The 467,701-nt window shown below is 45.9% G+C and overlaps 20 protein-coding genes and 8 long non-coding RNA genes across 49 annotated transcripts; 15 read left to right on the top strand and 13 right to left on the bottom strand.

The window, feature by feature from the left end:
- Positions 1-8,328: 8,328 nt before the first annotated feature.
- STX4 (syntaxin 4) lies at positions 8,329-23,137 on the top strand. Of its 2 annotated transcripts, none has more exons than XM_081165942.1 (11): positions 8,329-8,495; positions 13,015-13,125; positions 14,300-14,399; positions 15,907-15,981; positions 16,169-16,239; positions 16,330-16,438; positions 19,600-19,676; positions 19,765-19,902; positions 20,581-20,691; positions 21,062-21,197; positions 21,667-23,137. In XM_081165942.1, the coding sequence occupies exons 1-10, from the start codon at positions 8,466-8,468 to the stop codon at positions 21,143-21,145; spliced, it is 906 nt and encodes a 301-aa protein (XP_081022068.1). In that variant the 5' UTR covers positions 8,329-8,465; the 3' UTR covers positions 21,146-21,197; positions 21,667-23,137. The 2 variants fall into 2 exon arrangements, with proteins under 2 accessions (XP_081022068.1, XP_081022069.1); XM_081165943.1 differs by lacking the exon at positions 8,329-8,495 and adding an exon at positions 8,607-9,833.
- A 4,109-nt stretch (positions 23,138-27,246) lies between these two features.
- On the bottom strand, positions 27,247-33,479 carry PRF1 (perforin 1). Its single transcript, XM_081165899.1, has 3 exons — positions 32,506-33,479; positions 29,605-30,168; positions 27,247-28,536 (listed from the first exon to the last, which is right to left on the bottom strand). Exons 2-3 carry the CDS (start codon positions 30,144-30,146, stop codon positions 27,417-27,419), a joined length of 1,662 nt encoding a protein of 553 aa, XP_081022025.1. The 5' UTR covers positions 30,147-30,168; positions 32,506-33,479; the 3' UTR covers positions 27,247-27,416.
- Positions 33,480-36,064: 2,585 nt separating this feature from the next.
- On the bottom strand, positions 36,065-43,333 carry ZNF668 (zinc finger protein 668). Its single transcript, XM_081165888.1, has 2 exons — positions 43,026-43,333; positions 36,065-38,663 (listed from the first exon to the last, which is right to left on the bottom strand). Exons 1-2 carry the CDS (start codon positions 43,071-43,073, stop codon positions 36,876-36,878), a joined length of 1,836 nt encoding a protein of 611 aa, XP_081022014.1. The 5' UTR covers positions 43,074-43,333; the 3' UTR covers positions 36,065-36,875.
- Positions 43,334-44,289: 956 nt separating this feature from the next.
- ZNF646 (zinc finger protein 646) lies at positions 44,290-60,001 on the top strand. The gene is made up of 2 exons (XM_081165807.1): positions 44,290-45,416; positions 49,619-60,001. The coding sequence occupies exon 2, from the start codon at positions 49,751-49,753 to the stop codon at positions 54,704-54,706; it is 4,956 nt and encodes a 1,651-aa protein (XP_081021933.1). The 5' UTR covers positions 44,290-45,416; positions 49,619-49,750; the 3' UTR covers positions 54,707-60,001.
- A 2,111-nt stretch (positions 60,002-62,112) lies between these two features.
- PRSS53 (serine protease 53) lies at positions 62,113-79,522 on the bottom strand. Its single transcript, XM_081165885.1, has 10 exons — positions 79,281-79,522; positions 73,312-73,338; positions 72,384-72,552; positions 70,612-70,892; positions 69,400-69,566; positions 67,925-68,141; positions 67,553-67,703; positions 66,537-66,796; positions 64,823-64,980; positions 62,113-62,537 (listed from the first exon to the last, which is right to left on the bottom strand). The coding sequence occupies exons 1-10, from the start codon at positions 79,501-79,503 to the stop codon at positions 62,286-62,288; spliced, it is 1,905 nt and encodes a 634-aa protein (XP_081022011.1). The 5' UTR covers positions 79,504-79,522; the 3' UTR covers positions 62,113-62,285.
- On the top strand, positions 73,356-75,369 carry LOC308570934. Its single transcript, XR_014001243.1, has 2 exons — positions 73,356-74,007; positions 74,045-75,369. It is a non-coding gene; the product is annotated as an uncharacterized lncRNA (long non-coding RNA).
- Positions 79,523-82,066: 2,544 nt separating the features above from the next.
- Positions 82,067-103,738, top strand: LOC308570923. 5 transcript variants are annotated; one of them, XR_014001226.1, is made up of 5 exons: positions 82,067-82,304; positions 85,631-85,712; positions 88,318-88,603; positions 93,377-94,499; positions 102,608-103,738. It is a non-coding gene; the product is annotated as an uncharacterized lncRNA (long non-coding RNA). The 5 variants fall into 5 exon arrangements; XR_014001227.1 differs by lacking the exon at positions 102,608-103,738 and adding an exon at positions 100,470-100,929; XR_014001228.1 differs by lacking the exon at positions 102,608-103,738 and adding an exon at positions 96,737-97,191.
- Positions 103,739-106,752: 3,014 nt separating this feature from the next.
- VKORC1 (vitamin K epoxide reductase complex subunit 1) lies at positions 106,753-110,618 on the top strand. Its single transcript, XM_081165969.1, has 3 exons — positions 106,753-106,977; positions 107,766-107,875; positions 108,718-110,618. Exons 1-3 carry the CDS (start codon positions 106,808-106,810, stop codon positions 108,945-108,947), a joined length of 510 nt encoding a protein of 169 aa, XP_081022095.1. The 5' UTR covers positions 106,753-106,807; the 3' UTR covers positions 108,948-110,618.
- Positions 110,619-113,871: 3,253 nt separating this feature from the next.
- BCKDK (branched chain keto acid dehydrogenase kinase) lies at positions 113,872-182,520 on the top strand. 4 transcript variants are annotated; one of them, XR_014001217.1, is made up of 14 exons: positions 117,692-117,874; positions 120,832-120,898; positions 124,345-124,560; positions 126,611-126,679; positions 127,693-127,803; positions 129,136-129,183; positions 130,079-130,198; positions 131,764-131,862; positions 132,297-132,370; positions 134,014-134,142; positions 135,901-135,990; positions 136,270-136,431; positions 137,481-137,781; positions 182,187-182,520. XR_014001217.1 is itself a non-coding variant. In XM_081165919.1 (13 exons), exons 3-13 carry the CDS (start codon positions 124,363-124,365, stop codon positions 137,623-137,625), a joined length of 1,245 nt encoding a protein of 414 aa, XP_081022045.1. In that variant the 5' UTR covers positions 113,872-114,001; positions 120,832-120,898; positions 124,345-124,362; the 3' UTR covers positions 137,626-138,563. The 4 variants fall into 4 exon arrangements, 3 of the variants coding, with proteins under 3 accessions (XP_081022045.1, XP_081022046.1, XP_081022044.1); XM_081165919.1 differs by lacking the exons at positions 117,692-117,874; positions 182,187-182,520 and adding an exon at positions 113,872-114,001 and having other exon boundaries at positions 137,481-138,563; XM_081165920.1 differs by lacking the exons at positions 117,692-117,874; positions 182,187-182,520 and adding an exon at positions 114,219-114,302 and having other exon boundaries at positions 137,481-138,563.
- On the top strand, positions 142,484-252,987 carry LOC308570830 (interferon-induced very large GTPase 1-like). 2 transcript variants are annotated; one of them, XM_081165799.1, is made up of 15 exons: positions 142,484-142,834; positions 145,346-145,764; positions 147,214-147,828; positions 148,461-148,605; positions 156,033-156,328; positions 157,932-157,997; positions 158,830-158,901; positions 205,610-205,681; positions 206,598-206,669; positions 229,198-229,269; positions 233,360-233,431; positions 233,669-233,740; positions 235,616-235,687; positions 241,295-241,366; positions 247,592-252,987. In XM_081165799.1, the coding sequence occupies exons 2-15, from the start codon at positions 145,464-145,466 to the stop codon at positions 252,310-252,312; spliced, it is 6,720 nt and encodes a 2,239-aa protein (XP_081021925.1). In that variant the 5' UTR covers positions 142,484-142,834; positions 145,346-145,463; the 3' UTR covers positions 252,313-252,987. The 2 variants fall into 2 exon arrangements, with proteins under 2 accessions (XP_081021925.1, XP_081021926.1); XM_081165800.1 differs by lacking the exons at positions 205,610-205,681; positions 206,598-206,669; positions 229,198-229,269; ... (3 more) ...; positions 241,295-241,366; positions 247,592-252,987 and adding exons at positions 159,296-159,367; positions 160,383-165,575 and having other exon boundaries at positions 142,500-142,834.
- On the top strand, positions 169,323-171,873 carry LOC308570872 (interferon-induced very large GTPase 1-like). The gene is made up of 2 exons (XM_081165915.1): positions 169,323-170,494; positions 170,936-171,873. Exons 1-2 carry the CDS (start codon positions 169,394-169,396, stop codon positions 171,170-171,172), a joined length of 1,338 nt encoding a protein of 445 aa, XP_081022041.1. The 5' UTR covers positions 169,323-169,393; the 3' UTR covers positions 171,173-171,873.
- On the bottom strand, positions 215,569-219,238 carry LOC308570700 (uncharacterized protein; the record flags this gene model as incomplete). The annotated part of the gene is made up of 6 exons (XM_081165612.1): positions 215,569-216,999; positions 218,150-218,219; positions 218,549-218,599; positions 218,703-218,844; positions 219,017-219,145; positions 219,209-219,238. The coding sequence occupies 6 exons, from the start codon at positions 219,236-219,238 to the stop codon at positions 216,714-216,716; spliced, it is 708 nt and encodes a 235-aa protein (XP_081021738.1). The 3' UTR covers positions 215,569-216,713.
- LOC308570924 lies at positions 221,899-226,528 on the bottom strand. Its single transcript, XR_014001231.1, has 6 exons — positions 226,472-226,528; positions 225,268-225,531; positions 224,136-224,203; positions 223,241-223,520; positions 223,004-223,149; positions 221,899-222,135 (listed from the first exon to the last, which is right to left on the bottom strand). It is a non-coding gene; the product is annotated as an uncharacterized lncRNA (long non-coding RNA).
- A 19-nt stretch (positions 252,988-253,006) lies between the features above and the next one.
- On the top strand, positions 253,007-255,928 carry LOC308570699 (interferon-induced very large GTPase 1-like). Its single transcript, XM_081165611.1, is given in 3 exon segments — positions 253,007-253,489; positions 253,491-253,586; positions 254,628-255,928. Coding segments are annotated over 3 exon segments (1,401 nt in total). The 5' UTR covers positions 253,007-253,015; the 3' UTR covers positions 255,459-255,928.
- Positions 255,929-260,135: 4,207 nt separating this feature from the next.
- Positions 260,136-276,342, top strand: LOC308570841 (uncharacterized protein). Of its 3 annotated transcripts, none has more exons than XM_081165840.1 (14): positions 260,143-261,001; positions 261,521-261,817; positions 262,571-262,724; positions 263,484-263,773; positions 264,138-264,455; positions 266,011-266,158; positions 267,007-267,210; positions 269,044-269,368; positions 271,056-271,207; positions 271,693-271,742; positions 272,562-272,732; positions 273,212-273,301; positions 274,480-274,633; positions 275,550-276,342. In XM_081165840.1, the coding sequence occupies exons 1-14, from the start codon at positions 260,710-260,712 to the stop codon at positions 275,827-275,829; spliced, it is 2,925 nt and encodes a 974-aa protein (XP_081021966.1). In that variant the 5' UTR covers positions 260,143-260,709; the 3' UTR covers positions 275,830-276,342. The 3 variants fall into 3 exon arrangements, with proteins under 3 accessions (XP_081021967.1, XP_081021966.1, XP_081021965.1); XM_081165839.1 differs by having other exon boundaries at positions 260,148-261,001; positions 266,008-266,158; XM_081165841.1 differs by lacking the exon at positions 273,212-273,301 and having other exon boundaries at positions 260,136-261,001; positions 266,008-266,158.
- A 960-nt stretch (positions 276,343-277,302) lies between these two features.
- On the top strand, positions 277,303-290,051 carry LOC308570886 (sulfotransferase 1C2-like). 2 transcript variants are annotated; one of them, XM_081165944.1, is made up of 10 exons: positions 277,303-277,520; positions 278,526-278,660; positions 282,418-282,489; positions 284,461-284,632; positions 285,496-285,621; positions 286,402-286,499; positions 287,551-287,677; positions 287,908-288,002; positions 288,807-288,987; positions 289,809-290,051. In XM_081165944.1, exons 4-10 carry the CDS (start codon positions 284,470-284,472, stop codon positions 289,919-289,921), a joined length of 903 nt encoding a protein of 300 aa, XP_081022070.1. In that variant the 5' UTR covers positions 277,303-277,520; positions 278,526-278,660; positions 282,418-282,489; positions 284,461-284,469; the 3' UTR covers positions 289,922-290,051. The 2 variants fall into 2 exon arrangements, with proteins under 2 accessions (XP_081022070.1, XP_081022071.1); XM_081165945.1 differs by lacking the exons at positions 277,303-277,520; positions 278,526-278,660 and having other exon boundaries at positions 284,464-284,632.
- Positions 290,052-292,724: 2,673 nt separating this feature from the next.
- LOC308572573 lies at positions 292,725-296,437 on the bottom strand. Its single transcript, XR_014001813.1, has 2 exons — positions 296,284-296,437; positions 292,725-293,415 (listed from the first exon to the last, which is right to left on the bottom strand). It is a non-coding gene; the product is annotated as an uncharacterized lncRNA (long non-coding RNA).
- A 5,207-nt stretch (positions 296,438-301,644) lies between these two features.
- Positions 301,645-315,060, top strand: FUS (FUS RNA binding protein). Of its 3 annotated transcripts, none has more exons than XM_081165902.1 (15): positions 301,645-301,764; positions 303,810-303,834; positions 305,370-305,524; positions 305,920-306,061; positions 306,353-306,549; positions 306,766-306,973; positions 308,623-308,660; positions 310,081-310,113; positions 310,551-310,660; positions 311,774-311,903; positions 312,149-312,265; positions 313,258-313,393; positions 313,492-313,580; positions 313,767-313,914; positions 314,128-315,060. In XM_081165902.1, exons 1-15 carry the CDS (start codon positions 301,752-301,754, stop codon positions 314,165-314,167), a joined length of 1,581 nt encoding a protein of 526 aa, XP_081022028.1. In that variant the 5' UTR covers positions 301,645-301,751; the 3' UTR covers positions 314,168-315,060. The 3 variants fall into 3 exon arrangements, with proteins under 3 accessions (XP_081022028.1, XP_081022027.1, XP_081022026.1); XM_081165901.1 differs by lacking the exon at positions 301,645-301,764 and adding an exon at positions 302,646-302,688 and having other exon boundaries at positions 306,356-306,549; XM_081165900.1 differs by lacking the exon at positions 301,645-301,764 and adding an exon at positions 302,646-302,688.
- A 12,370-nt stretch (positions 315,061-327,430) lies between these two features.
- Positions 327,431-339,873, top strand: PRSS8 (serine protease 8). Its single transcript, XM_081168359.1, has 6 exons — positions 327,431-327,774; positions 334,079-334,132; positions 334,966-335,134; positions 336,480-336,754; positions 337,505-337,671; positions 338,891-339,873. The coding sequence occupies exons 1-6, from the start codon at positions 327,729-327,731 to the stop codon at positions 339,278-339,280; spliced, it is 1,101 nt and encodes a 366-aa protein (XP_081024485.1). The 5' UTR covers positions 327,431-327,728; the 3' UTR covers positions 339,281-339,873.
- Positions 339,874-342,778: 2,905 nt separating this feature from the next.
- KAT8 (lysine acetyltransferase 8) lies at positions 342,779-352,998 on the bottom strand. The gene is made up of 11 exons (XM_081167306.1): positions 352,575-352,998; positions 351,313-351,387; positions 350,331-350,506; positions 350,070-350,123; positions 349,804-349,968; positions 349,079-349,168; positions 348,061-348,201; positions 347,363-347,456; positions 346,621-346,771; positions 346,259-346,413; positions 342,779-344,236 (listed from the first exon to the last, which is right to left on the bottom strand). Exons 1-11 carry the CDS (start codon positions 352,852-352,854, stop codon positions 344,172-344,174), a joined length of 1,446 nt encoding a protein of 481 aa, XP_081023432.1. The 5' UTR covers positions 352,855-352,998; the 3' UTR covers positions 342,779-344,171.
- A 1,870-nt stretch (positions 352,999-354,868) lies between these two features.
- LOC308571619 (uncharacterized protein) lies at positions 354,869-363,099 on the bottom strand. Of its 2 annotated transcripts, none has more exons than XM_081167253.1 (2): positions 362,882-363,099; positions 354,869-360,994 (listed from the first exon to the last, which is right to left on the bottom strand). In XM_081167253.1, exons 1-2 carry the CDS (start codon positions 362,934-362,936, stop codon positions 359,805-359,807), a joined length of 1,245 nt encoding a protein of 414 aa, XP_081023379.1. In that variant the 5' UTR covers positions 362,937-363,099; the 3' UTR covers positions 354,869-359,804. The 2 variants fall into 2 exon arrangements, with proteins under 2 accessions (XP_081023379.1, XP_081023380.1); XM_081167254.1 differs by having other exon boundaries at positions 354,869-360,991; positions 362,882-363,098.
- A 1,972-nt stretch (positions 363,100-365,071) lies between these two features.
- On the bottom strand, positions 365,072-372,127 carry LOC308571515 (uncharacterized protein). 4 transcript variants are annotated; one of them, XM_081167064.1, is made up of 3 exons: positions 371,672-372,127; positions 369,796-369,916; positions 365,072-368,066 (listed from the first exon to the last, which is right to left on the bottom strand). In XM_081167064.1, exons 2-3 carry the CDS (start codon positions 369,875-369,877, stop codon positions 367,030-367,032), a joined length of 1,119 nt encoding a protein of 372 aa, XP_081023190.1. In that variant the 5' UTR covers positions 369,878-369,916; positions 371,672-372,127; the 3' UTR covers positions 365,072-367,029. The 4 variants fall into 4 exon arrangements, with proteins under 4 accessions (XP_081023190.1, XP_081023189.1, XP_081023191.1 ...); XM_081167063.1 differs by having other exon boundaries at positions 369,796-369,913; positions 371,672-372,124; XM_081167065.1 differs by lacking the exon at positions 371,672-372,127 and adding an exon at positions 371,128-371,604.
- A 10,236-nt stretch (positions 372,128-382,363) lies between these two features.
- On the bottom strand, positions 382,364-390,423 carry LOC308570899 (apoptosis-associated speck-like protein containing a CARD). 4 transcript variants are annotated; one of them, XR_014001218.1, is made up of 3 exons: positions 389,287-389,678; positions 385,493-386,592; positions 382,364-385,432 (listed from the first exon to the last, which is right to left on the bottom strand). XR_014001218.1 is itself a non-coding variant. In XM_081165968.1 (3 exons), the coding sequence occupies exons 2-3, from the start codon at positions 389,561-389,563 to the stop codon at positions 386,312-386,314; spliced, it is 558 nt and encodes a 185-aa protein (XP_081022094.1). In that variant the 5' UTR covers positions 389,564-389,609; positions 390,406-390,423; the 3' UTR covers positions 382,364-386,311. The 4 variants fall into 4 exon arrangements, 3 of the variants coding, with proteins under 3 accessions (XP_081022094.1, XP_081022093.1, XP_081022092.1); XM_081165968.1 differs by adding an exon at positions 390,406-390,423 and having other exon boundaries at positions 382,364-386,592; positions 389,287-389,609; XM_081165967.1 differs by adding an exon at positions 390,333-390,353 and having other exon boundaries at positions 382,364-386,592; positions 389,287-389,609.
- On the bottom strand, positions 382,364-392,309 carry LOC308570920. Its single transcript, XR_014001223.1, has 2 exons — positions 392,212-392,309; positions 382,364-385,660 (listed from the first exon to the last, which is right to left on the bottom strand). It is a non-coding gene; the product is annotated as an uncharacterized lncRNA (long non-coding RNA).
- A 6,122-nt stretch (positions 392,310-398,431) lies between these two features.
- LOC308570927 lies at positions 398,432-401,827 on the top strand. Its single transcript, XR_014001234.1, has 2 exons — positions 398,432-399,605; positions 400,286-401,827. It is a non-coding gene; the product is annotated as an uncharacterized lncRNA (long non-coding RNA).
- LOC308570931 lies at positions 400,619-408,259 on the bottom strand. The gene is made up of 2 exons (XR_014001240.1): positions 408,160-408,259; positions 400,619-400,993 (listed from the first exon to the last, which is right to left on the bottom strand). It is a non-coding gene; the product is annotated as an uncharacterized lncRNA (long non-coding RNA).
- A 10,430-nt stretch (positions 408,260-418,689) lies between these two features.
- LOC308570916 (apoptosis-associated speck-like protein containing a CARD) lies at positions 418,690-421,577 on the bottom strand. The gene is made up of 4 exons (XM_081165995.1): positions 421,494-421,577; positions 420,382-420,704; positions 420,055-420,117; positions 418,690-418,753 (listed from the first exon to the last, which is right to left on the bottom strand). The coding sequence occupies exons 2-3, from the start codon at positions 420,656-420,658 to the stop codon at positions 420,110-420,112; spliced, it is 285 nt and encodes a 94-aa protein (XP_081022121.1). The 5' UTR covers positions 420,659-420,704; positions 421,494-421,577; the 3' UTR covers positions 418,690-418,753; positions 420,055-420,109.
- A 7,624-nt stretch (positions 421,578-429,201) lies between these two features.
- LOC308570930 lies at positions 429,202-438,980 on the top strand. Its single transcript, XR_014001239.1, has 2 exons — positions 429,202-429,986; positions 438,170-438,980. It is a non-coding gene; the product is annotated as an uncharacterized lncRNA (long non-coding RNA).
- The last annotated feature ends 28,721 nt before the right edge of the window (positions 438,981-467,701 follow it).

The following is a 467,701-nucleotide window of genomic DNA, read 5'->3' as shown; positions in this document are numbered from 1 at the left end:
TACAAGCTTCCAGATCCTACCTGATGTGTGGAATCACCAGCTCTACCATTTTTACAGGGGAGCTGGATTTATTTTTTGCATGTTCTGTAAAGAAGTGGCAAGGATAATGTCCAAGGCGAATGCAAAAGAACCCCAGAATTTATATGTAGAGGAATAACAACTTCTATGTTCTAAGTTGTACTTGGGTCTTATATACTGTACAATAGATAGGTTGACAAAGACAGGTGTTTTTTTTTAAAAAAAAGATCTTCAAAAGATAATTAATGTCATCAGTTTCAATGGCCCAGTTCAGACATAATCGTAAATCATGGTTTCCCATTACCTGAACAAGCCCTGGGTTCACACATTCGCATCTCCTCTCACCTCCTTCTCCATGCCTGAAATTAAGAGATTAATTTCTGCTTACAGTTTTCAACAGATCACAGTTCCTGTTCAGAGCAGAAGTGTGGTTTGCTTAAACTTTAATTACTAAGAACACACCAGGGTCAGACAGGGGGGATTGGTCCTTTAGGAATCCACCAGGAGACAGGCAGAGCCTAGAAGAGACAGAGGCTTGAAAAGGCTCAGTCTGCTCTCAAACTTCGGCTGTGGATACACCATACATTTCCAGCACATTTACACATGCACGCACCAAATCCTGGGAACTGTAGTTTGATAAGGGTCCTTGGAATTTCAGCAGGGTAAGAGGTAAACTACAGTTCCCATGATTCTTTGGGGCGGGGAAATGTGCTTTAAATGTATGGCTTGCATGCAGCCATTGTCAAAGCCCATCGCTTTCTTGGAGCTATCCGTGGTCCTGCAGAACTCCTGACCTGCCTTGGCCCATGGGAGCTGGCATAAGACCACCATGTAATACGAAGGGATGATGGGAGTTGTAGTCCAAAAAAAACAGCTGGAGACCCAAGTTTGGAAAACCCTGGACTAGATGATCCTCAGGGTCCCTTCCAACTCTACAATTCTATGATTTCTATTATTTCTGTCCCTCTGGGCTCCACCCAATTGCTTGAAATTAGGCAAATGGCTGCAGGAGGTCCTTCAGTCATAGGCTGCCGATAGCAACGTACTTGTGATCAGGAACTGTTCTCCATTGGGCTAGGCCTCTTCCCTGCCCTGCTGCACCCCTACCCACCCCAGCAGCCAACTCATAGCTGTGTGGAGGGAGCAGCGAACAGGAATCAAGGACTATACCAATAGCCCACTTAGGTCTTGCCCATTTCAGTAAAATGACCCACAATCCTTTAATTCCAGTCCTATAGCCTGCCTTCCACCTCCCCTTTCCCATGTCTTTTACAGACCAGCCCCTCCCTGTGTTGCACTTGTCTCTTTCCTGAACCTGATTTGCTTGGATCCGACCCACACAAACACTTCTTCAGATATCAAGCCCCGAATCCTTTTTTCTTGGGGTATGACATTCTTTGTAATACACAGGGCTGTAATTTAAAACAAAGGAAATCTATAAATAAAGTGTTGGAGAAAACAACAACAAGCATCTTTGCCTAGAGCTGGGTGGGAGGTGCATGTCACACAGGCTAGGAGAACCCAGCAGGGTGCAGTCACTGCAGAGCAGCCTTGCTAGGAAGTCCACCAAGGTCACCGGTCTACCAGAATTTTTTGTAGCCTGCTATCCCCACACACTTGTGTTATAGATTCGCGGCACATCAGTGGCTTGGAAGAAGATGGGGAGGGGAAGCTCTCAGCTATCTTCCAGTTTGCAAAATCTCCATAGCCAGACAAGTGCCTGTTTGCAGTGCTAGAGAGCTCTTGGGTTGAAATCTATCCACATAAGCTACCTAACTAGGTTGTTAGGAGGATAAAATGGAGTCTACACTCGCCCCCACTTCCATCAAGCTCCACCCCTTAAGCACAGGCAGGCTCTTCCCCCAAACTGTCACTCTTGGCACTAACTAAAAGCCACTAGGGGGTTCCGTGCATACCACACCAAGCTCTACCCACTGACAGACACTGCCCCTTAGCTCCCCTCAGCTGAGTTCCCAGTTCTAAGCCATAGAAGAGTGACCCAGCACCCCTCACCCTGCGTTCCTTAAGGAGAGCTGGGATCCGTGTGTGCTTCATGGCAAATGCATCCCACAAACTACCTAAAAAAGAACATTTGACATCTCAGCTCCTGTTACTTTTGAAAAAATGTTTTCGGCTTCTGCAAGCAGGACACCGAGTTTGGAAACTTATGGTGGCAGCATGTCCCTGTACTGTTTTCAGTCCACAAAGCTGGTCCAAAGAAACATGCACAAATCTCTTGCAGAGTTCAAATCTGGTGATTTCGAAGCATGTCTTACATTTTTCCACTTTGTGTGTGTGTGTGTGTTGGGAAGACTGGATCACGATTCCAAGTCTGCTGGGAGTCAAGCGCATTCAGGCCTACCCTAGTTGGCAGGAAGATTCCACTGCCGAGCAAAAAACGTGTCACAGCTCCCAACTTGCCAGGAATAGTTTCCTGAAAATGAAACAGCACGCAGGGCTTGGCGCCAGAAATGCATAACTTATGCAGAGGGACTGCAGTCGGACACCGGAAGGAGGTCGTTCCCCCCCCCCCCCCCGTTGGACAATAAGATCAGTCGGCCTCAGGCATCAGATTTGGGGGTGGGTGGGAGTGGGGGTGGGAATAAAGGTGTTTCACAGGTAACAATAAGGGCAATACTGAACCGTCAAATATTTTTTTAAAAATAAATAGAATAGAATATTAAACACATGGCAGGATCTGATTTCCTCATATTATTTTGATCTACGCCAGTAGGGTGCCTCCTGGTTTTGGTGAGGATAACTAATAAAAAGGGAACGGAGAAATGGTTTGCAGTTGAGTGTAAGGAAGTCTGATTTTTCACTTCAGTGTTTTCTTTGAAATGTCGAATGTTGAATTCTTCTTTTTTAAAGCACATGCTGAATCTGCCTATTAGGTAATCCAGCACCGCTTATAGGGCGCGACCTTCAACCAGGTACAAAGGTTCTCCTATGCAAGCACTACTAAAGTGAACCAGAACATAAGAACACAAGAGCCCTGCAGGAACAGGTCCATGCGCCAACTACTCCAGCATCCTGCTCTCACAGCAACCAACCAGAGGCTTATGGGAAACCTGAAGGCAGGACCTGAGTGCAACAGCAACTCTCCTCACCCCTTCCTTGTGCTCTCTAGCAACTTGAACCTGTTCAAGAGCATCACAGCTTGTTCCACTAATGCTCACATAACGAAACTTCCCAGTGGGGTGTCGCCCCCCAACAATTTTGTGAGAGCAGGGGTACAACCTGGTACTTTTCACCCCATGGATGGAAATATATTGGCTGTCTCTTAGTGCAGACCCAGGTCATCGAGCCTGAGCTTCCGCAGCTGCAGCCTGCCATGATTGGCAAGTTTGGCAGCAACAGCAGCTGACAGGTTCCTATGCTTAAGTTGTATTTTATTCCCTTGTTAATTGTGCTGTTTTAAATGTGCACTTTATATTTGACTTCCTTTAGCAATCTTTTCTTTCGACGTGTTTGATATAACTGTTGTTGTTAACTGCGATAAATGTTGCACGTTCTGTAGTTGACCTCGTCTGTGATGTTTTATTCTGAAATCTTTAAGATAATTTTTAGTTCCCTGTTAATTGTGTTGCTTTGAATGTATAGTTTGACTTTCTACAGTATTTTTTTTTATTCCGGGTTGTTTAATTTGAGGTTTTCATGTGCTCTAAACCGCTTTGAGATTGTTTTCAGAAAAATATAAAGCGGTATCGAAATGAAATGAATAATAATAATAATCTCACCAACACACACTAACAAAAGTTAGAGCCAGACATAAGCCGCCATGCAGCCGTGTCACACCATTTCCCCCATTTTAACAGTACATGTACATGTGCATTTGCTCAGAAAGTATTCCCATTGTGTTCAATGGGACTTTCTCATTTATGTGTTTAGGACTGCAACCTTAGTAGACATTGGGTCCCTTACTGCAGGAGACAGTTCCTCCTATGCTGCCTCTCTGAACCACTCTAATTCCCCCCCCCACACACACACACCTCCTCCGCCTTGGCTGCAGGGATCAGTTCATCCCTGTTCCCGTCACGGAGCTTTGCAACCTCCTGAGTCACCGGCTGCGCTATTGACACAGACAGCCAGGGCAAGCTGCCAAGGCAGCCAGCAAGGGGACTGGCCTGACGCACGGTGGCTCCAGCTCCGTCGGTCCTCCAAGCAACAACAAGCCAAAGCCCCTCCACCTGCAAAGCAGCAAAAATAACAACACCCCACCCACAATCTACACACAGAGAGACCCCAGTAAACCTAGACATTACCACAAAAATGAAAGCATCTCGGCTCACTCCCCTGAGAGAAAGGATGGGAGGTTTGCCTCTCTACGGAGTCTGTTTCCTTGCGATATGAAAGGGAGGGAGCTCTGGAGAATCTGCTTATTTACAAATCTATAAGCAGACCCCCACTCCCCAACAGCAGGCAGAACAACTGCTCATCTTGCAGCAGATTTTCAAAGAGGAATAGTTGCAGTGCAAACACACGCAGACACTCCAAGGCTATGGCACACACCCCAGGTGTTTGCTAGAACTCATAAAGCTCCTGGTTTCTCCATCTGCCCAAAGTCAAACTGCTTATTTTTTTGGCCCATGTCCCAGCACCAAGAGAACGCTCTTCTTAGATCCCACACTGCAGGTAGACTGCTAATTAAGGAAACATCGTCTAGTCATTAGTTCTCATTGAAGAAATAGCAGCTGATCCTCCTGGATCATCAGCTCAAAAGAGGCAAACCTATCTCTGGTTTATTTAAAACGGAAAGGAGGACAGTGCCACTTTCAAGAGCAGCATAGATGAAGAAATTTCAGCTGATACAGATTTTATAAGCCTAGCTTGATAAACCTGCACCTGTCAGTATGTATGCCACACAGCTAGCCAAAGGACAATGAACCTTTGTGTTTCTTTACACCTGCTCACCCTCTTTACTGATGAGCACGGGGAAGGGCCATGGGTCAGCGCTACGGCATTCTCTTTGCAGGAAGAAGGTCCCAGCTCCAATCTCCAACTTCTTTAGGTAAGGCTAGGTATGTACCCTGTTTGAAACCCTGGAGAGCCACTGCCAGCCAGTGTAGACAACGGTGAACTAGATGGACCAATGGCCTTACTCAATATAAGGGATCAGCCTTTTTACAAGAAGCTGGCATAAAACAAACTGATGTAAATTAAGCTGGTGCAAAGTACAGCAGATCCATTCCGGAGCAGGGCTATTTCTGGCTGAGCTGGCGCAAGCCTGACAGAGGGAAAATGAGGCTTTAAAAGAGTGTTTGGGTGACACCACCCCTTTTTTGCTGGCTTAACTTACGCTGGGTTGCCAAGCCAACACGTTTAGGACCCAGCCTATGTCACCACTCTGGTTCCGCCACCCAACACCCCTTTTCCAGGGCTTATGCCAGTTTAAGATATGCCAGACTTTGGCTGAGCCAGGTATCTCCAGCTGAGCCAAGGATGGCGAGCTATGCTGGTGTAGCCCAGTTGTGCTGGGAACCTCCCAGTTCAGCCAGAGATCCACTGGATCCTAACCCTACTCAACCCAGTGGATATCGCTATAGGATTGCTCTTAAGGCAGTCATCCCCAAACTCGGCCCTCCAGCTGTTTTGGGACTACAACTCCCATCATCCCTAGGTAACAGGACCAGTGGTCAGGGATGATGGGAATTGTAGTCCCAAAACAGATGGCGCGCCGAGTTTGGGGATGCCTGTCTTAAGGCAACACCACTGATTCTACAACAGAAAACAATTAATTCAAAATGAAACATACAAATCTGCCATGGCAAACAAATCTGAGTCAGGGTTACAAGTCCTGCAGATATTAAATCCCAAAATTAAATAGGGTTTATTTTATGGAATACCTGTACATTTTACTGAAGTGCAGAAGCCAATATAAATTGACATTGGACTACAGAAGCACGCTATGCCCAGGGCTGTTCTGAAGACTCCCACAAATTATTTCATTAATCTGAAGGTTGTGCAAGCTGCTCTGAAAAATATCTGAAGGGTAGATGTAACTCTGTTACTAATGAAGCACACTCTGTAAGAAGGGATCTGGTGAATCAAACCCAAGGTCCATTTACATCTACTCCATCTTTTATCCCAAAGTGGCCAACCAGATGCAGCTGGTAGTCAATGTAGCACTATCTCAGAGCATAAAGGTTGCACATATTCAATAGGGAATATTCCCTCATATTTTTAATACTAATCTATTCCAATCTTTCAGAGCATAATTAACAAGTGCTTCTGCTATTTACTACCATTGCCACAGGAAACCCTGGTGTTCATTTTACAGCTTACGTTCTAAAAGTAGAATTTCGGGACACATCTTGACACTGTCCATTCTTCCCTCTCCTGAATCTACTGCAAGGCCAACCAGTTTCATTCATTGGATGATCCCAAGTTCTAACATTACAGCAGCAGGAGAAAAGCTTCTTTCTAGCTGCATCCTCTACAGTATGCACCACTTAATAAGTGTTTTTAAAAAATATTTCTTACTTTTAATCATCTTTTTTTCTTAAACTAAAAGCCTCAATGTGTTTAGGCTTTCCTCAAAAGCAAAGTGCCCTGATCATTTTGGGTGCCCTTTTCAGGTCTACAATGTCCTTTTGGAGATGGGATGATCAGAACATACATTATTAGTAATTTATAGTACATTGACAGGAAAATGAACAAAGCAACTTTCTTCCAAATTACCAATGGAGACAAAGAGTTGCCAACTTTTTTTCTGGCAAAGGTTCATGTAGTAGCTTTGACAGCCAGAAATTCAGTGGGCAAAGATTTATTTCCCATTACAGCCCCTGCATTTTGGGCTTCACCAGCTGAATTTTTGTGAACTAAAGATGGTGGACGCGGGTGACACTGTGGATTAAACCACAGAGCCTAGGACTTGTCAATCAGAAGGTCAGCGGTTCGAATCCCCACGACGGGGTGAGCTCCCGTTGCTCCGTCCCTGCTCCTGCCAACCTAGCATTTCAGAAGCACGTCAAAGTCCAAGTAATAATAATAATAATTTTTATTTATACCCTGCCCTCCCCAGCCAAGGCCGGGCTCAGGGCAGCTTACAAGCAATAATAAAAACAAGTTGAATGATTACAACTTAAAAACAAAATTAAAATACAACATTAAAATAATGAAACATTAAAATGTAGCCTCATCGCAGCAGGAGAAGGAAAAGAAAAAAGAAAGAGAGGGAGGGAATCAAATTTGCTCCAAGCCAAAGGCCAGGCGGAACAACTCAGTCTTACAGGCCCTGCGGGGATAAATAGGTACCGTTCCGGCGGGAAGGTAAACAGCGTTTCCATGCGCTGCTCTGGTTCACCAGAAGCGGCTTAGTCATGCTGGCCACATGACCCGGAAGCTGTACGCCGGCTCCCTTGGCCAATAAAGCGAGATGAGCGCCACAACCTCAGAGTCGGCCACGACTGGGCCTAATGCTCAGGGGTTCCTTTACCTTTAAAGGTGGTGGTGTGTGAGGAAAGTCTAGCATTTTCCATAGGTGAGAAGGGGAACCTGTTGCCTATTGGCCCGTTTTAATTCATTTAAAATTTGTGCGAAATTTAAATAGTCTGTATCCCAAAACTGGCGGTTACATTAAAAACAAATTCGGAGCTGCACATTCCAAATCATTTCCACACGACACTACTTTTTTAGCAAAGGACTACTGTATTAATTGAGCATTGGCCAGAATTAGTGGGACACTCTACGCATGCATGTAGCTCTATGGTTCTCAATGACAGCCGATGTCCAGCCGATGAAAAACGACGTCCGGTAGGGGCAGAAGAACTTCCGGCAGCGGCCATATTGAAGTCATTATGGACATTCATTATGGGCGTCCCAAGTCGCCGCCTCCTCCTGTCAGTGGCGTAGCGTGGGGGGTGCAGGGGGGGGCCGGCCGCACCGGGCGCAACATGTTAGGGTTAGGGGGCGCAAATCCACGGGTTAGGGGGCGCAAATTACTTGCCTTGCCCCGGGTGCTGACAACCCACGCTACGCCTGTTGCTTTTTTAAAAAAAATAAAAATCCTCCGTTGTAATGATTCCGAATGACAGAAAAAAGCGGGTCCCGGGTAGACTCTGTAATAGCAATACAGTAAACATACTAAATCAATCCCTGGTGTCTGCCTTCCTCTTCCGTTGCTTCTCCGCTAGCTGAGGAGTTGAGGTTGAAAACCGCCGTGTCGAGCGGCGGGGCCAAAAGGCGCATGCGCAGTACGAGCTAGGTGGCGACAGAGCGTGTTTCCCCCTTCCCCCCCTCTTCTTTTTGCCTCTCAAGCAACCTACCCGCGAGGAAGAAAGAGGCGGGGGAGGGGGAGGCGGTGGCGAAGGAAGAGGAGGAGGAGGGACCTCTAGCGCGCGTGCGCAGTCTCCTCCTGCCCCTCCATTCTGATTCCCCCCCTCCTCCCCCGCGCCACTTCGTCCCCGGGAGTGCGAAAAAGAAAAAAAAAGGAGGGGGAAGCAGCTATGAGGGACCGAACGGACGAGATCAGAGGGGTGAGATTCCTCGCGCGGCTGGCCACGCCCACAACGGTCGCCTTTGCTCCTCCCCTTTCCGTGCCTCCTTTGCGCCGTCGGCCGCGCTCTCCCCCCGCGCGCCGCTCTCCCCTCGCCTTTTATAGGCTGTTCGCTCTCTCTGCCTCCTCGTCCTCCCCTCCCCCCCCGCAGTCCCTTTTGCTCTTCTCATCCCTCCTAAACCTCACCCCAATTTTTAGGTCTCCTAAACCTCACCCCAAATTCGGCCCCTCGACCACTGAAGGCCGATTTCCACCTCCCCTCACTGACCCCGACGGCATCGAGGGGCCCCATTGCTCCACCCCCCGCAGGGTGTCAGGTGCGCACCTCCCCCACCCCAAAAACACAGCCAGGAGTTGCCATTTTCGTTTCTGTTACTCGCTGCCTGGATTTCATAAATTTCAAACTTCCCCTCCCCTTGACAGTCAAAAGCTTTCCTTTCCAAATGCGCGTTTTCCTCTCAGGCTCCTGTGGGGGGCGCTGTTTTCCGTCCGTTCCTCCCTCCCGTGATCATGGTCTCCCACTTTCCTACTCGCCACTCCCAACCCCCACCCCAGTTCTGGGTTTGTTTATCTGCTCTCTTCATCCCTGTATCCTCCTCCTGCTGTCTCCAGTTATTTCCCCTTCTCTGTCACCCTCATTATTCCACCCACTCTTTGGGTTGCCCTCCTGAGAGTATCCTCATCTCTGCCCTCCCTTTTCCATAGTCTGCCTCCCAGCATTTTTATATTTCTTCCCCGCACCCCATTTGTCCTCACACTGTGCTCCTTTTGTCCCCCATATTCACGTAACACTCCCTTGTCCCTTCTTGCATTGGTTCCCTCTTCACTCGTCTTCTCATTTGCTCTCTTCATAGGCTTTCTCTTAGCTACTACTCCACCCCAATGTTTTAGTGGAAACACCATGGAAAGGAGCTGGGGTAGAGCACATTAGGGCCCCAGGAATTTCCAGAGATCAAAAGAAGTTGGAGATGTTAACTCATTTGGGCAAGGCAATATTGCACACCAAAGCAATACCAAGCCCCAAATAACGCCACTGGATGTTGCATTGGTCTATCGTCTTGGGAGGCAGCAACTGGTAGTGGATAGTGTCAGACTTTTGGTTGGGAAAATGTGTACAATCCAACTCAGCCATGCATCTTACCAGGTGACCTTAGGTCATCAACTCTCAGCCTTTCGGACCTCATAGGATCATTGTGGCTGTTGCCCTGATATCTTTGGAGGAAGGGTAGGATAGAAATATTATAAAAGAACCAGAATATAACTGATGATACATTAGGAAGTTACATTTGGGACTCACTTGTTACAAGATTCCAAAATGGTAAGTGGTTTGAGAGGGAGAGATAGAGGGACCAAGTTTGATTCTGTCTCAGGGTTTGAACAATGTTTGCAGATGGCTTAATGCAAAAGTCACCTTCCACTTAGTTATGCATTACATTTAAGATGCTTTTTGGTGTCAGCAAACAACACCATGGCTGTATTCCCGTTGCCTTTCTTGTCCTCCAGAATGCTTCAGCTCCTGTGTATAAACATGAAATTTCTAGGCTTTGCTTTGTTAAGATTTCAGTATCTCTGCCCTGACCGTTCGTCCCTTTGTCTCTCCATCTTTATCAGTAGCGAGAAAATACAGATTTAGGAAACATATTATTGACTTCTCATGTCAGTTTCAGATGTTTGTCGTTCTTACTAGAAAGGAAACCAGGGTGGTTTCACACTAATATACAAAATAGCTGCTAGTTTTGTTTTTTCCTTTCAAGTCCGTTACCAAATTTGACACAGGAAGGGAGTGAGCTGGCACATCTGCACCATGCACAATGGTATATTCCAATTAAGCAGGGGCTGAATCATAATCTGTGGTTAAAGTTTAATTGGCTAAAGCGTGCAGCCCTAATTAAAGAGTAGTAATGTTCCTACTACCTATATAGATTACTTTGATAAAGAAGATTGTTGGCCTTTGAAAGCTTATGCCACAATTAAATGAATTAGTTTTAAAGATGCCACCATAGTTCTTCTGGAGTCATCTACTTTTTGGAATATATAGTTGGCTCTTTTCATAACAGTTCTGTTTGAGAAAGTGTCTCACAAGCAGGATTATCTTTATTCTTTTTTTAAAAAAGCAAACTAAATGGAATTCTGCACAAAGGTAATTCAAATGACAATGCTGTCACTGCCTTGTAACTACAGTGCAGCATTAGAAAGAGCTTCAGCCAGCATGGATCTCTAGGACAGGAGAGTGCACATTTGCATAAATATTTTGCATGAAATAGAGGGCATGGAATTATGGAGGGTGCTGAAGCCCTGTCCCCAGCTGCTAGAAACTTTGATCAACCATTGTTTGGCTATTGACATTTCACCTGGTGTTGAACATGTACATTCAAGCATTTCTTATCAACCATGAGAGCTAGAAACTAGCTAGTGGTGTTGTGCTTTTAAAGTTTATTCAAATGAAAGGTTTTTTGGAACTGGATTCTATACCGTAGGTCACATTCTTGAGGTTTGATTTGCTCCCACAGAACCCTGGCCCATATGCATATTACTAATAAGACCTGTGATGTGCATCTTCTCAACTGGGGGCAAAAGTTGCCATTGCTACTGACACAAAGAAATTTGAGGTCCAAGTGAGCTGGAGCAGAATTCAGCCAAAGTACACAGAGCCACATCCCAGCCCCACTGGTTGAGGTTTTCATCCCAAATCCTTCATGAGTAGTACAGTAGTACCTCGGGTTACATACGCTTCAGGTTACATATGCTTCAGGTTATAGACTCCGCTAACCCAGAAATAGTACCTCGGGTTAAGAACTTTGATTCAGGATGAGAACAGAAATCGTCTCCGGTGGCAGCAGGAGGCCCCATTAGCTAAAGTGGTGCTTCAGGTTAAGAACAGTTTCAGGTTAAGAACAGACCTCCCGAACAAATTAAGTACTTAACCCGAGGTACCACTGTATGTGTCATAGCCAATTTCCAATCTAGGAGCAAAACACATTTTTTTTTGTTATGTTGAATTAAAGACTGAGGCAAGAGTGTTCTCCAACAGAGGAAGCCCTCAGTGTACAACTTGTCTTCCATGTTTCCCAGTTACAGATTCTTCTCACTTTTGTACAAGATTACATGTTTAAAAATTGGTCAGATTTATTGTGCAGCAAAATGTAGTGACCAGGTTGGCATCCACACAGTGAAATGTGTGTTACATTATATGCAGTGTTTGAAACTCTCATTGTTCTAGGCCAGGGGTCTGCAACCCATGGCTCCGGAGCCGCATGTGGCTCTTTTACACCTTTGCCGTGGCTCCGGGGCAGATACTAGCGAGGGGAGGCGCATTGTGCGCCCCGACACTCCCCACTGTGGCAGGCGCTGTACTGGCTGTGACGTCGCATGGGGGCGGTGCGTGCATTAGTCACGCACCGTCCCGACGTCACCTTCCCGCCCGCTGTCAGATCGGAGGGCAGTGGCGCGCATGCAGGTCTACGACTGCGAGGAGGAAGATGACGTCCCTGTTTTGGACCCCCGGTAGGCCAATGGTTTTGCGGCTCCCAGTTTTTTTTTCTTCGGAAACGGGTCCAAGTGGCTCTTTTTGTCTTAAAGGTTGCAGACCCCTGTTCTAGGCGCATCTTGCAACAAGGAATTTCATTAGTGCAAGCAGTTTCTGAGCTCTGGGCGTAGTACTGCGCCTAAGATTTCAGATTAAAACTGCAGAGTGGAAGGAAAGGAGGACCTTTTTCTGCCTCCGCACTTCTAGCTACTCACTGGAGAAGAGACTCTCTTAAGAATATTAAGGGGGTGGGCAGGAGAAGGACTAAGCCATGTGAAAAATGAACATAAAATTTTAGCTGCAGTTCACTCATATTCAGCTTTGTATCCTTGTTATAAAAAGTGCGCCTAGACATTCCGTTGTTGCACCCATAATCTAGGTTTAAGGTACCATTTAACTCCTAGCTTTCATATCTCAGTTTCTAACACTGGTTATATGTCTACAACGTTGTTATGCATCTCATCCAGCAATAGATGCAGGTACCTGATCTACATGCCAGTTTTCCACATGCAGTTATGGCCAGATGAACATCCAGTGCCAATTGCACATCTTCTCACAGATGCCCATAACTCTCAAAAGTTCTGTATTAGTCTTAAGAGTACAACAGTGTGTGTTGATAGAGAATAGGGAGAAAAACAGAATACACAAGACTGTTCTTCTTCACAGCTGACTGGTGCCAAGTCAGCCTTTTAAGCAACCATGGAATGTTAGATTCTATTCACTTTTAGAACATGTGTCTTCTGTACTATGCAAAATGGAATGAAAAGATTGTTTGAAAATATTGGTTTTAAATTGTTAGCTGATTTGGAAGTTGATTTGGATAGAAATGTTTGTAAATGAATGAAAATGAATCTTGTCTAAGAGCAGTGTGGGATTTTTTGTCTGTGTCCCCCCCCCCCCCGTCATCTGCAACACGTGTGCAGTGAGTGCTTTGGTGCATCTGATCTCTTCCCTCTACATCTCTCTTTAACAGAAGGATGTCGACTCGGACTGTGAAGAGACTGAACTCGATACTCTGGTCCCACAGCCAGGATCAGCAAGACCCAATGGCTCTCCAGATCCAACTGACGAATTCTTCCGAACGGTACCACAATCTTTCTTTCTAAGCATGTGCGGAGTTGACTTGAAAACTATCTTCCTTTGTGTGTGTGTGCATTCCAAGGCGCTGTGTGCATTGGTGGGACATGCATAAGCCTGTCCCATCCCGCATCTACCAACGTCCCATCTACCAATGGCATCTATCAGCATGATCATCTTTGTTTTCACTATCCCATGGAAACTCTTCCAGATCACTTGACTTTTTTCTTGCTACAGTTGCTATTGCATGCTATTGGTTTGTTGCTATAATGTGTCAGAGGAGTTGGCGATCTTCTGGCTGCACATCTGAAGAACAATAAGACCGTGCTTACCTCCCTGCCCTCCTTTCCTTATGTTAAGCTCTGGAGACCATCCTCCAGCTGCCACCACCCAATGAGGTGAGGCAGGTGGCAACAGGAGAAAGAGAGAGCACCTTCGCTTTGGTGGTGCCCTGGCCGTGGAAGATTTGCCCATTGCCTGCCTTGTTCTCTTTCCAGTGCCAGACAAAAAACTTCTATTTTCCCATTCATTTAATAGTTTCATTCCCTCTGAAATTGGTTTTATGCTGAATTTCTGTGTTCTTTTTATATATCATGCAGTTTTAATGTTCCTGTTTTTATGAATAGTATTTTATTTTTAATGTGCTGTGAGCTGTATGGGAGGAAATGTTTTAAATAAAATAAGAGGAGAAAATTTGAATTCTGGCATCTGTGAACAGTTTTTGGTAAGCTGAAGCTGCATCAGTATTGCCCGCACACAGAGTGTTTTGGTGTGATTTCTTGAGGGTTCAAATCACTTGAGCATTTTCTAGAACCCTATGGAGCAGACACATTATGCTTTCTGTTTTTGTAAATAGATCTAGTCAGCCAGTTCCCTGTGCTGGTGGCTTGTAGTTATACACAGTGAGATATGAGTGGGTTTCATACTATGGAGATACCTCTTCATTGGCAACCCGCTTAATTGATGGAGATTTGGGGGTCATTGACAATGAAAAGGAAATGTGTTTCTTCTTCTTCTTCTTCTGGTGTGTTATCATTAACCACCCCCAAAGAAAAGTGGAAAAGGGGAAGATAGGAGACTGACAGCACTTCTATAACTGAATGTTGCTCCAAGATGAGGTCAGGGTTCAGCTGGTTAGAATTGGCTCCTTCTCATTGTATCAATTTTTATTGCCTTCTCAGACACGTGGGGTCCGTGAAGCCTTGAAGACTCTGGGAAGCAAAGTAAAAGAGCTAGAGAAACATCAAACTACCATTTTGGCCACACCCCTCCCTGAGGATAGTAAGTTTGCAGTGGGGGAATGCGGGTGGTGAGGTAGAAGATATGGGCTGGGGAAAAACTGGAGAAAGAAGCTCTTGGAGGTAGTTGGCCAAGAAAAGTTGGAGAAAATGGTAAAATTTAGGGGCAGAGTTTAGTGGTATTTAAATTTCATGATTTAAAGTGGTGCAAAATTAGAATTACCTTGTTGCAAAGTGCAACCTAGCAGCCTCATATCTTGCTTTTCTTATGAATTATAGTTTGAAAAGATTCCGTGTACCGTATTGATTCAAAATGAAATGCAGTTGTATCTAAACAAAAACCTGCTTCTTGGTTTCAATTGCCATCATGCAAAAATTGGTTATGATATTTTAAGAGGTGTCCAAATGCATAGAAATTAAGCAATTCCCAAAATATAATTGATGTATACCCCCACCTGTCTTCTGTGGAACTCACGTTAATGTACATAGTATTCCTAGGCAGCCTCCAATCAAAGCACTGACCAGACTAGACCTGATTAGGTTTAGCAAGGATACTGCATAATGTGCCTTCAGGCCACATTATGGATTGCGACAGTTTATACTGTTCCATCAGTGTGTGCATGAGTACAGTAGACAGATTCATGCTTCAAAGTTGCTTACAGCCTAAAATAGACAGCAAGGGAACAACAGTAGGATGGAAAGGCAGACAAGGGTAGGAAGGAGTGAATAGGGGCAAATGCTATGCTGCATTGTTAAAAACTTGGTTAAATTAGGAATTAGGATTCAGATAGGTTGTTCAACTGTCAGTTCCCAGTCAAGAGATTTAGCTGCACAGTGCCAATTGTTAGAACATTAGAAAACCAGAGGGGGGTGGGATTGAAATACATTGTAAGCAGCCTTGAGAACTTTGATTGGTTGGCAGAATAGAAATACTCTAAAGTAAATAAGAGGAAAAGACAAAGTCCATGCACAAAGGAGAAGGGGTGAGGAGAGAGTTGAATGAGCAGATGTTGTGCCAAGTTCACGTTCAGAGAAGAAGGGCCTGCTTGAAGAGGGCAGCTGGGGAAATGGGTGGAGTTGTTAGCAGAGCAAGACCATGGATAGCTTTAAAAGTAAAGGCAAAGGTTTTGTTCTATATATACAGGTAGAATGGACTGGAAAGCCAGTGAAAGGATCAGAAGATAGGCATCAATGTGGTCAGAGAAACAGGATAAATGAGTAATATCGACAAAGGAGTTTTGCACTGAGGTGAGGAGACTTGAGGTTGTAGTTCAGGTGGAAGCATGGAGCTTTAGCCAAAGCAATATGGAGAAACAGCCATTTTTGCAGTGTTCTTCAAGAAGAAATGATTTGGCCTAGCAGTGGATTGAATGCGGGCAGAGCAACTGTAGTCCGTGTTCCCTTCAGTTGACCAAATGGCCTGCGGGAAAGGGATGTGGCAAAGAAACACCTACATACATAACACCTTAGCAAAAGCCACATGCAGATGTCATCTAATTCTTCTCTGGCACAATCCCAGCTGTTGACTTTTTAACCTTGGTGTTTTCTAGGCATGAAGCAAGACCTACAAAAGCTACGTGAGGAAATCAAGGAGCTGGCAAAAGACATTCGGACCCGCCTGAAAAGTGAGTGTGGGAGGAGGATTGGGCCTTAATACATAAAAGGGAAGAGTGCTGGATGTCAGACCTCCTAGCTTCTGCTCTCCAGCTTTGTCTGTGTGCTTATTGTACTGAAACCAGGAGGAGGCCTTCTCTCGGTCTCCAGTAGAAAGTGGCGTGGCTTGATTGCAGCCCTGTTTATTTTTTAATATAGAAATTGAGCCCAAGAAGGATGGGGAAGATGAGAACAAAAACTCCATCAACGTTCGTATGAAGAGAACCCAGGTCAGATGCAGCCCAGCTAGCTCGCTTGGGTGCTGGTGAGGAGAAGGCCACAGAAGTGTCCTTAACCCTTTCTTTCCATTTCTGCCTCAGCATGGGATCCTGTCCCAACAGTTCTTGGACCTGATCAACCAGTGCAATGCAACGCAGTCTGACTACCGAGACAAGAATCTGGAGCGCATCAGGAGACAGCTGCAGATCAGTGAGTGTCTGCTCTTTCTTCCCACTGGCTCCAGAGATGACTGCATTTCAGTGCCAAATCAGCAATCTCGGTTGCTGCAAGGTTCCTACTTACTAGAGTCACCCAGAAGTCATGGGAACAAGTCATGGTGCCAGCCCTAAGGTAGCTGGGAAGATTGTGATTTGCCCAAAGTCATCTGGGTTGCCTGGTGGCTAAGATGAGTATCCTAAGCTTGGACATGGTGCCCTATTCTTATCACAATGCTGCTGTTAGAGATGTCCCAGAAACGCATGAGCTGTTTGTGTTTGTGATGCTGGTCAGGGACACGTGGCTTTTATTTCTTTGCAATCTCTCTGTATAAGTGGATTCTGGCAGTTTTGTTGATTTTGTTTATAAAGCAAGTTCTTAGATCTTAGGAAGTAGGCATTGAAAACATGTAAACTGTGCATAGTACAGGGCCCAGCAACGTTTCCACTGGTCAGATGATGTGTCTTTAAGGCCTGTTTTTTACACTTCTATCTTTCCATCGGCTAGCAGAAGTGGAAAACATGCAAAATAAACAAGCATTGCAAACTTGATTTGCATTGCACATTTTAGATACAGAGTCATTTTACAGAGCAGGGGATACGTTACATTGGCTTTAAAAAGCGAAAGCCTGTGACCATGGCACAGGCAACTTCCAAGCTCATAACTGCTGTTTTTTGCACACTTTCTTTCCCATCCACGCAAGTGTGTGTTCAGGCCCGTGCTCCTGAGAAAGACAAGCGGAACTGAGCAGTTCAAGGATACAGCTGCAGTGATTCCTAGCATGGTGAAGTCTGCCCAAGTTGTCTTATCAGAGTGACTTCAGGCTGTAGCCAGATGAGGCTTTCATTCCCCCCCCCCCTGTGTGTTTGCGGGCATGTCTCTGGCCCAAAGGCAAGCTCTTTATGCTTTGGAGAAAATGACTATGCATATTGGTCTTGGGAGCACTTTTTTGTGGAGCCTAGGCTCATCTACCACGCTGCACGGGGACTATTAAAATTTCCAAAACTTGGAACACAAGGCAGGGGAGCACTGGCAACATTTCTAGTTTGGGGGAAGTTGAGAACACTGGTGGTCTTTGTGAGGAGGAGATTTGCCCCATTTCCTCCCTTCTGCGACTAATTTCAGGTACAGGGTTAGCAAAGCAGCGGACAAGCAGCTGCCGGTAATGAGAGGCATTGTAGGTTGTGAACTGGGAAGGCATGGGGCCCAGAAGAGGAGGGTAGATAAGATGCGCATTTTAAAAAAAATCAGTACTAGAAGACCTGGTTTTGCTAAAGTCTGGCTGTCTTCCAACAGGCAAGTTTTTCTTCCTGAAGCAGTTTCAAAGGTATCCTGTTGTGTGGGGTGGTGGTGGGGAAGGGTTAGTACAACCCTGGCTCCTAACTGAACCCTCCACCTCGCAGGTATTGTAAAATCTTGAAAGCCCTTTTGCTTTCAAACTGTTTTATATATATAAAAAAGCTTCAGTGACGTGCTGCTACTTGTACGTGGGCCAAGTCATCTTCCTGTGGAGACGGATAGCGTCTGTCTGCTGTCCTCTAAAGGAAGATGACCTTGAAAGGCAGAAGAGTTGGAAGGGTAAGCTGCACAAAGCAGGCTTGGCCTGGGGTTTCACAGCCAAATGAGGGGAGGGAATGGGAGGAAGGTTTTCCAGCATTCCTTTCATTTCAGATAGGCCAGATCACACAGACCAGAACGTTGTCTGAAATTCCTGATGCAAAGGCTCTCCTAGTCTCCAACAGCAAATAAAGATGGTTTGTCAAGAAATATCCTTTAATCCAGCTGCCCCATCCTTCAGATGAATTTGAAAGCTAAAAGAGGTACCAATTGTTCAGAGTGCTGAATAGAAGTAGGGGCAGCTGGAAGATCCCCATTCTGAAATCCCTCACAGGAGTGTGTGTGATGCTAAGATTTAATAACTATCTTCAGGAAAGCGTGAGCTGTATCAGGGATCCCCCTTAACAATTTTCTAGCGAATGTGCACCAAAGGCACCACTAATATTTAAGCAGGGCTTGAAACAAACTCTGAAGAGCTGGGTCCTCGCTACCAGCCCTGTGGAAGGAGGTGTGAAGGCGGTGTGGGAAGAAGTGTGAACTCTTACCCTGGAAGCCCCCAAGCCTGCCCTACTCCAGTATTCTGCCTGCAGAGAGTAGGCTGTTTCATATTTCACCATAAAACTGTCTGCATCTCACTGTAGAGGAGGAAAGCTTGCAAATATGTGAACAGTTTTTTGCAAAAAAGCTTAGGAGCTAGAGAGGCACTTTTAGGATAGTTTTTAATAACTGGTCAGTGACAGCCCATCACTCAGCATCAGCCCAATCCCTCCTTGTAAAGTCTAGATTTTGGTTTGGTCCTCACCACCAGTGTCTACGGTGTCTCATTTCATCTATACTCAACTTTAACATAAAGCTGAGGCAAAAATCTAAATATAGAGGGGGAAAGGGAAGAGAAGATACCAAACTGTCTAACAAGATTAGTGTTTTTCCACAGCTCCACAAAACCTTGGAAGCTTTATTTTTATTTATAAATGTATATTCTCTTTCTACTGAATCATATCCACAGTGGGTTTTGTTAAAGTTGCGTTAATCTTTTAGTTCAGGATTGCGCTAAGGCTGCAATCCTGTATACATTTACCTGGGAATAAGCCCCACCGAGCTCACTGGGAATTATTTCTGAGCCAGCATGCATAGGATTGCACTGTAAAAAATGAAGGAAGATTTAATGCTTTTTAGGCCTGTTGATGTGGAATCGGTTCCCTGAAGGTAAAAAGTTTTGAAAACCTCCTCAGTAACCTAGAATAAAGCAAAGCAAATATTTAAACCACCATTGAAGAATGCAGCATGTTGGAGTTTAGAGCACAAAATATCAAGCCCGTGACAGTAGACTTCAGGCAGAGAGCTTCACCTCCCTTCAGCTAGGCAGTACATCATGACAGAAGGCTTTGTGGCACCACAGCCGAGTAACAGGCACAGTGGTGCTGTATGGCCCTTGAGTTCCGATTTTGGAGGTGTATGGGATTTAGTGCCTTTAGGCAGGAGGGGTAGTGAAAGGGTTCAAGGTAGGCTGCTGAGAGTGAGGGAGTCTGGCTTTACTTCTTATTTTGGGCAGGAAACCTTGCTTTGGTGCTGAGCCTGCTTTCTTCATTCCCCTTCAGCTAACAGCGGGGCAGTTTCCGATGAAGAGCTGGACCAGATGCTGGAGAGTGGTCAGACGGAGGTGTTTGTTTCCAATGTGAGTACCAGAAGGCGAGGCCTTGGGAGAGCATCAGGTAGAAAAGGGGCCCTCGGCTAACTTATCCGGCCGCACTTGCTCCCCGCAGATCATGAAGGACACGCAAGTGACGAAGCAGGCTCTGAACGAAATTGAGACACGGCACAGTGAAATCCTCAAGCTGGAGCGCAGCATCCAGGAACTCCACGAAATGTTCCTGTACCTGGCCACTGAAGTGGAGCTGCAGGTATGGCAGTGGGGGAGGAGAAAGAAGGTACTCGGGATCCAGGTGCTCTTGGGAATACAGGAAGCTGCCTTGAGCCAAGTTACACCATTGGTCCAACTAGCTCGGCGTTCTCTGCACTGACTGGCAACAGACACATGTTGTTCCCAGCCCTACCGGAAGATACAGGTGCTGTCTGCAGGCACCGAGTCCTTCCTCACTCTTCCTTCCCTGGTGGGAAGGGGTCAACTCACAATTCCATCTTGTTTCTGCTTTGGCTTCTTACCAGCCTTCAAGCTCCTTTCCGTCACTCTTCTTGCCAAGTACACTTCCCATCCGTGCCTCCTAGGAGTTTTTACACAGATTTAATATGGGCTTAGTTATTATGATGAGGTTGCTAGAATTTGAGGAGGTGTGCTCACCTTTGTTTTTTCCCTGGCCTGTACTGGATGATTTCTTATGTACTCTCACTGTTTTGTTTGACCTTGTTCTCTCTCTCTATCCCTAGTGGCCCCATGCAGACCCAGACCCACCTCTTACCTACCCAGGGGAAGCTTCTTTGCCCCCCTCACATATTTTCCCTGGCCACCCGCCCTTGCCCCAGCGCTAGTTGTCTGTTGTCTCTTCTCCCCACCCCACCTCTCTCCCATTCAACTCAGAGGTTTCTTCATACCTCACCCCCACCCCTTTGACTGCGTTTAGGGAGAGATGATTGACAGGATAGAGAAGAACATCCTGGATTCAGAGGACTACGTCAAGAAAGGGCAGCTCCACCTCCATATGGCTCAAGAGAACCAAAAGAAAGCTCGCAAGGTAAATTGACTGTGTTCACTGGAGAAATTTGGGTTGTATCTCCTTTAAAATGAATAGACCTCGTTTGTATCATGCTTACATGCAACTGTTCTGTGCAAATGGCAAAAGTTGGCAACCCGGGAACATCCGCTTTGACTTAAGGAGGGAAAGCACTTGCCAAGCCTTTATTGTTCCAAATAGATGTTTCAGGTGATGGGCAATGCCTGATGAAATCGGATGACCGAAGTGTTTTGGTGCTTTGTCAGAGTGCCTTGTTCTTCCTCCCTGTGGCTAGCAGATGAACGAAAAATATAGCAGGAGCTGAGACCTCTCTCCCTGGCCACCTGCCTTAACACCTTTTTTGCCTGTTCTCTGCTTTGGGGCTCTGCAGAAGAAGTTCATGATTGCCATCTGCCTGACAGTCACGGTGCTCATCATCATCGTCATCATTGGTGTATCCATTGCAGTTGGCTAGGAGGGCTCCCAGTTCTGCCTCTCCCTTCGTGCTGCGTTGCTGGAGCCCGATGGTGCGTATAGGGGACAAAGATGCGAGGAACGGTTGCACATTTGAGGGGAGAGGCATGGTCAATATCTGGGCTTCTAGAGGCTCATGCTCAGAGGTGCCTTATCTCATGCCAAGGCAGGTTCTTCCCTCTGGGTTACAACAGGCTTGATGCAGCTCCAGTGCACTTTTGCAACAGTCTCTTGCTGCTGTTATACATGGGTGGGCCGTAGTCATTTCCAGCTCTTTCTGACCAGGTCTGCGCCTCATGACAGAGCTAGAGGTGCTGCCTGCAACTAGTGATGGCTGAGGAATAAGTCACTGCATTTCAAATGCCTAGTGCCTCTTGCAATGGCACCTAGACAGGCTAGGTAGGAGGAGGGAGTGGTGGGAGAGCTATTTTGCTAGGTGAAGGGCTTCAGTTGGGAACTGCAGTGAAGAGTTCTGATTCTGCCCTTTCCTTTCTTGTGAATTTTGGAATTTTCCCTCCTCAGGGCTCCATCTCTGGCTTCATCATGGTTCTGGAACGTCTGCCCTCTCCTGGGAGGCCTTTGCACTGATAGATGGCTGGAGGAGATGCAGCCTGCCTTTTGCCCAGTCCTGAAAGCACATGCTGCCTATGGCTGCCTCCTTTCCTGTTGCCCAGAAACAAGAAGCCCCTGATTTCCCTGCATCCAAAATGGTTTCCAGATGCGTATAACTCTCAAGATCTATTCTAGAGCAAAGTCTCTGCTGCATTTATTTTGGACTTCCTAGTTTGTTTTGTTTCGTGGCTTGCATTTGGGTCCTGTGTTTCTCCCCCAATGCATTCTGTGGCCTTGACCCACAAGCAAATGGTCAGTTCCTGTCTTGGCCTCCTCCTTAACAGTATCCTTCCTTGCAATGAATTCTACATGGCTCCTCTTCTTGAGGAACTCCAATTCTCCCATTCTGATCATGACAGCTGTGAGTTTTCCTTACCCTTTTTGTAGTTCCTGCCTTCTAAAATCTCCTCTGCCTGTCGTAGTTCTTTATCATGCATCTTGCTACAAGCCATGTCGGTTTTTTAAAGCTTCCCCCTTATCACACAGTATATTGTACATCTTTACAAGGGGACAAATGGATATTGTACAGAACTTGGTGGTGATATGTCTGGTCTTTCATACCCACAAACTCAACACTGTTAGATGTGCCTATGAGGGAAGCAGCATGCAGCTCTGTTAATTTTTTCTAACCTACTGCCTTCATCCTGACCTTGTTTGTTGGATTTTTAGAGGCCTTTAGTAAGTACATGGGACCTGTTTCAGCTGAAGCAAAGGGCAGCAAGCCAAGACCTCCGGGTTCACATGGCTAAAATGCCTTCTATTGGTTTCTACCAAGCTGTTTGCCTCCTGCTTTCAGTTTTACAGTTGACATTTTTTCCATGCCTCCTTCATCTGTGTGGCCCTCCTCCCAGCCGCCATGTCCCTGGTGCCTTAGGGGTTGTGTGCTCACAGCCCTTCTGAGCCTGTGTATTAATCTTTTCTTTGGGTCTCTCTTCTCTCTTTGTACAATGAGAGATAATCCCAGTGCCAACCTAAAAAAGTATTGGGACAAAACCACACAAACAATATTTTTTGCTCCCTCAGGAAACCCAATCACAGGCCTTGAATTAGCCACCTGGAAAACTTGCCCAAGGGGCTGGGGGGAATCAAGATCTTGAAAGGAGGGTTATAGGAAAGAGTAGGAGTCAGGGCCCCTTGGGTTTGTCTGTCTGCAAATCTAGCTGAAATGGGTTGGGAAATCATGGAGAAAATGGAAGCCAGGACCTGTTGGCCTTGTTCCTGAAAATTTGATATTTTTCTACTTTGGAAAAAGAGGACTTGTCCAGATCAAAGCATTTAGCAAACTGTTCCAGTTGCCTTGGAGATTGAATGTAAAGAAAAGAAAAGCAGCCTGCCTCAAATTATTTTGTAATATAAAAATAAAAGCACTTTCTAGAATGTCTGCAAAGGTGTGGTTTCATTGTTGTCCCCAATGCGAGAAGCTCCTTCCCACCATTCTGTCAGTCTTGGATGCCTTTGACTGAACCTGGAAGGAAGAGGCTGTGGGAATAACGTGGCAAGAGTAAGAGTTACGCTTGCATGTACGCTTGAAATCTTTAGTTTTATTAATGCATCACATATTCGAGGCCTTAGCTGTGAAGTTGTGGAACTTCTGAGACCCTGGAACAAGTTAATTCCAGTTTGACACCTCGCTGCTTGTTTTCATTTTAGCTGTTGTCTCACCCCACAGAAGAAGCCGTAGTTTCAGTAGTGATTCATTGCCACCCCCCTGCTTCTCTTGTAAATGGTAGCCGGCTATGAGTGTGCTTCGCTCCTGGGGCACAGGCAGGAGAGGATACTTCGAGGGATCTTTCTTGAAGAGGGGTCTCAAACTGCATTTTAAAGTATCACCCCAAGGTACAAGTTTAAATGCCTCTTCCCAATGTAATTCAAGAGCCATTGTAGAGAGCAGCTGTTTTTACACTGCTGTGTTCCCCAGAAAGCACCTTGAGTGTGAAGGGAAGTGTGTAAACAAAGCTAGATACAATCTGCGAAGGAGCCTTGGTTGTGACTAGCAATCTGCGTTTCCCCTTCTCATTTTTACATGCTCACAATGGGAAACACCAGGTTCTACACAGAGGACCCCTCGGACCCAGCAAAGCAATATCACCTTAGTTGCTAACAAACACTTCCTGGCTGAGAAAGATTGAATCCAAAGATACATTCAGAGATAGGGTAGGGAGGAACTTGATGAAAGCATATTCCCCAAACCAGTAATGAAAAGGAACAAAGCAATTTTCCCCCCTCCTGTGCTACTGAGAAGTGTGTTACTTGGCTTCTAACCATAGCTTTTTTTCTGGAGGGATGGAGGGATACACATACCCCTAAACATTTTGTGAATCTAAGTTTGGCCTCATTGAGGGGCAGTATTTCAATATGAGTAGGAAAATGAGAGTACCCCTAAACATTTTTTTAGAAAAAAAAAAGCACTGCTTCTTAACTATTGGAAACTGGCGCTTCCCAATATCAGCTACTTACCGTATTTTTTGCACCATAACACTCACTTTTTTCCTCCTAGAAAGTAAGGGGAAATGTCTGTGCGTGTTATGGAGCGAATGCATGTGGGTGGCGGGGGGGATCTTCTGCAGTCGTGAGCAGAGGATCCATGGTTCCCCTTCCTTCCCTCCTCCATGGTTACAAAGCATGGATCCACATGGATCCTCAGGATTTTTGCATTGGGCTGCTCCAAACTCACTGTCAGATCACATGTCTGTGGCCACAGCATGAACCACAAAAATCATATATCCACTATTTCGTTTAGAATATTTTTTTCTTGTTTTCCTCCTCTAAAAACTACGTGCGTGTTATGGTCTGGTGCGTGTTATAGAGCGAAAAATACGGTAATTTTGAGAACTGACTGCTCCTTATGTGGATGGGTTGAGGGGAGAGCTCTTAATAGAAATAGCTAGGACTTTATGTTGGCCAGTAGGGGGCACCATGTCCTTTTTCTTAACTAAATCAAGGAAGAATAAAAAAAATTACTTGCAGTAGCACCTTAAAGACCAACTAAGTTAGTTCTTGGTATGAGCTTTCGTGTGCATGCACACTTCTTCAGATACACTGAAACAGAAGTTGCCAGATCCTTCTATATAGTGAGAAGGTGGGGAGGGGTGTTACTCAGAAGGGTGGTGGGAATGGGAGTAACACCCCTTCTGAGTAACACCCCTCCCCACCTTCTCACTATATAGAAGGATCTGGCAACTTCTGTTTCAGTGTATCTGAAGAAGTGTGCATGCACACGAAAGCTCACACCAAGAACTAACTTAGTTGGTCTTTAAGGTGCTACTGCAAGGAATTTTTTTTATTTTGACTATGGCAGACCAACACGGCTACCTATCTACTAAATCAAGGAAGGTGTGTGTGTGTGTGTGTGTGTGTGTGTGTGTGTGTGTGTGTGTGTGTGTGTGTATAGGCTTACAAAGAAATTGTCTTTTATTTGGTGCACTAAAAGAACTTTGAGTTCAGTCATTCTCTGTAAAGTGTAGCATTGGACATAAGCATCCTGAGAACTTCAGCATTTACACACACAGAGACCTGAAAGTTCTAAATGATCACATATTTTAAAAAGGCAATAAGCAGAACAAATTGTCTGTGTAGCGTCCCCTGCGTCCAAGGTCTTGTAGCAAAAGCATAGAGAGAAAATCTGGTCTGAGAAGGAGAGAAGCTTTAGTCTCCCATCAGCTTCTTCCTCCCCCCACCCCCTACCCCACTGCCCTCCCAATTACTTTAAGGTTTCTTTCTACTTGTTTCTTCCGTGGTAACCTCTGACGTATATTGCTTTCTGCCTCTCTTGCCACTTCCTGCCTCAGCCTCTTACTGAAAAACTGTGGTGTGGGGGGGCTAAATTCTGATGTGGTCTTTCTGACATTTGTGGCTGAATATTTGGTACAGCGATTTCAAAGAAGATGCAACATGCTTTTCCAGTTGAGATGTAATGTGCTTTCTTGTCAGTCTAATCACTTTTATAACATAAAATATTGTGTGTGAGAGAGATAGAGAGAGAGGTTTGCTGTTCTGCCAAGCATATACAGTGGTACCTCAGGTTAAGTACTTAATTCGTTCCGGAGGTCTGTTCTTAACCTGAAACTGTTCTTAACCTGAAGCACCACTTTAGCTAATGGGGCCTCCTGCTGCCGCCGCGCCGCCAGAGCACGATTTCTGTTCTTATCCTGAAGCAAAGTTCTTAACCTGAAACACTATTTCTCGGTTAGCAGAGTCTGTAACCTGAAGTGTATGTAACCCAAGGTACCACTGTAAACTAGCCCAGAGACTTATCCCTGCCCCGAAGCAGTTCAAATCGCCTTCATTTTGCAGAACATATTCTGCGCTTGCCAATCATTGCTGGTTCTAACTCCAGATAGGACTGACTGGTGATAACTCTCTAGTTTTTAACTGATCGTTAGGGTTGTGTGAAATGTGTTAATTGAAGATCTGGCCTCTTTCCAAAGGGCTTTAATGCAGTGCCATTCACTAACGACTCACTTGCCAAAAGAAAAGTGTCTTGCTAGAGAAGTGGCACTAAGATGATGCCACTTAATCTGCCACCCATCCAAACACGTATTTCGTAAGGCAGCGTTTGAGTACATTAAGGCCTAATGACACTTTATAGGCTGTATTCCCCTCACCTTTAGTCCTGTTCCATTAATTCATACACATGCAATAGTGAGAAGGTGCAAGCCTCCCTCCCACCCCAAAGAAACCCATACCAACCTTTTCAATCTTTGCATTTCCTATTCTATACAGTATCTATATGTCTCATCTGTTTGCGGGGGGTGCTGGGGACTGGCAAATGGCCAGAAGCATCCATCATTAGGAATATCTCAACATTTCACATGGAATTGGCAGAAATGACTGGCAGAATCCGAGACCAGGGAGAAGAGTTGGTGAAAGAAGACTGGAAGAAATTTAAAGACTATTTACAGAAATATTGTAAAATTGATGAATGTTAGAAGAATGTTGGAAAGAAACTAAGGGGTTTCCAGCTGTAATGCAGATACGAAAGAAAAAAAGTTTACAAATGGGTTAAAGATTAATGGTAAGGATTTGCTGAACTAACAAATTGAAGTGGAATACAAAGAAGGGAGGTATGAGGAGGTCTGGGGAAATAAGCGTAAGGAAGATATGTTATGGAAAATTGTTTTTTAATTGTTTTTATGTTGTATTTTGTTTTTTATTATTTTTCATTTTTATTGTTATATTTTAAAAACTTTAATAAATATCTTTTTTTAAAAAAAGGAATATCTCACATTTCAGGGGTATACGTGACACCCTCTCCGAAAATTGGCTCTGAATTGGCTGACCTTGTGAGGTATTCTTGTAATTATCTTAACTCATGAGTAGGCCCATTTAAGTTAACATGACACTCTTGGGCTTGTTCATTTCAGTGGGTCTTCTCTGAGCAGAACTAGCTATGGATACAACTCTAAACCTGGAATTTGGTGATGTGAATGTTAGCAAGTGAGAAGAAAGACAGATTGTGTTTTAGAGATAAGTAGCACATGCAGAAACAACTAATAATAATAAATTTATTATTTGTACCCTGTCCATCTGACTGGGTTGCTTCCAGCATATACAAAAACATAATAAAACATTGAACATTAAAAAACCGGGGTCCTCTAAGCTTGAGGGAGAAATCCATTGGGCCCCCCGTCTCAAGGAGCCCTTTGCTTGACGGGGTCCACTTAGCTATTCCATTGCAACAAGTCACCTACATAGTTCGGCTTCTGAGGGACGTAATCCAAGCAGTAGGGACCTCCTAGAAAGGGACCGCACTCCAAGAGGTATTGGAATTCCAGGCTCCCATGATTAAGGTAACATATTTTATTTTGCGGCTTCCCGGCTTGCAGGGGTTCGTCGCACGACCCCAGCAGGTCGTCATCCCATCTGTTGTCTTCGTCCCAGACCTGTACCCGCAACTTGCTGGTCTCCCCCAAGACTTGGATGTTCCCCACATCCAAGTGGACCTTCCATTCTGGGTTGTCGTTGTTCCATATGGTGGGAGTGCGCATCTCCCTGCCGTTGTAGAAGACCTTGACGAAGGCGTCAGTCCGTGACCAGTTGTCTCCCCACAAGTTCCTGGCGCGCACAATTGTCACCTTCAGCTTGCCCAGGCCTCGCGCCCGCGAGCAGCACATAGCATTGGTGGTGCCGTCACTGGTGCAGACACACGAGCAGGCGTCCCGGGCGCTCCGCCGTGTCCCTGGTGGGCAGGGCTGGGAGCAGTTCCTCCACAGCGCCCGTTCTCTCACGTACTCGCTCACCGCCTGCCGCAAACCCTCTCTCTTGGGGTCTCCCTTGGTCACCAAGGTGTGGATGGGCATCAGGGAGTAGGAGATCAAGCCGGGGATGGATTTGAGGCTTTCCAACCAGTCCTTGAAGGGCTCTGTGCTCTGCCCGTCACAGAAGAGCACGTCCGCCTGGCTGTTCCCGCCCACAATCTCCGTCTGCCGCTCGCTGTACGTCTGGTGGAAAGAGCCCTTGAAATTCCTCTTCTTCTTCAGCTCCTCACACTTCTGGAAGGCGGTTTCCATCTTGACTTTGCCGAGGCTGGCGGCGGCCTCCAGGCTGAGGCAATCCTTGACCTCGTCCGTGGTCGCCCCGTCCAGCGTTGCCTCGCACACCCGCACAGCCGTCACGTCCCTCACGCGGCCCCCCAAGTGAATCTGTTGTATGAAATGGGTCCCGTAGGTTTGGATCAGCTGGCGGTATTCCAGCTGGGAGTCAGGCCGGTACTTTTTGGGAAGGGTCTTCACGGCGTATTTGAAATGGCTGCTCTGCGGCAAGTGATGCCCAAGGCGGAAGCTGCAGGGGAAAGGAGAAGGTTATTCAGGGAGCTCCCAGGCAGTCACTGTTTTCCGGTGGGCACTGATGGATTGCAGGCTGGCAAAATTGGGGTGGGGCAAGTTAGGTTGATCTGGAATTCTTGTGGAACAAAACCATTCCCCCCTCTCCCCGCTCACAAATTGGACAAATAGGAGTGTGGGGTAGCAGTTGCTGAAATGTGGCTTCTTAATTTGATTGGCCTGCTTCCAGGCTCTGCAGTTGACCCCTCCCACACATAAGGCAAGGTGAGGAGACCGCCTTAGGCAGCAGGATCCACAGGGCCAGCAGATCCAGCTTCCAAGGAATGCATCACTTATGGTTGCGGCGGCAATGGTTGCGAAGCACTCCTTGGAGGCTGGATCTGCTGCCTCCTCCAGATGCTACTTCTACAGGGGTCTCTTGGTGAACAGGAGGCGCTGCTGGTCTCTTCCCACCCCAGGGAGGAAATGGTGGGCGCTGCCCTTTGAGATCTCCTGGGCTCTGCACATGGGCATAGCCAAGGGGGGGCAGGGAGGGGCAGCTGCCCCCCCATCAATAAAAATACATAGCAAACTGAGGTTCACCCCCTAACAAATATCCTGGCTACGCCCCTGGCTCTGCACCCATCCGGCTTGATTCAGAGCAGGCCCCTTTCCCCAAAGACCTTTGATTCCCACTTCTAGGACTTATTTTCAGCCTGAGCTCACTGGAGCTCATCTCTGGCACCTTTTAGGTGGGTGCCGTTTCCATTCTAAGAGAGCGAGGGTGAGCTCCGACACCTCTTTTTCTAGAAAGGCAGCACTGTCCACTTCCGCCATTGGGTAAATGATTTGATTCCCTCCCTTGTTCCCAATGTAGATCTTCACTCACCCCAAATGGAGGGGTGCCGTTTTGTGGTTTGCCTCGGGTGCTGAAACGTCTCGGGCTGGCGCTGCCTCCCAGATCTACATTTCCCGGCGCCCTTAACAAATCACCACGAAAAGCCAGCTACGGCCCTTCGGCCTTTCTCCCTGTCTGTCCCCAAGCCATTCCTCTACCCTGCCTTCCCCCATTCCCTGCCTTCGTCACCTGTAGTGGGAGCAGGAGACCTCATGGCTCGCAAAACTGTACTTGTCCTGAGAGCTCTTCTCCCGGCTGAATTCGGCCATCTTGGAGTGGGATCCTGCCAGAGCCACCTGCGCCACGGCCTGGGGCTTCACCTCCACCTCCAGCCCTGCCTTCCAGTCGTTCTTCACGTCGGATCCTTCTGCCAGGACCAGAGAGATGCCAGACTCCTGCACGGAGGAATGCACGCTCCTTTGGCACAAGGTTTTGGCTTCCCAGTCGATGGCAGCCACCGGGAGCCTCTGGAGCGGCTTCCCCTCCAGCAGGGGGTTCTGGCACAAGGTGCAGCTCCCGTCCGGCCTCTGCCACTGGTTCATATCCAGGACCTTTGCCCCTTTCTTCTCCAGAGTGGTGATGTCGATGCCCTCGCCGGCCAAGCTGTGCCCAGGGACGAAGTCCTTGTGTTCCAGGCATTCATCCTCCGTGGCCTTGTGGCATTGCGGGGAGACGCTGAGGAAGAGGAGGAAGAGGAGGGGCACAGAGGATGCAGGGCTCGCTTTCAGCATGGCCGCCCTCTGGGAAGACACCCTGCAACGAGAAAGGAACTGATAACTCGGATCATCCTGGGATGCGGTGCATGCTTGAAGTTAGTCCATTGCAATGTGGGAAGGAGTGATTCTGAGGAAGGGCTTTGAAGCACTGGCTGCAAACTCACTACCAGGCTAAGTTCAGGGATTTAGTGTACAAAACCCTATACAATGGGGGACCGGTATACCTGATTTCACCCATAATATACCCAACCAGTCACTGCACTCTGCAGATACCGTCTCATCAGGAGATCTGCTCTGTGTGCTCTCAGAATCAGACACTTCGTGTGGCAGCGTTGCCCTTTGGAACTCCTCGCTACTGCCTATCAGGCAAAATCTATGGTCTTGTCAGTGCCTATTAAACAGCTTCATTTTCCAACTTTCAAGTGCAGAAACTTTCACCCTGTTTCTGCATTCCATCTACATCTGTATTAAACTTCCTCGCACGTGTCCTTATTGTGCTTCACGAGGGTGTATATGAGAAGTGGTTTGTGTGAAGTTGGAGCCAGTGTGGTGTTGTGGTTTGAGCGCTGGACAAGGAGCAAAAAACCCGAGTTTGAATCCCCACTCAGCCACGAAGCTCGCCCTTGGGGAGGTCTTAATCTCTCTGCCTACCCTACCTCACAGGGTTGTTGAGAGGATGACCTGGGGAGAGGGAGAACCATACAAATGTAATAAAATAACTAAACAATAGGTGATCAACCTGTGGCCCTTGAGGTGTTGTTGGACTCCACATCCCATCAGTCCTGGCTATTTTTCTGGAAAAAGAGGTGCCACAACTCACCATAAACTCCTTCCTTGTTCTCTTAGAATGGCAATGGCGCCCACCTGAGAGATGCCGGAACTGAGTTCCAATGGGTTCCCACTGAAAAAAAAGCCCTGTATATATATATACCACTGTAGAGTAATTGGGGCAATACCCCTTTTGTGCAGCTCAGCAACTTCACAACCCTCTTTTCCTTAGGATGCAAAACCTCTCGGCTAAAGTGTTTTTGGGGGGTGGGGGTGGGCAGAGTCCTCAAAGTTCTTAGTTGCAATAAATGCTTGGAACCACACTTTGCTGGATTTGGCAAAAAGTGCCGCAATCCAGACCAGGCCAGTTTTTCTGTGATAGGAGACCCCTGTCAGAGGAGCCGTCCCAGTCGTTAACTTGACAAAAGGCAGGAAGAGCAGCCATTGAGAGGAACGAAAGGTGTGGGTGTGATGTCACAAGAACGTTTTTGGGCCTTTGGCAGGAGGCTTGGAATAGCTGGGAACAAAGGCCAGAGCAAATTTGACCGGAGATGCATTGGACTCCTGCACTACACTGCTGTGGGGAACAAGCCCCTCTTGAGATGACCATGCTGTAAGATCTGGACTCTCTCCACGAGGACTGAAGGTGTAAATAGGTGAATAAATTATATTTCTTAAAACTGCGACAGCCTCCGCTATATCTTGATTCTCAATGGAACACAGACCAGAATATTGCCACAGCTCAGCAAGGACTGGAAGTGGCTTCCAACTTTGGCAAGAAAAGTTTCTTGAATTTGATTGCTGAAATGTGTACGTTTGCCAGACTCTGGGACTGAGAATCTTCTTGTGTCTAGATGCTACAAGCTACTTGGAGTTTAGGATTGGAGCTGTAAGTGGGCAGCACACTCATATGAGGTTTAGGAGAGGCTCGGAGAGAATGCAGGCTGCCTTTACACTCTGAGTAAACCACAAAGGGGCACGTTGAAGAAGCCATTGCTTGAGGGCATCCCAGGTTCCCTCCAATTTGGGATTGCAGGAGTAAAGGGGGGGGGGCGGCAGCAACTACCGGAAACTAGGGCTGTTGTGTTGCAGTGGGGCAATGAAGGGGACGTGAGAGGCTTTTCTTGGGCGCACCCCACACCCTCCAACATTTCTCCAATGAAAATAGGGACGTCCCATTCCATAATGACAATTCTACTAGTTATACCCCACACATCTTACTGGGTTTCCCCAGCCACTCTGGGCAGCTTCCAACATAGGTAAAAACATAATAAAACATTTTTAAAAACTTCCCTATACAGGATTGCCTTCATGATTGCTTGGGGGTCGGGTAACTCCAAACCCTTCAAAAAAAATTCCAGTGAGAATAGGGACATCCCACCATACCATCCAACAGATCTCCAATGAAAATAGGGACATCCTAAGGAAAAGCGGGACATTCTAGGATCAAATCAGAAACCAGGACGGTTTCTCTAAATCAGGGGTGTCCCTGGAAAATAGGGACACCTGGGGGGTCTGCACTCCCAGGTCAAGCAAAGAAAGTCAACAAATAATGGAGGCTACTGATCCAACTTCCTTTCTTCTAATATCCACCCCAAATACCTACCTTCAGAAGGAGAAGGAAAGTCAGCGTGTCGGCTGGTGGGTCTGTGTGTTGCTCGACTGGGGCTGGTGTCTGCGTGCGCATGTATCTGTCTTCCAGAGACAGGATGTCACAGTTCAGAAAGGGGGAAAAGAAACCTAACCTCAGATGTGACAAGAGTCATTGATCACGAGGCGGCTGAGAAAAGGAGAGCAGGTGGGATTCTGAGGTCAACACTCATCACAAGCCGTTGTGTGTGGGTTAGGAGGTGGGTTGGTTGCTAAAGGAACATTGCAAGTTGGGGGAGAAGGACATCAACATTTACACCTCTGCTAATTTATTTATTCTTATTTGTTGCATTGCTTTTGTCTCATCCTCATTTTAAGCAGCTCTGGGTGTCTGCACCACCTCGCCCTCCCCAACAGCAGCCCTGTGAAATAGGCTAGGCTGAGAGAGAACGTGAATGGCTCAAACTCACCTCATGCCCAAGTGGGGATTTTAAACTTTGGTCTCTCGAGACCTGTTCTGATAAACACTAGCCACAGAAAATGTGTGAGGGAACAAAATGCCTTGCAAAAATGACTGTCCCTGCTCACCTTGAGGCTCTTTCTAGTCACCACAGGCAAACAGCTATTTTCAAGGCTGAATTGAACATTTCTGGGTGTATTTCCCTGACCATAGGACAGAAGGAGGGAAGGAGAGAAGTGATGTAGCCCACAGTCAACAGTTTCTGCTTTGCATGCAAAAGTTCCCAGGATCAGGTTTTTAATGTTTGATGTTATGTATTTATATGTATTGGGAGCAGCCCAGAGGGGCTGAGACAACCCAGCTAGATATGTGGGGAATAATAATAATAATAATAATAATAATAATAATAATAATAATAATAGTTGTTGTTGTTTTGCTCAAGAGGCATACTGAAGGGGGCAACCTAAATCTCAATTGGGGCCACCCAAGCCTCTTGTTCTGGCCTCTAGATCTCTTTTTAGGCTACCACCCCTCTCTCCAGGCCGCAGCCGCCACCACCCCAGCCCTGTGTGGCTGTATACATAAACTAACTATGACAGAAAGTGAGAGGGGTATGTTTGTTGCTCACTTTTATCCCAGACCCCACCCAGTACTGGGACATGGCCCTCAGGAGGTTGCCCAGAAGGGAATGTGGCTCTTGGGATGCAAATGTTTCCTAGCCAATGGAGAACATTATACTTGATCAGACTGCAGCAGAAAACACCAGATTTTTATATTATCCTCTTAGCTGGAGTTGCTGGGGATTAAGCTCAACAGGGAAGCTGCCTCTTACTGGTCCACTTTGCTTAGTATTGTCAACAGGGAAGCTCTTTGGGGATGCCCAAGGTTGAATCTTGGAGCTTCTGTCTGCAAGGACTGAGCTCTGCTGAGGTTAAAGACAACCTTGCCAGGTCATTCTGCAGGAGAGAGAAATGTCCTGGTGTTGTTGGACTACAACTCCCATCATCCTTCACCCTGGGCTACGCGGGTGGGGACTGAAGGTATCCAATGGCAGCTGGAGGGCTGCACCCTGTCGCATCCTCCTGGGTGCAGAGCAGGGGCAGCCAGCGTCCCCCAATGTCCCACTGGCCCCAATGAGCATGGCCAATGATCTGGGGTGATGGGAGTTGTAGTCCATAGCATCTGGAGGGGGCTACATTGGCCACCTCTGGCCCAAAGAGTTGAGGGTTTGGAACGGAGGTCAGGGCCCTGGAACCTTTCTAATCTGCCTTTCTACAGGCAAAGGCTGCACACCTTTAATATCTGCTAAGACTAAGTGAAGGGATGCGGGTGGCACTGTGTGTTAAACCAGAGAGCCTAGGACTTGCCGATCAGAAGGTCGATGGTTCGAATCCCCGTGACGGGGCGAGCTCCCGTTGCTCGGTCCCTGCTCCTGCCCACCTAGCAGTTCGAAAGCCCATCAAAGTGCAAGTAGATAAATAGGTACCGCTCAGGCGGGAAGGTAAATGGCGTTTCCGTGCACTGCTCTGGTTCACCAGAAGCGGCTTAGTCCTGCTGGCCACATGACCCGGAAGCTGTACGCCGGCTCCCTTGGCCAGTAAAGCGAGATGAGCGCCGCAACCCCAGAGTCGGTCACGACCGGACCTAATGGTCAGGGATCCCTTTACCTTTACCTTTAAGACTAAGTGAACATTCAATAGATGGAGCTGCTCCTACCGCAGAGAAGTATTGCTGGGGGAAGCAGAGAGTTTTAAGGCACATATTTTGCATGGAGTTCTGTCCCACATTCAGTGGGGAGCTGCTGCCTGTTGAAGCAGAGACTGGTCAGACTGGCAGAGCATGTGCTTGGCATGCAGAAGGCTCCGGGTTCAATCCCTGGCAGCTCCAGGATGCGCTAGGAGAAACATATTTGTCCAAAATCCCCAAAATCTGCTGCCAGTTAGTGTAGACAGTACTGAGATAGATGCACCAATGGTCTGCCTCGGCCTAAGGCAGGATCCTGTGGTCTGACTCAAAGACCCGGCAGCTTTGCCTGCTAAATTTCTGTCTGCTGTGCAGCTGAAAAGGCACAGGGCCTCTAGTGAAAACGAAACACCCTAATCTCACCTTGGTCTGGGCTGGCCAAACATCACGAGTGAGAGGCCCCAACCACCGGCCCTGCCATGGGAAGACCATCGCTTTTGACACCTCCCGCCACAGAAAAGATGTTAGCAAGCCATTTCACGACTTGACTGCAGGAACCCTGGACCACCAGCCATGCACAGCTGTTCAAGGATGACACACACCAGGGAGGTGAAGCCCAGGAGACACACGGTCTTTGACTACAGGGTCAGGCCTTAATATGTTTGAGGGATTTTTTGTGTGTTTTAATATTCTGTTGGAAGCTGCCTGGAGTGGCTGGGGGAAGCCAGTCAGATGGGAGGCATATAAATAATAAAATTATTATTCTTATTAACGCCACGATCGCCTGTGAGCAAGAGGCTGCATGACGTGTTCCACCAGCCAGAGCCACTAACTTCAGACAAGTTAACATGCCCCCGACATACATGAAAAAGTTGCCCCCCCACGCTGCTCTAGCCAGGGCCTAGCACCCACCTCTCACACACTGCCTGCCCACTTCCTTCCCACCAATGCATTGTGTGTGTACATTTTGTACAAGCTGTGTGTGTAATTGTTGCTGTCTCCAGCTTCCTTGCCTAAGGCCCCCCTGCCCTTAAGGCCCCCCTGCCCTCGCGTGCTCTCTTCCTCGCCGCTCTCCATGCGATGTTTAAACCCCAACCAAACTGACAAATTCCCCTTCCCCCAGACAAGCGGCCTAGCAAACTGCTTTGTTCCACGAGCAGCTGAGCATTCTGAGCTGTCACGGCAGCCCAGCCAATCAGCAGCAGAGGCTTCGCAGTAACAAGGGCTACGCAATATGGATGGCCGAAGACTGCTGTGCTCCCTGGGAAGGGAGCCGGCAGGAAAGGAGCAGGACATCTGAATTCCACCCTCAGCTCTGGAAGAGGAGCCAGATTCAGTAGGTCAGGCCAGGGGAGTAAAAAGTCTTTGGGGTCCTGTTACCCCATAACCACAACTCGCAAGTCTTATAGGATTGAGCACTTTCTCCACCCACTTTTTTTTATAAAAAAAACCACAAGGCTTTTATTTGATCTGTTCAGACAGCATGATCCGGATTGAGTAGTTAATTGTCCTGGGAGTTGATAGGGCGGGGGGAGGTTCCTTGCATTCTCCCCCCACCCACTTCCCTAATTTAACTCCACCCCCCAAAAAAAAACCCACACAGTGTCAGTAAACCAATGGATTGCCACAGATGCGAACACAACCTGACAGCAGGATGGGTCTGCAGGGGGCAGAAGCACACGCACAGACGCAAAAAATATGGACTCCTATTGGTGTGTGTGAGGGGGTGTCCGTGTTTTAAAAGCTCATCCACACACCCCAACCTGCCCAGACACGTCGTTGATGTTCCACCAGGTAGGCAAATGTCTGATGCTGGGGGAAGGGGCGGGGCTAGTGAGGGAGCTTAAAGCCACACCGACTTAAGAGGCAAGACTTACGAAGCGCCCAAAGCCAAGCCGGCTTCTACAAGGAGAAGAGCTGGAGGAGCAAGAGCTGTGCTCCAAAGGGGAGGCGTCAAAGGAGTGCCAACCACACAGCCTTATGGGGAAGGAGGGAAAGAAGGGGAAGGGGAGGGAAGGAGGGAGGGAGGGAGGGAGGGAGGGAGGGAAGAAAGGAAGGAAGGAAGGAAGGAAGGAAGGAAGGAAGGAAGGAAGGAAGGAAGGAAGGAAGGAAGGAAGGAAGGAAGGGAAGGGAAGGGAGGACAGACTATGGGGTTCATAAAGGCATGCCACCATGGTATGGGGAGGCCATGATTCTGGCAAGCCAAGCTGCCCAGTTACACGTCAGGAAAGAAAAGACTGCACTTAGGAAGGTTCAGTGAGAGCCTCCGGAAGACAGTCTGAGGGAGAATCCTTGCCCGTCTCCATCCCGTCGTCATCGTGATGAGGGTGGATGTGGGCGGGGAGCAGCTGCTCGTAGGTCGTGATGGTGGCGGTCACCACGGTCTCGTCGGGGCTCCTGTTTTCGGTGGCCGTGTGCGTCTTGAGGTGCTTGCGCAGGTCGGAGGCGCCCAGGAAGGCCTTGGGGCACTGGGGGCAGGCGTGAGGGCGGACCCCAGAGTGGATGCGCTCGTGCTTGCGCAGCCCAGCCCGGTCCGAGAACCCCTTGCCGCACTCGGGGCAGGGGAACGGGCGCAGGGAAGGGTGGAGCAGCCGCTCGTGGCGCCGCAGCTCCTGAGCGGAGCCAAAGGCCTCGCCGCACTCCCCGCAAGCAGGCATCACCGTGGCGACCACGATGGCCGCCTGGTCTGTGGCGAGGAGGTCCTGGCTGGCGAGGGGGGCGGGCTTGTCACCGGCCTCGTTGCCGTGGGTGCGCTCGTGCTTCCTGAGGCTGGACGAGACCACGAAGGCCTTCCCACAGCGGCCGCACTTGAAGGGCCTCTCCCCGGAGTGGACGCGGTAGTGCTTGGTGAGGCTGGCGCGCTCGGCGAACCTCTTGCCGCACTCGCCGCACTGGTGGGGCCGCTGCCCCGAGTGCACCAGCAGGTGGCGCTTGAGGTCCCACGAGGCCACGAAGCTCTTGTCGCACTGGGGGCACTTGTGGGGCCTCTCGCCCGTGTGGATGCGCTGGTGCATGGCCAGGTCGGCCGGCTGACGGAAGGCCTTGCCGCACTTGTCGCAGGCATAGGGCTTGAGGCCCTGGTGCGCCCGCTGGTGCCGCCGGAAGCTGGAGGGGTCGCTGAACATGCGCCCGCACTGCGGGCACAGGAAGGGCTTCTCCCCGGAGTGTGTGCGCTGGTGGCTCTGGAAGGAGGAGAGCTGCGTGAAGCCCTTGCTGCACAGGTTGCAGCGGTAGGGCTTGTGGGCTGCGTGGATGCGCTGGTGGCAGGCCAGCGACGACGAGCGCGAGAAGGCCTTGCCGCAGTCCTGGCACAGGAAGGGCCGCTCACCCGTGTGCGAGCGCTCGTGGTTCTTCAGGTCCTTGAGCTCAGCGTAGGTCTTGTGGCACGCCTGGCACTGGTAGGGGCGCAGCCCGGCGTGGGTGCGGCGGTGCTTGCGGAAAACCGAGGGATCTGCAAAGCACTTGCCGCACTCGCCGCACAAGTAGGGCTTCTCGCCCGTGTGGGAGCGCTGGTGGATCTTCAGCTTGGAGAGCGTGCCATAGCCCTTGTGGCACTGCTGGCAGCGGAAGGGGAGGTCCCCCGTGTGGCGGGCCATGTGCACCCGCAGGCAGACCGGCTGCATGAAGGCCTTGCCGCACTCATGGCATACAAAGGGCTTCTCGCCGCTGTGGCTGCGCCCGTGGTTGCGCAGCTCGGGCGCCGTCTTGTAGGCCTTGGCACACAGCTGGCACTGGAAGGGGCGCTCCGTCTGGTGGCTGAGCTGGTGCTTGCGGAGCTGCCCGCGGTCGGGGAACTCCTTCCTGCAGCTGGGGCACGACAGCTTGCCGGCCAGGCCGGCACCGGCCGCGTGGGACTTCAGGTGGCGCTGCACCCGGGGCGCATTAGGAAAGGTCTTGCTGCACGTCAGGCACTTGTAGCGCCGGCCGGATTGGATGTAGCCGGGCTCTTCCTCCTCATCGTCCTCCAGCTTCACCTCCACCCCTGGCTCCTCCTCCTCCACAGCCTCTGCCATTTTGGGAGAGGCCTCTGCCTGAAACAAAACAAGCAGAAGGAAGCTAAAAGTTGGGGGCAGCAATGCTTCCGAATATTTGTTTGTTGGTTTGATTTGTACACTGCCCTTCCTTCATAGCTCTCAGGGTGGTTGGCAACATAAGAATACAAGATAAAAACACAAGAAACATTGTAAAAACCAAGAACAAAAAAAACCCACAAGCCAATAAACCGCCCTGCGCCAAGCCCATCTAAAAGAGTAAAGGATGTCAATGTGCCAAAGGCCTGCTTGAAGAGGAATGTTTTCACCTGGCACCTAAATGAAGGTGCCAGGCGAGCTTCCCTGGGGAGAGCATTCCACAGACGGGAGGCCACTGCAGAAAAGGCCCATTCTTGTATTGCCACTCTACAGACCTCTCGAGGAGGAGGCACATGAAGAAGGGCCTGAGACAATGACCACAGGAACCAGGTTGGTTCATATGGAGAGAGGCGGTCTCATCTCCTGAAGTATGACCGCTGAATTCTGCACCAGCTGAAGTTTCCAAGCCGTCTTCAGAGTATGTATACAGTATGTACGTCTTCAGAGTATGTACAACACATTGCAGAACCTCAAGGTTACCAGAGCATAGACAAGAGTAGTTTGGTTGTCCCTGTCTGGGTAGAATCATAGAATCATAGAGTTGGAAGAGACCACAAGGGCCATCGAGTCCAACCCCCTGCCAAGCAGGAAACACCATCAGAGCACTCCTGACATATGGTTGTCAAGCCTCTGCTTAAAGACCTCCAAAGAAGGAGACTCCACCACACTCCTTGGGTTGGGGCACAGCTGCGCCACCAGCCTAAGCTGATGGAAGGCACTCCAGGCCATTGAGGCCGCCTGAGCCTCAAAGGACAGCAAAGGATCCAGGATTGCCCCCAAGCTGAATACCAGTTGCTGGAAACCACAGGAGGGGGGAGTGTTATTGTGCTCACATTCTGGTCCCAGGTTTCCTCCAGGTATCTGGTTGGCTGGATTAGATGGGCCATCGGCCTGATCCTGCAGGACTCTTCTTCAACACTGTGCTCCCACAACCATGAAGAAGAGCCCAGCTGAATCATGCCTACCTAGTCCAGTCCTTCCTAGTTCTCACGGTGGCCAACCAGACAGTGGCGTAGCGCGGGGGGTGCAGGGGGGGCCCGGCCGCACCGGGCACAACATCTGGGGGTTAGGGGGCGCAAATCCACAGGTTAGGGGGCGCAAATTACTTGCCTTGCCCCGGGTGCTGACAACCCACGCTATGCCACTGCAACCAGATGCCTGCAAAGGGGACTTGAGAGCAACAGGAACTCTCCCCACTTGCAATTCCCAAGAAGCAACCGACAGCTGCCCGCATAAAGGGTTCTGCCAATCTCTTCATGAGGTCTAGTGGCCTGTTGGAGCTAGCTCCTTCACTAACACCGCAGCATCACCCACAGGCCCTAAGTGATGGGGAGGTGGGCCTAGAGCAGGCATAGCCAACCTTCGGCCCTCCTGATGTTTTGGACTACAATTCCCATCATCCCTGACCACTGGTCCTGCTAGCTAGGGATCATGGGAGTTGTAGGCCAAAACATCTGGAGGGCTAAAGGTTGCCTATGCCTGGCCTAGAGTCATTCTTCCCTCTTCTAGTCACAAGGCAGCAACCGCTTGAGAGATAGATGCGGGAAAAGCAGAGCCACAGCCACAAGTTCTGGGTTGTAGAGAAGAAATATAGTGCAAGCAAACTGAGTCAGGGCTCATCAGCACTCAGCCCTTAAATAATCATTGATTGCCCAACCTCATGGGGTGAGATTTGCCATAGAAGAGGGACTGCATGGAGGCAGGGGGAAATCCCGAGTGCTGCTGTAAATGAATTAAAGATTTGTGGTCTAAGGCTGGAAGGGTAAAACTCATCAACCAAACAAAAATAAATTGAATGCATCCAGTAAAAACCAGACAATAATAAGCATGTAGGTGGAAGATATTTATTCCATGGAGCTAAATGGCACAGCAATTTTTTTTTTGGGGGGGGGGGATAACATATATTCTGTTTAATATATATGCAAGTTGTTTGTGATGTGAGTGGGACCTATAGCTGCTGGTGTCACTGGGGCCTGGGCTCCAAGAAGCCACGGTTATCTATGAACCTAGGAAGGGACGGGGTTTTGGAATGCAGAAATTCCCTTAGCGCAGGAGAGACTCTGCTCTGCAGGCAGTTTGCAAGGCGCATGCAACTAAACACAACCACCACCACCAAAATTCTCCCTGCCTCATGCAGAATAGTTGCAAAATGGCTATCTGGGGTACAGGGACCCATATTAGTCCCCCAGGAGGGAAGGAAAAGGACAGCTGGTAGGAACAGAGTTCAAAATCCAGACAGGAGAGTATGTTTGGGGTGGGGAAGGGGTGGAAATGATACGTTTCTCTGCTCAACAAAGACAGATCGTGGAGGAATTTTGCTTGCCTCCCCCAGAGCCAGGATGGTGCTCTTTGCAAAATGGCTGGATTAAGATCTGGGGATGGGGGCAGGGAGAGGAGAAAGGGAGGAGAAAACAGCTAAAATGCATCTTAATGGAAGATGGAATAACAATTCCAGAGGAAAATAAAAAAATAATCATAAGCACCATCCACAATTCTCTTTCCGGTGGAGTTCCTGGGATTTGCAAAGGCAATCAGAGATGTATACACAGGAAGAATTCTATTCCCTTTGTATGGGCTGAAGTCCTGGGATGTAAAATGGCTGTCTCTAAGACCCCAGCGAGGGAAAGGCAACAAAGGTTTGCAAACCATGGAGAGGAGTTTGCAGAGGAGAGAGACTGGCTGGACAATAGAATCTGCAAGAGAAAGTCTTTCCCCTCTCCCCAGGGCATAATCTGAGCTAAGGAACCCACTTCAAAGGTTGGTACAAAGAGTGCCTCTGAGCAGATCTGGAATGCCCATTTCACACTACAGGACCACAGCCAGCCTTCCTACATCTGGGAGCAGAAGTGAAGCTTTCCTAGGCAGAAGGTACAGGCTTCTCATCCAAAGAGTCAGGGCACCTGTCCTTTCGTACAAAAAATAGCCGCCGCTCAATGCCTAAACCCTCAAAATAAAGGTTTGACGTGGAAGCAAAAGAAATCCATTATGTAAATTGACCTGAATCTAGGGAAGAAAGCTAGATGCTTCCTAGATTACAGATTTGAGGGAGGCTGGAGAGACAAACACTTCGAAGTTGCAGTGATCTATTTGGAACCCAATTTGAAGCGGAGACGATCTGATTCAGCATAAATCCAGAATGTCTCTATTTACCAAAATAATTCCTATTTCTGAGTCCCTATTCCCTGGTTAAAAACTGTTTGCGGGAAGGGAAGGGGGAGAAGAGGAGAGTGGGGTCTCTGGAAGATAAAGCTTCAAATTGGGTAGGTGGGGGGGGGCCTATGGCTATATTTGCATGTACACAACTTTGCTTGCATCCCCATCACCACCTACGGAGGTCGTCATTACAGTGGAATGTACTTGGGGATTGCCGCTATTCCATATACTAATGTAAGCACTGTGAGATTAAACGATATTTCGAAACACCCACAAGGGTTTGTCCCTCCTTTTAACGTGAACTACTCTCTTATGCTCATATGGAAATCGTCGGGCAAAAGACTCTCTCCGTGTTCATCTGTAAAATGCGGGATGGAGGGGTTCTAGTTAAGAAAACAAAACCTTCGGAGAGCTAGAGCTGCCCATCCATCTACTTTTTTTATAGCAAAATGCTCTCGCAGATGGACAGATCTGTTGCAGAAACTGCTCTCCTAAAAGACAGCCTTTGCAAAGGAATTCCCACCTCCCTGGCGTAATATAGATTCCAGCAACAAAGGGGACGTCTGGGCGTTTGCGCGTCTGCCGGGAGAGCAATTGCTAGCAGATGTTTGCCGCTGGATGCTCGGGGGGCCAGGAGAGCAACCCAGAGACGCACAAAAGGTTTGCTCCGGCCGAAGAGCCTCCCTTGCAAAATGGCTGTCTCTAGGACCGAGGGACCAACAAACAAAAAGAGGAGGAGGAGGGAGGAGAAGCCCGCATCTCCCTTGCTTCCCCGCTCCCCACACAAATCAAAAGGCTCTCAGCCCCCCACCCAGGCCCCCTCTCAGGCTCCGCGATGCCCGGGCAGGTCCCGGCAGCGCCTGGCACCCGAGCCAGAAACGCATCTCCGGAGACTCCCCGGCAAAATGGCTGTCTTTAGGACCAGGGGAGGTGGCCGCCTGGGCGCAAGGAGGGGGAGCAGGGTCCAACGCCAGGCGATGCACCAGGACCGATCTGCTTTTTATTTATTATTTTTTATCGTTTTTAAAAATGCATTATTAAATAGAAAGAAGACATTAAGTCAAGGCCAAGGAAGGATGCCCCAGCCTGCATTTCTTGCTCTCTCCTTACCTGCTCTCTCCTTTGTCTATTCGCTTTCTCCTTCGTCTGCGGCTCCATCGGGAGGAGGAGAAAAAGGAGGAGCGCTAGGACCCCGGAGGAAACGGAGGCAGAAAGGGGAGGACCGCGGGGGGGGGCAGGAATTGCTACTTAGCCCAAGTCCCGTTGACTACGCCGGGCAGGGATTCGGCTCCCATCTTTGCTTCAGCCTAAATCAAATAATTGCATTTTATATCCAGGGCGGAGGCCTTTTAAGCAGCTTCGTTGGATTGCAAGGGACGGGGCGGGGTGGGAGAGCGGACAGGAAGTGTGGCATGGCCAAGGATGCAGCGGGGAAGGGATTCGGAGTTGCACAGGGTCGGAAGTGTGGCATCGGAAAGCGGGGCGAAGTTTCGTAACGGGCAGGAAGTGTGGCGGGGAAGGGTTTGGCCGTTACACCGAGCGTAGTGTGGTGTTTCCCGGTAACTTTTGACCCCGCTCCTTTTATTTAAAAAAAAAAATCTGGTTCCAAATTTGGGGTCGTTCTGCTTTTCAGTTGCGTTGGCCGGAGACGCATCCTGGAATGGCAAGGGATGTAATGGGGATGAGATTTGCTGCGGTTGTAATGCGGTCTTCTCTATGGCTTCGGAAGCACGGAACTAAATATACGTTCCGAGTGGAACTGTTGTTGTTGGGACCTGTATCTCTGTAACACACCACATGAGGCGACCACAGGGAAACCTGAAAGGCACGAGCGGGAAACTTTATGTAAAATCGAAACCACCCTTTGTGTCCGCGTTCTCTTCTCCAGCAGCGACGGCGACGCTCTTATATCGGAATCTCTATGGCGAACGAAACCGCTCTATACTTTGCACTGCAAGAGCGGAAACCGCCGTTGAAACTTGGACAGGAAGTTCCGGTTACGTCTCATAGAGATGCCAAAAGTGTAGAGCCGTACGCTGTATTCGTTCTAATGTAACGACGAGCTAATTTCCAGTGCAGAGTTTGAAAATAGTTTTCATCCCGGAGATGCCGAGATCTACAGCGACGCCACTCAGCGCCTACAGAAGACCAATAGCTTGCCGTAGCTCCTTTTTTTTTTTTTTTTTTTTGCTTACCCGATTATCACTCCGTCATTTTTTTCCCATTTTTTTTTGCGCGCGTGCCAAGTTCTGAAGGGGGAAGACTTTGGGCGTTACACCGCTCCTCTTCACCGCAGGCGGCAGAAACTCGCCGGAAGTGGAGCCCCATCTTGATTGGCGGGGGGAGAGCTTTGGCGGGTGCACATTTCCTGTTTCCTAGCAACAAAAGGAAGTATTTGTTGTTGCCCCAGTCTCTGTGACTTCTTCAAATCCAAATCCTCGGCTCTCAAGGAAGGTGGTTTTCTGGAGTGCCGGCCCCTTCGAGTGAGGCGCCTCGGGGAGAAGTAGGGGGCGCCTGAAGGGCCAGCTTTTGCTCTTGGGGACTCCAGAGGGGCTGGGCAGCAGCAGGAGTTCCCCTCCCACGTTCCGCTTCTCCTCGCTTGCCTCGAGCAAACTCGCCCATCGCCCCTTGGGAGGACGAGGAAGAGAACTTGTGTGCGTCTGTCTTCCAGGAAACTGAGGCAACTACGTGGGGCGTCTCTTCTACCTCATGGCTGGATCCTGAGTGGGCTCTGGAGTTCTTCTGCTTGTCCCCTACAGCTGGAAGAAGAGGAGCTGGCACCCCAGATGCTCAGCCTGCACCCAGAATCCCGGGGGTTTGCTGTCTTCTCCCTTTCCTGAAGTATAATTGCTGAGCACTGCCTCTCCCCGCAACCTCGCAGGTCCAGCCTCCCTGGGAGCTTTCATCCGTCATGCCTTAGAGGTCCTGGAGTACAGACAGATGCTAGCTGCTCTCCACTGACTCCTGGGTGGTCTAGGTGTCAAATCTCCCCACAAAATGCTGCCTCTCTGCTGGAGCGTGTGGTTTGAACTCTTATGAAACAATGTTTTGATATCTCCACCTGGGGACCTGCAGTACTTGAAACTACCTGATGTGAAGAGCCTGAGATTTCCATCTGTACTTTTAAGTTTGGTATTCAGACCAATTGTGAATCTGGAATCTCTACTTGAACATAACATTTTGAGGTCTGAATACTAGTCCCTGTACACTCAAGGTACTTGTTCCGTTAATCTGTCCTGAACTGAAAATCAGACTCTCCTGCATCCTGAAGATCTGTACATTTCCCTTTCCTTATGGAAAATCCAAGCAATATATTTAGTGGCTTAAACCATGTGAAACTACCTGTCCCAATTTAGAAAAGTTACTTCCCACTCTTGTATTATTTTTATTTTAAGCACAGTTCAACATGCCAGTCTCCTGGACTTTATACCCTGCCTTCTGTTTACTTCTCATGTTAGAGAAGTGCGGTGCTCAGCTGGGATGCTCAGTGTGATCTGAGAGGTAAGAAAGCAACCTTCTTTGTAAATGTGTCTGGAGTCCTACACTTTAACCTTTGTGTGACCTATCCTTGTTTTTGCAAAAACAGCTTATCTGTTTGTGCAGTCTGCAGAAAGGTATGTTTAAAAGGCAGTTTTTGGCTGGACGTGCTTTACTGCACCCCTGGGTAAAATCTCCCATCTTCACCATTCTGCTTTCATAGGTATGGAAAACACCTAGCACATTGCTCAGCCTCACTACTTTCCTAAGAGAGATGGGGATAGAGTCCTGGATTCCCAGGGCCTGTTTGTTTGGATCCATTATAGTTCTGTTATGTGAAGACAGGAAGGCCAGATCCTAACCTCCTCTGCCCCACATGAGCCCCTAACAGGTCACTCATTAGGTGACAAATTCAAAGGAAATAGTTGGAGTAGCCTGGCTTGTAAACCATGCAAAGGAAGATTTGCTGTCCAGTTTCAATCAGGACATGGCTGCAAAGGGAAAATGTTCCTTTGATTTCTTGGCTTGAATTTCCCTTGCCTGACGTCATGTCAGACCTTGGAATGTGGTTTGCCCAAAGCAATCTGGAAGGCCAGCCTCTGTGGCCAGGAGCCTAATTAAGAGATTTCTCCCTATTGTGGAATTCCAAGGTAGTCTGTCTCTGTACCTGAAGGCTCCACATAGCTCTTTCACAGCTAAAAGCTATTGCTACCCTTTTCTCTGTGAATACATCCAGGCTTCCTCTTCTTTCTTCTTCCAAAAATGTCTAGGTAAGTTTCTCTCTCTACATAGAATCATAGAAGTAGAATTGGAAGGGAAGTCCCAACTCGCTGCAATGCAGGAATATGCAGCTTGGCCCATATGGGGATCAAACCCACAACCTTGGCATTATCAGCACCACAATTTAAGCAACTGAGCTGACTGCAGCAGTGGGTTTCATCAGGTGGCAATGGCTGCCTTTGGATAGCATGGTAGAAATCCTCTCGGTCAGCTCCTGCCTGCAACTGTCCCGACCCTTTATTAACTGGATGGGAGGCGAGCTAAAGAATTTCCATCATGTGAAACAAATGCTCCTTTCAGCCACCTCCCTGTCACAATAACCAATGGTTGTACACCTCTACCCACCCCGGTTTGGTTGTGCGGATGAGATTGAGACATGAAATGAGTGAGTGAGTGAGTACACCTATGCCTTGCCTTTCCATGAAAGATGCCCATAGCACCTTTCACTTCTGTTTTTCAGAAAACTATAGTTTAGTGTTTTGTCTGAATTCTAAACTGTGGTTACCCATGGCCTGAAGCTGTTTTTTCTTCTTCAAACAAATCATAGTTAAATTAACCCACATTTGGGGGGGGGGGGGGCTTTGACAGTGCAACAAGCTTCGATTAATGAAAATTAAAAGTGAGAGTTTGCAAACTCCTCCTTGTGACCGTGTTAGACAAATGAGGGGAAAGGGAGTGCAAGAGACCTATGTTCTGTCACAGTAAACCATGCTTTACAATGACATCCAAGTGCAGCCAACGTGTAAAGAATAGGAGTTTCAGAAACTAGAGTTTCAGGAATCCTGAACTGGAACACTTTTCTCAAGCAACTGGTAATCAATGGTGTACTGCCTTCAAATATAAAGGCTTCGTTCATTTTAATAATAAATAAAAGTCCAAAGCTTTTTGTATAACTTTCCGTAACTGGAATGTGAAGTTACAGTAGCCTGATAAAGAAGGCCACAAAATTTGCCATTTTAAAAAATTAGCCTGCATTTCTGTATACTGTACTATATACTGTGGTACCTTGGTTCTCAAATGGCTTAGTTGCCAAACAAATGGGCTCTTGGACGCCGCAAACCCGGAAGTGAGTGTTCCGGTTTGCAAACGTTTTTCGGAAGCCGAACGTCTGATGCGGCTTCCACTTGAGTGCAGGAAGCTCCTGCAGCCAATTGGAAACTGTGCCTTGGTTTTAGAACAGTTTCGGGAGTCAAACAGACTCATGGGACAGATTAGGTTCGAGAACTAAGGTACTACTGTATTATAAACTGCCCTGTGATCCTCGGATGAAGAGCGGTATAGAAATTTAATTAACTAACTAAATTTCCACACTGGCCACAGAAGACCCCCTTCTTTATGACTATCATGGAAAGTAGCCTGTTACCAGGTTTGGTTAAAAAGAGAAGCCTTTTAAGTAAACAGGCTAATAAAGGAGGAAGGGGGTGGTCGGTTCCCCATCCCCACCCTTTGCCACCCTGTGATGTTTCTGTGCTGCTTATGGAGGCAAAGACTTTCTGTCCCCTATGGTGTCCTCTGTTTCCTCTAGCAGCGTCCTTCCTCCCCTGTAAGAAAATAAATGTTAAATAAAAGATATATTTGCAGACCTAGACCCATATGAAGAGCCTTGCTGGACCACCTATTCCAACATCTATTCTTCTTCTTGTTATTACCGGCTCTTCACCAGCAGGTCCCATTGGCAGGTTACAACAATTTAAAATTCAGTTATTAATAACAGCTAAAACAAATTCCAGCCACAGGAATAGGGTGGGTCCTGAAAAACACGCATCTCAGGTGTCAAAGGCCAGGGCAAAGAGGTGTGTCTTTAGCTTTTGCCTGCAGCTATATAGCACACGTGCATCTCTGTCGGGGAGGGAGTTCCACATCTAGTCCAGAATCCTGTTCTCTCACAGTGCCGACCAGATGGCTAAGGGAATTTGTATATTTATAGCACCAGAAGGCGAAGTTCTTCGGAAATTTTGAGCCACACCAATGCTGGGTTTGAGGGGACCCTGAGAAAAGTACCCATTAGTGGGCTGCCCTGGAAGCCATTTAAGTTTCCCAATGGTTGCTAGGAGTGCTGTTATGGGTGGACATACTGGGAACTCAAAGTGGGGGCTCAAAGATTAATATTAATTTTTTTAATGGGAGACCCAGAGCAGTCTTATCAGTTGCCTGAGGACATTGGGTGCTGATATCAGCCCTGGCCAAAGTGAGTCTTACACTGAGGCATGAATCACTTGTGTTTCTTAAGCTGTCTCATTGAGTCTGACCATTGGCCTGCCTGCCTAGGCACATAGTCTACCCCAGTGGTGTCTGCTCTGATTGGCAGCTACTCTCTGGGATCTTGGGATATCTTTCCCTATACTGGGAAATCCACAAAACTGGAGCCACTGGGGAAATCTTCTGCTTTGAAAGAGTGGTTCTGCAGGTACCACAGAGCTATAGCCCCTCGCCGTCTGTGTAGACCAGACATGGGCAGCTTGAACCCACCCAGATGTTTTGAAGTCAATTTCCCCTCATCCCCATCCAATGGGCAGGGAGAATGGGAGTTGTCCAATGACATCTAGAGGACCACAGGCTCCCAGTCCCTGGTGTAGACTATTCCAACCTTCCCCAACCTGGTGCCCCTCCAGATTTTTGGGGGGTGACAGCTGCCATCAGCACCAGAGAGCAAATCGGAGGGCCAAGACATGTTTCCCAGGCAAATCCCAGAAGCATGTACTATAAGGCATCGACTTGTGCTACTAACTCCCGGGGCAAGGGGATGGGAGGAATCATCTAGGCCAGAGGTTTTCAACCTTTTTGAGTCCATGGCTCCCTTGACGAACTACATCCTTTCTGCAGCACCCCTGTTGGGCTCAGGAGCCCAGTTATATCACCCCTTGCCTGTAAAGCTGAGAGCCTCTCACCCTTTTTCGAAGACCTTCCCTTGTGGCTTGTTCCCTCAGCCTCCTCTCCTCCCCTCTCCTTGGGAGTCCTCTGGGCAGCTGCAGCTGCTGCCCCTGGTCTCTGAGCTGCCTCCCCTGCCTGTCAACCGCCCACTTGTCCGTCCATTCCCAACAGCAAGAGCTGGTGGACTGGCTGGCTGGGCTTTCTCACCCGTTTGCTTGCTTACTCTGAGGCTACCTCAGCTCCCAGCAACCAGCACCCCCTGGCCAGCACCAGAGGCACCATTCACCTGGGGAGCTTGTATCCAGGGCTGCCGCAAAATACAGCTTTGCAAGCCTTTCAGAGGCAGAGATACGAGAGGGCATCAGAGGAGGGTAGGACAGAGGCCAATGTTGCTTGTGGCACCCCTGACCATCCTTCAAGGCACCCCAGGGTGCCACGGCACACAGGTTGAAAACCACCGATCTAGTTTGATGTAGGCATATATGATCTGCAGGATATGTTCTATTTCCCCACTTTTCCGGTTGCAATGAACCTCAGCCAGGTTTTCTCATTCTGTCCTTGCCTTGTATCCGTAGGTTTTGGCTTCTGAGCGCTTGGGGGAGAAAAACGGGACCTCGAGACCACACTATGGGACCGTGCTGCGCCCCAGAGCACCCAGGGCTTCCGCTTTAAAGAAGTGGGCAGGGCACCGCCTTCTTATGTGAGCAATGGCTGAGGGGGACGCCGCCCTGACCTGTGAGCCGCCCGCCAGCGGGCAGGAGGAGCGTCCATACAAGTGCAAGCAGTGTCCGCGGAGCTACCGCCACGCCGGCAGCCTGGTGAACCACCGGCGCACCCATGAGGTGGGCCTCTTCTGCTGCCTGCTGTGCCACAAGGACTTCTCCAACCCCATGGCTCTCAAGAGCCACCTGCGCACCCACACCGAGGAGAAGCGCTACAAGTGCCGGGACTGTGGGCGCAGCTTCCGGGCCTTCGCCCAGCTTACTGGCCACCACTGCCTGGCTCGTGCTGCCCGGGACCAGGAGGGGGAAGAGGGCTGCAACGGCGGGAGCTACGCCTTCCAGAGGGGCCAGGACACATCTTCGTCGGACGCCGATACTTTTTCCGGGATGGAAGGCAGCAGCGGGAGCTTGCTGAGCAACCTAGAGAAGTACATCGCCGAGTCGGTGGTGCCGGCTGACTTTTCTCAGCTGGAGTTCCCTGTGCGGGGGGAACAGGAGGCAGAGGAGCCACTCCCGATGGAGGAGGAGGAGGAAGAGGCAGGGCTCCAGGCCGCTGCTGCAGACGAGCGCCGCTTCAAGTGCAACCAGTGCGACAAAGCCTACAAGCACGCTGGCAGCCTGACCAACCACAAGCAGAGCCACACGCTGGGCGTGTACCAGTGCGGCATGTGCCACAAGGAGTTCTCCAACCTCATGGCTCTCAAGAGCCACACTCGCCTCCACTCGGAGTACCGGCCCTACAAGTGCCGCTTCTGCCACAAGGCCTTCCGGCTCCCCTCCGAACTGCTGAGCCACCAGAAAGCCCACGACGAGGACCCGAGCCAGGCGGTGGGCCTGCCGGCCTGGGAAGGCTCGGAGCAGGGCGTGTGGGAGGAGGACTCCATAGAGACCTCAGCAAAGCTGGACATCTACCAGCCTCCGCCGGCAGGAACACCCTTTGGAGACAGTGTCCCCTGCAGCCTGAAAGACGCTTCCAAAGCAGGGGGCGGCGAGCGCTGCAACCCGGACGGGGAGCTTTGCGTCCGCTGTGGTGGGGCTTTTGCCAACGATGAGGAGCTGAAGGGGCACAGCTGCCTCTATCCGGAGGAAGCTGACGAAGAAGAGGAGGAGGAAGGCAGCAGTCCATTGCTACCGGCACCCGGCTCCAATGGAGCCTGGGAAGCGAGCTTGAAAGGGGAGGATGGCTATGCCGCGTTCGAGGAGCGGCCCTTCCGCTGCGGGGATTGTGGCAGGACTTACCGGCACGCGGGAAGCCTCATCAATCACAAGAAGAGCCACCAAACCGGGGTGTACAGCTGCAGCGTCTGCTCGAAGCAGCTGTACAACTTGGCCGCCTTGAAAAACCACTTGCGGGTCCACCTCAAGTCCAAGCTTGGTTCGTCGGCTCCGGAAGAGGCCTCCCAGCACGCAGCTGGCCTCTCAGGCCCACCGAGACTGGAAAACAGCCCTGGGGACTCCGGGGACTGCCATCCACAGCCGCCAGAAGCCTGGAGAGGAGCCTCCTGTCCAAAGGAAGAGGAGGAAAGAGGCGCCGGAGATGAAGAGCGGCCGTACCGGTGCACAGACTGCGGGAGGAGTTACCGGCACCGCGGCAGCCTTGTGAACCACCGCCACACCCACCAGACCGGGATCTTCCAGTGCTCCATCTGCCCCAAGCAGTACTCCAACCTCATGGCGCTCCGGAACCACGTCCGCGTGCATCTGCGGGCAGCCCGCCTGCGCGGCCGGGAGCAAGGGGGTGGCTTGACATGCAGCAGCTGTGGGGAGAGCTTCGAGGAGGAGGCTGAGTTCCAGCTCCATCAGCTGCGCCACCTGCCGTGTACGGAAGACATAGAGGTGGCGGCGATCCCCAGACTGGGGATCTTTCTCCCGCAGGAAGCTGATCTCCTCCAGGCTATCAGGCAGGATGTGGAAGCTCTGGAGAACGGGACAGCTGTTGTCGAGGACGTCCTGCCTTCCTCTGAGATGGCGCATGCCTGCCCCCAGTGTGGGATGACCTTTGCCAGCGTGGACGGACTGCAGAACCACACCCTCCAGCACAGGAGCGAAGGGGAGTGGTCCGAAGGGACGGCCGAGAGGCCCGAGTCGCCCATCCAGCGGCTCTACGGGTGCGATCAGTGCGGCAAGTCATACCGGCACTCAGGGAGCCTCATCAACCACAAGCAGACTCACCAGACAGGCGACTTCAGCTGCTCGCTTTGCGGGAAGCACTTCCAGAATGTCGCCTCCCTGAAGAGCCACTTGCGTGGGCATCAGAGGCCTCGGAGGGGACCATCGGGGGTTACCATGGCTACGAACGAGGAGGAGGATGCCGAAGATGCAGCCACTGTGCCTGGGGCGTTGTTCTCAGGTGACGAGTTCCAGAACACCTACAGCATTCTAGAAGAAGGCGCTGCCGTGAACGGCTGGCCATCCCAATCAGAAGCCACCTCGCCATTGCCTGGCGACGTTGAGGTGCTCCCCTACCTCTGCGAGCAGTGTGGGCTCAGCTTCAACCAGGTGAGCAGCTTGATGAGTCATAAGGAAACCCACCAGCTTGGCATCTACCAGTGCTCCCTCTGCCCCAAGGAGTATCCCAGTCTTCTGGCTTTGAAAAACCACTTCCACGGTCACACCAAAGCCACAGCGTCTGGCTGGGGCAGCCCGGGTGGGGATGGCAGCACTGAAGAGCAGCCCTTTCTCTGCAGCCTCTGTGGCATGATCTTCCCCAGCGAGGAGGACCTCGAGTGCCATCACAGCCTCCTGCACGAAGAGGACGAACACCAGGGGGAAGAGCAGGAGGCGGTGCTCGAAAGGGAGGCGGGCGAACGGCTAGACAAGGCAGGCGACCAGGAAGAGGAGCAGCTCCTCTCTCACATCTGTGGCTATTGCGGCCAGACGTTTGACGATATGGCCAGCTTGGAAGAACACAGCGAGGGGCACCAGGAGGAGAAGGCCGCCGCCTTGGCTGACACTTCGATCCAGCTCCGACGAGCCCCGCGCCTGGAGGAGGAACAGGAGCCTCCGCCCCCAACAGAAGCACCGGCTACTGCCGTCGAACCCCTGGACAGCCGGCCTTACGCCTGCGGTCAGTGCGGCAAAACTTACCGGCACGGCGGCAGCTTGGTCAATCACAAGAAGATCCACCAGATTGGAGATTACCAGTGTGGCTTCTGCTGCCGGCAGTACCCCAATCTGTCTGCCTACCGGAACCACCTCCGGAACCACCCAAGATGTAAGCTGAACGGCAGCGTGCCGGAACTCCGGCAACCAGACCCTGCTGGAGCAGGGGGCCCGCCTGTTGATTGCGAGGCACCGAAGGAGGAGTCCCTTGACGGGAGAGCTGCGGTGCAGCAAAAGGGGGAAGATCTGCCAAACACTTCCTCCTCCCCTCTCCCATCTCCCATTGTGGAGGAAAAATCAGGACAGGAAGCGTTGGCTGCTGGCCAGTCTGAGGAGAGAGATGTCTGCTGGGAGGCCTGTGAGGGACTAGCTGGCCTGGAGGCCCACCGGGCTCTGCATTTTGACCAAGAGATTGGAAAAGTAGAGGGAGAAGAAAACGGCGGTCCGTCTGCTGAAGAGGAGGGCTCCCCTTTGGAGCGCCCCTTCCAGTGTGACGTTTGCGAGCGGAGCTACAAGCACGCAGGCAGCCTGATCAACCACAAACAGACACACAAGACCGGTCTGTTCCATTGCGGCGTCTGCCAGAAGCAGTTCTTCAACCTCATGGCCCTCAAGAACCACAACCGCACCCACTTCGAAACCAAACGCTACCGCTGCCCCGAGTGCCCCAAGGCCTTCCGGCTCCAGAAGCAGCTGGCCAGCCACCAGCGCGTCCACCGCGATCGGAAGCGGGACCTCTCCTCCTCCCACTCTCCCCGGAGGTCCGCTCATGCCAAGCGGATGGGCAAGGGGGCCAATCCAGCCCACTCTCTCAGCAGCGCTGCCAAGCACCGCCCGGACCCTGAAGAGCGCCCCTACCGGTGTGAGGAGTGTGGGCGCACGTACCGCCACGCAGGGAGCCTGCTCAACCACCAGAAGAGCCACAAGACGGGGCACTTTGCTTGCTCGCTGTGCAGCAAGGCCTACCCCAACCTCATGTCCCTCAAGAACCACCAGCGCATCCACTACGAAGTGAAACGCCACCGGTGCCCGGATTGCGGCAAGGCCTTCAAGTGGCAGCGGCAGCTTCTGCGGCATCAGCGCAGGCCTCATCCGTGCGGCCAGAGCGCTCCAGGGCAAGAGCGAGAGGGGAGCCTGGCCGCTCCCCAAAGGGAGCAGGGGGGCAGCGGCCCAGGGGAGACCCCTCCGGGCTCTTTCCAGTGCCAGACGTGCCCCAAGCACTTCCCCAACCGCGCCGCTCTGAGGAACCACAGCCGCGTCCACGCAAAGAAACGCTTCCAGTGTTCCGAGTGCGGCAAGCCTTACCGAGCATCTCGGAGCCTCAAGCGCCACCTGAGGAGACACCAGTCCGAGGCGGTGGCGGATGTCGCTGAAGAGAAAGCGGCCGATCCCTCGTCTTCTTCCTCCTCCTGTTGTGTAGAAGCAGCAGCCGGCCAGCCGCCGGACGAGCGGCCCTACAAGTGCAACAGTTGCGAGCGGACGTACCGCCACGCCGGCAGCCTCCTCAACCACAAGAAGGCGCACGCCACCGGCCTCTACCGCTGCCCCACCTGCCAGAAGGAGTTCCACAACCTCCTGGCCCTCAAGAATCACCTCCACGTCCACACGGACAAGAGGCGCCACCGCTGCCCGCGCTGCGGCAAAGCCTTCCGGACCGCCCGCCGCTTAGCCGCCCACGCCAAGGCTCACGGCGGCCTCAAGGAGGAAGGGCCTTTCTCCTGCACCGTCTGCTCCAAGGGGTTCTCCCATCAGCTCAGCTTCCGGCAACACCTGCTGTCGCATGCCAAGGATGGCGGGTACCCTGCTGCTAGGGGCAGTGCTCCGGGGGACGTGAGCTGAGGGCGGGCAGCCCGTGTGGGGACCACGTGTGCCAAGGATGGTAGGGCGGGGACCTCCAGCTGCAGGGAAATTTGAAAGGCTGGGTGGGGAGCCATACCCCTGGGATCAGTTTTCCATGCATTGGGGAGGGGGGAAGGAAGAGGGTCACGGATACCCAGTGGGTGAAAATATGGAGGAAATTGGGTGCACGACCCCCCATTCTTTGCAGAACACCAGGATCCAAAGACACTGAGGGGTGGGGCAAAATTTCAATGGAATGTTGTATTGAGCACTCCAACGATGCCTCTTTTGTGTCACTTGGAAATGCTCCCCTCCAGCAACCTGTACCTTCGTAAGCTTGGATCCCGTTTTGAGAACTGAATTTTAGCTCCCCTCGGAACCTTTCAGGCATGTGCTTAAACCCCATACTGATTTGAGTTTTCAAACTGTTTTTTATACTTCTAAAATCCATTTTGAAAGTCAGATGAGTTAGCAAGTTTGTGTTTAAGCCGCGTATGGTATTTAAAGTCCTGGGTTTTTAAATAAAAACAAAAGTAGAATCAAAAACGTACTGTCCTAAACAAACAAACAAATGGGGGGGTGAGCTCAGTTTTAGTTGCTGAATGAGTACAAACAAGCATCCTTGGTGTGGAGTAACTTTGGATTACTACTACCTCCTTAACTGGAAAATTGTATACGTTTTCTTGGTGCGAAAGAGAGTTTTTACAACTTGTCCAAATTTGTAGGCTTTGACGTCTTTTCGAAACAGGTTCTGGAGAAAAGTCACTAAAAGATTATTGTGTTGATTACTAGAATGGATTCCTAGAGGTGATTGACTTAAAGCTTTGAGTTTAGGTGAGGAAACTAAGGTCACATGCACAGGATATACATGTAAAGCACATTTAATTCACACGGCTTCCCCTGAAGAATCCCAGGAGCGGTAGTTTGCCCTCCCAGAGCTGCAACTCCCAGCATCTTTAGCAAACTACATTTCCCAGGGCTCTCTGAGGAAACGATGTGCACTAAAAGTGTACTCAACGTACAGTCTGGATGTTGACCTTAATCTTTGCAAAATTGGACCTGGGACCTGGAACGGTCTCCCCACACAGGCCCTAGTGGAACCAGCGGGAGCACGGTAAACAAATGTCCGTAATCAATTGGACAGGTTACTTCTGGTCCTAACCCTCAGGAAAAAGAAAGGTTTTGCAGGTACCACCACCTCTCTGTGTGTATTTCCTCTAAAACCACCTCCTCCCCAGTGGTACAGGGATCATCCGATCTGTAGAGGTCTCTACAGATGTGTAGTTATAAGGCACCTCTGCACCAGAGGAAGGAAGAGAAGGCCCCAAATGCAGGAACGAAAGCGGGAGCCAGAGGAGGAGACCTCACAGAGGTACCAAGATGACAGCTCATTGCCCAACGCTCCTTTGAGCATCACAGCTCTCCTTTAGGGGCGATTCTGAGGGCCAAACTAAATGTGGCATTTATTAGGTGGTTTGGCATGGCACTGGTTATTTGTCTTTCACCTGCTGATGCGCTGGCGGGTGGCGGGGTCAAGCCAGATCAGACTGGGGGGGAGAGTGGCTTTAACCTTCTGTTCTACCTGTGAACTCCAGCAGGATCTCCCTTGCCCTTTGGCCATGTTTATTGCAGTGGGAAGGAACACGCCCCCTGTGCAGTTAAAAGAAAAGGAGTCGTGCAGTGCCGCCACTAAACGTCACGTTGGGTTTGGTTCTGACTCAGTCCTTGTTCCGAGATGCATGGAGGAAGTGAATCGGGATCAAACCGCACATCGCACTGGGCGCATCTTTGCATTCAGCGTGCAGCTATGTGGGGCAGGGAGCTGATAGCAATTAGGATGGTGGCAGGTGCAGAGGGGCGATTTAGCCCTCTCCCTCCCCAGAAGATGGGAAACTCCCTTTTCCAGGGGCAGCTGGTGTCTTTGGAGAGGAAGGGAGGCCCAACAGCAGGTGACAATGACAGGCAGAGCCAGCATATTCATCTCCTTGCAGAGTTTTATAATGGCAAAACAAGCCGAAAGAAGAAGGCAGGCAGAAAGCGGGCAGGTGGGGGTTGGCCGAGGGCCCATTGAGCTTGATGGGGCAGCGCCCTGCTTGCATGAGTGGACCAGCCTCCACTGATTGACGTCAGTGGAGTGAGAAGTCTCCTTCCATGCCTGCTAGGCTCTTAGTAATTATCAGCCCCTTTTCCCACCTGAAGGTATTCTTTAAATAACCCTAGATGATAATAATTGCATCTGGTTTGGATGCTTGAGGAGACTCAGGATGCCTCAGGCAGTCAATTGTCTCCTGCACCCCTCCTGAGGTCTCCTCTCCTTTCCTTCTTCCTGCCCTGGCATGACGTTTATGGCGCTTTGGCAAGTGATACATGCAGTCAGCTCTATGCTGGCTGAAGCAAGCCCTTTGACGAAGCTCGGGTGTGTGCCTTGAGGGAAGCAGGGGCTTCTCTCTCTCAAAAACTTCCAGTATGTTTTCCCGGCTTGATCTCTTCAACCTATCTTTTAAATTTTATTAATGAGATATTTTGGTTCTCCACAAGGCTCTAAGCGGATACCGGGCAAGACACCCGGTAGATCCCTGTTGGGGCTGCAAATAAAGAATTGGAGGTTTGAAACCTTCCGCATTTGAACTCTTCCTGGCTACTCAAAAACTAGCACATCGCGCTAAACCTTTCTCCGCAATGTGCTAGTTCCTCAAATACAGCAAGGGTTTTAATAAAACAAACAAAGCATGCTTCCACCCCTTCCTCAGTCCAAAGTGGTACCTTCCTAACTGGGCACTAGCTGGCTGTAATGCTTGGATGGATTCCTACTCGCACGATCTAAAACTTGTAAAAGGGGTGGCCATGTTTGTAGTGATAGGCTAGGGGCAGGGGATGGGGAATCCTTTCCGAAGAACCTTTTAAGCTATTTTTGAAACAAGCGGACTAGAAACTTGACTGCTGCGTCTTTCCTCTTCTGTTGTGGGGGGTTGGCTGGCATGGGCGAAGGGTTCACTGCTGTTCTGTGGCCAGTCTCCACGCTTTCCGCATCCAGGCAGAATTTCTCAGCCTGCCACAGATGAACCTGTGTGCGGTGCAAGGGGTCCGAGCGAAAGCCACCCAGGTTCTTCAGCGGTTCGGTTCAGAGAAAGAGTAGTCATTTTTAAGTAGCTGAGAATTCTCTATTGTGATGAACGTTTTATAGAATTTCTAACATAGTTGGGTAATATTTTTTATTGGGGAGGGAGGGACATATATATGTGTTTGTTTATTTTGTTATATCCCCCCCTCTCAGTTTTTTATTTTTATGACACACTCAGATGTACTAAACAGTCCTGTTTTATGCTGCTGTTTTCAACAACTGACATTCTGGCTTTTGGTCAGCCAAAACCTTTATGGAATTAAAATAATTTTGTTCTGATTTCTTATGTTTTGAAATGTTTCCCCCACCCACTTCTCTTTCTCCTTAATCCAGTTCTCTAAAGAATCACCATTCAGTATATTACTTAACATGCACTTCACTGTGAACGTTGCTGGGATTTCATTTTTTTTTTTAAGGGCGGGCGGGGACAAAACATTTAAAACATAAGAAGCCATTTCCCTTTCCTCACCTGCTCTAATGTACTAGTTCTCACTGCCCTTCCAGAGACGGAGCAACATCCCAGGACTCTAGATCCCTCGTAGGACCTCTCCCTGCCCCCAAACACCTTGCCCAGTACTGTAATAGGAAGGAATCAATTTTCGTAGGGTACTTGGCGCCACCTGGTGGCCATACATGATCTGTGAAACACTTAAAACTGCAAATAAATTGTTCTTGGTTTCTAAAAAGAAGCGTTTCCTCTCACTCTCACTCTGATTTGCTGTCTTCCTCAAACCAACTAGATGCTTTTAAAAGAACAAGGAGAAAGCCTGCAGGTTTGACCATGAAAGACCTGCATTCACAAGGTCTCCACATAGCAGTGGGTGGGCATAAAATAGCTCAGATAAAAGGGCTGGCGGGGGGGGGCTGCACAGGGTGGATCCAAGCAAATCTGCTGGTGGGTACTCACTGCTTCACACAGGATTTGTCCTTAGGCCCAGGTGGAAGCCAAATCCTGCACACTGCCGTGCAACACGTGCTGATTGGGGCTGATGGGAGTTCCAGTCATAGAATCATAGAATTGCAGAGCTGGAAGGTGTCGTGGTCTGGTCTATGGGCGATTGAAATCCCGGCTGAGGACATCGGGACCGGGGGCAAGATGGCGGGGTGGGAGCAGGAACGAGAGTCCAGAAGCCAGGGGTCCGAGGGTCGAAAAGCAAGGAGTCACAAAGTCAAGGGTCCGAGGACCAGGAAGCAAGAAGCCAAACGCAGCAAGGCAGGAAATGAGTTGCTGTGGCAAAGAGCCAAAGGGAAATGCTGACCTTATATCCCTTCCCGGCTCTTGACACCAGGTGCAGTGAGTTACCAATCGGCCTCACCTGTGCGGCCGCACCTTGCCTCTCCAGAACAAACTTAGAAAGGCCCCAGTCCTGCGAAGCCCTACTGGTCACAGGGCCTGGCTCCTGCACACACTCCTGACAGAAGGGAATCTGAGGGTCATCTAGTCCAGCCCCCTGCTGTGCAGAAATAGGCAGCTGTCCCTAACGGGGTTTGAACATGCAACCTTGGCATTATCAGCACCGCTCTCTAACCAACTGAGCTATCCAGTCGAAAACATATGGAGGGCACCAGGATGGCAATGGTTGCCAGAGTTAGCACACACAAGCCGCTTGCCTCAGGCAACATATTTTAATCTGCGGGGGTTTTTCACAACCCATCAGTGCACAGCCCAGGCCTATTAAGAAACCACTTCTGGCAAGTTTAGTGGAATTTATTGGAAGGGGTGACACAACAGAGGTGTACAAAATGTTCTTAGCTCCTGCAACATACTGTATAGCGATGGTGAGCTTTTTGGATGACTTTGAAAGAGGATTATTCAAATTAATGGGGATAAGACTGACTATCAATAGCTACAAGCTCTTAAATTTAATAGTAATGCATTAATGATAACAGCCATGAAAGCTATGTTATGGATTCTTGAGGTGGAGGAGGGCTCTGATTTTTGCTTTTCTGGCACAGACAACTACAGCGCTTGGATTTTCAAAAATATTTATTTCCCCCTTTCCCACACAATTGTTCAATGCGTTGCCGAAAAACACCAAAATATAACAATGTACAACATCTGGTTGATCAAGTATAAATATATATAAAAACACAGCAGCATTAAAACCATATTAAAAAGTTCAAAAACGATTGTAAGATGAAATAGCATGCCTTCCAGAATAGAAAAAAAATTAGCAGTAGTGTAAAAACAGTGTTGGATCTTCCCCAAGAGAGAATTTGACAACTGCAGTGTCGCCAGTGAAACGTTGCTGTGCCTGGTACCTCCCAGTTGAAAGGTTCAAATCTGTTCTGAGCAGAAATGCCTGTGTTCTCTGCTTAGGCATAGAAATGGAAGAGTGGATCTCTCGAAAATGTTCCACACCTTCAAATAATTTATTTTGTACAATGAAGTATTAAGATAAATACACACACACACAGCCACACACATTCATCTCTGTCAATTGTACGATTACCAAATTCAGTCTCTTAGCCAGTCTACACTGAAGGGTTTCTGAGATACTAAAACACCGTCTCTTGGGCCCTCAAAGGAAGTATGTACATTTGATTATGCTATAGGTGAATGACCACTGAGAGTACTATTTCCACCTGAGCTAGAAATCTGAAATTGGTTTAGTAGTGTCACACCATATGTATGGATGATTTAAATAAATAGAATAAAACACCCTGATTATTAGGAAAAACCGATAAGAGGTGCTGTATATCCCCTGCCCTGCCACTCTGCTAGAATTCCCTTTGCAAAGGTGGGCAGCAGTTCAGCAGAGAACAAGGAAAACCACCTGTGCAAAGGAAGGTTGGCCTGTTGCCTCCTCCTACTACTCATACTCTGCCTTCTGAAAAAGGCAGCTACGCTTGTAGATTAGAAGCTGGATTTCATCACATAAATAAAGTTTCAGACCCAACCTGTTACGATGCTAATTCAGATTCACTCCAGCCCAGGACATGGTCTTGAGTTTGGCCCTGTGAGTCTGTCTCCCCCCCCCCCCTGAAGTTATGGAAGTGGCAGTTTCTGGCCTTGCTCTGAGGGTCCTCATATACCTGCCTCATTTTATCCTTCGCAACACACCTGTGAGGTAGGTTGAAAGGTAGCAGGAGGGGGGCTTGTCCAAGGCCAGTCTTAATGTCTGAGCACCGGACTGGCCTCTTGGTTCCAATTATGCAGTCTAGGAAAGGAGAGGGGAAATATCCTGAGAAGCAATGGCATCTTGCTATATTCTGCCCCCCTCCATTTTGCCCAGCAGGGCAGGGCTCTTAGTGTTATTTTGCAGGGCTGGCATCAGGTGTGATGGGTGTCGTTCCCCCCCCCCGACAAACCAAAATGCAGCCCCCTGGATTGTTCTGAGATAGGAACAAAGAACTGTCCGTCTGGTAGCTGGAATGAGCCCGTCTCCCCAGACTCTGCTGTGTGGTGGGAGCCAGCAATGCTCTCAGATCATTTCTTGAGTGGGAGGCAGAACCAGAGGCGGACGAGAAGGGATGCCACCAAGTTTTTCATTCAGCCAAGCTTGGCCTGTTCCGTGTCCAGTTTTGTCCTTTCTTCTTTGTCTTATTAAACACGGCTGGATCCTGAAAAAAAGAGAAGCAGCCTAAGTTTATTTACTCCTATGGCTTCAGGAGATGGGTTTATAAAGAGGAAGGCAATGGATTGTATCCTAGGCCAGCCCTACTCACTGAAGTCCATGGATGTGGGTTCATTGCTTTCAGTGGGTCTACTCTGACTAGGACTTGGCTGGAAACAATCCAGTGCCTTTCATACTCTAGGTGTGGGGAATCTGGAAAGAATGCCAGGGTGGCTTAGACTGTGAGCTCTTTAGGGGACAGAAAGAAATATTGAAGGCATGCTTTGAGTGCAGGGGATAGGATGGGGTGCAAATGTAGGGCTGCCATCCTTATAAAAGGGCTGCCATCCTTATAGAAGTGGCCAGGCAGGCAGAAATTTGGCTGGGGAAGCTTTCCTCTGTTGCTAAACCTCCAGCTTTAGCTCTTGCAGGTTGGAGAGAGAGAGAGAGAGAGAGAGAGAGAGAGAGAGAGAGAGAGAGAGAGAAGGGAAGCAGAGCTCTGCTGAGAGATGAGCAGCCTTTGGCTTTCCTTCTCATCTGCCAACCAGCGCTAGCCATTGTATTGGGCTATCTGTTTAATAACCAATTTCTCTTCCTGGGGCACTCTGAGAATGGTGGCTCTTTGAGAGGAATAGGGGGTCTCCTAAAAATCTCTAAGCAGCACCCTTAACAACCGACAGTTCCCAGTCCATGATTGTTAAAGTGGTGTAACAGCACTTTAAATGTCTTGTGCCGATGTCCTCTTGATGATAAGGTGAATCAGTGCATTCATGGGTGGCAGGTTACATTCAGAGATTAGTACTGCTTCTGAGACAGGGATGCATGCCCATGGATTCTGAACTGTACTGAAAGGTCCCTGTTGATTCTGTGAACTGCCACCCCCCCCCCACCACAAGGATATTCAAGATTGCTGCTCCTTACTTGAAAGAAACACATGCATGCAGGTTTCTGTGTCATTGACCACTGGAATAGGAGGCTTCTGCACATCATAGTAAGCAGACCAGGACAGTTGCATGACCCACTCCTGAAAGCTACTGACTGATGTGTAAACACCTGGACGGACCACAGTCCCACAGCCCTTTCCAAAGCTGGAGATGCCCGCCAAGAACCACGTCCCATTCTCATTGCAAACCAGAGGGTCACCGATACTATCCTAGAGGTCAAAGAATGAAAATATTAACATAGCAGTCCAAAAGGAGCCAAAATACAGAGCAGGATGCCATCCAAATCAGATGTGTGTGTGTTTTTTTAGATTTTTACTGGATATTCTTGGTTTTAATGTAAGTCACTTTGGGTCACTCTGGGGGAAAAGTTAATAACAAACAGAATGAGTGAGTGAGTGAGCGAGTGAGTGAGTGAACTGGGGTAGTCAACATGGTGTGCTCCCAAAGTTGTTGGACACCACCTTGGTCCAGTATACCTCAAGGAGCGTCTCCACCCCCATCGTTCTGCCCGGACACTGAGGTCCAGTCCCGAGGGCCTTCTGGCGGTTCCCTCACTGCGAGAAGCCAAGTTACAGGGAACCAGGCAGAGGGCCTTCTCGGTAGTGGCACCCACGCTGTTGAATGCCTTCCCACCAGATGTCAAAGAGAAAAACAACTATCTGACTTTTAGAAGACATCTGAAGGCAGCCCTGTTTAGGGAAGCTTTTAATGTTTAATAGACTATTGTATTTTAATATTCTGTTGGAAGCCACCCAGAGTGGCTGGGGAAACCCAGCCAGATGGGCGGGGTATAAATAATAAATAATAATTATCATCATCATCTCCCCAGCCAGCATGGCTAATATAAATGATGGGAGTTGGAGTTCAACAACATCTGGATGGCATCATGTTGCCTATCCCTCAGTAAAAGGAGGGACTCAGAAGCAGAAACATGGGGTCACATTTCCTAGTCTCCAAAGGGAACACTGCCATGGATGAAAGATGGGTAACAACCAGGAGTCCCTGCTTTTAATCTGGGCTCCTAATTCCTGCTCACTGAATAGGAGTCTACCAGATGGTATTTAAATATGTTGTGTGAAAGGAGGGGAAAAGGGGGGAAATGACAGAAAGCACCAGTTAGTTTCTCAGCAGGACTTCTCAAATATCTAAAAAAAAACCCACATTTGGCACTTCCAAATTTGCAGCTGTGCGCAACTAGAGAATAAGCATTTCAGCACCACACCAAGTATGGACAGCTCCATAGGCTGAAAGATCCTTCACTGGCCAGCTAAATGCTTTCTCATTTTTGTGTGCGAGTTTCCACAGGGAAATTCTGCTACGTGAGCCCTACTGGAACGATATTTGGGCAAGGGATGTAAGAGCAAAGCAATGGATTGCCTCCTCTGCTAGTCCTACTTGTTGAAGAAATGCCTTAGCGTTATATAGAAACACGGGGTTTACTTGGCTGTGTGTTTAAGGTACAGCCATGCATCTGTAGTTCAGGAGCAATTTCCAAGTATTTCGTAAGCTGAGCAACAGAAACACCTCTTAAGATTGATAGATGGTGAAAGTTTTATCTTCTTGTTATCCTGAAATTAGAGGCTCTTCTACTCTGATGGCATTTGGCTTCTACGCTGAGGATTATTTTGATAGACACTGTTCCATTAAGTTATACAGTACAATTTTTTAAAAAAATCATCGATCTGAAATTCTACATTATTTCTTGTTCTGGTATAAAATGGCTTTAAATTATAAGCATTCACATTTCTTTTTATGAACTGTACACACAACTGGGGACACCAGAAATGTGTAGCAAAGACCTGTTTTGTTGTTGTGTTGTTGGGAGTGATGGAAGTTAGAACCCTGCAATTAAAAAAAGGGCAAACCACCTGCCTTGGAGAGCCTAGTTTAATTCACCTCCTTAGAGTAAGGTTACCAGATGTCCCCATTTCCCGGGGGCAGTCCCTGGATTTACAAATCAGTCCCCATACAAAATCCATTGAAGTTGAAAAGTGTCCCTGGATTCATTGAAAAAAACCTTACCTTAGAGGAGTGGTTCTCAACCTGTGGGTCCCCAGATGTTGTTGGACTACAACTCCCATCATCCCTGAGCTCTGGCCTTGCTAGCTAGGGGTGATGGGAGTTGTAGTTCAACAACATCTGGGGACCCACAGGTTGAGAAAGGCTGCCATAGAAGGAGGATGTTGCAACTCATGTGATTACTACATGGAAACAGGGTATACATAGGGCTGAATCAGAGTGCTGTAAAACTGCTGCAAAACTGCCATCCGAGCAGTTCTGCCACAAAGCACTCTGCCATAAAGCACTGCTGCTGATGACGCATGCAGGAAGACACAACAGGGACCATCCTGGCAGTCTGTGCCATAAGCTCAGTGGAAGGGGGAGGTGATATTTAGTACCCAAAATGTGGGATAATTTGGCTATAACCGACCATATTCCCCACCCATCTGTTTCGAACATCCTTTCAGCACAAGAGGTGTTGACCTCCCCTTACCTGGCAGCGCATGTTGCTTTTACTGGGTGTGGCACACATCATCTGAGAGGTGATGGAGATCTCTTTCCCCACGTCGCTGGTCTTGTTATAGATGCAGTTGCATTCCTTGGGGCCAAGGAGTTTGACCTCCACGCTGCCCGGAACACTCAAATTGCCATCTAGATAAAGATGGAAAGATCATGAGTTGGTAAGCCGTGCCAGGGATGATGATGATGATGATAATTTATTTATTTATTTATTTATACATACATACATACATACATACATACATACATACATACATACATACCCTGCCCATCTGGCTGAGCTTCCCCAGCCACTCCAGGTGGCTTCCAACAAAATATTAAAATACCGTAATACATCAAGCATTAAAAGCTTCCCTAAACAGGGCTCCCTTCAGACGTCTTCTAAAAGTCTGGTAGTTGTTGTTCTCTTTGACATCTGGTGGGAGGGTGTTCCACAGGGCGGGCGCCACTACCGAGAAGGCCCTCTGCCTGGTTCCCTATAACTTGGCTTCTCGCAGTGAGGGAACCGCCAGAAGGCCCTCGGGACTGGACCTCAGTGTCCGGGCAGAACAATGGGGGTGGAGACGCTCCTTCAGGTATACTGGACTGATGCCATTTAGGGCGTTAAAGGTCACCACCAACACTTTGAATTGTGCTCGGAAACGTGCTGGGAGCCAATGTAGGTCTTTCAAGACCGGTGTTATGTGGTCTCGGTAGCCGCTCCCAGTCACCAGTCCCACCTCCCTAAGACTGTGGCGCTTTCCCCCATCCCTTTAACCCTGGAAGAATCTAAGGAATCTAAGAGGGACTCTAAGGCCCAGGGCTCAGAATGCAGCCCTCCAGTCCTCTCCCGTCAGGCCTGCAAGGGACTCTCCTCCAAGCCACACCTCCTCACTAGCCCAGCTTTGCATATTCATGCCTGCCTAGAATGCACACTGGAACTCAGACGGTGCTTCTTGCCTGCGTGGGTGAAGAGTCCAGTGGGATGCGTGAGCGTGTGCAGAAGCAACCCTTAATGCACAGGGGCAAAATAAACATTTGTTCCTCTGCTCATTTTAGCTTCTGGCCCTGCCCAACAACCACACGTGGCTTCTGGAAGAGAGAGAAGGTGGTCCTTTCTGGTAGGAAAGGATTCCCCATCCATGCAGAGGGCCTTCTCAGTAGCAGTGCCCGCCCTGTGGAACGGCCTCCCATCAGATGCCAAGGGGAAAAACAACTATCTGACTCAGGGGTCAGCAACCTTTTTCAGCCGTGGGCCAGTCCACCATCCCTCAGACCATGTGGTGGGCTGGACTATTTTTTTTGGGGGGGATGAACGAATTCCTATGGCCCACAATAACACAGAGATGCATTTTAAATAAAAGGACACATTCTACTCCTGTAAAAACACGCTGATTCCCGGACCGTCCGTGGGCCAGATTGAGAAGGCGATTGGGCCCATGGGCCTTAGGTTGCCTACCCCTGATCTGACTTTTAGAAGACATCTGAAGGCAGCCCTGTTTAGGGAAACTTTTAATGTTTGATGTTTTATTGCTTTTTTGTTACTTTTATTAATATTCTGTTGGGAGCCGACCAGAGTGGCTGGGGAAAACCAGCTAGATGGGCGGGGTATAAATAATAAATTATTATTATTATTATTATTATTATTATTATTATTATTATTATTATTGTAATCTTGCACAGTCGCAGCATGCTCCTCCCCAACATACCGATTCTCCATCCGCGGGTCCAGCAGGTAGAGCCAAAGGGGAACTGGTGGTTGGCGTACGGGGCGCAGATGGCCCGGATTCTGTCATTGAACACCACAGGCTGGGACAGCTTGGCCATTGCAATGTCGTGACCTTCCTTCGCCTCCACATAGGCACCGTGGAGTTCGATCTGCTGGATGGCCCTCTTCTCCTGCCACGTCTGCTTGCCCTCTTCCCGCTGCTCACCCAGCAGCACCTCCCAGCCCTCGGGTTCCTGGAGCCTGACAAACAAGAGACAGGAGGAATTGAAGCGTGCATTTGGGTTGCAGAATTTGCGTGGACTTGGTTGGCCTTGATATGTTTGCACACGCCAAGACAGGTCCAGGAGGCCGCAGTCAGGAATTAGGGGAGCCAGGACTCCTGAGTGTAATAATACTACTTAAGAAATGCAGAGCAATTTAGAATGCATGAAGCACTTCACAAATTTTATCTTGTGAATGCTTACAACAGTCCTGTGAGGTAACCCCCCCTCACCCGCATGCCACACATGAGATGCAGGAGCTTGCCTAAGGCCACCTACCCAATGCACCCAGCAGAGGAGAGATTTCACCTGGGGATGCCCTGATTCATAATTCTTAGCTGCTACACTGCATCTACACGCCCTCAGTCACTGAGCTCTCAAGACAGACCAAGTACTGTCTATATGACTAAGTGGGATGAACTTCCTGCACTCTGCAGCCAGAATATGCATGCCTTTTTCCCACTGGGAGGCCTGCTGTGTACCTTTAACAGTTGGGCATTGGGCAGAAATTCAACAACTGAAATTGACTGGAGAAAGCTTCACCTGTGGAGATTTTTCTGGCTGTTACCAAAAGATACAGCAGCCAAAAATGAAGGCATCTTCTCCTGAAGGTTATAGAAGCTGCTGCAGGAGAAGGTGTCAACAAGAATCCAAAGTAGGCTGGCATGACACAGGATGTCACATTCTCCTGCACAGAGACCACCAGGAAAACTTTGCCCATGCAATCTCCACTCACCCAATGAAGCACTGCGCAGAGGTGATGACCCAGTCCTCAGCGATCAAGGTGGCTCCACAGACGTGCTGACCCTTGTGCCGGAGGCTCACGTACCAGGGCCAGAGACCCTCTGCCCCTCCGCCAGGCCTGTCCGCTTTCATCACCCCGCAGCCTGGAAACCGGTGCAGAGGAAAACATGGTGTCAGAAGAACATAAGAAAAATCTTATGCTTTCAGCTATTGCTAGGCTACAGCTCCCACCATCCCTGACCAGGAGCCACGCTGGCTTGGGCTGATGGGAATTGGAGACCCAGCAATACCTGAAGGGCCACAGACTCCCCAACCCATGCTGTGAAGCCATATATTTGCAGCAATCCTAGGTAAAGACCCATACCTGTGCACATGTACTTGTCAGTGGTATTGGGCCGGGGTTCGGGCTGGCTGGCGAAGGTGGCATTTTCGACGTAACGCTTGATCCAGTCGGCGTAGAAAGCAGTGTTGGTCAGGACAGTGGGGCCAAAGAACTGTCTGCAGCCCATGGAGAAACTCAAGATCCCTGCCTGGAACCAATAGCCATCCTCCATGCAGACCAGAGGGCCACCTGAATCACCCTGGGGTGGAAAGAGGAGCTTTGTAACATAGGTGTGCATAATGTTTTGTTGCTATGCTGGCTGCTGGTTTCACTAGCGAATGGCTGGGGGGGGGTGTTGGCTGATTTTTCGCCAGTGGCAGCTAATGGATAGAGTTGGGCTCCTGTGATCTTTTCTGTGAACTGCCTTGAGACCTCCGAGTATAGGGCAGTATAGAAATAATAATAATAATAATAATAATAATAATAATAATAATAATAATAATAATAATAATAATAATAATAATAATTGTCAATTAGCCGGACATGGCAAAGACAATCACTAGTCTTTACTGCTCTACCCTCAAAAGGGGAAAAAATAGAGTTGTATCCAATGCTAAACGGATTAGACCCATTGAAACAAATGGACCCAAGGTCATCGTGTTCATTCATTTCAATGGTCTACTCTAAGTAAGACTAGCATTGCCTCCAGCCCCACTCAGATGTAAGTCCTTTTCAATTCCATGGCATTTACTCCCAGATATATGGGGTGGAGGACTGCAACCTAAAACTGGTCGCTCTCACTCTGGCACAATCATACTTGGGAAAATGGGGAATGCGCAATGATGTTGTGCATGTCAGGGAGAAAGTGCCCAAACTTTTAAGATTTAAGGAAGATCCTTTGCATTCTTGACTTGAATCTAACCTGAATCTTACCTCCTCCCTGTTCCTACGCCAAGAAAACCAAATCTTTCAAACAGTGTACATTTCCCAAGTGTAGGCTGCAAACCCTAAACATGCCATCCTGGGCGTAAGGCCCACAAAATCAGCTGTGCCAACCTGCTGCCCTCCAGACATTGTTGGATCAGCGACAGCCAGCATGGCCAATGGGCCAAGGATTATCAGAGCTGGAGCCCAGCAACCCTTATGGAGAGCCACAGGTTCCCCATCCCTGAAATAATACTTGTGTCTGCATATAAATGCATGGGGATTTGCTGTTGCACCTGCTTTCTTGATTTATCTATGCTAGCCAATGTGGTGCTGGAGAGGTGGAGACTTATACCATGCCCTGAAGCAGCAGCACCCCTTCACTACTGGAAGCCTTGCCGAGCTGCCAGATGGCTTCTGAATGTTTCTCCAGCCATTACTCACAAACTCCTATTTGCATGTCCGTAAGGGCTATGAACTTGCTTGAAATGTGAAGCATTTAGGCCTGATTTAGCAAGGCAGGGCCTATCTTGTTGGGAAGCACAATTCCACCCACATCCTTCCTTTGACAGTTTCGCTCATCTTTTGCTGACCTTGCAAGGACCCCTCTTGCGGTCAGGAGTCATGGCACAGACCATGCCGGGCCGAGCTGGGCTGACGATCCTCCTGTTGCGCAGGTTGCTGTAGATGCAGTTGCAGGTGTCGCTGGTCAGCAGGTCTACGGTCATCTCCTGGAGGTTCATGGGTTTCGGCAGGGTGACTGGAGGGGAGCATGGGGTGCAGTTAGAATATTATTAGGTGGTCCCAGGCAGCTGGGCAGAAGATGCTTGGAACAACCCCTGATCATGTTGGTTGGCCCCTAATCACAGGTCCCTCACACACACACACTGCCAAAGATCTGATGAAACCACCATCTGAGCTTATACAGAGGCAGACCATGGCTCCTTCTGTCTCAGTATTGTCCACACTGACTGGCAGCAGCTGTCCAGGGATTTTCCCAGGGGACATTCCCAGCCCTACTGGGAGATGCAATAGATTGAACCTGGGACCTTTCGCATGTGAATCAGATGCTCTGCTGCTGAACTATGGCCCTTCCCACAAGGCCTGGTGATGCCAGCACCTGAATTATGAATGCAAAAAGCTACCTGCCCTATGTAGAACCCTTAGTCCACCTAGGCTAGTATTGCTTCCTCTGACTGGCAGTGGCTTTCAGAGATGGGCCCTTTTCCATCACCTAGGGATGGAAGAATCTGTCATTTCTCTGTTCTCTCAGCTTCTTATTTCCACAGTCTTAAATTCGCTTCTCTACATTTCTGCAGCAATTTGTGAATTTCCCCTTTTAAAAATCCTCCTGAAAATTCTTCAGCATCTCAGTGTGAATTTATCCTAACACACAGATTTTTGTATGCAGTTTTGTCTATTTTTTTGCAAGCAATTTCTCCTAACGCCGTGCACTTTTGCACGTTCTTTTCACCAATATATTCCCGTTTTATTGCATGCACACCCCCAAAGACACACATTTTGGTTAAGGTTCTATGGTTGCGCAACCACATTGCAAAGTCTGGATAAGCATACGTTTCAAAGGCTGGCTGCGGTTTCGGTTCATGTACAGTTTCGGAAAGCATGGATTTGATAGATGTGAGCTGAATCGAACTCCTTCTCCCAGGCCTACGTGCTGCCCGATCCTTTTAAGCAGAGCTGGCAGGGGCCGAAGCTGGAACCTTCTGCACCCACAGCTCAACCACAGAAGCAAGACCCACATGCTCCTCCCCCTCTGACCAGAGAGAGCCCCATTCCTCACTCACCATTATTGGCAACTTCTCCCCAGCCGCTCAGCCAGCACTGCGTCCCGAAGGCAAAGCGGTGGTTGGCATACGGCAGGCAGATGGGAGCGATGTCCCGGCTGTAGCTCACAGGCTCGCTGAGGCGCACCAGGGCGATGTCATCGCCTTTATCGTAATTGACGTAGTCCTTGTGAGGGATGATGTCGGAGACGTTGCGTTCCAGCCCCCTTTGAGACCTGCCTGTCAGTCTCACACGGCCCAGCACCACTTTCCAGTCAGATGCGCAGATTTTGATTCCCAGCCTGGAGGAAAAGAGAAAGGACTGTGTTTGAGAATCTCTCACAGCGCACTCTTGAATCTGTAGAATGGGCGCATGGGCCCCTTGATTGCTTTGTTCATGAGCTGACGCAATGATCCCCTTCCTACCAGCCAGTCTCTTTTCATCTCAACTTCTGCTGTGTGTTGTAACTTGGAAGCTCCAGCGGAGGTTTAAATCTCACCTCAGCTGCAAGCTAATAAGGGAAGAGCCATGGCTCAGGCAGAACACGGGGTCTGCGTGCAAAAGGGCCGAGTTTGAAACCTTGGCATTTCCAGGTAGGTCTGGAAAGGACTCCCTGGCTGAAACCTTGGGGAGAGGTGCTGGAACTCACCACAAACACCTCCTTAAAGGTAAAGGGGCCCCTAACCATTAGGTCCAGTCATAGCCGACTCTGGGGTTGCAGCGCTCATCTCGCTTTATTGGCCGAGGGACCCAGCTTCTGGGTCATGTGGCCAGCATGACTAAGCCGCTTCTGGCGAACCAGAGCAGCGCACGGAAATGCCGTTTACCTTCCCGCCGGAGCGGTACCTATTTATCTACTTGCACTTTGACGTGCTTTCGAACTGCTAGGTTGGCAGGAGCTGGGACTGAGCAACGGGAGCTCACCCCATCGCAGGGATTCAAACCGCCAACCTTCTGATCAACAAGTCCTAGGCTCGGTGGTTTAACCCACAGTGCCCCCTTAGTTCTTTTATAATGGCAATGGCGCCCACCTGAGGTGTGCTGGAACTGAGTTCCGGCTGGAAAAAAGCCCTACTTCTTACTTTCCTTAATGAGGGAGCCTCAGCAATTCCCCTCTCTCTGTTTCAGCTTCCCATCCATGTTGTGGGGATATTACAACGCCTTAAATGTGTTTGCATGTAGCAATAGCCTCGCTTTGGATATGGTAGCTTAGAACCACGGAAAGCACTGATAATGATGACAGATCTATAAATATTAGGGTTGCCGTGTTTTGTCGATCAGTTTGTTTAATAGGCTAAAACTGTTTTTTTTAAAAAAAGAATTCTGCAGGGTGTTTCAATGAAGGCACTTTTTAAAGCAATCAAAACATTTTTGTTTTGTTTGTTTTCTAACACAAGTACAGTCATATCTTGGATCCTGAATGCCTTGCGACTCAAACGTTTTGGCTCCTGAATGCCACAAATCTGGAAGTGAGTGTTTCAGTTTGCGAACGTTCTTTGGAACCCGAACGTCTGACGCGGCTGACACGGCTTCCGATGGAGTGCAGGAAGCTCCTGCAGCCAATCGGAAGCTGTGCCTTGGTTGTCGAACATTTTCGGAAGTCGGACAGACTTCTGGAATGGATTCCATGCGACAACCAAGGTACGACTGTACTTGGAAAAATTGCAGGTGGTTACAGACTCCCTCCAATCGGAGACAGAAGGGTAAAAATGCCTCTTCAGAGAAGATGCTGGATGCCTTTTAGGATGCAATTCCCATGGGTACCAAGAGGGGGCACTCCGTCTTGACTTACTCATAGAAGCAGTGGGCCGCAGTCAGGACCCATCTCTCGTTAATGAGGCTTCCGCCACAAAAGTGCTCTCCGCGGTACTGGAGGCTGACTTGCCACGGCCACTCGCCACGCTGGGCATCCAGTCCACCTGCTATCCGGATAACGGGCTTTTGAATGCCACATTTTAGTGCTGGGGGGGAAGCAGAGAGCAAGGTGACTCAGACACACCATATAGACATACCTGTCGTGACAGCAGATCTATAGCTAGCGACTCACAATGCAAGCCTATGCATGAATTAGCCAGATGTTAAGTCCCACTGCATTAAGTGAAGCTTGCTCCTTAGTAAGAGCATTTAGAATAGTAGTTTTAAGTGGATCTTATAGCTGTTGCCTCTTCTCAGGGAATAATGTTTATGTGAAGATTCCCTGACAAAGAACCATCCCTCCCATCACTTCTCAAACTACAGCTCCTAGGGTTCATTTGGAGAACTGAAAGTGGTACAAGTTTGCATGGCAGATTTGCCCTTTTGCACATCGTTTATAATCCATCTTTTTTGCAAAACCATTGGTCCAACCAACAGGGGTTGTGCGGCCCCTAGGCCCGAGGTTTCCCAACCCTGTTCTAACCCCCTTAGTCAACTTCCTGAATAGCTCTGAAGCCACACAGAAGTGTGACTCCCTTTGCTCAGATTCATCTCTTGTGAATCATTTAAGATATTTTCAGCCCATTATGTAATCAAATTGCCAAATAAGAAGGACAAGTTTCATCTCTCCAGAGCTGCTGATTGCAAGCTCCTTCGGACAACCACCTGTTGTCTTTCTTTTCTTCTAAGACTCTAAAAAGCACATTATGATCATTAACAGGGCCAGCTAACAGTGGGATTTTAAAACAATTAAAATAAAAAGAACAGAACAGAATAAGGAAAAGTTCTAAGTTCAGGGCACATACCTTGGGCAGATGATCCTTGCTGAAGACCTGGTGGAAAGAGAAAAATGGTTGAGTTTTTTTATGTTTCTCCCCTGCGCTCCATCACTGTCCATTATGCAAAGCCAGCGAGAATGCAGGGCAGCCTTTGCAAATCTGGTGATTTCCAGATGTTTCAGCTTGCAATTCCCATCAGAACCAGCTAGCACAGCTGATGAGGATGATGGGAGTGGTAATCCGAAACTCCAGCAGGGCATGGAGAGACTGCAGAACCACCAGATCACCTTGGGAATATGACAGCAGAGTAAAAACAACAAACCTCAGCCAGCATTCTTTTAAAAGCAGGTTTCTGCTTTTTGTGGTTTTTCGTTAATATTTTTCTTTCACTCCCAGGCATGGATCTGGCCTGGATCCCATTTGCTGGTGCCTTGTCCACTTAGCTTTGTCCACCTGATCACTAACTGGCAGCTGAATGAGTGAGTTTATTCCAACGGCCGTCAAGGCAACATGAATGCTGATAAGCCACAAGGTCCACTCATCTGTTAGCCAGCCGTCAGAAGGGCTACACATTTTTGCAACCGTCAGTTTCCAGTATCTTGCAATGTTAGCGGATGGGCTGCAATTTCACAAGACTGATTCTGCAAGAGGGGACTTCCTGACCTTTCCTAAAACATCCATGGGGGAACTGGCTCTTTGCTTTGGCTTTCCGATCCTTCAGCTGCCCTCTTTAGTGGCATGCATGTTAAATAAGGGGTAGGCACCCCTCTTTACAAAGTACAGTTTTCTGTCTGGAAGGGCTACCAGAGGACTATCCCCTGTTGGAAGGTGCCCTCTGATTGAGGGCTGTCCAGTCCAAGTCTGCTTTAAAGACAAGGAACCATCAAAAGGGAGATCAGGAGACTTGAAGTTGCCCAACAACAGTTAAGAACACCTGGTCACCAGACTGAACAAGCACACAAAGACGTATCTATCACCAAGATACAACAAGTAATTATTTCTAAACGTGCATACAAATTACCACATGCAAATTCAATGCAGATTGGCTCCCCCCTCCCCCTTTAGCGCAAGGCATAACTGGCCTCTAACAGCCACAAATGATCTGCAGCAATTAGCAATATTTGTCTCCATCCATTATTTTGCCACCCTGCTCCCTTAACATCTCAGTCACTACTGAGCTTCTTTCTGCACAGGGGCCCACCTAGCCAGGCTGAAGCCCTCAAGAGCTGAGATGGAGAACTTGTGACTCTTCGGGTATTGCAGGACTCCAGCTCCCTCCATCTCTGACCATTGGCCATGCTGGCTGTGGCTGATGGGACCTGGGAGTCCAACCACACACCTGGAGGACCACAGGCTCCCCATCCCTGCTTAGAAATTCTTCCAGGCCTGGTATGACCTGCATGATGGTTTCCACCACAGCTTCCTTTTCACGCTTTGCTACTTCAATGGCGGGAACAGTCCTAGAAATGAGTGACAGTCCATGCAGTCCATGCCTGCGTCTCCTCTGGTCTCTAAAGCTGTTGAAGATCCAGGAGACTGTGGCTGATGAGATTATGACAGTCCTTATCTCATTCCCAGTGCACTGTTTCCTGGCCCTTCATGAGTCAGATGCACTCTCATGAGAGAAAGCAAAGCTCTCTAGCAAACAGTGACTCAGCCAGCGCCTATCACCCAGGGTCAATTTCCTGAAGCAACACTGTGCCCGGTCGAAAATTTTCCCCAGGAAAGAGGAAACGGCAATCTCCCTCCAATTTTGAATGAGCAGTGTTTGTTTATGTAGTTTGCCACATAACACAAGGTCAACATCCTTCACCCAGATTAGGACCATTTCCTGGTTTTTTAATCCAGGCTGGTTGACGCATGTAGTTAAATGAGATCTGATATGGTACAGTGGATTGCTCTTTGCTTGTGAGGAGCCGGGGTCAAGCGTGCTTTTAAAATACTTTCCCATATGCCTTTGTTTTTAAAGCCAACATCCCCTCTGCAGGTTAAAATTTAGCGGCTGAGGGAGGCAGGTTCCATCTAGCCTACTCCACACCCTGCTATGCTTGATTTCCCTTTGCAGGGCATTTGGATTTTTTAATTTATTTTTTAACTATTCCCCCTATCTAGAACTTCAAGTGGCACCTTTTCGCTCCCTCCAGACTGCCACCATTTTGCAGGAGGGAATCAAGTGCATCCTGTAGCTTTAGGTTTGACAATTCCAGGAGTGAAAGGTCTCTCTTGACTTAGCCTATCACTATAACACATTTAAAAACAACAACACACGCAACTGTGATGAGAAAATGCACTGACAAGTGTGGGATCAACGATTGATTAATGGGAAGATGCGCAAGCAAATAATGATGAATGCCAATTTTGTGCGAGTGTTTCCCAATTTTATTTAAATTTTGCTGGCAAGGGACACCTGCAGCAGCTGCCTGGAACTGAACTGGATCTGAGCAGGCCTGGGAAGCCCGCCCAAGAGTGAGGTAAACAACACTTCTCCTCTGCCGAATTGTTTTGTACAGCTGTGTGCCAGGCGTTTCCTTGGAATGGAGGAGGGAAGAGGCAAGGAAAGAAAGGAAAGAAGCCACCCTGTTCCTTATCACAACAATTTGGAACACTGCTATTTATAATGTACCAGCTTATCATAATTAGGCTTTGCACAAGAGGCCAGACTGTTGGTGCCTTTAGCCCCACCTCAGCTCTCATTCTGTTCTTGGGAACTGAGATTGCTACGAGTACCCAGTGACTTCAAAGGAACACTTTGATCCACCACAGAAATCAAGGGGATCCAGGAACTATTCTCTCTGTCTGCACACCATACATCTAAAGCACCTCCACAAAAGAATCCTGGGAATTGTAGTTTATCCCCACTGAGCTGTATTTCCCAGTACCCTGAACAAAATACCGGTCCCAGGACTCTTTGGGGGTGGGGGTGGGAGCGTAATGCACTTTAAATGTCTGGTGCACAGGGGATCTGGGGGCCAGGGCAAAAGACCTGGGGTTTAGGCCTCCTGGGCAACCCCAACAATGCCCCTGCTCTCTGTGCAAGGCAACCTTTGACTTTTGAGCTGAAATATTAAAATACAGAGAGTCCTTTTAATCTAATACCAAATTTGGGTGGAGAATGATGATATGGAAGTGTACAGGGATGATGCTTTTTATCTTAGCTGCAGGTTTGACCTCTGGAATTTAAAAACAGGTTATACAGCTAGCAAACTGTGTGTGTCTGTGTTTGAGATCCTTCTTGGTTACCTGACCTTTCCCAGGGAGAAAGGCTGGACTTTAAAAAAACAGGGTTGACCACATTATTTTGGCACAAAACCACATGTTATCTACTTGGGTTTGTTCTCATCTTCAGACATTTTCCAACAAATAGCTTCTGGGGCTTTGAGGGGCAAAGGAGAACTTCATGCAGAGAAAGAGGAGGCTGGGTGACCAGTCTTGCATCAACTGACCTGGATGAGGCCGAGATCTTGTTTTTCCTGACATGGGTTCTGTGGTTTTAATGACTCCATGGCAGGCCAGAATTCAACAGGGAACAAACTTCCCCAAAATCTGTGCAGGGAGATGTTGAACATGCCCATGACACAGCTTTTAAAGGCAAAGTGTGGCCACCCCAACAGTATCAGTAGCCAGGAATGAAAAATCTGTGGCCCTCCAACAACATCTAGAAAGGTCGCAGGTTCATCACCTGCAATTGCCAGGTCAAAATGAGGTGGCACAGCCTGACTCCTTTGGCAATCCTCACAGAACTCTAGCCCAATGGTTGCCATTAATCTGATTGGAATTAATTTTATAATGAAATGATTTTAGAATGTTGTATCATTTTACTATTGTTAGCCGCTCTGAGCCCAGGTTCGGCTGGGGAGGGCGGGATATAAATAAAATTTATTATTATTATTATTATTATTATTATTATTATTATTATTATTATTATTATTCCATCTTGTCTTCATATATACCCAACGAACCAACGAACCAACTAGTCCTTAGTCACACTGAGATCCCACTGAAATCAATGTGAGAAGTTTGTCATGATTTTAATCTTTACCTGGAAGCCGCCCAGAGTGGCTAGGGAAACCCAGCCAGATGGGCGGGGTATAAATAAATGATGATGATGATGATGAGTAACTGAATGGCCATCCTTGACCAAAGGAGCTTCAAAGGGGAAACTCCAGCAGGAAGCTGCTGAATTGCAACTTATCAACAAGTTCGATCCTATCTGAGTCTCAGTTGAGGCAATAGTTCCCTGTCCTACTACAGATGTTAAATTGCTTAGTAATGCGACGATGGCAGTGTTATCACCAGTTACAACTCTTAAGAAGGACAGCTGTGCTTATTTCATGTACATTTTAGATCTAGCTGACATATTTCACAGGCTGTGTCCTTTTTGCACTCCATTGCCATTTAACTCCTGTTTCTACGCCCCCATGCTCTACGCCCCTATGTGTATAAACTTTCATGGCCCTCGGCTATCTAACAGACTTTGACATATTTCCTTTTTACTGAGGATTACGGTCCATGCATCTGTTGAAGTCAGGTGTAGCTCGTGAAAGCTGACAATTCTTTTATTTTTATTTAATAGGTATCCTGCCCTTCACCCAAAGATCCCTGGGTGCTTCACAGCAATAAGCAATAACTAGAAAGATGCTTGGTTGCTTTAAACCTCTGTCGCTTTCAGTGGCATCTCACCCCTCATGTCTGGAACTGGGGCAGCAGCCCCTGCCCAAATTGAAGACTGCAGGTTCCCCCCATCACTGTGCCTCCATGCTGGAAAAAGCTTTATCGGCCAAATCTCTTCATTTCAGGCAAAGCAGCTCTGATGAGTGGCTTGTTGCAGCTATTGCCACCAGTGGCTTAGATGCCAGCACTTTGGTGGAAGTGCAAGGAATAATGAAGGAAGGCTTGCTGCACAGCTGTCACAAGGAGCAGGAGACCAGTGACAATAAGGGGAAGGGGAAGTGCAATCTAACCTCCCACCAAACCCCAATCTTTGTCTTTCTGAGCCCTTTGCCTTAAGTTCATCTATGAATCAGAGGAGGGGAAAGCTCCTCGCCGCCACCACAACCACCACAACCACCACCACCATTGCTACCATTGCCCCACTTACGTTGCAACACAGTGAATGGAGGAAGTCTTTCCTTCCTCAAAACCTCTGCAGAGTTGCCAATAATTATTATTTTTTTGCAAAAAATAACTCCTCTCCACGCCTTGTGCCATTAACAGCAGACTGAGCGACAGCAGCGGTGAGGGAATCATTTCCAGCCCGAGGGCCACCTTCCCTCATTGGCAGCCTTCCAAGGGCCACAGGTGATTACTTTTGTACAGCAGGGTCCACTCCAGCCACACACAAACCAGAGGTTTCTATACCGCCTTGCTGCGCCATCCTCTACCCAAGCAAAAGCATTTAAGGAAGGCACATCGCAGGGCTGCTGAGAGGTGTAGCCAGCTGTGAGGTGGCCCAAGGGCCACATGGAGAGGTCTGGAGGGCCGCATTCGGCCCCCTAAGTCCGAGTTTCTCCCCTCCTGACCTGTAGTATGGTTAGGAAACCAGTAGCCCTCCAGATATTGTGCTCCAGTTCTCGTCAGCTCCAGCCAGCGTGGATTGCCAACCACCTTAGGTATTGTATCTGCTTACCTTCCCATCCATTCATCTTGCCTATATCTTGCCCATCATCTGCCTGCCTATTTAAAGCAGTGCAGCTCTTCTTATCTCTTGCCAGGCTTGCAGCAAAAACAACAGAATGTCTCATGACACTGAAAGTACTTAAGGATTTATTGTGGGAGCAGCTATTCCTGGGACTACTGCCCACTTTCAGCCCGCTGCTTTCCATCCTGGGCTGAGCATCCTTCCCTGTGGTGCCCTGCTGCCCTTTTCATCCCTCCGTCCTCGGAGGCACTTATCCTGCCATCCCATTCTGCCCACCCCAACAAGCCTGCCTATGTGCCCGTCTGTGTGCACCATTCCGTTCTCGCCCACACGCAAGAGGCTGTGCCCAGGAACTCACCCGTCAGGACCAACAGCAAAAGCAGCCCAGCGCTGGCAGAGCTTCTTGTCTGTTCTCTCATCTTTGCAGATCTTCTCGTCGTATCTGTCCGCTCCCTGCACGTTCTGGGATTTATATGCGCCATGGGGCCCTTGCAGGAGGAGGCAGTCTGGGTCTCCCCGCCCCACCACACCTCATTAGTCTTGCACAATGTGGCATTTCTCTGCGTGTGTAAGAAGCACATTTAGTCATCTTTATTTCCCTGGAACTCTCTATGCTTTTAGCAGCATATTGATAGCACTGGTCTTGCTGACCTGACTGAAAGAGGAAAACAAACTGATGACAGTCTCAGTGGCTGAATGGTGGTTTGGCAAGAGATAGGTTTCTTTTTTCACGTGGAAAAGGCTAAGACACTAACAAGAGAAGCGTTACTGACATGCATTGTCCGTTTATTGTAATAATCAATCATTATTATTAGAATCGATAATAATAAATGTTTGTTAAATTCAGTGGTACGGCAACAACAAAACCATCATCAACAGTTGTTGTTGTTACTATTAATTCTCAGAACATTGGCAATTTACAAATAACTAAGCATTTCTTCAATAAAAAAAAATATTTTTATTTAAAGGTTTTCCATAAGTAGCAAGAGTACATTCAATGTCTCTGTTTTCAGATCATACAGCTCAGTTACAGTCCTTCTGAGACATTTTTTGCTGTAGGCAATGTGGGGTTGAGGGGGAGTGAGAAGGGAGAAAATAGAGAAAGAGAAACATAGGAGGGAGTGCATGCCTCTCTGTTGTTCTTTGCTTCTCACTTTCTGAGTGAGCAGCTTGTGAACACAAGACCAGTTCAGTTCTGTCTACACTGAGTAGCAGGAGCTGTCGAATACTTCAGAGGGGTCTCTTGAAGTTGTTGGGGCTGGAGCCTGGGTCCTTCAGCAAGCAAAGGAGATGCTCTACTTACTACCACCCATGCCTAACTTAAGTTCATTTATATCAGTGACTTCAAGTATGAAGTCAGCCGCAGCCCAATATACCAGAAGGAGCGTCTCCACCCACATCGGCAGCCTGGACACTGAGGTCCAGCTCTGAGAGACTTCTGGTGGTTCCCTCCCTGCGAGAAGTGAAGTTACAGGGAACCAGGCAGAGGGCCTTCTCGGTATAGGCGCCTGCCCTATGGAATGCCCTCCCATCAGATGTCAAGGAAATAAGCAACTATTTGACTTTTAGAAGACATCTGAAGGCAACCTTGTTTAGGGAAGTTTTTAATGTTTGATGGCTTTATCGTGTTTCTAATATACTGTTGGGAGCCGCCCAGAGTGGCTGGGGAAACCCAGCCAGATGGGCAGGGTATAAATAATAAATTATTACTATTATTATTATGACTTCATCAGATGCCACCTGTAATAAAGAAATCACTTTAAAACCTGACACATCATAGCAGGATATAAGAAGGATAAAGCACCAATAAAACATTGAAACAAAACAGCAACAATAAAGCACCATATTAACATACAGAATGAAATTAGAAAATAATAAGTATTTGCCAGCTTCTGGAAACATATAACAGAAGATGACAGGAACAGAGAGCCAGAGAGAGTATTCCAGAAATGGGATTTCACCACAGAAAGAGCCCTGTTCTCTATTCCCCATCAACTGGATTGCACAAAATCCCAAACATTGTGTGTGATAGTTAGGTATGTAATATGTAAGTGAACATAATCTGTATGCTGTGCTCCATCATTCATATGCTCTGCAATGGTGAAGACCTTGCAGCTAGAAAGCACCAGCTTTCTACCAAATCCTGGCAGTGGTGGGGTTGTTTTTGTGCCATAACAAAACTTCCAGACAGATGGAGACACGTGAGGAGGGGCTGCCCTGGGACTGAGGAAGCTGCCCACATGTCACAGAGAGGAAGGGATGCTTCTGGCTGCCATTGGTGGAACAGCTGAGACCAGGGGCCAATGGGCTTATCTGGAACTATCAGTTTGGCTCACTGGCCAGGAATGATGGAAGCCGAGGTCCAGCAACACTTGGAGTGGAACAGCTTCTCCATCCTTGGGCTAGGAAATGACAGCTGAGACAAGGCAGAGTGAGCTGCCCAGAGGAATGTGGGGAAGAGAAGGCCAGACACAAAAGTCGGAGACATAAAGGAAAAAGAATGAGAATGGGCAGAAGGAAAGGGGTGTGGGTGGTCAGGAAAGAAGGGAGCAGGCTTTGATTTCAGAAAACAAGCCAGTTCTTTGGCTCAGCCTTTCCCAACCTGGTGGGGTTGGGCTCCGACACCCATCGGCCCCTGCTTGAATGGCCAGTAGCAAGGGATGATGGGAACTGTAGTCCAAAGACAACAGGAGGCCACTGGTTGGGGGACGTTGCTTTACCGAAGGGCTTTTTGCCCTAATAGAATGCTTTATTCCTAATATGGATCTGGGAACCGCTGGCATAGTTCATGCCAGGGTTCATCAGGCCTCAAAAGCAGGCGGCAAGTCAAAGTTTGCTAGGATCAAACACGTAAGGAGCATAGTCACCTTTCAGCCAAGGCCTCTCCCTTGTGATATATCATTTATTTATGTCATTTTCTTTATCATACATGCCGATTGCATGCGTGTTTGAACTCCCCCTTCGCCTCAGGAGGTCACGAGGAGGCAAGATTCCCAGCTGAATTTGCATTTCGCCTGCCAGGCTAGATGGTATCGCCAGATCCATCCATTTGAGACTGAGCGGCGGCTGTCAATTAAGGCAACTTGACTGGGATTTGGGCAAGGAGAGGGAGGAACCCCACGTGCATGAGTAGGATGAGGACTGTGTGAATTGTTCCCCAGGGGCAAAGGAGACGAGGAAAATGCCTGCCTTGGCTTGCAGAGCCCCTGGGAATTCTATGCATACAGCATGAGGCAAGAACAGCCGAATGCCAAAGCCAGAGATCACCATGCAGCTGAGATATGAAACGGAGAGATTGACCCTCAGCAGGCAGAAGGTCCCAGGTTTGAGTCCTGGCATCTCTAGGCAGGGGCTGGGAATGCTATCCCAGCCTGAAACTCAGGTGAGTCACTGCCAGTCAGAGCAGGCCGTACTGAGCTAGATGTCTGACTTTGCATGGCAGCTTCCTATGCCTCCATTTCTGGTGGCCTTCTGGAAAAGCTGAAGTTCCCAACTAGATCAATGAAATCTGCGTGTTCCGTGTTCATCTCTACCTAGTTCCATCCTTATTTCAGACGTCACGATCACAATTTCAGACATCATGACGTACATCGCAATGTCTAGCGGTGATTTTTTGCGAGGTTGAAAACCAGATTATCGCCCAGCCCTAGTTCCCGTTTACTGCTGATGGAGGGATACTGAGATCAAACAGAGGATGCTCAGCTCCAGCCTTTGAGAATGAGAGATTCCAGTTTGGGGGCTGTCTATCAAGCTTCATCTCAGGGTAATAATGTCATTACACTCCAGGAGATTGATGGGCGGGGTTGTGTGCGTGTGAAGCCTGTCATAGTTGCTAGGCAACCATAGGGTGTGCTCCCATAATCAGATTTTGGGATAGCCCCATGTGTTAGAAGTAACTGCAGGTTCGTCTTGGTGATCCAGGATAATCTGGCTTGGGTGTTGTGGATCAATACAGTCCAGTGTGTCCTTCGGTGTCCACCCAGACAGAATCATATAGCTCCACCCACAATTTTAGTTCTGCTACTAGAAGTGTTAGATGCAGAGCCAAAAACATAAATGAATAAAGCCAGGGGTGCCATTTTTGTTGTTCATGTGCAGATGCAATATGTGATAAATGCACTTGATTCCACCACATGGGGCTGCATGAGAGGCAGCATGCAGAGAGTAGGGTGTGTGGGGGTGTGGAATCAGAGGTTTATAATTTTATCCATCCCTTACTCATCTCTCCCCTGCTAAACTAAACAGCCTCCAAACTTCCCCATCTCTCCTCCTAGGCAAAGAGCTCTCACCCCCTTGTCATTGTCAATTGCTATTTTTCTATGTCCTGACCTTTTACAATATTTGTTTTGAGACGGGGTGGCCACCACAAAATTGTAGAGTTGAAAGGGACCACAAGAATCACCTAATCGAACCTCCTGCCGTACAGGAATCTTTTGCCCAACATTGTTGTTGCAAAGCATCTGGTTATTAAGGGGCAACATCCAAATCCTTTATGTTTTATTTGAGGGATTGCTGGGTCCAATCAAGACCAGAAAATGACAAAAGGGGAGGTGCAACTGATTGACGTGACTGAGACTACCTTCTAAAAGAGAGCCCCTTCATCACAGTTTGAGTGACAGCAAGTTGCAGGTGGTCACATTTATCTCCATGCTGTGAAAAGTCTTACTTGCTGAATTGTTCTTATTTATCCTCTGTTAGAGACGCGGGTGGCACTGTGGGTTAAACCACAGAGCCTAGGACTTGCCGATCACAAGGTCGGCGATTCGAATCCCCACGACGGGGTGAGCTCCCATTGCTCGGTCCCTACTCCTGCCAACCTAGCAGTTCGAAAGCACGTCAAAGTGCAAGTAGATAAATAGGTATCGCTCCTGCAGGAAGGTAAACAGCGTATCCGTGCGCTGCTCTGGTTCGCCAGAAGCGGCTTAGTCATGCTGGCCACATACCGGCTCCCTCGGCCAATAAAGCGAGATGAGCGCTGCAACCCCAGAATCGGCCATGAGTGGACTTAATGGTCAGGGGTCCCTTTACCTTTACCCTCTGTTAAAGGGTCATATATTAGGCCAAAGGACTTTTGGACGTGGGTAGTCACTTCTCTAAAATGTGGCAGACCTGTGGAGCCTAGTTCAAAAAAGGTCTAGGTTTCTGGCTTCCCTTTTTCTTTCTGTGGAAGAGAGCTGGGTAAGTTCTTGCTAACTTCCAGGGAATAGGGTAGAGCAAGGCTACAAAGGTTTGGGTGTTGTTAATGGCGTGGTGGGGTATTCTCAAACAAGCTCCTAATATTGCACACGCAAGCACACACACACCCAAAACCTCCTTCTTTCCTTCCCGCAGTATTTCCTTTTGAGAGTTCAAATAATAAATGGGTGGGGTAGTCTTTTCATGAGTAGTTTTTGAAAGCAGGTATGTGTGTAAAAAGCATACGTATTTCCGCAGCTGTTTGGACAGCTCCTTTTATTTTCTGCAACTAAGAGGACTAGAGGCTTGAGACTGTCTGATGTTTACAAAGATCATGTTGAATACGAACGTGTGTCCTTGGGTGGGAACAGATTTGCATTCTTGACACAGAAAGTAAGATTGGGCCCTTTGCTGTAGGACCCTGGTGTTACACTGCAGAACAGAACATGCTTCAAAGAGGAGAGTTGGGGAGAGAAGGAGATAGACCTGTAAGGGTGTCAGTAGCCTTATTCTTAATATCGTCTGTGTAGCATCTAGCTGTAGCTGGTGCTTAATTTCTTATGTTAAGCATTTTTCCCCTTATGTGCAACTGATATTCCCAGCATACATTTAAAGTATATTCAATATACAATTGATGCATGTGACTTCCCCCAAAGAATCCTGGGAAGCATAGTTTAATGGCGCTAGAAATGGTAGCTCTGGGGGGAGGGGGACTACAGACCTCAGAATTCTTTGGGGAAGTCTTGGGTTTTAAATGTGCTGCTCTGTATCCCTAGGGGCTGCCAACTTTCTTTCTTTTTTGCAAAGCTCCTGTGCCTCCAATAATGGCTGTGTAACATGCAGAAAAGGGGACACGGGTGGCGCTGTGGGTTAAACCACAGAGCCTAGGACTTGCCGATCAGAAGGTCGGCGGTTCGAATCCCCGCGACGGGGTGAGCTCCCGTTGCTCAGTCCCTGCTCCTGCCAACCTAGTAGTTCGAAAGCACGTCAAAGTGCAAGTAGATAAATAGGTACCACTCCAGTGGGAAGGTAAACGGCATTTCTGTGCGCTGCTCTGGTTCGCCAGAAGCGGCTTAGTCATGCTGGCCACATGACCCGGAAGCTGTACGCCGGCTCCCTCGGCCAGTAAAGTGAGATGAGCACCGCAACCCCAGAGTCGGCCATGACTGGACCTTATGTTCAGGGGTCCCTTTACCTTTAACATGCAGAAGTTCAGCAGATGAAACTTTTCCTTGCACACAGATTCATTCCCTAGATTTCCTGCTGTTCATGCAGCTTTTTAAGGTATATATGAGGAGCCATGTCAGCACAGAAGTTGGCTTCCTTCGGGGAAACACAATGTTTACAGACATAAAACAGTCCTTATTTGTTAAAGGTATGAGCAGCAATGAGTTAGCTTGAGGTAAGCTAGCTTACTTGTGAAGGAAAGGGCGGAAATGTTTACGGAGCTAAAACAACAATTATTTGTTTTTGGATCATGTGAACGAGCTATACACACACAGAATTTAGGGATGTGCTTTATTTCCTTCAAAGGATCCCTTCCAGCTAACTGGCCATGGCAGAGACAGAATAACAGGCTGGTGAGTGGTTCTGGAAGCTTCTCAAGGACTCACAGGTACAGTGACAGATGGCCCCTACCTTCCCCTCAAGCCACAGAGGTGGTTCTTCATTATCGCCAGGAAGATAATTGCCAAGGCAATCACAAAACAGAATCTTCTTATATAACAAACTAGCAGCAGCCCACGGTTTGGCTAGTGAATTCCAAAACACACACACACCCATCAACGCATGCTGCCTCTCACAACTATTAATCTTTCTCTGTCCCCATCTCCATATTAGTTCCTTCCTTCTCCAAGGGAGAGAAATGGAATAAACAGAACCACCGCTCTTGTGGAGGAGTGTCTGCCAGCCATAGAGATGGGGAACCTGTGGCCCTCCAGATATTGCTGGTGGACCACAACTCCCATCAGCCTCTGCCAGGTCCAACCAATGGTCAACAGCACCTGGAATGCCACACTTTGTTTCCCCAGCCCTAGCGCACTGGCTGCGGGCTTCTTTGTAAGGGAAGGAAGAACAGATGGAAGCCACCAATGTGCAAAGCAAAACCTGCTCTTCTCTCCTGTCCACTCCCTTGCCTGCCTCGTTCTATCTCTCTGTATTGTTCTTCTGATACATTCATTGTTCATGGCAAGACCTGTCCCTCACAATACAATCTGAGCTACTGCAAGTAGATTGGATCATGTAATACAGAGCTGAGTTGCTGCTACTTTTTCTGGAGAGAAGTTCTGTGCTAGGCCAAAAACAAGCAGGTGAAGCTGACTTGTTGAATTTATGCCTGTTGTGCAAAACACAGGACCACTGTGGGGGAGTGGTGACTCCATGTTTTGTGCTGCTTTGCCTGAGAAATCTTTCCCCCAATATTGCACCATCCATGCAGGCACCTGCTATTCCTGGCTACCAAGCATTTTTCCCTTGGGTCAAACACCTTGATGGTCAAAACCATGGGTAGGCAAACTAAGGCCCAGGGGCTGGATCCAGCCCAATCGCCTTCTAAATCCAGCCTGTGGACGGTCTGGGAATCAACGTGTTTTTACATGAGTAGAATGTGTCCTTTTATTTAAAATGTGTCTTTGGGTTATTTGTGGGGCATAGGAATTCGTTCATTTTTTCCCGCTTCAAAATATAGTCCAGCCCCCCACAAGGTCGGAGGGACAGTGGACCAGCCTCTTGCTGAAAAAGTTTGCTGACCCCTGGTCAAAACCCTAAGAAGTCCTGGAAAGGAGCTATATAGAACAGCCACACTTGTGGATAGTGGTGCAGAATTTGTAGAATGGTTGTCCAGTTAAATAAATCTTAGTATTTTGATCTTACAGATCACGGGGGGCTAACCTTTTTTAGTCCAGGGATGTTGTGATGGGGGCAGCCACACATCCATGATTCATGCGCCAGTAGCAGTGAGTACAGCCAACGCATATGTTTATACACGAACACTCGCCACACCTACAACAGGCGCATAACAGACACGCAGACTCAGCGCTCTCACTCGCACACAATTTTGGCAAGCACCATTTCGGTGGTGCTTGGAAATGCTGTCTTTAAAAGAGCAGGAGGAGGGCTTTATGTCTGATCTAGGGTACCTGCCGTTAAAGGGAGGAGATAAAGCCCACTGCTTGTTCTTTAAGAGCCAGGTGTTTAAAGAGCAGGTGGAGTGCTTCATCTTCAGATCATGAGATAAAGGAATGGGAGTTGGCAGCCACGTCTGGCCCATGTTACAGATTGTGAAGATTTATCATCACCTCCTAATTTATTAGGTTGACATATAACTGAATCAATGGTTCTGAAGCAATGACAGGAAGCATCCACTCTCTGATTTTTAGATCCATTTCCCTTCAAGCACCATCTGAGAAGAGGTACAGTGGTACCTCGGGTTAAGTACTTAATTCGTTCCGGAGGTCCATTCTTAACCTGAAACTGTTCTTAACCTGAAGCACCACTCTAGCTAATGGGGCCTCCAGCTACCACTGCGCCGCCGCCGCATGATTTCTGTTCTGATCCTGAAGCAAAGTTCTTAACCCGAGGTACTATTTCCGGGTTAGCGGAGTCTGTAACCTGAAGTGTATGTAACCTGAAGCGTATGTAACCCGAGGTACCACTGTATTCCTAATAATAATAATAATAATAATTTATTATTTATACCCCAACCACTCTGGAAGGCTTCCAACAGAATATTAAAAACACAATAAAACATCAAACATTAAAAACTTCCCTAAACAGGGCTGCCTTCAAATGTCTTCTAAAAGTCAGGTAGTTGTTTATCTCTTTGACATCTGATGGGAGGGCGTTCCATAGGGCGGGCGCCACTACCGAGAAGGCCCTCTGCCTGGTTCCCTGTAACCTCACTTCTCGCAGGGAGGGAACCGCCAGAAAGCCCTTGGAGCTGGACCTCAGTGTCCAAGCTGAATGATGAGGGTGGAGTCGCTCCTTCAGGTATACTGGGCTGAGGCCATTTAGGGCTTTAAAAGTCAGCACCAACACTTTGAATTATGCTCCTGCTCATACAGGAAACTGGTGTTTATTTATTAAATTTCTATACCACCCTTCATCCAAGGACCACAGAGTGGTTTACAATATCTTGATGTTGCACATTAGGGTTTCTCAGGAGAAAATGGGGTGAGAGGTGCCAAAGCAGACTAATAGCAACATGCCTGTTTCTTCTCCAGGGCAGCCACCGGTGCCTCCACCCATAGCCTTTGAGACAATCCAGTGAAAAACTCATTGGCTTCCTTCAAAGAGCACCTGATATAATCTTAGTTGATGCGGCCTCCCAGAACTTGATCTCCGAGAGGGATTATGAAGCTCTGGATAAGATGCAAAACCCGAAGGAGAAGGTATGAAAACTCCTAGTGAAGATCCAGATCAAAGGGGAGCAGAGTTGCCAGCAGTTCTTGGAAGGCATAAGGAGCCTCTTTCCAAATTTGCCTCTGGACTTACGGCCTCTAGCAAGCGGTGAGTAAATGCTCAGCAACACTCTCAGTTTTCTGGAATTTGCTTCTCCAGATCTCCTAGTTCAGTGTGTCCTTCACAAAGCTCCACATCCACTCAGGGTTAGTGCACATTTTCTAGCCAGCAGGCTGTACCCTGGGTTCCTTCGCCCAAGCAGGGCACTCTGACAGGTGGGTGAGGCTAGCCACCTATCAATCACCTGACATCATCATGGCATCAGATGCCTCATTCCCCCCCCCCTTTGTCGTGTGGCTTGAGCTGAAGTGCAGCATCTACCAAGCAGGTGATAGATGCTGACCACAAGCCCTGCTTTCAGCAAGGATTGGTTGTGCTGCAGACTTATGGCAAATTCCATAGTACAGCTGATCCCACAGCCTTGCTATCACTGATGATCAGCTGATTGGTGGTGACCACAAATATCCCTTGGCAAGGAACGATCAGGAACATGCTCTAAGCTACCCTCCCCACCTTTTTTTGCAGTCAGATTTCTTCTCTACCTGCCCACTCCTGATGTCTCATCTGACGTCGGATGTGGGGGAAGTGGGTGTGGTTTGGGGCAACTGGTCTCACAAGTCAAATTGGTGCCTGTGTCTAAGCCTAATAAGGCATGCAGGAAGGTGGTTCCCCAACCCTGCTTTAACAGAACCAGGATGGTTTGAGTTGCCCAATCTCTCTGTCTCCTGTACAGTGAAAATGAAAAATTCAGTGCCAAGATTTTTGCAGGATGCCTGTGGCTTTGCTTATACCACCTGATTATTATAACAACTATTAATTATGAGTGCTGCACCTTAACTCCACACTGTTTTATGACCTTGTAAAAGCTATCCTTGCAACACGCTTATGAGTGTAGGCCACTATTATCCCCATTTCAAAGACAGGGTAACTGAGACCGAGAGACTTACTAGTACCTGGTGAGTTCAGCATTTAGGTGCAGTCATGCTTAATCCGAGCCAGGCTGAGCCCCAGGAGAAAAACGCAGCCAGGCCACACTTGAGGGAGGGAGCAAGAAGGCCGAGTGTGGCCTGGGCATTAGCAGAAAAAGGGCCGCTGAGGAATTGCAATCGGTCTTCATGCATCCAGAATTGGAGGGAACAGCCTTTGGGTCAAGAGTGTGCTTGAGTCCTGGGACCCAAACTTGATGTGCATATTAATTCAGAATTTTTGCTTGAAAAGTATACTTTTTAACCGTTGTTTTATTCATTTTGCTTTTTATCAACCTGTTCTCAACATTTATTTTTATTGACAGTCTTAATGTATGCTTTTTAGTCTTTGTAAACTGCTTAGAGGCTTCACTTGCAGAGAAACAAATGAACAAAACAAGTAATTAGCAGCAGTTTTCTGCCTTGCAGGGGTCAGCAAACTTTTTCAGCAGGGGGCCGGTCCACTGTCCCTCAGACCTTGTGGGGGGCTGGATTATATTTGGGGGGGATGAATGAATTCCTACGCCCCACAAATAACCCAGAGATGCATTTTAAATAAAAGGGCACTGTAATGGTTCTAAGGGGTTGCTCGTGCGTAAGCAGGTGTCTATCTCCCTGGCTGGGTGCAAACACCTGGCTGGGCTGCCAAAGTGAACCTCCTCTGTCTGGACAGCCACTCACCTGTGGCTGACTCAGTCGCTGGCAGAATCCGTGAGTGGGCGTTTCTTAAACTTCTTCCAGCAAAGAAGCTCTTTGACGCCTAGTCTCCGCCTACCCTCTCTGCGCGAAAGCCTTCTGCGCAGGGAGGGCATGGGCAACGGAGGACCCCTACTCTCCCCGCTGGTCCCAGGCAAGGAGTCATGGGACCGCCTCGCCACTTCCCCCACCTGCCCCCCTTCTCCACTGGTGCTACGCTGATTCTCTTCCCCAGAAGATGGGCTGCTTCTCCCGATCCCTGGACGCTCTCTGGAATCCCTCTGACTTTTGCGCTCCCCCTCCAGTACTGATGGCAGTTCCCTGACAAGCACATTCTACTCATGTAAAAACATGCTGATTCCCAGACCATCCGCAGGCTGGATTTAGAAGGCGATTGGGCCGGATCTGGCCCCCGGGGCCTTAGTTTGCCTACCCATGCTTTAAGGCAAGCAGCAGATTTTAGAGCTGGGGGAACCTGTGACCCACCCTATCCGACCCTGGAGATTCTGGAGGAAATGGGAGTGAGGTGTGTCTGGTGTACGTAAGCACTAGGAACAAGTTTCCCAAAATCTCATATACCCCTTGGGCTGGTAGCATTGGGTAATTTAATCTAGTTCCTCTGCGTTTTGATTTCTCCGGGGCAGCTGTTTTCCTTTCTTTCTGGTGACTCAGCACGGCAAGAAGCAGCAGCACAAGCAGAAATTTTCCATTTTGAACCCAGTGACACAAATATGCTTCCTATTTTGCGTGCAATGTGAAAGTATTGCTCAGCACTCTATTGTCCCCACAGCAGCACTGCTGCATGTTGTTTCTTTTGGGTGAGTAAGCATGTTGCACAGGAGACTTGTGGTGTCAGTAATATTATTTACAAATATGGAATAGTGGGACCAACATGTCTCCTACTGCTGGCAAGGAAGCCACTGACCGTGGTCCCAATGCAAGAGCATTATTCCCCGCTACCCTCATGTGCCTTCATCTGAACTTGCATGTCTGGCTGGCTCCAAATTTGAAGTGCCATCTTCTATATATATTTCTTTTTTCATTTAGTTCAATTTATTTTTAGTCATTTCTTGAGTGCGTAGTAATTTCGGTCCTTGCATTGATAATAGTTATTAGTTCATTCATATGATCAGGCAGGAGGCAACTTTGTTCAAAACAGAAAATTAGGATGGAGAAAGAACACTGAACTACAGTTATGCCAGGGAATGAATTCATGCTTGTTTATCCCAGGAAGCAAAACACCCAGATTGGAACAAAATGAAATGACAACATTGCACCTGGCTAGTTGATTTTGGGTGGCTTGTTTCCAGAGAGCTTGAAAAAAAGATGTAAGAAATTCATCTCTGTCATTAGGTCTAGAATATTCTTTTTAAAAAGTAATAAACATTGAGCGTCCTCCCCCCCCCCCCACACACACACAGAAAAACAACAACCCAGAGCAGAGTGATTACATGTGGGGGCTCTTGCTGCTTCTTCTGGAATGAATATACTTAAGGAAATTAATAATATTTTATACAGTGCTATGAATTAGATATTTACATACTAACGTAAGTAGAAAAGTCAGCTTTCTGCCCTGAGGAATTTATAAACTAAATACTGGCAGAAGAAGAGATGACAAGAGAGAGGAAGGTGAGCAAATTCAATTTCATCATGCACTTCCAGGGTTAAGCATACTTTGGGATGTTTAAAAAAAGCAGAAAGGATCTGACCTCTTCAGTGTGTGTTACAATGACCCCAGCAGAACCAACTTCCCTTTGATACATTTGAGCAACACTTGCATTTCTAGTTGCCACTGATGAAATATTTGTGATATTCTTTCCTCTGAAATGTCATCATTTTGAACAATGGACCCAATTTGTCATCTTTGGGGTTTTTTCTCTTTTGCATAATACTGAATTGCTTAAGATATATTTTCTTATTTTCACTTTTAGACCATTTTTTTTGTTCCAAATTGTTGTTTTCAGCTTTCCCTGCTTTTTGTCATCGACGGCAGGATATGGAACTTCCTTTATTGCAACTTATTCATCGACATTCAGGGAAGCGCCAAAATTTCTGCAAGTCCAGGGGCATCCTCTACCTTTCCCACTTCCCCTCTTTCAGCAACAACTTTGGACTACTTAATTTGGCCCTTCCTTGCTTTGGCCCCAGGTCTGCTTCTCCATGGGAGGTCTAGGGTTTCTTAAGGAAAGCCAACCAAAATTCCCTGGAAGAGATCGTGATAATGTGGGAAGAAGCAAAGAGAAATGCCCTTCTCTGCTTTATTCTCAACATTTTATGTCTTAATGTTAAGTCTGAATTGAGCTGGTTCTGCTGGAGAGGAGAATAAATAAATTCTGTTCACCAATGTGCTAGCTCAAGGATGGGGAACCTGTACTCTTCAATATGTTTCTGGGCTACAATTCCTATTACCCCCTCACCATTAGCCAGTGGGAGTTGGAGTGCATTTCAGAATCTGCCTTGCGTGCATCTTAATTTCACAAATACACTAATGAGGTGTGAACTGATAGTGACTAACCAGGAACAGGAAGCTGGGGCGGTAGTAGATAACGAAGACATCAACTGACTGTGTAGCAGCAGTGGAAAAGGCAAATTCCGTGCCATGGAAGATTAGGAAAGAAACTGAAAATAAAACTGTATGCCATCATACAAATCTAGTATATGACCACATTAGGAATAGTGTGTACAGTTTGGTTGCCTTGCCTCAAAAAGGGTATTGTAGACTTAGAAAAGGTTCAGAAGAGGGCAACCAAAATGATGGAGGGGATGGAACAATTCCCCTATCAGGAAAGGTAGCATGATATGGGACTTCTTCACCTAGGGCTGTCCACACTTCTGCTTGTCCTGTGCAGAGAAAGCACGGATCCAGGTGGTTTTCTCCATGCCCCACTCCTTTCCTCAAGAAGCCCTGCTCTTTAGCTTTAAATCAGAGCAAGCGTAAGTCCAGAGAAAACCCAAATTGTGTGTGTTTGTGTGCTCACATGCTTGTGAGGAAGAGGGGGGAAGAGAGAGAGAGAGAGAGAGAGAGAGAGAGAGAGAGAGAGAGAGAGAGAGAGAGCTTTTCAACCTTGAGAGGATGAACAACTGCATAGGAGCCTGAGCTGTGAAATTTTATAGTTGTTAATTCTGAAGGTCTTTCTGTTAGCTTGCTCTTCTCCTACAGCGTACCCAAACCAACAGATAAGTTGTTCCCCAGACACTTTGGAAAAGAATGGGCCAGGAATTCCAATCAATGTGCTGTTTTCTATGCTGAGTGGCAGCAAAGACTCAGAAGGTATGTCCTGTAGTGTACCAGTAACTATTGACAAATGCTAATTAAGGGTTAGGTCTACACTTCCGCTTGACCCGTGCCTAGAAAGCATCGGTCCAAGTGTTTTTCCACTTGACCTGCAGTTTCTAGGCAAAGGTCTGAGCAATTTCCCCCTTGCGCCACTCCTTTCCCAAGAGAAAACCTGCCATTAAGAGCTAAATCAGAGCAAACATCAACCCAGAGAAAACTCCAATTGTCGTTCGCTCTGACTGAGCACTAAAGAGCGGTTTTCCCTGGGGGGAGAAGCAGCAGGACAAAAGGATGTGTGGATGAGTCCTTGCTCTTTACTGATGTTCCAGAACTGTTTGTAACCCTTTGTCATGTCTAAATATAAGCCATAACACTGCCTTCATTCTTCTCAGAAGCCTCAAGGTCTAGGAACATCCATTAAAATGAAAATACTGAAGCTTCTCAGACCATTTGGTCCACATACAATACTGGTTTATAGTGCAACAAGGAACAGCATTTATTCTGATTCATCCTATGAAAAAGCACTCACGCACCCCTCAGTTTCTTAACATGCTTTGTGATGAATGATGTGGAGCTCCTCATTACCCTAGGGCCTGCTTAAGCTTTTGCCCATCTGCTTTTTCTACCTCTCCAACTATCCTGAAAAACAAAGTCTAAACCCCAAGGTTCCTTTCTATCAAAACATATTTTTTGCTTTCCTCACAGTAGCTCAATAGTTAAACATTCCCCAACTGAACCTTCCCCTCTTAGCACATTCTGGAATATCGCAGCCCCCTAGTTTTGGTTGGGGAAGGGAGGGTGTCACTGATATTCAAACACAGATGCACTAATTCCTTCAGACGTGTAATCCGTCCCTTATCCTGAATGTGGCTTGGAAGAATGAGGGATACTTATTTTCTGCTTAACAGTCTTTTGTTTCTGTGTTTACATACAGAATCGTCAAATATATCGAGTGAGCAAGATCTTGATATGGAAGTGACAAAGATGGAGCAAGGCATTTTGAATGGTAAGAAATTCTCTGGAAACAAGGTTAAGAACATAAGAAGAACCCTGGCAGATTAGACCAAAGGCTTACTTTGTCCAGCATCCCGTTTTCCCTCAAGTGGCCAAATCAGATGCCTTTAGGAAGCCCTTGAGCAGGATATGGGTGCAATAGGACTCTCCTGATCATCTTCCCCCAGCAACAGCTACTCAGAGGCATAGTTCTTCTCAGGACCAGATTTAGGTTTGATGAGGCCCTAAGCTACTGAAGGCAATAGGGCTCTTTATATGTCCAGTTGTCCTTTGTCAACAACAAATTGTCACTGTTTTTTGTGTTGAATATATGCTATATGGTAATTTATGGACCTAATAGGTATCTAAAGCCATTTGCCACTGTTGCTGTATGTAGGTTTTATTTTATTTGTTTTTTATCTTATATTTTGGAAATGTACACCCAGGTTTTTTCCCCTTTAATTTTTTTGGGGGCCCCCAAAAGAGTGGGGCCCTAAGCTATGGCTTGATCAGCTTATACGTAAATCCGGCACTGGTTCTTCTGAACCTGGTGGTAGCATATAGCAATGATGATTTAGAAGCGTTTCAATACTTTACCTTCACAAATATCTAATCCCCAGTAAAAGCCATATAAATTGGTGGCCATTATATTTAGTGGTAAGCGCATTCCATTGTTTTTAACTCTGTGCTGTATGAAAACATACTTCCATTTGTCAGTCCTCCTCACTCTTCTGTCCTGGAGGACTCCAGACTTTTTAGCCTTACAGGAAAGGGAGAAAAACGTCTCTCTGCCTTTCTGCCCACTTTCTCCATACTGCGGTTGCTTCAGAATAAACTACTTTCCTATGAACAAAGGCAAGCAGTGTTACCCATCTCTGCAGGGGTTGTTCTGGAGTAAGTGCGTTGTTTCTGTACTACTTGCACGATCTTTATTTGAAAGATTACTTTTCCCCTTAAGAAGGAACATTCTGAGTGAAATTGCCTGGGGAAATAATCATTATTTCTAATGTCCCTATGCAAGCTAGATTTCTAATGCCCCTAAGCAAACTAGATCCATCTGTTTTACAAGATGGGGGCCCATCCCATGTCCTCATGCTTAGATTCTATGGGTATAACTAGATACAGTGCTACCTCAGGTTACAGACGCTTCAGTTTACATACGCTTCAGGTTACAGACTCCACTAACCCAGAAATAGTACCTCAGGTTAAGAACTTTGCTTCAGGATGAGAAGAGAAATCACATGGCAGCGGCGTGGCGGCAGCGGGAGGCCCCATTAGCTAAAGTGGTACCTCAGGTTAAGAACAGTTTCAGGTTAAGAATGGACCTCCAGAACAAATTAAGTTCTTAACCCGAGATACCACTGAATTCCTATCCCCCCATAGCCCTGTTTGCACCTTCATACAGCAGGGATAAAGAGCCCTGAACAGGAAAATCTGAAGGTGGGTTCTTAGTGCATTCAGCAGAATGCATGGGAAATACTCCTTCATAATGTCTGCCCAATGCATGAAGATCTGAGACTACAGTTAATGAAGATGTTCAGGGCAGGACTTGTCTGTGCAGATCAATCCTCTCCCAAAATGCCTCAATGCTGTTTGTGTTTCCCTCATATGGGGCATACTTACAGGGGAGAATTTACAAGCAGGAGCAGTGGGAGTAAATTCATCCCTCCAAAATCTAGGCTTACAGGAAGTGGGCAAAATGTCCCTAGTGAGTGGGGCATTTGCATACAAGAATATCCAGACCTGGGAGGGGTCTGTTTACTTCCCCTTTGGGGGAATCACCACAGCTCAGTGGTGGATGAGCTGCTTTGCTTGCACAAGGTCCCAGGTTTAACCTCCGGGTAGGGCTGGGAAGGCCGCTTGTCCAAAATCCTGGAGAGAGGCTGTCAGTCACCAAAGACAGCACTGAGCTTGGTGGGCCAATGGCCTGAATTTGCGTAAGAGTTTCCTGTGGTTTAAGCAACTGCTCCCATCTTCCCTTTATCTCAAGAAATTGGGATTCTGAATGATCTGTGCACTGGGATAACATCTAGTTATAAGTGGACATGCAAGGGAATGGGGGGTGAAGGGAAAAGGCAGAGCAGTGTTGTAAACAAAATCTGCCCTTCTTCCCTTATGGAGTATCCAAGAGCCCATATAGAGTCCTTACATAGGTTCCCTATTGGTAGGAGAAAATAACAGAGGCCAACCAGAGAATATTGAGAAGCAAAGCAGCTAGCAAGCCTGATCTTTATTGATTTGTTGCAACAGGGTGCTCTGCTTACCCGTAGGAAAGGAGGAAGACCTAGAACAACAGTGTGCCTGCCCTTATATAGATATTTTAAATTCCCTGCCCTGGAGCTCAAGACCACCCCTCCATACATCATACATACATCACAGAAGGGGTGTAATCCAAGACCACCCCCCACAAACATCATACCTACATCACCGAAAAGGCGGTCTACAACAGAAATTTGAGTGCTGTTGTTTGTCCTGTTTGGCTGGTTTTCTGATAATGCCTTATCTGATTGCCTCTCCTGGTAGTCTGCCCATTCCTCTGAAATGGTGATCACCCACTTCCTGAGACAATGGGAAAGTTCCCGCACCCCCTCCCTCCTTGCAGAGAAAACATATGGTCAGTTTGGGAGTCAAAATGGTTTCAGGGAGTCAAAATGGTTTCAGGAAGGTCTTCCTGTGCTGCTCCAGACATTGGCACATTTATGAACATTTATCTCATATATATATATATATATATATATATATATATATATATATATATACACACACACAGTGGTGCCTCGCAAGACGAAAATAATCCATTCCGCGAGTCTCTTCATCTACCGGTTTTTTCGTCTTGCGAAGCAACCCTATTAGCGGATTAGCGGATTAGCGCTATTAGCGGTTTAGCGGCTATTAAAGGCTTAGCGGCTTAGCGGCTAAAAAGCTATTAGCGGCTTAGCGGCTTAGAAAAAGGGGGGGGAGTGAAAAAAATCGCAAGACTCGCAAGACGTTTTCGTCTTGCGAAGCAAGCCCATAGGGAAATTCGCATCGAAAAACGGAAAACCCTTTCGCCTAGCGGGTTTTTCGTCTTGCGAGGCATTCGTCTTGTGGGGCACCACTGTAATTTATATATATATATATATATATATATATATATATATATATATATATATGCTTTCGTAGATTTTCACGGGTACAGGAATGTAGGTTTTGGTGTCTTCGGGTGTCTTCCCGTGTAAGATTTGGGGTGTCTAGGCCTAGACACCCCAAATCTTACACGGGAAGACACCCGAAGACACCAAAACCTACATATATATATATATATATATATATATATATATATATATATATATATGCAGGTTTTGGTGTCTTCGGGTGTCTTCCCGTGTAAGAGTTGGGGTGTCTAGGCGACGTTTCGACGAGGTCTCACTCGTCATCTTCAAACTGGTGCTTTCGGTTTCGAGACCTCGTCGAAACGTCGCCTAGACACCCCAACTCTTACACGGGAAGACACCCGAAGACACCAAAACCTGCATTCCTGTACCCGTGAAAATCTACGAAAGCAAATATATATATATATATATATATATGACCTTAAAATTCTTATAACAGTAGGGAGATGGGTTTGAGCATGCCAGAGTTAAAAGATAAGGTTTTAAACAGGTCAATAGAAGGAGCCAAGCTGGAACGTCAGGGAGTATAATTGGTTTTTGGCTTGGCTCTTTAAACAGGCTGTCACTGACGGTGCAAACAAGACGTGTGCTTACTTAATCTTGTAAATATTAATATTGCTAAACAAGCCTTTTCCCTGACCCCCTGGCTCTCATAAGGAGAGCATCTTATCTTAGTCCCAGGCAAGCTGCATGTTTGACCAAGTGTTTTCATGCTGGTTACAGAGGAAGGAGCTTCTTTCTCAATTAAGCTGCTGAGGACAGCATATTTTCATGTTCTGACTGGATACAGTAGCTCATGAGACATGAGTAAACGCAGTCATTATCTCTTGTAGGCTATGTGCTTAAGGAAGCTCAAATTCCCCCTTTTTTGCTGCACGAGTCTTAGGCATCCTTTCCCATTGCACACGTGTGTGTGTGTGTGTGTGTGTGTGTGTGTGTGTCCCATGCTGCACTGCTTCTGTTCATGTGCAAGTTGTCTTCTGCCCAAGCCTATGTTGTTTGTCTTGTTCTCTGTTGTGGCAAAATTATGTAACTTACATAATTAATTTCGCAAACAATATTGTTGTTTCGCTGTTCCACCCTTTCTACTTCAATACAAAGGAAACAATGTCAATGGGGGTGGGTAATCTATTCTGTATCAACAACAGCAAGTAGCTGTCTTATTCACTAGATTGAGCTTTGTCCTGGACATGGGACAAATTTGTGAACACCAGCAATTTCCACTCCTGTTTCCATTTTTGCAGGAGTTTTTCCAACATCCCAATGAGGAGAGGAGGAGTGGTGGTGATGACACCCACCTTGAGTGGCGCAATGCCTATTGCCTGGCCTGTGTGCCCCCCCCCCCCCAGATCACAGGGCCTGAGGCCATTGCCCCAGTTTGCCATACCTTAGGGACAGCACTGTCTTTGCTTCAGGTGAATGGTGAATGGAAGTGTGACGTTCGTACGGAGCCCCCGGTCGTCTCACGGACTATTGACCCGTACACCACTAATCTGCTGCCACCAACCAGGTCCTCCCCGGTAAAATCACTTCAGCCTCAGTTAGGTTCTCAATTAATAGAGTGTGTTTTATTTCAGACACAAACAAATTTTTACGGCATTCCAAACGTTGTTACTCTTTACTTTCTTAGTCTTATTTTCCTCTCTCTATCTCTTCTACCTCCCCTCACTCAAGAACCCACTGCCCTAACTGTCTCTCTATTTCCAACTGCCTGCCAACTGCTTCTCCAACTGCCTTTCCCAACCAACCAACCACCAACAACTCCCAACAACTAACTCAAACCTTGCGCTAAGCCCTTTTATACACAGGTAGGCTCCGCCTCCGGCTTTCCTATTGGTCTATATTTTTAACCCTATCTCTCCCCCCGTTCAAGCATTTTCTAAACGAATGGGCAAATGCCACAGGAAGCAAGAGCAGAACATAATAGATTACAAATCCTATTGAGCTGTGATATCCCCCCCCCCAAAGCAAATAGGCACAGGGCCCCCACACTATACCACCCTCCCAATCTGAATCAAGGCCTTGTGCTGGTTTCCCGCCCCAAAAAATCTCCTCTTCTGCACTAACCAGCACCTTCTTGTGGGGAAATAGGAAGGGTAGGGAAATAAATTTTGGCAGAATCTGGTACGGTGCTTAGATCCGAATAAGGAGCACATCAGCAGGGAGGACCCTGTGCCTGTTCTTCTTTTAAAATAAAAGTGGCAGTCTTAAAGCACTTTTGGTGTAATTTATAGTTCAGTCCATTTTCTTCAGATATTTCCCTCCTTGTCAACCTCTAGTCACCAGCTCTGAATTGTGGGGAAGAGTAAAATAATGAGACATCCATTTGTGTGTGTGGCTTTTCATAGGATAGTAATAATGGAAGTTGACAGCTTGTTTTTTATCTCAGGGAGCCATCTTGGTTGGGGGTGAGCTGCTGCTTCAGGCTTCACCCTTCCTGTCAAGTAACAGTCCAAACTTTTCCGAACATTTAAATTGACAAATGGTATATATTTTGTGGATTGAAGAAAAAGCTTGTGTACATGAACAGAAAACACCTCTTAAAATCTGAAGGTGCCACAATAATGGTCTTTGGCTTTGAGGGGCTTGTGGTGGTTCATTCAGGGGAAAGGATTATGATACCCATAATTGTTTATATAAAGGAGACATGTTCCTCCCCCCCCAAAAAAAAACCCCCCTGCATTTTATTTTGCTGTTAAGAACTCTTGGGTTTGTGAGGGAGCCAAGGAGCCACAAAAGGGCAAAATCCCACTTCTCCTGAACAGTGAGTTCCAGGGATTCCACTGGCAGAGAGAGCATTGAAAACTCCCACCATTTTGCTTTGTTTGCAGGTATACAGGTAGAGGCGCAGGCAAACAGGTGCTTTGCCAGGCAGCAGGTCCACTCTGCCACTAGGGATGAAGGAGGAATCCATTTTAAATGGATTTACGCACAAAAATCAGTGGTTCTGATCCAGTTTGGCCACATTGGACAGCCTCTTGCATCAAGTGCTTACTGGGGTTCTTTTTTTAAAAAAAAAAAACTACCTTTGACTAATTATATGCCAAACTATTTGGCTTGCAGAATACATGCCTTCTGCTCTTTTCTTTTGCCTTTTCCCGCATACAAATGCATGCCCACCTGCTTTTTTATTTTCTCCTGACTGTATTCCATGGCTATTGAGCATGTTCAATCCTCATTGGCCTGTGATAATTTTTTGGGGGTATTTTTCTTCTTTAAATTTATTCAGACTCTCTCTCACACACACTTCCACAAACTTTAAGGGTCCTCTGAACAGGGTGGATTTGATTTAAGTCAGTAAGACTTGATTTAAATCATTATTATTTTTTTACAGAAAGACTCATTCTTGCTGGTATAATCTTAATATTTACAAGCAGATGAAGGTTTCATTTTTGGAATAATAAATTTTCAGAATAGTTTTTACAGTTATATCAAAAATTACTGATTTGGTTATACTATTAGAAATACATTGACTATTAGAAATACATAGAAATACATAATTATGAAATTATTGTGAGGTTTAATAAGTTAACTGTTTATATTTGGACAACTTTTCTGCTGTACTTTGTTGGAAGGAGAAAAATAATCCTTAACAAATAAATTCCTTAACAATTTATTTAACTAAAACAATAACATTATAGCATATGTATCCATGTTTGTTAACTGATGTGGTTAAACGGGTTTTGTTTTTTTAAAAAAAAAACACTTTAGACTGAGTTTTAGCACACATGAAAAACTGAAAATAAATCCTTATTTCCTGATGAATAGGCTTTGGACTATAATGTAACTTAAATAGAAAACTATCTTTAGAAAGATTTTCTGTCCAATATCATTTTATTTTAAAAATCCAATTTAAATTAAAAAATCTGATTTATTTATTTTTAATTATAAAATCATTGATTTGTATCCACCCTACCTCTGAAAATGCTGATACCTGATGTTGTTTCTCAGTGGCCTGTTTTGACTGCAAAGTTGTTGGCACTCAAGCATGCTATTAGAGGAATCAACGGGTTCACTCTATTAACAAGTGTTTGACATGCTAAGCTTGTGGGGAAATTCAGGATGCAAGTTCTAACTGTTCTTGTTATACAGAGCACTGGCAAATCCACCCTTCTCAATGCCATGTTTGGACTGCAGGTTGCAGCCAGCAGCGGGTGATGTACATGAGGAGCATTCATGACACTCCTCAGAGTCACAGAGCATTTTCAGCAAGAACTTGGTTGTGATTTCATTCTGGTGATTGGCACAGAAGGTTTGAAAACCGCAGAATTGGCTAAGTTGGAGGACAGTTGCGAACATGACAATGAGCTGGCCACCCTGGTGATTGGGTTCAGTGACATAACAATATTTAACCTGAAATGAAATCTTGGATACAGGCACACCTGTTAGACCATGGGTAGGCAACCTAAGGCCCAGGGGCCAGATGTGGCCCAATCGCCTTCTAAATACGGCCGGCAGACGGTCTGGGAATCAGCGTGTTTTTACATGAGTAGAATATGTCCTTTTATTTAAAATGCATCCATGGGTTATTTGTGGGGCATAGGAATTCGTTCATTTTTTTTCTTCCAAAATATAGTCCGGCCTCCCACAAGGTCTGAGGGACAGTGGACCGGCCCTCTGCTGAAAAAGTTTGCTGACCCCTGTGTTAGACCATTACAGGGAGGACATGGCAGTCTTGGAGAGAGGAATCCTATCCTCTGTGATAAAGAAAACAAGAGAGGCTCTGGAGATCTTGGCAAAACAGATGAGTTTGTCTGAATCCTTGGAGCATTGCTGCCATGAGATGAGTGAAGAACTTGCAGTTTCCAAGGACTCGTTGGATGTCATTTTGTTCAACAATAGTGCCGAGACTGAGCCTTTCTTAGCTAAGGTACAGACCTATGTTCCTGAGATGATGGAAGGAATCCCTTCAGAGAAGTTTAAGATGAATGTTGAGATCATACTTTCAAACAATCTATTCAAGCCCCAGGATGAAATCTTGAAGCGGGTTTTTGGCTGTGGGAAGCACTGTCTGTTTTGCAAAGTCCCCTGTGAAGCTGGAGGTGGCAGTCACTAGGAACATTTTGCATCAATTCATTGGCCTCAAGGAGTAGGGAGGTACAGAAACCATGAAACTAGAAAGCTTGTATATTCCTTATGCTCCTCTGATGTCATCTCAAATGCCAGTTTCAGAAACAGGCACACAGATGGAGAATGGCATCCATATATAAAAATATTGTCAGTATTATCCCAACTGGCGTATCCAGCCTGACGATAGCATCACAGTCTCAGACCACTAGGAGTTTGTGTTCACAGAGTTCAGTCAGCATTTTGCTCAAGCTTATCATGCTCTCCCTGCATATCTCCCTCAGGATTGGAAAAAAATAACCAAGGAGCAAGTGCTGGTGAGCATCCAAGAATAATTTAATATGAAATAATAGGTAACAGCTGCCGCCATTTTAATCTGATACCCAAGTGCCTGATTCGGTTATGGAATTATTGTTTTGTATATGCCGATTGATCATTAAGGTTTTTTGTTTTTGTTTTTAAATTAAGGGTAAACAGGCAGAGCTATTATACACTGCCAGGTACCCAGTACAGTGGTACCTCAGATTACAGATGCTTCAGGTTACAGACGATTCAGGTTACAGACTCCACTAACCCAGAAATAGTACCTCGGGTTAAGAACTTTGCTTCAGGATGAGAACAGAAATCATGCGGTGGCAGCACGGCGGCAGCAGGAGGCCCCATTAGCTAAAGTGGTGCCTCAGGTTAAGAACAGTTTCAGGTTAAGAACAGACCTCCAGAACGAATTAAGTTCTTAACCCGAGGTACCACTGTATAACAATCTGCTTCACATCTGTATCCTACATGCAAGCCTTAAGTGCATTTAAAATCAACATAAAAAAATGTATGACAGGATGCAATGGATGTTTCCCTGTTCAGAACTGGTTCACAAAACATAGAGTCTGCCTTGCTTGTTCTTTTTGAGATACATATTTCTATGTATTCATACATTATTTCTTGATTTATAAAGCCTAGCCTACAATTTCCAGCTCGACAATGTTGTCATGTTGTCAAGCCATTGATTAAAGGGAATCTTATCTCTGCTCTTCCAATTCATCAGTATCGGTCTCTTGGCTTTGAAATATTAGACAAATTCACAGAGGATAAGACGGCTTCCAGCGATGGTGGCTTACGTTCTACCTCCACCGTGGGAGGTGGGATGCCTCTGAACACCAGTTACTGGGAATCAAAAGGAAGGAAGCAGTGCCCCTTCTGTTACGTGCCCTGTGGAGCTGGAAGGAACAGTCGGACCACGCAAGCACTTTGCCAGCTCATCAAATTCAGGAGTCACAATTCATAAAACAAAAGAGCTCTGAGGTCATTTTGCGTGTTCACTTAAGTAATGTGGACATAGAGATGGAATGGCATCCCTATGAATGCAGTCAGAGGAGTAGCTGCTTCAACTTTTAAAGATGCAGGTTTACCTTAGAGTGGTCTGTGCAAGTTAAGAAAGGAGTTCTGGAACAGGAAAACCTATCTATATCCCTCTGCTTGCAAAATTTTGGACTGCAATGGAAGTAATGATACATTTGTCACAGGGTTGTTGGGAGGATGGCAAACTAAGAGAATGTGGAGTCCCAGCCAATGGGCAAATCTTGAAAGATGAGGCCACTGTGGTTCGGACAAAGTGGACATTTCAACCGTAAGTGGTATGGGGGGAGCAACCGGTTTCTTTTTAAAATAAGATACTATAACACTGTTAAAGCAATTGTTCACCATTTGTCTAAGAAGCTCAAGGCAGAAAATGTGGGTTTTTCTTCCTTATTCACACAACAACTCTCTGTGGTAGGTTAGTCTTCACAATCCTAGTCCAACACCACACTGATCACCAGTGTTAAAGCAATGATTCTTCAACATCAACTTTGTTGGACTGGTCATGTTGTACTTATGCCTGATGATCGTCTTCCAAAGCAACTACTCTATTCCGAACTTAAAAATGGAAAGCGTAATGCTGGTGGTCAACAAAAGAGTTTTAAAGACTGTCTCAAGGCAAATCTAAAAAAATGTAGTATAAACACCGACAACTGGGAAACACTGGCCTGCGAGCGCTCCAGTTGGAGAACAGCCTTTACCAAAGGTGTCATGGGCTTTGAAGACACTCGAACTCAGAACACAAGGGAGAAACGTGCTAAGAGGAAGGCACGCTTGGCAAATCCACACTGTGATCAACTCCTGCCTGGGATCCAATGTCCCCACTGTGGAAGGAAGTGTGGATCCAGAATTGGCCTCCACAGTCACTTACAGACTCATTGTTAAAACTGCGTTTATGGAAGACAATCTTACTCGGCTACGAGTGATTGCCAAAGAAGATAAAAGCTCTCTGAGCTTGTGCAGTAAGAGGCTACTGCTGCTGGCAATCCCAGAATCATTCCCGTATGCACAGTCTATTTTATAATAAAGTATTAAACACACACAAATTTATCAGACGTTCTGCTACATATATTTTGTTCCTAGTTCACCTTCCAAGTATGTAGTGCTGTGGAAATAATTAATAGGAAATACAGAAGTTATTTTAAAAAGCAAATGCCTGCCTGAAGATGTCTGGCAGCCCTTGCTCCTGTCACTGATGGGGAAGAGCTGACTGTGGCTGTGGAGTGGTGAAAGAACTCTGTGCATGTTCAGAGGTGTTCAGGGTTAAATTAAAGCAGGTCTGTAGCCAAAACATTTTGTGGTGAAAGGACCTGAGGTTGCACACAGGTGTGTGTGACAGAGAGAGAGGATGTGTAGAATTAATACAGAGCAGCCAGAACCTAACCACTAATATGTTTAAAGTTAAATATTAATAAAATACAATGTAATCTTTAAAAATCATTGAGAAATAAGTACCAGGTGTTTGTTCTCCTAGTGTTTTTGCCGTAGTCAGAACATTGGAAAGTAGGAACAGGTTTACTTCTTTCACAAGAGACCTTGGAAGAAAGTTGCAATGTGGGTGGCTTCTGAACACTATGGACTGCCATGCACCCTTTTATGATACTCCATTCCAGTCCGTCCGTCCCCCTATTTTCTGTAACCCCCACCCCCAAAGTCAGCATCCCCTGTCCATGGAACATGCTCAGCAATCACTGAGCTATTTCTGGGGCTGTTTTCACCTTAGTTCTAAAACTTTTTGGGGAGCTGGCTGGCCAGATGATTTGGTACAAACAATCCTCATGGCTCCCTGCTCCCGAGCCTTGAAGGCCAAAATCCAACCTGTGAATTGGAGCCCCAAGCAGACTGGGAGCCAGTGAAGTTTGCAACCAGACTGTTTCTGGGCCCCATTCATGGGCAAAGGGGCGGGGTGGGGAGAGGCAGCTGTCCCCGCCCCCATCTATAAAAATACATAGCTGAGATTCTGGGGGCCCCCCCGCAACAAAATCCTGGCTACGCCCATGGCCCCATTCAAAGTGATACAGTATACTCATTCTACCTGATTACAAATCTTGCAGCTGTGCTCTGAATTAAAAGGAAATTTTTGGAGCGTCTTTTAGGCAATGTGTGTGCAATAAATGTGTTGCAGAAGTCCAGGCAGGAAGGGGCATGGAGAAAAGGCAACTTAGACTAACTGAGAGCCTTACTAGCCTTATTTTCCTAAACCTTTTAATGCCTTGGCTCCAGATTAATTTTAATCTGGGCTATGGTTATAGTTTGTATTATATTGCTTTTCAGTTACAAATGAATCAGATACTTCGAAAAGGAGAAAATAAATTATGATGATTGATGGGCTATATAGTTTTAATGCTGCTTTTATATATATTTTTAACGATTAAGCCTACAATCCTGTACCACATTATCCTGCCCCTGCTGTCCTAAACCCTACTTAATAGGTTCACAGCAAATATGCAGTGCCATTGAGCAACAGCAGTTGGATCGGGGTATAAACTTCCCTGGATTGCAGGCGGCTGGAGGGCGTTGGACACGTAAACAGCACGACCACGTCGCCGCGCGTCCTACCCCCCCCCCGACTACAACTCCCGGCACGCCTTGCTGCCTTTCGTACCGCCCGCTGCTCGCTGAATGGAGGCTGTGCCTGATTGGCAGGATCGGTGCGCAATGAGGGTCGGTTCAAGTCTCCAGCGCCAGGCTGGAAGGGGCGTGCCGTCCAGCAAGAGGGAAGCGGCCCATTGCGCCTTTCGCTCGCGGCAGGATGGCGGTGCCCGGCTGGGAGCGCGCGGCTCGGCTCCTGCTCTGCGCGGCGGGGCTGGCGCTGTCTGCTTACGCTTTCCACGTGGAGACCTCGAAGGAGCGGGACGCCGCCTACCGGGCTATGTGCGACATCAGCGCAGCCGTCAGCTGCTCCCGCGTCTTCACTTCCAGGTGAATGAATGCCCCGCACACACCCAACTGCTCCAGCGCCCCGGATCTTGTGGGGTGATCTCCTGCGATTTGCACCCTGGTGGCATCCGCCCGCCCCTGCGGTTCACAACCGCATCCCATGCGTGCTTGTATCCAAAAAGAGGTCCCGCTGGGATTTACTTCCGAGTAAGCGTGCGTGGGATTGCAGCCTGACCCTGTGCAATTGGCATGCTTACTCGGGACGAAATGCAAAGAGTTGAAATCTATCCCTACCACCCAGTGGAATTCAAGGTGTGGACTATCCCTGCCCGTGTTGGGTTAAATTCCACTTCTTTTAGGAAAGTATTAATTGTCCTGGAGTTTTCTCAGTTCCGCTGAAAAGCTGCAGTCGATCTTCTGAATCCTTTCCCGCTTGCAGCACAATTGAGAAAGGGGTCTCTTAACGGGTGGCAGGAGAGGAGCGGGGAAATCGTTAGCAGAAGTCACGGGGATGCTCGCCTAATCTTCTGTAAACAGCCAGGAAGGACGTCCCCAGGGTAACTGACCCTTTATTATTTGGCTGGAGAATGTGAATGAGAGGGATGACGTGTCCCTTATGTATGCTGGAGGTGACGCAGAATGGGCCTCCTATGGTCTATAAAAGACCTGACATTGGTAAGATGCTTCTTTATATTGGCCCAGTTTGCCTTAGGCAGCCAACCAGGCACTGTCATTGCATGATCTTAGACAATCCACAGTGTTCTATAAAGACTTAAGAATCATAATTACTGTTTATTGCTAACATTCTGCACCATCTCCTCCCATTACAGGTGGGGTCGTGGTTTTGGCTTGGTGGCCACGTTTCTGGGACCTCGTAGTGTGTTCAACCAGCCTAATAGCGTCTTTGGGATTGCTTTCTACACCCTGCAAATCCTTCTGGGTGAGTGACACATACAGATGGATGCGTCAAAGAGAACACAGGTGTCCACACATGGATGCGGGTGTCGCTAACACAGCATCCAATCCAAACACTGGGCAGAGGAGAATCTAGCTGCCCATGTTTTCAACTCTGTATGTTACCAGGTGTGATGTCCTCCCCTGACAACTACATCAGGCATTAGCAACATTTAGTAATTCGGGGCAGACCAGAGCTGTTGCACACTCCTGCTCTGTACTACCTCCAGTGTACTACCTCTGGATACAAGGTCAAGGGAATTGGGGAAAGTGCTGTCGCAATCAAGTTCTGCTTGTGGTCTTCCACGGCTGGCCAGTGAGAAAACAGAATGCTGGACTAAAATGGAGAGCGCTCAAAGAAGTGGAGCCAAAACAGGGCCACTGAGAAATAAGAGGAATGTGTAGAGGGGAACTTTGGGGGTGTGCAAGTGTACAAAAAAAATTTATAATAATCTAAAGAATGCAAACTCTAGGGCAGCCCCAAACAGAGAAGACCAAGCATGCTGAGTAGCTACAGAATGGGGGGGGGGGCGGACAGACGCTGAATGCGATGGGTGGAGAAAATGGAATGCTCTGCTCGGTGGGAGGAGCTAACTAGAACCCCGAACAAGAACATTAGGAGGGAGGATATACTGTAACGTTTTGTTGACATTCTCACGGTGGGGTCAAAAACCTTTGTTGATTCACAGGTGGGGACTGGAAATCCAAAGTTGGGGTGGTCAGCCGAAAGGCTGGAGGCCGGTTTTAGCTTTCAATCCCGTCTTGCCAGGATGATTTCCCCTTCTGCAGCTGAACACAAAAGTAACCCAGACCTCTTCATCCACACAGGCTTCTCCAACAGCGGCCTGGCGGCCATTGCTCTGCTGGGCTCTTCGGTCGTTTCCATTGTTGGCTCGCTGTACCTGGCCTACATCCTGTTTTTTGTGCTCCACGACTTCTGCGTGGTCTGCATCAGCACCTACCTCCTCAACTTTGCCCTCCTCTTGCTCAACTACAAGCGCCTCGGCTACCTCAACCAGGCCTGGAAGCACCCCGTGGCCAAAGCCAAGAGGCAGTGAATGAAGGCGGCACCTCAGACTGGGAAGTCCTGCGAGGGTGAAGGTTTCCCAGGGGTTTCGCCTACCTCTGGTGTTTCCTTAAGCGCTCGTTTGGATCTGGACCAAATTCATTGCGCTTAGGTCCCATTGAAATTCAAGGCGAAAAGTTTGTCATTAGTCTTATGGACTCCAGTGGGAACTAAATGCAAGTAGCTTGGTCAGGATCCAACCCGTTAATCTGCTTCTATGTCACCTGAATGCTCTTCCAGCTTGGAAAACGTCTTCCCAGAAATCGATGAGATCAGCATTCCACTTGTCCTGACCCTTCGGACTCCATTCAGATTAGCTCATGAACCTCCATTTTGGAACTTAAATGGATGCAGTTTTTGGTTGGGCTGACCTACAGATATGTAAATCAAGCCCTTTGTTCCTTTCCTTATTTCTTTTTAATACAAAACTTATTTTTATAGCTCTTTTTAGAAAAAAATTGTATACAGAGCAATTTGTAAAATACAGCTATTCATGATGACTTTAAAAAGCGTTGAGTTGAGAGCTGTTATGTCTCTTCTCAGTTGTAATAGAGTGCTTTTTTTTCTGGGGATACTCAAGTAGAGTGCAGTAAGGGCACTTCTCTCCCCCTATGTTTCAAAAGTGTGGCACTTTCTGCAACAACTTCATGGTGAGTACCAGCACCATTTTTCCTTTTTGAAAAAGAGCACTGAATAGATACAAAATTGAGCAAAACCAACGTGTGACTGGGCTTGGCTTAGTTACTGAAGCACAAACGAAAGCTCATCCTTTCTCACCATCATTAATAACAGCTACCTTTTACATAACAGGAGGGCCCTTCTGTTAGGAAGGCTGAGGCAAGCCACAGATTGTGAGGTACCATTAAAAAGGTAGCAAACTGTAAATTATTTTCATTAGGATTGAAACCGCAAGGCCAAGGATGGCCCCTCAAGTTGTTTTTGGACTCTAGTTCCCACCCCCGGCCACGCTGGCTGGGGCTGATTGAGCCCAGCAACATCTGATGAGCACCACTACATGTTTACCATTATATTTGTACCACTACAGTGGGGTGGGAAATTTGGGTTTGCAGCCTTAGGTACCAAAAAAACCGTCTGGCAAAATATGGGTGAGCAGCCACTTTTCAATTTGTTTTCTACAGGCTTCCAGCACAGCTGTCAATACCCATTTTCAGAGAAAGTGAGGCAGAGTAGACCTTAAAACATCTTTGTCCATTAGAATTATCTTGGGGGGGGGGAACATGCAGCTGACTTAAGCACCCTGCCCCCCCCCCCACCCAGAAGCTTGAGACTGCAACCCTCTTCAGTCTCAGCCAGCAGCTGGTCGGGGCTGATGGAAGTTGTGGTCCAGAACATCTGGCAAACACCAGGTTGGCGATGGCTGGCATAGACTATAAAGTCGAAAGTGAATGACTTACCGGTATTTTTTCCCCAATTTGAAATGGTGATTATATTTCTCTGTATGTACTCCCAGCCAACTGCAGGGGTCACTGTGTAGCCACCGTTAACAGCCTGAAAATAAGCAAGAAATTGTTTTTTTTGTATGAAGCACAATAGAGCCATCCAAGAAAGAAAACAGCTTGCCACCTAATGCAAGAAATCATGGTCGATAATGAGAGTCTTGATTGATTCAATCCGCATAAAGTTACATATGAACAAAAACAAACACGACTTTTTCTTCTGAATGTACTTTGCTTTTGAGTGTTGTTGCGTCAGGTAGCATCTTACAAGAGGTAGTGAGTCCTGTGCAAAACAGAAAAGGGAATTGTTTTTTTCCCCTAAGGTGCAGCCTTAAATAAGTGCTTGTATTAATAGGGTCCACCACACTGCTTTGTTTCCCAGATAATCAAGAGCACTGAACAACCATCAGTCACAGGACATTTGGTTAAACTGACTGATCAATTTAAAATAGCAATCCTGGCAGAAAGAAAAACTTCTGTAACAATAAAAAAAAATCTCTGGAGAAAGCAGCCTCTTGAATTCCTAGCTTTCATTTTTTTTGTGGGGTGGGGCAAGAGTGGTGGTATCTCATTTTTAATTTCAGGCTCTTCAGAAAAAGTTCATAAAGTCTTTAAAAGTGTATTTGCAGGGATAGACAGGGTCACGCAAATTCACCCATTAGATTATTACATTTTTAATATGACATTGATACCCTGCCTTTCCATATTAGTTTTTATGAGAAGTTATAGACCGCTTGCTCATTAAAAATATCCAAGTGGCGAATAAAATGCACAGATGTATAACAACCCTCGGTAAAACAATATCATGCAACATACAAGATTCCTTCATTATGTCATCCACAGGCAAAACTGATAACAGTTTAGTTGACAGAAGCATTAAGTAGAAAAGTATTTGGTAGGCTTCTGAAAGAGAAAATGGAAGGTGCCTGATTGTCAGTAGAACATAATCCCACAAAGCTGCTGTGACCACAATGAAGGTTCTGTCACTGCATAAATTGCCCTCTTTGTCCTTGTCTATCACCAGGATGACATTTCAACTAAATTCTTCTTGAGTGTTTTTTTGCAACTCTTAGGCATGTCCTGAATTCACTTCATGCATGTACAGTGTGCACTGTGAACAGGGCAGCCTAGATTTGCCCCCTAGCTTGGCATGGAGCTCGAACAGCGCATTGGGAACCCACTGTCATTGGGCCCTGCACACATCTCTCCCAGCCTAATCCAATGGAAACTCTTCCAGCATCAAATCAGAAGATGAGCAAATTGCTGCTTTCTTGTAGAACTGGCTCGTCTCTTCCACAAAGTGTTCAGCCCCTAAGGAACAGTCTGGGATCTGTTCACTGGACTCTCAGCCTATGCATGGCTTCGCCAATAACAGGACATTCTACCTTACATGCAGCCTGTGGTTTAGAAAGGTTTCCCCTCCTCACAGGATCAAAACAATATTTCAGCCACAGCAGAAGCAACACTTATAAGCTGGAAGCAAACATCCTGTTGTGCCACTGAATTTAACCACCTCTGACAAGAGTGCTTATGCTGCTCCTGTTCTAGATGCAGAAGTTTGTTTCTTAGCAGAGACGCATAGTCTTCAGAAGCATCTCTTTAAAGTCCTTCATTTTGAACAGTCCCTTCTTGATCTTCCCAATGTTCTTCCAGGGGCGCTTTGGGCATTTTAGAAATCTTGTCTTGCAACCTATTGGACTTTTGTAGCGATTGCCATGTCAAGACTGCTCCCAACGTAACATCCAGTTATGGTTTCAAATTGGGAGGCTGTGTGTTGAGATTCCTGCATCGCAAGGGGGTTGGACTGGATGACTCTCAGGGTCCCTTCCAACCCTACAATTCTATGATCCTCATATGCTTGCATCCCAAAGGATTGTGACTTCACAGCTGTGCCTACCATTCCTCTGATGGGACTTTTACAATGTCAACATTATTTCAGCCCCACTCTGTCAGTGTAACTTGTAGTCAACACCTGAGCTAGCTTATTGAGTGCTTTCTCTGATTCCCCAGCTTTGTCACTGAAGATACAGTAATGTAATACAAGGTCAGAGTCAACAGTGTTTCAAATATTACCAACAATTCAGGGTGTGCCTCACTTTAGCCTTATTCTGTCTAAAATTCTAGGCACACTTGTATGTTCCATTGAACTCAATGGGAAAGGGATGTAGCTCAGTGGGAGAACATCAGTTTTGCATGCTGAAGGTCGTAGCTTTAATCCCTGGAATCTCCAGGTAGGGCTTTGAAAGATTCCTTGCCTGAAACCTTGGGGAGCCACTGCCAGCCTGTGTAAGCAGTACTAAGCTAGATGGACCAAAGGGCTGACTATCCGATATAAGGCAGCTTCCTATGTTCCAGTGGGACTCCTAAGTGCTTAGGGTTGCATTTGTCTCCCAAACATGAAGGGAACTATAAGTATTCTTTCAATCAGCATCCCCATTCGTGCCATGCAGCCTTCTCTCACTTCACTGCTCACTGCTCATGAAATGTTTATGCTACAGTTAAGAGCTCGATCCTATATACATGTGGAAATTAGTTTCCACCTCCGTGTCGTGGCAACCTGGCCATCCTTCGCAGAGACAGGCAAGCCAAAACCCATTTATTTATTTCTAACATTTATACCCCAAACTCCAGTGGCAATTGGCATAGGAATTCTGCATAGGTCAGGCTTAATTGTGTGCTGTTGTGGTATCTCATTTGTGAAATAAGTTCCTTGTTGTGGCACGATGCATGTCAGCCAAAATACTGCGCCAAAATTTAAATTATTTGACACGTCTTCTCTTGTACACATACTCTGGTTTGAATTTGATTCTTGTCAGAGGCTTCAGATGTGCACTTCGTAGTGGGGGACCAGTTTTCCGATGCACACATCTGATACATAAGCACACTCAAACCCTTGCACTATTATTTATTACTGATACTCCACCTTTCCTCCAAGAAGCTGGCATATACATGGCTCCCTCCAGACCCATTTTATCCCCACAACAACCCTGTGAGGCAGGTTAGGCTGAGAGACAGATGAGCCCAAGGTAACCCATTGAGCATCATGACTGAATGAGGATTTAAACCCTGGTCTCCCAGGCCCTCGTCCAACGTTTCTAACCACTACACCATGCTGCCGTGACTGCATTATGAAGCTCACACCATAATAACATTGGTTGGTTTGAAGGGTGCTCCTCTTTAAACGCAGCAGTTAACCCGTGTCCCAAAAATGTGCTGAAAACGTCCATCTTATGCCCTCCCGTCTTTTAGCAGGAATTGTTTTCAGCTTGCCTTGTTCCCTGTTTTGCCTCATTGACGGACTGCATTTCCCATGAGGCGCTAACTTAAGCAAAAAAAAATTCCCACAATAATTCCGCTTTATCGCGCAGGGGTTTCTGGGTATCGTAGTTTCGTCTGCGCACTGCAGGCATCCAGAGGGCGCGTTGATGAGACTACATTTCCCATGCTGCACTGCTCCCTTTCTCCGTCAGAGACTGCCTTGTCGTCAGTCCCCTTCCCCGCACCCAGCCACCCACCCCTAACGAGAAAGAGACAGCTGGTTCAGTCCGGTCCCCAAGTGCGGGAGCTGCTGCGGTGTTCGGAATTTGCGGTAAGGGATCCTCTGTGGAAAGTGCCATTGTGAACGCTGCCGGGGGGACGAGGCGGGGCGGGGGCTCGTGCGTTACAGTCTCTACCCCGAGGGTGGAGAACAGGATGCAAAACTGCTGGGTTTCTAGCAAGGAAGAAGCGGGTTAGGAGGGAGACGACTGGGAGGGAGCCGCGATTGTCATTGGGTTCCCTTCTCAGCATAGGGAGGAGCCTCGTGGGCTGGTAAATGGAGGTGGCGTTGGGGAGCCAGGATTCCTTGAATCTCCGGAAGGGAAGACAGTGGGAGGTTTTAGAGGAGACAGGTGGGGTTGGGGATCCCGGGTCCTCTTCAGTCAGGAGGGTAGCGCGTGCTTCTTTGAGTTTTGAGCGGGCCAGATTAGCGCAGGGGATGATGAGCGTTTAGACTCCTATAATCTGTGGGGGAGGACTCTTGGGTAGATCTTTGGGTTAACGACTCCTGGTCCCCAGTGTGTCTGATCCCCTGGAGTGGGTGGGAAATTTATGGGGCCAAAGTGCCAGGATTATTTTCCTGTGATCCATTCACCTCCGGTACCCTCTGTTACCGTATTTATTTTTTTACACCCCTGTTTCTCCCGTTCCCTGGTTTTCTTACCCCAAACCCCATGCTGCAGCAACCACCACTGTTACTGCGAGCGTTCAGATTGTAAGCTCATTGGGGCACTTTGTTGCTGCTGCTGATTGGCTTGCTCCATAAAGCACCATGCTCGTTGGTGGTGCTATAAACAGTTCCCCTAATGACAGGGATCTGAGATCTGCGTTGGATTGGAGCCTAGAGAATTGAAGTCATTGACTCCCAGCCCTGAGTCCAGTAGGTTAAAGCAAGGAGACTCCAGGGAGAAAAGTCCTCAGCTGCTGGCATGGGCTGGCTCTGTTCCTTCGTTCTTTGCCATTGAAACCAAGACCTAGGGCATTGCGATAGTCTGAGGCTGGCATCCAAGACGTTCTGTGTTGCTCCTTTCCCCTTAGCCTGCTGCGACCTGGGAATGTAAACACTGGGCTTGGCAAGGGAGGGATAATTGTTCTAAAACTCTTGGCACGAGGCAGCAGTTCCTACAAATGAATGCTCAAAAAAGGCATAAAAATGAGGTGCGGTGGAAAGTCAATATTCAGGAAGGATCTACCCCCTGCGTCACTTTTCTTCGCAAAGGCAGAGAACTTCTCCTCTCTCTTTTTAGCTTATGTTCTATAATGTACCATTTTCCAATGGTATAAAATATTATGCTGAGAGGTGAAAGATAAATCTAGATAATATATAAAGAGCTTAGAGCACCTAAGTACTTCAGATCCATTTGGAGAGTCTGGTAGTTTGAGAGAGTATGTTTCTAAAACAAAGACATTTTGTTAGATGCTTCAAATACCACCTTTTTCTGACAGAAAGGCGGGAGATAAATATTTTGAATGAACAAGGAAGGAGTCTGGTGCATTGCTTTAAAGTTGTTGGGATTGGCAGTCAAAGTAGTTGAAGAGCCACTGAATTAATTCAGTGAGTTTTCAGTCTGTGTCTTGGAGAACCCTGGGGTTTACTTATCTGGGACTCCTCAGTGAGACAGTCGGTAAAAAGAAGATGAGGTCAGTGTGGCAGTGGATAATTTTTTTCAAGTAAAATCAAAGTACAGTATGCAAAAACAAAAAAACTGCTGGGTGACTGTATGGTCTTGAAATTTGAAGAGAGTCAAAGATAGAGTAATACAAAAAGGATTAGAACTACCCAAATAATGTAGAAACTTATTTATGCATGCAACTAGAGTTGCAAGAATATTATTTGCCAAAAGTGGAAGGATGAAGAGGTCCTGACAAAATAAAGACTGGATACAGAAACTAATGGAGTATGCAGAAATGGCATAACTTACTGGAAGAATAAGAAATCAAGACAACAAACTTTTTAGAAAGGAATGGAAGTGGCTTATTGAGTATTTACAAACAAACTGTAAACATATCAAGACACTGGCAGGATTATTGTAAAAACCTGCAGTTTTAGATATATATACAGTATGAGATATATATGAGAATAGACAATTAAAAGAATAACTTAAGGCAATTTGGAGTATGCAGGAAAGAATGAAACTAAATGTAAGGAACCGCAGAAAAAGGGGGAAGGGAGTCAAAACTGAAAATGTTAAAACTTGGTTAAATAATTGTAATGTATATAAATGAAAATTATAATTTATTTATTTTTAAAAAAGAGACGGTTGGTAAAGACACATGGATTTCCCTGAAAGACACTTTGCCTAGGACAGCCGGCCTAAAATGTGCAGCCACATGACAATTCTGGGCATGCTCTCAACTCCTGAGGGACAGCAATGAGGCCTAACAGGCCTGGCGTTTGTGTTTCAGAATGTTGTCCCCTCTGGAATCCTCCACAGTACACAGAAGTCCTATAGCAGACACACAGAAGTTCTTTGACAGACAAGTGGAAATAAGTCCCCAGGAAACAGAAGCTCTGAAAGCCACTGATAGATGCCTTAGTTTTCAAGAAAGGTCTAAGGGATCTGGGGCCGAATCCCCCCTCCCCTGCTGAGTCTTGGAGAGATAGTATATCTTGGTCTCAGTTTACGGCAGTTAGAATAATAGAGCTGCGAAGATGAAAGACAGATAGGTTTTTAAACATTCTGCATAAGTGAAAGTAATCACTAGTTAAATAATGACTAGCGTGTAAATAGCTCACCTTAATCTGTTAGTAAAGAGTAGCCTGTTAACCTTTTCTTTTAAATAACTGGCTGGTATAGATAGGTGGCCAGAAGCAGATTTTGAAAGTCAGGGATAGCTACTCAGCTGAAGGTGCCCTATGTAAGTAGAATTATTCTGGGATAGATTGAGATGGGCTGGTTTTGGCCTCTTGTTTAAACTGAGATTTGAACCAGTAATTCAGAGCTAGCAGCCTCAGTCAGTGGCGTAGCGTGGGTTGTCAGCACCCGGGGCAAGGCAAGTAATTTGCACCCCCTAACCCGTGGATTTGCGCCCCCTAACCCTAACCCCCAGATGTTGCGCCCGGGGCGGCCGGCCCCCCTGCACCCCCCACGCTACGCCACTGGCCTCAGTGCCCCCACACTGTGACTTCAGTATCAAGCATTTAGTGACAATTAGCGACAGCTTTAGTTGTCAATATAATGCTTCCAGAAAAGTCTCTTTAGGTCCCTTATTGGGTAGAGAGAGTTGCCTTCCTGGAGTTCTTGTTGGTAGACGAATAATAAATCTGAATATTAGGATATTGCATATTGACTGAACACTTGAAAACAGGTTTTGGGGGAACCTGGTGTCCAGCTCTCCTCTATTCCAGGGAGCGCTAGCGGCCATGGAGTTGTTCCTTCTATTTGGACAGCTCACGATGACAAGTTAATTGAAAGTGAAACGTCGAGAGAGAGGCAGCTTCTTTTATAACGCGCGCGCGCGCGCTTCCTCCCCCCCCCCCCGCTTTCTTTTCCGAGCAAAATCTCTGTTGATTGGCTACCCAGTTTGTAGACAGACATCGCGGTGTGCCTGCATGCGTGCATGAGTGCAGCGCGTGGTGAGATCCGCACGTCGCGATCTCGGGGCGTTCTTGAAGTTGTCTGCGCGTTCTGGAACCTGCAAGATCTCTGGCATCTCTCTTGTTTGCGCGGCGCTGCTCCGCTTCCTCCCCCGCCCTTGCAGCTTTCAGCTGCATGGGGTGAAATGAGGTCGGAGCCGGGGGGCGGGGCCAGCCTGGCTGCTGTGCACGTGTACACTTGGCCCGGATTAAAAGAGGGCAGCGACTGCTTCTCCTCCTCCTTTTGCTCCTCCTCGTCTTTTTCTTCTTCTTCTTTGTGGCGTTGCATCGCCCGTGGGATCCGGGGAGCGCCATATGGAAAAGCACCCCGAGCTGCTTGAGCAGGAGGTGGGTGCTTGGGTTCCGGAGACGACCCCCCCCCCGGTGCTCCTTCCTCCCCTCCCCCGGGAATGAGTCCAGGCTTATGCTTCCTAGAGCCCGCAAGGCCTCCTCGCCCGGCTTCCCGGAGCTAGAAATGGAACCCAGGTGTCCCGGGGCTCCCGACCCCTCTTGTTTGAAGCCCCAGAGAATCCAGGAGTCCTGGCATCTTGTGGCCCGATTCCTTGGACTGCTGTTTCCAAGCCGGCTTATGCAGCCTTCTCTCTCTCTCTCTTTCTGCCAACCCCTTTCCCTTCCTCTTTGCCACCAGCAAAAACAGCCCTTTATCCACCTGGCTCAACGCTGCCTGCACTGTCTGCCAGCGGTTTTCAAACAGGGGAGCTGCCCCCAGCTCTTGGCTGGAGATGCTGGGGATTTGAACCTGTGGCCTTGGGAAAAGTGGACCTCCCCTCTGCGGTATTTCCACCGCAGGCTGCATGTGGTCCTTGGTTACCCCACCCCACCCCCCCGCCTTTCTGTTGTTTTCCCTGCAAATAAACATTCCCTGAGCATTAAAGGGTATCAGGCAGAAGAGGAGGCTGCAACCCTGTCATGCTAGCTTTCTATGTGCAGGGAGTTTGTTTGTATAGAGGAGGCCCCACAGTCGCTTGAAGGCTCAGATCCAGGTTGAGGACATCTGAGAGATCAGCCTAGGTTGGGGCAGGACTGTTCAGCAATGTTGCCTTCTCCCCTGCCCATCTTCCAACCTTGTTTCCCTGCTTGATTTTATGTATTATATATTATTCATCACCCCACCCCAGTTTGATGGAAGTGCAACTCCACAACCTTATGTCTGCATTTTTCCTGGCATATTTCTCAAGAGCAATAAATCAGACTGGCATGGCCTGTGCTAAATGGGCACAGAAGGCATTTTTGGGTGGTATGGTAGCTCATGAAGGTGTATCTAGTGGTCGGAGCATGGAGAATTAATGCATCAGTGTGGTGTAAGGGTTAGAGTGTTGGACTAGGTTAGGGCATGGGAGACCAGGGTTCAATCACTCAGCCATGAAGATCACTAGGGTGACATTGGGACAGTTGCAGTCTGTCAGCCTGACCCACCTCAGAGGGTTGTTGTGGGAATAAAATGGGGAGGGGGAGAAGCATGTTTGGTTCCTTGAACTGATTGGAGAAAATGCAGGCTTGAAATGTAGTAACAAATAACGTCTGGATGCCTGGGTAGCACAGGCTAGTGGTTACACAGTGAGGGAGCTGGAAGCAAAAACTCAGAGCTTCCCTGAGGAAGTAGAGAGTGAGGCCCAGAGACGCTTGCCTGGCACCTTCTCTGTAGTCATTTTGTCCTTTTAAATCTGTGGCCTTAAAAGAATCTTTAAATTTTTTTAGCCACCACTTGTATATTTGTACTTGTGCCATGTACTAGTTTCAGGTCCCTCTATGCTGATACATTTTTATATGGAGTGTTATTGCTGTGTTATGGCTTGTGTTTTAAAACATGTTTACGTTTGTTGAGTGACTAAATAACAGAGTTACTGGGAAGCTGATTTAAATATTGTAAGTATATTCCCCTCAGTCTCTGTCAACCTCCTGCAATCCTGCTGTTTTGGACTACAACTCCCATCAGCTCCAGCCAGTGCTGATGGGAGTTGTAGTCCAAAACAGTTGGCAAGCACCAGGTTGGCAAAGGATGAAGGAAGTAAATAAATCCAGAAGAAGGATGCCATGGATCCCTTGCTCCTGCCATCTTTCACTTACTCTTTCCAGGTCTGGGTCAACCGTGTAGCTTCTCCTGTGACAATCCTGACATCACACAAAAATTGTAGGCAGTTTCGTTGGTCCCTTAGTAGGAAAATTAAATCAGAAGCTATGATCAGGTATTATACTTGCTGACTACCACATTAGACCTAAAAAAAGGAAGGACCAGCTAAAATGTTACAAAGCAGTGAGCAAGTTTTCTAGGTGTTTCTTTCAGGATGGATGCTAATTGGAAGCCCAGAGTCTATTAAGTCCTATGGTGAAGTTCAGGAGGAACTGTGCAGATTTGATGAGATGAGCCTCTGCTAGGTGATAAATAGCCTCTGTTAGGTGCTAATGAATTTGTTGGTGATGATAGGTGTTTGCCACCGGTTTCCTGGGTCTGTTCTATGGATTGCTATTGTATGGCTTCTGCTGCAGTATATTGTTCGCTTTCTGATGTTTATGCTATGCTTAAAATTTTCCAAGTTGCTTAGAGATTCCTTTGTAGCAAGTAACTAATCAATTGAGTAAGTTAAGAATAGCCAAAAGAACAGACTTCAGGTTGTATCAAAGAAGGCATAATGGCTGTTCCTTCCTGCACCCCATTATTATTATTATTATTATTATTATTATTATTATTATTATTATTATTATTAATAATAATAATAATTAAATACAACATATTTCAGCTGCTTGTTTCTACCTCCATTACTAGGCAGATTAAGTCTGCTCCTGGGGACCTGTGTAGAGAGAAATGTGTTTAGATTTGCAAAGCTGGGGGTTAATTTGCAGTGGTGCACTAGGTCAGGCATAGGGAGTTTAGGCATCTCTTATCAGACACCTCTTCACATGCACACCCCTTTCCCTAAGGCACACTCCTTACCAACCCCACTGCAAGTGTGTGTACATGAGAGTTTTGTATGGTTGAATTGTAGCGTATGGTAGAAAGGCATCCATTGCTCTTCCACCCACTTTTCCACCTGGAATGCAGTGGTGGTTCACAATGGAATTGGGCCAAAATAACTCTCCATTCCCACTTTGCAAGGTCTTGTTTTTATGGTTATTACTGTGGTTGGTTCTCGTCAGGATCAACTACCAGAAGCAGTCCTGTGTATAAAAAAATAAACCATGTGAATCAGTTTGCTATCCCAACATTAAACGGCTCGAAAGCTTCTCTTCTGCAATCCACTGTCTTTATGATAACCGGATCTCTCCGCTGCTTCTATCCCTCCCAGATGGAAACGGAGCTATCTGCCCCTGTAGAACAAGGAAGCTGGCATAAGATAACCAAGTTTACTTGAGGTAAGTAGGGTCTCTGTGGGATCTCCTCCAGGTTTTCTTTGGTGTTTTAATGGGATATTATTTCATGTTTCTAAGAAGCTAATGTTTAAGCCTTGAGTTTAAAAAACAAGCTGTGAACCCAGGGATATTGGACTCTGTGGCGTTAAGCGAACAGGGAGAGGGCAGAGAAATATGTCTGTCTGTCACCCGGGGAGAGACGGTGCTGATTCAGTGTTTGGATGACGACAGGCCGGCTGTGGCAGACATGGCATTTGTGGCATGCTTGGAGCACGTGGCCTCATAATTGGAAGGCTTCTCAGAATGTTCCGGCATTCCATGTGGCTCTTAGCTGTCAGATGATTGGACGAAAGGGAAAACCGCCTCTTGGCGAGAGAAAGACGATCCTCTTCTTGCACACTTCCGCATTTGAAATCCATCTGGAGTTGTCAGAGCTGGGAGGACACTGTGTGTGTGTGTGTGTGTGTGTGTGTGTGTGTGTATCTCTAGATTCAGGTAGGTAGCCGTGTTGGTCTGACACAGTCAAAATATATAAAAAAATAAAATAAGGTCTAGTAGCACCTTAAAGACCAACTAAGTTTGTTCTTGGTATAAGCTTTTGTGCATGCATACTTCTTCAGATATTTCTGATGGTCCTAACAACCTCCCCACCTATTTTCCTGCCCTCATCTTGAAAGATAGTGGGGGACGACACATTAGATCTTTTAAATGAGCTAGAATCCCATTTTGGTGGCTTCACACACTTTGCGTTCACCCCCTCAGCAACTTGCACATGCGAATGGGAGCTGTCAAGAGTTAGAGTAGGCCTTCCAGATGTTGCTGAACTACAGAGGCATGGCTGATGGGAGTTGTGGTTTATCAACTTTAGGGAGGTTCCCCCACACCTCTCCTAGTGCCTCCTAGAGAGCCAGTGTGGTGTAGTGGTTAAGAGCGGTAGACTCGTAATCTGGTGAACCGGGTTCGCGTCCCCGCTCCTCCACATGCAGCTGCTGGGTGACCTTGGGCTAGTCACACTTCTCTGAAGTCTCTCAGCCCCACTCACCTCACAGAGTGTTTGTTGTGGGGGAGGAAGGGAAAGAAGATTGTTAGCTGCTTTGAGACTCCTTAGGGTGGTGATAAAGCGGGATATCAAATCCAAACTCCTCCTCCTCCTTCTTCGGCAGCAGGTTTCATTTCACCTCCCCGCAGATGTAATGCTGTTTTCAGTAGAGCCAAGTTAAGTCCAGCCAGTCAAGTGTTTGGTAATGAAGCCGAGTTGTGGACTAGGCCTGTGTCTTCCCCCCGTTGGGCATGCATGAGAGATAGCAGTGCCCAGATCTGGGGGAAGCAGAAACGTCCCTGTAACTTGTAATCTTAGGATAAGGTTACCAGACATCCCCGTTTCCCAGTTTACAAATCAGTCCCCTGACAAAATCTACTGAATTCGACTGAAGTTGAAAAGTGTCCCCAGATTCATTTAAAAAAAACCTGGTAACCTTATCTTAGGAGTAAGTATTATTGCTAATGTGAGGGAAGGGGTGTGTGTGGATCCATATCATTCAAGGAGCAAATTCATATTGGTTCTGGCGGCATGAACCCAGGCTTCGTATGCCCTTGGCTATCGGGCTGCCTTAACTTCCTACCCTGTTTATTATATATGCTATGACTTTCTTCTCTAACTTCCTCACTGTAATAGCCATACATACAGCACATCTTTCTTGTTTGCTTCTTACCCTCTTGCAGCAACCCAGAAGCTGCTCATAATCTAGTGCCCTTGACTGGAAAGTTGGGCCCACATTTTTAGAGCGTGGGGCAAACTTGCTGTGCCCCTGTTCACTTTGGTGGGGTGTTTTCAGGGCAGCTTCCCAGTGGATGAAGTCCAATGAGTCAGATTTATGCCGACTCATTTATAGATCTTTCTGACTTATGCCTACTTATTTATAGATCTACCTCTCTTTGCTTCGCTGGATGGCAGCCAAAGCTTGCCATGTGAGGCAGACTCTTGGCTGCCTCTATGGTCATAAAGAGAGCCTACTGGATCAGGCCAATGGCCCATCTATACAGGCAACCTGTTCTCACAATGGCGGCTAATGGGAGACCAGCAGGCAGAAACCATTCTCACAAGAGCATTCTTCCTTCTTGTGGGTTCCAGCCACTGGTATTCTGAAGCATACTGCATCCGACTATGGAGTACAGTCGTAACTTGGTTGTCGAACGCCCTGGAACTTAGACATTTTGGCTCCCAAACAATTGTAACCTGGAAGTGACTGTTCCCGGTTTCTGAATGTTCTTTTGGAAGCCGAATGTCCAACGGGGCTTCCACAGCTTCCGATTGGCTGCAGGAGCTTCCTTCAGCCAATCAGAAGCCACGATTTGGAAGTCGAACAGACTTCTAGAATGGATTCCATTTGACTTCCAAGGTACGACTGTATAGCCAAAATGGCTAGTAGCTAAACATTTCAGGAAATACAAGCCATCAGGGTGTGGTGAGTGGGAGATGCCATAGGAATCTGAGAATTGCATCTCTGGGCAATTCAATTCCCAGAGATGGAAAGAAGATAAAGTCCCTACCAGAGAAGAATGGCAGATTTAAGTTGATGGATTATTCCGAAATGGCTAAAATGACCGGAAGAATCAGAAATCAGAAAGACCAACATTTTAATAAGGAATGGGAGAAATTTATAATTTATTTTAAAAACCATTGTAAACAGCTAAAATCATTAGTAGGATTGGAATAACACTTGTAGTTTAATGGTGAATTTTTGGACATAATGGAGATGTAAAAGATTATCATAAAAGATGCAGGAGGAAATGATTAACAATAAGATCCACAAAGGGGAGGAGGGAAGTCCAGGGGGTTCTTTGGAATCTTGTTTTTGTGTTGTATGTTGGATATGTGATTGTAAAATTTTAATCTGAAAAACCAAATAAATATTTTTTTTAAAAAAAAGGAATCTGAGAATTGACCTGGGTCAGATCAGTGCACTATTGAACTTAACAATTCTGACCTAAGCCAGATGTCTCAAAGAACTTCACAACTGGAGTGGAAATGCATTTGGAAACTTTCTGTCTCTGTGTCTGCCTCCCTCTCTCTTTCGCACAGAGTAAAGCTGCATTCATACGTGTGTGTGTGTGTGTGTGTGTGTGTGTACACACACATACTGGAGAGGGAGAGAGATTGCAAGGTACACAACAGCCAAGGTACAACAGCTGGCAGGCCACAGGTTCCCCATCCCTGGCCTCGCGGGTGATCTATTTTAGCATGTTTGTTTTATGTGTATTTAGTAAATGAACCTTAAAGACCAAACAAGCCAGGAAATTGCCGAGCTTGCCTAATACTGCATTAGACATTTGGCATCTGTTCACCGTTACTAATGAACTTGCGAGGGGGAGGCTGGAAAATAAAACGCTGGAAAAGTTTCCTCTTCTCTAATCCCCTATCACTGCCTTGTCTATCTTTCCGCCTCCAGGTTCCTACGGAAGAGAGAATGATGTGGAAGACATTGCTGATGTTGGAGCTGGGGGGAGCAGGGGGTCGGGCTCCCTGTGCTCTCCCCTCCTTCCCCTCGGTCCTGCGGTACCGGTCCTCTTCAGCCATTGACCAGCACCACGAACTGGCCCGCGAGCGATCCAAGACCGTTACCTCCTTCTACAACCAGTCGGCCATTGACATCGCGGCCGAGAAGGTGAGCGCAAACATGGCCGCTGAACATGCTGTGCACACAACAGAGGTGGCCGATGCTCCCGTTTCCTCAACCGCCGCCTCTCTGAGGGCAGGTTTTGCCTCGCCTTCCTAAAACTGTAGGCTGGGAGCCAGGAGCAGGTCTAGACTTTTCCACGCTTGTGCTCCTTGGCAGCAGAAGTTCTCCTCAAGAAAGGAGTGTTATATGAAGGACAGGTCTGAGCAGGTGGATTGCATTCCTTTGGTGCTGGTTTCAGGCCTAGTGGAAAAACAGATGGCCTTCAGCAGCCTGAGAAGGCTGTTGGTTTTGGCATGGCTAGTGCTGTTTTAGTGCTCACGGGGCAAGATGAGACGTGAGGGATGGGCGTGTGCGTGTAGCAGAGAGTTCTCTGTGTTCCTTTCCCCCCTCTGAAATCCCTCCAGCTATTGTTTTGAGCAGTATGATTCCTCAGCCTTTGGTCCCCGTTTTGCTAATCGCTACTGTTTAATGACTTCCCCTAACAACTTGGCAATGGCTCTGGAGAGGCAGTCCACAGTATGGGCTTTGGGGAGAAGAGAGGCCTAATCTTTTCCCGGCCTTCTGGAGCCTGCCCTGGGGAGAATGCTGGTTAATTAAATAAACCACCTGCCTGCCATTATACAGAGGCCTGGTAGGAGAAGTTCCTGATATGTCTCCTCGCAGGAACACATCGCCTGCTTAGATTTAGACAAACTTCTTTCTGAAGTTACTTGCATAGGACTGCTGCGTCCTTGTTTTAGGTGTGGGGTTGGAAAAGAGGTGTCCTCACATGTCTGGAGGAACCACTTGCCAGTGTTAATTGCACCCTTTCCTTCCTTCCTCCCATCTTGGGCTTCCATGCTTTTCTGCCAGGCACAAATGCAACGGGTGCAGCTTTTCCCCCTCGTTGCAGCTCTGCGCTGGGGAGTGTTGCGCTTATACATCCTCGCAGCTCCTGAAAGTTTCATGTGCAGTGCCAGAGATGGCAACCACCATTTGCTTGATAACAAAGCAGTTCCTGTTAATAAGAAAACCAGTTCCACATATTTGCTTATGAAGCAGGTCCTTTTTATTTTACTCCTGGCTGCCATGGTAATGGTGGCAGTGAGCCGTACAGGGAACTGAAGCCTAGCGACTTAAGACCCAAATACCTGAAAGGCTGCATTTGTTCTTGTCTGATTGTATCGCTGTAACAGCTGCCCTGGGATCATGTGGTGAAGAGCTGGTAAGAAATCTTATAAATGAATGAATGAATACTGGGAATCTTGCTCCCCAGTGATAAATAGTGTTTATGGTTGGTCTGCGAGGGCGAGAGGGAATTATAGAAGATTGGAAGGTTAGCCATTACAACCAGAGTCAGTTGTTTTTCTCAGCAGGAAGTAAGATGGGTCCAATTTGTAGTGCTCTCTGTTCAAGTGAGAGTGTATGGGAATCATAGAATCATAGAATCATAGAATCATAGAGTTGGAAGAGACCACAAGGGCCATCGAGTCCAACCCCCTGCCAAGCAGGAAACACCATCAGAGCACTCCTGACATATGGTTGTCAAGCCTCTGCTTAAAGACCTCCAAAGTAGGAGACTCCACCACACTCCTTGGCAGCAAATTCCACTGTCGAACAGCTCTTACTGTCAGGAAGTTCTTCCTAATGTTTAGGTGGAATCTTCTTTCTTGTAGTTTGGATCCATTGCTCCGTGTCTGCTTCTCTGGAGCAGCAGAAAACAATGTGAGGATATGTGAGGAACATCTGGTCTTCCAGATGTTGCTGAACTGTGGCTTCCATCATCCCGTTGGCTTCCTGGGCCTGATGGGAGTTGTAGTTCAGCAACATCTGGAGGGCCAAAAGTTGCCCATCTCTGGTGTGTGGAGAGGGCGTCCTTAAGAAGCCATGAGCTCGGGGGGAAACTGCCCTTCGTACCACAGAAGAGGAAGGCATTAAGTAATGATAGAAGGTATTTTTGTGGCTGGCAATGCTCAATGCTGGCGCTGTTCTGCCTGACCTCACGAGGGCTCTCTGGAGCCTTTTTGAACACTTGTTTCCTCTTCTCTCTTCCCAGCCCTCTGTGAGGTTGACGCCCACCACCATGTTGTATTCTGGACGGTCCCAAGATGGGAGCCACCTGCTGGTAGGTGTGAGATTAACGTCTGTCCTCAAATCGTCAGAGCTACAGGTTGAATTTGGGACTCCTGGATACCAGCCCCATTCTTTCCCTCCACTACTCTTAATTGCTTAGGCCTTAGCATTGCATCATCCCCTTCTCATTTTCAACTCTGCAAAGTCCTGTCTTCTAGACTCACTTTCTATGGGCAGGATGTTAGTTTTGTAGTGGACATAACAAGGAATCCCACTATGCCCATTGGCAGAGGAATCCCTGTTTCCCCATTGCTTCTCTGGGGACGGGAGGCTTCTTTCTAGGTCTGCTTTGCGTTCGTTTTTTGGTTCAGCCCAAGCAACTAGGAAGCCCACAATATCTCCAGAGCCAGTTTTGGCTCAGAGCAGGATCTCTACCCCCACTTCTCCAGGAGATGAAAACCTGTAGCTGCAGCAACACCATAACTCAGTAGCTGTTGTCTCCCTGAATGCCTTTAGGGGGGAAACTGGCTTGTAAGCTCTGCACACTCCATTTTGAAGGAATGAGGGTTCCTTCACTGTAGACTTAATTGGGCCCAAACTACTTGAAGCTGCTCAGCTAATGTAATGCTGCCTGAAATGAAGACCACTGCATGAAACAGTCTCTTTGTGCCTGCCTGGCTGCACATAACCATATTGGTCAATTTGTGGCACTCTGGTGGCCTTAAGAGCCCAAAAGAACAGGGCCAGCCCTATCCTTAGGCAGAGTGAGATGGAACATAAATACATAGGAACCTGCCTTATACCAAGACAGGCCATTGGCCCATGTAGCTCAGTATTGTATTCTCTGCACCGATTGGCAGCAGCTCTGCAGGGTTTCAGGCAAGGCTCCCTCCCGGCCTGCTAGGAGATGCCAGAGATTGAGCCTGACAGCTTCTGCACGCGAAGCAAAGCCGTCTTACCCATCATTCTAATACAATCTGTATTGCAGGGCATGGGAGAGAACCCAGCTCCTTTCCTCCTTCTGGAAACTTCAACCCACTAACATGTCCTTGTGCTCTGTTACAGAAAAGCGCCCGCTACCTGCACCACGAACTCCCCGTCCGCATTGCTCATCGCATCAAAGGCTTTCGGAGTCTTCCCTTCATTATTGGGTGCAACCCCACCATCCTTCATGTGGTAGGTGCCTGGCAGGAAAGGGCCTGAAACAGCCTCTGCCACAGCTGGCTGGGGCTGAAGGGAGTCTGAAACATCAAGAGGGCATGAGGTTGGCAGGGGCTGACCAAAAGAGATGGCTGAAATAATAATAATAATAATAATAATAATAATAATAATAATAATAATAATAATAATAATAATAATAATAATAATATAATAAAATTATTTGTACCCCGCCCATCAGGCTGAGTTCCCCCAGCCACTCTGGGCAGCTCCCAATCGAGTGTTAAAAACAATACAGCATTAAATATTAAAAACTTCCCTAAAGAGGGCTGCCTTCAGATGTCTTTTAAAGATAAGATAGCTGTTTATTTCCTTCACGTCTGAAGGGAGGGTGTTCCACAGGGTGGACGCCACTACTGAGAAGTAGTGATAACTGAGGGATAGTTTCGAAACCTCATAGAATTGCAGATTTGGAAGGGACCCTGAGGGTCATCCAGTCCAACCCCCTTCAATGCAGGGATCTCCACTGAATCATCCAGGACAGAGGGCCTCTGCTTGAAAACCTCCAAGGGAAGGAGAGTCCACAACCTCCTGAGGGAGACCGTTCCACTATTGAACAGCTCTTACCGTCAGAAAGTTCTTCCCGATGTTTAGTCAGAATCTCCTTTCTTGTAACTTGAAGCCTTTGGTTCAGGTTCCAACCTCTGGAGCAGGAGGAAACCAGTTTGCTCCATCCTCTGTGTGACAGGCCTTGAGGTACCAGGACAGCTGGCATTCAAATAACAGAAAATAAAAGTGCATAATCATGACCAGTTTTATCCTTTTACCACAGCATGCATCTTAGTTCTCCGCTTTTGAATTAAATGGTCACCAAGGTGGTTTAAAACAAATGGCAATAATGCAGAAGAGAATAAACATATATTCTACACAGATGACCCAGCAGCTTTTAGGCCTTTCCCCTCAATGGGTGGAGCCAAATGGAACTTCCTTTCACCTCATCAGTCTTAGGGCACTTAGCAAAAGAGCGTAAGAACTGCTTGGCTGGTTCAGTCCAAGGGCCCATCTTTGCCTATGGGAAGCCTGCCAGCATACTGCCTCCACAGTGGAGATACGAATAGCCTTTCCCTTCATGGATTTGTCTAATCTGCTTCCGAAGCCACCCAGTGCCCCATACAAATGCAAGATATCGCACCCCACCCTGGAGTATGGGCTCCTAGCACCTCTGGCTTTTAACCTTTTTAGATCCCACACCCTTCTCAGAAGCTAGCAGGGGGATTCAGGGCCTTGCTGTCAAATCTGTTTTGTAGCCTGTGCCTCTCTCCTTGACTCGCTTCTGTCTTCTTCTTTCAGCATGAGCTTTACATCCGAGCGTTCCAGAAACTGAGCGAATTTCCCCCGGTAAGCATGTGCTTCGTCTTTGAATGCAGAAGTTGCTAAACATGTCCCGAGTCCTATTGAGTCGTCCACATTTAATAGAATAGCCTTGTGAATGTCAACCGGAGTGTACAGGGATATTGACCTTGTTGTTTTCCCAAATGTATTTTACTGGTTTTGCACAATAAAGGCAATGGTAACAAACAAACGTAAACAGGCCTTGTGTATGTCATTTCTATAAACAAAGAGGCATGATGTTGTTTTCAGTTCGGGAAGTTCCTGTTTTTATTTATTCGTCAAAATGGCCTGCAGTGTTGTGTCAGGTGCTATTACGGAAGGGATGGGAAATCTCAGACCCAGAGACCAATGTGGCCCTCCAGGTCTCTCTATGTGGCCCTCTGCGTTCTTCATAAGCCACACCCCTCAGTGGCCCTGTCCTTGAATGGTCATAATGCCTCTCGCTTGCCTTGGGTAGAGAGATGTACACACACACAACCATCAGCTGTTGTGTGGCTGGACTGCCAGCTACTAGAGTCTAATCCAGGCATCCCCAAACTCGGCCCGCTAGACGTTTTTGGAACTACAATTCCCATCATCTCATCCCTGACCACTGGTCCTGTTAGCTAGGAATGATGTGAGTTCTAGTCCCAAAACATCTGGAGGGCTGAGTTTGGGGATGCCTAGTCTAATCTGTTGCTCCACCCACCACTGGCAGCTATTTCCAGAAGGTTACCCAGTCCTGAGGCTGAAAAAGGGTTCCCAATCCCTGCTCTGTAGGGTGATAAATAAGGGGCTGCTGGTTCTGGGGTGAGTGGGATGAAATGGCTGACTCCTGCCTGCTTCTACTCACCTCCCTCCCCAAGTTCCATCCCTTTTTGATGCACACTCTCCCTCTCCTCTCTCTCTCCTCTGCTTACAGATCAAGGACCAAGAGTCGGAGGCCCAGTATTGCAAACTGGTCCGGCAGCTTCTAGACGACCACAAGGACGTGGTGACGTTGCTGGCTGAGGGTTTACGGGAATGTCGGAAGCACATACAGGTACCGCTTTCCTGGTCCATTTGGGTAGCTTGGGTCGGATGTCTGCCGCTCAAGATCCCCACAACATGCTTGGGAGGAAGAAAGACTTGGACAAGTAGGGTTGGTAGGTTTGGGCAGGGCAACACTTCTGGGAAGAGGGTGGGTTTTGAAGAGGAGAGTGCAGACTCCTGAGATGTTTATTCAGGCCTGCTATAGATCCTCAGCCCAATCTGGTCATTGTCACTTCAGTACCTTCCAGGGTGGATAAAAATCAATGATTTTTTTAAAATCAAGATCAGGATTTTTTTTTAAATCAGGTTTTTATTGTTTAAATTGGATTTTTAAAATAAAATGCTTTTGGAGGAAAAATCTTTCTAAAGATAGTTTTCTGTTTAAGTTACATTATAGTCCAAAGGGTATTCATCAGTAAATAAGGATTTGTTTTAAGTTTTTCATGTGTGCTAAAACTCAGTCTAAGGTGTGTGTGTTTTTAAAAAAAACCTGTTTAACCACATCAGTTAACAAACATGGATACATATGCTATAATGTTATTGTTTTAGTTAAATAAATTGTTAAGGAAATGATTATTTTTCTCCTTGCAACAAAGTACAGCAGAAAAGTTGTCCAAATATAAACAGTTAATTCATTAAACCTCACAATAATTTCATAATTATCTGTCTATGTATTTCTAGTAGTATAACCAAATCAGTATTTTTTTGTATAACACTGAAAACGACTCTGAAAATTTATTGTTCCAAAAGTGAAACCTTCATCTGGTTGTAAATATTAAGATTATACCAGCAAGAATGAGTCTTTCTTTAAAAAAAAAAAAAATTAAATCAAGTCTTACTGACTAGTGATTTAAATCATGATTTAAATTGATTTAATTTAAATCAAATCCACCCTGGCCCCTTCAGTGTCATCCTTCGAACTGCAGTTGATTTGCACTAAGCAGAGGATGTGGTAAGAGGTTAGTCTGTCTTCACATGTCACACACCCACACCCACACACCTGTGCGTCTTCACGTGTCCCCTTCCCTCAGACTTTTTCCTGGACAGGTTTTAAACAGTGGTGTCCAAACTTTTTTCAAAGAGATTTGAAGAACCGTGAGGGCCGACCAAAGTTGTTCACCATTTTTTAGGATTGAAGTTGTTAAGCTTTTTTATGATTTTACCCCAAAGTTGTTTTAGGGTTGAAGTTGTTGAGGGTTTTTTAGGATTTTACCCCAGAAAATAAACTGCCAAAGGAGGACCCCAAAACAGACTTTGGACATGCCTGTACAGTGGTACCTCAGGTTACATATGCTTCAGGTTACATACGCTTCAGGTTACAGACTCTGCTAACCCAGAAATAGTACCTTGGGTTAAGAACTTTGTTTCAGGATGAGAACAGAAATTCGTGTTTCGGCGGCGCGGCAGCAGCGGGAGGCCCCATTAGCTAAAGTGGTGCTTCAGGTTAAGAACAGTTTCAGGTTAAGAATGGACCTCCGGAATGAATTAAGTACTTAACCCGAGGTACCACTGTATGGGGCAACCGCTTGTGAGGGCCGCTCTACAGATGGTGAGCTTTTCCTGTTCCTTTCTCAGGATGAGAAGCTGATCCGTTCTTTCCTGGACAAGACCCTCACCTCTCGCCTGGGCATCCGGATGTTGGCCATTCATCATCTTTCCTTGCATGAAGACAAGGTACAACTTTTCTTCTTACTTGAATGGGACATAGATTTCGTGACCAGAGAGGGAGAGACCCAGAATTGATACTTAACATTTGGTGTCCTCTGCATTTTTCGTGGATGTGAATGTAGGCAGCTGCCTTATAGCAACCCATATATAACACTGCCTCATCTAAAGCTGTTTTTGATCCTATAACCCACAACAGCTCTACGGGGCCTTGGGTAAGAGATTTCCCCCCTGGCCCTGTTTTCTAAGACATCTTTTGAGTAACTAGAGATGGCACAGATTGGACTGGAGGCTTTCTGCTTTCAAAACGTGAAGGAAAATCATTAAGTGGTCTGCCCTCGTCTGTTTTCCAGTGGTCCATGCAGGAAAAGTTTAGAAACCGTTATTCTAGGTCTTGATCCTACATTGAAATGTCATCCTCTCCTTCTCTCATCTTCCTGCAGCCAGACTTCGTTGGGATCATCTGCACTCGCTTGTCTCCAAAGAAAATAATTGAGAAATGGGTAGATTTTGCCAGGTACTCAGTTCTGTTGATTATTTCAAATCATCCTGTTATCATACTGGCTATGTGTGTGCAGCAGTCTATGGCTCCCTCTCATGGCCATTTTCTGTGGCTCCATCTTCCTCATTCTGCTGCATTTCTTTCTGACAGTTTAACTTTCTTTCCATTGCTTTTTTTTAAATGAAAGCCAATTAATTGTGGCAATAATGCAATGTAATAATCTTTTTAAAAAATTAATACGGGTTTTCTGTTTTTAATATGATTTTTTATTAAATTCTCTGTTTTACAATTTCAGATAAACATTTTACATACTTAAGATATCAATGACTTCCCTTCTTCTTTTTCCATGGTTCATTTTGCATATCTTATATCCCTGCATATTTTACAAAAACTATACCAATTGGTTTTCCATAATTGCATCCATCAAAACTTATTTACGCTGTCGAATTTATCTTAATGCTGCCAGCGTTTTCAGCTGTACACAATTATTTTCCATATATTTAATATAAGTTTTCCAACCTTCTTTAAATGTATGTTCTTCTTCTTCTATATGTTAAGCCTGCAAGCTGCGCATATTCTGTCAACTTAAGTTGCCAATCTTCTTTAGTTGGGACCTCGCTCATTTTCCATTTTTGGACTAACAAAACATGGGCTGCTGTTGTTGCATACATAAGTAACCTTATTTTTTAATATTGGTTTTAAAAGTCACTTGAAACGTAAAATATGTAAATGAAATACAAATAGTCAGCTGTTAGGATTGCTAGGCAGGAAGCTTTGCTGTAGTTGCAAGAAAAAGTGGTAAAGCTCAGCATCCCACGTCAGTTGCCCTGATCCCGAAGGCCTTGTGCCTTTCCCCTCCTCCGTAATAATCTGGATTTAAGATGGGACTCACTGGGATGGAGGCCAAACAGATACAGTAAGAGAGCTGGGCCCTAGAAGCTCCCCAGGGTCATTTGTGAGTGCCAAGTTAGGCTCACATAGAGCATAGCCCTAAAGGTTTATGCCCCAACCTTCTTGAGTATTGAGATCTGCAGAGGGGGCCCCTCAGCAGTTCTGCCACCCTCAAAAGTTCTTGGGTGGGAGGGGGCTATGGCCCAGGGGGGAGGGTTTTGGGGGTACAACTCTCTCTCCACGGAGTTGTGTCTCCAGCATCTTCATTGTACAGCATTTGCCACATGACAAAGAGGCACATCTTAACCCTGGTGTTTGAAACTGAGGGTATTATTGTTTCTTAGGACACACCTTTTTGACCTAAATTGTAATGCTCGGATCCATTTGGGAACAGTTCACTTGTTTTTATAACTGTAATGGGTTTGTCCTTTATATAACTCTATATTGTATTGTTGTGACCTTCTGGGGAGGGACAGGTAGGAAATCCCATTAAATCAGCCTTCCTCAACCTGTGGGTCCCCAGATGTTGTTGGACTACAACTCCCATCACCCCTAGCTAGCAAGGCCAGAGCTCAGGGATGATGCGAGTTGTAGTCCAACATCATCTGGGGACCCACAGGTTGAGATTAAATAAACGCATGTAGGGCACAGGAATGGGGGTGGAGACTGTGTTTGGTGCCTGCAGCTCCACTCAGATACAGCTTGCTCCCAGGGAAGCCACCAGCAGTGGAGCCTGCACTTAATCCTGTTTCCGTATTTCCTCGCAGGCGTTTGTGTGAGCACAAGTACGGGAACGCGCCTCGGGTGCGGATCAATGGCCACGTGGCTGCCCGCTTCCCTTTCATCCCGATGCCTCTTGACTACATCCTTCCAGAGCTGCTCAAGAATGCCATGAGGTGCGCTATTTATCCTGCTCTTTGTAGCCCAGGATGAGACGCAGGCTAGAATCTGCAAGGGAAATGGCTTTTGGGGCCTTCCACTGCCCTGAGATCTTTTGATAAGGTGGCATGTAAATGCCTATATGAATAATGAAATATAAAAGCCTATAGCACTGATTCACTCCCTTTTTTATAGGGCCAATCTGGTGCAAAGCCCTTCCTATCTCAAAAGTTGCTTATTCCGTTTTGAAAGGAATAGATCAACCTTACTCTAGCTTGGTGTTCTCCAGATGATGTTGGACTACAGCTCCCATCAGTCCTGGCTGGTGAGTCAGGGATGATGGGAGCTGTGTAGCCTGAAGGGCACTGGGTTGGGTTGGAATACATAAACCCAGAGGGGCGAAACTATTGGCTTCAACCTTTGGTCCCTGGATGTTGTTGGACTACAACTCCCATCATCCCTGACCCAAAGTTGACAAACGCTGGCTTTAAAAAGTGACCATTTAGTGGGGTGGGAGAGCTGGAAACAATACCAAGATATTTCACATCTGGCAGCCCTTTGGTTTCAGATAGTACATTATCTACTTGCACTTTGACGTGCTTTTGAACTGCTAGGTTGGCAGGAGCAGGGACCAAGCAACGGGAGCTCACCCCATCGCAGGGATTCAAACCGCCAACCTTCTGGTCGGCAAGCCCTTGGCTCTGTGGTTTAACCCACAGCGTAGAAGAGTCTAAAAAGCCCAGGACACAATTTTTCACAGCCCTCTAGCAGCTAGGTGGCTCTTTTACCAGAAGTAATGTACAGCAGTACTTTGGGTTAAGAACTTAATTTGTTATGGAGGTTCATTCTTAACCTGAAACTGTTCTTAACCTGAGATACCACTTTAGCTAATGGGGCCTCCCGCTGCCGCATGATTTCTGTTCTCATCCTGAAGCAAAGTTTTTAACCCGAGGTACTATTTCTGGGTTAGTGGAGTCTGTAACCTGAAGTGTCTGTAACCCGAGGAACCACTGTATTTAGCATTAATTCTGGAAGCATACACTCAGTTCTGACCAAAGTCTCCTGACTCTTAACTGGGTGAAGGAATTTGCAGAGAGGAGAGGGGCTTGTGGCCAGTGGCTGCAGAAGTTAAGGAAGGCAGGATTTGGTGTGCTGAATCATAGAATCATAGAATCATAGAGTTGGAAGAGACCACAAGGGTCATCGAGTCCAACCCCCTGCCAAGCAGGAAACACCATCAGAGCACTCCTGACATATGGTTGTCAAGCCTCTGCTTAAAGACCTCCAAAGAAGGAGACTCCACCACACTCCTTGGCAGCAAATTCCACTGTCGAACAGCTCTTACTGTCAGGAAGTTCTTCCTAATGTTTAGGTGGAATCTTCTTTCTTGTAGTTTGAATCCATTGCTCCGTGTCCACTTCTCTGGAGCAGCAGAAAACAACCTTTCTCCCTCCTCTATGTGACATCCTTTTATATATTTGAACATGGCTATCATATCACCCCTTAACCTCCTCTTCTCCAGGCTAAACATGCCCAGCTCCCTTAGCCGTTCCTCATAAGGCATCGTTTCCAGGCCTTTGACCATTTTGGTTGCCCTCCTCTGGACACGTTCCAGTTTGTCACTGATTGGAAGTACTCTACCAAATCTTTGGCAACAAGGATAGGTTTGCAAGATTTTGTGAATGGAGGAGAGCTTCATCCCAAGTGGGAAAGGGTGTAGGGGTCCTGCTTAGATAGGACGCAGACTTACTCCCTTGCCATTCCCTTCCTTTCAGAGCCACGATGGAGTCTCACTTGGATACCCCTTATAATGTGCCAGACATCATCATCACCATTGCCAACAATGACATTGACCTGATCATACGGTACGGTTTGCTAGGGAAGCCTCTTCAGTTTCTCCCCTTTCCTAGAGGTTTTAGGCCACCATCCATTTCCGCCATCTTGGTGGGAACTTGGCAACAGCGGCCAAATACCAGGGGCCCTTGAAAATCTGGGGGGGGGGGTCCTGCCGTTGAGGCGGACAGCTTGAGATGATCTTCATCTTGGTGGGGAGGGACGGGTGTTGGCAGGTGAAAAGGGACTAAAGGATCTTGAGAACCGTAATGCGTGGCTCCTTAACGCCACGCTCCTCTTTCTCCCGGCAGGATTTCAGACCGAGGTGCCGGAATTCCTCATGACCACGTTGAGAAGGTGACAGATTACCACTTCACCACAGCAGAAGCGAGCGCCCAGGACCCCCGCATGAACACCCTCTTTGGGAACATGGTGGAAATGGGGAACAGCGCCCAGTCGGGACCCATGCATGGGTAAGAACAAAGGGGGGGGCAGAAGGGGAAAATGGGATTTCCAGCAGCTGCTGCCCGAAGGGTGTTTTCTTAGGGGGGAAAGAATGATACATACCTGGGAAGAAAACTCCAGTCAATCTGCAGACATTATGAGTACTAAAAATAGAAACGGAAGGAGTACCTAAAGCACTTTGTACTTGCTGCTTCGGGTTCCTTTGAACCCGAACAGAAATGTAGTAAATAGATAAATACTTGTGGCACTAATTGGACCAGGTTTTCTTTCAAACTCCTTTCCACCTTGGGGGCTGGAGAACCTGGGGGCTTCCAAGGTGATACTGGGCTCCAACTCACATCAGGCATGATGAAGCATGGCCAATAGAAAAGGATAGTGGGATTTGTAGTCTAGGAATAGCTGGGAGGCCATGGGTTCCCCATCGTTGACCTAGAAGCTTGCCATTTGAAGGAGGGGGAAAGGGAACGATAATGAGATTCTCAAAATGCAAAATTTAGTGTTTTTTACACACAGTGCAGCAGCAGATCACACAGAGCCCTGGCAAAAAAGATGTATTATTAAAGACGGAATTGTACAGATTCAGAAGTTCAATTGTCACAAGATAATCTGGCCTTTTTGTAGCTTTCCTCAAGCAGCAGCTCTCCCTGAAATGTCCCCCCTTCCAAAAAACCATGGAATGAAATCTATGTGGACGAAGACTTAACTACCATATAAATGTGTTGCAGAGTCCAACCATACCTCGGGTTGAAGTAGCTTCGGGTTGAGCTCCACGGCAAACCGGAAGTAACGGAACGCGTTACTTCCGGGTTTCGCCGCATGCGCAGACGCTCAAAATGACGTCGCACGCATGCGCAGAAGTGGCAAATTGCAACTCGCGCATAATGCAGGTTGAGTTCTGCTCTGGATGCGAACGGGGCTCCAGAACGGATCCCTTTCGCATCCAGAGGTACCACTGTATTCCTTCCAGACCCCCTCCAGTCAACTGGACCTTGTTCTCCCTGTGAAATTGGCTATGGAACTAAGGACTCCTCTGTCTGTCCGTCCTGTCTCTCTCTAGGTTTGGATTTGGACTACCGACGTCCCGTGCTTATGCCGAGTATCTGGGTGGCTCCCTGACCCTCCAGTCTATGCAGGGGATTGGCACCGATGTGTACCTGCGCCTCAAGCACATTGATGGCAAAGAGGAGAGCTTCCGCATCTAAAGATCCCCTCTCTCTCGTGTGGGCTGAACCTTCCTTGGCTGCAGGAGGAAGTTTCAGCACATGACACCAAACCTAATTTCCCATGATCTGCTTGTTCTCCTATGGATTCCTACGAATGTGCTATGCTATCCTACTGAAGCTGAGAAAATAGTTGACGTAGTTTCCTTCTTCCTGTACAATTGCTGATGGGATGTCATCCACTTACTGCTGGTTCTGCCAGTCCTTTTGGGATGGGTGGGCGTGCTCTGTGGTTAACCACAGATCTCTCGAATCCAGATCTACTGGGACAGCCTGTGGACATCGTTCATCCTCTCCCCTTTGAGAACTTCTAAAGCCGCTATACAACTGTTGTACACAGCCACCTCATCCAGGCTCTTGTGCGGCCTAATTTTTCTCTCTTTCTTTTCGTGGATACAAAGATTGGGTGAGCCGGAAGCTTTTACTGTCGCATGTACTGATTCTCGTTTGGCCCTCTCGGGCCGTTCTCGAACTCACAGGAAAGACTTTCCTTGCAGCGCCCGGCACCAAAAGAAAATCCCCCTTCCTTCTGCTGGGGGAGGAGTTTCTATTGCACACTCTTTGGGGGAACCAAAAGCAAGACAGTGGTCTTCCGCCAGGGAAGGATTTCTCCGTTGCACAAGCACCAAAAACACCCCCCTCACCTTGAGAGGAAAAGACTTTCACCACACCAAGTTGGCACCTTTGCCACAAATGGTGTGGGATTCCAGAACGTTCTTCCCCTTCGCTGCACAATGATGTATTATTTCCGTCCTCCCTGTCTCCACTCAATCTTTCCGTTACCATCAACTTTTTTTAAAAAAAGGAAAAAAAATCAGGCATCAGGATGAAGGGTTTCCCTCTGCCCTCATCACTGTTTTAGAGGGATTTTTATTTTATTTTTTGCTGTGATACTCCAATAAAAAAGTGCAAATTCCCAAGTCTAGCGAACACTCTGTAATCTCCATGGTCTAGCCTGTTTGCCTTGTTAATAAAGTAGGACTGAATATCCATCAAATCTTGTATTTAACAGTGGTGGGAGAAATAACGCTGCAGACAGAGGATACGAAGGCAACGTATTCCTTTGAATAAACAAGACCAGGGATAGCCAACTACTTCCAGGACGTAGAAAAGCAGAATACTTTGTTTCATAGCTGGAAGAGAGGAAGTTAAACTTCTGTGCATGGGCAAAGGCAGGATTTTTTTTGGAGGGGAGAACCTCAAGTTATCCATGTATTTTTATTGATTTAGGGGGGACATCTGCCCCCCCCCCAGCTACACCCATGCCTCTGTGTCTTTTTTCCAGCCCAGTCCAAGCTGAGAGCCTATTCTGCTCCACTAACTGATGACATCCCAGCTGGGGAGGGAGGGAGGGCTGTCTACTCAGTTCAACCTTCTGGAAGCATCTTTAGTCAAGCAAAGAGATATTTAACAGACTTGGCTGCGGCTATTAACAACGTGGCTGGTACAGCCACTTTTAGCAGTGTTTCCCCTATAGGATCCCTTATTGCGGATCTAAAACTAGGAGCTTGGAGGGAATTCCAAAGATGACATCTAGAATGTGTGTGTGTGTGTGTGTGTGTGTGTGTGTGTGTGTGTGTGTACACACAGACACGTGTACACACCCTTCTTTAAGAATACCATTTATTAACCATATCAATGATCAAATTGTTTGAAAATAGACTGTGGGAAATAAGCTGGGGCCTCAGCCCTGGGGAAGAAAAGGTACTGTATGTCATTGCTGGGATATAGTTCAACAGGCATGTGGTCACAGGTGGATGATTGCAGACTGCCTCCCCATTAATCGATTCTCTGCAAGCACACTTTGGAGATGAGTAAAAAGATGGCTGTCCATGCTTATCCTCCTTTTGCTGCTGCCTAGGAAGAGTTGCGGGTGGCGCTGTGGGTTAAACCACAGAGCCTAGGACTTGCCAATCAGAAGGTCGGCAGTTTGAATCCCTGCGACGGGGTGAGCTCCCATCATTCGGTCCCTGCTCCTGCCAACCTAACAGTTTGAAAGCACGACAAAGTGCAAGTAGATAAATAGGTACCGCTCCGGCGGGAAGATAAAGCGTGTTTCTGTGCACTGCTCTGGTTCACCAGAAGCAGCTTAGTCATGCTGGCCACATGACCCGGAAGCTGTACGCCTGCTCCCTCGGCCAATAAAGCGAGATGAGCGCCGCAACCCCAGAGACGGCCACGACTGGACCTAACGGTCAGGGGTCCCTTTACCTTTAGGAAGAATTAATCCTCTGCTGGCTATATATTGTTATGACTTTTGGGGGGTGGTAGGCTAAATGCCTGCCCCTTCTAATTCCTGGATGCAGCATGGATGCAAAGGCTGGAATAGCCAGTCAGCCTGGCAATGGCCCACAGCAGGAGTCCTTAAGGCAGAATTTTCCAAACTCCTGTGACATGTTAGTGTGTCATGTGTCCATGCGCTCCTCCCGGGGCTCGAAAGGGGTTAGCTGAACCTCTGGTTTGCTAGTAAAAACTGAATTAGTGGGTCACCAACATGAAACGTTTGGAAAGCTCTGCCTGAAGGGAACTTGCCAGCCTCCCTCCCTGGATAGGTGGAAAGACGAAAGGTCAGAGTTGAGTGATGTGAACCAGAAGCTGGAATAAAAAGCTGCAGGCTAGAAAGACAGAGAGAACACCAATACTTTTATTTTTTGTTTGGATCCAAGGCTGCAGCTGTGATAGAAACAAGACCTTTTTTGGGTGTTAATGCTGTGAACCCCTCCATCACAGGCTCAGGTTATATATGTGTGCATAAACAAACCATATATCCTAAAGACAGCACAGTGTCATCTGTGCCTCATCCCCAAAACATGAACCCTGGCCCAGAACCCCTGGAATCTTGCACCGCTCGGAGATTGAGGCGGCATGCAACAATATCTTCCCGCTGCTGCTTGCTCAACCTGGGAGGTGAGCTCTTGATTGCCATGCTGACTCCAATGTTACTGCTGCTGATATCTGTGTGGAGCTGGCCTCAGGAAACTGGGCTTGCAAGTCCCATCCGTGCAGCGGTAGCTATGTCCAAACTAAACATTTTGCAGGTCCTCAAATTTGGGAGAAGGGTTGGCTCCTCCAATTTTAATGGTGTGGCTTGTATTCGGGCCAATATGGTACATTCACAGAGAAACATTAGCTTCCTCTTTCCCTACTCGGTCCCTGCTCCTGCCAACCTAGCAGTTCGAAAGTACGTCAAAGTGCAAGTATATAAATAGGTACCACTCCAGCGGGAAGGTAAATGGTGTTTCCGTGCGCTGCTCTGGTTCTCCAGAAGCAGCTTAGTCATGCTGGCCACTTGACCCGGAAGCTGTACGCCGGCTCCCTTGGCCAATAAAGCGAGATGAGCACCGCAACCCCAGAGTCGGTCACGACTGGACCTAATGGTCAGGGGTCCCTTTACCTTTATTGCTTTTAGAGAGTTCCTCAACCCAGTCTCTCTGCATCATGGAGATGCAGCCATTGCAGTCATACACTAAACAAAATGGAGAGTGTAGTAAGATGTGATAATAACTATGTGACCAAAGTTGACTAATCATTACACATGCTCAAGCTATGTTTTGTCATCTGCATACTATCCCCTGCTTTTTCCTGTAGGACTAATTGCAGTCGTTAACAGTCATCAGCAGGTTTACCATACCCACTGAGTCAATCACCCATCACCTACTACCCTTCTGAGAAATACCCCACCCCACCCTCCCACTGAAGGGTCTGAAGCAGAAGGGTCTGGTGACTTCTTCTTCAGTGTATCTGAAGAAGTGTGCATGCAGACCAAAGCTTATACCCAGAACAAACTTAGTTGGTCTCTAGGGACATGGGTGGTGCTGTGGGTTAAACCACAGAGCCTACGGCTTGCCAGTCAGAAGGTCGGCGGTTCGAATCCCCGCAACAGGGTGAGCTCCTGTTATTCAGTCCCAGCTCCTGCCAACCTAGCACTTCGAAAGCACGCAGTGCAAGTACATAGGTACCGCTCCGGCGGGAAGGTAAATGGCGTTTCCGTGCGCTGCTCTGGTTCACCAGAAGCAGCTTAGTTATGCTGGCCACATGACCTGGAAGCTGTACGCCGGCTCCCAAGGCCAGGTAAAGCAAGATGAGCACCGCAACCCCAGAGTCCACGACTGGACCTAATGGTCAGGGGTCGCTTTACCTTTAACTGGACTTTTTAATTTTTTTATTTTAATCACATGAGAGTTACTGGGGAGCATTCTAGAATTAAACACATGGTAAAGCATTTAGGCGTTTGCAATTTTTGTAAATTAAATCATTAAATGGGTTTCCTCTGGAGCTGGGAAGCATCCAGATGAATCCCAAATCTCCTGCTTGCCTACTTCAATCTACCCACCCGCTATCCCAAGCACTGAACGATGGAGGAGATGGGGGAGAAAACACCCCTTGAGTGCGTCCAGAGTTCGGCACACCTCAGAAATCCAATTAAGCAGCTTATCCCAAACGATAATTTAATATGCAGAGCAAAATGGAAATAAAACCCTGTACCAGAACATTGGTCTAATTGTCCATTGCACAAGCTAACACAGCAAAAAGCAGTTGTGGCCTCTGGTGCTGTTGATTTCGGGCAGCAGTTGTAGTCTGAGGGGGGTCAAGAGAGACAAAGAAGGCTGGAAACGGTGGCATTTTAAGCACCGGTGATCCAAGTGGGTTTGATTGACAGGTGGCCATTGTTTATTTGGAGATCCAATGAAGGTCGGTGCATATCGTGCTAAATCCTGGCCAACCTTCATTCAAGGTTCTAATTTGCTCAGAAGGAACCAAGTGGAACCAGTAAGACCACAAAAATGGATTGTGACTGAAACAAATCACTCAGTTTATTGGGCTACAAGTACACTGGTATTATGAAAGATTGTGGAATTTGCAGATAGAAAATAAAACAAGATATAGCAACTTACAGAAGATGAAATTTAAAGCAACTTAAAACAATTGGATATAATGTGTATAAACAACGGTATGAACTAATAAGTAACAATGACAAAGCAATCAGTCAGAGGCAATAGCACAATCTCCTCCCAGCTCCTCCCAGCCCATCTAGTCATAGAAACAGTTAAATGTGTTTCTTTTTTTTCTACCTTCAGTTTCGTTTCTTCTGTTCTCTAGAGGTGGGGTCGTTTACAGGAAAAGCGAAAGCGGAAAGCATAGAAACTTAACTCGCAGGGAACGAACGTAGGCTCTGCGCTTTACATCTCACGTAAGTATATGCATTTAATTTTGATGATTTAGGTTGTCAGCTATAATTTTTACGAACCATATTCCTTAACCTCTGCTTGCAATAAACAGAAAAACATAGGTGGATTTTGTGTATGCTTGTGTGAAAGCAGATTAGCCGTCTTTCACGGCTAATAATTCAGAGGTACAAAGTCAGCTCTCAGATAAAAGCCAATTCGAAAGCTAAAACAAGTAGCAATTGCAAAAATACAAGTTACCGGTAGAATTAAATACTCTGATAAACAAGAAGCCTTGCTCCTCGAGATGCAAGAAAATCAATGAAATTTTGGAGGAAGGAAGGGGGTGTAAATTTAACAAACATATATCAGTGCTATCCTAAATTAGCACAACAAACTTGAGAACACGAATATTTAATGTTCATCAGAGCATTGTGTTTTGGTGCTCCCAAGTTTTTGTACAACAGTTATGTGTACATAATAATAATAATAATTTATTATTTATAGCCCGCCCATCTGGCTGGGTTTTCCCAGTCACTCTGGGCAGCTTTCAACAGAATATTAAAATAAAAGTCTATTAAACATTAAAAGCTTCCCTAAACATATACATTTTCAATAGCTTTTTATTGTCAACCCCCCCCCTTGTCAAATTAAGGTTGGATTCATTTTTGCACTGTAGTTGGGCTTCCTTTGAACTTTGAACAGTTTTATGGAAAACTTTAGATTTTCTGCTCTTTTAAAAGCAATCTTAAAGCTGTACATAAACTTTATATTCTGAATTATTTTTAAAATAATTTATTATATTTCAGGATTGGCATATTATTTTGAATATATTATAAATAATGGCGATTGCCCCCCCCGCCCCCCCAAGAAAGCTTGCACACAATCTCTAAGCCTTGAATAACTGCCTAACAGGCAGATACCAACACATGCAGCTTCTCAATGCTGCGCTGGAAGAGCAGAACCTGTTGAATTTCTACCCATGACTTAGCTTCTAAAGGCACAGAACCCCCACCAGAAAGGAAGGTGGTAATGTTAATCTAATCACCCTATTTGTAGCCTTTGTTGCAGCTAATCTATACTGCTAGACAGTAACAACAGGCAAGCCATTCATTTTTGAGGATATCCACTTAATCTTTTGAAAGTGAATGCTCACTCAGTCAGATTTCTTATATCCTGCTAGTGGCAGGCCCCATCTTGAATAAATAAATGCTCAGGATGGGGAAATAGTTCAGTTAGCATTTCCTGGATCAGAAGAAGAAGAAAAGTCTTTATTTCCCTCAGCCACTAGCCATAGCAATGAAATAAAATGTACTGAAGATAGAGGTTTAAACGTTAACTATCGAAAATACATTTTGGAGGTTTACATCAGTAATAATAATAATTATAATAATAATTTTTATTTATACCCCGCCCTCCCCAGCCAAGGCCGGGCTCAGGGCAGCTAACAAGCAATAATAATAGCAAGTTGAATGAATACAACTTAAAAACAAGATTAAAGTACAACAATTAAAATATTGAAACATTAAAATATTAAAATGCAGCCTCATCACAGGAGGAGAAAGAAAAAAGAAAGAGGGGGAGGAAATCAAATTGGCTCCAAGCCAAAGGCCAGGCGGAACAACTCTGTCTTACAGGCCCTACGGAAAGAAATCAGATCCTGCAGGGCCCTGGTCTTATGAGGCAGAGCGTTTCACCAGGCCGGAGCCAATGTTGAAAAGGCCCTGGCTCTGGTTGAATCTAATCTAACTTCCTTAGGGCCCAGGACCTCCAGGATGTTGCTATTTATGGACCTTGAGGCTCTCCGTGGGGCATACTGGGAGAGGCGGTCCCGTAGGTACGAGGGTCCTAGGCCGTGAAGGGCTTTAAAGGTCAAAAGCAGCACCTTAAATCTGACCCTGTACTCCACCAGGAGCCAGTGCAGCTGGAAAAGCACTGGGTGAATATGCTCCCATGGCAGAGACCCCGTGAGGAGCCTCTCTGCAGCATTTTGCACCCGCTGGAGTTTCTGGGACAGCTTCAAGGGCAGCCCCACATAGAGCGAATTACAGTAGTCAAGCCTGGAGGTGACCATCGCATGGATCACTGTAATCTAATAATAGAGCTTATTCTAATTGCCCCCGCTAAAAACATTGCAGTTTTCGCTGTCACCTGATCATCTTGATCTGCTCAAGGAAGGACACAGTAGCAATGGTTGAGTGGCCCAGCATAGAGAATAATAGAGGGGTAATAATAACCTCAAATCTTTATAAAGAGTGCAGGCCAGAAGCACATGAGTCACTGACTCAATACTGCCATCTCCCCAGGCACATAACCATTTTTCCAGTGGAATTGTTTGAAATCGACCCTCTGGTACAGCCGAAGGCAGCGTAGTCAGTCTTGCGAAAGTGAAAGCACGTCTGTATTTTGGAATTGTTAAATTTTGCAAATGGGTGTCAAAATGACTAGGTGGAAAATAATCATACCATGGACAAAAATTGTGGCCAGATGATTCTGTCGCTCGATATCATACAGGTGCTTTCTCTGTTGAATTACAGGTTTGGTGTCGGACATTTGCTGGATCAATTACTCCAAATCCTTAGAGAGCAATGCTGTTTATACAAAGACAGTGTGTGTTCATTCTTCAACAGTTTTAGGGCTACCTGCCTGGAAGCCATGGCATTTTCTGGGAAAAACCCATCTGAAATTATATGGAGGGCCAGAAGGAAATTAGCAGAAGATCTTCTTCTAATCGACTCAGGGCTGATCTTGGATGTGGCAGATTCCCACCTGCTCCTCACACAGGGGGAGTTGTTCTCCCTGAGTGAAATAAAGGATCCACAAGCATTTGTGGAATGCCTGATCGAGTTAGTGCTGGGAAAAAGAGAATCAACTCAGGAACTGTTCTTGGACTGCCTGGAAAACCTGAGGCAAGCCTTCCCAAGCCTTCAGCCTATTTCTGAATATGTAGAAGATGGTGAGTAACACTTTTTGAAACCTGGAGGTGCTTTCTGTTTTTTCCTAAGGGTTAAATTCTCACCTGCAGCAGCACCAGATTCTCTCTCTATGTCTTGAAGTCCTCTTGCGTCTTGAATTTCGTCCAAAGCTGTTAGTGCTGCTTTTGTGACCTTTCGTTTACATGATTATAAGTTTGGGGGACCTCCCTCACACCCTAGAAATTAATAAATGGTAGGATTTTGATTATTTGGGATGTGAAGGGAGAAATACAAGTTGCAGAGGAATTCCTGAACTAATTTATGCAAAACGACCTGGCCAAGCTAGGGCCATTAAGAAACAATACAGGGGGATTGAGGGCCTTTGGCAATGCAAGAAAATTGTCCTTCCTTTCATCCCAGGTTAGGGATTTGGAAGGTTGCCAGGATAACTGTGTGTGGTTTGGCTTGGTTTTCAAGCTCAGTTATGGCAATGAGTTTCTCTGCCAGCTGACCTGTGCTGGGAAAAAGGTAAGGGGAAGGCAAGCCTGATAGTTCTCCAAGATCTCTCAGATGCTTTTGATTTTGCTTCAACACAGGGTAGATTTGATTTAAATCAAATCGATTTAAATTACTAGTCAGTAGGACTTGATTTAAATCTTCTTTTTTTCCAGAAAGACTCATTCTTGCTAGTATAATCTTAATATTTACAACCAGATGAAGGTTTCATTTTTGGAATAATAAATTTTCAGAGTAGTTTTTACAGTTATATCAAAAATTGCTGATTTGGTTATACTATTAGAAATACATGGACAGATAATTACAAAATTATTTTGAGGTTTAATAAGTTAGCTGTTTATATTTGGATAACTTTTCTGCTGTACGTTACTGGAAGGAGAAAACTAATCATTTCCTTAGTAACAATTTTTAAAAATTATTTAACGAAAACAATAACATTATAGCATATGTATCCTTGTTTGTTAACTGATGTGGTTAAACAACTTTTTTAAAAAACAACAACAACTTAGACAGAGTTTTAGCACACATGAAAAACTTAAAACAATCCTTATTTCCTGATGAATAGCCTTTGGACTATAATGCAACTTAAACAGGAAACTATCTTTAGAAAGATTTTTCCTCCAAAAGCATTTTATTTTAAAAATGAAATTTAAATTTAGAAATCTGATTTTTTTAAAAAAAATGTTTTTAAAAAAGCATTGGTTTTTATCTACACTGCTTCAACCGGAGTCATTGGGCATCACTTTCAGTTAATTGTAAAAGGAAGGAAATTGAATTTGTAATGACGAGGTATTAAGCCCCCCCCCCCCCCGGCAAATCTGACCTTTTTCGTTTAGTTATTTATTTATTTTTCAATAAATTTTATTAGTCTTTTCCACACAACAACGCGAAAAATAACAATACACAACACACAAAAACCGACATTCGAAAAACTAAAAGTTATTTGTTTGGGTTTTTTAATCTGATTCTTTCAGATCACTTGAATCTCAGGAATGACCTTCAGGTCTCAGACTCTGTTGAATTCTCAGGGGAAAGAAGTGGATCCAAGAGCATGGATCTGGCTAGATCTGAAAACCAGGATGCTTCCCAGTCCCAAGAGGGCGTAGGAGAGGTTGAGACTATAGGTTTTCCTGTATCCTCAGAGGCAGGAAGTGGATCTCAGAGCCCAGATGATGCTGTTATGCTTCCAGGAAATGCAAGCAGCACTGAGGACGCAGATGCCAGTCTCCTGCTCTCCAGCAAAGAAAGAGAAGTCAAGACTCCAGATGCCCCAGATGTAGCTGAGAACCCCATTGCTGCTGCCATGTCTACAGAGAACAGAGATAGAGATGAGGATCTAGAGAGCTCTTCATCTCCGTGGATAGGAAGTGGGGCTGAGAGCCAAAGTGCCCCTCCGTCTTCCAGCAAAGGAAGTGGAGCCAGCGATGGGAACTGTGGCAAATCCGAAGGGACAGGAAGTGGGGTGGAAATTCCTGGCATCTCTGCATCAAAGGAAGAAGAAGAGGGAGCCCAACAACTGAATTGCTCCAAGAGAAAAAGGACAAGCGGGTCTCCCACGAGAAGGGAGAGATCCGAGAACTCAAAAGGAGGTTTGTATCCACAATAAAGGGAACTCTGGATGAGATGAGTTGTTGCTCAGTAGGCCAAAGCCCCAGTTGTAATTAATTGAAGACTTGCTATAGCAAAAGTGAATTTTTAAGAAAGTCACTTAAAACAACTGGATATCTAAATCTGACTCCAGTGCAGCATATATTTTGTGCGCAGCTTTTGTTTCCTTGCTGTAAACCACTTTAGTAGTGGTGTTTTGGGTACAGAAATCTGGGGAGTAACAAATATATACTTCTTAGCCAAATATATACTAATTAGAAGCAGAATTATTATATATACAGGGATGTTTAATCTGCAACACGTCTACTGGCTGCAGAATCTTGGCTCTTGATGCAAAAACCTGGTATTAATTTTCTTTTTTCCTTGACATTACTCAGTGAAGACCCTGATTTCTGTGCGTTCATTAAAAAAAAAAAATGTATGCATAGTGCCAATTCTCATTTTCCAGTTTTTATCTAGGCACTTAACAGCTTGTAAGTGCATGAATATAAGGTTGGGGCCAGGGTCCGTGGGCCTGATTCTGACTCCCTCTACACATTCATCTTATCCAGAGATCTAATTGTACAGGGTTACTGAAGATGTTTGTTGGTGCTTTCTTGATTTCTTGGCACAGCCTTCTTCCAAACCTCAGGGGATCTAGCCAGTATGCAGCTTATGAAATCAACATCTGAATTAACCCCAGCTGAAAAGAAATCCTATTCCCAGAAGACAAAAGGGAGTCTGATGGAGGATGTTCCTAATGAAACAACCATCAAAGGGTAATGTCTATACTTAAATTATCATCAAGATTTTGATTTGTAAAAACAACATTATTGGGTGATTTATGGGTCCTCTAGAGCAGTGTTTCCCAACCGGTGTTCCGCGGCACACTAGTGTGCCGCCAGACGTTGCCTGGTGTGCCGTGGGAGGGAGGCGGGCGAGTCGGGCGGCAAGACGCGGGGCGGCGGCGGCGAGCAGCGGCCGCCCAGCGCAGGGCTCTCGCCGTCTGCCTGCCTGGCTGCCTGCCTGACGCGCAAACCCCCGGCGCAGGCGCCCCGCTTGTTGACACGGGAGGGGAGGGGGGAGAGGAAACGCTGCTGGTGTCGCTGCTCCTCGGCGGCGGCTCCTCCTCTCAGCCCGCCCTGCCTATATTTGCACCAATCCCCGCCCACTAAAGCATTCGCGCCTCCCAATGGGAAGCCTTGCCGGGCGGCGGGTGCTGCTGCCTGAGAGTTCTGAAGCCACGCCCACTTTCCCAGAGACTGGCGGTTCTGAGGGATCCAGGGCAGGGCCGGCGCGCGCGCGCTTCTTGCTGCCCGGGCGCTTGCTCTAATCCCGCCTTCCCTGGGAGGGAGGGATGGCGGTGGCCGCGAGCGTCCGGGGTGGGGCGCGCGCTGGCTCTCCCTGGTGGCCCCCGTGCCTGGCGTTCTATCAGTGCGCCTCCTCTCTCTTTCCCCACCCATCCTCCACGTGCTGCGCTCTAACCCGGAGTTAGAAGCAAATTAGAACACGCCCCCCGTGTGTGGTGTGTTTTTTGTGCTGCTCCTCTTTTTTTAGGGCTTTTTGGCGGCTTTTGGGACGGCGTCGAGGGGTGGCCGCCTCAGCTGCCGCCGTCCCTCAGTCCCTCGCTCTGCTGCCTCCTCCCACCCCGGCAAGGGGGAGGGAAAAAACTTTCACTTTTGTGCGTCCCTCCCGGCGTGACGCTGCGCGCTGACGTCACGGGGCGGGGCTTTAATGGTGGTGTGCCGCGAGATTTTTTTCCGGTAAACAGGTGTGCCGTTGCCCAAAAACGTTTGGGAAACACTGCTCTAGAGAACTGCTGTTATCTTCCCTCTTTTTTTGGTTCTGTCTCCATTAAGGTTGTAAATTTATTAGAAAAAATAATAATCACAAGGGCATTAAACAGCCACTTGATCTGCAGAAACAGGCACTGTCAAACCTTTCTGGCATTGAGGGCAAGCTGGACTACTGGCTTGGTTTGTTTGTTTTTTTGCAAATTAGTCTGCTAATAAAGGGCTAGGAACAGGGCTGATTAAAAAGTTGGCACTTTATTTTAGAATTCTGTTCTCTAGGGCTGAATTATTCAATCACTTCAGTGTTGCTCTTGAAAGATCTCTTACTCCTACATATGAGTACCTGAACTTGGAGCCTCTGCTGTGTGTGTCACCAGCATCCTCTCCCAATTGGGGTGATGACTTTGCCTGTCTCTCCATCCTGCCTGTTATTTTTCTGGTCTGAAAAGATTCAGGGTCCTCTTAAGGTGGCGCTTGGTTAAGGGGAAGTGACTAAGCAGAGACTTGGTGTGGGATCCACTTTGAAATCAGTCTCAAGAGTAATCAAGAGTCTCTTGTTTTCTCCCCTTGAGGCTAAACGAGTACTGAAGTTCTCTTACTTGCTTAGAAGGTGCAGATAAAATAGGAGGCTAGCAAAATCCAAGAAAAGAATGTCTTCCTTAATGTATCGGGGAGGGAGACAGAAGGAAGCAACTCATTCCAAAGTGAATTTAGGATGGGGGCGGGGAAGCTAGGCTCACAACCATCCTGTAAAGTAAGTTAGGCTGATGGGTTCATAGTTCAGTTGCTCTTTAACCTCAGGTAGTCATTCTTCCCCTAATGAAGTTAACTGTAGCTGTGTACATAGCAAACATTCTCAATATATGACTAGATTTGGACCAGAGATCTTAGGATTTCTCCTATATCAGGGGTTCCCAAACTCTGGTCTGTGGATCAATTAGCAGTGGTTCACAACCTTCATTTAGATGGTCCGTGGCATGTCCACAGGAAATATTCATATTGATTTATAATAATGTTTTATTTATGTTTATGATTTTTTGTAAACTGTTGTGATATTGTTGGCATTCATCTGCCTCAAAAGACAATGGAGTGCACCTCTGGGGGTGAAGCCCAACTGTGTGTTAGCAGAACCAAAGTTAGCAGAACCAGGGAATTACGTTACATCAGTATATAAACATATTTATTTTTTATTGGATTTATATACCGCCCTTCCTCATAACATCCCAGGGCGGTTCGCAGAATATAGGATAAAACCAAGTAAACAAGTAAAACGAAACAGCAAAACAATAACACTCCCCTTCCCACAGACACATTTAATAATAATAATAATAATAATAATAATAATAATAATAATAATAATTATAAATTTTATTTATATCCCGCCCTCCCCAGCCGAAGCTGGGCTCAGGGCGGCTAACAGCAATCAAAATAGTGCAACATTCTAAAACATTCATTATAAAATTAATTAAATCAAATTAAGATCAAATTAATGGCAACCATCAAGCAAAATTTTGTGCAGATTGCCAGAGGAGGGGGTCAGGCTGCGCCCTGACAAAAGGCCTGGTGGAACAGCTCTGTCTTGCAGGCCCTGTGGAAGGATGTCAGGTCCTGCAGGGCCCTAGTCTCTTGTGACAGAGCGTTCCACCAGATTGGAGCCGCGGCCGAGGCTGTAGAATATTAATCAGCCAAAGGCCTGGTTAATATAAATATTTTTATAAATAAAAGAGACAGTGTGGCATACAGGTCAGAGTCATAAATAAAGGAAATAAAAGAAACAATAAAATTTTGGGTTCATTTTATTTTCACTGGGTTAGAGGGTGGGGAGTGTTACGGAAAAATCTGGGTGCGGGGCTACTCTGCCACCCAGCTCGTCGGACTAGGTCCGCGGGTCCCTGGGGAAGAAAATGAGCTCAGCCGGACAGGAGCAAACTGCAGAAGATCCAAGTTTATTGCGCAACAGGTTCAAGGCGAGATTGAACCGCGAGAAAGGGGTGACATGAACTTTTGAAATTTCCCTCCATATCCCAGAATACAGTGCAAAATACATCCCAGTTACATCACGAATACATTAAGAAGAGGTTGGGTTACACAGATTAATATATGGAGGAGGGAGGGGGGAATATGCAGAGCTGGAGATAGGGAGGGGGGAATATGCAGAGCTGGAGATATGCGCAGATAAGCACATCCTGAGAAGACAATGGTCCATGTATGCATAGCCTGTCACCTGGCATCGCCGGGAGGAAGGGCTTGGCAGAGCGATTTGACCGGATTAGGGTCTTGACACCTTGCTTGAGGGATTATGGAGGACAGGGGAGATGTCATGGGGTCCTAGAGAAATTGAGCAAATTGGCATGTTGATTTTCTATGAATTTTATAGATTTTAGTCCCTTTTGACATTGACAATTGGAAATAAATGGATATATTGTAGCAAAGAAGAAGGTGAAGAAGACATGCCCCCCCTTCCGTATCAGGAGTTAAAAAACATTTTGACTCCTGCTAATGTTGGGAGAAAATGGCTGCCCGCTGCAGTGAGGTAAGCCGGGACTCAAGGCAGAAAGGAACGCCTTAGGCCCTCCTTTGGCGCCATCTTTCCCTGTGTCAGTCTTCATTTCTTAGTACAGAAAGTATTGATCTGATGTGTAGAGATCTTTCCTATTCTGATTAGTTCAGGATTGTTCTAGAAGGTTTATTTCTATGTGAGAGAAACAGGAAGGTTTCTGATGTTTTGGTTATTTCTGCTGGGAAGCTGTGTACAGCTGGTTTAAATTCATTCTGCTGTTTCTGTCAAGGTTGAGCTGACTATAATAGTGAGGCCAGGAGGAGCCTGGCTCTCACTCTTATTTTCTCTTTCTTTGGTCTCATATTCTGTTCTGTATGCTTAGTGTTAAGGTTAAGTCTTATTATAAGTTTCTAAGTTTTATATCAAGTGCTGCTGTGACAGGTGCGTCGCCACTTTTTCCCCTCACGCCATTGGGCCCACTCTCACTCAGATGAATTGCCCCCACCTCACTGAACAACCCTTTACCCAAAGGTTCCCCCCCCCTTCCTTCTTAAAATTCTAGCCCAGAGTATCCTGTGGAGGATCTTTGTGAGGGGGTAACTAGGAGTCTCAGACAGATTTTCTCTAAATAAACAATAAAAGATTTATTTAAGGCAAGATAGTATATAACACAAATGGATTAAACTTCGGTTACTTCAAGAATACAGTGCGATTTCACTTTAATTCATCCTCGGTTGTTTTTGCATTATAGGTTTGGTTCCTTTATACAGTGATACTTTCTTTCAGTTATCCACCCCCTTTAACACTCCTACTCCTGAGGTACTTTAAGTACAGTGGTACCTCAGGTTAAGTACTTAATTCGTTCCGGAGGTCCATACTTAACCTGAAACTGTTCTTAACCTGAAGCACCACTTTAGCTAATGGGGCCTCCTGCTGCCGCTGGAACATGATTTCTGTTCTCATCCTGAAGCAAAGTTCTTAACCTGAAGCACTATTTCTGGGTTAGTGGAGTCTGTAACCTGAAGTGTATGTAACCCAAGGTACCACTGTAATAGACCAAAGGGCTCTCCACACCCCCTCCCTTCATTGGGTTTGGGAGTTTCTTCTTTTCCTAAGAAGAATTTCTCCCCTCCAGGCTAGATTTGAGTCCCAAGTAGGCTGTTTCTTTCCAGCTCCTACTTCTCCTGACTCAACCTCAACCTCCCAGTAAAATTCAGGTCTGTTCCTCCTATAGGACACCACACTCTGTCCTTCACAATCCACTCAGAGTGGAAGTTGGTTTTCCAGAACCAACACTTGCTCCTATTCACTCTTTATACCCTAACCTGTCTCCCTCAATTCCAACCCTCTTTCTCCCTTAACTCTGTAATAAACGAAAATCTGCCCTTATTCCCTTATGGGGGACACAAGAGCCCTTTTAGATTCCTTTGCAGGTTCTCCATCAGTTGGAGAAAGTAACAGAGGCTAACCAGAGAATATTGAGAAGCAAAGCAGCTGGTAAGCCTGATCTTTATTGAACTGTTGCAACAGGGTGCTCCCCTCACCCACAGGAAAGGAGGAGGGACCCAGAACAGTGGCGCGCAAGGCCTTATAAAGACTTTTGAAATTGCCAATCAAGACCACCCCCAGAAACATCATACATACGTCACAGAATGGGTGTAGCTTAAAATCACCCCCCAGACACATCATACCTACATCACAGAAAGGGCAGGCTACAGCAGAAATCTGAGTGGTTTGTTTACCTCATAATCTGAGTGGGTTGTTTACCTCCTGTCTGGCAAGTTACCTGTTAATGCTTACTTGATTGATACCCTGGGGAGCCTGGCCAGTCTTTTGTAATGATAAATACTTAGTTCCTGAGCCAAGTCACAGCTCACCCTATTCATACACAGACGTACCCTTAAGACAGGATTTGTGAAGGAAAAGACAATGGGGAGGCTTTTCCATTTGACTTTGCAGAGAAAACACCTGGTCAGTTTGGGAGTCAAAATGGCTTCATAGCTGTTCTCCTGTGCCACTTCAGGCATGTGGTTTATATATTTATGTACGTGTTTGCTTGGTACATTTATGAACCTTTATTATATACATAATACTTCTGCTTCATTGACTATGCAAAAGCCTTTGACTGTGTTGACCACAGCAAACTATGGCAAGTTCTTAAAGAAATGGGAGTGCCTGATCACCTCATCTGTCTCCTGAGAAATCTCTATGTGGGACAAGAAGCTACAGTTAGAACTGGATATGGAACAACTGATTGGTTCCAAATTGGGAAAGGAGTACGGCAAGGCTGTATATTGTCTCCCTGCTTATTTAACTTATATGCAGAATTCATCATGCGAAAGGCTGGGCTGGATGAATCCCAAGCCGGAATTAAGATTGCCGGAAGAAATATCAACAACCTCAGATATGCAGATGACACAACCTTGATGGCAGAAAGTGAAGAGGAATTAAAGAACCTTTTAATGAGGGTGAAAGAGGAGAGCGCAAAATACGGTCTGAAACTCAACATCAAAAAAACAAAGATCATGGCCACTGGGCCCATCACCTCCTGGCAAATAGAAGGGGAAGAAATGGAGGCAGTGAGAGATTTTACTTTCTTGGGCTCCATGATCAGTGCAGATGGTGACAGCAGTCACGAAATTAAAAGACGCCTGCTCCTTGGGAGAAAGGCGATGGCAAACCTAGACAACATCTTAAAAAGCAGAGACATCACCTTGCCAACAAAGGTCCGTATAGTAAAAGCCATGGTTTTCCCAATAGTGATGTATGGAAGTGAGAGCTGGACCATAAAGAAGGCTGATCGCCGAAGAATTGATGCTTTTGAATTATGGTGCTGGAGGAGACTCTTGAGAGTCCCATGAACTGCAAGAAGATCAAACCTCTCCATTCTGAAGGAAATCAGCCCTGAGCGCTCACTGGAAGGACAGATCGTGAAGCTGAGGCTCCAATACTTTGGCCACCTCATGAGAAGAGAAGACTCCCTGGAAAAGACCCTGATGTTGGGAAAGATGGAGGGCACAAGGAGAAGGGGACGACAGAGAATGAGATGGTTGGATGGTGTTCTTGAAGCTACCAGCATGAGTTTGATCAAACTGTGGGAGGCAGTGGAGGACAGAAGTGCCTGGCGTGCTCTGGTCCATGGGGTCACAAAGAGCCGGACACGACTAAACGACTAAACAACAACAACAACAACAACATTATATACATAAGACCTTAATTTTTTATTTCAACTCCTAACCCTTTGACCAACTCGCTCCTCAAATCAAAATTTTAAACTCTCCCTCCTGGAACCACGGTCAATCACAGGCTGCCATTCATTAACCATTTGCTGGCAGGGAAAGGAAAGAAAAGAAACACTTGTTGATTCATCCTGTCCAGCAAAACCAACTTTTTCATCACAGCTGCAACTGGATTTTTATGGACTGTGCCAATCCTGAATGTATTGGATGTGTGACCATTATGCTCATTTGCCTTCAGTAGCAGTAAAGCTCTTGCCTCTGGTCTATTTTTTGGGAACTCTGCTGTACGTGTTTAGGTTTCTTCCTGCTCCCCCTTCCATGAGCGACAGTCAGTACCCAGCCCAACATTCTTAAGAACATAGACTATTAACCTAAAAATGGATTAGATGGTTTAATATGTAGTAGATACCCATGATGATAACGTCATTCCGAACCATGAGCGTAGATTCACTAGCAGCTAGGCAGACAGTATGCCAGATCAGGCTGCCGTCTTCCCTGCCCCACTTGCCTGTGAGGAAGAGCCATTGAATGCAATAAGATTTCATTCTATGCAGAGACAGTGAGCATTGGATTGTTCCTTAATCAGCATGCATGAGTGAAAAGAGTTACTTACTAGTTCTAATGTTTGTTTCCCTTTTTCCATTAATCAATAAAATACATTTATTCTACCACAGATCAATGGATTCAGTGATGGTCTCTGGTGGTGAGATAATCCGCAAGGCGAGAAAACAATTAATTGAAATCCTCCAGAAAGACCTAGAACTTGTTCTAGACGAGTTATTCTCCCAGTCCGTTATCACGGAGGAAGAATATGAGGCCTTAGACAAAACCGAGGAGGATTCCAAGAAGAAAATTCGGAAACTGCTGATAATGATACAGAAAATGGGAGAAATAGCCTGTGGCAAGTTCCTGGAATGTTTAGAAATTGCACTTCCAGGTTCAAATCAGGTTCTTCAAAATTCAATACATGGTGAGTCTGAATAAAACTTTTTTTAAAAAATGTTTTATTACATTTATTATATAAATATTACGTACATTCCAAAAAAAAGAATAGTTACACAAATGCTACGAGTTCCTGAATGCCAAAATGCTACTAATAATAGGATGAAAAATACAAAAATTAAGAAAATGATACATATTGAAAAGAAAAAAAGAGAGAGAATTTTTTTTTAAGTCAAAAGGAAAATAGAAAAGGTTGACTTCCTTTGACCCACTATACAGTTTATATGATCTCATATATTTAGTTGTCTGTAATCATTTTGCATTAATGGAGATACTGTTTATTTACCTGTGGAATCTTTAGTCTAGATTAAGCCAGTTATAATTTTGGGAATCGACTTTCTTCATGTAATTTGCAAAGACATCCCATTCTCTCCTGATTTTATCACTTGGTTGGTTTCTTACCATTTCTGTTAATTTTGCCAGTTCGAGGTATCCTCTTAATTTTAATAACCATTCTTCTTTTTGAACAAAGCATTTTTCATCAGTTTCCTTTTCTGAGATCCTTAGGGAAGAGAGATGCCTTGCTGTGTGTTTTCCCAAATATGATCTATGAGATGGTGGAGCAGCACCTCTTAAGTACCGTATATACTCGAGTATAAACCGACCCGCATATAAGCCGAGGCACCTAATTTTAGCACAAAAAACTGGGGGAAATGTATTGACTCGAGTATAAGCCAGTTCACCACACCACAAACCTGGTGGTGGTGGCAGCGGCGGAGGAATAACAAGCAGCCCAACAGGGCTACTTTCGGGCTGCTCGTTCCTCCGCCGCCACCAGCGGCAAAGGCGGAGAAGGAGGAAGGAGCAGCCCGAAAGGACCCCACTCAAGTATAAGCCGAGGGGGGCTTTTTCAGCATAAAAAATGTGCTGAAAAAATCAGCTTATACTAGCGTATATACGGTAATTCCTTTTTGCAATTCTTCAGTGGTTCAGTGAGCAAAGCACAAAGTATTCTCTCAACTTACCGGGAACTGTTATGTTCTGTAAAATCAGTGCTCATTGGTCTGTGTTTTGTTTTGGAGCAGGGTTACCCCTTTATTTCTTAAAAAAAAACTACTTTGTTTCTCCCCAGGCAGAATAATTTCTCTGTCTTGTAACCCTGTTTGGGCTACCTAGCCTTTGCATTCACTAGTTGAGTTTGCTGTTAGACAAGAGAGATCATTCAGCAGGTGGAATCCCATGGATATTAGTAATCAGTAATGTCTTCATTTTACATTTTTGTTTTAACCACATGTCCCAAAGGCAGATGAACTGGGGGGGGGGACTTTCTCGCCACCCCAGCTCCAGCAGGGAAATTAGGAAACAGCCGTGGCTAGTGTATTCTTTAAAAGAGGTGGTAAGAAGAGACTTGGATTTTCTGTTTTACCTTATCAGGTCTCATATTGTCACAGACAGCTTATGCATTCAGACGGCCATTGCAGTTCTACATCCTCATTCCCAGTTAATGGCATACCAACGAGTGGCTTGTTGTGGTTTGCTTTAGAATATTTGTCAGCATGGCTTTTTGGACCAGGAATCATAGAACTGTGCTGTTGGAAGGGAACTAATATAGCTTATATTTTTCTCCCTAGAGCGTTTGCCTCCAGAGGAGAAGAGCCCAAGAGTATTGGGAGAGAGAGAAGAAGCAGTTCCCAAAGGTATCTCCTTTCGTGATCGGGGGTGGTGGTGGTGGAAACATTTGGTTGTTACTGGTTTCTTCAAAATAGGTCCTGCTGATCCCCTGGTCTAATTCTTCTTTCTTGCTTAGCCTTTCCATTAGCAAGCCGGGCAGGATGGGGCAGCCTGGGCTCTGCTGAAGGGAGGAAGATTCCTCCTACCTCTGATGAAGTTTGGATAACCGTCTCCAGACCATTCATTTAAAGTGTATGGCTCCCCCCAAAGTATCCTGGGAACTATAGTTTATTAAGGGTGATGGGAGGGGGTAAAATACAAATCCCAGGGTTCTCTGGGGGAAGCCATGGCTGCTAAAGCAGTATGGATAGGCTTTAAATGTATGCTATGGATGTGACTTTCAAATCTCCTTTCCCATCCAGACTTGTAGCAGAGTAGGAAGCTAGTTGATTGGATTCGTGAGAAGCACTTTAGTTAAGCAATCTTCCTGGTAAATCCCCTTTTGTTCCCTCTTAAAAACAACAATAACACAACAGTCTTCTTTGAAAGTACAGTGGACGCTTGGGTTGTGAACGTGATCCATGCGGGATGCACATCCGCAACCCGCAGTGTTCGCAACCTGCAGCGGCGCGTCTGCGCATGCACGGGTTGCGATTCGGCGCGTCTGCGCATGCGCGACCACCAAAACCCAGAAGTAACCCATTCTGGTACTTCCAAGTTTTGGCGGGTGCATAAGCGCACAACCTTGAAGCGTCTGTAACCCAAGGTATGACACTAATGATAAGGCTTACTCATTGTACAATAGCAAATGTTCAGAATGTTTACCTGATTTTGCTATTTCAACTTGTTTGTTTCTAGGTTGCTCAGTCAGTGAAGAGGAAGGTGAAATTCAGAAACACCAACAAGAAGAGAAGATGGATCTTGGAATAGGTAATCCCACCTAATCAATGGTGTAATGAAAGTGAGGGTTGCAGTTCAGGGATATTTTTTTCCAGAGCAGGAGCAATGATATGATCTGCTGGAGAAGTACATGGGTAGCTGAGGAGCTCCTGAAGTACAGAATTTACTAGTGTACCTTTGCTCCTCCTCGCTGCTGCTGTGTGGTCTCAGGTGCTGTTATGAATATTGGTCAAGCCTCCAGCAAGGTCTATCCTATTGTTGGTCCCTTAATAGGAACATGGCTTTTAAGTGGTGATTTTTATCCCAGAATGTAGCTTTTGTTGTTAAACCACTTTGAGATGTTTCACAGGAAATATATAAATAGGTTGCCACATTGGGGAAGGCAGGTTTAGATAGTTGTCCTAACGTGAATTTCTGTCTCTAGGTTGTCCAAGTCAAGAGAAAGAAGATGATGTTCAGGAAGAATCAGAGGAAGAGAATCAACATTCCACCACAGGTAATCCCTCCTAATCATCATCGCAGTGGAAAGTGAATGCAGGGTGTGTTGGAGAGTGAGTTTTGGAAGAGAGATCTTACGCTCTCATAGCAGAATTAAGTAGAAAGGTGATTGCTCCAACCACATTAAAACTGCATTATATTTACTTCTACCCTCAACCACCTTTAAACAAACATTCTCCCGCAAAAAATAGGCTAAAATAAATCACATACATTTAGCCATCCAGTGGGTGCCCAGGGAAGCAGAGGTGGCCAAGTCAGGCAGGCAGGGGCGGCCGCTGACTATACACCTCCAGCCTCGTGGGCGGGGAGAGGCCCGGGTTGCCCAGGTGGCACGCTTGCAGGTGGGCGAGGAGGCAGCGAGGGGGAGATGGGGCACACGGGAAGGCAGAGTCCTTAGTTTGGGGATGCCTGTCCTGTATGATGACCTGTCAGAAGAGAGATAGGGAAAATGTGTTCTTGTAAATTCTTCTCAATCTTTCAATACCATCTACCATAGTATCTTTCCAGAGTGGCTGTCCAAGCTAGGAGTGGGTTGCACTGCTTTGTGGTGATGTTAGGGGGTGCTCTTCAGCTCCATGGAACCATCAATGTGGAGTTCCTCGGGGTTCAATTTTATCTCCTTTGCTGTTTAACATCTGCATGAAACCACCGAGTAGGACCATCCTGGAACAGTTCAGGACCATAATACCTCTCCCCATACAAAGCGACCAAGATCCTGCAATCATCCTCTTGTGCCTCCTCCATGAGAGATCTGGAGGGAGGCAACACGAGAACGGGCCTTTTCTGCTATGGCTCCCCGCTTGTGGAATTCTCTTCCTAGGGAGGCTTGCCTGGTGCCTTTGTTACATATCTTTAGGCTCCGGGCAAAAACATTTTTCTTCTCTCAGGCCTTTCACTGATTAAACAATCTATTGCCTTTTAAATAGGGGTGAGAGGGCAACTTTTTGTTTGTTATTATGGTATGTTGTTATGAATTTTAATATATTACTAAATACATTTCTCATTTTCTACAGAGAGAAGAAAAGCAGTTATGGATATTCTGTGCAAATTAAAGCTAGAAAAGCATAAAAGCAAAGCACTCTCCCTCCAAGAAGTCCTGAAAATCAGATCGGGGAGCTTGAAGGAGTTCACACCTCAAACCCGGGAAGATTTGCCTTGGCATTTTCTGAGGAAGATATTGGCTCTGAATGTGACAGCCAGGAGCACCAGCTTCGAAGAAGTTGTTTCTGAAGATCAAGTATTTAGAAGAAATGAGGGGATTGATAAGGACATTTTCTTTACTCTTGAAATGGGTGAGAGTCATTCTGTCAACCCCCTTGATGTCCTTTGTGCTGTTCTGCTTTGCTCTGACAGTTTCCTCCAACAGGAGATCTTCTTCAAAATGTCCATGTGTCAGTTTGCTCTGCCTTTGCTCCTCCCTCCCTTGGAGACTCCCAAATGCACCCTCATGCTCTGGGCCATGAGGGACATCGTGAAAATATGGAGGCCCCATTCCTTGGCTGAAAGCAGAGGCTTCAGGGAGGAGAGCCTGGTGTTGACATCCATGCCAACCATTTCCTTTGTGAGGATGGGGAGCTTGAGCTTCTCCAAGTCCAAACTGCTCAGTGAGTTCCTCAGCCCTGCCCAACAGCACCATGATTTCTTCTTCCACCGAGATATGGAGTGCGGAGACATCCCACGAGAAATTGCTGGTGGGCTTGTGGAGATTGCCTGGTATTTCCCAGGTGGGCAGAAAAGCTCAGATCTCTTTCCAGAGCCAATTGCAGTTGCAAATCTTCGTGGAGACATTGAATCACACTGGGTGCAGTTTAGCTTTTTAACACAGGTCTCCTCTGCCGTGTTCATATTTGCTGAAGCCATTGATGAAAGACAACATGACCTCTTGTCCTCGCTGAAGGGAACATCAACTCAGTTCTATTTCATCCTGGAACGTGACAGCAACAAATGCCACGAAGCTTTGGGTGTTTTAGATAAATTGGCTCCAATATTTAACCTCTGTAATTCAAACATACTAGTGCAATCTGCAAAGAGAAATAAGGCAGAGTTTGTGAGAAAGTTACGGTCAACTGTGAGAGGAATACTTAATTCTCAACCGACGTGTATGAGTGTACAAGGGATGTGTGCTGTGACATGTGAACTTTCGATTCAGGCAGATGTGGATGGCCAAGAATGTCAGAATGCCCTCCAATGTGCTGAAGGAATCACCGCAGACATAAAAGATGTAGCAAGGTACAAGCAAGAAATGCTGAGACTCCAGGGCGATCTCTGGAAAAACCTGGCCAAAGTGGAGAAAGAACTGTGCAGAATGAAAAGACAGGGGGACAAACCTTCAGAAAAATACAGGTCTGAACTGAAGGGCAAATGGCTGGAACTGCGTAAGCAGCAGAGTCAATGTGAACTCACCACTGGCTTGATGAAATTTGTTGATGCCATCAGTCATTTGAAGTCTGCAGAGAAGCACTACTTCCTGAAATGGATGAAGTTCAACCTGGATCATATTGCTAGAGAGAACCTTTCCAAGTTGCGGGCTGAGTATAAAGAGAAATGCAAAACTTCAGGAGATGATGTCCAGAAGACTGCAGAAATTGACCGACTGATATCTTCCTCTTCCTTGGGAGTTGAGCACTTCATGCGTGAGCTGGGGCAGTTTTATGAGGCCGAATACTCCATGGTTATTGAGGGCAAAATAGCAAAACACAGAAGGCAGTTTGTTCATTTCCCAAGCATTGCAGCTGACCTAATGCTAGAAGGGTTTCCTCTTGAACTGATGGATGGAGATGCATCCAACATCCCCCTGCAGTGGATAACTGATGTTCTGACCGAGCTTCATAAGAAACTAAGAGGACGATCCAAAATTAAGGTGATAACCGTTCTGGGGGTGCAGAGCACTGGGAAATCGACCCTTCTGAACACCATGTTTGGCCTGCAGTTTGCTGTCAGCAGTGGGCGGTGCACACGAGGTGCCTTCATGACACTTCTTAACATCTCAGAGAATTTGGCTCAGGATCTTGGCTGTGACTTCGTCCTGGTGATAGACACAGAGGGCTTGAAAGCCCCTGAACTGGCCAAACTGGAAGACAGCTATCAGCATGACAACGAGTTGGCCACTCTAGTCATTGGGCTGAGCGACATCACCATCGTAAACATGGCCATGGAAAATGCTACCGAAATGAAGGACATCCTGCAAATTGTGACCCATGCCTTCCTCAGAATGGAAGAGATTGGGCAAAGTCCCAGCTGCCAGTTTGTTCATCAAAACGTCAGTGATGTTTCTGCATATGACCAAAACATGAGGGACAGGAAGCACCTTTTGGAACAGCTGAATGAAATGACCCAGGCTGCAGCAAAAATGGAAAATATTGGGAGGGATATCAAGTTCTCAGACATCATGGAATATAACCCAGAAACAAATAATTGGTACATCCCTGGTCTTTGGCATGGAGTCCCACCAATGGCCCCAGTCAACAGGGGGTATAGCGAAAAGGTCTTTGATTTAAAGAAGTGCCTTTTCAAATTCATAAGAGACCATGCACGTGACAGGCCTTCCAAGAATATTCTTGACTTCATTGAATGGGTGAAGAGCCTGTGGAATGCTGTAAAACATGAGAACTTCATCTTTAGCTTCCAAAATAGTCTCATAGCTGAAGCATACAACAACCTCTCCATTAAATATTCTGAATGGGACAGGGATTTCCGCAGAGAGATGCACCTCTGGGTATCTGAGCAGGAAACTCTGATTCAGAATGTGTCACCTGATAAAATTGCTTTCAATAATTTGAAATGTGAACTTCAAAAGAAACTATCATGTGGAGAAGAGCAGATTTTGGAGAGTTTGAATAAATACTTCGGGAGCAAAGCAGCAAATCTGCATCTGGTAGAAAAGTACAAGGAAGATTTTGTCAGGAGTGCCAACAGCCTCAAGCGTGAACTTGAAAATTATTCTTCTAACAAACTGCGAGATGCCATTCAGATTAGAAAAGGTCTATACAAAATTGATGCTCTTCAAGCAGAATACAAGAAAGCAATTGAAGGAAAGGTTGACAGGCTGCTTGAAAAATGCAGAGGCAAAAAGCAGAAATTAAAAGAAAAAGAATTAGAAAGAGAGTTTAAAAAAATGTGGAGAGAAACACTGTTGGAAATACCACCCATTTCCTTAGAGAAACGTGACATATATGCAGAAGTTGAGTCATATCTGAGAAAGAATTCATACTCTCATTTGAAACTCTACACACAAAAATTAGCAGGAAAAAGAGGATTGTTAAGTTACAGAATACACACTTTTGAAATTAAAAAGGACCATGTACAATCATCACTTTGGAAACGTTTATTTCATTTTAATTCTCAAATAGAGTATATGCATATAATAAAAGATTTTGCTAACTCTTTGTTGTGTAAATGCACATCATATATTGATGAAAAGCTCAATTCTAAAGGAGATTATGATGAAACCTACTGCATTGACCTTTTGTGTATGATCAGTGAGACGCTTCAACAACCTGATGTTCAAAATCTTCATACAACCCCTGGCTTTGAAGTGGACCTTAAGCTCCACATCCTGGGAGAAGCAGCTCATGCATTTCAAAGGAGACATGAAGAATTTGTTAAGGAAAATGATCCTCACATGCGCCTGGAAAAACTGAAACCCCACTATTTTGCAATTTTCAGAGATCTTTATCAGGAAAAAGATGCCCATCACATCCAAGCTAAAGATTTCTGTGAAATGTGTCTCCATCCTGCTATAGTGAATTATGTCAACAATAGACTTGGGGTGGAAATAGTGGACAACTTTCACAACAGTGAGCAGTCTATTGACTTTGGCTCTCGGAGTTTTTTCCAGTTTTCTATCCTGAAGGATCTGTTAAATGAATGGGATTTTGACCAATATGTTGAATACATCACAACCTATGAAAAGTTTGTCAAGAGTTGGATACTGAAAAAAATGGTGGATTACTATACAGAAAATGAGGATCTGAAGAATCTGGAGGAAAACATTTTCTCTGCAATACTAGACAGAATTAGAAAAACATTGAACAAGCTGAGGCATCAAGGTGCTGAGACAATCTCAGAATTTGTGGAGGATTTTTCCCAAGAAATGCAGAAGGAGTTAGTCATTCCTAAGGATAGCTTAGTGGGGACACACATGAAACAGGCATTTGATCCTGGCCACTTTTTTGCTTTTGTTGAAAGCTTCCTTCCTAATTTGCAAGAACAAATATTAAGCAGATTTAGAGACTTGGATATCGAATCCAAACTCTCAGAACTGCCTGTGAAGCCCCAAGACGAAATCTTCAAGCAAATGTTTGGCTGTGGGAAGCAGTGTCCCTTCTGCTACACCCCCTGTGAAGCTGGAGGGAGCGCTCATCAGGAGCATTTTGCAACAATCCATCGACCTCAAGGATTTGGAAGATTCAGATATATAGATTCAGAAAAGCTGATATGTTCTCTGTGCTCCACCAGTGTGTCCACCAATCAAGTGTTCCGAAATCAGGACACAAATTATGAATGGCATCCATACAAAGAGTACCGTACGTATTATCCAGACTGGCGTATCCAACCTGATCCCAGTATCAAAGCTTCTGATTACTGGAAGTACATTTTCAAAATGTTCAATGATGACTTTGCCAGACAGTACAATGCTAAACCAGCTGATCTGCCAGAGGACTGGGGAAATATAACCAAAGAACAAGCACTGAAGGCCTTAGAAGATAGATACAAATTGTAACCAACACCACCATCAGAATGCTTTTCTTAAAGACCTGGAAACAAAAGTGGTTTCAAACAAGTTTTTGCATTCACAGATTGCATCTAATTTTATTAAATGTATGCCATTTTTGTATGAAAATCTCAGACGTTATGTACAGCCGCCAAACATAATGTGACTCTGTGCATAATATGACAAGGTTGCATGTTGAAATTAGCAAAACAATGATGTGTTTTCATTTTTCAGATTATGGTAAAAGTGTAAACGCCTTGCGCTAAAGTAGTCCTAGTCAGTAGCCATACACATTCCTAGTTGTCTATAACCGCTTAATTATATGATATATACCTTTTGGGGCAGTGAGAGACTTTTTTACTCTATAGCATTCAGGTATGTGATTGTACCCATGATTATTTGCTGCCCCCATATTTTGTAATTCACAGCCTAAAGCAGCACATATATTCTTTGTCTTTCTTTTCCAAGTGTAATAAACCAATCTTTCACTCTTTCCTGGTGTGACAAATTCTTTATTGGGTATAAGGGTTGAAGGTATTAATGCATTTTAATGAGTGCACACCCTGACTCTGTGCCAAAAGTTATATTCCTATTTTAGGTCCATGCTGGACAAACATGTGGGTTCAGACATGCACATTGTAACACACATCTGTGGGCAACTTTTAGGGCAACCTTTTTGCTGAAATGGTGCACAGCAGTTGTTTAGACCTGGGGTTTGCAAACTGTGGCTGGTGAGCTTCATCCAGGAAGACCACTCGCAATCTGAATTCTATGGAATTCCAATGGGTAATACAATAAAGTACAATATAATAAAAGAAGCAATAAAACTAAAATATTAGCTATTTATATACTGATGTTTCCTCCAAGAAGTTCAAGGTGACATACATGGGTTTCCCCCCTTCCCATTTTATCCTCGTGACAACCCTGTGAGGTAGGTTAGGTGGAGGGACAGTGACTGGCCCGGGGGCACCCAGTGAGCCTCGTGACTGAGTAGGGAGTCGAGTCCTGGTCTCCTATGCGCCATTCCAATGCTCTAACCTTTACACCACAATGGTTCTCGGCACATGCGGCATCTAAGGAAAAGGGAAAGGACCCCTGTACAGTTAAGTCCAGTCAAAGGCGACCATGAGGTGTGGTGCTCATCTTGCTTTCAGGCCGAGGGAACTGGTGTTTATCCTCAAACAGCTTCCCGGGTCATGTGGCCAGCATGACAAAACCACTTCTGGCACAACGGGACACCGTGGCGGAAGCCAGAGCGCACAGAAACGCTGTTTACAGCATCTAGCACATCACAACTGCTGCAACAGGCATCAAGTGATTCACCAAGAACATCAGAAAATTTTAAATGGTCTGTGAGGGGGGAAAGTTTGAGAACCAGGGATTTAAAGCATACAATTTCTGACCTGCTCTCAGGAACAGGTGATATCCCCACACCATTCTGAGCACTGCCACACCCTCAAAGCAGCTGGAGAGCATGATTTTGCACAAGGTGCAAGATTCTCAATCTGCAGAGAACTGATAAATTTGCAAAAGATCACAAAGGGTTTGTCTCAAGCTCTTAAGCCATCTAGTTCTCTGACTTACCGATGACATCTGTGCTTGTTGTAGCCACAGCATCGGCATCCCTCATGGTACAAGGTTGCCTTTCTGTCTGATCGCCCTCCACTGGTTCAGGTAACATTGCAAGCGCCGTTGCTTATCCCCCGACACAAACACCGGGAGATACAGTCTCCCAAGTACATACTGTAGGTTCCAGACCAGCCTTTGTCCACTTGGTGCCTTCCAGATGTGTTGGACCACAACTCCCATCAGCCACAACCAAAATCAAACTAAGTAAGTAAAGCCCTCAGGATTCTTCGGAGGATGTTGTGTGTTTTAAGTGGCAATGTAAGAAATGTTTCCTGTTTTACCATTTAAAAAATTCCCCTGCCAGTGGCCATAGAAACCAACTGGCAATGACAGTCCTGCAGCTCAGCCCAGCGTCCAGCAACTGGGTGGGCAATGAAAAGAAAGCAGACCCTGCAAGTGTCCCAGTTTTCCAGGGACAGCCCTAAATTAACAGACGCCCATCCCAGTTTCTGATTTGATCTGGGAATGTCCCGCTTTTCCCTAAAGGTAAAGGGTCCCCTGACCATTAGGTCCAGTCATGCCTGACTCTGGTTGCAGCGCTCATCTCGCTTTATTGGCCAAGGGAGCCGGCGTACAGCTTCCGGGTCATGTGGCCAGCATGACTAAGCCGCTTCTGGCAAACCAGAGCAGCGCACGGAAACGCCGTTTACCTTCCCACCTTCTGCTTGCTCTTTGATGTGCTTTTGAACTGCTAGGTGGGAAGGAGCAGGGACCGAGCAACGGGAGCTCACCACATCACGGGTATTCGAACCACCGACCTTCCGATCGGCAAGCCCTAGGCTCTGTGGTTTAACCCACAGCACCACCTGTGTCCCTTCGCTTTTCCTCAGGATGTCTGTATTTCCATCGGAGAAATGTCGAAGGGTATGGGAAACTACGACAACCCTGCGATGTAGTCCGTGGGTTATATGATGGGGTTAGGCGCTGGGAGCTAAGCCTGCTTTGGATTTCCAGGCTGGGACTGGCATTTTCACAGAGATGCACCTTTGGGTGTCTGAACAGGAAACGTCAATACAGAATGTTTTCTCCCGATGAATTTGATATACGCAGTTTGCAAAATGAGCTTTATCAGAAGCTGTTGGCTGGAGAACAGCAGATTTTGGAGAATTTGAAGCAATACTTTGAAAGCAGAGCAGCAAATCTGCATTTGGTAGAAAGGTACAGAGAAGATTTTGTCCACAGTGCTCACAGCCTCAAGCAGGAACTGGAAAGTTATTCTTACAACAAATGTCAGGAAGCTGTTCGCATTAAAAAGGGGCTTCACAAGATTCACTCTCTACAAACTGAATACTTGAAAATAATTGAAGGAAAGGTTGATGGGCTACTTAAAAAATGCCGGGAAAATGAAGATAGGATTGAAGATCAAGAACTGGAAAAAGAGTTTGAAAGAATGTGGACGGAAACATTATCAGAAATATCACCTATTCCCTTAGAGAAACAACAAATATATGAAGAGCTTGACTTATATTTGAGAAGGGAATTGGCACATCGAGGAAGTTCAGTCAATGTAAAATTACAGGGAGCAAAATCTTTGTTAAGCTACAGAATGAATACTTTTCAAATGAAATCTGAATATATGGATTCAACATGGTGGCGCCGTGCAGCCTCCCAGGTTTTTGCTGCCAAAATACTATCACAATTGTTATATGGATCCCAGATCTGCAGCTTTAAAAACCTTACTCTCTTAGAGGCATTCCAAACTAAGTTTTTCCGCTGCCTGCTGGGGATCCCCTCTTGCATATCCAACATAGCGGTCCGTTTGGAGGTTGGGCAAATTCCTATCAGTACTCGGATATGGATATTGAATATCCATTATTGGCTAAAGCTTATTTTCTTCCTGGTTGGGCTGGCACCTTTAACCTTATTAGATACCTACCAATCCAAATGGAAAGCTACACTGCTGGAAAAGCTTAAAGGCTTGGGGATCCCACAGCAGACCCTGATAGCGACAGGCTTCGAGAAAGCTAGGACTACAATTCGCCAGCGTATCTGGGACGTAGAATTACAATGCCACATGAGCGAAATGATCAAACATCCAGCAATAAGGGACCATGGGAGAGGTTTCTCTCTAGCTAACAATCTGTCAGGTCTTCAGGTACCCAAATACAGGCGGTCTTTTACCCTCATCAGATTTAACATTCTCCCTTCTGCCTTCCTTCAGGGCAGATTTGAGGGTAAACCATACACAACACGGGTCTGTCCTTGTGGCTTGTTGGAAGTTGAAACTGCTTCACATGTACTATTACGTTGTCGTCTTTATGAGGATATACGTTTGACTTTTATTACACCTGTTTTGCAAAAGTCCAGGAAAGAATCGGAACACCATAGTTTAAAACTACTGCTAGAGGACAAGAATCCCAAGACTACATTAAATGTAGCTAAATTCTGTGCATCTGCAATCAATCGCAGGAAGCAAGTGGTATCCCATAATGACCAAACCCCTAAATGTTAATTACAGGGGGCACGCTAATAATTAATTTTAATTTTTTATATTTAAATCCTTGTTATATTCATATTGTCCCTTGTATTTCTGATTTTTTTATGATCTGTGATATTGTGTGTGTTGACGCTGGTCTGTGACCGTATTAATAAATTCATTTCATTTCATGGTGGCGCCGTGTGAAACACTTCTTTGCTAACAAGGAGTGTTTGCATGAGATAGAAGAACTTGTTAACTCCTTGATGGCTAAATGCAGTTCCTACATTTGTAAAAAGGTTGATTCCAAAGGAGACTATGATGATACATATTGTGGTGAACTTTTACAGATTATCAATGAAAAGCTACAGCAGCCTGATGCTCAGAAATATCATATAGCAACACGGTTTGAAGTAGATCTAAAGCTTCACATTTTGGGGGAAGCAGCTCATGAATTTCAAACGATGCATGAAGAGTTTATTAAGGAAAATGATCCCTGTATACGCTTGGAGAAACTGAAGCCTCATTTTTTCTCAATTTTCAGAGATCTTTATCTGGAAAAAGATGCCCAGCAAACCAGAGCCAAGAATTTCTGTGACCAGTGTCTCCATCCTGCCCTTGTGAGTTATATCAACAAAAGACTTGGGATAGAAATAGTGGATGACATTCTCAACAGTGCACAGTCCATTGGGTATGCCAGTCGGAGCTTCTTCCAGTTCACTGTCCTGAAGGAACTGTTGGAAGAGGGTAATATCAACAGTTACGTAGAATACCTTGGGGCTTATGAAAAGTTTGTCAAAAACTGGATCCAGGAACAAATTTTGGATTACTATGCAAAGAATGAGTGTCTGAAGAAACTGGAGGGAGAGATTCTCTCTGCAATAGTAAAGAAAATTATAGAAACACTGGAAAAATTAAAGCATCAAGATATTGAGACAGTCTCAGAATTTTTGGACAGTTTTTGCAGAGAAATGCAGAAGGAGTTAGTCATTTCTAAGGACAGTCTGTTAGGGGTACAGTTTAAGAATGCAACTGATCCTGCACAGTTTTCTGCTTGTGTTGAAAACTTCCTTGCCGATTTGCAACAGCAAATAATATCTGAATATGATATCCTGGATCTCCAGTCTAAACTCTCCAAATTGCCTGTGAGCCCTCGGGATGAGATCTTCAAGCGGGTGTTTGGCTGTGGGAAGCAGTGTCCTTTCTGCAAAGTCCCCTGTGAAGCTGGAGGGAATGCTCATCAAGAGCATTTTGCAACTGTCCATCGGCCTCAAGGACTGGGAGGGTACAGAGAAATAGTGTCTGAAAAGCTTGTTTATGATATCTGTTCCACTGCTGTGGCGTCCGACACTGAGTTCAAAAATCATGTCACAAATTGGGAATGTAATGGGAATTGGGGTTGCTTGTGCGTAAACTGCAAACTGCTCCAAGCTAGTCGTATAGCTAAACCTTTCCCTGGTTTGACAGCCTTTACAACGCGACTGTCTTAGTCAATGGCAGAATCCATGAGTGGGCATCTCCTAAACTTCCTCCAACATAGAAATTCTTTGACGCTCAGTCTCCTCCTAGATTCTCTGCGCGGAAGCCTTCTGCGCAGCGTGGGCGTGCCAAGCGGAGGTCCTGTGCTCTCTCCGCTGATTTCACTGGAAGAGTCTCGGAGCCTCCCCTCCGCAGTACTCTCAGCCTCCCCTTTCTCCCTGGTGTCCCCTGGATTTCCTTCCCCAGCGGAAGCTCTCTCTTTCTCCTTTGCTAGTTCCCTCCCCTGCATCATTGGAGCGTCTTACCTCTCCTCTTGCCTCTGATGGCAGTTCGCTGACAGGGAACTCTATCCATACAAAGATTATCGTGCATATTATCCAGACTGGTACATCCAACCAGATCCCAGTATCAATGCTTCAGATTACTGGAAGTTTGTTTTGAACAAATATAACCGTGATTTTGCAAGAATATATGAAGCTAAACCAGCTGATCTGCCAGAGGACTGGAAAAACATTACTGAAGAACAAGCACTGGAGGCCTTAAAGGACATTTATAATATGAAGTGAGCATTCTTACCTTGGCAGAAGAGAAACATGGATCTTCTTCCCATGAAAGCATTCCACAAAGTATGCCAATCTTAATAACATAGAAAAGGCCCCTTGAAAATTAAAATGGATCTCTTTGAAGGACCCCTAACCCTGATTGATAGGCAAATAGGTTTCTGCATCCCTAAGTCCCTGGCTGGATTTCCATTTATTACATTTTGTGCCACATATAGTGGAATGTTTTCAGCCAGTCGTGTCTACCTGTATCACAATGTTCACCTTTTCCGTTCAGCTGCACGTTTATTCCAATCTCATTTTTCTTCTCTTTCCCGATGCCCTTAATCCAGACCCTATTATTTACCCTGAGCAGCAATCTTTCCTCTTCCCCTCCATTGTATTAAAATACTGCTGCTAACTTGGAATTTGAAATTCACCAGGTGATGGCAGCAGTGCAGCTCACCCCCAACTCAGGCTTGCTCATAGTGGGGGTTCTACAGATGGTAACCTTGCTTTCCTTCCTGTTTATTATTATTACTCTCTCAGTTATCATGATAATTGTAATTCCCTATCTACTCTCATGTTTGGATAAAAACTTTTGTTGAGTAGAATTTCTTTAGTAAGCTTTAGCCTTTAGGAATGGTAAGAGTCTACCGATGCTGATTTTCACTTCTTTTTTGCGATGACATTTATAAAAATGATAGTAAAATTAATGTCTGAAGGTATTTTGGTTCCAATTTCATGTACTTGTCTACACGAATGCAATGTATTCTGTAATGCACTGTCTTGCAATGAAAACAATATTAATAAACATATTTTTTAAAATTTCTACCGCTTAAAAAAATCCATTAGTCTTCAGCTTCCTTCTGAAAGAACAGACTGTTTTCAGGGAAACGCACAAGTCCTTTTCAGAGTGATTGGTTGGGTGGTGTGGAGAAATTCAGGTCAGTTGATCTACGGATGCACCACTGCAAATCCTTCCAAGTCTCCCAGTTAAGGCCATTTATCTCACTGCTACAGAACTGCAATACAGATGGGAGAATTCAGAATCTTAAATGGACAAAGATGCAAAAGGTTTAGAGATCTTCAAAATGCAGGCAGACGTCATCCAGATGTAGATAACTATCCCCTTGCAGACTCTGGGTTTAATCACAAGGGCATTTAATGTGTATTTGAAGCTGGATGTGTCTTAAGTTCTTTGGGTGTTGTCCACTCAAGGTCTTACTTCTCCAACAGTTTTTTTCCATGGTAAATTCTGATTTTCCCAAATCAGGGAAAATCCAATAAGGGAAGTGTATCAAATATACAATTAATTCTTGCCTGACTGTGACATTTTTTGTGGCGCCATTTCTCTATCTGCTCTCTAGGTCCATTTTGTTTTAGTGTGAGCTGCGTATCATAAAATTGTAGTTGGAAGGAACCTTGAGGATCATCACCTAGTCCGGCCCCTGTGGCAGTTTATTTATTGGGGGGGGGTCAAATCCTCAAAAACTTTGGTCGGCCCTCACGCATGTTCACTTCATCAAATCTGGCCCTCTTTGTAAAAAGTTTGGGCACTCCTGATCTAGTTGAACCCCCTGCAACTTAGGAATATGTAGCTGTCCCACACAGGGATCAAACCTGCAACCTTGGCATTATCGGCACCATGCTCTTTACCAATTGAACTATCCAGGCTCACTTAGTATATGCTGACAAGTCCTCACTCCCATCAGCAATCATGTGGCAGCATCCTGCACTAACTGCAGCCTTCGGACAAAGAGTGAGGGGCACCCCACATACTGTAGAGTGCATTGCAGCAACCCAGTCTTGAAGTACAGTGGTACCTCGGTTAAATACGCTTCAGGTTACAGACTCCGCTAACCCAGAAATAGTGCTTCAGGTTAATAACTTTGCTTCAGGATGAGAACAGAAATTGTGTGGTGGCGGTGCGGCAGGGGCACGGTGGCAGCGGGAGTCCCCATTAGCTAAAGTGGTGCTTCAGGTTAAGAACAGTTTCAGGTTAAGAACGGACCTCCGGAACGAATGAAGTACGTATCCAGAGGTACCACTGTAATCAATGCATGAACTTCTGTGCCAAGGTTTCTCCGGTCCAGAAACGGCTTTAGCTGTTGAACCAGCCACAGTTGGTAAAAGGCATTTCCAGCCACTGAGGCTACCTGAGCCTCCAGTGACAGAGCTGGATGGAGAAGCCTCCAAACTGTGAACCTGCTCCTTCAGCAGGAGCGCAACCCCATCCAGGGTAGGCAGCAGGCCAATATTTCAGGCGCAGGAGCTATTTGTTCACAGTACCTCAGTCTTGCCAAGATTCAAGCCATAGCTGTCAACCTTCTCCCTTTTTGCGGGAAATTCCCTTATTCCAGTGCTGTTTCCCACTGCTATCCCGGATTGTTAGATATCCCATAGACTGTCCCCGGGACAGGTGAGGCTGCTGATCCCTTATTTTCGAGGCTGCTGATCCCTTATTTTCAAATCTGAAAGTTGACACCGATGATTCAAGCTCTGCTTGTTTTTAAAAATAAAAATAAAACCACAAAATATAAAAACAACAACCCAATAACGACCCCACCCAAAAAAACCCCACATTTCAAGCTTATATTTACTGAGGAACTCCGGAAAATGAAGCGGGATCTCAGACGGCTAGAACGAGTATGGCGACGGACTCGTGACGGAGCCTCAAGAACATCTTATAGGACGCTTATGAAAGCCTATGAGATGGCTATGAAAGCTGCTAAGAAATCTTACTTTGCAGCTTCCATTGCATCCGCTAGCTCTCGCCCGGCACAACTTTTTAGAATAATTAGGTCAATAACGTCCTTAGGAGGACAACCAAATTTAAGCACAAATTCGACCCACAGCTGTGAGGCATTCACGAGCTTTTTTGCAGAGAAAGTCCTGTTGCTCCGCCGTGACCTCCCTGCCAATTTAGATACAGTGACTGAACTGGAGGCCCCTCGACTGACTTCAGGTCCAGTGTTGGACCATTTCGATCGGATACTCCCTACTGATGTGGATAGATTCCTCCAAGTTGGTAGGCCCACCACCTGCCTCCTTGATCCATGCCCGTCTTGGCTGACTAGGGAGTGTCCAGATGTTGCGCGGACCCCCCTGGTTGAAATTATCAATTTGTCCCTTGACACGGGGACATTCCCAGGGGAACTGAAGGAAGCAGTGGTGCGTCCACTCTTAAAGAAAACTTCATTAGATCCCTTAGACCTATCCAATTACCGCCCAGTTTCAAATCTTCCATACCTGGGTAAGGTAATTGAGAGAGCGGTTGCTGAACAGCTTGGTAGGTTTCTGGAGGAAACATCGGCATTAGATCCATTTCAGTCCGGTTTCCGTCCTGGTTTTGGGACGGAGACGGCTCTGGTTGCCCTAACAGATGATATCCGTAGACAACTGGATCGAGGCGGGTCAGGACTGCTGATCCTTTTTTCGATTTGTCAGCAGCCTTTGACATGGTCGATCATGATCTTCTGGACCATCGCCTTGCAGACGTGGGGATACAGGGCATAGCCCGTAACTGGTTGTGCTCTTTTATCTCTGGTCGGGGACAGAGGGTGGCACTAGGGAGGGAAATGTCGTCACGCCACTCCTTGGTGTGTGGAGTGTCGCAGGGCGCAATTCTCTCCCCAATGCTTTTTAACATCTTTATGCGCCCCCTTGCCCAGATTATCCGGAGCTTTGGGCTGGGCTGTCATCAATATGCTGATGACACTCAGCTCTATCTGCTGATGGATGGCCACACCAACTCGGCCCCTTACACACTGACCAGATGCTTGGAAGCTGTGGCTGGATGGTTTCGTGGGAGCCGATTGAAACTAAATCCTTCGAAGACAGAGGTCCTATGGCTAGGTCGGGATAGCATGGGGATGAGGGACCAACTCCCTTCTCTTGCGGGGGCCCAATTAGTGCCATTGCCTTCCGTTAAGAGTTTGGGTGTAATCCTTGACGCCTCCCTTTCCATGGAGGCGCAAGTCACAGCAACAGCCAAGGCGACATTTTTCCACCTTCGCCGCATCAAGCAGTTGGTCCCTTACCTTTCCCGCCCCGACCTGGCCACAGTGATCCATGCGACAGTCATCTCCAGGCTTGACTACTGTAATTCGCTCTACGCGGGGCTGCCCTTGAAGCTGTCCCAGAAACTCCAGCGGGTACAGAATGCTGCAGCGAGGCTCCTCACGGGGTCTCTGCCATGGGAGCATATTCACCCAGTGCTTTTCAAGCTGCACTGGCTCCCGGTGGAGTACAGGGTCAGATTTAAGGTGTTGCTTTTGACCTTTAAAGCCCTTCACGGCCTAGGACCCTCGTACCTACGGGACCGCCTCTCCTGGTATGCCCCACGGAGAGCCTCAAGGTCCATAAATAACAACACCCTAGTGGTCCCAGGCCCTAAGGAAGTTAGATTGGCTTCAACCAGAGCCAGGGCCTTTTCAGCACTGGCCCCAACTTGGTGGAATGCTCTGTCTCATGAGACCAGGGCCCTGCAGGATCTGATTTCTTTCCGCAGGGCCTGTAAGACAGAGTTGTTCCGCCTGGCCTTTGGATTGGAGCCAATTTGATTCCCTCCCCCCCCTTTTTTTCTTTTTTCTTTTCCTTCTCCTGCAATGAGGCTTCATTTTAATATTTTAATGTTCCATTATTTTAATGTTGTATTTTATTTTTGTTTTTAAGTTGTAATCACTCATCTTGTTTTTATTATTGCTTGTAAGCCGCTCTGAGCCCGGCCTTGGCTGGGGAGGGCGGGGTATAAATAAAAAATTATTATTATTATTATTATAGGTCTCCACGTGCATCAAAATCAACCAAAGGTCTGGTTAAAAAGGAACGTTTCTGCTTGGCACCTAAAGGTGTATTATGAAGGCTCCAGGTGAACTTCCAGACGAGTTTTGCCACTCTCCGGACCTCTTGAGGAGGCAGATAAAGGAGGGGGTCAGAAGGTGAATGAATGAATTTTATTATTACAGTCACAGATCAGTTCCGGCTCACAGTATCAGGAAAATCATAAAACACAACAGGAATACATTGAATCACAGTTAGGTATAACAGAGACAATTCAGATATAGCGGCAGTTAAAAATATGTATTAATCTGTATGTGTGACATCATCAAAAATGTTGTTGCTGCCTGCCAGCCCAATCCATTTGCCCAGAAGGCACCATCATTTCTTTTGTTATACTAAGAATGATGGTCCATAGGTGGGAGCCATGGCCAGTTCTATCACATGCCTGACTAGTTCAGCAATGGAATTGAATCCTCCATTACATTTTAATCCTCGCTGGATCCAGGACCCCAGGAATTACACAGGACTCAAGCATCATACAGACTGAACCCCCCAAAGTTACAATAGTTGTATTTAGACGTGTTGGTATAGAAAGGGTTTCTGGCTGCAGGGATAAAAAAATGGAGACAATGATGGAGGCATTGTGGAAGATTTTTGCAGCCCAGCATTTTGAATGGAGGGCTTAAAAACCTCACAGTTTCTTAATTGCTAGAGAAGGCTCCGTGAGGTCACTCCCCCTCCTCCTGAGAGACGAGCTGGGTGACTAAGCAGCCTCGCACCTAGATTTTTCCGTAACGAAAGCTTTCTTCCTAGTCCTCTCTCTCTCTCTCTCTCTCGTTCTCTCTCCTTTGTGGAACATAGATCAGAGAACACGTGTCTGAGCTCCTTCCTGAACCCAGAATCCATTTTGGAACTGACTTTGTAATTTTGTACTCAGTTAATTTGTCTACCTGCATTGCTTTTGCTGTGGCACTCAGATCTATGACTAAGACCTTGTATTATGGAAGTAGTAAAACTTTTAAAACCCATTTAACATGTGGTCCAATTGATTGCCAGAGGGGTAGAGATTGGTGAGCACATTGTCAGTGCCTAATACTGGGATATTTTTAGCAACCTAAATTTCCTGTGCTTTGCAAACGCAGATACATAACTGAACAAGATTCTGCATGCTTTTTAAACTACCACTTCCACCCTCATGACTCCCATGAAAAGAGGATCAGAATCAATCTCCCTCCATTTGCAGAGGGCTGAGGAAAATGACAGTCCTTTCCCCTTAACTCATGGCGAGTTCCATGAGACGGCATTCCTTTTTCCTTACTCCTTCCCGGTGAGGGCAAGGAGCCTCTGTGCCTCGTTTCTGCAATTGATGGCTCTGAGGACCTCGGCCGTCACCTGCACAGCATAATCTTCCAGGTAGAAACTCAGAAGGTGGTGGCTTAAGTCCACCGCATCTGCCTTCTCCAGTGTCCCTAGGGGGATGTTGTCATAGCCCTCCCTGAGGGGGAACTCGTTGAGCTTGAGCTTGAATCTCTTGAGTTCATCCTCCAACAAGTTCTCCAGCGTGGACATCAGGCAGTCTGCGATGGTCTTCTCCATTGCCCTGCAATGTCACCCCCAGCAGCAAGGAAAAGCAGACACAAAACAAGAGAAGCTCAGCAAATGGGCCTGGGAATGAGGCAGATCATCAGAAGATACTGCCAACTTCCACAACTAGGAATGACATTGAGGGGAAGAGGTTGGCTGCTACATGGAGCCAAAATGGGATAAAGGAGGTCAAATGACCTGTATTTCAACGTTATACTGCTGCCTGACCATTCTAGCACTGGGAGAGCTGAGAAGCAGAATTCCCTTCATCAGCTCTGCTATGAAAGGCCGGCTCCATCATGCCTGTTATGTTTTGCTGGAAGCCGCCCAGAGTGGCTGAGGCAACCCAGCCAGATGGGTGAGGTAAAAGTACAGTGGTGCCCTGCAAGACGAATGCCTCGCAAGACGAAAAACCCGCTAGACGAAAGGGTTTTCCGTTTTTCGATGCGCTACGCAAGACGAATTTCCCTATGGGCTTGCTTCGCAAGACGAAAACGTCTTGCGATTTTTTCCGCTTCCCCCCTTTTTCTAAGCCGCTAAGATGCTAATAGCCTTTAATAGCCGCTAAACCGCTAATAGCGCTAAGCTGCTAATAGAGTTGCTTCGCAAGATGAAAAACCGCTAGACGAAGAGACTCGCGGAACGGATTATTTTCGTCTTGCGAGTAACCACTGTAATACAATGGTACCTTGCGATAAGAACTGAATTTGTTCTGGAGGCCTGTTCTTAACCTGAAACTGTTTTTAACCTGAGGTACCATTTTAGCTAATGGGGCCTCCTGCTGCCGCCGCACCGCCACCACACGATATCTGTTCTCACCCTGAAGCAAAGTTCTTAACCCGAGGTACTATTTCTGGTTAGCAGAGTCTGTAACCTGAAGCGTCTGCAACCTGAAGCGTCTGTGACCCGAGGTACCACTGTATATTATTATTATTGGTCTTTACTTTGCAACTGGGGCTCTCTCCTAGTGGAGTGTGTGTTCAGCCCCAGCTTTTTAATCTAGGTACCCAGCAATTTTCCTCTTGTTAATTCACACACACACACACACACACACACACACACACACACTCACACAGGTCACAGGAATTAATATATTTTCCCATCTCCTTCAAGAGAAAGGGTTAATCCCTACCTGCCTTCTGCATTACGGCCTGAGTCAGTTCTCTGGGATGGTGTATGGGGCAGTGAGTAGCCACAATCACCTGGAAAGGAGAGAGAGAGGATATGAATGAAGCAAGCAGGAACTATAAGAAATTGATGACGATGGGAGATGAATTATTGGGAGCCCATACACTGGACTCTTCTGGCATGTCTAGATAGTGGAGCTCAGCCAAACTTTAAAAACCTAGGTGTTTTTAAAGATCTTGATCTGGCACCAAAGAACATGATGAAGCCAGGTCAGCTTGTCTAGGAAGGCTCTTCCATGACATTACAAATGTTACTTTTTATTATTATTCTGCCATGTGTGTAGCGCTGTATCACCAGTTGCGCTGTGCCCCCTTGGGAGGGAGGCGGGATATAACTGCAGGGAAATAAAACTTGCTTACCTTGTACTGGGCGTAGAATAGAGGAATTCATCTGACCTGGATCTACGGTAACTCTTCTGCAAGACATAAGGAAAGAGGCAATGTGACTGGGATGCCCTTTGCCATTCTGCCTCCCAACCTACAGTCCAACCTTGTGATCTTCCCTCGGTCAAAACACACCTCATTTCACACGGACCTTCCAGATGTTTTTATTTGTGTGCTTCTCCACCAGCGTGAAGCTGAACTTCTCTTGCATTTGCTCAGCAGACAGCTCCACATACTGCTGCAGCTTCTCGGCATCCAGGTATTGAAACTTCACTTCCTGTGGGAAAGCGAGAAACCTCCCACGTTGACCAGGAAACTATTACTTATCACCCAAAAACTTAGCACAGTCCACCCTAGGAACAGATTTGCCCATCCTTGTTTCTAGCTGCATCTCCCTCCCAAGGAAATTGCTAATGTTGCCTCATGCCAACTAACGTGAAATGCTGCCAGACAGGAGTCCTAGCCCTTTCCCTGTAAGCTGCCAAGCAAAATAGCAATGAACTTACCACACTTGTTCCTTTCCCACCTCTCTCTGCATTCTAGACAAAAAAAGGGGCAAATGGGGTTTCCAGCTGCTGCTGCACAAAGGGTGTTTCCTTAGGGAGGAAAGAATGATACATATCTAGGAAGAAAACACCAGTCAATCTGCAGACATTATGAGTACTAAAAATAGAAACTGAAGAGGAACCTAAAGCACTTTCTGCTTTGGGTTCCTTTGGGTGGAAGGATGGAACAGAAATGTAGTAAATAGATAAATACTTGTGGCACTAATTGGACCAGGTTTTCTTTCAAACTTCTTTCCACCTTGGGGGCTGGAGAACCTGGGGGCTTCCAAGGTGATACTGGGCTCCAACTCACATCAGGCATGGTCAAGCATGGCCAATAGAAAAGGATGATGGGATTTGTAGTCTAGGAACATCTGGGAGGCCATGGGTTCCCCATCGTTGACCTAGAAGCTTGCCATTTGAAGGAGGGGGAAAAAAGAGGAACAATAATGAAATTCTCAAAATGCAAAATTTAGTGTGTTTTACACGTAGTGCAGCAGCAGATCACACAGGGCCCTGGCAAAAAAAGATGTATTATTAAAAACACAATTGTCACAAGATATTCTGGCCTTTTTGTAGCTTTCCTCAAGCGGCAGCTCTCCCTGAAATGTCTCCCCCTTTCAAAAAATCATGTGGCAAAAGCATTATGTGGAATGAAAGCTACATAGACTAAGACTTAACTACCATATAAAAGTGTTGCAGAGTGTTCCTTCCAGACCCCCTCAGTCAACTGGACCTTGTTCTCCCTGTGAAATTGGCTATGGAACTAAGGACTCCTCTGTCTGTCTGTCCGTCCTGTCTCTCTCTAGGTTTGGATTTGGACTACCGACGTCCCGTGCTTATGCCGAGTATCTGGGTGGCTCCCTGACCCTCCAGTCTATGCAGGGGATTGGCACCGATGTGTACCTGCGCCTCAAGCACATTGATGGCAAAGAGGAGAGCTTCCGCATCTAAAGATCCCCTCTCTCTCGTGTGGGCTGAACCTTCCTTGGCTGCAGGAGGAAGTTTCAGCACATGACACCAGACCTAATTTCCCATGATCTGCTTGTTCTCCTATGGATTCCTACGAATGTGCTATGCTATCCTGTAGCCTTATGAGGCTTTGCCCTCGGGTGGGAAAAATATTGCGCCTGGGAAAGGGAAGTGGGAGTCCACAGACACTCAAGGAATAGTTTCGGAGAAAAAGGTTTATTTCTACCATCCATGAACTGGTAGAAGGAGCAAGTGTGATAGTCCACAAAAACATGCACGAGTTCACAATCATGTGCACAAACATATATACCCCTTTCCAGTTCCCTCCTACTTTCTCCTCCCTCAGGAGTCCTGCCCCATGTTGAGGTTCCTGAGCATGTACAGAAAGCTGTCTTGGAACTTCCAACAAGGCTGGAGCGATGTCTGGGCGTCTGGGTCCAATCTGGGTCCTCATCACCTGGTTCATAAGGTATTCTGGCAAAAGTCCACCTGTTAAGAGAAGAGATAACAAAGACGGCAGCGATTGTACAGAACAAATTGATAGATAACATTTGCACACAAGGAATATTAACTCAAAAGGGTATGCTTGGCAGGAAACCTCGCAAGGGGTTAACAGTTCTGTTCCTTGGGTTAAGTTTTTGCCAGGTGAGATTTTTAAAACTCTCATTCATCTGCTCTAAGTTTCAGAGCTTTCGTGGCAATGTTGCAAATTTCAGTTTTCATCTGCCAAGTTTTTGCCAGTGTTAAGCAGGAGGGGCACAGTGTTCCCGTGCACTGGCAAAGTATCAAAGTTTCAAATTCCTATGCCGCAGCTCCCTCCCACGAACTTGGCAGGATGAGCACTGGAACTGCTGACACGAACCGAGCTGTTCACCACAGGGACGCCTTGAACCCACATCCCTTATCCTCAGGGAATCTGTTTTTCCCGGCCAATCGCACCAAGAAATGTAGCCTTATGAGGCTTTGCCCTCGGGTGGGAAAAATATTGCGCCTGGGAAAGCGAAGTGGGAGTCAACAGACACTCAAGGAATAGTTTCGGAGAAAAGGCTTTTATTTCTACCATCCATGAACTGGTAGAAGGAGCAAGTGTGATAGTCCACAAAAGCATGCACAAAGTTCACAATCATGTGCACAAACATGTATACCCCTTTCTAGTTCCCTCCCCCTTTCTCCTCCCTCAGGAGTCCTGCCCCATGTTGAGGTTCCTCTGAGCATGAACAGAAAGCTGTCTTGGGACTATTGTGGACTCTTGCCAGGAAAGGGGGTGAGGGGGTTTTCAGAGTGTTCCCGTTGTTTCATTCTTGTGCTTTGGCATGGTTCCCGGAGAGAAAGCAAGTTGCAATGTGGTTCTGAGAAAGGCCTGAGAAGACAATGGACTCTGTTCTCTACCTTGTTGCAATCTTTTTAGTTACAGCAAGCGGAATGTTTCTGATGCTTAGCTAATGCCTTTTAGCTGCTGAGAAAAATGATTTTGAAAAGCTCTGAGAAGCTTTGAGCCTGCTTGGGGGGGGTGACTTCGGGCCTAGGTGAGGTCACCTGTCCTCACCTTCCTTCAATCCTACTGAAGCTGAGAAAATAGATGAGGTAGTTTCCTTCTTCCTGTCCAATTGCTGATGGGACGTCATCCAGTTACTGCTGGTTATTCCAGTCCTTTGAGGATGGGGGGGGGGGTTAACCACAGATCTCTCGAATCCAGATTTACTGGGACAGCCTGTGGACATCGTTCATCCTCCCCCCTTTGAGAACTTCTAAAGCCGCTATACAACTGTTGTACACAGCCAGCTCATCCAGGCTCTTGTGCGGCCTAATTTTTCTCTGTTTCTTTTCGTGGATACAAAGATTGGGTGAGCCGGAAGCTTTTACTGTCGCATGTACTGATTCTCGTTTGGCCCTCTCGGGCCGTTCTCGAACTCACAGGAATGACCGCTCCCCGCTTAAAACGGGGGGCGCCCTTTGCGTGGACGCGCGCAGCCCCTAGATCTGGAGTGGCCCCAACAGCATAGGCTTGGCTTTGCCTTCCCTCAGGTGTGATACCTGGAGGTCTCCGCCTACCTCAGTCAGTTGTCCAATCCCACCTGGGGGAAGCGTTGCCAAGGAGATCAGGCCAGGTAGGGGAGGGATTACCTGCCCACACAATAGAGGGAGGATCTTACCTGGGAAACCTCACTTGGCTCCAGAGCTTCTCCCACCCTACCCACCCTCAGTTAATGTCTTATTTTGCAGGTTAACTTGTCTTCACAGGTTTTGCAGGTTAAGTTTTCTTCACAGGTATGCGGGCGCTGCTACGTTAAGGTCGCTGTTAAAGGGCCGGAAAGGAATTTCCCTGCATTGGCAGGTTTTGCCTTTCCCGTAGCAAAACGTCACAACTTTGGCGGTATCAGGCCTTGGGCGGAATCCTTTTGTCCATCTTCCTCGTGCGGCGGTGATACCAGGGTTCCCCGTTAAAGGGGTTTTCTGAAGGGAGGCTTTGGCCGTACACCAAAAGGTCATCATTGCTCTCTCCTGCGGCGGCGGCGTTATGGGGGCGGCCATCTCTGCTTGAACATATGTTCTCCAGAGCCGGCCCATCCCCTCCCCACACTGGATAACCCTGATGCTCCCTAGGTCCCCGGCTGGGGACCGGGGAGGGAGAACGCCCAATGCCTGAGCCAAGGTCTACCCACATTTGAAATTTAATAAAGTTGTGGCCAATTTAATCCCATAACACGTTGTCTTGAATCATTATTCCACATGACGGGGGGACCGTGCAGGATCTGGGGACTCCGCCTATCCATGCAAAGACTTTCCTTGCAGCGCCCGGCACCAAAAGAAAATCCCCCTTCCTTCTGCCGGGGGAGGAGTTTCTATTGCACCCTCTTTGGGGGAACCAAAAGCAAGACAGCAGTCTTCCGCCAGGGAAGGATTTCTCCGTTGCACAAGCACCAAAAACACCCCCTTCGCCTTGAGAGGAAAAGACTTTCACAACACCAAGTTGGCACCTTTGCCGCAAATGGTGTGCAATTCCAGAAAGTTCTTCCCCTTCACTGCACAATGATGTATTATTTCCGTCCTCCCTCTCTCCACTCGATCTCTCCGTTACCATCAACGTTTTTTAAAAAAAGGAAAAAAAATCAGGCATCAAGACGAAGGGTTTCCCTCTGCTCTCATCACTGTTTTAGAGGGATTTTTATTTTATTTTTTGCTGTGATACTCCAATAAAAAAGTGCAAATTCCCAAGTCTAGCGAACACTCTGTAATCTCCATGGTCTAGCCTGTTTGCCTTGTTAATAAAGTAGGACTGAATATCCATCAAATCTTGTATTTAACAGTGGTGGGAGAAATAACGCTGCAGACAGAGGATACGAAGGCAACGTATTCCTTTGAATAAACATGACCAGGGATAGCCAACTACTTCCAGGACGTAGAAAAGCAGAACACTTTGTTTCATAGCTGGAAGAGAGGAAGTTAAACTTCTGCGCATGGGCAAAGGCAGGATTTTTTTTGGAGGGGAGAACCTCAAGTTATCCATGTATTTTTACATGATTTAGGGGGGACAACTGCCCCCCCCAGCTACACCCATGCCTCTGTGTCTTTTTTCCAGGCCAGTTCAAGCTGAGAGCCTATTCTGCTCCACTAACTGATGACATCCCAGCTGGGGAGGGAGGGAGGGAGGAAGGGAGGGAGGGCTGTCTACTCAGTTCAACCTTCTGGAAGCATCTTTAGTCAAGCAAAGAGATATTTAACAGACTTGGCTGCGGCTATTAACAACGTGGCTGGTACAGCCACTTTTAGCAGTGTTTCCCCTCTAGAATCCCTTATTGCGGATCTAAAACTAGGAGCTTGGAGGGAATTCCAAAGATGACATCTAGAATATGTATGTGTGTGTGTGTGTGTGTGTGTGTGTGCGTGCGCGTGTGTGTGTGTGTGTGTGTGTGTGTATACACACGTGTGCACACCCTTCTATAAGAATACCATTTATTAACCATATCAATGATCAAATTGTTTGAAAATAGACTGTGGGAAATAAGCTGGGGCCTCAGCCCTGGGGAAGAAAAGGTACTGTATGTCATTGCTGGGATATAGTTCAACAGGCAAGTGGTCACAGGTGGATGATTGCAGACTGCCTCCCCATTAATCCCTTAATTAATCCCCATTAAGCACACTTTGGAGATGAGTAAAATGATGGCCGTCCATGCTGATCCTCCTTTTGCTGCTGCCTAGGAAGGGATGCAGGTGGTGCTGTGGGTTAAACCACAGAGCCTAGGACTTGCCGATCAGAAGGTTGGCGGTTCAAATCCCCGCGAAGGGGTGAGCTCCCGTTGCTCGGTCCCTGCTCCTGCCCACCTAGTAGTTCGAAAGCACGTCAAAGTGCAAGAAGATAAATAGGTACCGCTCCAGCGGGAAGGTAAACGGCGTTTCCGTGCACTGCTCTGGTTCGCCAGAAGCGGCTTAGTCATGCTGGCCACATGACCCGGAAGCTGTACGCCGGCTCCCTCGGCCAATAAAGCAAGTTGAGCGCCGCAACCCGAGTCGGCCACGACTGGACCTAACGGTCAGGGGTCCCTTTACCTTTACCTTTAGGAAGAATTAATCATCTGCTGGCTATATATTGTTATGACTTTGGGGGAGGGGGTAGGCTAAATGCCCGCCCCTTCTAATTCCTGGATGCAGCATGGATGCAAAGGCTGTAATAGCCAGTCAGCCTGGCAATGGCCCACAGCAGGAGTCCTTAAGGCAGAGTTTCCCAAACTGTGTGTTGTGACATGTTAGTGTGTCATGTGTCCATGCGCTCCTCCCAGGGCTGGAAAGGGGTTAGCTGAACCTCCGGTTTGCTAGTAAAAACTGAACTACTGTGTCACAAAATGATGCATGTCAAATAAGTGTGTCACCAACATGAAACGTTTGGAAAGCTCTGCCTGAAGGGAACTTGCCAGCCTCCTTCCTTGGATAGTTGGAAAGACAAAAGGTCAGTTGAGTGATGTGAACCAGAAGCTGGAATAGAAAGCTGCAGGCTAGAAAGACAGAGAGAACACCAATACTTTTATTTTTTTGTTTGGATCCAAGACTGCAGCTATGATAGAAACAAGACCTTTTTTGGGTGTTAATGCTGTGAGCCCCTCCATCATAGGCTCAGGTTATATATGTGTGCGTAAACAAACCAAAGACAGCACAGTGTCAGCTGTGCCTCATCCCCAAAACATGAACCCTGGCCCAGAACCCCTGTAATCTTGCACCACTCAGAGATTGGGGCAGCGTGCAACAGTATCTTCCCGCTGCTGCTTGTTCAACCTGGGAGGTGAGCTCTTGATCACCATGCCGACTCCAATGTTACTGCTGCTGATATCTGTGTGGAGCTGGCCTCAAGAAACTTGGCTTGCAAGTCCCATCCGTGCAGCGGTAGCTATGTCCAAACTAAACATTTTGCAGGTCCTCAAATATGGGAGAAGGGTTGTGTAGTAAACTTGCCCCCAGCCGCTCGCCCCTCCCTCACCTGTCTTTGCTCTCCGTCCAGACCAGGTTTCTTGAGCAGGGCTGGCAGGCACGTTTACGTTATACAGAAACAGGTCAACATAGATCCGATAAGGCTGCCACCACTCTCTTTGTCCCGGGGAATCCAGAGCCACAACCCAGGGAGAAGGCTGTGTCCCGTTATCGCTGGTTACCCCCACTCCACAAGTAATAGTTACAGACTTGCAGACAGAAATTCTACGGTAGAGCACAACCAAGCGTAAGGCTAGGAATTAGCTTTTCCCCCGGAAAGGCACACAACTAAAACAGTTTCTTTCTTAAAATTTATTTAAAAAGAACATAAGGTAACATGCTCAAATAAGCAGGCACTTCTTTTAGCAAGTTACAGACAAGAAAAATAAAGACATTGTAAAGTCTAGCTAACTTACATACTCACGACTAAGACACTGACAGAATAGTTAGAGTCCTTTTCAATGATCCGCATTCAAAAGATGTTAACAGTTCTCCATCACGAAGGACGGCTACTTAGCTGGAACCTCAGCAGCCGGGCGATTTGCAGATTGCAGAGCGCACTTTCTCGACCATTTCCCAAACCTTTTATCCCCAATTTGCACGTGGCGTCGGAACCCCCAAAAACAATCATAACTTTTGAGCATTTTTAAATTCTCCAATGACCGGCTGGCAAGCTAATCAATCTAACTTCTGGCAGCTGGACCCATTAAGAACCCGGAGCCTAAATCAAAGGCGTTTCCTCCCTTCGTGGAGTTTATGCAGATGTACATTCCCAGGCAATTCAAGGCTAGATAACATCACTGAGGGAATGCACATAACTTCGGACCCAGGTGTCAAACATTTCATTAAATCAGGGGTTTCCTTTCCCATAATAAACCTTTCACACCCAAGGAGCCTGTTAGTCTGGGGTTAAAGGGACAGAGCTTATTTCCCATGGTCCTTGTGGCTTGTTGGTTACCCACAAGGCCTCACTCTCATTGCTTGACCAAGGAATAGCTTCTAATTAAACACTAACTTTACTACAGGTTGGCTCCGGACAATGCGAGAAGGGTTGGCTCCTCCAATTTTAAGGGTGTGGCTTGTATTCGGGCCAATATGGTACATTCACAGAGAAACATTAGCTCTCCTCTATCTCTGCTCGTTCCCTGCTCCTGCCAACCTAGCAGTTCGAAAGCACGTCAAAGTGCAAGTAGATAAATAGGTACTGCTCTGGCAGGAAGGTAAACAGCGTTTCTGTGTGCTGCTCTGGTTCGCCAGAAGCAGCTTAGTCATGCTGGCCACATGACCTGGAAGTTGTACGCCGGCTCCCAAGGCCAGTAAAGCAAGATGAGCGCCACAACCCCAGAGTTGTCCGCGACTGGACCTAATGGTCATGGGTCCCTTTACCTTTACAGTGCTACTGGACATTTTTTTATTTATTTTAATCACACAAGAGTTACTGGGGAGCATTCTAGAATTAAACACACAAGGTAAAGCATTTAGGCATTCCCAATTTTGGTAAATTAAATCATTAAATGGGTCTCCTCTGGAGCAGGGAAGCATCCAGATGAATCCCAAATCTCCTGCTTGCCTACTTCAATCTATCCACCCACCCGCTACCCCAAGCACTGAGCGATGGAGGAGATGGGGGAGAAAATACCCCTTGAGTGCGTCCAGAGTTCGGCATAGCTCAGGAATCCAATTCAGCAGCTTATCCCAAACAATAATTTAATATGCAGAGCAAAATGGAAATAAAACCCTATATCAGAACATTGGTCTAATTGTCCATGCACAAGTTAACACAGCAAAAAGCAGTTGCCAACTCTGGTGCTGTTGGCTTCGAGCAGCAGTTGTAGTTTGAGTGGGGTCAAGAGAGACAAAGAAGTTTGGAAACGGTGGCATTTTAAGCACCGGTGATCCAAGTGGGTTTGATTGACACATGGCCATTGTTTATTTGGAGATCCAAATATCGTGCCAAATCCTGGCCAATGCATTAACCTTCATTCAAGGTTCTAATTTGCTCAGAAGGAACCAAGTGGAACCAGTAAGACCACAGAAATGGATTGTGACTGAAACAAATCACTCAGTTTATTGGTCTACAAGTTCACTGGTATTATGAAAGATTGTGGAATTTGCAGATAGAAAATAAAACAAGATTTAGCAACTTACAGAAGATGAAATTTAAAGCAACTTAAAACAATTGGATATAATGTGTATAAACAACGGTATGAACTAATAAGTAACAATGACAAAGCAATCAGTCAGAGCCAATAGCACAATCTCCTCCCAGCTCCTCCCAGCCCATCTAGTCATAGAAACAGTTAAATGTGTTGCTTTTCCCCCCTACCTTCAGCTTCGTTTCTTCTGTTCTCTAGAGGTGGGGTCGTTTACAGGAAAAGCGAAAGCGCAAAGCATAGAAACTTAACTCGCAGGGAACGAACGTAGGCACTGCGCTTTACATCTCACGTAAGTATATGCATTTAATTTTGATGATTTAGGTTGTCAGCTATAATTTTTACTGACCATATTCCTTAACCTCTGCTTGCAATAAACAGAAAAACATAGGTAGATTTTGTGTATGCTTGTGTGAAAGCAGAATAGCTAATGGAGTCTTTCACGGCTAATAATTCAGAGGTACAAAGTCAGCTCTCAGATAAAAGCCAATTCAAAAGCTAAAACTAGTAGCAGTTGCAAAAATACAAGTTACCCGAAGCATTAAATACTCTGATAAACAAGAAGCCTTGCTCCTCGAGATGCAAGCAAATCAATGAAATTTTGGAGGGAGGAAGGGGGTGTAAATTTAACAAACATATATCAGTGCGATCCTAAATTAGCACAACAAACTTGAGAACACGAATATTTAATGTTCATCAGAGCATTGTGTTTTGGTCTCCCAAGCTTTTGTACAACAGTTATGTGTACATAATAATAATAATTTATTATTTATACCCCACCCATCTGGCTGGGTTTTCCCAGTCACTCTGGGTAGCTTTCAACAGAATATTAAAATACAATAGTATATTAAACACTAAAAGCTTCCCTAAACATATACATTTTCAATACCTTTTTATTGTCAACCCCCCTTGCCAAATTAAGGTTGGATTCATTTTTGCACTGTAGTTGGGCTTCCTTTGAAGTTTGAACATTTTTATGGCAAACTTTAGATTTTCTGCTCCTTTAAAAGCAATCTTAAAGCTGTAGATAAGCTTTATATTTGGAATTGTTTTTAAAATAATTTATTATATTTCAGGATGGGCATAATATTTTAAATATATTATAAATATCGGCGATTGCCCCCCCCCCCGAAAAAGCTTGCATACAATCTCTAAGCCTTGAATAACTGCCTAGCAGGCAGATACCAACACATGCAGCTTCTCAATGCTGTGCTGAAAGAGCAGAACCTGTTGAATTTCTACCCATGACTTAGCTTCTAAAGGCACAGAACCCCCACCAGAAAGGAAGGTGGTACAGTGGTGCCCCGCAAGACGAATGCCTCGCAAGACAAAAAACCCGCTAGACGAAAGGGTTTTCCGTTTTTGAGCTGCTTCGCAAGACGAATTTTTCCTATGGGCTTGCTTCGCAAGACGAAAACGTCTTGCAAGTCTTGCGATTTTTTTCACTCCCCCCCCCCCTTTTCTAAGCCGCTAATAGCCTTTAAGCTGCTAAGCCTTTAATAGCCGCTAAACCGCTAATAGCGCTAATCCGCTAATAGGGTTGCTTCGCAAGATGAAAAAACCGCTAGACGAAGAGACTCGCGGAACGGATTATTTTCGTCTTGCGAGGCACCACTGTAATGTTAATCTAATCACGCTATTTGTAGCCTTTGTTGCAGCTAATCTATACTGCTAGACAGTAACAACAGGGCAGGCAAACCACTCACTTGTGAGGATAGCCGCTTAATCTATTGAAAGTGAATGCTCATTCAGTCAGATTTCTTATATCTTGCTAGTGGCAGGCCCCATCTTGAATAAATAAATGCTCAGTTACAGATAGGTAGCCGTGTTGGTCTGCCATACTCAAAATAAAAAAATTCCTTCCAGTAGCACCTTAAAGACCAACTAAGTTAGTTCTTGGTATAAGCTTTCATGTGCATGCACACTTCTTCAGATACACATATCCAGAAGTGTGTATCTGAAGAAGTGTGCATGCACACGAAAGCTTATACCAAGAACTAACTTAGTTGGTCTTTAAGGTGCTACTGGAAGGAATTTTTTTAAATAAATGCTCAGGATGGGGAAATAGTTCAATTAGCATTTGCTGGATCAGAAGAAGAAGAAAAGTCTTTATTTGCCTCAGCCACTAGCCATAGCAATGAAATAAAATGTACTGAAGATACAGGTTTAGAGTTAACTATAGAAAATACATTTTGGAGGTTTCCATCAGTAATCTAATAATAGATCTTATTCTAATTGCCCCCGCTAAAAACCTTGCAGTTTTCGCTGTCACCTGATCATCTTGATCTGCTCAAGGAAGGACACAGTAGCAATGGTTGAGCAGCCCAGCATAGACAATAATAGAGGGGTAATAATAAACTCAAATCTTTATAAAGAGGGCAAGCCAGAAGCATATGAGTCACTGACTCAATACTGCCATCTCCCCAGGCACATAACCATTTTCCCAGTGGAATTGTTTGAAATCGACCCTCTGGTACAGCCGAAGGCAGCATATTCAGTCTTGCGAAAGGTGGAGGCTCTGCTGTGTGTGTCACCTGTATGCCAGCATCCTCTCCCAATTGGGGTGATGACTTTGCCTGTCTCTCCATCTTGCCTGTTATTTTTCTGGTCTAAAAAGATCCAGGGTCCTCTTAAGGTGGCTCTTGGTTAAGGGGAAGTGACTAAGCAGAGACTTGGTGTGGGATCCACTTTGAAATCAGTCTCAAGAGTAATCAAGAGTCTCTTGTTTTCTCCCCTTGAGGCTGAGCGGGTAGTGAACTTCTCTTACTGGCTTAGAAGGTGCGGATAAAATAGGAGGCCAGCAAAAACCAATAAAAGAATGTCTTAATGTATCGGGGAGGGAGACAGAAGGAAGCAATACATTCCGAAGTGAATTTAGGATGGGGGGTGGCTAGGCTCACAACCACCCTGTAAAGTAGGTTAGGCTGATGGGTTCATAGTTCAGTGGCTCTTTAACCTCAGGTAGTCATTCTTCCCCTAATGAAGTTAACTGTAGCTGTGTACATGGCAGCAAACATTCTCGATATTGGACTAGATTTGGACCAGAGATCTTAGGGGTTCACAAACTCTGTGGATCGATCAGTAGTGGTTCACAACCTTCATTTAGGTGGTCCATGGCATGTCCACAGGAAATATTCATACTGATTTATAATAATGTTTAATTAATGTTTCTTTTTCTTCTTTTTTTGGAAACTTGTGATATTGTTGGCATTCATTTGCTTCAAAAGACAATGGAGTGCACCTCTGGGGGTGAAGCCCAACTGTGTGTTAGCAGCACCAAAGTGACTTCCCCAGGGAATTACGTTACAGCAGTATATAAATATATTTATTTTTTTATTGGATTTATATACCGCCCTTCATCATAACATCCCAGGGTGGTTCGCAAAATAAAATACAGGATAAAACCAAGTAAACAAGTAAAACAAAACAGCAAAACAATAACACTCCCCTTCCCACAGAAACATTTAAAAGGCTGTAGAATATTAATCAGCCAAAGGCCTGGTTAATATAAGTATTTTAATAAATAAAAGAGACAGTGTGGCATACAGGTCAGAGTCATAAATAAAGGAAATAAAAGAAACAATAAAACTTTGGGTTCATTTTATTTTCACTGGGTTAGAGGGTGGGGAGTTAAAAAACATTTTGACTCCTGCTAATGTTGGGAGAAAATGGCTGCCCACTGCAGTGAGGTCAGCCGGGACTCAAGGCAGAAAGGAACGCCTTTGGCCCTCCTTTGGCGCCATCTTTCCCTGTGTCAGTTTTCATTTCTTAGTACAGAAAGTATTGATCTGATGTGTAGAGATCTTTCCTATTCTGATTAGTTCAGGAATGTTCTAGAAGGTTTATTTCTATGTGAGAGAAACAGGAAGGTTTCTGATGTTTTGGTTATTTCTGCTGGGAACTGTGTACAGCTGGTTTAAACTCATTCTGTTATGTTTCTGTCAAGGTTGAGCTGACTATAATAGTGAGGCCAGGAGGAGCCTGGCTCTCACTCTTATTTTCTCTTTCTTTGGTCTCATATTCTGTTCTGTATGCTTAGTGTTAAGGTTAAGTCTTACTATAAGTTTCTAAGTTTTATATCAAGTGCTGCTGTGACAGGTGCATTGCCACTTTTCCCCCTCACGCCACTGGGCCCACTCTCACTCAGATGAATTGCCCCCACCTCACTGAACAACCCTTTACCCAAAGGTTTTTCCCCCTTCCCTCACAAAATTCTAGCCCAGAGTATCCTGTGGAGGATCTTTGTGAGGGGGCAACTAGGAGTCTCAGACAGATTTTCTTTAAATAAACAATAAAAGATTTATTTAAGGCAAGATACTATATAACACAAATGGATTAAACTTAGGTTACTTCAAGAATACAGTGCGATTTCATTTTAATTCATCCTCAGTTGTTTTTGTGTTATAGGTTTGGTTCCTTTATACAGTGATACTTTCTTTCAGTTATCCACCCCCTTTAACACTCCTACTCCTGAGGTACTTTAAGTACAGTGGTACCTCCGGTTAAGTACTTAATTTGTTCCGGAGGTCCATACTTAACCTGAAACTGTTCTTAACCTGAAGCACCACTTTAGCTAATGGGGCCTCCTGCTGCCGCTGGAACATGATTTCTGTTCTCATCCTGGAGCAAAGTTCTTAACCTGAAGCACTATTTCTGGGTTAGTGGAGTCTGTAACCTGAAGCGTATGTAACCTGAAGCATATGTAACCCGAGGTACCACTGTAATAGACCAAAGGGCTCTCCACACCCCCTCCCTTCATTGGGTTTGGGAGCTTCTTTTTTTCCTAAGAAGAATTTCTCCCCTCCAGGCTAGATTTGAGTCCCAAGTAGGCTGTTTCTTTCCAGCTCCTACTTCTCCTGACTCAACCTCAACCTCCCAGTAAAATTCAGGTCTATTCCTCCTATAGGACACCACACTCTGTCCTTCACAATCCACTCAGAGTGGAAGTTGATTTTCCAGAACCAACGCTTTCTCCTATTCACTCTCTCTCTCTCTTTTTTAATAATATTTATTGAAAGTTTTAAGCAATAAACAAACAAAGATAAACATACAAAACAAAAGGGCAAAACATAGGGTAAAGAAAAAAAGAAAAAAGATAACACAATATCAACTGTCTATATATCAAATTTGCATAGCTTTTTGGACCTCCTCACATCTCCCTTTCCTGCGTTCCCAATTATAAATTTATAAGCAGCAATTTATCACCTTGTTTCAATACTTATATTGTAATTTTCAAATATTATGTATCCATCTTTACATATTTTTATCATATACTTAAAAACCTAATTTAAACATAGTATTACTCCAGATTACTTCTTTTTTTCTTAAATATCACTTATTCTCATATTTCTTACAATTCAGTTATTGGTGCTATGTTGTTTTCTATCCTGCATCTTCTTAACATTCATACAGCTTACGTATACTGTTTTTGCAAATAGTCCTTAAACTTTTTCCAGTCCTCTTCCACTGTCTCTTCTCCCAAGTCTCGAATTCTGCCAGTCATTTCTGCCAGTTCCATGTAGTCTATCAGTTGCATCTGCCATTCTTCCAGTGTGGGTAAATCCTGGGTCTTCCAATGTTTTGCGATAAGTATTCTTGCTGCTGTTGTTGCATACAAAAAGAAAGTTTGGTCTTTCTTTAACACCCTCTGGCCAACTATGCCCAAAAGGAAGGCCTCTGGTTTCTTAGGAAAGGTATACTTAAATACCTTTTTCAGCTCGTTATAAATCATTTCCCAGAAGGCCTTAACCCTTGGGCACGTCCACCAGAGGTGAAAGAAAGTCCCTTCAGTTTCCTTACATTTCCAACATTTGTTATCAGGCAGATGGTATATTTTTGCGAGCTTGACTGGAGTCATGTACCACCGGTATATCATTTTCATAATATTTTCTTTCAAGGCATTACATGCCGTAAATTTGACACCGGTGGTCCACAAACGTTCCCAGTCAGCAAACATAATGTTATGCCCAATGTCCTGTGCCCATTTAATCATAACTGATTTGACCGTTTCGTCCTGTGTATTCCATTTTAACAGCAAGTTATACATTCTTGAAAGTACCTTAGTTTTTGGTTCTAGCAGTTCTGTTTCTAATTTTGATTTTTCCACCTGGAAACCTATTTTTTTATCCAAATTAAAAACCTCCCTAATCTGAGCATAATGTAGCCAATCTCGCACTTTATCCTGTAATTTCTCAAAACTCTGCAATCTCCAAGTATCTCCAACTTTTTCTACTATTTCCCAATACTTCGGCCATTTGGCCTCCATATTAAGTCTTTTCGGGGTCTTAGCTTCCATTGGTGACAACCACCTTGGGGTCTTATTTTCTAATAAATCTTTGTATTTTATCCAGACATTCAATATTGCTTTCCTGACAATATGGTTCTTGAAGGCCTTGTGCACTTTTACCTTGTCGTACCACAAATATGCATGCCATCCAAAAGCATTATTGAACCCTTCCAGATCCAAAACATCGGTGTTCTCAAGAAGCAGCCAGTCTTTCAACCAGCAGAGAGCTGCTGATTCATAATACAACCTTAAGTCTGGCAGGGCAAACCCCCCTCTTTCCTTTGCATCGGTTAATATTTTGAATTTTATTCTGGGCTTTTTGCCCTGCCAGACAAATTTAGAGATGTCTTTCTGCCACCTCCTGAAACACTCCACCCTGTCCACAATCTGTAGGGTCTGAAACAAAAATAGCATTTTTGGCAATACATTCATCTTTATAGCAGCAATTCGGCCCAACAAGGAAAGCTTCAATCTTGACCAGCTTTCTAAATCCTTTTTAATTTCTGACCAACACTTTTCATAATTGTCCTTAAATAAATTCAGATTTTTAGCAGTCATGTTAACCCCTAAGTATTTCACCTTTTTAACCACATTTAAATCTGTCTCTTTCTGAAACCTTTCTAATTCCAAAGTTGTCATGTTCTTTTCCAAAATCTTAGTTTTTTGCTTGTTTAATCCAGCCACCCGACCAAAATCATAAATCAATTCTAAAACCCTTTTCATACTAGATTCTGGCTTCTGTAGTGTCAAAACCAAGTCATCTGCAAAAGCTTTAAGTTTGTACTGTTTAGCTCCGACCTGAATTCCTTCGACCAGCCGGTCCCCTCTGATCATATTCAAGAGCACCTCCAGGACCGAAATAAATAACAAAGGGGAGATAGGGCAACCTTGTCGTGTTCCTTTCTCAATCTTGAACTCTTCTGTCACCACATTGTTAACTATCAGTTTAGCTTTTTGTTCTGAATAAATTGCCTCTATACCACTCTCAAACCCCCGTCCCACTCCCATCCCTTCAAGGTTTTTCTTCATAAACTTCCATGAAATATTATCAAAGGCCTTCTCCGCATCTATAAAAATCAACACTGCTTTTGTATTAATGTTCGTTTGCAAAAGTTCCAAAATATCAATGATGTTCCTAGTGTTATCACTCAAATGTCTACCTGGGAGAAAGCCTGCCTGATCTTTATGAATCACTTCATTTAACACTCTTTTGAATCTATTTGCCAAAATGTCTGCGAAGATTTTATAATCCACATTTAAAAGAGAGATGGGACGGTAGTTCTTAAGTTGTGTCTTTTCAGTTTCCAATTTGGGTATCAATGTGATGAACGCTTCTTTCCACGATTCCGGTGCCTTCTTCCCCTCCATAATCTCATTGCAGACCTCCATTAATGGTTGTGTCAAATAATCTTTCAATGTCTTATAATATTTGGAGGTAAGCCCATCTGGCCCTGGAGACTTGCCCAGTTGCATGTTCTGAATAGCACCTTCAATCTCTTGTTGTGTTATTTTAAGATTCAGAATTGTCCTGTTTTCTTGAGACAGTTTTGGTAGTCCATTTCTTCTTAAAAATTGATCTATCTCAATCTCTTTTTGCGGCCCTTGCGTATAGAGTTGTTTAAAGTATCTCTGGAAGCACTTTCTGATTTCCACAGGGTTCTGAATATTTCTTCCTTCAATCTCTAGGTTGGTAACCGTGTTCAGTTTTTGTCTCTTTTTCAACTGCCATGCTAGCAGCTTCCTACATTTATTTGCAGATTCAAATGTCCTTTGTTTCATTAACTTAATTTTCCACTCAACTTCCTGATTTATCAATTTAGAATACTGCGCTTGGTAAAGTTTAATTTCTCTCAGAATCTCCTGTGACTTTGGTTTCGATCTTAGCTTTTTCTCACACTCCTTTATTTTCTCCAAAATCTTTTCCTTTTTGTCATTTTTTGCTCTTTTCTTTATTGTATTCTGTTGTATCAGAAACCCCCTCATAACAGCTTTGCTTGCATCCCAGATTACTCTTTTTTCAACTGTGGTGTTCAAGTTTATTTCAAAATAGTCCTTCAAAGTCTTTTGGGCCTTCTGGATAATCTCCTGATCTCTTAACAGGGTGTCATTCATCTTCCATCTGAAGGCGCCGGTTGGAGTTAGTCTCATATCCATCTTTATTGTGTTATGGTCAGAGCAGGTTTTTGGGCAGATTTCCACCTTTCTAATCTTAGGAGCCAGTCCTCTAGTTATCCATATTTGGTCGATTCTCGTACATGTCAGTTGGGCTTCAGAAAAGAATGTTCCTTCTCTACCTAGAGGGTTCTTTGTCCTCCAGATGTCAATCAAGTCCATATTGTCAGTTAGTTCGAAAAAAGTCTTAGGTAGTCTACCATCTTTTGTTACATTCTGGCCTTGTGACTTATCCATGTTTGTGGAAACCACCCCATTCATATCCCCCATCATAATGATGTTGCTATAGTCCAGATAGTCCAGCATTGTCTCATGCAGTCTCTTGTAAAATTCCGATTTCCCCTCATTTGGTGCATAAATTCCCAATATCAAAAATTTTTCGCCCTGAGTTTGTATCTCAATTGCCATAATTCTTCCTTGCTCATCTTTAAATAGGAATTTTGGTGATAGGCTCTCCTTTGCATATATCACCACTCCTCTTTTCTTGACTCGATCCGATGAAATAAATTCTTGGCCTAGTCTCTTATTGATTAACACTTTTCTGTGGAGCCTAGTCACATGCGTTTCCTGCAAGCAAATAATGTCCAATTGTTCTTTCTTTAATAAATGAAATATCCTTCTCCTTTTTTCCGGGGAATTACAACCATTAATATTCCAACTAAGAAGCTGCAGAGACATCCTGGGCAAATCTGTTATTCCTTTGGTGGTGAAGTCTCTTTCTTCCGGTCTTCAGGCCCCAAAGGTGTGGGTACAGACAATGGCCCAAGCCCTGGGGTTCCTCTCCTATTCACTCTCTATACCTCAACCTGTCTCCTAACCTGTCTCCCTCAATTCCAACCCTCTTACTCCCTTAACTCTGTAATAAACGTAAATCTGCCCTTATTCCCTTATGGGAAAGTCTGCTGTACATGTTTAGGTTTCTTCCTGCTCCCCCTTCCATGAGTGACAGTCAGTACCCAACCCAACATTCTTAAGAACATAGACTATTAACCTAAAAATGGATTAAATGGTTTAGTATGTAGTAGATACCCACGATGATAACGTCATTCCTAACCATGAGCGTAGATTCACTAGCAGCTAGGCAGACAGTTTGCCAGATCAGGCTGCAGTCCTCCCAGTCCCATTTCCCTGTGAAGGAAGAGCCATTGAATGCAATAAGATTTCATTCTGTGCAGAGACGGTGAGCATTGGATTGTTCGTTAATCATGAGTGAAAAGAGTTACTTACTAGTTCTAATGTTTGTTTCCCTTTTTCCATTAATCAATAAAATACATTTATTCTACCACAGATCAATGGATTCAGTGATGGTCTCTGGTGGTGAGATAATCCGCAAGGCGAGAAAACAATTAATTGAAATCCTCCAGAAGGACCTAGAACTTGTTCTAGACGAGTTATTCTCCCAGTCCCTTATCACAGAGGAAGAATATGAGGCCTTAGACAAAACCGAGGAGGATTCCAAGAAGAAAATTCGGAAACTGCTGATAATGATACAGAAAATGGGAGAAATAGCCTGTGGCAAGTTCCTGGAATGTTTAGAAATTGCATGTCCAGGTTCAAATCAGGTTCTGCAAAATTCAATACATGGTGAGTCTGAATAAAACTTTTTTAAAAAAATGTTTTATTACATTTATTATATAAATATTACGTACATTCCAAAAAAAAGAATAGTTACACAAATGCTACGAGTTCCTGAATGCCAAAATGCTACTAATAATAGGAAGAAAAATACAAAAATTAAGAAAATATACATATTGAAAAGAAAAAAAGATGATTTTTTTTTTTAAGTCAAAAGGAAAATAGAAAAGGTTGACTTCCTCTGACCACTATACAGTTTGTATGATCTCATATCTTTAGTTGTCTGTAATCATTTTGCATTAATGGAGATACTGTTTATTTACCTGTGGAATCTTTAGTCTAGATTAAGCCAATTATAATTTTGGGAATCGACTTTCTTCATGTAATTTGCAAAGACATCCCATTCTTTCCTGATTTTATCACTTGGTTGGTTTCTTACCATTTGTTAATTTCGCCAGTTCGAGGTATCCGCTTAATTTTAATAACCATTCTTCTTTTTGAACAAAGCATTTTTCATCAGTTTCCTTTTCTGAGATCCCTAGGGAAGAGAGATGCCTTGCTGTATGTTTTCCCAAATATGATCTATGAGATGGTGGAACAGCACCTCTTAAGTACTGTATATACTCGAGTATAAGCCGACCTGCATATAAGCCGAGGAACCTAATTTTAGCCCAAAAAACTGGGCAAATGTATTGACTCGAGTATAAGCCAGTTCACCACACCACAAACCTGGTGGTGGTGGCAGTGGCGGAGGAATAACAAGCAGCCCAACAGGGCTGCTTTCGGGCTGCTTGTTCCTCCGCCACCACCAGCGGCAAAGGCGGCGGAGGAGGAAGGAGCAGCCCGAAAGGACCCCACTCAAGTATAAGCCGAGGGGGGCTTTTTCAGCATAAAAAATGTGCTGGAAAAATCGGCTTATACTCGAGTATATATGGTAATTCCTTTTCGCAATTCTTCAGTGGTTCAGTGAACAAACCACAAAGTATTCTCTCAACTTAACGGTAACTGTTATGTTCTATATAGTCAGTGCTCATTTGTCTGTTTTGTTTTGGAATAGGGTTACCCCTTTAGTTCTTAAAAAAACTACTTTGTTTCTCCCCAGGCAGAATAATTTCTCTGTCTTGTAACCCTGTTTGGGCTACCTAGCCTTTGCATTCACTAGTTGAGTTTGCTATTAGACAAGAGAGATCATTCGGCAAGTGGAATCCCATGGATATTAGTAATCAGTAATGTCTTCATTTTACATTTTTGTTTTAACCACATGTCCCAAAGGCAGATGAACTGGGGGGGGGAGACTTTCTCACCACCCCAGCTGCAGCAGGGAAATTAGGAAACAGCCGTGGATAGTGTATTCTTTAAAAGAGTTGCTAAGAGGAGACTTGGACATTCTGTTTTACCTTATCAGATCTCATATTGACATGGACAGCTTATGCATTCAGACGGCCATTGCAGTTCTACATCCACATCCCCAGTTAATGGCATACCAACAAGTGGCTTGTTGTGGTTTGCTTTAGAATATTTGTCAGCATGGCTTTTTTGGACTAGGAATCGTAGAACTGTGCTGTTGGAAGGGAACTAATGTAGCTTATATTTTTCTCCCTAGAGCGTTTGCCTCCAGAGGAGAAGACTGAAAGCCCAGGAATATTGGGAGAGACAGAAGAAGCAGTTCCCAAAGGTACCGTATTTTTCGCTCTATTTGACGCACCGGACCATAGGAGGGGGAGAACAGGAAAAAATTTTTTTTTGCTTGTTCTCCCCTCTAAGTCAAGGTTCTGTGCGTTCAAGGTGCATTCACCTGAAGCCTCCGGAGCCCGGCGGGAGTTCCCACTGGGCTCTGGAGGCTTTGGGTTCCTTTCAACCTGCTCTTTGGGGCTGGCAGGGGGGGGGAGTGCTGCTTTCCCCTGCCGCCAGCCCCAAATACCAAGTCGGGGAACAGTGGGAAGGCGGCGCTCCACCTCCCCGCTGTCCCCCGAGCTTGTGGGGCTGGCGGTGGGGAAAGCAGCGCTTACCCCACCGCCAGCCACCAAACCAGCCTCCAAACCCAAGGCTTGCGGATATCTGCCCGAAGCCCGGGCCGCGCTGCGAAGCGCACCCCAGGCTTCGGGATGCAGGCTGCTATCCGCAAGCCTTCGGAGCACGGCGGGCACTCCCGCCACGCTCCAAAGGCTTGCGGATGTCTTCCTGAAGCCTGGAGAGCGAGAGGGGTCGGTGCGCACCTACCCCTCTTGCTCTCCAGGCTTCAGCGAAAGCCTGCATTCACTCCCTAGGACGCACACACATTTCCCCTTCATTTTTGGAGGGGAAAAAGTGCATCCTATAGAGCAAAACATATGGTATCTCCTTTCGTGATCGGGGGAGGGAGGGACAACATTTGGTTGTTACTGGTTTCTTCAGAATAAGTCCTGCTGACCCCCTGGTCTAGTTCTGCTTTCCTGCTTAGTCTTTCTGTAAGCAAGCCAGGCAGGATGGGGCAGCCTGGGCTCTGCTGAAGGGAGGAAGATTCCTCCTACCTCTGATGAAGTTTGGATATCCGTCTCCAGACCATTCATTTAAAGTATATGGCCCTCCCCCCCAAGTATCCTGGGAACTGTAGTTTATTAAGAGTGATGGGAGGGGGTAAAATACAAATCCCAGGGTTTTCTGGGGGAAGCCATGGCTGCTAAAGCAGTATAGATAGGCTTTAAATGTATGCTATGGGTATGGCTTTCAAATCTCCTTTCCCATCCAGACTTGTAGCAGAGTAGGAAGGTAGTTGATTGGATTCGTGGGAAGCACTTCAGTTAAGCAATCCAGCCTGGCTTGTCCAGATTGGATTTCTTCTTGGTAAATCCACTTTTGTTCCCTCTTAAAAACAACAATGACACAACAGTCTTCTTTAAAAGTACAGTGGATGCTAGGGTTGCGAACGTGATCCATGTGGGATGCATGTTTGCAACCCGCAGTGGCGTGTCTGCGCATGCACGGGTTGCAATTCGGCGCTTCTGCGCAAAGCGTGATTTAGCACTTCTGCGCATGCACAACCCTTGAAACCCAGAAGTAACCCATTCTGGTACTTACTCTGGGTGAACAGGAAATGTTATAGTTGACTGCTTTTGTGATGTTACATCCCACACAAGGCACCCATTATTTCAGCAGGTTCACAAAAAGCCATAATTTATTTTAACTATGGCTTCCCTATGACATGAACATGGGCTATGACTGCATTTTCACACAACATTGAATCATAGTTTTTTTAAACTATGGATTAACACACACAATAGTATCTCCCCTCCCTCCCTGGTGCAACAGAGGCAAGACACAGTTGAGCTTGTGTCATTCATATTCAGCTTATGATTTGTTTGCTCCCAACAAACACCAAGCAATAATCCGGGAATCCATGGCTTATTCTTGACTTACCACTCAAGCCAAGTTTGCATGCTGCTATAACAAGCAAACTCTCATTTGTTTCTGCGGTGGGCTCTGGGAGAAGGGGAAAAAGAACAGGGAGGAACAATATGCCCATGGGCATTAAACCATAGCTTAAAATCAAATGTTTTAAGTAAACTATGGTATAACATTACATGGTTAAAGGTTTGTGTGTGTTTCTAGTCCCTGCAGGACAAGAGAAAGATGATGAGCTTGAGTCAGAAGCAGAGCAAAAAAAGAAACATGCTAGCAAAGGTATTTCTGTCTTTTACATCTTAATTTTGTATCCTCCCTACAGTGGAGGGTGGAGCCATGTTTCCAGATAGAATCTTATCCAGGCATTCCCCAGTTATATCAGGTGTTCACAGTCCGTTGCCTTTAGTCTTGTTTCATTTGTTCAGAGAAACATATTAATCTAGGTTACCCATTTTATGATGATTGCAGAATTTCATTTTTCTGGTTGCAGAATCTGGAAATCTTGCCACTCAGTTAATGCAGCTTTGGCTACTATGTTGCCCTTAAGGGAAGTTGCAGTTACTTCTTGTATGAAAATTTCTGGGTTAGGGTAAACTCAGTTTCATTATCAGATGACTAGCTTTATTGTTTGAAATGGGTTATTTACCATGTCAGGAATAAGATCATTCCCATGTGTTTTCTTCTCTCAGGGCCAGCCGACCAGTGAGTGGTGCCTTAGGCATCGTGTGTGCTGTAGCAGATAGCATTTTCAGTTTTGCCTTGGGCAGCAAAAGCTGATTTCTCTCAGTTGCTGCCACTGCCCTAGTAGTAGCTGTGGGAATGTTCTGGGGTGCAGGAGAGGATATATTGACTAATTATATCCTTATCCAACTTGTGCTAACAAGTTCCCAAAATATCAGCAGAGTTTACAGTGGTGCCCCGCAAGACGAATGCCTCGCAAGACGGAAAACCCGCAAGACGAAAGGGTTTTCCGTTTGCGAGTTGCTTCGCAAGACGAATTTCCCTATGGGCTTGCTTCGCAAGAAGAAAGCCCATAGGGAAATCTCCGGGGACCTCTTTTAAATGCTGGCGGTGGGGAGCAAAGCCTTTCCCCCCCTCCGGCCTTCAGAAGAGGTCCAGGAAGGCCGGCGGGGGCCGAAAGGCTTTGCTCCCCACCGCCAGCATTTTAAAAGCGGTCCAGGATAGCAGGGAAGCGCTTCCCGCTATCCCGGACGGCTTTTGAAGGCAGGCGGGGGGGAGCAAAGACTTTTGCCCCCCCCGCCGGCCTTCAGAAGAGGTCTTTGCTCCCCCCTGCCTGCCTTCCCAGGGGCTTTTAAATTGCCCCGGGACAGCGGAGAAGTCCTCCACTGTCCCGGGGTTTTTTAAAATGCTGGGGGTGGGAAGAAAAGCCCTTGTGTCCCCCCCCAGCCTTCAGAAGAGGTCGGGGGACAGACTGTCCCCGGACCTGGTCTGAAGGCGGTTTCCATAGGAACGCATTGATTGATTTTCAATGCATTCCTATGGGAAACCGTGCTTCGCAAGACAAAAACTCGCAAGAAGAAAAAACTTGCAGAACGAATTCTTTTTGTCTTGCGAGGCACCACTGTATAGACCACGGGTGTCAGACTCAAGGCCCGCGGGCCAAATCCGGCCCGGCAGACCTCCTCATGCGGCCCGTGTAGACGCTGCCGGCCGCCAGCGCTTTTTTTTATTCTCGCTTTTTTTTTTAAGGAGAAAGCTTGTGTGTATTCATTGAGGGAAAGACGGGGCGGGGCGGGGTGGCAGCACCGCACATTCAGAGAAAAGGAGGCCGGCCCTGGGGGCGGGCTGATGCTTTTATGTGACTGACTGGCTCGAGGTTGTGCAAACAAGGCTGGGCTTTCCCTACGCACGAAATCTGGCTGCCGCAGTGCCACCTCTTCGCTTTAGCGCGCAGAAGGCGAAGCGCACGGGAGTCCGGCTCCGAGCAGCAAAGCGGGAAAGGAGGCACGCGCCGTCCCACCCCTTTCTCCCCCCCCCAGAGAAAAATGTCAGACAAGCCATAGTACGTTCCTAAAGGAGGGCTCTCCCCTCCACGCTGCCCAATAGCAAGCCACAACCATTCCTGCTAGCCAATGGCGAGGCGACAGAGGACTTTTCCTTTTCGGGTGGTGGCGTTTTGGCACGCCAGCCGAGCTCGGGGGATCAGAGCGCCGGATTCACACCTGCTTAGCGGCTCGCTCTGCAGAGCTTTCTCCGAAAAGCAGTTGTTGCGGAGAAAGAGATATCAAGTTATAGGTTCCTCTCTCCGCGCCTCCCCGGTTGGCACCAGCGGCAACCACGCGAAAAAGCGTGCTGGTTTCTAAAGAAGTCTCGTTTCTCCCAAGGCACGTGTTCACTTTTTGCAGAGAGGCAGTTGCAAGGCGAGGAAAGCTCCTGGTAATCATAAAAATCCATAAGGATAATTAAATTGGGATGGGGAAACTAGCTGGGAATTGCATTAGGGCCACGATCCGCAAACCGCTTCCTCCGGAGCAAACACTTAAATAAATCCCAGTGGAACTTCGACCTTGCTTGTCTGCAGGCTACCGATCCACATCAGCCGCTAACACAACGTAAGGAGTTTGTGGATTGGTCTGAACGTGACCATTTGTGCTCTGCGAGCAACCCCTCGCTGGGGAGAGGCTGTTTAGCGCAGGAAAGACTCTTGCCTTAACCCTTGCAGAGCCGCTGCTAGTCAGTGCCTGGCAGTGCTGGGCTAGATGGACCAATGGTCCGAATCAAATTGTTACAATACTGATGAGACAAATACACCAGTCGATGGCAAGCCTTTATTCTGAATGTGGCGGTGATTTGGAATCACTACCCTGCTCCAGTTTCACCTTGTCAGTCACTAATGTGGATTAAAATGCCACCCACACACGCGAAAGCACGTATTGGAAATCAGGCTTTGGTAGTTACAGCACGTTAACGAGTCTTGAGTAAGGTACCAGTACTTACTGCCTGGAATAAAATTGGTGTGATGCATGTGGGTACCGGGAAGACAAAAGCAAAATACTGCTAGATACAGGACTCACGGGATAAATAATAATAATAATAATAATAATAATAATAATAATAATAATAATTAATAATTTATTTATACCCCGCCCATCTGGCTGGGCTTCCCCAGCCACTCTAGGCGGCTTCCAAAAGAATATTAAAATACATCAAACATTAAAAGCTTCCCTAAACAGGGCTGCCTTCAGATGTCTTCTAAAAGCCTGGTAGTTGTTCTTCTCTTTGACATCTGGTGGGAGGGCGTTCCACAGTGTGGGTGCCACTACCGAGAAGGCCCTCTGCCTGGTTCCCTGTAGCTTTGCTTCTCACAGTGAGGGAACTGCCAGAAGGCCCTCAGTGCTGGACCTCAGTGTCCAGGTAGAACGATGGGGGTGGAGACGCTCCTTCAGATATACTGGGCCGAGGCCGTTTAGGGCTTTAAAGGTCAGCACCAACACTTTGAATTGTGCCCGGAAACGTACTGGGAGCCAATGCAGGTCTTTCAAGACCGGTGTTATGTGGTCTCTGCGGCCGCTCCCAGTCACCAGTCTAGCTGCCATGTTCTGGATTAGTTGTAGTTTCTGGGTCACCTTCAAAGGTAGCCCCACGTAGAGCACATTGCAGTAATCCAAGCGGGAATTACTTACATTATTACATTATTACAAAAAACAGTAATAATTGAATGCAGTGGCAATAATTTATGATAATAAAGAGTGGACACATAGTCCTACAGATACAACTAGCCCTTTGAGGGTGACCAAACTGCTGATGCGGCCCCCGATGAATTTGAGTTTGACACCCCTGGTCTATCCCATTGCTGGTCCCTTAATGGGGACATGGCTTTTTAGTGGCGATTCTTATCCCAGCATGTAGCTTTTGTTGTTAAACCACTTTGAGATGTTTCATGGGAAATATATAAATAGGTTGCCACATTGGAGAAGGCATTTTTAGATGGTTGTGCTAATGTGAGCTTCTGTCTCTAGGTTGTCCAAGTCAAGAGAAAGAAGATAATGTCCGGGAAGAATTGGAGGAAGAGAATAAACACCCCACCCCAGGTAATCCCTCCTAATCATCATCACAGTGGAAAGGGAATGTAGGGTGTGCTGGAGAGAGAGTTTTGGAAGAGAGATCTTACACTCTCGTAGCAGAGTAAATGCTGCATGCTTAGGGAGTGAGGAGTTCTTCAGGGTTCAATTTTATCCCTTATGCTGTTTAACATCTACATGAAACCACTGAGTAGGATCATCCTGAAACAGTTCAGGACCACCCACAGTCTCCTCAGAGAGAAAGGCCTGCTTTGGGGTGGGGGGTGGAGAGAGGCCTGCGCGCTCCAACAGTCTCCTCAGGTCTGTTTGACTTTTCTCACAGGTTTAGTTACTTGTCCATCTAGTAATAATTTGAATCTTTCATGAAGATATCCAAACATGACTACTGTATCTGTGAAATAAAGATCCATTTGAATAATTGATTGGGTATTAATTAAGTAAATAAATAAATAAATAAATAAATAAATAAATAAATAAATAAACTTAAATGACTTTGGAGGGTGGTAGATCAATGCCAGTTTAATATACTGGTAGTAGATAACAACCTATTTGAATTTGGACATGCCTATTATAGTCCAACAACCTTGGGAGGGCGTGTCCACAGGTTTCTCATCCCCTGATCCAGTGTGGTGTAGTGGTTAAGAACGGTGGACTCGTAATCTGGGGAACCGGGTTCGTGTCTCCGCTCCTCCACATGCAGCTGCTGGGTGACCTTGGGCTAGTGACACTTCTCTGAAGTCTCTCAGCCCCAATCACCTCACAGAGTGTTTGTTGTGGGGGAGGAAGGGAAAGGAGACTCCTTCGGGTAGTGATAAAGCGGGATGTCAAACCCAAACTCCTCCTCCTCCTCCTGATCTAGCACACTGTATAACTGCAATTGTTCAGAATGTCTACCTCATTTTGCTAGAAACTTGTTTGTTTCTAGGTTGCTCAGTCGGTGAAGAGGAAGGTGAAATACAGAAACACCCAGAGGAAGAGAAGAGAGATCTTGAAATAGGTAATCCCACCTAATCAATGGTGTAATGAATGGAGAAAGTGAGGGGGTGCAGCTCAGGGATTCCTTTTTCAGAGCAGGAGCAATGACATGATCTGCTGGAAAAGTCATCATATTTGCTTTGCTCTGCCCATGTCTGCCTCTGTGCCCTCACCCAACCATTGTCCCCCTGGCTGTCAACCTGAGCTCAGGTTAAGCCTTTCATGCCCACAAGAGTCTGTCTACCTAGTCCTTGAAAGTCTCTCCAGGCCATACCTCCACAGGTCTTGCTCTGAGCTCCTCTTGAGTGTGTTTTATTGGCTGGAAGGGGTCCTTGAACTGCAATAATGCTGTATGCTTGCCTTAATGGGAGGATGGAGAGATGTGGGGGTGGCTGGTGTGTGGAGAAAGGTTTAGCTTTGTGTGGCTGGAAAAAGCCCCATTGCACAGAGTCATCCTATTTGTTTTGCTCTGCCCATGTCTGCCTCTGTGTCCTCACCCAACCATTGGCCTGCGGCCTTTGGAAAGTAAGCCACAAAGGAATGTAGCTGCTGCTTCTTCAAAAATCTTATTGAACATAACAGAAATGTGCAGCGATATTTAACATTGTAACACGCTGATGTCTGTTGTCCCATCACTCATCTTCTTCCAAACAGTCCACCTTTTAGGGAATGCAGCTCTGTTGCACAAGGGTGCCAAATCTGCTTTTTAATTGCACAAGCTGAATTATAGGTGGTTGACTCCCACCCAGAAATAATGACAGCCCGAAATCACCCCGAGACACAGAGGTCCTGTGCAGAGGAAGGATGCTGATTTTCTTTATCCATCTCAATTGGGGTTTAAGCCTGGTTTTGGTACAGATACTGCTCTGGTCATCCTGTATGATGACCTCTGTCAAGAGAGAAATAGGGGAAATGTGTTCTTGTAAATTCTTGTCAGTCTTTCAATACCATCTCCCATAGTATCCTTCTGGAGTGCCTGTCCAAACTAGGAGTGGGTGGCACTGCTTTGCGGTGATGCTTAGGGGGTGCTCTTCAGCTCCATGGAACCATCAATGTGGAGTTCCTTGGGGTTCAATTTTATCTCCTATGCTGTTTACCATCTACATGAAACCACCGAGTAGGATCATCCTGAAACAGTTCAGGACCACAATACCTCCCCCCATACAAAGCAACCGAGATCCTGCAATCATCCTCTTGTGCCTCCTCCATGAGAGATCTGGAGGGAGGCAACACGAGAACGGGCCTTTCCTGCAATGGCCCCCCGCTTGTGGAATGCTCTCCCTAGGGAGGCTTGCCTGGTTCCTTTGTTACATATCTTTTGGTTCCAAGCAAAAACATTTTTCTTCTCTTAGGCCTTTTGCTGATTAAACAAAATTCATGGCCTTTTAAACAGAGGGGGGTGTTTGTTATTATGGTTTTTTTATGTTATTATCAATTTTAATATATTAGTAAATACGTTTCTCATTTTCTACAGAGAAAAGAAAAGCAGTTATGGATATTCTGTGCAAACTAAATCTAGAAAAGCATAAAAGCAAGGCGCTCTCCCTCCAAGAAGTCCTGAAAATAGGTTCAGCGAGCTTGAAGGAATTCACCTCTCAAACCTGGGAAGATTTGCCTTGGCATTTTCTGAGGAACATATTGGCTCTGAATGTGACAGCCAGGAGCACCAGCTTCAAACAAGTTGTTTCTGATGATCAAGTACTTAGAAGAAATGAGGGGAATGAGAGGATTGATAAGGACATTTTTGTTACTCTTGAAATGGGTGAGAGTCATTCTGTGAACCCCCTTGATGTCCTTTGTGCTGTTCTGCTTTGTTCTGATAGTTTCCTCCAACAGGAGATCCTCCTCAAAATGTCCATGTGCCAGTTTGCCCTGCCTTTGATTCTGCCTCCCCTCATGACCTCCAAGTGCACCCTGATGCTCTGGGCCATGAGGGACATTGTGAAAAAATGGAGGCCCCATTCCTTGGCTGAAAGCAGAGGCTTCAGGGAGGACAGCCTGGTACTGACATCCATGCCAACTGTTTCCTTCGTACGGATGGGAAACTGCAACATATCTAAGTCCAAAGTCCTCAACGAGTTCCTCAGCCCTTCTCAGCAGCATAATGATTTCTTTTTACACCGAGATATGGAGTGTGGGAATGTCCCTCGGGAAATTGCTGATGGGCTTGTAGAGATTGCCTGGTATTTCCCAGGAGGACGGACGAACACAGATCTCTTCCCAGAGCCAGTTGCTGTTGCAAATCTCCGTGGAGATGTTGAGTCTCACTGGGTGCAGTTCATCTTTTTAACACAGGTCTCCTCAGCTGTCTTCATATTTGCTGAATGCATTGGCGAGAGAGAATATACTCTCTTGTCATCACTGAAGGACTTGTCAACTCAGTTCTACTTTATCTTGGAAGGTCGCAGTAAAAAATCTGATTGTACCTTGGAGTTCTTAAATAAACTGGCACCAGTGATTAAACTTGACAATTCACATATATTGGTAAAGACTGCCACGACGAATAAAGCAGTATTTGTAGAACTCCTTCGAGCTGCAGTTGGAAAAATAATAGCTTCAAATCCTAAGTGTGCAAGTATTGATAAGATGTGTACAACGGCCCATGAACTTATAATCCAGGTGGATGAAGACCATAAAGAATGTCAGGATGCCCTCAGATGTGCCACCGAAATTTCTGGAAAGATAAAAGATGTAGCAGTTTATAAGAAAGAAACACTGATACTCCAAGGTGATCTCTGGAAGAATCTGGCCAAAGTGGAGAAAGAACTATGCAGAATGGAAAGACAAGGGGACATGCCTTCGGAAAAATACAGATCAGAATTGAGAGGCAGATGGTCGGAACTGCGTAGGCAGCAGAGTCAATGTGATCTCACCATTGGTTTGATTAATTTCATCCATGGCATAAAACATTTGAAGGATGCAGAGAGGAATTATTTCTTGAAATGGATGAAGTTCAACCTGGACCATATTGCTAGGGGAAATCTTTCCAAGTTACGTGCTGACTATAAAGAGAAATGCAAGAAGTTAGGAGATGATGGGCAGAATATTGCAGAGGTAGACCAGTTGATATCATCCTCTTCCTTGGGAGTTGAGCATTTCATGCGTGAGCTGGGGCAGTTCTATGAGGCAGAATGCTCAATGGTTAATGAGGGCAAAATAGCTAAAAACAATAGACAGTTTGCCCATTTCCCAAGCATTGCAGCTGAACTACTGCTGGAAGGGTTTCCCCTGGAGCTCATTGATGGTGATGCATCCAATATCCCCCTGCAGTGGATAACTGACGTTCTGAATAAACTCAATAACAAACTTAGGGGACAATCCAAGATGATGGTGATAACTGTTCTGGGGGTGCAGAGCACTGGGAAATCGACCCTTCTGAACACCATGTTTGGTCTGCAGTTTGCTGTCAGCAGTGGGCGATGCACACGAGGTGCCTTTATGACACTTCTTAACGTCTCAGAGAATTTGGTTCAGGATCTTGGCTGTGACTTCATCCTGGTGATAGATACAGAGGGCTTGAAAGCCCCTGAACTGGCCAAACTGGAAGACAGCTATCAGCATGACAACGAATTGGCCACTCTAGTCATTGGGCTGAGCGACATCACCATTGTCAACATGGCCATGGAGAATGCCACCGAGATGAAGGACATCCTGCAAATTGTGACCCATGCCTTCCTCAGGATGGAGAAGATTGGGCAAAAACCCAACTGCCAGTTTGTTCATCAGAACGTCAGTGATGTTTCTGCCCATGACCAAAACATGAGGGACAGGAAGCATCTTTTGGAACAGCTGAATGAAATGACCCAGGCTGCAGCAAAAATGGAAAAACTCAACAGGGATATCAAGTTTTCAGACATCATGGACTACGACCCAGAAATGCACAATTGGTACATCCCAGGTCTTTGGCATGGAGTCCCACCCATGGCCCCAGTCAACATGGGTTACAGTGAAAAAGTCCTTGAATTAAAGAAGTACATATTTGAATTCATAAAGAACCGCTCATGTAAAACACCTCCCAAGGACATCCCTCAGTTTATTGAGTGGGTGAAAAGTCTGTGGAATGCTGTGAAACATGAGAACTTCATCTTCAGCTTCCGAAACAGCCTCATAGCAGAAGCTTATAACCAGCTCTCCATGAAATATTCTGAATGGGACTGGCATTTTCGCAGAGAGATGCACCTCTGGGTATCTGAACAGGAAACGTCAATACAGAATGTTTCTCCCGATGAATTTGATATACGCAGTTTGCAAGATGAGCTTTATCAGAAGCTGTTGGCTGAAGAACAGCAGATTTTGGAGAATTTGAAGCAATACTTTGAAAGCAGAGCAGCAAATCTGCATTTGGTAGAAAGGTACAGAGAAGATTTTGTCCGCAGTGCTCACAGCCTCAAGCAGGAACTGGAAAGTTATTCTTACAACAAATGTCAGGAAGCTGTTCGCATTAAAAAAGGGCTTCACAAGATTCACTCTCTACAAACTGAATACTTGAAAATAATTGAAGGAAAGGTTGATGGGCTACTTAAAAAATGCCGGGAAAATGAAGATAGGATTGAAGATCAAGAACTGGAAAAAGAGTTTGAAAGAATGTGGATGGAAACATTGTCAGAAATATCACCTGTTCCCTTAGAGAAACGACAAATATATGAAAAGGTTTACTCATATTTGAGAAGGGAAATGTCACATCGAGGAAGTTCTGTCAATGTAAAAGTACAGGGAGCAAAATCTTTGTTAAGCTACAAAATGAATACTTTTCAAATGAAATCTGAATATATGGATTCAACATGGTGGTGCCGTGTGAAACGCTTCTTTGCTAAAAAGGAGTGTTTGCATGAGATAGAAGAACTTGCTAACTCCTTGATGGCTAAATGCAGTTCATACATTTGTAAAAAGGTTGATTCCAAAGGAGACTATGATGATACATATTGTGGTGAACTTTTACAGATTATCAATGAAATGCTTCAACAATCTGATGCTCAGAAACTTCATACAACAACATGCTTTGAAGTGGATCTAAAGCTTCACATTTTGGGGGAAGCAGCTCATGAATTTCAAAAGATGCATGACGAGTTTATTAAGGAAAATGATCCCTATATACGCTTAGAGAAACTGAAGCCTCATTATTTCTCGATTTTCAGAGATCTTTATCTGGAAAAAGATGCCCAGCAAACCAGAGCCAAGGATTTCTGTGACCAGGGTCTCCATCCTGCCCTTGTGAGTTATATCAACAAAAGACTTGGGATAGAAATAGTGGATGATATTCTCAACAGTGCACAGTCCATTGGGTATGCCAGTCGGAGCTTCTTCCAGTTCACTGTCCTCAAGGAACTGTTGGAAGAGGGTAATGTTGACAGTTACGTAAAATACCTTGGGGCTTATGAAAAGTTTGTCAAAAACTGGATCCAGAAACAAATTTTGGATTACTATGCAAAGAATGAGTGTCTGAAGAAACTGGAGGAAGAGATTCTCTCTGCAATCGTAAAGAAAATTATAGAAACACTGAAAAAATTAAAGCATCAAGATATTGAGACAGTCTCAGAATTTTTGGCCAGTTTTTGCAGAGAAATGCAGAAGGAGTTAGTCATTTCTAAGGACAGTCTGTTAGGGGTACAGTTTAAGAATGCAACTGATCCTGCACAGTTTTCTGTTTATGTTGAAAACTTCCTTCCCGATTTGCAACAGCAAATAATATCTGAATATGATTTCCTGGATCTCCAGTCTAAACTCTCCAAATTGCCTGTGAGCCCCCAGGATGAGATCTTCAAGCGGGTGTTTGGCTGTGGGAAGCAGTGTCCTTTCTGCAAAGTCCCCTGTGAAGCTGGAGGGAGTGCTCATCAAGAGCATTTTGCAACTGTCCATCGGCCTCAAGGACTGGGAAGGTGCAGAGAAGAAGAGTCAGAAAAGCTTGTTTATGATATCTGTTCAACGGATGTGGCTTCCAACAGTGAGTTCAGAAATCGGGACACAAATGGGGAATTCTATCCATACAAAGATTATCGTGCATATTATCCAGACTGGTGCATCCAACCAGATCCCAGTATCATTGCTTCAGATTACTGGAAGTTTGTTTTGAACAAATATAACCATGATTTTGCAAGAATATATGAAGCTAAACCAGCTGATCTGCCAGCGGACTGGAAAAACATTACTGAAGAACAAGCACTGGAGGCCTTAAAGGACATTTATAATATGAAGTGAGCATTCTTATCTTGGCAGAAGAGAAACCTGGATCTTCTTCCTATAAAAGCATTCCACAAAGTATGCCAATCTTAATAACATAGAAAAGGCCCCTTGAAAATTAAAATGGATCTCTTTGAAGGATCCCTAACACTGATTGATAGGGAAAATAGGGTTCTGCATCCCTAAGTCCCCGGCTGGATTTCCATTTATTACATTTTGTGCCACATATAGTGGAATGTTTTCAGCCAGTGGTGTCTACCTGTATCACTATGTTCACCTTTTCTGTTCAGGTGCACGTTTATTCCAGTCTCATTTTTATTCTCTTTCCCGATGCCCTTAATCCAGAGCATATTATTTACCCTGAGCAGCAATCTTTCCTCTTCCCTTCCATTGTATTAAAATACTGCTGCTTACTTGGAATTTGAAATTCACCAAGTGATGGCAGCAGTACAGCTCAACGGCAACGCAAGCTTGCTCATAGTGGGGGTTCTACAGATTGTAACCGTGTTTCCCTTCCTGTTTATTATTATTACTCTCTTAGTTATCATGATAATTGTAATTCCCTATCTACTCTCATGTTTGGAAGAAAACTTTCGTCATGAAGAATTTCTTTAGTAAGCTTTAGCCTTTAGGAATGGTAGAGTCTACCGATGCTGTTTTTCACTTCTTTTTTGCGATGACATTTATAAAAATGATAGTAAAATGAATGTCTGAAGGTATTTTGGGTCCAATTTCATCTACTTGTCTACATGAATGCAATGTATTCTGTAATGCACTATCTTGCAATGAAAACAATATTAATAAACATATTTTTAAAGAGCCCTACCGCTTAAAAAAATCCATTAGTCTTCAGCTTCCCTCTGAAAGAACAGACTGTTTTCAGGGAAACGCACAAGTCCTTTTCAGAGTGATTGGTTGGGTGGTGTGGAGAAATTCAGGACAGTTGGTCTACAGATGCACCACTCTAAATCCTTCCAAGTCTCCCAGTTAAGGCCATTTATCTTCACTGCTACAGAACTGCAATACAGATGGGAGAATTCAGAATCTTAAATGGACAAAGATGCAAAAGGTTTAGAGATCTTCAAAATGCAGGCAGACGTCATCCAGATGTAGATAACTATCCCCTTGCAGACTCTGGGTTTAATCACAAGGGCATTTAATGTGTATTTGAAGCTGGATGTGTCTTAAGTTCTTTGGGTGTTGTCCACTTGAGGTCTTACTTGTCCAACAGTTTTTTTCCACGGTAAATTCTGATTTTCCCAAATCAGGGAAAATCCAATAAGGGAAGTGTATCAAATATACAATTAATTCTTGCCTGACTGTGACATTTTTTGTGGCGCCATTTCTCTCTCTGCTCTCTAGGTCCATTTTGTTTTAGTGTGAGCTGCGTATCATAGAATTGTAGAGTTGGAAGTGACCTTGAGGATCATCACCTAGTCCGGCCCCTGTGGCAGTTTATTTATTGGGGGGGGGGGTCAAATCCTCAACAACTTTGGTCGGCCCTCACGCATGTTCACTTCATCAAATCTGGCCCTCTTTGAAAAAAGTTTGGGCACTCCTGATCTAGTTGAATGCCCTGCAATTTAGGAATATGTAGCTGTCCCACACAGGGATCAAACCTGCAACCTTGGCATTATCGGCACCATGCTCTTTACCAATTGAACTATCCAGGCTCATTTAGTATATGCTGCCAAGTCCTCACTCCCGTCAGCAGTCATGTGGCAGCATCCTGCACTAACTGCAGCCTCCGGACAAAGAGTGAGGGGCACCCCACATACTGTAGAGTGCATTGCAGCAACCCAGTCTTGAAGTACAGTGGTACCTCGGTTAAATACGCTTCAGGTTACAGACTCCGCTAACCCAGAAAGGCCCTCGGGTTAAGAACTTTGCTTCAGGATGAGAACAGAAATTGTGTGGTGGCGGTGCGGCGGGGGCACGGTGGCAGCGGGAGTCCCCATTAGCTAAAGTGGTGCTTCAGGTTAAGAACAGTTTCAGGTTAAGAATGGATCTCCGGAACGAATGAAGTACGTATCCAGAGGTACCACTGTAATCAATGCATGAACTACTGTGGCAAGGTTTCTCCAGTCCAGAAACGGCTTTAGCTGTTGAATCAGCCACAGTTGGTAAAAGGCATTTCCAGCCACTGAGGCTACCTGAGCCTCCAGTGACAGAGCTGGATGGAGAAGCACCTCCAAACTGTGAGCCTGCTCCTTCAGCAGGAGCGCAACCCCATCCAGGGTAGGCAGCAGGCCAATATTTCAGGCGCAGGAGCTATTTGTTCACAGAACCTCAGTCTTGCCAAGATTCAAGCCATAGCTGTTAACCTTCTCCCTTTTTGCGGGAAATTCCCTTATTCCAGTGCAGTTTCCCACTGCTATCCCGGATTGCTAGATATCACATAGACTGTCCCCGGGACAGGTGAGTCTGCTGATCCCTTATTTTCAAATCTGAAAGTTGACAGCTATGATTCAAGCTCTGCTTGTTTTTAAAAATAAAAATAAAACCACAAAATATAAAAACAACAACCCAATAACGACCCCACCCAACCCCCCGCCACATTTCAAGCTTATAGGTCTCTACGTGCATCAAAATCAACCAAAGGTCTGGTTAAAAAGGAACGTTTCTGCTTGGCACCTAAAGGTGTATTATGAAGGCTCCAGGTGAACTTCCAGAGGAGAGCATTCTCGTTTTGCCACTCTCCGGACCTCTTGAGGAGGAGGCAGATAAAGGAGAGGGTCAGAAGATGAATGAATGAATTTTATTATTACAGTCACAGACCAGTTCCGGCTCACAGTATCAGGAAAATCATAAAAAACAACAGGAATACATTGAATCACAGTTAGGTATAACAGAGACAATTCAGATATAGCAGCAGTTAAAAATATGTATTAATCTGTATGTGTGACATCATCAAAAATGTTGTTTCTGCATGCCAGCCCAGTCCATGTGCCCAGAAGGCACCATCACTTCTTTTGTTATACTAAGAATGATGGTCCTTAGGTGGGAGCCATGGCCAGTTCTATCACAAAAAAACATGCCTGACTAGTTCAGCAATGGAATTGAATCCTCCATTACATTTTAATCCTCGCTGGATCCAGGACCCCAGGAATTACACGGGGCTCAAGCATCATACAGACTGAACCCCCTAAGGTTACAATTGTTGTATTTAGACGTGTTGGTATAGAAAGGGTTTCCGGCTGCAGGGACAAAGAAATGGAGACAACGATGGAGGCATTGTGAAAGATTTTTGCAGCCCAGCATTTTGAATGGAGGGCTTAAAAACCTCACAGTTTCTCAATTGCTAGAGAAGGCTCTGTGAGGTCACTCCCCCTCTCCTCCTGAGAGACGAGCTGGGTGACTGAGCAGCCTTGCACCTAGATTTTTTCGTAACAAAAGCTTTCTTCCTAGTCCCCTCACTCTCTCTTTCTCTCTCCTTTGTGGAACATAGATCAGAGAACACGTGTCTGAGCTCCTTCCTGAACCCAGACTCCATTTGGGAACTGACTTTGTAATTTTGTACTTGGTTAATTTGTCTACCTGCATTGCTTTTGCTGTGGCGCTCAGATCTATGACGAAGACCTTGTATTATGGAAGTAGTAAACCTTTTAAAACTTGTGCAACATGTGGCCCAATTCATTGCCAGAGGGGTAGAGATGGAAGAGCACATTGTCAGTGCCTAATACTGGGATATTTAAAAGGCCTAACAACCTAAATTTCCTGTGCTTTGCAAACGCAGATACATAACTGAACAAGTTTCTGCATGCTTTTTAAACTACCACTTCCACCCTCATGACTCCCATGAAAAGAGGATCAGAATCAATCTCCCTCCATTTGACAGTCCTTTCCCCTTAACTCATGGTGAGTTCCATGAGACGGCATTCCTTTTTCCTTACTCCTTCCCGGTGAGGGCAAGGAGCCTCTGTGCCTCGTTTCTGCAGTTGATGGCTCTGAGGACCTCGGCCGTCACCAGCACATTATAATCTTCCAGGTAGAAACTCAGAAGGTGGTGGCTTAAGTCCACCACATCTGCCTTCTCCAGTGTCCCTAGGGGGATGTTGTCATAGCCCTCCCTGAGGGGGAACTCGTTGAGCTTGAGCTTGAATCTCTTGAGTTCATCCTCCCACAAGTTCTCCAGCATGGACATCAGGCAGTCTGCGATGGTCTTCTCCATTGCCCTGCAATGTCACCCCCAGCAGCAAGGAAAAGCAGACACAAATCAAGAGAAGCTCAGCAAATGGACCTGGGAATGAGGCAGATCATCAGAAGATACTGCCAACTTCCACAACTAGGAATGACACTGAGGGGAGCGGGAGAGGTTGGCTGCTACATGGAGCCAAAATGGGATAAAGAAGGTCAAATGACCTGTATTTCCACATTATACTGCTGCCTGACCATTCTAGCACTGGGAGAGCTGAGAAGCAGAATTCCCTTCATCAGCTCTGCTATGAAAGGCCGGCTCCATCATGCCTGTTATGTTTTGCTGGAAGCCGCCCAGAGTGGCTGAGGCAACCCAGCCAGATGGGTGAGGTAAAAGTACAGTGGTGCCCCGCAAGACGAATGCCTCGCAAGACGAAAAACCCGCTAGACGAAAGGGTTTTCCGTTTTTCGATGCGCTTCGCAAGACGAATTTCCCTATGGGCTTGCTTCGCAAGACGAAAACGTCTTGCGAGTCTTGCGATTTTTTTCCGCTTCCCCACTTTTTCTAAGCCGCTAAGCCGCTAATAGCCTTTTAGCTGCTAAGCCTTTAATAGCCGCTAAACCGCTAATAGCGCTAAGCTGCTAATAGAGTTGCACGCAAGACGAAAAAACCGCTAGACGAAGAGACTCGCGGAACGGATTATTTTCGTCTTGCGAGGCACCACTGTAATACAATGGTACCTTGGATTAAGAACTGAATTTGTTCTGGAGGCCCGTTCTTATCCTGAAACTGTTCTTAACCTGAGGTACCATTTTAGCTAATGGGGCCTCCTGCTGCTGCCGCACCGCCACCACATGATATCTGTTCTCATCCTGAAGCAAAGTTCTTAACCTGAGGTACTATTTCTGGGTTAGCAGAGTCTGTAACCTGAAGCGTCTGCAACCTGAAGCGTCTATAACCCAAGGTACCACTGTATATTATTATTATTGGTCTTTACTTTGCAACTGGGGCTCTCTCCTAGTGGAGTGTGTGTTCAGCCCCAGCTTTTTAATCTAGGTACCCAGCAATTTTCCTCTTGTTAATTCACACACACACACACACACACACACACACACACACACACACACACAGGTCACAGGAATTAATATATTTTACCATCTCCTTCAAGAGAAATGGTTAATCCCTACCTGCCTTCTGCATTACGGCCTGAGTCAGTTCTCTGGGATGGTGTATGGGGCAGTGAGTAGCCACAATCACCTGGAAAGGAGAGAGAGAGAGGATATGAATGAAGCAAGCAGGAACTATAAGAAATTGATGACGATGGGAGATGAATTATTGGGAGCCCATACACTGGACTCTTCTGGCATGTCTAGATAGCTGAATTCAGCCAAACTTTAAAAACCTAGGTGTTTTTAAGATCTTGATCTGGCCCCAAAGAACATGATGAAGCCAGGTCAGCTTGTCTAGAAAGGCTCTTTCATGACATTACAAATGTTACTTTTTATTATTCTTCTGCCATGTGTGTAGTGCTGTGCCCCCTTGAGAGGGAGGTGGGCTATAACTACAAGGAAATAAAACTTGCTTACCTTGTACTGGGTGTAGAATAGAGGAATTCATCTGACCTGGATCTAACTCTTCTGCAAGAGAACAGGAAAGAGGCAATGTGACTGCGATGCCCTTTGCCATCCTGCCTCCCAACCTACAGTCCAACCTTGTGATCTTCCCTCGGTCAAAACACACCTCGATTCACATGGACCTTCCAGATGCTTTTATTTGTGTGCTTCTCCACCAGCGTGAAGCTGAACTTCTCTTGCATTTGCTCAGCAGACAGCTCCACGTACTGCTGCAGCTTCTCAGCATCCAGGTATTGAAATTTCACTTCCTGCGGGAAAGCGAGAAATCTCTGTAGGTGTGAATGTGGCTTAGCCCCACCCATGATTCTAAGAGAGTCAAATTAAAGGGCAAGCAGCGGTCCTGCTTTAGTTCCTTCCCATTCTCATGTGTCACCGCTTGGCTCTGCATTGACAGAATATTTCATCATCTTTGTGTCTCACCTCAGGCCAGATTGTGACGTCGTTTAAGGTCTGCACAAAGACGGGAGTGCCAATCTTCAGACTTTTCAGGGTCCCAGGGGGTTTCTCTATTCTCTGTGAATGGCAATTTGCTTCATGCTCATCCACAGCCTGGGAAGGGCAAACAAGGTCACTTTTGAGACATGCAAAGAAGGCAGCAAGCTCCTACAATACTGGGTCCCTTTCAGATAGGGTGAAGGGCATTTGGAGCAGAAGTTCAGCTCTTTTACTCGAAGCCCCACAACCTTCTTGGATTTGTTACAGTAGATAAGGCAGGGATAGGGAATCCAGTGGCGTAGCGTGGGGGTGCAGGGGGGGCCGGCCGCACCGGGCGCAACACCTGGGGGTTAGGGGGTGCAAATCCATGGGTTAGGGGGTGCAAATTACTTGCCTTGCCCTGGGTGCTGACAACCCACGCTACGCCACTGAGGGAATCTGCTGCCTTCCAGGTGTTGTTGGCTTTCCTTTAGCCCCAGCCAGCATGGGGCAAGGATGGTGGATGTTGTAGTCTAACAACACCTGAAAGGACAGGTTCTCCGTCCACAGGGCAAGGAAAACTAAACTGCTTTGGCACTAGAAACTATAATGGGGACAGGAGATTTATTGGCCACATGAGAAACTGAAGTTGGGGCTCTTGGATTGGCTACCTTGAACTGTGACGCAGCAGAGAGCTACCAGCAACCCTGGGTCAGTCTCCTGATGAGACAATGCAGGAACCCACAGAAGGAATTATACTTCAATATTACCACGAAACATAAGGCAACATTTCTAGGAGCAGTTGAAATTGATAAGGCAAAATAACAGTGTGCTTTATCTCCAACATTCCAACATTGCAAACCAGGAGGGATGTTTTCCTCAAAGAGCTCATAAGTACAGTGGTACCTCTGTTTAAGGACAGTACCGGAAGTAGTGTCCTGGTTTGAGAACTTTACCTCAGTCTAAGAACAGAATCTGAATGGTGGAAGGTTACCGACGGCGGGAGGCCTCATTAGGGAAAGAGTGCCTCATTTTAAGAATGGTTTCAGTTTAAGAACGGTACCTTGGTTTAAGAACAGTACCAGAAATAGTTTTCCTGGTTTCAGAACTTTACCTCGGTCTAAGAACGGAATCCAAATGGTGGAAGATTGTGTGTAAGATTGTATGGGGGAAATATGCAATAACAGAAACAATCTTGCTTAAAATGTATATAGGAAGTGCAGTGTAAGCGATGGAAGTCAATCAATGAAATTTTATTATTGAGATATTTGTAGAATAAATTTGGAGGAAATTCTTCCAACTTTTCTTATTCTTTTTCTCCTTATCTTTGCTTTTTCTTTTGTTCCTTTTCTTCTTTTTTGTTCTTTTTATATATGTGTGTGCTTATCTGAAATATATATGTATGTATTTACAATATTTTGCTTATATTTTGTAATAATTGTGCTAAATAAAACGAAAAAAATAAAATAAGGTCCCTTACAAATCTGAATAGGATTGATAACTAAAAAAAGGGGGGGAGCGTGCCCTGTTTTAAGAATGGTGTCAGTTTAAGAACGGACTTCCGGAATGGATTAAGTTTGTAAACCGAGGTACCACTGTACCAAGTCTTTTGCTAAATGAGCTAAGGGGAATTTGCTCTTCATGAAATGTGTTTTCTCTGAGGGAAGCCCCACTGGCTTCAGTGTAGCATAAATAGATTCCATTTTCACAATTTGGCAACAACTGCTAACTGGTTCTCTAGGCAAGATCTTTAGCCATTAGCAAGGAGACTGCCAAACAAATGAAAATTGTTTATTTCAATATTGGAAAGTTCACTTTTAGTGAACACCACTGTTGTTGGGAACCAAAGTAACCTCGTGAAGGGCAGCTGATAATCGCATCTCTGAGAGTCCGAGAAGTCCGAACTATCGTACTTACACGTTGTGTTTAAATTTACTACTAGCTTCAAACTGTTATTCTTAGCAGAATATACACGTTTTTCATTTCAACTCTTGAGTAGGAATTATTCCTTATATTGAAACTTTTGGCCAAAGTTCTTGATATATCCTTTTCAGTGCAGGGTGAAGAGTCAGCAGAAGAAGACTGGAAAAAATTTAAGGACTATTTACAAAAATACTGTAAAATTAAGGAAAGCCAAATTTGGTACAACAAGAGTTTATTAAGTGCTCTTTAAAGTCACACATACTGTAAAGAGCATTTCAAAAATTGAAGGAACAATAAATTAAGTTTCTAAACATGACAGAAAAACATTTAAAAATCAACAAAGTGTACAGTACATTTTCTAAGACTCTGGGGGACAACTCGAAGAAGGTTCCTCTTCCACTCTTTGTTTCTTGCTGAAGAACGCCCTCCTCAACTGTTCCCCCAGCCACCCACCACACAGAAATTCAAATCCAGAATTTTTTTAAAAAAACAGCAGAGTGGCCCAATGGTCACAGAAAATCATAAAAATGCAGAAAAAACACACACAAGCTTCCAGATTCTTGCAAACCCCTCCCCAACACCAAGTCCTTGAATTCCAAACACCCCAACCCAAAATCCAACCCCCCCAAAAAAAGTTTTAAAAGTTTAAAAGAAGTTTTGGGAAAGCTTCAAAAATCACCAAAGTCTTCAAAAACCTCAAAAAAGGCTACCACACCGCGTTCTGTGAGTTGCTCCTCGAAGTCAAGTCGCAACTGTATTAACGGTGATAAGAAAAAGGAAACAAACATGCAAGATGTTTTCGTTTTTCGTCTTGCGAAGCAAGCCCATATGGAAATTCGTCTTGTGAAGCAGCTCAAAAAACGGAAAACCCTTTCGTCTAGTGAGTTTTCCGTCTTGCGAGGCATTCGTCTTGCGGGGCACCACTGTACAAAAGCATTTGAAAGTACTTCCAATGCAGGTGGAGACTGAGATGAAGATCTAAACTCTTTTTGGAGGAAGGTCTTCAGAGCTACATCACCTGTCCAATGTGTAGTGGGAGAGGATTCTAAAGGGTCAGAATCCCAAAATTCAATTCACAGTATCAACTGTTCCCTGACGTGAGAAATCCTTAAAAGATCCAAGAGAAATTTCACACACCTGTATTTTTTGTGACCCCCTTCTGACTCACAAACCATGACTGGTTTGATTTTTTCTGGAAGCTCCTACAAGAAAACGGTAACCATAAGTGTGGAGGGCAGATCTCTTTTCCCATCTGAAAACAGGGTATTCTTGTCTGTATCTGACACCCCTGAGCCTAGGGCTTGCCGATCGGAAGGTCCGTGGTTCAAATCCCCACGACGGGGTGAGCTCCCGTTGCTCTGTCCCAGCTCCTGCCAACCTAGCAGTTTGAAAGCAAGTAGATAAATAGATACCACTCTGGCAGGAAGGTAAATGGTGTTTCCATGCGCTGCTCTGGTTTCACCAGAAGTGGCTTAGTCATGCTGGCCACATGACCTGGAAAAACTGTCTGCGGACAAACGTCGGCTTCCTGAGCCAGTAAAGCAAGATAAGCACCTTAACCCCAGAGTCATCTGCAACTGGGTTTAACTGTCAGGGGTCCGTTACTTTTTTAATATGTGTAAGACTGCGCATGCACGCATCATGCCGAACCCAGAAGTGACTCAGAAATGTCACCTGTCTAGAGGCATCCTTTGAAGCTGAACAGCAAGTTCATTAATTACCATATTTTTTGCTCTATAAGACTCACTTTTTCCCTCCTAAAAAGTAAGAGGAAATGTGTGTGCGTCTTATGGAGCGAATGCAGGCTGCACAGCTATCACAGAAGCCAGAACAGCAAGAGGGATTGCTGCTTTCACTGCGCAGTGATCCCTCTTGCTGTTCTGGCTTCTGAGATTCATAATACTTTTTTTCTTGTTTTCCTCCTCCAAAAACTAGGTGCATCTTGTGGTCTGTGCGTCTTATAGAGCGAAAAATACGGTAATGTACACAATGAATTAGAAATTCAGATTCAGAACCTTTGCTTTAAAAGTACCATGGGTGATGCAAATGATTAAAACTGCATCCTCTTACCTCACTGGGGCACCAGCTACCCCGGCCACTTTCCCCAGAACCTGCCGGGTTTTCCATCTCTGTGCTGCTTCCTTCCTCTGCAAACAGGGGGGATTCTAACTGTAGCCCTGAGTGGCCAAGAGTCTGGACTGGATCTTGCCCCAAGCCTGTAAAAGAAATACAACTCTTTACCTGAATTGATTGTTGCAAGGAGGAAGGAGGAAATTGCATTGTCCTTGGACTCTAAGCCAAACTCACCACGTATTGCAAGCAGCAGATTCTGGATGGAACCCGGATGTTCCATTTCTACACATTCAAGGAACTGGCAACAAGCTTGCTCCCCCCTTCCCTGGATCATACGCAGCAATTTGTTACTTTTCTCCTTGGAGTCTTCCTCTGCTTCCAGCAAGTCCCAGAATTCTTTCCGTGTGATAATATAGCAAGAGTATAACACATGCAAAATGTCCCTTCCAAGAATCTCAATTAATTATTTCCTTCCCTTGCAGATAATCTTCTTAGCAGAGATTGCGACTCCTTTCTGTTGCAGAAATGTTCCATTTGTTTTAGGCATCAGGAGAGGGGAAGAAAGCCTTAGAATCTGGTTAGGATACAAGTTGGGCCTGAGGTTCCCCATGCCTGGTCTCCTGCCCTCGCTGACCCTCTCGGCCACCTGCGATCTGACCCTCATCTGCCGCCCGGAAAACATGCTTAAATAATCCATAATGAAAAGAAACTATGATGTGATTTGCCACCACTTTAATAACTGTCAAGTATATATCTAGTCTTTGTGGTCCATTTTGCATCTTTCTCCAGGTTGTACCCCATTGCCTGGCCTTAGTGGCATTTTCTGCTTGCAAAGCATGACCAATGGCCGAGCATACAGAAACTTGAACTGGCTGACAGTTTGCCCTCTGGCCTCACACCCAAGATTTCTTCAAGGGTGAGTCTTCCCACATTGACCAGGAAACTATTACTTATCACCCAAAAACTTAGCACGGTCCACCCTAGGAACAGATTTGCCCATCCTTGTTTCTAGTTGCATCTCCCTCCCAAGGAAATTGCTAATGTTGCCTCATGCCAACTAACGTGAAATGCTGCCAGACAGGAGTCCTAGCCCTTTCTCTGTAAGCTGCCAAGCAAAATAGGAATGAACTTACCACACTTTTTCCTTTCCCACCTCTCTCTGCATTGTGTCCACATCAGCAGGCATGACCAGGTCATCTGCGAGTGGGAAAGATCCATACCAGTTGTTTATTCCCCCATAGTCTTATTTGTTTAATTGCCCCCCCCAAAAAAAAACATTTATTGGTGCAAAACTATGTATGTTCTTAATCTCCATCCAATGCCCGGGGGGGCACACTGACTCCCCACCCCAAATATATTTCCAGTGTGTATGGCAAGTGGGAGTGGAGTTGAATGCAGAGTCCATATAATGTCTGTGTTGTCAAAGCATGCTTGGCTGCATCCAAACCGCACAATCAGAAGTTATTCAAAGGCGGCAGAATTTATCTGTGCAGCAAATGTTGGCCCCTTCCGATTGAGTAAACAACACAATTTCTCCTCCTTGAATAAGCTATGGTTTTGATTTTCAATTTTAAGCAATATATAAAGTAAAAATGTTACAAAAAATATGGGGGGGGGTTGTAAATTGTCTAGAAGAAACTATTTCAACTCACTACACTGAAAATTTGTGGGAAATAACCTTTGTGGAAAATGCCATTTAATTTCCTGCCTCCCTCCTCTTCCTTTCTTTCACATAGCTTGGCTATTACAGTGGTACCTCAGGTTAAGAACTTACTTCGTTCCGGAGGTCCGTTCTTAACCTGAAACTGTTCTTACCCTGAGGTACCACTTTAGCTAATGGGGCCTCCTGCTGCCGCTGCACTGCCGCTGCACGATTTCTGTTCTCATCCTGAAGCAAAGTTCTTAACCTGAGGTACTATTTCTGCGTTAGTGGAGTCTGTAACCTGAAGCATCTGTAATCTGAAGTGTCTGTAACCCGAGGTACCACTGTATTGGCATGGGCAGACACCCTTAATGGCATTTTGTGCCACCCAAAAGCATTGGGCTGGACACAACTCAATGCCACCTAATAGAGGATGGTGAGCATATTATCTGAAGTGACCCTGAGCTTATTTTGGGGTACACATGTTCACTTCCTCTTTCTTTTTCTACATATTGTGGATATTTGGTGTGACCCAAAACTTCTTGCGGGGTTCAGATCACCACATAGCAATGATGAGCATTGCTCAAAACCAATGGCTATTGATTCCCAAATTCCTTACCTTCCCTGTCTGCCTGCAGCTCACAGTTGATGGCTTTCAGAACTCTGGCCGTCACTTCCAAGGCATAATCCGGGCCATAGTAGACGAGGAGCAGCTGGCTGAGATGCGAAACACTTGCTTCCTCCAGCAACTCCTTTGAAATATTCACAAAGCGCTTCTTGATGGGGAAATGGTGGACTTTGCCCTTGAACTTCTTTAGCTCAGACTCCTTCAATATTTTCAGAGTTTTCAGTAGAAAGGTATGTGAAGGTCATGCTCTTCTCACTGTTTTGCATAATAATATTGATGGGGGGAATCCAGTGAGCTCCCATTTACCAGCATAAAAGATAGTATTTCCCCTTCCCCTTCCCTTCATAGCACATTCAAAGTCAAAGTAAGTCAGGCTGGGCTGAGTGACAGGCCACATGCTTTGCATGCAGAAGGCCCCAGGTTCAATCCTAGACTAACTTACTAGATGGACCAATTCAGATATTAGATGGGAGCTTCTGGTGTTCCAGAGGGTCTGGGAAGGCCTGCAAGCTTTCTGAACGTATTACAGGCCTGTTTTAAATATTTGCAGTGCTGAAACAGGAGAGGAATAAGACTCTGCCTTCTGCATAGGACAACCCGAACCCCAAGTCCAAAGGACTGAGGCAATTCCTTTCCTTCGTTTTTGCTGTTCTGTGTATCCTAAGGGTGTTGAAGGTATTTGTAATGCCTTAAGGAATAATAGTAACTCTTTACACAAGTCAGAGGTGCCAAATTGAATAAAACTTTGGGGGAGGGGCAGGTAAGCCCCTCCTTGCATAATCAAGCACATGATGCTGTACACACACACACCATTTGAATAGCAATGCCCATCAACTTGGGGGAAGAGGCCCCCCTCAAATATTTTATTGGGGGAGGGCAAAGCATGGGCGTAGCCAGGATTTATGTTAGGGGAGGGCAGGACTTTTGTTAGGGGGAGGGAGAACCGATCTATCTGGGACGCAATTGGCCAGTTAAGTATTTTTATTTACTGACTTGACTTGGTGGGGGCAGCTGCCCTCCTGCACCCCCCCCCCTGGCTACGCTTATGGCCAAAGACCTCCTCGGGCCCCTAGGAGGTGGCTTCTGTGTTCTGATTGCTATCAGCAGGCTTTGCATATGAAGGCACGTGCAGCCAAGAAATCTGCTGCCAGGGCGGACTCAACTCCTGGGACGATCGGGACGCACGCAGGTTTACCTGGCCTGGTGAAGGAGAGGACCAGGCTGCTCGCCTCGTCCTTGCCATCGATGTCCCCAGGACGCAGTGTGGGAGCTGATCAACAGGTCTGTAAGGCGCTAAGCATCGGCCTCCTCCAGGATATGCTTCGGGGAAATGGGCACAGCCTTTCAGGACAGGGGTCTCGTAGAGGCTTCTTCTCGTAGAGGGGGTCTGGAGAACTTCTTCGGGTCGTCCTCGCTCAGACCCGGAAGGGTCTTCAGCAGCCGGGCACGGGGGGGGGGGTCGAATCCACCCGAGGGCGACTGGGCAGCGGGAAAGAGCCGAACCTTAGCTAGTTGCTAGTCCCTTCCAGCAAAAGGCGCGAGGCTGCAGCATCGAAAAAGAGGGAGGGAGGGAGGGAGGGGACGGGGGTGCCGTCCTCCGAAAGCACCGTCGCTGCGGCTTGGCAGATGCCGCTGGTTGAGGCCAAAGTTCTTGCGACATGTATGGAAGCGAGAGACGCGTGGAGGAGAGCCCAAACGCTGCACTCAAGTTCCCTCTCTTATCAGCCCTTTTAAGGGAAACCTGCAGGCAGACGCTACATTCTATTTTGGGGAGGGGGATGAAGAAACCCTTTAATAGAACTCATGTGTTATCTCAGAACCCATGTCAGAGGGAGACTTTCAGTTTCAGTTTCTGCTCTCTGCCTTTAAATATAGGGGAGGCGCAAGTGTTTGCTAGCTGGAGCTGAGAAGTCTTTCTGCTGCTCCTACAGAGAAAAGAAGGTAGGCTCTACTCCTTTCTACCTGAGATGCAAAGCATACAGATCTTCTGTGAATGCTTAGAGTTTGTGTACATTTCATGAACTCTTCCTTATTAAATGGAATTTCCAATTGTGAAAGATCCCACCCCACATTTGGGGTGATATTAGTATCTACTGCGTGCCGAAATCAGTGGTCCCTTCAGTAGCATATATATATATCTTGTGGGAACAACACAAAAGTGATTTTAGATAGTTCTTTAATTTAATAATAATAATAATTAATAATAAATGTTTTTGGGAAAGTTGTTGCATTGTGTTCTTCCTATTCAAAAACCTATACAGGTCAATGTAAAACTGGTAGGCATAATCAGTATGGTTACCAACTGATCAGAAAAAATGCTGTGTCCTGTGCCTTTTACTGTGGTTTTTGCTGCACAGAAGAGGCAGAGATGCATTTCACAGCATGGAGTGAATCACCACTTCCTGTTAGCTGCACATCCTCAGAAATTATTGAAAAGCATTAAAAAATACTCAATTAATTACGTTTCTGTGCCCCTAGCAGAAGCCTGTCCCTCCTAGCTCAAACCTTTTGGGGTGATCTCCAACTTTCTGGGACTCCCCTAACAAAGATCCTGGCTACGCCCATGGGTGTGTGTTCCAAAATCTGCACCTCTCCACTCTGGCTTAGAGTGGCTAGGAGCCTGTCTGTCAGTACACTGCCCGGGATGCTCCTCTGCTAAGGAGGGAAGGCGACAGAAGGGAAAGCAATGAGTGGGAGGAGGCAGGCAGACAAATGGAGGAGGAGGAAGCGGAGGGAAGCACACCTGACCCCAGTGGCCCTGGAGGAAGTCACTGGCAGAGCGTGAAAGGCAACAAAAAGAAGCCGTTTCTGGCCCATGGTCTATTCCAGCTTCAGAGGCACCAAAGCAGCCCCTTGCCAAGGGCTCAAGGTCTGCTTGTGGCTCTCCCTTTTCTGCAGCTGCTCAATCTCCCTCACACAAGTATCACCCCAAACCTTCCAGTGCATTTCCTGCATGCAAAAATGTCTGGCTGAGGAGGGGAGGGGGTTTGTTGTGCATGTGCTAAGAGTCAAATTAAATTGCGCAAAATAAATTTGCTGGTAAGCAACTGAATCCCACCCTAAAATAGCAAGTCTGGAACCACCCACAGTTTTCAGCTGAAGTAGAAAAACAAAAATTCTGATTTGGTATAAGACAACTTTTGAAAGCTGAACAGATTCTAATTCTTTCCCCCCCTCCTCTTGCTCTTTAAATAAAATGTTTCTTTCACAGACTGCTGCTTTCAGAGATGATGTCCAGCTATGAAATTATACGCAAAGGGAGAAAGCAATTAATTGATATACTTCAGAAGGACATAGACTGTGTTTTAGATGACTTACGCTCAGAGATTGTCATCACAAAAGAAGAATATGAGGGGCTGGAGAAAATCAAAGACTCAAAGAAAAAAAGTAGAGAGTTGCTTATTCTGATACAAGAAAAAGGGGAAGCTGCCTGTAGCCAATTCCTGGAATGCTTAGAAGTCGCATGTCCTAGTTCAAATCATGCCCTGCAAGTTCAAAAACACGGTGAGTCTCACCACTCTTCCCAAACCTTAAAAACATTTAGATATATCTTCCTTCTTCCTTGTTATCACAACATCCATATGAGTTAAGAAACCACTTATCACTTTACAGATGAGACGCAAAATCCGCTCCAGAGTTCTGGCCACTCAGTCCTGATGTCGGAATCCCATCCAGGTGAGTTTGCAGATTAGCAGCAGAGGCTGGAGCCATTGGTTTTTTTTTGCCTTTTTAAAACCTATTTCTTTGAGGCAGGTGCAGGAAAATATTTCACAACCTATTTGAAGTTGGACATGCCTATTGTAGTGCAACAACCTTAGGAGGGCGTGTCCACAGGTTTCTCATCCCCTGATCTAGCATGCTGTATAACTGCAAATGTTCAGAATGTCTACCCCATTTTACTAGAAACTAGTTTGTTTCTAGGTTGCTCAGTTGGTGATGAGGAAAGTAAAATTCAGAAACACCCAGAGGAAGAGAAGATAGATCTTGAAATAAGTAATCCCACCTAATCAATGGTGTAACGAAGGGAGAAAGTGAGGGGGTGCAGCTCTGGGATTCTTTTTTCAGAGCAGTAACAATGACATAATCTGCTGGAAAAGTACATGGGTGGAGTTAAGTAGAACAGTGATTGCTCCAACCGCATTAAAACTGCATTAGTTACTTCTACCCTCAACTACCTTTAAACAAACATTCCCCAGCAAAAAAACCTAGGCTAAAACAAATCACGTATACTTAGCTTTGAAAATAAGTAAATGTTTTGCTCACAGAGTCTCCAGAAGTTTAATAAGGTTTAGTCTTATTATAAGTTACTGTAAGTTTAAGTTAAGTCTGCTGCAATTAGTTTTCTTATGGACTATGCCAATCCTGCTTCAAAGCAACCACGGAGGAAGGAAAGAGGGGACCCATGGATCCTCTTCGCTGCTCGAGGCTGCAGCAGATTCCCTCCTCCCGGGCTCCCTTTGAAGCAGCAAAATGGGAGGGGAGCAGCTTACACTCGTGTAAGCAGCTTCTCTCCCACTTTCCTCCTTCAAACCAACCACGGAGGAGGGAAGGAAGGGGACCATGGATCCTCCGCTGCTCACAGCTGCAGCGGATTCCTCCTCCTTGATTGCTGGGAGTTTCTCTGGGCAGGAATTCCCTCAGCTTAAGTGGGGTGGGGGAAGTGTGGCAGGTGGGGGGGGGGGTACTGAGAGACACATGGCTCTCAGATGAAAATTGGGAGTGGGCATTGTGTGAAGTGGCTGTGGATCTCCTGCCGCAGAACTGTAGGACTGTATAGAGTTGGGAGGGCCACCCAAGGGTCATCTAGCCCAGCCCCCTCACAATGTAGGAATCACAGCTAAAGAACGCCAGGCAGATGGTCCCCCAACCGCTGCTTAAAAGCCTCCAGTGGTGGAGACCCCAAACACCTTCCAAGGTCATAGAATTGCAGGGTTGGAAGGGAACCCCAAGAGTCATCTAGTCCAGCCCCGGTGGACAGCGGGCGCAATCCATCCCGTTGCACAAGACTAAAGATGCTGTGCAAGGCTAAAGAAGAAGCCAAGGCAGTGAGCGGGATGGATCGCGCTTGCTGCCTTGTCTTCTTTAGCTGCATTGGAGAGGTTTAGCTCCTGGCTGGAGAGGTTGCGTGGCTATGGATCCCGCGCACTGTCTTGGCTTCTTTGCTCTTTGGGGCTGGGGGGGGGGGAACCCGGGCTTCCCCCGCAGCCCCGAGAAGCTCTAGGAGAAGTGGACAGGCTGCATGCAGTCTGTCTGTTGCTCTTTGGGGCTGGGGGGGGGGATAATATTTTTTTCCTTGATTTCCCCCTCTAAAAACTAGGTGCGTCCTGTGGTCCGGTGCATCCAATAGAGCGAAAAATACGGTATTTACTCTGCTAACTTACATCAGAGTTCTGCTCTGGATCAATACTGAGTAGAATTCCATGAGTTACACCTTCATCAGGAGCGTATTTCGGTGTTCCTTCCTAGAGCATTCATTCCCTGAGAAGAAAGATGACAGCCCAAGAACACGGCTGGACGCTTTCAGAGGTACTTAATTTTGTAAAGCAAGAGCACACCTCAAAGTCAATACCAAAAGGACCAAAAAGCGCAAATATACTGAGCTGTATCACATTAAAGATGGGATGCGGGTGGCGCTGTGGGTTAAACCACAGAGCCTACGACTTGCCGATCAGAAGGTCGGCGGTTCGAATCCCTGCGACTTGGTGAGCTCCCGTTGCTCAGTCCCTGCTCCTGCCAACCTAGCAGTTTGAAAGCACCTCAAAGTGCAAGTAGATAAATAGGTACCGCTCCGGCGAGAAGGTAAACGTTGTTTCCGTTTGTTGCTCTGGTTCGCCAGAAGAGGCTTAGTCATGCTGGCCACATGACCCAGAAGCTGTACGCCGGTAAAGCGAGATGAGCGCCACAACCCCAGAGTCGGTCAGGGGTCCCTTTACCTTATCACATTAAAGAAGAGTCTGTCTAAACCCCACAGCAAGGCCTTGGCACCTCTCTTTTTTATTATTGATTTTCCAAATTATTACAAATCAAACCTAATTAATTTAATACAGTTTTATAAAATCAGGTTTCCCACTCCTGTTGCCAGCATATGTCCATCTCTTCTTTTTTTGCCATTTCATTTTTTCTTAAAATCCACTTAAAATCTTTGCTAGTTGTAAACCATTCTCACTGCTGCCGATATATCATCTTTGTAAACAGTAGACTTCTTATTTTCCATAAGTACAGATTCCTTTTCACATGTGTAGTCATTCAAATCAATATTCTCAGACCTGTTGTGGAGGGATATTCGGTCTCCCTTCTTGTTTCCATCCCTGCAACTTTTGCAAAGTCACATTCCAAACCATCTTGCTTGCAGGCTAAAAATAGCTTGTTTTTCCTTGACACAAAGTCTTTTCCCATATAATCCACTTTGGTACCTTTCTCCCTCTCTACAGATCAGGTCCATAAATCCTTTTAATTGCAGTCCATTCAACCTTGGGCTGGGGTGTAGTAAAATCATTTTAAATTTTGGTACCTTTCTCCCTCTCTACAGATCAGGTCCATAAATCCTTTTAATTGCAGTCCATTCAACCTTGGGCTGGGGTGTAGGGTGTAGTAAAATCATTTTAAATTCCTTATTAAGCATATTTGCCCTCCCCCCCCCCCAATTTTCTTGGTAATCCTGTTGTGAAAATTCTATCAATTGCTATTGTAAAATTCAAGTCGCTGTTCTCAGGCCTGTTATGGAGGAATATTGGTTTGTCCTCTTTGTTTCATTCCCTGCGACTTTTACAAAGTCACATTCCAAGCCATCTTGTTTGCAGGCTAAAAATAGCTTCCAGATAACATATTCGTACTGTGCCATTGTAGTTCTACTCTGGTGTTTTCCCTTAACACAAACTTTCCCCGGATGATCTGCTTTGGGCCTTTTCTCCCTCCCTACAGGTCTGATCTATAAATCATTTTAATTGCCGTCCATTCAACCTTGGTCGGGGGGGGGGGGTAGGACATAGTAAAATCATTTTAAATCCTTGTTAAACATAAATCATTTCTGCACCCTTTCCTCAGTATCACAGCACTGTCATACCTCTGCTTATGTATCCCTCTGGATAAGTAAACTTCGGGTTGCGAATGCGGGATGTGCAGAAGCCTGCCTCCAGTTACGTACTTTTCGGGATACGGCTGGGCCTCTGGAACGGATCCTGTCTGTAACCCGGAGGTACCACTGTAATACAAACAGAATAAAATCAACATGACATACATACAGTTCTTTCATTTTCGCAGGAGAGGACAGGCAAAAGAAACCATTTGGCGTCCATATAGAGAGAGCACAAAACCCCCTGTCCTCTCCTTCAATCAACTGCTGTAGTAAAGTTTGTCACGCTTCAGAGAAAGTTCATCCAATACCTCCAGAGAGCTAATTACAGTCCTTTTGGCAACTGATTATGTCGCTTCAGGAGCACCTCTTGATGGCCCTCAATGTTTCAAATTGTTAAGGAACCCTTCACAAATCAAGCCGCCAATGGAGGAGCGTCCATGGCAGGGACACACTCCCAGGTTGCATCCATACTGCCTTTCAGTTTAGGCCAGGCATAGGGCAAACTCTGGGCCTCCAGATGTTTGGACTACATTTCCCATCATCCCTAGCTAACTGGACCAGTGGTCAGGGATGAGGGGAATTGTAGTCCCAAACATCTGGAGGGCCGGAGTTTGCCTGTGCCTGGTTTAGGCAGCCTTGGACTTAAGCAACACCATGGGATACAGTGAATTTCCCAGTATCCCATGAGGAGCATTGCCAGGAATTTCACCTCATAAAAACCTGGTTAATTACTGCTTGAACCTCCCCCCTTCCCCAGAGGGCAGAGGTGAGCAGGCACCATATTTGTGGATGTGACTGGAAACCAGGCCTTGGCATCTCTTTCCAGGAGTGGGGAACCCGTGGTCCTCCCATCACCCCCAGCCAGCATGGCTGGTAGTCAAGAATGTTGGAAGTTGTTGAACCTTGGGAGGATGTGTCCGCAGGTTTCTCATCCCGATCTAACATACTGTATAACTGAAAATGTTCAGAATGTCTACCCCATTTTGCTAGAAAATTGTTTGTTTCTAGGTTGCTCAGTCAGTGAAGAGGAAGGTGAAATACAGAAACACCCAGAGGAAGAGAAGAGAGATCTTGAAATAGGTAATCCCACCTAATCAATGGTGTAATGAATTGAGAAAGTGAGGGGGTGCAGCTCAGGGATTCCTTTTTCAGAGCAGGAGCAATGACATGATCTGCTGGAAAAGTACCTGTCTCAGCATGTAGCTTTTGTTGCTAAACCACTTTGAGATGTTTCATGGGAAATATATACGTAAATAGGTTGCCACATTGGAGAAGGCATTTTTAGATGGTTGTGCTAATGTGAGCTTCTGTCTCTAGGTTGTCCAAGTCAAGAGAAAGAAGATGATGTCCGGGAAGAATTGGAGGAAGAGAATAAACACCCCACCCCAGGTAATCCCTCCTAATCATCATCACAGTGGAAAGGGAATGTAGGATGTGTTGGAGAGAGAGTTTTGGAAGAGAGATCTTATGCTCTCGTAGCAGAGTAAATGCTGCGTGCTTAGGAAGTGCTCTTCAGCTCCATGGTACCATTTGTGTGGAGTACCTCAGGGTTCAATTTTATCCCCTATGCTGTTTAACATCTACAGTGGTGCCTCGCAAGACGAAATTAATTCGTTCCGCAAGTCTTTTCGTCTTGCGCGGTTTTTCGTCTTGCGAAGCATGGTCAGTCGCAACTGCACCTCTTCAAGCGGTTTTAAGAAAAAAGGAAACAAACTCGCAAGACGTTTTCATCTTGCGAAGCAAGCCCATAGGGAAAATCGTCTTGCGAAGCAACTCAAAAAACGAAAAACCCTTTCGGCTTGCGCGTTTTTTGTCTTGCGTGGTATTTGTCTTGCGAGGTACCACTGTACATGAAACCACTGAGTAGGATCATCCTGAAACAGTTCAGGAGGACCCACAGTCTCCTCAGAGAGAAAGGCCTGCTTTGGGGGGGGGGGTGGAGAGAAGCCCTGCGCGCTCCGACAGTCTTCTCAGGTCTGTTTGACTTTTCTCACACGTTTAGTGACTTGTCCATCTAGTAACAATTTGAATCTTTCATGAAGATATCCAAACATAACTACTGTATCTGTGATATAAAGATCCATTTGATTGATTGATTGATTGATTGGGTATTAAATTAGTAAATAAATAAATAAACTTAGGTGACTTTGGAGGGTGGTAGATCACTGCTAGTTTGTTATACTGGTAGTAGATCACAACCTATTTGAATTTGGACGTGCCTATTATAGTTCAACAACCTTGGGAGGGCGTGTCCACAGGTTTCTCATCCCCTGATCTAGCATACTGTATAACTGAAAATGTTCAGAATGTCTACCCCATTTTGCTAGAAACCTGTTTGTTTCTAGGTTGCTCAGTTGGTCAAGGGGAAGGTGAAATTCAGAAACACCCCGAGGAAGAGAAGATAGATCTTGGAATAGGTAATCTCACCTAATCACTGGTGTAATGAAGGGAGAAAGTGAAGGGGTGCAGCTCAGGGATTCCTTTTTCAGAGCAGGAGCAATGACATGATCTGCTGGAAAAGTACATGGGTAGTTGAGGAGCTCTTGAACTAAAGAATTTACTAGTACAGTGGTACCTCGGGTTACATACGCTTCAGGTTACATGAGCTTCAGGTTACAGACTCCGCTAACCCACAAATATTACCTCAGGTTAAAAACTTTGCTTCAGGATAAGAACAGAAATAGGGCGGCGGCGGCGCAGTAGCAGGAGGCCCCATTAGCTAAAGTGGTCCTTCAGGTTAAGAACAGACCTCTGGAACAAATTAAGTACTTAACCCGAGGTACCTCTGTAATTCACTTTAATTCCTCATTGTTGCTGCTTTTGGGTGGGGGGTGGAGAGAAGCCCCGCACACTCCGACAGTCTCCTCAGGTCTGTTTGACTTTTCTCACACATTTAGTTATTGTCCATCCAGTAAAAATTTGAATCTGTCATGAAAATATCCAAACATAACTACTGTATCTGTGAAATAAAGATCCATTTGATTGATTGATATATTGATTGGGTATTAAACAAACAAACAAACAAATAAATAAATTTAAATGACTTTGGAGGGTGGTAGATCACTGCCAGTTTGTTATACTATTTCTTTGAGGCAGGTCCAGGAAAATATTTCACAACCTATTTGAAGTTGGACATGCCTATTGTAGTCCAACAACCTTAGGAGGGCGTGTCCACAGGTTTCTCATCCCCTGATCTAGCATACTGTATAACTGCAAATGTTCAGAATGTCTACCCCATTTTACTAGAAACTAGTTTGTTTCTAGGTTGCTTAGTTGGTGATGAGGAAGGTAAAATTCAGAAACACCCAGAGGAAGAGAAGATGGATCTTGAAATAGGTAATCTCACCTAATCAATGGTGTAACGAAGGGAGAAAGTGAAGGGGTGCAGCTCTGGGATTCCTTTTTCAGAGCAGGAGCAATGACATGATCTGCTGGAAAAGTACATGGGTAGTTGAGGAGCTCCTGAACTAAAGAATTTACTAGTACAGTGGTACCTCGGGTTACATACGCTTCAGGTTACAGACTTCGCTCACCCAGAAATAGTACCTCGGGTTAAAAAATTTGCTTCAGGATGAGAAGAGATATTGTGCTCCGGCAGCGCGGCAGCAGCAGGAGGCCCCATTAGCTAAAGTGGTGCTTCAGGTTAAGAACAGTTTCAGGTTAAGATCAGACCTCCGGAACGAATTAAGTACTTAACCCGAGATACCACTGTACACTTTCGTTCCTCATCGCTGCTGCTGTGTGGTTTCAGGTGCTGTTGCGAATATTGGCCAAGGCTGCAGAAAGGTCTGTTCCATTGTTGGTCCCTTAATGGGGACATGACTTTTTAGTGGTGATTCTTATCCCAGCATGTAGCTTTTGTTCGTAAAGCACTTTGAGATGTTTCAAGGGAAATATATAAATAGGTTGCCACATTGGAGAAGGCCTTTTTAGATGGTTGTGCTAATGTGAGCTTCTGTCTCTAGGTTGTCCAAGTCAAGAGAAAGAAGATGATGTCCGGGAAGAATTGGAGGAAGAGAATAAACACCCCACCCCAGGTAATCCCTCCTAATCATCATCACAGTGGAAAGGAAATGTAGGGTGTGTTGGAGAGAGAGTTTTGGAAGAGAGATCTTACGCTCTCGTAGCAGAGTAAATGCCACATGCTTAGGGAGTGCTCTTCAGCTCCATGGAACCATTTGTGTGGAGTACCTCAGGGTTCAATTTTATCCCCTATGCTGTTTAACATCTACATGAAACAGTAGTTTCATGAGTAGGATCATCCTGAAACAGTTCAGGACCACCCACAGTCTCCTCAGAGAGAAAGGCCTGCTTTGGGGTGGGGGGTGGAGAGAAGCCCTGCGCGCTCCGACAGTCTCCTCAGGTCTGTTTGACTTTTCTCACATGTTTAGTTGCTTGTCCATCTGCTTGAAAAGTACATGTGTAGTTATGTTCTTGTTGAGTACCTCCAATACAGTTATAAACAGCAGGGGTGATAGAGGGCACCCCTGTCTCGTCCCTTTTGAGATATCAAAAGTCTCTGAAACGTTGTTTATAATAAGTTTGGCTCTTTGATTGTGGTATATGGCTTCTACACCCTTCATAAATCCTTCTCCCATTCCCATTGTTTTTAAGTCCTCTTTCATAAATCGCCAGGAGACTTTGTCAAATGCTTTCTCCACATCGATGAAAATCAACACTGCTTGTTTATCAGTTCTGTTTTCTAGATATTTGATGATGTCTACTACATTTATCATACTATCTTTCAACTGTCTCCCCAGTAAAAAGCCAGCTTGATCTTTATTAATTATTTTATTTAGAAGCCTTTTCAATCTTTCCGCCAAAACATCTGCAAATAATTTATACTCATTATTCAATAATGAAATGGGCCTATATTTTTGTTTTGTTTTGTTTTTAAAGGCCTGATTTTATTTATTTATTAATATTGTATCATAGCAGCCTATAGTTTTTAACCTCTAGACCATCAGTATCTTTTGGGGGGATTAAGGTAATATATGCTTCTTTCCACGTACTTGGAATTTCCCCTTCTTTTAAAATATTTTTCATAACCTCACATAATACTGGTGTGACTTGGTCACATAATATTTTATAATTTTATAATATTTAGCCGATATGCCATCCATGCCTGGCGATTTCCCGATCTTCATTTTCCCTATTGCCTTTCTGACTTCTTGTTCTGTGATTGTCTGATTTAGTTGTTCTCTTTCTTCTTTTGTAATTTGTTGTAGTTGATGTTTTTGTTGATAATCCTCTATTCTATCGTCGGCTTCTTTCTCTTTCTTATATAGATCTTTATAGTATTTCTGGAATGCTCTTATCTCTTTACTGTCTTCTATTATCTTTTCTCCCTCTCTTATTTTACATATTATATTTTGTTTTTGTCTTGCCTTTATTTGCCATGCCAGATATTTTCCTATTTTATTAGCAGACTCGAAATTCTTTTGTCTCATCATTTTGATTCTCCATTCTACTTCCTGATTCACCACCACGGAAAACTGAGCTTGCAGCATTTTTATATTTTGCTTTATTTTTTCATCTTTTGGCTTAATTGTTAGCAGTCTCTCATTCTCCATGAGGTGTGCTAAGATTTCCTCTTTTTACTTTTCTCTCCCCCTTTTTTGATGGCTGTTTTTTTGAATTAAAAAGCCTCTCATGGCGGCTTTACTTGCGTCCCATACTGTTTCTATAGGTGTTTCTTTATTTAGATTCCAGTTAAAATATTCTATAATTGTTTCTTTCGCTTTATCTATTATCTTCTGATCATTGAAAAGACTTGTTCATTCTCCATCTAAATGATGAAGGATCTTTTCCTCTCACCTCCAAATACACCGGATTATGATCAGACAGAGTCCGTGGAAAATTTCTGGTTTAAATGACCTCGGGACTAATTTCTTAGATATCCAAATATAGTCTATTCTTCCCCAACTTTGATATGGATTCAAAAAGAAAGTAGGTTATTTTGTTGTGGGGTTTTTAAGTCTCCATATATCTATTAGTCCCATAGTGTCCACCAGGTCAAAAAATGACCTGGGTAGTTTACCCTCGTTTGTGTCTCTTTTTCTTATGGATCTATCCAGATCTGGGATGACCACACCATAAAGGTCACCCATTAATATCAAATGTTGATCCAGAAAGTCTAGCAACGTGTCAGCTAATTTCAAATAGAAGTCTTATTTTTTATCGTTAGGTGCATACACTCCTACTAACTTTATACTCTCCCCTTGGAACGTTATTTGCACTATTATCACTCTTCCTTCTTCATCTTTGTAGATTAATTTTGGGTCATACTTTTCTTTTATATAGAACACCACTCCTCTTTTTTATTTTTGTCTGAAGCAATAAAATCTATCCCCAATCTTTTGTTACTTAAAATCCTCTTATGCTTTCTTGCAATGTGGGTTTCTTGCAAGCAGATTATGTCAAGATTCCATTTAATCAACACATTTTCAATTTGATTTCTTTTATATTTATTATTAAGTCCATTTACATTCCATGACAATATTTTCAGGGCCATTTTTATTTAAGTATCAACCAAGGTTAAGTCTTGTTTAAATTTCGTGTTCTTTACTGTCTGTTTCTTCCTCTTCCTCCTCCTCCTCCTCCTCCTCTCCTTCTCCTGTTTCTCCTGCTGTTCTTCCTCCTGTCTTTTCTTCTCCACCTTTCCCAACTCTTTATCATATCTTCTGGCAAATTTCTCGAGGTCCTGAGGACTAGATAGCTTGAATCTCTTTTCTTTATAATAGAATGAGATCCCTTCCGGGAATTCCCATCTGCATTGAATTCCGTTGTTTTTTTTAGCTGACCCACTAATTGTTTATAAATGTCTCTACGTCGAAAAAATCTGGCTGGAACCTTCTTAAATATGATAATTGCCTTCCCATCAATACATAGATTTTTGTTATAATTTAATGTCAGGATCTCATTCCTCATGTCCATAGAATTAAACATAACCAATACGTTCCCCGGCGATTTCTTCCCTCTCGCTCTAGCAGATTTTACCTTTATTCAAAATGCATTTGCTATTGTATAGCCTATCTCCTCTTCCCTCGTGTCCAGCCAGTTCGCTAATTCTTTAATTAATTTAGCTCTTTGTGATGGCCTGGGAATCTGATTCAGAGGCTGAACCGGAGGAACCCCAGCCTGCACAGGAGTCCCCGCCTTCAGGGCCGGCTGAACTGTGGCAGGGCCTTGGATCTGAAGCACCTGCACCTGTGCTGGATCCTCAGGAGCAGGCACCAGGTGAATCCTCTCTGGCTCCGGAGGTGATTGAAGACACAGTGCCTACAGGTGCGCCTCTCCCAGCCCTGTCAGGGGAAGATGAGTCTCCCCCTGGGTCCATTAACCCTCCAGTCTCTCCTGAGCTGCAGAGGCTCAGGGCAGAGAGGCGGAGGGAACTGGTTTCTCCCAGGAGGAGTGCTCGCCTTAAGGCCAGGAGAGGCGGATCTCCTGGGGGCCGGGACCGCCCCTGGCCTCAGAGAAGATAAAGGCGAGTCAGCCCAGTCCCAGGTTGCGGTAGCAACGTTGTTGAAGAGCTGTTTCGGCCAGCACCCTGTCCTGTTCCTCAAGAGTTCCTGTCCTTGCCCTGCTCCTCGCCCTGGACCCCGCTTCGCCCGTGGAGGACCGTCTGCTGACCCTCAACTCAGTTCCTGGACCTCACCCCACGGTAACCTCTCCCTGGGACCAGCTCACTCTTATATTTTCATTTACCTCCTCAGGAATCCCTCTGAATTTCAAATTTAACTGTTTCTGCCTCATCTCTAACATTGTCATGTTGTCCAGTAGTTCTTCTTGTCTTTTACTTATCTCCTTTACTTCTCCTTTAATCCTATCTGTCTCCCTTCTACTCTCCTTTAAATCTTTCTGAGCCCTTTTCATTGACTCTTCCAGCACCTTAGATCTTACCGTTAGGCCCTTCACTTTGCCTGTCAATTCTCCCACCACCCCCTCCAATTTTTTATCTAATGTATCCTGAACTTCCAACAATTTTTTCTCAATAGATTGTTCATTTTGTTTAAACTCCTTTCTTATTTCAACCATTAACTCATCATAGTCCTTTATCTCTTTCCCATTCTTGCCATTCTCCTGTCCAGATGGTTTCCTTTCCCCTGGTGTTCCCACTTTTTTCTTCATTCTGTCACAGTTACTTAATCAAATATTTATTTACTAATGTTGTTCTATTTTCCACCCCTAGGGGTCGTAAGTTTAAATATACAGTTTTTCAATTCTTCAATTGCAGTTCCCCTCTTTCTCCACACGGCGGCAGCAGTTCCAATAGTAGTCTTTCCCTAAATAGAGTTGCTTTCAATTTCTTTGTTCTTCAAAAGGAGTTTCTCCTTTCACGTGGCTGGAGGACCAGATGGGGAAGCTGCCATAGAAAACCAGGAAGAAAGGCACATGGAGTAAACGGGGAGGAGATAAACCCCCAAAGGACGAAGAGGGTGGAGGGGCAAATAAGAAAGAAAAAAGGGGGGAAAGGAAAGAAGGGAGAAGAAAATAGAAGAAAGAAACAAAAAGGGGAAAAATAAAAAGAGGGGGAGAAAAGTTGGAAATAAAAAATAAAAAAGGATAAAAAATAAAAGTAAAAATCAAAATCAAAAGCTTATTCTCAATGGTGTATTTCAAAGTTAGCGTCTTCTTTTTTCCTCCACTTGTTGGCTTAATCCATAAATTCTCCATGCATGACCAATAATCAGGTATGATAAAGCGTACTGTACTGTATGTCTTCTCCCCTACCACGTAGGGAGCGAGAAAGGTCTGTAGAAAGGTCTGTTCCATTGTTGGTCCCTTAATGGGGACATGACTTTTTAGTGGTGATTCTTATCCCAGCATGTAGCTTTTGTTCGTAAAGCACTTTGAGATGTTTCAAGGGAAATATATAAATAGGTTGCCACATTGGAGAAGGCCTTTTTAGATGGTTGTGCTAATGTGAGCTTCTGTCTCTAGGTTGTCCAAGTCAAGAGAAAGAAGATGATGTCCGGGAAGAATTGGAGGAAGAGAATAAACACCCCACCCCAGGTAATCCCTCCTAATCATCATCACAGTGGAAAGGAAATGTAGGGCGTGTTGGAGAGAGAGTTTTGGAAGAGAGATCTTACGCTCTCGTAGCAGAGTAGAATCATAGAATCATAGAGTTGGAAGAGACCACAAGGGCCATCGAGTCCAACCCCCTGCCAAGCAGGAAACACCATCAGAGCACTCCTGACATATGGTTGTCAAGCCTCTGCTTAAAGACCTCCAAAGTAGGAGACTCCACCACACTCCTTGGCAGCAAATTCCACTGTTGAACAGCTCTTACTGTCAGGAAGTTCTTCCTAATGTTTAGGTGGAATCTTCTTTCTTGTAGTTTGGATCCATTGCTCCGTGTCCGCTTCTCTGGAGCAGCAGAAAACAACCTTTCTCCCTCCTCTATGTGACATCCTTTTATATATTTGAACATGGCTATCATATCACCCCTTAACCTCGTCCTCTCCAGGCTAAACATGCCCAGCTCCCTTAGCCGTTCCTCATAAGGCATCGTTTCCAGGCCTTTGACCATTTTGGTTGCCCTCCTCTGGACACGTTCCAGTTGTCAGTGTCCTTCTTGAATTGTGGTGCCCAGAACTGGACACAGTACTCCAGGTGAGGTCTGACCAGAGCAGAATACAGTGGCACTATTACTTCCCTTGATCTAGATGCTATGCTCCTATTGATGCAGCCCAGAATTGTATTAGCTTTTTTAGCTGCCGCGTCACACTGTTGGCTCATGTCAAGTTTGTGGTCAGCCAAGACTCCTAGATCCTTTTCACATGTACTGCTCTCAAGCCAGGTGTCACCCATCTTGTATTTGTGCCTCTCATTTTTTTTGCCCAAGTGCAATACTTTACATTTCTCCCTGTTAAAATTCATCTTGTTTGTTTTTGCCCAGTTCTCTAATCTGTCAAGGTCGTTTTGAAGTGTGATCCTGTCCTCTGGGGTGTTAGCCACCCCTCCCAGTTTGGTGTCATCTGCAAATTTGATCAGGATGCCCTTGAGTCCATCATCCAAGTCATTGATAAAGATGTTGAATAAGACCGGGCCCAAGACAGAACTCTGTGGCACCCCACTAGTCACTCTTCTCCAGGATGAAGAGGAACCATTGATGAGCACCCTTTGGGTTTGGTCAGTCAGCAAGTTACAAATCCACTGAGTGGTAGCATAGTCAAGACCGCATTTTACCAGCTTCGTTACAAGAATATCATGGGGCACCTTGTCAAATGCCTTGCTGAAATCAAGGTAGGCTACATCCACTGCGTTCCCTTCATCTACCAGGCTTGTAATTCTGTCAAAAAACGAGATCAGGTTAGTCTGACATGACTTATTTTTCAGAAATCCATGCTGACTATTGGTGATCACAGCATTCCTTTCTAGGTGCTCACAGACTGTTTGCTTAATGATCTGCTCCAGAATCTTCCCTGGTATTGATGTGAGACTGACTGGGCGGTAATTATTTGGGTCCTCTCTTTTCCCCTTTTTGAAAATAGGGACAACATTTGCCCTCCTCCAGTCTGCCGGGACTTTGCCTGTTCTCCAGGAATTCTCAAAGATGACTGCCAGTGGTTCTGAGATCACATCTGCCAGTTCTTTTAATACTCTTGGATGCAGTTCATCTGGCCCTGGAGACTTGAATACATCTAAACTAGCCAAGTATTCTTGTACTATCTCCTTAGTTATTCTGGGCTGTGTTTCCTCTGCTGAATCGTTTGCTCCAAATTCTTCAGGTCGGGCATTGTTTTCTTTATCAGAGAAGACTGAGGCAAAGAAGGCATTGAGGAGTTCAGCCCTTTCTGTGTCCCCTGTTTGCATTTCACCATCTTCTCCTCTGAGTGACCCCACTGTTTCTTTGTTCTTCCTTTTGCTACGAACATACCCATAAAAGCCTTTTTTGTTGCTTTTAACCTCTCTAGCAAGCCTGAGTTCATTCTGTGCTTTAGCTTTTCTGACTTTGTGTCTACACGTGCTGGCTATTTGTTTGAATTCCTCTTTGGTGGTTTCCCCCCCTTTTCCATTTTTTGTACACATCCTTTTTTAATCTTAACTCAGTTAAAAGTTCTTTAGATAGCCACCCTGGCTTCTTTAAGCACCTTCCATGTTTCCGTCTCATTGGTATTGCCTGCTGTTGTGCTTTTACTATCTCCCTCTTAACAAACTCCCAGCCATCATGAACTCCCTTTCCTTTTAGTATTACTGTCCATGGGATCTCACCCAGCACTTCCCTAAGTTTTATGAAGTTGGCTTTCTTAAAGTCAAGAAATTGAGTCCTAGTATGCTTGGCTGCTCCTTTCTGCTGTATAGTAAACTTCAGAAGAGCATGATCACTCGCGCCTAATGATCCTTCCACTTCTACCCCACTAACCAGGTCATCAACATTGGTTAGGACCAGATCTAAAATGGCTGTTCCTCTTGTTGCTTCTCCCACTTTCTGGACAATGAAGTTGTCTGCAAGGCCAGTGAGGAATCTGTTTGACCTTATGCTCTTGGCTGAGTTTGACATCCAACAAATATCCGGGTAATTGAAGTCCCCCATTACTACTATCTCCCTTCATTTTGCATGCTTGGCCATCTGTTCCAGGAAGGCATCATCTATGTCCTCCGTTTGGCTCCCACAATGAGGTCTCTGTTATTCTTCTCTCCCTTAATTTTGACCCAAATGCTCTCACTTTGGCTTTGAGGTTCTAAATCTTGGATCTCTTCACAACTTCACAGGTATACACATCCCTGACATATAACGCCACTCCTCCTCCTTTCTTGTCTGGTCTGTTTCTCTGAAATAGATTGTATCCCCCCATTATTACATTCCAGTTGTGGGACTTATCCCACCAGGTTTCAGTGATGCCTATGTCATATTTAGTTTGCTGTACCAAGAGCTCAAGCTCATCTTGTTTATTTCCCATGCTTTGCGCATTAGTGTACAGACATTGAAGTCCATTAATCATTCCCCCGTGTCTCTTATTTAAGGATTTTTTCCTCCCACCACTAGGTCCGCGTGCTGTTTGCTCCATTTGGTCTATGACATTTGGATGATCATCTTCATTAATTGATAGACTCCTACCTTCAGGAGCACTGTCTCCCTCCCCCACATTAGTCAGTTTAAAGCCCTCCTGATGAGGTTTCTGAGATTTTTGGCAAAAACATTTCTCCCAACCGTTGTGAGGTGCAGCCCATCGCTTGCCAGAAGTCCATCTTCAAGAAACTGCAGTCCGTGATCTAAGAATCCAAACCGTTCCTGTTTACACCATTTGCGAAGCCAGCTGTTCACTTCCACTATTTTTCCTTCTCTTCCTGGGCCACGTCGTTCAACTGGGAGGACAGATGAGATGACAATTTGTGCATTTAGTTGCTTCAATTTCCTGCCGAGAGCCTCGTAGTCTCTTTTGATCTTCTGGAGGCTATTGCTTGCAGTGTCATTGGTTCCCACATGAACCAAGAGGAAGGGGTATTTGTCAGTGGGTTTTATGATTCCTTGCAGTCATTCAGTTACATCTTGGATCTTAGCCCCGGGGAGACAGCATACCTCCCGAGACATCTTGTCAGGCCCACAGATCACTGCTTCTGTTCCCCTCAGTAGGGAATCCCCTATCACCACTACACGCCTCCTCTTAGGTTTGGTCGGTGTTCTTCCATGAGCTGTCCGTTCCAAGGTCGCCTGCACATTCCCTGAGGACTGACTTTGCTGCTCGTCTTCATATACCTGATCGACTGTCATGAGGGAGAGATCCTCAAATGGAGTCTGCTCTTCGTCTTCCATGCTAGGGGAGAGGACCTCAAAGCGATTGTGTATTTCTAAACAATCAGAGCGAACCCTGGGCCTCCTACTTCTTTGAGTCACGTTTCTCCATATATCTGGCTCCTGTGTTGGTGAACTAGCCTCCTTCTCAGGGGAGTCCCCTGTCTCCTCCTTGGTGGAGACGGTGTGCTCTGTTGCTTCCAAGAAGAGCTCCAGCTCTCTAATTCTTTGGAGCGTAGTTACACGTTCCTCCAGTTGCTGGACTTTGTCTTTTAAGAGGGCAATCAACATGCAATTGCTGCAGGTAAAGCTGCCTGCAACCTTTGGCAAGATGGCAAACATTGCGCAGGAACCGCAGGCGACTGCAGCTGTCCCCCCCCCCTCCATCTTGAGAACGTGTCATTGGGGGCGGCTACAGCGGTCCTCCATCATAAAAAGCATGAAGACAGGACAAATAACTCTCCCCACAAGAAAAAAACCTAGGTCTCCCCCAACAAACGTTTGAGACTAGCTCCCCTAAATCTAAAAGATGGATTAAACTGTGCACGCCGCTAGGCGCGCGCTGCTGCCCTGCTAGCTCTGATAAGCTCCTCCCACAGCTAATCCCCTGCCTCAACAGAAACCCTGCCCCCTCTGACCTTTGCACAGGGAGAACAGCTAATCAGCCACAAAGAAGCACACACACACACACACACACACACACACAAGAAAACCCTTTTTGCTCCTCCTTCAACTGCTGCCCTGCTAGCTCTGATAAGCTCCTCCCACAGCTAATCCCCTGCCTGTAAATGCCACATGCTTAGGGAGTACTCTTCAGCTCCATGGAACCATTTGTGTGGAGTACCTCAGGGTTCAATTTTATCCCCTGTGCTGTTTAACATCTACATGAAACAGTAGTTTCATGAGTAGGATCATCCTAAAACAGTTCAGGACCACCCACAGTCTCCTCAGAGAGAAAGGCCTGCTTTGGGGTGGGGGGTGGAGAGAAGCCCTGCATGCTCCGACAGTCTCCTCAGGTCTGTTTGACTTTTCTCACACGTTTAGTTATTGTCCATCTGCTGGAAAAGTTCATGGGTAGAGCTAAGTAGAACGGTGATTGCTCCAACCACATTAAAACTGCATTAGTTACTTCTACCCTCAACTGCCTTCAAACAAACATTCCCCAGGAAGAAAAAAAAAACTAGGCTAAAATAAATAACTTATACTTAGCTTTGAAAATAAGTAAATGTTTTGCTCATGGCATCTCCAGATGTTACAGCAAACAAGTCTCCATCCACTGGCAGAAAAACAAAGGTGAAAAATGTTCTAAATGACCTTAAAAGGTATTGGTTTCCTTACAAAAGGATCATGCAATGTTTGGTTTAGCAAAGATGCAGGCTTTAAAATCTCCCTTTTGGAGAGATTCAGTTCACTTGGTTTTTCTTGCAGCTGGGAGCCAAAGGAGGTGGGGAGAGAATGTGAGGGAGCTCCACCGCCCACTGTCAACCTAAGCTCAGGTTAACCCTTTCATGCTCACTTCTGCCTCGGTGTCCTCACCCAACCATTGGCCTGTGGCCTCTGGAAAATAACCCACAAAGGAATGTAGCTGTGTCTTCTTCAAAAATCTTTTTGAACATAACAGAAAACTGCAGTGATATTTAACATTGTCACATGCTGATGTCTGTTGTCCTATCACTCATCTTCTTCCAAAAAGTCCACCTTTTAGGGGATGCAGCTCTGTTGCACAAGGGTGCCAAATCTGCTTTTTAATTGCACATGCTGAATTTGTCGATAGGTGGGTGACTCCCACCCAGAAATAATGACAGTCTGAAATCACCCCAAGACACAGAAGTCCTGTGCAGAGGAAGGATGCTAACTGATTTTCTTTATCCATCTCAATTGGGGTTTAAGCCTGGTTTTGGCAGAGAAACTGCTTTGGTCATCCTGTATGATGACCTCTGTCAAGAGAGAAATAGTGTTTGTGCAAATTCTTGTCAATCTTTCAATTCCATCTACCACAGTATCCTTCTGGTGCAGCTGTCCAAGCTAGGAGTGGGGTGCACTGCTTTGCAGTGATGCTTAGGGGGTGATCTTCAGCTCCATGGAGCCATCAATGTGGAGTTCCTTGGGGTTCAATTTTATCTCCTATGCTGTTTACCATCTACATGAAACCACAAGGTAGGGATCATCCTGAAACAGTTCAGGACCACAATACCTATCCCCATACAAAGCAACCGAGATCCTGCAATCATCCTCTTGTGCCTCCTCCATGAGAGATCTGGAGGGAGGCAACATGAGAACAGGCCTTTTCTGCTATGGCCCCCTCCTTGTGGAATGCTCTCCCTAGGGAGGCTTGCCTGTGCCTTTGTTACATATCTTTAGGTTCCAAGCAAAAACATTTTTCTTCTCTTAGGCCTTTTGCTAATTAAACAAAATTCATGGCCTTTTAAACAGAGGGGGTGTTTGTTTGTTATTATCAATTTTAATATATTAGTAAATACGTTTCTCATTTTCTACAGAGAAAAGAAAAGCAGTTATGGATATTCTGTGCAAATTAAATCTAGAAAACCATGAAAGCAAGGCGCTCTCCCTCCAAGAAGTCCTGAAAATCAGTTTGGGGAGCTTGAAGGAATTCACACCTCAAACCTGGGAAGATTTGCCTTGGCATTTTCTGAGGAAGATATTGGCTCTGAATGTGACAGCCAGGAGCACCAGCTTCAAACAAGTTGTTTCTGATGATCAAGTACTTAGAAGAAATGAGGGGAATGAGAGGATTGATAAGGACATTTTCTTGACTCTTGAAATGGGTGAGAGTCATTCTTTGAACCCCCTTGATGTCCTTTGTGCTGTTCTGCTTTGTTCTGACAGTTTCCTCCAACAGGAGATCCTCCTCAAAATGTCCATGTGCCAGTTTGCCCTGCCTTTGATTCTGCCTCCCCTCAAGACCTCCAAGTGCACCCTGATGCTCTGGGCCATAAGGGACATCGTGAAAATATGGAGGCCCCATTCCTTAGCTGAAAGCAGAGGCTTCAAGGAGGACAGCCTGGTACTGACATCCATGCCAACTGTTTCCTTCGTACGGATGGGAAACTGTAACATATCCAAGTCCAAAGTCCTCAACGAGTTCCTCAGTCCTTCTCAGCAGCATAATGATTTCTTTCTACACCGAGATATGGAGTGTGGGAACATCCCTCGGGAAATTGCTGATGGGCTTGTAGAGATTGCCTGGTATTTCCCAGGAGGACGGACAAACACAGATCTCTTCCCAGAGCCAGTTGCTGTTGCAAATCTCCGTGGAGATGTTGAGTCTCACTGGGTGCAGTTCAGCTTTTTAACGCAGGTCTCCTCAGCTGTCTTCATATTTGCTGATTGTATTGGCGAGAGAGAATATACTCTCTTGTCGTCACTGAAGGTCTTGTCAACTCAGTTCTACTTTATCTTGGAAGGTCGCAGTAGAAAATCTGGTTGTACCTTGGAGTTCTTAAATAAACTGGCACCAGTGATTAAACTTGACAATTCACATATATTGGTAAAGAATGCCACAATGAATAAAGCAGTATTTGTAGAACTCCTTCGAGCTTCAGTTGGAAAAATAATAGCCTCAAATCCTAAGTGTGTAAGTATTGATAAGATGTGTACAACAGCCCATGAACTTACAATCCAGGTGGATGAAGACCACAAAGAATGTCAGGATGCCCTCAGACGTGCCACAGAAATTGCAGGAGAGATAAAAGATGTCGCAGTTTACAAGAAAGAAACACTGATACTCCAAGGTGATCTCTGGAAGAATCTGGCCAAAGTGGAGAAAGAACTATGCAGAATGGAAAGACAAGGGGACATGCCTTCAGAAAAATACAGATCAGAATTGAGAGGCAGATGGTTGGAACTGCGTAAACAGCAGAATCAATGTGAACTCACCCCTGGCTTGATGAAATTTGTTGATGCCATCAGACATTTGAAGTCTGCAGAGAAGCACTACTTCCTGAAATGGATGAAGTTCAACCTGGACCATATTGCTAGGGGAAATCTTTCCAAGTTACGTGCTGACTATAAAGAGAAATGCAAGAAGTTAGGAGATGATGGGCAGAAGATTGCAGAGGTAGACCAGTTGATATCATCCTCTTCCTTGGGAGTTGAGCATTTCATGCGTGAGCTGGGGCAGTTTTATGAGGCAGAATGCTCCATGGTTAATGAGGGCAAAATAGCTAAAAAAAATAGACAGTTTGCCCATTTCCCAAGCATTGCAGCTGAACTACTGCTGGAAGGGTTTCCCCTGGAGCTCATTGATGGTGATGCATCCAATATCCCCCTGCAGTGGATAACTGACGTTCTGAATAAACTCAATAACAAACTTAGGGGACAATCCAAGATGATGGTGATAACCGTTCTGGGGGTGCAGAGCACTGGGAAATCGACCCTTCTGAACACCATGTTTGGCCTGCAGTTTGCTGTCAGCAGTGGGCGGTGCACACGAGGTGCCTTTATGACGCTTCTTAACGTCTCAGAGAATTTGGTTCAGGAACTTGGCTGTGACTTCATCCTGGTGATAGACACAGAAGGCTTGAAAGCCCCTGAACTGGCCAAACTGGAAGACAGCTATCAGCATGACAACGAGTTGGCCACTCTAGTCATTGGGCTGAGCGACATCACCATTGTCAACATGGCCATGGAGAATGCCACTGAAATGAAGGACATCCTGCAAATTGTGACCCATGCCTTCTTCAGGATGGAGAGGATTGGGCAAAAACCCAACTGCCAGTTTGTTCATCAGAACGTCAGTGACGTTTCTGCACATGACCAAAACATGAGGGACAGGAAGCATCTTTTGGAACAGCTGAATGAAATGACCCAGGCTGCAGCAAAAATGGAAAAACTCAACAGGGATATCAAGTTTTCAGACATCATGGACTATGACCCAGAAATGCACAATTGGTACATACCAGGTCTTTGGCATGGAGTCCCACCAATGGCCCCAGTTAACATGGGATACAGTGAAAAAGTCCTTGAATTAAAGAAGAACATATTTGAATTCATAAAGAACCGCACATGTAAAATACCTCCCAAGGACATCCCTCAGTTTATTGAATGGGTGAAAAATCTCTGGAATGCTGTGAAACATGAGAACTTCATCTTCAACTTCCGAAACAGCCTCATAGCGGAAGCTTATAACCAGCTCTCCATGAAATATTCTGAATGGGAATGGCATTTTCGCAGAGAGATGCACCTCTGGGTGTCTGAACAGGAAACGTCAATACAGAATGTTTCTCCCGATGAATTTGATATACGCAGTTTGCAAAATGAGCTTTATCAGAAGCTGTTGGCTGGAGAACAGCAGATTTTGGAGAATCTGAAGCAATACTTTGAAAGCAGAGCAGCAAATCTGCATTTGGTAGAAAGGTACAGAGAAGATTTTGTCCGCAGTGCTCACAGCCTCAAGCAGGAACTGGAAAGTTATTCTTACAACAAATGTCAGGAAGCTGTTCGCATTAAAAAGGGGCTTCACAAGATTCACTCTCTACAAACTGAATATTTGAAAATAATTGAAGGAAAGGTTGATGGGCTACTTAAAAAATGCCGGGAAAATGAAGATAGGATTGAAGATCAAGAACTGGAAAAAGAGTTTGAAAGAATGTGGACGGAAACACTATCAGAAATATCACCTGTTCCCTTAGAGAAACGACAAATATATGAAGAGCTTGACTTATATTTGAGAAGGGAATTGTCACATCGAGGAAGTTCAGTCAATGTAAAATTACAGGGAGCAAAATCTTTGTTAAGCTACAGAATGAATACTTTTCAAATGAAATCTGAATATATGGATTCAACATGGTGGCACCGTGTGAAACACTTGATTGTTAAAAATGACGGTTTGCATGAGATAGAAGAACTTGCTAACTCCTTGATGGCTAAATGCAGTTCCTACATTTGTAAAAAGGTTGATTCCAAAGGAGACTATGATGATACATATTGTGGTGAACTTTTACAGATTATCAATGAAAAGCTACAGCAGCCTGATGCTCAGAAACTTCATATAGCAACATGCTTTGAAGTGGATCTAAAGCTTCACATTTTGGGGGAAGCAGCTCATGAATTTCAAAAGATGCATGAAGAGTTTATTAAGGAAAATGATCCCTATATACGCTTAGAGAAACTGAAGCCTCGTTATTTCTCAATTTTCAGAGATCTTTATCTGGAAAAAGATGCCCAGCAAATCAGAGCCAAGAATTTCTGTGACCAGTGTCTCCATCCTGCCCTTGTGAGTTATATCAACAAAAGACTTGGGATAGAAATAGTAGATGACATTCTCAACAGTGCACAGTCCATTGGGTATGCTAGTCGGAGCTTCTTCCAGTTCACTGTCCTGAAGGAACTGTTGGAAGAGGGTAATGTTGACAGTTACGTAAAATACCTTGGGGCTTATGAAAAGTTTGTCAAAAACTGGATCCAGAAACATATTTTGGATTACTATGCAGAGAATGAGGGTCTGAAGAAACTGGAGGGAGAGATTCTCTTTGCGATTGTAAAGAAAATTATAGAAACACTGGAAAAATTAAAGCATCAAGATATTGAGGCAGTCTCTGAATTTTTGGACAGTTTTTGCAGAGAAATGCAGAAGGAGTTAGTCATTCCTAAGGACAGTCTCTTAGGGGTACAGTTTAAGAATGCAACTGATCCTGCACAGTTTTCTGCTTGTGTTGAAAACTTCCTTGCTGATTTGCAGCAGCAAATAATATCTGAATATGATATCCTGGATCTCCAGTCTAAACTCTCCAAATTGCCTGTGAGCCCCCAGGATGAGATCTTCAAGCGGGTGTTTGGCTGTGGGAAGCAGTGTCCTTTCTGCGAAGTCCCCTGTGAAGCTGGAGGGAGTACTCATCAAGAGCATTTTGCAACTGTCCATCGGCCTCGAGGACTGGGAAGGTACATCAAAACAAAGTCAGAAAAGCTTGTTTATGATATCTGTTCCACTGCTGTGGCTTCCAACACTAAGTTCGAAAATCAGGACACAAATGGGGAATACTATCCATACAAAGATTATCGTGCATATTATCCAGACTGGTGCATCCAACCAGATCCCAGTATCAATGCTTCAGATTACTGGAAGTTTGTTATGAACAAATATAACTGTGAATTTGCAATAATTTATGAAGCTAAACCAGCTGATCTGCCAGCGGACTGGAAAAACATTACTGAAGAACAAGCACTGAAGGCCTTAAAGGACATTTATAATATGAAGTGAGCATTCTTATCTTGGCAGAAGAGAAACATGGATCTTCTTCCCATGAAAGCATGCCACCAAGTAGGCAAGTCTTAATAATGCAGGAAAGGCCCCTTGAAAGTTAAAATGAATCTCTTTGAAGGACCCTTAATTTTCAGATAACACTGATAGATAGGGAAAATAGGGTTCTGCATCCCTAAGTCCCTGGCTGGATTTCCATTTATTTCACTGTGCCTTAAGTTTTGTGCCACATATAGTGGAATGTTTTCAGCCAGTTGTGTCTACCTGCATCGCTGTGTTCATCTTCTCTGTTCAGGTGCACGTTTATCCCAATCTCATTTTTCTTCTCTTTTCCGATTGTCCTTAATTCAGAGCATATTATTTACCCTGAGCAGCAATCTTTCCTCTTCCCCTCCAGTGTATTAAAATACTGCTGCTAACTTGGAATTTGAAATTCACCAGGTGATGGCAGCATTTTAATTCTCAAATGGAGTACAGTGGTACCTCAGGTTAAGTATTTAATTTGTTCAGGAGGTCCGTTCTTAACCTGAAACTGTTCTTAACCTGAAGCACCACTTTAGCTAATGGGTCCTCCTGCTGCTGCTGCGCCGCCGGAGCACGATTTCTGTTCTCATCCTGAAGCAAAGTTCTTAACCCGAGGTACTATTTCTGGGTTAGTGGAGTCTGTAACCTGAAGCGTATGTAACCCGAAGTACCACTGTATATGCATATAATAAAAGATTTTGCTAACTCCTTGTTGTCCAAATGCACTTCATATATTGATGAAAAGCTCGATTCTAAAGGAGATTATGATGAAACCTACTGCATTGATCTTTTGTGTATGATCTATGAGAAGCTTCAACAGCCTGATGTTCAAAATCTTCATACAACCCCTGGCTTTGAAGTGGACCTTAAGCTCCACATCTTGGGAGAAGCAGCTCATGCATTTCAAAGGAGACACGAAGAATTTGTTAAGGAAAATGATCCTCACATGCGCCTGGGAAAACTGAAACCCTACTATTTTGCAATTTTCAGAGATCTTTATCAGGAAAACGATGCCCATCAAATCCAAGCTAAAGATTTCTGTGAAACGTGTCTCCATCCTGCTATAGTGAATTATGTCAACAATAGACTTGGAGTGGAAATAGTGGACCACTTTCACAATAGTGAGCAGTCTATTGACTTTGGCTCTCGGAGTTTTTTTCCAGTTTACTATCCTGAAGGATCTGTTAAATGAATGGGATTTTGACCAATATATTGAATACATCACAACCTATGAAAAGTTGAAATCGAAAGTACGAGATTGGCTCCATTATTTTCAAATAATGGAGGTGTATAAACAAGACAGGAAAATTGGCTTCCAGGTAGAGAGATCAAAATTAGAAACAGAACTGTTAGAACCCAATACTAAGAATTTGTCAAGAATGTATAACTGGTTGCTGGAATGGAATACACAAGATGAAACGGTTAAGTCAGCTATGATTAAGTGGGCACAAGACATTGGTCATGACATTATGTTTGCTGACTGGGAACAGTTATGGACCACCGGTATAAAGTTTACGGCATGTAATGCCTTAAGAGAGAATATTATGAAAATGATTTATAGGTGGTACATGACCCCAGTCAAGCTTGCTAAAATTTATCATCTGCCCAATAATAAATGTTGGAAATGTAATGAAATTGAAGGTACTTTCTATCACCTTTGGTGGACATGCCTGAGATTAAGGCCTTCTGGGAAATGATCTATAATGAAATAAAGAAGGTACTTAAATGTACTTTTCATAAGAAACCAGAGGCTTTTCTCCTGGGCATGGTCGGCCAATTGGTGCCAAAGAGAGACAGGACGTTCTTTATGTATGCTACTACAGCGGCAAGGGTTCTAATAGCAAAGTATTGGAAGACACAAGAACTACCCACGCTGGAAGAATGGCAGACGAAGGTGATTGACTACATGGGACTGGCTGAGATGACTGGCAGAATCCGTGACCAAGGAAAAGAGACGGTGGAGGAAGATTGGAAGAAATTTAAAGTCTATCTTAAGAACTGTTATAAAATTAATGAGTGCTAAAACGCCAAGGGTAGGAAAAAAAGAGAGATTACAGCTGTAAATGATTAGGTAAGAGAGAAGGGAAAAAATGAGTAACTAATTAAATTAAGTGAGGATTTGCTGAAGAAATTTTGAAATAGGGATGCAAAAAGGGGAGGTATGGGGAAGTCGGAGAAGTAAGATTTATGAAAAGAAGGTTTTGAAATTATACGTGTTTATGTGTTTGTTTGTTGGTGTATTGTGTATTGTATTGTGTTTGATATGTGTTGGAAAATTAATAAAAATATAATATAAAAAAACCTATGAAAAGTTTGTCAAGAGTTGGATATGGAAAAGAATGGTGGATTACTATACAAAAAATGAGGATCTGAAGAATCTGGAGGTAAACATTTTCTCTGCAATACTAGACAAAATTAGAAAAACATTGAAGAAGCTGAAGCATCAAGGTGCTGAGACAATCTCAGAATTTGTGGAGGATTTTTCCCAGGAAATGCAGAAAGAGTTGGTCATTCCTAAGGATAGTTTAGTGGGGACACACATGAAACAGGCATTTGATCCTGGCCACTTTTTTGCTTTTGTTGAAAGCTTCCTTCCTAATTTGCAAGAACAAATATTAAGCAGATTTAGAGACTTGGATATCAAATCCAAACTCTCCGAACTGCCTGTGAAGCCCCAAGACGAAATCTTCAAGCAAATGTTTGGCTGTGGGAAGCAGTGTCCCTTCTGCTACACCCCCTGTGAAGCTGGAGGGAGCGCTCATCGGGAGCATTTTGCAACAATCCCTCGACCTCAAGGATTTGGAAGATTCAGATATATAGATTCAGAAAAGCTGATATGTTCTCTGTGCTCCACCGATGTGTCCACCGATCAAGTGTTCCAAAATCAGGACACAAATTATGAATGGCATCCATACAAAGAGTACCGTACGTATTATCCAGACTGGCGTATCCAACCTGATCCCAGTATCAAAGCTTCTGATTACTGGAAGTACATTTTCAAAATGTTCAATGATTACTTTGCCAGAAAGTACAAGGCTAAACCAGCTGATCTGCCAGAGGACTGGGGAAATATAACCAAAGAACACGCACTGCAGGCCTTAAAAGATAGATACAAGTTGTAACCAACACTGCCATCAGAATGCTTGCCTTAAAGACCTGGAAACAAAAGTGATTTCAAACAAGTTTTTGCATTCACAGATTGCATCCAATTTTATTAAATGTATGCCATTTTTGTATGAAAATCTCAGACGTTATGCACAGCTGCCAAACATAATGTGTGCATAATATGACAAGGTTGCATGTTGAAATTAGCAAAACAATGATGTGTTTTCATTTTTCAGATGATGGTAAAAGTGTAAACGCCTTGCGCTAAAGTAGTCCTAGTCAGCAGCCATATGCATTCTTAGTTGTCTATATTATATGATATATACCTTTTGGGTAGTGAGGGACTTTTTTTTACTCTATAGCATTCAGGTATGTGATTGTATCCATGATTATTTGCTGCCCCCATATTTTGTAATTCACAGCCTAAAGCAGCACATATATTCTTTGTCTTTCTTTTCCAAGTGTAATAAACCAATCTTTCACTCTTTCCTGGTGTGACAAACTCTTTATTGGGTATGAGGGTTGAAGGTATTAATGCATTTTAATGAGTGCACACCCTAACTCTGTGCCAAAAGTTACATTCCTATTTTAGGTCCATGCTGGACAAACATGTGGGTTCAGACATGCACATTGTAACACACATCTGTGGGCAACTTTTAGGGCAACCTTTTTGCTGAAATGGTGCGCAGCATTTGTTTAGACCTGGGGTTTGCAAACTGTGGTTGGTGAGCTTCATCCTGGAAGACCACTTGCAATCTGAATTCTATGGAATTCAAATGGGTAATACAATGAAGTACAATATAATAAAAGAAGCGATAAAACTAAAATATTAGCTATTTATATACTGATGTTTCCTCCGTGAAGTTCAAGGTGACATACATGGGTGTCCCCTTCCCATTTTATCCTCACAACAACCCTGTGATGTAGGTTAGGTGGAGGGACAGTGACTGGCCCAGGGGCACCCAGTGAGCACCATTCCAATGCTCTAACCTTTACAGCACAATGGTTCTCGGCACATACAGCATCTAGGGAAAAGGGAAAGGACCCCTGGATGGTTAAGTCCAGTCAAAGGCGACCATGAGGTGTGGTGCTCATCTCGCTTTCAGGCGAGGGAACTGGTGTTTGTCCGCAAACAGCTTCCCAGGTCATGTGGCCAGCATGACGAAACCACTTCTGGCGCAATGGGACACCGTGACAGAAGCCAGAGCGCATGGAAACGCCGTTTACAGCATCTAGCACATCACAACTGCTGCAACAGGCATCAAGTGATTCACCAAGAATATCAGAAATTTTTAAATGGTCTGTGAGGGGGAAAAGTTTGAGAACCAGGGATTTAAAGCATACAACTTCCGACCTGCTCTCAGGAACAGGTGATTTCCCCACACAATTCTGAGCACTGCCACACCCTCAAAGCAGCTGGAGAGCATGATTTTGCACAACGTGCAAGCTTCTCAATCTGCAGAGAACTGATAAATTTGCAAAAGATCACAAACGGTTTGTCTCAAGCTCTTAACCCATCTAGTTCTCTGATTTAACGATAAAATCTGTGCTTGTTGTAGCCACAGCATCGGCATCCCTCATGCATGGTACAAGGCTGCCTTTCTGACTGATCGCCCTCCACTGGTTCAGGTAACATTGCAAGAGCTGTTGCTTAACCCCTGACACAAACACCGGGAGATACAGTCTCCCAAATACATACTGTAGGTTCCAGACCAGCCTTTGTCCACTTGGTGCCTTCCAGATATGTTGGACCACAGCTCCCATTAGCCACAACCAAAATCAAACTCAGTAAGTAAAGCCCTCAGGATTCTTCGGAGGAAGTTGGGTGTCAATGTAAGAAATGTTTCCTGTTTTACCATTAAAAAAATTCCCCTGCCAGTGGCCATAGAAACAAAGTGGCAATGACAGTCCTGCAGCTCAGGCCAGCGTCCAGCAACTGCGTGGGAAGTGAGAAGAAAGCAGACCCTGCAAGTGTCCGTTTTCCAGGGACAGCCCTAAATTTTCAGAATTCTGTCCCCGTTTCTGATTTGATCTGGGAATGTCCCGCTTTTCCTTAAAGGTAAAGGGACCCTTGACCATTAGGCAGGGGCGCCGACTTATAAAAAATATTGGGGGGGCCCATACCGGGGTCCTGCCGCTGGTTCGCTCGGGTAGCCGGGAGAACGCAGTTCGAGGTGGCGGTGTTGGGGAGAGACCCTCGCTCAGGGCGCCACTAGACTTGGCGGCCGGCGGCCTATCTGGGGGGTTTTGGAGCGTATTTCGGCGGAGCGATTGGGGAGGAGGGGGCTTGTTGCCGGATTCTTCAGCTGGGCCGGAGATCCGCTGCTGGGGGGTCCCTGGGCCGAGTTGTGAGCACGGCCTGCTGAAGGGAGATCCAGCCGATTGCGCGACGGGGACGGCCGGGGCTCTCCGGCTAGGGCGCGCGGCTGGCTGGCTGGCGAGGGAGCAGGTGGGGAGGAGGCGGGGGTCCTCACTCTCTTAGGAAACGCACCCGCGCGCCCGATTGCCACGAAGTCCGAAGGGTGCGTGTGTGGAATTAAAAAGCAAAAACGAGATACGGGCAGGGCAGGCAAAGAGTTTTCTGCAAGAGGATGGAGGGCAGGTTGAAGAGAAAATCACTCAGGATGAGACAGTCAAATCAGCCATGATAAAATGGGCTCAGGATATTGGGTATAACATCATGTTTGAGGACTGGGAAAGGTTATGGACCACCGGAATGAAATTCACGGCATGTAATGCCTTGAAGGAAAATATTATGAAAATGATTTATAGGTGGTACATGACCCCAGTCAAGCTTGCAAAAATATATCACCTGTCTGATAATAAATGTTGGAAATGTAAGGAGGCTGAAGGGACATTCTTTCACCTCTGGTGGACTTGTCCAAAAGTGAAGGCCTTCTGGGAAATGATCTATAATGAGTTAAAAAAGGTATTTAAGTATACCTTTCCCAAGAAACCAGAGGCCTTCCTCTTGGGCATTGTTGGCCAGAAAGTGTTAAAGAAGGATAGAACTTTCTTTATGTATGCAACTACAGCAGCAAGAATACTTATCGCAAAATATTGGAAGACACAAGATTTGCCCACACTGGAAGAGTGGCAGACGCAATTGATGGACTACATGGAACTGGCTGAAATGACTGGCAGAATCCGAGATTTGGGAGAAGAAACAACGGAAGAGGACTGGAAAAAATTTAAGGACTATTTACAAAAACAATATAAGTTGTATGAATGTTAAAAATTTACACGATTCGGAAACTATAGCTTCAGCAATTAGATTTGGGAAACAGGAAATTATATTTTAAGTAAGAAAAGGTCAAAATCTAAGGTAATACTATGTTTAATTTAAGATATAAGTAACTGATGAAAAGTATGTTAAATTTAGAGGTATAGTATTTGAAAAGTACAAAATAAGGTACGAAACAAGGTAATAATTTGCTGATATCTTTATTATAAAGAATGCAGGGTAAGGGAGATGCGAGGAAGTCCAGTTAGTTATATAAAAAATGTGTTGAATGGTTGGTTTTCTTTTCTTCTTTTTCTTTTTTTCTTTTTCTTGTTCTTTTACTTTTTTCTTCAGTGTATGTTTCTAACTTTGTATTTGAAACCTTAATAAAATATTTATAAAAAAAGAAGAAGAGAAAATCCTTTCGCTTTTCTGGGGCTCAGGGAAGTCTCAGAGCCGGAGGTTGGGGAAGGGACCCCCTTTGCTCTGCCCTCTTCTCCCGTCTTAGATTTGCATGGGGGTCCCCGCCCAAGCTTGCCTGGCCACCGGGCCACACAAGGGCCGCGCTCTACGCGGCACACCTTGCTAGCCGCGCAGCTGTCCTCCACGGCTGCGGAGCGGCCCTGCGCCGGTGCCCAGCCCCTCTGGGCGCCCGCTGCGCTGCCAATGACAAGCGGGCGACGTCGCGGGCGGGGAAGGCGTCGCTTTCTTTCCCGATCCTTCATCCTCCCAGTCTTCCAGCCCTTTTTTGGGTTGGAAGCTCGTCTCGTTCGCCCTTCTCCTTTCTTCACCCTGCGCGCAATTTTCCTCCCTCGTCTCCCTCCCCATTTCTCCTTCCTTCCTGACTGACTGACTGACGGGCTTGGGCTCGGGCTCAGGCTCCGGGTCGGGCTCAGGCTCGGGCTCCGGGTCGGGCTCAGGCTCGGGCTCGGGCTCAGGCTCGGGCTCGGGCAGCCACAGCGTCGGCGGTGTTGGCGATCGGCGGCGCGGGGGGATGGCCCTCCCGGGGGAGCCGGCGCTGCTCAATGGGGTTGCCAAGGAGACAGGCCGGCCGCCCCCTCCCCCGGCCCGGCGCCCCCCGCCGCGCCGGTGCCCGTTATCGAGCTGGTGCGCGCCGGGCGCCCTATAAAAGCCGCGGAGGCGCCCACCGCCGCCCGAGATTATTGGGGGGGCTGAGCCCCCCCAAACGAATTTTTGAGGGGGCTCGGGCCCCCTCAAGCCCCATGGAGTCGGCGCCTATGCCATTAGGTCCAGTTGTGGCCGACTCTGGAGTTGCGGCGCTCATCTCTCTTTACTGGCCGAGGGAGCCGGCGTACAGCTTCCAAGTCATGTGGCAAGCAACTTCTGGCGAACCAGAGCAGCGCTTGGAAACGCCGTTTACCTTCCCGCCGGAGCGGTACCTATTTATCTACTTGCACTTTGACGTGCTTTCAAACTGCTAGGTTGGCAGGAGCAGGGACCGAGCAACATGAGCTCAACCCGTCGAGGGGATTTGAACCGCCGACCTGATCGGCAAGTCCTAGGCTCTGTGGTTTAACCCACAGCGCCACCCGCGTCCTTAGGATGTCTCTATTTCTATTGGAGAAATGTCGGAGGGCATGGGAAAGTACGACAACCCTGCGATGTAGTCCGTGGTTTATACGACGGGGTTAGGCGCTGGAGGCTAAGCCTGCTTTGGATTTCCAGGCTGCAACAAAAAGAAACCCCGTCTCCTTCAACTCGACGCCTCGCTGCCCAAATCCGCCGTTCCGCTTCCTGCTGCACCGGCTTGCCTGGGGCGCGATTTCTTCCTCGGTTTACACCACTGCCAGCCCGCTTCACTTTTACCCTTCCGGGACAGAGGGAGGGGGGAGGAGGGAACTGAAAGCGAAAGCGGATCCTTGCCTTTAACAGACGGCGCCCCACCCGCCGCCGTTGGCCCACGACGGGGTTTCAAGCTGCTGCCTTCGCCCCCCCCCCCGCCCCCCGCAGCCGTCGGGGGCACGTTTAGCAGCGGAGTCGGACTTCTCTTTGCTCCCTTTCTCCTCGGGGAAGGAGAGAACGCGATGGCGGAGGAGAGGAAGAGGACCGTCCGCGACCGCCTGACGGACGCCCTAGAGGACTTGAAGGAGTACGATCTGAAGCAATTCAAGTTCCATCTGAACGCGCTCCCGGCCGAGGAGGGCTATAGTAGCATCCCCAAGGGGCGGCTGCAGAAGGCGGATCGCTTGGACCTGTGCCGCCTGCTTCTCGGCTACTACGCCGAGGATGGCGCTGTGGAGGTGACGCTCAAGGTGCTGGGATGCATCAACCGAAGAGACTTGCGGGAGAAGCTCCTGCGAGTCAAAGGCGGTGGTGGTAAGGAGAGGGGCGGGGGCTCGCAGAAGCACAGTGGGCCGGGTGGGGGTCGTGGGGGGGGGGTCTTAGTGGTGGGGGAAATCTGCTCTGGTGAGTACAGATCATCTCGTCTGAAAGTGGGACAGGCTAAAAGCAGGAGAGTTTGGGGATTTTACCTGGCCCAGGTGTATCCCTCTTCCTTGCTGCAAGTGAAGGTGAATAAAAACTCCTAAGTCAACAGGCTGGCATAGGACTTAACCTTTCTTTCACTTCACCTACCAGATTAATTTTGTTCTATAATCTCCACATTTTTATTTTTATTAATAATTTTATTAACAGTTTTATTAAATACTTTAAAAAATAATTTTATTAACAATTTTATTAAATACTTTTAATAATACTTTTATTAATAATTTTATTTATAAGTTTTTTCTTATGGATTATAATCCAGCAGTTCCTACAGGGGAAATTCTGTGCTGCTGTTTGGTTTTTTTAATCGGAGACCCTTTTCGATGTGAACTTTTCTTCTAATGTTCCCAGCGCTCCTCAATGGCTGCTTTGGTCTGAGGCAAGGGCAGCGAGAAATCAGAAACATTGGTGGAAGAGCGCATCCTCCCTTTGAGAGAGATGTTGCTTCACTTCGTTCTTTGAGAGATCCTTCCTTCTCTCTCCGGCTCTTCACTTCATTTGACAGCTGTGGGATGGGAGACTTCAGGTTTGCATCGACCAGAACCAAAACAGTCGGTGGCAAAAGCATTACTAGAAGGAGGATGGTTGAAAATGGACAAGAAAGAGTAGAAGTTGAAGTTGACCAGTCAAATACTTTAGCTATAAATGGTAAGAAGTGGTTTCTCCTTTTAAATAACTTGTTATTAAATGCAGATGTTTAACATAAATGTTGAATGAACACCGATTGGAGCATTTCATTGGAACATTTTGGAAAGACTTCAAATGGCAGCTGAGGTAAAGTACTTATAAACAGCTCATTTGCACTAATGATACCAGTTTTCACCTTAATTGCCGGGGGATTCAGTTTTCCACCTGCTGAGATTATCCGTATCTTTTTTTTTACACTTCCTTTGATTACATGATTGCAAGTGAATCTTGCATGGGCATTGGGCACTGAATTTGTTTTCTGTGAGGATCTACCTGCACAGGAAAGATTCTTGAGTAAGGCTGATCTTATCTGTCCTCTCTCATTTTTTATTTACCGTATTTTTCGCTCTATAACACGCACCAGACCATAACACGCACATAGTTTTTAGAGGAGGAAAACAAGAAAAAAAATATTCTAAACGAAATAGTGGATATATGATTTTTGTGGTTCGTGCTGTGGCCACAGACATGTGATCTGACAGTGAGTTTGGAGTAGCCCAATGCAAAAATCCTGAGGATCCATGTGGATCCATGCTTTGTAACCACGGAGGAGGGAAGGGGAACCATGGATCCTCTGCTCACGACTGCAGCAGATCTCCCCCCCCCCCGCAGGCATTCGCTCCATAACACGCACAGACATTTCCCCTTACTTTCTAGGAGGAAAAAAGTGAGTGTTATGGTGCAAAAAATACGGTATTTTTTTTCTATCAACAGGATCATTTGCAACCATCGGAGAGACAGAGGCCGTTGCCAGTTGCAAGAACTTAAAAATCAAGGTTACTGAAGTGCTGGATGGAGAGTTATCTCATTTGGTAGAGGCGAAAGATGATATGGCAGGAAAGGTTTCGTCAGGAAAAAACACCAGGAGGTAATCTCAGTGCTTAAGCAATGGACGGTTCTTGTTGCCAAGAACCACACAACTTTATTGCGCTCCTTGCTCCATGCCACACTTACACCTCAGCTACCGCTGCAACACTGTCCCTCTCTGTTGGTGTTTTGTATTAAGGAGAATAAGGCGCAAGCTGCGTGTGAAATGAGAATTGGAGAAGAAATTATAGGAGATGGGTAAAAATACTTTGAGAGGCACGTGGAGGTGAGACAGAAAAGAAAATAGAAAAGAAGAACTTTCTTCACTTAGAATCACTGGGCTATATTCAACTAAGTTCTACTCAGAGTAAACCTATTGTAATTTCCAAACCTAAATTAATTATATCCATTAGTTTCTATGGGCCTGTTTTGACCCATTGAGACTAGCGTTGGCTATAATAACCCTCTGGATCCACAAATTCTGCCTAAAACGGGGACGCTGTCACAATACAGAGCAGATACCTGTCTGATGGAAACTGAGCTGCAAGGAGAATGCAGCAGCAAATAATTTAGTCATTTTTGAAGCTGGAATAGATATAATAGCATGCTAATTACAGTGAATTGTGCCTCAATCTGCCACTATTTAGTTGTTGGCATATCCCTGGGGATAGAAAGCTTGAGAAAGTGTAGGTTTCATGCTGACATCATGCCCTTTACCTCCAGCCAGCATCACACAGAGTAGTTGGTTTTGCAGTAGACTGAGACTGTTCCCCTTTCTGCCTAACTTTGACATTTCTTCTGCTTTGCCATTTTGTTGCAGAAGGAGTACAGTGGCGAAGACCACCCACAGCCGTCTTTTGGGCACCCTGGAGAACTTGGCAAATTACAATTTGAGGAAATTCAAGTACTATCTCAACTCACTCCCAATCAAGGAGGGCTACAGCAACATCCCCAGAGGGCGATTGGAGAAGGCAGATCCCATGGACCTGACCCAGTTGCTGCTTGGCTACTACAACGAGCATTATGCTGTGGAGGTGGTCCTCACAGTGCTGAAATCCATCAACCAAAGAGATCTGGAGAGGAATCTTCTCGCTATCACAGAGAATGATGGTAAGGAGAGTGGAGTCCTGGGTGCACACTGAGCTGGGTGTGGGAAGTCTGAGAGGTGAAGGAAAACTATTCTTGGTAGTCCAGAGCATCTCATCTGAAAGAGGATCTTTCAGAGTTTCGGAGAAAGGAGGAGTTTTTGTTTCTTACCTGGTCCAGGTGCATCAGAACTCTGTATTACAATACACCAACAGCCTCTGAGTCAGTATTTTTCATATTTGTTTTCCCCTCACCTCCCCCTTGATTTTGTTTCATAGTGCCAGTGTAGGGGAAAAAATCCTATTTTAGGGAAGGATTTAATTTTTTTAGACCCACCTTAATGATCTCTATAGAGAGCGTTTTCATTATGATTTTTGTTGTTCCCCAGGCCTCTTCGATGGCTGGTGTGGTCATGGACAATGGCAGTGTGGAAACAGAAACGGAGATGGAAGTGGATCCTGTAGATTTCCTTCCTTTGGGAGGGATTTTGCTTCGCTTCGCCATTTGAGACAAGGGGGTCTTATTTCATTCTCTCTCACGCTCTCTGCATCATTTGATGCTCTTGGGGCAGGAGATTTCAAGTGTGTATCCACTTCAATCGAAATGGTTGATGGCAGAAAACGCATCAGAAAGAGAATGATTGAGAACGGACAAGAAAATGAAGAAGTTGAAGACATTGACCAATTAAACCCTTTGGCTATAACTGGTAAGACACAGTTCTACTTTTAAATAGCCAGTTATTCAGCACATGCCTTTGTCAGAAGTGTTCAGACTTACAATGAGTCCTATTTGGAGCGTCTAGTAGGGACGTTTTTGAAAAAATTAAACACTTTCATTATATACGGCTTCCGTCAGCTGTTTGGAACAATTGGACAGAAGTGAAACATTTTTGTGCTAGGCCGCTGCACTTCTAATGTTTCTCATGGTGCATTTGTGGTTTGAACAGCTTAGCAGCACTATTTGTGCATACTTAAAAAGGTAAAGGGACCCCTGACCATTAGGTCCAGTCGTGACTGACTCTGGGGTTGCGACGCTCATCTCACTTTACTGGCCGAGGGAGCCGGCGTACAGCTTCCGGGTCATGTGGCCAGCATGACTAAGCCGCTTCTGGCGAACCAGAGCAGCACACAGAAACACCGTTTACCTTCCTGCTGGAGCGGTACCTATTTATCTACTTACACTTTGACGTGCTTTTGAACTGCTAGGTTGGCAGGAGCTGGGACCGAGCAACGGGGGCTCACCTTGTCGTGAGGATTCAAACCGCCGACCTTCTGATTGGCAGGCCCTAGGCTCTGTGGTTTAACCCACAGCGCCACCCACTTACTTTGAGATAAATCTGCTCAGTTTAATGGGGCCTTCTCTCAAATGACTTTGGATAGGATGAAAGCCTTGCAAAAGTGTTTTCTGGTTTTTTTACAGAGATGTTTAAGGTCAAGTGTGTTCCTGAGGAAAAACATTATTCGATAAAGTGCTTAGGAAGGGCAATAGTCTTGAATTACAATGCTCTTTCTGGAATACTGTCACTCCCCTAGCTCTCCCTGTATCCTTGCTTTCTTTTTGCTGCTTACTGGGCTCTGAGAAGGTTTTGCCTCCTTCCCAGAGGCTAGCAGGCAAGGCAGAAGACTAAAAAAAAATCTCTCCACAGCGGGAAAGCCCAGGGGGTGTGCAGGTGGGGGGGAGAATAAATAAATTGAGAGCAGTGAATGGCTGCTTCCCCCCTTCCATTTATTTATCCCCCCACACACCTGCATAAGGTTGAGATCACATAAGTAAAGTGAGCATAAGTTGCAGACCTAATGTATGAAAATGAAAAGCAAAACTTAAAAAAGAAGAAGTGTATTTTGGGGATAGACAGTGGGCAGTGTTCAGTTGTGCTCCTTGTTGTACATATTTGGGGGGCTGTATAAAGCAATGAAGAGGGGGAACCTCATCAACTTTACAGCCCTACAGACTCAAGTCCATATAAGTCTACACTACAGCATAAAAGTTTACAACATGTGTTTAGTCAAAAGCAGAGTGATCAGCCTCATAGGGAGACTTGAGTGTACTAAGCGTATATCCGAAACATATTAACCAGCTTACTCTAGCACACACATGAAGTATGGAGAGATAGGCCATCGTTCAAGTAAGACTGCAATCCTAACCCCTCTAACTTTAGAGGGAGGCCCACTGAATTCAGTAGGATCTACTTCTGAGCAGACCGGTTAGGATAGCACTGTAAGTCTGGTTTATCTCTGCACTCTCTCAATTTCTCTCAGGAGGGTCACCTGCAATCATGAGATTTCCAGAGGCAGCTGCAAATTTCCAGAATTTAAGAAATGAGTTCTCCCATGTGCTAGCAGGAGATGTACCTGTAATTGAAGAGGAAGATCTGGGGAGAGAAGATTCATCAGGAGGAGCCGCCAAAAGGTGATCTCTGTGCTTAAGCAATGAGTTAAAGAGTTGTCAATCATCGCACCTTGTTGAAGACTATGCCTACAACAGAGCTATAGCTCAGACGTCTGCCGTTCTCTCTCCTGGTGCTTTTGCACTGTGGAGAAAGTGGATAGACAAAATGCAGTTCTTAATTTGGGCTTGTATAGCACCCTTAGTACGCATGATAATTTACGGAGGCCAAGAGGGACTTACAATCTATAATTTAATACATGTGGCATAGCTGGGATGGGAGAGTACAGAATAAGAATGCACATCCATTTCATTTAAACATTCTTAGGGTTATTTACAGCAGGGCATGCCGACTGCCATAATCTTTGTGGGAAAGATGGATTTTTCAGGTGGGATTTGAAGGGGCAACCCAGGGAAATTTGAGTGTTGGTAGAGATGTCAGGAGAGATAAAAGGGCATCTTCAGACAACCGATTTTGTGGAGCTCACTGTCACAGAATGTGGCAAAGGCCGTTAGCTTATCTTAACATTAAGATGATGGCCATCCAATGGGATCAGGCTCATTCATTTGCAACAAGTTGCTAGCCATGATGGGTTAGCTGTGCGGTGACAGCATATCGCCATATACCAGGGAAGAATGCTGTGAAAGTGCATCATCTGCTAGAGCTTCCTGCTGGCATTTAGGTGGCTACTGGGGGCAGCAAGATGGTAGATTTCTTTGGCTTGAGTTGAGTTGCCAAATTGAGGAGGGATTTGAACTCAGGTTTCCCCTGCTCCAACTCACTAGTCTACCTGGCACATCACACACTTGTTTTCATACTATATCTTAACATATGTAAATGGTCTTCTCTCCTCTCCTTCACCCTCCTTAAGATCTGCTTTGTGCACAAGTCAGAATGGAGTGACCTTGCTTGGGGCACATGCTCCTTCCAAAAGGCCTGGTCTGGAGATGTTCCATGAGTGGATCCCTCAGAACTGCTTGGAGAACTTGCAACACATCGGCAGAGGGGGCTTTGGAACCGTCTTCCGAGCTCAGCACAAAGAAAAGGGGATTGTGGCGGTGAAGATTTTCCACCGGTAAAGTTGGTGGTTGGGTGTGTGGTTGAGGGTGGAATTATTATTAGAATTAGAATTTATATACTGCCCTATACCTAGAGGTCTCAGGGTGGTTCACATAAAAGATCACAATATATAAAGTCAAAGTAAAAACAATAACCCAGTAATACCCCCCAAAAGAGCTGCATTTTAAAAGGGTACAGGATGTCGATCAGGTCAACCAAAGGGCTGGTTAAAAAGGAATGTTTTTACCTGGTGCCTAAAGGTATATAATGAAGGCACCAGGTGAACTTCCCTGGGGAGAGCATTCCACAGACGGATTGTTGCCACCCTCCGGATCTCTCGAGGAGGAGGCACATGAAGAAGGGCCTCAGAAGATGATCTCAGGGTCCGGGTAGGTTCATATGGAAAGAGGCGGGCCTTGAGGTATTGTGGTTCTGAGCTGTTAAAGGTTTTATAGGTCAAAACCAGCACTTTGAATTGGGCCCAGAAACGAATAGGTAGCCAAGTGCAGTCGGACCAGGATTGGTTTAATAAGCTCAAACCGTTTTGCTCCGGTGAGCAACCTGGCCTCTGAATTCTGCACTTGCTGAAGTATCTGAACCGTCTTCAGAGGCAGCCCTACATATAGCACATTGCAGTAGTCTAACCTTGAATTGGTTATACAGATGAGGTAGAGCCTCTATCTTGCACCCACAAGGTCCCAAATCCCAGATTCTCTGCCTACAGCAATGTGCGGCAAAGAATTTTAAGGGCTTGGGAATGTATGTGTTTGGACGGTGCCAGGTTGATTGATTGATATTTATTACGGCCATTGGCCCGTCACATGACAGTTTCCCACCAACATATATATACTTAAACCTCCAAATTTAAAACAGCCAAAAACTTACAAAAAACAGACAAGAACCAAAGCAAAATAAGCAAAAGACCAACAACATACATTACAATAAATTTGCAACATAAACATCGCCCTCTGCTCATAAATTAATAAAAGACATCAGTGGTGATAACCTAGTTACATTCTAAAACATAGATCATGGTTTAAAAGGGTTATCCGAGCCGCACAGGAGTCCGTTTTTCTTCTTTAGGGATAGGACGCTGATCAAAAATCTGGCAACCGTGAGTGATCTTAGGGGGTCTTCATCATTTAGTAGATGTCTCAGTTTGGCTTCATTCGAATCATTGGCGATTCCCTTTAGATATGGATCAAGAAACTTGCTCCTGGCCGATGAGTGAAAAGCACAATCAAAGATTATGTGATGCAACAATTCCAGTGCCCCACAATTACAATCACATAAGAGCGATATCTGTCCATTGGAAAATCTAGGTGCCAGGTTGTTTCCTGGATCCTTCAAAGAAAACTCCAAGGGCAGGCCAATTTAGACTGCTGACATCTTGGTTCCATGTTCAGAATTTTGTAGCTAATGCTCCTTATTCATGGAGTTCCTGGGAGAAGAGCTGTCTGTCTAGGTCAGGCCGGGAGAGAGCCCTACCTGAGACCTTGGAAGAGCCACTGCTAGTCAGTGTAGACTGGCCTTCACGAACCCTGGTTCCCTCCAGATGTTGGCTGCAGCTGATAAGAATTATAGTCCAAAAAATCTGGTGGGAAATGGGTTGGTGAAGGCTGATTTCAGCTGTACTGAGTTAAGTGGACCATTGATCTGACTTGATGTGAGACAGCTTTCCATATCTCCTCCCAACCTACTCAGACCAGCTCTTGACAGACTCAGGAGCTCTTGAGACCTTCTGATTAGGCAATCCCATCTTGGGTTCATCATTCAATGAGTCCATGTCTCAACAGTATTTTGTAACTTTTCCTTCGACTCTCACCATGGACTCTCTTTCACCCTCCAGCACCAATGCACCCAGCGCAAATGTGTCCTGCATCCGACAGCAAGCCCTTACTGAAGCCCGCTTCATGGATGAGGCATCTTTTGCCCCCATCCCTCGTCTTTATGGTCTCTATGAGAAGGGAAATGAAGTGGGCCTAGTGATGGAGTATGTGGAGAACGGCAACTTGTCTGGCTTGCTGTCCAGTGCCTTGCCCTGGCCCCTGCGAATCCGCATCCTCTACCAGGTAGCCCTGGGGATAGACTTCCTGCACTGCCTCCATCCTCCGCAGTTCCACCTGGATCTCAAGCCCAGCAACATCCTGCTGGATGAAGCTCTGAATGTGAAGGTGAGCCATACTCTCTCTCTTTTTAATTGGGACCGGTCCAGGTCAGTGCTCCCTTTCTGCTTCCAGGAAAGTTTTTCTCCATCAGCTGAGTGACTCCAGGCAACCGTGTCATGGAGCGCTTGTAAGTTGCTGAGATTATGAAATGGGTTCTTGGGTGTAAGCAGGCCTCTCAAGCTTCCTGCTAACTCCTCCTGAAGCAAGTCCGCACCAGACCATGTGCTCTTGCAGCTTGCATGTTCACGGTGCCATTGCAAATGACCGCATCCATCGTACAATGGATCCAAATTCCTTACAGTTGTTGGAAGCTTGCAATATTCAGCAAAAAAAAAAAAAAAGGCAAGATTCTTTGCCATTGAAATGTAGCTTTCATACTTTGGAATAATTAAACACTCATTTGAATGTTTCTGGCATAACAAACACAAGTCCCATTAAAAACTGTGCCACTGCAGGGTCAGTCATAGCATCAGCCAATTCGTGTTCCCTCTTCATGGACATTATTTGTGATTTCTCTGAAGCAAACACCAGCAATCTCTACTTTCCACAGTGATGATGTTTCAGCCTCATGATACGCTCAGCTTTTGTTCCTTACGCCACTTGCCTTAAAACAAAGAGAAATATTAGTATTAGAAGTATTAGAAATATTGCATATTATAAGTAAAAAAAAATGAGGCTGTGGCCTAGCAGAGTCTCATATCATTAAATGAAGGGTTTATGGTCATAATTGCAGGTGGTGGACTAGATGACTCTTGGGGTCCCTTCCAACTCTACAATTCTATGATATTTGCGGGGGTGTCATACTGATGTATATATTTTGCTCTAGGAGGTTTTGTTTGCTCAGAATCAAGTATACACCTCCAGAGTGAACACTACAGTGGTACCTCGGCTTAAGAACTTAATTCGTTCTGGAGGTCCGTTCTTAACCTGAAGCACCACTTTAGCTAATGGGGCCTCCTGCTGCCACCGTGCTGCCAGAGCACGATTTCTGTCCTCATCCTGAAGCAAAGTTCTTAACCTGAGGTACTATTTCTGGGTTAGCAGAGTCTGTAACCTGACGCGTATGTAACCTGAAGCGTCTGTAACCCGAGGTACCACTGTACATTAGTTCTGGTAAATGAGCCACCACAACTGCTAGAGGGCTGTGAAAATTTGTGTCCTGGGCTTTTAGGACTCATCTACCCATGTACTATCTGAAACCAGAGTGGCACATTGGCTGCCAGATGTAAAAAAATTTCCAGCTCTCCCACCCAACTATTAGTCTTCTGATACTTTTCAATTATGTAATATAAAGTTTCTTTATGAGCGTCTTCTGCTTGGAGACCAGAATAGGGGATCCTGCACCCTTCTCCCCCAGTGATGAGAGTCTGCCTGCTGTGCAGAGCTGTGGTGCAAAACCCAGTTGCTTATGGAGCGGCACCGTGGTTAGTAATCCTAAAGAGGACAAAGTGCAGGTAAGTCAATACCTTGGGAAGGAGCTGTCGCTCAGAGGCAGAGCACCTGCAGTTCAGTCGCCAGCCTCTCCAGGTAGGATTGGGAATATCCCCTTTCTGAAGCTCTGGACAGCTGCTGTCGGTCAGTGTGAACATGACTGGGCCAGATGGACCAATAATCTGACCTGGGAGGAGGCAGCTTCCTATGCTGTCCCAGTTGGGAGTTCTCTTCATTGTTTTGCCTTGTCTCCCCCATTCAGGTGGCAGATTTTGGCTTGTCCAAGTTTGGGACAACTCAGCGCTCCCCTCTCCCCTCTGAAAGTGCAGAAGTATCTGGCGGGACCCTCGAATACATGCCCCCCGAAGCCTTTGCCGAGTCCTACAAGCCAGACCCAGCCACAGATGTCTACAGGTGGACAGAAGCGTCTGCTGTGGGGCACAAAGGGGTTGGCACAATTGCATGAGCACTATAGAATTGGGAAAAGGTTAGCATGACAGATGCTCAACTAGACGGGCCATTGGCTTGATCCAGAAAGGCTCTCCTTACGCCCCTGTCTTTGGAGTACATTGTGGGTCAGATACTCTTGCACAACCTGATGCCGTTGGGACTACAATTCCCATCAGCCCCAGCCTGGAGCTTGTAGCATTTGTACTCTGGAGGGCACCAGATTGCTAAGGCTGCTTCTTGTGTGAATGAATGAAGGCAGTGAGGCTGACATTGGTTAACCTCCCTCTTGCGGCATTCCTTCTGCTGACTAACCTATAATACAGGATAATGTAGAAGCCCAGGAGATGGGAAATGGCATGGGACCACTGATATTGCTGTCCCACAGGAAGAGGGAAGATCTCAGTTGAAGTTGGGAGGGGCTTTTAATCAACTTGCTTTTTTCTTTTCAGCTATGGGATCCTCATGTTCTCAGTGCTAACCGGCAAGGAACCGTATCCATGTGAGTTGTGCTCTGTCTGCCTACGGCTTATTTCTGCCTGTCTGAATTAGAGAGAATATGTATTCAATGTAGTTGTGCCCTGGGAAGCCAACACGAGAGAAAAATGGGCACTCTTCCAATGGCGTCTACAGCATCTTGTGGCAGGGAGTCAAGCACATACAGTGGTACCTCGGGTTACATATGCTTCAGGTTACATACGTTTCAGGTTACAGACTCTGCTAACCCAGAAATAGTACCTCGGGTTAAGAACTTTGCTTCAGGATGAGAGCAGAAATCGTGCTCCGGCAGCGCGGCGGCAGCAGGAGGCCCCATTAGCTAAAGTGGTGCTTCAGGTTAAGAACAGTTTCAGGTTAAGAACGGCCCTCCGGAACGAATTAGGTTCTTAACCCGAGGTACCACTGTACTGGGAAAAGAAGGCTTGTGCAATTAAAGTTGCCTTGAGGCCAGGGCAGGGGAACTGGATCTGGCTGGTGTGCCGGATTCTTATCTCTTATCCCCACCCCCATGGCCCAAGTGGAACAAGTGGGTGGGGCTGCCAGCCTGTCAATCACCTGTGTTCAGGTGGCCCATTTTTGCCCATGTGATCAGCTGGTGGTTGGAGCGTTCAAAGCACTGTGCATGGCAACATGCAGGCTCCAGCAATTAGCCAGTTGGTGGTTGCAATCCCCCTTTGCCCCAGCGTCACCTTTGCTGCATTTGGCAGTGGGCCAAATAGTGAGGCCTGGTGTGGCAAAGTTTCCCCACCCTTGCTTATGACTGTGTCACATGATATGTCTTGGAAATGTTCTCTTGAATGCCTCGATCTCCATCCCTGCTCAGCCAACCCTCAGAGAGACAACTCCATCTTCAGAATGCAAATCCAAGAGAATCAAAGGCCAAACACCCGGGAGCTGGAGGGGAAGATACACGAGGTGGAGAAACTGGAAAATCTGATCAGCCTAATGAAAAGGTGCTGGCAGAAAGAAAAGGCCCAAAGACCATCCTTCCAGGGTAAACGTGACCTCTTCTCACCTCTGCCCCAACTATAAGTCATTATTATTATTATTATTATTATTATTATTATTATTATTATTATTATTATTATTATTATTATTTTAAAGGTGCTAGACCTCAAGTCTCTTCAAAAGTTGAGTCTTCTGATTCAGAAGCCCTTCTTTAACCCCAGAACTTGTGAGACAAAAGAAATGCACTTCTGGAGGGGAAAGTGTTGTGGCAGATGGCACATTTTCAAAGGTCCTCTTGTTCATTAGATAAACCCAGGCACTGAAAACAGATTTTGGGGCTGAGCCCTGGTAACCCTGACTTAATGTCAAAGCACACAAACTCCGTGAGTGAATTTATAAGTGCTTTGGGGCTTTCCGTGTGCCTGTGGGACTGACTCTAGTGCCATTTTGAATGCATAGAAAACCCTGTCAGAGCTGTGCGGGAAAAGTGTGTCGTTCTTTTGTTTACTTTTCAACTTTGCTCAGTCTGCAGCCAGGAGATGGAGGAAATCTATGCCTGCTACATGCCGCACATTGAGACTGCTGTTCGTGAAGTTCAGGATAGTTTGGCAAAAGGTAGTAAAACCATGTTACGTATCAGTTTTGTATTCTCAACCATCCACTAGGTAGCAGTAATGTGCCAAGAAATTTATCACGCCTTTCTGTTCCTCAAAGTGTAGGTCCAAGGTGCCTGGCAAGAATTTTTTTTTTTTAATGGAACAATTTTTTAAAAAAGATTACTGCAGCAGAAAATAAGGAAACAAAAGAAGCTCAGGATAAATGAGGCCAACAGATGGTTGTTGTATAATGGTTAGAGTGTCAGACGAGGACCTAGGAAACCTGGGTTCAAATCCCTACTCAGCCATGAAGCTCACAGGGTGAGCTTGGGCCAGTCACAGACTGTCAGCCTAACCTACTTCATAGGGTTGTTTTGAGGATAAAATGGGGAGGAGGAGAACCACACCTTGAGCTCCTTGGTGGGATATAAATACAGTAATAATAATAATAATATAATAATAATACCAATCTCAGTTCTGTGTACCAAAAGCACATTTGAGCAGGACAATGTTAACTAGATATCAACAGTGAAGGAGCCAAATGAGTTGAGCTAGGGAGTAATAACCAACATTGTGTATGTGTAATAATATAATATAATAATATAATAATAACTATATATATAATGTATGTATATATATTTCTCCGTTTTACAATGTAGAATAGTCATTTAAACAACTTTAAAATATCCAAAACTTCCCTTCTTCTCTTTCCATGGTTCATTTTGCATAACATAAATCCCTGCATATTTTATATAAACCAGACCATTCCGTATTCCATTATTCCATCCATCAAAACTTATTTACACTGTTGAATTTATCTTAATGCTGCCAACGTTTTCAAGTGCACCCCCATATATTCAATAAACATTTTCCAATCTTCTTTAAACGTATGTTCTTCTTGTTCTCTTATTCTGTATGTTAGGTCCGCAAGATGCACATATTCCATCAGTTTAAGTTGCTAATCTTCTTTAGTTGGGACCTCGCTATTAGGTCCCAACTAATAACCAACATTTTGAATCAATCTCTTAACAACCAGCATGGCTTTTGCTGTTGGTTCAGAGGGCAGGGAAGCCACTCTCCTCATAAACAGAGTCCCCACCGGCTGTTGCTGGTGAGCACGTAATTGGTCTGTTTCCCCAGGGCAGATATGCCATTGGGTTGATTAAATAAAGCTCTTTCTCTGCGTTTGATTTCTAGCAAAAGTCCTCCCTTTAAGGGTCGCTCAGGACCAGGCCGGACATCAGAGTGGAATAAAGCGCCCTTGGTCGGAAGTGGACTGTGCCATGCCCTGTACCATGGAGACAAAAGAGGATTCGGAGAGAGGCGCTTCTTCAAGAACAGCTACCAAAGGGTAATTTCTGTGCTCAAGTGATGAGCTGAGGCATTGCCCAGTATTGCCCAGGTTTTGCTGGAGGACCACGCTAGGGGCCATGTTTACACCAGGACTGGATGTCCACCTTCTTCTTCTGTTCTCTCTCAGTACCAAATGTAACAATTCACTGATAAATGTATCTATGTACTGGCTCACTGGGAAAACTTCAGAAATGCATATAGATATGTGAGCTCAGCTACTCAGCAGCCCCTCTGCCTGAGTGATAATCCCTGGCATCCCGATACCTGAGTGCCAGACAGGTAGCCATTCCAGAAATAACAAACCCAGATGAAGACAAAAGGGTGTGATTAACTTGGCTGGGAAACAGGGAAATGTAAATATCTTTTTGTTACACTTGATGTGTGTTTGGTGGAGGGCAAGGAGAACCATGGGGCAGGGTCCAGGATGCTCAGATTACTGCCACCAGACCTCCCCTTGCATGATGTAACTGTGATGTATGAGTGGTGTAGTTTTGGGGGGTGTAACATGGGGGATTAGCAGCTAATAAAAGTTTGGGGGCTCTTTTGTTCGGGGCTTCCATCTTGTTCCACCTTGTGGCAGGTGGGAGTCCTGTCGCGACAGTCTTCAATAAAGACCAAGCCTACTGGCTGCTGTTTTGCTCTGGTATTCCTGGCTGGTGTCCCTTTTTTTGTCCAAGGGAGCCCTCATATTTCTCCCCCCTCCCCCGTAACCTTGTGCTTGACATCAGGTGTGGGGAAGGCCAAGATGCAGCCACCTGCCGAAAGCAACACCTCTGTGTCTTTGCCTGTGTGGTTTGGATGATACAGGCTGCTGAAAGGGCAGTAAGATAATCTTACTGTGATTTCAGGTGGGAGGCCCTGGAAAACAGATATATTGTGTGTGTGTTGTAATGTTGCTTCCCCTTGATTCTCAGCTCCATTTGTTTGGAATCTCTGCCTTCTGCTGAAAAGCCTGCTGATCGTATAAAGAAGTCTAAAGGGAAGTTAACGGAAGATTTTGCTCTTCAAAGAAACCGAGAGGCATTCCTGAATATAGCAGAAGAGAACCGTCTTCTCACGAAGGGCGAGTGTTTATGCCTGAGTCAGATGAATGATGCACAGGAGTTTGTGGAGAGCCTGGTCAACACGGTGCTGGAAAAAAAAGAAATAATGCATAAGTTATTCCTCTACTGTCTGGAAGAGCTAAGGCTATGAGCTTGGAAAGATCTACCTATTTCTGAATATTTAGAAAACGGGGGCTTATTCACTGATTGCTCTTTTTTAAAGAGCCCATCGAAGTCAGGGAGAAAGAATCCAAAGCACACAATTTTCTGCTGCTATCTTTTTTACTCCCTATGTGGAAAGCTTTCCATTTTTTAAAGAAAAGATTACTTCTAAAGTAATGGATGCATAAGAAATGGATACAGTGCCAACAAAACTGAGCAATTAGGTTGGATAAAATGCCAGTCAAATATAAAATCAAGGTTGGAATGAACCTTTCTCAGGAGACTTATTTTATATTTGTTTCTCTGCCCCTTTTCATTCACCTTTTCAGTTTGCGCTTTCGTAGTTTTACCACACACACCCTCTCTCCCATAATGTTATGCTATATACAGCACTAATATCGCACATGGAATGTTACTGATCTACAGAAAAGTCTTGACGACCTGAAAAAAGAGACAATGCACATACTTGTGTAAACTAAAATATATTTAATTAAAAAAAATTAAAGAAAAGTTTGCACTTTCCTGACAGGTGCCTTGAGCAACATCTCTTCTGGGGGAACAAAGAGCGTTGGTAAAGTATTTTAGCTTGGGCTAAGTTAAGTTTGTTATTTGGGAGTGGGGAGTGTTGTATTTTCCCCCAAATGTCCCTAAATTCTGTATAGGGAAGTTTTAAATGTTTGATCTCTTACTGTGTTTTAATTTGTTAGAAGCTGCCCAGGGTAATCCCAGTCAGATGGGTGGCATAAACACAATAATGATGATGATGATGATGATGATGATGATGATGATGATGATGATGTCTTAATCTTACATCTTTTACTCCTGTTCAGTAACAGGGTTTATGCTATGCTACTATTTTAGTTTTCCTGGACCCTGACCAATAGTATTTGGAATCTGTTGGCAGACCACAATAAGTTAAAAAGAAGGTGGGCGACGTTTGCAGTAGCAGCTCAAAAAAGAGAGAGAAAAAAAGCCATAAATTTCTGAAGACTTTTGTCTCACCAATTGTCCTAGGGACTCCACTCCGGAATTGTGTAGGATTTACTTCTTAGCCTTTTCTTCTCCTGAAGATGTCCTGCAAGGCAGGGGATATGGATTTTTCCTTGGGGTTTACTCCTGAAGCCTTTCTCAGAAATGAGTATAGCCTCAAGGCAGCGGAGGTTTAGGCCTAGTGTCTTCCTTCTCCTAGCTACCTTCCCAGGTTGGGCTACAAATTTAATAAAGCTTCCACAACCCCTGGTGTGATGTGCTAGCCATGCAGAGAGAAATTAGGAGAGCTTACCAGTTATATTAAAGGAGAGTGTGATCTGTGTGGCATAAGTGGTTGAGCTGAACAGTCTTGCAGTCTGTAGCTGCATAAACGCTTCAGCATATGTAGAGAGAGACAGCTTCTACCTACCTGTCTTTAGTGTAACATGGGAACAAGCCTATCAAAAAAGAAATGGCAAGTTTACCATGTAATATGTGATCCAGCGATTAGGCTGTATGAACGCTACACACATCGGTTTTGTATCATTTTGCCTGTCCTCACTTCTCAGAAATCCTGGGAATTTGAATTCTGTTGAGGTGCAAAGAATCCTCTTTCAGAAGTCCCTAGCCTCTCTTCACAAAACAACAACGCCCAGAGTTTCAGGAAAAAGATTTGACGGTGAATCACTTTGCTGCATGGGTATGACCCTAGTAAGTGAGTCAATTCCTATCTGCTTAATTTTGGTAATGGATCTGTACTCTGCATCCTCTCTGGTCTCCTTTAGATTGGTGCTTAATGTGTAAGTTTAGTTAAGTTGAGTTTGATTGAAAAAGCAGGGGCATTTTATCCCAAGAATAATATCGAGCAATTCAGTATAGCGCAAACAAAGCATTTAGTACAGTGGTGTCCAAAGGGCCAGATTTGATGAAGTGAAGGGCCATAATGGCCGACCAAAGTTGTTAACCTTTTTTTAGGATTTTACCCCAAAGTTGTTGAGGTTTCTTTATACGATTGAAGATTGAGGTTTGGGGGGCCGGATTAAACCGACTGGCGGACTTTGGGCATGCCTCGTTTAGTACGTACAGTAGTACCTCTGGTTATGTACTTAATTTGTTCCGGAGGTCCGTTCTTAACCTGAAACTGTTCTTAACCTGAAGCACCACTTTAGCTAATGGGGCCTCCTGCTGCCGCCGCGCCGCCGAAACACGATTTCTGTTCTCATCCTTAAGCTAAGTTCTTGACCTGAAGCACTATTTCTGGGTTAGCAGAGTCTGTAACCTGAAGCGTATGTAACCCGAGGTTCCACTGTATGTACGAAGTGTTCGATTCTAATGAATACTAGACAATTCGGGCCCTAAAAAAAAAGACGGGCTATTCCTCAAAGGGTCTAGCTAAACTCTAGAATTCTCTACCGCAAGATGTAGTGCTGTTCACCAACTTGAGTGGGTTTATTCAAAGAGTATTAGACAAATTCATGGAGCACAGGGCTATCCATAGCTATGCTGACATTCTACCTCTACTCCCGGAGGCCAGTATGCCTCTGGATACCTGCTGCTGGGGAACACAAATGGGGAAAGCACTGCCAGGCTTGGTTCCTTTTTGTTCCCTTGGTCACAGTGAGACCAGGATGCTGGACTAGATGGCCTTTGTCCTGGTCCAGCAGGGCTTATTTCCATATGAGTCAGAAATTGAGACTGTGGTATGTGTTTTTGCAGCAGCAAGATGACTGGTGCCCAGCTTGAGATTCTGCCACTCCCCCCACATACAGAACTTTCTCTGCCTTTCTACAGAACTACAACACCCCTCTTTAGATAAAACAAGTGCAGTTTGAATGCAGAAAGGCGTCAAAGGTAAAGAGGTGGCTATAAATCATTGGTGATCTAGGCAGGTTTGCCCAGGAACAAACAAGGAGGGGTTCTTGATACAATTCATAACCATATCACTGATCAAACTAAGCAGATGGACTTTGGAACTGGGATTAAGCTCAAACAGGTTGTGGAAAGGGAAGTCTCTTGGATGCTAGCAATGGTGATTGGGTTGGGGTTCTGCCAGTCAAATGACCTACAGTATGTTTCGATGTAAAAAGGAAAAGATTAGCCACTGAGGCCACACTTGCCATTTCCAGGAGCCCCAGAGTGCTTGGCTGTTGGATAGATCCATGTAAGTAGCTACGTCTAGGAGACTCTTCACCATTTTCTCCTTTGAAATCTCTGTGGTGTAGTGGTTAAGAGCGGTAGTCTCGTAATCTGGTGAACCGAGTTCACGTCTCCGCTCCTCCACATGCAGCTGCTGGGTGACCTTGGGCTAGTCACACTTCTCTGAAATCTCTCAGCCCCACTCACCTTACAGAGTGTTTGTTGTGGGGGAGGAAGGGAAAGGAGAAAGTTAGCCGCTTTGAGACTCCTTAGGGTAGTGATAAAGCGGGGTATCAAATCCAAACTCCTCCTCTTCTTCTTCTTCATCCTCCTCCTCTTCTGTTAAATGGTGTTGGCAGACTGAACTGAACAAGCTTGATGTTGTAGGAGTATGCACAGCTAAATTCTGGATGTGATGGGCTGCAAATTAAGAAAAGGGTGCCTTAAGAGGCAAATAATTTCACCCAGAGGCAGAGACCTACCATGATGTGAATTTTCTGCTTAAGCTTGGAGAGCAAAGAGGAGAGAGCGAGAGAGAGCAAACCTGTGGACTCAGTGCTCTTCAGGCAAGTTTCAGTGGAATTAACAGGAACCGGGCAAGTCTGGGTGTGACCGCAGCCCCCAATGAGTTCACTAGGGCTTCTTCTGGAAAATTTCCGAAGTAGTTTTGTGCCTGTAAACGCAGGGTTGCCAGATGCTGGCCTGTCACTTCAGATCACTGAGTCTCTCTAGTCCTCCGCTGTGCATAAGCAAGAGACATGTTTCCCTTCAAGGCGCCAAGTGTGGAATGGATGCTGTCGAGCTGCAGAGGTGGAAACGGTTCGTTTTCCAACTTCCACAATAGCTGGGTCTACCTCTTCTGTTGGAGGCAGTATGCAGGGAATTGCCAAGGATTAAGAGAGCGCTGTTGCGTTCATGTCCTGCATGTGGGTTTCCTCCAGGCATCCGGTTGGCCACTGTGAGATCAAGAGAGCCAGGGTGGTGTAGCAGCAGAGTGTTGGACCAGGACTGAGGAGACCCGAGTTCAAATTCCTGCTTTCAGCCATGAAGCTCACTGGGTGACCTTGGGCCTAGTTATCTCTCTCAGCCTAACCTACCTCACAGCAGAGGCACCAGCTCATGAGTGAGATGGGGGGGGGGGGGTTTCCAACGTTACGTGCAATTGATGATCCAGTTCAAAAATCATGCAGCAATTGTTTCTGAGCTGGTGGCTGTCGGACGTGGGTGCCAGGAGCAGGTCAGCAATAAATCACACAGCATCAATGAAATTAACTCTTTATTCAGTAAAGCACGGTCAGCTCAGGAAGCCAGGCCTAATGAGCACAGCCACTCATCCCAGCAGATATTGCCTCTATGAGGCAGTTGTGAGGACTGCCTTTCTACAGTTGCCTAAATCTCTTCATCCCCCAGGTCCTTCCCAAGCAATCTGAGGCTCTGTCACTGTATCTGTCTTTGCTCTTCCCTCTTCATACCATTTCTGGTTCTGGGACACCAAGGGAGAGGGGAGCTGGTCACAGGAGGAGGGGGTGACACCCCAGCTGCTTCAATGGCCTGCCTCATCTCTGTCTCTTGGCCCCCCTCCTCTCCAGCCTCCGCTTCTGCCTCTGATACTGAACTGCTCTCTGCCACAGACTCTTCCTGCTCACTAAGCCCTGTTACCTCTTCAGCTTCCGACACCTCCTCCCACTCTTCTCCCTCTGACAACTCATTGTTGTCCCACCACCACTCCCTGGGCTCTGAGCCTTCTTCCTTTGGGGTTTACCCAGCCGGGACCTCCCACCCTCCTCCGCATCCAGCCATCCCACGACAGTGGCCTTCAGCCAGCCCATCAGTATCATCTGACTTTGGTGATGGTTTGGGCTCCTCCAGAATTTCCACACATCTTGAGCCTAATCCAAATGGCTGTCAAATCAAAACTGATGAAGTGTTACAGAGAGAGCTGCCCATCTAATGACCCTCCGTTAGACAGCAACGCCCTAACCACATCACACCTTTGGTCTCAGAGACATGAACTTGTTGGTTAAACCTTGAAGAGCAAAGTGACAGACTCTGCTGGGTAAAGTAGACAGGATTCCCCATCTTAAGTCCACTGCTATTGAACTGGCGCCAGATCCAGAGCTTCCAAACAAAAACAGCAACAGCAAGCCTTCCAGAGCAGCAGGCAATCTGGGGAAGAATTTTGCATTCCAAAAATCATGTATTGGTTTGAAGAGAAATTTGGGGGCTTCTGATCCCCTGGAGGGGACGCGGGTGGTGCTGTGAGTTAAAGCCTCAGTGCCTAGGACTTGCCAATCGAAAGGTCGGTGGTTCGAATCCCCGCAGCGGGGTGCGCTCCCGTCGCTCGGTCCCAGCGCCTGCCAACCTAGCAGTTCGAAAGCACCCTCAGGTGCAAGTAGATAAATAGGGGCCACTTACTAGCGGGAAGGTAAACGGCGTTCTGTGTGCTGCGCTGGCTCGCCAGATGCAGCTTGTCACGCTGGCCACATGACCCGGAAGTGTCTGCGGACAGCGCTGGCTCCCGGCCTCTAGAGTGAGATGGGCGCACAACCCTAGAGTCTGGCAAGACTGGCCTGTCCGGGCAGGGGTACCTTTACCTTTAATCCCCTGGAGACCGAACTATACAGTATATGGCACTTACTTCCTAGGAGATCTCCCCAAAGACACCCTGTGAACTCCAGCAAAAGACTGGCATAGTGTGGGAAAGACCTTAATCCCTTTCCTCTGAAAATACTTCTCTCCCCAGAAGAAGAAGAAGAAGAAGAAGAAGAAGAAGAAGAAGAAGAAGAGTTTGGATTTGATATCCCGCCTTTCACTCCCTTTAAGGAGTCTCAAAGCGGCTAACATTCTCCTTTCCCTTCCTCCCCCACAACAAACACTCTGTGAGGTGAGTGGGGCTGAGAGACTTCAGAGAAGTGTGACTAGCCCAAGGTCACCCAGCAGCTGCATGTGGAGGAGCGGAGACTCGAACCCGGTTCCCCAGATTAGGAGACTACCGCTCTTAACCACTACACCACACTGGCTCTCTTCCCTTCCCCAAATGGCTCCCCCTCCTTCCTCAAGTTTCCTCCGATCACCCCTTGGAGGATGGGAAGGATTTTTGCTTCTTTATGTAGCTATGCAAACTCCCTCCCTCCAAGGTTTGAAGAGCAAACTTACTGGCAGTGCTCCGCATAAGTCCAGCTCAGTGATCCTTCACAGTTCCAGGAATGCAAAACTGATGTCACCTGCCGTGGTCCTATTTAATTTTAAAGGCAGCTGAGGAGCGGAATCTGTTTTGTCAAGGCTGGAGGCAGACGGCAGCTAACTGCCTGGTTAAATTGTCGAGAAAACAACCCAAAAGTACTTAGGAAGTTTAACTGTGTAGCTTTTACGCTACAAAGCTTTGAAGGGAGAAGCTTTTAATCCACCTCTTCTGGGAGGGACCTTCCAAGCTTTTCAACTAGGAACCAATCAGACCCGGTTTCCTTTCCAGTTGTGGCTGCTGCAGGGAAGGACCCAACTGGGAAGTCTCTGAAATTCAACATCAACTCGGCAAGGACGAAAGGTACAAAACTGGCAATAAGTTAGTCTTTCAGAGTGGCAGTACTCCACACTTTGAAGCGCTCCCTGGTTTCCCTGTACTCTTTTTGGTACCTGCTGAAAATATTTCTGTTTAGGCAAACCTACCCAGACATGTGCTGTCATGTGTTTTGAACTGGCTTTTAGCTTACACTTTGAATTACAATAATTGTTGGATGTTTAAAATAATAATAATAATAATAATAATAATAATTATTATTATTATTATTATTATTATTTATTATTTGTACCCCGCCCATCTGGCTGGGTTTCCCCAGCCACTCTGGGCGGCTTCCAAAAGAATATTAAAATACTATGATACATCAAACATTAAAAGCTTCCCTAAACAGGGCTGCCTTCAGATGTCTTCTAAAAGTCTGGTAGTTGTTGTTCTCTTTGACATCTGGTGGGAGGGCGTTCCACAGGGAGGGCGCCACTACCGAGAAGGCCCTCTGAATTGGGTTTTGTTTTAGCTGAATTGGGTTTTGTTTTTGTTTTTTACTGATGATTTGACCGTCTTATTATTTTTGCAAACTGCTTTGGGGCTTCATTATAATCAACCAGTATATAAACCTCATGTAGTACCGTCTAAATCTAAGCGGTCTGTCTCAAGAGGTTCCTGCTAAACCCCAAATGAGTGTCCACTCTCTGCTTGGACAAGGAATTTTAGGGTGTTTCAAACTCACACCTGAGCCTTCTTCCCCGCCTATTCAATTTACATTTTTCTCAACCTATACCATTTTAAGTTTACGGGGGGGGGGGAGGGACGCACAATATGTGATCTGGCCATTTGTCCGCTGCAGAGCCTCTGCCTACTTAGATGCAACAGAGAGCGATTCTTCTGTGACACGTTGAATTTTAAAGTGCCCCAAGACACAGGCTGCAGACACGCTGTGGGATGTAACATAAGCAGGCAAGTACAACACTTCCTGTTTGCCCTGAGCAGACACAGAGGGGGATGTTACTGCAGCCAGGAGGACTTCCTGTCACACCTGGTCTGGAGCATCCTCCCCCTGCGTGTGACCAGGTAGATGGGCGTGACCTTGTGAGACCCTGTAAAAGGGCTGCTCACACAGCCATCTTCCCTTTCTCTCTTTTGCTGCTTTCTTCCGATACTGATGTATTTAGCTGTCTGCTGGCTCTCAGCCAGCAGGGCATAGGCTTATATCCCTACATGGGACGAATCTACTCTGGTTTCTGTAACTTCAAGCTAAAGCCTGCCTTCAGGGAACCTACTGTGAACTGAATGTAAGTAAACTTCTTGTTATACTTTTAAAAGAAGACTGTTGTGCCTTTATTCTTTTTAGGAGGAATAAAGGGGGAATTTACTGGGTTCAAACCCAATCTGGACAATCCAGATTGGATTGCTTAAGTAAAGAGATTCAAACGAATCTACTGACTCACAAGTGTGAGTTAGGAAGGATAATATTTAATCAATATATCTTCTCCTACTATCCATGACATTCCCACGCACGCCACACATTTAAAGCACTTACCCACCCAAAAAAGAAAACTGGGAACTGTAGTTTACCCCTCAAATAGCTATAATACCCACCACCCTGGTTGATGGAAAGGTAGGGAAAGGGCAAGGTGGGGAAGAGGTTATGGAGGGGGCAGAGCTATCTGGGAGAAGCTGTGGGTCCAATGGGGATGCACAGGGACCATGACTGTATCCTCCTCTTTTCCTGCCTTCCTTTTTCTCTGGCAGGGCTCTTGCACCTTTTGGCAGGCAGAAATTAAGGTGAAGAAGCCCTTCTGAGGAAACCCACCTCCAGCTGTGTTGTGTATGCCTGTTGTTGTTAAAGGCTCAAGAGTCCTGATATATATATAACAAAGAGAGAGATGGCAACCATAACCCAAACGCTTACGGTGGCAACCATGGAAGGTCTCTTCCCTCAAAGACAGAGATGCATAATAATGCAAGGCACTGTATTTTCCTTGTGTCTTGTTTCCCCAGCAGAGAGCAATGCCTACAGGACAAGGGAAAGATGCCCAACCAGAGGGGCGCCCCGAGCTGGGCGAAGTGGACGGGATTCCCCTGGCAAAGGCTACTTGTCAGGAATGGAGCCGGATCCAGAGCTTCCAGGCAAAGCCAGACGACCTGCTCATTTGTACATATCCCAAAGCAGGTAATTATCCAGGGACAAAGCTGCATCCAGTTTGGGAGTTTCAGGAGCACAAAACTCAAGATGAGTCCAGCAAGAGTCCTATATTGCCTTCAGAAAGACGGTTCTGCTAGGTCAGGCATAGACAAACTCAGCCCCCCAGATGTTTTGGGACTACAATTCCCATCATTCCTGACCACTGGTCCTGTTAGCTAGGGATGATGGGAGTTGTAGTTCCAAAACATCTGGCGAGCCGAATTTGCCTATGCCTGTGCCAGGTAGACGATTATTACATTCGTCTCTGTGGGTGGTGATCATTCCATGCATTAATGTTTGTTCTTTTTATTTTCAGAGCACATACAGGGCTCAGAATCTCTACGTTCATATTTTGTGTGATTTATTATTATTATTATTATTTTAAAAACCCAAGTTCCTAGTCCTAGTGAGTGTGAACGCTGTGCTTAAAACCATGTGTGCAGAGAGGGCTTTAAAGGTCTCTGTATCTCCCTTTCTTACAGCTAGCAGAAGCAGTATAAAGTGTGCAAAGTTGGCACATAGTGGTAAATATGCAAAATCTATTCAGGATGCAGAATAATTGGCTTGCTGCGCTACCTATTACTGTAAACTTTCTGGGCACAGATCCACAACACAACTTTGCACCTGCTAGTTCACAGTGTTAGATGGAAAGTAATATGCATTAGTGGCTGGAGTCACACGGGTGCTGAGCTGTATACAGCATGCACAGGAGCCCTGTAAGTAAAAAGGGAAAGGGGATTTAAGTTTAAAATTAGCAGACAGGGCAAGAGAGCTGAGGTCCTGGGCAAAAGACTGGGCCTGAATATATGAGTGCTGATTTTCCTTCTCTCTCTCTTTGCGCATTATGCCAGGTACCACCTGGATACAAGAGATAGTGGATATGATCCAACAAGAAGGCGACCTGGAGAAATGCCAGCGGGCCCCTGTGCATCATCGCCACCCATTCATTGAGTGGGCACGGCCACCCCAGCCCTCAGGTGACAAATACAGCACCATCCATATTCCTGTGGTGCCCAACCCAATCTCTGGGCGGGGAGAGACTTCCGGGGTGCCTGCTTTTACTGTGTTTCCTTGGAACGAAGGTCACTGGAGACTGTGGCATCTTTAGGATATATGGCTTTACTTGCACAGATGTGCAAACTGAGCATAGGCTCACAGCAGGAACACTCCAACAGGTCTTGGCCTCCCTTTTAGGTTTCCAGGGAGCCTCTATCCCTGTCTTTCTCAAGCTTCCAGCCCAGACAAAACTCACCCCAGATTAGCCCCCCTGGCCTCCCCACCCCCCGCTTTCTAGAATGAAATGGTATCCAGCCAAGTGAGATGGGGAAAGGCCCATTCTTCTCCTCCAGAAGCATCTCCAGTTGTTTCTATGGCAACACATCTGGTCTTCACCAACTTCTAAGCATGTGCAGATAGGATGCTTAACAGACTTGGCCAGGGCCCTTATTTTGAAAAAGAGACCATTCTGACCAGTTCAGCAGGTTCCCTCTTGTACAGGCTGCCTTATTGAAAATACAAAACCACTGGCTTGATTGGAACCCATAGGTTTCCTCCAACCCAACCCTTCAAACCTATCACATTATAAAATTGGTTTCTCAGCATAACTACCTTCCCCAGGTCTCCCGGAAAGGCCAATCATGTAACTTGATTTGGATTTTGAAATGGATTCCTTTTTCACTGTGTTTTGCCCTCTGAAATGGGATAGGATGTTCTCCCATCCCTGTTCTGCCACTAATGCCTCACTCTTCTTTGAGCAGGGGTTGATCAAGCAAACGCGATGCCTTCTCCACGGACTCTGAAAACCCATCTCCCCGTGCAGTTGCTCCCTCGGTCCTTTTGGGAGCAGAACTGCAAGGTAAGGGATGGGAAAGGGGGCCTCACACTTTGGGAAGAGACACTCTTTTGCTTCATTCTGAGAGGTGGATCCTAGGGCTAAACTAGGTGCCACGCTAATTTCGGGAAGGCAATCAGCATGTATGCTTTTAAAAATATAAAAATATCAATTACAGCTGTGAGCTACCCTAAGCAGGACTCCTCCTTCCCCCTTCCATTGCAGCAGTTAAAATAGATTGAAGTGCTTTTTGCAGTTTGGTAAGTGATGGGGATATACACTGCAAAGTTTGGGGTGAATGAATGATCAGCAGTGGGGAAATGTTATAACCACCATGCAAACGAAACAGGATGGATGCCATTGTTGTATAACCTCCCTGCACACAAATCAGAACAAATGCTCTGTGAAGACTGTAATGTGGGTGCTTCCAGATGACCTGTTAATATATTGACCATTCATCCTGATTAGTTTTGCGGGGAGCTTAGCAGACATAGATTTAGTGAGCATTCATCCTGACTTGTTGTGAGGAGGTTAGATGACGTTGCATCAAAGCAAGAGCTAGTCCACACTTTCTAGTACATTTCCCCTTCACTTTCCTTATTGCAAAAAATCCAATAGTTGAGGGGATGCAGGTTTGTGATGCAAGACTGATTGTGGCTGCAGCAGCCCATAGCATTTTGAGGACTTTTATTTGCTGCTGTGTCCAGCTGAGAAGTCTGGGGTTGTGTTTAGGAAAGGTTACAAAGCTTCCCTGAGTTGTTGGGCAAGTTGTAGGGAGCTGGTTTAAGTCTATGGAAAGTGTGTTGCCTCCAAGACAACTATAATCATGCAACCTGAATATTTCTTTACACGACTGTCATTATTTTTGGGTGGCATTAGGTTTGGAAGCACCCCTTGTCTAATGTCTGTATAAACTTTGTGCAAGCAAAAGGAAGGAGTGAAAGATGCTGAAAAGAGGATACTTGGGTGAGCTAGAGAAGTCCTACGTCTGTCATCTTGGTGCTTCCTGGAGAAAAAGCTTGTTAATGAATCTCCTAGTTAAATGCATTGTTTCCCATTTGTCTTCCCCATTCAGTTCCTTTATGTGGCAAGGAATGCCAAGGACTGCATGGTGTCCTATTTCCATTTCCAAAGGATGAGCAAGGTGGTACCTGCCCCCGGAACATGGCAGGAATATTTTGAGACTTTCATGGCAGGCAAAGGTGAGTTAAAAACAATGCACCCTTCCTTCCTAATCTTTTTGATTCTAGCAATAATGACAACACTTTGCGCGTGTGAGAAAGTTAGAATAAGGAAAAGGTCAGATGCAGTTGGTGACAGTTTTTATAAATTGCATTTGGTGGTGATGGTAGCCACGACTGCATTGTGGTTTTTTGCTCCTGCTGGGGGATTTGTCACTGTGCTCCTCATCACCCAACTCTGTGTCTTCCAGTGGGCTGGGGCCCGTGGTACGATCATGTCAAAGGCTGGTGGAAGGCAAAAGACACACACCGTGTGCTCTACCTCTTCTATGAAGACATAAAAAAGGTGAGCAGATCGGGAAGGTGGGGCCTTCTGGACAGCATCCCTTGCGGAGATCAGACTCTGGCAATAGTGCAGGGATGATGTGGAGTGAATCTGCATAGGGGAGAAAGTGTCAAAAAGCCTGTCCCATCTGCCACACCCAGAATGAATTGCTGGTGAGAATCAGATGGCGGCTCTGTCGTCGCCTCTCCCTCATCTCTTGCCAAAAGGGAGCAGGAAGAGGCTGCTAGTAAGCGGGGGGTGGGACAGCTCCACAAACATATTTGCCTGCCTATCCTTGGTCTTCTTTCTCCACCTTCGTCTGCCATTTTATAAGCTTTCAGCAGATCCTGTGTTGTGTCTCCAACCCTGGTTTCCAATCTTGTCTACTTGCCTCCTCCTCCTTGTTCTATGTTAGTAATACCAGGCCTGATCCTGCAGACACTGCTCACATGTCCCAGGTACCGTTTGACACTACAGCAGCCTTCACTGTGGCCTATAACCAGGGGGGACGGAAGGACTCAAGGCTGAGGGGGACTGCATTTGAGGGAGGACAAGAATACAGTGACCACAGCAATAAGCCCTGCAAACAAGGAATAAAACCTGTTAATGTGGTTTCCTTCTGGCTTTTACACTATTATGAGGGAGGTCTCCATGTTGGCCAGTTTGAAAAAATGGGCAGATTATGGAAGATTTACAAGCAGATCTGTCTGCTTGGGATGCCAAGGCACTTCTCCTAAACATTCGTGTTCTCAGTGCCACCCTGCCCCTTCCTGGCATCCTTTTTCTCAGGCCAAACCCTGCTGCACTTTCTCCATCTCCACACAGGACCCAAAGCGTGAGATCCAGAAGGTGATGCAATTCATAGGGAAGCAACTGGATGAGGCGACCGTGGACAAGATTGTCCGCCACACTTCCTTCGAAGTCATGAAAGACAACCCCATGGCCAACCGGGCTGGCGTGCCCATCTCGGTCATGGACCTGTCCATTTCCCCATTCATGAGGAAAGGTATGGCTTCCCCCTCAACATCTTTATTTTGGACGGTGCCAACTATGCCCAACAGGCAGAACATTGAAATCCCACAAGTCACGCCACCTGAAGGAAACGGGCATTGTCTTAGAGGGCCCTCCAGAATGGTGTTTGAATGTTCAATGGTGGTGGGTTTATTCATTGTTCTGCGATGCTACTCCATGTTTGCTGTCTGGAAGGGTATAGTGAGGCAAAACTGGAACAAAAATGAACCAGAACATTTGTGGTCTAAAAAGTTGCAGAATTTCAGTTGTGGAAAATGAAGCAGTGTGACCACTCCAAAATGTTTGTGGGCGCACACAGCATTGAAAGTGGTATCTCATGTGACAACAAATCATCATGAAAATACAGTGGTACCTCGGTTAAGTACTTAATTCATTCCAGAGGTCCGTTCTTAACCTGAAACTGTTCTTAACCTGAAGCACCACTTTAGCTAATGGGGCCTCCCGCTGCCACCGTGCGATTTCTGTTCTCATCCTGAAGCAAAGTTCTTAATCCAAGGTACTATTTCTGGGTTAGCGGAGCCTGTAACCTGAAGCGTATGTAACCTGAAGCGTATGTAATCCGAGGTATCACTGTACAAGAAGGATATCTAAGTCTCCAACATGTATAGACTTTTTCTTCAAACATCCCCCCACGCCCTTGCCAAATCTCTCATTGAGGGGATTACTGCTACATCCTAACGACATTGAGCGCTGTGAATATACCCACCCTGGTAGTTTATGGGGCATAATAGCAGACAGTGCCGTTGAAAACTTCTCCCCATTACGCTGAGTGGATTGTGTGTATTTCTTTTATAGGGACAGTTGGGGACTGGAAGAATCACTTCACGGTGGCTCAGAATGAGCGGTTCAATGAAGACTACCAAAGAAAGATGGCTGATACTACCCTGACATTCACCATGGAGCTCTGAGAGCCAAAAGTCCAATGTCAGAATCCCTTAAGAGGATTCCCTGAAAAGTGAAGGCTCACCTCAGCCAATGTCCTCAGGGGGTTTGCCTTTTTCAGCAGCACTAATAAAGAAAAAGTGTTTTATAATTTCATAGGCTGTATGTTTGGATGCTTGATTCCATGTGGGTGGGGACACGGCTTTCTGCTTGGTGGCATTTCCTGATGCACACTGTGGCATTTGCTTTCTGGTGCAGAACTTGGTGCATCTGTGAGGCCCCTAAAAACTCCAGCTTTCACTGAGAGAGGTGGGAGAAGTCTAGGGCACTTCTAGCCTGGGACTATTTTCAGGTGAGATTCAGCTTTAATTGCACAGCCTGAATTTGCTGGCATGTGGCTGAATCTTACCTGAAAATTGGATCACTTGATATGGAATGACACCTCTTGTAAAAGAAACCCAGTTCCTCAAAAGATCCAATTTCTTGCAGTGATGGGGAAATGCCCCAGAAAGTGAGAGATAAACACTTGCTAGCCTCACAATCCATCTAACCTCCTCACAAACAAATATGGGTGAGAGCTCATTCAATACCTAGTGTTGGCTAACCTGTCTGCAAACAAACCAGGATGAATGGCCGATTAGCTTAGCTTTCAATATCTGTTTGTCTCTTCACAACTGAAGAGACAGGTTCTTACGAATGTGAGCACAACATTTCTGATTGTCCTGTTGCTATTTTGGTGGATTCAGTCGGTAAAGCTGTGCAATTAAAGTTGCTTTGCAACTCTTGCACAACAAAAGCACTCTCCCCAACAAATATCTCAGATTTTTTCTGATAAGTAAAGCAAAACGTTTGTGATCAAGAGAGGGAAATGCAAGGGAAAGAGTGAGACAGCATTTGCTTGATGCAATGTCCTGTAACTTCCCCACAGTCAAGTCAGAGTTGTTATAAGAATTCTAATGTCCTAAATATAAAATAAACGTTCATAAATGTACAAGGCAAACACATACTTAAGTATATAAACCATGTGTCTGAAATACAGTGGTGCCCCGCAAGACGAATGCCTCGCAAGACGGAAAACTCGCTAGACGAAAGAGTTGTCCGTTTTGGAGGTGCTTCGCAAAACGAATTTCCTATGGGCTTGCTTCGCAAGACAATGTCTTGCGAGTTCCTGCTGGGTTTTTTTCCTCCCCCCCCCTTTCTAAGCCGCTAAGCCGCTTATCAGCTGATCTGATCAGCAGATAAGCCGCTAAAAGCCGCTAATAGCGCTAATCCGCTAATCCTTCAATGGGCTTGCTTCGGAAGACGAAAAAACCGCTAGACGAAGAAAATCACAGAACGGATTCTTTTCGTCTTGCGAGGCACCACTGTAGTACAGGAGAGCATAGGCGCCGACTCCATGGGGCTTGAGGGGGCTCGAGCCCCCTCAAAAAAATTTTTTGGGGGGCTCAGCCCCCCCAATAATCTCGGGCGGGCGCCCTTTCAGCAGAGCGCCGCCGCCGCCCCCCGCCGCCTCCTCCTCACCTGCTCCTTCGCCAGCCAGCCGCGCGCCCTAATCGGAGGCACTGCCGGAAATCCCGCGAGAACAGGGGAATCCCGACTGGCCACACCTCCCAGCCAGCCAATCGGCTGGCTGGGGGGGCGTGGCTTGCCCTATTTAGGGCCGGAGCCACTTTATTTGCATATTCATGAGCTTATTTATTATTCATGAGCTTTCCCGGGCCCCCCCAATATTTTTTCTAAGTCCGCGTCCCTGCAGGAGAGCAATCCTGAAGCTATTTTGACTCTCCCAAATTGACCTTAATTATTTCTATGCAAGGAGGAAGGAAATGGGGAAAAGCTTTCCAATTGTCTTTTGCTTACCTGTCTTAAGGGCATATTTGTGCAGGAATAGGGTGAGCCTGTGACCCGGTTTCAGGAAAGTATTTACCATCAGGAAAGTATTTACCATCACAAAAGAATAGCCAGGCTGCCCAGGTAAAGCAATCGGTGACCATTAACAGATATCCTGGCAAACAGGATTTCTGCTGTAGACCACCGCCTTCTGTGATGTATGTATGATGTTTTGGGTTGTGGTCTTGAGCTACAGGGTGGGCAATTTTAAAAGTCTATATAAGGGCTTGCGCACCATTGTTTGGGGTTCCTCCTGCATGTGGTGAGTGAGGACCCTGTTGCAACAGTTTAATAAAGATCAGGCTTACTAGCTGCTTTGCTTCTCAATATTCTCTGGTTGGCCTCTTGTTATTTTCTCCTACCAATAGGGAACCCACTTAAGGACTCTATATGGGCTCTTGGATGCCCCATAAGGGAAAAAGAGCAGGTTTTTTCTATAGCAGTGAATGCTCAATAAAAAGCCAAGATCCTCTAACCTCCCCACACATTTTGTGTGAACAAAACGCTCAATCAACAGGATATCTGAAAATGGCCTGGCTTAAGAGTGTGAACACTGCTTCAGATGGCCATATGGCAGGAGTCTTTTGGCAGATCCTGATTCCACCCAGTTACCTGCTGCATCTCCTGCCTACCAACAACTCCTGAGACCTTCCCTGCTGTTTCATGATTATACAAAGGGATGAGGCAGAGCCCTGAGGCCTGACACTGGCGCCAAATCCTGCTCAGCCTCTTCTGGATTCTGAGATTTCACCAGGCCTGCTTTCAAGCCGATTTTGTGCAGTGTGTAAACATGTTTAGAACAAAGGAACCCAATCAAACTTGAGATTAGCCTGGCTTGCCCAGTATCTGGTTGTGCACCACTCTTTTGGGACCCCACTATACCCAGTCACTTTCACAGGTCTGCCCTGAATCCCAGAAGACTAAACTAGAACAAGCCAATACAGAAACCAGAAAATTCTTTACTATGTACTTGCCACACCAGGCAATATTATCACGATTGTTTCTTGTCCAAGCACCTGTGTCAGGGTTTCATTTCAGTGCTAGGTACTTCAGGAGTCGCTTTCCTTAGCCTCCAACTCCCCATACCCCGACGGATGTTCCTCAGGGGCTTCGTCCAATGTGTTGCTTCTCCTGACGGCTGCGTCTTGGCAGTCATCCAGGCAAAGATTTCTCTCCCTGTCCTCCTTCTCCTTTGCCCACCTCTGTAGCACTCCTTGTGGCCAGTTGAGTTGAGTGTAGTACGTTTCGACTGGGGGGGCAGAAGACCTCAGACACTGACAGTGGACATTTGCTCTTAACTCGGCCAGTGCTCTCAGGGGATGGCGGAGCCTCATCAGGCCCTGTGGTTCTTGGCTACTTTTGTCTGGCTCCTTCCCAAGTCTCCTGGCTGCGTCTTTTGGGTGGACCTGAGCCAACTCCCTGGGATCTGCGCCTCTGGATGGGAGCTGATCAGAACGTAATGATTGTTCAGACCGGAAAGAGGAGGAATCCATGATGCAACAGGAGAGGAGGCAGCCTTGGTTATCAAGGTGTGGAATTGGTTATCGGCTATTCTTTTGTACAAGGATTGTGGCCACCACAGCGGCTGAGGGAAACCTTGGCACTGGCTCACACAGCTGGTGGAAAGTTTCTGGGGGGGGGGGAATTAGGAAAATTAGAAGCAGGTTACCTAAACGATCGCCTTCTACTATATCAGGGGTGGGGAACCTCAGGCCCTCCTGCCCCCAGGCTGCCCTGCCTCCTGGACCCCTCACTGACCCTGCACCACCCCTCCCTTAGTGACTTTTGCCAGGCTGGAACTGTATCCTTCGACTGCAATGAACTTTCTTGCTTGAATGAATGAAGGGCTGTGCTTGTGTAAGGACCACTGGTTTTCATGTTCCTGCTTACCTTACATATAAGCTAAACAAGCTATAGCTAAGAGCCCCACTCTCTTGGTGGGGCCCAAAAAAATTAAAGGAAAAAAAACCTGGATGCACATTTCCAAAATAGAAGATGAAAAACAAATAAAATAAAATCTAGATACAGCAAATGGCTTTAGATACCTATTAGGTCCATAAATTACCATATAGTACGTTTCTGAGCACAATTCAAAGTGTTGCTGCTGACCTTTAAAGCCCTAAACGACCTCAGTCCAGTATACCTGAAGGAGCGTCTCCACACCTATCCTTCTGCCTGGACACTGAGGTCCAGTGCCGAGGGCCTTCTGGTGGTTCCCTCGCTGCGAGAAGCCAAGTTAGAGAGCCTTCTCAGTAGTGGCACCCGCCCTGTGGAACACCCTCCCACCAGATGTCAACTAGAAAAACAACTACCAGACTTTTAGAAGACATCTGAGGGCAGCCCTGTTTAGGGAAGCTTTTAATGTTTAATAGACTATTGTATTTTAATATTCTGTTGGAAGCCGCCCAGAGAGGCTGGGGAAACCCAGCCAGATGGGCGGGGTATAAATAAATTATTATGATGATTATAGCATACATTAAACACAAAATACAGCGGCACTTTGTTGCTGACAAAGAGCAGCTGGACATATAAAGGGCCCCATTACCTTCAGTAGCTTAGGGCCTCATCAAACCTAAATCTGGCCCTGCTCACAGTATACATGTGAAAATGGTATCCACTGAAGTACCATATTTTTTGCACCATAACACTCACTTTTTTCCTCCTAAAAAGTAAGGGGAAATGTCTGTGCGTGTTATGGAGGGAATGCCTGCGGGTGGCATGCCTACGGATTTTCCTCCTCTAAAAACTACGTGCGTGTTATGGTCGGGTGCGTGTTATAGAGCGAAAAATACGGTACTTCCTTTTTGCTTCTCTGACTCCACTCACTTCCTGCATCTGGCTCCTCCCATCATTGCTAAGTGCCCTAAGATCACCTGCATGGGTGAGATTCCCCACCCTTCCTCTATATGCATTCGGCAGATCACTGAGATTGTCAGAGGAGGCCTTGCTGATGGTGCCTGAGCTGTGCAAGGCCACCTGGTGGTAACATTCCCTCTGGAACGCTCTCCCACCTAGGACTAGGGAAGCACCGACTGTTAGGGGCGTCTGACTTTTACTAAAAACTATATTGTTTGCTCAGGCTTTCCCAGATGAATAGCACTGATCCTACTGCCCAATACCATTTGTTGATATCTGTAACATTGGTGGCGGTTGCGTTTTTAATTGTTTAAATGTATTTTTGTAAGCTATTTTTGCAAAAAAAGAGTATTTTTCTGTGTATAAGTTGCCCCCATATATAAGTCGCCCCCTATTTTTAGGCACTCTAATTTAAGAAAATGGGGGGGGGGGAGATTGCCCTGTGTATAAGATGACCCATAGTTTTTTGCATAATTTTAAAGTAAAAAAACCTAGTCTTATATACAGAAAAGTATGGTATATTTGTCAAAACTACATACAAAAAAATGTGTTTATTAAAATAAATTCACACAAAAATGTGAGGTGTGTTTTTTTTCAACACACAAATTTCAGCAGAAATGTGGAAAACTGAATTTCTGGTTATAAAACTGAGAAAAGGAGAGAACCACAACTGACAAGGCTCACCTACCCCTGTGAGGGGTTAAGGAAAAGGGATGGTCTGCCAATTCTCGCGTAACAGGCCGGGAACACAGAGGGTGTTCGTGCCGAGTGTTTTTGTAAAAGGTTAACATAATAAATAAAAAATGCAATAAATAAATATTACACTGAGAGTAATTACAAAAGGGAAATAAATTACCACAGAAGTGGTGTTTACTATTTTACTGGGAGTGGTATTTTACTATTTTACTATCGGAGGCATTTACTATTTTACCGGGAGTAACTGTTTCTTGGTGAGGAGTTAGTATAACCTAAGTTGAAGTAATGATATTTTCCTTCCTTCCCACAACATAAGTTCAAAATGGATCAAATTCAATTTATTTATACCCTGCCCATCTGGCTGGGTTTCCCCAGCCACTCTGGGCAGCTTCCAACAAAGATTAAAAATACATTAAAACATCAGTCATTAAAAACTTCCCCAAAGAGGGCTGCCTTCAGATGTCTTCTAAACGTCAAGATACTTGTTTATTTCCTTGACGTCTGTTTGGAGGGCGTTGCACAGGGCGGAGCCACTACCGAGAAGGCCCTCTGCCTGGTTCCCTGTAACTTGGCTTCTCGCAGCGAGGGAACCGCCAGAAGGCCCTTGGCGCTGGACCTCAGCGTCCGGGCAGAACGATGGGGGTGGAGTTGCTCGTTCAGGTATACTGGACCAAGGCCGTTTAGGGCTTTAAGGTCAACACCAACACTTAAAGAGATGCCATGGCTGAAAAGAGGTTGTGAGTGTAAGAGAGATGGGAAGCAAATGTAACCAGGGGAGCCCAATTCATGCCTTATCAGGAAACAGGGCAGACAAAACAATGGTTTTACGCATTCACTGTTTTCTGCCTTCCTGAACTGGGAACAAATCACCATAATTGTACATCAGTCTTGCTTCCTTCGGCACACTGGTCCCAAACGAAACTGGTTCCAACGTGAACATACATACCTATGTTAAATGATTTGCAAGAGCAAGATCCCTAGCATCCCAGATTGCCTTCACATCCAGTTGCCTCCACATCCAGAAAACACCTGTGGTGGTTTTGAAAGCTTTTATTACCAGATTGAAGGGTGGGGACAGCTGCTAGGACTTAGTACTCCTTTGTTGCCATGACAACTGAAAGTCCCTTTGCTGGTTGCCAAGACAATGGAGTTCCCATGGGGATGAAGGTTCCTTCCCTCAAGCCCAACCAGATCTGATCACCAGAAGGTTGGAAGCACCTAGAAATATCGCAGGTAACTTTTGCCTGATGGCTAAGAATTTTCTAGTCACGACAGCATTTTCACATTTTGCTCTGTTGCTAACTCCTTTTTAAACTAATTCAACTTTCTGTGTCACTCTCTTGGCTGTTTGAAAGACGCTTTCCCAAAAAAATGCTATTGGTGTTCCTTAATCTTTTCAGATAGATTCTTACTTTAAATTCTTAATATTTTTTTAATACTGTACTTGATATTTTCATGTTACTGTGAGGCAAATTTGGTAATGAATGCTAAATGAATTACCCTGCGCTACCAAACCTTGGCTGCTGTGAAGTTCTTCTCCTTTGCACAGGTCCATCAATCTTATTAAGTTAAAACTGTAGGTACTCAATATCTAGATCTACCATTAAAACAACCCACACAAATTGTTATTAACCGACAACTTAACACAAATGATACGCCTTTCAATATTTTCAGGTTAAGCATTATGTTGAGGGAGAAATTGCAACAAAATCAACATCCCTTTTATAACAAATATTTCTGGAACCTGGTTTAAGAAGAACTCTCTCAAGAACATGTTAAGAGCACCCCTAAACATTTTTTTTAGAAAAAAAAGCACTGCTGGTCATGTCCACAGAATATGATTTGGGAGAGTCAAAATGGCTTCATGATTGCTCTCCTGTACTATTTCAGACACGTAGTTTATATACTTATGTATGTGTTTGCCTTGCCCAAAAACAACCACAAAAAACTGTAACATCGGTGTATTTTATTTTCACTTTTGAAATGCCTGTTAAGAGGTGAAACCAAATTTCAAAGGTGGTTTGCCACCTTCAGGAACAGAAACCCAGTGTCTGGAATAGAAGCATAATTGGCAAATCTTTCTCCTAACACTGCATTTCCTCGCTGGGAAGAAGCTTTCTGTTCATTTCTGCCTGACCAGGTCGTTAATTTCTTATTAATTACTGCACAATACGCTGGAGGAGAGAAAAAGATCCTGCGTTTGGGGCAGATTCATTTCGTCTGACTCATGCCATCGCCATGCAAGGCGAAGAAGCCATGCTCTCTGTCTGAGCCACTGACCTAATTTCCACGGTTACCATGCCAACGCCCGAAGGCCATTCAAAAGCCGACAGGCCGGGCCTCTAAACTAGATCGAACCGGTTTCAAGGACGCAGACAGAGAAAAAGCGGCAGTTCAGCGGAAGGAACCATTTCGCAGCAGTAGAATGGGGGGGGGGTTGTGAGGCGGAAAGGAAGCAGACTTCGGGTGTGAATCCTTTGCGAGTGTTATACTGTACAAATTTTCTAATACAAGTTTTCTAATACAAGTTTTCTAATGTCAAACGGGAGCGAAGAGAGATGACAGATTTTGCAACAGAGAAATCAGATTTTTGATGAGTAAAACTGCTGCTGATAATAAAAATTTAAAAATGATAATATTTAGGAAGAATTTGCAATAGCATAAATGTCACTGGCAATATTTTTTTTAAAATCATAGAATTGTAGAGTTGGAAAGATCTAGTCTAACCCCCTGCAATGCAGGAATCTCAACTAAAGCATCCATGACAAATATACCTAACCCAACTCATAAACAGGTGTTTAGGAGGTCCAACAGCTTGGTAGATTTATGCGACCATTCCCTAGTAAGATCATACAAGAAATTCATGGCGCATGAGGACATCTGAGGCTTCTAGCCAGAATTTCTGCATTGTCTGTACCATGCCCATGAGGCGGACTGAGACAGCTGCCTTGGGTGGCAAATTCCAAGGGGTAATAATAATAATAAATTTTTATTTATACCCCGCCCTCCCCAGCCAAGACCGGGCTCAGGGCGGCTATGGATAGTGCCATGGACGCCCCCACTGCTGCAGGAGAAGTGAGGAGAAGCAGTTATGGCAGACCCTCCAAGTGTCCCTATTTTCCAGGGACGTCCCTGATTTAGAGAAGCCATCCTGACTTCTGATTTGATCCCGCAGTGCCCCACTTTTCCTTAGCATGTTCCTATTTTCATTGGAGAAATGTTGGAGGGTATGGCGTTATCCGATCCCCGAGCCGCCTGAAGGCAATCCTGTACAGTGGTACCTCGGGTTACATACGCTTCAGGTTGCATACACTTCAGGTTACAGACTCTGCTAACCCAGAAATAGTGCTTCAGGTTAAGAACTTTGCTTCACGATGAGAACAGAAATCGTGCTCCAGCGGCGCAGCAGCAGCAGGAGGCCCCATTAGCTAAAGTGGTGCTTCAGGTTAAGAACAGTTTCAGGTAAAGTATGGGCCTTCGGAACGAATTAAGTACTTAGCGCGAGGTACCACTGTATAGGGAAGGTTTTTTAAAAAATGTTTAATGTTTTATTATGTTATTATATATGTTGGGCGCTGCCCAGAGTTGCTGGGGCAACAAAGTAAGATGTGTGGGGTATAAATAGTAAAATTATCATTATGGAATGATACATTCCTATTTTCATCAGAGAAATGTCGGAGGATATGGTATGGCGGCAAGATCTCACAAGAGCCCGCAAAACCATGTGTGACCTCAGCTAGCAAGGCTTCAGCAGGGGCAGCAAATGGTGAGGGGTGTGGATGCTGGGAAGCACTTTCCTGTTTCACCTCAGGCGGCAAAATGGGATGGGCCACCCTTGGTCTCTGAATACCAGTTGCTATTGCGTCCAGGTCCTGCTTGTGGACTTCGCATGGGCATCTGGTTAGCCACTGCAAGACCAGTGAGACTAGGCAGGCCTTTTCCCTGATATAACAGGCTCTTCTTTTGCCAAGGACCAGCTGCCATAGCAGCGGTGGCCTCCAGCAAATGGGGACTGGATGTACCAAACTCAGCGGACACTACCAGTGGACTCCCAGCAGGGAGGGACCTACACTGGTCGCTTGACCCGGGTGAGCCTAAAGGAGCCTGAAATATACTCGGAGTCGAGAGTGGATTTAATGCTCTTTATTCAGCTCATAGTGGTGAGGAGGAATGGAAGTTCCCCCACAAAATCTGCTTTATATACCTTATTTACACAATGGGCTGCACGTGATTGGCTAATTCCGGGATTCTCCTGTAGGCCAATCGGGTTGTGGATTCACTTCCACCTGGAGCTGGATTGGGTGGCTCCTGCGGACCAATCATACTGCTGCATTGTTCCAGGACCAGTCAGACTGCTGGATTTTGGATCCTATTGTTCTAGGACCAATCAGACTGCTGGATTTTGGATCCTATTCAACTCAGTACATAACAGAGCCCATCATCCAGTGGCGTAGCGTGGGGGGTGCAGGGGGGGCCGGCCGCACCGGGCGCAACATCTGGGGGTTAGGGTTAGGGGGCGCAAATCCACGGGTTAGGGGGCGTAAATCCATGGGTTAGGGGGTGCAAATTACTTGCCTTGCCCCGGGTGCTGACAACCCACGCTACACCACTGCCATCATCCAAGGACTTGGGTGAGTGCGGGGAGGGGGCTGTGATGCTTCATGCAGTGCAACTCACAGTCACAGAAGGCAGGAATGGCTAACAATTTGGTGGCTTTAAAAGAGGACTGGACAAATTTATGGAGGAGACAGCTATTGATGTCTGCTAGCTATGATGGCTCTGCTCTGCCTCGGTCAGAGGCAGAGATGCTTCTGAATAATACCAGTTGCTGAAAATCGCAGGAGGGGACTTGCTCTTGTGCTCTAATCCTGCTTGTCAGTTTCCCAAAAGAGGCATCTGGCTGCCCACGGTGCAAACAGGATGCTGGTCTTGATGGGCCTGATCCAGAAAGCTCTTCTTATGCTCTTGGGTTATTATGGGAGAGAATGGTGGCCTCACACCAGGGTCTGGTGGTGGCATGGAGCCATTGAAAAATTCGTGATCAAATCCCTTTGAAATCTCTACACTGATCCCTTCAGCATGTGAAGTGATAAGAAAGACCGTGGTGCCTCCGTGCATGTGCAGAATGTCTCTCCCACCTCCTTCAAGTGACCACAATGAGCCACCACATATCTGAGATGAAAGGCTTTTGGGTCCATCTCAACTGTGATTCCTGAACTGCAGGTAGTTGAAGTCAAAGACCTTTGGGATCCTTCAAATTCTGTGATTTTGTGAGAGAGAACCAAGTGAGAGATCCCACCAGCTACTTGCTTTGGCTTGACGGTCTCTTTGTTTCTTGAAAGTGTGAAGTCATGAATGGCTCTGTCACATTTTACGAATTTCATTTGCTTTGATCAGTTGTGCGAAACTTACTTGGCAAGCCAAACTTTCTGTACCTGTGAAATGTGAAGAGTAGCAATCACACTGTAAAAAAGTTGTAAAATAGCAATAGTGGTATTTTATTGTGATAAAATAGCCTGCAAAGCCTTGCCCTTTGGAAGTACTGCATGTCTGTTGTAAAGACCCGTTAACTGCATAAAAGTAATCCTGACTGGCAAACGTGTTGGTCTGTTACAGGAAAACAAAGGAAAGAGTCCTATGGCAGAACCTAAGAGAATTATAGTGAGGTAGGTAGCCCCTTTTTAAAGCTCCTTTTTAAACTTAGTTGGTCTCTAAGGTGCTACTGGACAATTTTTTAATTTTAGAATTATAGAGAGTGACACAACCCTTTGTGGAATAGAGTCCTCATCACCAGATCTAAGTGGGATCTAGTTTATGAAAGGATTATAGTTATAGTAAGTCTCTAAGACTTTAAGATGCCGCAATACTCTTCCCCCACTTTTTTTTTTTAAGATGGACGGCTCAATAAAATGCATTTATTCTTTCATGAACCCCCCCTCTCCCCCCCTCGTTTGTTAATTTGGTTGCTTCCAGGCTCGCTCCGTAATCTCACGCCCACTCTGCAGTCTGGACTGTACCATTCTCGGGCAGCAGGGGAGGCCAGTGGCACACATAAGCAGGGACCCGAACGACATTCCTTTGGCAGTCCGTTTCATTGCAACCGCCGTCCCTTAATTCCTACACAAACGGGCTCACACATATCCTAAATGTAAAAGAGACGCCTCGGTAGTCGAAGGCATGGTTACGAAGAGAAGCGTAGGAGTCCTGCTTTTCATGTATATCTGTACAAAAGAAACGCCTGTTTTCCTTTCTCTCTCCCCCCCTCTTGCGATGTGACATGGTGCAGCCCAGAGGAAACGGGAGGGGGAGGGTATATTTGGGGCAAAGTGTGGGGGCGGGAAAGAGAGACGAGGCGGGCGGAGAGGTTGGTGCTACGTAGCCCTTCTGAGGAGTGAAGCTTAGGGGGCTGCAGCCATGGCATCCAACGGTGAGAAGAAGGGAGTTGGCAGCGGAGGGCGTTGGGCGCGTTTCAACCGGGGTCACAACAGGGGAGAATGGGAAACACCCCGCAGCCTTTGCTTTCTTTCCTCCAGGGGAGCTAAGTTTCTGGTCCTCGTGGCTGTGCAGACGATGGGGAACGGGAGGTCGATTTATGTTAAAAAGGGTTTAACCTGAGGGTTAAAAAGGGAAGGGTAATGTGAGGGGAAGCAGGCTTAATGGTTGGTTCTGTCCAGTTAATTGCGAAAAGCTGCGTTTTTGTCTTGGGTTATTTTCTCCTCCTGACGAGACTGGGGGGCTTCCTTCCCAGGGGCTGGGGTGGGTTTCAGGCTAAATCTTCGATAGGGAAATCACTGCCCGTGGCAGGGGAAGGAGGCTTTTGCGTGGGTTTTTTATTCTTGCAGTTCCAGGGTAGGAGGCGAAAGCTGCCTGTCTTCCCTCTCCCGTCTGTGGGGCAGGAATGGTGGGCGGAGGGTTCTCCGGCCTTCCCCGTCTGCTTTGGACAAATGTTCTAGAAGACCCTTTTTAAATGGAGGCTTCGGGGTTTTCGTTCCAAAAATAACGGGGTGGCGATACAGTCGAGGGCAAAAGGTGGACGTTATTGTAGAAGTGGTGCCGGATGAAAAACGGCGCCCGCCTTCTAGAGAGCAGGAAGGGCCTTTTTTCTTTCCTCTGCTCCGCGCCGCAATCTCTCTAAACTGCGCAGTCTGCCGCCATTTTGTGATAGCGTGAGAACTAGGAAGCCGGGGAAGAGACGGACGGGGTTTCCTAGTCAGACAACAGGGGCACGGAGAGGTTAGGCCGTTATGTAGCTGCGCATGCGCGCGGTCCTCCCCTGACTCACTAGCGGGACGAGGGGGCAGTGGAAAAATCCAGTCTGACGTGATGGTCGGCGTAGCAAGGTTTATTGGAGGTGGGGGCGGTAAAAATTGCGACCACGCATGCGCTTTTCTGCCTAGGCGAGAAACGCGTACGTTGTTGCGCGTGCGTGTGAGGCTTGTCTTTGTCGCAGTGTTACATCCGGGTGCTTCCCCAGCCGCCTGCACCTATCATTCGTTAGTACAAACGTCAGTCGCCCGCGTCCTCGGCTCGACCAGCGAGCGCCCTCCTCCCCTTAAAATCTCGGGTTTGGGTCCTATAAGGACCAGGCTGCTTTGTTTGTAACAACCCGGCGCCATAACAAACTTCGTGTGAGTTTAATTAAAGGCTGTTCCTCTTGTGTCTTAGTTCCTTGGGTGGGTAACTAGCCTCTCTTGCACCCCTTGAAAACGCAGATTTCCCCCCCCCCCTCCGTACTGACGATGGAATTACATTGGTTCTTTAACCATCACATAAACTGAGTTTTTTTTGGATGGGGGAAAATTATTTATTGCTTGGAAAACCCTGGGGGTAGGGGAATATATAAATACACATTTTTTCTGATGACACCACAACTTCCACCTGCCCACATGATTGGGTTCTGTTTATTAATTTTTGGATTTTTCTTCGCTGCTGGTTTTGATTATTGTGAACAGTCCTGAAAATAAGGCAACAGTGGCATAAATTTATCGGTAACTAAGTAATAAGTGCTTCGTATGAGAAGTGTCAATGTTCAGAGTTGCTGTTCATTCCTAATCTCTTCCCTCAAACTTCATGCCTCACAGCCTTCCTTTTTAAAATAGTTTCTCTTACCCACAATGAAGCTAGCAAGAGCGTTCCATATGTACGTTTATTTTGTGCAGTACCCATTGGATAGGTGAATGTGTGTTATCATGAGAATCTGAACCCTTTCCTTAGTATTTGCCTGAATTATTGAAAGTTAAAAGTGTAGAGAGGCAGGGGTGCCCTTGCCCCCCACACCTTGACTTTCAATTTGAATGGGGCTTCTGTCCATGCACATAGTGCGAAGATGCCTGAAGCAAACATCCATGTATGTCAATTTTGCCTTATCCACCATCCCATATGAATCATTTCTACTCTCTGTAGCAGTTAGATAACTTGTGTGGAATCCTGCTCTTAAAATAGCTCAAACATTTTTGTTTTGTCCCCTTACAGATTATAGCCAGTCAGCGACACAAAGGTAAATAAACCCTTGTATAATTCATCCTCCATGTATTGCGTGTTTACAGGCTTTTAGCTTGTGATACTTTTCTCACATAACTACAGTGTTAGCCATATGCGAGTAGTGCTTTTCTTGTCACTGTAATCTTGAAGTAGGTCATGCTAGTCACCTCTGTAAAAACATGAAGGATGTTAGGGTGCCGTGAGCTGTTCCCAGAGGAATAGATAGACAAGATCTGACCTGTGGCTTGTTTAATCTTAATTTGCCAATACCAGAAAATCCTAATTTTCAAGTAGTGGTAGTACTGTACTGGAAAAAAAAATGGGGGGGGGAATATATCGTATGAAGAAGCTGATAAAACTTGTGATTCCAAATTTAGAAAAATGGTTAAAATTTGCTGTAGTGTATGCAGACTTTGAAATAGATTACTTTTATCCATCCCCAGAGAAGCTGTAACATCATTTTAAAAAGGTTTTGTCTTATTCAGTGTGTATATACATTATAAAACTCAGTTTTAGTTGCATTAGAGCATACACTATTAGTTTCCCCAATTCAAGCTATAGTAGTGCCCATACAAAGATAGTATACCAAAAATCAAAATTCCCTTTAAAAGCATAACTCTTAGTGCTGCTTCCAAGAGTTGTGGGGATTTAGGACTATTGCAAGAACATAGGGAGAGTGTTGAATCAGGCCAATAGCCCATCTAGCCCGGCATCCTGTTTTGACTAACCAGATGTCGGTAGGAAACCATCAAGCAGGGCCTGAGCGCAAAAGCACTCTCTCCTCCTATGGTTTCCAGCAATTGGTATGCAAAAGCATTGCTGCCTTCTGATGATGGAGGTAAAGCATTGCCATCATGGCTAGTAGCCATTGATCGCCTTCTTCAGGAGTTTGCCCAATCCCCTTTTAACGACATCCAAATTTGTGGTCATTGCTGCCTCTTGTGGAAGAGAAGTGCTTTCATTTATCTGTCCTGAATCTTTGGCTGTCCACAAGTTCTGGTGTCAAGAGGAGAATTTTCTCTCTCTCCACTCTCTTCATATCATTCTTAACTTTATAAATTTCAATCACATACCTTTTATTTGCCTTTTGTCAAAACTAAAAAAGTAGGCCAGGTTTAAAAACTTGTGGTTTATAGTCACTAAATCCTATACTAAACCCACTGAAATTCATGAACCTGTTAGTCATGTTTATTAACTTCAGTGGGTCTACTCTGAATAGAATCAGCATTGGAATTTATTTCTGGCCATTAGTCTTTTGAACAAAGTGAATTGTTGGTGTGTGTATCTTCATGCCACAATGAACCAATTAATTAGTCTTAACATGCCTTGTAATTTTCCTTACCCATTTGTGGTTGTTCAGACTTAATTGAAACACTCGCAGAAGTAGGAGTTCAGTCAGATGCCTACAATGACATAGCACACTGGATTTGAAAAGACAGGTGGCAGTGGTAGTGACAAGCTTGATTCCGGTTGGGAAAGAAGATTGTGAATTCAGTTTACAGTTTAGTTATATGTTCCTTTGCTGAATTTTTTTCTCTTGCTTTTCCTTAGTTATGGGGCCTACCCAACTCCACCCACACAAGGTTATTCTCAGCAAACCAGCCAGCCCTACGGGCAGCAGAGCTATGGTGGTTACGGACAATCGGCAGATACTTCTGGATATGGCCAAAGTAGTTACAGTTCTTCCTATGGCCAGACTCAAAGCTGTGAGTATTGTAGCTGATTTTGTTTTTTTTGTCCTCATGACTGTATAGGAAAATATGAGAGGAAATTGGCTAAGCTGTGAAGCACACGTCTTTCTGGAGCTAGGAGATTGGAAGGAAAACACAGTTACTTAAAGTGTCCTTTCCGGACGCTGTAATGTGCAGCCTTTTCATTTTGCAATCCTATGAAGCACTTAAAGTAGCAAAAAGGTGACACAAGCACAAACAGGGATTCGAATCTAACATGCTCTCATCTCAGCACTATTTAATTTGTTGTTCTATGGTCACATCTCAGGATGCATCAGTGCGGTTACATATGATTGAAGAGCTGATTAGTTATTGCTACACAAATTGCATGCCATTTGAGATTAACAAGAGTGAATTGTTTTTCTGAACAGCTGGCTATGGCACCCAGTCAACACCACAGGCCTACGGCTCATCAACAGGATATGGCAGCAGTCAGACTTCTCAGACGTCTTATGGACAGCAGTCATCCTATCCCAGCTACTCTCAACAGCCAGCCAGTTCCACCACTGGAAGGTAACAGTTGAGAAATCCCAAACAACAAGAACTCAGAGCAGGGATAGCGGTGTAAATCTTCATCATAGGCTTTAGGCTTTACTTTTTTGCATTAAATCTGCTGAAATTTGCCTGATCAAACCCCAGATGTACTCTGCTCTTTAGTCATACAATCATCCTGAATTCTTAAGCAATATTCCAAATGGAATCCTGGAGCTTAAAGCCTCAGCCTTTGTATAAAGCCGGAACAGTATTGTAGGATGGTCTGTGTATTGAACTCTTTGTCCTTTGTTTGTGTCTCCTTGAAATCAGCAGTTACGGTACCAGCTCTCAGACCTCTACCTACGGACAACCCCAGAGTGGAGGCTATGGTCAGCAGTCCAGCTATGGCAGCCAACAGCAGAGCAGCTATGGGCAGCAGCCTTCTTACAACCCACCCCAAAGCTACGGCCAGCAGAGTCAGTATGGCAGTGGCAGTAGCAGTGGAGGAGGTGGCGGTGGTAGTGGATGTGAGTACTTTTTCCTTTCCTTTCACCTCCAAAAGGCAAACATGAGTAATATGAGCCAAATTTCATGCAGTGCAGTGTAGAAGCCAATGGCTGCCCCCCAGTGAGAAGCAAGGGCATCTGTAGAATCTTCATTCTTTTCCCCCGCCCCAAAAAAGCCAGGCCTCTTTGCTAGCAGAAACTATTGCTAACCCCCCCCTTTTTTTTAACTTTCTCCAGCTGGTGGCTATGGACAGGATCAGTCTTCCATGAGTGGAGGTGGTAGTGGAGGAGGCTACGGCAGCCAGGATCAAGGAGGATATGGCGGCCAGCAAGACCGCAACCGTGGAAGAGGCAGTGGAGGAGGTGGCGGTGGCGGATACGGTAGAGGTGGCTTTGATCGGAGTGGTGGAAGAGGTGGCAACAGAGGTGGTCGTGGAGGCATGGGGTAGGTGTCCAGTCCATAGTTGTGGGAGAGGGAGTGGGTTTCTTTAATTAGCATCTCTCCTAGTACTTGCCGTAAAAGCTAACCTCTTCTGGGAGGGTGCAGTGTGTGAACGGCTGAAATATATAGAATTGTTGGTAATCAAGGGTGGGCTACCACCATGTATGCTGCTAGGGGTCAGTGTGGTTTTCTCTATGGGGTGAATCTAAATGGATGTCAAAATGGTTTTTGTTCCTTGTCTGCATGTGAAGGAGTTAAAAACTCTTACTTTATGAAAATCAACCATTGCAGTAACAAGTCTGTGCATGGGGCAAAACATCGTATTTTCATCTTGTAATTCATCTTGGATCTGTTGACAACCTCAAAAGGCGCACTTGATATGAACATAATTACTGTTCCTCAAAGGTGAATTACGGTCCTCTTTGAGCAATGTTGCCGTTCCATACAAATACATACAAGAACATTAGTACTTCTTATGGGGGGAAATTGGTATCTAGACACTAGGTTTATCCTTCAACCCCCCAGTGTTAACCTGATGAGGTGCACTGAAGGGGCCTGGTTTGTATATGCTGATAAATCGAAGGTTATATGAATCTCTTCAGTAAGAGATTTTGCAAGACAAAGCTTCTATGCAGGTTGTAAGCCAGCTTTCATTGGGCTCATAATGCTCATAATGCTGTGGTCTAGCCGTGTAAGCCAATGTAGGCTAAAAGGATGTGTTTTGGTTTTCCCACATAGCGGCTGGACTTTCTGTACTTGTGGTTTATGTGTTGCAAAGCAGTATCCTTAATGCTGTTGGGTGTGCGTTAAGCCTCGGTGAAGGGGTGGTTAAAATTGGTATTTGACGAGGCAATGGTTGCTAAGCAACATTGGCTCTGGGCTCCTGTTGACTGGGAGAGATGAAATAGTAGAGAGGTGAGTATAGGTGGGGGCAGCTGAAGTGTTGTTTGCTTATGAAAAGTTGTTGATCTGTTAACAATACCTGCTCTGTTAACAAATTCTGCATTTTGTGTGCCACAGGTGTGAAAGTCAATGAACTTTAATCAAATCTCCACCTTCCACATGTTAGTTAAGGGTCTGAGGAAGGGAGAGAGATCTTATGACAGGCAGATAATGCAGTCTTTAGAGCTGAAATAACATACTATTACGAATATGCTATGATGAGGGAATGGGTTTTTACGTGCTTTCAAAGCAGTTATCTGCATCTAGGGTTGTAAACAACAAAAGCTTTGCAAAAATACAAGGCACAAACTTGAGAAGGGTGAACTGGAATTAACAGCGTGCACGGTATACAATATTTTAAAAAAGAGCTTGGTTCACCAATCATGCCAGGAATAGGACGGCAACAAGGAAACCAGCATTGTCTCGAAAGCTGCATCACGACGCCTCATGTAACGTTTCAAGATCGGAAGCAAGAATGACAAAACACTAGAGCTGTTTCATTTGCAAACCTTCTCAAGGGTGTATTGATCCATTTTTAAAAAAACAAATGCCGAGGGCAAGGAAAAGGTGGAGCAGGTTGTCTTTAGATCTTCAGGAAGAACCAAACAAAAGTGTTGGCCAGCATCTTAATGGATCTGGTGTAGTTTCTAGCAACAAAACTTTTTAGTCGTGGAAAAAAAGCATCATTATCTTCTAACTTATCTCCTCAGCGGTGGTGAGCGAGGTGGTGGCTTCAATAAATTTGGTGGTAAGTCCAAAGAGTTCAAAAACTTGAACCGCAAAAGTGTATTTCTATATATTATTTTTCGGAGAGACTGATGTTTGTATGCCAAAGGGTTTGAAAAGCCACCGTTTATCAGATAAAAACCTATGGGAGCACCCCCTGTTGTGGCACATATGCCAAAATGGTTGGTTGTATCTGTGGTGTTGACTTCCACATTATGGGGCTTTCTACTCAGCCAAGTTCTTGGTGCCAATACAGTACATTTTGGTTGTATGTTTTGCAACAAGATGGGAGAAAATCAATAATCCAAAGACGTGTTTTGCGGGAGAATGTGAGAGAGAAAATCACTTTGTAAGTGTTGGTTTTGTTTGTTGTCTCTCCTTTAAAAAACACATGAGAAGGTTGGGTTAAAGCGTGTTAATGGAAGTGCATGCAGTCCTGAGGAAACATGGTAAAACAAAGGTTTATGGTACCTTGCTTAAAAAGTTACTGGTACAGGAATCAAGGGAGGGACCGCTCCCTTCAGACTTGGAAGTGTAACTTTGTTTGTATGAAACTCTTAAGAGCTCTTTCACAAATAAGTGGTTTCATGGGCTTCTATTTTAAGAGAGTTTGGTTTTAACATTACGAAGTTTCACAAATGGTCGTTTTGAACATGATTGTACCAAATCAAAAGAATTGTTTTTAAGGAACGTTCCCATAGGGTTTGCTGAAAAAGGCTTGGCATGAACAGTAAAACACACTTATATAGGATTCTTAATGCATTTGAGACCAGTGTTGGGCATATGCTTTCAAAAATTTAAGATTGGGTGCAATAAAAGGTGTCGAAATGGTAAATATATATATACATACATACGTGTAGAATATGTTAATAGTAGAGTGGTGATGCAAGTAAATAACCAGATGGTTTCTAAGAACATAAAGCTCTCATTTCTAAAGGGCTTATTCAAAATGTGTACTATGGTGTAAGATGGTTTGTTCTCTGGATAAATTAAAAGTGTCTCGTCTCATGAACCAAATCCAGAATAGATTGCAATGGTGCTGGAGACTTAAAAGACTGAACAAGGGTCAGTAGAAGACTCTGGGTAGCAGTGGCTAATGTATGCTATAAAAGATGTCAAAATAGTGGTTCTCCAATGGTGTTCTGGGTGTGTGTCTGGAGGCCATGCTCCTCCCTACAGAGCTGCAAAAAATAGGTCTAGTATGACCTGGAGGAAAGAGTTGTAAACTGGTTTTGCAGTAAGCAGTCTTGTAATTAAGACGTGGACCACTTCTGACTGAATGGGAGTGTTTGTTTTGCACTAAAACTCACCTTGGAACAGCACATGTTCCAACACTGGCCTGTTTCTGATGTGGTCGTGATGGTGGTGCTGATGTGAGAAAACAGTTTGGAAGTTCTCACTCGCTAACTGAATCTCTCCTTCCTTATTTTCATGTGCAAAAGGACCACGGGATCAAGGATCACGCCATGATTCTGGTAAGTGGCTGCAAACCTGAATGTGAGGCCAGTGGAAAAGTATTTCCAGGCTTCCACTTTGAAGAGAGGGGTAAAAATGTCAAAAGAAAACCAGAGAAGCCTATGATGTCCTTAGACTGCTTTTCTACACTTAAAACCTTTTTTTTTTTTTTTTTGGTATTACTGTGAACAGCAGAGTCATGTAATCAAGTTGCCTTTTAAAAACCCACAAACTTTGTAAACTGCAAAATATATGAATTGTGCAGATTTGAGTTCTATTCAACTGAGGTCTTCGGACAGTGTAACCCAAATTTTGTCTCAGTTTGGAAAATTGCTTCATGTGGTTCAGTATTCATTGGAGTACAAGTTTGGAACCTTTCATTTAGAGGCTGTAGGAAGAACTTTATTGGGAAGCAGAAATTATGGTGGAAGATAGAGCTAATTGTCATTCCTTGCAGCTGGCGAGCAGGATAACTCGGACAACAACACCATCTTTGTTCAGGGACTTGGTGAAAATGTAACCATTGAGTCGGTAGCAGATTACTTCAAGCAGATTGGCATCATAAAGGTAAATTGTGCTAGTTATGCCTGTGAGATGATCCCATTACCAATATGGCTGCATTTTGTAGGTTGCACTATACTCTTTGGTTGTAAAGTGTGCAGGGTAGTAGTGGGTAATGAGAGCTCGAAGGGCTGGTTGAGAGACTGAGCTGGCTAGAAAAAAGCAGCTACTAGTGGAATTGCTGTTGGCAAGTAGAATCACAAAACACTGAATGGTCTGAGCTGTGCAAAAAGCCTGCACTAGGTAGGATGCATTAATCGGACTTTTTAAAATTTAAATTGGATTTTTAAAATAAAATGTTTTTGGAGGAAAAATCTTTCTGAAGATAGTTTAAATCACATTATAGTCCAAAGGCTATTCATCAGGAAATAAGGATTAGTTTTAAGTTTTTCATGTGTGCTAAAGCTCAGTCTAAGGTGGGGGTTTTTAATCGTTTAACCACATCAGTTAACAAACACGTATACATATGTTATTGTTTTAGTTAAATAAATTGTTGTTCAGGAAATGATTATTTTTCTCCTTCCAATAAGGTACAGCAGAAAAGTTGTCAAAATATAAACAGTTAACTTGTTAAACCTCATAATTATCTATGTATTTCTAATAGTATAACCAAATCAGTAATTTTTGATAGAACTAAAAACTACTATGAAAATTTATTACTCAAAAAATGAAACCTTTTAAGTTTATACCAGCAAGAATGAGTCTTTCTGTAAAAAATGATTTAAATTGAGCCTTACTGACAAATTGATTTGATTTAATTCAAATCTACCCTGCTTTGGCCCTATCTACTTTCAGAGACTAATGGGTAGGCAAACCTTTCGTGCGATGTCTTTACACTCCAAGGGAGAATTCATGATGGCAGCAGTAATCTGCCTAGAACCTCATGAGCACATTCATTAGCCTTTTAATTATTTTCAGGGCTGTATAGGCAAATGTTCAGCAGCTAAAGCAAGTTACCTTTCACATTTAAAGGTAATTTCCATGCAGTAGTATTGCACATCAATTGCAGCTCCCTAAACAGTTGTAGTCTGCACCTGTCATGTATTGAAAATTAGATGCAAGAACATTGGATTAGATCTTTACAGTAGATTGATCTTGTACATTTTTTTTTGTAAACAGACAAACAAGAAAACAGGACAGCCTATGATCAACCTGTACACGGATCGCGAGACAGGAAAACTGAAAGGAGAGGCCACTGTTTCCTTTGACGATCCCCCATCTGCAAAGGCTGCCATTGACTGGTTTGATGGTATGGTGCTGACTTTGAATTACTTTTTGGCTTTTGAAAGAGTTCCTATGCTTGTACTTTGAAGGCTTCTTTCTGCCTCCACTACTAGGCTTCTGGGAGGGGGGAAGGATGAGATATAAATTGATGAATAAATATTGAAAGAGAAATAGATGTGCAGTAGAGGAGAGGTGCCAATAGTGAAATAATTGCTTTCTATCTTTATATCAGGAAAATGTAATCCTTTTCCCTGCTCTTCTCTTAACCAGGAAAAGAATTCTCAGGCAACCCAATCAAAGTATCATTTGCTACCCGGAGGGCAGACTTCAACAGAGGCGGCGGCGGTGGCAATGGCCGAGGAGGAAGAGGCCGTGGCGGTAGAGGAGGTATATGCCACGTCATTGCTGTGGTTGATAAGTAGTGAAGTGTGTTGTTTGTATTGGCTTTTGTTATACCTGTACAGTGGTGCCTCGCAAGACGAAATTAATTCGTTCCGCAAGTCTCTTCGTCTTGCGGTTTTTTCGTCTTGCGATGCACGGTTTCCCATAGGAATGCATTGAAAATCAATTAATGCGTTCCTAGGGAAACCGCCTTCAGACCAGGTCCGGGGTCAGTCTGTCCCCGGACCTCTTCTGAAGGCTGGGGGGGGGGACAAGGGCTTTTCTTCCCACCCCCAGCATTTTAAAAAACCCTGGGACAGCGGAGGACTTCTCCGCTGTCCGGGGCGATTTAAAAGCCCCTGGGAAGGCAGGCAGGGGGGACAAAGACTTTTGCCCCCCGCCAGCCTTCAGAAGAGGTCCTGGGGGCAGCGGGAAGCGAAGCGCTTCGCTTCCCCGCTTCCCCCCGACGTCTTTTGCAGCAAGGGGCTGCAGGGAGATCGCTATCTCCCCGCAACCCCTTGCTTCAGAAGAGGTCCGGGGGCAACGGGAAGCGAAGCGCTTCTTCCCCGCTTCCCCCCGACGTCTTTTGCAGCAAGGGGCTGCAGGGAGATCGCTATCTCCCCGCGGCCCCTTGCTTCAAAAGAGAAGACCCGCTGTCCCCGGGGGCAAGCTTCGTTTTGCGAAGCAAGCCCATAGGGAAATTCGTCTTGCGAGGCAACTTGAAAACGAAAAAACCTTTCGTTTTGCGAGTTTTTCGTCTCGCGAGGCGTTCGTCTTGCGGGGTACCACTGTATTGAGTTTCAGCAAGGGAGGGGGAGGAGGACCAACTTGTGTTGTGCAGCCATTCTGAAATAGGGGAGTTGAGATATGGGTACTGCAGTCTTTCTAGGGAAGAAAGGTAACCTAATATAAGGTGTTTATCAGCAAGGAAACATTCTGCAAAAAATCCTTTTTCACTTGGCTCCTGCCACTGATTTTTACATGCCTCTTTCCTTTAGGACCCATGGGCCGTGGTGGATTTGGTGGCGGCGGAGGTGGCGGCAGCAGCAGTGGTTCGAGCGGGGGCAGCAGGGGGGGCTTCCCCAGCGGAGGTGGTGGTCAGCAACGTGCAGGAGACTGGAAATGCCCCAACCCGTAAGCAGTCTGCTTTAGTTGTTTAGATACGAAGGTAGGAATGGGGTTAATGACTATTGGAACTCTAAATCATCCGTCTTCCCCAAATGTGTTTTTAGGACATGTGAAAATATGAACTTCTCATGGCGCAATGAATGCAACCAGTGCAAGGCACCAAAGCCAGATGGGCCTGGAGGACCACACATGGGTGAGTTTAAGGCTTTACTTTTCTCTGTGTGAAACCAGTTACTGTATATCCTGTTCCCTTGCTGGCGGATTCTTTCTCGTCTGTGTGAGATACACAGTTTGCCTATTTGGCACAACGGCATCAGTGAGAAAAACACATTTCTCATTTCAAAATAGTTGCATAATACAAATCTGCTTTTTTCCCCAGGAGGTGGATTTGGTGAAGAACGACGCGGGGGCCGAGGAGGTTTTGACAGAGGGGGCTTCCGGGGAGGCAGGGGCGGAGACCGGGGAGGATTCAGAGGCGGAAGAGGCGGAGACAGAGGCAGCTTTGGACCAGGAAAAATGGATTCGAGGTAAAGGTTACTTCAGTGGTGGCTATTGTAAAGGCTCAGGAATAGGAATCTAGGGATTCTGTTTCTGGGGAGTGAAAGAGGGAGGCTGAGATTGTGACTGTTGGATCCACTTGCTGGGTTTTCAGCCTAGCCTTGGGGCTGTTGATAGTTATTGTATCACAAACAATACGAATATGCAAATTCAAAATGTAAACTTTCCTGTCTCCTTTGCAGAGGGGACCACAGGCAGGACCGGCGTGAGAGACCCTATTGAGCCTGCATAGGATCCCAGACCATGTGAATTTATAAACTTTTTTTATTTTGTATGATGTCCAACTTCGTTGCAAACCTGTGTATTCCTTGCTGCGTTTGTGTACAAACTTTGTATTCCCTTCTATTTTATGTTGACTGTATTTGGAAGTAATCCTATACATTTAAAAGCCAAAATGTTTTAGTCATGCATGTATAACTGCTGGGCGGGGCGGGATAGGGCACTTGAATAATAAAGATGTTTTCAGTCAATTCTGAAAATAACATTGTTTTATTTGACTTTGTAAAAGTAACAAGACTGTTTAAAAAGCATTGTTTGAAAAGCTTTTGTATTTGTATAAATTTTCCAACTTTAACATAATTTTGAAAATGTGAATTGCTATAAAACAAATCTGCACAGTATCTCAACTGTTGTAGTATGGGAGGAAGTTTACATTCAACTGAAAAACTCACTTTTTGACTCTTGCATTGGTTTTGATTTAGCAAGCAATAGCTAAAAGCATAATCTGTTTAATGGTAGGCATGTGATGTTTAACAACTCACTCTTGAGTCATCTGGTAGTGTTTATGAAAGGAGGGTTGTCCATGCTATTTGTACTCAAGAACAGTAATGTCTGAATTGGTAAGAGCATGTGAGTGCTTCATTTAACGTGATTTGGTAAATCTCAATACATAAGCCTTTGCTGTTAAGCATTTTTGCATACCAAGTCAGTGGCTGGTACATGGTGGGTGGAAATGTTTCACTTCCTTTAAGATACTTCTCATTTTTAAGAATGCAGCCAAAATTTTTCAATGTGGCATCCTTAAGAGTCCTTCCCTTGCCTTTATGTGGTTCACATACCTATGGTTTAAGCCTAATTTCATACATAAATAAGCACAAGTCTAGCTACACTGTTAACACTGATGGAGCTGACTCAATGTATACACTGCTGTTGATGAAATCTCCATGGAATGCCATTGAAATGTACGCTATTCATAGTGATTTGGATACAAAAGTCTCAAAAGCATGGTGGGGAGGCAATTTCCTCTTGTACTGTTTAATTTTATTACATATTTTTTTAAAATAGATTCTTTTTATCCTCTCCTGGAAATGCTGGTTGGGTTTGTTTAAAGAAAAAAATACATATAAATGTCATAGTCATAATTACAATTGTACTTGGCTGTCAGAAACTTGGATATTAAGGCCAAAGCCTTTTTACATCCTCTGTGCTAAACACTGCTGTTTTGTAGTCTTGAAGCAGCAGTGACTGCACTCCACTAAATCCCGTCTTTGCTTAATTAATTTGAATTCCTTTTTTTAACATTGGTGTGCAGCTAGTACAGTTCATTAATGCTTTGCATTGCATAATAGTGTGCTTTGACCTTTGCGACTCAAATGAACAGGCAATGAAGCTTGACGCCTAAAGCGAAACTTTTAAAGCCACAAGCCAGTCTTTGTATTTCCATTTTGCTTGATTCTTGGTTTTAATAACATCTGAGTGGGCTCTGTACAGGTCCTTTCGATATTCCTTGACTTTGATAAATTTGTAATCTAGCCTTGACTATGAAGGCTCACGTTGCTAAATTATCTTCCATACCAAAAGCAGTAACGATGCTCATGCCAGGGAGAAGGCATTGCTGAAATTCCTCTCCAGCATGCTCCTTGGAGGCAGGGTTTGGTGTTGGGTTGAACAACCATGCAAGTCTCAACCTGTAAACAAATAAATCGGTACCTCGGGCTACATACGCTTCAGGTTACAGACTCCGCTAACCCAGAAATGGTGCTTCAGGTTAAGAACTTTGCTTCAGGATGAGAACAGAAATCATGCTGCGGCGGCAGCAGGAGGCCCCGTTAGCTAAAGTGGTGCTTCAGGTTAAGTACAGTTTCAGGTTAAGAACGGACCTTCGGAACGAATTAAGTACTTGACCTGAGGTACCACTGTAGTAGGGGCGCAGGTGGCGCTGTGGGTAAAACCTCAGCGCCTAGGGCTTGCCAATCGCATGGTCGGCGGTTCAAATCCCCGCAGCAGGGTGAGCTCCCGTTGCTTGGTCCCAGCTGCTGCCCACCTAGCAGTTCGAAAGCACCCCTAAGTGCAAGTAGATAAATAGGTACCGCTTTCTAGCGGGAAGGTAAACGGCATTTCCGTGTGCTGCGCTGGTGCCGGCTTGCCAGAGCAGCTTCGTCACGCTGGCCACGTGACCCGGAAGTGTCTCCGGACAGCGCTGGCCCCCGGCCTCTTAAGTGAGATGGGCGCACAACCCTCGAGTCGGACACGACTGGCCCGTACGGGCAGGGGTACCTTTACCTTTACCACTGTAGTACAACAGCCCAAGAGCAGCTTTTATGCAGAAATTGCCTTCACTCTGTCCTTTATCCATCTTCAGTGGTCCTTTGCAGTTTCGTTACCCTCAACCAGGCCCTGTTATATTAAAATCATTCCCAACTACAGTGGTGCCCCGCAAGATGAATGCCTCGCAAGACGGAAAACTCACTAGACGAAAGAGTTTTCCGTTTTGGAGGTGCTTCGCAAAACGAATCTATGGGCTTGCTTCGCAAGACGAAAATGTCTTGCGAGTTCCTGCGGGTTTTTCCCCCTTTTCCCCCCTTTTTCTAAGCCGCTAATAGTGCTAATCCGCTAATCTGTCAATGGGCTTGCTTCGCAAGACTAAAAAACCACTAGACGAAGAGACTCACAGAACGGATTCTTTTCGTCTTGCGAGGCACCACTGTATTGCACTTCCATTGTTGAAGAACAAGTTCTACCCTGCCGTCCCAAATTGAGTGTCCAGCTTCTACTTAAGAGAATGCGTTTGTGTGTGTGTGTGTGTGTGTGTGTGTGTGTGTGTGTACCTCTTACTATTCCACCATCCCTCCTGGAACTGTAAGAAATACCAAATTCTGAAACCCTGTACAAGTTACCATGCTTAAAACGTTTTGTCTTTCTACATGGCACATCAGTGGCATAGCAGGTTCAGCATGGACCATACGAATACAACAGTAGATCTCCTGGGGGAAACTGACCCCCTCCCCATTGTTTCAATCTGGATGCACATGATAAGTTTTATGATCAGACTTTCTCTGTGTGCAGCTGTTGCCTGGTCATTCCTCCCTGGAGGTGGTTCGCCTTGGGCAGAGCATCCAGCCTCCTGTAAAAGCCACCTTCCCTTAGCCTAGAGACAGCTGCATCTGCATGGGAACAGATCTGTACAATTAATTGCTTCCGTCTTCCAGGATGGAAAGATGTTAATAGTGATGCCGTGTAAATTAACTATTCAATTACTGGAGGCCACAATGTTCTATAATAGCCTGTTTCCGGCTGTCGGGGAATCCAATCTGTGCGGTCAGCCTTTGGACATTATGTAACAACAGTGGTGATGTCACTTGTCATGTTAACCCTCTGCATTCCACCAAACCCTTTGTGACTAAGGGCTGAGTAAGGGGGATTTTGGTAAGGCAGATGATCTTTTGAGGATTAAGTAGTAGACTCAAAACAACAGGAGCAGGTTGTTGTGGCAATGATCACTGATGTAACAACAGATTGTGGGCTTTAGATCAGATACCTGGGTTCACATATCTGCTTGGCCATAAACCTCAGTTTGTGAGGAAGGGTCGGCTGAAGTATCTTCAGCCTAAGCTTGCAGACTTCTTTGAAGAAAGGCAGAACAACAGGTGTCTTACACAATGCTCTTAACTTTTGGAATTGGCCCAACATTCTAGTTACTACATTTTAAGAGATCGAAATTGGAACCAGTGATACGCAACTCGGGGTTGCAGGAGGCATGACTTTTAAAAGGGCCAATCTTTTGCAGGGCAAGAGGGAATTTGAATGTAATAATATAGCTAAATTCCCTTCGGGACAAATAATCTTGCTGGGCTGAAAACTTACAAACACACAGAAGTTCTGGTTTTCTTCATTTCTGTCTTGTGCTCACTGTGGGCATGTATATAAAACCTTTACTAAGCAAAGTGTCAGAAGAAACTTGGCAGCTTTTGTAATCATTACCCAAAGTTATTTTCCCTTAAGGTACATTCATCCATCTGGCATGCAGTCTTTGTGCATCCAGGCTTGTAAAACCAGTTTCTAGTGGCTCCTGGAAAAATGTTATTCTTGGCCAAGACCAAGAATGGAGATAAGCACACTACTCCTGGGGTGAAGGAGAGAGGTATGTTTGTGCTGAAGAACTGGATTTGCCACTTGTCCCTTGTGTGGGTTCCTGGCTTTGATCTGGAAAAGGTGATGGGGAGGCAGACACAAGGATCAACTTTATAGGGATGCAGCTGCCTTTGAAGGTAACGACCTTAGACCTGAAAACGCCATCCTAATCTCAGATGTTGCTCTTGTAAGGGTGGGTGGTGATGCTCTGCATGTTTGAAGGTACTCTCCAATGTATTATAGGTAATTGCATACGTTCCAAGGCTAGGTAAAGGTAGAGGTACCCCTGACCATTACGTCCAGTCGTGGACGACTTGGGTCATCTCGCTTTACTGGCCAAGGGAGCCGGCGTACAGCTTCCGGGTTATGTGGCCAGCATGACTAAGCCGCTTCAGGCGAACCAGAGCAGCGCACGGAAATGCCATTTACCTTCCTGCCGGAGCGGTACCTATTTATCTACTTGCACTTTGAGATGCTTTTGAACTGCTAGTTTGGCAGGAGCTGGGACCGAGCAACGGGAGCTCACCCCGTCACAGGGATTCGAACCGCCGACCACATGATCAGCAAGCCCTAGGCTCTGTGCTTTAACCCACAGCACCACCCGTCCAAGGCTGCTTGGGCTCAAATCCAACTGATTGTTTTAAAAGAGAATTAGGCAAAGTCAAACCCACACAGTGAAGGCTGTGGGCAGGATTCCTGTGTTGTGGGGGGTAGAAAGCTCCTGCGTTCGTGTTTTGCTTGCAGGCTTCCCATAGGCCTCTGAGAACAGGATGTTGAACTGACTGCCTAGATCCAGCAGAACTCTCTGTTCTTAAATTAAGCCACAGTGAACTTTGGCTGAAATCGATTTGAGTCCTTCCACCCCAGAGGTGTGCCACCTGTAATTTTGAGTAAAGGCCTCTTGGGAGAGTCTTTTGAGTACTGAAACAACAGTGGGAACTTGGGCCCAGCAAAGTTCAGCCCTGAAAGCCAGACTTCTGTCCTGGATGTGTAAAACAGATAACGTGAGCTGGGAAACTGCATTTCAAATCCTATTGAGTATTTGCAGCATGGCCACCTGCAATGGAGAGATTCCCAGGCATGTTTGAGCTAAAGCACCTTTTATGTTAATCCTTGCCCAAACATGATATAACCACAATCCATCCCAAGACTTACTACATTTATGTATCACCTTCTTTCAATGAGTTCTGGGTAGTATTGCATCAAAGGACACCGGCTAGATCAGAGCTTTCCAAACTTTTCAAGTTGGTGACATACTTCTTTGGATGGGTGCAGATACAAATGTGTTTTTGCACTGTGTTAACCATTGCATGTGCTGGCTCTGGAGAGTGGGATAGGACACTTCAATCTGGGGTGGGGTTTGGTAGTCCCAGCCTATAGGTGGCACATTGGAGACCCCCAATTTTAAAATCTAATCTTGACACTTGACATCCATTAGAGGGTTTTTTTTGGGGGGGAGGGGTAGCAAAGTGAAAAACTGGAAAGGGAAGGAGACTAGTTTCTCGCCCCCAAAAGGAGAAAAATAGTGTCTGTGCCCCATAGGTCAGATTCCACAAATGCTAGAAATTTCCCCAGTTTTAATTTAAATAAAATAATTTGAGTATGGTTCATTGAAGAGGGAAACTCCTCCCCTCAATGAACGCCCTTGCATTTACCAGCATCTCCTGATTGTGTTGGTGTAACCCAATTCTCACTTCCTAATTGGTGATGTGCCCTTATTTGCCCTTGGAAAAACGTCTCCTCCACTTTATCATACAGACCTCAAACAAAACACATACAAAAATGGAAACCCATGGGGTGGGAGGCTTGCTCCCTCCTGAAGGGAGAATTTATCATCTCTCAGTGATTTGGGGCCTGCAGTTATATGACTTCTCACACAGGGAACAAGGAAAAGTCAACTTCATAAAACGTTGCCTCACTGCCGCGGGTTGGAAAATTTAGAAACTGATGCGTATCCTAACAATACATTCCTCTCTGCAGTCCCATATATGGACTGGCTACTAGACAGGAAGCACAGAGCACAGGGTAATGTAGCCCATTTGTAACCGGTGGACCTTCCTTGTAAGAGAGGCAAGACAGAGGCAGGGAAGAAGGCAAGCATGGATGGAGGAAGAAGAATGGTGAAGTGAAGTTTTAGAGGAGCCTGTGGGGTGAGAATCAGGCCCACGGGTTGGATGCAGCCCCCCATGACTCTTACCTGGATCTCAAGACTCTCTTCCAAGTCACAGTCCTCCCTAACTATGCCTCGCCTCCCTAGGCCATGCCTCTCAACGGTCCTGCCTCACACTGTTTTTCCTTGGCTGCGTTGCGTCCTTGAACTCTTGATAATGTCCTGTTGGTTGTTTGACTGTGTATAGAAACTAGGCTAAGCATAAAGTAATATACCATTGCCCCGCCTACTTCCGACCACCATGTGGCCCTTGGGAGGCTGCCCATCAGGACATGTGGCCCTCAAGCTGAAATGAAGGGTTCAAACCTGTAAAGGCAGGGGGCTTATAGACACACACACACCTCGGGACTCTCAATTCCCTACACTCACTTGCATTTATGACACAAAAATGTAATTTTAAGATCCCCACATCTACAGGAGCCAGTCGTAACTGTTCCCAGTTCCCTGGAGGTAGGCTGGACGGCCGGTGCTGAAGTCAGGTAGCACTGACATTTGAAGATAACAGATCTGCTGCACAGGGATTTCGGCAACTCGTTCTGTTTGAGCTTAGCAAGCCTGCTCCAAAGGAGTCCTTCTTGTCTTTCTGTGAGCAGCAGGAGCCGTGGGCAAATAGCAACGCACAGAGCAGAACAAGCCTGAGAAAGGCTTTGTGGAAGTAGATCAGGTGTAGGGTAACCCCACCAAAGAGTAATCCTGTGAAATGCAGAATTGGCAATGGCATTTCCTTTTAAACTTGCTCCGCTGCCGTGTCTCGAACATCAGCCTGAAGCACAGAAATTAAGGACATTTTCTCGGCTTAGAGACGTTAGAAAACCCCCACTAGATAAAAGTCAATGTAACAGGTACAGGAGCAAGGGTAGTGCGGCAGACCTATAAATTATCCTGGCACTGTTACTTTTCAAATGTTTTATTTATGCCTTATTCATTACCTTATTGGACAGGGAAGTCTTTCTCCCTAATTTCAGAAGAGACTGCGTAAGCTGGCACGGTGAAGCAAAGACACTCTGCATGTGCTCCAAGGCACTTTTGTCATTAGGGCTTAATTTCAGGCTAGAGTTGCCAAATCACAGAACATAATAGGAAGCTGTATTATACAAAGACAGAACATTGGCCATCTGGCTCAGTACTACACAGACTAGAAGCAGCCCTCCGGGATTTCAGACAAGGGTCTCTCCTACTTGGAGACGCTGTGGACTGAGCACGGGCCCTTCTGTATTCAGCGCAAATGCTTCATTTGTTCATTTATTTTATATCCACTTTTCTCTCTGTGCAGGGCCCAAGTGGCTCACACAAACACAGCCAAAAAATGCATGCCAATCAGTTATAAATATGTAAAAGACATGTAACCACATTAAAAACACAGAATCAAAGTAGCTTAAAAGCATTTAAAAGCAAAGTAAGTAAAGAAAACCTACAGCACCCACCATTGACAGACCCTGAAGCAGCCAGCTTTAGTGGCCCATGGCCTGTCTAGACATAAAGGTATCTGCCTGATGGCGAAAGGGAAACAGAAAGAGAACCAGCCTAGCCTCTGCTTGGAAGGGAGTTCTGCAATTTGGGAGCAGCCACCAACAAGGCCTTCTCTGGTGTCCCCACCATACATGCCTGTCAGTCAACCTTGCGCTGCCTCAGACACCACCTGGTGACAGTCTACAATTCAGTGATTCTATACCAGCCACTATGGACGTGAGAAGCCCCCACCCTCAGCTCCCATTCAAGCCAAGTACAGCCTCAAGCCTCAGGCCTCTCTCTTGCTATGTTGACAGTGTCCAAAGTTAAGAGAGTATCCAGGTTCCCAGCCTGGCAAATCTATTCGTGTGCTGAAGCCATTCGCTTCAAAGCGACTTCCAAGGCCCAGCCCTTGCCCCGGCGATGTGCATTTATTTTTTGGCACTATTCCTAGTTTATGAAACAGGCTGTATCAATATGTGCTTTTCTGTGTTCCGGTTCTGAGATTGTATGCCATCATGTAAATCAGGATTATTTGAACTAGCATGAGTGTGTTAGGAGGAAATAAGACCCCACCCTTCTGCATCATCCTCTTCTGTTCCCTCCCCATTTGCTCGCTTCCTGGTTCCTTGGGTGTTTTGGGTGGGGGACAGCATGAGAGGGAGGGTGGGGTGCTGATTGAAGTGCCCAGCTATACTGTTAACACATCTCTGAGTGCTGCTATTCCCATCACTTCTTCGGCCTTTTATGTCTGAGACCAGACCAAACCTTCCTGCTGTGATTAGTTTAGCACTTTACTGAATTACTGCCCCTTGTTAGTGCTTTAACAATGCAGCCTCCACAACCACACAGGCTGAAAAAAAATTAAAGCTCTGTGACCATGAACACATATGTTGGCAGAAGTTCGGAAGAGAGGTGCTTACTCCCTCAAAGCAGAGTTGGTACAATGGCAAATGCCTGAAGCACATTAAAACTTGGTTAGATTTTACATTTGACTTTGTACACCTTTAAATAACTTTCCACCACAAAAATACTTAGGCTAGAATAAATGACAGGCACTTGGCATTGCAAATAAGTGAAGATTTTACTCACAGAGATTCATGAGTTACAGCAAACAAGTCTCCATCTGTTGGCAGTAAAATGAAGGAGGAGAAAATGTTCCAAACGATTTAAAAAGAAAGAAATTGGTTTCCTACAAAAGAATCCTGCTGTTTGCGGCAGGGTGGGGGTGGAGATTTTGTAATCTTTGGTAGTATGGCACTCTGAGTGAGGCCAAACTTTAGCACCCCAAATGAATCTTCTCGGTGATGGATCTTCTCAATTTTGTGCCCCCTCGGCTTGGTTGCCTGTGCAGGGCAACCACCCACACAATCCTAAATCTGACACTGTCTGCAGACACTATCGCCATTCATGCATTTTTTTCTTGCAGCTGTGAGCCATTGCTTAGCTGCTGCTTGTTCCAGGAGTGGCAGAGAGAGAGAGAATGGAGGGAGCCTGCTAAAACCCACCCACTGGTAATTTTTGCTCAGGTCAACCCTTTCATGCATGCAAGTGTGAGTCAGTAACTGTATATTACAAAAAAGATATACAGAGTCATCACGTCCCCGTCCCCCACACATTGTATCTGAGCTGCTGTGTGACAGGCAGACCTTCATCAGGTGCTGCTTTTTTATCCAAGTAAGAAAGTGATGGGATAAAAGCTTCACCTGTTGAATTTTTCCCTTTCATGAAGTGATTGCAGCTACGGCAGCCCTGCAGGGATGAAAAAAGAAAGAAAGCTTTGAATCAACTTTTCAATGGAGGACTTGTTCCTCCTGAAATTGATTTGGAGTTGCCAACGTGGAGCCCACTGGCCCACATGTACACACAAAGGCCTTCCCATGTGCACACAGGGCCCTCCTCCAAAATAAGGCGTGAAAGAAACTGTAGCCAAGAGAATAGGTTGTGGTATATGTGTGTGTTGCCCACAAGTTACTACAATTTACAAATGTGCCCATCACCCCAAAAAGGGTAGTGACCCCTGACTGATGCAGACTTCATACATATCACATCACAATCTTGTATCTCCCCCAAAAAGCTCGTCACAATAGCCGTGTGAGATTGGGTTCGCGTGAGAGATTACGGCTAAGCCAAGGCCTGCTTTACAAAACTTCATAGCTAGGCAGGAATTTGAATTTGTGTTCTCTTTCTAATCAAGTCAACCACTCCATCACATTACTGAGAAACAGAAAACTTCCTTCACACCTTCCTGGCAAAAACCAACATGCCCTACAGACGACCATTTCAGCCCTGAGGGCAGCTGCCGCTAGGTAGAACTAGAGAAGGCACCTGCCGCTTCCTTTCTTGTCCCCTGAGGCACCTGCCCGCCCACGAGATGATGGGCCCCAGTTCACGTGCAGCGGGACAGGAAACCTTTAATTTTCCACTCGCTTCCTGAGAGACACTGAGTCAGACTTTTGCGCGTGTCATTTGACAAGCAACACAAAGCTTGGGAACTCCTGGAATGTACGGGGACTAAAGTGGCGTCCATACCGTGAGAACGTGCGGCGTTACAAGCCAAGTCAACAAAAGAGGGATAAAATGGTGAGTGATACGATATGATTAGTGGCTCAAAATATGTCTTCTTCATTCAAATCAACCTGTTAAGTTCAGTCCCGCCGCTCTCTCCTGCCTGTTTTTGTTTTGTTTTGTTGCATTCCCTTTTGCCTTCCTGATTTATAGTCCCTCAGCCTCAAAGCACTTCTCTCGTTCCATTCTTCCCCCTCATCTTGCACCTGTCAGCCTCTGACTTGCTCCAGGCATCCTGTCCTTTTTTCTGTATTTCTATTAATAGCAAAAATCTTCCTGGTCCTTAAGCTTTTTTTCTCATAGTCAAAACGAGCCTTTCACCTCACTCTCAGAAACTGCACTCTTCACCAATGTTATACTGCTAATATCTTACCCCTGAGCACTTAGACCATTTGGGAACATTCCATGACAGCCCAGCAGCCCAGACAGTATTGGATCAGAGTGTGCATGTGTGTGTTAAGTGATGGTGATAATTCACTTTAATGTGCAAAGTTAATATTGTTTGTCCTCACAACAACCCTGTGGGACTTGTTCCCTATGAATAAAAGAACTGTGAAATACATTATTTGACTATGAAGAGCTGCAGGCATTGCGCTGGTGGGCAACTAGTGTGAAGATGAGACCCTGCAAAGGCATGAGCAATATGACTAGAAATTCTTCAGTACTCTGCATTTGCCAGTGCTGCAGGGAACAGTCCAAGGCTGCAGTGCACAATACTACCACACACAGCACAATGGGAGCTTTTCAGTACTACAGGGATTTCAGTGTGATCATGGGAACCAGTGTGGCCATTGGAAGAGCACTCACAATGCAGCGAAGCACGAGCTGTGTCTTGTCATGCTGCTATTATTGTATTATTCACCATGACAGAGGCTTACATCACCTGCACCTTTTGACTATGTACATTCACCCATATTCACCTTTAAAACGGGAGTGCAGAAGCATCACGTTAACATGAGTGGAAAGAACTGTGACAATGAAGACAGGGCTCCAACCAAAATATTTTAACCTCAAATCTCACATGAGCTATAAATTTTGAATGTGAGCTTGGGCAGCACAGTATATTTCTGCCGCTGCAATAAAAAAAATGCATTTGATGCTGACCTGAGAGGGATCTTGTGAGAATCAAAAAGCCTTGCTTTGGGCATCTTAAACATATACAACTATATGTCCACGGGCATAGCCAGGATTTTTGTGGGGGGGGGGGGGCAGAACCGATGTGATTGGTCAGTTAGTGATTTAAGTATTTCTATTGCTTTACTTGATCTAGGGAGGCAGCTGCCCCCCTCTGCCCCCCTGGCTACGCCCATGTATATGTTTCTCCCCACCCCCACCCCACAGTATTCTAGAAACAATAGTTTAAGGGGTAGAATTGAACATCAAGACGTTCGGCTCTCACAGATGATATGAGACACCAAACACTTGACATCAGATTGTGGCTCTCATCACAGGCCCCTATTCAGTGTTAAGCACCCAGGAGAGCCAAACAAACATGGGACAAAAAATCTGAGGTGTTCTGGAGCCTGCCTTGGACTATTTAATGTGCAGATGGGGGGAGGGAAAGCCTGTGGCCCTCACTCGACTACAAATCCCTGACCAATGGCCATAGTGGTTGGACTCCCAGTATCTCATGCCTAATAGTCTATAAGTTTTGTGTGTGTGTGTGTGTGTATACATATGTGTGTGTGTATGTATATATAGCCACACATCTAACTTTTGATTAAAATAATACAAGTAAAAGTTTAGATCAGTCGTTCCCAAAGTGGGTGGTGGTGGTAGGGTCATCTAGGCAGATGCCAAGTGACAAGTGGGCAGCAGGGGGGTGCTGGAGGGGCAAATAACATTCAGACCTTCAAAAGCTGGTATTAATCAAGTTCACCCGTTTCATTGAGTTGACTAAACTAAATAGCTTTATATGGACTTTGAATAAATGCAATTAATTGTTACTGTTTGGAATGTCATTGTGTGACTGTCTTTGTCAGTGGGCTGTGCAAAATGCTCTTCTGGATAACGCTTTTTAGCGGGTGCACTGGGGACGAGTTTGAGTTTATGGAACCAAGCGGGCAGTGGCCTAAAAAAGTTTGCAAGCCACAAGGAAGTAGACCAGCCTCTGGCCCCAAGGGAAGGGCCAGTAGCCCCTCTCACAGCTGTTTATTTAACACTAGCAGAGAAAACCAGCTTCACTTGGAAGGCCTCCCCTTCCCCCTCCTCTTATTTACATATCTAACCTCTTGGTTGGTCCCCCTCCCCCCTCCCCTAAATTAACACCACAACAAGCTGTTGCCTTAAGGGCCCTAAACAGAACAAAGCAAATAATGCTGGAATAGATGGGCTTTCCTATGTTAAAATGTTGGGTGGGCCTCTCCTGCCTCCTTCCACACTCGTACTTGGCTGCCCGTATGCCCTTAATAATAATAATAATAATAATAATAATAATAATAATAATAATAATTTATTTATTTATATCCCGTCCTCCCCAGCCAAAGCCAGGATCAGAGCAGCTAACAACAGTAAAATGATACAACATTCTAAAATCATTTCATTATAAAATCAGATTAATGGCAACCATTGGGCTAGAGTTCTGTGAGGATTGCCAGAGGAGGGAGTCAGGCTGCGCCCTGACCAAAGGCCTGGTGGAACAGCTCTGTCTTGCAGGCCCTGCGGAAAGATGTCAAGTCCCGCGGGGCCCTAGTTTCTCCACGAGATTGGAGCCACAGCCGAAAAAGCCCTGGCTCTGGTTGAGGCCAGCCTAACCTCTCTGTGGCCTGGGACCTTCAGGATGTTTTTGTTTGAAGACCTAAGGTCCTCCTTGAACCACAATTCCCACCATCCCTGGTCCCTGGCCCCACTGGCTAGGAATGATGGGAGCTGTAGTCCCCCTGCCCACCCCCAAGACAACAAGGGCGTGGCAGGCCTGGAAAAAAGTCACCAAGTTCAGAGGAGGAGGCGGGGCGAAGCAGCCGAGCCTGGGCAGGCAAGGTGAGCAAGGTAAAAACATGCAAAGGAGCCACAGGAGAGGCAGCTGACTGGCTCTGGCTGGGAGCCCGTCCCGTCACCAACAGGTTGGGTAACTTGTCCATCAGCCGAGGAAGGCAGAGTCCCGAGCGCAGCCTCCCTCCCTCATTCCACCTGCCGGCAGGACTACCTGGAGGAGCTCACCTGGCGCGCTCTGGCTCCCTTGCGCGCACACACACGCACACCTGACTTCAGCTGCGGGTCTCAGCGACGCACCGGGGACCAAAGGAAATGGGGAGTTTGCTGGGAGGCCTGGGCCTCCTGCTCTTCGTCTCTGGTGAGTACCGGGCAAAAAGAAGCGCCTCTCTCTCCGGAGATTTAGCCTGCCTCCCTCCCTCCTCCTTTCCCAGCACCGGGGTGCGGGTTGGGCGCTGCGTTCCCGCCACCCGCGCCCAGCCCTTTCGCCTGCCGGTCGTTTCCCATCTCTTGCACTCCCATTTTCAGAGCCGTGGCCGGTTTGGCAAGCACAAGGGGGAAGAGCTGCAAACTGGCCTTTTCCAACTGTTGGGCTGTCTGGAAGTGTGCGTGGCGAAGGTGCTATGCAATGGGGGCCAAGTTTCAAGTCCTCACTGGGGTGGCTTTTGAGACTCCCCGCCACCTGCTTGCTTGGAGCAATAGCCTAGCCTGTGTGACTTGGTCAGAGGACATTGAGGCAACCCCCAAGTTGAGCCATCCTGTGTTATGTATTGGGGTGGCGGTAGGATAACATGCCGTTTTGTCATGGTATCTGTGGAGTGATTCATTCTTCCTCAATAGTAACCCGTGGCTATATACAGTATGCCAATCTCAAAAGGAAGGTGTGGGGACCCGTACTGGTTTGGAAGCTCTGTTGTTTTATAAAGCATTGGCCACCTTGTACCTAGGATCTGAAGAGGCTGAGTGTAGCTCTTGTATAAAAAAAAAAAAGGTATTCTGGACATGCTCAACGGCATTCTTGTCAGGGCTTGTGGCTTCGCACCATTTTTAATAAATTCATCACCGCGTGACATATGTAGAGCTTAAAACTGAACTCCAGAGCTGTGCCATATTGTTAAAAAAAACAAACACGCCCCAAAATTTATCAGCACGCATGATGATCCATTATGTCCCCTAGATGAGTTTTATTGCACTGTTAAATTGTAAGGAGGGAAACCATGACAACTGTTAAAAGGAATCCTCGAAAATAATGGAACATATGACAAGCCAGCGTGGCACGTTTAAGTTGGTGGTTGGGGAGCAGGTTCTGTTTATGTGTGGAGGGGAGGTAGGGGTGTGTTTGTTTGTGTGTGTGTGTGTGCATGCGCGCACAGTGACTGGTGGTCTGATGGCTTTTTAAAGTGCAGAATTGAAACAAACACACCCCAGCCTTTCCTTCCTTCCTTCTTGAAAGCAGTGTATGCGTAGTTGGGGGTAGAATAGGTGCCACATTCCTAGAGGACAAAGGTCCTTTCAGTCTTGGGAAAACACACACAGAAAGGGAAGGGGAAGAAGAGAAGTATCTTCCTTGGAACTTGTCCCAAGTAAAGGAGGAGGGAGGGAACTTTGCCATGGTGGGTTTTTTCTCCTTCTTCTGTTGGAGTTCCTGTGACTTTAATGGAAAACAGGAGAAACTGCATAAGTGAATTGTTCATAATTCGTGCTGCGACTTCATACTGGAAAGGACTGCACCTGCTGAATTTCTTCCTGCCATGCAGCTGTTAAAAGCACAGGAGTTCTGCCGGGGAGGAAAAGGTTGCAACTCGATATAGAAAAGTTATCTACAGATGGTGCTCAATGGAAGGCATACACTCTAATCTGAAACACCCTATTGTCTTCTCCAAGATAAGTGAGAGCTGGTGTTAGTTGTTCCTTTGTCAAAGAATAAGACTTTAGGGCTGAGTCCTTTCTCAGAGGCTTGGGAACACAGTGGGGTCTAGTGAGCTGGTGGACAAATCTGGCCTAGGAGCCAAAGGGCATAAAGCCTTTTTGTTGCTGCTCCTTCAACACTCTTTTTCAAACAGCGCAACCCACTTGTGAAACTTCCGTTATCTATCTTCCAACAACCCCGAAACTCTTTGTAACCTGACACCCTTGGGAAAAGTGGCTGGAAGCCAAGCAGTTGAGAACAGTGGAGTTCAGGGTATATGTGTGTGTGTAAGAGAGGGAGAGAATATGATCTGTGCAAATTGTTCATTGGGGTGTGGGTCCAGTGCTGACCTCAGCCTCTGGCAAGAGTTCCTTTATTACATTTGGAAACCGAGTCACAAGAGTCAAGATCTCTCGTCTGGAATTTCTTATTTGACCAAGACTTATTAAGGTGGAATTCTGACTCTTGAATTCAGCAGCAATGCTCCATTCCCTAGAACATGATAATGCCACCTCTGAGCATGTGCAGAGTACTTCTTTCTTACCGCTAAAGAATTATGGCCAGGCTCTATCCCTGGGATTGTAGAGTGGTATCACCTCCTCCTGGCACCTCTCTTCTTAGAAACTTGCTTCAGTATTCACAGTGAAACTTGCAAAGCATGCAGGACAGAATCATGTTAGTTCAAGTTTATTGTAGAACCTGCAATAAATTGCTGTAATGCTGCTGTTCAGGATACTAGTCAGTCATGTCTTTTTCCTAGGATGCCCCATTCCCTTGCCCTAGTTTCCCTGTTCCCCTCTCAACAGATGCTTGGTCTCTTGCCAATGAGCTCATTTGGTCTTCACTGAGCTGTTTGGGGGGATTGCCCTCTCTTCAGGTTTCCCCCTAAAGCTTTTTTTGTTCTTCAGCAAATCTCTGCTAACACATCCCTCACGGCATTGCCTGTAAACATCCTCCACGTTCCTAACAGGGAGGCATAAATTTTTACTGTGGGGCTTCTTTCTTTGTTACTGCAACTCCATTTCCCGCAAAGCTTCGCCTGTTGAAATTCTGTCCGTCACGTAGCTGTGAAAGGTGCTCTCTAGAAAGAGAATAAGGCAAACTGGAACTTTCCAGGTCAAAATGTGACATGTGGGAAAGTGTATTGATGGGAACTCTACTGAATGGCACAAATTTGCCCCGGGGATGAATTGAGAAGGGCACCTTCAACTGCCTCGTGTCCTGCAGGTGTGCGCTGGCTGACCCGGCTGAGCCCCAGGAGGTGGGGTAGAGAAAGAGGGCAAGGATAGTTCAGGCTGGTTTCTTTCTGTGACATTTTGTCTCTGAGGGTGGGGCAGGCTCGGACGTCATTGGTAGGTTACCCAACCAGTTGGGCCTGCCTCTATTTTTAAATGTCCTACTTGCTCATCTCACCGCAACCTCTTGATGGCAGAGCCAAAATAGCTGCAGTGTGTGTATGAGGACTGGCCAGGATGCCTGGAATCAGCTTGTTTTGTGGGGCCTTTCTTGGTGTCGGTTTGTGGGTGGAGGTCTCTGTTGTTGTTGTTTTGATAGTTCAGCTGAGTAAGTCCACCAAAATCTGGGCCAAACCCAGGATATTTTGAGGGCCAATGGAGACTAGCTGCATGCTGAATGTAGCACCCCCTAGAGGGTTGCTATCTGTTTTCACTTAAAAGCACTGTCACGGGAGGTCAGAGTTAGTGGCTCAAAAGTACCAACAGAACACAACTGGGCCTCTTGCAGGAGGATTTTCATGATTAAGAGCCCAGTTCAAAACCTGCTGATTCTCGTGTTCAACATTACGTAGCTGGAAGATACAAGATGAGGCCAACCGCAAATGTCTGTTAAGGAGAGAGAGAAATGCTTTGGGCATCAAATGTGGCTTAGGCATTCTTTGTCTACTTGTATCAGAGTTCCCATGACGGGGCCTTTTCAATAGTGGTGCTGCAAAACTCTCTCCCTGTGAATTTTTGCTGGACCTTTTTCTTTTAGGGTTTATTGAAGACTTGCTTTGTTTCAGCCTGCCTTTTATACCACACTTGTATTTGTTTAATGTTGCTTTGGATGTGGCTTTATCTGCTGCTCCTTCTGATTGATTTGTGCTTCTGATAATTCTGCATGCTTCCTATTTCAATTGTTGTTTTAATTCCGTAAGCCCCTTTGTGGTACAAAAACAAGTAAACTGTGCAAAACTCTTACCAACTTGACCAGAAGATGCCCTTTCCAGATTAGAACCAGCAGCCCCTAGAGCGTTGGCCCCTTCTAAGTTGGAAACCTATGATGCAGACTTCATAGGACCTCAAGGGACCTGCTGTGGCAACAGCATGTAAACTTTGGCACCAAGTCATATTTTAATTATGAAAGAGGAGGTCAACAAACAGGCCACTGGGGTTTAATGGCTAAGATGCTTTTATTCCTCAAAGAGGCATTTCAGTTTTCAGATTAGTTGTGACAAAACCATATTGCTCTGAGGTGTGTCTTAGATATCTGCTTGCCCAGTGTTTGATCATCCAGAGAACCAGAAAGAAACCACCTGGCCTGCTCTTGTGTCTTTAAGATAGGGATAGGGAACCTATAGGGCACCAACATCTGGAGGGCCATGACTCCCATCCCTGACCATTAGCTATGTTGGCTGGGACTGATGGGAGTACCAACAACATCTGTAGGGCCTGGGTTCCCCATCCTTACTCCTAACTGCAGCTCAGGGTGCAGAAACGGGCAGAGGAAGTTTTGGACAGCATAGAAATACTAATTTCCCATTCCTGTCTGCATACTGACCTGTTGTAAAAGGCAGAGATTCAGTTGGTTGAAAGTTTGCAATGCTTCCTTAGAAGCCAAAAGGAAGACCTTCCTTGGAATGCCATAAGGTGGTCACCAACTTCGATGGAGACAAGAGGGGAATAGACAAATGGATAAGACTGTCAATGGCTACTAGCCAAGATAGCTACAGTATATATTGCCTCCAGGATCAGCAGTGGGAGTTTGCTCAGACACCCAATTTTGCGTTAACAAAAAAGTCAGGAAATGAAATGGCCAATGCTGTCCATAATATATATTTTTTCATAAGCACAAAGTGCCTGACATTAGAAAAACAAAAATGTGTGGAAACACAAGCCTTGATAACTCGAGCCTTGTAGAGGGGCTAAATATGAGGTATAGCCTTATCCTTGATGATGCCTTCGGGGAGGAAACTGTCAAGAACTTCATTCTCATTTGCCTATTCAGGTTCCCCTCTTCTCCCTCTCCGTGTCCCCAGTGACTCGCTGGCTGGCTGCTCTCCCAAGTCCGCTCAGACTCATCTCCCAGGAATCATCGACACTGCGGGATTTTAGAAAGCCAATCTAGGCCGACAAGCAGGGCGGGAAACAAATCCTTGGGAAGCCACAGCTGTGGCAAGAGAAACTGGGGCAGCAGGAGCAGAGAGGCACACCCTGGCTTCCTTCTCATAGGTTGTAGAAAGTACAGCCTAGGGAGGAAACGTCAGAAAGGCCTGGGAGAAATCTCCTTTCTCTCTTCGTCAGCATGACAACGTCCCCTGGTGTGTAATTTCCAAAATGAAACATGCATGGGGCCTGATGTGCTCAGAAACTATGACTTCTGCAGCCACCTCTTTTTCTTTTCCCCGGGTGGCAAGCTGTGCCTATTGCAACAGAGGAAACATTCTGTAGGTGCAGCTTCCTGGTGCAGAGGTGCAGCAGCGAGGGAAGGTTATTCCTGTGTAATTTCTGGCTGCTGCTCATTTGCACACACCTGCCTTACTATCTGACCTGGGATTGAAGCGCCAGTCTATACGATTGGCAGAATCAAGTGGTATTTTGGTAGAGCTTTTCTTAGGCTGCACCACTTTTGGCTGCCATGCCGGTTTCAAGTCAGAATGCTGTTTCACTGAAACAATAGCATGTTAAAAGAAGGGTTGTACCTAGCCTTGTCCTGTGTGCAGAATTTTTCTTTCTCCTTGAGGGAGCAATCTGTCTCTCACTCATTTACTCTGGAGCCTGAAATCATACAATCGGAACAAGCACTCCGCTAGATTTTCCCAAAATTCTCAGAAATATTCCAGCAACTCTAGCATGGGGAAGGGTTTTAGTGAATTGTAACAGATCAGTGTGGCGGACAGGATTCTTGTGTTTGATTACTTGAGACAAAGTGAGGCCTGGTGACTCTTAAAGACGTTGCAGTACTCGGAAACAGAAACATAAAAGTGGGATCTTGATCAGGCAAATGTTTGTTCATATGTAGTGCTAAGCTAAACCATGGCTTAAGGCAAATAAGCCAACATGCAGGCTCCTGGAGAGGGGATGACAGCAGCTTCTCTCCTCCTCCTCTGGTGGTTCCGCTGTTGCACTTCTTTGAATTAAACTTTAGTTTAGCATGTCCAAACCCATAAGCTGTAAACCCTAGAACAAACCTTGCTTATAGCTCACCCTTTGCTGGAGCAAGAGAGACCATGAGCCTGGGTTTGGACATGATAAGCCAAACCATGGTTTGGCTCAGAGCAACACAGCAACAAGAGGTGCAGAGAAGGAGCACAGCAGCTATGATCCTTTTCCAGGAAGCAGCATGTTTGTTCATTGCATTAAGGCTAAGGATCGTCTTAGTGTTGAAGTGCAAACCAGGTCATAGCTGGAATGAGTTTTCAAGTAATTTGTTTTTTGTTTTGTTTTTAAATGTGAAAATATTTAAGTGCTGCTTGTTTTATTGTAATCAAAATGTTGCAACTTGTCTTTATAACTCTACTTCTTTTTTAATTTCACAGTATTCTTCTCATGCTCCCACTCTGCAGCCATTGGAGCCAACAGTACCCAACCAGGTAAGATATTTGAATTTTGCATGAATGGGTGTGAATTTTTATTTTATTTTTTAAAAAGAACAACACTGCACACCACTAAGTATGTCAACAATGGACATCCATTGATTACCTTCCCTGTTTTCTCACATACTAATTTAACTCTCCCTCCTCCGCTCACACCAATTATTATTTAGGTTCCAAATTCGCTTCCTAGAGTCTAGAAAGCAACTTTTTTACACTTAAAACCCTGCCTTCAACACAGTAGGAATCGTCTTCGGTCAGCTCTGTGGTCTCTGAGATTTCAGTAGGCATTGTGCATACACATTCAGTCACATCTCTGCAGTCATATAAGGTCTCCAAATATAGGCTTCCATATTTAAAAATGCAGTTCTGAGAGATTTTCAGAATGCCTTTTCTACCTCTTATTGAATGGTGGGAACACCGGAAGCATATAGGAACCACTTTCGGTGTTCTTCTTACAGCCAAGCAGTATATAAATTATATGAACGAATAACATAGGAAGCTGCCTTATACCAAATCATACCTTTGGTCAGTTTAGCTCAGTATTGTTTACACTGAGTCCTGATGGCTGCCTGGGATTTTGGGCAAAAGCTTTCCCAGGCCCTACCTGGAGACACCGGGGATTGAACTTGGGAACTTCCACATGCAAGACAGATAGATGCCCTTCCAGTGAGCCATGGCCCTTCCCCACACAGAAGAAGAAACATAATAGGATGCAGAGCCGTGGGTACACAAGCCCATCATGTTGTCTGATCGTCGTGTACAAAAGAACATGTGATGTGGGTGATTTCTGGAACGTCTTTTCACTCTGCAAAATGTCTTTATGTCTGCAGGATTCTGTGGAGTGCCCGCTATGGGGCGAATCATGGGTGGCATGAACGCCGAGCATGGGCAGTGGCCCTGGCAGGTATCCCTGACCAGCAGCAGCGGCGGCCGTCACCTCTGTGGAGCGTCTCTCATTGCCCCCCAGTGGCTAGTCACAGCGGCACATTGCTTCCCTGCGTAAGTGCAAGGCATCCGTGGAATAAGATGCTGTTGTGGGTGTTGGGGAAGAGAGCAGGCAATGCCTTTTGGATAGGAAGTTTAAATCCGGCATAGGCAAACTCAGCCCTGCAGATGTTATGGGACTACAACTCCCATCATCCCTAACCAACAGGACCAGTGGTCAGGAATGATGGGAATTGTAGTCCCAAAACATCTGGAGGGCCGAGTTTGCCTATGCCTGGTTTAAATAATAGAAAGCTGGTGAGGCGTGCAGACACTATTCTGCAGCCTTCTCATAATTCGAGAGCTTGGTTTACTGATGAGGATGCTAAAAATGTTGGCTTTAGCATTTGCATGGTGCTTCTGGGCAGTGTTCAAAGCACTGCCAGAAGATGACGTCCCGATATGTGAAATTTGAAAAGACCCTGAAAGGTGGGCTCGTGCTATTATATATATATATTTCAGATAGTGAGGGTTGAGAGAGAATGGTTTTTCCAACATCACCTATGGCAGAGGCAAGATTTGCACTGGAGACCCGATCCTTCCTACTGCCCAACTCACCGCTTAGTCTCATAGGAACTATGCTATGTTAGATTTTAATCATTACCTATAGAGTACAGTATATCCTTGTGTGTCTGCCTAGTGCTAACTTGTTAACGAACAACTTCAAGGTCTCTGCTTTCCCTTCTTATGGTTCTGTACCTCTAGCTTGGACAGTCCTTCCTAGATTGCGTCTGGAAAATGGGGAGACACATTCATGTAGAATGGACCTGTACCAGGGAGAGGGCCTTTTCAGTAGTGGCCCCCTGTCCAATGGAGCAGGCTTCCTAGTAAAGCTTGCTTGGTGCTATATTTGTGGTATTTTTAGTTTCAGAATATTTTCTAAATAACTCTTGCAATCTGGGTCTTTCAATATTTTTTAAAAAATATACTGCCTTAATTTGGGCTGTGTGTGATGAATTTTGTTTTTCACATATTTATCTTTTTGAATTTATGGTTTCATGGCTTATTTGTATCAAAATGGTTTTCTTGTTTATCATAAGCTTCCCAGATAACTTTATGGGGCAGAATACAAATGTCATAAACAAGGTCAATCCATGACTGCCCTCCGTGCAGGCTAAATGGAATCTCCACGTTAAGAAAAGTTCACCTCTAAATACTGGTTTCTGGGGCAGAATTAAATGGAAGACTGTTGCTTTCTCTCCCTCCCCATGTGCTAAAGACATCAGTCTGGCTACCATTGGATATGTGAACCCCTAGCACAGGTACTCCACAGGTACTCTTAGACCCTTAGCAACGACCTCCTTTTGCATCTTAGAAATGCATTTTAATACGAGCATATTGCTTCCTCTCCTTTTTGCAGGAAGGCTGGAATTGAAGACTACGATGTCATCCTGGGGGTCCATCGGCTGAATGACCCCCCAAACGACCTGCAAGTTATGCAGGTGGAGCAAGTGATTAAGCACCCTGACTACGTGGAAGAAGAAGGCTCTAAAGGGGACATTGCCCTGGTGAAGCTCAAGAAGGCAGTGAACTACAGCCGAACAATCCGGCCCATCTGCCTGCCCGCCTCTTCTGTCGTCTTCCCGGCCGGCATGAAATGCACCGTCACCGGCTGGGGGAACGTGCTTGTATCCAGTAAGGAAGAAATTGTTTTCCTATTGGAGTCATGGTCCTTAGAGTGGCGGAACTTGTTCTGGCACTATGATGTGACCACATCTGGAATAGGGGGGGGGGTGGCACAGCTAATCCTCTGTAATGCCATGTTTCCCTTGTGCAGTCAGGGCTCAGTCCCCATCTCTCTCCTCCATCCCCTCCACCCAAAAAGGCCTTCATATCTCAGCATGGAGGCTTAGGCCTGGGGCATGTGAAGAGACAATGGTTTCCTCTGCATATGGCATGAGTGCCTTTGTTTATTGTCCGTATCTTGATGCAGACAGAGCCTCAGCTGTAGGAAAGGAGTCCGTAGCTGCAGATTAGGGAGTCTGGCTTCCAGAATGACCAGGCACTTATTCATCTGCACTCCCAACGCAAAGACAAACACCCAGCCACCCGGGACACAAAAAGAGGCTGGTCCATTAGAGTGAATGGGGAGTTGCCCCACCAACCTCAGCCTGCCCTTAGCTGCCCCCACTTGCTCTGCAGCCTTGCTTCCAGTCAGCCCAGGAGTGGCACCAGCTCTCAGCTTCCTCCTCCTCCTTGGACTCGGTGTTGCTCCTCGTAGGAATTGGCAGAGAGGAAGATAGGGACAAAATTAGATTGAGTCGCCTTTGCCCGCCATTGGTGCTGGCTGCACCTACTGCTGGCCTCCTGCCCTACCAGTCCCCACTGCAGGACAGCCTTTCTCCACATCTGGGCACTGACTCTGAGTTTCGTTTCTTCCTTTAGCAAGCCTCCCCACACCCAAGACGCTGCAGCAGCTTGAAGTGCCCATTATTGGGGTAGACACTTGCAAGTGCCTGTACAGGCGAAACCCTGATCCTACGGATCCCCTCACCGTCCACGACGACATGATCTGTGCTGGCTTTGCTGAGGGGATGAAGGACGCATGCCAGGTGAGATCAGGCAGGAGGAGAGGGGAGGCTGGGGATGCCCGTTTGTTGAGGAAAGGGGGTGGCATTTTAGAATGAGGCGGTGAGACCCAGATTCGGCACTGTACGAAAGGCCAAGGCTGATGGCCTTTTGATGTTTAGCTTCAGCCAGCACCTGTTTATACATTGCATAGATGTCTGGAAAGAAAGTGCTGTAGCAACTCATGGATTAGAACCCTCTTTTCTTGTATAAACATGCACTATGCCCCCTTTTCCCCCTTGGTTATGGGGCACTTTGTAGCCCTTCTCAGGCAATTCACTATAAGTGATAATTTGACAGGCTGGGGAAAATTCTTGCCAGTCCTGCACTGCGCCATCTTTATTCCATGTAGAACAGGGTATAGAGTCCTTTTTTGGCCCAGTGAGCCAGATCTTTTTTCTCCCTCCCTGACTGCTCTGGCTGGCCAAATTTGCTGGGTGAGCAAAATCACCCACCCACCTGTCAGTCACCTGAGATTTTATCGAAGTTGGCTAGCTGGGTAGGGGAGGAGATCGTTATAAAGCAGGACTGAACTCCTTGCCCTTCAGCGGATGGGCGGGAGTGTTTGATCCTGATTTCTGCAGGGATCAACTGTGCCAATGAGTTCCTGACAGGAAACTTGCTCACCCAACTGAGCTAAGCAGGACCAAACTCCTGCCTGTCAGCTGATGTCACCTGACTGACACCTGATTCCAGGGTGGTTCTGGAAAAACTGCCTTGTGGGCTTAGCTGGAAGCCCTGGCAGGCTACGACTGGCTGATGGGCTAGGGTTGCAATGTAGGTGGGGACCACGTTGAATAGTTCTTGGGGGTATACTTTGGGTAATGCCGACCCCCTTAACTCACTTGGATCCTTCCAAATAGCTGCCTGTGGAAGAGTACTCTCAAGTCCAGCTGCTCACAGTCAGCCTTCTGGCGTTTCCCTCACTGAGAGAAGTGAGGTTACAGGGAAACAGAGGGCCTTCTCGGTAGCTGCACCTGCACTGTGGAACGCCCTCCCGTCAGATGTCAAGGAAATAAACAACTATATGACTTTTAAAAGACATCTGAAGGAATCTGTATAAGGAAGTTTTAAATGTGTTCTGTTTTACAGTGGTTTAATAATTAATTGGAAGCCAGAGTGGCTGGGGCAATGCAGCCAGATGGGTGGCATATAAATTATTATTATTATTTATCCCCAATCTAATAACCATTTCCCCCCTAGGGTGACTCTGGAGGACCCCTTTCCTGTCGTATTGGCAATGCTTGGCTGCTGGCCGGAGTGGTGAGTTGGGGGGACGAATGTGGAGCCCCCAACAGGCCTGGTATCTACAGCCGCATCTCAACCTATGCCGACTGGATTCAGGCAAATGTTCCAGAGGTGCAGCTCAGCCAAGTGACCTCCGACGTGCAGCCCATCTCGGAGGAGGGCATGTGCTCTGACACTCCTGACACTAGCCGGCCTGGACCTTACGATGACATCCAGCCTCAGCCAGGCTGGTCCCGTCCCATCAAGCCGACAAACCCTGCCTCGGGCAGCGCAGCGTCCTGGGCCTGCAAGTCCAGCCTGCCTCTTCTTGTCCTCTTCCTTCAGACCTTCCACTATTTCTTATGAATCGTCCCTCAAGTGGGCCAAATGACTGATTGTGTAGCGGGGAGAGAGCAGTCCCTTCCTACTCTGTGCTCAAGTGGGTGGTCCCACTATTTCACATTCTGCCATGCCTCAGGTTTTTCCGCTTTGCTCTCTGGAAGCATGTGATGCTCTTGGTACGATTACAAAACGGCAGCCTTGTTCTGGAGCAGAGGGTTCTGCCAAGCCACGAAGGTTCAGTCCAATGTGCACTCGAGGTCTGCTTAGTATATATACCTTACATTCCAACTTGCTGTTTCCTCCTTCCCTTTTGTTCCCTTTGACATGTTAATTTATGACAATCCCCTGGGCCTGCTGCTGGAGAACTTGCCCTGCCTCAGCACAATTACAGAAGCCATGAATGGCAACCACCTCCTTGCCTCTTTGTTGAGGGCAGACTCACATTAAGTTGTCTTTGTCTCCTCATCATGCCAGGTCCTGATCTGCTCTCTGGGTCTTGGTTCTCACTAATCCTGGATTTCACCATTGTTACCAATGTATTCTTCACCCAAATCCATTTATCTCGATCTGCCTTCTGGTTATCGCCCCTCAGCTTCCCTCCACCCTTTCCAGTCTGTAACAGGTATTTGCTCCTGCTAACCATTGCAGCTTCAGTCCTGAGAAGCTCCACACAGATTCTACTGGCACACCAGTGGTTTTGCTGCCTGGTCTCATCCTAGAATGTGAGTTGGCTCCCTCTAAGACGAATCAGTTAGCTGAACCCTACACCTGTTTTTTAGGGTCCAGTTCAAACCATTGTCCGATATCCCACTGATTCCGATACCTCATGGAGTTGGGTATAAACTATACCCTCAAACACCCCCTTCTATGGTGTCTACTGGCTGGAGGTAGTGTGGAGTGTCATCTAGGAAGCCCAACCGACACTGCCTTTGTGTTAAAGCCTCAGTAGTCCACCGTGATTGGATCAAGACCAGTGTTAAAGAAGTGACACTCAGCGATGTGTCTGTGGAAGCAGCATCTGTCTCTAGGGGATCTGTGACGCTCCAGGTGGTTCCATGGCACCCAATCTGCTTTTTGCTTCCTGGATTCTTACGGCCCTTGACATGTGTGTTTGGGGGCAACTAAGACGACATGTTTTCCCGATGCCTCCTTGAAGCTCAGACTGAAAAGATGGAGTGATGGGACCGAACCATGTTTCTTAATTAGCTGCCACATTTTGACCCCTGGCTGAGGACTTGGTCATCTTTGTGTGCTGACCAGACTGCAACTTCCCTTGACTGGCTTGGATTCTTTGAATGGTAACCTCACTTATGTTTCTGTGCGTGATCAATGAATCTCTCCATTGGTGGAGTGTGTGCATGTCTGTGTGTGTGTGTGTGTGTGTGTGTGTGTGTGTGTGTATGTATATATATATATATGTGTGTGTGTGTGTGTGTGTGATAAAAAGTTGCGGGAAACATAATCAGGGCAACATTACTGCTAAATGAAATGTCCTGCCTTAGCTTGAAGATTTATTTATGATGCAGCATGACTTGCACGTAAGGCAGAAATGGAATGGGACTGCTTTACGTAAGTTTGCTGCTGCCGAATCATAGACATATTATTGGTCTTCCCTGACAACCTGTATTTGCACATCTTTTTAAAATAAGTATGTAAGCATCTATTTGTTTTTTGGGAAGGATGAGAATCAGATGTTGCTCTCACAATGAAGGGTTTTTAATAAAGCAAATAGTAATTCTAAAGTGACGGTAGTAGTTGTGTTAACTTCCACCACTGTCCTGAGCGCCGACTGAATCCAGAGACAAATTCCGCATGTTAAGGGGCTGCTTGCAACACTTGAAATACCTGTGTACAGAGGTGGGGGGAAATTCCTTTGGAAGTGGCTGCATAATGATAAGACCAGGTTCACTGGCTTATGGGAGTTGCTTCACATTTTCTACTGGAACTGAAAGTGAACTAACCAGAGTCCCAGCAAGATAGTCACTAAGGTGACAGACAGAATGCACTCCATAAGCCATGCCTTCTGTTACAGCTGGCCCAGTGGCATGGCAGCCAAGTTCACAGGAAAGGCTAAAGCCTGATTTCCACCTTATCCACCTGGCAAAGATACTGTGGACACCTAAGAACGGCAACTGTAAAAAAAAAATTAGCACCTAACTAAACATGACAGCAAGTTGTGCAGAACACACTTACAGCTCAATAAAAATGCGGAGGATTGCATTAGTAGCCACCACTAAGCCATTCCTGTAAAATAGAGACACCATAAAGTAAGCTGTTGGTTCTTTCACTTACATGGAATTAAATCATAAGGCTGCACTCCTTTGCAATAACACTACACTAATTATGATAAGACAAAAACATGATTCTAACGATTAACAACACATTTATTGTGCCACTACTTTATATAGACTAGAATGTGCTTATGCTACAAAAAACACATGCCTAACCATGTCTACTCATAAGTAAATGCTACTGGGTTCAATGGCACTTACCAAGTAAGTGGGTTTAGGATTGCAGCCTAAATGGTAATCCCGATATACTTTACCCTGTTTAAATCCTGTGAGTAATGCTGAATAAGAAGCAAGTCCACAAAATAAATTGGCTAGAAAGAAATCTGGCATATAGAAGGTATTCTGCAAAAGTTCAGTGGCATTTTAAGAAGTGAAGCTGTATTTTTAAGCATTCCAGGTGCTGTTGAATTATCACTCCCTTGAACCCTACAGGTTTAGAACTTAGACCAAATTCAGAATTTCTCCTGGTACAGCTTACACCATGCTACAACAGAAGCTGCATCAAGGTGAATTGCCTCTTTGAGTTACAGATCAAGGAAGGCTGTCAGAGGAATTCCTGCTTCACTTTCTAAAGCAGTCACTCACTTCATGGTGTGTTTTTGTGTGTTTCTTTTCTAGAAACATAGGGGACGCGGGTGGCGCTGTGGGTTAAACCACAGAGCCTAGGACTTGTCGATCAGAAGGTTGGCGGTTCGAATCCCCGTGACGGGGTGAGCTCCCGTTGATGGTCCCTGCTCCTGCCAACCTAGCAGTTCGAAAGCACGTCAAAGTGCAAGTAGATAAATAGGTACCACTCCGGCGGGAAGATGAACGACGTTTCCGTGCGCTGCTCTGGTTTAGCCAGAAGCAGCTTAGTCATGCTGGCCACATGACCCGGAAGCTGTACGCCGGCTCCTTCGGCCAATAAAGTGAGATGAGCGCCGCAACCCCAGAGTCGGTCACAACTGGACCTAATGGTCAGGGGTCCCTTTACCTTTACCTTATTCTAGAAACATACATGAACAAGTCAGGATATCAGACGACACACTTGCACTCAACAGGGGCCTGCTTTGGCTCTCTTACTTCACAGTACAGGTAGTACAGCAATAAAGCAGACAGTGGCAGATTTCCAGGATCCTGAATATATGTTTCCAGTATGGCCTAAAGCCTCCATACCTTGCCCAGAACTTTCTTCCCCCACCCAAACCTGTGCTCAGCAGAATTCCATCGTTATACACGCAGCATAGAAAGATACTTCGTTTTGTTGTTTTATTAATTAAAATATTTTTGAAAAGTAAAAGAAAACACACTGCATACATGGATTATGAATCTAATATCTGTAGCAGAACCATCATGTGGACAGTTTCTCCCATAATATCAAATGCAGCCCCACCCCATTGAAACCAACTTCCTTTTGAACTAGTCCCAGTGAAGAAGGGGTGCAAGCATATTGGTGAAAGGTGGTGTGAAGAACAGCGGCAGCCTCCCTCTTCGGTTCCATTACTTCCACTGCGCTTTGTCCAAGAGAATGTCGATTCTTCTGAGAAAATTCCTTCTCATTTTATTTCTGGCAAAGGTAGCTCATACAATGGTAGGGCAACTTGTCAGAACCAACTAACCCACAATATCCCACTGTTCGGTTTCCTCCAGTTTGGAGGTTGTACATTCCCCTGGGCTACGACAACAACCCCCTGGCAAGTAACAGCCCCCACCCCATCATATTTGCATTGAGAACCATCCCTTTTGATGTAGGGTCTCCGCAGAACATCAAAATCAACTAGGTCAACCCAAAAGGACAGATACCCTGTTAGCTACTACGCTACAGCTGCCAGGGATATTCTCAGGGTCAGGTGTGGCACAGTGACTTCTCAGCTGCTGTGTTTCTTGGAAATCCATGCTTTTAAATTCAGCCTCAAACCCAACTCTGCACAGTCGTGCTCTCATCTGCTGAGGGGATCATGAAGCGCTTCTGTGCACAATTCTGACAATGCCCCCCTTTGGCGTGCCACTCTCAAAACTCTTGACTGTGATGGATCTAAATTGCAATTTGACCGTGGAAAACTAAATTGCAACTACAATCAAGTTTTCTTTTTCCAAACGGTCATAGCTAAAAGCGAATCCCCCCCCACCTGAAATTTTGCTGACTGACTGCTTCCCAAATACTGCCTCACGCGTGTTTACTGCCCCCGTTTTGCTCTACCTGCCTGACAATGGAAGTAGAGGCAGTCCAAGGTTTTGTGCTAGAGCAGCTCAGAAACGAAGGTTCCAGGGCCAGTGACAAGAGATGAGAAGGTGTGTATCCCCTTCCTCTTCTGGTTAAGACAGAAGCCACCAATTCTACTACCCTACGAGAGCAAGACAGCCGGTTTCGCCAGAAGGAAGGAGTTTGCCATGCAGAATCAGAAAGGGACAGGAGGTGAGATGAGGGTGGGGGAGGAAGTGGGAAGTCTTCACTCTAGTGGAGCACAGTAAAGTTGGCGTCACACTGCTAACACCCCTTCTCTCCCTGCCACCCTGAAAACATCTGTTCCAAGACATGTCTGATCAATGCAATACCAACAAGAATGCCTCAGACAATCTCTTAAAACGAAGGGTGGATGTGTATTGAAGCCGAGCTGCTTCCGTTGCTTAGATCAGTTTCTCCTTCACTTCTTGGAAATCTTGGCTTGCTTGTGTTTCGGAGGTGCCCATCGCAGACAGAGCGAATCCACTGGAGGGGGAAGGAAGGGAAAAGCAAAGTCAATTGGTGTGCAGCAGGCACTTGAGACAGGTAGACAAGCAGCGGTGCTGCATTTTAGTCAGCTAAGAATGCTGACACAAGCTTCTCAAAAAGGCTAGCCCAGTTCAAAACGCTACTGTTTCCAGTAGAGTTTTTTTAATGCTCTTCAGAAAAACAAGCAGCAGAATGCCAATATGAATGAAATGATGCCTTGGGATTGTAACAAAGGCAAATACTGATTACTGAGACAAATTCATTTTAGCTTCTATGAGAGCCTGTTTGCTGTTCCACCCATCTTGGAAACAACTGCATTTCATGGAAGCAAATGATACTCCAGCTTATCTTGTAAGTGGCTGATAATCAGCCTTCATGCCCCACCCTGCAGATTGTTCATCTGCAACAACTGACAGCGAGCAGCTCCTTTTAAAAAAAAGAGAGGCTCAGAAGGAGAAACTGGCACTCTGTCTGCAGCTCCTCTTACATAACTGGCACTGGCTGGCACGTCAGCAGCCCCACCGGGGCAAACAATGCTTCTTTCAGCAGGGATCAAAACCTGAAACCACTGAAAGTGGTTCTGACTTCCTGACCTCTCACAAGGTGCTTCTGTGTTTGCACTCGGCAATGCCTGGCACACTCCATGACGGAATGAACAAAGCAAAAGCAGGATATGGGTGGTATCCAACTAGCTTTTGGCCTCACAAAGGATATTCCCCTCCCTCTTCTCTCCACTCTTCCCCATGTCTGCTCCAGAGGGTTAGGGTGAATCCCCAGTACAGAATCAGGGGGGCACGGAAGGTGCATGGGGAGAGGGAAGCCCTTGCGCTAGTGGATCTATTTAGTTGGATACTACCAATTATCCCGGGAACAGATTTAAATGTAGAGAACTGTACATGGGGAGAGGGGAGACAAATACTCTATAAAGTTTGCATTCAGAATTGATTAAGCAAAGTAGTTAAGCCTGTCCGCATTTAAGTTGCACTGGTGATCCAGCTTCCAAGGAATATGAACATCTTATTGCAAATGTTATAGCAGCAGAAAGGACTGGAATTAGACATGCTATTTCCCAGCTCAGTTGTAACAGGAAAGAATACAGTATTAACTGAAAGGGACAAGTAGAAACACGTTAATTCTTTGTCATAAACATCTCCATTCTATGGTTTCTGAAATAGCCAGTCAGCATCCACATATTTTGAAGACTTGAAACAAGATGGGGGGGGACGACTGATATTATCTTGCTGTCAATTTTTGTCCCAATATTTGCATACTCATATGGTGATCTTACAGACAGACATGCAATATAAGCTACTCTCATATGTATTGTATTGTGCTTGTTAAAGTGAAGCAGCTGCCGAGACTGGCTGAGGTGGTGGAGTGACAAAGAATGGAATGTTTAGCTCCTTATGTAAGCAGTTTTCAGTCCAACTTCTGAGAGAAAATGAGGTTGTCAGTTTGAATGGCAATAAAACCTCATACAGGGCAGGGCAAAAACTGGGAGGAGGTTCCAAGTCACAGGGAAGCCAAAAAGGACGAGGAACTCAGAGACAAGGAGACTAAAATGAGGTGAGACTTGGCAAGATTAAGAATAAGGCATAAGGAAAATGGCAGGAGATTGAAGTATGCACCAAGCCCATCTCTGATTATCTCAAAGTACTAAAGGAGAAGAACTTTAATGTGTAGGGGGAAAACATGAAACTGAAGAAAGGAGCAAAAAAAGAAAGAGCTGGGACTGTGCAAGACTGTTAGGAAGTCAGCAAAACCAGGATGTTTGGAGGACTGCAGCCTGTGTACAAGGAATCAAAAGCTCTAGCAACTCTAAAACCCTGAGAGGGCAATTCTGCCATTGTGACCTGACAACTCAAAAGACAACAGTAAGATCCAAGAGAGTGGGGTTTGGGCAGGTCTTACATGCCACATAATGATTTGAACTAGGCTGCCAATTCTTTGCTTTTGATTAAAAGACTCCTGTAAATCACCGCCAGGTCTAGGATACAACTACTGCCCTTCCCATGGTACCTGTGATGGGAGGCTTCTTGTACTGGGCACTTTTGAGATGCTCCTCGACCAGCTTGGGTGTGACGCAGATGACATGCTGCCCCTTCCAGTACTTGACCATGTTCAGAGACTGCAGTGTACTGATGATGTCATTTTGCGTGATGCTTGTCATCTGACTGCACCGGGGAGTGGGGGGAAAGCAATGGGTAGGGGAGTGAAAAACAAGGCAAGGTCAGTGACCGGCAATTTTAACTGGCAGGTCATATGAAAACCACTCAAAATTGCTAATAATAGAATATCACAGAAGCATATGTGCTACTCAGCAACAATGAGGAATTAGGGGGCACTGTTACATCTTACTAGCAATATGGATTCTTTCTCACCTGAGGTCTTTGATGGAGAGGGTACCTCGGAAGTCCCGGAGGATCTCTAGCAAGACCCATGACCAGTAGCTACGGTAGCTCAACTTGCCCAGATCTGAGAGGGGCTTCTCTGGGGAGCCCACTGTGCTTTCCAGTTTGGAGAGCTCATAGCCTGAGGAACAAGAGCTTTAGGATTAATGTCAAGAAGCAGTCACAACTCAGAATCCAGACATCTCAAGAGCTATATGTTTGCAGCTGCTCCTCCTGGGTAAAGCTTGGATCCAGTAAAGACTCACTCTCAACTGAGCCCTCCAGAAGATCTTAGGGCACATACTCACTTACCCCTAAAACCCTTTAACTTAACCAAGAGTGTGGGAGGTGTCAACATGTTAAAAAGAGCAGATTCCTCCCCACTTTTAGTTAGTGCAGTTTTAAGGGTGGAAATTCTAGTTCTAATTCAGATTAACTATTAAGTATTATCTATTCAAAAAACAAAAACATTCTAAGGCAGTTATAACTTTCTGAAAGAAATTACGGTTTAAAACATTATTCCATCTGGTGATATAGTACAGAATCAGAGGAAGCCAAATTATAGCAAATTAACTGAAGTGGAATACACGGGCGTATGTTGCACAAGTTACTTCTAGTCTGTTCTGGTTAAGTGAAGGCACTATTCTCATTTCCAGCAACTGGAAGAGATTAAGAGGTTGTGAAGCTACTTCTTTTGGTGGTTATCGCACATGACTGAAAGAATCAAACTTACTAAAAGCAATGAGGAACTTCCCATAGCCCCTTCTTTGGTATGGGGGCAAGGTGAGGATGCAGGCAACATTGTTGCCATCTGGTGACTCCTTCTCCTGGTGGCAGAAAATCAAACAAAGAAGTGAAACGAGGGAGCAGGGAATATTGTACTGGGCATAGGATTCATGCATCCTAAGTACCACAGCTTTCACTGTTTTAAAAGCAAGATCTGTTCTCACCAGCAGCCATTTCACCTGGTTACATTAGTGAGAGAGGTGATACAGCAAAGCTATTATATTGGGCTAGCAGGAAGCAAGTGTCACTTAGCATCTCTCCGCCCCTAGTGGCCATAGTATTTAAATTCACTCATTTTCCTCTTTCACCCCACCCATCATCTCTTTGGAATTACATCTATTCAACTGTAAGGCATTATACTGTGAACTATCTTGAGTCCGTTAGCAAACAGGTAACTTTGGTGATATCTCAGAACTCAAAAGGAGTATGAGGATGATTTCCAGCACACAATCACCCTCCTCTCATCCATGGCAGAAGCGAAATAAGTAATACAAAATAAACAGACGTATGAGAATTTCATTTTTACTAGAATCAGAATTTAGTTTTAAGAAAAGTAGTATCATGACTGCTCCTCCTCCTTTTCACACCCCTTCTAAAGTTCAGCTAGAACACTCTCCCAACACTCATCCTATACCAGGCCATCACCTTGGAGAAGTAGCCGACAATATGAGCGCCTTGCCTGTCGACCTCAGTGAGAATGTAGAAGACAAAAGGCTCCACATCAAAGTAGAGAGTCTTGTGGTCTAGGAACAGTTTGGCTAAGAGACACAAATTCTGGCAGTAAATCTGGGGGAGAGAAGCAAACACCAGTAAATAAATAGAGCACAGCAGCAAGAAGAACATGGTGAGTGTATGTTCATTTCCCAATCCAGGAAAAGAGGTGCCCTATGGAGGATACCCCCAAAACCTTTAAATGCCTCCTCTTCCCGGAAAACATTATTTCATTTCAACCTGCAACTTTGTTCTAAGAAAATCCTCAACGAAGTTACAGAGTGCGATCAAATCTCCCCAATTTATTAAGTTACACACATAAAGAAATAAAAAAATCAAGAGGACATATTGCAATGTCTGAACTTGCAAAAGTCTGTACTCTTAAATGTTTTCAAGCCTAGCAACCAAGCTAAGGATCAGAGGCAAGGCTCTACATGAGAAAGTTGATCTTCTGGGCCATTTCCATGTTAAAAGTTCTCTGGCATACCTCGCAGGCCTTGCGGTGAATGGTCTCTCACAATATTGGTGCTCTTTGCTCTCAGCTATTATCTTGCCTGTAATTAGGATATCACTGAGCACTGTGTAAGCAACCTAAAATTCTCATTCATCACGTAGGCAGCGATGGCCCTCAATATCACGTGACCAGTAGGATTGGATAAAGCTGTTTCTATATTGGATCACTCCCTTCTGAATAGATAGCGACACTAAGCCCCATTACTGGAAATCTCAGGAAATCTTTTCTATATGCGAGTGCTCCAACCTCAATCACAAAGATACAGTAAGAGGAGTTCTGGAAGGAGCTTACATGTTAATGACTATTCATAGCCCGTTGGGAGAGATTAGGCTCATATTTGTAGAGGCATGGCTCTGAAATTATTTGGAAGATAGGTTGGATAGCAACTAACAGGTTTCTGATGTAGCAGAAAACAAAAACAAAAGCTGGGACCCCTACCTTGTGATCTTTGCCATCCACCTCATACACTGAAATGTTGTTTTTGCGGTAGATCTCCTTCCCTGGCGGCTGCCGCCACTGACACTGTCCCTGAACGAGAGAGAGAGAGAGAGAGAGAGAGGGATGAGTCTGCATTTTTCTGAGCAATTCCACTGCTTGGGCTGCTCAATACAGCTTCAACAATTTCCCCAACTGTCTGGGTTCTGGTAAGGCCAACAGCCTCGACTTTTCTTATTTGAGATTGGTACTGCTCATTTAGTTTTCCTAGTTGTAACACATGAATAAATAGGCATTAGAATTATTGAAATTGAATAATATCCTTCTGAAGGGAGGGGAAAACCAACAGCTTGGTAAGCTATCAACATCCAGCTCCCCCTTGTGGTCTCTCCTTTCCTCGACTACCAATGCAGTAGCTTCTGACAAACCATCTTCTACGGATGGAAGAAAAAAGAAGCAGAAACGGGCTTTTTTAAAAAGGGTTTCCTTCACCCATGTCTTTTTAATTTTTATTATTCAAATGTTATGGATCTTTATTGTTTTACTATTTTTATTTAAACTGCTTTGTGAAGTCCACCTGAAAAGCATAGAAATACTTTAAATAAATTAATTCTGAAGCTCTTGATATCTTCAGGGTGGTCCATCAATAAAAACATTAACTAAGGAGGCAGGTCTACTCATACACCTCTATCCCCACACCCCCAACAGCACCCATTCCCTTTGCATACCAGATGATAGCGGTAAGTCTTCTCAAATTTCATGTACTTGAGGCAGTACTCGCAGATCCACAGCTTGGGCTGCTTCCCATAGTCCTCTGGGAATGGCGAGAAATACCAAGCGTCAATCTCATAGTTCCCAATATGGATTTTGTCTACGTATTTCACCTTGGTGATCTGAGGACACAGAAATATAGCTGGAGCCACGAAACACAGCTGTGCTCTTTTCTCTACTGAATTTTGGCAACAAGACAGGTCAAGTGCTAGTGAATACTCACTGCTTCGTGCTCCTTCTCCAAAGCTGCTGTGGTGGGATCCATCTCAGCATACGTCTGCAATGGAAAAAGACAGCAAGGTGGCCAAATGTTCAATTCCTAATTGGACAAGACTCCCTAAAAAAGCTATCTCCTAGTGCCAAACTGATGTTAGGAATAGCTCCAGAGGTACAACCAGACACCCTGGGTTTTTCCAGCCTTGGAACCGACACTCTGTAGTAGAGTACAGTTCAATCTCCCCAGCCGTGTATCCTCTGGCATCACCTTTTGCACATGGTTGATTTCATCATGTTTGCGCTTCTGGTTCCGAGTGATCTTGCGCTCTGGCTGTTCAGACAGTTCATTCATGTACTGATCCGTGTTCTTCTGTACCGCATCTTTTACTGTCTTGGTGAGGGCCAGGCGGTTTTTGTCCACCCACTCATCCAGACGCCGGTTGACTGCAATTAGGAGAAGAAATATGTATCAGTCTTGGATCTTCCACCAATCAAAAAAAGAGTTCGAAGCTGCTTCTTCAAACGTTATTCAGCTGAAGGTTAAAACATCTCCCATTCCATCCTTCCTTGATCTAAACAACTGGAGATCATTTTCCCTCCTACTAACAGCAGTATCACTCTAATAGTTCTCAGGTGTTTTATCTGTTCAGGTGACTGAAGAGATCACCTCTAAGAACATGGCATTTAACACTAGTTGCAATGAATTCAGGACAGCAGCGGATGTAAATTCAAGAAAATTTTCATGTCTTTTTCTCTTGCAGAAAGGGCATAAAACACAGGAGTGCAACTGCTAACCTTATTTGATACTTCTCTCCCTCCCTGGGCAAAATAATAATAATAATAATGATGATGATGATGATGTTATTTTTAGGAAACCTCCACAAAACAAGTATTTTTAAAAATCTGTCTATTCATCTAGGCTGCTGGTAATTTTTTGGCTCAGTGTAAGATACTTGGAAAAATATGTAATTTCAGTATAAGTTTCAACATTTGAGAAGTCTTGTTGCATGTGTAAAACATAACAGGGACTCTAGAATGGGTTTGGAAGGAACTACCTGCTCTTATTCCAGGAGTAGCATGTGTTGTGTCCTCCAGATGTCGCTGGACTACAACTCCCATCAACCCCAGCCAGCATGGGAGTCCAGCAACATCTGGGGGACATCATGTGGGCTACCTCTGGACCATAAAGGCATCTCACACTTCCTCCTCACCACATCAGCAGACATAGAGAACTTCAAAAAGATACTTACACCCAACATAGTGCACATAAAACTCCTCCCTGGCTTCTTGCTCATTGATCCGCGACTGGATCACTTCTGCAGAATCTGGAAGAAAGTCAACACTCAATATGGTTAATCTCAAATTAGGAAAGACTAAAAAAGAATCTAATAACAGTGTTTCACTCTGACACACCTCAGCCAAACTCCTTACAACCAGCTAAGCTGCAAAAGCGGAAAGGACCTGTAACAGTTGGTCAAGGGTGCAGGTGTGCATGCTTTGTCAAAGCAAGAGCCTATTGAGTAGCCCAAATATACTATTCTGCACTGGACAATAGAGCTCAGTATATCACAGAATTTTAAAAGTTTCCAAGTAATAGGCACAAAATGGAAGTATGCCAAAGTGCCTTAGTCCATTTTTATTTCAGTAAGAAATAAATATTTCAGTAAGAAATATTTCAATAAGAATCTTTCAGATCCAAATGTGGCAAAAACACTGAGGGAAAATACAGATTGGGCACTCCAGAAGAGGAGCCAACCTACCGTATATACCTTTGATTTTGGGAGCCACAATGTTGCAGGAGTGCAGGTATGCAAAGAGAAGTCTTCACATAAATCTCTACAGTACTCTCCGAAAAGGCTGCTTTAAGGGATGATACAACACAGGAAGAACTAGAATACTGTATGCACTGGCTAAACCTGTGTACGTCCCAAAGGGATGTCCAATAGCATTTAATGAGGTATACTCTTACGTTAGTGGGCACAGGATCACAGCCACAGGTCATCATTTTGACATCCTGCTGCTTGTTCTGAGGTGACGGCTATGTCCACCAGGAACAGAACCTTTTAGTAGTGACCTCATGTTTGTGCTTGATTGGGTGAAGCGTTTTGAGCATTTTATAGCAACACATTCTAGTTTGTTCCATTTTGCTGCTGTGCAATATTACTTTGCCATGGGTTTCATTAGGCTCCTTCCCCCCTTGGAAACGTTTAAAACAATCAAAATTAAACAACAACAATGCCGGTAGTAGAAAAGCTTTGAATAAACAACAGCTGTCATAAGGAGTAATGCAGGGTCATGGAAGCCTCGGTGATGTAGCATAAGCGAGGAGCTTGTGGCCCCCTCCAGATGCTGCTGGACTACAACTCCCATCATCCCTGACCACTGGCCATGCTGGATGGGGCTGACGGGGAGACCAACGACACCACTGTCCTGGGGACGAGCAGGAGGTGATTTTTTGGTGGGGGGGGGGAAGATAAGGGAACCGCTCCTGTTGTCCTGGAGACGTACTTACGCCACGTCCCGTCCCCGCGCCGACACAGGTAAGTCTCCCCGATCTCCACGGTGACCTCGGCTTCGCGGGGCGGCGGCGACGACGAGGGCGCGCGGCTCTGGTTGGCCGGGCCCCCCGCGCTGCCTTGCCCCGGCGCCTCCTCTTCCTCTCGCCCCCCCGGCCCCAGGCGTCGTGGGTCCGAGCCGGGGGGGCTCCCCCTGTCCGTGCCGCCGCCGCCGCCTTCGTCGGCAGCGGAGGCCGAGGCCGCTTCGCCTCCTCCAGGCCCCGCAGCCGCTGCCATGACAACCGCCACCGCGAGAACTCGCGCTCACAACCCACGCGCCCTTCCCCCCGCGACTAACGGTCCCGCCAACCGTCCAAGGCCCAAACCGGAAGTGAATTCTTCGGATTAAAACAAGAAACAAAAAAGAGGGGGTCACTGTCGTACGGAGGTGGCGCGCGAATATGACGCCTTGGGTCATGTGACGCAAGGCGCTCGCGAGAGGCCGCTCAGCGCGGCGGGACGTTGCTAGGAGACGGAGAACCCGCGTGAGCGCCCGTTCTAAGTCAGGTTAGGGGCTCCAGAACTGTTAAGGTAAAGCCGCGGCCTTCTCCCAGCATGCACCGCGCCAGGCGCTTTACGCCTGGAGCTCTCTAGGCGACAATGCGCGCCCTGGAGATGGGGAGGCTGGGGAAGGTAGCCCTGCTTCCCCGAAATAAAACCGGGCACCGACTAGACTCCTGCTTCCAAGTTGGGGGTCACTTTGGGCTGAAATGGGCGCTGTAAATCTCAGGTAGTTTTTAAAAATTGTTCTTTTGGATCGCTCAGGAGTAAAAACAAGCCGCTCTCAGAAAAACACTCCCCCCCCCATGTGCTTCCGTAAGGCGGCAATCCTATGAACGCTTACCTAGTCCCACTGAACTTGCCTCCAAGTCAATACGCTCAGGAGCAGTGCCGATATACGCATAAGCTAAACAAGCTATAGCTGCCCCCCCAAAAAAAAAATTAAAGAAAAAAAACGGCTGGATATACATGTCCAAAATATAAGATAAAAAAACAAATAAAATAAAACCTACATACAGCAACAGTGTTTTGTGTTGTGTAGGCTCCTATGATGTAAGTAATGGTCTGCTAGCCTGCTCCCTAAAATATCACTGGTTTGCTCATTTCTATATATAGGGTGCCTACATTCTGCTATTTATAATTATTAGTAGTTTGCATAATATATTTACACCTATTATTATTTCATGTTATAGCAAGTTATTATCAGTCTTTGTAAATAGTGTTTCTAAAGGAACTTTTGCTATTGCCAAATGCCAGTGTGTTTGCATTATGAATAAAAAATCATTTTAAGTTAGAGCTTAATAATTATTTCACTATTAATATACTTCTTAATTGTATTTCACTATTAATATACTTCTTAATTGTATTTCACTATTAATATACTTCTTAATTGTATTTCAGTTCAACAATTACTTTGATAAAATACATATTTTGTTATGTGCAAATGGCTTTAGATACCTATTAGGTCCATAAATTACCATATATTCAACACAAAATACAGTGACAATTTGTTGTTGACAAAGGACAGCTGGACATATAAAGGGCCCCATTACCCCTTCAGTAGCTTAGAGCCTCATCAAACCTAAATCTGGCCCTGCTCAGGAGTTATGGAGGAGGCAAGTGTAGCGCAGTGACTCACACAGAGATGCAACAGGCAGCCTTCCCAGAGGATGGCTAAGAGCACAGCCTCTGCACTGGGTACACGTGTATGAGGCAGTCGCATCCAGTGCAAATTACCCAACCTTGCTCCTCCCAGCTGAAACTGAGTGGAGCAAGCAAAGTCCAGAGCGTTATCTCATTCAGAGATGCAACACACACCTGCCTCTATCTCTTGCATTTCTATGCTTTATAGCTCTGTGTGCTTTTGTAAAATAAAAAACATGTTGGTATTAGCCACCTCAGTCTGAACTAGAAAAAGTGGGATACAGATATCTCTAATAAATAATGGAATGGGGATTTAATGCCCGGTCGGTTCTGATATGTACAAAGACCTGGATTACCAGCCCTGAATAAAGGTGGACTGGGAGAGAAATGCCAAATGATATTTCATGCAGAGCCACAGTAGGCATGTGTGCGCGCTTTGATTTCACAGAAGACCTTTTAAAATTGCAGTAAGCATTTGGGAATTGCTGCTTGAAGGCCTCCCACAATATATCTCAAAGACATTGTTCCAGAATGCACCACATTGGCCTAACTTGTTATTTGTGGATAGAAAAAACCCTGCACTGTAGACAAAGCCAGAACATTAAGGTTGTGTGAAATTATGGTTTTTAATGAGCCATTAAGGGGGGGGAGGGGGTTAGAAAGAAAACAAGTCACAGTCTGAAACACAGTCAGTACAAAACTATTAAAACGCACAAGGCAGATATTCCACACAGCCTTTTTACTCTTTTGTGGAGGATAACACTAAGTAACTTAAGTTGTTATTATTTTTACCTAACACACTTAAATGGAAAAGTAGGTACCTCTATTGCTCCCTATTAACAGAGCCAGCGGAAATTAAAAGAAGGCTTGAATTGGTGTTATTAAACACATACTTTGATTATTTTGGAGTAAAATGTTTGGAATCTGATTCCATATTGACCAGGTGCTGTTATGTCAAGTTTGGCTACATTTGCATTTGCAAATCTTTCTCAGATCTCTTGTAGGAATTGCCTTGTCTATCTTCTTTTTGTTTTGTTAGCTTTACAATCTGGGCAACTGAGCATCATGCTATTTGGGGAAAGGGGCGTGGCTAGAGCAATTGCTTTGCATGCAGAAGGTCCCTGGTTCAATCCTAGACATCTCTAGATAGTACTAGGAATGTGCCGTGTCTGAAATCCTAAAAATCCCTGTCTGACATCTTAAGATGTTTACCAGTCACTGTAGACAATACTGAGCTAGGTAGACCAATGGTCTGACAGTGTAATGCAGCTTCCTGTGTCAATTTCTTTATTGCTTCAATTGCTGACTATAACATTTACTCACAGATCTGCTGAACCAATTTGGATTTGCACAGAAAAATAAGGAGATGAGCAGAGTCAATCCCTCAAAATTGACTACAGAATAAATTACATGAAGCAGAGGAATTCAGCTGTCCTGGGGGTTCCTTCTTGTGTCTTCTCAGAATTTTGCACCCAGGGCCATGCTGCTGGATAGTCAGTGCTGGAAGGATAGTGGGATGCTTACCTAGGGTTGCCATATTTCCAAAAGTGAAAATCCAGACACAAAAGCTGAGCTTTTTTGGCACAGTTGTTGAGCTTTTTGGGCAAAATCGCAAAAAAAGACGTTATTGAGCTGTTTTTAAGGGAAATCGGCAAAAACGACACTGTTGTTATGTCTGGATTTTCCTGGACATTTTCCCAATTCTGGTTAATCCTGGTTACCTAGAAGGAGGCAAGGCAGTGAGGAGTGGCAGACGGGCTCTGCTGCATGGCATTAGGAAGGCAGGAAAGCCCTGCAGCCCTGCCTGTGCTGCTGGGCGCCACTGAAATGTAACCCCTGGAAATTGCGAGGGAATGAAAGAAAGGGAAGGGAACCGCCCTGAGACCTGCGGGTATAGGGTGGTATACAGATTTAATAAATAACAACCATAATAAAAATAACAGTAGTTCCCAAGACTGTTGCTTCAGCAGTGCACTTAATCTCCATGGCTGCAGCGGGGATGCAGGCCCATCATTACAACATTTTCCTTAAGAGTGCTTTGTTGGAACCTCAGGGTTTTGCTGAACACTATTTAAGAAAGGCTGGCCTCGACAATGGGTGTTTCACTCTAGCCTCCTTTATGTCTAACTGGCCAGATCTGCTTTCCCAAATGTCTATCACAACTATGACCTCATTCATTGGCTAAAAACACTGAAAGGCAGGGGCAATCTACTTTCTCAAAAACAAAACAACAACTCACCACCGAAGACCATGCCTAGTGTTGACGTTCCTCAAGTCTTGGGTTCCTCAAGTGCTTCTGTTTTTTTAAAAAATGCAAGCTGGGAATTTGGAGAGTATGTCTCATCTGGGGGAACGGCTACTGCCCTTGCCCTCCCTGCAGATGGCCATGATTGTTTGCTACTCACTTAGCTCACTCCATCTTTCAAATGTCTTACCCAACACAGTGAAGTCTGCTTTCACTGGCTGTCTGAGGTACGTTTGAGCATTATTACTCACCCTGTGGTGGTTTCACCACAGCTGCCTTGCCTGCTGGAATCCAGTGGAACTGACCTCCAGGTAAGTGGCTTAGGGTTTGCATGCCTGCTATTCATTCAACTGTAGAACAGCTTTGCTTTTCCATCCTAGTCCTCATGAAATCCTGACCTTGTGAAGATCTTTGTGATTCAAGGAAATTCTCTGCTGGAAAGGACAAACTCCTCAATTAAATGACTTCTTGCTCAAATGAGTCTTTTTGGAGAAGGGGAAGAAACTAATAAAAGGGAGGAAGAGCTTTAGTTCAGTAGAGCTTTGTTTTGCATAAAGGAGGCCCCAGGTTCATTCCTGGGCATCTCTGAAAACCTAGAGCAGAAGTTTTCAACCTTTTTGGGTCCACGGCTCCCTTGACCAACTACAGTCTTTCTGCGGCACCCCTGTGGGGCTCAGGAGCCCAGTTATGTCACCCCTTGTCTTCAGAGCGGGCAGCCTCTCACCCCTTTTCGAGCACCCTCCCTTGTGGTGTGTTCCCTCAGCTTCCTCTCTCCTCTCCTTGGGAATCATCTAGGCAGCCACAGCTGCTGCCCCTGGTCTCTGAGCTGCTGGTCCCAAAGAGACGTGCCTCCTCACACTGCCCCACAGGGGCTTTGGAAGCACCTTCTGGCCAGCTCCAAAGGCACCATTCGCCTAGGGTGCTTGTATCCAGGGCTGCTGCAACGAATAGCTGTGCAAGCCTTTCGGAGGCAGAGACGCGAGAGGGCATCAGAGGGAGAGAGGGAAGAGGGACAGAGGCCAGTGTTGCCCACAACACCCCTGAACATCATTCAAGGAATCCCAGGGTGCCATGACACACTGGTTGAAAACCACTGACCTAGAGAACTACTGCCAGTCAGTGGAGGCAAAACTGAGCTAGAGGGGCCAATGTTCTGACTCGGTATAAGGCTGCTTCCCATGTTCCTAATTCTCACAATCCAGCCAAATTTAACAACTTAAAAGTCTGTGAGTATAGCGGGAGAAACAATGAACTGCTCTCTGTTGAAATAGGTGGAACTTGATGTGTTTGGCTTAGGCAGGATCATACCCAGTTTCCCCCCTCCAAGGTAACTGTCTAGCAGTTTTGTGTCTGCCAGGAGGACAAAGGAACCACACTTTGCTGTTTTTTTGACCCTAAATGTGGCCCTCTAGTTATCTCTGTTTGACCCTTGAGACTCCCCAGACCATGTTGGTCAGACTGGAATGTGCGCTTTAACTGTTATAATGTCTCTTACTTGCCTGGACTGAGAAGTAAGTTTGTGCGTGTACCATTTCTTGGTGACTTTTGCTTGGTTGGAATGTAATCACAGCTGTTGCAACCCTCCCTTCCATGCTGCAGCCCAAAGGTTGTCCATGAGGGAACGAGGCCCTGGGACTGGAAAAAGGTCCCCCAGCCTGATCTAGAAGAATCAAAACACTACCAAACCCTTTGTCATGTAAATACAAAACTGATAACAACACAAACAACGTAACAGGCTGTATGTAACTATATGAATTCTTTTTCAAATGCGATTCAACATATATCAAAATATATGGTTCTATAGACCAACTTATCATATAAACAAAACGTATTATGAGAAATTAAAGTCCAGCAGATAGACCAGGAAATACAATCTACAGTATTCAGTTCTTACATTAGCAATATCCACGGTGTGGAATTATTATATCAATCTTGTAGTGTTCCATGTGAAGATGCTTTTAAGAATCTAGCGTTCCTTGTATGCAGGTATCAGACATGCAGAAAATAAGCTCGGGGTCCAATAACTAGTTAGCATGCCAGAGTCTCGTTCGTTATTGGAATTAACCAGACAAATCGCTCCACCGACTAAGAACGGCCATGCACCACCACCCACAGAATCGAGAAAGAGCTATCAATCTCTCAATCCTTTCCGTGTCCGGGCCAGTTGAGCTTTCTGGCATACTAACTAGTTATGCAACCCCTGAGCTTATTTTCTACATGTGCCATTATTCTTATATATAGTTACATGCAGCCTGTTACGTTGTTTGTGTTGTTGATCTAGAAGAATGGCTTATTCAGTTGGACTCTGCAGTGAGAACTGGACAACATTTGAGGCTACCATGGTTATCCTAAAGACCCAACAACAGTCAAAATGCATTTTCTCTCAACCAAGATGGATACCCACAGTATTTCACATGCTGGCTCTGTAGGGATTGTCTTGAATACCAAACAGGGGGGGCCCATCCCCATTAAAACCAGTAGAATTTTTTACCTCAGATCTTGTTTGCTGTTCTCCTCCATTTGATAACAGAAATGCATTCTCAGAATGACCTTCACAACACTGGTGGAAAAAACATCCTCAAAAGATTAACTGGCTGTCTCTTAGATAATATGGTAAAGAACTGCACACTATGATTTTGCCTTTCCTTGAGAAATGAAACAAGGCCTAGGAAATACACACTTGCCTAACTTATTCGGCAATACTGCAAACTAAGAAGGAAAAGGAGAAAAAGAGGCCCTCGCGAAATCCGTTTGCCTGTCCTCAAAACAAGACGGAAAGGACAAATGCCGCAAGGGAGCTGCTGGAGGATACCAGGAATACCCTCACAGAACGGAAAGGCACAGTTATCAGTAGTGAACCGTTTTGAGTTCCATACCCCTCATAAAACAATGCATGGGCAGTAACGGAATCACTGCAGTGGTCAACATTTCCCTCTGAAACAAGATCTCAGGTTGCCGCTGTCCTTGGTGCTACTGCATATTTACACTAGTCTGGGACCCCCCTGAAGCAAAGCGGCCTTGATTTCCCCAGCCCCTTTCCCAATGGCAAGCCATGAATGCTAACTCTCGTCATTTCAGGAAACAGCTCCTCTACAGGAGGATGGAACGAGTCTTGTGAGCCACTGACTGTCTTTATGCCACTAGAATGACCCTTGGAGGTCCCAGGAACCACTTCACACCTTAGCAATGAGAGGCTAAACCGGACAGGCTACAGAGTTACCAAATCTGGCACTGCATGATGCCTTTCATTGGAAGCCAGAGGACCTGAAGCCCCAAAGGGCAGCAGCCTGTTCCAGCTCTATGAGAGCAGCACGTTAACACTGGGGCCCAAGGTGAGCACAGACACCTGTTCCTCCCCAGGGTGGACGTGGGCCACGTGGCGCGGGAACTGCTGCTTGTACCGGAAGGTCTTCCCGCAAGCCGAGCAGGCGTAGGGTTTCTCGCCCGTGTGGATCCTCTGGTGCTTGACCAGCTTGGAGTTGACGTAGAACCCTCGGCCGCACTGGGCACACTTGTAGGGTTTCTCCCCGGTATGGATGCGCTGGTGCTCGATGAGGGAGGAGCTCTGGGAGAAGCACTTGCCGCACTCTTCGCAGCGGTAGGGCCGCTCGCCGGTGTGCACCCGATTGTGGGAAACCAGGTGGGTCTTCTTCTTGAAGCACTTGCCGCAGAGCGGGCAGGGGAAGGGCTTCTCCCCGGAGTGGGTGCGCTCGTGCTTCAGCAGGTTGGAGCTCAGGGAGAAGCGCTTCCCGCAGAGGGTGCAGGTGTAGGGCTTCTCCCCGGAGTGGGTGCGCAGGTGCTTCACTAGGTTGGAGGTGCGGCTGAAGGCCTTCCCGCACTCCCGGCAGGGGAAGGGCGTCTCGCCGGTGTGGGTGCGCTGGTGTTCCGTCAGGGCGGAGCTCCGGCTGAAGCCCCGCCCACACTCGGGGCAGGCAAAGGGCTTCTCGCCGGTGTGGATCCTCTGGTGCCCCATCAGGGTGGAGCTTTGGGAGAAGCGTTTCCCGCACACGTTGCACACAAAGGGGCGCTCCCCGGTATGGATTCTCTGGTGTTCGATGAGCACAGAGCTCTGTGAGAAGCTCTTCCCGCACTCAGTGCAGTGGTAGGGCTTCACCACCGGCTTGCGGGGGGCAGGGGGAGGAGGAGGTTCCAGGATACCCAAAAGGTTGATAAAACCTGGAGGATCATAGGAAGTCTCCTTTGCCCGGCGCTTTCTCACCTGGCTCCTCCATCTCTGTTCCTCTACCTTTGGCTGACTGTTGCAGTCACTGGGACTCTGGGAATTGTTTGGAGGATGTGCCTCGCCCTCTGTTGTCTCCTCACCATCTCGGTCCATCAGGTGTCTTCCATGACCTCTGCTGCTCTTTGGTGCTTCTCCTCTCTGCTCAGTGCTCAAAGTCATTTCCAGCGCCTGCACCTCTCCTCTTCCTTCAGGGACTTCTATTCTGAGATCTTCTGCCTCCATCTGGCTTTCAAATCCAGCATCTGCTGAGAGGAACAAAGCAGAAGAAGTAGAACCTGTGAAGGAAACTGACTAGCTAGGTAGTGAAGAATATTCACTGCAATATCTCTTTTGAGAACAAAGAAGCCACTGACACATTACTATGGCAAGCTATCTTCGGGTGCTGAGATTCAGCCACTGACATGCCAGCTTACAGTGCTCAGGGAGCTTTTCCTAGGATGAGAGAACATTCAGGGCCATATGTCTATGTTCTTTATCCATATGTCTATGTTTAGGGAAGCTTTTAATGTTTGATGTATCACAGTATTTTAATATTATTTTGGAAGCCGCCCAGAGTGGCTGGGGAAAACCAGCCAGATGGGCGGGGTATAAATAATAAATTATTATTATTATTATTATTAATCATACTTTACCCCCACCCCCTGATTGCCTGGGTTGCTAAAGTATGAACCTGGATCAGATCACTAAATTAAGTGCCAGTCTCAATCTTGAGAAACTTTTAATAATACAGTACATAGCAAAGCAAGGGAAAGTTTCAAGGGGATAGGAAAGAAAAACCTCCACAAGCCTGAAACAGGCAGGCAGGACAGAGCACCCTCTGATAAAGAGTGGGGAACACACTGCTTGTCTTGCCAAAGTAGTTAACTGCGTCTCCAAAACGGTAGTAAGGCTATAGGAACTTTGAATCCCTCAATGGGAATGGGAATGAAAATGACAAAGGGTGTGATATTTGCCAAGCATCCTATTTTTAAAACACCCCTTTAAAATGTTTTATTGTTCTAGAATACCCAGCTCCACAGAATATAACCAAGGTTTCCCCACCAACGTATTGTTCCCATTCCAGGGTGTTTTAAAAGCAGTATTTTCCAACCACACAAATTCCCTGTCAGATCCCCATACCATCCCTGTCATTTAAGTGCTTTAACACATACAGTGGTGCCCCGCAAGACGAATGCCTCGCAAGACGAAAAACCCGCTAGACGAAAGGGTTTTCTGTTTTTCGATGCGCTTCGCAAAACGAATTTCCCTATGGGCTTGCTTCGCAAAACGAAAAAGTCTTGCGAGTCTTGCGATTTTTTCCGCTTCCCCCCCTTTTTCTAAGCCGCTAAGACGCTAACAGCCTTTTAGCCACTAAGCTGCTAAGCCTTTAATAGCGCTAAACCGCTAATAGCGCTAATCCGCTAATAGGGTTGCTTCGCAAGACGAAAAAACCGCTAGACGAAGAGACTCGCGGAATACTGGCCTCCCACTCACCCATTTTTCCAACTTCAAATTATCAGGTTTCCGGCTGCACACCAAAACAAACCCGTATCCCATTCCAGATTTCCAGGAAATTTTTTGATCTAAGTTCCAGAATGGGTGCTTTGTGGATCTCAAAAAATACAGGTATAATGATTTTCAATCCTATTTATCACACCATACATTGTGATAATGCATCAAGTTTTCAAAGTGCAGAAAACGGTGTCTTTTTTTGGGGGGGGGGGGAGGCCAGTGCATCTCTAAAGCTGCCTAACTTATTAGTATAACCGCTCACACAAAAAGGATTAAGTTGAATATTCTTTTTATCCCATGCATCTCCATTAACCTGGGCATGTAAGATACCCCCTAAAATCTATGCATTCATGCACGTTCATAATGTTTCTGCCCTGAACACCTATAGCTGTGAAACTCAGGCGGCTTGTGTTTCCAGAATTTTGACGCTAGCTGCCTTTAACGAAAAAAGGCATTCTTGCTTGCTTGCTCCTTTTTTTTGTTTGTTCGGTGGGGCAGAACGCGATCGCGAACCCTTCACTCGTGGGGTTTTGTTTTGTTTTTAATTGCAACCTAACATTGAGCTTCTGGCTGCACCCCACCGCACCCCTTTTCTTTTTCCAACGCTGCTCCCTAACGGAGATTTGCTCTCCCTTACTTACCTTGGTCGGGGGATTCCTCCCTCCCTTCCGCACCTTGCGAGCTCTCCCCTTCCATCTTCGGGGATGCTTTTCTCACGAACTCCCCACTGCAGACGGAAGCCAGGTCCGTTGCAAAAAAAAACCCACCACCCGCGGGCAGCAGTTGCCACAACCTGCAAGGCTGGCGAGTCGGTAACGCCAGCGGAGGAGGAGGAGGAGGGAGCCCAGAGATGACGTCACATCCTCACTGGCGTCCACGTGACGCAGGGGGGAACCTGGACCAGAGAGGAGGGAGGGGGGGGATCCTGGAGGCGGTTGCCGGGATACCGGAGGGAACGCGCGAGGCCTAGAGCCTCCTGAGCCCCGAACTTGCTTTTGTGGGGGGGGGGGGGCGCAGATCCTAGAAAGGGGTCCCTTGTTTTAGGCGGCCGAAGGAAATAAAGCAAGACGTTGTTTGCTATATCCACGTAGCTAAGAGAATGGACAGATCCTCCTCTTTCGTATTAAAAAGGGAAATCCACTAGGTTGGGGTTGGGGAAGCTTCCCCGCCCCCATGGTACAGTTGTCTGTACGATAAATCATTTAATGTGCCAAAACGAACACAAGATATTAATATTGCAGTTGTTGCACAAGTATTTTATTGTTTTGACAGGAATGTCATTGAAACCAGGAATTTTGGAACGCAGAAATAAAGAAAACAACCAAACCGTCAATTCTAGCGGGGGGGACGGGGACCTAAATTATTTAATTTGGTATTTGAATGATTGGTATTAGCAACTGTATTATAATTTGGCATTGTTATAATGAGGCTATTATTGGACTGTAATTGAAAATTAATAAAAATGATCAAAAAACGTTACCTGTACATTTTAATCTATCAATCTACCTACTTTCAATTCCATTAACGTTTAACTGTTTTGTGGTTGTTGTTCCTTCCCCGCCCACCCCCGTTTTTAGCTATTCCTATTTTATCTGTGAGCCTGCCCCCCCCCCCATCAGAGAAAATAGCAGAGATATATGATATTCGGATGAAGGGGCAGTTTACTAAATAAATAAATAAAATTTGTGCCACTGTGATCTCTGAACAGCAATATATAAATTTAATGAATAAATAATAATAGTACCAGCTTCTTGTGAAGCAGAGGGGTTTTTTTTTTGCTGGTGCAATTCCAGCTGAAACGCAAGAGGCGCCATCTATATTTGGTTTGTTTGTCTAATTAAAAGTATTTTTATAAGCTGCATAGTTTAGCTTTAAAAAAAGGTTTAGCTGTGCCCTCCCAAAGTGATGCACATCAACAATAGTAATGCAGGCACTTCTGAAAGGAATATGCTGCTAAGGGAAGCTGCTCTGGTTAAGCCATTCAAAGCCTTCATTGAAGGTAGGGGTGAAGAAAAAGGTATTTCCGTTTTGCTTAAGTGCCTGAACAAGGTGCAAGTCATTTGAAAGTAAGTTCCACAGCTGTCGACCACCACCAAAAGGCCTTGTCTCTTGAGCTTGCCAGCAGGTGCGTGAACATCACCTGTCAAGCCAGTCTTTGGATGAAGGGAAGTATACAAATTTAATGAACCAAGTAATCAGAATGCATCCTGATGCATTTTAATTATTGTTTTGCACTAGTTTCTTTATTTTGATCTGTATGTTTTTACATGTTGCAAGTCACCTTGAATCCTGACTTGGGAGAAAGGTGGGATATAAATGTGTTAATTTTTTAAAAATGTCCTGCTTTTCAAGATGGCACTGCCATTTACACAGCAATCCCATTGAACACTTGAGTCACCTGTTTTAATTGCTGTGTTATTTTAACAGCATTACTATATTAAACATTAAACTATGTTTTTATTTTAATGCTTGCATAATTGGTTGTTAGACTCTATATTTTAAGGTAGTCATTAGCTTTACCTTTATGACGACTTTTAATTGTTTTACCTTGTGTGAATTATTTTTATGTGTGCTGCTTAGAAATGCAAATTAAGCGTTATATAAATGCCTTAAATAAATATACTTCCATACCACTTAGAAAACTATTTTGGATCAAGTGGTGTATATAAATAATGGTGCTGCTTCATGGAAGAGTCCTCAGTGACTGTAGGTCTTACAAGGGAGAACACATGACAGCTTTGTATGATTGTATGATTCTCCACATGTTTTGGATGTTCCTCTCTTCCACCTACACAAAACAGTTAGACAAAAGGATGGTCAAGATAAGCAACTGGGTGAAAAACATTTATTTTGGTAACTTACAATGAAGGGGGTTTAGGTATACACAATTTCTTCACAATTGATTTTCTCAAGGGCAGTTGATACATGGAATAAAAACACTGTCTCAAAGGCAGTCAAAAAATAAAACCAAAGAGCCTGTTGCATGTTGCACCTTAAAAACCAATTGATTTATTGTGGTATGAGTGTACTTGAGAACTTTATGCTCTTTCCCTTTTTTTCTTTATAGACTGCCCTTCCTCCCAAAGGAGACCAGGGCTGCTACAGACTCACACTACAACTCTTTCAGAATTGCTCGACGACCTTAGGTAGCAATACATCCTTTCTTTAATGCTCTTAATAAAATGTCCTTGCCGCTGACAAGGAGAGAAGCTTAAGTCAAGCTTTGGGGACTGTCCGGATAGTCTGGATGCTCACCAGCACAACAAATGTGTGTTGAGTTTCTCCTTTGGTGCGAGGGCTCCAAACTCCTCACTCCTTGGGGAAGTGCTTTTTGTTAGGGGGATATTGCATTCCCCCCCCCCCCAAATCTGCTTGTCACTGGGAACATGCAATTCCATTCCTGGCTCACGGGGACACCTGAAGTGCTATCTGAAATGTGGCTGTGTGCACATTGTTGCCGGTAGTGTCCTTGGCATCATGGATGGGGAATGACCCAACTCCCCACAGTGCCCACACTGGACGCTAGTGCAAGCTGCAGAGAGTGGACCGGTAGAGAAAGCAAAAGGGAGGTCACATTCATCTTGGAGCCTCTCCAGGAAAAGTCTTAAGAAATCCCAACTCAAATGTCCCTGCTCCCTCTAAAGAAGCGTTGAGGACCTTGCAGCCTTCCAGATGTTGAACTCTAACAACCTCAGCCAGCATGACCAATGACTGGGGATGATGGAAGCTGTGGCGCAGCAACACTGGGGGGGGGGGGGAGGAGCAGGTTCCACACCCTTGCTCTCATGCAGGTGTGTGGAAGCTTTGGCCCTCCCAGCACCTCTGGCTGTTGGCCACGTTTGCTGGGGCTGATGGGAGTTGTAGTTCAGCAACAGCCCTGGAGGGCCAAAGATCTCCCACCCTCGTTCCAAAGGCGGGATGATGTGCGCTTCAGCACACAAAGGAGGAGCACTCCTTTGTCCTGTCACAGGGAGCTGAAACTGATTGGCTTGAAGGCAAAGCGTATAGAAGCCCTTTGCCAGTTTCACATTTACAGCAAGCCGAGCTAGAAGTCTCGAGAAGCAGGGCCAGGCTGTGAAACAGACTTCTGCATACTCTGCAGGAGTAATAAAGAGCAAGGAGGCAGAGGGCTGAAGTGAGGGAGAGAGAAGAACATAGAAGCAGGGGTTAGGCAACTAATAGGTCAGATTCGCAGGTTAGCACAGAGAGATTATTTGCTCACCGGACCACTTTCTGCTGTCAGTTCCAGGAGAAAAAGAACCAGCTCTCTTCCATTTGTTTAATGCTTTTTTGCCTAGTGACCTGGAGGCAAGTACTACTCTCCAGAGGTGGGCAACTGTTCACACACCTGCAACATGGCTATGTATGCTGGGCATGAGAACCATGGCAGTGAACACCGGACTTAGGAGAAAGCACTGGAGCGCCGACTACTGTGTGCCGAGACTCTTAATTTGTGTGCTCAACTTCAACCTACGGTGGAGCACATAAATGGCCATGATGAGCTCTGCTAGTCACGATCAGGGAAGCAAGGAGAAGAGATCTGATGTGTGCAGAGTCGAATCACAGAAGTGTAGAGCTGGGAGGGACCTTAAGGGTCATCCAGTCGAAGCCCTTGCAATGCAGGAATGAAGTAGAGGGTCTGATCAGAAGCTCTTTTGTTCCAAGGAGCTAAAGCTAGTCAAAGAGGCCAGGGACACAGCTCTAAAGGGGCCTAGAGGGAGAGACAGGAAGCGAGTGAAAGGGGCTACTATCATAAAGAAACCGTAGGGCAGCCCTGCTCTCTGCTTTCTCAGATATTTTGCAGCAGAGGGGGTGTCTCCGCCCAGGGGTGCAAGGCGAGAGCGGCCACCGGCTCCTCCTCCACAGGGTGCACCTGTTTCTGGTGACGGGTGAACTGCGGCTTGTAGCGGAAGGCCTTGCCGCAGACGGAGCAGGTGTAGGGCTTCTCGCCCGTGTGGATCCTCTGGTGCTTGATGAGGTTGGAGCTGACGCAGAAGCCCTTCCCGCAGTCCGCGCACTTGTAGGGCTTCTCGCCGGTGTGGATGCGCTGGTGCTCGATCAGGATGGAGCTCTGGGAGAAGCACTTGCCGCACTCCTCGCAGCGGTAGGGCCGCTCGCCGGTGTGCACCCGGTGGTGGGACACCAGGTGGGTCTTCTTCTTGAAGCGCTTCCCGCACAGGGAGCAGGGGAAGGGCTTCTCCCCGGAGTGGGTGCGCTCATGCTTCAGCAGGTTGGAGCTGAGGGAGAAGCACTTGCCGCACAGGGCGCAGGTGTAGGGCTTCTCGCCCGAGTGGGTGCGCAGGTGCTTCATGAGGTTGGAGGTGCGGCTGAAGGCCTTCCCGCACTCCCGGCAGGGGAAGGGCGTCTCGCCGGTGTGGGTGCGCTGGTGCTCCACCAGGGTGGAGCTGCGGCTGAAGCCCCGCCCGCACTCCAGGCACGTGTAAGGCTTCTCGCCGGTGTGGGTGCGCTGGTGCTCCACCAGGGTGCTGCTGCGGCTGAAGCTCTTCTCGCACTCGCTGCACGTGAAGGGGCGCTCCCCCGTGTGGATCCTCTGGTGCTCAATCAGGTTGGAGCTCTGAGAGAAGCTCTTCCCGCAATCGGTGCAGTGGAACGGCTTCTCGGGCGCACGCCGGGGGGAGCTCGGCGGGGCCTCTAAGATGCCCAGGACATTGATGTAACCCCCCATGGCCGGCGCGTTTGATCTCCTGCGGCGACGCCGGAGCGGCGGGGGGTTTACCCGGCAGATGTTCTGAAGGGTTCGGGGGGCATTTTCTGCAGCTGCCGCATTGGGAAGAAATGGCACTTCCTCGTTCACCATCCCGTCACCTGTGTGGAGAATATTACAAGCATCTCAGCCCCATATGCACTTTAAAAAGCTTGGCTCCCTGCCTGTATTGAGGACAAGTTGCCATCAGAGATTAGGAATTCCCAGGCTACGTCAGACCATTTGTTCACTCTGCTCAGGGTTCTGTCATGTGACAAACAGCCACTCAGCAGAAACCAGGAAATTGAGCGTAAGATTGATGCTCTGTTTAAGAACTGTAGGAGGTGGGTGGGTGGTAAGGGGAGATGCTGGGCTGCCACCACAAAAGCCACTCCTGATACAGTGGTACCTCGCAAGACGAATGCCTCGCAAGACAAAAAACTCGCTAGACGAAAGGTTTTTCCGTTTTCGATTTGCCTCACAAGACAAAATTTCCCTATGGGCTTGCTTCGCAAGACGAAAACGTCTTGCGGCTTTGTTTCCTTTGTCTAAAAACAAAGACATGTTTTGTTTATAAAGTTAATTTATTTTCCCTTCAATTTTTGAACTGCTCTTTACAGTATGTGTGACTTTAAAGAGCAGTTAATAAACTGTTGTTGTACCAAATTTGGCTTTGTTTGGACTTTTTTTGACCATAGGAACGCATTAATTGATTTTCAATGCATTCCTATGGGATTTCGTGCTTCGCAAGACGAAAAATTCGCTAGACGACAAAAATTGCGGAACGAATTAATTTCGTCTTGCGGGGCACCACTGTATCCCTATTCCCAGTTGTATACAACTGTTACGTAATTATTAGCGGGATGGACTATGACCGGGAAGATCGAGGGTGAAATTTACACTCAGCTGCAAAGCTCACTGGGTGGCTGATCAAATCTCTCTCAGCTTAACCTGCCTCACTGTAGTGAGGGTAAGGGTAAGAATAACATGTAAGTAAACATAATATTCAGTGGAACATGAACATACGTATACTCAAAGGTAGTCTAATAATACCACACATGTTCCAGGGCTGAAGACTGATACTAAAAACAAGTTATGGGATTCAGCTGAAACCTTTGCATTTGCTGTCTAGCACTGAATTTGGCAACAACCAGCAAAAACTAAGTTTCTACTGCTCATAGTTTTGAAAAGGAGCTTGGAAGCAACACTCCAAGTGCAGTCTTTCTTCACTTCTCAATCAAAAATTCCAACTTTTTGCAAAGCTTCAGCCCCAGAAACAGAAGAAATTATGTAAAACTTAGTATTTATGCATAGGCATGCATAGTTTGCATAATTCATTGATTTCAGAGTATGAGCATCCAGGTCACAGAATATGTTTTGGGAGGTGGTTTGGAGCACAAAGTATAGACACACATACCTGTGCAAGTATTTATTCAGCCAAATGAAAGGAGGGATTCGCTTTTGGGTACAGTATACACAGTCATATGCTGAACATGCACTTATTTACTTTGGCCTTTGACACCAGGGATATATATATATATATATATGGGTTGAGGACAAGTGTAAAATCTAATAATAGAAAATGAGAATTAGTAACAACAACAAGAACACAAAAAGAATGACTGTGTGTGCCTGAGGTGTATAGTAGACTAACATTTCTGTAATAGGACTACAATACAAAGTGTGTTCCAAAAATCTGAATAAATGAATATTCCCTTGTGGCAATGATTCGATTAACTTATTTTAAGAGAAATGAAGTGAATCTCTCAATCTGAAGTGAATTAGTGGGGAAATGAGCTTTATTATTTTTCATCAATAAATAATACAGTGTGATTGTGCCCAATTTCTCACCTGAAAAGATTGTTCCCCTTGGGATCTCCCCATCCTCAGACCTCTGAAATTCTGGAACATAATTTCCATCAACCTGGGCCATTCAGAAGACCAAAACACACTTTGCTGAGCTGAAAACCTGCTAGTGAGAGATGCAGAATCAAGATTTCATGTCCACTCTCTGCTCTAAATCAGTGTTTCCCAAACTTTTTTGGGCAACGGCACACCTGTTTACTGAAAAAAAATCTCGCGGCACACCACCATTAAAGCCCCGCCCCGTGACGTCAGCGCGCAGCGTCACGCCGGGAGGACACACGAAAGTGAAAGTTTTTTCCCTCCCCCCTCAGTCCCTCGCTCGGAATTCAGCTCGTTTGGAGCATCGCTCCGGCTGCTCCCTCTCCCGCCGCGCAGGAGCGATGCCTCTCTCTGTCTCTCCCTCCGCGCAGGCTGAGGGAGGGAGGGAGGTGCGCGTGTGACCCGTCTTTGCTGGGAGACCAAACCCAGCGAGGCAGAGTCGCGCGGAGGCGCCCAGGCAGCGCTGCCAGCTGTGAGGAGGAGCGCCAGGCAGCAGCAGGAGGCGCGGCCTCTCCTCGCCGCCGCCGCCCCGCCTCTCGTCGCCCGCCTCGCCCGCCTCCCTCCAGGCATCTCGCGGCACACGAGGCAACGTCTCACGGCACACTCGTGTGCCGCGGAACACCGGTTGGGAAACACTGCTCTAAATATGTTTCAATGTAGGGGAAAACAATTATTGCTACACACTCAATCAATCATGAATGTGTAGTTCCTCAGAACATATAGCCTGTGGAACTTTCTACAGTTACAGTAAACATAACACCAGTCATTAAGATAATTGCATAGGTATTAGTCGCAGTAAATAAAGCTAGGCTAGCACAGGGTGGTTGGCAACGTGCATGTAAAGCTGGAAAAGGTGTGGAAAAGGGCAACCAAAACGATCAGAAAGCTAGAGTAAATAAAATAAAAATATAGAACCCTCTGAGATAAACTAGGTTGATAGGGCAGGAGGTCGTAACAGCGAGTTAAATATGGAATGAATGCAGAAGGCCTATTCGCATGTCCGTGGCTAGTCATTTGTTTTGTTCTGCACCCCGCTTAGGGCAAGCGTGTCCTCTGAATCACTTGCCCTGGTCGCAAGCCACAACGCAGCCAGCTGCAAAACTTCCCTACTGCTGGTTGACCCCACCATGTAAAATTGCGGGTTCCGCCAGCGACGGCAGTTCAAAGAGAATGAGTCACTGTGAAAGGAAAAAGCAGACCAGGTGGTGGTGGTGGTGGGGGGGGGGGATCCAAACAAACCAGCTCGATGGGTGAGCAAAATATGAAACCGATACTTACAATGCACGCCCACCCCCTATAGAGGGAGAAGGGAAGCCACAGATCGCCGGAGACGGGATCAAGGAAAGCCACCTGCAGGAGGAGGATCGGTTCCTAGAGACGCAGTGCAACGACTCTTCTGGCTTTCCTAAAGCGGCTGCCAACCCAGTTTGAGAAGGGGGGTGGCACGAAACCCCTGCCCGCCCCTCTTTCCAGCCCCACAGCGCTGCATGCATGGATTACTGAGATGGGGGGGGGTGGAAAAGGAGGGAGTGCGTGGGAAAGGAAAACAAAGTCCTGGGGCGCGTTTCCGTGCAATGGCCCCCAAAGAGATCGCAGTGCAGGCTGAGAAGACCACGGATGGGGGAGGATCAAGCAACAACCTCCCCCATCCCCCCTTTTTTGCAGCGCTCCAGGCGACTGCAGAGCGCGATTCCTGCCCCCTTCCTATTGTTTCTCCGTCGCAACTCCCCCCACCCAACCCGGAAAAGCAACCCGATCCTCCCCACTTCCCACCCCCGAGAGACCAGCCCCCTCCTCCAAAGGAAGGCTCGCAATCGCTCACCAGACTCCCGGGAAAGCCCAGACTGCGGGCGCAAGAGGCGCTGTGCCCCGGCGAAGGCCGTCCCCAGGAAATCCCATCCTGGCATCAGGCGTTCCCCTTGCGCGAGAGGGCGCCGCCCAGCCCTCCCCTTCCCTCGCCGCAGTGCCGGGAGGAGGCGTCGGATTTGCGGTGGTTAAAAGGACAGAGGCCACTCGAGGGCTGCGACACGCGCGTCCCTGAGACAAAGCCGCCTCCGCCTCCAGAAGGTTGCAGCCCGCATCGTTTGCCCAGAAAGATTTCTCCTCGCCGTCCTGGGAAGGGAATAGACAACAAAGGGGTTCCTGGGTTTCTAAGCTCTTCTTCCATGACAGTCATCCGCATCCCTAACCCCCACAATGTCTCTAATTCAGCCGACTTGTTTTTTCCAGGAGATCAGAACTGTATAGAGTAGGCCTAAGCCCAGTTTGTCTTAGGGGTAAGAACACACACTTCGCTGCATTTCTTGGATAGGGACCTGGAAGTAGCAGCCATAGAATTTGTAGAGTTGGAAGGGACCCTGAGGGTCACCTGGTGCCAGGGGCGCCGACTTATAAAAAATATTGGGGGGGCCCATACCGGGCTCCTGCCGCTGGTTCGCTCGGGTAGCCGGGAGAACGCAGTTCGAGGTGGCGGTGTTGGGGAGAGACCCTCGCTCAGGGCGCCACTAGACTTGGCGGCCGGCGGCCTATCTGGGGGGGTTTTGGAGCGTATTTCGGCGGAGCGATTGGGGAGGAGGGGGCTTGTTGCCGGATTCTTCAGCTGGGCTGGAGATCCGCTGCTGGGGGGGTCCCTGGGCCGAGTTGTGAGCACGGCCTGCTGAAGGGAGATCCAGCCGATTGCGCGACGGGGACGGCCGGGGCTCTCCGGCTAGGGCGCGCGGCTGGCTGGCTGGCGAGGGAGCAGGTGGGGAGGAGGCGGGGGTCCTCACTCTCTTAGGAAACGCACCCGCGCGCCCGATTGCCACGAAGTCCGAAGGGTGCGTGTGTGGAATTAAAAAGCAAAAACGAGATACGGGCAGGGCAGGCAAAGAGTTTCCTGCAAGAGGATGGAGGGCAGGTTGAAGAGAAAATCACTCAGGATGAGACAGTCAAATCAGCCATGATAAAATGGACTCAGGATATTGGGTATAACATCATGTTTGAGGACTGGGAAAGGTTATGGACCACCGGAATGAAATTCACGGCATGTAATGCCTTGAAGGAAAATATTATGAAAATGATTTATAGGTGGTACATGACCCCAGTCAAGCTTGCAAAAATATATCACCTGTCTGATAATAAATGTTGGAAATGTAAGGAGGCTGAAGGGACATTCTTTCACCTCTGGTGGACTTGTCCAAAAGTGAAGGCCTTCTGGGAAATGATCTATAATGAGTTAAAAAAGGTATTTAAGTATACCTTTCCCAAGAAACCAGAGGCCTTCCTCTTGGGCATTGTTGGCCAGAAAGTGTTAAAGAAGGATAGAACTTTCTTTATGTATGCAACTACAGCAGCAAGAATACTTATCGCAAAATATTGGAAGACACAAGATTTGCCCACACTGGAAGAGTGGCAGACACAATTGATGGACTACATGGAACTGACTGAAATGACTGGCAGAATCCGAGATTTGGGAGAAGAAACAACGGAAGAGGACTGGAAAAAATTTAAGGACTATTTACAAAAACAATATAAGTTGTATGAATGTTAAAAATTTACATGATTCGGAAACTATAGCTTCAGCAATTAGATTTGGGAAACAGGAAATTATATTTTAAGTAAGAAAAGGTCAAAATCTAAGGTAATACTATGTTTAATTTAAGATATAAGTAACTGATGAAAAGTATGTTAAATTTAGAGGTATAGTATTTGAAAAGTACAAAATAAGGTACGAAACAAGGTAATAATTTGCTGATATCTTTATTATAAAGAATGCAGGGTAAGGGAGATGCGAGGAAGTCCAGTTAGTTATATAAAAAGTATTAAGTAGTGGGTTGACATAGCAGCCGGCACAGCGATTTCTTCAAGTAGCTCTTTATTAAGACAAGCTGGAATAGAACTGACTGCGAACAGCTCAGCCGGCCTGTATTTATAGGCAGCCGGCTGTCAACATTGTAACCACAACAGCTCAGAGTTCCCGCCTAAACTAACTGCCGCGGACCTGAGTGAAAACTACCTACAGACCTGAGTGAAAACTATATACATTATCCCCCTGTTGGCCCAGGGTGAAACTACACTACATAAAACCCCTCCCCACCGAGATAAGGCGTTAGTTACAATCGTAATGGTTTCCTTATATACAGCACTACGTGTAATGGTTCAATTAGGCACAAAAGCATATCGGTTACATTTCCCATACTTAGACCAACAGTGATACCTGTCCAACAACGTAGTCCTTTAAATGAGTTGGGCGCTTGGAAACTCTGCCAGACCGCCGGGGACTGGTAGCCAAGTCCGGAGGGCCACACAGTTCTCGCTGAGGCTGTGGTGCGACCCTAGGTAGCGTTGGAACCAACTCCCCTGGATCCGCTGCTGTGGGTGGAGCCTCCGCAAGTGGAGTGGTCTGAGTCTGTTCTGAGACGGCTTGGTTCGGCTCCACGCTGGCAGTTTGCGAGGGAGGTGTAGGTGGGGCCTCGCCATCTGTACTTGTCTCTTCTGGAGCCGCAAGCGCAGTTGGGGGCACCTCGGTAGTGTCTAAGTCGCCAACCCTGCGCCTAAGCTGGTCTATGTGCCGCCGCCACAAACGTCCGTCTTCGAGTGCCACCTGGTACGAACGAGGTCCAGTGACTCCCACTACTGTGGCTGGCACCCAAGGAATGTCCCCCACATAGTTCCGGGCAAAGACCTGGTTTCCTGGAACTAATGACCGTGGTGCGTTGGCACAGCCTGGGGGTTCAGCCACGGCAAAGTCTGGGTGTAGCCGGTCGAGCGGTGACCTGAGGCGGCGGCCCATAAGCAGTTCAGCAGGACTCCTCCCTCTGGCCGCATGAGGAGTGATGTGCTGCACGAACAAGTATTCGGCGACCCGCTCATGCCAGTCTCCCCGGTCCAGGCACGCCAGTGCCTCTTTTGTCGAGCGCACCATTCTTTCCGCTTGCCCGTTGCTGGATGGATGAAAAGGTGCCGTTAGGGCATGGCGGATGCCCAGTCCCAAAAGATACCGCTCAAACGTGCCTGACGTGAACTGCGGTCCGTTGTCAGAGACAAGGACATCAGGACACCCATGCGTTGCAAACAGGCCTCGCAGCACCCGGATGACAGCTTCGGTAGTGGTGGAGGGCATCAGGGCGACCTCCAGCCATTTGGAATAGGCGTCCACCACTACCATAAAGGTCCGGCCGTGAAAGGGGCCAGCCAGATCGATGTGCACCCTCGACCAGGGTGTCTTTGGAGTCTCCCAGGTGTGTCCCTTAGCTGCCGGTGGTGCAGGCCTCGACTCTTGGCACGCTTGACAGGCGGATACCCAGGCAGTGATGGCATCGTCCATATTAGGCCACCAGACGTAACACCGAGCCAGCGCCTTCATTTTGACAATTCCCGGGTGGCCAACGTGCAGAGCCTCCAGGACGCGCTGACGGAGTCCCTGGGGAATCACGACACGTGTTGTCTGGTTGCGAAGGGCTGGAACTCCGATGCAAAAGGCCCTTGTGGCCACCCCCTCCACACCCAGTTGAGCACCCGGCTGATGGTGCGATCCTGGGCAGACGCGGAGGCCACAGTGGCAGCTGATACAGGCGCTGCCGGAAGATCCTCAATCAGAAGGAGCGATGAAGCTGGAGCCGGGTCTTCCACAAATGCTGGAAGAGGGCAACGGCTGAGGGCGTCGGCATGGCCCATCGATTTTCCCGGGCGATGGATGAGCCGGTAGTGGTAGGCAGCCAGGAAAACAGTCCATCGCAGCATGCGTGGTGAGAGGACCGGTGGAGTTGGACGATCACCGGCGAGGAGGCCCAGGAGTGACTTGTGGTCAGTGATGAGGTCAAAAGTCCTGCCATAGAGGTATTCATGGAACCTCTTCACTCCAGCCACAAGTGCCAATGCCTCCTTGTCGAGCTGGCTGTAATTCCGTTCCGTCGGAGATAGTGTCCTGGAAAAGTAGGCGAGCGGTGCTTCTCTTCCATCTGGGAAACGGTGGCTAAGGACAGCACCGATGCCAAAAGGTGAGGCGTCGCAGGCAAGGACCAGCGGCCTGGATTCACTGTACTGTACCAGCACACTGTCTGAAGAAAGGAGAGCCTTGACCGCGTTGAAGGCCGCCGTCTCTCGATGACCCCAGGCCCAAGGCGTCTTAGTGCTAAGGAGTTGGTGAAGAGGCTCAGCCACAGTGGCTTTGTGGGGCAGGAACATGTTATAAAAGTTCAGCAGCCCCAGGAATGCCTGCAACTCCGTTTTGTCCTTTGGGGTGGGGGCCTGCTGGATAGCGCGGATCTTGGATGTGGTTGGATGAAGGCCGGAGGCATCGATAAGATAGCCCAGGAACTCTACCTGTGGAACGGCAATCAGGCACTTCTCCCTCTTTACCTTGAGCCCGGCCTCCTGGAACCTGGTCAGCACGGCACGGAGGCGCTCGAACAGCTGCTGGTGTGATTCTGCAGACACCAAGACGTCATCAAAATATGGTACCACGCCCGGAAGCCCTTGCAGGAGACGCTCCATAAGGCTTTGGAAGATGCCAGGAGCCACACTCACCCCGAACTGCAATCGGCGGCAACGGAATGCCCCCCGGTGGGTGACGATCGTCTGGGCTTCAGCAGTGGCATCATCGACTGGCAGTTGTTGATAGGCTTGGGCAAGGTCCAGCTTAGCGAAGACCTTACCCTCACCCAGGGAATGCAGCAGGTGTTGGACAACAGGAACCGGATAAGCGTGCTGCTGAAGTGCCTTGTTGATTGTGCACTTGTAGTCAGCGCAGATTCTCACCGACCCATCTGGCTTGACAGGCGTGACGATGGGGGTTTCCCACTTTGCGTGGTCAACGGGCTCCAAAACTCCTTGGGCGATCAGTTTGTCCAGTTGTTCGTCCACCTTAGCCTTGAGAGCAAAGGGAACCCGGCGTGGCTTAAGCTTGATGGGGGCGACTTGTGGATCAAGGCTAAAGGAGATGGGCGTACCAGTATATTGTCCCAAGGTGCCGTCAAAAACCTCGGCAAAGTCTTTGACCAGACCCTCAGTCTCTGCGTTAGAGATGCAGTTGATGCCGGTGACTTCCAGGCCGAGGGCATCAAACCAGTCTAGCCCTAGGAGGCTTGGCCGCTGACCTTCGACCACCACCAACCGGAGCAGGCCCGAAAAATCCTTGAAGGCGATCCGGAACCGGCCAACGCCTACCACGGGAATGTCGTTTCCCTGATAGTCTCTCAGGTGTACGCGGTGAGAGTCGAGTTGCCTTTTGGAAACTCTGGGTACCAGTCTTTTGATGGTGCTCCATGACACGACGGACAGGGCAGACCCGGTGTCGATCTCCATGTCACATGGAGCTCCTTCAATGAGCACCGTGACGTTCAGCTTGCGTCGCGTAGACGAGTCGGTTTGGCCAATCGTGGTTCCAGACGGGCAGCGGCAGTTGGTGAGAGCGAAACAACTTTCCTTGGCAGACTGGAGTGAAGACTTGAACTTGCGAGTCGATGAAGGGGGGGTGTCAGACGGAGCCGATCGGCAGACCTTAGCGATGTGGCCCCTTCTGGAACACCTCCTACAGATGGCGTCTCTGAATCGACACTTGGCACGGGAATGGTCGCCTCCGCAGCCAGCACATTCTGGTTGGCCCTTGGACTTCTGTTGGAGCTTCCTGCGCTCCCGCTTTGTCTGGTGCACGTCATCGTCTTCACTGGAGGATGCCTCATCACTGCTGGCCTCCTCATGATGCACCGGAACTGGCCCCCTAGCAAGACGCGGGCTGCTGGACTTGCGGATCTCCTGGGCGGAGCGTTCAGCAGCTTCTGAGGCCACAGCCTCCTCAATGGCTTTCTGTAGCGTGAGGTCTGGCTTGGCTAGGAGACGCCGTTGCAGATGGATGTCCCGGACCCCGCAGACGATTCGATCCATCAGGGCATCGTCTAAGTCTCGGAACTCACAGTGCATTGCAGCCTGTCGCAGGGCGGTGGCGTAGTTGTTGATTGACTCCCCCTCTGCCTGGTTCCGGTGGTAGAACGCATGGCGGGCAGCAATCTTGGACGGCTTTGGTGCGTAGTGGTTGCGGAGCTTCTCTTGGATCGTGTCCCATGGTGTTGCCTGGACTGCTTCAGGCGCAACCAATGCTCGGGCCGTCTCAAACACCTCAGGCCCACAGAGGCTGAGGAATAGGCCCCGCTTCCGATCCACTGATACTGCTGTCAGCTCGTTGGCTTGGAGGTAGCAGTCGAACCGAGCGAGGTAGGAGTCCCAGGACTCAGAGGCTGGCGCAAACGGCGGTAGAGGCACAAATGAAGCCATGATTCCGATGCCGGCGTGAAGGGCGATGGATGGAACACAGTGCTCTAGCCAGAACAGTCAGCTCTGAATTGGTTCTGCCCAGTGATTTCGCTCAGTGATCTCGCTCTGTGATTTCGCTCTGTGATTTAGCTCAGTTCAGAGGCTGGCCGCATCTGGCTGTGCTCTGATGTCCATCCAATCCCATCCTCGTCGCCAGTATTAAGTAGTGGGTTGACATAGCAGCCGGCACAGCGATTTCTTCAAGTAGCTCTTTATTAAGACAAGCTGGAATAGAACTGACTGCGAACAGCTCAGCCGGCCTGTATTTATAGGCAGCCGGCTGTCAACATTGTAACCACAACAGCTCAGAGTTCCCGCCTAAACTAACTGCCGCGGACCTGAGTGAAAACTACCTACAGACCTGAGTGAAAACTATATACATTATCCCCCTGTTGGCCCAGGGTGAAACTACACTACATAAAAAAAATGTGTTGAATGGTTGGTTTTCTTTTCTTCTTTTTCTTTTTCTCTTTTTCTTGTTCTTTTACTTTTTTCTTCAGTGTATGTTTCTAACTTTGTATTTGAAACCTTAATAAAATATTTATTTAAAAAGAAGAAGAGAAAATCCTTTCGCTTTTCTGGGGCTCAGGGAAGTCTCAGAGCCGGAGGTTGGGGAAGGGACCCCCTTTGCTCTGCCCTCTTCTCCCGTCTTAGATTTGCATGGGGGTCCCCGCCCAAGCTTGCCTGGCCACCGGGCCACACAAGGGCCGCGCTCTACGCGGCACACCTTGCTAGCCGCGCAGCTGTCCTCCGCGGCTGCGGAGTGGCCCTGCGCCGGTGCCCAGCCCCTCTGGGCGCCCGCTGCGCTGCCAATGACAAGCGGGCGACGTCGCGGGCAGGGAAGGCGTCGCTTTCTTTCCCGATCCTGCATCCTCCCAGTCTTCCAGCCCTTTTTTGGGTTGGAAGCTCGTCTCGTTCGCCCTTCTCCTTTCTTCACCCTGCGCGCAATTTTCCTCCCTCGTCTCCCTCCCCATTTCTCCTTCCTTCCTTCCTTCCTGACTGACTGACGGGCTTGGGCTCGGGCTCAGGCTCGGGCTTCGGGTCGGGCTCAGGCTCGGGCTCGGGCTCGGGCAGCCACAGCGTCGGCTGTGTTGGCGATCGGCGGCGCGGGGGGATGGCCCTCCCGGGGGAGCCGGCGCTGCTCAATGGGGTTGCCAAGGAGACAGGCCGGCCGCCCTCCTCCCCCGGCCCGGCGCCCCCCGCTGCGCCAGTGCCCGTTATCGAGCTGGTGCGCGCCGGGCGCCCTATAAAAGCCGCGGACGCGCCCACCGCCGCCCGAGATTATTGGGGGGCTGAGCCCCCCCAAACGAATTTTTGAGGGGGCTCGGGCCCCCTCAAGCCCCATGGAGTCGGCGCCTATGCCTGGTGCAAAATGTACAAATCTCAACCCAAGCATCTGTGACAGATGGCCATCCAACATCTGCTTATAAAGCTCCAATGAAGGAGAGCCCGCAACCTCTTGTGGGAGTCTGTTCCACTGTCAAACAGCATGGGTGGCGCTGTGGTCTAAACCACTGAGCCTCTTGAGCTTGCCAATCAGAAGGTTGGCGGTTCGAATCCCTGCGATGGATGCTCTGTCCCAGTTTAAGCCAACCTAGCAGTTCAAAAGCACACCAGTGCAAATAGATAAATAGGTACTGCTGCAGCGGGAAGGCAAACGGCGTTTCTGTGCACTCTGGCTTCCGTCATGGTGTTTCGTTGTGCTAGAAGTGGGTTAGTCATGCTGGCCACATGACCTGCAAAGCTGTCTGTCGACAAATGTCTGCTCAAATACAGCTGCTATATGTGGCTAATGAATATAGTAAATGTGTTATTATTAGTAGCAGAATATCATTCAAAATTTACAATTCATCGACTTCAAAATATCAGTCAATAACCAAGAAGTAGTCAACAAAATGAATTGCTGGCGGGGAACACCACGACGCCTTTCAATAGATGATACCCCAGACAGTATATCCGGATTGAATTAACTGTTTCCAAGATGAATCTTCGTCAGCTGATGATGAAATTGAATACATTACATATAATGAATGACAACAAAAATAATACTGAGCAACCTGCATATTAAATAACGAATAAATAATAAATGAGGCATACATACCAAATAGTTTTAGATAGACTATGCATACAGGTAAATGTAATACTTGTGGATCAGAGCTCACTAACCAGTGTAGCTAACTGATACTGATAAAACAGATGTAAAGAATTTATAAGGTTATTCACAGGTGTGGGAAATAACAGTGTATTTATACTCGGATCCATTCAGGGTAACCTTGCTAAGCAAATCAGTCTCTTAAGCTCAAGCCAAGAAATAGTATTCTTTATGAAACTGAATATCAATATACGTATCAAGGCTTTGAGATTAGACCACTGAAGAAGCCCGGAAAACTACCTTGGGAGTGTTCTACCTGCAAGTCCCAGTAAAAGGGCCCCATCAGGGGCAAACAGCGGCCTCTTGGTTACTTGGAGTGCCAGGGCGAAACAGGTGCAAAACGCCGGCACCCTGTCTACAACTTCACTAACATCCACCTACAACTTCACTAGCATCTCTCGGTATTGTGAACAACACTGAACTCACCCTTTGATGGTATCTTCACGAACTTACTTAAAAAGAGAAAGAAAACAAAAGACTGAGTTAAGCATTTGAAAAATCCATTGAAACCAGACATCGTAGGTTCATCTTAGTTTGGGTAGTTCGTAAGTCTCTAGCTTTGGACAAGGTTTTGTATTTTTCTCAGAAATTGATAAAGAATGTATAATTATTTTGGTAATTATTGTGTGTATATTAGTCGCCAACGTGTTGCATGAGTTGTACTACTAATCCAGGGGTCAGCAAACCTTTTCAGCAGGGGGCTGGTCCACCGTCCCTCAGACCTTGTGGGGGGCCGGACTATATTTTGGAAAAAAAAAAAGAACGAATTCCTATGCCCCACAAATAACCCAGAGATGCATTTTAAATAAAAGCACACATTCTACTCATGTAAAAGCACACTGATTCCCAGACCGTCCAGATTTAGAAAGCGATTGGGCCAGATCCAGAACCTGGGCCTTAGTTTGCCTACCCATGCCCTAATCCTTAGGGCTACTTGGTGTGGTAAGAGGGCTGAGGAGGAGCCACACCGACAGAGCAAGGGCTATAACTCAGTAGTAGTATATCTGCCTTGAATGCAGAAGGTTCCAGAATCAATTGCTTGCTTCTCTAGGCAGGGTTAGGAGAGACTGTCTGAAGCCCTGGAGAACTCCGGAGAATCATTGTAGATAATACTGAGTGCGAGCTAGACCAATGGTCTCACTCAGTGTAAGGCAGCTTCCTATGTGGATAGCTCAGTTAGTTAGAACGCGGTGCTGATGACACAAAGGTTGCAGGTTCGGTAACTGTATGGGAGAGATGCATATTCCTCCATTGCAGGGAGTTGGCCTAAATGCTCCTCAGGCTCAGGGTCCCTTCCAACTCTACAATTCTGTGATGGTTTACTCAGAAATAAGTCCCAGAAATATGCAGGGCTTTCTTCCTAGTAAAAAAGGTAAAGGACCCCTGGACGGTTAAGTCCAGTCAAAGGCGACTGGGGTACGGCACTCATCTTGCTTTCAGGCCAAGGGAGCCGGCGTTTGTCTGCAGACAGCTTTCTGGGTCATGTGGCCAGTACGAGTAAACCACTTCTGGCGCAACATAACACTATAACAGAAGTCAGAAGCACACGGAAATGCCATTTACCTTCCTGCTGCAGCAGTACCTATTTATCTACTTGCACTGGTATGCTTTCAAACTGCTAGTAAATGTGTTGAGGATAGTGGCCAAAGTTAGCAGCATAACAAGACTCACTTTTGAGTATAAATGCATGAAATTGTACTGTTAGTTTTATTCTTGTTTATTCTCTTACATTCATATGCCACCTTTCTTCCATCATAAAACCCAAGATTGTATTATAGTTCCATCCAGGCACTGACCAGATTTAGACCTGCTTAGCTTCAGCAAGGTATTTTAGTTATTTTATCTAGTGCATAATTGTATCATTTTTGTAGCCTTGTGTGCCTTCAGAACATACTCTGGGACCAGCCCAATAATAGACTTGAGGAAATTCAAGGATGCATTTGCTGGCAGTTGTTGCACAATGAGAACTGCCTGTCCTGAATTTCTCAGAACTGATCTCCAAGGAAATTCCTGGGTTGCCGAACCCCACTCCACCCAACCTTCTCACCAAATGAGGACACAGCAAGCTTGGAATTGGGAAGGTCACATTTACTAAAATCCATTCGTAAGGCACATATAACATCACTTGACAAACATTCCTTTTCCATATCCTTTTTATATGTAACAAAGTCCTGAGTTGATGAAGCATGGGTTTGTTCCCAGCTTCATAAAAATTCACATTGTGTTGGCACATCTTAGGGAATATTGACAAGAACTGTCTGATGAAATGGAATGAAATATGGGAATGACAAGAAGGAGAGGCAAAGGTGGTTCCTTGTACCAGAGTGTTTTGCATCAAAAGTTGTGTATTCAAAACTTTATTTTAGTTCATAAAATGTATTGTTACTCTGGACTACAATTCCCATCACCCCTGATCACTTGCCTTGCTGGCTGGGGCTGATGAGAGTTTTAAAAAACCCTCAAAGCAATTTACAAGATCATCTGCTATCATGACAAAAACCTAATTTCACCCTTTGTGCACCTTCCTTATTCCTTTGGAAGGAGCTGGGAGGTGTGAGCAGGGAATGGTATTCACAATAGGGATTAATAGCTAGATTGGAGATATCAGGGCAGCAAAGATGGCTCACTTAATGGGTCTACCCGATGTGTGTTAAAGGACAATAAACGATCAGTTAATTAATTTGCCACGATATGCTTTAACCGCTTGGATTATCAGCAAAAGTCACTAAAAGTGTCTGGATTCTGTCAAAACCATTAACTTCCTCGGCAAAATCATATTAGCAAACATGGGTAAGTAATCTCCCACCTGCCTTGTCATTCTATGACTCTATGATCTCCACTAGAGCGGCTTAGCACAGGCTCACCACAGACCACAATTAGGGCAGATCACTTAGCTTCACTTTTTCCTGATTGGGAGGAGAGTATTCCTTTTTGCTGAGTACCAGGTGACAACACACATTTCACCATCTTTCTCTGCAAAGATGAGCGGAGAAATGGGACAATTTAAAAATAAATAAAGTGTATGCTTGTGTGTCTCTAAATTTGAGTAGGATTTTAAACAGAACTGTTTTTAAATTCTAAATATAGGAGGCTTTAAAAAAATAATATGGCTTAAAAGGAAATCTAAATTTGAGTACATGAATGTGCCACAAAATCTCTTAAAAATAATCCCTCGAATAGTGAACTCAAGTGACAAGTGACAACAGAAGTGGAGTCGAAATAGTGTTGCTGAGAAACAAGGGGGTGATATCAGCATGCTTAGGAGAACCAGTGTTCGAATTTTCCCAGGTGTATTTTGCTACTGGCACACGACTACATGGAGATTTCTGGACGCCAGGCTGGCAGCCACAGTTTAAAAACCTCTGCCCTAGTCCATAGGGAATACCATTTCCATTTCCATTTCCACAGTGTGCGTTTCTCCTTCTTGCATACTGGGTCAAGAGAACTGTTGTCAAGCAGTGTAGTTGAGATCATAGAATCCTAGAATTGTAGCAGTGGAAGGGACACTAAGGGTCATCTAGTCCAACCCCCTGGCAAATAGACATTCTGTTGTGGTGATCATAGCTTAGGTTTGAGATGCCATTTGGCGCCTAATTTTATGGCACCTAGTATATATATCTGTGTTTCTAACACTGAGGGGAACTATCGGGTTTTCAGAAGAGAAAATCTTAAAAATGTCAACACTGCTCCCCCCCCCAAAAAACCCACAGTTAAATGAAGATGGAATATGTTCAACAGCCAATGAATGAACCTGCTGCCAGCATAGTCAGAGATGATAGAATTTGGGATCTAACATCAGGACCTCCAGAGGTTTCCTTGCCTCTTTGCTCTAAGCTTCTACCATTCTCCAGTGCAAAAGGCAGAACACACATTCCCCAAGAAGTAATCTCTGTCAGGGGACACATGAAAGTGGACAGAGTGGCTATAGCCACAAATGAGAAACCCCTTCTCTCTGAACTGTCTGAACTGATTGCTTGCAGAGGGCTTTTTAAAGTTAGTCCAAATGCCTTTTGAAATTGGAATGAGGGTTGTGGGCCTTTTAGGGATGGGGTGGGGGAAGTAGAAACTGTAGAGTATAGACAGAATATTGTGCTACCTGGGCACTGGAAGGAAAGCCTGGAATCCAGGAAATCTGACAACCGCACCAAGGGGCTCACCTTCAGAGCCGCTTTCTACCCAGAATACAAAACAAAATGGCACCCCCTAGAGCGGAAGTAGCCAAAGTGGTGGACTACAACTCCCTGCAGAACTGACTACTGGCCTAGGGTAGCCAGGTGTCCTACATTACAGAGGGCTGTCCTCTTTTTGAGGACTGACCGGTCCAAGTCTGCTTTAAGATAAAGAACCATAAAAAGATAGATGGGTAGCTTTGAAGTTGTCGGTCCAGTGTCAGCAGCACCTGGCAGGAAGGTGAGCAGGCAGACTGACTGTCATCCCCACATTGATGTGTATTTTTATTTAAACTCTAGTAATTATTTCTAAATTTGCACCCATACATATAAATCACTATATGCAAACTGATGTCCTCAGCACCGCATACCTGGCCCCTCTACCTGTTGGCTGGGCTGACGGGAGCTGTGGAGCACAACATCTGGAGAGCAACATGACAGCTATTCCTGCCCTAAAGGATTCAGATACACCCAAATGACTCAAGATACTCACACTGGGCTGTGCCTATAACAGCCACCTCCTTCCCTGCCTGAACTGTGAAGTGCATAAATTTGGGGATTCAAAAGTGGACTTTTAAAAACCCCCAAAGGCCTGACAAGGACCTCTTGAGTTTCCACTCTTACCAGCACAAAAGAGTGAGTGGTTCTGAAAGGAATTTGGGCAGACTGAATGGGTCTATCCATCTACTCCGTGATTCAGTCTGCCCACATGTCAATCACCCATTGTCACAATGAAGTCAGGTGATCCCATTTGGTATAGCAATGGGCCCAGAATCCCCAATTATCAGCTGATCATCGGGGTTCCCTAGCACAGTGCTGAGCAAGCCCCAACATTCATCGCAGCTTGCAAAGTGTTATACAGTGATACCTTGGTTCTCGAACGCCTTGGTACTCAAACAACTTGGAACCCGAACACTGCAAACCTGGAAGTTAAGTGTTCCAGTTTGCGAACTTTTTTCAGAAGCTGAAAGTGCTCCATTTTGAGTGCCACGCTTCCGATTTGAGTGCTACGCTTCCGTTTTGAGTGTTACACTTCTGATTTCAGTGCCACGCTTCTGTTTTGAGTGTTACACTGAGGTCTGTCTGTTTTTCCTATTTATTTTGCGTTTTTGTTTTTGCTGCTCCTTTTGTTTTGTTTTTGTGACTGTGTGGAACCCGGTTCAGCTACTGATTGATTGATTGTGTGACTGCAAGTACACTGCTTATTGCTTTCTTTTTACGGACCAATGGTCGCGTTAGATAGTAAAATTCATGTTAAATTGCTGTTTTAGGGGTTGTTTTTAAAAGTCTGGAACAGATCAATCCATTTTGCATTACTTTCTATGGAAGAGCGCACCTTGGTTTTGGAACACCTTGGTTTTGGAATGAATGGATTAAGTTTGAGAACCAAGGTACCACTGCACAGCTGCTGCCTCCAGTCAAGTGACAGGTAGCCCCTGCATGGCCCAGCTGCATCTTTACCTGCCCCAAGCCTGACAGCAGGTGCATGGAAGATGGGTGTGGCTTGGCCAAAAGAGCAGGGCGAGCCAAATGGGGAGGCCTTGTAGGCCTAGTTAGAACCACTGGGTTGTGTTAGGATATATGCTGAAAACTGTCCCCTGCCCCACCCCAAAGGCCTGAACAACAGAACCAGTTGCCCCTCTTGCCTTCCCAGGTTGCACAGCAGCTCTGACTATGAGAGCCCTGCTATGGTTGCAGGCTATTCTTGCCTTTGCACAGTGTCCTGATTGGGGCGTAGTGAGTGCTTGGGAAAATACATGGTATGGCTTTGTCTGTAGGAGTCCCTTGGCAATAGGGAGGTGGATTTCTGGTGCCTTGAAAGGGGTCTTGCCTTCTGCCTTCCCTTGGGGCCTCATTGCCCTTCCAGATCATTCACGAGATGTGGGTTTTTGGCCTTCAGTGCCTCATACAGCTTATCCTTGCACTGGAGGTCCCAGCTTGGCACAAGCCTGTAGAGCTCTCGCATCTTCTCCGGGTTAGTTTCCTTGGCAGTGATTTTTTGGTATTGCTCATCACTGAGGACGGAGTCATACAATTTATCCAGCACTGGTTCCACTGGGGTGGTCCGTTGGATTAGCGCCTCCCTGTGCCGCTCGATGAAGTGCACGTTGGAAGAGTTTCGAAGCTGCGGCCCTGCCAGGAAAGAGAAAAAGAACAGAAATCTTACTACACTTTCACACTTCGGGCTTAAAACTGGTTACCCAACTCATTCCTCCTCCCCCATGCCCTGGGAATTGTAGTTCCATGAGGGGAGGGATTGCTAACAGAGCATTCCTACTAGCTCATCTGCCTACAGTTCCCAGAATTCTTTGGGTAAAGTTGTAACTGTTTTGAGAACTGCTTAAAAGCCAGTTTAGGCCTTAAGCGGTATATCAACCAATAAATAATGACAGCAACTTGACCAGCCTTGACTACACTATGACTTGAGAGGCATTGGTGCAAGGCATAGGGGTCTGCACTAAACTGCAAATATCAGAGAGACAAAAGAAAAAAAAATGCATTTGTAAAGGTGCAAAACAAGCAAATGTGATCACAGAAGGAAAAGCATGGTGGTATCAGAAGCTCTCTAAAAGGCTCCATATTGCAGCCAAGGCATGCATAATTCCAACTGTGGAAATTAGAGAAGCCAGAAAGAGGCAGGATAGAAAAGAGAGCAATTTGTATATAGCAAAGGTTCTTTCATCCATCCTATTTTTGACCTTAAATTTGTGGAATTGGGTGGCTGGGAGAGGCTTTCGGAGCCAACATACAACAACTTCAGGTTCACAACATCTTGTGGCCCTGACCGTTAGGTCCAGTCGCGGACGACTCTGGGGTTGTGGCGCTCATCTCGCTTTACTAGCCAAGGGAGCTGGCTTACAGCTTCCGGGTCATGTGGCCAGCATGACTAAGCCGCTTCTGGCGAACCAGAGCAGCACATGAAAATGCCGTTTACCTTCCCGCCGGAGCAGTACCTATTTATCTACTTGCACTTCGTGCTTTCAAACTGCTAGGTTGGCAGGAGCAGGGACCGAGCAACGGGAGCTCACCCCGTCGCGGGAATTTGAACCGCCAACCTTCTGATCGGCAAGCCCTAGGGCTCTGTGATTTAACCCACAGCGCCACCCATGTCCCTTCTTGTGGCCTATTAGATCTTAAAACATTACAGTTAAATCAAGCTGTTGATGTAAACCTATTTTAAAGTTCAAGTAAACAGAAAACAAAAGAATATCTTGTGGGGATTTTTTATTGTCTTTTATTGTTGGCCACTGTTAAAACGGCCAGCTCTTTCTCAGAGCGGATTTAAAGTTGTTTGAGCCTCGTTTAATGGTCTCCATTAAACCAGGACTGGTGAACACCAAAACTGATGGAAGATGTGTTGGTTTCTGTTGTTGGTAACGTAGGGTCGGGAGGAAGTGTAGAGCTATAAGTCATGTCCATAATGATCCAAGCAAGTACACAGGGACAAAGTTCAACCTGTATTTTTCAGAGCTGCAAATCAGCAGTTTGGTTATTTATTTTATTGCTGCTGCCACCTGGTGACCCTGTCTGCTTCAAGAGTACACCTTTCTGAGAGAGGACATAAACAACCCTCTTTTTCCTCATTCATGATTGCATCAAAGGCCCAACCACAGCATAACTAGATGTGAAACTTAAACATGCCACTTCCTCTGGGGTCTTTTGCACTTTTAATTCCTAATGCAGAGCACAGAGGCGAGGAGAATCTTTTGGGCAGGGGTGCAAAGGGCCATAAAATCTTGGGTGAAAATTCAAGCCACTTAAAGAAAAAGATCCTAAATAGCTTTCCGTTTAAAAATGTTTTAAAGAAGTGAAGCTGAGCACATTTTCTCCATCCTTTCTCTAACTATGCATGTTTTTTCATGTTATCAGAATTATTCCATGGAACTGTTCCCTTATTTCTTTGTGACTCTGATGTGCTTGTGCCCCGCCCTGTGCCCACAAATATAAACTGGCAAAGTTCAATCCATATTTTTCAGAGCTGCCTATCAGCAGTTTGGTTCTTCCTTTTATTGCTGCTGAAACCTCTCTGGCATGAGCTGAGAAGCAGCCTTGCATTTCTAAAGCAAATGGGGAAATGAAATACAGTAATGGCTTTAAGCTTGAAATGTCTCGCGGTGCGAAATTGCTCACTTAAACCTGAGCAAGTCCGGGAGTTCGTTGCAGTACAAAGGTTAGCCCTCATGGGGCAGAATGTAAGTAAATAATGAGTTAAAAGAAGAACAAGGCAGTTTCTAAAGGCCATAGATGGAAAGGGCGTTATGAAATACACGAAAGCGAAAGCAACTGAACGGAGGCATTTCCAGGAAAGCAGGGAAAAAAGCCCCGAATGCATATATATATATATATTAAGTCAAGCTTTGTGCATGACCGTCCTTGCTTACAAAAGACGTTATTTATTTATTATTTTCTATCTTATGTTCTCTGTAATGTGATTCTCAACTACTTCAAGGCAAATAAAATTGTCCTGCAGATGAGCGATCAGAGAGTTACTATTTCATTTTGAAATACTCCCTCATCGCAGTTTATTCTCCTTGTTTGACTTCATGTAGTTACAAAGCTAGATGGAGAGAAGCGAAAAGGGCAAGTTACGCGGCGAGGCGAGGCTTTTAAGTGGAAGTGGCCACTCCCCAATTTTGCTAAGTGAGTGCCGACGAACCTCTACCAGCTTTAATCTACCGCCTCTTCCCACCTCCGGAGGATCTCCTCTGGCTGCAGCAGCTGCAAAGCCGCCGAACTCGGGACCAGGCGAAAGTTTCGCTCCCCTCCAGACCCACCTTGGCGATCCTTAGGATCGGGCGCCGCTCTCCCTCCCCAGCCGCTCCTTACTGTTCCCGGTGGCGGCCAGGAGCTCCTCGGCGCGGTCCTTGCAGTTGATGGCTTCCAGCACCTCGGCGGTCAGCTGCACGGCGTACTCCTCGGTGTAGTAGCTGACCAGCAGGTCTTTGAGGTCCAGCGCATCCGCCTTCTGCAGCCGCCCTCGGGGGATGTTGGCGTAGCCCGGGCGCACGGGGAACTCGTTCAGCTTAGCCTTGAACCTCCTCAGCTCGCCCTCTTCCAAGTTCTCCAGGCAATCCAGCAGGCAGTCCCGCCTGCTCCTCGCCATGGCGCGCCTTCAGAGCCAGCAAGAAATCAACCTCGCTTCGCGGAAGCTGCAAGATTGAAAGCAGGCGTCGTGCCTGATACAAAGCCCGGGCTGGGCTGGCCGCGGGGGGGGGGGGGATGCTGGACTCCGATTGGTGCAGCGGGAGGAGAGAGGCTGGCCTGAGTGAAAGCTACGATGGGGACGGAAACGTGCCCATGCGCCCTCCCGCGCTTTTCTGTCTCTTTTCTCAGCGCGCTGGGCGGAGACGGACTTTCCCATTACTTTCCTATTACAGTGATACCTCTGGTTACAGACGCTTCAGGTTACAGACGCTTCAGGTTACAGACTCCGCTAACCCAGAAATAGTATCTCGGGTTAAGAATTTTGCTTTAGGATGAGAACAGAAATCGCGCTGCGGCAGCGGGAGGCCCCATTAGCTAAAGTGGTGCTTCAGGTTAAGAACAGTTTCAGGTTAAGAACGGACCTCCGGAACGAATTAAGTACTTAACCCGAGGTACCACTGTATAAGCATTTGCACGAGCGCTTGCAAAAGGCGCCCAGGCGCCAAGTTGTTGCAGGCATAACCTCCAACATTTCTCTGATGAAAATAGGGGAATAACAACAACATTATTTATCTGACTGGGTTGCCCCAGCCACTCTGAGCGGCTTCCAGCATATATAAAATAACATAATAAAACAAACTTTTAAAAACCCCTTCCCTATGCAAGGCTGCCTTTAGATTCCCTAGTTGCTTCTATCTCCTTGGCAAGGGGGTGGCAAAACTCCATACCTTCCAATATTTCTCCGATGAAAATAGGAACATCCTAAGGAAAAGTGGGACATTCCAGGATCAAATCAGTAACCTGTAAATCCCGGACTGTCCTTTAAAATAGGGACACTTTGCGGGTCTGCAGCACGCGGCTCTTGCAGGAGCGAAATTCTGAAGAGATGGGGCTGGGGGGACTTGGGGGGACGGCAGTGGAGAAGCTGCACGCTCCGACACCGGGGTGGGGCAGAGGGCAGGCGGGGGTGCGGCTGGTGCGTGTCCGGGGGAGGGGGTGACGCGCATCCCGGTGGCGTGGCATGCCGCCCGCAGGGGTGTGGCGCACGTCCTGAGGTTGTGGCACGCCACCTGCGAGGGCATGGCGAGCATCCCGGGGGCATGGGGCGTCGCCTGCAGGGGCGAGGACCGCAGCCCGTGGGGGCCTGGCAGGCAGCATGGGGGTGCACGGCATGTGTCCGGGGGTGGCCGCGATGGTAACAACCTCTCCGATGGTGCCGGGAGCGGTACACTCCCCCGCCCCCCTTCCTCTGCCAGTGAGGGGCGGAGCAAGTTTGTAAGAAATAAAGAGGAAAGCCATGCGAACAGCCAGACCATGGTCTGTTCTTGTAAACATCCCAGGAACTCAGATGTACAGGAAGTCAGATGCACTGGTTTGTTCTTGTAAACCTCGAAAGAAGTTGTCCGTTTTCTATAAACCTAAGGCATGATACGTCACATATTTCGCTCGAGTTTTCTGATAGACTGATGGGGCAAACCTCTTGCCCGCCGCTTAGTTTTTTTCCTCCCATGTCAGAGGCTTTCGACGCACGACAGGCAGTCATTCAACAAGTGCAAGCTTTACGCGCACACACTTGTTGTTGTTTAGTTGTCTAGTCGTGTCCGACTCTTAGTGACCCCATGGACCAGAGTATGCCAGGCACTCCTGTCTTCCACTGCCTCCCGCAGTTTGGTCAGACTCATGTTTGTAGCTTCAAGAACACTGTCCAACCATCTCGTCCTCTGTCGTCCCCTTCTCCTTGTGCCCTCCATCTTTCCCAACATCAGGGCCTTTTCCAGGGAGTCTTCTCTTCTCATGAGGTGGCCAAAGTATTGGAGCCTCAGCTTCAGAATCTGTCCTTCCAGTGAGCACTCAGAGCTGATTTCCTTCAGGTTTGATCTTCTTGCAGTCCATGGGACTCTCAAGAGTCTCCTCCAGCACCATAATTCAAAAGCATCAATTCTTCGGCGATCAGCCTTCTTTATGGTCCAGCTCTCACTTCCAGATGCAACCAAATGCTCTTCCGCAGGTGAGCCAGCAAGGGAGTGACTCCCTGTGCAAGAGGAACCATTAGCAGCGCCATAAGCATCCTCATAGTTATCAATTTGCACTCCTAGAATAGAAAGGTTGTATATACAGTGGTACCTCGAGTTATGAACAGCCCAGTTAACGAACTTTTTGGATTATAAACACTTCAAACCTGGAACTGCTTGTGAACTTCTTTTGGTATACAAACCAGGCCTCAGTAGGCTGTGCCACTGCCCGGAGCTAGGCCCTGGCGCCTGCGTGGCCTCCATTTGGCCTCCGCTGCCAGGCTCCGGCCGCAGGAGGCCCAGCACTCTGGCGAGGAACACTTACCTAACCAAGACCAAGAGCGAAGTCCAGCGGTGAACCTAGTAAGTGAGCATGGGATGAAAAGCACCAGCCCTTTACCAGCCCTCGCCTCACCCCCAGCTGTTGGGTGGCAAGTTGGGTGGCACCGGGCCAGGTAAGCCCACCCACCCTGTGGCGGAGGGGGTGAGTGGGAAATTTTGGGATTCTGTCTTGTTTCTCTGTTTATGTGAGTCTGCAAGGGACGGAATGGCAGGAGAGGAGTCACCGGTTGTGAATCTGGAAGAGGACGCCGACCCCCCATCCAATCAATGACTATCATCAGTGCAGGTAAGAAAAAAACAACCACGTTTTCATTTTTTAAAAAATCATTAATACTGTTTTATTGATTTTACAGTACAGTACATTGTTTATTGCTTTCATTTTACGGATCAATGGCCTCGTTAGATAGTAAAATTCATGTTAAATTGCTGTTTTAAGGGTTGTTTTTCATCGTCTGGAACGGATTAATCCATTTTCCATTACTTTCCATTGGAAAGTTACAGATAGGTAGCCGTGTTGGTCTGCCATAGTAAAAAAAAAATAAAAAAATCCTTCCAGTAGCACCTTAAACCGTATCTGAAGAAGTAAACCGTATCTGAAGAAGTGTGCATGCACACGAAAGCTCATACCAAGAACTAACTTAGTTGGTCTTTAAGGTGCTACTGGAAGGATTTTTTTGTTTGTTTTTTTCTATGGGAAAGTATGCTTTGGTTTAAGAACGCTTTGGTTTAAGAACGGACCTCCAGAACGGATTAAGTTCGTAAACCGAGGTACCACTGTACTGCTGTTTTGGCTAAGCTTACACATCTGCAGCAGTTTTTGTGAGGCTAAACCAGTGGACTTTGCTGCCATCTGGTGGCCTTTCATAACACCTATGAACAAGCTACACTTGAAACTATGATGAAGCATGACTTTATTTGGCAATATTTATAAAAACAAGTACAGATGCAAAGAAATTTTGGTTTACTTCCAGTTCCTTCCTCTTTGGGGCTTCATTTTTGGATACTCTTTCCTTGCTTTGATGTTCTTTGTGTTTTGCCTCCTATACTTATGTCAAACCTTGCCTCTCTTTGCACCCCAGTGCACAGCTGTCAACTTACAGATTTGAAAATAAGGGACCAGCAGCCAAAATAAGGGACCTGCAGCCTCACCTGTTCCAGGCACTCCAGTCTTCCTGTCCTCCTGCAGTCTGGTCAAACTCATGCTGGTAGCTTCGAGAACACTGTCCAACCAACTTTGTAACCAGAGGTTCAACTGAATAGAATCTGAATCACATGCACCACAAGGCCTATGCAGCCTCAACTTAAGATGGCTCCCCGGCCTGGCTTTGCACTGCAAAGTTTGCAGCAGCACATGCAACAAAATGGCATCCAGCATTCAAAAACCTCCTCAGCTTGCATTAACTAGCCACACACAAGGCATACAAGCTCCACCTCCCAGTTGTTCTTAGACTTCTTATTGGGTGAGCAACACAGCCAAGCAACACAGTTGGAGCCTCCCTCCTCCCTGGCCGGCAGGGAGGGAGGGAGGGAGGGAGGGAAGGAGAGGAGCTGCTTCCTTTGAAATTTAAGGGACATCATTTAAGGGACATCCATCAATAAGGGACAGCAGCGGGACATGGCGCTGGAATAAGGGACTGTCCCTTCAAATAAGGGACACTTGACAGCTATGCCCCAGTGCTTTGTTTACAGTTTGCTTTTTATGTAACTGACACGCATTCTGCTTTTGTTATTCTTCCAATTTGAATGAAAAGCAAATTTAAAAATCTGGTGGAATGGAGAGAACAGGTGGGGCATGGTCATTTCTGGATACAAATTCTGTACAAAGGATGGTTCGGCAGGTGGTGGTGTGTCGGGCTAGGCAGCCTCGTTGCGATTGGGGATCTTCCCGCTCGATGTGGTGCAATGGTAAGATAACACCATTAAACAAGAACCACCAAAACATTAAATTAACTTTCCAAGATAATACTGTGATTTTAAGTAGACTTCCCTCATTTTTTTCTTGGTTAGTTTCCCTTGAAGAGATTTTTTGGTACTGTTCTTCATCCAGGATTGGCCCGTTCAACATATCCAGGACTGCTGCAACAGGTTACAGACTCCGCTAACCCAGAAATAGTACCTTGGCTTAAGAACTTTGCTTCAGGATGAGAACAGAAATCGTGCAGCGGCGGTGCGGCAGCAGCAGGAGGCCCTATTAGCTAAAGTGGTGCTTCGTGTTAAGAACAGTTTCAGATTAAGTACGGACCTCTGGAATGAATTAAGTACTTAATCTGAGGTACCACTGTATAGATAATACTGAGTGTGAGCTAGACCAATGGTCTTATTCAGTGTAAGGCAGCTTCCTATGTGGATAGCTCAGTTAGTTAGAGCGTGGTGCTGATAACACCAAGATTGCAGGCTTGCTCCCTGTATGGGAGAGCTGTATATTCCTCCATTGCAGGGGGTTGGCCTAGATCAGGGGTCCTCAAATTACGGTCTGCGGGCCATATCCGGCCTGCCAGGGTCCTGAACCCGGTCTGCCCGGCAATTGCCGCTACCACCCGGTGTCTTCGGACGCAAGAGGCAGGGAGGCAGGCTCCGCCCAGGCCCGGGGCAAACCCCCGCTGCTGCTGCTGCCTTGCGGCCGGACTGGCAATCTCTCTGCCCGCCCGCCTGCTCTCTCTTGCTGCCACATGTTCACTCTTGCCTCACAGGCCTTGGCTGGCTCCACTACAAACGCCGCCCCTACTCATGAGGCCTTTGAGGCCTAGTCGCCTCCCCTTGCCGGGTTCGGGCGAGCCCTGCGCTTGCGGGCCAAGGGAACACGTTCGGCTCCTGCTGGCCTCCACTCGATGCCCCACAGCCTCGGCGCTCACGCAGGTCCTGTTTAAAAAGTTTGAGGACTCCTGGCGTGGATGATCCCCTTCCAACTCTATGATGGTTTACTCAGAAATAAGTCCCCCAAATAAGCAGGGCTTTCTTCCTAGTAAAAAAGGTAAAGGTAAAGGACCCCTGGACTGTTAAGTCCAGTCAAAGGTGACTATGAGGTTGCAGCGCTCATCTCACTTTCAGGCCGAGGGAGCCAGTGTTTGTCCGCAGACAGCTTTTCAGGTCATGTGGCCAGCATGACTAAGCCGCTTCTGGCACAGCGGAACACCGTGATGGAAACCAGAGCACACGGAAATGCCATTTACCTTCCTGCTGCAGCAGTACCTATTTATCTACTTGCACTGGTATGCTTTCAAACTGCTAGTAAATGTGTTGAGGATAGTGGCCAAAGTTAGCAGCATAACAAGACTCGCTTTTGAGTATAAATGCATGAAATTGTACTGTTAGTTTTATTCTTGTTTATTCTCTTACATTCATATGCCACCTTTCTTCCATCATAAAACCCAAGATTGTATTATAGTTCCATCCAGGCACTGAACAGATTTAGACCAGCTTAGCTTCAGCAAGGTATCTTAGTTATTTTATATAGTGCATAATTGTATCATTTTTGTAGCCTCGTGTGCCTTCAGAACATACTCTGGGACCAGCCCAATAATAGCCTTGAGGAAATCCAAGGATGCATTTGCTGGCAGTTGCTTGCACAATGAGAACTGCCTGTCCTGAATTTCTCAGAACTGATCTCCAAGGAAATTCCTGGGTTGCTGAACCCCACTCCACCCAACCTTCTCACCAAATAAGGACACAGCAGGCTTGGAATTGGGAAGGTCACATTTACTAAAATCCATTTGTAAGGCACATATAACACCACTTCACAAACATTTCTTTTCCATATCCTTTTTATATGTAACAAAGTCCTGAGATGATGAAGCATGGTTTCCCTCCAGTTTCATAAAAATTCACATTGCTTTGGCACATCTTAGGAAATATTGACAAGAACACTCTGACAAATAGGAATGACAAAAAGGAGAGGCAAAAGTGGTTCCTTGTACCAGAGTGATTTGCATCAAAAGCTGTGTATTCAAAACTTTATTTTAGTTCATAAAACGTATTGTTATTCTGCCCTAGAATTCCCATCACCTCCGATCACTGGCATTGCTGGCTGGGGCTGAGGGGAGTTTTGAAAAACCCTCAAAACAATTTAGAAGATCATCTGCTGTCATGACAAAAAACTATATTCCTTTGAAAGGAGCTGGGAGGTGTGAGCAGGGAATGGTATTCACAACAGGGATTAACAGATAGATTGGAGATATCAGGGCAGCAAAGATGGCTCACCATGAGTCTATTTGATGTATGTTAAAGGACAATAAACGATCAGTTAATTAATTTGCCACTATATGCTTTAACCGCTTGGATTTTCAGCAAAAGTCACTAAAAGTGTGTGGATTCTGTCAAAACCATAACTTCCTCAGCAAAAATCATATTAGCAAACATGGGTAAGTCACACAGTCCTCCCACCTGCCTTGTCATTCTATGACTCTATGATCTCCACTAGAGCGGCTTAGCACAGGCTCACCACAGACCACAATTAGGGCAGATCACTTAGCACCACTTTTTCCTGATTGGGAGGAGAGCATATCTTTTTGCTGAGTACCAGGTGACAACACACATTTCACCATCTTTCTCTGCAAAGATGAGCGGAGAAATGGGACAATTTAAAGGAAATGGGACTATCTAAAAATAAATGAATTGTGTGTTTGAAATGAAATCGTTTTTAAATTAACAAGTAACAACAGAAGTGGAGTCAAAATAGCATTGCCGAGAAACAAGGGGGTGATATCAGCATACTTAGGGGAACCAGTGTTCGAATTTCCCCAGGCGCCAGGCACATTTTGCTACCGGCAGGAACTGGCAAGTGAAGTTGATGGAATAGGCAGAGATGGATAATCTGACCGGGCAGTTAGGAGACCAAGAGTACCAAAAATTTAACAATTGGAGTAAATACTGTGGGATGTGAAACACAAGAGCAGTCAATTACAACATTCCTAGAGTGTACATGTTTAGACATGGGGAGGGATGTTTGTCCAGCCAGGAGGTAAAATTCCTGGGACAGGCTTCCTCTGCATGTGACTAGAGGTGAGTGTGGCCTCTCCTGTGCAGGTAACGACAAAAGCACAGGACAGGGGCAGCCATCTCTCTCTCTTCTCTTCCTTCGAAGAAGTAACATCTGCTAAGATAAAGATGCCCTCTTGGCTCCCAGCCAAGAGAGGAAAAAGGAACTATCTTCTTATAAGACAGATTCTAAATGTATATAACTTTATTAAGCTGTCTGCCTTCTGGGATCCGATTGTGAACAGAATGTGAGTAATCTCTTTTTATACTTTTGTAAAGGACTGTGTCGTGTCTTGTATTTTAAGAGGGAACAAAGGGGAAATTACCAGAGTAATTATTATAGAGGTTCTAGCGAACCTGAGCACACGTTACCGTTGCGAACTTAAATAAAGGGGAATGTCTTACTCTGCTGATATTTTGGGAACTTGATAGCACAAGTTGGATAAGGATATAATCAGTCAATATATCCTCTCCTGCATCCCTGAACATTTCCACAAATACAAAAAATATTTAAAAATCACTGTGGAGATTTAAAATTTTTGCCTGGACTAGACCAATTCTGTAAAGACAACTAGTGGAAATAGAGGTAAACAGATGATATAATTGGGAATGCATATAAAGTAGAAAACTAAGGATCCAAGTTTGGGGTGGAGGGAAGCTAAATGCTAACAGAGTAACAACAGAATATGTAGACAAACAACACAATTTTCTCTCCTCCCTCCTTTTTATTTAAGTACACATGTTGAATGTTTTGAGATTCCATTGGCTTGTTGTGGATGTTGACATGTATGAGAAAGAGAATTTATGAAAAAACAATAAAGATGAATTTTTTTAAAAGGGGAAATAAGATTCCTAGAATCCTAGAACTGTAGTTGGAAGGGACCCCGAGGCCTTATGTTGTTACTGCAATAATAATAAAACAGCGACAGCAACAATTGTGCAGCAGGTCTGTTTAGCAGTAACTGCTTGGTGATAGGTTAAAAAACTTACATAGGAAACTGTGAGACTTAGGCAATTTCCTGCCATTTTCCTGTGGTTTCCTGGTTCAGTTACAAAGCGAGATGGAGAGAGAAGCGTAAATAGCAGTTATGCAGCAAGACGAGGCTTTCAGTGGAAGAACCTATTCCCCAATTTTGTTAAGACCCCCCTTCCCCAAAATGTAGCAAAAGCGCGGATGAAACTCAACCAGCTTTATTCTACCGCCTCTTTCAACCAGCGGCGTATGTCATCTGGCTGCAAACCCACCGAATTCGGGGCAAGGCAAAAGTTTCGCTCCCCTCCAGACCCACCTTCGCAATCCTTAGCATCCGCCGCCGCCAGCGTGAGATGAGATACGCCGCTGGTTGAGGGTGGCGAGAGAGGTCACGGCCAAGGTGCAGCCAGGGGGGGGCGCACAATCGGTCTCCCGGCGGAGCAGCTCCGCCCGTCCTCTCTGGGCTGCTAGCAATCCTCGGGGGGCTGCTTGTCCTCTCTGGGTTGTTAGCAATCCTCGGGGGGCTGCGCGTCCTCTCTGGGCTGCTAGCAATCCTCGGGGGGCTGCCTGTCCTCTCTGGGCTGCTAGCAATCCTGGGGGGGCTCCGCGTCCTCTCTGGGCTGCTAGCAATCCTCGGGGGGCTGCCCGTCCTCTCTGGGCTGCTAGCAATCCTCGGGGGGCTGCGCGTCCTCTCTGGGCTGCTAGCAATCCTCGGGGGGCTGCCTGTCCTCTCTGGGCTGCTAGCAATCCTCGGGGGGCTGCGCGTCCTCTCTGGGTTGTTAGCAGTCCTCGGGGGGCTGCGCGTCCTCTCTGGGCTGCTAGCAATCCTCGGGGGGCTGCCCGTCCTCTCTGGGTTGGATTTTCAGCAAAAGACTAAAAGTGTCTGGATTCTGTCAAAACCATAACTTCCTTGGCAGAATCATATTAGCAAACATGGGTAAGTCACACAGGTCCTCCCACCTTCCTTGTCATTGTATGACTCTATGATCTCCACAGTTCACTAGAGGGGCTTAGCACAGGCTCACCACAGACCACAATTAGGGCAGATCACTTAACATTACTTTTTCCTGATTGGCAGGAGAGCAAGTGACAATAGAAGTGAAGTCGAAATAGCGTTGCATTGAAACAAGGCGGTGATGTCAGCATCCTTAGGCGAACCAGTGTTTAAATTTTCCCAGGCGTGTTTTGCTACTGGCACACGACTACATGGAGATTTCTGGATGCCAGGCTGGCGGTCACAGTTTAAAAACCTATGTCCTAGTCCATAGTTAATACCATTTCCATTTCCACAGTGTGCGTTTCTCCTTCTTGCATACTGGGTCAAGAGAACTGTTGTCAAGCAGTGTAGTTGAGATCATAGAATCCTAGAATTGGAGAACTAGAGGGGACACCGAGGGTCATCTAGTCTAACCCCCTGGCAAATAGGCATTCCGTTTTGGTGATCATAGCTTAGGTGTGAGATGCCATTTGGCGCCTAATTTTATGGCACCTAGTATATATATCTGAGTTTCTAACACTGAGGGGAACCACCAGGTTTTCAGAAGAGAAAATCTTAAAAACGTCAACACTGCACTCCCCCCCCCCCCAAAAAGCCACACAGTTAAATGAAGATGGAGTATGTTCAACAGCCACTGAATGAAGCTGCTGCCAGCATAGTCAGGGATGATAGAAGTTGGGAACTAACATCAGGAGCTTCAGAGGTTTCTTTTTTTAAAAAAAAAAAATTATTGCATTTTTCCAAATAAGAGTACACAGTATTAAACAAACAAAGAAAAAAGAAAAGAAAAAAAGAGAAAAGAAAAAAAGAAAACAAACCATTTCAACAACTTATTTCAACTTTCCAACGGACTTCCCCGCATCTCCCGCACAGAGCATTCTTAACAATAAATTTATCAGCAAATTATAACCTTGTTTCGTGTGTTTCTTTTATACTTTCAATTACAATTTAAGTTTAAATTCCTTATTTTCCGTTTACTCTATAAGCAAACATACTATCCTTTTTGACCATTTAAACATTGATTCTTTCATTAATATTATCTAATTTCATATGTATTCCACTCTCGTTGCTGGGGCTAACATTCGAAGTCATGCGAAATCCTATAGTTCATATAACTTATAAAACTTTTGCAAATAGTCCTTAATTTTTTTCCAGTCCTCCTCCATTGCTTCTTCTCCCAAGTCTCGGATCCTGGCAGTCATCTCAGCTAGCTCCATGTAGTTCATCAATTGCGTCTGCCACTCTTCCAGTGTGGGCAAATCTTGAGTCTTCCAATACTTAGCGATAAGGATTCTTGCTGCTGTGGTAGCATACATACAAAAGGTTCTATCATTCTTTAACACCTTTTGGCCGACAATGCCCAGAAGGAAAGGAGCTTCAGAGGTTTCCTTGCCTCTTTGCTCTAAGCTGCTACAGTTCTGCAGTGCAAAAGGCAGAACACACATTCCCCAAGAAGTAATCTCTGTCAGGGGACACATGAAAGTGGACAGAGTGGCTATAGCCAGAAATGAGAAACCCCTTCTCTCTGAACTGATTGCCTGCAGAGGGCTTTTTAAAGTTAGTCCAAACAGCTTTTGAAATTGGGATGAGGGTTGTGGGCTTTTTAGGGAGAAGCGTAAATAGCAGTTATGCAGCAAGACGAGGCTTTCAGTGGAAGAACCTATTCCCCAATTTTGTTAAGACCCCCCCTTCCCCAAAATGTAGCAAAAGCGCGGATGAAACTCAACCAGCTTTATTCTACCGCCTCTTTCAACCAGCGGCGTATGTCATCTGGCTGCAAACCCACCGAATTCGGGGCAAGGCAAAAGTTTCGCTCCCCTCCAGACCCACCTTCGCAATCCTTAGCATCTGCTGCCCCCAGCGTGAGATGAGATACGCCGCTGGTTGAGGGTGGCGAGAGAGGTCACGGCCAAGGTGCAGCCAGGGGGGGGCGCACAATCGGTCTCCCGGCGGAGCAGCTCCGCTCCTAGGGGCCGTTTCCTGCTCTGCGGAGGCGGCGAGAGGCTCCCATCGCCCAGAAACTCCGAGAATCCTTTCTGGGCTGCTAGCGATCCTCGGGGGGCTGCCTGTCCTCTCTGGGCTGCGAGCGATCTGGAATGTAACAAAGTCCTGAGTTGATGAAGCATGGTTTCCCTCCAGTTTCATAAAAATTCACATTGCGTTGGCACATCTTAGGAAATATTGACAAGAACACTCTGATAAAATGGAATGACAAATAGGAATGACAAAAAGGAGAGGCAAAGGTGGTTCCTTGTACCAGAGTGATTTGCATCAAAAGCTGTGTATTCAAAACTTTATTTTAGTTCATAAAACGTCTTGTTATTCTGCCCTAGAATTCCCATCACCCCCGATCACTGGCATTGCTGGCTGGGGCTGAGGGGAGTTTTGAAAAACCCTCAAAACAATTTAGAAGATCATCTGCTGTCATGACAAAAAACTATATTCCTTTGAAAGGAGCTGGGAGGTGTGAGCAGGGAATGGTATTCACAACAGGGATTAACAGATAGATTGGAGATATCAGGGCAGCAAAGATGGCTCACCATGAGTCTACCTGATGTATGTTAAAGGACAATAAACGATCAGTTAATTAATTTGCCACTATATGCTTTAACCACTTGGATTTTCAGCAAAAGTCACTAAAAGTGTGTGGATTCTGTCAAAACCATAACTTCCTCAGCAAAAATCATATTAGCAAACATGGGTAAGTCACACAGTCCTCCCACCTGCCTTGTCATTCTATGACTCTATGATCTCCACTAGAGCGGCTTAGCACAGGCTCACCTCAGACCACAATTAGGGCAGATCACTTAGCACCACTTTTTCCTGATTGGGAGGAGAGCATATCTTTTTGCTGAGTACCAGGTGACAACACACATTTCACCATCTTTCTCTGCAAAGATGAGCGGAGAAATGGGACAATTTAAAGGAAATGGGACTATCTAAAAATAAATGAATTGTGTGTTTGAAATGAAATCGTTTTTAAATTAACAAGTAACAACAGAAGTGGAGTCAAAATAGCATTGCCGAGAAACAAGGGGGTGATATCAGCATACTTAGGGGAACCAGTGTTCGAATTTCCCCAGGCGCCAGGCACATTTTGCTACCGGCAGGGACTGGCAAGTGAAGTTGATGGAATAGGCAGAGATGGATAATCTGACCGGGCAGTTAGGAGACCAAGAGTACCGAAAATTTAACAATTGGAGTAAATACTGTGGGATGTGAAACACAAGAGCAGTCAATTACAACATTCCTAGAGTGTACATGTTTAGACATGGGGAGGGATGTTTGTCCAGCCAGGAGGTAAAATTCCTGGGACAGACTTCCTCTGCATGTGACTAGAGGTGAGTGTGGCCTCTCCTGTGCAGGTAACGACAAAAGCACAGGACAGGGGCAGCCATCTCTCTCTCTTCTCTTCCTTCGAAGAAGTAACATCTGCTAAGATAAAGATGCCCTCTTGGCTCCCAGCCAAGAGAGGAAAAAGGGACTATCTTCTTATAAGATAGATTCTAAATGTATATTACTTTATTAAGCTGTCTGCCTTCTGGGATCCGATTGTGAACAGAATGTGAGTAATCTCTTTTTATACTTTTGTAAAGGACTGTGTCGTGTCTTGTATTTTAAGAGGGAACAAAGGGGAAATTACCAGAGTAATTATTATAGAGGTTCTAGCGAACCTGAGCACACGTTACCGTTGCGAACTTAAATAAAGGGGAATGTCTTACTCTGCTGATATTTTGGGAACTTGATAGCACAAGTTGGATAAGGATATAATCAGTCAATATATCCTCTCCTGCATCCCTGAACATTCCCACAAATACAAAAAAATATTTAAAAATCACTGTGGAGATTTAAAATTTTTGCCTGGACTAGACCAATTCTGTAAAGACAACTAGTGGAAATAGAGGTAAACAGATGATATAATTGGGAATGCATATAAAGTAGAAAACTAAGGATCCAAGTTTGGGGTGGAGGGAAGCTAAATGCTAACAGAGTAACAACAGAATATGTAGACAAACAACACAATTTTCTCTCCTCCCTCCTTTTTATTTAAGTACACATGTTGAATGTTTTGAGATTCCATTTGCTTGTTGTGGATGTTGACATGTATGAGAAAGTTGGAAGGGACCCCGAGGCCTTATGTTGTTACTGCAATAATAATAAAACAGCGACAGCAACAATTTTGCAGCTGGTCTGTTTAGCAGTAATTGCTTGGTGATAGGTTAAAAAAATTACTTAGGAAACTGTGAGACTTAGGCATTTCCTGCCATTTTCCTGTGGTTTCCTGGTTCAGTTACAAAGCGAGATGGAGAGAGAAGCGTAAATAGCAGTTATGAAGCAAGACGAGGCTTTCAGTGTCGCGTATTCCACGCGGCGTTTTCAGCAAAACACTAAGAGTTCCAGGTTTTTCAGTTCAGTCCTTTTTAATGTGAGCTATATACAGGCATTTACAAAAGAAACAGTCCATACAGAGTACTTACAAACGAATACTCTTCACCACAGCAGCACCACCACACTACAGCACAACCACCACACCCCCTGTTAAACAGGCTTTCCTTTTTAAAACAGCCAATTACACTAATCACACTCCTGCTGAGTCACTCTGACCCAGCAGAGTATTGCATCATCCTGTTGAAGCCTGCAGACTTATCCAGTATCCTGCGAATCCCAACACTCCTCCTTAAGTCAAAGGCTTGAGACCCAATAATTCTCTTAAGTCTCGAAATTTAGGAGCATCCAAACATTTTGTATACAAATCTGCCACATTACATTTTGTGTTACAGTGCTGTACCTTTAACAAATTTCTTTCCAAAGCATTTTTCACATTTCCGTATCTTATCGCAATATGTTTACTTTTGCTTTTAAAGTTCTGTTGGTTGGCAAGCTGTTGTGCAGCCATGTTGTCACTTAGCACAGTGATTGGCATTTCAGAAGGTATTCCAAGCTCTTTTGTTAGGCAAGCAAACCACTCTATTTGTGATACACATTCGCTTATGGCTGAGTACTCTGCTTCACAAGTACTTGTGGCAACAAATGTTTGTTTCTGGGATTTCCACTGAACCAGGGCATTTCCAATATATATGGCATAGCCAGTGGTAGACTTTCCATTTTCTCTGTCTCCCCAGCTGGCATCAGCGTATGCATACACTTGCTGATCATATCCTGTATCCAGTACCAGTTTATAATCTTTTGTGCCTTTCAGATACCTTAGGATTCTTTTAAGTGCTACCCAATCTCTCTGAGCCGGGTCTGCACTTCTTTGGCTTAACATGTGCACTGCCAATGTTATGTCGGGTCTTGTCCAACAACTTAAATATAACAGAGAACCCAACAGAGAATGAAACGCTGTTGCATTCTCACATTTTTGCCCTTCTGGTTCATTTTTGTACTGGGTAGTTATGGGAGTGTCAACCTCATTTGCCCTCTCCATTTCATATGTCTTCAGTAGCTTTTCGATTTTTTCCTTCTGACTCAGAGAGTAAACGCCCTCTTCATTTCTCTGAACCTCTACTCCTAAGTAATTTTGAATCTCTCCCAAATACTTCAGTTTGTATTTGTTACCTAGGCTGTTTATAAACCAAGACACTTGCTTTTGTGCAGTTGTTATCAGACAGATATCATCAACATACAAAAGTAAATAACAAACACTTCCTTGCACCATTGCTGAATATAAACAGGAATCAGCCAGGCTTTGTTTGAATCCCATCTTTTTCAAAGTTGTGTCTATGCATTCATGCCATAGACGTGCACTTTGGTGTAAACCGTATAGTGCCCTTTGCAGCTTTAACACCATGCTGTCTTTTTCTAGCTCATAACCTGGTATTTGCTGTAAATATACCTCGGCGTCAATAGGAGCATTTAAATATGCTGAGGCAACATCAAAATGATTAACTTTTAACCCTCTCAGACTTGCCATTGCTAAAACTGATTTTACTGTTTCAGCCTTTGCTGTTGGGGCAAACACTTCATCATAATGTATCATTTTCCTCTGTGTAAAGCCCCGTGCAACCAACCTGGCTTTCCTCTGACAACTACCATCAGCCAGCTTTTTCACTTTAAAAACCCACTTACAGCTTATGGGCTTTTTACCTTCAGGCAATTCTGTAGGTACAAACACATTGTTGTTTAGCAGAGAGTTATACTCTGCCTGCATTGCCTTTAACCACGCCTCTTTCTCTAGAGTAGGTAACTCTTGCACTTCTTCAAAGTTTTCTGGCTCAGTTACACAAACCTGGTTTATGGTGGCTGGGAACCCATAACGGTCTGGAGGGTGACCTTTATTACTTCTTGCAGACCTCCTTGGTTCATTAATCTCACCCCCTGGGCTACCTTCAGGACTGCTTTTGGGGTGGATTGACTCTGGAGATCTACCTCCTCCTGTCCCTGTTGCACTTTCTTCTCTCCCCTGCTCCATGCTAGCAGCTGGAGAAAAATGCTCAACCTTTACTTCCTCCCTTTCAGTTTCTCTGGGAGAGCTGCCAATTCTTAGCTTTGTTTCAACTGCCTTATCAGGTATGCTCGGCAGTAAAACTTTTTCTGGCAGCAGGTTTGCATGTATCTTGGGCCAATTTCTTTGCTCATTAAAGCTGGCTGATCGACTATAACTCAAAAGGTTTTTATCATCTTCAAACCTGTAGGCTTTCGTACCACTTTCATACCCAAGAAATAGCAACTGCTGTGCCCTCTTCCCACCTTTTCTTCGGTTTTTCACAGGTATGTCAACCCATGCCTTTGTCCCAAAGATTCTTAAATGTTGCAAACTGGGACTTTTGTTATAGAGAATTTTATAGGGTATGTCATCTAGTACCCTTGACCACAAGCGATTCCCAATATAATTCGCAGTCTTAATACTTTCAGCCCAGTACTTAATTGGAAGATTTGCATCTGCTAACAATGCTTTCATTTGTGTCTGCAAGACACCTCCCCTACGCTCTGCTACTCCGTTCTCCTGAGGCGTGGCCACATTGGTAAGCCTATGTTTAATCCCTTGGGAACGCAACCAGTTTCTTAGGGAGCTTGCCATAAACTCCCCTCCCCTGTCTGATTGAATAGAGGACACCTTTTCACCAAGTTGCCTTTCTACCCTTCTTACCCAGAACTTCAAAGTTTGGGCAACGTCAGACTTTTGCTTTAATGGATAGACCCAGCCAAATCTAGAAAAATCATCCACTAGGATCAAACAGTACTTGTTGTGGGAGACACTAGGTGGAAAAGGACCAGTTACATCAGCATGAATCAACTCCAGTGGTTTTTTGGTTTCTCTCTGGCTTGCTCTTGCTACTGGGCAAGCCCTGCTTTTAACCTCCTTGCAGATATTGCAGTCTAAGTAATTATCACAACTTTTTATGTTTTTCATCCCCCCACACAACTCCAATGTTTTGTTTAGCACCTTATAGCTAGCATGAGCCAGACGCCTGTGCAGGAGATGAATACACATATCATGGGTCGGGACATTTTGCACATTCGCAACCTTAGATTCACACTGCAGTACATACATATTAGTTCTAAGGCTAGCATTTGCCAACACTGCCCCATTTTGCTTTATCTGGCACTGGCCTCCCACAAAATTTACTTCAAAGCCTGCTTTTGCCAAATCAGGAATGCTCAGGAGATTGTTTTGCAAACTAGGCACACACAACACATTCCTGAATGTGTGTCCCAGCTGTGGGAACACAACCTCCCCCTCACAAACCACATTAGCTTTCTGGCCCGTAGCAAGACTTACATGTTTTTTGTTTGAAGCCCTAGCATCAGTTAGCAGACTTTTTCTTTTACAAAAGGTTTGAGAAGCTCCACTGTCCAGAACCCACAGCTCCTCATTTTCTTGACCATCTGCAGACACCCAAGCGGTAGACTCCCTCTGCTGCCACTTGTGTTTCCGCTGTTTTTGTTGTTTTCTCGGGCAGTCCCGCAGCAGATGTCCACTAGACTTGCAGCAAAAACACGTTTTTACTTTGTTGACCACCGGCTGGCCTGCAGCATCTCCTCCTGGCTGTTTCTCCGGCTCCCGACACCTCTGCTCTTCCCGGCTGTTGTTCCCTCTGGGATGCTCCAACAGCTGGGCTGAGGTCATCTTTCGCTCTGCACGCCTGTCCTCCTCTGCATACAACCGTCCGGTCACGTATTCCAGAGTCAGCTTATCAGTCTCTACAGACTCGAGGGAGTTGACCAGCATATCATAGCTGTCGTCAAGGGAACTCAGGACTATAAAGACTTTGTCCTCTTCCCCCACAGGCCTCCCTCTTAAGGCTAGCTCCTGGAAACAGCCTGTTAGGAATTTTAGGTGGTTTACCAGGGAGTCCCCCGGTTTCTTCCGACACCGGTACAGTCTCCTGGTCAGTGTTATCAGTGAGCCAGCTGTCTCTCGCACATGGACAGCCTTGAGCGCATTCCACGCCTCACTTGCCGTCAACTTATCAGCTACGTAGACTAGCTGGCTGTCGTCCACTCCAAGGATGATCGTAGCCAAAGCTTTCTCATCCTTTTCAAGCTGGGCCTCTGCTAGTGCCAGCTTTTCATCGTCGTCCTCATCCTCCTCAGGGGGCTGCGGTGGCTCTTCCACCACTTTCCACAGGCCCTCACGCTTGAGGAAGTGTTGCATGCGGACCGACCAGGTGCTGTAGTTCGTGGCCATCAGCTTCTCCAGCAACACGCCAGTTCTGGACTGCTCCATCCCTGCAGCTCACCTCCAGCACCCACGGCTAGATAACTGCCACCTGTACTCTTGCGCAGCGGAAGCGTGCTGGGCCCATAACCCTGTCGTGTATTCCACGCGGCGTTTTCAGCAAAACACTAAGAGTTCCAGGTTTTTCAGTTCAGTCCTTTTTAATGTGAGCTATATACAGGCATTTACAAAAGAAACAGTCCATACAGAGTACTTACAAACGAATACTCTTCACCACAGCAGCACCACCACACTACAGCACAACCACCACACCCCCTGTTAAACAGGCTTTCCTTTTTAAAACAGCCAATTACACTAATCACACTCCTGCTGAGTCACTCTGACCCAGCAGAGTATTGCATCATCCTGTTGAAGCCTGCAGACTTATCCAGTATCCTGCGAATCCCAACATTCAGGGGAATAGCCTACTCCCCAATTTTGCTAAGACCCCTCCTCCACCAAAATGTAGCAAAAGCGCGGATGAAACTCAACCAGCTTTATTCTACCGCCTCTTTCAACCAGTGGCGTATGTCATCTGGCTGCAAACCCACCGAATTCGGGGCAAGGCAAAAGTTTCGCTCCCCTCCAGACCCACCTTCGCAATCCTTAGCATCCGCCGCCGCCAGCGTGAGATGAGATACGCCACTGGTTGAGGGTGGCGAGAGAGGTCACGGCCAAGGTGCAGGCCAGGGGGCCGCACAATCGGTCTCCCGGCGGAGCAGCTCCGCTCCTAGGGGCCGTTTCCTGCTCTGCGGAGTCAGCGAGAGGCTCCCATCGTCCAGAAACTCTGAGAATCCTTTCTGGGCCGCTAGCAATCCTCGGGGGGCTGCCCGCCGTCTCTGGGCTGCTAGCAATCCTCAGGGGGCTGCGTGTCCTCTCTGGGCTCCTAGCAATCCTCGGGGGGCTGCGTGTCCTCTCTGGGCTCCTAGCAATCCTCGGGGGGCTGCGCGTTCTCTCTGGGCTCCTAGCAATCCTCGGGGGGCTGCGCGTCCTCTCTGGGCTCCTAGCAATCCTCGGGGGGGGCTGCCCATCCTCTCCCGGTTGCTAGTGTGGGATGTAAACACAGGAGCAGTCAATGACAACATTCCTAGAGTGTACATGTTACAACATGGGGAGGGATGTCTGTCCATCAAGCAGGTAAACTTCCTGGGGACGGACTTCCTCCACATGTGACCAGAGGTGGGTGTGGCCTCACCTGTGCAGGTAAATGACAAAAGCACAGGGCAGGCAGCCATCTCTCTCTCTCTGCCATCACCTTTCGAAGAAGCAGGATGCCCTCTTGGCTCTCAGCCAAGAGAGGAGAGGCCTATCTTCCTATGAGATAGATTCTAAGTGTATTTTACTTTTTTAAGCCTGTCTGCCGTCTGGGATCATATTGTGAACAGATCGTGAGTAAATTCTTTTATACTTTTATAAAGACTGTGTTGTGTCTTGTATTTTAAGAGGGAACAAAGGGGAAATTACCAGAGTAATTATTATAGAGGTTCTAGCAAACCTGTGCACACGTTACCGTTGCGTACTTAAAGGGGAATGTATATAAACTCTGCTGATATTTTGGGAGCTTGTTAGCACAAGTTGGATAAGGATATAATTAGTCAATATATCCTCTCCTGCACCCCAGAACATTCCCACAAAGGGTTAGTGGGCCCAGTATTGCATATTTCTGCGTATTTTTGAAGGATTGCATTGGATTGTGATTTTGAGTTGAGTAGTATTTTTCTGAGTTAACTTCCTGGTAAGCACATGGTCCTTTGTTCCATTGTGCAGTGGGGATTAAGTAACCCCCCCCTTCCCTCAGAGTTCACAGTGACCCAAGGCAGTGAAGAATTGTTTTGTATTTTGAGATTTTTGAGATTTTGATTTTAAAATTTTGAGAAATTTTGAAATTTTGAAGAATTTTCAAATTTTGGATTTTAAGATGGCTAGAGCAGCTTTTGATAGTGATGCAAAGCTAGGAATGCCTGTGCTGAATGAGTACAATTTCATGCACTGGAAGCAGCGCTTGATCGCATGTCTAGATTATAAGCACATTTTGGAAGCTTTAGAGCCTCAGCCTACAGGATCGTCTGAGGAGGATTTAGCCAAGATAAGTGCTTGGAAACGCATGAACAGCGAAGCTAGACACATAATTTTGAGTGGACTTCGCGATGAGCAGCTATCATTAATAAATAGTACAGATGATGCATCTCAAATCTTAAGAGATATTGAGCGCGTGTATGGAGAATCTAGCATAAACAGCTTCAGAAACTTGGTGTGTAAATTAACCAGAGTGAGGATGAATTCAAAAGAGGAATTCACAGAGCACATCAACAAGTTTACTGAGATTATTCAAAGAATTGATCTGACTCCCAAAGCTTTTGATGAGGATACAAAGATAGCATTTTTGTTATCATCACTTGGACCACGCTTTGGTGTCGAGTTACAGCTCGGCATCCAGGGAAAAATCAGTCTCACACCAAGATAGGTTCCGAAATATGGCTGCTCCTAGGGCTATGGCAGCTCCTCGGGCTAATGCAGCACAGCTTTTATTGTGTGAAAATCAGAAAGATACAAGCCAAGTAAGGATACAAAAAATACAAGTCAAGCAATTTGTTCTAGCCAGCAGATAAAGACCTTGGTACTAGACCATGCGAGCGATCAGGCCATGCTACGTTAGCCAATCATATGGGACAGCACGAGCTGTTCACGCGCTATTCATGCTCCAAGGATGCTTCTAGCTATGAGATCACCCTGTAACAATAAGAACTTTGCTCATGCTCTCATGTACAAGCAATCATTTTCCCACACTTTGGTGCATTTGTAAGTTTGATGGCTCATAGACAAGGTCTGACTTTTAAAGACTTGATTGGTTATTTAAAAGAAGAATGCAGAGATAGAGCTGAATCTCCAGTGAGAAATGCTAGAAGCAAGGACAGCAGTTATGCATCTAGGCAATGTACAAAGTCCAAAGAGATGCCTAAGAAAGTGATTTGCTTCAATTGTAACAAAGAAGGACACATTGCAAAGAACTGCAGAGCTCCTAAAGCCAAGAAACCCCACCCCTTTCAGCCAAAAGGGGAAAAGAAGGGGAAATGTGAATGCACATGGTTACTGCAAGAAAGGAACTTAGCTGTCCAGAATCATGAAAATAAACGTAACAAATGGATTTTAGATTCAGGAGCGAGTTCGCATTTTTCATATAAAAAGGACTATTTTAATGAGATTAATGAGATAAATGATGAAGAAGGATCTGAAATTGAGATTGCAGATGGCAACATTGTTAAAGCAAAAGGTGCAGGTTCCATGAGCCTGAAATGCAATATAAACAATGAATGCATTGAGAACACAATCTCTAGAGTTTTGTACGTTCCAGAGCTGAGTTGCAATCTAATCAGCGTGTCCACTTTGGACAAGAAAGGTTTCCAGGTCACATTTGGAAATGGAGAATGTAAAGTGACTAGAAATGGCAAAGTGTTTGCTCAAGCAAAGCTAATAAATGGTGTATATGAGCTTGATCTTTCAGAGAACCAGACTGCAAAAGTGGCACATTCCAGCCAGAAGGATGAAGCAGATCTGGACCTGTGGCACAGAAGGCTTGGACACAGGGACACCAACGTCATTCTGGATCTACAGAAAAGAAATCTTGTAAGAGGTTTGCAGGTAAAGCAGAGCAACAAAGCTCCAGCAAAGTGCATAAGCTGTATTACTGAGAAGGCTATAAAACCTTCATTTCCATGTTGTGCAGAACAAAGAAGCAACAAAGTGCTTGACATAGTGCACACTGACATATGTGGACCCATGAATGTTCCCTCACTGGGAAAGAATAGATATATTTTAATATTTCTGGATGACTTTTCAAGATTTTGTGTTGTATATTTCCTCAAAGAGAAGAGTGAGACAGTGGAGAAGCTCCAGGAATACATTGCCATGGTCAAGAATAAATTCCAGAGAGCTCCAGCTGTGTTAATGAGCGACAATGGAGGTGAGTACTGCTCAAATGAAATGCAGGCTCTCCTGGCCAAGGAAGGAATTGCACACGTAACCACAATTCCTTACACACCACAGCAGAATGCCATAGCTGAGAGAAAGTTTAGGTCCATTATGGACATGACAAGGTGCATGCTAAAGGATGCACGTTTGCCACACAAGCTGTGGGCCGAAGGAGTGTACACGTCGGTCTATTTGCAGAATAGACTGCCAACTAAAGGTGCAGAGCGCACACCATTTGAACTTTGGCATGGGAAAGCTCCCAATCTGTCGCACATACGTGTGTTTGGAAGTCCGTGTTACTTCCACGTGCCCAAGGAACACAGACACAAGCTTGACTCCAGGGCAAAAGCAGGTATCCTTGTGGGATATGCTTCTGGAGGCAAAGGATACAGAATTATGGACTTACAAACTGGTAAGACAAATGCATACCATGCGGTTTATTTTGATGAATATGGAAAAGTAGACACTAAGAACACTGTTGTGGATTCTTCAGATGAGTCAGAAAGGACTCAAGAGTTTGTATATTTCCCTTTTGAGACCCCACAAAGTAATTATCTGCCTTCGAGTGTTACAGCGCCCCCTACAGGCGACGCACCAGAAGACGCAGAGGACCAGAACCCTGGCGGCACCAGAGACGAAGATGAGGACTCAGATGGGGACATGCCTGCGTTGGAGGAGGATGAGGAAGCTGATGCGGTCGCAGAACCAGAAGTCAGACGCTCATCCAGAACCAACAAAGGTGTCCCACCAGTACGGTTGTCCTACCTTGCAGGGTCGGCGTTTCCTCAGGAACCTTCCACTTGGGAAGAGATACAGGAGATGCCGGCTGCAGAAGCCAGTCTCTGGAGGAAGGCCGCGCAGGAGGAGATGGATGCACTGCATCAGAACAAGACCTGGACACTCACTGAGCTGCCTCCCGGTAAGAAGGCCATTGGCAGTAAATGGGTTTTCAAGGTTAAGAAGGGGTCAGAAGGAGAAGTGCAGCGCTACAAAGCTAGACTTGTAGCACAGGGATTTTCACAGCGTTTTGGTGAAGACTATGATGAAGTTTTTGCACCAACTGTGAGGTACAGCAGCGTAAGAATGCTTTTAAGCATTGCAGCCTCCAAGAAAATGAGGGTGAAACACATAGACATTGCTACCGCTTTTCTACATGGGCAGATTTCAGAGGAAATTTATATGAAACAGCCTAAAGGTTTTGTAAAACCACATGAGGCACATCTAGTGTGCAAACTGCAGAAAGGACTTTATGGACTTAAACAGGCTGCCAGAGCCTGGAACCAGAAGTTGCATAAAATGTTGACGCAACTTGGGTACAAGCAAGGCGATGCTGACAAGTGCTTGTACAGTAAGTCAAATAATGGACAATTCTCATATATCCTAGCATTTGTTGATGACCTGATTATTGCCACAGCAAGTGAGAAAGACTATACACAGATAGTAAAACACCTTAGCAAGGAGGTGGAGGTCAAGGAGCTAGGAGATGTCCAGTACTACCTCGGGATCCAGGTGGAAAGAGAAGAGGACGGCTCATTTCTTCTCAGCCAAAGACAGAAGATCCACGAGCTAATTGAGCACATGCAGATGCAAGACGCACATCCAGTTGCTACACCGATGGCTACTGACTTCCTGAAGAATCAGCAGGATTCGAAGCAGTTGCCAGACAACAATGACTACAGGTCGGCGATTGGTAAACTTTTGTATTTAGTTACCACATGTAGACCTGACTTAGCTAATGCTGTGGGGATTCTTAGCAGAAAAGTGAATTCTCCCACTGAGCATGATTGGGCAGGTGTAAAGAGGGTGGTGCGATATTTGAAGGGTACCATGAATTGTAAATTAAGGTTACCAGCCGTCAGAGACCCTAAGTTGGTTGGGTATACTGATGCGGATTGGGCTGGGGATAATGCTGACTATAAATCAACAAGTGGTCATGTCTTCATGTTTGGGGATGGACCTGTCTCATGGGGCAGTTACAAACAGAGCTGTGTAGCATTATCTTCCACAGAATCAGAATACGTTGCAGCAACAGAAGCCTGCAGAGAGATCGCCTGGCTTGATCAACTCATAAAGGACTTTGGGTTGGTGAGAAAAGGGCCTGTCAGCTTGCTTGAGGACAATCAAAGTTGCCTGAAGCTGACGCAGAGTAAGAAGTTCCTGGCCAGAACAAAACACATTGGGGTTAAATACCACTACATACGCCAGATGATCCAGGATGGACTTGTGGAGCTATCCTACTGCAGCACCCAAGAGATGACTGCTGACATCCTGATGAAACCCCTACCAAGAGAGAGTTTCCAGAATCTACGTGTCAAGCTGGGACTCTGGGTGGTTGAATAAAGTTGTTTATGTTTTGTATATGTTGTATTGCCTGAGAAGGGGTATGTGGGATGTAAACACAGGAGCAGTCAATGACAACATTCCTAGAGTGTACATGTTACAACATGGGGAGGGATGTCTGTCCATCAAGCAGGTAAACTTCCTGGGGACGGACTTCCTCCACATGTGACCAGAGGTGGGTGTGGCCTCACCTGTGCAGGTAAATGACAAAAGCACAGGGCAGGCAGCCATCTCTCTCTCTCTGCCATCACCTTTCGAAGAAGCAGGATGCCCTCTTGGCTCTCAGCCAAGAGAGGAGAGGCCTATCTTCCTATGAGATAGATTCTAAGTGTATTTTACTTTTTTAAGCCTGTCTGCCGTCTGGGATCATATTGTGAACAGATCGTGAGTAAATTCTTTTATACTTTTATAAAGACTGTGTTGTGTCTTGTATTTTAAGAGGGAACAAAGGGGAAATTACCAGAGTAATTATTATAGAGGGTCTAGCGAACCTGTGCACACGTTACCGTTGCGTACTTAAAGGGGAATGTATATAAACTCTGCTGATATTTTGGGAGCTTGTTAGCACAAGTTGGATAAGGATATAATTAGTCAATATATCCTCTCCTGCACCCCAGAACATTCCCACAGCTAGCAGGCCTCGGGGGGCTGCGCGTCCTCTCTGGGCTGCTAGCAATCCTGGGGGGGCTGCCCATCCTCTCTGGGCTGCTAGCAATCCTCGGGGGGCTGCGCGTCCTCTCTGGGTTGTTAGCAATCCTCGGGGGGCTGCCCGTCCTCTCTGGGCTGCTAGCAATCCTCGGGGGGCTGCGCGTCCTCTCTGGGCTCCTAGCAATCCTCGGGGTGCTGCCCGTCCTCTCTGGGTTGGATTTTCAGCAAAAGACTAAAAGTGTCTGGATTCTGTCAAAACCATAACTTCCTTGGCAGAATCATATTAGCAGACATGGGTAAGTCACACAGGTCCTCCCACCTTCCTTGTCATTGTATGACTCTATGCTCTCCACAGTTCACTAGAGGGGCTTAGCACAGGCTCACCACAGACCACAATTAGGGCAGATCACTTAACATTACTTTTTCCTGATTGGCAGGAGAGCAAGTGACAACAGAAGTGGAGTCGAAATAGCGTTGCATTGAAACAAGGCGGTGATGTCAGCATCCTTAGGCGAACCAGTGTTTAAATTTTCCCAGGCGTGTTTTGCTACTGGCACGCGACTACATGGAGATTTCTGGATGCCAGGCTGGCGGTCACAGTTTAAAAACCTATGTCCTAGTCCATAGTTAATACCATTTCCATAGTGTGCGTTTCTCCTTCTTGCATACTGGGTCAAGAGAACTGTTGTCAAGCAGTGTAGTTGAGATCATAGAATCCTAGAATTGGAGAACTAGAGGGGACACCGAGGGTCATCTAGTCTAACCCCCTGGCAAATAGGCATTCCGTTTTGGTGATCATTGGCGCATAATTTTATGGCACCTAGTATATATATCTGAGTTTCTAACACTGAGGGGAACCACCAGGTTTCCACAAGAGAAAATCTTAAAAACGTCAACACTGCATTCCCTGCCCCCAAAAAAGCCACACAGTTAAATGAAGATGGAGTATGTTCAACAGCCACTGAATGAAGCTGCTGCCAGCATAGTCAGGGATGATAGAAGTTGGGAACTAACATCAGGAGCTTCAGAGGTTTCCTTGCCTCTTTGCTCTAAGCTGCTACAGTTCTGCAGTGCAAAAGGCAGAACACACATTCCCCAAGAAGTAATCTCTGTCAGGGGACACATGAAAGTGGACAGAGTGGCTATAGCCAGAAATGAGAAACCCCTTCTCTCTGAACTGATTGCCTGCAGAGGGCTTTTTAAAGTTAGTCCAAACAGCTTTTGAAATTGGGATGAGGGTTGTGGGCTTTTTAGGGATGGGGGAGGTAAAAACCTTAGAACATAGACAAAATATTGTGCTACTTGGGCAGTGGAAGGAAATCTGACAATCACACCAAGGGCTTCGCCTTCACAGCCGCTTTCTACCCAGAATACAAAACAAAATGGCACACCCTAGAGCGGGAGTAGCCACTGTGGGGACCTCAAGATGTGGTGGACTACAACTCCCAGCAGACCTGACTACTGGCCTAGGGTAGCCAGGTGTCTTACATTAAAGAGGACTGTCCTCTTTTTGAGGTCTGTCCAGTCCAAGTCTGCTTTAAGATTTGTGGTTTAGTCGTGTCCAATTCTTCATGACCTCATGGACCAGAGCACGCCAGGAACTCCTGTCTTCCACTGCCTCCCGCAGAAGCAGGCAGCCTGTCATCCCCACCATGATATGTATTTTTTATTTAAACTGCAGCAATTATTTCTAAATTTGCACCCATACATATAAGTCACTATTTGCAAACTGATATCCTCTTTTTCAGCACCGCATACCTGGCCCCTCTACCTGTTGGCTGGGCTGACAGGAGCTGTGGAGCACAACATCTGGAGAGCAACATGCCAGCTATTCCTGCCCTAAAGGATTCAGATTGCTACTCTTGTTTCATCTCACACCCAAATGACTCAAGATACTCACACTGGGCTGTGCCTATAACAGCCACCTCCTTCTCTGCTTGAACTGTGAAGTGCATAAATTTGGGGATTCAAAAGTGGACTTTTTAAAAACCCCCAAAGGCCTGACAAGGACCTCTTGAGCTTCCACTCTTACCAGCACAAAAGAGTGAGTGGTTCTGAAAGGAATTTGGGCAAACTGAATGGGTCTATCCATCTACTCCGTGATTCAGTCTGCCTACATGTCAATCACCCATTGTCACAATGAAGTCAGGTGATCCCATTCGGTATAGCAATGGGCCCAGAATCTCCAATTATCAGCTGATCATCGGGGTTCCCTAGCACAGTGCTGAGCAAGCGCCAACATTCATTGCAGCTTGCAAAGTGTTATACAGTGATACCTTGGTTCTCAAACGCCTTGGTACTCAAACAACTTGGAACCCAAACACTGCAAACCTGGAAGTTAAGTGTTCCAGTTTGCGAAGTTTTTTCAGAAGCTGAAAGTGCTCCGTTTTGAGTGCCATGCTTCCGATTTGAAATACCTAGGGGTTAATTTGTCTGCTAAAAATTTGAATTTATTCAAAGACAATTACGAAAAATGTTGGTCAGAAATCAAAAAGGATTTAGAAACTTGGTCAAGATTGAAACTTTCCTTGTTGGGTCGAATTGCAGCTATAAAGATGAATGTATTGCTAAAGATGCTGTTTTTGTTTCAAACCCTACAGATTGTGGACAGAGTGGAATGTTTTGGAAAGTGGCAGAAAGATATCTCTAAGTTTGTCTGGCAGGGCAAAAAGCCCAGAATAAAATTTAAAATTCTAACTGATGCAAAGGAAAGAGGGGGATTTGCCCTGCCGGACTTAAGGTTATATTATGAAGCTGCAGCTTTCTGCTGGATGAAGGACTGGCTACTCCTAGAGAACACTGATGTCCTAGATCTGGAAGGGTTTAATAATGCTTTTGGATGGCATGCATATTTGTGGTACGACAAGGTAAAGGTTCACAAAATGTTCAAAAATCATATTGTCAGAAAAGCAATATTTATTGTCTGGACAAAATACAAAGACTTATTAGAAAACAAGACCCCGAGGTAGCTATCACCAATGGAGGCCAAGGCCCGAAAAAGACTCAATATGGAGGCCGGCTGGCCGAAATATTGGGAAATAATAGAGAAAATTGGAGACAACTGGAGGCTGCAGAGCTTAGAAAAATTAAAGCATAAGGTGCGAGATTGGTTACATTACGCTCAAATTCAAGAGGTTTTTAAATTGGACAAAAAAATAGGATTCCAGGTGGAAAAATCGAAACTAGAGACAGAATTTCTTGAACCAAAGACTAAGGTACTTTCGAGAATGTATAACTTGCTGCTTAAATGGAACACTCAGGATGAGACAGTCAAATCAGCCATGATAAAATGGGCTCAGGATATTGGGTATAACATCATGTTTGAGGACTGGGAAAGGTTATGGACCACCGGAATGAAATTCACGGCATGTAATGCCTTGAAGGAAAATATTATGAAAATGATATATAGGTGGTACATGACCCCAGTCAAACTTGCAAAAATATATCACCTGTCTGATAACAAATGTTGGAAATGTAAGGAGGCTGAAGGGACATTCTTTCACCTCTGGTGGACTTGTCCAAGAGTGAAGGCCTTCTGGGAAATGATTTATAATGAGTTAAAAAAGGTATTTAAATATACCTTCATCAAGAAACCAGAGGCCTTCCTCTTGGGCATTGTTGGCCAGAAAGTGTTAAAGAAGGACAGAACCTTTTTTATGTATGCGACTACAGCAGCAAGAATACTTATCGCAAAATACTGGAAGACACAAGATTTGCCCACACTGGAAGAGTGGCAGACGCAATTGATGGACTATATGGAACTGGCTGAAATGACTGGCAGAATCCGAGATTTGGGAGAAGAAACAATGGAAGAGGACTGGAAAAAATTTAAGGACTACCTACAAAAACATTATAAGTTGTATGAATGTTAAGAATTTGCACGATTCGGAAACTTTAGCTCCAGCAATTAGATTCTGTGAAACAGGAAACTAAGCTATAAGTAAGAAAAGGGTGAAATTTAAAGTAATATTATGTTTAATTTAAGGTATAAGTAATTGATAAAAAGTACTTTAAATTTAGAAATATAACATTTGAAAAGTACAAAATAAGCTACGAAACAAGGTAATAATTTGCTGATATCTTTATTATAAAGAATGCAGGGTGGGGGAGATGTGGGGAAGCTCAGTTGGTTATACAAAAATGTCCTGAACGGTTGGATTTTTTTCTCTTCTTCTTTCTTTTGTTTCTTTTTTCTATATCTCTTTTTTCCGTGTATGTTCTTAAACTTGTATCTGAAAAATTTAATAAAATATTTATAAAAAATAAAAAAATAAAAATGTTTTAAAGAAGTGAAGCTGAACACATTTTCTCCATCCTTTCTCTAACTATGCATGTTTTTTCATGTTATCAGAATTATTCCATGGAACTGTTCCCTTATTTCTTTGTGACTCTGAGGTGCTTGTGCCCCGCCCTGTGCCAACAAATATGAACTGGCAAAGTTCAATCCATATCTTTCAGAGCTGCCTATCAGCAGTTTGGTTCTTCGTTTTATTGCTGCTGCAACCTCTCTGGCATGAACTGAGAAGCAGCCTTGCCTTTCTAAAGCAAATGGGGAAATGAAATCATGGCTTTAAGCTTGAAATGTCTCGCGGTGCGAAATTGCTCACTTAAACCTGAGCAAGTCCGGGAGTTTGTTGCAGTACCAAGTTTAGCCCTCATGGGGCAGAATGTAAGTAAAGAATAAGTTAAAAGAAGAACAAGGCAGTTTCTAAAGTCCATATATGGAAATCAAGACAGACGAGTAGGTGGTGATCAGAGAGGTGTCATTTTTTGCCAAGCTCCCAGAGTCTCTTTTATTGAGTATTAACAAGCATTGCCACGTATGCTAGTGGCTGATTGGCTAATACAGAAACAAAGAAACTCATCGCTGATTGGTTAACATGGGTACAAGGCGGGATTACATATATACATTAATCTTCAATAGTTCAAAGACTGATAAACAAGGTAAAGCTTAGACAGGTATGAAAGCTCCTAATCCACTTATAACTAAGATTGATTATAATATGACTAAAGCTATTACTAATGTTCTGATCATAACATAAGAGCACATAATTAATTATGTATTGAAAAAGAGTATATCAGTGTGAACTTAGGGTGAACTAAAAGAGGGGAGTGCTTGTGTGCCTGGGACAGCTTTGCACAGTGTATAATAAGGATTATAAGCAAAGCTAGAGGATTAAAGGTGAGACTTGAGTGTTTCCAGAAAGGCAAGAAGGGGGGGTAGCAATAGTTCCCAGAATCTCCCAGAATGCCACAGAAGAGAACCAATGTTTCCCAATAATGGCACAGAAAGAGAACATCCCTTCAGTACACGAAAGCCAAAGCAACTGAACGGAGGCATTTCCAGGAAAGCAGGGGGGGGGGGGAGCCCTGAATGCGTATATTTTTTAAAGTCAAGCTTTGTGCATGACTGTCCTTGCTTACAAAAGACGTTATTTATTTATTATTTTCTATCTTATGTTCTCTGTAATGTAATTCTCAACTACTTCAAGGCAAATAAAACTGTTCTGCAGATGAGCGATCAGAGACTTACTATTTCATTTTGAAATCCTCATCGCAGTTTATTCTCCTTGTTTGACTTCATGTAGTTACAAAACTAGATGGAGAGAAGCGAAAAGGGCAAGTTAGGCGGCGAGGCGAGGCTTTTAAGTGGAAGTTCCCACTCCCCAATTTTGCTAAGTGAGTGCCGATGAACCTCAACCAACTTTACTCTACCGCCTCTTCCCACCTCCGGAGGATCTCCTCTGGCTGCAGCAGCTGCAAAGCCGCCGAACTCGGGACCAGGCGAAAGTTTCGCTCCCCTCCCACCTTGGCGATCCTTAAGATCGGGCGCCGCTCTCCCTCCCCAGCCGCTCCTTACGGTATCCGGTGGCGATCTGGAGCTCCTCGGCGCGGTCCCTGCAGTTGATGGCTTCCAGCACCTGGGCGGTCAGCCGCACGGCGTACACCTCGGTGTAGTAGCTGAACAGCAGGTTTTTGAGGTCCAGCGCATCCGCCTTCTGCAGCCGCCCTCGGGGGATGTTTTGGTAGTTCCCGCGCACGGGGAACTCGTTCAGCTTGTCCTTGAGCCTCCTCAGCTCGCCCTCCTCCAAGTTCTCCAGGCAATCCAGCAGGCAGTCCCGCGCGATCCTCGCCATGGCGCGCCTTCAGAGCCAGCAAGAAATCAACCTCGCTTCGCGGAAGCTGCAAGATTGAAAGCAGGCGTCGTGCCTGATACAAAGCCCGGGCTGGGCTGGCGGGGGGGGGGGGGATGCTGGACTCCCATTGGTGCAGCGGGAGGAGAGAGGCTGGCCTGAGTGAAAGCTACGATGGGGACGGAAACGCGCCCATGCGCCCTCCCGCGCTTTTCTGTCTCTTTTCTCAGCGCGCTGGGCGGAGACGGACTTTCCCATTACAGTGGTACCTCGGGTTACATACGCTTCAGGTTACAGACGCTTCCGCTAACCCAGAAATAATACCTCCGGTCCGGTTAAGAATTTTGCTTTAGGATGGGAACAGAAATCGCGCGGCGGCAGCGGGAGGCCCCATTAGCTAAAGTGGTGCTTCAGGTTAAGAACAGTTTCAGGTTAAGAACGGACCTCCAGAACGAATTAAGTACTTTACCCGAGGAACCACTGTATAAGGATTTGCAGGAGAGCGCGCTTGCAAAAGGCTTCCAAGCGCCAAGTTGTTGCAGGCATAACCTCCAAAATTTCTCTGATAAAAATAGCGGAATAACAACAACCACATTATTTATCTGACTGGGTTGCCCCAGCCACTCTGAGCGGCTTCCAACATATATAAAAGAACATAATAAAACATTAAACTTTAAAAAAAAACCCTTCCCTATGCAATGCTGCCTTTAGATTCCCTAGCTACTTATATCTCCTTGGGGGGGGGGGTGTCGCAAAACTTCACAGCCTCCAATATTTGTCGGATGAAAATAGGAACATCCTAAGGAAAAGCGGGACATTCCAGGATCAAATCAGTAACCTGTAAATCCGGGACTGTCCTTTGAAAAGAGGGACACTTGGCGGGTCTGCAGCACACGGCTCTTGCAGGAGCGAAATTCTGGAGAGACAGGGCTGGGGGGACTTGGGGGGACGGCAGTGGAGAAGCTGCATCCTCCGACACCGGGGGGGCGGAGAGCAGGCGGGGGCGTGGCTGGTGCATGTCCTGGGGGTGTGGCGTGCCACCTGCGAGGGCATGGCGAGCGTCCCGGGGGCATGGGGCGCCGTCTGCAAAGGCGTGGTCCACGGCCCGCGGGGGCGGCGTGGGGGGTGCACGGCATGTGTCCGGAGGTGGCCGCGATGGTACACCCCTCTTCGATGGTGTCGGGCGCTGTGCGCTCCCCCACCCCCTTCCTCCGCCAGTGGGGGACGGAGCAGGTTTGTAAGAAATAAAGAGGAAAGCCAGGCGAACAGCCAGGCGCTGATCTGTTCTTGTAAACATCCCAGGAAATCAGATGCACAGGAAGTCAGATACACTGGTTTGTTCTTGTAAACTTTGAAAGAAGTCGTCCCTTTTCTATAAACCTAAGGCGTGAGAATTTCATATATTCCGCTCGAGTTTTCTGGTAGACCTTCGGGGCGAACCTCGGGCCCGCTGCTTAATTTTTTTCCTCCCATGTCAGAGGCTTTCAACGCACGACAGGCAGCCATTCAACAGGTGCAAGCTTTACGCACACACACAGATGCAACCAAACGCTCTTCCGCGGGTGAGCCAGCAAGGGAGTGACTCCCTGTGCAAGAGGAACCCTTAGCGGTGCCATAAGCATCCTCATAGTTATCAATTTGCATTCCTAGAATAGAAAGGTTGTATATACAGTGGTACCTCGGGTTATGAACAGCCCAGTTAACAAACTTTTTGGATTATGAACACTTCAAACCTGGAACTGCTTGTGAACTTTTTTTGGTATACGAACGAGGCCTCATTAGGCCGTGCGGCCTGGAGCCAGGTCCTGGCGCCTGTGTGGCCTCCATTCTGCCTCTGCTGCCGGGCTCCGGCCACAGGAGGCCCAGCAGGCCGCACTGCAGCCCCAAACCCTGGCGAGGAACACTTCCCTAACCAAGACCAAGAGGGAAGTCCCGTGGTGAACCTGGTAACTGAGCCTGGGATTTCTTGCTTTGATGTTCTTTGTGTTTTGCCTCCTATACTTACGTCAAACCTCGCCTCCCTTTGCACCCCAGTGCTTTGTTTACAGTTTGCTTTTTATGTAACTGACATGCATTCCGCTTTTGTTATTCTTCCAATTTGAATGAGAAGCAAATTTAAAAATCTGGTGGAATGGAGAGAACAGGTGGGGCATGGTCATTTCTGGATACAAATTCTGTACAAAGGATGGTTCTGCAGGTGGTGGTGTGTCGGGCTAGGCCAGGGGTCTGCAACCTTTAAGACAAAAAGAGCCACTTGGACCCGTTTCCGAAGGGAAAAAAAAAAACTGGGAGCCGCAAAACAAGTCAAATGTAAATAACCACACATTCTTCCCCTTCCCCCATTCTCTCTCTTTTCCCTGAGTCTATTTCAGATAGCAAAGAGGGGTATGGTACCTCTCATATCCATTTTTTGCAAAGCACCATGTGCATAGAGGGCATTATACAAATTAATACATAGAAAAGTGTCTGTCCCTCCCTGCAGTTCAACTCCCTCTCTTTTTACTAACAGTACATATCCATTCCTTCTGCTGGTGCAACTTTCTCATCATTTCTACATAGCAGCATTTATAAACCAGTGCCAGAGAAACTGGGTGAAAGGAAGGTGAGAGGGAAGAGATATGAATATTTATATGTGTATATGTATACATACATACACCTGCACAATTACAGGTTTGAAGCCAACTTAAAATAAGCAAAGGAATCTGTAGTGCTTTCCATGGGATCCGGGGACATGCCAGCTAATACTCTTCCCTTCTTCATTTGCTTGTCTCTGCAGCAAATCTTGAGGGGGAAGGGAGAAGGGCAGGAATTGCATAGGCACAAGAGAACGGGGGAAATCCCTCATGCAGGATTTTGGTGCCTAACAGCCCCCCTCCCTCTGCAATTGCTCTCGTGCTCCCCCGCCTCTCCTGCTGGCTACCTCTGGACCCCCTCCTCGTCACTGACGTTATTCACCCCTTCCTCCCTGACAGGGAGGGCGGGCCCATTTTGTGGTTCACCTCAGGTGCTCTCCCTCAACTCGGCAGCCACTCAGAAGCAAGGCACGGAAAAGGATCCCGAAGCACCACCGCCACCCCCCCTCTCTCTCTCTCACACACACCGCCCCGCCATCTCGAGCGCGCTCTCTCTCTCCCTCGCCTCAGGTGCCGCGCGCGCGGGGCTGAGGAGAGCGTGGCCTGGGTGGGCGGGGGAAGCTATGAGTCGTGAAGCCGCCTGGCAGAACTTCCCTCCAGCAGTAGCAGCAGCAGCAGCAGCAGCAGCAGCAGCCCTTCTCTGGCCGCCGCCGCCTCCTCCTCCTCCATCCCAGCAGCCGCCGCCTCTCGAGCTCCGCTGCCGCCGCTGCCTTGCTTTGCCCGGCTCGGCTGCCCAGCTCCATCCCCCTCCTCTTTCTGGCACTTCTGCTTTTCTGCTCAGGGTCCCCGAGGATCTGCGGAGCCGTGGCAAAGGTGCAAAAGAGCCGCATGCGGCTCCGGAGCCGCGTGTTGCCGACCTCTGGGCTAGGCAGCCTCGTTGCGATTGGGGCTCCTCCCACTCAATGTGCTTCAATGGTAAAATAACACCATTAAACAAGAACCACCAAAACATTAAATTAACTCTCCAAGATAATACTGTGATTTTAAGTAGAGTTCCCTCATTTTTTCTTGGTTAGTTTCCTTCAAAGAGATTTTTTGGTACTGTTCTTCGTCCAGGATTTGGCCGTTCAGCATATCCAGGGCTGATGCAACATTGGTGGTCCGCTGGATTAGCTGTTCCCGATACTGTTCAATGAAATGGCAGTCAGAGGAGCTGGATGGATGAGCATCTGTCAGACAAAAGAAGAACAATTCACATTTAAAGGGGGGGGAGGTTTAGAAGATGCTGCAAGAGACTTGTGGGATGTAAACACAGGAGCAGTCAATGACAACATTCCTAGAGTGTACATGTTAGAACATGGGGAGGGATGTCTGTCCAGCAAGCAGGTAAACTTCCTGGGGATGGACTTCCTCCGCATGTGACCAGAGGTGGGTGTGGCCTCACCTGTGCAGGTAATGACAAAAGCACAGGGCAGGCAGCCATCTCTCTCTCTCTGCCATTTTCCTTCGATGAAGCATCAAAAGATGCCCTCTTGGCTCTCAGCCAAGAGAGGAGATAAGGTCTATCTTGCAACAAGATAGATTCTAAGTGTATGTAACTCTTTTTAAGCCTGTCTGCCGTCTGGGATCATATTGTGAACAGATCGTGAGTAAACTCTTTTATACTTTTATAAAGACTGTGTTGTGTCTTGTATTTTAAGAGGGAACAAAAGGGGAAATTACCAGAGTAATTATTATAGAGGTTCTAGCGAACCTGTGCACATGTTACCGTTGCGAACTTAAAGGGGAATGTCTATAAACTCTGCTGATATTTTGGGAACTTGTTAGCACAAGTTGGATAAGGATATAATCCCACAATATATCCTCTCCTGCACCCCAGAACATTCCCACAAGACTGACCTCTGGTCGGAGGTGGAGCATCCAGGACTTAGCTTGCCTCCAAAAGCTTCTACCTCCGCAACAATTTTGCTCCTGGGACAGTAGTAATGGGAAGCTCACTGGTCTGTCAGCAGCTGTGGAAAGGCAAGAGCTGCGTTGGCCTGCTGGCATCCTTGACCAGGACATGCGATGCCTGGCTTCATATCCTATCTTTGTGGTTATTAACAAAATGACAATTACTAAAACAATTAATACTAACTTACTGAGCTCCAGAAGGAGTTCACCAATATGGGCCACCCCAGCTTATCCACTGACACTATGTCAGTTACCATGTGCAAAATAGGACTTTGCAGGTGGGCAGATTTGGGTGAGCCACACTTGTTACTTACATATTGTGTTATTCAAAAACCAGTTGAAAAACCTTTCAAACATAAAATTCCACTGCCTATCTGCTTTTTAAATCCATGACAACTCGGAACCAGGCGAAAGTTTTGCTCCCCTCCAGACCCACCTTCAGAATCCTTAGGATGAGGCAATGCTCTCCCCAGCCCCTCCTTATTGTTCCTGGTGGGGGCCAGGAGGTCCTCAGTGCGGTCCTTGCAGTTGATGGCTTCCAGCACCTTGGCGGTCGCTACACAATGTTCCTGATATCTCCTGGCTTTGGGGTGTAAAAATGATGTCAAGGGGGAACTTTCTTCACCCCAAGAAGCTCAACGAATTCCTGTAGGTGTCAGGAATTTTACTTATTGAAATATGGCAACCCTATAAAAGGGCTCAAGTGTTAAATCACTCTGGGAATCAGTGTGCATTTCCCAAGGACTAACAAGAGCCAGAGATACTTAGGATTCAGTTCAACATGTTTGTTTTCAATGACAATGCCCTAATTTCCTATACTGTTCCATTTGCAAGGAATGTTGCCCTAATCCTCAGGGCTACTTGGTGATAAGAGGACTGAGGAGGAGCCATACTGACAGAGCAAGGGCTGTAGCTCAGTAGTAGAAGATCTAATGCAGAAGGTTCCAGAATCAATCCCTTGCTTCTCTAGGCAGGGCTAGGAGAGACTGTCTGAAGCCCTGGAGAGCTCCCGCAAATCATTGGAGATAATACTGAGTGTGAGCTAGACCAATGGATTCACTCAGTGTAAGGCAGCTTGTGCTGATGACACAAAGGTTGCAGGTTCGATCCCTGTATGGGAGAGCTGTATATTCCTCCATTGCAGGGAGTTGGCCTGCAATGATCAGGGGTCCTCAAACTACGGCCTGTGGGCCATATCTGGCCTGCCAGGGTCCTGAACCCGGTCTGCCTGGCAATTGCTGCTACCACCCGCCATCTTCGGGCGCAAGAGGCAGGCTCCCCCCAGGCCCAGGGAAAACCTCCGCTGCTGCTGCCGCTGCCTCAAGGGCTGGACTGGCAATCCCTCTGCCTGCCCTCCAGCTCTCTCTTGCTGCCACATGCTCACTCTTGCCTCAAAGGCCTTGGCTGGCTCCACCGTAAATGGAGGCCTTTGAGGCCTAGTTGCCTCCCCTTGCCGGGAACGGGCGAGCCCTGCGCTTGCGGGCCGAGGGAACATGTTCGGCTCCTGCTGGCCTCCACTCAATACCCCACAGCCTCGGCACACACGCAGGGCTTCACGGGCTCTCTCGCCTCAGGCAGGTCTGTGGGAAGCCTGTGGGACTCTCCGGCTGCTCGTGGACTACAACTCCCATCACCCCCCACCAGCGCAACCTGGTAGCAGGGGCTGATGGGAGATGGAGTCCAGGAGCTGCCTGAGGGCCACTGGTGCTTCTTCCCTGGGGTTAGAGCTGGGATGCTGAAGGGAGGCTTTGTTTGCTGGTTGGATTTTGGGTTCTAGCTCGGCAGGTCTAGCTGACGGATTGTCGCTTTGGGGAAGGGCTCATTATGGGCTGTTTTAGCTTTTTGCAGAAAACAAGCAGAGGTGCAGCCGACCCAATTCACTTTCAGTTTAATTTTAACCCCCAAAGTCCAAAAGTGTTGTTTATTTATCCTGTTGCTGTGTTGTGCTGTGTGGTGGGGGTGTTGTCACATTGCAGCCTGCAGATGTGGGCAAATAAACTGCCTTCTCAGGTTTACAGTGGGGAAGACACAGCACTAAAGGAAAATGGAGTGGGAGGGAGGAGGTGGAAAAGCAAACCCATCTCTTCATGACTGAGTTCTTGGAATGAGCAGGTGGAATGAGCCAAAAGCTGCTTGCATCACTTGCTACGTCTAGCAGTGACAAATATGGAACTGGATATTGATCATCTCATTAGCCAAAAGCAGGCCCGTACCTCCCATTGAAATAATTGTAAGTTTATGTTGATTAAAATCGTTCTTCATTTTAAATATTGTATTGTTTTTCCTGTTTTTGTGCACCACAAATAAAATACGTGACGTGTGCATAGGAATTCGTTCATATTTTTTCCCAAACTATAGTCCAGCCCCCAACAGTGTCTGAGGGACAGGGAACTGGCCCCCTTTAAAAAGTTTGAGGACCCCTGGCGTAGATGATCCCCTTCCAATTCTACAATTCTGTGATGGTTTACTCAGAAATTAGTCCCCCAAATAAGCAGGGCTTTCTTCCTAGTAAAAAAGGTAAAGGTAAAGGACCCCTGGAGTGTTAGGTCCAGTCAAAGGTGACCATGGGGTTGCAGCGCTCATCTCGCTTTCAGGCCGAGGGAGCTGGCGTTTGTCTGCCCTCAGCTTTCCAGGTCATGTGGCCAGCAGGACTAAACCGCTTCTGGCATAACGGAACACCGTGATGGAAACCAGAGCGCATGGAAATGGGGTTTACCTTCCAGCCTCAGCAGTACCTATTTATCTACTTGCACTGGCGTGCTTTCAAACTGAAGCCTTATTTACTTGGGATCCATTTGCTCGCTTACCCAGGACTTAGAGGTGACAAAGAAGCACCAGGGATTCAGTTCCTTCGGAGAAAAGAGTTTATTGTGATCTGCGCAGAGGCAACCAGCGGAATTGTTTCCAAAGGCTGGCCGCCCCCAATACACGTAAGCCAGCAATATTTATACTCCTGCAGCCCCTCACCCCACCCCACCATATCATATTCCTCGATTTGCCTTATTGCCTCTTTGGGTGTTGCTAAAGCATATGATATGCAGATATGCAGATGACACAACCTTGATGGCAGAAAGTGAAGAGGAATTAAAGAACCTTTTAATGAGGGTGAAAGAGGAGAGCGCAAAATATGGTCTGAAGCTCAACATCAAAAAAACGAAGATCATGGCCACTGGGCCCATCACCTCCTGGCAAATAGATGGGGAAGAAATGGAGGCAGTGAGAGATTTTACTTTCTTGGGCTCCATGATAAGTGCAGATGGTGACAGCAGTCACGAAATTAAAAGACGCCTGCTCCTTGGGAGAAAGGCGATGGCAAACCTAGACAACATCTTAAAAAGCAGAGACATCACCTTGCCAACAAAGGTCCGTATAGTAAAAGCCATGGTTTTCCCAGTAGTCATGTATAGAAGTGAGAGCTGGACCATAAAGAAGGCTGATCGCCGAAGAATTGATGCTTTTGAATTATGGTGCTGGAGGAGACTCTTGAGAGTCCCATGGACTGCAAGAAGATCAAACGTATCCATTCTGAAGGAAATCAGCCCTGAGCGCTCACTGGAAGGACAGATCGTGAAGCTGAGGCTCCAATACTTTGGCCACCTCATGAGAAGAGAAGACTCCCTGGAAAAGACCCTGATGTTGGGAAAGATGGAGGGCAGAAGGCGAAGGGGACGACAGAGAATGAGATGGTTGGATGGTGTTCTTGAAGCTACTAGCATGAGTTTGATCAAACTGCGGGAGGCAGTGGAAGATAGGAGTGCCTGGCGTGCTCTGGTCCATGGGGTCACGAAGAGTCGGACACAACTAAACGACTAAACAACAACAAAGCATTTTGCCAGTGCACTCCTTTCGCTTATCAGCCAAGCCTGCATATCTTGTTTGCTCCATATGCATTTCTCCTCCTGCTCTCCGGGCGTTGCCTTCCAACTGTCAGTGCACCTCCTGCCCACTCCCTTCAAAACTGCTGGTAAATGTGTTTAGGACAGTGGATGAAGTTAGTGGCATAACAAGACTCACTTTTGCATGAAATTGTACTGTTAGTTTTATTTTTGTTTATTCTCCTACATTCATATGCCACCTTTCTACCATCATAAAACCCAAGATTATATTATAGTTCTATCCAGGCGCTGACCAGATTTAGATCTGCTTAGCTTCAGCAAGGTATTTTAGTTATTTTATATAGTCCATAATTGTATCATTTTTATAGCCTCGTATGCCCCCCCCCCCTGTCCTGGATTTCTCAGAACTGATCTCCAAGAAAATTCCTGGGTTGCCGAACCCCACTCCACCCAAACTTCTCACCAAATGAGGACAAATGAGGACACAGCAGGCTTGGAATTGGGAAGGTCACATTTACTAAAATCCATCTGTAAGGCACATATAACATCACTTCACAAACATTCCTTTTCCATATCCTTTTTATATGTAACAAAGTCCTGAATTGATGAAGCATGGTTTCCCCCCAGCTTCATAAAAATTCACATTGTGTTGGCACATCTTAGGGAATATTGACAAAAACTGTCTGATGAAATGGAATGACAAATGGGAATGACAAGAAGGAGAGGCAAAGGTGGTTCCTTGTACGAGAGTGTTTTGCATCAAAAGCTGTGTATTCAAAACTTTATTTTAGTTCATAACATTTATTGTTATTCTGCACTACAACTCCCATCACCCCTGATCACTGGCCTTGCTGGCTGGGGCTGATGAGAGTTTTAAAAGCAATTTACAAGATCATCTGCTGTCATGACAAAAACCTTTCAATTTCACCCTTTGTGCACCTTCCTTATTCCTTTGAAGGGAGCTGGGAGGTGTGAGCAGGGAATAGTATTCACAATAGGGATTAACAGATAATAGATTGGAGATATCAGGGCAGCAAAGATGGCTCACTTAATGAGTCTACCTGATGTGTGTTAAAGGACAATAAACGATCAGTTAATTAATTTGCCACTATATGCTTAAATCGCTTGGATTATCAGCAAAAGTCACTAAAAGTGTTTGGATTCTGTCAAAACCTTAACTTCCTCAGCAAAAATCATATTAGTAAACATGGGAAAGTCACACAGTCCCTCCTACCTTCCCTGTCATTCTATGACTCTATGATCTCCACAGTTCACGAGAGCGGCTTAGCACAGGCTCACCACAGACCACAATTAGGGCAGATCACTTAGCACCACTTTTTCCTGATTGGGAGGAGAGCATATCTTTTTGCTGAGTACCAGGTGACAACACACATTTCACCATCTTTTTCTGCAAAGATGAGTAGAGAAATGGGACAATTTAAAAATAAATGAATTGTGTGTTTGTGTGTCTCTAAATTTTAATCAGATTTTAAATGAAATCGTTTTTAAATCAACAAGTAACAACAGAAGTGGAGTCAAAATAGCATTGCTGAGAAACAAGGGGGTGATATCAGCATACTTAGGGGAACCAGTGTTCGATTTTCCCCAGGCGCCAGGCACATTTTGCTACCGGCAGGGACTGGCAAGTGACGTTGATGGAATAGGCAGAGATGGATAAGCTGACAGGGCAGTTAGGAGACCAAGAGTACCAAGAATTTAACAATTGGAGTAAATACTGTGGGATGTGAAACACAAGAGCAGTCAATTACAACATTCCTAGAGTGTACATGTTTAGACATGGGGAGGGATGTTTGTCTAGCCAGCAGGTAAACTTCCTGGGACAGACTTCCTCTGCATGTGACTAGAGGTGAGTGTGGCCTCTCCTGTGCAGGTAACGACAAAAGCACAGGACAGGGGCAGCCATCTCTCTCTCTCCTCTTCCTTCGAAGAAGCAACATCTGCTAAGTTAAAGATGCCCTCTTGGCTCCCAGCCAAGAGAGGAAAAAGGGACTATCTTCCTATATGATAGATTCTAAATGTATATTACTTTATTAAGCTGTCGGCCTTCTGGGATCCGATTGTGAACAGAATGTGAGTAAACTCTTTTTATACTTTTGTAAAGGACTGTGTTGTGTCTTGTATTTTAAGAGGGAACAAAAGGGAAATTACCAGAGTAATTATTACAGAGGTTCTAGCGAACCTGAGCACATGTTACTGTTGTGAACTTAAAGGGGAATGTCTTACTCTGCTGATATTTTGGGAACTTGATAGCACAGGTTGGATAAGGATATAATCAGTCAATATATCCTCTCCTGCATCCCTGAACATTCCCACAAATACAAAAAATATTTAAAAATCACTGCGGAGATTTAATTTTTTTGACTGGACTAGACCAATTCTGTAAACACAACTAGTGGAAATAGTGGTAAACAGATGATATAATTGGGAATGCATATAAAGTAGAAAACTAAGGATCCAAGTTTGGGGTGGAGGGAAGCTAAATGCTAACAGAGTAACAACAGAATATGTAGACAAACAACACAATTTTCTATCCCCCCTCCTTTTTATTTAAGTACACATGTTGAATGTTTTGAGATTCCATTTGCTTGTTGTGGATGTTGACATGTATGAGAAAGAGAATTTATGAAAAAACAATAAAGATGAATTTTTTTAAAAGGGGGAAAAAGATTCCTAGAATCCTAGAACTGTAGTTGGAAGGGACCCCGAGGCCTTATGTTGTTACTGCAATAATAATAAAACAGCAACAGCAACAATTGTGCAGCAGGTCTGTTTAGCAGTAACTGCTTGGTGATAGGTTAAACAAATTACTTAGGAAACTGTGAGACTTAGGCAATTTCCTGCCATTTTCTTGTGGTTTCCTGGTTCAGTTACAAAGCGAGATGGAGACAGAATCGTAAATAGCAGTTATGAAGCAAGACGAGGCTTTCAGTGGAAGAGCCTACTCCCCAATTTTGCTAAGACCCCCCCTCCCCCAAAATGTAGCAAAAGCGCAGATGAAACTCAACCAGCTTTATTCTACCGCCTCATTCAACCAGCGGCGTATGTCATCTGGCTGCAAACCCACCGAATTCGGGGCAAGGCAAAAGTTTCGCTCCCCTCCAGACCCACCTTCGCAATCCTTAGCATCCGCCGCCGCCAGCGTGAGATGAGATACGCCGCTGGTTGAGGGTGGCGAGAGAGGTCACGGCCAAGGTGCAGCCAGGGGGGCGCACAATCGGTCTCCCGGCGGAGCAGCTCCACTCCTAGCACCGTTTCCTGCTCTGCGGAGGCGGCGAGAGGCTCCCATCGCCCAGAAACTCCGAGAATCCTTTCTGGGCTGCTAGCGATCCTCGGGGGGCTGCCCGTCCTCTCTGGGCTGCGAGCAATCCTCGGGGGGCTGCCCGTCCTCTCTGGGCTGCGAGCGATCCTCGGGGGGCTGCCCGTCCTCTCTGGGCTGCGAGCGATCCTCGGGGGGCGGCCCGTCCTCTCTGGGCTGCGAGCGATCCTCGGGGGGGCTGCGCGTCCTCTCTGGGCTGCTAGCGATCCTCGGGGGGCTGCACGTCCTCTCTGGGCTGCGAGCGATCCTCGGGGGGCTGCCCGTCCTCTCTGGGCTGCGAGCGATCCTCGGGGGGCTGCCCGTCCTCTCTGGGCTGCGAGCGATCCTCGGGGGGCGGCCCGTCCTCTCTGGGCTGCGAGCGATCCTCGGGGGGCTGCGCGTCCTCTCTGGGCTGCTAGCGATCCTCGGGGAGCTGCACGTCCTCTCTGGGCTGCTAGCGATCCTCGGGGGGCTGCCAGTCCTCTTTGGGCTGCTAGCAATTCTCGGGGGGTTGCCTGTCCTCTTTGGGCTGCTAGCAATCCTCGGGGGGGCTGCCCGTCCTCTCTGGGCTGCGAGTGATCCTCAGGGGGCTGCGCGTCTTTTCTGGCCTGCGAGCGATCCTCGGGGGGCTGCCCGTCCTCTCTGGGCTGCGAGCGATCCACGGGGGGCTGCCCGTCCTCTCTGGGCTGCGAGCGATCCTCGGGGGGCTGCGCGTCCTTTCCCGGCTGGTCGCGTCCGCAGCAGCGCTGGAGGAAGAAAGAGAAAAAGGGCGGTGGAGGCTGGCCCACAGCTGCCCTGGGAACCCGACGGACCCAGGGCCCTCGGGGAGTGGAGAAAGACTGTCTTTGCTCCGTAAGCAGAGTTCCCCGCCATTGAGCCGTCGAACTGGGAGGGTGGCATTGGCCGCTCAGAGGAATCTGCCGGCAACGCCCTTTCAAAAGCAGATGAAAGGAAAGTTGGAGCGGTCTTTTGGCCGCGCTCTTAATGGGCTGGGGGGGGGGGTGAAGGAGGGCTCTGCCGGGCTCAGGGGAGTCTAAAGGGAGCGGGCACCAGGCAGGAAGGGCCTCTACCTGCTGGCTGCGCTGGAGGGTCCTTTGCAGTGCCCAAGAACCTTTTATTAAGAAAAAGTATTTTAAATATTGTATTGCCTGTGAAAGAATTCATTACAAGCTGAAGTGCCTGAGGAATTGAATGGGTGGAGGGGTCGGAGGAGAGGCGGAAAGAGGCGCTGATTTCTCCGTGGCTAGTTTGGGACGCTTCTGCCAGGGGCGCAAGATCCCCTAGCTACGGCCCTGGCCGCTGCTCTCCCCCCCCCCCCACTGCAAGATTGAAAGCAGGCATCCTGCCTGATACAAAGCCCGGGCTGGGCTGGCGGGGGGGGGGATGCTGGACTCCCATTGGTGCAGCGGGAGGAGAGAGGCTGGCCTGAGTGAAAGCTACAATGGGGTCGCAAACGCGCCCGTGCGCCCCCCGCGCTTTTCTCTGTCTTTTTTCTCAGCGCGCTGGGCGGAGACGGACTTTCCCATTACTTTCCCATTACAGTGATACCTCGGGTTACATACGCTTCAGGTTACAGACGCTTCCGCTAACCCAGAAATAATACCTCGGGTTAAGAATTTTGCTTTAGGATGAGAACAGAAATGTGCAAATCCACACTCGTGCAAATCCTTATACAGTACAGTGGTACCTGTACTTAATTCGTTCCGGAGGTCCGTTCTTAACCTGAAACTGTTCTTAACCTGAGGCACCACTTTAGCTAATGGGGCCTCCCGCTGTATACGAACGAGGCCTCATTAGGCCGTGCCGCGGCCTGGAGCCAGGTCCTGGCGCCTGTGTGGCCTCCATTCTGCCTCTGCTGCCGGGCTCCGGCCACAGGAGGCCCAGCAGGCCGCACTGCAGCCCCAAACCCTGGCGAGGAACACTTACCTAACCAAGACCAAGAGCGAAGTCCCGCGGTGAACCTGGTAAGTGAGCCTGGGATGAAAAGCATCAGCCCTTTACCGGCCCTCGCCCCACCCCCAGCTGGTAGCAAGTTGGGTGGCACCTGGCCAGGTAAGCCCACCCACCCTGTGGGGGAGGGGGTGAGTGGGAAATTTTGGGATTCTGTCTTGTTCCTTTGTTTATGTGAGTAGGTAAGGGACGGAATGGCAGGAGAGGAGTCACCGATTGTGAATCTGGAAGAGGACTCCGACCCCCCATCCAATCAATGACTATCATCAGTGCAGGTAAGAAAAATAATAATAATCATGTTTTTATTTTTATAAAATCATTAATACTGTTTTATTGATTTTACAGTACATTGTTTATTGCTTTCATTTTACGGATCAATGGCCTTGTTAGATAGTAAATATCATGTTAAATGGCTGTTTTGGGGGTTGTTTTTCATCGCCTGGAACGGATTAATCCATTTTCCATTACTTTCTATGGGAAAGCACGCTTTGGTTTAAGAACAGACCTCCAGAATGGATTAAGTTCGTAAACTGAGGTACCACTGTACTGCTGTTTTGACTAAGCTTACACATCAGCTGAAGGTTTTGGGAGGCTAAACCAGCGGACTTTGCTGCCATCTGATGGCCTTTCATAACACCTATGAACAGGCCACACTTGAAACTATGATGAAGCATGACTTTATTTGGCAATATTTATAAAAACAAGTACAGATGCAAAGAAACTTTGGTTTACTTCCAGTTCCTTCCTCTTTGGGGCTTCATTCTTGGATACTCTTTCCTTGCTTTGATGTTTGACAGTCCCTCCCACCTGCCTTGTCATTCTATGACTCTATGATCTCCACTAGAGCGGCTTAGCACAGGCTCACCACAGACCACAATTAGGGCAGATCACTTCACTTTTTCCTGATTGGGAGGAGAGCATATCTTTTTGCTGAGTACCAGGTGACAACACACATTTCACCATCTTTCTCTGCAAAGATGAGCGGAGAAATGGGACAATTTAAAGGAAATGCGACTATCTAAAAATAAATGAATTGTGTGTTTGAAATGAAATCGATTTTAAATTAACAAGTAACAACAGAAGTGGAGTCAAAATAGCATTGCCGAGAAACAAGGGGGTGATATCAGCATACTTAGGGGAACCAGTGTTCGATTTTCCCCAGGCGCCAGGCACATTTTGCTACCGGCAGGGACTGGCAAGTGACGTTGATGGAATAGGCAGAGATGGATAATCTGACCGGGCAGTTAGGAGACCAAGAGTACCAAAAATTTAACAATTGGAGTAAATACTGTGGGTTGTGAAACACAAGAGCAGTCAATTACAACATTCCTAGAGTGTACATGTTTGGACATGGGGAGGGATGTTTGTCCAGCCAGCAGGTAAACTTCCTGGGACAGACTTCCTCTGCATGTGACTAGAGGTGGGTGTGGCCTCTCCTGTGCAGGTAACGACAAAAGCACAGGACAGGGGCAGCCATCTCTCTCTCTTCTCTTCCTTCAAAGAAGTAACATCTGCTAAGATAAAGATGCCCTCTTGGCTCCCAGCCAAGAGAGGAAAAAGGGACTATCTTCTTATAAGATAGATTCTAAATGTATATTACTTTATTAAGCTGTCTGCCTTCTGGGATCCGATTGTGAACAGAATGTGAGTAAACTCTTTTTATACTTTTGTAAAGGACTGTGTCGTGTCTTGTATTTTAAGAGGGAACAAAGGGGAAATTACCAGAGTAATTATTATAGGGGTTCTAGCGAACCTGAGCACACATTACTGTTGCGAACTTAAATAAAGGGGAATGTCTTACTCTGCTGATATTTTGGGAACTTGATAGCACAAGTTGGATAAGGATATAATCAGTCAATATATCCTCTCCTGCATCCCTGAACATTCCCACAAATACAAAAAATATTTAAAAATCACTGTGGAGATTTAAAATTTTTGCCTGGACTAGAACAATTCTGTAAAGACAACTAGTGGAAATAGTGGTAAACAGATGATATAATTGGGAATGCATATAAAGTAGAAAACTAAGGATCAAAGTTTGGGGTGGAGGGAAGCTAAATGCTAACAGAGTAACAAGAGAATATGTAGACAAACAACACAATTTTCTCTCCTCCCTCCTTTTTATTTAAGTACACATGTTGAATGTTTTGAGATTCCATTTGCTTGTTGTGGATGTTGACATGTATGAGAAAGAGAATTTATGAAAAAACAATAAAGATGAATTTTTTTAAAAGGGGAAATAAGATTCCTAGAATCCTAGAACTGTAGTTGGAAGGGACCCCGAGGCCTTATGTTGTTACTGCAATAATAATAAAACAGCGACAGCAACAATTGTGCAGCAGGTCTGTTTAGCAGTAACTACTTGGTGATAGGTTAAAAAAATTACTTAGGAAACTGTGAGACTTAGGCAATTTCCTGCCATTTTCTTGTGGTTTCTGGTTCAGTTACAAAGCGAGATGGAGAGAGAAGCGTAAATAGCAGTTATGCAGCAAGACGAGGCTTTCAGTGGAAGAGCCTACTCCCTAATTTTGCTAAGACCCCCCTCCCCCAAAATGTAGCAAAAGCGCGGATGAAACTCAACCAGCTTTATTCTACCGCCTCTTTCAACCAGCGGCGTATGTCATCTGGCTGCAAACCCACCGAATTCGGGGCAAGGCAAAAGTTTCGCTCCCCTCCAGACCCACCTTCGCAATCCTTAGCATCCGCCGCAGCCAGCGTGAGATGAGATACGCCGCTGGTTGAGGGTGGCGAGAGAGTTCACGGCCAAGGTGCAGCCAGGGGGGGGGGGCGCACAATCGGTCTCCCGGCGGAGCAGCTCCGCTCCTAGGGGCCGTTTCCTGCTCTGCGGAGGCGGCGAGAGGCTCCCATCGCCCAGAAACTCTGAGAATCCTTTCTGGGCTCCTAGCAATCCTCGGGGTGCTGCCCGTCCTCTCTGGGTTGGATTTTCAGCAAAAGACTAAAAGTGTCTGGATTCTGTCAGAACCATAACTTCCTTGGCAGAATCATATTAGCAAACATGGGTAAGTCACACAGGTCCTCCCACCTTCCTTGTCATTGTATGACTCTATGATCTCCACAGTTCACTAGAGGGGCTTAGCACAGGCTCACCACAGACCACAATTAGGGCAGATCACTTAACATTACTTTTTCCTGATTGGCAGGAGAGCAAGTGACAACAGAAGTGGAGTCGAAATAGCGTTGCATTGAAACAAGGCGGTGATGTCAGCATCCTTAGGCGAACCAGTGTTTAAATTTTCCCAGGCGTGTTTTGCTACTGGCACATGACTACATGGAGATTTCGCCGTTGGTTGAGGGTGGCGAGAGAGGTCACGGCCAAGGTGCAGCCCAGGGGGGCGCACAATCGGTCTCCCGGCGGAGCAGCTCCACTCCTAGCACCGTTTCCTGCTCTGCGGAGGCGGCGAAAGGCTCCCATCGCCCAGAAACTCCGAGAATCCTTTCTGGGCTGCTAGCGATCCTCGGGGGGCTGCCCGTCTTTTCTGGGCTGCGAGCGATCTGGAATGTAACAAAGTCCTGAGTTGATGAAGCATGGTTTCCCTCCAGTTTCATAAAAATTCACATTGCGTTGGCACATCTTAGGAAATATTGACAAGAACACTCTGATAAAATAGAATGACAAATAGGAATGACAAAAAGGAGAGGCAAAGGTGGTTCCTTGTAGCAGAGTGATTTGCATCAAAAGCTGTGTATTCAAAACTTTATTTTAGTTCATAAAACGTCTTGTTATTCTGCCCTAGAATTCCCATCACCCCCGATCACTGGCATTGCTGGCTGGGGCTGAGGGGAGTTTTGAAAAACCCTCAAAACAATTTAGAAGATCATCTGCTGTCATGACAAAAAACTATATTCCTTTGAAAGGAGCTGGGAGGTGTGAGCAGGGAATGGTATTCACAACAGGGATTAACAGATAGATTGGAGATATCAGGGCAGCAAAGATGGCTCACCATGAGTCTACCTGATGTATGTTAAAGGACAATAAACGATCAGTTAATTAATTTGCCACTATATGCTTTAACCACTTGGATTTTCAGCAAAAGTCACTAAAAGTGTGTGGATTCTGTCAAAACCATAACTTCCTCAGCAAAAATCATATTAGCAAACATGGGTAAGTCACACAGTCCTCCCACCTGCCTTGTCATTCTATGACTCTATGATCTCCACTAGAGCGGCTTAGCACAGGCTCACCTCAGACCACAATTAGGGCAGATCACTTAGCACCACTTTTTCCTGATTGGGAGGAGAGCATATCTTTTTGCTGAGTACCAGGTGACAACACACATTTCACCATCTTTCTCTGCAAAGATGAGCGGAGAAATGGGACAATTTAAAGGAAATGGGACTATCTAAAAATAAATGAATTGTGTGTTTGAAATGAAATCGTTTTTAAATTAACAAGTAACAACAGAAGTGGAGTCAAAATAGCATTGCCGAGAAACAAGGGGGTGATATCAGCATACTTAGGGGAACCAGTGTTCGATTTTCCCCAGGCGCCAGGCACATTTTGCTACCGGCAGGGACTGGCAAGTGAAGTTGATGGAATAGGCAGAGATGGATAATCTGACCGGGCAGTTAGGAGACCAAGAGTACCAAAAATTTAACAATTGGAGTAAATACTGTGGGATGTGAAACACAAGAGCAGTCAATTACAACATTCCTAGAGTGTACATGTTTGGACATGGGGAGGGATGTTTGTCCAGCCAGCAGGTAAACTTCCTGGGACAGACTACCTCTGCATGTGACTAGAGGTGGGTGTGGCCTCTCCTGTGCAGGTAACGACAAAAGCACAGGACAGGGGCAGCCATCTCTCTCTCTTCTCTTCCTTCGAAGAAGTAACATCTGCTAAGATAAAGATGCCCTCTTGGCTCCCAGCCAAGAGAGGAAAAAGGGACTATCTTCTTATAAGATAGATTCTAAATGTATATTACTTTATTAAGCTGTCTGCCTTCTGGGATCCGATTGTGAACAGAATGTGAGTAATCTCTTTTTATACTTTTGTAAAGGACTGTGTCGTGTCTTGTATTTTAAGAGGGAACAAAGGGGAAATTACCAGAGTAATTATTATAGAGGTTCTAGTGAACCTGAGCACACGTTACAGTTGCGAACTTAAATAAAGGGGAATGTCTTACTCTGCTGATATTTTGGGAACTTGATAGCACAAGTTGGATAAGGATATAATCAGTCAATATATCCTCTCCTGCATCCCTGAACATTCCCACAAATACAAAAAATATTTAAAAATCACTGCGGAGATTTAATTTTTTTGACTGGACTAGACCAATTCTGTAAAGACAACTAGTGGAAATCGTTGTGACGTGGGGTTTGTGATTTCAGCTCTCTTGACATAATATGCTGGAGACAGTTCTCTAGTAACACTTCTTTATTAACGCAAACAAGACTGAAGACTGAGGAGGGGAAAGCTACATTTATAGGGACAGGGAACTGTTAGAAAGGATACATTTTGGAGGGAACAATATCAGGCAATCACAGTCCTGCCTTTTGGAGGAAGCCAATGAGACAGAGGATCCAAATACAGCAGCTTAAATGAACCAATAGTAGCTGTACCCTCTGGAACCAAAAGGCAGTTAGTTTACCCTAATGCAAATACAGAAAATAATAATACAGATATAAAATCCTTTGACTCAATACACAACACCCCTCCCCCCCTAGTGAGCACAGCAGACGTAATCTCTCAGGTACTGTGGGGTCCTACAACTTCTACTTGATCTCCTGACAACAGGTGTTGCCGGTTCTGGATTGGGTGTTACCTGTGGTAGAGGGGCTGCTATAGGGGTTTCGTCAGGAACAGATGGAGTCCCAGACATCTCAGGGTCCCCTACCTGTACCTCGTCATCCTGAGGACTAGCAGACCCTGGTTCATTTGCTGAAGCCCCTGGTGCCTGCACCTCTGGGCCATTTTCACTCTGGTCTTGCAGCTCTGCGTTGTTAGCCAGGGATGGATTATCTGACTCCTCCCTGCTGAGCGCCCGGCGCCTCAGCTGATCTATATGTCTCTTCCAAACTTGCCCATTTTCCAAGGTCACATAATAGGACACAGGTCCACTAGCCCGGGTGACCACACCAGCCACCCACCGCGAACCTCATGAATAGTTCCTCACCCAGACCAGATCTTCAGGGGCGAGATACCTTGTTGTGTCAGTCTCAGCCTGGGGGGTTGCTCTTGAATTACGGTTTGGCATTTTATCCGGGTGGACATAATCCAGCACCGTTACCAGTCTTCTACCCAAGAGCAGCTCAGCTGGCGACTTGCCCGTCGCAGTACACGGCGTCGCATGCTGCAAAAATAACATTCGCGCGATGCGAGCTGACCAGTTACCCTCCATTAAGCGTGCAATGGATTCTTTGGCTGTTCTTACCATGTGCTCAGCCTGCCCATTGGAGGATGGGTGAAAGGGCGCGGATGTGACCCCTCTTATGAAGTTATCAGCCAAGAATGCCCTGAATTCTTGGGATACAAAAGCTGCCCCATTATCTGATACAATGGTCTCAGGTAAGCCGTGGGTTGCAAACAGCTGCCTCAACACCTTGATTACGGCAGCTGATGCCATGCTAGGGACCATCGCCACTTCTAACCATTTGGAATATGCATCGACGATAACCAAAAAGACCTTTCCTTAGAATGGCCCAGCAAAATCTAAGTGCAGCCGGCTCCAGGGAGATCTGGACTGCTCCCACCAGTGGACTGGTGCTCTGGCCACTTCTGGCCGCACCTCTTGGCATGCCTTGCATGTTCGTACCCATTGTTCTATGTTCTGGTCCATTCCAGGCCACCACACATAACATCGGGCTAGCGACTTCATCCTGACCATTCCCGGGTGTCCCATGTGAAGCGTCTCAAGAACCCTGTTTCTCAGTGGTGCTGGGATGATACCCTATCTCCCCACAGGAGACAACCCTTATGCATGGACAACTCGTGCTGCCTTGTCGCATAAGGCCTGAATTTGTCTTCATGCGGACCACCTGGCCACCGCCTCCCCACCCAAGTGAGCACACGGGAGAGAACAGCATCTTTCCTCGTTTTCTCAGCTATATCAGTAGCCGTTACAGGAGCCCCCGGAAGTGTTTCCAGCATCATTATGTGCTCCGCTGGAGCAGGATCCCCATGCTCCCACCAGGAAGGGGCAATCGACTCAGCGCATCAGCGTGGCACAACCGTTTCCCCGGCACATGGGTCAAGGTGTACTGGAACCCGTTCAGGAATATAGACCAACGCAACATTCTGGGGGAGAGAATTTGTGGCATTCGTTTGTTCGGGTTGAACAACCCTAACAGTGGTTTGTGGTCCGTTTCAATGGAGAAATGGCGACCGTACACATAATCATGGAACTTTTTGATTCCTGCCACAATTGCAAGCGCCTCTTTGTCAATTTGAGCATAGTTGCGCTCCATGGGCGACAACGTACAGGAATAGAAAGAGATGGGCTTTTCCGACCCATCCGGTTCCCTATGACTCAGCACCGCCCCCAGGCCGTATTGAGAGGCATCACATGCCAGGACCAGCGGCTTTGACTCATCATAATGAGCAAGGACGCTCCTGCTACTCAGCATTCCTCGCAAGGAGTCAAAAGCCTTCTGCTGCCCCTGCCCCCATCGCCACACATTCTTTTTCTGCAACAGTCTATGTAATGGTTCAGCTACCGAAGCTTTCTGGGGTAAGAATGAATGATAAAAGTTAATAAGTCCCAGGAATGACTGCAACTCCGTCTTGTTCTGTGGTCGTGGTGCCTCGATGATGGCCTTAATCTTAGCATCTGTGGGGTGGATGCCTGATGCATCAATTTTAAACCCCAAGAAATCACTTCCGGAGGCGGCGCAAAACGGCAATGGCGGTCCTCTTTACACTGTGAAGAGGGGCTCCGCAGAAAAGGGTCGTCCGCTGCGGCAAAGCGGAGACCCGTTAACTAAAACCACAGGTAGAGTGAGCCTGTGGTCGTGGGACTCGGCGGGCACCAACAGCGACCTCGGAAACGAAGAAGGGACCCCGTAAGGGGCTCCGGAACGTGGAGGGGGTAGCGGTGCTCTGAGTTCATCGCTCTTTCCGTGGAAGTGAAGCCGCGCGGCTGCTGCTGATGAGCGCTGACCTTTCTTCTTTGAACATCCGATTTGAAACAACATACTCGTGAGTAAGAAACCTGGGATCTTTGAACTTAAATTTCTGAAATTCGGCTGAAAGCGGGAGACGTTAAAAGGAAGTCCGTCTTCCGGCTCTGCTTAAAGTATCAAGCAAAGAGTCTTCAAAGCTGAAGCGCTGAGAGGGGTTTTTAAAGAAATTGGAGTAAACCCTGCAAATTCGGACTTGATTATTTAAAATCAAAAAAACACTGTATTTATATAAGTGGATTTAGATTGTGAATCCTTTCTCTTCTTCCTGTGGATTACAAAACTTTGAAACCCAGCTCCTGAGCTGCCTGGATACAAAAGAACCATCAGACTGCGGTAACTGTGTATAAAGTTTTAAAGTTACATTGGGGCTTCTTTGGAAGTTACAAATAAGAAACTGTTGCATGCACCATTGTTAAGAACTTTTACTCTCTGCAATTTAAAGTGAACTTTGAAGGTTCTCTCCTATGTTTTGGCTTTTATTTGGTTTTTACTAAACTTTTTACTTGGGAACTTAATGGTGGAAACTTTTTATCCCTTTTCCTACTTTCTGGGGAGCTCCTCCTACTGGATTGTGGAACTTCTAGTCTCTGAGAACTGCTGGTTGTTTTGCAAATTTGATGTTTGGATTTTTACATCCTGGACTGCTTTTCCCATGGGATTTACAATTTGACCTTGAGACTTGGACAGCTGTGGAATGAGTGGTGCACCAAAAACAAGGGCTGCCAAAAAAGCAAAACAAACTGAACTGTTGCAATCAACTTTGCCTGTGCAGCCACGTAGATCTTCGGTCCCAATTGTGACAGGCCTGCAAGAAGGACAATCTAAGCAGCCAGCTGCTGGGGATATGGCTGCAGGAGGGCTAGACCCTGTTTCTAAAGAAATATTAGACCAGCTGTCAGCATTAAATAAGAAATTTGACCAAGTGACAGATACAATTAATAAACTGACTGACCAAGTTTCTAAAAACACACAGACAATTGGAAATATCCAAACAACAACAACAGAAAACCGAAAATTAGCTGAAGAAGCAAATTTTAAAGCAGAACAAAATAAAAAGAAAATAGAGGAATTAAGAGGGGAAGTAAGACCACTGAGCAGACAGATCAATGAACAGCAAGCCTATCTGTCCATGGCAGAATTGAAAAACCGGGAAAGCAATCTCAGGCTCAGAAATATCCCAGAAATTGAGAAAGAAGATTTGATTAGTTTTCTGACTGCAGAAATATCAAAATTCTGGGGTTTGGCAGAAGAGAAGGATTTTAAAATTGTCACCGCTTTTAGACTAGGAAGAGTGGTCAAAAAGGACAAACCAAGAGATTGTTTGATCATCTTGAAATCTAATCAAGAAAAAGATAACATACTCGGCCTACATTTTAAAAATTCATTGGTGATTCAAGGAAAGACAGCAGAAATCTTCAGAGATATACCGAAACAATTGTTGGATTTAAGAACTACATACAAAGACCTCGCAAGTTTGTTGAGAAACAACACAATTCCCTATAGGTGGGAATTTCCTCAAGGACTATCTTTTAACTTGAAAGGGAAAAAAGTAAGAATTAGAACAGCAGAGGAGCAAGAAAAGTTCCTGAACGACTACGGGGAGGACCTTCGGAAAGGAGTAGCAGGAGCCTGGCCACCCCCTCCGCCTGGCTCAAACTTGGTTCCACCTCCAGATACAGACGACAAGGGAGACATCCCCATTGGCTAACAAATTGACTCAGGATGTCTCTGCAGCTTCTTAGTTGGAACATTCATGGCGCGAATTCCCCCGAGAAAAGAAAAAGGATCTTTCATATATTGAGGAAAGAACAATTGGACATTATTTGCCTGCAAGAAACACATGTGACTAGGCTCCATAGGAGAGTGTTAATCAATAAAAGATTAGGCCAAGAATTTATCTCATCAGACAAGGTTAAGAAAAGAGGAGTAGTGATCTATGCAAAGGAGAACCTAGCACCGAAGTTTGTGTTTAAAGATGAACAAGGGAGAATTTTGGCGATTGAAGTACAACTACAAGGAGAAAAATTTTTGATAGTAGGAATATACGCACCAAATGAGGGGAAATCGGAATTTTACAAAAAGCTGCATGAGATAATGCTGGATCATATTGACTATACTAACATCATTTTGATGGGAGACATGAATGGGGTGGTTTCCACCTATATGGATAAGTCACAAAATCAAAACTTAACTAAAGATGGCAGACTACCGAAGACTTTCTTCGAATTAACAGACAATATGGACTTAATCGACATTTGGAGGACAAAAAACCCATTAGGTAAAGAAGGGATATTCTTTTCTGAGGCCCACCTATCATGGACAAGAATCGACCAAATCTGGATAACTAGAGGACTGGCACCTAAGACTAAAAAAATAGAGATCTGCCCTAAAACCTGCTCCGACCACAATGCCTTGAAAATGGATTTGAGACTTACACCAGCCGGATCCTTCAGATGGAGAATGAATGACACTCTGTTTAGAGATCAGGAGATTGTGAAGAAGGCCCAAAAAACGTTGAAGGACTACTTTGAGATAAATTTGAACACTTCGGTGGAAAAGAAAACAATCTGGGACGCGAGTAAAGCAGTTATGAGAGGGTTTCTGATTCAACAGAATTCTATCAAGAAAAAACTCTGGAATGGGAAAAAAGATAAGATTTTAGAGAAGATAAGAGATGGTGAAAAGAAGCTTAGACTTAATCCAAAGTCAAAAGAAGTGTTAAGAGAAATTAAGTTCCACCAAACACAATATGCGAAATTGATAAACCAAGAGGTTGAATGGAAAATTAAACAAATGAGACAAAGATCTTTTGAATCAGCAAATAAATGTGGAAAATTATTAGCATGGCAGCTGAAAAAAAGACAAAAATTGAATTTCATTACCAATCTGGAGGTTGAAGGAGAAAATATTCAGAAACCAGAAGAAATTAGAAAGTGTTTCCAGAGATATTTTAAGAAACTGTTTACTCAAGGACCTCAGGTAGAGATTGAGATAAACCAATTTATAAAAAGTAATGGACTGCAAAAATTATCTCAAGATAAACAAACAACCCTGAACTACAGAATAACACAACAGGAAATTGAAAGTGCCATTCAGAATATGCAATTAGGCAAGTCTCCAGGCCCAGATGGACTTACCTCCAAGTATTATAAGACATTAAAAGACTATCTGACCCAGCCATTATTGGAGGTGTGCAATCAAATTATGGAGGGGAAGGGGGCACCAGAATCGTGGAAAGAAGCTTTCATCACCTTGATACCAAAATTGGAATCTGAAAAGACTCAACTCAAGAACTACCGTCCCATCTCACTCCTGAACGTGGATTACAAAATTTTCGCTGACATTTTGGCAAGCAGATTTAAAAAAGTTTTAAATGAAGTTATTCATGAAGACCAAGCAGGCTTTCTCCCTGGTAGACATTTGTCTGACAATTCTAGGAACATTATTGATGTTTTGGAGCTGTTGCAGACAAATATGAATACGAAAGCAGTACTAATTTTCATAGATGCGGAGAAGGCCTTTGACAATATATCTTGGAAATTTATGAAGAGAAACTTGGAAGGGATGGGAGTGGGAAGGGCGTTCCAAAATGGTATAGAAGCAATTTATTCAGAGCAAAAGGCTAAACTGATAGTGAACAATGTGGTGACAGAAGAGTTCAAAATTGAAAAAGGGACACGACAGGGGTGCCCCTTATCACCTCTGTTATTCATTTCTGTCCTGGAGGTGTTGTTGAATCTGATCAGGAAGGACCAGCAGGTGGAAGGAATACAGGTTGGAGAAAAACAATATAAACTGAAAGCTTTTGCAGATGATCAGATGATTTGGTTTTAACATTACAGGAGCCAGAATCTAGTACAAAAAGAGTTTTAGAACTAATTCATGAGTTTGGTCGGGTGGCGGGATTTAAGTTGAATAAACAAAAAACTAAGGTTTTAGCAAAAAACTTGACACCTTCAGAAATAGATGGGTTCCAGAAGGAAACGGAGTTAAATGTGGTTAAAAAAGTGAAATACTTGGGGGTTAATTTGTCCGGTAAAAATCTGGATCTATTTAAAGACAATTATGAAAAATGTTGGTCAGAAATCAAAAAGGATTTAGAAATTTGGTCAAGACTAAAACTTTCCTTGTTGGGAAGGATCTCAGCCGTAAAGATGAATGTTTTGCCAAAGATGTTGTTTTTGTTTCAAACCCTACAGATCGTGGACAGAGTGGAATGTTTTGGAAAGTGGCAGAAGGATATATCGAAGTTTGTCTGGCAGGGCAAAAAGCCCCGAATAAAATTTAAAATACTAACAGATGCAAAAGAAAGAGGGGGATTTGCCCTGCCGGACTTAAGGTTGTATTATGAGGCTGCATCCTTCTGCTGGATGAAGGATTGGTTCTTATTAGAAAACACTGATGTCCTAGATCTGGAAGGGTTCAACAATGCTTTTGGATGGCATGCATACTTGTGGTACGACAAGGTAAAGAGCCATAAATTGTTTAAAAACCATATTGTCAGGAAAGCTTTATTCATTGTCTGGACCAAATACAAGGACTTACTTGAAAATAAGACTCCGAGGTGGCTTTCACCAATGGAGGCAAAGGCCCCAAAAAGACTTAATATGGAGGTTGGTTGGGCAAAATACTGCGAGATAATAGAAAAAAGTGGAGACAATTGGAGACTGCAGAGTCTAGAAAAATTAAAAAACAAGGTGCGAGATTGGTTAAATTATGCCCAAATCCAAGAGGTGTTTAAAAAGGACAAAAAAATTGGCTTCCAGGTGGAAAAATCGAAATTAGAAACAGAATTACTTGAACCAAAGATGAGACTACTCTCGAGAATGTATAACTTGCTGCTTAAATGGAATACTCAAGATGAGGTTGTTAAATCAGCCATGATAAAATGGGCTCAAGACATTGGGTACAACATTATGTTTGAAGACTGGGAAAGGTTATGGACCACCGGTATGAAATTCACGGCATGTAATGCCCTGAAAGAAAACATTATGAAAATGATTTACAGGTGGTACATGACCCCAGTCAAGCTAGCAAAGATTTATCATCTGTCTGATAATAAATGTTGGAAATGTAAAGAGGCTGAAGGAACGTTCTTTCACCTCTGGTGGACATGCCCGAGGGTGAAGGCCTTCTGGGAAATGATTTATAACGAGTTGAAAAAGGTATTTAAGTATACCTTTCACAAGAAACCAGAGGCCTTCCTCCTGGGCATTGTGGGCCAGAGAGTGACAAAGAAGGACAGAACTTTCTTTTTATATGCAACAACAGCAGCAAGAATTCTTATAGCTAAACATTGGAAGACACAAGAGTTACCCACACTGGAAGAGTGGCATACGCAACTGATGGACTACATGGAGTTGGCCGAAATGACTGGCAGAATCCGAGATCTGGGAGAAGAAGCAATAGACGAGGATTGGAAAAAAATTTAAGGACTATTTACAAAAACACTATAAGTTATATGAATGTTGAGAATTTGCTAAGTTCTGGTGAAATTAGCTTCAGTAATTAAAGTTGAAAATGGTGGAAACTAAGTTATAATCATGAAAGGACCTAAGTTTAGAGTAATGTTTTTATTCTAGGACCAATGATGGGAAAAAGTGAATTAACAATAAGTACCCTAAATCTAAAATATAATTAGACGAAAATACAAAAAACGCATGAAACAAGATATTAATTTGCTGTTATTTTTTATTGTAAAGAATGCAGGGGGCGGAGGATGTGGGGAAGTCCAGTGGATCATGAAAAACTGTATGGAGAATATGAATATGTTCTTTTTCTTTTTTTCTTTCTTCTTCTTTGTAAAGTTGTTTTTGATGAGATATTGTTTATGTTTTTGACTCTGGAAAAAAGCAATAAAAATATTATAAAAAAAAATAAACCCCAAGAAATCCACAGTTGGCACCCCAAAACTGCATTTTTCCTTTTTCAGTTGCAACCCCACCTCCTTGAACTTGAGCAACACTGCACGGACATGCACAACCAGTTCCTGTGGGTCTTTTCCAGCAATCAAAACGTCATCAAAAAATGGCAAGACCCCCAGCAGACCTCTTAACAGGCGTTCCATGAGCCCTTGAAAAATCCCTGGGGCCACACAAACTCCAAATTGTAATCTGTTAACTCTGAACCCCCCTTTATGTGTGACAATAGTCTGTGCTTCCGCTGATTGTGGGGTTACTGGCAGCTGTTGGTAAGCTTGTGCCAGGTCAATTTTGGCGAATACCTTGCCCCCAGCCAGTTTAGCCAACAGATGTGATATGACTGGAATGGGGTATGAGTTTCCCCTGAGTGCCTTATTGATAGTACATTTGTAATCTGCACAGATCCTGACTTCCCCATTTGCTTTAAGGGGCGTTGACGATTGGGGTCTCCTACTTAGCAGAGTCCACGGGTGAGAGAACTCTCTGCTTGACCAATTTATCCAGCTCTGCTTCGATCTTGGGTTGCAGTGCAAATGGCACTCGCCTTGGTTTGAGTCGGATTGGGGCCACCCCAGGATCCAACTCAAAGTCAACTTGGGGCCCTTTATAACAACCCAGTTTTCCATTAAAGAGGCCAGCAAATTCTTTGCATAATGCCTCGCTCATCTCAGGGCAGGTTTGGATTGAATTAAGCCCTGATATACTCAGTCCCAGGGCGGGGAACCAGTCAGTGCCCAGGAGACTGGGGCGACTGCCCTTCGCAATCACCAGTTTGAGTACCGCCTGTTTGTCCCGGAACTGTACTCTCACGGCACACATTCCCATAACATGGGTGCGGCCCGCTGAGTATGACTGCAAAGCTGCCGGGAAGGGTTCCAGAGGGGGCAACTTACCCCTGGGGAAGAATGTCCTCGCGGTCTGGTCCGACACAATAGTGAATCCAGATCCGGAGTCCACCTCCATGTCGCACTGCTGACCCTCAATCTTCACCTTGACGTGTGCCTTGCCTTGTGCTGGGAACTGCACGACCCTCCCGTTGATCTCCGTTACGTAGTGGCAGTCCTTTAGAAAAAGGGTTGCTGTGGGCGGTCTGCGATGCTCCAGTCTAGGTGCTCCTGTCACTCCCAACGCCGCCGATCTACAGACCCTGGCGATGTGACCTGTCTTCCCGCACGTCCGGCACATAGCATCCCGGAAACGACAACTCTTCCGCTCATGGTTTCCGCCACAACCTGGGCACCTGCCTCAGTGATCTTTGTGCACTGTGCAGACCTGACGCACTGACTCGACCCCACGGACTGGGCTCTGGCTCGGAGTAGCCTCTAGCTCGTCCATGGCATGCGCAACTTCTATCTGTGGCTTAGGGGCCTTGCGACTGGCATCAAGCTCCTCTCTTTCGTAATTCTCCGTGGTGGTGGCCTCCTTCAAGGCTGAAGCAAGGGTAACCTCTTCTTTAGTCACGATGCGTCTTCTGGCTTTCTTGCTGCTCAGGCCACCGGTAAACCGATCCAGGAGAGTCTCTTCCAGATTTTGGAAGTCGCAGTGCTGAGCGAGCTTCCGCAGTTCAGCTAGAAATGCAGATACAGACTCCCCAGCACACTGTTGCCTCTTATGAAACTCCATCCGCTGGGCCATCTTGGTCTCAGTAGGCGCCAAGTGGCTTGTTAGGCAGGCAAGAATATCTTTGAGAGATGTCTCACTTAGCTTCGCTGGAGCAAGCAATGCCTTGGCCAGCTTGAAGGTCTCAGGCCCACAGTAGCTCAGGAATGTGGCCCTTCTTTTGCTGGCATCGGTGATCCCTTGAGCCACTGCAAAGAACTCGAAGCGTTCGACATAGTCTTCCCACGTGTGGGGCTCTGATGGCTGGAAGGGCTCCAATACTCTTGGCCTCTCCATTGTCCTGTGGGCAGGGTCGTCTTCTCAGCTGGCCAGTGAGTCTTGTTCTTAGCTGCAATCCGGACTCTGAGGCAGGGCTGCGTTTAACCGCTCCTCAGCATTCCGGATCCCACCTTCGTCGCCAGTTGTTGTGACGTGGGGTTTGTGATTTCAGCTCTCTTGACATAATATGCTGGAGACAGTTCTCTAGTAACACTTTTTTATTAACGCAAACAAGACTGAAGACTGAGGAGGGGAAAGCTACATTTATAGGGACAGGGAACTGTTAGAAAGGATACATTTTAGAGGGAACAATATCAGGCAATCACAGTCCTGCCTTTTGGAGGAAACCAATGAGACAGAGGATCCAAATACAGCAGCTTAAATGAACCAATAGTAGCTGTACCCTCTGGAACCAAAAGGCAGTTAGTTTACCCTAATGCAAATACAGAAAATAATAATACAGATATAAAATCCTTTGACTCAATACACAACAGAAATAGTGGTAAACAGATGATATATTTGGGAATGCATATAAAGTAGAAAACTAAGGATCCAAGTTTGGGGTGGAGGGAAGCTAAATGCTAACAGAGTAACAACAGAATATGTAGAAAAACAACACAATTTTCTCTCCTCCCTCCATTTATTTAAGTACACATGTTGAATGTTTTGAGATTCCATTTGCTTGTTGTGGATGTTGACATGTATGAGAAAGAGAATTTATGAAAAACCAATAAAGATGATTTTTTTTTAAAGGGGGAAAAGATATCCTAGAATCCTAGAACTGTAGTTGGAAGGGACCCCGAGGCCTTATGTTGTTACTGCAATAATAATAAAACAGCGACAACAACAATTGTGCAGCAGGTCTGTTTAGCAGTAACTGCTTGGTAATAGGTTAAAAAAATTACTTAGGAAACTGTGAGACTTAGGCAATTTCCTGCCATTTTCTTGTGGTTTCCTGGTTCAGTTACAAAGCGAGATGGAGAGAGAAGCATAAATAGCAGTTATGCAGCAAGACGAGGCTTTCAGTGGAAGAGCCCACTCCCGAATTTTGCTAAGACCCCCCCTCCCCCAAAATGTAGCGAAAGCGCGGATGAAACTCAACCAGCTTTATTCTACCGCCTCTTTCAACCAGCGGCGTATGTCATCTGGCTGCAAATGCACCGAATTCGGGGCAAGGCAAAAGTTTCGCTCCCCTCCAGACCCACCTTCGCAATCCTTAGCATCTGCTGCCCCCAGCGTGAGATGAGATACGCCGCTGGTTGAGGGTGGCGAGAGAGTTCACGGCCAAGGTGCAGCCAGGGGGGGGGCGCACAATCGGTCTCCCGGCGGAGCAGCTCCGCTCCTAGGGGCCGTTTCCTGCTCTGCGGAGGCGGCGAGAGGCTCCCATCGCCCAGAAACTCTGAGAATCCTTTCTGGGCCGCTAGCAATCCTCGGGGGGCTGCCTGTCCTCTCTGGGCTGCTAGCAATCCTCGGGGGGCTGCGTGTCCTCTCTGGGCTCCTAGCAATCCTCGGGGGGCTGCGTGTCCTCTCTGGGCTCCTAGCAATCCTCGGGGGGCTGCGCGTCCTCTCTGGGCTCCTAGCAATCCTCGGAGGGCTGCACGTCCTCTCTGGGCTCCTAGCAATCCTCGGGGGGCTGCGTGTCCTCTCTGGGCTCCTAGCAATCCTCGGGGGGCTGCCCGTCCTCTCTGGGCTACTAGCAATCCTCGGGGGGGGGGGGGCTGCGCGTCCTATCTCGGTTGCTAGCAATCCTCGGGGGGCTGCGCGTCCTCTCTGGGCTGCTAGCAATCCTCGGGGGGCTGCCCGTCCTCTCTGGGCTGCTAGCAATCCTCGGGGGGCTGCGCGTCCTCTCTGGGCTGCTAGCAATCCTCGGGGGGCTGCCTGTCCTCTCTGGGCTGCTAGCAATCCTCGGGGGGCTGCGCGTCCTCTCTGGGTTGTTAGCAGTCCTCGGGGGGCTGCGCGTCCTCTCTGGGCTCCTAGCAATCCTCGGGGGGCTGCCCGTCCTCTCTGGGTTGGATTTTCAGCAAAAGACTAAAAGTGTCTGGATTCTGTCAAAACCATAACTTCCTTGGCAGAATCATATTAGCAAACATGGGTAAGTCACACAGGTCCTCCCACCTTCCTTGTCATTGTATGACTCTATGATCTCCACAGTTCACTAGAGGGGCTTAGCACAGGCTCACCACAGACCACAATTAGGGCAGAACCCCTAATATTACTTTTTCCTGATTGGCAGGAGAGCAAGTGACAACAGAAGTGGAGTCGAAATAGCGTTGCATTGAAACAAGGCGGTGATGTCAGCATCCTTAGGCGAACCAGTGTTTAAATTTTCCCAGGCGTGTTTTGCTACTGGCACACGACTACATGGAGATTTCTGGATGCCAGGCTGGCGATCACAGTTTAAAAACCTATGTCCTAGTCCATAGGTAATACCATTTCCATTTCCACAGTGTGCGTTTCTCCTTCTTGCGTACTGGGTCAAGAGAACTGTTGTCAAGCAGTGTAGTTGAGATCATAGAATCCTAGAATTGGAGAACTAGAGGGGACACCGAGGGTCATCTAGTCTAACCCCCTGGCAAATAGGCATTCCGTTTTGGTGATCATAGCTTAGGTGTGAGATGCCATTTGGCGCCTAATTTTATGGCACCTGGTATATATATCTGAGTTTCTAACACTGAGGGGAACCACCAGGTTTTCAGAAGAGAAAATCTTAAAAACGTCAACACTGCACTCCCCCCCCCCAAAAAGCCACACAGTTAAATGAAGATGGAGTATGTTCAACAGCCACTGAATGAAGCTGCTGCCAGCATAGTCAGGGATGATAGAAGTTGGGAACTAACATCAGGAGCTTCAGAGGTTTCCTTGCCTCTTTGCTCTAAGTTGCTACAGTTCGGATAGGAAGATGGCGTCGTTAGTGGAAGCACTGGCTTGAGCTCCGCAGCAGTTGTGCGGTTTTTTATTAGTTTTTATTAGTTTTATCAGTTTTTAGTCAGCTCTTATCAGCCTCAGTATTTTATCTACAACATTTGGTGGCTGCTCTTCAACTAATATACTCACAAGGCTTGAGTTAAAAGCTCAAGTTAAAAGTCCTAGAAAAAGGAAGAGGGGGAGGAAAACGCCGAGAAACAACACCCTACGGAGCTAATGAACCGAGGTGAGATTTTTACCAACTTGACCCTACAAGATAAATAATGGTGACGACCAGGAGTGCCTGCAGAACATCAGGCTTTTATCAGAGTGATCTAAGACCTCTCTCTAAAAGAGCTACCCCAAAGGGAACTCAAACAAAAAGCACTCGGCCCTTTAAGAATAGGGGTAAAGTTAAGCCGAGTGAGAATCGGCAGGAAACTGAAACTTCTCCCTCCTGCGCTGAAGAACGCCACAACAAAGGGCAAATAAAACCCAAAGTAAATCCAAACACAATTGGTACAGTCACCGAAGTACTCCCAAAACAGAGATTTAAATCCCAAGCTTCTCCTGAACCATCCCAAGTCCAAGAAGTGGAAGAACTAATGTTAAAACAAATTGCAGAGATCTCTTCGGGAAACCCTAAAACATCAAGAGACTCCTGCTTCCAACCTGAGACAAATGAGGATGAGGATTTATCAGTTGTCAAATGGCTTGTGCTTTTAACTGAGGATATCGAAAATATAAAATCTTATCTGACCACCTGTACAAAAATCCTCACTATAATGATGGACACTTGCAAAACCCTCTGTAAGGAGTCCAGCGGGATGACTGTAGAATTGGAAAGTAATAACAACTTCCTTCCTACCACCTGCAAAAACAGACCACCAAGGAAGGCCAAGAGATCTTGTAGGGCTACTGCCTTGAAAAGGAGGCCCATAAGGGTTAAAAAGAGCAGAAATGTTAAAAATTATAAAGCAGTGCGTTACAAAAAAATGGATTTTAAAAAGCTCTTTAATCTTCTCAAGAGTATCCCAATAACCGAGACCAGTGGGAACACTGAGAAACTTTTAACCAGGAAATCTTCTAAGCAAGAACGTTTTATAAACCCTTGCCCTGACGCTGCGATGGATTGCTTGGAACCCTTAACACCTATCCCAACACCTAACTCCAAGCAAGACATATTGATCCAAGATCCATGGTCTTACATTCTATCTGTAGATGAAACCAATCCCTCTAAGAAGAGAAATCTGATAAATCTAACAAACAAAAACTGGAATCTGGTGCTGTACCGAAACAAACTCGTTTTATCAAATTATCCTAAATCCCCAGGACTCCTGCCACAAGAAGAGCGTAAAGCCCATCTATTGAACCTTTTAAAGAACTATATGCCGGGCATCCTTAATAACCCTACTGACTTGGCCCAAGTGGAATATCTATACTTCAATGGATTCCTCGCCAGAGCGGTGGTCTCATTCTATGAGGGGAGACTGGCAAAACAAGTGTACAAATGTAGAGAACAACTGGAGACGAGTGGTATAAGAATCTCAAGGTACTTTAAAAATGAAGCACCTCCAATTCCACTCATCCCCCATATCGTAAATTTGCCAAAAACTCAACATGAGATTGACCAACACGTATTAATTGATATAAACTCTGCGGAGGACATCTCCAAACACCCTACTGGCCTGGTTGCCAAGGACTCTCAAAGGTTGGAATCCCTTGGGCCCAGGTATGCGGAGAATCAGGGAATCGATCTTGATAGCTTTGATAATAACTTACTCTACTCTTATAGCGTTCTCCTGCAAGAAGCTCAGAAAGAAATACTTCATAAAATTGATACCCTTTACTTCTGCCTGACAAAAGTGACGGAGGAACAGCTGAGATTACCTAAACAAAATATACTTGATAGAGATTGTGGTTCAGATTCTGTTCCACGTTTATACCACCAAGAACTGGACCTGTGGGTTGGGAAGGCACCCACCCCTACCAATCAACTGGTTGTTGCAGAAATGAATCCACTCTTCCATATTCTGGAGGCGGAAACCTTACCACCAGACCCAACTACCATGCACCCCATCTCTGAGGCAAATATGACTACAACATCTGCCTGGGACAAAATGAGGGAACTTAACGAATCTGAATTAGGCTCTCCATGTAAAGTGCCCCATATGGGTCCACTTACCTGTAACTTTATTAACCCACTCTCTTCCAACGTGTGCAAGTTGAATAATTCCATAGATACCATCGAACCGATAACAGAACCAGCTGAACCAGACCAACAAATGATAGACGACTCCATTTTACTTTTAGCCCCGAAGAATGATCTGGCTGAAGCCCTGACAGGTCCTTTTAACAAAGCTATCCAAACAATTAATGATCACTCAACTAGTGGCAAGATACCTGTTGACTTAAATTCGCTCTCTTTAAGTAATACCCCCCTAATTCTACCATCTGGCTCTGAAAAGTCGACTATTTTAGGCCTAACATCTGCCTTTAATGAGACGAGTGGCACGACTTTACAGCCAAACCACCCCAATAAATCTAAACAGTTGGGATGTATAGCACGATTGCCACCTTCTCAAAGGAAAATTACTGATTTTTTTGAAGCTGAAACCCCCCCCAAATTTAGAATCCCATTCCCACATGATTTGACTACCTAACGACCAACCCAGCCACTCCTCGATGTCATTTTTATGCTGGAATATTGCGGGATGGAGGGGGAAGAAATCTGACCCAGACTTCTTAAAATTTGTTAATTTATTCCAAGTAATTCTCCTGCAAGAAACTTGGGAAGAGGAGGTGATTGACATAAATGGATACGATACCATTTTGCTTCCAGGTAGCCCCTCTCTTAAAGGTGGACGCCCTAGGGGAGGTTTGGTAATAACCATTTCCCTCAAATTACAAGCAAAACTTACACTTGTTAAATCTTCCTCGCCTTACGCGATCACAGGATTGATTTCAGGAGGGAAATTTGAACTACTGGTAACAAATGTTTATTTCCCCCCTGGGGGGCAGGTAGTGGACCTCCATTCCAAATGGGAAACACTTGAAGAACATCTAGTTTTCTGTTACACTAAGTTCCCAAATATTTCAGCAGTCATGGGAGGTGATTTTAATGCTCGTACAGCTGCAAACTGGGAAGCGCTAGGCAAGGTGGGTCATACCTGATCACCAGAACTCGGATCTCTCCCCCCATATACAAAGAAAATCGAAAGATAATAGGGTTAACGAAGCGGGAACCCTCCTTTATCAACTGATTTTACGTTTGAATTTGATAATTTTAAACGGAAATTGCCCCCCGGATATTCCGGGTGAGTTTACTCATTTGAGCACACTTACAAATAGTGTTCTTGATTATTTTATTGTTTCCAGAGATTTATTCTCAAATTTTTCTTATTTTAAAATAGAAAACGTCCAAATGAGTGACCATCTCCCCTTGAGTGCCAAGCTTTCCCTGGACTGGCAGTCTATCAAGGCCAGACACCCCATATATATGGGAATAAATACTGCAGAACAAGTGAGAGGAATAAAATGGTCAGTAACTCAAGCCCAAAAATATATGGAATTTTTCCAACAAGAGATAATTCAAACTCATGTTGTTTTAGATTTAGATCTGTATGGGCATGAGCAAATCATTAATTCATTTTCTCTGCTTATAGAAGATCTTATGTCCTTTTTTAAAGTACCAGCCACCCAAGTAAATCGGGCCCATTTTAAGACCGGTGCCCCTTGGTTTAACTTAAAATGCAAACAAGCTAGACGACATCTCTGTGCCATTTACAATGAATATAAATCTTCTGGTGCTTTAGTATTACCTAGAAATTACCAACAAGCAAAAACCGCATATAAGCAAGCCCAGAGAATGGCTAAGCAAGAGTGGCAACAAAATCGCTGGCAGGCGCTTATAGTCGCCTCTAGTCCATGTAGCTCACGGCAATTTTGGCAATTGGTTAATAGAAGATCAAGGAGATATCCCTTAACAATAATTCCTGCCCCGGTCTGGGAATCCTTTTTAAGGAAATATTTTGCGTCACCAGATTCTAATACCAACGCCTTGGATGATGTATTTGGCCATCTGCCCATCTGGCCCCCTATTGACCCCGATGAAATCTTGAATTTAATTTCTAAACTTAAAATCGGCAAAGCCCCTGGGCCAGATTTGGTTCCAGCGGAAGCCATAAAGCTACATCCCGCCTGGTGGGCAAAAATCCTGGCTGTTACTTTCGATGCTATTAATGCAACTGGAAGGGTGCCAAAAATGTGGAAGGACGCTATTATAATTCCAATATATAAAAAAGGCTCCCCAGACGATCCGGAGAATTATAGGAATATTAGTTTACTGTCAATAGTTGGAAAGATATATGCACGTTTTCTGCTGAATAGGCTTACCCAATGGGCTGAAGAAAAGAAACTGATAGGCCCCGAGCAAGCAGGATTCAGACCGAACCAGTCAACTACGGACCATGTTTTAGTCTTGCACCATCTAGCCCGGAAATATTCCTCTTCAAATTGAGGCCAACTCTGTGCGGCTTTTATCGATCTTAAGGCTGCATTTGACAGCATCCCAAGAAGGTTACTCTGGGAAAAGTTGGCCCGATGGGGAATTGATAGAAGACTTATGGTTAATAATCCAGCTGCATGAGGGGTCAGCTGCTAGGGTGAGAATAACCCCAGCCGGCGATCTCACAAATTCTGTGCCCATCAACAGAGGAGTCCGGCAAGGATGTATCCTAGCTCCTTTTCTTTTCAATTTATTCATTAGTGACATGAGGATACCACTGGCTGAATCTCAGGAAATCACCCATGCCCCCCGTCTCGCAAACTACCATTATTACTCTATGCTGATGATGCTGTGATTTTATCCTTCTCAAGAATTGGCCTCAGGAGGACTTCCGGGGGCGGCGCGAAACTGTAATGGCGGTCCTCTTCGAGCTCTGAAGAGGGGCTCCGCGGAAAAGGGTCGTTCGCTGCGGCATAGCGACGACCCATCAAGATAAACCACGGGTAGAGTGAGCCCGTGGCCGTGGGACTCGGCGGGCACCAGAAGCTGCTCCGAAAACACAGAAGGGACCCCGTAAGGAGACCTGGAGTGAAGGAGGGGTAGCGGTGCTGTGAGTTCATCGCTCTTTCCGCGGAAGCGAAGCCGCGCGGCTGTTACAGATGAGCGCTGATCCTTCTTCCTAAAATCAACATCAAATTGCAAGTAACACACCCGTGAGTAAAGGGGTTTAAAATTTGGCAAAGAATATTGTAAATTTGGCTGAAAGCGGGAGACGAGAAAAGGGAAGTCCGTCTTCCGACATTGCTGACAAGATCAAAGCAAAGCTATAAAAAACGGAAGCGCTTGAAACGGGACTGTGGGAAGCTTAAACTTTTTCGTGCTATAAAATCTGCTTGTTCTTTTGAGCTGAAGGTGGAAATAGACATTGACTAAAAGAAGCAGTAAATGGGGACTTTCCTCCTATCTTTTCTCTCCTTTGGGCTGTATTTTTAAAGAGCCAGATTGTCGGGCTGCCAGAGAGGGAGACTGTGTCAAACTGCGGAAACAGTTGCAAAACTTTGCTGGAACGTAACTGTTACATTTGGGCAGAAAAGACTGGATGGGATACTGTTACAAGCACCTTTTGTGAAACTTTGTTGATCTATAAAAGGTGCTTTGGGAAACTTTGAGTTTATGAAGGGACTTGTGGATTACCGGATTTACTGACTTGAAACAATTTGGAACTTTAATGGCGGATTACTTCCTTCTTTGTCTTTGAAACCTGGTGGCACTCCCCCTACAGGGCTTTCGGATTATAAAATCCTGGGAACTGACTTTTGTTTTGAATTCCACCTCACTGGTTGTTTACTCCTGAATTTGTCTCTCCCATGGAACAATAGACAATCTGACCTTGAATATTGACAGATGTGTAATGAGTGGTGCAGGGAGAACAAGAGCATCTAAAGCTAAGGAATCTAAAGAGGCCAAGGAAAAAGAAAAGGAAAGAAAACCAACACAATTTGTACAAACAACACTGACCCAAGGACGCCGTTCGTCGGTTCCAGCTGTACTGGTGACCCAAAGGGAACAAGGGGAAACAACTGAGAAGTCCACTGAGGAAGATATGGCAGCAGGTGGGTCAGACACACTATTAAAACAAATATTGGAGCAATTATCAAGTTTAAACCAGAAGGTGGACGACCAGTCTGTGAAGATAGATAAAGCAACTTCCTCGATTCAAAAATTGACTGACCAAGTTTCCCAGCACACGCAGGCCATAGAGAAATTGCAAGGAGCAACAGCGGAAAATCGGGAATTAGCTGGAGAAGCAATCCAGAAAGTGGGAGCTCTACAAAAAGAGGTTGAAGAAATAAAAGGAGAAGTTAAGCCCTTGCATAAACAGGTGGGTGAACAACAAGTTTATCTGTCAATGGTGGAACTGAAAAATCGCGAGAGCAACATCAAATTGAGAGGTATTCCGGAACTCGAGCAAGGAGACTTGATTGGATACTTGACACAGGAATTCTCGAAGTTCTGGGGTTTAAAGGAAGATACAGATTTCAGGATTGTCTCGGCATATAGACTGGGAAGACTGGTAAGGAAAGACAGATCCAGAGACTGTTTGATAATTTTAAGAACAAAGGAAGAGAGAGACAAGATCCTAGGTCTTCACTTCAAAAAAGCAATTGAAATACAAGACAAAAGGGTGGAAATTTATAGAGATATTCCGAGACAGTTGCTGGACCTCAGAGCCACCTATACAGAACTAGCAAAATTGTTGAGACACAACGCAATTCCCTATAGGTGGGAGTTTCCACAAGGATTATCCTTCACCTACAAAGAAAGGAAGGTTAAAATTAGAACACCTGAAGATAACCAAAAGTTCCTTCACGACCACGGAGAAGATCTCCAAAAAGGAGTGGATTGGCTTCCAGTTTTACCAGCACCAATACCGCCTGGAAGCGGGCCAACGCCTACACCCTCGGGATCTGAGCAAAAGGAAGGCACCCCATCTTAAGAACATCTTAAATAGAACAGGATGTCTCTGCAGCTACTTAGTTGGAACATAAATGGCGGGAATTCTCCGGAAAAAAGAAGAAGGATATTTCATATCCTAAAAAAAGAACAATTGGATGTAATATGTCTGCAAGAAACACATGTGACTAGGCTCCATAGGAAAGTATTAATCAATAAAAGACTTGGCCAAGAATTTATCTCATCAGACAAAGTTAAAAAAAGAGGTGTTGTAATTTATGCAAAGGAGAACCTGTCGCCAAAATTTTTATTCAAAGATGATCATGGAAGAATTCTCGCAATTGAAATCCAAACACAAGGGGAAAAGATTTTGATACTAGGAGTTTACGCGCCAAATGATGGAAAATCAGAATTCTACAAGAAGCTGCATGAGACAATGATGGATTATTTGGACTATTCTAACATTATTGTGATGGGAGATATGAATGGGGTGGTGTCTACAAATATGGACAAATCCCAAAATCAAAACTTAACAACAGACGGCAGACTCCCTAAAACTTTCTTTGAAATGACAGACAATATGGATTTGATTGACATTTGGAGGACAAGGAACCCCTTGGGTAAAGAAGGAACCTTCTTTTCTGAGGCCCACCTGTCATGGACACGAATCGACCAAATTTGGATATCTAGAGGGCTGGCCCCGAAAACGAGAAAAGTGGAAATCTGCCCAAAAACCTGCTCCGACCATAATGCCTTAAAAATGGAATTGAGACTTTTCCCAACTGGATCCTTCAGATGGAGAATGAATGACACCTTGTTAAGAGATCAAGAGATTGTTAAGAAGGCCCAAAAAACACTAAAGGACTACTTTGAAATAAATTTGAACACTATGGTGGAGAAAAGAACTATCTGGGATGCAAGTAAAGCTGTAATGAGAGGGTTTCTGATACAACAGAATACAATAAAGAGAAAATATTGGAATGGAAAAAAAGAAAATTTTTTAGAGAAAATAAGTGAAGGAGAGAAAAAGTTGAGAATCAAACCGAAGTCAAAAGAGGTGCTAAGAGAGATCAAATTCCATCAAGCACAATACTCGAAACTGATCAATCAAGAGATTGAATGGAAAATTAAACAAATGAAGCAGAGATCGTTTGAATCAGCAAATAAATGTGGAAAGTTGTTAGCTTGGCAGTTGAAAAAAAGACAAAAGTTAAATACGGTTACAAACTTGGAGATTCAAGGAAAAATAGTTCAGAAACCAGAAGAAATAAGAAAGTGCTTCCACAGATACTTCAAAGAGCTCTATGCACAGGGGCCTCAGAAAGAATCGGAAATGGATCAATTTTTGGAAACAAATGGATTACCTAAAATAAGTCAAGACAAAAGATCAATCCTTAACAGCAAAATAACTCAACAGGAAATTGAAGGTGCCATCCAAAACATGCAGCTGGGCAAATCTCCAGGCCCGGATGGACTCACCTCCAAATATTATAAGACTTTGAAGGACTTCTTGATACAACCGTTGCTGGAGGTTTGTAACCAGATCATGGAGGGGAGGAAGGCACCGGAAACGTGGAAAGAAGCATTTATCACATTGATTCCCAAGTCAGAAAGGGAAAAGACTCAGCTTAAGAACTACCGTCCCATCTCACTCCTGAATGTGGATTACAAAATTTTTGCAGACATTTTAGCAAGTAGACTTAAAAATGTACTAAATGAAGTAATTCACAAGGACCAAGCAGGCTTTCTCCCTGGTAGACACATGTCTGACAATACTAGGAACATTATTGATATATTGGAGCTGTTGCGAATTAGAAACACAAGGGCTGCTTTAATCTTTATTGATGCGGAGAAAGCATTTGACAACATTTCTTGGATGTTTATGAAGAAGAACTTGAAAGGGATGGGAGTGGGACGGGGGTTTGAAAATGGTCTAGAAGCAATTTATTCAGAGCAAAAAGCTAAGTTGATAGTGAACAATGTGGTATCGGAGGAACTCCAAATTGAAAAAGGGACACGACAGGGGTGCCCTCTGTCCCCTCTGTTATTTATTTCTGTTCTGGAGGTATTGCTGAATATGATTAGGGAGGACCAGTTGGTGCAAGGTATAGTGGTCGGAGCGAAACAATACAAACTGAAAGCTTTCGCAGATGACTTAGTCTTGACAGTACAGGAGCCAGAATCTAGCACAAAAAGAGTTTTGGAACTTATCTTGGAGTTTGGTCGGGTGGCGGGATTTAAGCTAAACAAACAAAAAACTAAGGTTTTGGTCAAAAATCTGACACCTACAGAGATAGAGGGGTATCAGAAAGAGACAGAGTTAAGTGTGGTTAAAAAAGTGAAATACCTGGGAGTATACTTGTCCACTAAAAATTTAAACCTTTTCAAAGATAATTATGAAAAATGTTGGTTGGAAATTAAAAAGGACTTGGATATATGGTCAAGATTGAAACTTACCTTGTCAGGCCGAATCGCAGCTATAAAGATGTGTGTTTTGCCAAAAATGTTATTCTTATTTCAAACCCTTCAGGTCGTGGACAGAATGGAATGCTTTGGAAAATGGCAGAAGGATATCTCTAAGTTTGTCTGGCAGGGCAAAAAGCCCCGAATAAAATTTAAAATACTAACCGACTCAAAAGATAGAGGGGGGTTTGCCCTGCCGGATTTAAGGTTGTACTACGAAGCTGCAGCCTTCTGCTGGTTGAAGGATTGGTTTCTGTTGGAAAACACCGATGTCCTAGATCTGGAAGGGTTTGATAATGTGTATGGTTGGCATGCATACTTGTGGTATGACAAGGCGAAGATTCATAAACTGTTTAAAAACCATATTGTCAGAAAATCAATTTTTGCCGTCTGGATGAAGTACAAGGATCTATTAGAAAGTAAGACCCCGAGGTGGTTATCACCTGTGGAAGCCAAGATTTCTAAAAAAAGGCCCAATATGGAGGCCTACTGGCCAAAATATTGGGAATTGATTGAAAGAGTTGGAGATAATTGGAAGCTCCAAAGCCAGGACAAATTAAAAGGTAAGGTGCGAGATTGGTTACATTATGCTCAAATTCAAGAGGTATTCAAAATGGATAAAAAAGTGGGTTTCCAGTTGGAGAAATCGAAATTGGAGACGGAGTTACTAGAACCAAAGACTAAGGTACTTTCGAGGATGTATGAATTGCTGCTTAAATGGAACACACAGGATGAGACAGTTAAATCTGCCATGATAAAATGGGCACAGGATGTAGGACACAACATTATGTCTGAGGACTGGGAAAGGTTATGGAACACCGGTATGAAATTCACGGCATGTAGTGCCTTGAAAGAGAACATTATGAAAATGGTATACCGGTGGTACATGACCCCAGTCAAGTTGGCTAAAATATATCATCTCTCTGATAATAAGTGTTGGAAATGCAAGGAGGCAGAAGGGACATTCTTTCACCTCTGGTGGACCTGCCCGAAAGTAAAGGCCTTCTGGGAAATGATACATAATGAGCTGAAAAGGGTATTTAAATATACCTTTTCTAAGAAACCGGAGGCCTTTCTCTTGGGCATGGTGGACCGGAAGGTGCCAAAGAAGGATAGAACTTTGTTTATGTATGCAACCACAGCAGCAAGGATCCTTATCGCAAAGTTCTGGAAGACACCAGATTTACCCACACTGGAGGACTGGCAGACGCAGCTGATGGACTACATGGAGTTGGCGGAAATGACTGGCAGAATTCGAGATCTGAGCGAAGAAACAATGGAGGAGGACTGGAAAAAATTTAAGGACTATCTGCAAAAATACTATAAGTTGTTTGAATGTTAAGAGTGCACGATTAAGAAACGTTATGCTTCTGCAAATTTACTTAAGTATATGATAAAGTAAGTAATGAGGAAAAAACGAGATAAATTAGAAACAAAATATTATGTTTATTAAGAGTGTTAAAACTAAATTACAAATTATTGAAATTGGTAACATAATAAATCTAAAGGTACAATAAGATGGGAAAAAAGATAACAAATTGCTGAATTGGTTAGAATAATGAATGCAATGTTGAGAGGGCGCGAGGAGGTCCAAAGGCGAATTGTTGAATGACATTATGGAAGGTTCTTAACATTTTCTTCTTTTCTTTTTTTCTTATTCTCTTTATATATAAAAAATGTTTCTTGCATGTTGCTATGTACACAAATCTGTTAACCTATGGAAAGAAACGCAATAAAAAATTAAAAAAAAAAAAAAAGAATTGGCCTCAGGAGAGCACTAAAATTATTTGTTTCATATTGTAAAAAAAATTCCCTCACCATAAATCAATCTAAATCAAAAGTACTAATTTTCTCAAAAAGTCGGAAATCCTATAAGTGGCAATTAGATGGAAAACCTATTGAACAGGTCTATAAATTTCAATATCTGGGAGTTTTTCTCCAATATAATCTGGGTTGGAAGGCACATATTGCACATATTTTAAACAAGGCCAAGGCCCTATCCTTTGCGCTTTTGCGCTTTTTCTTTTCGGACGGAGCTCTTCATGTTCCATCTGCCTTGAAAGTATTTAAAGCTAAAGTAATTGCAACATTGGCATATGCTGTTCCTTTATGGGGGACCGCAGTAAACTTGATGCCCTTGGAGGTAATTCAAAACCAATTTCTAAGACGACTGCTAAAACTTTCTCAGTGCGTTAGTAACGCAGCTATTCGCTTAGAATTAAAAACTACATCTTTAGAAAATACTCTTTGGAGACGCAGCCTTTGTTACTGGTTGTCCTTAAGGCATAGGCTCCCGAATCTGTATTTGATTCAATGCCTCTGGAGAGATAATTTTCCCGTCCTAGGGGCAAAAGAGATCCATTGCAAAGCAGTGACCTATGGATTGTCTCCATCAGAATTATTGGAATTGGACCTAGCCACAGCAAAAAAAACCCTCATTCAAAAACTTGAGGAGATTGACCTACAACAAAACACCATTTTGGGTAGTGGCACTTGCTCACCATTAAATCTTGGCATAGTGCCCTCACAGCAGATACCATCTTATTTGACTTCTTTGTCTGTAGCGGCCCATAGATATGCCTTTATTAAGGCAAGATTTAACGCCTTTCCTTCCAATGTCTTGAACAATAGATTTTCCAATGGTCGGATCTCAGCGGTGTGTGTATGTGATAATAGATCTATAGAATCTTTACAACATATACTATTCTGCTGTTCACTACATTCAGTTTCTCGGAGCAGATTTTTGTCCCCTTTATTATTGGAAATCTCAGGTGACTCTTTGGAAACACAGCTAATACATTTATTGCAAGATTCTGATCCGAGTAGGTCCCTTTCTGTTGCCAGATTTCTGATAACAGTATTAGCCTATAAAAAGAAAAATGGATTACTCTATGATTATTGATTTTGCCTAAATAATATTGATTTATATTGATAATTTTGATACTTCAAGCGCTATATTGTTCTTATTTTAATGGAATTTAGAAACTTACGGATTGAGATGTACTTGACTTAAACGTAATTTAATTTATTAATTTTATCTTGTTACACCTGTTCTGCTGTAGGATGTATTGAATGTGGGCCTATGGCCATAATAAACTATCTATCTATCTATCTATCTGCTACAGTTCTGCAGTGCAAAAGGCAGAACACACATTCCCCAAGAAGTAATCTCTGTCAGGGGACACATGAAAATGAACAGAGTGGCTATAGCCAGATATGAGAAACCCCTTCTCTCTGAACTGATTGCCTGCAGAGGGCTTTTTAAAGTTAGTCCAAACAGCTTTTGAAATTGGGATGAGGGTTGTGGGCTTTTTAGGGATGGGGGAGGTAAAAACCTTAGAACATAGACAAAATATTGTGCTACTTGGGCAGTGGAAGGAAAGCCTGCAATCCAGGAAATCTGACAATCACACTAAGGGCTTCGCCTTCACAGCCGCTTTATACCCAGAATACAAAACAAAATGGCACACCCTAGAGTGGGAGTAGCCACTGTGGGGACCTCAAGATGTGGTGAACTACAACTCCCAGCAGACCTGACTACTGGCCTAGGGTAGCCAGGTGTCTTACATTAAAGAGGACTGTCCTCTTTTTGAGGTCTGCCCAGTCCAAGTCTGCTTTAAGATTTGTGGTTTAGTTGTGTCCGATTCTTCATGACCTCATGGACCAGAGGACGCCAGGAACTCCTGTCTTCCACTGCCTCCTGCAGAAGCAGGCAGCCTGACTGTCATCCCCACCATGATATGTATTTTTTATTTAAACTGCAGCAATTATTTCTAAATTTGCACCCATACATATAAGTCACTATTTGCAAACTGATATCCTCTTTTTCAGCACCGCATACCTGGCCCCTCTACCTGTTGGCTGGGCTGACAGGAGCTGTGGAGTACAACATCTGGAGAGCAACATGCCAGCTATTCCTGCCCTAAAGGATTCAGATTGCTACTCTTGTTTCATCTCACACCCAAATGACTCAAGATACTCACACTGGGCTGTGCCTATAACAGCCACCTCCTTCCCTGCTTGAACTGTGAAGTGCATAAATTTGGGGATTCAAAAGTGGACTTTTTAAAAAACCCCAAAGGCATGACAAGGACCTCTTGAGCTTCCACTCTTACCAGCACAAAAGAGTGAGTGGTTCTGAAAGGAATTTGGGCAAACTGAATGGGTCTATCCATCTACTCCGTGATTCAGTCTGCCCACATGTCAATTACCCATTGTCACAATGAAGTCAGGTGATCCCATTCGGTATAGCAATGGGCCCAGAATCTCCAATTATCAGCTGATCATCGGGGTTCCCTAGCACAGTGCTGAGCAAGCCCCAACATTCATCGCAGCTTGCAAAGTGTTATACAGTGATACCTTGGTTCTCGAATGCCTTGGTACTCAAACAACTTGGAACCCAAACACTGCAAACCTGGAAGTTAAGTGTTCCAGTTTGCGAAGTTTTTTCAGAAGCTGAAAGTGCTCCGTTTTGAGTGCCATGCTTCCGATTTGAGTGCTATGCTTCTGTTTTGAGTGTTACACTTCTGATTTCAGTGCCACGCTTCTGTTTTGAGTGTTACGCTGAGGTCTGTCTGTTTTGCTATTTATTTTGCGTTTTTGTTTTTGCAGCTCTTTTTGTGACTGTGTGGAACCCAGTTCAGCTACTGATTGATTGATTGTGTGACTGTTGTTTATTGGTTTCATTTTATGGAACAATGGTCAAATTAGATAGTAAAATTCATGTTAAATTGCTGTTTTAGGGGTTGTTTTTAAAAGTCTGGAACAGATCAATCCATTTTGCATTACTTTCAATGGAAAAGCACACCTTGGTTTTGGAACGCTTTGGTTTTGGAACAGATTTTCGGAACGGATTAAGTTTGAGAACCAAGGTACCACTGCACAGCTGCTGCCTCCAGTCAAGTGACAGGCAGCTCCTGCATGGCCCAGCTGCATCTTTACCTGCCCCAAGCCTGACAGCAGGTGCATGGAAGGTGGGTGTGGCTTGGCCAAAAGAGCAGAGTGAGCCAAATGGGGAGGACTTGTAGGCCTAGTTAGAACCACTGGGTTGTGTTAGGATATATGCTGAAAACTGTCCCCTGCCCCACCCCAAAGGCCTGAACAACAGAACCAGTTGCCCCTCTTGCCTTCCCAGGTTGCACAGCAGCTCTGA

Source organism: Podarcis bocagei (genome assembly GCF_964188305.1).
Source record: "Podarcis bocagei genome assembly, chromosome: 13".
In the NCBI taxonomy this organism is placed as follows: domain Eukaryota; kingdom Metazoa; phylum Chordata; class Lepidosauria; order Squamata; family Lacertidae; genus Podarcis; species Podarcis bocagei.
Note: the sequence above shows the minus strand (reverse complement) of the source record. Positions and strands in the feature narration are given on the sequence as shown.

What these genes read in the sequence shown, in the direction of transcription:
- STX4 (XM_081165942.1), top strand. Translation starts at nt 8,466, where the DNA reads ATGAGGGACCGAACGGACGAGATCAGAGGG. An exon ending in GAACGGACGAGATCAGAGGG is followed by an intron (nt 8,496 to 13,014) that starts GTGAGATTCCTC and finishes TCTCTTTAACAG; the next exon opens with AAGGATGTCGACTCGGACTG. An exon ending in CCACTGAAGTGGAGCTGCAG is followed by an intron (nt 19,903 to 20,580) that starts GTATGGCAGTGG and finishes GACTGCGTTTAG; the next exon opens with GGAGAGATGATTGACAGGAT.
- PRF1 (XM_081165899.1), bottom strand. Translation starts at nt 30,146, where the DNA reads ATGCTGAAAGCGAGCCCTGCATCCTCTGTGCCCCTCCTCTTCCTCCTC. An exon ending in GTCTCCTGCTCCCACTACAG is followed by an intron (nt 28,537 to 29,604) that starts GTGACGAAGGCA and finishes TTTCCCCTGCAG; the next exon opens with CTTCCGCCTTGGGCATCACT.
- ZNF668 (XM_081165888.1), bottom strand. Translation starts at nt 43,073, where the DNA reads ATGGAGCCGCAGACGAAGGAGAAAGCGAATAGACAAAGGAGAGAGCAG. An exon ending in ATAGACAAAGGAGAGAGCAG is followed by an intron (nt 38,664 to 43,025) that starts GTAAGGAGAGAG and finishes GTTTTGTTTCAG; the next exon opens with GCAGAGGCCTCTCCCAAAAT.
- ZNF646 (XM_081165807.1), top strand. Translation starts at nt 49,751, where the DNA reads ATGGCTGAGGGGGACGCCGCCCTGACCTGTGAGCCGCCCGCCAGCGGG.
- PRSS53 (XM_081165885.1), bottom strand. Translation starts at nt 79,503, where the DNA reads ATGTGCTTCTTACACACGCAGAGAAATGCCACATTGTGCAAGACTAAT. An exon ending in TTTGCTGTTGGTCCTGACGG is followed by an intron (nt 73,339 to 79,280) that starts GTGAGTTCCTGG and finishes TCTTTCCACCAG; the next exon opens with GTCTTCAGCAAGGATCATCT. An exon ending in GCAAGAGGGGTCCTTGCAAG is followed by an intron (nt 68,142 to 69,399) that starts GTCAGCAAAAGA and finishes TTTCCACCCCAG; the next exon opens with GGTGATTCAGGTGGCCCTCT.
- VKORC1 (XM_081165969.1), top strand. Translation starts at nt 106,808, where the DNA reads ATGGCGGTGCCCGGCTGGGAGCGCGCGGCTCGGCTCCTGCTCTGCGCG. An exon ending in TCCCGCGTCTTCACTTCCAG is followed by an intron (nt 106,978 to 107,765) that starts GTGAATGAATGC and finishes CTCCCATTACAG; the next exon opens with GTGGGGTCGTGGTTTTGGCT. An exon ending in CACCCTGCAAATCCTTCTGG is followed by an intron (nt 107,876 to 108,717) that starts GTGAGTGACACA and finishes TCATCCACACAG; the next exon opens with GCTTCTCCAACAGCGGCCTG.
- BCKDK (XM_081165919.1), top strand. Translation starts at nt 124,363, where the DNA reads ATGATGTGGAAGACATTGCTGATGTTGGAGCTGGGGGGAGCAGGGGGT. An exon ending in TTGACATCGCGGCCGAGAAG is followed by an intron (nt 124,561 to 126,610) that starts GTGAGCGCAAAC and finishes CTCTCTTCCCAG; the next exon opens with CCCTCTGTGAGGTTGACGCC. An exon ending in AATGTCGGAAGCACATACAG is followed by an intron (nt 130,199 to 131,763) that starts GTACCGCTTTCC and finishes TTCCTTTCTCAG; the next exon opens with GATGAGAAGCTGATCCGTTC.
- LOC308570830 (XM_081165799.1), top strand. Translation starts at nt 145,464, where the DNA reads ATGGCATTTTCTGGGAAAAACCCATCTGAAATTATATGGAGGGCCAGA. An exon ending in TTCTGAATATGTAGAAGATG is followed by an intron (nt 145,765 to 147,213) that starts GTGAGTAACACT and finishes TGATTCTTTCAG; the next exon opens with ATCACTTGAATCTCAGGAAT. An exon ending in TCTTCAAAATTCAATACATG is followed by an intron (nt 156,329 to 157,931) that starts GTGAGTCTGAAT and finishes TTTTCTCCCTAG; the next exon opens with AGCGTTTGCCTCCAGAGGAG.
- LOC308570872 (XM_081165915.1), top strand. Translation starts at nt 169,394, where the DNA reads ATGGCTAAATGCAGTTCCTACATTTGTAAAAAGGTTGATTCCAAAGGA. An exon ending in ACACTGAGTTCAAAAATCAT is followed by an intron (nt 170,495 to 170,935) that starts GTCACAAATTGG and finishes CTCTGATGGCAG; the next exon opens with TTCGCTGACAGGGAACTCTA.
- LOC308570841 (XM_081165839.1), top strand. Translation starts at nt 260,710, where the DNA reads ATGGCGGAGGAGAGGAAGAGGACCGTCCGCGACCGCCTGACGGACGCC. An exon ending in AAATACTTTAGCTATAAATG is followed by an intron (nt 261,818 to 262,570) that starts GTAAGAAGTGGT and finishes TTCTATCAACAG; the next exon opens with GATCATTTGCAACCATCGGA. An exon ending in TCAGGAGGAGCCGCCAAAAG is followed by an intron (nt 266,159 to 267,006) that starts GTGATCTCTGTG and finishes ACCCTCCTTAAG; the next exon opens with ATCTGCTTTGTGCACAAGTC.
- LOC308570886 (XM_081165944.1), top strand. Translation starts at nt 284,470, where the DNA reads ATGCCTACAGGACAAGGGAAAGATGCCCAACCAGAGGGGCGCCCCGAG. An exon ending in TTGTACATATCCCAAAGCAG is followed by an intron (nt 284,633 to 285,495) that starts GTAATTATCCAG and finishes GCATTATGCCAG; the next exon opens with GTACCACCTGGATACAAGAG. An exon ending in GACTTTCATGGCAGGCAAAG is followed by an intron (nt 287,678 to 287,907) that starts GTGAGTTAAAAA and finishes TGTGTCTTCCAG; the next exon opens with TGGGCTGGGGCCCGTGGTAC.
- FUS (XM_081165900.1), top strand. Translation starts at nt 302,661, where the DNA reads ATGGTCGGCGTAGCAAGGTTTATTGGAG. An exon ending in GCCAGTTCCACCACTGGAAG is followed by an intron (nt 306,062 to 306,352) that starts GTAACAGTTGAG and finishes CCTTGAAATCAG; the next exon opens with CAGTTACGGTACCAGCTCTC. An exon ending in GCCTGGAGGACCACACATGG is followed by an intron (nt 313,581 to 313,766) that starts GTGAGTTTAAGG and finishes TTTTTTCCCCAG; the next exon opens with GAGGTGGATTTGGTGAAGAA.
- PRSS8 (XM_081168359.1), top strand. Translation starts at nt 327,729, where the DNA reads ATGGGGAGTTTGCTGGGAGGCCTGGGCCTCCTGCTCTTCGTCTCTG. An exon ending in CCTCCTGCTCTTCGTCTCTG is followed by an intron (nt 327,775 to 334,078) that starts GTGAGTACCGGG and finishes TTAATTTCACAG; the next exon opens with TATTCTTCTCATGCTCCCAC. An exon ending in GGGGAACGTGCTTGTATCCA is followed by an intron (nt 336,755 to 337,504) that starts GTAAGGAAGAAA and finishes TTCTTCCTTTAG; the next exon opens with CAAGCCTCCCCACACCCAAG.
- KAT8 (XM_081167306.1), bottom strand. Translation starts at nt 352,854, where the DNA reads ATGGCAGCGGCTGCGGGGCCTGGAGGAGGCGAAGCGGCCTCGGCCTCC. An exon ending in TTATGTGCACTATGTTGGGT is followed by an intron (nt 350,507 to 351,312) that starts GTAAGTATCTTT and finishes TCCTAATTGCAG; the next exon opens with TCAACCGGCGTCTGGATGAG. An exon ending in TGGAGAAGGAGCACGAAGCA is followed by an intron (nt 349,969 to 350,069) that starts GTGAGTATTCAC and finishes CTGTGTCCTCAG; the next exon opens with ATCACCAAGGTGAAATACGT.
- LOC308571619 (XM_081167253.1), bottom strand. Translation starts at nt 362,936, where the DNA reads ATGGAAGGGGAGAGCTCGCAAGGTGCGGAAGGGAGGGAGGAATCCCCC. An exon ending in GGAGGAATCCCCCGACCAAG is followed by an intron (nt 360,995 to 362,881) that starts GTAAGTAAGGGA and finishes TGTTCCTCTCAG; the next exon opens with CAGATGCTGGATTTGAAAGC.
- LOC308571515 (XM_081167064.1), bottom strand. Translation starts at nt 369,877, where the DNA reads ATGGCCCAGGTTGATGGAAATTATGTTCCAGAATTTCAGAGGTCTGAG. An exon ending in AAGGGGAACAATCTTTTCAG is followed by an intron (nt 368,067 to 369,795) that starts GTGAGAAATTGG and finishes TTCTCCACACAG; the next exon opens with GTGACGGGATGGTGAACGAG.
- LOC308570899 (XM_081165968.1), bottom strand. Translation starts at nt 389,563, where the DNA reads ATGGCGAGGAGCAGGCGGGACTGCCTGCTGGATTGCCTGGAGAACTTG. An exon ending in CCTGGCCGCCACCGGGAACA is followed by an intron (nt 386,593 to 389,286) that starts GTAAGGAGCGGC and finishes CTTTCCTGGCAG; the next exon opens with GGCCGCAGCTTCGAAACTCT.
- LOC308570916 (XM_081165995.1), bottom strand. Translation starts at nt 420,658, where the DNA reads ATGGCGAGGATCGCGCGGGACTGCCTGCTGGATTGCCTGGAGAACTTG.